General features: G+C 35.7%; 1 protein-coding gene and 1 non-coding gene across 4 annotated transcripts; both read right to left on the reverse strand.

Moving 5' to 3' along the window:
- Positions 1–17,455: 17,455 nt before the first annotated feature.
- On the reverse strand, positions 17,456–471,575 carry THSD7A (thrombospondin type 1 domain containing 7A). 3 transcript variants are annotated; one of them, XM_037836795.1, is made up of 28 exons: positions 471,097–471,575; positions 280,318–281,149; positions 233,689–233,937; positions 230,892–231,070; positions 201,336–201,491; positions 199,931–200,143; positions 123,407–123,601; positions 110,070–110,304; positions 105,336–105,451; positions 91,611–91,743; positions 90,215–90,318; positions 77,993–78,187; positions 76,371–76,634; positions 55,397–55,575; positions 53,248–53,253; positions 51,517–51,650; positions 46,751–46,904; positions 44,545–44,689; positions 43,213–43,328; positions 39,974–40,091; positions 39,578–39,723; positions 38,986–39,160; positions 34,858–35,031; positions 30,451–30,546; positions 27,095–27,177; positions 26,534–26,744; positions 23,503–23,590; positions 17,456–22,866 (listed from the first exon to the last, which is right to left on the reverse strand). In XM_037836795.1, the coding sequence occupies exons 1-28, from the start codon at positions 471,260–471,262 to the stop codon at positions 22,782–22,784; spliced, it is 4,947 nt and encodes a 1,648-aa protein (XP_037692723.1). In that variant the 5' UTR covers positions 471,263–471,575; the 3' UTR covers positions 17,456–22,781. The 3 variants fall into 3 exon arrangements, with proteins under 3 accessions (XP_037692723.1, XP_037692722.1, XP_037692724.1); XM_037836794.1 differs by having other exon boundaries at positions 39,560–39,723; XM_037836796.1 differs by lacking the exon at positions 471,097–471,575 and adding an exon at positions 413,003–413,021 and having other exon boundaries at positions 39,560–39,723.
- A 40,183-nt stretch (positions 471,576–511,758) lies between these two features.
- LOC119535659 lies at positions 511,759–511,861 on the reverse strand. Its single transcript, XR_005217270.1, has one exon. It is a non-coding gene; the product is annotated as a U6 spliceosomal RNA (small nuclear RNA).
- Positions 511,862–576,716: the final 64,855 nt, after the last annotated feature.

Raw genomic sequence — 576,716 nt, forward strand, 5'->3', positions numbered from 1 at the left:
TGCCTTTTGTTTTTACTTCAAAATACTTATTACACAATCTCCTCACAATCCAGGCAATTGTATTGCCCACTGTATTTAACATACTTTTTTCCTTACTGCAGAGATTAACTTTTATTAACATTTTATGAAATTCTGCTGTGGTTTTAATTTATAGTTCATTGTTTACACAAATGTTAAGCAAAATACCAGAAATGGATTGGCTTTTATAAAGGGGGTTTATTTGGTTACAAAGTGTGCTGGTTTGAATCTTTATGTCCCCCAGAAAAGCCATATTCTTGAATGCATTCTTGTGGGGGAAGACATATTAGTGTGGATTGGGGTGGAACTTATTGGTTCATTGTCCATGGAGATGTGACCCACCCAACTGTAGGTGATAACTCTGGATAATTTCCATGGTGGCATGGACCCATCCATTCAGCATGGGCTTTGTTTAGTTTACTGGAGCACTATATAAGCTCAGACAAAAGGAGCTCACAGCTAGCTGGATCTTAGAGATATTTTGAAGACAGCTGTTGGAAGCTGATGCAAAGATTTTGGAGAATGCTATTTTGAAATGCAACCTGGAAGCAAGCAGATGTCAGCCACATGCTTTCCCAGCTAACAGAGGTTTTCCAGATGCCAATGGCCTTTCTCCAGTGAAGGTACCCTTTGTTGATGGACACTTTATGGCCTTAGGGCTATAACTGTGTAACCAAATAAACCCCTTTGATAAAAGCCAATCCATTTCTGGTTTTTGCATTCTGGCAGCATTAGCAAACTAGAACAGATTTTGGTAACAGGAGTGGGGTGCTGGTGCTGCTAAGATTGCAAAATACCAAACATGGTGGAATGGCTTTTAAAATGGAAAAGGGGAAGATTCTGGAAGAATTGTGAGGAGCTTGATAGAAAAGGCCTAAATTGCTTTGAAGAGGATGTTTGTGGAAATGTGGACTCCAAAGATACTTCTGTTGAGGCCTCGAACAGAAATGATCAATGTGTTATTACAAATGGGAAGAAAGGTGATCCTTGTTTTAAAGTGGCAAAGAATTTGGCAAAATTGAGTCCTGGTGTCAGATGGAAGGCAGAATTTGAAAATGATGAGCTGAGATACTTGGCTGATGAGATTTCAAAACTGAAAGTTGTGGATATAGCATGGGATCTCCTTGCAGCTTATAGTAAAATGTGAGCAGAGAGAGAGAAACTTAGAACTGAACTCTTGAGTTCAAAGAAACTGGAAACTTATGGTTTGGAAAATTCTGGGCTTCCAAAAAGTGAGACCCCACATGTGAGGATTTAACCAAACATGGAACCCAGCTGTCATTTCAGTACAAGCCAAGTTTGGAGATGGAGTTATCCAGAAAGGATTTGTGGAAAGTCCTATTGTCTGACGGCTTTGACCCCTGTGTGCTTCATGCAAAGCCAACAGAATTTTTGGGAGATTTTTATAGATGGAGATGCTGCCAGTCTGGACTGGAGGAGACAGACAAGGAACAAATTGAAGGAAAACTTCTTCAAAGACAGAGCCATGGAGGTTTAAATCTGGAGTCAAGAGGTCTCGGGCTGGGAGAGTGGAGTGGCCCACATGCATGGAAAGGGTGACTTTGCCCTGGAGGTCGAGGGTGGGCTTTCCGCCTCGATTCTCAGGAAGAGTTTTGCCACCCCAGGTCCCAAAGAGGGTGGAGCACATTCTGAGGGAATTGGGGAGAGCCTGGCTGCCATCCCACTGTTCTGAAGGGGTTGAGTGTGTGCCCTGGTGATGGAAGAGAATCTGGGTGCTACCCTGATGTTTGAGAAGTGTGGGGCTGAGAAGGTGGTCTCCCCAACATGTGGATATGTTAGAGCACTTAACCCCAGCATTTGGAGAGAAAAGGACTGCTATGAAAACCTTTGGAAAGGGTTGGACTCCTGCTCTCTCAAGCCCCAAGGACACAACATTGTTCTGTTAATGACTCTCATACTTTGAAATCTAATGGAGTTTGCCCTGCAGTTTTAGGAACTGTTCTGGTCCCTTAAACCCCATTTTCCTTACTGTTTCTCCTTATGGCAATGGGAATGTTTATCCTATGAGTGTTCCTCCTTTGTAAATTGGAAGCAGATAACTTGTTCTAAGTTTCACAGTTACAGAGCAAGAGGGTAATTTTGCTTTTGGACAGACCATGCTTGTAACTGATTTCGATGGGATCTTGTACTTACCTATTGTTACTGAAATGATTTACGTTTTTGTGATACTGTGATAGGATGAATGTATTTGGAAAGAATATGTTTTTTCTGGTATCCAAGGGGTTGAATGTGCTGGTTTATATATTTATGTCCCCCAGAAAAAACCATATTCTTGAATGCATTCTTGTGGGGGAATACATATTAGTGTGGATTGGGGTGGAACCTATTGGTTCATTGTCCATGGAGATGTGATCCACCCAACTGTAGGTGATAACTCTGGATAATTTCCATGGAGACGTGGCCCCACCCATTCAGTGTGACCCTTGTTTAGTTTACTGGAGCACTATATAAGCTCAGATAGAAGGAAATCACAGCTAGCTGGAGCTGAGAGACATTTTGAAGACAGCTGTTGGAAGCTGATGCAAACATTTTGGAGAACGCCATTTTGAAACACAACCTCGAAGCAAGCAGACGCCAGCCACTTGCCTTCCCAGCTAACAGAGGTTTTCCGGATGCCAATGGCCTTTCTCCAGTAAAGGTACCCTTTGTTGATGCCTTACCTTGGACACTTTATGGCCTTAAGACTGTAACTGTGTAATCAAATAAACCCCTTTTATAAAAGCCAATCCATTTCTGGTACTTTGCATTCTGGCAGCATTAGCAAACTAGAACACAAAGTTACAGTCTTAAGGCCATAAAGTGTCCAAGGTAAGGGGGTTCACTGAAGGATGGCCAATGGCATCTGGAAAACCTCTGTTAGCTGGGAAGGCATGTGACTGGCATCTGCTTTAAAGTTCTGGTTTCAAAATGGCTTTCTCCCAACACGTTCCTCTCTAGGCAGAAACTCCTCTTCAATATGTCATTCTCAGTTGCTCTTGGGGCATTTGTCCTCTCTTAGCTTCTCAAGAGCAAAAGACTGTTTTCAAAGGCTGTCTCCAAAATGTCTCTATAAGCTGTAGCTCCTCTCTCAGCTCCTGTACTTTCTTCAAAGTGTCCCTCTTGGCTGTAGGAAGCTCACTCCATCTGTCTGAGCTTATATAGTGCTCCGGTAAACTGATCAAGGCCCAGGCTGAGTGGGCAGGGCCACACCTCCATGGAAATGATCCAGTCAGAGTTATCACCTACAGTTGGGTGGATCGCATCTGCATGGAAACACTCAAAGAATTACAATCTAATTAACACTAATACATCTGCCCACACAAGATTGCATCAAAGATAATGGCATTTTGGGGGACATAATACATTCAAACTGGCGCAAGAAGTTAGGCTTTATGTTGTTTAAATCATGAATTCTACAAGATCCATGCATATAACAGGTTCCTAATTTTCTAGACATATATGACTGATCTGTAGCTTCCAGAACACAACAAAAAAAGGCACCATGACTTTTGATTATGAAGACCCCAAATGGATCCCCTTGTTTCTCATTTAAGTCAATTGCACATTTTCCTTTCAGAACTGCTAGGTATAACTGGCTTGGCAAAGTTTATCTTCAAAACCATTTCGAGTAATTTGTGATGGAGATTGGAAGCGCACTTCAGTTGCCTGACAGCTGCCCTGCAATCGTGATGGCAGAAGTAAATTAATTCTGTAGTTTTTTTCTTGAGAAACCTTTATGCAAACAATCTTGTCAAAGAGAAATGTGATGGCGCTCTGTAATATTAAATAGAAGTAGACAGGTTTTCTTTCCATAGCTATCTATTGATTCTTACATTTGACTGCCAGCCTTACCCTGTGAAATTCTTCTTGAAATACCGGATCATCTATCTTTTAAACGGCATTGAATTTGGAGAATGTCCACACCCAGTATTTGGGGAGTAGGTAATGCCAATTGTGATGTTGCGAGTCATTAAAGAAGCTCTTGATGTTTTAAGTGCAAAAACACAATTTGTGGAAATTCAGGCAACTAAGAGACATTTAAGAATGTTTAAGCCAATTGATTCTCTTACAAAATGAACACATTTTACAAGGTAGTGCTTTCATTTCAGAGAAGAGGGAAGAGCTCAAATATATATTTCGGACCATCTAGACATGGAATGCCTATTTTGGATGGCTTTTCATGTTCTGTGGAACTTTGACAGCAAATTTTGGACATGTGTCTTAAGTTCTTGTGAATGAATGTGGCCCCCACTGATTTCAATCCTTCTGTGTAGCACCTTGACATACAGTCAGAAACCCCTGGGGGAGAGCACACTGTTCTTCTTATGCATCCTTAAAGCAAGATAAAGAACAGATCTGGAAGAAATAAAGCTAGAGTAGGCCAGCTTTGCTGACAAATTCACTGAAGGCTATTCACTAAACCAAAAATATAATCAAGTCCATAGATGCCACAGACACCTTTGGGTCCTAAAGAACATTTTTTACTTTAAAAATGATCTTTTTTTTTCTCCCTGGGAGGCTTTGTGTGAGGACTGAAGAATTCTAGGATTCAGTGCACAACACTCTGAATTCCAGGGAAATAGCTCAATATACCCTAAGCTGGAAATGTTTCTTCTTGTGATCCTAATTCCAAGTAGGGAATGAACAGTGTAAACACCACGCCCTGTGGAATAATAGCCTGTATTTGCTTGATACTTTATAATTTACAAAGTGCTTTCATGCAATTAACTCATTTGATCCTTGCTCCAGCCTGTGAGGCAGACAAGGCAGAAAGTAGTATTCCTAGTTTTATACATGAGGGTATGGTCAGGTGACTTGCTTAATGTCACATGGCTAATAAGTGACAAAACCAGCACCACAGCCAGAATTTGAGGTTTTGCCTCTCCTAAGCCACAGATATTTCTTCCTTTTCCCTCCCTCCCCTCCCCCCTCCCCTTTCTACCTAGGAAAAGAACAAGTCCAAAAACTCAATCACGACATCATAGAATCTCTGGACTAAGTATTTATATAAGGGTATAACTGGGAGATTTTACATTTCCAAAAAATATCATAAGAATATTTAGACTTTTCTTACTAAGTCTGTCTTAACATGAAAAGACCTAAAACTTAATTGGCTTCAAATCTTGAGATTATCCAGCTATTTTTTTTTTAATTGTGATGTAAAAAATCAGAGATTTGGAGTTCTTTGAAATTAAGCAATTATTGTACAACTTCCCACTTTGGAATTTGTAGACTTATTGGTTAGATCTGGGTTGCTACTTAATAAGAATGTATTTTAAATACAGGTGGGAATTAATCTTAGTGTGTTTCAATTCAGAGCACCATAGTCAAGAGGAAGAATTTCTATTTTAGATTAATAATTTACCTAGATTATGACATCTTAAATAATGCCTGAAGTTTCATTTTTATTTTGAAATTAATCTTTTCAAAGGAGAATTAATGAAGTTCTGCTCTTGAGATGGAGTCACAGGGTGAGCGTCCTTTCCACTCTCTGGAAGCCCAGTGTTAGCTGCAGTCAAAGAAGGAATTGCTTAGTGTTTGGCCACTTCACCTAATGTTGTGAAACTCTGTCTTGTGGCAGTAGGAACACCAAGACGCTCTACCAACCAGCCACTGCTGCACCCGCCCTTGTCTCTCCTCTACATGGTCACTTACCTGGGGCTGGGGGTGGTGGTGGTGGTGGTGCTCAGTCTTCAGAGTCCTTCAGATCTGAACCGCAGGGACCATATAGCACTGGTCTATATTTATATTACAGAGGAAAATTCAATGGGAGACTGGTTGAATGCTACTTGGATCTCAACACCCATTTAGAGAATCAAATTATACCGTTTCCTGAGTTCTCTGTGAGATTACGCAGGACTATCTCCTTCTTCAGTCCCTTCAACCAGAAGATGGAGGCAGAGGGAGTCTGTGTGAGCATGAATAGCCTGATTTTTATCTTGTTCTAAATGTCAGCAGAGGAAAATGCATGGGCAGTAGGCAGTTCAGAGGTACCTGCTGGCCCCCAGGTGCACAGTGTCTAACCCCAAATCTCCACAGTCATAAGCTGAGAAGGCACCAGCAAACTGGCATGATAAAGAACCTGTAGCTAAATAATATGAGGGATATGCTTTTAAACCATAGGAGACAGCCTAGCGGGGGTTCATTTCTGACTGTCATGTTGGTGGTGGCTCAAGCATGTTCACGTGGGCCTTGAAGGTAAAGTGACATCATTTTAAAGTTACAGGCTGATAGGCTATATTTTACTGGAGGGCCAGCTTTTTTTATACAGTCGTCAGCCATGAGGCTAAATCTTGTAGAGAGCAGCAGGGGGAAATCCTCGTGTCATGGTTAGCTGTAAGTTTAAAAGCAGCAAAGAAAAAATTTCTTACCTGCTATGTGTCTTGTATGGCTGTTTATGCTTTGTTCTGCACAATTTTGGTGTATTACGTGCATGATATCCCCAGAGTTTAACAGTATATGCCGACATCTGATTCCTCTGTATTCAGATATTTGAAATTTAGTGTTCTATAGTAACTAATTTCCTTAAGGTTGTCTCACACCTATAACACACGTTAGTACTAAAACCCTCAGGGATTTGCCATTGTCTTAAAACACATTTGATGTCAATCTGTCTGAACATGAAGCATCAATGGAACTCTGTGTGTGTGTCTGTGTGTCTGTGTGTCTGTGTGTCTGTATGTGTGTGTTATGGTTTGGTTGGCTAGCTTTGTTATACGGGAGTTTTGTTGCCTGAGAATCAACCCAAGATACAATAGTAAACGTGGGTATAATAGTAAATCAGGGCTATCTCGATCCTACTGCTTTCAATAAGGACCAGGCACAGAAGTTAACAATCAGGAGGTGTTGTATATGGCTCTTTTGGAGAGGTTGGGGGCTTGTATTTAAAGCATAGCACTTCTCATTTCTTTGAGGAAATACACAGTGAGTTTTTATGGTTAAGATATCTAGATGTAGACAATCTCACAAAACATCTCAAATGATATGTTTTTGACTCAACCATTGACTTAGAAGGAATGATAGTATAAATAATCCAAAATGCAAAATAATCCAAGACTGGCTTTATTTGGTAATGGAATGCAAAGTAGCAGCTTTGTGCAATTGTTTTAAGTAAAGAAGCTAATTCATTCAGAAGCTAGGCTGTAAAGACTTCTCTCGGGTTCTGGACATTACTTGGTTTCCTTCTCCTTCATTTCACTGAATGTTTTCTGCCTGCCATTTTGCTCTAAGTTGAGAATGGGTAATGCTGACTCTTGGATGGATGGAGAGCATTGTGCTGGTGAGAGAGGCCAGACCCCCAAGATCTTGGTTTCTACAATAGCCATTTTCTCTCAGCTAAGGTTGTTTCACCAATAACAATCAGGGCAAATAATTAGGTCAGTTAAAAAGGAAGTGGACACTACTCTGGATTGTCTGTCTGGTTCTTCCATGAAATCTACTCAAAGTTTGGTCATGTGGAATGGGTGACCTCTAGGTCAAAGCAGCTTAGCAGAAGCACACTGGTTTTATACCACTAGGCTGAGGATATGTGATGTTGGCATTTATGGGTCTACCTGATACCATATAGGGGATTCCTGACTGGCAGTAGTCCTGTGTACTCCTCCTTACTGACCACACCATGGCCTGCTAAAGGGATAATTCTAATGAGTCTGTTTCTGTCCTTTCCATCTTGCAAATTTCAGTTGTCCCGTGTTTTGACTCTGGTTAACACGTAGGGAGCACTATTTACATATGACTTGCAAAGCAAATAGGAGTCTAAGTCAGTGTTGTTTGCTATCACCACCAACTCTTTGTGTCGGACTCCAGGTGTACCTCCAAGTCTCTTTTTCCCTTCTTCTTGAACGCATGACTGACCAACTAGAGACTTTATTTCCCAGCCTCCCTTGTGACTGGATGTGGTCATGTGACTAAATTCTTACTTTTGAGATGTGAACAGCACCAAGAATATAACAGATACCAAGAACCTGGATCCTTGATGACCTAATTAACCCTGCTGTACTCTCTTGTCTCCTGCTATGTGTGATAATACGTGGCCTCACTGCTGAGTCCATTTGGGTCAGGGTTACTTGCAGCTCAAAGCACACAAATGAATCCTGAGGCCGCCCAGTCCATGTCCGTGCTTCCCAGAGCAACCTCAACTGATTTATATAACCTTCTCAGAAGTTATAAGCCTAGCTCTACTGCCAACTGTGTTTTAAATCTTGACTGTCTCCTTCCTGCTGTTGTTTAAGCTCATGTTTTATAGTCCTGTCAGTGGAGAAAAACTCTGGGTGATATACTGAGTGTTATTTGGCAAACCTTCCCAGCCACTTCTATTCTGATATTAATTAATCTCAAGAACTTGAAGAATTTCTTGATAGAGATCCCAGTTTACAACCTTTTTAATTGGATCCAAAAGCAGCTAATTACATTCTAGTGTAATTGATCTTTTTTCTTTCTTAAATAATTTTATACTTTAAAACTTTAATGCTTCAAAAACTTGAGAGTGAATAATTGTCCTAACATGACTTCCAAGCTCCACAACTGCCCCATTAGGGAAGGCCCTTTCAGTTTTCATAAGCAGTCTTCCCTGAGGCCCTTCCAGCTTCCCCTTGCTGCTTGGCAAAACCAGTACCACATGTTTTAAGTTTTTGTTAACATCTAGGTACTCGATGCTGCTCTGGTTATCTATGGCTGAGTAATAAACTGTATAAAACTTAGTGGCTTAAACAACAGTCATTTATTTGGCTCACAAACCTGTGACATGGGTAGAATTTGGTGGGACCACCTCATCTCTGCTCTCAGTGATGAAAGGTGGGGTGTCTCGGCTTTGAAGATTGCACACTCATCCTGTCTTGCACAGTGGTGCTGGGTATTGGCTGGGAGCTCAGCTGGTGCTGGTAGGTGGGAGACTTGTTTTTGCTCCATGTGGGCCACTCCACGGAGCTACTTGAGCTCTTTCACAGGATGGTGGCTGGATTCCAAGAACCAGTGTTTTAAGACAAAGGAAGTGGAAGCCATCAGTCTCTTAAGCACAGCGTGACTTCCGCTATATTCTATTGGTCAAGAAGTCACTGAGTCTGTCCAATTCAATGGGGCAGGATGTAGTGGTGGTTGCAAAGAATTGACAGCCACCTTTAATTAACCAAATTAAATTGACAGAATTGATTTTACCCAGATTTTAAAAACAAGAAAACAGAAATACATGAGGTTTAAGCAATTTCCTCAAGGTCACACATCTTGTAAGTGGCAAATCTAAGATTTTAATCCAGGCAATATGGCTAAAGCGTCCTTCTTCTTTTCAAGTACACTTTTTATGAGAGAATTTGACAAAAGGAAGCTTTAATAATTGCCTACTATGGGTGAATTTTAAGTTTGTCAATTAAGGATCAAGGGAGCCAGATATTAATATATAAAAATAGTAAGAATTCTAAATGTTCAGTAAAGAGTAGCTTTTATTCCAGTGTGGTGATGTAGCAACTTTTAAATTCCCATTATCTTTATTTGCTTATAATGACACTGGTCTTCTTGAAACTCACCTCCTGATTAAAGGGAGAAAATTAACTTTTCAAATGATCCAGTTTAAAATATAATCTGATCTGGTACTTTTGATAGTCCCTTACGAAGTGTTGAGGTTTTCTTGGATAGTAAAGCTCAGTCTCTAAATAGTTTCTTTTTCATTCTATTTCTTTCATAAGATGGCAACTGAGTATAAGGGCATGCCAAGTCTTTTCTCTCGGGCATCTCCCCAAGGACTTGCACAGATGACTTTCTAATATTTTGAACATCCAGAGGGAGCTGTTCATCAGCAGCTTATGCTTCTCACTGTGCTCCACCCCCTCACCTTTCACTTTCGCCTGCCAGAGTTGTTTCATAGCTACACACAACGTAGCAGAGGCTCTGAAATAACTCTGTGAAACCATACAATATTCTAATTAGTGTCTGAAATGAGGTGCTCTTCTCCTTTGGAGACTCTCTTTGGGTGTCTGGATGAGGTGTGGGGTTAAAATCTTATGTCCTTATTCCACTCGTTCTTGAATTGGTATGGGTGTTATTTGAATAGGCATAGTCCGTACTAAAAGAGAGGAGTGGTTGGAGTCTATCTGAGTTTCCTAGGACTGCCACAACAAAGCACCAAAAACTAGGTGGCTTAAAACAATAGACATTTGTCTCACAGTTCTGGAGGCCAGAAGTCTGAAATCAAGGTGTCAGCAGGGCCATGCTCCCTCTGAAAACTTTGTCTCTTCCAGCTTCTGGTGTCTGCTGGCGTTCCTTGCCTTGTAGATATATCACTCTGTCGTTTCCTGCTCACTACTCCTTCTTTCCTTCAACCCTTATTTTATCTTTCCTGCATCAATGTAATAGTCTTCTAACTTGTCTGTAATTCCCTTTTCACATGGCCACCAGTGATTCTTGTAAAATTCTGTGCTCACTTTGTAATTTCAGTTTCAAACTCTTTAAGTTTAAACTCCTATAGTATAATATTTAAAACTCTCTAAAAATGTTAAATGTAATATTGCACCAATAATAACAGGATTTTTAGAACACATTAAGTGCATTCATATTATTTTATTTGTTTTCATTTGCAACTTTGTGAGGAAGGTAGAACAGGTATTATCCTGTTCCTCTTCTTCAGTAAAAGAAATCAAAGTATAGGGAGGGTCAGTGACTTGGTCTCAGACACTGAGCTGAAAAGCGATGGGCATGGACTTGAGCCCAGGCCACCTCTCCATGTCCCCTTACACATTCTGTTATGGATTGAATTGCATCTCCTAAAAGATATGTTCAAGTCCTGATCCCATGATTGTGACCCTATATGCCCAATAGGATCTTTGAAGATGTTATTAGGTGAGGATAATCTGGATTAGGGTGGGCCCTAATGCACCGTGACTGGTGTTCTTTATAAGAGGAAATTTACACATAGAGAAGACAGGCATGTGATGAAGGCAGAGGTTGTTATACCATAAGCCAAAGTACACCATGAATTGCTGGCAAGCCATTGCCAGAACTCTACAGACTTCAGAGAAAGCATGGCCCTGCTGACACCTAAATTTCAGACTCCTAGCTTCCAGAACTGTGAGAGAATGAATTGTTTTAAGCCACTCCTTTTGTGGCACTGTTATAGTAGCCCTAACAAACTAAGACACTTTCCACTGTGGTGTGCAGGCACACTGAGGTATATTTTTACTATGTGAAAAGTGTTGTGTTCTGCTTCTTTTCAGTAAACATTGTAAACCTTTTACATGTCAAAAATTCTCATTGACATGATGTTGAAAGTCAGCATAATATTCCTTTATATGAAGCAGCATGTTTTCTTTAACATTCCCCTAAAGTTGATTATATATTTTCAGTTACTATGAGTGATGTACTGAGATGCACAGACTTGATTGACATTGAATTATTTATGTAGGATCACTAAAATGGAATTACATGGTCAAACGGCATTAATCTTTTAAGGCTCTTGATATATATTGCTAAATTTCTTATGAACTTTTGTGTGTGTCCATCTCTTTGCTCAATTGTTAAATTCAATACTACAATTAAAAATCTTTTTCAAACTCTTAATTGCCTAAGATTTCTAACAGGATACATTTTTTTTTCTTTCAACATTTAAAACATTTTCCCAAATACTCTAAGAACATTACAATACTCCTAAAACAGGTGCAGAGAAGTTTCATTATAATGTGGAAAGTTGGGATGATTCTAACATTAGAACCCTAGTTTTCTCAGTCAAGGCTGTCCTTTTTCTGTTGTGCTTCTGAGCTTGATATTGCTTGTCTAAGGATTACAGTGGGGGCTATTTCCCCACTGAGTGACCCATTGTTATTCTTTGGCAGGATGCTCCTATTCACGTTAGATTCATGATACCATTCTATAATAAGCAAGCACCTTCTCCCTTTTGGGGGCTTTGCACATGTTGTTCTCCCTGCCTGCAAACTCTGTTTCTCTTACTCCTTGCTTCCTTCATGGCTCTGCTCAAATGTGCCCACATTGGAGGGACCTGCTCCTCCACTCTCTAGCACTCCCTTTCACTTCACCCTACTTTACTTTTCTCCATGGCATTTTTCATTGACCAACATATTAATTTTCCTTATTTCTTTATCTCTGTCCCCAGGAGTCTTGTCTTTTTTCTTTTCTGCTCTATCTTCAGAGCCTTGAGTGGTGCCTGCCACACCAATAAGTATTACTGAATAAATGAAGTCCCTGGGTAGAGAGTTATGCATCAAAGGCTGCTTCCTGTATTAAATGGAAACTTACATCACCTCTTGTAATCTATGTAGGAGAATGTTTCAGACATCTCATTAACCAAGTGGCTTTCTAATTCTCTCAACTGTCTGCAATTCCCTCTATAATGTAATAGAAACATGGTTTGCCAGCAGTTATATCAATGAAGCAATTGGGAAATGTTAGGACTCAGTCTTTTCATGTGGTCAATGACATTCTCATTACACTTGCCCTTGGATTGACCAGTAATATTGGGTTCCTGGTATTGTTCAATTTCCCTACCCAGCCCTGGATGGGGATAAAAGTTTCTGATGTATTTGTTCTTCTGATTCTTCACAACCAAGTTCTAACAGTGTTTCAGAAGATACATAGCAATAATCCAATTCGATAAACATTTGTTCCATTGTTTTCCAGAGGCCCGATTCACATTTTTGGAGATATTTTTCCTTACTTATTTTATTGCCCTAAAAAATTGAGGCTGGAGATCCAATCAGAGACAATTATCAGTTTTCTCTGCTTGGAAGTTGATATTTTATGTATTTTTAAATACAGATAAACTGCAAACATTTCACTCTTTATCTGGTAAGTGCCAACCACTACAGTTGGAAAGGAGACTTTTTCCCCAGCTGCTCTCCCAAATGTTGCAGAAACCTTTCTTTTCACTTCATTAAATTTAACTTCAGGCAATTGCTAAAACATGCAAGATAATTATTTTTTATTATTACTTTGGCACTTCCAAAGTTCAGTCTCACATTAGCAATATTGAGCTTGAGGGTTTCAAAGTTTGTGTGTGTATGTGTTTAAGGTTATTTCAGAAGATAGGCACATAGGCAGAGAATATACACATTCCAAAATAACAAATATTTACTATTACTTTTCCTGATATTTATACTGAAGGGTCCTCAATTGTAACTGCTTTTTTTAAGTTGGCTTTACAAGTGCATGATTAAGAGGATATATTTTTGAGCTTCCAAGTGCATCATAAGTCTTGATTCTTAATTTTCAGTCAATGTTTGTAACATTTAAAATAAATGGTTTGAAGACCACTTGTAAAGCATAATTAAGAAATGCTTTGTGAATATGTATGCTGTGATTTCTTGCTAATTTTTGTCTATTACCAGTTGTGACAAAGGCAGAAATAAGAGGCATAGACAGGATATTGTATAGAATTCTGTGTTATGTATGCCCCATAATTTATTTATTGAAACTTTCATTATTTATGGCCATTTATGTTGCTTCCATACTTTTGCTACAACAGACATGATATAATGAATATCCTTATATTGTATCATTGTGTACATTCTTTATATCTATCATTCATCTAGCTACTCTATCCATACATGCACACAAACACAATTATAGTGTGAACACACATGCATGTATACATTGTTTATCATCTCTCTCATCTATTATCTATCACCATCATCTCATTCATCTATTTATCATCTGTATCTATATATTTCTTTCTTTCTATCATCATCCCTCTATCCCTATATCTCTATATCTCTATTTCTATCTCTGTTATGTTCAATTCCTAGCAGTGAAATTACTAAGTCAGAGGACATGTTCATTTTTAATTTAAAAAAAAAACAGTCCACATTGCCCTTCATTTGAGCCAATTAATACTTACCCTACAAGGAAAAAAAAATAGTCTCTTTCCTTATATTATGTGCCAAGATAGTGAATTGTCAAACTCTTTATTTCCCATCTGCTGGCACTGTTTTACATAGTATGTCTTTACCTGTGAATAAGCATGAGAATCTTTTTCATATGGTCAAAGCCATTCATATTTCCTTCTCTGTTTTTTTGTCCCTGTTCCTATATTGTACCAGAAAGTGAAATAGTACCTTCATTAGTGGTTTTGGTACCTCCTTAGTTTCCTTTTTTTTCCTTCACACTTTATAATTACTCTTACTCATTGGGGCAACCTGAACAATATGCAGGATCTGATAACTGTCAGAGGTAGTTACTGCTCTTATGGACCAGTGGAATGTGCTATGTGTGGAGTTGTAGTCTGAGTAAGGTAATATACCAATTTATTGTTGTGTCTGTTTTGATTATGATCCCATAAGCACTGTTAAATATTTCCAGCAAGTGAGTGTTGATTTTTGAAAGTGAATATGATGCCTGTTATAAAGGGAATTGAATCAAAAAGCTCTTTGGTCTTTATTGTTAAACAAATGTTACCAGGATCATTTTGCAATATGCATTTATGTCATGATCACTACCAGACATTGCGTTGCTCTGTCATTTTTTGTGCTTCATTATAGCAGAGGTTTTAAGTAGATTTTCCTATGGATTCTTACATATAATACATTAGAATACATGAATATACAAAAATTAATTTCCTTATAGTTTATAAGAGTCTGTTTTGAAAGCATCAAATCAAAATCTTGCCCACTACACCTCCTTCTACAGTCAAGATACTGTCTTCTTGATTTAATGTTTTACAAATTCATTTTCTCTATAGATAGCAAGGTAGAGCCATCAGAAAAAAAGACTTGTAACCCTTTGGCAAAGAACTAGTAAAAAGAGATGAACGTAAAAAATTCGTCCAGCAGACAAATATTATAAATGACTGAATCTTTCATAAAGATAAATTGTGAAAGTGTACAGTTATACATCAGCTGTCAGGGTAGCAGCTGGAGGGTCACTAGGGATGTGGTTTGACAGGGTTTTCACTTATAATCACTGTGCTTATGAAAGGCTGGGACACAGGACCCCACCTAAGTTGTTTGCTTTCTCCTTCATATCACTTTCTGGATTTATCAGCTTATGCTGATTTTGATATTCTTTTTACTTCTCAAGGAAATCAAGACTATTGTTTCTATAAGGAGTGGTTTTCAAAAGGTCTGTTAATATAGTTGCATGATTGCTTATTATGCCCCTGTATTGGTCCAAACTGATTTATGGGGCTTTGGGAAGCACCTTGAATCATCCCTTTACTCTGTTCTTTTCATGTTATTTCTACTTTAAAGAAAATAGTATATAATTTGATTATTACTAATGCCATAAATTAAATTAATTTAGTTTAAGACAGAATAGGAGAGTCAGTCTGCCTTTGTATCTGGCAAGAAGAGCTTCTTAGAAATTTGTTATTGCCCTTTTCTTAATCAGTCCCTTTTCCTCATTTTCCAGTACTCATGCTCCCTCACCAGCACCCACTGGGATTTCCCATGCAGTTAATTTAAAATCGGGAGTAAGCTATAGTAGAATTCTCTCTTTTGCAAAATCCGTTTTCAATATAACATCCCAAATCCCATAGGCCTAGTTACTTCAGCTGTCACTCCTATACAATGCCAGGCTCAGTCACTACCGCTTTTATTTCTCCAACTGCTGTGTTACCATTACCGTTCTGTCCATGTCACAACACTCTGTCCTCTGACATGTTTAGGTTAACATTCTTCTGGCAAGCGAAGTGAATATAGAGTGTGTTCATGTTGATGGAGTACTGGCTACTTTAAGCTTTGGATGAATTAGTTGGCCTCTTAACCCTAGTGGCTTCTTTGTAATTGCTCTATTTATCTTTAACCACTTTTTGTCCCTAAACTCTGAAGTTCACTAAATATTTTGTTCCTTTATTCACCCAACAAGAATTCATTGTGCTTTCTTTGTATTGGACATCATTCCAGGCCTACGGGATAAAATAGCAGGTGCCATAAGGGGGAAAAAAAATAAAGGGCAGGAGGATCGAGGTACAAGGACAAGGAAGGCTTCTTGGAGGAGGTGACATTTGAGCAGCGACCCGCATGAAGTAAGGGTGCATATATGCCAGCATTGAGGGGAAGAGTGTTGCAGTAGGAGGGAACAATAAAGGCAAGGCTCTGAGGAAAGTATGCAGTTTTCATAAAAGGCCTGGGATCCAGCTTCATCATTCCCATGTGACACTGACCAGGGGTTGGCGTGGAGAGGTGTTAGTGTGTTCAGGAGCTAGTGTGGACAGAGACACACACAGGCTGGGGGATGTGGAGATGGCAGGGGCATTGTGGGAGCATCTCTGCCTGGAAGAATAAAATAGATTGTGGGAAAATAGAGTCCAGTAAGCTCTTTTTTATTTACTGAAAAATTAAAATCTGTTGAGCGATGCAAAATTGACAACCATACTGGCATCACCAGAATTACCATTTGAAAATTGTGTGTAACAGATGATCAAATCCAAGTAGCTTACCCATATATGAAAAGATGAAAAGTTGCTCATATTTGCTAGTCAAGTAAATGAAAACAATGAGGGATTGCTGTTTTGTTTCAGCCTGGAATAGGACCTTTTCATAACTGAAATTGTGACCAAAAAGCTCGAAGATTGGCTTTAGATAATGCCAAGGGGAGGCAAGGGGAACTTTACAGTGTTTGAAAACAGTAATAGGAAAACAAAATGAAGTGGTTTCTCAATTATACCTATTAAATTTGTCCCATTTCCCACCCCCCTCCTCCCTACAACATCATGTTTATAGAATTATACGGTAAAGGAGAAAAATGTTGGCAGGATACATAACAGATTGTCAACTTGAGTTGCCTGGGTGGGAGATGCTATGGAAGAAGGTAGAAAGGGGAAAAGGAAGTCACCTGAAAAAAAAAGAAGATAAAGATTGCGGTATCAGACAGCATGTCTGCATTTACACATTTTGTTTGTACAAAGATCTTTTCTAGTATTGACACTGATGAGAACTGTAAATTGAAGTGCATGTTGACTATTCTTTAGAATAGATTCAGAATTTACTGAAAAGCATCACTAATCACTAGGGACTCAGAAGAAGCAAATACAGAGTATAGACCAGTCATGTTCATATTTGTGCTTGCAGGACACAAATTGGAGCTGCAAAACAAAAAATAGAGTAAGCAATTTGGCACAAATGTTCAGATATTTAGAAACAGCTGGGTGACATATTTTAAAAAGTTCGTTTAGATTCAGTTGTAATGAACAGTAAAGAAAATAAAGGGATTGCAAATTACCTTTTTCAGGCGTTGAAAGACAGCTACAGGTTTGGAGTGGTTCAAATTCTAATGGCTTAAAGGGTTCCCTATTTAGTTGTATTTTAGCAAACAGCTATTTCCGAGGATGTTTTTAACTGCAAACTACTCTGGTGTTAATTTCCTAATTTATGCATCCCTTCCTGGATTTGCCAATTTGTGCCTCCTGCCTGGTTTTGGCGTTTGGTCTTGTATTGGTAGAACTGGTAGAAGGAAAGGAAGAGACCTGCCTTCTGACCAAGGTGAAGAGCTACACTCTGTTCTGTTTTTTTTTTTTTTTTTCCCTTAACAATCCTCTGCTTCTTTGCTTGAAAGAGGCCCAGGGAAAGGACAAAGAAGTAATAAGTGAATTTGGGTATTCACTGAAAAAAAATATTTTTTACCCAACTTTGACTAGCAAATGATGCAAATTAAAACACAGATACACATGATTAGAATGAAAATGATTTCCTTGTTTATATTTGTCAGCAATATAGTTATTTACAAATAACCCATATGAAAATGTAAAAAAACGTATTACATCTTCACATGCCATCTGTATTAACTGAGTAAAGCTTAGTGACATTATTTGCAAATCTGTAGTTAATTGTACGTAGACATTTTGTGCATAAAAAAGAAATGTACATAATTTAAAATAAAATTACATTACACAATTTACAAAGTAATATTAACAAATTTCTTACACAGCTGCCTCCTTATGAAACAAAATAAATATTCAAGTAATTAAATTAACCAAAATACACATTTATGGGATTATAACTTACAAAAAGATTGCAAATTTAATAAAGTAATATTTTTCTATAACAGATAATGATCTCTTCAAATCTGTGCTAGAAATGGAGAGGAAAAAGTACCAGAAAGGGAATTATAGTGTTTACTTTCTAAAAATAAACACTAATAGATTCCTGAAAATAGTTGAGAAAATTTCATTGTAGGTCAAGTAGGTAATCTAGAAACTATTGCTTAAAACAAAACAAAACAAAACAAAAAACTAAACACAATAATGAAACTGACACTTGATTATATTCTAAAGATACTAGAAATTTTTGATCACTGAAAACATGACTCCCACAAACTAAAACTCTTCATATACTGCCTATTTTAAGATCTGGCTTGGTAGAAGTATGAAAAAAATATTTCTACCAATTTCCTCTTTTACTAATGTGGATATAACCATTTTTCAGTGTCCCTGCTAGATACTGAACTGCAAAACAACCTTGTAATAAAAAAGGCCAGGCCCACATTCCAGATTACAGGTGTCTGAAATCTGTGCTGCAGCCACGGCCATCTGAGTGTAGGACTGGGTGGGACTGTTACTGCCAGAACAGGTGACTGTTTTACCTCTCACATCTAAACTGTATCCAGGAAAGATCACACTCTGACAAGATTCCTCAAAGATTCATTTGTGAACTGCTCTCCTTTCAAGACCCTCAACCTTAGAGGGGAAATAGAGTAAGAAACACTTGTATTTGGTAACCCAGGTTACTTTAGTGTTTGGAATTTACAGAGAGTGGGCTCTAGATCATTGGGGAAGCATGATTCTTGTGAACCTGTTCAAATCTCAAATTTGGCGTAGAATGGGCTCTCCTTTATTGAGAGGTGCGGGCTTCCCTCACTGTCGGGGAGGATGGGAAGTGAACAAAGACACCAGGTGGGGGTGAGAGGAGTAGGCAGCTGAGGGGATAGTACTGAAGCAAGTAGAAATGGAGATTTTTATAGAAAAGGTCTCTTTTTTAGGGCATAAATCTCCCACATCTTTTCCTTTCCCCTTTTCTAGTTCTTTCACCAGTACATTTCTATTGAAATTGAAATGTTCCTTCTAAGTGATGTTTTGACTCCTACAGGAAGGAACTACAGGTTTTCTTTCTTTTTTTTTCCTTAGTAAAAATTTGGGCATATTTAGAGAAAGGTGGTTCTGAGGGGAGTAGGCAAGATTAGCGCTTACAAGAACAGTGAGAGATCAGGCAGAGAAATTCACCATAAATAACCAAGCACACAGGGAGTTAGAAGAGGTAGAGAAATTCGTGAGAGGTGCCACATGCTTCCTTTAAGAATTGTTCGCTAAGTGACTTGATCCTGAAAATAGGGAAAAACCAAACGCCTAACAGCAGGGTCTCAGACACATACGTCATGTGAGGATCACACTAACCACACTTGAAAACATACCTAGAGTAGAGGGCAATGTGTTTAAGTGCTACCTTTGCTCATTAAGTACATCTTTCCTCTTTTAAATGTTTCAGGTATACTTGTATATAAAAGTCATTATTAATTTTTTACAGTGCCTAGCAGTGTCTTGCATGTAATAATTCAATAAATATTTGTCTTTTTAAAGTAAATTGTGCTTTGTAATAAGTAATTAAAAGCATGCTTTTATGTACTGCTTTTCAAGTTAGTCTTAGCTACACTGTAGTGTCCTCAAAAAGCCTTTGAAATAAGTTAATACACAGCATTAGGTCTTGATGAATGAATAAATCAACCTTTTACAAGCAAGATCAGTTATGCTACTTTTGTATGGTTTATACTGAAACAGTCCAACAAAATAGTATAATATGGTGTCAATATTTTATTTTCAATCAAATTAACTGTCAGTCTTAAAAAACAGTGGTTCTAAATCTTTTGGGGGCCAGACACCATTTTGGCAAGGCAAAAATGTTAATAGACAAGTTACTACTGTATTCCCTTCCTGAATTCTTAGAATGAACAGGAAGAATAAGGTTTTTGATGAAATTCCAGTTAAGTATTTAACTCATTAATTAATTCATGCCAGGAGCAAAAGTAAGGCAATTTTCACATTATAAACACAAAAGAGTTAACTCCCATTTGTCCAAAATAGCCAGCTAGCAACACATTTCCCTCCTTTCACTTTTCTAGCAAGAGAAATCACCATGAACTTCAAATATGTTCCCTAGTGTTAGGGTACATTGAACTTAATCTTCTTCATGTATATAGTGCTACAAAATGTGAACCATTTATGAATAAAATTACCTTTATTTTCATAAAATTTTATAATTTTTGATCTATTTAATTTTTTTACTTCTGAATTAACGACATTTACCTTCTGAATTAATGACATTTGACAATTTTTTAAATTTGGCTTTAGTAGTAACAATATTGTATTCTAGTCAACAATTTCAGAATTGTTAGGCATTGGATGCAATTCATAAGGCATTAGCTGGATTCTTCAAGTAACTATAAAATTCTCAACCATTTTGGACAAATGGAGTTTATTTTATTCAAAGAGATCAACTTGAGGATTATCTAGAAGATCCCTGAGTACTTATATTGACAATTACAGCTTTAGAGTAACAATATCCTTTTTTGCCTCCCTCTTGACTAAAATTGATAATATGGATTTTGTTTTCAGGATTTCCCTTGTTTAACTCCTTGGTTTAAAGTAGAATTCTCATCTTCCTGATTCCTGTCTGCTTTGAAGTGATTTACATTGCCTAACAAACACAGTGGATATAGAATAATATTGAAATATATAGAATTATTTTCATTTTGGTGATAATGTCACTCTAACCTGATGTCTTTTGTAATCTTTGCAAATACTCCAATGAACAGTAGGGGGAGTTCAAACTCTTGTATGAAGGTAACATCCCTTATACTCCATACCATTCAGCATACAGCTAAGATAAAGTAGCTTTTTATACCATTTTTAAAAGACCTGACAACCTGATGTCATCCCTCCCCCCGAGGTGGTTTTAGTAATTGTTGCCTGAAAAATGGTATTGCTTTTCACTGGCACCTTTTGAATTTTTCATTCATATGAAATAAGTCTGCCAAGTGAGAAATTGTTCTGTGCAATTCCAGGGTTAAATCTGTGAAAAATATAGCTGTTTACATTACAGCATAAATCTAATGACTGCTTTTCACCTTTGAAATTAAGCACTGATCACAGTCAGAGGGTAAATGAATGAAAACTCAGGAGGACACAATGGGGTGTTAGTATTGAAATACACTCTAGACCAGAGATCAGCAAACTGTGGCTCCCCAAATATGGCCTGTTGGTTGTTTTTGTAAGGACTTACTGGAACACAGCCACGTTCACGCTCAGTTGTCTATGTTTGGTGTACTGCCTATGGCTGTGTCGGAGGCGGTGAGAAGTTGTGGCCTAGACCTGGCTGAAAATATTTACTATTTGGTCATTTACAGAAAAAGCTTACCACCACTGGTCTAGATATTTAATGGAGCCCTGGATCAAAGATTTATTCTTCTCTTTTTAAAATTTCAGTTTTTGAAATCATACATTAAAAAGACTTTCAAATTTTATCAGTGAGAAAGACAAAAACTATGGAATTTTAAATACAACATTTGATTTGAAACTGGGAAATCAAATCAGAGAGAAAGAAAAATCAAGACAATTTTGATTTCTTTTAGTTACGAAAATCACTATTACATTATTTTCTCCATCTTCTCAAAATTATAAAGACAACCAGCTCCTTTTTTTCTTTTCTTTTCTTTTTTTTTAACAAAGATAACAAATATAAAAATCTAGTCATAAACAGCCTTAAAGTACAATTAAAAGCCAACTGGAGGGATCCACCTTTTAGAGGGTTAATGGGTTAAGGACTTCCACACTTAATACTGCCATGTTGCCAATGTCACAGTGGCTACAGCAACGGGGAGAAGTGTATGCAGCAGATATAATAGCCGATTCCATCCTGTCACCATCCAAACTGAACTCTACTCTCTTCAGGGTACGGGAACTTGCAAAGGTTTCCATGACACTCTTAGCACAGACGTCTTCATCCCATATGAAAAGAGGCAGTTTCTATGGCAATACTGGTTAAGTGCCTATCATGCTGCACTAATATAGTGCAAAAATGTGCCTTCCATGTAGCAAAACGATGCAGGCAACCAGTTTGAAAATTAGGAAAGTAGAAACATATTATATTAACACAAGCAAATTAGTTTTCCAGATAATAACCACTATAAAATACTGAACTTGAGGACTCTTTCTTCTAAGATACTAGTACCTGTCCAGCATTCGTACTTTGGAGGAATGACGTCTTATAAAAGAGTCTTTGCCTCTGAAATGCAGGTCGATAAGTGCTACCATCAACCATCAAGATGCTGAATTTATTCAGTGGAGTTTTTGCTCAGCTTAGAGCTAATCTCTCATTTAGCATTCAAATTGCTCATTAACAAGTATATAATCTGAAATAATGTGTGCCATTCAGTTGAGTATACATGTTGTTATGCTTGACTATGTTGTAGAGATCTTGGAAATAACCCTTCATGCTAAAAAGTTACTATGGGTTAACACTGCAGACAGTCTTGCATCAGATGCCTAAACGGCCAATTGTACCACTATATTTTTAGAGATGAAAGTGGTTTTTCAGTTGGTAGATTTCAGGAAAGATCAGACTCTCTCAGATTGCAGCACGTATTCAACTAAATCTAGAATTTTTATGTGGTATCCTCTTGAATATCCGTGGAGGCACTATGATTTTCACTTTTCTTTATGATGGTCTTTTAAAAAGTTAAAATGCATTTTAATCGATACAGTTTGAATACCTTTGTTGCCTTTGTATATCTATTACATATTCAGAAAGCCGAAACTGTTTGTTTCCAGAAAAATTTATATTTTACATATCTGCATCCCCATCATAGGCTAAGGTTAAAGGTTTCAGTCGGTTGTTTTGCCTTCTTTGGGGTTTCTTTGGCTTTTTGCTGAAAAAAAATCATTGAAAAATTGGGAGAAAAAATCTTTAATTGTAAAGTTCATCATTTTAAATGAAAAACTAATCTAAACAAATTGATATATCTACATGGCCTAAATTCAACTGTAGAAAACCCTTCAAATGTTTTATTATCCTGTGAAAGATAAATTATCCAAATGGAAGTCCTTCACTTCTAAACAAAGGAAGGAACATGACAGTACAATAATTTACATTTGGCCAGAAACCTTTATAAATAATACATAATTTATAAATAATAAATGTTTAAAGAGATATTTGAATAAGATTGGAAGTTACTACCCTATCTTCCTCCAGTAATAATTCAATAGAAAAAAATCTCAGTTCAGTGTCAACAATACAAAGGAACATTCTCTTGTAAAAACAAGGAGAACATACTTCTGAAGATGACTTGGAGGGATCCCAGTTCATTTTCCGAAAGTAAGGGGCTCAGATTTGGTAGTGTTAGACCAGCTAAGATTAAAGCTCTGTTCATGGAGAACTTCAGGTTAACACTAAATAAATGGAGAATACTCAAGACATTTGCTTTTCCTGTGCTATAATCATTGAAAATGTTTTGTATGGAATAGATTGCATGTCTCCTTAGATTTTGAAATATTTAAACACTCACCAAGCTAGATAGATCATGGAGATGATAAAGATGAGTAATACAAATGCCCCAGCAGCTACACCATAAACCCAGGTCTTTAGTCTCCCATCTAAGAAGAATGGATATTAGATATTAGTCTGGTACACAGATGAGTCTTTAACTATGACCAATGACTAGTCACAACCAACCAAGCCTTTCAAAACCCAAAATGCATTATTGTGTAGTTACAGTTGATGATTAATGCAAAACTGCTATTATGCATTAGATCCTGCTTCATTAAAGAGAAAAAATGTTTGGGTTTAGATTTCATGGTAGTTTAAATTTCTTCTGCTGCTTTTCTGAACTTCACTTAAAATTCAGTGTATGTAGACTGATATAAAAATTTTGTCCTCAGATTTTCATTCTATTTTTAGAATGGCAAATATAAGAACAGAGAAATAATGCAATTTCAAGAAAATACTACAACCTGAGGTTGATGCACACAGATTTTGGAACATAAACATTGCCATTTTAACATTTTTGTTCCAGAGGAAATGAAGGTGAATAAATATAACAGTTTTGGAATTAATAATCTTTGATCTAGACCACACTGACAGTGTGCTTTAAAATTGGCTTGATAATATCATTTGCAAAATTAACCATGTTTGATTAACATTTAAAAGGATCTCTAAACCTTCTCTCTTACATGGGATCAGATATGGGATCAGATATGACAGGAATTTTTCTAGTTTAGTTTTCTGGTCTTTTTCTCTTTGAATTTCTCAGTTTTATGTTCTGATGGCACTTTGTTCTAATGGAATTGCCTAACTTAATTTGATTCAAAAATCATGACCTCAGTAAGGATTAGAAAAAAGAAAAAACCTTTCTGGGATAAAGAAGGGGACATCTAGTAAGATCTAAATATTTACATCTTGTCTAGATTTATACAGCTTTCTAAGGGTATCCAGTCAGAATTAAGAACTCTACTGAAGCAGACAAAATGTTACCAACATGTTAACAATTATTTATATTGAGCTTTATTTTTCTCACAGAATACATTCTTTACTCAGATGTTTCAAAAAGATTATTTTGAGTCAAGCTGAAGATGAATACAGTAGATGTACTTTCTTCTCCTATTATTCTTATAAATGCACATATTTAGAGGTATTTCCAACCATGAAAATCTTTGCTTCTAAATGTTCAGAATCTATTCTAAGGGAGCAGCAAGAAGTCATTGGACAATTAGATACTCTACAATTCCCAAAATATGTATTTTGGAAATTAAGTAACACTGGCATTTGTAAAATTTCCAGAAAATATCATGCTGTCATGTTTTCAGAAACCAAAGGGCAATATACATTATCCTAAGATTAGCTGATGTTTCACCAGGTTTAATAAAACCAATTAGTTATTTTTCATAGAAAATGTGTGATGCTTACAATTTATAGTAATCAGTAGTACAACAGAAATTATATTAATAGAAATTATATTAATATCAGACCTAAGGATTCAGTAGATACCAATATATACTTTTTTCTAGAGAAATTTAATGGGCAGTTCACCCAATTCTAGGTCTGTTTCTCACACATTTTAACATTTATATTCTGTTGCATACATACAATTAAACATTTGATATTAGTGTTAAAATTATAGATTGGGCAAACAGACACTAAATATTTTCTTTTTTTATTTCAAAGCTGAGTTTAAAATCAACTGATTTTTCAGCCCTCAGAATTCTTAGACAAATATTTTTTAGATTTTTAAAACCAAAGAACAAGGTCTGATATGTAATTTTTCAGAAGATCCACCTTTTAAAATACATTGAAATAGTCATTTTAGAGAAACTATGTATTAAATTAAATAGCAATAATATTCTCATCTTTTAAAAACTGGTTTTGATGTGAGGAGACCTATTTGGTTTCTTGGTCAAGGTAAAAACTGCTAACGTCTGTTTGCTGGTCCACTGTCTTGAACACTGAGAGGAGAAGAGTTTCCCAAGCTTACACAGACAAGTCACCTTTCCAAAAGAAATTGTCTTTTCAGCTAAAAGCTTAATGAAGTCAGGGATCACATGGTTAAAAGCTAATCACTCAAATATTGAAAGGAAGGTCTATTGACTTAATACATTAAAAATAGAGATGAAATAGAGATGTTCTTGCAATGCAAATGCCTTCCTTCTGTTCATATGTTTCTAACAGAGTTTTACACCAGTCTATGCCTGGCTCAACCTGGCGCTTTCCTTTGGTCATGAACAAGTAATTCCTCCAGAGTGTGGGAAAAGCAGCCATAATCTTAGCTGACACGTAGCCCTCGTTGCACATTTTCTAGCATCAGCTTTGCTCTAGGGATGACTATATGGTCAAATTCAGTTAAGAGAAAGTGTATGCAGAATAGGGAAGGACATTTTATCCAGCCTTCAAGTTTTTGCTTGTATTGGACCCAAGTCCATTACTTGATACATCAAGAGCTGCCTGTTTAATAGGACAGAGTTCTGGTCAGCCTCAAGTTTCGATTGATTGTCCCATCCGGATGGGAAGACTGGGTCCTTGCTCCCTGTGGGTCTGGTGCTAGTAATGATTCTGAGTATTTGAGTGTGCCTAAGGGATGATAAAAATTGGTCTGGCAACCAAATGGCCCTGGAGCCAGACTGCATGATTTATGTTCCTATTTTAGGTTCAAGTACTCTCTGTGGTTAAATTAAAAATTATTGAGTGTGTTATAGTCTTATTTGTTCCAGTTCTGAATGACAATGTACTTTTCTCTTAATTAATATTTTAATCATCAGATTTCTTTGTTCAATGTGAAATAACATACTTAAAAATTTAGGACCAGGATGGATATAAATAATATCAATCCTGCAACTTTTCCCAGAAGAAAGCAATTTCATTTCTCTGAAATATGAACATGAGCACTTTTCATAAAAACAGTAAAAAAAAAAAAAAAAAGACAATATAAGAATAAATGAGAATAGATAAAATAATAAAATGATCGCTCATTTTTTTTTAATCCTTTGCATTGGCTAAATGTATAAGCAAAGAATTCTCCCTCCTTCAATACTGTCTAATCACATCACCTGGCCCAAATGGCTGTAGAAACCAGGTCCTTCCCCGTCCTGTTGGGTTACTGGAGGATTGGGTTGGATGTACTGCTCGACTGGTTTTCACATCTCCTTTTTTGTCCTCCACTGTGGGTATCACCACCACGGGGATAAGTGTGCACTGATCAAGTGTACCATCAGATGACATGACTTCAGTGTACCCTTCTTCACAACTGCATGTTCTTGTCTGCAGGAGAACCGGGGGATTTATATTTGCATGTAAGGTTGCAAGCATAACCACCCAGAGCCGACATGAAGAGAAGGCTTTAAGGAAATGTTTTTGGGAATTTACTACATGTGATTTCTATCTTAATTACATAAAAAGGGACACACTTTTAGTATTATATCCCCCAAAAATTATTTTTAATTGTAAAAGCAAGTGCCTTCCTTTAGAATTGTTTATACTGATAAAAAGAGAGGTCTAAAAATAGAATTTTTGCACCTTAAGACCTGCTGCTTTTGGGATGGATTGCACAAGAGATAGTGGGGTGATGAATGATGAAGCTGGCTTGTCATCCCTGATGAATTAGCACGTACCTCGCTGCAGTATGAGTGGGGTTGACTACACAACGGGTTACAGGACCTGTCAGCATCCGGCTGGTGCACCACCAGGCAGCCCCCTGCAGGACAGAAAACATGTTGACAACTCGCATCTCTTGCTATAGTGAAAATACACGGTGTAGAGTTGTCTTTGGATACTCAACTGCTTTGGTGATCCCATGGATTTTTCTGATGGTTAAACTGAAATATTTGATTAATCCTAATCATTTAGGAATTTGAGGCTTGTCTTACCCACACAAGACAGCATGTGCCTGGTACTTGGTTGCTGCTAAGTAAACATTTGTTGATAGGATGATTTTACAGTTGCTATTCTGAAAACACTAATTGCACACAAACTATTTCTGTCAGTACTTCCAGAGGCCATATCCAGCAATTAAAAAGCTGATTTAATCTTCTTTTAAAGTTAAAATTCTTTCTTGGCTATTCAAAGCAATGGTTTTCATTGTCCCTTTGAGAGATGACTCTTATCTACCACATAAGGGTATTTTTTATCTACCACATAAGGGTATTTTTTATATATACATAACACAGTTTCTTTTTGGAATAAGTCACTAAGCTGCTAGTTCAGGGTTTTTTTTTGAGATAGAAAGGAAAAATATAGTTACTAAAGGGTGTGTGTACTATTGTTTTAATTTGATATTGCAGCTCTCTGTCCCTCTTCTTTCTTCCTTGTTTTCAGATATCTGTGCATATGTTATAAGTGAAGTTTTGGTGTAAGAACATATGTCATATAGAAACATTATTGGTGATATGGAAGGAACACCTAAATTTCAAACTATACTCATTCAGTTTAACAGAATTTTAGCAAAGTTTCTCCTTCATTTGTGAAATTGATGATCCTCTGAATTTAATCAAAAGTTACTATTGCTAATTCTTTGCCTTATCTCTCAATATTACAAACATAAAATACTCAGAAAAATCGTTACAGAAAAGCAGTCATTGCAAAGCAATTGCAGTTTAATGTCCATACTGAAGTTATAATAATTAAACACATGAAAAAGGAAACCAACTTCTTGAGTTTCTTATAAGGCCAACCATTCATAAAATTAAAGCAATTGATCAAGGAGAGTAATATACTTTACATGCTTATTTCTCATTAAGAATTTCGTGTCTCCTAAAAGATGGAAGAAGAATGTATACAGAGTTTATCACAAATCTTTTACAATTTCTTTTTCTTTTTTTTTTTTTGGGGGGCATCAAACAGCATTAGAAAGAACAGTACACTGGATACTTTCTGTATGGTAAAGAAATTAAAAATATGATTTTCACAGGAAAGCCTTTTGAAATTTGATTTTCCTTTGCAGTGGGGAATAGCCCAAATTGCAGTGGGAAAATAGCTTTTATAATACGTATAAGAGGCAGGAAAATATTATTTACATTCATTCTTGGGGGTAAAAAAAACATTGTGAACTAATAGGCCCTTCTGGGGAAGCTGTAAAATAGTTATAAAAAAGAGTGTAGACATTCATTTCCAAGTTGAGTGGATAACCCCTATAATCCCTTCTGGTTCAGAAAGCCTATGCTTCCCTGCCCAGGGTTCACCAGATACCTCCTGTGGTATGGTTGGGACAGATTTTTCTCCCAGAAAATAATACTGTAACAGAGCAGAGGGTTTCCTGGTAGATGTCTTTTATTTGTTATATATGTAGCCACTGGGAGTTGCTATTATCAGGGATTTCTTGATACAGCTACTAATGGAGACAATTATATCTTCACAAGAATACAATTTGACATTCTGCTCCAGCTTTCACAGAAGGAAATAAGTAATTAAGTTTGAATAAATCCAGGTAATTTAAAGTTCAATATAAAAATTGATGCTTTTCCAAAAGCATATTGATCCTTGCTCCTGTTATCTTATTATATATATTAAAGCTAACTTTATAAATGGGCATGACTCAGAAGCACCCAAATGCACATTACTTTGTGTCCCTATAAGAGGGTCAAAGCAATGGCAGCCAGCCAGCAGGTCCCTCTGAGGAGTTATTGTCGATATTCATGCTGCTGCTACAATAACGATATTTTTATCAATCTATGCTATAGGAATAAGTTGTTTAAAGGTGATGCATTAGATCTTTGGGTCCATGTATTTGAGGTTGGGGTTCAGCTTCTGACCTTTGTTTCTAGGAAATTTGTTTACTAAACATCTGGCACCAAAGTCAATTCCCCCTTCAGTGAGTCCGAGTCCTTAGGATCCCCTGTGTTTTCTGGATTTTGATTAGGAATCTTTCAGTAGGTGCAAATTAGAGTAGTTCTCTGGGTGCATATTTGGGTCAAAGAACAGTCACAAATTTTCTTCCTTTTGGTTTCCTATTTGGATGTATAATGGTGGGGTGGGGCCCTAGTAGAGATGCTCTCTTGGGTTGAGATTTACCACCAGGGTCTTTCCTATTTTGTGCATGGCCATTTATTATTGTTTTATTATACATTTAATCAGTAAAAAAATCTCAAAACCATAGATTTCTGGATGTGAGCAAGGTATCTGGATTTGTAGAAACATACTTTCTTGGTGATATTTTTGGTCTGCAACAAATTGCTTTCAAGGCACAGATGCAGTATTTTAAAAGAAAGTATTGAGTTATTAATTAATAAATAATACTTCTAGTAAATACAATTGGAAATTATGTACTTATACTAATGCTTTATTAGAGTTAGATAGTATTTTAATTAAGTTCTAGTGGTGATTTTATTTGAAACATTATAAAGTCAAAGATTTGCCATCAATTACCAGACAATTTAAGTGCAGGTGTCATGAATCCTGACCTTGTGCTTTATACTAAAATATTACTTTTTTTTCCTCATTATTTTCTTTAACCAATTACACATTGTCAGGTCTGGGCCCTGGGCCCCTCCCCCATCTCCCTGTTTTGCAAAACCAGGCTGCAGATCAGATCATGCCTCAGGTTGCCGCCCCCTCCCTTTCCCCATTTTCACACCACTTTCTTTGTTCTCGTCCGTCACTGCCCCCATCCTTTCCCTCACAAGTTTATTCCCTCCCCCTTCACCTCTCCTGTTCAAATGCACAAACCAGGCATTGCCAAAGTTACAAAATAAACTAGGCGTAACCGCCTATTGGCCAAAGTTCACATACCTTACACCTTGTAACCTCCTGATTGGCAAAAAGTCCTATAAAAAGAAATCCCACCACCTGACTGCGCGCTTTCCCCTCCGAGCAGCCTTTCTGGGGGTGGGCGCCGCCTTGAGGCTTCTCTCAAGTAAAACTTTTCTTTAATATCTGCCCATTTGGCTTTGTTGCCTGTCTTTCGAACCAAACTACCTTTTACATATATCTTTTAAGAAGACCTTCAAAGAACAAAGGGAAATCTGAGGTTTACCTGTCACATTTACGCCATCGGACCTTTGGCACCAGACTGTTCGGGAAGAACCCTTCCAAGCGCCAGCCATCCATTTATACTCGTAGCACTGGCCGTCTGTGGGGACACGATGAACATTGACAGAAGCATTTTCTTACCCAGAAGGACAATTACAGAGATAGTGTATTAGGAAAATATTTATGAACAACTGAAAAGTGAGTCAAACGTCAACTTATCCTCCTTAAGCCGCTATTCAGATGTTAGCGTTACAGACACACACCTAAACCCGGGTTGATTTTCTGTGCTGCCATACTACCAGATGTAAACCTAGATTTTAATTTACTTTTTTTTTTAATATTATGAAATATCAAACATATAGACAATTTTAGAGAATAACTTAAACATATTCAATTACCCATCATGCAATTTTAACACATATTACCATTTAGCTGTATTTGCTTTAGTTTTCTTTTACTCGTTGTTGAATAAAACATAACAGATAAGGTTGATATCCTGTTATATTCCTTCCTGATTTGGCCTCCCCTCTTGTCTGTCTAGCAACATACACTATTCTGAAGATGATGCATGCTTTCTTGTGCTATGTTTTCTTTCTTTACAATAAAATACGCACCCATTAAGAATATATAGCATTATTTCAGCAGTCTAAAATAAAAAAGTATCATACTCTATTATGAAAATTAGTCAACATTACAGATGAAATAGTTCTATGTGATTTATGTACATATAGGTAATTCATTTTAGCGGCCACATAGAATTCCATTGTACTAAATACCACAATTTATCTACTTCCTCTGAAGGACTTTTAGATTGTTTTCAGCTTTTGCTATTACAGCAGTGCCTCAATTGGCCAACCTTGTGCACATCCCGTGCTTCTCTAAGGTAAAATCTAGAAGTGAAATTTCCAGGTGTCACAGTATGGATAGCTGAAACTTTATTAAAGACTGCTAAACTTTCCCCAAAGGGTGACAGTTTACACACCCACCAGTGGTGGATAAAGGTTACCTAAACCCTCACCAACATTTATAATGGCCATATGTTAAATTTTTTTGTCAGTCTCATGGGTATGGAAAGCTATCTCGTCATTATAAATTGCAGTTCTTAGATTACTAAGGATGTTAAACATTTGAAAAAATGTTTTTGGCCATTCAGATTTCCTTTTATGTAAATTGCTTATGTATATATATTTGGCCTTTTATTTTTTGTATTGTAATCTACACTTTTTCTCATTGAATTGTGGGAAATCTTTTTTCTAGAGTAGTGATTTTCAAAATATGATCCAAGGAGGTCTTATGAGGATTTCCCCTTGTTAACTTCTTATCTCTGTAAGGCTGGCTGGCCTTCATATACAGAAATTAAAATACTGCATACACAAGCAGAGAAGGGGCTCCAGCCAGACATCAAAATCACTGTTCTCATTAACTATTTTGCTTTTGTTTTGGAAAACAGTTACTCTTCAGGAAATGTATTATTTATTGTACAATAAAATTGGTTTACTGTTATTGTAAATCAATTATTAATATTTTAAAATTTTCTTTCTGCTCATTTTTAATATCAGTTCATCCACCAGGAAAGTTGCTATTAAAATTTATTTTGATAGATATAACTCACAAATGAAAAGCATTTTTGAGGTTCTCCATAATTATAAGACTGTAAAATTGTCTTGGAACATAAAGTTTAAGATTACTGTTCTAAACACCAATCCTTCAAAAGTAGTATGCTTCACAAATATCTTTTCTAGGTCATTGTAAATTCTGATACGTTATACTTTTAAGTCAGCTGTACAGTAAAAGAGATCATAAAGTTATAGGACAATCCACAATCTTTTCCATTTTCATTTGTCCTTTTGGTGTCACATTTAGGAAATCTCTACCTTGAGTTCATAAAAATATTCTCCCATATTTTCTTTAAATGTTTCATGCTTTTGCTCTTCACATTTAGGTATTCAATCTGTCTGGAATTTAGTTTTTTAAAGGGTATGAAGGAAAGATAGTTTATGTAGATAACTTGCCTCAACATTATTTATCTGTCAACTTACCACTGACTTTCCCTAAGATTCCCTATTCCATTCCATTTGTCTAATTTTATTCTTGATCAAGTGCTCTTTTTAATTACTAATGTTTTAGAGCAAATCTTTATAAAGCCATCTAAGTCCCTCCTCATATTTTCGCATTTTTTCTTAAACATTTGTGCTCTTCCTGGTCTTTAATCACTGCATATTAATTTTAGGATCAGTTTCTCAGGTTTTCTTAGTATACTATTCAGAATGCATAGAGTTTGTAGATAAATTTTTGAAAATTTTATATGAACATGGTCTATTTCACCAATGTTGTGTGTCCTCTAATTTTTCCATACACATCTTTCATCTTTGTTGCTAGATTTATTTTTACTTGTAGTTATATTTTTTTCTAATTAAATTTTATAATTGTGTCTTGCTGGTACAAGACTATTTTTTGTATATTGGTTTGAACTGTATTATGTTGAACTCTTTTTTCAAATATTTGTTTATACATTCTCTTGAATTTCTTCAGGTGGGAAATCATAAATGTGCATGGTGATTTTCTTTCTTCCTTTTCAATTATTAAACTTCTGAGTAGGCTTAGGCTAGAACTTTCTTTACTAGGTTGGAAAGAAATGGCAATAGGGGGCATTCCTTGATGGCAAGGAAATACCTCTGATGTTCCCTCATAGATTGTGAAGTTTACTCTAAATTTGGTAGCCATCCTTTATTGTGTAAGGGGATTTTATTCTAGTTTAAGTTTGAATTGTATAAGTATCTTTTAAAAAAATGATAGGCATTTTTTGGTATTTCTCAAATGAATTACAATTAGTTATAATAATTTCTATTAAATTGTCAATTTTTTCAGCTAATATTTATTGACCTCTATGTCAAAATATTTGATGTGGTTTATTGTCTGGGTTTTTATTGATTAGTTTTACTGACAAGGTTATACTATCTTAGGAGTTGGGGAGAAAATACTCCTTTTGTAATTCAACTTTGTTTTATTTTCTTACAATTTCACATCAATAGGAATTTTCTTTAAATTTTGGTATCAAAATTAAAACCATTTTGTGTGTATGCATATGTGAGTACATATTTCATAAGTGATTGGAATTTTTAGTCATTATAGAGTCCATGGGTTAGGTTCTCTATTACTCCTTGATAAATTATAAAAACATGTAAGTTTTCACATCAATTAGCAAAAATTATTCACAGATTTATATTTTTCTAATTTTCTTCATTGGTTTTGCCATGAGGTTTTCTATTTTGGTCAAAAAACACAAGCTATTGGTTTTGTTGATTATCTCCTTCAATTTGTACTTACCTGTTTTGGTTACATTCTATTTCCTTTTTTTTTTTTTAAACTTTCCTCCTATCCTATATACGCATTTTAGACTTTGTTTCCCTCTAAGTACTTTTTTGCTGTACCTCACAGAATTTTTAATACGTAATGCTCTAGAAATATGGTTTTCAGGTTTTACTCCTGTGTGAATGCAAGGAATTTCTTTTGCAATCATTATCATTGATCTCTAATTTTACTTTATTGTCATATTGGGGTGAACAATTCTTTCTTTCCTTGGTAATTTTTCATTTTTTGTAACCCCTGACCTTTCTCTATTCCTTTATGTCAGAATATCTTTTTGTCTGGTAATTTGGGAAGATTAAACTGTGTGGGTGGATAATTCTAACTCTAGAGTTGAGTTGTCTGGTCCATTTGGATTTACTTGTTAGTGTTCTCCTCCAATATTACAAGCATTTTATGCTTTTTATCCAACTTTTCAGTTAAAATGGTGATACTTTTGGCCTCTATTTGCCATTTATATGTCATACTAATTAATTGTTTCACACAAGTAGAGGTGCACATTCTCCACTAAATATCAGTTATTTTGTTTTCATTGAGACTTCCTCTGTGTTCCTAAATTAAGACATTTTAATGTTCTGTGGTATTTAAAAATATATATTTGCCTAGCTTGGGTTCAGGGTTCTATATGTGTGTTTATACACACATGCTCTATGTCAAATTTAGATTAAATTTATTAATCCTCACCAATGATTTATCAATTTCTGAGAATATTAGACTCTAAAATTTTACTGTCAATTTTTAATTTTTCATTAATTCTGTCTTGATTTAAAAGCTCTGAAGATATTGTTAGATGTATACATGATTAGGATTGTTATATGTGTACAAATAATGTGCTCCTATGTCAGCTCTACTTAGCTCATAAAAACTAGGAAACATTTTAATAATATTGTATGTCTAATTTATGAAGGGTGGCAGGATTTTTCTTCCTCTAAATCTTTACAATTCAGTATCAGACCCTCAAAATCAGTTCTATCACATTCAAATGAGATCTTGGCAAATTTGCTTAACAGAAAATTCTGTAAATTCCACGAACTGCAGCACTCACCATCACATGATCTTGTTTCTAACATCTGCTCTGGGCACAGATGCTGATTCTCTAGTTCCTGTATAATCACTGCTCTGGATCGGACCTGTATTCCACCAAAACCAAGGTCGTCCCCATTCACACAGGTCAGCTGACACAGGCTCCACCAGGACCATTCCTTCAAATAACAGTCACCTGGAAAACACAGGTTCGCAGTTTATACTCTTATCCATTGACAATAGTGAGCTAGACAGCCATTTAAAACCTAACCCCACTGAGCAATGTTTGTAGGTATGCCAGTTCATTTATAATAAGATTTAGGTAAGTATTTAATATCTGAAAGTATGTATGTAGTTATATAAATTTGTGTTAGTATTGTCATTTTTTCAGTGGCTATTACTGGGTATAGACCATCTGCTGAATGATATCAAATGCAACACTATGGCTTGATGGGAGCTTGTCTGTCTATTATAGTTTCCCTCCTCTTCAGACACAACAAATTTGATATAAACTTATCACTATCCTTGTGATCATCGCAAACGGATTTATTAAGCTCTTGGCACTCTTCAAAGAAAACCAAAATATACTTGGAGCTTGTCTTCTAGGTAGTCATAATTTTATAAAGAGCTTGAAGTTCAAGGCTGAGAAAGTTGGTATTTATGCTTATTCCTGTTTCTTCTGAGAGGAGTGGAGGTGGGTGAATAATGTGAACAGCTGCTGTAGACCACCATTTCCTCTGTTCTACATCTTCAGTCATCCTCTTTATCAATTATTGAAGAATTATATATATGTAAAAAGCTCATGTATCATAAATGCATGGCTAGCTTGAATTTTCAAAATCTGATTATATATAACTCCGAAATTAAGAGCCAGAACATTCCTAGAACCTCAGAAACATACCTCATGTTATATAAATGGAATCATACCACATGTACTTTTGCTTCTTTCACTTATTTAGGTTTGTTTGTGAGATCCACATATTTTTATGTAGTTCTAATCTGTTAATTCGTATTCCTGTACTTTATTCCATTGTGCGAATATGCCACAATTTTAGATATCCATTCTACTCTTGATGGGCATGGGGGAAGTTGTAAGTCTTCACTGCGAGTATTGCTGCTATGAACATTTTAGAACAAGTCTTTTGGTGAAAGTATATATGCATTTCAATTGGGTGCTTGAAGTAAAATTTCTAGGCCATAGTGTATCTATATGTTCAATATCTTCAACCATTTTGAGGTCAGGAAAGTTTAATGAAATATATAACTTTCCCATATATATTCATGCTTCAGATTCTTCAAGACTGGCGGCTGATTACTTTAGCAGGAAAGCAACTCCTGAAGGTGGAGTGGTTTTTTTTTTTTTTTTAAAGTAAGAGTGATAGAATGGAGAAAGTATTTGTGATTATTTTTGGACCTGAAAGACAGTGTTGAATCTAGGAAATTATCAGAAGTTCTAACTTGGTGATACTATCCAGAGGATATAGTAAATTACAATAGATACAAATCCATCCTAGATTCTTATTATAACTTTAATTATTACAGACATATCATACAAATGATTCATATTGCCTTATCCTGAAGACTATATTTGCATAAAGTTGCTTGGAGGTCTAATGAAAAAACTTTTTGTGCTTACACTGAGAAATCATGTTAAGACATAAATTACCAACTAAAAAGTGGAGTGATTTTTTGGAGAGCTTTATTAGAGTATGCTACTTTTAGGTTCCTCAATTTTTAAATATGCAGAAAAGTTTCCCCATCAATATCAATGTGATATAACTTTACCTCACTACTCTAGACTGTAGAAATAAAAATGTAACCTTTTTAATACAGTGTAATTGTAACAAATTTCTTACAAAACTAAATAATTTTTTTAATGATTGGTGTGAATTATATAATTTTCACCCCAAAGTAATTTGTCAGACTTCAAAGATTTAATAACCGCAAATGAGTCAGGCATTGCAGTAAACATATTTTTAATACCAGTGTAATAAAAATTGTTACCTTATGCCTGCCAAAGATATGGCAAGCAAGTATATGAAATGCATTTCCTAATTCAGTATTCTATTCTTTAAAGCTTATTAGCTCACAGATTGCTAGCTTTCAAAACCCATCATTAGGGAAAACTATATAAGGAAAAACCTACAAGACCTAAGATTTGGTGCAGACCTGAGAAGAGAAACATGAGGCATAAATGGAAGAATTAATAAATCGGTCTTCATCAAAATTAAAAACCTTTCCTCTGCAAAAGACACTGTTCAGAGGATGAAAAGACAACTTACAGACTGGGAGAAAATATTTGTCAACATCTGACAAAGGACTAGTATCTAGAATATTTAAAGAACTCGTTATAAATCAACAGTTAAAAACAATCCATATGGAAAATGGGCAAAAATAATGACAAGGATAGATGGATGGCAAATAAGCACATGAAAAGAAAGCGGTATCGCAACACATCTAAGTAGCTAACATTAAAAAAATATTGACAATGCCAGATGCTGGTGAGGATGTGAATAAACAGGATCGATCACATTGCTGGTGGGAATGTAAGATGGTACAGATACTTTGATAGTTTTTAAAAATCTAAACTGATAATTATCAGCCCAGTAATGATACTCCTGGGCATTTATCCCAGAGAAATAAAAACTATGTCCGGAGAAAAACCTACATAGGGATGTTCACAGCAGCTTTATTTGTACTATTCTCAAACTGTGATACAGCCATACTGTGGATGAAAGAACAGATGGTTAACATATTTAACAACTTAGGTAGATCTCAAGAACCTAGCACTGAGTAAAAAAAAAAAGAAGCCAACCTCAAAAGTTCTCATATTACATGATTACATTTATATTATAATCTCAAAACAAAATTATAGAGATGGAGAGAAGAATAGTGGTTGCCAGGAGTTAGGGGTGTTTGTGTGGTGTATGGTGGGTGTGCTATAAAGGAATAGCATGAGGGAGACTTTTGTGATGTGAAGGTTCTCACTATCTTGTGGTTGGGTTTAGATGAATTTATACATGCATGTTAGGCAAAGTTGAGTGTGACATTCCTCCACTTAAAATATCCTCTTTTCCCTTTTTAGCAAAATTAATAAGGACTTTAGGCTTCAATTGTAATGTTCATGGTGCTTCAAATTTTCACTTGGGTCTGTCCTCATCTACAGGCTCTGCCAATTTAAAACCTTTTCCAGCATGCTAAATTTCTTGCAATATTGATTAGGTTTTTTCCTACTCTTTCCTAAATCTTTTGAACTTCACTACTATGACAGTGGAAAGAAGACAGACATGTCACTTACCCCAGTGTAACTTTTTACCTTTCTCTGGCCTCTCTTTATAGGGAATCGTAGCTCAAGTGGTGCACACTGATGTTCACAGTGGCATTATTCGCAATTGCCAAGATATGGGAGCAACCCAAAGGTGCTCATCAACCGATGAATGGATAAAACAAATGTGGTATATACACACAATGAAATGTTACAACATGGGTGAGCCCCGAAGGCAACAGGTTGAGTGAAATAAGTCAGACACAAAAGAATCAATATTGTATGATGAATAAGCAAACTCATAGATTCAGAATCCAGAAAATAGGTTACCAGGGATCAGGGTAAGGGATAGGGAGTTAGTTGGAATGAAGGAAAAGGTTTGGTAATAGATGGTGGTGATGGTAGCAAAGCATTGTGAGCATAATGAATAGTCACTTTTTGGTAGAAGGGAAAATGTTTATACTTTTCGCATTTTCTACTGTTGGTACTTATGGTAACATCAAACTAAGTCTCAGTCACATTAAATGATTCACTTGAAAAATACAATGTGGTGAAGGAGGGAAATTTTAGGTTGTATATATGATACTAAAATGAAAATTAAAAAATAATTCCATGCGAATGCACAGCAGAAACAGTGAACCCTACGTTAAACTGTAGACTACATTTAATAGTATAATTATAAAAATGCGCTATGCCAAAGCAAGGTGTTAATATTAGGGTAGTAAAGGGAACCCTTATTTAATGCATCATTTTCCTGTAAAATCATACTATCTCTAATAAACTATTATGAAAAAACAAAGTCTCTTGCTATTGGCTTAGGTATTACTGCTCCCCCGGATCTGGGAAAATATCATCATGGTGTGGATTCTACTTTGATGTTGTTACCTGGGCAAGGCTGAGTGCAGGTTTCCTCGAGAACCATTTTTTTATTTCCATCTATAATGGGTTCAATATCAGCACAGAATTCCTCATCCACCACTTTGCTGAAATCATCCGTTGACCCATCACTTACTACACAGGAAATATTCCTTGTTCTGGTCCCTTCTCCACACTGTGCATCCTGGAACAGAGAAAGGATAACTAATTAGGAAAAAAAAAAATAATTCTTTAGCAAGCTCGTCACTTACAGTCATCTCTGCACCATTGACTTTGATTTATGAACAGTTAGAAAAGCATTTGAAACCCTTGGGAAGAAGCCCTATAGGGCACTAGCTATAAAGCATACACTGAACAATTTGTTTTCTAGATGAACACAGGCAAACAAATTCTCATTAAAACAAATCAGTTTCCAGGTTATTTTAAAAATATGGGACAGGGAGTATTTGTTATCCAAACTATTTAAACGGTTATGAAATGGCAAGGCATTTAAAGTCTTTAAGAGAAAACCTGCCATCTATAATCTCTAAAAGTATTTCTGAAAACGAGTCTTGGCAGTTAAAGAATATGCAAGCTCATGAACCTTCTCAAGACTTGATACCTGCACTTGGCACAGAGACCACTGGCCATATTGCCACTGATAACAGGGCTTCACCAGGCAAGGCTTGGATTGTTCCATCAGGGCAGGGCATGGCCTTCCATCACCCTGAAAGGGCTGAGTCACAGTCCGTCTTCGGATCATTTTTCCTTTAAAAGATACAAAGTAATGCAACTTTAGTGATAACTATAGTTGTACAAGCATATGTCTTATGGAGAGAAGGCATCACAGAGGTCTTTACTAAGAAGAGCTAAGGAACAAGACGGGTGCATGCAATTTGGAACGAAAGACAACCGATCCCTTTTTTTCAGAAGATTATTTGATATGATGAAGCAAGAGGGACATTTTATTTCGTATTCCTTGACCATTAGCCTAATGTGAATTGTGGTGCAAACAAACCTGTGAGGCCACATGTTTGAGAACATTCTGACCAAGGAGACCAATCAGAAAGCTGACAGTTCACGGGACATTCCACCATGCAGGACATGTTCATCTGCCATTTCTTCTCTAGGCCAAGCTGGGAGAATGGAGAAAGAGCTGTTAGCTGACGTGGACGCATGGGCACCATCATTGTTGGGTTGAGGGTTTGGGGGAAGGGAGGGGAGGGGGAGAAGGAGTAAATAAGATGAATAATAGAATAAAAAAAATCTGGAGGACATATACATCTAAAGTGTTATAAAAGCATAAAGTGGCTCAACCCAGGATAACCTAGGAGAGTAGGAGTAAAAGGGATATGATGGGGAGGGGCCCCTTCACTCAATATACCTATGCATTGTTTGAACTTTTTCAATAATTAATGACAAAAAGTAGATTTAATTTCCAAGTTGGCTTAATTTCCGTATGAGGAACGGATAAGTATAAGCATAATTATCATCAGTATTCAGATCTGTAATTATATCTTTGGGATATTTTTACATGTGCATGTTAAACTGAAGAGCAAAAGGGAAAGGTTTAAAGACAAATTGCCACTCAAGACTAATGATATATTGATATAAAATACCAGTTTTTAAGTAAGCTGTCTTTTTCAAAAGGAAATGTGGGTCCCCAGAATTTATTATGAATATTTTTTATTGTGAATATTTTTTATATCATTTCTTTATAAATATTTTATTTTCTAAAACTGGTGTAATTCAGCTAGTTTTATGTTAAACCTTTTAATAGATAACCTCTCATCAGATAATAATGTTATGCCATTTCTATTACTTACCGTTTAAATACTCTAGTTTTAAAATAATAAGCTGTGGCTTCAAACCCTTCTGTATATTCAGACATTTTAAAAGTCAAAGGTACAAACTGGGATTGAAATTTTTACCATATCCCTTAATTAAAGCCTCATAAAGTCACTTACAGTGATGCTAATTTGGAGATAGGCATTTTGAGGTAATTTGAAAAGGATATTTTACAAGGTAGTTTCATGGTGAGAGAATTTGAATCATAGAACTCAACTACTACTGACATTTATTTCACTAGAGAGTTAAAGAGGATGTCTACATACATATATTCTGGGTGTCCACTAGAAGACATTTTAACCTTGTCCAGTTTTTTCCTTACATTTATTGAATCTGTTTTCTTCTCTCCTGTCCCCTTCCATCCCTTTTTCCACCTCTTTTACTCTCCCCTCACTTTTCATCCCCCTTTTCACTCTCCTTTTCTGTCTATCCATCCCTCCCTCCTTCCCTCTATCATCTCTCTCTCTCTCTCTCATCTAGCTAAACATATATGGCTCAGTAAATTAAAAGACATCTATTTAGGGATCAAAGAAAGGGGAGAAGAGACAAATTACCAGGTATCAGGTTACTAAATGTCTGAAAAACACCAAAGATAAAAATACTGTATAAATGCTAGGTGGATTTACCCCTCATTTTCTTCCTTACCAGGTAGTAATGCCTCTTCCTTTTTGGTTGTTAAAGAAGCAGCATGAGTTAGCTACTGCTGTTGAACTCAGTGCAGGGTTTTACACATGTACTAGTGGGTAAGCAATCAATCCAGTGTTAAAAAAGAGCCCATTTTTCACGGAGCTATTATGTAATCCTACTGCATCCATGTGGATGAATAAAATGGGATATGAGTTGTTAAATCCTATTCCTGCAGAGAGTATTACCGTTATCCCTAAAGACAGTTTTTGCTACAATTTTATGATTTGAATCCCTAATTGCCATTGCAGTATTCAATTATTACCATATTTGTACATAAGGGTAAATTTATCTAGGCTCCCAATTAAAAATTATTTCTGAAGTTTTCACTCAAATTTCATTTAAGAAATCAAAGAGCCCAACTATATTCTCTAATAGTCACATGAAATATTTTTAAATTGCTCATATGATTTGGGTTCAGCTTTCAAAAAGCTCTCAGAGCTATTCATCTTATATTTCATTTTGACACAGGAGGATACTTATGTGTGCATTAGCAAAAAAAGAGGACATATTGAACTAGCAGATCATAAAAAGCCCCCCAGCCAGTATATGACCATAATAATCTTCATTAAGAAGATTATTATTTTTATGTTCACTTCACTTCATTGTTATTGGTTTCAAAACCGACTCAGGTTTGAACTATCTATTTAAATCTAAGGTTTGAACAGGTTAAGTTATATTATAAGATGACAGCAGGCAGCATCTATTAACTAATCAGTGCTATGTTTTCAGCACATCTGGAACTCTGCTCCCATGCAAAGAGATGCCAGAAGTTAAATTAGGTCCACATGATGAAAATACTCGTCAAGATCTTTATCTCAAGTTTTTCCCTAGGAGTTGGAAAAATTCACCATGGGCTTTTAATGTGCCCCAGGAGGTCTAGACAGAAGGGGTGGGCTCCCTGTCACCATACTCCAGTAGCATTATAAGCTTCTCTCAGTCTATTTAGGTCTAACACGTCTACTTCTTATCTTGGTTCGTATTTAACCCAATGGACCTCTGATGCATGGCAAGCCAAAATTTGTCAGGCATGTGAGTACCCTTTTGGTATGGAAATCGGACAAAATAATTACAACATGAAGTGTCACTTCATGTAAATGAAGCAAGACCAAAGACTCTGTTTCGTCACATTTCATAAGGTCATCTCTAGAAATAATATTAATTTCGTAAATTGGAGAGTTAATGGCTACAATTCTCTGTATCCAAAAGATAATACTGGAAGACTCCATTCCCTTGTTTGAATTTCAAGCTCTCATTTCCAGACTTGAGTTCTTAGAATCTCACAGCTGGGTATTATATCCTAATATCAAAATCTGCTATCAAACCACATGTGATCAATGTTGAGCAACAGAGACTAAATGATGGATCTTGGCAGGTGTCCCAGGCACTGCACAAAATTCACATCAAATTACAAATGATGATGAGTAGTCTGATTAAGATTTATTGCCTGTATTCACCTTGATTACTTATTGTTCCCCAAGCATTTCTTTCAGAATAGGCTAATTAGCATACCTTTGGGTTCCATGCAGAATAAAATACAGAAAATTATGTGTAGAAATAAGTAGTGAGGGACACTATCTCTTTTCAAGAGGGTACTTAAAGCCTGTGAATAGTGCAGAGAAACATCTGCTGGCAATGGGCTGCATGGAGAACAGGTCATTTGGCTCAGCATGAATTGAAATTTTAAAAATTTACTTACAAATATATAACACAGCATCCACCCACCTCTTCACAGTGTTTCAGGTCAACTGACTTCCCATCACTTCGAACACAGTCTAACATCCTAGTTTTAATGCCATTTCCACAAACTGCCTTCTCACTCAGCTGACATGTACTCCAATCTGAAAGGAAGGGAGCCCATGAGAACAGAAGGCTATGTATGAAACAGATTTCAAATGAAACTCTGATGACCTGAATCTCATATTTAAGTCACAACTGCTTCCTAACCCTCCTGATCAGTCTTCCTGCATGCAGACCATATGGGTTCCAGCTTTGAACATATCAGGAGTCAAATGGAATTGCTAGGGTGGCACATATAGCTACAGGGCTTATTCTCAAAGGCAGATGTCTACTTGACAATCTTGATAGCAGTTTGTTGATATTGTGAAAATGGCTTTTGCTTGCAGATGAAATGTCACAAACTATTTTCCTAATAAAAGTAGGATTTGCAATCTTACCAATGTTTTTATTTTAGCAAAAATAACCAACTTTTAATAGGTGATACTTTGTGTAGATTCTATTCAAGTAAAATACCGTATATTTTATTTATTTCCATATTTAAAGTGTATACTTTTCCTTTATTTTATGCTTTTGTAAACTATTCTTTCATCTTTCTTTCCAGGGTAATATAGGATAAGTCCCAGAGAACTGATTTCTTTTGTGTCTTCAAAGGAAATTGAAGAGAAAAACCAAAAGGGACAAAAGCCTGTCCGACAACTGTGTGTCACCATATAATTCCTTGAGTTTGTTTCAGTATGAATATTAATTTGGGAAAATTTCAGAATAAGCTTTGAATAAGCCTATTTTTCTGGAAATAATCTATTCTTCATTTGCACCTTTTATAACATTGAAATATTTATTTTTCCTTCACACATCTTTGGCAAATTTAAGATTGCTGACATTTTTATATTAGACTAAGTGAGTTTATAAACTTCCCCCAAATCAAGAAATGTTGCCCCATATGTTATGGTGATTAAACATCTCCTCAAGAAGATGCATCCTTCAATAAATCTGATACTTGTAGGAAAGATGTCTGTTTTATTTGTGCCTTCCCTAAGTGGGAGGATTTCTAAAATAGGATCACTTAGGGTATTCACAATTTATTTTAAAAGCCAATGTCTGATATTTTCATTTCTATATCTTGACATTTACTAAAATATAAATCAGATAAATATTTCTGTCATTGAATAAATAATTATTTCTAGGTTAGTAAGCATCATGTCCAAAAGGCGTATAACTATGTCTAGACGGAGGTGAACAATACTGATGGGAACTTTTCAGAGCTGACATACATGGGGTTTGGCCTTTGACTCTGTGATGAGATGACTATCCACGTACCTGTTACATTATAATCATAGTGGAAGCAGTTTTTGTTCAGGCTACAGGGTTCCTTCTCAACGGCATCAGGGCAGGATTTCCCTTCATCGGCAGGTTGTCTGATGGGATAGGCTGACCTTTGCCGGAAACTGCTTTGATTGCAAGGCTTGCAAAGAATAACACAGCTCCTTAGAAAGATGAATACTCAGCCACACAACAGCTAGTGTGTTATGGAAAGCACTGGAGCTGGAGTTAGACCATTTGGGCCACTGGCTAGCTTGAGCAACTCAGTTAACCTCATTTACCTCAGTTTCTTCATTGGATAACATACCCATGTCCTGTCCAGCTATAAAAGTCTAAACAACTTATATTGGAAGTATATATTATGAAATAACCTCTTAGACCTGAAAAAAAATGTTTTAAGGGTGACTTTACATAACCATCTAGCTGATAAATGAGCTTTGTTTTTCTAATGCATTTATACACATGCTCACAAACACAATTTAGCAAAAAGCTAAAAAGACTAGCCTGCCATTCTCCTATTGGCACAGTCTTATTCTGAAAACATTTGGTTTCTAAGAACAGGAGTCTCCTTTGACTTTCCCAGGACTGAAGTAATTCTTTCTTCCTCTGTCCCATCACACTTTTGTCACCACCAGAATAACACCTACTGCCCTCTACGAATGTGAATTACACAAAGGCCTTGTCCCCGGTCTGTAGAGCGTGAGTATACCACGAGGAGACTTCTGTCCCATATATCTGGGTATTCTCTGAACCTAATACAGCGCCAGGTAGATAGCAAATTCTTAATAGTGAAGGCTTGAATTAGGAAACATGATGAATTAATTATGTTTTATGAAGCCCAAACCATGAAGCACAGTTATTTAACCAGATAAATTTTATTCTTATTCCTATAACATTTCTATTGGTAAACTCTCAGGAACAGAAAGTATATTTTAGCAACTCTCCTTCACACATGGTAGGGCCTCATTCTTCTAAGCTGATTATCCTTGGTCATTTATAGCAGAAAACAAATGGACAAAGTTCCAGCTTAGGGGTCCTGTTACTAGAATTTCTATTAATAGATTTAAGAAGGTGCCCTATTTCAGTATCTCCCTATTTTATAAAAATGGAATCTCTTTGCAACATCATCTGTGACTCTCACAATTATAAACATATTTAGACTTAACAGTGCAGTCCCCCTGTTTGGGGTAAGTTCAAATCTGATCCATGGACTCAGAATAGAAAATAATTTGCATACCTTTGTGAAACAGTTTATTCCTTATTACAATTTAACCTGTATCCAGGTCAACTGCCAGCCCTGCTCTGCTCCTGCTGTCTCATTTGACTGCCATTCAGCATCTTTAATAACGTCAACCCTGAATGGAAATTTAAATTCTCCTTGGAAACGTGCAAAATAAACTCTTCTTTTAAACTGTCCTTTACCGGACTTCAGCAAATTCATTCCACATTAGATGTATTTTTTCCATGCCTGTGATTCTGTTTTGAAAAGTACAGCTTTCTCTAGCTCTCAAGGGTAAAGGTAAGTCAAATTTCCCACATCAGCAGCCAGTCCTGTTTCAAATGACTCTGTTCTTGGGGCTCTGTGGAAGAGCCCCTGCAGGCTATTGAAATCTAGAAGCTTTGTGTGATTTGAAACTCTCAGCTGGCTTTCCAGCCCCAAAGAGACAGAGTAAGTGTTCAGGGAGAGAGTCACTGATGTACGGCTTTCTTCTTTCTATTCAATTATTACCCAGGATCTTTTGCATTTTAGTGTCAATACTCCTGCTGCAGTACCCCCACAGTGTAGAAGATTATGCTACTATTTAAATAAAATGGATTGGGCTAGAAGCAAAGGCTAGCAATAACCTGATACAATTAAAGTACCCTTACTAGAGCTTCATTCCTTTTTCCTTTTACCTGAAGGGCTTCATTATCACTACGGCAATTTGTAACATGCTGTGCATTTATAGGCCTAATGGAAGGCATTTTGTGCTGGGTTAGGAGGATGCTGGAGCAGGAACCTTCAGGAGTATGATACTGAGCTGTTGTGGTGTGAGGTGGAATATTGCTGATTCTAAATGGCACAATAATAGAAAGTAATAGTCAAGGGATCAACATGGCACACAATCAGATTTTACATAGAATTTACATATTTTCTTAATATCTTTACATCTTTAGTGTTACTGAATAAAGCAAACTCAACTGTTAGGGTTAATTATCTCACCAAAGTGCATCGGGTCCAAGGGCCCCATTCGGATATCACGCAGTCCTCTGGGCAAGGTAATTTGCACTCTCTGGAGCCCAGGGGCATCTCTTCTGGATCACAGAGGTAATCTTCTACATGATCTGAAGGGCCATCTGCCGTGTTCTGCATGCATCTGGAAGAAAACATACCATACTTATCAGTGAATGAGACTGGGAGATCAGAATAATGGTCAACACCTAGGACAGGTCTCCTTAACGCCATCATGGTATTTGGGGGCAGGAAGCCTTGCATTTAATAAATCAAAATTCTTCAAAAGTGAAGACTTAAGAGGATAGCTGCCTCCTAGAAATGTAGTGTTTTAGCATGATTTAAGCATGTATGCATGCTTGTATGATCAAAAAGTTTAAAAATAACTGTCACTGTGTGTATGTAAACAATACATGTCATGTCAGTTTCCTCATATATGATGCAGAAACTAATGAGGAATGGTCCAAAGAACTTTATAGAGGGGTTGCAATTTTGGAATATAATGCAATTTTTCTTCCCAAGACAATGAATTCTTAGAGAAGTTAGAGTTGAGTCACACATGATAGAAATTTAGACTCAATGAAATTTGTTAGTGAGAGCTTTTATTAAGTTATTTTGAGCATAACTGGAGGCACTTATCAATTTGTCCTATTTTAAAACTAATTTTAGCCTCCCATCTGCTGGTAATGTTTGTAGCCTTAAAGAAATCCAGACATAAAAAGACAATTACAATAGTAATAACATAAATTCTCTAAGTGTGGATGTTTGGATCATGCTATAGCTTGCCCTTTTTGTAACTGTTAGTTTTCTTTTTAACAGAACTCAAACATTGTATTCCATTTTATTCTATTATAAGCAGGGAATCTAATGTGGCTAGTACCAGATTTTACTCTTAACGTACGTAGTTAATAATCTCTCTCGGCACTTTGCTGGTAGAGAAGAAAAACTTTATCCCTCATCTCTAACTTGGAGAAAGTCGACCAAATTAATGGCTTTGGGAAGAGAACTGCGTTGCAGGAGACGAAAAGGAAGGCTTGAGCTCTTAAGCCTCTTAAACCCATTGCAAGGTCTTAAACTCTCATTTGAATTACATTACCAATTACACCTGGAAACTCAACTTTTCTCAGGGATTTACAATCTGTAGGGACATGGCATTTTCTCAAATCTAGTTTTGCAGAATCACCTTCTCTACAATGCTACCAAATTGAAGGGAAATGTTATCTCAGAATAAATTCAAAGACTGGAAAACTGTGCCACTGGTCATGTCTTAAATGGATTTTTAGCTTAAAAAATCCACATATCCACCTCTGAATTTCTTTTGAATATTGGATAAATATTTAAAGGAGAAATCACACAAAAAATGCAGAGGCGGGTATTTATATGACTTCACTGTTGAAAGAAAAAATTGTTACTTTGGGAGAATTTTAGATTCCCAGCAAGATGTTCAATCTTTAATGGCATTTAAAAATGTTCTGATGACAGCAGCTTAGGGAGGATGCGGGGCAGAATGGGGCAGGTTCAGTGTTCAAAGGTTGGATTTACTGCTGAGGAAAGACGACATTCATGGTAGGTACTAACATATACGGGATTAACTTGCAAAGAACAGATGTCCATATTAAGTAATGTACATAAAACTTCATTTACAAAAGCTTTTCTCTTTAATTTTTATTATACAGGCAATATATTCACTTTAAGGATTTCAGAAAAAAAATTAAAAAATTTCACCTAATTTCATCACTTCATAATCACTCTTGATAGATGATTGTATTTAAACATATATTTTCAACTTCATTAAATAGGAGCTAATTTTGCCTATTTGTACCATTAAAAATTAATAATTATGAACATTTTCCTGTGTAATTATTAAGATATAATTTTTAACGACTACATCAGAAGTCTATCACTTGAATTGTAACAGTAACTTTAAAAATATAACCAAAAACTGTAAGCAAGCAGGAAATTGTAAATTAACCTTGGAATGTAACCTAAAGCAGCTTTGAATGTAATCTTGAAACGAGGAAGTGGGCGGGGGCGAGGATATTTGGTCCCACAGAAAAGCAAAATGAAAAGTCAAATGTAAAGTTTGCACCTTTAGCAGGTGTCTCCTAGCTCCTGAAGAAAACAGGAGAACAAGAAATAATTAAATTACTGAAGTTCTCCAAATCTGTTGCATGTTAACTGAAATAGTTGACTCCCTTTGACTTGAATGGGTTTAGCCAATTAAAGAATCACTGGGAGATTGCCCCAAACCTCCCAGAGATAAATAAGCTTTTTGCCCATATGCTAAATGTAAAGTTTGCACCTTTCAAAGATGTCGGCTCACTCCTGAAGAAAAGAGGAAAACGGGAAATAACTGAATGATTATCTCTCTTTGTCTTTGAACCTGGGTATAAAACCCAATTGAAAAGACACTTGTGGAAGGCAGATTTTGGAAAGCTTCCCCTGCCTTCTGCTGGCATAAACAAACTTTTTTCCTTCTCAGCCTGGTTTGGTGTGACTTCTACTGGCCGTGCCAAGTGACAAACCCAGATTTGGGAAGTGCCCCTTCTTCAGAATGTGCCACAGTTTGCTAAAAGACACTTAATGCTGGGCATTCAGATTATCTTTTATTTTTTTATTTTGGTGTTAATTATCTTTTTGTAATCCTATAACACAGAATAAATATTTGGAACAGGTTTTGAGCCCAGGGGATGGAACTTTTAAAATCTTAGGCTTTCTTCAGATTCTTGGCCTTTCTTATTTCCATAGGACAGAGAGTTATGCTCTGAGAAAAACTTAACACTATAAGAAATATGTAGAGGGGAACCAAGTGGGGGACAGACCAAACTGGGGGCAAGGATTGGCGTCAGAAGTCTACCAAATGCACAATAAGGGGGTGTATTGAATTTGTTAGGTTTAGGCCCTGGTGGGTGCCACAGAACCACCACCCCTCACCCCACCCTAGGAACCCTGCAGATCTGCAACAAGCCACTGCCCCCGCCCTTAGGAATCCTGAACATTAAAATTTTAAGCTTTTCCCCGCTTCCAAACCCCCGCTTTCAAACCGGCCAATGGAAACTTGCCAGCTACCCCCTTTCCCAAAAGCAGCCACTAAAAAACTGCCATACTTAGACCTGCCAGTGTCCCCATCCCTGGACAGAGAACTTCCCGCCAACCATCCTTGATAAGCCCTGCTGCTCCCTCGGCTCGGGGCTGTCGCCGTTTCCTTAGGCTTCAGCCCGCCTGCGCACGGCAGACAATAAAACTCCTTTTTGATCGAGTTTTCGTCTTTCTCTTCTTGATTGAAAAAACCTAACAGTATTCAGAGTTTAAAAGCAACAATGAAGCTGATTAACTTCTCTGTTTTTAATTATCACCACTTGCTGGTAATTCTAAACAATGTGAGTGGTAAAATGTCCCTCTCCCCTAGGGCAGACTACTACTACCCCCATTCTCTCATATGCCATACAATCCTAAAAGAGGGAGAATGGGACCAGAGAAATTGAAATTTGTTGTCTCATATATTTATCAACCCTGAAATGTCACCCAATGCTTGCCTCTAAGCAGGACATTTTGAACATAATTCCACTCTGAAGGAAAATTTTAAATTTGGAAGGAGAACGGTAAAACAGAATCTCTATCTTTTTCTTTCCTGCTTCTATAACTGCTCATCCCTCCCAGTTCCTTAGACGAAAGCAGAAAGTTGAGATACACTTCTGAAAAATGACATAGGGACTATTTTTACTGGAAAGAAAGGTATGCATAGATTTATGTGCAGAGATTTTATGATGCAGAGATTTTTTCTTCTTTCTTACTGAAACTGATTAAGAAATAAGAATCATAAACCAAAACATGAAATTTGGTTAGGTAACTGGTGAGAATGAACGTTTTCGTGACGTGGGCTATCAAGTTCTGGATGTTTTTATACTTGTCTTTACTGTGTGTAAAGTTTCTTCTAACCAAGGTTAGGTTAGAAGAAACTCCTATAGAAAAAGGGTTTTGAGTTGGTTTTGAATGCCAACTCTGCCACTGTACTAAATTTGTGTCCTTGGAAATCACTTGGTACTTCTGAATCTAATCTATAAGCATTTTGAACATAATGAGGGATGGAAGGTCACTACAGAACAAGGCTGCCCGACAGAACGTTCTGCAGTGATGGAATTATCTATCTCCACACTGTCCAACAGAATTGCCACTGACCACACGAGGCTATTGAGTAGTTGAAAGGTGGTGAGTGTGACTGAGAAAATGTTTTTTTTAATTTTATTTAGTTTTAATTTGTTTTTAAATTTAAATTGAAATAACCACATGTGGCTAGTGGCTATTGTAGTGGACAGTGCAGTGCAGAAGAACCAATGAGAAGCACTAATCAGCCTGGGGCTTCAGGGAAGGCTTCCTGGAGGGGATGACAGGATTCAAAAGTTAGCAAGTTTGATATAAGGGAGTTTATAAAGATTATCATTAAAATGCAGTTAGCAATCTATTTGGCCTATAAGAAAAAAGTATTGGTGTATTGGTTTAGTTCAGACTCAATATGTGGCTCATTCCTTTCTGGGGTATCTTGGAGGGACACTTCCTAAATTAGAAGGCCAGAGTATGATACATTGCTGCATGAGGCAGATTCCCCTGAGAAATTTCCATGAACACAGATTCCCTAAAAATAAAACTAAAGACACTTTATTCAGGCTATCAAGGAGGGGTGAATGCTCACGTTGGCAAGTGAAATTAGGAGATAATTGTGTGCTTTCCTTCTCAGTGTAGTTGGGCTGTGGCCTTACCTCACTTTTCGGGTCTGCACACCCTCTCCACAGTTTTCCCGTGTGTTCACAAAGGTCACCTTGCAGACGCTCCATGGCTCGGTGACCCATATGTACTGGCTGCAGTCACTGTGGCACGGCACAACCTCATAGACCTGAAACACAGGCGGCTTCAGGGACCTCACCTCAGGGAACCTGAGGAGAGCGAGTGGGAAGACTCCCACACAATAGCAAGCATCAATTATTGTTCAGATACTTTTATTCCTCACCTTTAGTGCTCATTATTCTAAAATAGGGATACACAGAAACTCTTGAGAGCTCTAGTGGAAAATGGCAGGATTGGCTGTGTTGTATTCTGCTGCTCTGCTATTTCATGGCAGGTGTAGATCCAACCCGCTGGACCACATGAGGGACATTACATACTTCCCTGTACTGACCCTTACCTCACTGTACTGCAATTTCCTGCACCATCTGTCTTGTTTACAGTTTTGTGTGTCTTCAATATTCAGCCCAGGGTGCTCATATTTCAGGCACTCAATAGAGAATTGTTGACTGAATGAATGAATGAATTTAATGATATATAAAGGTAGTTGTTTTCCAAATAAATATAATTTAACCTGATTCCAAATAAATATATAAAATGAGAAATTACATTTATGTTCCATATGTAAAACAACAATAAAATATAAATAATATGAAACAAAGCCATCCTATAACCTTCAAACATTTTGTTCTTGCAAGCAAGATCTGAATGGGGTCTCACATTACCCATCTATAGCCCAAGCAGTGAGGGCCACAGGAAACAAAGCAAATTGTGCTCTGTCTGCAAAGGCTTTCAGCTCTGTGGTGTGTTTGGTTTAAGGATTTTTAGAACAATGAACCAATTATGCTCTTTTCTCAATGGGAAGAATGAAATAAATGGCCCACAATCCACTGTGAAAGAGCTGACCCAATCATTAAAAGAAAAATGTCTTTTAAAATATTTTTTATAACAATCTACTATAGTCTATTTTCTATTTACAACCCCCCTCCCCAACTATAACGTATGAGTATTTTGTATAACTATCTAATTCCAAAGAATACAGATGTTAACAGCCCAGTGGAGCCATTCTTTTGTGCAAAGTTCGGTGGACTAAAAACACAAGTAAGGTGAATAAAGTAGACCTATTCCAAATAGGAATAAAAAATATGCAGTTGAAATAAGAATCTACAACTATTGCCATAAGTGATCACATTCACAATTGGGTGCTATATTAAAATAGGACTAAATATCACAGGGTAAACATTGCCTATAACCTGTGGGAAGGGAAAAATTGAAGGGAAGAGGCCATTCCTCTAATCTTTACATGGCTTTCATTTTAATCTCCTGCCTTTGAGTGGATCCACACAAGTTCAGAAAAACCTCCACCCATTTTTCAGCCACCTGCAACTTTTACCTCTCCCTCTGAAAAGCACAAGGGTGTTCATAAAGGGTGCAACGGTCTTGTAAAGGCTGGTAAAGAGAAGCTTTTCCTCCGTCCACCCCCCTTCACCTCAGGCCCTTATATTAAAATAAGAAAACACTAGTAACTATGCCAGGTAATGAAAAGGGAACAGCTGCAGAACAAAAATTTTTATGGAGAATGTGAAATGTTCTCCCTGTAAATATAAGAAGACAACAACAGGGAAAGAAATACATGCTCTGAAATCAGAAGTGAAAAAAAAAAACAAAAAAGCACTTTATTATGAACCCTAGGGTTTAAGAGTTCTTACCTGAGCCTGTAGCAGTAGCAACAGGAATGAAGAAAAGGGGGAGAAAAAAAGTAAAAAAAAAAATGTAAATAAGCCATGAGAATTCTTATTCTAAATTTCAAATATTATTATCCATATATAAAAGCCTACTTTGGTTAAGTTTAGAACATTTTTCTTAGGCATTGGGAGATAAAAGTCAACTCCCCAATATTGTCAAAAGATAAGAGACACAAATGAGTATTGCAAACAGCACAGCTGTCTATTTATCTATCCATCCATCTAAACACACCTGTCCATCTGTATTTCTTAGGAAATGAGGATTTGCCTCCTCTACTGGAAAATGGAATTTTCAAGTCAATTAACTGCCAATTATTTTATTGAAGAATGTGTAATTGTAGCAAAAGTTTGTGATTTATAATTAAAATGAACACAAAACTTTACATATTCTTTACTTTTCCTAAATATTTTACTACTACCTAAATCCCTAGAAGTTTCTATTTCTTTATGTAGAACATTTATGCTCAAAGTCAAATGTTCAAGAATCGATTATTTCTTGGTTTAGTTTTGATTTTTCAGTTGCTAATGCCTTGGTCTACAACCAACAAACTAATAACAGGCACACAAATGCCCCCATCAAATTCTGCATCAGAATATATCAGAGCTGGAGAGTGGCAGAGAAATAACTTAGATTTATTATAGCAAAGAGAGCTTGGCACAAGGTGTTGAACCTTTAGAAATTCACTCTTAAAGACAGTGCTGAAGCAAACACAACTTTCTAATTGCAAACCAAACTGGCTATACACACACACATATACACTAAACTTTAATGGGTATAAGAATGTGTTGATTTTTTAAATTAGGACAGTGGATAATTTATTAAAATTAAAATTAACTATTTATTGAAAATTCAAGGTTTCAAAAACTTGTAGAGAAACATTCTTTTGTATTATAAGCATTATATTTCAGTTACTCCATTTCACATTATTGATTTAATGAACGACATTTTCTTCTTTGCCAATATTCACTACCATCTTAGAAATGCAAAATGCCTTTATCGCAGGGAAGCCCAGTCACCAGTAGATGGCAGCCGTGCAACGTATAATTCATCCTCAGTTACCTTCTTTAAAGGGCAAACTCAACAACTTTATTTGAGGAAAATCAAAATTCTTTTAGAGTACTTCTTTATGGAATTCAATTCTCCACTTTCCTTGTCTTTAATTCCTTTATTAAAATGTTCTTTTTGTTTTCTCTATAATATAATTTTATTGCTATGAACAAATTTATGTTACTTTTGGGAAGCAAAGTATGAGTAGTGTATACAGTGAGTGGATATTAAAATTAGGCAGTCAGTGTGTGTATGTAACACTTCTACATATTTCAGGACTTGATTCTTTTAATTGTGACTTAAATTTAAATACACATATTAACATTTACAATACTTTATGAAGTTCATTCTTTGTTAATTCACATGTAGGCCAAACTTGAAAATAATCATCTGATTCATATTATACTACAGTTAAATTAGTCACAATCCCATCAGTCTTTTAAATTTTTATCTCCAATAGAACACGAATAAAAACTATTAACAGAAGTTAATGAACTGTGCATCCAAAGGTAAAGTTCCCAATGAAATTAAAAGGCCAATGAATAAATTGATGGATAGTATACTTACAGTGATTTTGAGGACACTTAATATTTCTTTTCCCTCAACTTATTTTACAACAGAAAAATTTAAATATATGCATCCTGATTTCGATCCTAATCCATATACTTTCCCTGACTTTAAATCTGATTTCATAGTTGGGATATCTTTCCTAAAGTGTAGGGGAATTTTAAGAATGGGACAATCATGCTCTCAGAACACCAGTCAGATCCACTTTTAAGACAGAGAAATATCTTGACACTATTTCAAAGAGAGGTGTCGTTTATCTTTCTATTGAATTATACCCATAGCTGTATACATACAGGGTACTAAATCTCCTGAGAATACAGAGATAATATATCTTATTTAGGATTTTAATAACATACATGCATTTTCTCAGGCATTCTAAAGATCTAATGCGCCAAATGTCCTATTCAGGGCTATTATTTACTTTTCTCCATTTTGGAGGAAAAAAATAGATCACTGTGAATCTAAACAATATTTAATATTCTCAAAGGTAGGAAATACCTGGTTGACATGGTCCAGTTTGGGGCAAGGCCTTCCTCCATTGTACGGTTTCTCACGTAGCCACTTAGACCGAACCTTCACCCCACTGCCACAGGACCTACTGCAGCGAGACCAGTTGGACCACTCACTGAGTTTGCAGTCCGAGGGGCAGGGGATGATGCAGGCCTCTTCAATGTAACCTGCAGAGACGAAAATGAGACAAAAACCGTCTCCTCTCCATGTCACTCTCCCACTAGCACCCTCCATTCTAGCTCATTTAGAAGGTCCAAGTTTGACTTGACAGTAGCATGCAAATGCAGAGATGTCTCTGTTGTTAAGGACTCAAGCTAAATTCGGCAAGAACCAACACATGTATACAGTGTCTGTGTTAAAATAACAGCTGAGCAGCTGCCATATGATCTGCTTAGGATTCATGCTCACCACATTTCAACATTTCTGACTTTCTGACAGCTCGTGTTTAATTGACAGTAACCTGTCTGCTGCCATATCATTCTCATGCTGCCAGAATGACATAGTAAAAAAAAAAAATTACAACACAATTGACTATAAAATCCTATCTGTTAATGTCACACAATTTCAGGTTTCTGAGTCCACGTAACGTTCTTCCTCAAGAAGTAAATCCAGTCCCTCCCTGTCAGGAGTGTAAAGGTACTATTTAACTTGGCACTTTGTTTCCCCTTCTTTAAAAACCAAGCCTGAAGAAGAAAAAATGAAGGATGCTAAATAATGCCTCATATTTTCATAGTGCTGTCAATTTCAAAGCACCTTTATATCTTATATCCATTTGATTCTTTGGGAAATCTCATGAATATAATGGGCAGATATTGATATTCTACTGAACAGATGCAAAAATAAATGCAGGGAGATAACTGACAAGCCCAAGGTCTCACAGTAGAGATGGGGAAAGGTTTTCTGAGATCAAGTCTAGTACTCATTCCACCAAACACAACCAATTAAATTAATAGTCTACAGATTGCCTTTGGGAAATGGGAGCATTTTCCTTGAACAGACCTTTACTTCCATCATGGAATTTCACAATATTAATTTATGACCATTTTCCCAAGGCAAATGTGTAGAAAAAGCAAAGTATTTTATTCTATAGTGTGAATATACCATGGGCTATTCATTCATTTTACTGTTGATGAGCATCTGAGTAGTTTTCAGTTTGGGGTTATTATTAACCATGCTTTCTCACGAATATGTTTTTTAGTGGGGGGGGGGAATATATATACACACATATATATGTATATATATGCATATATATGTATATGCATTTCTGGTGGATGTAATCCTAGATGTGAAATGGATAGGTCAGAGGCTTTGCATATTATATCACCTAATTGTAACTGAAGTATGAAAAGGAAATTTTGTTAAAAGTGGGATCATAAATTTGGTATGAAGAGTAGGATGCAAAAGATAGGGATTAATCTCAATTAGTTCCATTTGGGGTTTTATTAATTGTGAATCTATGAAGATAGAATGTGCCAATTCATAGTTTTGACTGTACTTCTGGTACTGAAGATAGCTTTTGGAATATTGATAATGATCCAAAGGATAGTCAAAAAGTCAAACAAAGAATGAAGGAGTATTCTACATTAGTGTTTACTAAAATGTTAAAAAGCATAGCTATTCTTCAAATAGATTGAAGTTGTTCTACTTCAAGTTCATACCTTGACTTTAATTATGGTTGAGGTAGGGAAACAAGCTCTCCATCACTATTCTTAGTTTTGATATATTTCAATTCTATTCCCCTTTTTTCCTACAGCACAACTACTAAACAAATTTATGTAAAATAGTGTGAGATGCCTAAAAAGTGACTTCCTGACACGGCCAGTAATTAGTTTTGTTTTTAATAATAGTTTAATAAATAGAATCAAATTATATAAATGTCTAAAGTCATTTCAATGCCATTCTGTCACCAAATTATTCAGTAACATTTGTACAAGTGCAATGAATTTCAAAAACCTCCATTCATTTCCAAATATTATCAATGGTTTCGGCAACAGGACACTAGTATTTCAAAAGGTAATAAGTCATTGAAATATTTCTAGAAAAGTACCATTTTCTACCTTGCTAAACTGCAAAATGATTGTCAAGAGTAAACCTCTAACTTTTTAGTACTCAGTAACTGAAGGTGAAATTAGAACCACATGATCTATAATATCACTGTCTCACAGAATAATGGATAAGTAGAAATTCTTTCTTTCCATTTTGTCTGTTGAATTATTATGGTATTAGTGAGATTTAACTTGTATGACTCAGACTGATTCACATTATATTATTAAAGAAACATATAAAATTTTTAAGTCTGATTTTCCAATAGCAAATGACAGAAAAAACTCTCAACCTATTAAACCGTTAAAAGATGCACATTAGGCACTGAGATAAAGACAAAACTGCAGAAGAGTATATTGCTTAGCATCCCGTTTTTATTTTCCAATGTGTAACAGCGTTCAATAATTGCCTGTCATGTTTATCCAGCACCATAAAAATCCTTAATGCTACTAGTGAACTGCTAGATAAGCATTCCCTTGCTTTCTCTGCTAAGATCACTTTTGAGGGCAATTAATACCAAACAATCATGTGGGATAGAAAGAAAAGAGAAACATTTGAAGCGTTTTAATGCCATATAAACTGCTGGCATGTTGGAGCAACTTATGGTTTCTGAGGAAGGCTGGAATAAAATAAATGCCTTCACAATTAGGGTGTTAAAACTTTTAGCAGTTCAACACTGAATTTAACACGTGAAAAAATCAAACTTCTAACTTGTGATCATATTTTTGTATCCTGTATCTGTTTTTACTACTGCTTTCAGGCTGAAATTAATACAAAACACCTGCAGGATAAAAGTGGCAACCAAAGGACATTTTTTGCATTTGCGATGTATACAATCACCTCAGCCACTTGAATAATGTGCAGATAAAAAGGCTTTCAACAACCTTTGCAATTACCAAATTGTGCTTTTGAAAGGTGGACTGCTGATGGATTAAACAATTCATTTTGAAAACACATGACATATATTGGTTTGTTCTGATTTACAGCTGTGAGCCCGAGCAACTCTGGCAGTCTATCTGAAGCATCTAGATTAATCTTGAAAGCCACCTGAAAAACCTTTCATACTCAAATGTACTGTATGCATGTGGCTGCAAACCAGGAATGAGAAAATTCAGCTAGACTTTTATCTATGCTGGTCCTTGCGGGTTTGAAAATACTGAAAAAAATTGTTTTTAAATTCACAAAGCCACAGAATATTCTTTAGAAATTACATATTAAGAATTGGTAACTTGATAACTTGGAGAAACCAAACTGTTATGTGTATAACCAAACTCCTATATTCCAGTGTTTTACCTGAACCCAATACTCAGCATGTGAAAAGTTATGAATCAGATTGGGCAATTAATTGTTATAGCAAGATACCCAAGTAAATTTCTATAACTACTATGAGATGCTATTTTCATTTTATTTATATTTATTTATGTAAATATGACTGTGTATCTTTTCAATTTTGCTAAGTATTAAAAGATTTTTTGTAGAAAATCTCAACATCTGCATGAATGGCTGTTGGGTTTTGTAAATGTTATTTCAGTTGGGAGCTGACCCAATAAGCAGACACATTCAGATTCAGATACATCTATGTACAAGCTAATTACCAAGGCCACTTCCTGTAGCAAACTCTAAAGCATCCACACATACATTTTATTATAAAAGGAAATAAGTAAACATACTCATTTAAGAACATGGATCTACAATTTACTTTTCCAACCAAAATGAGAAGTCTTAGGTATAATTACTTAGATTAAAGTACTTACTGACTTTCTTTCCCAAATTTAGCATTTATAGAATGAACTATTTTGAACGTGATTCATGGTAGGGAATTGTTCTTTCAATCAATGAAAATCTTGTACTACTAGAGAGATATTTCCAAAGGATGGTCTTTAAACACTAATTTGTTAGTTATTAGTAAGTGCCAACCATAATTTTTTAAAAAGTGTTGTACGGTTATATAAGTTGGAAAAACTGCTGCAGTGAAGTAGGTTAAACAAGTCTCATAAGTTAGGCTAAATACTTTGCTATTATCAATTATGAGTCTCCAGAGAAAGAATCACACTGCATTTCTCACATTTATTGACTAATGAGAAATAGATCATCCAGGTTGTTTAAAATTACAAAGCATTAACATTGGGTTATTTTGAAATGTACAGTTTTAAGTTTTTTAAAAGTAGTTCTTTTTCATATCCATTTCCAGATACAGATGAGAATGTAAATCAAAACAAAATGAAACAAAACAAAACTTAAGATGGTTTCTTCTTGACTTATTTTATGCTTTAAAGCTTAGGTCAAACTTCTGGATAAACTAGTACTGAAGGGCTGAATAGGTCTTCAGTGCAACTATGAAGAAATGTGATAAACATTGAGATAAGTAGAAGTAGAGATTTTTTTTTTTTTTAAAGACATTTAAAACGGCCATAAAATTGTTGGTGTGCTCATTTTTGAGCTCACAGAAATGATTTTGTCTAATAATAAAGCCTTCTTAATGCATTTATAGAAAATAATTCTGAATGCTTAAGTCTTGTTCAGTACTTGACCTATTTCTTAGGAACGAAGTTAGACTCAATTAATACCATAAAGAGGTTTAGTACTATGTTTGGGATTTGCACAGGTTTTACTAATTTAATAGTAACATATTTTGGTTCACACAGGTCATCTCTTACCTTCATGAATTGAGAAACTTGAAACGCAACATTATTAATGAACCGTTCTATGGTTACATCAATAAAACTACCATTGTTTTCAGCACGATTATCACTCCATAACAATTTCATTAAAATTAGTGTTCTCACCTCTTTTAAGACATTAAAGGGAATGAAGGGTCAGAGGCTAATCCAAAGGAAGAGATGTAAAATATAATGGCAGAAATTGTTGGTAAAGCAAAGTTCAAATTTCTTTATTTTTTTATTGTTTAGTGTCACAAATAATGAATTGTTCTTGGGAGTTAAAATTATTTTAAGTGGTCAAACACTTCCTTATTAAAAAATTTAAAAGGAAGTCTATTAAGTACAAGGGATATATTGGAGCTATGTTACACAGCCTGGCTTGAGGGACTCCTTAGAGCCCAATTTGGAAACCATGTTATTAAATAGAAGAGTTGTGGTGTGAGGGATGTGGAGCACATGGCGCTAAATGATAACAGCAGTGCTTTTCCATCACACATGACGGGAATGGCAGCTGCAGGAAGTTTCCCAACTGAAGTTTCCCTCATCACCTCTATTGGGCTCCCTCAGGGAGCCTCTGGGAGAATAATGCTGGTATCCACCTCTAATTTAAATTCAACCCTAGGCAACAGCTTTCTCTGTGTACTCAAGTGTCCTTAGCAAACCTTTCCTTCTTTCCTTGACTCTTTGACCTTGTAGCCAGTTACCTGAGGAAAAGTCTGTCTCCCAGCCCTGCCTCTCTCTTCCATTTGAAAAGAAAACGACTCCAGTTGTGAAGAACCGCAAAAGCCCTACTAGCCATACCTGTACATTCAAAGGAGAGATTTAAAATTTGAAATGAATTAGAAATTAAATAAATTCTATCAAATGCAAAAACCTTTTAGGGAACTTGGGACTCAATCTCAGCTTGTTTACAAGACTCTACTTATTATCTCTTCTGCCTGGTTTCTTGAAACATGCTCTTCCTCAAAGACGAGCATTCACTCCAATAAGGAACAGTTTCTCAAACAACTTTGCTTCTAATTAATCTCTAATATTAAACCCATATTATCTTCTATAGAATTTCCTTACTAATAGTAATGCATTTCAGTTATATTGTGGTTGATTGGCCATGTGGGTTATCCTTGGAAACTATTCTGCCATATTCATAACTATTTTTATCAGATGAACCTTCAGTTCTACACAATAACTTAAAAGCACAAGCTCTTGAACTAAAATCTATTTATAAACTGTGGACTATATGAGTGTTTGCAATTCAACTGGGCCCTTGTATGGCACAACGTCCAGGATGTATGCCTTTTCTAATGTGACGATTGTTCTTTTCCTTCCCCACAAATTCTAATAGAAAACAACTCCACATCCACAATTCCATAATGTGTACTAGAGTCTGTGGCTGATAAGACAGTGTCAGGCAGTTACAGTCACAGTAGCTGGAGATGGTCATTTAAACATGATGCCTGCTTAGAAATCATGTGTATCATCCCTGGGAAGACTGATGAAATAAGTATATAGTTCACTTACGCTATCAGGCAATAAGGTTAAATGTCACATAAAGGTAAGCTATGCTTAAAATGTTAAAATATACTATTAAACACCTTTTGCTTCACTTTCAAAATTTGTAGAGCTTTCTTTTTATTTTAACAATTATTGCTGTAGTGTAAACCACTTATGAAACAAACCCTATAAGATAAAAGCAACCTTGGGTGCCAGCAAAAGATATTGTGAATTATCAGTTTTTAATGGTCACACATTGAATTCCATAGATGCTTCCAAAAGCAACTGCTAAAGCCATTAATTAATGTCCTGAAAGTTCTGTATAATACCATTCCGAGCATAGCAGGAGAGGAAAAAAAGCATCAAAGAATCAATACAAGTCTCTGTATCATTTTAAATTACTGTTAAAGGAAAACTAATCTCACAGTAATAAGACATTATTAGTGCAACTAGGTCCAAATAACAAAGAATACTGTCACAAACCAGATGCTAAATTATTTGTGTGGATCAATTACCTCTATTGACCCACAAACAAAAATTAAATATTTATAAGAAACAGAAACAAATATATGGATTTGGGTTTTATTTCTAATTTACAAACTATTCTGAACTATTCAATTGTGACTACAGTTAAAAGACAAACTGAGACAGAAGCTTTGAACAACCAGAAAGAACTGGCAGAAGCATGTTTCTCAAAGCTTCTGAAAACAAAGGATTACAGTAACAGGACAAGTACTAAATCAAGTAAAAGGCCATTTAAAGTGGTCAGATCTCCTGGTGCCCAGGCTGGCCCCTTCCCTGCTCCTCACTGGCTCGGTATGGAGCTGGCTTGCACCCCCAGTGTGGATCCCTGGTCCCTTTCCAGAAGGAGCAGAGTAACCTTTATGCACATAGTGGGAGCATGTATATCTGGCCCAATTTATCTGGTAGTGATCTGAGGGACTGGTGTCCCAGAACTTGCCCTGTGTCTAGAAGTCAGCTCACTGAGATTAATAAACTGTCTGCTTGGGACAAGGGATTGCTTGCTGTAGGATATACAGTACAGTTCCCCAGACTGTGAGTAAACTATTGCCTAGGGAAGAGGGGACATTCATATCCATGCACACAGAATTCTCAAGACCACATGCACATGCCCAAGACAAGACACATGCACAGAAAGGATCAGGCAGCCCTCCACACTTTGGTCTCGAGCCATTCTCTAAACTCACTGCATAGACAGGCTCTGAAGAAGAGCACTTGCTCAGGTCAATCCACAAAAATTGGGAAAAGTGTTTTCTTTTTTCCCTTCTTTGGTTTTTGGTTAGCTCCTGGCATTCAAGGAAGGCTCTGTCGTAACACTAGCTGGATACAAGTTTAACGAACAGATGCCCCAGAGTCTAAATTCCAGTGACAACACATTAAAATACTGAAATGTCCAGGTTTCAACAAAAGGTACAAAACACACAAAGAAGCAGGAAGTGATGGCCCAGGCAAATCAGAAAATTAAGGCATTAGAACACATCAGTGAGGAAGACCAGACCTGGGAAATGCCACACAAAAAACTATAAAGAAAATTGTTGTAAAAATATGTTCAAAGAGGTAAAGGAAAACATGGACAATGAACTAAAGGAAATCAGGAAAACAATAGATTAACACAAAGAGACTATCAATGCAGTGATAGGAATTATGAAAGGGAACCAAATAAGCTGAAAGTCACAGTAACAGAAATTAAAAATTCCCTAGAATACTGCAAAGGAGAGGCTAAGCCTACTTATAATTATGCCTAAGAGTCACCCCCAGAGAACCTCTTTGTTGCTCAGATGTGATCTCTCTAAGCCAACTTGGCAGGTGGACTTGGTGCCCTCCCCCTTATGTGGGACATGACTCCCAGGGGTGTAAATCTCTCTGGCAATGTGGGACATGACTCCCAGGGATGAGTCTGGACCCATCATTGTGGGATTGAGAAAGCCTTCCTGACCAAGGGGAGAAGAGAAATGGAAAAAAAAAAAAAAAAAAAAAAAAAGAAGTTTTATTGGCTGAGAGAGGTCAAATGGAGTAGACAGGGCATTCTGGAGGTTATTCTTATGCATTATATAAGTATCCCTTTCTGGTTTTTACTGTATTAGAATAGCTAGCAGGAAATACCTGAAACTGTTGAACTTTAATCTAGTAGCCTTGATTCTTGAAGATGATGGTATAACCATATAACTTATATGGTGTGATTCTGTGATTGTGAAAACCTTATGGCTCCCACTCCCTTTATCCAGTGTATGACAGGTGATTAGAAAAATGGGGACAAAAAAAGTAAATGAATAATAGGGAGGATGGGGAGTAGGGGGTGTTTTGGGTGTTCTTTCTTACTTTTTTATTTTTTTTTATTTTTTTGGAGTAATGAAAATGTTAAAAAATTGATTGTCGTGATTAAAGCACAACTATATGATGATACTATGAACAACTGATTGTACACTTTGGATGACTGTATGGTATGTAACTATATCCTGATAAAATTGCAGAACAAAATTCCATGGAAGTATCAAATAACAGATTGGAGTTGGTGAAAGAAAGAATCAGAGAAATTGAAGAGAAGTCAACTGGAACCCTTTAGTCTGAGGAGCAGAAAGAAAAATGAAGAAAAGGGACCAGGGTCTGAGAAACCTGTATACCATCAAGCATACCAACATATGTACTGTGAGAGTCCCAGAAGGAGAAGAAAGAGAAAGGGGCAGAGAGGATATTCAAAGAGATAATGGCTATAAACATCCAAAATTTAATGAAAGACATGAATATATGCATCCAAGATCCTCACTGAACTCCAAACAAGATAAACCCAAATAGACCCACACTGCAGCGTATTATAATCACACTGTCAATTGCCAGACATGAGAGAACTGTGAAAGCCACAAGAGAGAAACAAAATATCACATACAAGTGGGCCTCAATAAGTGTGAATTTCTCATTGGAAACAATGAAGGCAAGAAGGCAGTGGGATGATGTATTTAAAGTGCTAAAAGCAAAAAACTGTCAACCAAGAACTCTATATCCAGCAAAACTGTCTTTCAAAAATGAGGGTGAGATTAAGACATTCCCAGATAAATAAAGGTAGAGGGAGTTCATTACCAATAGACCAACCCTGCAAGAAATGCTAAAGAGAATTATGCAGGATGGAAGGAAAGAACAATGGACAAGAGATCAAGGCTGCATGAAGAAATAAAGATATCTGTTAAGAGTAAATACAGGGTAATTATAAATGCCAGGACTATCGTATTTTTGGTTTGTAACTCTGCTTTTCCTTCCACACATCTAAAAAGCAAATGTATAAAATGTAATGATAAAACAATGCTGTTGGACTCATAATTATAAACATGTAAAGACAGAGGTGTATAGGGACATAGTTTTTGTATACTCTTGAAGTTAAGTTGGTATCAAAGAAAACAAGGTTGTTACAGCTTTAGGATGTTAAATTTAAGCTCCATGGCAACTACAAAGAAACTATAGGGGAAAACATCTGCTCACAGAGACAGAAACCAGAGTCCAGGTTGTTAGGGGTGGGGGAAGGGGAATGGGAACTTAATGCAAAAATGAGTATAGGTTTCTATTTGGGGAGATGGGAAAGTTTTAGTAAGGGAAGGTGGTAAGGGTACTGGAACTTAGTGAATGTGGTTAATCCCATTGAACGTTACACTTGAGAGTGATTGTGTTGGAAAAGCTTATGTTGCATATATGTTCCCACAAAAAAGAAAAGAAAAGAAAAGAAAAGAAAAGAAAGAAAAGAAAAGAAAAGAAAAGAAAAGAAAAGAAAAGAAAGAAAGATGGAGCAACTAAAGAGACAATATAATTAAAGGCAATATGTGATCCTGGACAGAAACTAACAAGGGAGGAGAAAAGGCTAAAAAGGATAATATTAGGACATGTAAAATTTGAATATAGACTACGCCTTATATAAATGTTAAATATCTTGAACTTGATAACTGTACTTAAGGTGGATACAGGCATACCTCAGAGATATTGCAGGTTTGGTTCCAGAACACTGTAATTAAGCGAATTTTGCAATAAAATCAGTCATACAATTTTTTTGGTTTCCCAGTGCATACAAAAGTTACCTGCAAACTATACTATTGTCCATGAAGTGTGCAATAGCATTATGTCTGAAAAAAACAATGTACATACCTTAATTAAAAAATACTTTATTGCTAGAAAATGCTAACCATCATCTGCATCTAAGCCTTCAGCAAGTTGTAAACTTTTTGCTGGTAGAAGGTCTTGCCTTGATGTTGATGGCTGCTGATTGATCAGGGTGGTGGCTGCTGAAGGTTGGAGTGGTTTTGGCATTTCTTAAAATAAGACAACCTGAAGTTTGCTACATCTATTGAATCTTCCTTTTATGAAAGATTTCTCTGCAGCATATGATGCTGTTTGATAGCATTTTATCTACAGTAGAATTTTCAACATTTGAGTCAATCCTCTGAAACCCTGCTGCTGCTTTATCAACTAAGTTTATGTAATATTCTAAATACTTTGTTGCCATTTCAACAACATTCACAGCATCCTCACGAGGAGCAGATCCCATCTCAAGAAACCACTTTCTTTGCTCACCCATAAGAAATAATTCTTCATTAAATTTTAAATGGGATTGCAGCAATTTAGTCACATCTTCAAGCTCTACTTCTAAATCTAGTTCTCTTGCTATTTACAACATATCTGCAGTTCCTTCCCCCACTGAAGTCTTGAACTATCCAAGTTTTGTTGTTCCATTTATAGACAACAGACAGAGGAGATTTAGTATAGTTCATAATGGCCCTAGGATTTTCAAAATGGTCAATGCGCACTGGCTTCAACTTAAAGTCACCAGCTGCATTAGCCCCTAACAAGAGTCAGCCTGTCCTTTGAAGCCAGACATTGACTTCTCTCTAGCTATGAAAGTCAAAGATGGCATCTTTTTCAAATAAAGGCTGTTTTGTCTATGTAGAAAATCTATTGTTTACTGTAGCCACCTTTATCAATTATCTTAGCTAGACCTTCTGGATCACTTATTGAAGCTTCTACATCAACACTTGCTGCTTTACCTAGTGCTTTCATGTTATGCAGATGGTTTCTTTCCTGAGATCTCATGAACCAACCACTGCTAACTTCCAACTCTTCTTCTGCAGTTTTCTCACCTCTCTCAGCCTTCACAAAACTGAAGAGAGTTAGGACGTTGCTTTGGATTAGGCTTTAGCTTAAGGGAATGTTGTGGCTGGTTTGATGATTTATCCAAACACTAAAATTTTCTCCATATCAGCAGTAAGGCTGGTTTGCTTTCTTATCATTCAAGTGTTCACTGGAGTAGCACTTTCAATTTGCTTCAAGAACTTCTCCTTTGCATTCACAACCTGGCTAACTATTTGATGCTAGAGGCCTCGCTTTTGCCTATCTTGGCTCTTGACATGCATTCCTCATTAAACATAATCATTTCTAGCTTTTGATTGAAAGTGAGAGACACGGGACTCCTCCTTTCACTTGAACACTAAAAGCTCATTGTAGGGTTAATTACCCTACTTTCAATATTGTTGTGTCTCAAGAAATAGGGAGGCCCAAGGAGAGGGAGGGAGATGGGAGAATGGCCAGTCGGTGGAGCAGTCAGAACATATACAACACTTACGGATAAAAGTTTGCCAACTTGTATGGGCATGGTTCATGGCATCTCAAAACAATTACAACAGTAACATCAAAGATCACAGGTTACTATAACATATATGAAAATGAAAAAGTTTGAAATATTGCAAGAATTACTGAGATGTAACCCAGAAACATGAAGTGAGCACTTACTGTTGGAAAATGTTACTGATAGACTTGCTCAATGCAGGCTTGCCCAACCCTCAATTTGCAAAAAAATGTACTATCTGTGAAGCACAATACAATGAGGTTTATCAGTCAGGGGTTTCTAGGGAAACAGAACCAACAAGAGATATCCGTAAATATTATGAGATTTTTTAAGAATTGTCTCACATAACTGTGGGGATGTACAAGTCCAAATTCCATAGGGCAGGCTGCAAGATGGGAACTCTGAGGAAGGTTTTCAATGAATTCCCCAGGAGAAGCTGTCTGGTTGAAGTAGAGATGGAAATTCTTTCTTCTGACTGCTGAAGTCATTACTTCTCCTTTTAAAGCCTTCAGCTGATTGGATGAAACTTCTCTCATTGTTGAAGGCAGTCTCCACAGGGGAATGTAGATGTAATCAGTCATAGATGCAATTAACCTCCTTATGATTTAAGTCATGGAAAGTCTTCACAGAAACAATCAGGCCAGTGCCTGCTTGGTCAAACACCTGGACAGCAAAACCTGACCAAGCTGATGTCAGAACTTAACCATCACAGTCCACCCCTTGTCGACTTGGCAGTCATACACATCTCCTTAAGTCATACTTAATCTCTAAATAAAAACAATAGCAGTTATACTTTCACCTAACAATACTCAATTGTCCTGTGTACAACCAGAAACACACTAACTCTCCCTAAAATAGAGTGCAAGTCCTTGGGTAATATTCATTCTTAAACTTGATATCCTATAACAAATATTATGACATGAAGTGAATACACCTTATGTTATATGATAAGACGGTAAGCTAGGGAAGAAAACATTATTTGCTTTATGTACATATACAAACATATTCATAAAATAAGAAATATTTGTAACAATTACAGTCCTTATTTCTGTGTTCATATTTATATTTATAACTATCTTCTTCTACTACCCATTCCATTTTCCTTTTACCCTCAGCAAGCATCTCAGCTGGCAGTTCTTTGCCTGGAATGTGACCCAAGTCTTCATTCCTGAAATTTCTGGTCCATTAGTTCTGTCTGGATTGGGTTTTTGCAGTTTTCCATTGATTGTAGTCACAGGACATGGTAGTACTAAGAGATGCCCGAGGGAATCTCCTGTATTCCAAGAAAACTGTTCTCTACCTCCATTAGGTAGTTGCAGTCCTAGCTCCCCTTGATAACCAGGATCAATCACTCCAGCCAGTGCAGTAATTCCCTTCTTTGCCTGTTGATTCAGAGGCATGAGGAGCCCAAAGCAGTCCAGTGGCAGTCTTAACTTTCATTTCAATGGAATCATTGTTCTGTCTCTTGGTAGAAGAACTCCTTTTAGAACTGAGACTTGTAAACCAGCAGTGCTTAAAGTTGCAGTGACAGGAAGCAAGCATTTTTCTAGTGGATCACTTGGGGTAGTAGTGAGTGGTGCCACTCCCATTTCCACCCCTTGATTCCTGGATCTGTGAATCCTGGCTATAGGAGAAGCAGCACCATAGAGCGAATGCTGATTTAGAGCACACTCAGCCTCCCAGAGAACATTTCCCCAGTTGTGAAAGGCATTGCCATCTAGTTGGCATTGTAACTGAGTCTTCAAAACACCATTCCACCATTCTATCAATCTAGCTGCTTCAGGATTATGGGGAACACAGTAAGACCAGTGAGTTCCATGAGCATGTGCCATTCCCACACTTCATTTGCTGTGAAGTTGGATCCTCAGGGCTGACCATTACAGGTTTATGTGGCAAAGACTAAGCAGAATCTAGGGTTTCAATGTACCCACCACCATCATTATCAACCTGTAAGTCCCCATTCCAATTTTCAAATCCCATTCCTTTATAATTAATGTCCTCACTTTAACAGCAGACACCCTGCAAACTTGTGAATTTACTTTACATTGTACAATGACACTCTGGGTCTGGTTTCCAGAAATCTCAAGTCTGTGGCTACACAAAATTAGATCTTCTTTCAAGGCACACATAGAAACTTTCAGGACTTTACATATGCTTACATTGCAAATATGAAACCATGAGCTCATCCCTTTAAAAAAAAAAAAAACTGTATCCAGCATATTTAGGAAAAACCAGCCAACATCATTAAACATTTAACCCAACAAAACTTCATTAAGGAGTCAAAAACACTCTTACCCACATCCTTGCCTCTTATAAGCATTCGAGTGGTTGTATCCAGTGGTGATATTTTGCATATATCTATTGCCAACTCATGCCATGTACTATCAGTGCCATCTTGATTACTGGAAATAGAGTTACTAGTGCTTTTGAATCTAATCAACTTAGAGAACCAATTCCAAAACCCCAGAACCAATACAGAAATCTCATCCTCAAGATTTTGATTTTTAAGAACCACTCATGGTATCAAAACTGTATTAGTCAAGGTTCTCTAGGGAAACACAACTGACAGGAGATATCTGTAGATATTATGAGACTTTTATAAGAATTGTTTCACACAACTGTGGGGATGTGCAAGTCCAAATTCCATAGGGCCGCAAGATGGGAACTCTGATAAAGATTTTCGATGAATTCCCCAGGAAAAGCTGGCTGGCTGAAATAGAGACAGAAATTCTCTCTTTTGACTGCTGAAATCATCACTTCTCCTTTTAAAGCCTTCAATGGACTGGATGAGATTTCTGTCATTGTTGAAGACAATTTTCTCAATTGATTGTAGATGTGATCAGCCATAGATGCAATCAACTTACTGATGATTTAAGTTCACAGAATATCCTCACAGTAACAATCAGGCCAGTGCTTGCTTGGTCAAAAACCTGGACACCAAAACCTGACCAAGGTGACACATGCACTTAAGTATCACACAAGCTATGCCTGTACATAAATGAATATCCTTTTTCTCAGGAAATGTACATGGCAGTATTAAGTGTTCATGAAGCATGATGTATACAACCTATACTCAAGTGTTCAGAAAATGGATTGACATACTGGTGGACAGATGGATAGATGGATTGATATATCGGTGGACAGATAGGATGGTATGGCGAATGTGATGGTATGGTGGATGTGTGTATCTGGGGGGATGGGATAGGGTGGAGTTCTCTGCATGGGGTTTGCATTATCATTACAACTGCACTGTATGTTTGAAAGTGTCTCAAAATAAAATGTTTAAAATCTTAAAAAGAACAAACTGAAATAATTAAAAGGGTGTAATGTGACCTACAGGAAAAGTATTATAGGTTTCAGAATGCCAGCATGATGATCACATAGCAGAACAAAGTCTCGATTATTTAACACCATTGGATCACGATTACTGAGCACACAAAATAAACTGTGCACAGTGCTTTAATATAATACTGTATCTGTATATTAACAGAGCAGTAAATAAACCTAGAGCCCTCTCTTAGTTCCCTTTCTGAATTGAAAAACATTTTTTTCCTCAACTGGTATTTTGAGAGATATATTGATTTTTGTTCTTTTCATGATTTTAAGAATTTTTTAAAATATGGAAAGTGCGCAAATAAACTGCTGAACAATGTATTGTGCTGATTCTGTATTTTAGTGAATATGGTTCAAGTAGTATGGAATTCTCAGCAAAACTATGACTTTATTTTTTTTATTTATTTTTTTATTTTTTTTTATTAAATTCAGTTTTATTGAAATACATTCACACACCATACAATCATCCATGGTATACAATCCACTGTCCACAGTATGATAACATAGTTATGCGTTCATCACCACAATCTATCTCTGAACATTTTCCTTACCTCAGAAAGAACCAGAACAAGAATAAAAAATAAAAGTGAAAAAAGAACACCCAAATCATCCCCCCATCCCACCCTATTTGTCCTTTAGTTTTTATCCCCATTTTTCTACTCATCCATACACTAGATAAAGGGGGTGTGATCCACAAGGTATGACTTTATTTTTAAAAGGACAAATGTGAGTCGGGCTTTGATTTTTCTGTAGTACTTACCAATTTTCCATTAAGTACTAAATATTCAATCTATTAGGGTAATAAAACCTAACGAAAAGATACTGTAGGAATATTAGAATGTTTTATATTTATGTTGCCCTCAGTACAAGAGAAGAAATTGATCCCTAAATTTTCCCTAAAACCACACACTCTGCAAAGAAGATCAGTATTTTCCTCAGGGCAAACAGTAAAATGTCAATATCCTGTACACTCATTCTGTTTTCAAAATCATACCTAAAAAGGCTTTCCCTTATGAGGATCCATCTTAACAGAACTCAGAAGTTTCTAAATGTTCTCATCCCCACATCTGGTAAACAAGTGATTACGTGGTTTTGCCCACAGCATCATCACACGGCTGGGGAGGAGGTGATCGCCACAGACCTTTCCTGTTTCAGGTTCAGTCTTGGGATCCCAGGTGTCTGCACGATCCTGGCCGTCATTTTCAACCTTTAAAAGTAGAACCTGGGTAGCTTGTCGAACTCCAGGTCCTGACTCAGTAGGTCTGCAATGGGGGTCAAGTATCTGCATTTCTAACAAGTTTCTCAGTGATGTCAATGCTGCTGGGCCACAGACCACATTTTGAGTAACGAGCATTTAGATCCACTGGCAAATTATGGTTCAGCCTGGCAGCCTGCTTTTTTGTGAACAAAGTTTTATTGGAACACAGCCATTCCCATTCACTCACGTACAGAATTTCCTTTGCTTGCTTTCGTGCTGCCGCTGCAGATTTGAGTCGCTGAGACAGAGACCACCAGACCTGCAAAGCCTAAAATATTTGTGCTGTAGGCCTTGAAGAAAACATCTGCTGACAAGTGATTTAAATTAATAGCTGATTCTTGAGTTTCCTCTTGGTCCCTCCATGTTGGCAAATATTTGATAGCAACATTTTAATTTTAGGCGATGGGAGAGCTATGGCTATTTACAGCGTGGGCTCCAGAAGAACACTCATATCAGACAGGCCTTTCTGCTTACTTGATATTAACAGACTATAAAATGTTACAAATATAACTGAGTTTAATTTTAGAATATTTATTGATAATGTATTATAGCTTGACTGGCAATGAGAAATAGCAAAGACAAATTTGCCGAGGGTAAAGATTGAAGAGAAATAGCTAGAAGGAATTATGTAGCTCACAGAGCTCAAGACTGTTTCTGGTATTGTGGCACTTTATCCAACACCCATCAAGTATGCCTTTCAAATAAACCAAACAGAGATGGTATTCCTTATTATCTCACGGAAAGGTGAATGGAAACAGAGTTAAATATATACCACAAACTCCCTATTAAAATTATGAACAGAGTTTGGGAAAATGTGAGTTGTCACGATTACTAAATACAAACTGAGTGGCTAAATCATTGTCATAATCCAGTATAGTACAAATTGGGCACTTTTGAACAGTAAGCTTTAAATAGCAATAAGAGAGACTTGCCAATATTGGCACTAATCTAATCAGTGAAACGGGTGTGTGATTATTATTTCTTGTCTCATTAAGGAGGGGACAGAGAGGTACAAATATTTCATGAGTATTATCCAGAAAGTTTGTGGCATGAGTAGCTTGTTCATTCCAAAGATCATAGTTGTTCTTAAATATCTATTTGGTCATTTCCCAGAGATGCAATACAGAGGGGAGGATATTGTCTAGGAAAAAAGAAGTGTCTTGGCTTGACTGTGGCTCAAATACAATTCCAATGGGGCTGAATACTTCATATAGAAAAGAAATTCACTCTGGCTACTCACTCATTCATTCATTCTACATTTATTGAGTACCTACTGTTCTAGGTGCTTAGTCTATTTCGGTGAATAAAATAGACAAAGATCCCTACCTTCACCAATGTATATTCTTGTAAGGGAGATAAAACCTAAAAATAAATATAATAAATAAATAAACTATATGGTGAGTTTTAAGGTGATACATGTGTTAGAAATAAAGTAGAACAGGATAAGGAGCTTTGGGAGAACTGGGTACGGGTGTGCGGCAGGATGATAAAATTCTATCATTTATGTTTAAATGGCAATTTTATATACATGTGTCTTGCATAAAAGACATTCCACCTAAGATGCTTCAAAATATCAAGGTTAAATGATATAATATAAAAATTCCAGTAATACTACCTCTTGTTCTTTGAAATTTTAAAAGTAATTAACTTGAGAAGTACCTAGTACTATGTGGTTAGGTAATTCAATACATCTCTAGCGAAATCAATCAGTCAGTCAATCAATCAAGAGGCTTTGACAACTTTAGCAGTGAGTAGAAAATGTGTGATTTGGTTTTTCAGTGATTTAAAATCTGTTGCTATAATGACACCATTCAAGATTTCATATCAAAAGAAAATATTATACATAGTTTGTATTATGTTTTTATGACAGATAAATAACAAAAATTTATATATCAACATCTGTACAGGAACTGTATTTAATAATGTGCATCAGGAAGGATGAACACTTATGTGGTTCCCAATGTATACTCTAAGATATGATTTTTAGAATATGTCTACATCCCTTTTAAGCATAGAGTCTATCATTAAAAGGAAGTATCGATATTATAGAATTGTACCCCAACTTCAAGAAATTAAAAAAAAGGTGATCATATGGCAAGTAGCTAATTATAATATAATTAAACTGGTGAAAGTCAAACTTCTTTATTAGTGTAATGACCAATAATATGACCAATAATATGATTTAGCCACTCAGTTTGTATTAGTAATTGTGACATAAGTAAATAGACATGCCCTAAGGCCACTATTGAATAGGGGTTTCATATCCTTGCATTGCACACATGTGGGAATCAATTTTATGTTTAAACTGAAATCAGAAAGAGACTATTTTCTTCAAAGCGATTTTAAAACCCCATTTCCACCCATCTATCCAGAAAACTGATTCGGTTGAGAGAAGGCAGTTTTGTGGAGACTGCCATCTTAAGTAAGCCTAGAGTAGAGAGCTCACAAACACCATCATAAGTGAAAGAATATATAAAGGGAAATATAAAAGGAAAGCAGTAATTTCCAAAGCAATCAGGCAATAGAGATTGTTTCCCCAGATCTTACTCTGAGTAAATGTATTATTAGGAAACACTAAAATATCCCATTGGACATCCCAACCCAGGCCAGATTGAATGAGACAGGAATGATGTGGGACACAAAGAGGAGCTAGCCTGGAATGGTTCCCTTAGCTAAGGATCTTTCTTAGATCCCTCACAATCCCCATGAAGTTCAGTGCTGTCATGGACCCATCTTTTTTTGATATGAGCCTTCTCTAGAATACACTAGTACAATCATCAATACTGTGAGTTGACAATGCCAGGGTAGAAAGTTTACTGTCTGTAAGTCAATTTCAATTATTTTTGTACTTTAATTTTTTTAAGTGATCAAACTTTTTTGTGAGAGTCGCAAGATACTTTAAAAGCTTTTTCTAAAAATAAGATTGTTAAGTGACTTACTGACACTCTCATGCATCTAATTATCAGGTCAAGTTAAAAGTGAGAATATATGAAAGTCATTTTGGAAGCTCACAGGTGATGTTAAAAACAAATGATTATCTTGGTGATTCATTTTGGATAGCAATTTAAAATGTGAGCAAACACATGCTGAAAACCAGGGGAAACACATTTTTAGAGATCGTCAATTTTATACTTTAATAACTAATTATGGTCTTTCAAATTATCATATCACCTCAAAATAGGAAGGGTATTTACATTTTTCTTGGTATCTAGTTTATAACACCTATGTTATTTGGTATAGAGAATAATTACTCTTATAGATGTTTCTCAAAAGTTTATTATAAATATTAAACTCTCCTTCCTTTTATGGTTATTGTTCTAAATGCATGTAATATTCTAAACTTAGCAGTGTACATATACTAACATGAAAAATACTTACATCAAGGGCTTCTACATTATGGAGTCTTTGGGGGCTCTTAACACTAGACTTTGATAAAACAGGAACTATGTAATAAGGTTAAAAGAGAGCAAAATTTTGGAAACTTCTTTGTAGAGAGAAGATGAAGAGATTCCCAGTAAATATGTCACCAGGATACTTTGATGGTTTATAAAGGTGAGATGGTCATATTAGTTTATGATTTTCTCTGAACTGTATAATAAATATAATAGCAGACGGTGTTTTAGCAAGGTTGTACGGTAACTGCCATGTGTACTCCTCCTTCCTAGCCATTTAGCTCATCCTTCTTAGGTCTCCCCCACCAAGAAGGTAAGAGATCAGTGGCCAATGCTTGCAAATGTGTGACATGTATGATTCAGGCTGACCCACTGTAAACTGATGTTATTCCATTATAAAAGACAGAGGTACTAAAAGTAAAGAATAATGAAGCAATATCACTTCATGCTATGTTAAGACTTAAAATTAGGGAGTTCAGTACATTCTCTAGTCAAAGGTGGCTTATCACTGTTCACCAGCTTTTGGCAACTCAACTATTACCACTGCATTTTAGATGTCTTCTTTGGTTTAGAAAACAAGAGTAAGCACAGTTTCCTAAGAGTTGGTACATCTATCTGCTTTTCTGACCAATCTCAACTCAATGGGGAAAATAAACAGGAGATGTTTGATTTTTCGTGTTACTGCTTTCAATCTTTCTTCTCTGCCTTGTAATGGCATTTTGGCACATTGCAAAATTAGCCAATCATCTGTTATTAAAAGTCTGTCTAGTTTAAAACTTTAATCTCAAATTGAATTCAGATCATATCTTTTCCTCTTTTCCTTTCTATACACAGGCTTATTGGGGTTGCTGGACCTGTTCTTCAGGCCCTTGATAAGTCCCAAGGGAGGTTCCTGGCACCACTTTCACACGCTCTTTAGGAGGCGGCCATGTAAGACTTCTCTGTCACCAACTTGGGGACTTAGTTGCCAACTTCTGGGCAATCAGACAAATACTGCCCACCGTTCTGTTTCATATAAATGATATACAGTGTTACCCTCCATGGGGTTCAATTTAGAGCACACCACTTCCATAAACATTCATTTCACCCACACTCTGATACATGTGCCTTTTACCCCCATCCCTAAAGACAGTAAATAAATAACAGTAAATAGAAATTGGATTACCATGGCTGTTACACCTGGATGTTTCCACGAGCCTGCCGTTTTGATCATAGCAGGCCATTGCTTGGTAACGATATCCTTGTCCACACTCCTTGATGTCTCCTTGTACTTTCATTCCCAGCAATACTTCCACTTTACCTTCGGGTAAAATACAGTCTGACCAGTTCCCCACCGGCTGTGCATTATATTTGTCACAAGGACAATACTGCGTCTCAATCAGGGGGTACAGATGGGAATTTTTACATTTTTCCTTCTTTTTGCTTTTTCCTGTGGAAGACAAAGCACCAGAGAATTTAAATCGGAAAATAACTACTATTAATTTCAGGCTTCTCTGTATTTTCTACTTTCTTAACTTCCTTTCATTTTAAACCGTATTCAGCAGAAATATGTAAAGAAATGCTATTTTCTTACCCCATGATGCTTTCTATATATATTCTTGTTAGTATTGTGTGTTACACAGTGAAGTTTTTTTTTAATCTCTCCTTAATAACGTGTAAAAGTGTAAAAGGGAGGGAGACAGAGAAAGAGTCCTACATTAGACTGCACAATTCATTTGTTGATTTCAAAAGAGATGATATAGTTATGGGGGATTACAACTCAGAAGATGAGATTTTATTTTTCTTATGATGATTTTGCATCTTTCAGTATTTCTGAAGAATAATCATTTTGACATACTTCATGACTAATGTAGAAAGCATTAGCAATATTCAAAATGAAGATATTTAATACCAGAATAAAAATATTAGAAATGCCTTGAATATAAAGACTTTAAATAAATTTTCTTTTAAAATAAAAAAACCTCTTAATTTTTACATTTACATACATTCTTAAAAATAATATATTAAAGGTTTTAATTGTTACATATATTTATGCTATATTATATTTATATTATATCCCATATAACAATATACATCATATACTATTTAATTATATTGCAAATAATTAGTTATATATATGCTACATATATTTATCTCTAATCTTCATAAGCTTCATTTTCAACAGTCTTCATTATGACAAGTGGTTCATTTAATAACTTTTAAATTCTGAATAGTCACTGAATACTAGTATGTTTAGCTTTTTTTGTCACTGAAAATTCTCTTGAATGAACCAGGCTCTAGTTCTAGAAAGACTCCTGCTCTCCTTATCACTGCTTTCAGTCACTGTGACTGCCTTTTACAATGCAGCTTTCAGATACAGAATTCATGTTGTATTTCTCCTCTGGAGACGAAGGATAAACTGAGGCTATGGAGTGAGGATGTGCTAAGAAAATGAGGTGGCAACCTTTCCCCTATACCCAAAAATCTGGGCTTCAAGCACTTCACAGTCTGTAGGCAATTCACTAAAAGTACCTTTTCAAACAAACAAAAAAGCAATCTACCATGTATTGTATCGGGAGTCAGGGTTCAATTCTCAAGGCTATGTTTTCTTTCTACTAAAAGTATATAAGGCTTCCTCAACTGCAGACTTACATTAAAATACACATCCAAATAACTTGACATGTTAGTAATATCAACAAGACATATTTGTACATTTATCAAATGCATTTTCAGAACTCTCTTGGTCTGACTTTTATTGTGTTTTTCTACCTTGACGAGAGTTGGCTTTGGTGTCTTAATTATTCTTACCAACGATAGTGCGCTTTCTGGTTCTAACTGCGCCACAGTCTCCATTGCATGCAGAAAACTTGGACCAGCTGGTAAACTGACAGTCATCTTGGCAGGGGGTCTGGCAGGCTTGTGTGAGGGCTGGCACGGGGCCTGCGTTCTGGAAGCATTCGTGGATGCCAGCCTGCCCTCCATCTTGCTTTCGACAAGTAATGGCTAAAAGAAAAGCATAAAACTGTTTATAAGAAATCCCAAGGCCTGTAATTATTCTACAGTTTAGAACTTAATCTAACATTCTCTTGGGAAGGTATGTGGGCCCTCTTTTAACTCCTATTTGCAACAGAAATCTAGTACGAGATTTCTACTAAATGGCAGTATTCATATTGATCCTTTTTGTTTTTTTTAATAACAGATAACCTTTTGTGGTTTTCTGTGCCACAAAAACCACACACAGACACACACACTTGCTTAGCATTTAGCAGTTTTTATTAAATGCTATTAGGGATTTCAATTCATGTCACGTGGGGTACTTCAAGAAATTATTTTTAGGAGACATATAAATCATACATGGGTTCTGATAGTAGTGTATGTCAAACAAAAGATATTTACAGAAGCCCTGGGAGACATCAGGCACCTCTAATGTTTATTTTTATATCATTGACCACTTTAGAATTTCTATATAGGTGGGTCTTAGGGGCAAAAATTGGTTGGGACATTGGGATGGGGAGAGGGGTTTATGGAATTTGTATTGAAACTGTATTTTCATAAAAAACATCTTTTTATTACATCAGAAGTCACTGGATGGCACTGAAGAGGTTAATGGAGGGAAGCAGTGTCAACCCCTCCATCCACTAGCTACACTCTTTACAAGTACTTCATTTGCATAAACATCAACCCTGAATTTAAAAATAAGGCCAGAAACTGTTACCAATCTTAATCTCTAATGTTACGCTTAGCATTTCCCCAATTACATGTGAATTTCTTAAAAATATGGTAAAATAATCTTAATTCATGCATATTATTTTTCCCAAGATATTTTTTCTGAATTTTTTAAACCAAGATATAGTTTTACTACTTATTGAACATAGTTGTAAAATTGCTTTAAGGTAACAAGTCTTAAAGGAAAAGGGAAAGGCATGTTTAAAGTCTCCATTCTCCTTCCACCCTCTTCCCAGCTGGATTTAAACATAATTCATTCAGTCAATCAAGAAGCAGATGAAAAATTTAGACATTGGTTCCAAAATTAAGTGTTCACTGAACTAGCTTTAATGGACTTTTAAGGTTAATGATCTAGGCTGGCACTATTGCTGATCTCTGCCCTTTTCATGATTCTATCATCAGGAAACTAAGGTGAAGGAACTTAAATTTTAGTTAGAGCACAGAGGGCCCTAGGTTAGACTGCACTGCCCATATGAATTTGTGGCCAAAATCTTAATACCTAGAAATGTAGTGAGCGCTATGTAATGGGGTGTGTAAATGGACACAACTAACAATTATATTCAATTTTAGCAAGGGAAGGCACAACTACAGAAAGAGTTATGTAAAAGGCTCTTCTTAATTGTGCAAATATGGGGAAGTACTTGCTTATTTCTTAGCTATAGATGTCTCTTTATTTGGTATGTACAGCTTTGGAAGAGTCAATTTGTATGGAAAAAAACAAACAATACCAGAGGTGCTTAAATTTTGAAGATAGGAAAACCTGGTAGGGTGGGGCTGCAGTGGAGTCCATGGAGGTTACATGACAGGAAAGAACAATAGTGCCCCCAAAGAAAATCTCGCCACTTGGGGGAAGAGTTGCTTGTGTTTTGTGTTCATCATAACAGGTCTAAGGTAGTGGTTTTCAAACTGGCTGTACATTATAATCACTGGATAGTTTTGAAAAATACCCTGCCCTAGCTAACCAGATATTCTGATTTAATTGGTCTAGTACAGGGTATTTGTGCATCAAAAACACATGGAATATTATTTAGTTTAAAGATTCTTGAACCTATCCCAGAGCTCCAGAATGAGACCTCTATGTGTGGGGTCAAGGAACATGCATTGTTTTCAAGCTGCTCAGGTGATCCCATGTACACTGAAGTTTGAGGTCCACTGGCTTGAATATTCAAGGCACAAGGCAGATTCTGGCTGAGACTTGTAGCTAAGACAGAATCCTTCAGTACCCAGACACCTGGCAGCATGCCAAGCTTTGGGAACCAATGACTGAGCATATGGGTGTGAACTAGGAGCGCTCTAACCTTGGAGCTCAAGGAGAGGGCATCATGGGGATTTGTATAAGGCCTGGGGTGGGTAGACTGTTGTGGTTTGGAAGAATGGCATCTGTGGAATGGTGCAGGAAGAGTCCTCACAGTGAAGATATATAATGAGCTGATGTGATTTTGCAATTCTCTCTGCACCTGCCATTTGGAAGCAGGATTGAACGTTTAACAATTTAAACTTAGTAAACTCCTGTGGTTCCTGGACAAATTGCCCCAAGGAGGCTCAAGAGTAAGAAGTAATAAAGATGAAGATAGTAGACTTTCTTCTAATGAGGACATGCAGAAGCTTTAAGAATGATTAATTTGGAAAACAAGAGATTTGACCACATTAGAACCCTAAGTTGTGGCACTGTTTTACAACTAAGAGGGTGGCACTGTTTACAACTAAGAGAAAATTTTAAAAGCTAAATTTGAGTTCTTTGAAATAAGACTACTTTTACCTGCTCATCTAATTTAGCTCTCTGGAACAGAGACTTGAATATAAATCTTTTGAGAAACTAAATGAAATTGCCTTAGGTTCTCCAATATTACAAATGTATTTCAGAATTGCTCAAAAATCATCACATTAAGTGACATCAATAAAAGCAAAATCAGATAAAACCACTACCAATACAATTCCAGAAACAGAATAATTTTGTATAGACCTATAATATTCACATAAATCTGAAAACTCTTTTTCCATATCCCTGCAGTAAAATACAAAATCTTAAATACTTAGTTGAAAAGAAAAAAAAAGGTGTAAAAATTCCCATATCTGGTCACAGAAACCAACTCAACACTCAAACTACACTGCCCTTATCTGAGATTTTAGATAGTATGTCTTGGAATGAATTACTCATACAATGTTATCCAAACCACCAGCAACAGTGCCTTTTACAATATATTGAAAAATTTATCATACATCTCAACTTGTTTGTATTCTGACTTAGAGGAAACACAACAATTCAAAACTCTGGAATGCAATGTGAAATGAACCTTCCTGTTATTAGGGTGAGAAAAATATAAATGGAAGGGAAACCATCTGGTCTCTCAACATTGTACATCTTAAAAAGTCTTAAAATAATATCTAAAACTGAACAAAGGGTGGTTTTAACTGTAGAAAAGATACATCATGCAAAGCAATGTTTCCTAGTACATCAGAAATCTACATATATACAGATAATTGTACCTAAATTTACAGGAGTATAACTTGCACATAATTATTATGCAAGTTCTCCTTTGAGCTGAGCCTTGAGAGCAGTGGTCCTAAGCCTTCCTGCCCTATAGATAGTTCACCATGACAGTTATTAAATAAGCTTCTTAGCGAGATCAGCAAATATCAGAATAATTACTTAAAGGTAAATTTCCATGTTTAACTCTACATTGGTTCTATTTATTAACTCTTTATTTCATTGTATTTTATATTTTACTTAATTTTATTTATATGGGCACAGCAATTTTTATTTTAATGTCATGGGACAGGCAGCTCCTAGCAGGCTAAAAGCCTGGGAAACCTCCATGTAACTGACATGTGTGTTACAGATGAAAAATGTTAGGTAAGCTCAGTTCATTAATACTGAAGAAATGTTGTAAAGGTAAATGAGATCCAGTTTCTTCAACAAACAAATATGAAAAAACGGGATAGAACTGCCGTTTGCTTAAGGAGACTTAAGAAATAAATGAACCAAATGCAATGTGTGGACCTTTTGGGACCCTGATATGAACAAAATGACCTTGAACAGACATTTTTTGAGACAGAGGAGGAAAAATTAAACATGGTTTGAATATCAGGTAATATTATGAATTATTGTTAATTTTACTTGTCATAATATAACATAAAAAAAGACAAGGATCGCTTAGGTGATATATATCATATCTGGGAGTTGCTTTAAAAACATTCCAGCAAAAATCTTTTTGAAAGTGTCTGGGGAGTGGTAGTTGACCGAGAATGGCCAAAAGTGAAAAACTGTTGAAGCTGATGAGTGGTTAGTACACTTCCAGTACTCACTGTAGCAGTCTCCCTACTTCTGTGAATCTTTGAAACTTCCCATAAATTTAAATAAAAGCATACATTTAAGTAAGTAGAGTCAATTCAGAATATTTTTTACTTGAGTTTTGAGCAGTGTTTTCAAAGGGTGAATAATAAAAGCTCATGGAATGAGGGGGGCTAGATACCACTGGTTTGAGCTAAAACGACATGGCTGTGTTATGCACATGTAAGTATGTAAACTGAAGATGGCTGAGGCAGCGCCGAAGAAAATCGGATAGAATTCAGAATGTACTTGTTTATCTTCATTTTCTTGAGGAGGAATTAAAGTCTTTTGACATCCAAGTTACACGAAAAGGGAAGTTCTGTTGGTCTGTGTGTTACCCTCAGCATGCAAAGCCACGTTGCCATCTCATGTAAATAATCAAAGGTAAATAAATCACTAGATGTAAAATGTACACATGGAAGTTCATTACTGGGAACACAGGATAATGCCCTAGTGAAGTGAAAGCAGCTGGATTAGATGTAACAAAGAGTTAATATCTGTCAACCTGGCTTACCCTACTGAAATAGTGTCATGGTAGCACTACTGAGAATGAATCATGGGGATATGAAAAAGAAAAAAAAAAGGTCAATGTGAGTGGGAGTTAGTTACTAAGAGATCTAATTGCGCTTAGAAATAAGAACACACCTATAAATAATGCAAAAGGGCTCCGGTTGTTTACTAGGTGGATATAATGATCCAGGTCTTTCTCTGTGTGGAAGAGATTTTAACTAACAAGTTTGCCAAATTACACTCCCCAATTTCAATTTGCTAATATAAACTTGGCAGAAGGGAAAGAAAGGCACTTTTCTTTTTTATTGATCCTAGTTACCAATGATCCCTGTCTCACTGATGCTCATATTATATGTGAAAGTCCTAATATCACAATGAGGAAATAATCAGCTCCCAGTGGAGTAGTTCATACAAAGATCAGCTGGATCCCTGTTTGGGATCTCGGAGAAGATAATTAACTGCATCACAATGGAAGTAGCATCCAGGAACCACCACAGACACAGGACAGGATAAAGCTTATTTCATGAGCTACTATTTTTAAAATGGCAAATGCTAATAAGCATTTTATGACAAGACTCTCAGAGAAATATAAAATAAATCCAAAACCCCCAAACCCACTAGGATGCTAATATTTATAGAAAATTAGAGGGAAGCATTTAAAAATATAAATAATCCTAGAATTTAAAAATATTGCTCTCTATAAATAAAAAGTTACAGAAATAATGGATGGTAACTAATAAATACATTAGCAAAGTGATTTTCAGAATCTCTTCTTTTTAAAATTTCTTTAAAGCAAGCTCCTTCTCTCTTTACTAACTAGTTCTCTTGTACTTCCATTCTTTTTCTTCCTGTAGCATAACTATCTCTGAAAATTAACAGATTAATATTAGCTACTGAGATGATAAATTGGCCCAGATATTCTGGATCTAACTTCAATAATGTCTCTAAAATGTACTCTTTACAATGAACAAATAGGGCAAGAATTTTAAACAAAAGGGTGATGCAAAGGGCATCAATATAGGATTAAGCCACATAATTTAAGCATAGGATTTAAGCATATGTGCTCATACACACAAAAAAGCAAAACAAAACAAACAACAACAACTGAGGACTCCCAAGGCCAGGAGGGTCCCTGCTATGCTTGGCATATTATGCGAGTTTTCTATTTTCATGGTCTAGATTGAAGAATACATCCAAATCATGCTGGCCTCCCCACAGAAAGACTGATCTTGGAGTTTAAGAATAAGTCTACATTACAGTGGACTTCCCTTGGGAGGCAAGAACTCAGAGGGTATGGGGGTTTTGGATAACAATGATTAACTAGGGACTATTAACCCCAGTTCTATCTAATCTGTGGAAGGTAGACTTGGCAGGAGATGGCATGAAGGTCAACTTGCAGATTGAGCAAGAGCAGATTTGAGGCAATTTTTATGAAATCTCTGCACTTTTGCATTATACTCTTGGTATAAGTGTGTCACAAAGTAATAAACACCGGAATAACGTGTACACATTTTAAATAGCATTGATTAACATTGCCCTTAGGGCAGTCTTAGAGGAAAAAATAAGTAAATGATCCAAAACTGTGATTGGTATGAGCTAAGAATTTGATTTCTAATGCAAATGCAACTCTATCTACAGCTATTATGGCTTGGTTTCAATGGTACGGAGGACACTAACCAGCTGATGATTTAGCCTTCTAAATACCACCCACACTGTCAAAGTATGAACAGGTAGAAATAGTAGTGGCTACCGTTCTATTAAATGTTTATATATAAGTCACTTGAATAGCATAATTTAAATATAAGCTGTTGATTCACCTAAAAATTAACAAGAAGTGGACATAATTTCATGCATTTTCATTTCTCTTTCATTGACAATGCTATAGGAAAGATGCCTAGTCAGAGGTCCTTGCAAATTTCTGTGGGACTGAAGAATGATTCAAGTTTTAAAACTGCCCAATCTCATCAATTCCTTCTTCAAAATCTCCTTCTCTCTTTTTAGTCTTTATATTATTAGATGAAATTTCCTGGAACATAGCATTCCCAATGCCCAAAGTATTGTTAAAATCCTTCAGTGCTAGTAATTTCCTATTGAAAAAAATCTGTTCTTCAACTGGTATTCAAGATTCTCTACAATGTGGACCCTCATCCCCAACTTACCCAAAGGAATCCTGGGCAAACTGCTCAGTGAACCATTCCCCAAACATAGCTTTTAATTCTTGTCTTTTTGCTTGAATCATCCTATATTTAAGTGCCATTTCATCTTTCATATGCCTTGGAACCTAAGTCATGTATACTTCTATTTCCTGCCATAAGAAATTAACTGAAACTATTTTTTACAAATTTTTGTCTATCCTCAGGATGAACCCAGGACCATGTAGGTAACACGAAACATGTAACACATATTCAATAAATATTTGTTTGAAGAATGAGTTGTACTATGTGATATTCAGGAAGTTTGACTTGGCTTTTAGGGGCAGGTGCTATCCTGTTCTCAAAGCTTTCTGAGAGAGCTTAATATTAACAAACATACATCTCTACACACTGGGATAAGAATTTTATTTAAAAACAGTGATCCTTCATTATTAAAATAAAGTTTTAGGCATTTACTTCACAAAAAATTTCTCATGTTTTTACAGAAACACACGGTAAGCTTAAAGAAAATATGCTGTATATTCCAGAGTAGCTAATCCAATTTAAAGAAGATTAGGCAAAAATTGGTGATTCTAGGAATGAGTGATACAAAAGTTTGCTTCACCATTATTTCATTTTTCCTTTTAAGTTTAAAGGAATTAGGTCATAAATAAACATCAATTTATATGTGCTTTTCCAATTTTCAAGATACATCATTTTTTCCCAAGCACTTTGTGTTCTAAAGTAATAGATCAGAAAGCATTTTCATATAGTTTTGAAATATATACAATGTAGAATTGGTCAAGACTGCATTTGCTTGATTGGAGTGGAATCTTCCTATATCACTTGCTGCTGTGTTATTTTTTTAACCCATTTCCAGGTAGGGATGATTCTCACTAATTTGTTTAAACAGAGTGTTGGTGTTGATATTGTAAATAGTTAGAGTTGATTTCTTGTTGAAGACACTCTGGGAACATCATTGCTTCCCAAATCTTATGAAACATGTATCACCTCTGATAGTTCCTACAATTGGAATAATTATGCTATTTATAGGATTAATAGTAAAGAGGAAAGACTACTTATATGGCCATTTTATTGTTACAGGTAGCTAAAAGTAGAGGCAGGTGACTGGATTCTCAAACTTCCCAAATAATGCTCCAATTTCATCCTAAAAGCAGATATTTTATCCCTGATTTTAAAGTTCAGCTCCTTTATTGCTGAACTGAACTTGGAAACATCTTCCCAAATGACCAGATGAATTCCAGGGTTTTTCTGACCCTATTGGGTAGTGTCTACTCAGTAATATTAGAAGCTGCGACTGTATCATTTGTTACGTGGCTTTAGAGTTTAGTCCAGGGGTTAACAAACATTGCTGCAAAGGACTGGTTAGTAAATATTTGAGCTTTGCAGGCCATCTACTCTCCATTGCAACTATTCACCATTGCCTCGTAGGGTGAAAACTGCCATAAATGTGTGGTTGTGGCTATGTTCCAATAAAACTTTATTTACAAAAACAGGCTGTAGGCAGGAGGATTTGGTCCACAGGCCATAGTTTGATGACCCCTGTTTTAGACCAATAGTTTGATAAAAGCCATGCAATCAACATTGCCATCTTTAGAATCATAAAATGGTAAAGTTAGTGATCTCATATTTTAAGTTCATATAGTATCATTTCTGATGCTAACATGAAATATTTAAATTAAGTTCTTTAGGTTAAAAGGAATGCTTGAAGAGTCTACAACAGGTTTGAGAGAAAAAAGTCTACTAATGGTAAAATATATCACTTAGTCTCATATATTCAATATATCTTAGCTTCTCCTATGGCTTTAACAAATTTCTTTTTTCAGTTCTGTAGAACCCTTTTGTCCTCTACAGCCACATTTCTACATTTTCAAATGCATTCTTGGATATCTCTACTTGGCTACCCTGCCATCACCTCAAATGAAAAATATACAAAATATACTTTCCAAAATTAGTTCTACTTTCAGAACTAAAAAATTTCATTATTCTGTTTCTCCCAGTAACTCAAGCTGAAAATATTGGAGTTAAAGGACCATATGATCATCTTTGACTCTCATTTCTATCATGCCTTTTATTGTTTACCACTAAGTACTAACATTGCTTTCCTCTATCATATATCCAATATCCATTTTATTCTTAACTATTTCAACTCCCGAGGTTCCAATCTGAGACCCTACTACTCCAACCTTGCATTGCTACAAAGGCCTTCTAGCTGGCGGCTGGCCCCACGTGTCTTATCTTTCTAATTCATTTTGCACATGCTGACAGATAAAACACTGCTTTCATCAGGTCCTTGCTCCTGCCACTTATCGAACAAGGTCCAAAATACTGATCCTGACATTCACGGTCCTCCACAAAATCACCCCAGGCTCCAGCTCACATCTTCAGAGCTTTGATCTACTCACTTTTCTGTGAACACAATTAATGTTTTTATTTTTCCTACCTTAAATCCTTAGCTTAGATAATTGATCTTATTTTGTATTAATTTCTCCTTCCTACTTATTCTAATATTAGAGTACAAGTCAAGGCCCATCTCATCCTTTAGGTCTTTCCTAAGCTCTTTAGTTTCAAATGATTGCTCCTGAATTGATCAGTTTCAGTGTTTAACTCCTTGTTGGGTGATGTCACAGAGATCTCATTTCCCTAGCCAAATGTCAGCTCCCTGGCTTGAACATCTTCATCCTTTCCTGATACTCATGGTTCTTCCCAAGCAATCTTCCGAATGCAATCACAGCTGAATGAGTTATTGAAATTAGACAGTTTCACATACTAGGGAGGATGGGCAGTAGCTTCTCTCAAGTTTTTGTTGCTTGATGCTAATCCTTCCTACACAATTATTTTAATCATCAAAAAACAGCAGAGGTTGGCATTTTTTAGTTTCTAGCCAGATAAGGACAATGATGGAAAGAGAAGATTTTGGCAGGTCAATCATGCAGAGTTCTGAAAACAGCTATGACATGGGACATCAAAGGAAGAAAGTTCTGCCTTCTTGCCATTATCTACACTGTGAAATCTTCCTGTTTCTTGTTTCTCTAGAAATATGGGCTCTAAGAAAAAAAAAAATCATTAATCTACCAAGGCAACAAAGAAAAGAGTTGTCTTCTTATAAAAGTTAAGTATATGTATGCAGAAATCACTTACAATGCAACCTTCTCTTCCCAGATACCCTGAACGTGGATAAGATTGCTGAGAAAGAGTAGGCAGTTTGACAATTATATCAAGATTAGAAAGTATTATTTAAACACAGGAAGAGGAAGTGGCACCAGTAATAGGAAACTCGTAATGGAACAATCAGAAAGGCAGGAAAAAGTAGCACTGATGAAGCTGAAGACATTTTTTCCCAGAGGGAGTGGGTAATAGTATTAGATATTACAAAGCAGTCACCCATGTTGAGGAATGAAGAATGTTACAGATTATAAATGAAGTCACCGGTAATCACAGAAAGAACAGTTTTTGTGCACTGTGCCAAAAAACAAAAATCTCATGTTAATGTTATTGCTTTTATGCCTAGAATGATACATGTGAACATTCACTGGGACCATGATCTAACAGGAAGGGGAAAGGAATTAACATTTTAATGAGGACTTAATATGGGCCATGCTCTGTAAGGCTTTTTATGTTCTCCAAGAGAGGAAATGAATTAATCAAAGTTGTGCTGCTTGCAAGTAAGAGTTTGGAACTGAGGCTGTTTATGTACTGTGCTGCTTTTACCCTCTCAGATTCCCTCCAGTGGCAGCTTATAAAAATATGTCCCTTTTTTTTTTGTTTTTACCTCAATTCATTTCACACTTTGATCTCTGAACACTATTTGCACATAGATTACAGAATGTGAAAACTGGAATAATCATAAAACATCATTTGGACTCATCCCCCTCCCCTTTTTTCCCATCTAAATAAACTGGGGACCCAGAGAGGGGAAGAGATGAGCAAGTCTTGCATGTGTTAGTGAGAGAAGTGAGATTAAAACTTACATCCCCTGACTCCCAAACTCATTATAAACTCTATGTGGGACAGAAAATGTATGTGAATGTTTACTTGATTGAAGGAGTCAAGAATGGGAAAGAAGTCTCGTATCACCCAATTTCTCAATAAATGGTTGAAATGGTGAGAGAATGACTTTAAATCCTATCTATATACTTAAGTCTCTATAACTAAAGAGTGACTTATTTTTTACCTGAAGTTGATGGTGACGATACATAATGAAAACTGAGCATATAAAATAAAGCTCTAAACAAATCACTAGGTATTTAATAGTATAATTTGAAACTAAATTTTATATTTCAAATGGAGACTTCTAAGGGAAGATTATAAAAATATAAGATCTTTACAAAAGAGAAGCTCTTCTCAAATTAAAAAAGCAACCTTTAAATATAAAGAAAAGGGGGTCCCAGATCAAATTAAAAAAAAATGTTCTATATGTTCAAACTTTTGTATCATCATCAAGCATATAGCTACACATGAGGGAGCAAAATATGTTTTTATGAATTAAAGTGGTGTATAATCAATTACATATTAAGTTAAAACTTAAATATATAGCAGGAACTATGTACTAAAAGTCAGTATGGGTAAAAACCAACATACTCTCTAAAGACTGAATTTTCTACATGTACAAACAATATTTTCCAAAGCTTGGGATTTAAGTATCCTTTATTATATCTAGCAAATAATTATGGCCAGCTTGAAACATTTCCACTATCCACTTATGCAAGTTTCCATGTAATCTGGCAGTGCAGACAGATTGTAGTTCACATATTGCAGATTTCAAGTAAATAAATCCGCCGTTTAAAAAATAAGTACTGAATATGAACAGAATCATGGGTAGCCATGACAATGTTAGGGATGTCACTGATGAGAACTTCTGGGAAAGTTAACCAATTATACTATAGTGCATGCATGCACATACATGAGACAATAGGCAAGGGAGTAAGAATCTTATTGTTAAGGTGACAAGCAAAATGCCAAATGTTATAGATTACATTGCTCCAAATACATAACAAAACAAACCAACCAACCTGCAGTGTACCATTTATGTCTTAACCCTCTTAAACGCTTATACAATTATCTTCCAAATATGATGAGGGAAAAATTCAACCGGAGGAGTATCTGGATAATGTCAAAGAACAAAGGACACGATTTTGAAATACAAGCTTCCTTGTTCTAGTATTTTGTAGAATGGGTGGTAGCAGATTTCTATATATTCTGCTCACTTTGCTAACCATGGTGTCAAAGTGACAAACTTGGCTAGCTAGTGGTTAAGCTGATGATATTGGGGAGTGAAAACCAAATCAGCTGTGGAATGGAGCTACCCACCTCTCGCTTGTCGTCCAGGCCCACAGCCTTCCTGTGCCCCGGGGCTACCTTGCTGAACAGTCCAAGGGACTAACTGGCATCTGCGCCATTTGTGAGTCTTCCATCTACAAGAAGAAAACAGGAACCCAATGGAGAGGAAGCAGAAATGTCAGGAAAATCACAGAGATACAGGAATATATCCGACAGCACTTAGTCCTATCTGTGTTTAAGTTAGATCTCCATGAAGGCATTACAAATAGCAACATTAAAGATAAAAGTACTTTCCATGGCAGTGAAGACAAGTACATCATTGTCAATTTCTATAGGAATGAACTCTACAGGTCACATTTAGCCTTTTTTAGTGAAGAAGTATACCGGATAGCACCAGAAGTGATGAATTCCATCTAAATAAGGTATATTTCTTTCATATTCAAGTTACGAAACTGCATTTAAGTCAATAGCCTGCTTATTGTATAGTGCTCTTTTGGTTTGCATGTAGGGGTAATTCAGAAACTGCAATTATAATACACATTCCAAAAACAAATTCCAAAAATAAATGAGTCTGGGCTAACAGTTGTCAATGTTCATGGCATAAACAACACTTACACTATTTTTCATTTCATAACGAAAGGCAGATTTATTATGGTGGCAAATTTGCCATCAATTTCATTTTAAATTATCATTTTGTTATTACAAGTTCCACCAGTTGATCCCACAATATTTCATTTGTTGCCAGGACTGAAATTATATACATTAGGTTCCAATTAGGAATTTTCTATCTTTGGATGGTCTTGAGGGAAAATTTATCTCATACATTATCAAGGTGATATGTAGCTTCAATAACCATAATTTTATTGGGGTGGCCACAAAAGGAAAAGAACAGACATCTTACTAGAATCCTTGAGATAAAGACATCATTTCATGAGCCAGAATGCCACCCTTTATGAGACACAGGTGCTCTTTAGTGCCAGGGGTGAAACACTTAGGTTCTTCCCCTAAGTGAAAAACAATTGCTTCCTAGAGCATATGTGTTTCACTGGCATTAACTGCTTTTCATCAGTGTCTTATATCAGAAATTCCCACCAATTACTGGAGCTAATGATCCAATTTGGATGTTTGGCAACAAACACATAAAATATCATTGAAAATTTGAATTTATAGAGCTAGAACAGAAATTCTTCCTATCCCTAAGTCTGGAGCCTCAGACTCCACTGTGAATTAATTTATACAAGTATTTGCACACTCTTTAGAGCACTCTCCTAACGAGGCAAGAGATGGCATATATGGCCAGAAACATCCCAAATTCCACTGAGCGTACCAACACAATTGGTTCCCTTTTCTCATCATCTGAGAGAATATGGAGTTGAAGTATTTGCTCAGTGCATTGCTTGGGACACTTCCTCTTCAACTGTGTTACCTGTAGGTCTGGCACACTGGGGGGGCCTCACAGGCCTTTTCTTCATAGAGAGGATCCGCACAGTCTCGGCCTCTGTTGGCTGGCAGCTGAATGATGACCCGATGCCGAGATTGCTTCCTGACTCCAAAGTCCCCTGGAATGAGGCAGCTTTTATAACTTCTGTATTCTGCACTGATAAAAGAATCTCCAAATAACCAGCCTGTCTGAAGAAATTACATTGCTGCCAGCCACATGTGCTTTGTCCTTGACTGAGAGACCTCATCTTGTCTCATCATTTACTAATTTTCTCATCAATTACTAAATTCTCCTAATGTAGGTTTATATTGAAAACTCAATCTATTTATATGTAAAAATGTGAAGGGAGAAACAGTTCCACAGTCAGCTAGCTTTCCTCAAGCTCAGTTACAAAATAATTGCTCTTTTGTATCGTTTTTTCCCCTTGAGAAATATGACAGACCTAATTAATTTATTCTCTTCTACCTTAATGTTTATGTTCATGCCATTTTGCATAGCCCTGTTTACCACATGGGACTCGTAAACATGCAATGAATCTCCTTTATGAGGATATATTCAATATTTTAATGTGAAATTTTATTTCTTTGTCACTTAATTTGAAATGCAAAACTCATAAATTATTCTAGTCATTTATTATTCATGTTAAAAGAGTCTAAGATCTTCAACTCAGGTTGTATTCTAAACATGAATGCTGTAAGTAGTGAAATGAAAGTGGTTTCCTAGAGGCAGATTTTTAGAGAAACATTCAAAGTAGTAATAATTACTGTAAGTCACTCACTCTAAATTAAGTTAAAAAAAACAATGGAAATAATTTATCTTCAATGAAGATATCAGTTTTACATATTCTGATATTAAGATGTTCAACTTTTTAAATATTAGAAACAAGTAATGTATAAGACGTGCCAGCTTGATAAAATATATTCCAACTTACAATATGTTCACTTTAAGGATGAATAGTCATGTGGCATGGTTTCACTTACAAAAGAATTCTGTAAAGGATTATTTTAATAGCATTCCTCTGACACATTTATGTTCTTTTTCAAGATCATAAAATATCTGATCTATACACTATAGGAGCAGAGAAACTGAAAAAGTTTAGCAGCTCCTAATGATTAAAGTTTAATTAGAAATGAAATAAAACATTCTTATAGTTATTGTCCTAGTGCATGGAAAAATATTATTTGACAATTATAACTTTCCAACAATGGAGTGTCCCATGTCATGAAGTAGCGGTGTCCCCTCAACATGGTCAGGGCAACCAACTCCCAGCAATCTTGAGAGAGGGCTCCTGCATCAGGCAGGAGAATGGACCAGAGCATTCATTCTGATGTGGTGTTGCCTGAAAACAGAAGAGAACCTCCTGGAGGATGCTTAACAAAAAGATTTGTGGGCCTACACCCGGAAGTACTAAAACTGAATATGTGGGAACTGGATTTGAGAATTTGATTTTTTAAAACGCTTTCCAGGTGATTGTGATGAGCAGCCAGGTTTGCGACCTACTGGAATAGATGACCTTGTATGATTCTTTCCAAGTGTTCATATGTAACTTTTTTAGGATTATTTCCATTGTGGGAGAAACCTATACTATTAATGACTGTATTAACTACTTTAGTGAATAATTAGATTAATACAGGTAATGGGGTAGGGAATTAGGTGCTGGGAGTGGTAGGGCAGAAAATTAATGCATTTGAAAATACTGTCATGGATTTTTTGTTGTAATAATACTATTTTGAATGCCAGCTGCAACTTTTACATATTAAATATAAGTTACTTAGAGAAGCTCTTAGAAGTGCCAACAGAATGTTTAATAAAATTGCTAATGCAGTCTCCATGCATGTATTATTGCCCAATGACCCCTATTTTAAGACCCCAGTCCTCGAATAATTCAGAGCTGGGAAAAATTTTGTTTCCTTTGACAAAATGTTAAGAATTCATTGTGCTTCTATTTTTGCTTTGGTCACCAGAATCTCAGAGCTAATTTTTGTCTCAATTGCAGGAGCTTACCTTCACTTTGATTTTCCAGTAAAAAATTTCTCTCCTTTTTCCTTTCTCCTCCTCCCCCATTCATTACCTGACTCTATTTTGCATTATCATTTTTTTCTTTTGTTTAATGATTAGTCTTTAATCTTTTTAAACTAAATGACAATTTACACTAAATGACCATTCTTATCCTTTGTTTTGCATTGCAGAAAGGAGTGAGGTTTTTATTTATGTTTTTTTTTTTTTTTTTTTTTTTTTTTTTTAACAGGGAAAAGAGGGAAAGAGCACAGAGAACTGTTTGTTTCCCAGGTGATCAAAATTCTTAGAGGCAATCATTCTCCAACCTTCCCCTATCTGCAGAGAAGATAAGAAACACAAATGGGACTGGGACCAAGGCATCTGGGGACTGGAGAAGATCCTGAGTTCAGCGCCAGCAGTGCATCGTAGACTGGAGCTGCTGGTCATTAACTAGGTAGATACCACATGAGGCATGGATGGGGCTGTTATGTTTGGGAAGAAGCAACCAAGTGTTACTGCTTCAATTCTGTTTCATTTATTGACTTGAAAGCAAAAATGCCCCCTAATGTATAACTCTGAAACATTCTAGTGCCTTCTTATCACAAACTCCATGAATTTTTACTTGATATAGAAGTCCACGATGACTCTTTTTACTTCCATAATCGATTCCACAATGGCAATCCTTTTATTCTTAATAAAAGTTCAAATTCCTTAACCTTGTGCAGCCCACAGTATAGAGATGGTGACCTGATTAAAGCTGAACAGTTCAAAGCTCAAGCACCCAGAGAGGAAGTTTAATGGGGTTATACAAGAAGTGTGATGGCTCCATGTTTCTCCCCACTGGGAGGCCTGTTTTCATCTTGGATCCTAGACAAGAATTGCTTGTGACCCAAAGTAAGTGTGCTGCAGAGCTCAGGCAGGTTGGAGTCCTCATATCAGAGTACATCAAAGGGAGAAATACAGCACTCGTTATAAAAGAAAAATGGAAGAATCCTTACTAATAACTTGAACTTGCAAACTTGCAATTTTTACAACCTTCATAGTTTTCTATATGTATTTATACCCAAATTTTTAATGTGGCTGATATACATATATAGTTTCATTCATCTTTGCTTTTTAGCACCTAGAACAATAGTCAAACTTAATAAGTGTGTAACAAATATTTGGTGAATGAATACACACATTTATTTCAAATCTTCTCAACTGAGTTATTAGGTACTGTCTTCTATTTCTTTTTTTGTCCACTTAGTAGTAAGCACATAAGTGCTAAATCTGTGCTTTGAAGACTAACAAAAAATAAGCTATTATTTTTTTTCTCTGATAATAGTGTGGTTGGGAAAAATAAAGATATCCATCTGTAGAGTTTATACTAGAAAATACCTATCTAAGATTGGAGTAGAAAAATGAATTATACATTCAGAAAATAATTATGTGATAATGGAGCACATAGATTCAGACAGTATATAGTGTCTCTGAGTTACAACATTCTTCAGATATCTTAAGACATTTAAGGCAGATTTCACCAGAAAAATTGCTTGATGGAAGGATTTAAAGGGCAGGTAGACTGAAAAGATTTGTTAAACTGGAAATGAGATGAGTGGAGGGCTGGAGCGGCAGAGTGATAGAAAATTGAAAGGGAAATGTTTCATGCAAGAAGCAAAAATGTAGAAGTAGTTTTCAGATCTTCAGGGTAATTCTAGCAAAGTACTGCTGAAGGGCATGAGGTAGAATAGATGACTCGGCAATATCCTTTGTAACTCGATACGTGTAGTGAGAAAAAAGGGTGAAATAGAATTTGAGCAACTACGTATTATTAGATCAAAAGTACAGATTTTTTTTAAGATTAGAGTTACAAATAATTTATACGCATCAATGATTTCTATTTTTAAAATGCTTTGTCAAAATTCCTGAAAATTTGAAAAAAATTTAACAAGTGCACTGGTTTGAGGATTAAACTACTCTCTACTCAATACTGATCTTTATCGCCATCGATTTTTCAAGACATATCTTCAGAAAGGGCTGCAAACATTTCAAATAACTTTTTGTTCTTCCTGGAAGCCTAAATTATTCTGTTCTATTTTCTGCAATACTATAGAGTAATTTTACCTCTCTAAAGTGATTTTAAAAAACAGAGAAGTGCCACCTAAAAAGCTCAACATTCTTATAAATTCTTACCTGCAGAATTAAATTAAAAAGAACCACTACTTCCTGAATTAATTTCTGTTGCTATTATCTCTCCTTGAGCATTCAACACTGTTTAGCATTTTTTTTAATTGTGTGGAAGTCAGTGTAATTTCAGTGAAGCTTGAATTATTCTCATTTTTTAGCAAAGAATGAAAAAATTAACCTCATGCTGCTGCTTTAGTTTCCTCACAACAAAAGGCTTGTTGTCTATATCATTATTGTATCTTTATTCAAAACTATAGCAGTCTACAGGCAAGACAAAAGGCTTCTCTGGAACCACCAAGTGTCTTGATACTGTTCTATAGCAATTCCCTCAATCACCCCTAGACTTTATTTCCTCAATTCACAATTATAGTATTCTTTTTAAGTTTCAGTGCATAGGGCTAGGGTTTCTGAAAGCCTTTTGCTCTAGGAAACTCAGCATAGAGCTGTCAAATAGAACAGGCAGGGCTGATCCCTTACTCCTGGTGAGATGACCTGTCCCGAGTAGGCATTCTCAAATCCTGGACTACCATCACTCCAGGAGCTCCAGTGGCCTCATGCATTTAACCTGCAGCAGTTACCCATCTTTCCCCAAGGGACCATCCCAGCTAAACCCATTATACCTCACATGCCTGTCAGTCATCAAAAGAAACTAGGTCACTGTGTCTTCCATCAGTGCCTGGACCCATAGCATTAGCTACATGTGTAACCTGACAGAGTTTCTCATTCATCTCCATCCTCTAATCCTTCCAGGACAGTACCAGTCTGAACACATGGTCTCTTCAGTCTCTTGGTAAAGTTTCATTCATTCTTTGCCAATGGAAGGTGGTTCCACCCAGCCATTTCCTAGTCTTTTCTCCTCCCTCTGCTTTCAAGAGTATTCAGCTCTTTTGAAGCTCCTGCCATCAATTCTACCAATAGTTATCCACATGGTAGCAGTCATCCACCAAGTCTTCATTAATTAATGACTTTGGAATGTCCCTCATTGTAATCCTTTCTACTCTATCCCTGTTACCACTTTGGTGGCTTCTGCATTCACATGGTTAATCCTACTAACTCACTGGACTCTGAATTACTTACCTCCAATGATCCTCTCTTGCATCTTGCATCAATTACTCATTCTGTTTATCACTTTGATGTTATTATCACGAGAACTTTCCAGTTCACCTACTTCATTTCTCAACTTACTAAAATCCTGCAACCTCCATCAAGACTGCAAATCTACTTTCCCTGTCACTTTCTCACTATCCTCTCCTTGATGACCTCACTTTCTTCCCAACCTAACTTAGATTCCATACTCCACTGTTATTTTGAAAACTTTCTTGCAAACACCCTTAGCTCCCTGTCCCTCTCTCCCTTTCTTGTACTCTTCTGGAGCAGCCCCAACCTTAATCAAAACCAATTATTTTCCTATGCTTTTCCTGCACTCAGTCAGCTGAGCATGGCTGGAGAAACAATGACAACTGCATTGAGTAATCTACCTTTAAATATGTGACTAAATGGATACTCGCTATTGCTTGGAAATCTCACCACATATTGCTAGCTTACCCACTTTAACACTTTCCAAAATGATGTCACATCTTCCCTTTTCTCAAACCCCTTAAACCCTACCTTGGATCCTTATGCTCAGAGGTTAACTTTCCTTCACATTCATAGAGAGAATAAATCAATCCTTGAGATATTTTTCTGTTTTATACCACCAGAATATAAACTTCCTGAGAGCAGGAATATTGGATTACTTTAGTACCACTATATCTCTTATATTTAGAATTGTGCTTGGCACATTGTAGTTACTTAAGAAATATTTGTTGAATGAAAAAAAATGAATGATTGCTTAAAAGAGTATATATGATGTTTAAGGACACAAAGAAGTATTTTTAAAATTATCAGTAAACCGGTCATTGTATGCTGTGCTGGTTTGAATGTGTTAGGTACCCCATAAAAGACCATATTTTTAAAATCCATTCTCATGGGGGTGGACCTATTGTGGGTGGGACCTTTTGAGATGTGACCCAGCCGATTCAGGGTGGGTTTTAATCCTTCACTGGAGTCTTCTGTGAGAGGATAAAAGGCAGGTAAAGCAGGACAGCATAGAGAGAAACACCCAGAGACATTTTGGAGAAAGCCACTCAAACCATAACCATGAGAGAAGGACTAGCAGACATCACCATGTGCCTTCCCATGTGACAGAGGAACCCCGGATGCCAGCAGCCTTTCCTCAGAGAAGGTATCTTCTTGATGCCTTAATTTGGACATTTTCATGGCCTTAGAACTATAAATTTGTAACCTAATAAAACCCCATTGAAAAAGCCAACCCATTTCTGGTATATTGCATTCTGGTAGCTTTAGCAAACCGAAACATATTCCAGTAAAAATGATAAACTACAAATTTATATTAGTAAGTGTTCTTTCATCATGATCTAAATACTTTTCCCACACTGATACATAATTAATCTTTTCAAAAAGGCAGCTTTCAGCATGCTCCATTAAAACATTTACCAGTAACTGACCATATGCAGGTTGCAGTGCCTTTTGCTATAGGAGCAAATAATTATGGACTAGATAACAAATATCTCAATTGGACCACAGATCCCAAATGATAGAGAATTTTGCCATATATTACCTCACAAAGCCATGGGGCAACTCATAGATGTTATAACCAAGGCTTGGAAACACTAAGTGTTCTGCCTAAGGTCACCTGGTTGCTCAATGGCCAAACCAGATCTGTTGATTCAAAGTACACTCATTCCATTATACCACAAAATACCCTACTTATTCCTATGTTCAAAATCTAAAATTGTGTCTCACTATATATCAGAGTAAGCCCAACTACTCAGAGCCTGGCTCCATCCTCTCCTGGTCCAACTTCACATCATAACTTTCCTACACACACCCTGGGCTACAATGGACTGGTCCCTACACTCTTCACCAACACATCCTTCTCATGCTCATCTAAGACTTTTCCAGATGCCTCTGATGCTTGGTTAGTGTTGGGGATTGACTCGTGTCCCCGACAAAAGGCAAGCTCAGATCGCAACCCCTGGTCCCATGGATGTGAACCCATTTGAAAACAGGACCTTAGATGATGTTATTAGTTAAGGTATACCCAAACTGAGTGAGGGTGGGCTTTAATCCAATATGGCTGAAGTTCTAATAAGCAAAGAAAATTGTATACAGAAAGAGAAAGCCACCAGGAGAAGCTAGAAGCTGAAAGTCACTATAACCCAGAAGAGAAAGGAAGGATATTGTTACATGACGGAAAAGCCAAGGAACCCCAAAGATTTCTGGCCGGCCAGAAGATACGGATCTGGGAGGAAGCAAGCCTCTGAAACCGTGAGCCAATAAATTCCCATTGCTAAAGCCAAACTATCGTATGGTATTTGATTTAGCAGCTAGTAAAGTAAAACACTTGGAATTCTTTATGTAGTCTCTGTTTCAAAAAGATTTCTTTTACTCCTTTTCCAACAAGATTTTCCTTATGATTTGCTCCCATAGTGATCTTTGACTTTTCCCAATTCCTAGAACTCTTTCTGTTTTATCACAAATTGTTTTAGTCAGCTGGGCTGTTGAAAGCAATATACCTGAATGGGTTGGCTTTTTTTAAATTTATTTTTTACTTTTTTATTTTGAAATAAATTCAAAGTTATAGGAACAATTGCAGAAATAATACTAACCCCATACACAGAACTCCATCATACCCTGACCCCCCTCCCCCGATAGCCCAATCCACCAACTTTAACATGCTGTCACATTGCTATTTCTTTCCCTCCCTCCCTCCCTATCCATCATCTATTGCTCTGTCTTCTGAACATATGAGAGCTAGCTGCACACATCCTTGAACAAACACTATAATTCACATACACTTCCCATGAACAAGAACATTATTTTATGCAATCCCATTAAGCACAGCTAAGAAGTACAAGAGATTCAACAATGATACAAAGCTTACATTCTATATTTCCTTTTCCTTATGTCTCAATTGTGACCCTTTGAGCTTCCTGTCCTCCATCCTCAGATCCCATCCAGGTTCATCCTTGGCATTCAATTGTTGTCTATTTAGACTGCCTTTTTTTTTTTTTTTTTCAATTGTGGAAACATATATACAGCCTAAATCTTCCCATTCCCCGCCCCCCCAGCATTCCATTAGTGGGATTAATCACCTTTAGAATGTTGTAATGCTCTTTCCCACCATCCATTACCAGAAATTTCCCTTCACCTCAAACAGCAACCCTACATTCATTTCTTAACTCCCCATTGCCCCTTCCCCCGTTTCTCTTAACCCATACTCTACTTTTCATCTCTATGGTCATATTCTTTGAAAATTTCTTTGTGTTTACTGTGGAGCTTAAAATTAACCTCTTAAATCCATAACAATCTTGTTTTTCTTTGAGACCACCTTCACTTCAATAGGACATATAAACTATGTTCCTATACTCCTCCATTCCCCCACCTTTAAATAGTTGTCTAAAATTATACATTTTACATTGAGTTCAAAACCACTGATTTGTCCTTAGAGTTTGTGTATTTTATATCATGTAGGAAGTAAATAGTGGAGTTTCAATTCAAAAATTATTGACTTCTATTTGTATTCCATTGTGGTTGGAGAACGTGCTTTCAGTATATTCAATTTTTTATTTTTTTAAATTTCTTGAGACTTGTTTTATGTCCCAGCTTAAGGTCCCTTCCGGAGAAAGATCCATGATCACTAGAGAAAAATGAGTGTCCTGGTGATTTGGGATGTAAAGTTCTATATATGTCTGTTAAAATTCTCTATATCTTTTTCTCCTTTCTTTGTTTCTCTGTTGGTAGGGCTCCCTTTAGAATCTGAAGTAAGGCAGGGTCTTTTATTGACAAAGTCTCTCAGCATTTGTTTGTGAAAAATTTAAGCTCTCCCTCAAATTTGAAGGAGAGTTTTGCTGGATAAAGTATTCTTGGTTGGAAATTTTTCTCTCTCAGAATTTTAAATTTATGTCATGCCACTGCCTTCTCGCCTTCATGGTGGCCGCTGAGTAGTCACAACTTAGTCTTATGTTGTTTCCTTTGTATGTGGTGAATTGCCTTCCTCTTGCTGCTTTCAGAACTTGCTCCTTCTCTTCAGTATTTGACAGTCTGATCAGAATATTTCTCGGAGTGGGTTTATTTGGATTTATTCTATTTGGAGTTCACTGGGCATTTATGCTTTGTGTATTTATATTGTGTAGAAGGTTGGGGAAGTTTTCCCCAACAATTTCTTTGAATACTCTTTCTAGACCTTTACCCTTCTCTTCTCCTTCTGGGACACCAACGAGTCTTAAGTTTGGATGTTTTATTTTATCTATCGTATCCCTGAGATCCATTTCGATTTTTTCGATTTTTTTCTCCATTCTTTCTTTTGTTCTTTCATTTTCTGTTCTGTGGACTTCTAGGACATTGAGACATTGTTCAACTTCCTCTAATCTTGTATTATGAATATCCAGAGTCTTTTTAATTTGGCCAACAGTTTCTTTTATTTACATAAGATCTTCTATTTTTTTTATTTACTCTTGCAATGTCTTCTTTATGCTCTTCTAGGGTCTTCTTTATGTCACTTATATCCTGGGCCATGGTCTTCTTGATGTCCTTTAAATACTTCGCCATGTTTTCGTTCCTAGATTGTAGTTCTTTGATTAATTGTGCCAAGTACTGTGTCTCTTCTAATATTTTGATTTGGGTGTTTGGAATTGTATTCTCCATTTCATCTGGTTTTATCATATGCATTAAGATTTTCTGTTGTTTTTGGCCTCTTGGCATTTGTTTTGCTTAATAGGTTCTTTCAAGTTGTAAAAAAAAGATACCAATCTAATTTTCCAGAAACACAGTTTGGTGGTGTACACTATCTCTAACTCACCAGCAGATGGCGTCCGTGAGTCACCTATACCCCTCAAGTCAGTTCTCAACCTTGTCCCCAGGGTGTGTGGGAAAATGATTCTTGTGGGGTTCAGTTGGAGAACTCAGTTTGGGTGTGTTGCTGGAGCCGTCCACCCTGAATGTGGGGCGTGTGTCCGGGTGGCCAGGGAGGAAGGGCAGCTTTAATATTCAAATCCCCCAGGTTACTGGAGATTCAAGGCCACCACAAGAGTCTAAGCCTTCATTTCATTTCAGCCCCAGACCCTCTCTCTCGCTGTCCCACAAACCACTGGACTTGGCATAGTGTCCCTGGGTTCTCTGAGCAGGCCCCCCCCTCCCAGCCGCGATCCTCCAGGACCTCTGCCGAGGGAATGCTGTGCTACGTCACCAGTACACACTGTCCCTCAAGGGAAGCCCCAGGCTGCCAGGCCGTGCAGGGGTGCTTTCAGCCTGATGCAAAGATGGCCGAACAGGGTGTCTCAACCCCCTCCTCCTTGCACAGTTCCTCCTTCCCAGCTCTGGGACAACTGGCGGGGCTCTGGGCTCTGGGAATGGCCCCGGGCAGGAGTTTATCCAGCCCTCCAGGGAGCCAGCTGCTAGCCGCGGGGTTCTTTCTGCTTCTGGTTCTCCCCTCCGCTCCCCTGGTCCCGAGGATATCTGCAGCGGGCTATCCTTCAGTCCAGACACCGAGAGGCTGGCCCAGCCCTCTCTTGCTGTGTTTTACTGCATGGTTCCCACTGTCACAACTGCAGCCGCTCTTGGGTTTTTCCCTTTTTTTTTTTTAAAGAACGAGTCAGTCTCCAAACACCAACCCCTGGCTTCCCCACACCGCTGCGTGGCTGTGGGTCTTCCAGCCTGCTTACTCACTCATTTCAGAATGCAGACTCCCGGTTTCACCAAGTATACAGCCCCTGTGGTACCAGCAGACCTCATCCAGCTGGCACATCGATGTAACCGGTATTCTGGGTCACTTTCTGGTTTTTATCTAGTGTTTTTCACGGAGATGTTTTTTTGCCCTGTCTCACCTAGCCGCCCTCTTAGTTTCTCCGGGTTGGCTTTTACAATGGGTATTTATTAACTTACAAGCTTACATTTCTGAGGCTGAGAAAAAATGTCCAAATCAAGGCATCATTAGGTGATGCTTTCTCCCTGAAGACTGGCTGCCGGCGATCCTGGGCTCCTCTGTCATATGGCGCGGCATGCGGCAGCATTTGCTGGTCTCTCCTTTCTCTTTGGGTTTCCTTGCTTTCAGCTTCTTGCGTCTGTGGTTTTCTCTCTTTGAACTTCATTTTCTTATAAAAGGCTCCAGTAAGAGGATTGAGACTAACCCTGGATGAGGTGGGTCACATATTAAGTTAAGATCCTACTCACCACAAGACCCTACTTTCAATGGATTAGCTTCAAGAACATGATTTTCTGGGGTACATAACAGCTTCAAAGCATCACACTAATCTTTTTATTGAATCGTGCAAATCTTAAATGTTCTGGTCTATTTTTAACTGAGATCAAAGTTTCCTTCAAGACAGACACTACATCTTTTCTACAGGATCACCAGTGTGCTAGTTATATAAAAGAATCAATAAGTAATTCAGAAATATTCATGCATATACTTAGACAAATACTCAGTCATTTAACACATGCATAGCATTTACAATCTATTCCTTCATCTACTCCTAAAATTTGTTTAAAGTACCTTATATGAGTTATTACAGTTTGTCACCTAAGATTATTTTTATTGTGTAAGTGAGGGAACAGAGAAGAGTAAATCACTTTCTTAGTACAGTCAAAATCAGCAGAGATCAAAGTAAAAGTACAGTATTAGATTCTCACTTACACTATTTTTATGAGTAAATTTCCTCTTTTCTCTGCTTTCCAAATACATAGTATACATAACAAGATCATGAATGCCTTTTCAAAAATGTACAGTACAAAATTTCTAGGCTACTAAGATGGTTCTTAATTCCAGGATACATACTAATAACCCAAATTATTTTCGAATATCTAAAGAAATAAGAGAAATTTACTTGAGTCTTCCTATATAGGAGTGATCACCGAGAAATCACTTTAATAGAGTCATTTCTCTTTTCTTTTTCCTTCCTTCTTTCATTTATTTATTTTTGAAATACTTTAGACCAAGTCAACTTTTATTTTAAAGTAACTGCTTAATATTTGGCTAATATAAGGAAGAGCAAACATCTTTCCCACTTCCAAAAGTGTCATCTAAAAATCTTAAATTTGAGTTAAATTATTAACCATTTCCTTGAAAAGAAACTGCATATGTTTTGGAATTATTAGTAAATGATCCTATGTCATACTAAAATATATTATCAAGTATAAAATATCAAGAATAAAATTTACAAGCATATGAATTCCATGAATAACCTTTTTCATTTTGATAATCTAAGTTGATGAATAACCAACAATTATTACAGAAATATCAACTTACAAGAAAGTACAATTCTATTGCTGGCTCTGACCAAACCAAGGGATATTAGGTTTTTAAGAAAACAGATAAGAGAAGAAAATCTGGAAAAAATGTCAGATTATGACATTGCTTTATTAGCAAATTTAGTGCCACTAATATTCTTTAAAGAATTTAGGTTTATAAGTGCTTTTCTCTCAAAGGCTCTTTAGATGCCTAAAATGACTTTTAAAATCAAAATTTTCTATTGTTGCTCTCTTTGTAGTTTAACTGTATAAGATATTTCAAGGATATTTAACAATAAAAAAAGCATAAGTGGAACTCATGTTTCAACTCTATAAAATAATCAGTGTGAAAACAAGCCATGATTAAATTCATCATCTCATAATATTTTAAGAATTTAAATAATTTTTGGCAATTTAAAAAGTTGTTTCATTGTTAAGCTAGAGGTTGATTCTTAAAATCTCTAGTGAGAGTCAAGAAGCATAAGCAAAATAAAAGCAAAAAGAGAATTTAAGAAAAAGAAACTCTATTTTTGGGCATGTAAAATAAGAAATAGGAGTCAGCATCCTTTGTATTTAGGACATAGAGATTTGCACTGTTATTGCATAAGTCACCGGGAGTATGTCGATATCTCAGAGCTGCCATGAGAAAGGGCTCTGGCCTGGAGAATGTGGAAAGTCTAACCAAGTTCTCTGACATGACACTAAAGGGGCTTTGTGCACGATAAAAGGATAAAAGCAAAATCAAACCAAACTGGAAACAAAGTCTCATCTGGTAAATGCCTCATGGAACATTAAGTGTTGGCAGAAGAACAATTCAGTCATTTTTCTCTTTCCCATTTTTGGGTCTGATAATTGAATCTGTGATAGATCTCAACCCATGGCTGTTACTGGCCATTATATAAGTTCAAAGCCACATGTACTGATATGATCACTATACACTCTTTTTGAATTATATAAGACCACTACACATTCTTTTAGAATATAAAAATAGACACTATTACTATAGTAGAGTCTAGAATCTTTTCACTTTGATCTGTATCATAATATTTTAAGTCTGTTTTTGGCATAAACTCAACTATTTGGTACTCCAAAGCTACGGTATTGTCTAGGGGGCTCCAAAGTTGCATGACATTCATGGCAACCCAGAATTACACAGCCATGCCGAATCATAGACATTACTCAGCCATACGACCTTGGAATTCCTACGGACTGTGCCTGGTAGGTGAAGAGTCTTCAGAGCCCTGCAGCCCATACCTTCTTTACATGAGGAGGGGCATGGCGTCCAGTCGCTGTATGGGGTCACAACACAGTCCTTCCTACAAGGAAGCAGGCAAGGCCTCACTGTCTCAGGCCTAAGGCTTTCAGGACACCTGGGAAAAGCAAAAGATGTTAGTAGGCCTCCAAAGTCATCCAGGAAACCAGACCATTCATTATCTTTAGGATTTTCATTTTTAAAATTGCTAAACAGTCACCATTCTGCATTATTTAAATTCCAGGAGACTTTCTGTTTTTGACAAGAACGATACAACTACATTAATTCTTTCAAATTGGACATCAACAAAGCATATCAGAGTTGGGTATGCAACTTTATTAAGAGTAATTATGCTATATAAACAAAATGTAATAATTTTACCTTATCCCCATCCAATAATCTCTCCATTGAAAATATGTCTTTGCTAATATGCTTTATAAGAAATTTTCTGGGAATTCAATTTGTCAGTTTTACATTTCTGTGTAACCTAAATAGCCTTATTGCTTATTGTAAGTTTCTAGGTTATTCTACACTTTATTTTTGCAAAATATGTATGGCATAAAATAAATTTCTATATAATAAACTGACTATACTGAATACATACTCAAAAACAATATTGCAATTATAGCTATATATCTCATAATAAATAAGTAATAAAATAACAAAAGTGTATAGATTATTACGACAAGCCATTTTTTTCTTTTTTTTCTGGTTTTCTTTAGTGTCTCTACTCTTATTTTTTTCTTCCATTTTGTCTCTAGTTTCAGTTTATGGGACTTCAGATTTTTTTAAACTTTAAAAGATTGCAATTTCTTTTTCAGAAACAAAAAAATTAACAATAAATAAAACATAAAATTCCATCAGTATGATAATTGTATAACTGTAATGCTTTCATTGTGTGACTGTGTGATAGTGAAAACTCCCTTAACCAGTGTATGGGCAGATGACTAAAAAAATAATGACAAAAACATATAAATACTAGAGGGGGATAAGGGATGGTTTGGATGTTCTTATTTCTTTTTCATTTTTTATATATTTTTCTTTAGTTTGGAGTAATGAAAATGTTTGAAAATTGATTGTGGCAATGAATGCACAACTATACGATGATACTATGAGCCACTGATTTTATACTTTGGACAGGTTATATGGTGTGTGAGTATATCTCAATAAAATTGCATTAAAAATTCCATCAGTAACTTATAGAAAAATAAAATATGGTGAGCTTAATATAAATCATAGCAAAAATCACTACATTATTATTTTTAAAAAGCAGCAAAAAAATATTTATTGGGGGACAGACAAAGAGAAGAATGATAAAACACTAAAATGTCTTATTCATATAAAGTTTCCACTTCCTAAAAGATAATTTTAGGAAGTTGATATATGAGATCTAAATGAACTAACGTGTTCATAATATTCTTATATGAGTTCTAGATCCACAAATTCTTCCATGTAGTTTCATGACTTAATTTTAATATTGTTTCTGGTCCGTGCTGGCCACAAATATTAACACTAGAAAAAGACAAATATTAGGACAACAAAATATAATAAAATAATTCAAATGATTAAAAGTAACTCAATATTCTGATTCTTAAGCAATTCTCTTTTGAGGTTATATAAATCTCTGCCAAGTAAGCTAAGAGTTGAAGAAGAAATAAACCAGGCAACCAAGATAACTCTTCCTGGAATAACTTGGCAAATTAGTGGAAAATGGGATTTAAAAGTATTCCACATGGAGGAAGCCAACTTTTTTGCATGTCAAGATAAACTGCCTTTCATCAAATAAGTTTATCAGGTTTCAGAAATGAACTATGAGTGGAAAAATCAACACCATTAATATATTTCCCATAAGTGTTATAGCACTTTGCTGACACTTCAATTTTGACATATCTTGTATTAAAATTATCTACATGTCCTATCTCATACCTAAATACTATACTTTACTGAATTATATAGATACATGCTTTCCTCTCCCACTTTAAACTACTGATGTTTTTGTGACATGCATTTAAATATATATATATAGGCTCCAACATTTTAAAAAGAAATAATCTCCCTGGTTTTCACTGAGGATAAGTTTGGATTTTTCCTAACTTGCGTAATAGACTGTAAATCATTAGAAGTACATTTAACATGCATTATTATCCAGGAAACATTATATGGCAAAATCCCACATATAATCCAGCTAATTCTTCTGGAATGATGGAATTATTGGTTAATAATCATTATTGAAAGCAATCCTCTTCAAAGAGGCAATTTTATAACTTTAACAACAGAAGGGCATTGTTCAAGTGCATGCTCTTCAAATTTTAACCCTGACTAAATCAATGGAATTTACAATGTTATCACTGACAACCTCATATATTTTGTTTTCGTTCAGAAATATCCACAGCAAGATAGCTGGCTAACTGTGGAGAACAAAATTACTAACAACAAAGCTGTTAAATGAACACAGAAAGATAAATTATACAGCTTAGATTACATCCAATAAAACTAATTCAGACTTCCTTTGGAGAGGCAATTGGTTCAGTCAACATGCTTCTTTTCTCCTTTGTACTGTTTGTATTTAGCATTTGTGTTTTAAATCAAGAGATTGATTTTCCCCCAAATCTTATTCAAGGTCAAATTACACAGATGTGATAGGACTTGGAGTTTGTTACTTGGGAGGATAGACAAGATCAATAACATTGATTTTACCATTGCACAGTAATCTGTTTTATTAAGAGAAGTTTAAAACAAGGTTTCTATTTGCATTTTTGTTTCAAATGCCTGGAATTGAAAAGCATTCATTGAATTTAGCCTAGCATTTATAGAGACGGGCAGTAACATTTTTTCCCCCCAAATTCATGGCATTTGTTTAATTTCCCACAGTTTTAGGGCAAAATAAATCTATCTGATTTAACCAATCTGTACTTACATAGAGGTCATTGAATAAAGGCTGCAAGGGTAAAGCAAATTTTTAATGGATTATTGTATGGTCTGACATGGGTTACAGGATACCCTTCCTATTAAATGATTTAATGAAGCTAATACAGCAGGCTTTTTCACTCACAGGCTTGAACAAATGTACTTGCTTGCTGTTATCCATTTCAAGGCATAATATTTTATAGTTTGGGCAAGTGATGAAAATATCAATAGCAACATTTGAAGAGTGATTATAAAACAGGAATGGAGTGAGCTTACTTACAGAAGCTCAGCACAATGACCTTCCACCATGCTCCATGCCAGAGAGGTCAGGTTGTAACAATTTGCAGTGAATGTTTTTACCTCTGTGCTTGTCCCAGTAAAGCTCCCAATCCTCTAGGATTTAGCACTTAAGCGTCTGCCGTTACCACTACTGAATTTCAATACACTGCATGTTAATTTCCTGTGTTGGATTCATAGAACAACTTTAGCATAATTTCTATTAAAATATTGGTTCGAGGCTACCCATTAAGCATGTGGAATAGTCTCTCAATTTATTCAAATTTCTTATGGCATATATTTTGTAATATGTTTCATAATTTCAAACTTTATAATAAACAAATTATGGAGAAAATAATAAATAAATTATGGAGAAAAATATCTCTAATGTCTGGAACACTGGCCAGAAAAAAATAACTCATAATGGGATTTCTATTCATCCCCCTGGAGTTCTCCATACATCAGCTACATATTATCATGCCCTGAAAACACTAAGTATCTCAAATTCTTAAAATGAAATAATATCTAACACTTACTGAATGCTCTCAGTACTGTTTGTTCATTTAGTCCTCCAAACAAATTGAAAACTGAACCAGAAGAAGTTAAGTAGGCTAGTTCAAGATCATACCCAATACTTCACCACTTGGCTAAATATTTGGAAAACAGGCCACTTTTATACCTATGCAAAATTCACTGTTTCTACTTTTTTGGTTTCACACGATTCAGATGATTTGACTTTTAAAAGATTCAGATTGTCTGAATTTCAAAAGATAAGTAGGTTCTCCTCCCCCAGGAATATATTTTTAGAGTTGATTGCTTTTAATTAATTTTCTCTAACTCAATAAGCCCAATTGTGTCCAGTTATTTGTTTCCAGTTGTATTTTTCATAAGGCATTTAAAGTATGCCAACTCTCCACTTGTTGTCCTTCCCTCTAGCAAATTGTTTGCCTTCTTATTATAATGCTTGTAACCACAGTGAGAAACTGATAGTTTCTCTACTTATCGTAACAGCTCATTCTATCCCAAGTCTCTCTCTTGGAAGTAAATCGCTTACTCTTTTAACCATTGGACAATGTAATAAGTTTGGCCTCAGTAGTTCTGATACCATATTTTCTAGGGGAAACGGAAGGCACATCAGAGGAGGCTACTACCCACTTAAATTAGATTGGCGGTCTCCATAGCCTACAGGTCTATAGGAGGTCATTGGTGACCGGCACGCCAACACTTCATTTACTGTCATTACTGAGCAGCCAGGCCTAGAGCAAGCACTTCTTTCATTGCCTCACTGGCTTAATAAAAGCAGAAAGTGCTACTATAAAAACAGAAAGTATGTCCCTGATAGAAAGTTTCTCCAGAATTTATGGATTCCAGCCACAGGACTCTGAGGCTATTATAACATTATCAGCAGCTGACATTCGAAACAAACAAATCTTACTCTTGATGACAGGTGTGACGAGCATCAAAATGCTCCATTTCACAAAGCAAGTGAAGCCCGAGCCAATCCCCCGCATGGTTGACCACAGGATTTACTGCTGTTATTCGAAAGCCCTTACTTTTTGGGTCCCACTTGGCCCACGTTGACTCGCACGCAGATGACTTTCCTTGTCTGCATGCCCACGGAGCAAGAGGCCTCCCCGTTCCAAGTTGTAGTCGTGTTGAAGGATGACACTGAGGTGTCCTCAATGCACTGGCCCCAGGGACCAGTCTGCCAGTGGTACACAGTACAGGGATGTTCGTTACAGCTGCGCACCTCTTGCAAAACGCTGCTGTTGGGACACTGCGCTCCACCTGTGATAACGGACAAGAGTAGCAGTTAGATACGGTGCCCACAGGCACCTCACCATTCTCTGTTCTTTGGAGTTAACATGGCTAGCAATAACCATCATACCTGCCACTCATTTGTCTAGTAGCATTTGACCAGCATACTGCTAGGTAAGCAAGTTACATACTAATCTTACCATATTTGGCATGGTTTGGTTTAAAATATAAACTATGCAGCATATACATGATATTTGCTTTTGGAGGCTATGAAGAAAGAGGCCATTGTTCTTCAGAGAAGCTGAAAATGAGGTACACATGGAGCCAATGATAGTGTCAACCAGGAGAAACATGAGCTTGAGACTCGGGATGGAGAAAACTCGGTGTGTTTTCAAATGTTATCCCCAAACTGAAAATGTTAATGCCAGGTTCTAACATGCTACTTAACACATACATGTCTTAATGTATGCGGCTCATGGTGATTAGAAATAGAGTTTTCTGAAATAATTGAATATTGCACTATGCTCTGCCAGAGCCCTACTGGAAAAGGCATCTAGTAATGATAAAACCATATTTCTCCAAATCTAAGATGCCTTGGGCTATGTGACACACCATTATTTTATGTGTCCCAAAGAAAAATGACTTCAAGTTAAACTATCATACAATGCTTTATCAACTCGAATTTTTATTTTAAACTCCCTGTGATAGCATTTTAGACCAATTTACAGTTTAATACATTACTCTTCTGTATACAGAAAAAGGAATATATAAGAGGTAGAAATTGGTTAGGGAATTCCTAAAACTTCTTCACATTCAAAGTCCAAAGTTTCCAGTCACATTTTAACTCTCACTTTTCCAAGTCTGTGTCCTCCTATCCTGTAATGTTCTGTGACATCAAGATGTCGGTGATGCAGCATTTTTAAAAATCTGTCCCCCTGGTGTCTCTGGGATTTGCTTCCAGGATACGAATACTCATTTAAGTTTTGAAGCTGTTGCCTTCTACATTACACCAAAAAAGTGTCAGTGAAAGCTTTAAGCAAACAACAAGGATTCATTTTCCTTCCTCAAATGGCCCCCTTTTTTTTTTTCGTTTGCTTGCTTTTGGCAGAAACATTATGGGACTGCTATTGCCACCAGGAATAAATAACAACCAAGTTCACATGTTCAAGTAATGACAACTATGTCATATGTTTGGCTTGGCCAGAGAGGTTTTAAAATGCATTCACTGTAAGATATGACAATTCCAGAGATGTTAAAGGGCAAAAAGGATGCATTTTTAAATTAATGGATATGATGTGGGAGTTATCATTATGGAACCATTTTTTACTGTACCGGTCCCATAATAAGTATAAAACACATTTCCTGTTCACAACTGTTCTATGAGTTAAATATTATTAAGCGGATGAGCCTGTGCAGCTTAAATGATGTGACAGCCCGGAAGTGATGGGGCCCAGTTGCTTTGCAGTATGCTATTTAGAATACCAATTATGAAAAAATAGGCCTATATTGTTAAAAGCAGAGAATTGAAGGAATTTGTGGCTTGCCTTATTGACAGCTTGATATATTGGAAAATATATAGCCTCTGGATTTCATTCTTAGGAATAGAAAATAATTGGTTGTTGATAAGGACTGATGGGAACCTGGGATGTATATAATAAATTTTTCCAATAGTAAATGGAAGAAAGGTTGACTATAATAAGACTTGGGTTTTAGATGATTATTTAACAAAAGTTAAAATAAAAAGAAAAGGCGATTCAGTGGCTAGTGCCCCTAATAAGAAGCCGACCCAAGAGGTTTGAGATTTGGACAAAAGTTATAAACGAAGCCATTGGCCACATCCTAAGCTTAATTTATGATTAAGTACACTGTTTTATTCAGCAAATATATCAGTAGGCAGTTTATGTGAGAACTGAACTTGCACTTTAGAATCATTTATGCCATGTTGAATGTGGGACAAACATCAGCATAATCTGTGTAAATAGCATTTCATTAGTGTCCCCTGCTTCACCAAGGTGAAAACATCTGTCACAGTTCATATCCTATACTCCATTACATGGCCCGGTGGCCCTGGCAGCCTCTGGGTAGAAGTTTAGGATTTGAATAGGAATGAATCCTAAAACACACTAACTGAATTGGGGAGAAGTAAATGATCACCCTATTACCCATCACCTGAGGCTCTGGACTTACCAAGTCATCTCTCAGACAAACACATGTTAATTATAGACATAATACATATGTATTTTATATAACCGTTTTATCCAAACCTTCATATTTCATGATTAAATTACTGATCTTCTACAAAAATTAATTTCTTTACTTACTCCCACTTAAACATGTGAGTATTAGCATGCTGTTAAAACTTTGATTTAAAAACTCTGGATTGTTTTTGGCATTAGAATTGACTGGTGTGCTTTGGAAAAAAAACAATAATGACTGCCACAACATCAGCATAAGGTATCCACGAACTGCTAGATAGCTGTTAAGTTTACAGACATAATGCCCCAATCCACATTAAAGCCACATCAGCAGTTTTGGTCTGATATTAGGATAAATGCACAGATAAGCCCCAATGTGGTCTTAATTATAATGATGACCCGGCAGTTTCAAAAGCATGGCTTGGAGTAATCGGTTGGTCCAGCCTCATCATGATGTTTGGGAAATAATTTTACAGTAAAAAATTGATATTTCAGTATCATATTAAATTACTTATAGGAGGATCTAATTCCAGACATCCAGAAATACTTCCATAGGGAAATTACAAAGGTGACCTGTGGCTAAATTAGTAATAAGTACATATTTTAAAAAGCCACTGAAACATATAAATATATGCTTTGTACTAATACAACTATTTAAATTTTCTTTCATTCTGTCAAAGAGGACTTTATAAGACCTTGATGATATTCTGTTACGTAAATAAACTTACATGTCAACATAAAAATAACAACTATTACATGAAACTTTCCTCTCTCATTTTTTTTTTTTAAAGCATACATTTGAGACAAGAAATAAAGAGCAATGCGATTTCTGATTCTGGCATTAATGGCCTTACAATTTATATAATTTAAAAAAACCTTGTTCAAAAAAATGATTGGATATATATATGTATTGAGTGCTGTGTGCAGTGTTTGTGTGGGGTGTTTCAAGGGATACCTAGAGGGGTTAGAAATAGTTACTGCTACTCTCAAAGATTCCATAATCCAGTAGTGGGGTGGGGGTGGGTGAGTGGTTAGGCAAGTATACTAGTAAATGTAATTCCAGGTAGAGTATAATTATATCGAGAAGTATTTAGTATAACTGGGATTCAAGAGCAGGAAATTGCATGAGTTTTGGGGAACTGAGAATGCCTCAGGTACAAGGACGAATTGATACGAGTTTTGAAGGAAAAGGATTTTAACAAGCAGAGGTCTCAGAAGGGAGAGAAAGAAGGTAGAATATTATCTAAGTAGAACCAAAAAATAAATAAGAACAATGGCATGCGAGCAGGTATGACTTTGGGAATTAGCAATACGGATGTAGTGCACTGGAATGTAGAGTTCACAAAGGGAGGTAGCTGGAAAGAAGGATAAGGAAGTGCACTGAGCTCGTGTTACAAAGAGATGATGAGTATAGTTTGAATTACAGTTTTCAGGTGGTTCTCACTTTGCCTGCTGTTCTAGCCCAATCTCTTTGATAGCAGATCACTGCTGAGTGAAGCAAGCACTGACAAGGGCATGATTTGGGGTAACTGAATTAGTAGAGCATTAGCTACAGAAAACGTCAGGAGATTCTTCGGTAGCACACATCTCTCTCCCTTTTCTTTTTCCTTTGCAAAAGGAGATAGAAGACTTCCCACTGTGGGGTCTGCATTAATCCTGTGCGGTGGTCTTGTAGAGGTAGATTGAAGCAGACTTCTTTTTCAAGGTCAATTGCAGAGGATTGAGGAAGTGATAGTATTTACTTAGAAGCCAGAGTTGGGGGGGGGGAGGGAGGAGTGTATGTGTGTGTACATACATACATTAAGTGGGTCCTAGGTTCTTCAAATTTCTCTTGAAAATATAGAGGCTCCCTGGCTCTTGGATGTAAAAAATGAACAACTTAAAATAGAAATATTTCCTTCCTTAATGTTTTGCACTGTAAAATATAATTATGATAGACTACTTACTATCTGAGAAAAAATTGACATAATTCTGTTTTAATTTGCCTCTATTCTCTGCATGAGTAAAGCAGGTGTAAAGGCACATTAAAATTTGGCTGATGATTTTATACTATCAGGTCATTTTGAACTTTGCAAAAATAAATATTCTCTTTCTTGCTCTGCAAGGATAATTAGCTACATAATGAGAAGTAACAGAAGTTGTTATTAACAAGGAAAGAAAACATTTCTAAATTATTTCTCTCTCTCTCTTTTTTTTTTTACCAAGTTTGTTAAGGACCTGCAACAATGAATCCAAAAATTGAGAAGGCTAAAAAACTAGCATCAATTTTAAAATTTTTGTTTCAAATTCAACCTGCTACTATTTAGAAAAATATGCCAGACTTAAGTATTTAAAAAATTGCTTCCTTTTAGAACTTCTCAATATAATTTTAAAGTAGTTTTTGGGACTGATCTCACAGTTTATAGAAGGCAGAAGGCAGGTTTCTGCCTTAAGGTATCACACAAAGTCCACAAGTAAATTGCCAATTTTATTTAACTAGAAGAAGTCCAAGATTAAGAAGTAAGATTTTATTTTCTAAATGGAAAGATTACTTTTACTTTTGCCGGTATATCAACTAACTCCAGTTCATACCATTTTGATTTGGTTTCCAAATGACAATATTTCAATAAGAAGCATTTCATGACAGTTTTTTTTTTTTGTATTGTTGAGAATAGATTATACAATCTTTTCCAAGATTGTGTAGAAAGCAAGTATAAAATTGTTTTTACTCTAATTTTTTTTTATGTTTTGATTATGAACCAACCTCAAAATTACAAAAAAAACAAAAAGTATAGTATCAATAAATTTTCTTCCTGGACCATTTGGAAGAAGTTGTTGAAATGAGTCCACATAACCCTAAATATTTTAGTATATATTTCCTATAACCAAGGACATTCTCCTATGCATACTCACACACAATAATCAAAATCAGGATATCAGGAATCAACACTGGTATGTGATCATCATCTAATCCTCAAATTCCAAGCGAGTTTACCAACTGTTCCAAAATATCCTTTATAGCAAATGATCTAGTTCAGAATCAAGTGTTGCCTTGAGATGCCATATCTTGACAGTTTCCTTCAATCTGGAATAGTACCTTGGGCTTTCCTTAATTTTCATAATTTAGACACTTTTGAAGATAACAGGCCAGTTATTTTGCATAATGTCTTTCAATTGGGGTTTGTCTGATGTTTCCTCATGATTATATTCTGTTTATGCATCTTTGACAGAAATATCGCAGACCTGTTTCGTTCTCATTGCATTGCATTAGGGACACATGGTTTTGATTTGTTCCATTATTGATAATGTTAATTTTGCTCACAGGATTAAGATGGTGTCTGCCAGACTTCTCCATAAGGGACATACTTGAGTCCATGTAGATATAATATTCTTTGTCAAATTTCAATTTATTCATTTAATTATTTTTATCAGAATGGATCCATGGTTTCCTATCTTATTTAATGGATTATGATCTGTTGCTATCCGTCTTTATTTCAGTATTCCAATTGTCCCATATGTGGTCACTGGGAGACCCTTCAAGCTGGCTTCTGTGGCTTTTTTACACGTCCTCCTGTACCTTAGTTTCTGGCACAAGATCCTCCAGGCACATCTCACATTTTTCCTATCTCAGCCCAGAATCAGCCATATCTCCAAGGACTTCTGGTTGGTTTTACTCAAGAATGGTATTAGAAACCAAGGTCTGGGATCTGTATGTGCTTATTGTGGTTGGGGTCTTGCTGCTCCCAGACCCTCTCAGGGACAGAGCTAGAGATACATGAACATATATTTAGACATTTACATTTATATTTATTTCTCTCTCTTCATATGTTGAACACCATGAATTCACATTGATAACTTCCAATTTCAATCCTATACCACAGGGTTTAATCTAGTTTTCTCTCTTACCACATTTGTAACTCCCTTCTCCAACAATAAGAAACCTGACTCCCATTATCTTTAACACATTTACTTATCTGGTCAATTTCCCTCATCTACCATTGCCATCTCCACGGCTTTCCCCACAGGATATCTTCCTTTGCCCATCCTCGGACATGCTGCATCAGGCCACTCCACATTACAGAAATCCTCCTCACTCCCACCTGTCTCCAACACCCCACACTAGGCTGGCTGCCTCAGTGCCAGGCTCTTCCCTCTGCTTGTGCTCTGGCATTATGTGTTAGGTTGCTGCTTCTCCCTCCCAATCATCCCATATGCTCCCTCTTCACCCATGCCAGGCCACAACCCTGTCTCTCCCAAGCTGGGCTCTGAGAACCCATTCTAGACCACCACAGACCTCCCGCCTGCTGACACAGATGCCCGACTTCTTGGCTCTCCCTAATAGCCTTTCGGACAGAATAGCTCAGGAAGGGACAGAGTCACTAAAAAGGAAAGGAAGGGAAGGAGAGGGAAAGGAACAAGAAAAGAAAGAATTAAAATATGAGGAAGAGAAAGTGCCATTCTATTATTCTTTTATTCATTCAAGTGGAATAAGCAATGATCAACAAAAGTTATAACATCTTAACAACAGAGAGACCTGGTTTATCCACCATATGGAAGAGTCCTTCCTCCCCCAGCCCCCGCTCCCTGCCTCTCGTTCTCTCTCTCTCACACACACACACACTCACTCAAGCGCACACACACACACATACACACACACACATGGACTGAGTAAATCAGGGCTATTACCAGTTCTCTCTTTCTAGCACAAAGTAGGGTTTATTAACCCCTCTCTTGAAGTTAGGCATGGTTATATGAACTGCTATAACAATAAAATGCGAGTGTAAATGATGTAAACTATTACCGGACAGAAGACTTTAATTGCTGATGCGGGACTCTCCAGCTATCTTCTTCCCTGGCATGGGGACTCTAGAAGCACATGTGACACAGAGGTGCAATTCGGAGCCATTTTCTGGAGGACAGAGTGCCCTGGAGAGCTACCCAAACCTCCAGCAAAATTCCCATGAGGAAGTAATAAAGACACTTTGTTCCTTTAAGTTACTGAACCTGGGATGTTTGCTACTAACATTAGAGGTTATCTAATCTACAGCATAATGTTTAATGGTGAAGTTCTGGCTGAGATAAGCAAAAGTATAGGTTGCAGCATATATTTTATAAATCCAAATAAATACTTTGAATGTGGACTTACCCTGTTAGCTATTCCACCAGAAAATCAAATAATTTCAAGTCTAAATGCTTAATAAATAATTTTCCTAAAGTAGTCATTTCCTTTAAGGATATCACAGTAAATTTCTGATAATACAGAAAACTAACAACATTTATGGCTCATACAAAACACTAATTCTTGGGGAATAATAGAATGACCTACTTTTGCATAGGATTATCAAGGGTTACCTAATTAGCAGCAAAACATATTAAACATTTTAAAACTTTGTGCAAATATGGCTCCAAAATCATTTAAAACAATAGCTCAGAATTAGAAACAATCTATTTTTAGGAAGAGAAAATGTGTTTCAGTTTCTAGTAAACAATAGGTATTAAATAGATACTTCTGAATGATAAATTCTCTATTAAATATTTCGTATAATTATACCAGTTTTTGTAATAATAATATTTACAAAAAAAAATATTATTAACAGAGCCAGCCACAGATTCAACATTGGCAGAGTTTTCTCTTTGGTTTCTTTTTAAAATTGTTTTGAATTTCCTGCCTTTTTGATTTACTATATAAACATTGGTAATTTTCTAGCATGACTTGAGTCTAATGCAACTACTAGACTTAATTAAAAATTATAGATGCCCCACCCTTTCAAACTAAGTAGATGATGAATATCAAAGAGTAGTCATAAATTCCTGCGTTTAAAACATTTCATGACCTTTCAGTGTGAAACATCATGTCTATAGAAATAATGATCTGGAGAGTTTTGCAAGCATGGCAAAATCCCTGCCATGTGGCTCAGAGGGTGAAAAGTCACTCATTACCAGTCACACAGCAAGTGTCTACAGAGTATAATGGATTTACAGGAAGCAGGGTGACCACAGATGTAATTTTAATGAAGCCCAAGACATAATCTGAGCTGATAGAGTTTGAAGTCTAAATATAATCTATACAAGGTTAGAGTTACTGCTCAACAACACAAAGAGTATAATTTTCTCTCTAAAAGGTTCTATTTTTCTTTAGGCAAGTTCAATAGATGGACTTTTTTTTTGTAGCAAGCAGTTAAGTGTTTACATTAAGGTGATCAGAAAAAAGTTTCTGGGCCTTATAATGAAAATTCTAAAGTTTTCCATCAGTAGCCTTTTTTTAATTTGCAAAAATTTTCACTCAAGTGAAATAACCAAAAATTTTCACTCAATTGGTCATATTTTTGCATAGGTGTTACATACATAGATAGCAAGTTTGACTAAATAAGAACATTTTCAGGTTTCTACAACTAAAATACCTTATAAACAGAAAATTTTTTTTACAAGATATAGGTAATCCCATAAATCTCTGATAACTAATACTGACTATTTAGGGAGATATACAGAGAAACACTCGCTTACCACAAATAGAAATCTTTATCAATACTACCTGTGAATAAAGAGAAGGGTCACTCAACTTGATAATATTTAAATACCATACACCTATTTTCCTGAGGAAGAACATGCCTTAATGTGGTAGAACTTGATTTGCTTCTATGCTTTCTTTACTCCTGTGCTATTTTTCAGAACGACAAGATTAAGTATGACATTATATCACCCAGTCACACAGAGGCCAAATTAGCATTTGGATAAAAGCTTGAGAGACAATTACCAACATTCTAATATTTCTTGTCAATAAAGCACGCACAAGTGAGGTATGAATATGTGACAAAACATGTCTGTTCACCAAATAGGGTAAAGTGATTTAGGAGCAACATATTTTAAAAATGAACACTATCTACATATGAGACTTCTGAATCTCAGTGTTTATATCCAGAAGCCTGAATGGTAGAAAATCCACATAATTTTCAGTTAAGAAGTAGTGCTGCTATGGTACTGGCATAAGGGCAGATATACTGATCAATGGAATCGAATTGAGTGTTCGGAAGTAGACCCTCACATCTACGGACAACTGATCTTTGATAAGGCAGTGAAGCCGAAGCAACTGGGAAAGAGCAACCTGTTCAATAAATGGTGTTTGGAGAACTGGATATTCATTTCCAAAAGAATGAAAGAGGATGTCCATCTCACACCTTATACCAAAATTAACTCAAAGTGGATCAAAGACCTAAACATTAGCACAAAGACCATAAAACTCTAGAAGAAAATGTAGGGCAATATCTTAAAGATCTTGTGATAGGAGGTGGTTTCTTAGACCTCATACCCAAGGCACGAGCAACCAAAGAGCAAATAGACAAATGGGATCTCCTCAAAATTAAACACTTTTGTACATCAAAGGACTTTGTCAGAAAAGTAAAAAGGCAACCTACACAATGGGAGATGATATTTGGAAACCACATATCAGATAAGGGTTCAATATCCCGAATATATAAAGGAATCCTGCATCTCAATAAAAGAAAGACAAACAATCCAATTAAAAAATGGGCAAAAGACATGAACAGACATTTTTCTGAAGAGGAAATACAAATGGCTCAAAAGCATATGAAAAAATGCTCAACTTCACTGGCTATTAAGGAAATGCAAATCAAAACCAGATTGAGATATCATCTCACACCTACCAGAATGGCCATTATCCAAAAAACAGAAAATGACAAGTGCTGGAGAGGATGTGGAGAAAGAGGCACACTTATTCATTGTTGGTGGGAATGTAGAATGGTGCAACCACTCTGGAAGACAGTGTGGAGGTTCCTCAGGACGCTAAATATAGATTTGCCATATGACCCAGCTATTCCATTGCTGGGTATATACTCGGAGGAACTGAAACTTAAGACACAAACAGACATTTGTAAACCGATGTTTATTGCAGCGTTATTCATAATTGCCAAGAGATGGAAACAGCCCAAATGTCCATCAAAGGATGAGTGGATAAACAAACTGTGGTATATACACATGATGGAATATTACGCAGCTGTAAGACAGAACAAAGACATGGATCATGTAATAATGTGGATGAACCTTGAGGACATTATATTGAGTGAAGTTAGCCAGAAACAAAAGGACAGATTCTGTATGGTCTCACTAATATGAGCAGACATTCATGAACAAACTTTGGGAGTTAAAAGCTGACAACACAGGCGACCAGGAGATAGAAAGAGGGCAGAGATCAGCCATTTGATGCTGAAGGACTACAGAATGTTTAGGATTGATTGCATAGATCCAGAAATAGATAGCATAATACTGTGTGATGGTAGCACGGTATTGTAAGTACACTGAAGATGTCTGTGAGTAAAGCTGAAAGAGGTGGGATAGGAGAATGTATGACACCAGAGGTAAAGATAGATGATAAAGACTGGGACTGTATAACGTGGCAAAAACTGGAGTGGCCAATGACTGTTATTAAATATACAAATATAAAAATGTTTTTGCATGTGGGAAAGCAAATGAATGTCAACCATATAGAAATTTGAAAAGGGGATGGTATTCTGGAAAAAACATAATCAAAGCAAACTGGAGTCTATGGTCAACAGCAACATTGTAACATACCTCCATTAAATGTAACAAAGGCAATATGCCAATGCCAAATGTATATGAGAGGGGTATATAGGGGAGGAATATGGGATTCTTGGTAGTGGTGTTATTTGCTGTCCTTACTAGTATATTGTATTGTATGACATGTTATTTTTCTTTTTATCATTTTTTTATTATTGCTAAAAAAAAATTTTTTTTTTTCTTGTAGTAATCAGTATGTTCAAGTGCTGATTGTGGTGATAAATGCACAACTTTATGATGATACCATGAACAACTGATTGTACACTGTGGATAAATGTATGGTATGTGAATATAACTCTATAAAATTGTAGGAAAATATATATATGGGAGTAAAAGTGTTGGAGAAAACATGGTGAGAGGGATGATGCCTCACCAATATGGACTAACCACAATGTGTAAACTCAGAATTGAATCTTAGAACATAGCCTAATGTGGACATAATAATTGTAACAGTCCCTAGATTGTAAGCTCTTACAGCAGTTAACTCTATCTCTCAATTGTAATGCCTATCTCTAAACTTTGAGATGCTGATCCCCTAGCGTATAACCTGATTGGTCTCTGGAACAATGCATATCTCTGAGACACCTGAAACTCAGAGCTAGAGCTCGGCAGATATGAATGTCAGTATTAGTGCATACAGCCACTGTCAAAAAAAAAAAAAAAAAAAAAAAAAGCTGAAAAACAGCCCAGACTTCAATTAGTGATATGAATGAAGCAGGTCTGGTTAAGACCAGGGCAAGCCAGGCCAAAGGGTAAAGGTTGAAACTGATTGTGTTTTAAAACTTCAACTTCCATATGAGACCAAGGGAATAGATATCTATTTGGTACAGGATCTAAATTTTCTAAATGGTACAACTCTACAGTCGATTTGTTCAAACACCACAATTGCATGGAACTTTGAATAGGAAGTGAGATACGGTAGGTTAGTATAGGCCGGAGTGAAATAGTGACACATCCCAGAGCAATTTGGACAGATAATAAAAAATATATTTACAGCCTCCCCCTCCCCAGCCCTGAGGATCTGGGGGAAGGTGTGGATGTGTTGGACATCTTCACCTGGACTGGTGTTGATGTTGTCACAAACATCGGGACTGGCGGTTTGATATGCTGAGCCCTCGAGCATGGGACTTGCCCTTATGAAGCTCATTACCACAAATGAGAGTCTAAACTTGCATGTAATGGTGCCTAAGAGTCTCCCCCTGAGTACCTCTTTGTTGCTCAGATGTGGCCCTCTCTCTCTCTAACTGAGCCATCTCGACAGGTGAACTCGCTGCCCTCCCCCCTATGTGGGACCCAACTCACAGGGTTGTAAATCTCCCTGGCAATGCAGAATATGACCCCCAGGGATGAATGTGGACCCAGCATCGTGGGACTGAGAGTATCTTCTTGACCAAAAGGGGGATGCAAAATGAGACGAAATAGTTTCAGTGGCTGAGAGATTTCAAATGGAGTCGAGAGGTCACTCTGGTGGACATTCTTATGCACTATATAGATAACACCTCTTAGGTTTTAATATATTGGAATAGCTAGAAGTAAATACCTGAAACTACCAAACTCCAACCTAGCAGTCTGGACTCCTGAAGACAATTATATAAGAACGTAGATTACAAGGGGTGACAGTGTGATTGTGAAGACCTTGTTGATCACACCCCCTTTATCTAGTGGATGGATGAGTAGAAAAATGGGTATAAAAACTAAAGGACAAATGGGGTGGGATGGGGGGATGATTTGGGTGTTCTTTTTTCACTTTTATTTTTTATTCTTGTTCTGGTTCTTTCCGATGTAAGGAAAATGTTCAGAGATAGATTGTAGTGATGAACGCATAACTATGTTATCATACTGTGGACAGTGGATTGTATACCATGGATGAATGTACCGTGTGTGAATGTATTTCAATAAAACTGAATTAAAAAAAAAAAAAAAGAAGTAGTGCTGCTGGTACTTACTTTTTAATATTTTAACTTTATTTGGAATACACGCCTATTTATGAGAAGGTCAAGTGTGATTTTTAGAAGGAAAAAAACCTGATTAAATAGAAAACAGTGATGCCTCACTTCTGGAATTTGAGGAGCCATTTTCAGACCTTTTTATAGTTTTAACACCTTGGAGTAGAAGAAACCTTGAATTAGGAGGGGAAAAATGAAGTGAGTTCACTTTTAAAAGGCTTTCCTCTTTTTATTAAAGATACATTTTCAACATTAATTTTGATGAACAGAACCAAACCACCCAATACAACAGACAATAAATCTTTGATTGCTGGGTTTCTGGTGGTTGATTTTCATAGATCATCTCATCCGGGCTACATAAAGAAAATGCATGACAACTTCCCAAAGGAACCCAAGTCCTTTGGAGGCTGATGACCTTACCTTCTTCACCTGCATAAGCCAGAATGGACCGTGATCGTGTCTGTCTCCCTTCTGTGGTTTTCCCTGAGCAGGTGTGTGAGCACGAGGACCAGGCAGACCACGTGCTGAGCACACAGTCCTTTGGGCACGGGGCGTCACAGGCCACAGGGATGGGGAAGATGGCATCTCTGCACAGCTGTCTGTCAACTCCTTCTCCTGGGAAAGACACAGTCACCAAAAGTCTATCATTGTTAAGTCAATGTAAAATGAGCAATTGAAACCAGATGGGCACCCAGACAAATTAGATTATTTCCCCTTTGTTCCTCATTAAAAACAAAGCCAATATATTCGTTATCAAAAGAGAGACTGCATGCAGCTGGATGTTAGACAAATGCCACAAGTACTCACACACACACATGCCCCACAAAGGAGATTTTTTTTTACCTAAAGCCTAGATGTAGATCAAGCGTATTGCTGAAAATATTTATATGCTAAAGACACCTATCTTTTAAGTGATATTTATACTTATAATATTAGGCTGGAAATAAGGAGCATCATTGAAATATGTTACCTTCTTTACTGGAGCTGAGTCATCATTTATAAATAAATAGGGAATATACCCATAGCATGTGCCATACATTTTCAGGAACCAACTCAGGTATCTGTATTTTGCAAACTCTCTTGTGTCACCCAGAGAATTTATTTTTGTACAATTGGAAACCTTTTCCTTTTATAAAAAATTGAGTTTGTTAGATACGGATCACCAAGAAATGCAAATGATAGGACAGCATTATAAAACCACTGCATGAGGTGGACAAATGGAGAGAGGGAGAGAACAAAGACAAGGCAAATAAATGGCAAAAGTAAGATGATATCACTCTAGTGCTTAAAACTCTTCAGTAATTTCCTATTTCTCCTAAGATTAAGATGAGATTTCTTAAAAGTGTACAGGATTTCAAATGACCTGGCTCTTGTTTCCTTTTCCAGTTTTATCTCACTCCACTCCTTCCCTTTGTCCTTGAAGCTCTAGGCATGTGGAACACATCTCATTCCCTTGACTAACAGTTCTCACTTTTTAACCATCCTAGGCTTTTTCTCTTCTGAGCTCTTATATGATGTTCTCCATGCCTGGATCCTTGGTTTCAACACATACACTTTTTCTTTTGTCTAGCTAACTCCTCATTTTTTCAGTCTTGGTTTAAAAATAAATTTCCATGGGAAACCTTTTCTGATCCCACCATCCACCCACCTGCTTCAAATATGGTTTTATTGTTTTCATATTCCCTCCTTGGCATTTTCTTGTTTAGGGGTCTATCTGTCTTGACCATGATCATATCCTCAGTGCCTAGCATAGAGATCGGCAAAAAAATTGACACTCATTTAGTATTTGTTGAATGAAAGGAGTGAGAGATACAATCACTCAAGTATGCTGTTTATAACTGCCAAAGATAACCAAAAGAGTTATAAATAAATGGCCAAAAGGAAATATGAGAAAAAGTTTTAACTCTGTGACTTAGTTGATAATGAGGTCAATGCAAACAGATGAAATATAGACAAACAAGCAAAATTAATATGCTATTTTGCCACAGAATATAACTATAATTATGGATGAAATGTGTGCCTCAGGGTACCAGATGTTCAGGTGAGAAGGGGTGAACAACCATGCCATTTCTCATCCCTTTTAGACAAATAACTCAAAGCTATTTCTCACTGATGGATGTTTTGGAGCATCATTTAATGTGCATCCTTTATTGACATACTTGAAAAACACAAAGAAAATCAGAAGTCAATTGGAAATGTTCTAACATATTAATAGCTACTAGTTTTCAGGGCCCTAAATCATTAGGCAAAATCAAAAGTCAATTGGAAAGCACTTAGGCGTTAATAGCCACTAGTTTGCAAGGCCTTCTCACTAAGTAAGGAAGATTCATTGAAATTACAATTGAATCATTATTGTATCATTCATTCTTCTTTAGTTACTCTGAAGATTCTATTGGCGCTCTTTCAAATTGTGCTTTTATTGGCTTTAGGGCTTGGTTTATATCCTAATAAAACAATATGATATAATACTTGATATATAGGTAGGCAGAGTACAAAAAAATCATTACAGCACAATGATTTAACATTTTAAAACTTACATAATAATGATGACTTTTTTTCCTGCCCCCATTTTTTCTTAGTCCAAGTGGGGCTTGCATATATCTTATTTTGTTCATTGCTGTCATTTATTGTCCCACCTACCCTATATTTCCATGTTCTGTGGAATGCAAAGCAAGTTTGAGGATACAGCTATAGTTAAGCAAGAATTACACTTGTATGTCTTTTATAGTAGTCACCCAACCATTTCTACTCAGAAAAATCTAATTCATTCTGTGACAATTGACAGTTTGCTACAAGTGTGCTATTAGATTAACTTACAGGGGGTAAGTGCAGTGTTTCTGTACGATGCAATGTATCACTGTTCAATGAGGGATATACAATTTTAACCTTTCTGGTTTTTTGAGTTATTCTTTTTTCTACTTGTGTCCTATATTTTATTTTAGCTCGTTTTTACTTGTTTTGTTTTGGTAGTTGGGTGCCTTTCTTTTCCTGTACGCATACATTCCTTCTCCTCAGAGAGCACACCTTAATCTTCTGTGGAGCTGACAAAACCTGCCTCAGATCCGAAGTCTTTCACAAAGATTTCCCTGGTAATTTCAGCCCTTACCGCATTCTCAACTCTGTCAGGTGTGATCTTGACCCTGCGTGCTTTTCTGATATCATGGCCAACATTCTCTCCCATTCATATTATGTCATATACTCCAGCCATAGGGCTTTTTCCCTCCACTTCCCACTTACAGATTAAGCTCACTGTTGCCTCAGGGCCTTTGCACGTTCTCCTCCCTTTGCATGAAACTCGGAGGTCAAGCCGTAGACTTCTCAACTCTTCACGGAGAACAGCCTTCACTGACCTTCAGTGCACTCTCACAATAATGCTGTTTTATTTTCTTTATAGTTTAAATCATCACCAGGAATTACTTAGTTATTTCTTTACATGTTTATTGCCTGACTCCACCACTACACTAAAACTCCTATGTCAGCATGAAAACTTATCAGTCTTATCCCTTATTTTATACATAGTACCCAGAACAATGACTGACACATAGTGCCCACTAAGTAACATTCGTTAAGTGACTAAATGAATGAGTGAATTTTAAGCTGTTGTGCCAGGGAACAGAATGTTGAACTAGAAAAACATGGCTCTAAGTATAGTATTTCTTAAATTGCTGTGTATTCAAATGCCCAAGACCTTACTAAAGTGTAGTCAGTACATGGGCAGCATATTAATCATCTGGAATTTGCTGGAAATACAGTCTCTCTGATCCCACCCATTGCATCAGAACCTGCATTTTAAAACGATTTGGCCTCAGAGAAAATCTGGGAAGCAATGCTCCAGGAACTTTTGGATTTTGTTCTCTTGTGGCTTGATTAGAATCAGAAGGCCTCTTCAAGGGACAGCTGTATAAATCAAATTCATCTGGATCTCATACCTAATATTATTTTCTTCTCTGTGGGACTTCCTTTTATACTTCTCTTTCTACTTAGCATATGTAGATGAAAACATTCATTCAGTGAATAGTTATTGAATGCCCATCTTGTGTCAGGCACTGTGCTACAGATCTCATGTAATTCTCACAAAAACTTTCTGACATAGGTGTTAATATCTACTTTTTTATTTATAAAGTCTATTCAGACTCAGAAAGTTCAAGTTACCTATCTCAAATAGCAAAACTTTGACCACAAGAGAATTTTGAATTGAGTTCTAATTCCTCAGCCCTTCTTTTAACTGTCTGGTGGTAGAAGAACTCAAAATACCCAGGCAGTTACCGATGGATGAGTCTTTGTCCACAAAGAAGTCAGGAAACAGGCACTGTAAGTTGTTTCTCAAGGCACAGTGATGCATCATGCCAGGGAAACACTGCCTCAACTACAAAGAGTAGGCTTTATTGACAGGTCCACAGTTAAATATTTTGGCTCACAGCCATTGAACAAACAGCAAGAGAACAGAGAGAATATGGAATCATTCAGGTATTTTGTTTTCAAAGAATGCTTTAATCGTCTCTGCTAATTGGCCACAAACTGGAACCCTTGAGAGCTATGCTCTTTTTAAGTTAAATCCTCAGCATTCCAGGCACAAATCATCTGGGAAACTTTAGAGGGGAAAAAAAAAAAATACTGGGTCAATGACTATCACAGGCAACCCCATAACTTGTCATCTCCAGCCACCTTCTTAAACCGTTACTTTCATCTTATTTTCTTATATAAGGAGCTACCAGAAATAAGGTTTCTACTAACAAAAGCAGCAGAAAATAATTTCATCCATCTTCCTCATATTAAAACTGGTTTTTAATTGGTAAATTACAATGTTTTGATTAGAAAAGATTTGTTTTGCCTAACATTACTTCAGAGAATATGTATCAGTAAACTTAAAAACATGCACATACCTAAATAGGTTAATTCATAATCTTTCCAAGTAGAGAAATATACCACTAGAATAGGAACTTCTACTGCTCAGCACTTAGGAAATTCCAATTTTCCATAGTAGCTGCCCTACTGTTAGGGCATTTTCAACCACCAGATGTCCCCATTACAGAATCATCGGAGGCTTTGATTATCTGAGTGTGCATGCCATTAAATCTGGATGGACACATCTAATTATCACTACTGTGACTGACGTAGTTTTAACATTGACGCAGAAATGGCCAATGCAACTTGTTCTTTACTCTCTCTGAGGACAGTTTTTTAGCTAGATTCTGATCATGATGTCATGAACACTTAGAATCCTCCTCATGCTTGTCTTTGTGTATTAAATATACAATATTTTTCAGTATACATTTACCAACATAGTTTCAAAGGATCATTTTGCATTTATATAGCTCCCCCCCCATTCCCTCCCCAAAGAAGCTCCAGGAATTTTAACCAAACGTATAAAGAGTATATTTTACATGGAATATATAAAACAGAACTAAAAGAATGAACCATTGTCTATGTTTTACAACTTACATCTTATTTTGAAGCCTTAATTGAAGTATGTCTAACTGGTTTAGACTTTTTCTGTGATACTCTATGTAAGAGCTTGAGGAAACAAATGGAAATGCTTGAATTTATTTATTTTTATAAGCTCAAGACAAGATTTAAATGTTTAAGTTGGCATCCCTCCAATTTAACTTCTGCATTTTTGCAAATGTAATTTTAAGAATGTATTTCAAAAATAATTCCTGATTTTAATAAGCTTAAGCATATTTTGACATCTTTAGAGTCGTCCCCAAATTTCCCCTCATTTGGTCTATTTTCATGAACACCATCAACTTCTCTTCCAAAATGTTCCCCTTTATTCTCATTATCTCGTAAGAGAATTGAACATCTGCTTGAGGTAATTACACTAAAAATTCAGGAAGATTTCCATAGAAATAAAACAAAATGAGACTTGAGATCAGAGAGACTTTTTTTTTTCCTGGTAAAATATATACTGAAAGCTTATTGCATTAATTATACTAGAGCCATCAGGTAATATAAAAGATGAACCATGGTCCTTTCTTTCAAGGTTTTTATAGTTTAGGGGCTAAGCTAAGAACATAAATGTTAATAAATTTAAAATGTGATTAATTTACACTGCCCTCCCCCTACGTGGGATCAGAAACCCAGGGGAGTGAACCTCCCTGGCAACTTGGAATATGACTCCCAGGGAGGAATGTAGACCTGGCATCATGGGATGGAAAACATCTTCTTGACCAAAAGGGGGATGTGAAAGGAAAGGAAATAAGCTTCAGGGGCAGAGAGATTCCAAAAGGAGCTGAGAGGTCACTCTGGTGGGCACTCTTACACACATTATAGACAACCCTTTTTGGGTTCTAATGAATTGGGGTAGCTGGTGGTGGATACCTGAAACTATCAAACTACAACCCAGAACCCATGAATCTTGAAGACGATTGTATAAAACTGTAGCTTATGAGGGGGGACAATGTGATTGGGAAAGCCATAAGGACCACACTCCCCTTTGTCCAGTTTATGGATGGATGAGTAGAAAAATAGGGGAAGGAAACAAACAACAAACAAACAAAAATGTGATTAATTTAAAAATTTTTAAGTCATATAACTGTTTTTTTTGTTTTTTTTGTTTTTTTTTGGCACTATTCCCTAAAGGTCTCTTACATCATCCTGATTTCTTCTCAATCTTGGACATTAGTAGGTTTTGGTGGTTGATTTTAATAGTCATAGTAGTAGTACATGCAGTGTGCCTCCAGAAGGCTTTGCAAAATAGAAACTCTTCAATATAAGAGAATTGAGAGGTGGGTAAGCAGAAAGGAGAGACAAAAGCAGAGAGGTGCCAGCTGTAGAGACAAGATCAAAAGGCACACTATTTAGTGAGTCCCTAGTACTGTAATTTTGGGATCAAATTTCACTTGTCAGACCTATACAAACTCTCCAGTAAGTCTGAGAATTATTATTTTGTTGACATCTTTTTGTATTAAGAAATTGTCTTAAATGCTCACATTGAGTTCTTGCAGTAAAAATTTTTATTAACATGTTTACTTATTTAATGAAAATCTTGATACTTATTTATTGATACTTTTGTTCCAAAAAAGAATTCAGATGGGAAAAGAATGGAGTCTCATTTTTATGTGGACCTTTCTAGAAAGCATTTTCATACAACTATCTTATTTGAACTTTCTAACAAGTGTAAGGTATGTAGGTCCAGAATCACTCCCGGCTTAAGGAAGTAGAAGACCCAGAACTGAATCTTATAGCTCTTTCTTCATTCCTTTTCTTGAAGAGAAACCACGCTTTTCATTTTAAATAGAAAGTTTCCAAATAATTTTTAGTCCCTCCACACTCTGCTATCACATCCTGGTAACAGATCTGATTTGTTCAATTTACTACATGTCTCCTGAATCCATTTAGACCATTGCACAGTTTCATCCAGTCTCCTGTTGCATCTCATCTCCCCTGCAGTCCATCATTCATCCTGACAACAAGAATGGGACTCTAAAACACAAATCTGATCATCACACTCTCCCCAATACCGATGGGCTAAAGTCCAAATTCCTTATGAGGACACAGAAAAACCTAGTCCTCTGCATTGCTTCACGTTTTCCCTATGTTCTAGGTTATAGAGAGCTACATGCTTTCCCGGAAACTGATGTGCTTTCCCACTCTTCAGCCATTTTGCATACACTTTTCTCCCTGCCCGGTGGCCCATCTTATTGTTAATCATGCTTTAGGACTGGGTTTTCTTCCTCTGTGAACCCCCTCTGACTTTCTCAAACTCCCTAGATGGAGTTGTGTTCCACCGTCTCTACTCCTACAGACATCACTTGTAAGAATTTTTGTAACTATTTATTTACCTTTTACCCCCTCAGCCTATGATCATCTTCAGGCCAGAGATTTTGTCTTATTCAATATCTTTATACCTGAAATAGTTGGTTCAATGACTGTCACCTAACAGTTTCATAATAAATGCTTGTTGGACAAATAAACAAATGGATCCCAAATTCTAGGACATTGCTTTTCTGGAAAACCCAGTGATGCTTATTTTCAAACGTTGGTTTATTAGAATCTTTTATACACAATTAATAATATGACTATTGTCATCAGCCTCACTTTGTCTTTCCTTTTTCCATCTATACATTTACCTATTTATTGATTTCTGAGTACCTTTAGGCAATCTAGGTTCTTCTCATTATGACAGAATCTTTTTCAGGTTCTTCCTTTTCGTCTTCTTTACAATCCTTTCCATTCTTAACAAGTTTGTCTTTTGTGTGCATACTATGCTCTCTTCCCTGCAGTGTTTCTTTCTTTGTTTAGTTATATGAAGGCTCCACATTTTCAAGCCTGAGGAAAATGCATCAGGTGACCTTGAGGAAAAGGCCTGCCTTCCTTTCCCAGGATGCATCTGTGTTCCAATTCCAGACCCTGATGTAGTCAATACTATGACCTCTGACTTTGTATTTGAGATGGAACCCATTCTAATAAACTATGCTAAAAAATACGATTTGTTATAAATGACAAAAAATTAGTTTTAAACTCAACCATAACTTTGCATATTCTTCTTCCATTGAATTTAAGCCACCCATGGTATATATTGCCCATTCAGTGAGCAGGGCATTAGGGAAGCAACACTCTATTACTACACCCACAATTTCCCCTCTGGTAACTCTGATTAAGAATTTACTAGGGAGAGGCAGAGAAAAAGGGTGTTACTTGTTCTCTGTAAAGTTCAAAATGGAACCTGTGACTTCTGGTCCTTTTTAACATCAGCTGCTATGCCACTTTTATATGTGTTCTTTATGTGTATAATATGTTAAGGGTATAACTGAAAATATATATACTTTTGGAATAGAGGTGTGAGAAGTGCTTTCTTTACTTTACTGAAGTAAAATTAATACTCTGCTTTTATGCCTTTTCCTGTTATCCTTTTGTCTGCCTGCCTCAAAGTCCCAGACTATCCTGTTTTGTTTATTTTCACTGACTACAAAGAGAACTGGCTTCTGTTTATAGAAAGCACTATAGAAATCCTAGAAAATTGAAATAATTTTTTCTCAGGCATTATTTGAGATTTAACAAAGTTTTATTCACTTTTCCTTTCTCAGAGTTACTCATTTCATATCTTCATTCCTTAATAGTTCTTTCTTGTGACTTCATTTCCTTTGTTTTTCATCTTGAAATTACCTACAATGCTAATTTCATCACCTCTAAATTTACTTTTTTTTTTAGTAATTAGAAGTCAAATTGCCCTAGTTCAAATTCTAAGCTCTATCATTCATGACCCATGTGCTCTTGAGCAAATTACTTAATGGTTCTAAGATCTGGTTTCCTAATGTGCAAAATGGAAATTCATAATAGTACTCTCCCTGTAGCATGGCTACAAGTATTAAGTGAGAATATATTTTAATAAAATGTCCATCACAATATCTGGCACACAGTTGAAAAATGTTGTATATTACAGTAACACCATCTCTTCCTTTGTCAGTACCCGCCACTGGAGTTGGTGACCATCCTTCCCATACCACTATGGGAGTGGATCTGCACCACTTTAAATACCACCATGTGCCAATCCACTTGAATAAAGGTGCTTAATCATTTTTTCCTGACTCACTTATAAGTGACTACCAATGCATTAGACTCACAGCAAAAGCCTGATTGTTCAATGACTGTTTTTATATAGTTTTAATTTTTTTTTTAGTTAAAGTGCTATGTTTGTGAGAAAATACAGAAATACCAGGTGTGATGGTTAAGTCCGTGTGTCACCTTGGTCAGGTGATGGTACCCAGTTGTCTGGTCAAGCAAGTCCTGGCCTAACCATTACTGCAAGGACATTTCATGGCTAGTTTATTAAATCAATTGTTGCATCTGTGGCTGATTACATCTATGATTAATCAAGGGAGTGTCTTCCGTAATGAGAGAGAACTTTCATTACTTCTTCAACTAGCCAGCCTATTCTGAGGAGTTCATTGAAGACCTTCATCAGAACTGCCAGCTTGCAATGTGCCCTACAAAATTTTGGCTCATGCATCCCCACAGTTGCATGAGACACTTTCATAAAATCACATATTTACAGATGTCTCCTGTTGGTTCTGTTTCCCTAGAGAACTCTCCCCGACTAATACACTAGGAAAAGTCATTTTATGTAATCATGATTATTAAATGTTATAGTTCATATTCCAGGAATTACTTACAGCTATATTGTAAATATCATTTGGATCTCAATCAAAAATTGAATTGGAGGCAGGAGGAGAAGATGGCGGCATAGAGAGCAGTGGAAGTTAGTTAGTCCCCCCAGAACAACTAATAAAAAACAAGGAACAACTAGCAAAAGATCTGGAATAACTGCTGGGAGACGACTGCTACTGTCGACACATCTTGCAATAATCTGAAATGGGAGAAATGCCTGAGATTGTAGCACAATATCTGTAAGTAAAAACTGTAGATCCGAGCTGAGAGCCCCCTCCCTCATGGCAGCCTGAACTGTAAAGCCTTGCATTGCTAGAGAACAGTACTCTCTGAACAAGCAAATATATCTCAGCCCAGCTCCAACTGGGGTTTTAATGTTAACCGCTCAATACAAACTACGAATCCCCAACAAGCAGACAGAGGCTTTTGGTGACAACCAACCTTGGAGAGTCAGGGGACGTATTTGTCTTGGGACCGGGAGCCCAAAGGATCAGGTGCTATCTCTGGCCAATGGGTGAATCTGGGGGCTGTAGACTGACCCTGAAAGGGGACTTTCTGTCTCTTTCTCTGTGTCTCTCAACCTAAGAAAGCCTCAACCATTTTCAGCTTGCAGTGCTCTACAGCAGAGAAAGCCTCAGTGATTTTAAATCCACAGCCCTCTAACCCAGACAAGGGTGGTGATAGCAAAGTCAGAGAAACAAAGAATCTATTTATATGCAAATGACCTCTCTCTAGGGGGCATATCTTCCCAAAAGGAAAGACGTGGAGCCAAGCTCTACTACCTGCCTTCCATTCAGAACCAGACCCCAGAGCCTGGGGGAAAACAGCCACAAGCCACACCTCCTTACACCAGTCTGGACTGACAGGCTGACAGGTACCACCTGCTGGGCAAAAAAGTACAGGTTGTGTCAATCCTCTAAGACACACCGTCAGGGAAAAAGGATACTGAATATTTCTTCCTTTTGGGACTTGAGCCTGTTCTTATTTGGGAAAACCTGATTGGGGTGGCCAAGGAGGTCGGATGCCTAGACAACAGAAGACTACAACCTACACGAAGAAAAACAAAGTTATGGCCTAGTGAAAGGAACTAACGTACACTTCAACTGAGATACAGGAATTTAAACTAATAATAAGTCAATTCAAAAAGTTTAGGGCCGATATGGTGAAAGAGCTGAACCTTATAATAAAAACACTGGGTGTAAGGTAGAAATTGAAAGTTCGAAAAACCAACTGGCAGAATCTATGGAAATGAAAGGCATAATAAAAGAGATGAAAGACACAATGGAAACATACAACAGCAGATCTCAAGAGGCAGAAGAAAACACTCAGGAACTGGAGAACAAAACACCTGAAAGCCTACACACAAAAGGACAGAGAAAAGAATGGAAACATCTCTGGGAACTTAAGGATGAAACAAAATACAAGAATGTACGTATCATTGGTGCCCCAGAAGGAGAAGAGAAGGGAAAGGGGGCAGAAGAAATAATAGAGGAAATAATCAATGAAAATTTCCCATTCTTTACGAAAGACATAAAATTACAGATCTAAGAAGCTCAGCATACTCCAAACAGAATAGATCTGAATAGGTCTACGCCAAGACACTTCATAATCAGATTACCAAACGTCAAAGACAAAGAGAGAATCCTGAAAGCAGCAAGAGAAAAGCAATCCCACATACAAAGGAAACTTAATAAGACTATGTGAGAATTTCTCAGCAGAAACCATGGAGGCAAGAAGGAAGTGGTGTGATACATGTAAGATATTGAAAGAGAAAAACCGCCAACCAAGAATCCTATATCCAGCAAAACTGTCCTTCAAATAAGAGAGAGAGTTCAAAATATTTTCCGACAATGAGAGACTTTGTGAACAAGACATCCACCCTACAGAAAGTACTAAAGGGAGCACTATGGAATGACAGGGGAAGACAGGAGTGAGAGGTTTGGAACACAATTTTGGGTGATGGTAGCACAGCAATATAAGTACACTGAACAAAGATAACTATGAATATGGTTGAAAGAGGAAGGTTAGGAGCATGTGGGACACCAGAAGTAAAGAGGAAAGATAAAGACTGGGACTGTATAACTCAGTGAAACCTAGAGTGTTCAAAAATTGTGATAAAATATACAAATACGTTTTTTCATGAGGGAGAACAAATGAATGTCAACCTTGCAAGGTGCTGAAAATAGGAAGGTATTGGGAGAAAAATACAATATATGTAAACCAGAGACTATAATTAACAGAATCATTGTATTATGCTTCCTTTAATGTGACAAAGGCAATATACCAAGGTAAATGCAGATAAGAGGGGGGCATAGAGGAGGGGTGTGAGACTCTTGGCATTGGTGGTGTTGCCCGACCCTTTATTCTACTTTGATCTAAGGTTATCTTTCCTTTCGCTGCTTCCTAGCTGTCATGTTGTTTGTTTGTTTGTTTTCTTTCTCTTTCTTTTTTCTTTTTCTTTTGCCTCTCTAGCTTCTTTGACTCTTCCTCCTGCTTTGTGGAAGAAATGTAGATGTCCTTATATCGATAGCAGTGAGGGTGGTGAACACATAAATATGTGATTATACAGGGAACCATTGATTGTTTACTTAGGATGGAATGTATGGGGTGTGAACAAAACCATCTTAAAAAAAATGGGTTGATGATGAAACCTTGAGGGCAATATACTGACTGAAATAAGCCAGACACATAAGGACAAATATTGCAGGTTCTCACTGATAGGAACTAATTATAATATGTAAACTCATAGACATGAAATATAAGGTACCAAGATACAGAACGAGGCTAAAGATTGGGGGGCGGTTGCTTTGTATGAGTAGAATGCTCAGCTGGGTTGAACTTAAATGTTTGGAAATGAACAGAGGTGACAGTAGCACATTGTGAGAATAACTAACAGTGCTGAATGGTGCGTGCATGAGGTGGAAAGGAGAAGCTCAGAGTCATGTATGTCACCAAAAGGAAAGTTGGAGGTTAAAAGGTGGGAATGTATAAAATAGTGAACCTTGTGGTGGGCAATGTCCGAGATTAACTGTACAAATATTAGAAATCTCTTCCATGAACCGGAACAAATGTATGACACTACAACTAGAAGTTAATAATAGAGGGGCATATAGGGAAAAAATATATACCTATTGCAAACTAGGTATATATTAGTATTTCAACTAGTGGTATTTCAACGTTCTTTCATAAACAGTAACAAATGTACTATACCAATACTACGAGTCAACAATGGATGGGGGGTGGTTAGGGGTATGGGAAGATTTGAGTTTCCTTTTTTTTGTCTTTATTTCTTTTCTGGAGCAATGAAAATGTAAAAATTTAACAAAAATTGTGGCGATGGATGCACAGCTGTATGATGGTACTGTGGGCAACTGATTGTACACTTTGGATCTTTGGATAATTACACGGTATATGAACAATCTCAATAAAAAGAAAAAAATTGAATTGGAAAGTTATAATAAAAAATATTTTGCACATAGTGACAAGCATAAGTACCAAGACATATGGCACCCTAATAGTGCTCCTTTAGTCCCTTTCTCACTGTGGACTAAATACTTTATTTCAATTTTATAAACTGTAAGTTAAACAGCTGCACACAGATCCTTATGGTTATCAAAGCCTATCAGGCACCTCTTAGACAAGAAGAAAAAGCACAACTTTCTAAAGTGCTATGATTTGATTACACTGAACTGTATTTCAGTGTCAATACTACTTAAATGAAATAAATTATGTATTATGGTCATTTTGAAGACATCAATACAATCAACAAAATAATCACATTTATTATGATCCATTGGCTAATTTTAATCTCAAAGGTTTAAGTAAGTAGATGGTTTGATACTTTGATAGAACTCAGTTAACTGTGAGATGAAATGTAATTCCTGTGTTGAGGCCTTAGCATTGCCCTGTCTCACACTAAGGCATCACGCAGGCTCTGTACTAGTTGGTCATTCATGGAACCCCAAAGGGTGCTTTATGGGAAGAGCCCTCAGAGTGGCTTTTCCTTTTGTTTTGTTCTTTTTTTTCTTTCAAGTTTTGTTACCTAACATTCTTTCTCTGAGGGATTCTCACACATTCAATCTGTCTTGCAAATTATCAACCAAGTACTCTGCCAGCCACCCTGCAGTGACGACATTACACCTTTTAAAGACTTCTGCAGTGATGACATTACACCTTCTAAAGACTTCCTGTAATTCTCCACGTCAAGCATGCATTCTTGTCCTCTGTTTTAAGACATTACACCGTCTGCCTGGACTTGACGCTGAGCAAGCCCATTTTCCATGAATCGAGTATAGTTATAGGACAAGGTTCAGTTGGACTTTATTGCTGGAAAAGGATGACTTCACACCTTTACCAACCCTTTAGGGCTAGGTTAAAATCAGTTTTGATTTGTGAATTTTCTTATTTACAGCAATTGTTATCACCTCTCTTTCTACCCTTCAACTTTCTGGGACCCATTTCATATTCACAAAATTAAAAGAAAGAATAATTATTCCACAGATAGTTACTACAAGATCACAATGTGCAAACAAGTCTACCAAGTAATGGGAAAATTACAAAACAAATTTTAAATAGACCTATATTGGACCTGGAATCTTGCCAGGATTGGTAGGAAGGCAAAATGACTTAGAAATATTATGTTTATCACATGAACACATGTACAAGTAAATAGTGTACAAATGACTCACTGGTGAATGTGGGTTGATGGAGTGACCAGAGGTTGCACAGTTCATAAGGGAAGGAATTTTGAAGGCAGTGAAATCTGAACAGTTTGAGGGAATGAAGGCTAAGTGATTGTAAATGAGGAAGGGAGAACAACATTAATGTAGGAGATTGGGTGACATGTGAAGGCTCTGAAGCAGAAACTAATCCAAAGAACTATATCATCACCATTAAACTTTTTCAATATCTTTCATTCTGCCCTCTGATGAGTCCCATGTAGAAACACTAGAAAATTTGAACCACAAAGACGAGGCTGAGATCTACAGATGAATAAACCACAGTCAGTCCCTTTAATCTTCATAGTTGTAATGGAATGTTTGCATTACATAAGAAAAGAATTCCAGGGGAAAAAAAAGTTCAGTGATGGGGGAAGTGTTCTGTTAATTGGTATGAAAATTATTCTTTTCCATATTGGAAATCACAAACATTTTAGGAACTCTCAGGCCATTTCATCAACAGTTAATATTTATTAAATGTTGCTCAGGGCCATTTCAGAGTTACACAGAAAATAAATATATAGAATATAGAGAAATATAGAGAAAGAGCATCATCAGATCAGTAATTGAGATAGAGAGTCTGTTAAAATCAAACAAATCAAAACCATGTTCAATGAATATTTGCAGAAAGCAACCTAAGAGCTCTATAAAATGTTGATATCCATGCTGATAAAGGAGGAGGTAAATCTTGGATGGATGAAAACGAAACTCAGGAACCAAAAACATGTCAAAATAAAATGACAATGAGAACAAGGGTTGTCAAGGGTTGTTCCACAAGTAAAAAAATTATTCTGGCTCACAGGTTTCCAAATCTTGTGTGGATTTCAAAATATCTCTATCTTTACTCCCTGACAGAGAATTACTCAATTGATTTACAGAGGAAGACCTTGGGAACACTCATTTTAAAAAGATGCCTACATGATTCTGATATATCAAGGTTTGGGAACTACTTTGTTCATTCATGGTTAAATGACAAAACACAGTAAGGCACACATACTTATATATTCATAGCAATGCAAACATAGTATAATTGACTTAAAATATAAAAACAAATACAGATACATTTTAGTGGGAATTTTGTTTTCATAGGAGAGTAAATATTTTCTAAGATCAAAAAGCAATTATATTAGGCTATGGATATTATACAATTTTCTGAAGTAATTATCAGACTAATATTCACTTGGTCTGTGTTGGTTTGTGCAGTTACGGGCATATCGATTTTTAAAGACAAAACCAATTAGGCAAGGCATCTGTTCTAATCGGTTAGTGGTTGTGTCTTGGTCAGTGATGACCCTGCAAGATATTGTTAAAAAAATAAACAACCCTGGGTGTAACCAACCATTGTTATATGTCTTATTCTTCTGATTCCTACTATTCCCAGTACAATTAGAAAAGAAAAGAAAAGAATGGACTCAGACTCAAATTACTTTCCAATCTAAATCTGCCTATGACTGCAATTCGTGGTAAAATGACTATTCCTTTCACCATGCTATTTCTGTGTTTAAAAATCTATAACAGTTGCACTTTGATTATTAGATCCTAGGATGAAAGAAAAGGAAATGTTACTTTTGAGGTTCTACTGTTAACCTACAGATGACTATCATGGCAATTCAAGAAGTAAATATTATTAAACCAAGTTTTACAGCTTTTGAAATGGAGACTTCAACAGAGTTATATTTCCCCTTGCCTAAAGTCCAGCTTTTCAGTGGCAAGGTTAAAACTTCAAGCCCAGTTTCCCAGACTCCAATGCCCATATTATCTCCATTGTAATCTAATAATTTATAGGCACAAGCATCCAGTAAGCATTCGATAAAAACTGGGAAAATAAATAAGCTTATGTTTTGACTATGTTTTCATATTAGAGCACTTTCCAAAATATACTTATTTTCTTTCAGTGCACAATCTACACTTAAAATGTGTCAATTTTATGATCTGGAAATCATCAATAGTATGACTTTGGGAAATGGAACCAGGGTACAGAGACAACTTTTTATTAAAGGATGTTAATTTGTTTGGGAGTTTGTTCTTCTATGCAGTGTAATTGTTTCTGACATTTCAATAATTCTTTTATGAGCAACTTGACTTTTGATGCATTTCTTTTTCCAAGCTCATATATAACTTGATAAATTGCCAGAAACAATACATTCATGAGAGTTTTTTTTTTTTTTTTTTTTTTTTTTTTTAAATAAAGCTCTGGCTTACAATGCAAAGCTTATTTGGGTGAAATTTTATCTGATTTAAACTTTAACTTTTTGCTTTATTTTTCATACCCTATCTGTATATGTTGTTTTACATCATAATTTCATAGTCTGTGGCTCATAACATATGTAATAACTAGATCAGTAAGCTTTAGAGAGAACACTGCTCACATGCACTTACGAGGATAAATGTTAAAAATAATAACTGAAAAAGCAAAGACAGGAAAAGAGAAAATAAACAAACACTATTTAAATGCAACTGCTTTTGCTAAAGATCATCAGAGATACTAATCCAACCGTTACCACATTCACTTCAAAACTGATAGCATGTTTTATCGGCAGTTCAGTAGTAGTTGCTAAATTATACAAATGAAGATAGCATAAAATCAATTTGAATACTTTCAATTGTAAAACTATATATTCTAACATTGTGTGCCAAGATAGTGCTGTCCAGAAGCTATTAAAAAAATCAAAACTATTCAACTAGAGGTATCTTAAAAAGTGCTTGGCTTACGTGTACATCTGAAAGCTGGAAGAGAAGACGCAGGCAGAATGGGTCCCACAGCTAATGTGCTAGGATTTTTGATGTCTTTACCCTGAGGGTAGAAATAATAAGCTACTCTTCCTGGGTTTGGAGAGACTTACAAAGACAGGAGGAAAAACGGATAGATGAAATATACAGAAACAAAATAACGGGATTTTTGTAGTTAAGATTTTCAGACAAGTCAAGTCATTGGGAAGTCAATGGAAAGAATCACAATAGAGACCAAAATTGGAGGATCTTGTCAGCTATTCTTCTAAGATCATCAATTTTTCAAATTATACCTTCTACAATAAGTATAAACGAACACTATGTTTACATGTGACTGTCATGCTCCTGATTTCCAGTCTAAAGGACAGGAGCATCAAATCATAATCTAGAACTAATAATTGCTAATATTTTTTTGAGCATTACTGTATGCTAGACACTAAGTGCTTTGCATGTTTTAATTGATGTAATCCTCCAACAACCCTTTGAGGCAGACAAGATTATTATACCCATTTTATAGAGGAGAAAACTGAGGCATGGAGTTTGACTAATATGCCCAAGGTTATACTGGGTTACCTCTCTTAGTAGTGGTGGGAAACTTGCTTGATTTATCTGCCCTCTCTTATGATTCTCCAATGAAGCACTGATGTATGCACAGAATGAGAGAAGTGTGGCCAGAAAGGATGTGGAGATGACCTAGTTTAGGATTACAAAAGGAGACCCATAGAAAAGACAAGACTTGCCCAAGGTCACATCGCAATTTAGCAACAGAGCTGAGTTTCTAGCATGCATAACATTACCACATGAAGCTGGAGTGTAGGGCTGCAACATTAGTCATTTTCTCACTTATGAGGCCAAATAGTCAATACAGAGATTATAATCTCATCAGCATTGTGCTCAATTATCTGATGCACTGAGAGAGAAAAATATAAATTACACTTCTCCCAAGGGCCAGGTACCCGTGCTATGTAAGCTGTTCACTCTGATCTTGAGAAGTATAAAATATTATCTTGCTTTTACAAGGGAGGAAATTATACAGATCAAATACAAAAGCAGCAGGTCTACTCAAGCATGCATGGCGTTCAAAACATAGAAAGGAGTTTTTCTTGAAAGCAAAACAAAATGAACAAAGAAGAAATTCAGCTAACCAAAAACAGAACCATAGGCAACAACTTGGGAGTGGGAAAGATATGGTACTATAGGCCTCATAACAATCAGGCATTCCAAATAAATAAAAGAACTGAGGCTAAACAATTTAAAGACTTTGTTGTAAAAGACATCAATTCCATTAATCCAGAAACTAATCTAGCCAACAAAAATCAGTAATGTCATTTTAATGGCCATATATCTACTGATATAGGCCAGTTGTGTTGCTGTATCTCCCAAATTTAAAACTAATGATATCGACAGAAAGTAACCTTTTTCCATTTCTTAGGAGACATTAGGAATAAGGTAATTCCTGGGGAAGCAGTTCAAACAAAGTCAACCCCTAATCCAGCATTGTTTCAAAGAAAGCATGGAAAACACTGACCATCCTTTTACTAAGCGCATTTCTCCAGTGACATTATTATTAAATAATAGTACTAAATAGCACTTTCTATTCAGAAAACATATATCTTAAGGAAAATTATTCAGGTAAATTATAATCTTGGTAATACATCTAAGGCAATGGGAATCCAGAATTTAAGGACTCTTGACTGTCAGGCTCAACTGTGCCTATCACAGTCTCATTTGGTTCAGTGGGAGGTTAACCGGAAATGACAGGGACATAACTGATTAGAAAAGTCTTGAGCTTATAGAGCTTTAGAAGATAAAATTAAATTATGCTTCGAAAGAAAGCAGGAACTGGGTATTCTGAAAACCAGAAGACTAAAATATTTTGATAAAAGGAAATAAGTAAAATTTTGTGGTTCATTTCATCAGTTGCTTTAAGTTTTCTCTCTAAAACTAAAGATAAATGGTTAATAATTCTGAACATCTATTTCCAATATATGAAATGAGAGTCTAATTTCCTTTTCCCTTTACAACTTAAAATAGAAATGATTTAGGTAAAGGAACTCAGCTACAATTTATATTTCCAAAAACTAATATTAAATTGTAAGGGAACATTTTTAAACTCAATATTTGAGCAGAAGCCTTAAAGGATACAAAACAAAGTAGTTCTCATATTTGAATTGGGAATTGACAGTTTGCTAGGTTCAGACTCACCAAAAATTACAAGCAGGCATTTAAAACATACATTTATGGCAAATAAACATATTAGAGAATTTATATTTAAAAAAAGGCTTAGATGGGTATAGGGAGAATAATCCTTTCCAGTAGACTGAAGAATAGGAATTCATTCAAAATTCAAGTGTTTATTGAATAAGGTTAAGGAAAAGTTTATGTGGTTAAAAATGAGGTAAGCATTCAGAATAATTAGGAAATGAAGCATGCTAGCCAAATGTCATTTGTACAGTTATTGCATTACTAGGACATGCATTATTGTTTGAGATTTCTGTATCTGTGGGGCTTTTTATTTTGTTTCTTCTGGTAATGACTTGGCATGATAATAACCTGGACTTAAAGGATGGAGAATCTAAGAGTGCTTTAAAAAGAGTACCTGTTTCCTAAATTGCCTCTGGAGCAAATTAAGAAAAATTTTATGAGAGCAATATAGACACCAAGGGGTCAAGAGAGAGGCCAAGAGTGGCAAAGTCCCTGAAACAGGACGAGAACAGCAATATCAGCACTAGTGATAATATAACTTCACCAAGGTACACCACATGTGTTTTGATGCTTTCATTTTTAAAGTTTTTCTGTTAATTAAATTACTTCTTAATCAAAGAGAGTGTATTTTGCTATTAATTATAAGGACTCTACTTGATTTATGTGGTTATTTTTAGTTGGTTCACATGTGTCCTGATTATTTCATCACTGATTTGGATATCAGATAGGTTTCGTCTTCTACTTGGGCGTATCCATAGGATGTTCCCCACCCAGCAGCCCGAACGACCCTTTTAAAACTTAATTCAGATCATGTCATTCCTTTGTTGAAACTTTACATGGGCTTCCCATTACCTGGAGTTGTTTTCCAAATCCACTTTTGCCAATGCATCTCCTGCCATTTTCCTGCTTTCTTACTCTGATCCAGCAATGGTGGCCTTCATCTTCCTAGAACGCTTCAAGCATTCTCCAGTCTGGGATCTCCCTGCCGGCTGCAATGCTTTTCTCTTCTGATTCATTTTGCTTGCTCCCTCATGTCAAGTCTGTTCAACTTACTTCTCAGAGAAACTGTGCCTGAATAGTCTGTCTCAAACACTGTTCTTCCAGCCCATCCTCTCCATCACCATTCTCCACTTTGTTTTGTTTTCAAGTCCTTGTTATAACTCTGTAATACATTGATAATGATACATTGCATCTTTTTCCATCTTTATTTTGTCTCCACATCCCTAGAATATAAACTCTGCCACAGCAGGGATTTTATCTGTTTTGTTCACTTCTCTCTGCTGTAGCCTTTGTGATTTAAAAAGTGCCTGGCACATAGTTCATGCACATAAAACATTTTCTGGGTAAATAAATGAATATAATACCCAAAGAGACTTTAGGGCAATCCTAATAAGGTTCCGTGAGGCTTGAAACAAGCCAGGCTTTCTGAACAGCAATTTAGAATAGCTTCAAGTTAATATGAAGTAAGAACAATCCGGAAGCTACATTTCATCATGGATTTTAATTTTGTAATTTTATTTTTTACTCCTGTGGTGAGTTCACTCTGAATTTTTAATATAAAGTCCTTACTGTAGATGAATCACTGTATTTTTCAGTGATTAGAAGATAATTCAGAAAAAGTGCTTTAATGCATTTATAGCTCATGTTATAACAATATATAAAACAACTATTTAGGGGAATTTGTATGCATAAATTATGAGCTGCATTTATTTTGGAACAAGTGATTACATTTTCTTGTGCATGAAAAATAAAACTATTATTCTTGTTTTGAGTTCATCAATTCAAATTGTATGATTTCCTTTGTTCTATCTTTAAGTTCACTTACACTTTCCTCTGTGTGAGATAATAAATGTTTGTTTCAACTGCTGAATATGTTACGTAGAAATAGATAACTAATATATCCATTAATGATTAAATATTATGAATGCTTCCATATTTCTGTTTATATGTACAGAGGAAGAATTCTTCAGTTTTTACCGTAAATTCTCCATGTATTAATTCATCTGTAGTGATTTCATTCTGGTATACTTTAAATTTTTTTTTTTTTTTTTTTTTTTTAACTTTCCATGTCCTCTTGGGAACTAAACAGTTTCTTCTGGGGCTTTGACATTGACAGTGTATTTCATTTATGGTATATATATATATATAGCAATTGTTATGTAGTAGAGCAATGATGAATTAAAATCATTCCTAAACACAAAGATGAACAGTAAACTGGTTTATATAACATAAAGAGTGAGCATTTCCTTCAGACAGATCCTTCCAAAAAGGCTGCAGATTCATTTAGTTAGTATATTCAAACTGATTCCACAGGTTAGAAGTGTACTGATCTCAAATAACTCTAAAAAGCTGCCTTTCATTTCTGTATATGTAGAGTAATATTTACAATTTAAAGATGATCCACCTTGATAGTATGGTTACAAATCTTGAAATTCAGAAACTGTATGTGATGGTAAACAGAGTATTAAGAAAGTAAAGATTGGGAGATAAGTTTATAGAAACTCTTTTTACTCTTCCTATACTTTTAAATACCTTGTGAATCAGAATAATTACATTTTGAACATATTCCCTATCAGTCAATATTTTTATATAGTTAGAACCTCATCCTCCTTGTAAATCTTCCTTGATTCTTAAAAGTAAATCTTTTACAGCTGCCTTAGTGCATGGGAACCTTTTAAGAAATACTCTTTTTGGGTACTCTTTGGTTCATATGGTCACACAGTGATGCTTAGATTTGGGGGAGTGTCCAATGCTAGTAGTTGTTATAAAGTGAATATTTGTCATGTTTATACCAACCCAGAAACAACTACATAAAATAGATCACGTTACCAGACATGTGTCTATACACTTATTTTGGTTACATGTTTTGTATGCTGTACAACTGCTTTGAATTATATTTTGGGTTGGTGTGAATGTTTTGCCTTATAGTAATTTTGCATATTAGGGAAATAATTTGCATTAAAACAAGCTGTAATAAAAATGAACATATGAGAAAGTTATGGGAAGATGGTGGAATAGGAAGCTCTAGGATTCAGTATTTCCACCAGAACAACTATTAAACAGAGAGGAACTGTCTTAAACAATTATTTAGAATCTCCATTGGCTGGCAGAATACTGTAGAGCATCAGGGAAGAGTAGGAGGAAGCTGGTAAATTACTGTAAAGACCAGTAAATTGCTCTCTCTGCTTGGGGTGTTACTGACACCCATTCTCCATGCTAGCAAGAAGGTGATATGGGGGTCTAGTCCAAGCTAGCTTGCTGATGACAGAAAGGGACATAAAAATTCTCTTTCCTAAGACCAGCAGTGGGCACAGACAATCCCTATCATGGCTTTTGATTAGCAACTTTGGAATCGCTGAGGGCTTGGCTCTGTGGTTGGCCATTGTTCCAACCTGCCCCAGACAAAGGGGTAGCAGAGGAGACTTAAAGACCCTCAGGGCTGCAGGGGACAAGTTTAAGGGCTGTATTTGCTGGATAGGTCAAGAAAGCTCAGTTTTGGGGAGCTGTGGAAGAAGCTCCTGGTGCTTTCCAGATCTTCTCCACTAGGCAGTTTGGAACTGGTTTGTGCCCCTTTCATGGGTCCCTATTCCTGATTTGGCTGTGAAAGACTTACTTGGAAAATACCTCTCTGGTGTGCCCCTGTGAGGACCCAGGGCCTGGGGCCCTGCCCCTGCTCCATTATAGAGATACACGCAGTTGCCTCCATGACCAGGCAACAGGGAAAGCAATAAAACGCCCCTCCCCTAATCACTATCAGTAACTGCCAGTTTGAATGTATTGTGTCCCCCAAAGCCATTATCTTTGATGTAATCTTGTGTGGGCAGACATTATCAGTTTTGATTAGATTTCTTTGAGGGTTTCTTTGGAGATGTGCCCCACCCAGCTGTGGGTGATGACTCTGATTGGATATTTCCATGGAGGCATGGCCCCACCCATTTAGGGTAGACCTTGATCAGTGGAGCCATATAAATGAGCTGATGGGCAGAGGGAGCTCAGTGCAGCTGTGAGTGACGTTTTGAAGAGGAGCTACAGCCAAGAGGGACACTTTGAAGAGTGCACAGGAGCTGAGAGAGGAACTGCAGTTTACAGAGACATTTTGGAGATGGCTTTTGAAAGCAGATTTATGCTCCGGAGAAGCTAAGAGGAAAAACGCCCCAAGAGCAACTGAGAGTGACATTTTGGAGAGAAGCTGAAGCCTAGAGAGAAACGTCCTGGGAGAAAGCTATTTTGAAACCAGAACTTTGGAGCAGATGCCAGCTACGTGCCTTCCCAGCTAACAGAGGTTTTCCTGTCGCCATTGGCCATCCTCCAGTGAAGGTACCTGATTGTTGATGACTTACCTCAGACACTCTATGGCCTTAAGACTGTAACTGTGTAACCAAATAAACCCCCTTGTATAAAAGCCAATCCATTTCTGGTGTTTTGCATTCTGGCAGCATTGGGAAACTAAAACAGTAACCAAATCTCAGGAGACCTTGTTGTAACCAAAGCTCATTAGATCCTACCATAACCAAATCTCACAAGAAACTCCATTGTCACAAACTTTTATAAGACAACGCCCCCCCCCCCACCTTGGCATTCCCCTCTCTCTCTGAGGAATGGCAGAATGCTAACATCACTCTCCCAACCTACCGCCATCAGGAAAAATCATCTCTTGTTTTGTAAGTCCCTAATTAAAGTCATGGGTAACTCCATGCCAGGCATGTTCTTTGGTCTTGGGGCTAATCTGGGTTGGAACAGCTCCCCTCCCAGAATTTGCCCTTGAGGATAAAGCACCTTGAGACAACAAAAAAGTATAAGAAACTATAGAAATGGACACCCTGGGGCAATGGATTACCTGTTTCAAATACCCAGGAGAGGGAGGTCTGTCTCCTGGGAGATGGTGGGGCATTCAAACTCCTATAAACAGGGGAACTCCAAAACAACCAATAAGCTAAAGCCCAGGACAAGACAAAGGGTAAGAAAAGACAGGAGGAACCTACACTCTGCATTCACCTTGGTCCACCATTCTGATAGGAGGGTTGAAACTCAAGAAAATCTCTATTCTATCACCAGATGGTTACAAAAGCAAGAACCTGACAACTCAGGGAATAAATCCCTTAGTTAAAATTTAATCCAAGACTTAACATTCTAAAATATTAAAATGTACAGTGTGAAACATAAGAGCACAAGACAAAGAAACAGGAAATGATGGACCATCCAAAGGAAGAGGATAAATAACCAGAAAACACCAATGAGGAAGACCAGACTGTGGACATAACAAAGACTTAAAAAATTATCTGAAAAATGCTCAAGAAGTTGAAGGAAAACACAGAGAAAGAACTGAAGGATATCAGGAAAACAATTAATGAGCAATATGAATATCTTAAGAGCTAGAAATTTTAAAAAGGAACCAAACAGAACTACTAGAGTTGAAGATGGCAATAACTGAAATGAAAACTGCCCAGGAAGGTTTTAAGAGCAGACTGGAGCTGGCAGAAGAAAGAATAAGTGAACATGAAGCCATGGTAACTGAAATGAGTCAGGCTGAGAGCAGCAAGAAAAAAGAATTATAAAAAGCAAAAAAAAAAAAAAAAAAAAAAAAGCCTGTGGGGCACCATCAAGCATACTATATATGCATTACGGAAATCCCGGAAGGAAAAGAAAGAGAGAAAGGGGCAGAAAGAATTTGAAAGAAATAATGACAGATAACTTCCCAAACTTAGCAAAAGATATGAAAATGCACATCCAAGAAGCCCAGAGAACACCAATACGATTAATACAAAGAAAAATACATCCTGCCATATACTGATCACACCACTGAGTACAAAGGCAAGAGAAAAGCACTGTATAAGGGAATCCCAATTAGACTGAGTGCTGATTTCTCATCAGAAACCATGGAGGCAAGAAGGCAGTGGGTTGAAATACTGAAAGCACTGAAAGAAAACAACTGTCAACCAAGAATTTCATACCCGGTGAGACTTATTTAAAAAAAGAGGATGAGATTAAGACATTCCTAGATAAATGAAAGCTGAGGGAGTTCATCACCATTAGTCCTTCCCAGCAAGCAAGGTTAAAGGAAGCCCTTCAGACTAAAAGGACAGGACACCAGACAGCGGTTTAAAGTGGCATAAAGAAATAAAGACCTCTCTCTGGTAAAGGTAACCATGTGGGTAAAAATAAATGCCAGTATTATTGTATTGTATTGTTTGGTATGTAACTCCTTTTGTTTCTAAATGTTCTAAAATGTAAATGCATAAAATATAGTGATAAATTAATTGTTTTGGACATATGTACAAATATCTAAGTGATAAGTACAAAAAAAGCAGAGGGAATGGAGTATATGAAAAGTATATGTGTATCCTACTGAAGTCTAGTTGGTAACAAATGAAATATAATTGTTATATATTTAGGATGCTAAAGTTTAACCCCATGGTAATCACAAGGAAAATAGATTTAAAAAAAATGTATTCAGATAGAAAAGAGAAGGCACTCAATATGGTACAACACAAAAAATCAAATAGAGTAGGCAATAATTGAAGAGTTTAAACAAAAAATGTATAGGACTTACAAAGGCAGAAATCAATAGTGACTTTAAATGCAAATGGATTAAACTCTCCAGTCAAAAGGCAGGGATTGGCAGAATGGATAAAAAAGCATGACCAAACACTAGGCGATCTGCAAGAGACTCACCTTAAATTCAAAGACACAAGTAAATTCAAAGGAAAAGGATGAGAAAAATAGACTGTGAAAGTAGTAATCAAAAGAGAGCTGGGGTAGCTATACTAATATCAAATTAAAATAGATTTTAAGTCATAAACTGTTACAAGAGACAAATACAATCATTAAAAATAAAGGGGCCAATTAAAAAGAAGCTGTAACAATTATAAATACATATACATCTAACAGCAAAGTCTCAAATTATATGAAGGAAATACTGACAGATTTGAAGGAGAAACTGATGATTCTACATTAATAATAGGAGGCTTTAATACAACACTTTCAATAATAAATAGAACCTCTAGTCAGAAGATTAAGGAGAAATACAAGATTTGAACCATACTCTAAACTAACTAGACCTAAAGACATATACAGAACACTTCACCCAAAAACAGCAGAATGAATATTCTTCTCGAGTATGCATGAATCATTCTCCAGGTTACACCATATCTTAGGTCACAAACAAGTCTTAATACATTTAAAAATATTGAAATTATACAATGTATCTTCTCCAACCACAATGAAAATGAAGCCAGAAATCAGTAATAGAGGGAGAAATGGAAAATTCACTAACATGGAAACTAAACATCCCTTAAACAACCCATGGTTAAAGAAGAAAACACAAAATAAATTAGGAAATATCTGAGGCAAATGAAAACCAAAATACAAATAACAAAACTTACAGGATGCAGCAAAGGCATTGCTGACAGGGAAGTTTGTAACTGTAAATGCTTATATTAAAAAAGAAGAAAGAAAAGCAGAGACCTAACCTCAAAACTGGGAGAACTGGAAAAAGAAGAGCAAACTAAACCCAAAGCAAGCAGAAGGAAGGAAGTAATAAAGACTAGAAAGGAGATAAATAGAGAACAAAAAAATAATAGAATCAACACAGCAAAAGTTGCTTGTTTGAAAAGATCAATAAAATTGGCAAAACATTAGCTAGAATGATGAAGAAAAAAAGGAGAAATTATGCAAATAAACAAAAATCAGAAATGAAAAAGGGGACATTACAACTTACTTTGCTTAAATAAAAAGGACTATGAGCAACTATACGCTAATAAATTAGATAACCTAGATGAAAGGTACAAATTCTTAGAAACAAGCTACCTTCACTGACTCAAGAAGAAATAGAAGATACTGCAATTACTCATAAAGAAATCAAATCAATAACCAAAAACCTCCCAACAACAAAAAAAGCCCAGAACCAGAAGGATTTACAGGGGAATTTTACCAAACATTCCAAGAATACTAAACTCCAATTCGGTTCAAACTCTTCTGAAAAACTGAAGAGCAGGGAATACTCCCTAATTCATTCTATGAGGTTGACATCACCCTAATACCAAGGCCAGGTAAAGATACCACAAGAAAAGAAAATTGCAGACCAGTATCTTGTATGAATATAGATGCAAAAATCCTTAACAAAATAGTAGCAGACAGAATTCAAGAGCACATTAAAAGAATTATACATGATGATCAAGTGGGTAGGTGAACACAAGGAAATAAATTAGTGTAATCTACCACATTAACAGAATGGAGGAAAAAACCCAACTACAGATCATCTCAGTTGATGTAGAAAAAGCAATGACAAAATCCAGCACACCTTCTTGATTAAGAGCATACAAACCTTGGAATAGAAGGAAACCTCTTCAACAAACTGAAAGGAATATATGAAAAACACAGAGATAACATCCTACATAATGGGAAAAGACAGAAAGCTTTCCCTCTAGGATTGGGAACAAGACAATGATGCCCACTGTCACCACTGTTGTTCGATATTGTAATGGAAGGTCTTGCCAGAACAATTATAGGCAAGAAAAAGAAACAAAAAGCTTCCACATTTGAAAGGAGGAAGTAAAATTTTCCCTATCTGCAGATGACATTATCCTATATACAGAAAATTCTGAAAAAATCTACAACAGAGCTCCTAGAGCTAATAAATGAATTCAGCAAAGTGGTGGGGTAGAAGAGCACACAAAAAATCAGTAGTTTCTAGATACATAAGCAATGAACAAGTGGAAGAAGAAATAAAAATATTCCATTTACAATAGCAACCAAAAGAATGAAATATATAGGAATAAATCTAACCAAGGATGTAAAGGACATGTATGTGGAAAACTACAAAACATTGCTAAATGAAATCAAAGAAAACCTAATAAATGGAAGGATATCTCATGTTCATGGATTGGTAGATTCAGTATTATCAGATGTCAATCATACCCATAGTGATTTAAAGATTCAACACAATCCCCCAAATTTCCAACAACATGCATTGCAGAAATGGAAAAATCAGTCATCAAATTTATATGGAAGGCTAAGAGGACCCGAATAGCCAAAATCATCTTGAATAAGAAGAACGAAGTTGGAGGTCTCACACTTCCCTGTCTTAAAACTTATTATAAATCCATGGTAATCGAAGCATGATGGTACCAGCATAAGGACAGATACACAGACCAGTGGAATTAAACTGAGAGCTCAGAAATCAATCCTCACATTTATGGCCAACAGATTTTTCACAAGGGGCAAAGAACACTCAGTTGGGAAATAATAATCTCTTCAACAAATAGTGCTGTGGAAATCTGGATCTCCACGTGCATAAAAAAGGAAGACCCCCTACCTCTCACCTTATACAAAAATCAACTCAAAATGGATCAAAGGCCTAAATGTAGGAGACAGAACTATCAAATTCTTTGAAGAAAACATAGGGAGGCATCCTCAGGACCTTGTGTTAGGCAATGATTTCTTAGACTTTACATCCAAAGTACAAACAATATGAGAAAAAAATAGATAAATGGTACCTCATCAAAATTAAAAACTGTTGAGCACCAAAAGAACTTTATAATGAAAGTAAAATTACAACCTACACAATGGGAGAAAATGTTTGTAAATCACATATCTGACAAAGGTTTAATATCTGGATAAAGAAATCCTTCAACTTAACAAAAAAAGAAAGAGCCAAATTTAAAAAATGGGCAAAAGACTTAAATAGACATTTCTCCAAGGAAGACATACCATGAGCAGAAAGCACATGAAAAGATGCTCAACACCATTAGTCATAAGGGAAATGAAAATCAAAACCACAATGAGCTTTATCATTTCACACCCATTAGAAGAGCTTCTATTAAAAAAATGAAAATTAAGTTTTAGAGAGGATGTAGAGAAAAATGAACACTCATTCCTTGTTGATGGTAATGTAAAATGGTGCAGCTGCTATGGAAGACAGTTGGGCTGTTCCTCTGAAAGTAGCATTTAGAATTACCATGTGATCCCACAATTCCTTTAGTAGGTATATACCAAAAAGAATTGAAAGCAGGGACTCATATATTTGCCCCAGATGTTCATAGTGGCATTATTCACAATTGACAAATAGATACAACACAAGTGTCCATCAACCAATGAACAGATAAATAAAATGCGGCATATACCTACAATAGAATATTACTCAGCTGTTAAAAGGAATGAATTTCTGATACTTGCAACAACATGGATGAATCTTTAAGTCATCACATTGAGTGAAATAAACCAAACACAAAGAACAAATATTTCATGATCTCACTGATAAAAAATAATTAAAACAAGCAAACTCATAGAGTCAGAATCTAGATTATAGGTTACCAGGGGATGTGGTACGGATAGGGAATGTGAAGTTAAGGATTAAGATGTACAGTGTTCTTATGCAGATGAAGGAAATATTTTGGTAATGGATGGTGGTAATGGTAGCATAATATTGTGACCCTAATTAACAGCACTTAAAAATATATCTAAATGTGGTTAAAAGGGAAATTTTAAGTTGTATATATAGTAATAGAATAAAAACATAAAAAATATATACATGTAACCACTCTACACACAATGAACCATTAGTTAAACCATGGACTATAGTCAACGGAATAATTATAAACATGTGCTTTCATCAATAGTAACAAATGTACCACACCAATACAAGGAGTTAATAATAGGATGGTAAATGGGGATAGTGTATTTTATGCATATTTGTTCTGTAAACCTACAATTTCTCTAATAAAAAATGAATACATGAGAAAAGAGCAATAAAAACTTTGTCAAGAATACAAGGGCCAATTACGTATGGGCTGATCTGACATGGCCTTGGCTGAAACAACCAGGTGATCATCCTCTCACAAGATAACACAGGCATGTTCTCATGGTAACGGGAGAGTGCAAGAGCAAGGTAAGTTTATACCGCAAGTGTATTTCAAGTATCTTCTTGTGGCATGTTTGTGGCAAGCTTTCTGATTGGCCATGGCAAGTAATCTGGTTGAGCCCAGACCAGGGATATTCTCCTAGTTTTCCCTCACCTGAAAATGTCTTTATTTTACCTTCATTTCTTTTTCTGTGGATATAGAATTCTGGGTTGCATGTTTGTTTGTTTGCTTTGTTTGTTTCTGTAAACATTTATTTTCCAGCACTTTCAAGATATTCCACTGTCAACTGCCCTCCATAGTTTCTGATAATAAATCTGTAGTAATTCAAATTGCTGATCCTTTATTGTAAAATGTCTTTCTCCAGCTGCTTTCAAGGATTTTTCTTTCAGCAGTTTGATTATCATATGTCCATATATGATTTTCTTTGCATTCACCTTATTTGCAATTTTTTCTGAGCTTCTTGAACCTGTAAATTTATATCTCACCAAATCTGGGTAGTGTGCAGCTATATTTGTTAAACTGTTTTTTTTTTTTTCTTCTCCATTTTCTTTCTCCTTTTCTTCTGAGACACTAATAACACAAATTTTAGTGCTTTTTGATCTTATCCCACAGGTCCTTAATTCTCCGTTCACTTTTTTCAGTACTTTTTCTCTCTGTTCCACAGGTTGTATAATTTCTTGATCTATCTTCAAGCTCATGGTCTTTTTCCTCTGACATATCTATTCTATTGGATCCACCAGCATATTTTAAATTTCAAATATTATATTTTTCGGTCCTAAACTTCCCAATGGGTTAGTTTCCTCTAATATCTTGACTGCAATTTCGTGAGAGACCCTGAGCCAGAATCATCCAGCTAAATCATATCCAGATTCCTGATCCTCAGAAACTGTGTTAGATAGTACATGCTTGTTTTAAACTACCAACTTTTGGGTAACTGTCTGAGAATTTCTGTGTTTCTACTCCATTTAAGAGTGTTCACCTTTACCTCATGGAGGATGGCTATAATATCTGCTTTTCCATCTTTGTCTATAATTTCCAACATCTGGATTGTTTTGGGATCAGCATATGTTGATGGCCTTCTCATATTATCATAGTCCTTTGTAGGGCAAATGAATCTGTATTTTATCTTAGACATTTTGAATATCTTGTTTTGAGACTCTAGATTATGTAAAAAATCATCCAGAGACTGATTTTGCTTTGTTATGTTTTTAGCAGGTAAAGAGATCAGTCAGGTGCAATCTGCATGCTCTCTTACATTCTGCAGGCAGTGGTTTCAATGTCAGTTGATTTTTCAAAGCTTTGGCTATACTAATAGGTCTACTCAGAACATAGGCCACCCAGGGTTTAAGTAGCTTATATGGTAGTTCAGTTCTCAATGGTTTTGCTATGCCTCTTCGAGTGTCTTGCATACAGGCACAGCTTAGGATCCTGGACTCTTGTAGTTTCATACAGAGCTCTATCCTCCTTGGGATTTCTTCCACAATGTTGATCACCCATGAGTTCCACTGCCTGGTCAGAATGATGTTTTATTTTTTAGAGTGTTAACTTCTAGCACTGTTTGCAGTTCCATACAACTGGGAGATGCAGCAAGAGAAAAGTGAGAAAAAACATAATGGGGCTTTTCCCCACTTTTTTCATACAACAGAAGCCCCTTTTTCTGGTTTCTCTAGCCAGAGAGCTAGGTCTTTCCTATGGTTTTTTGTATCTCCACCATCACTATGGATGTGCAGCCCTGTGGCTGGGGCTAGCTTCAGAGCAGGGCTAGGAGAGACTAGAAATAACAAAACAGAAAATAAAAGCAAAGACAAAAATACCAAAACCTGTGATTACCCTGAACGCACTCTGGCTGATATGGGTTCTTTTTTCATGTACTTTGGCTAGCTATGGCTGGTTTTTCTTGGAGTTTTTGCTGCCAGTTTCTGATGCACCGGGACTTGGCTTACCCTCAGGTCAAAGCCAGGCAACAAAGGAGGGAAAAATATGCAACATGTAAGCATGACAAATTCTTAAGTCAGGTTTTGGCTTCAGACCCCGATCTGCCTGCTCTTGTTGACCTTTCAGAATCTTCACAGAGCTGCTTTTTGTATTCTGTCCAGAGCTTTTCTTGTATTCAGTGGGAGAAATAAGCTTATTCCATTGTGGCTGGCACTGGAAGCAGCATATTCTATTCTGAACAGGGCAACCAGAGAGATCCTTTAAAAATATAACACAGACCATCTTGTTCCTGTTTCCAATGTCTTCCCAATCCTCATTATGAAACATGGTATGCTTAACTTTTGCACAAAGGAAATTACCAATAAGTGAAAAGACAACCGATCAAAAGGGAGAAAATATTTGCCAATAATATATCTGATAAGTATCCAGTATCCAGAATATATAAAGAAATCTTACAGCTCAACCACAGAAAGGAAACCCAACTAAAAAAAACAGGCAATGGACTTGAATAGACATTTCTCCAAAGAAGAAAGATATAAAAATGGCCAACAAGCATTTGAAAAGATGCTCAATGTCCTTAGTCATCAGGGAAATGCAAATCAAAACCACAATGAGATGCCACTTCACATCCACTAGGATGGTCAAAATAATAATAATGATAAGAAGTAAGGATGTGGAGAAATCAGAACCCTCCTACATTGCTGGTGGGAATGTAAAATGGGGTAGCTGCTGTGGAAAACAGTTTAGCAGTTCGTCAATAAGTTAAACATAGAATTACCATGTGACCTAGGCAAGTCCACTCCTAGGTATATACCCAAATAATTGAAAACAGGTACTCAAACAAGTACTTGTACCTGAAAGCTCATAGCAGTATTATTTACAATAGCCAAAAGTTGGAAACAACCCAAATGCCCATCAATAGATGAATGAATAAACTAAATGTGGTATATATATACACAATGGAATATTATTCAATCATTTGAAGTACTGATGAAAGCTACAACACTGATGTACCTTGAAAACATGATGCCAAGTGAAAGACGCCAGACACAAAGAGTAACATGTTGTATGACTCCATTTATGTGAGATGGCAGAATGGGAAAATCCATAGAGACAAAAAGCAGATTGGTGGTTGCAAGGGGCCAAGAGGAAGGAGGAACAGAGAATGACCACTTAGTGGGTAAGGGGTTTCCTTCCGGGGTGCCAAAAATATTTTGGAAGTAGACAGAGGTGACGGTTGCAAAGCATTGTGAATGCACTAAATGCCGCTGAACTGGACACTGTAAAATGGCTACTTTTATGGTACGTGAATATTGCCTCAAATTAAAAAAAAAACCATGATTTGTTTATCACAATCTACAAGGCTCTTGGGGTCTGGTCCCTTGTTACATTTCACGACCCCTCCCAACTCCAACACACACATACACCACTTAGACACGTTCAGTCTGCTCCAGTGACCCTCCCTCCTGCTGTTCCCCACCCCTGCAAGTGTGCTCCACCTCAGGGTCTTCACACTTGCTCTTTCTCCCCCCCGGAACACGATCTCCACAGACAGACACCTTCAGGGCTCGTTCCATGTCTTCCTTCTGTCTAGGCTCACATAGCTCTCCTCAGACAGACCCTCTTGACCATCCAAAATAAAAGAATGCACTCCCTCATTACCCTCACTTCAAGTTATTTTTCTCAATAGCACTTATCACCATCTGACATGTTGCATTTTACTTGTTTCTTGTCTGTTTACCACCTAGAATTAAGGTCCATGAAGACAGGGACATTTTTTAATCACTTTTATATCCCTTATGTCTAAAAGAGTGTCTGGTGCAGGGTATGTAATCGGTAAATATTTGTTAAATGAATGAGTATCATTTATATCAAGTTCAAAAACAAGTAAATATAATACACTTAAGTATGCATACATATATGGTAAAACCATAATGATGAACACTAAATTAACTGAGAAATTCACTCTCTACAGGAGGTTGAGTAGGAGCAAGGGGGAAAAGATCCTGAAGGGTTCAGGGAGCTTTAACTATATTAGTAAGTTTCTATTTCTTTAATTGGATAGTGTTTAATAATGTTTATTTTATGTTTATGCTTTATGACATATACACATTGCACATAGCCTTTATATGCAGCAACTATTTCATAAAACCTTTAAACAGGTTAACAGTATAATTATTTGGTAAAATTTTTAAAATACTAACTACACTTCAAAAATCACGTTCTCCTTTCAAGAATATTATTTTATCCTTTAAAAGAATATAGAGACATATTGACTAAGACATATATGTTGACCATACCATAAAGACATGACTGTGATAGCACGAAGGCTCCAAAGCTAAGACTCACTAGCATTCCTGGGGATGCTCGGCCTGCAGCAGCTGTGGCTTCTGTCACTCCATTCCTAACTTACTATGCAGGAACTTTCATCCAATCCTGAATAAACCACCAAATGCTTCATATTTACACTAATTTAATAAATTTCTTGTTTTACTTTTAGGGGTATAATAAATTATAAACAAATAGGTAAAAATACTGGCTGTGGAAAAAAGTTTTATATGTAAATAATCAAGAACTGCATCAGAGATCCCATCAGAAATTTTTAAAAGACAGGGTTTTAAATAAATAAAAACAGATAAAAGTTTCTGTGATTTTAGTTTCTGTTCTGAGATTTATTCTGTTGGATCTGTATCAGTGCCTATGGCTTCTTAGAACATACTAGGTAGAAAGATCATATCCAGCAACATTAGTGGATAGACATGCAATATTTTAATTAAATTTTCAAATTCCAATCAGGTTGGCATTGAACACTCATGCAAGATGATAATAATGAATTGATCCTATCTTTCTACCTGTTACTTGTTTGATAAATCTCTTATTAATACTGACAATTTGCAACTTGACCTCAAACTATGACACGTCTATCCTTTAGCTGAAAGAAGAGAATTATTTTCTGACCTTGTAAATGTTCAAGAAATATAATAAAATTCCACAGTGCTATAAAAAAGCACAAATATCAATGATCCAATGTGGAGGCATGGAAGGTTTCCTGGCTTGGCAAGTTAGTCAGGGAGGCTGCCTCCTAAAAGGTTAGGAGAAGGCCACGGCATATGTGCCTGAAGGCAGGCAACTAAGATAAGGAATGACGCTGGGTTCCCACCGTGCCTCTGCTTCCCACCCTGCCTAGAAGAGATTGTACTCAAGGTTATTATGACCCTGAACTTTGTTCCCTAAGGCTGTAAACATGTGAGTCTTGTGATCTTAGAAAAAACACAATTCCCTTGTGAAACGGGAAAACAGTCACATAGTAAAAGAAATGCTTATGCTATATAACCTTGTACTAAAAAGCAAATAAAGAACTTCTTGCAGGAACAGAGAGACGGAGTCAGTGCCCTTCTTTCACAATTGACGCCCAACATGGGGCATTCCAATCCTGACGACAATGTTTTTGTTTCACGGTGGTTCAGTAGTTTCAGCCGCTCAACATTATGGGTCCATCTCTCACTGTTACCCAGTGCTGGTATGTTTTAACTTTGCAATGGCTGCTGCAGGCTAGCAGAGCTTCTGTCTCCGAAGACACTCTGCATTCTTTGTTACATGATGTTGTTCAGCATAATCCTTGGTTTCCTGATGAAGGCGTGTTAGACCATTATGTGTGGGAACGCATTGGGTGGAATTTAAAGCATCATTTTGAACAAGAACAGAAAGTCTCCTCTAAAACCTTTACTACATGGGCTCTTGTCTGCACTGCCCTGGCCCCTCTTCATATTGTTGAGACTAAAATGCCTGGGGAAGGTGCTACCAATGCCTCTACTAGTAATCCTCCACCTCCCAAACTGTCAGCTCCTCTATCGCCAGCTGATAAAGGTGGTGGAGAGGCAATGGAAACAGCCTAGCCCTCTCCTCCTTTGCCTCCACCTCCTCCACCTTTACAAAATGAGCAACACAAAAAACAAATTCCTATTCCTAACAATTCTCAGCATCCTATAGTGGAACAATGTAACACCTATACAGTCCATTAATCCCTGCCAAAAGATTGTTTATTACTGTTTCAGAATGCATTAACTAAAGTGTTTTGAATGTTTGGCATTGTTCTGGCAAGTTTGATTTTAATAGTAATAGCATGTTGTATAAAAGGTATAAAGAAGGGCACTAGTGGTTTGATGGGCTGAGCCCTCTACCACAGGACTTGCCCTTGGAAAGACTGTTGCTGCAAAGGAGAGGCTAGGTCTCCCTATAATTGTGCCTAAGAGCCTCCTCCCGAATGCCTCTTTGTTGCTCACATGTGGCCCTCTCTCTCTCTAGCTAAGCCAACTTGGCAGGTGGAATCACTGCCTTCCCCCTTATGTGGGATCAGACACTCAGGGGAGTGAATCTCCCTGGCAATATGGAATATGACTCCCAGGGAGGAATCTAGACCCGGCATCGTGGGATGGAGAACATCTTCTTGACCAAAAGGGGGATGTGAAAGGAAATGAAATAAGCTTCAGTGGCAGAGGAATTCCAAAAGGAGCCGAGAGGTCACTCTGGTGGGCACTCTTACGCACAATATAGACAACCCTTTTTAGGTTTTAATGAATTGAGGTAGCTGGTGGTAGATACCTGAAACTATCAAAACTACAACCCAGAACCCATGAATCTTGAAGACGATTGTATAAAAATGTAGCTTATGAGGGTGACAATGGGATTGGGAAAGCCCTATGGATCACACTCCCCCTTTGTCTAGTTTATGGATGGATCAGTACAAAAATGGGGGAAGGAAAAAAACAAACAAACAAAGGCACCCAGTGTTCTTCTTTTACATTAATTGACCTTTTTCACTGTAATTATTATTCTTGTTATTTTTGTGTGTGTGGTAATGAAGGTGTCAGGGATTGATTTTGGGGATAAATGCACAACTATGTAATGATACTGTGAACAACTGAATGTACGATTTGTTTTGTATGACTGCATGGTATGTGAATTATCTCAATAAAATGAATTTTAAAAAAAAAAGTGAAATGTAAATCTAAGACATTCATTTTCCATAGATTACTTAACACACTAATAAAGGTGAGCTAGGTTTTTAAAGCAAGGTCTATAACCCTTGAGGAATAAAGCAGCTTTGTCAACACACACACAGACACACACACACAAAAAGGTATAAAGAATGTTCTTCTAATTAGAGGGAAAGAGAAAGTAGCTTTGTTCTAAATGACTGATTGTTTAAGAATGTAGGACGAAGCCTAAATGAATACAGGAAGTTGCAGAAGGTTTGTGAAGTGAGAAATTTATTTGTGTAGTTGAAGTTAAAAAATAAATACAGAAAGCTGTAAAAAGTTTGTGGAAACATGGATACAGAAAGTTACAGAAAGTTGCAGAAAGTTTGTAAAGTGGGAAATTTATTTCTGTAGTCAAAGTTAAAAAATAAATACAGAAAGCTATAAAAGGTTTGTAAAAACAATTATTTCTGTGGTCAAAGTTAAAAAATGGTAAAAACTAGTAATAACTGCTTTACAATAGAACCTCACAACTTAAAGAAAAAAAAGTGGTTTTATAAAACAAAATAGCATTAAATATTCTAACCACCTAAAGCAATAATTAATATTCAATGTTGTATATATGTGCCTAATAATTCACAAAATATACTCCTGCTGTTTTACTATCAACTCAGCCACTCTCTTCCTGCTTCTCCTATCCTACTTCATAATAATTGTATGTTGTAAAGTGTTTACTTAAAAACAATTTCCAAAATCATTTTGGTAACTTTTAATATGAGATATTTTTTAAAAATGTGCTTTTATTAGAAGTTTCCTTAGATTATTAAAGTATTATTTCTTAGTAAAAGGTTATAAAAATGTTTTCCTGAATAATCAATGTAAAAGGCAAAAAATCTGTTTTGCCAAAATAACTTCTTGCAGGAACAGAGAGACAAACTCAGCTCCCTTCTTTCACAATCCAATATGATCTTTTAATCTGGTATAAGAATTTTCACTCATCACCTACTGACCATGAAAACAACCTACTGCTATTTTATTTAGTTGAATTAATTACCAAATTCACTATCTTTGTAGAAAACTAAGTGTCAGAGACTCCGTAGATGTTTCTTTTAGAGATGAACAAACCAAGCTTGTGATAGGAGAAAAGACTCATCCAATGTATTAGTTAAGTGGCAGAGCTAGATTTAGAATTCAGCTCTCTTTATTCATAATTCAATAGCCTTTCCAGTACACCTCTGGTGAGGTTTGTATATGTAGTATCTTGGTTTTACTATCAAGGGATATAATCTCACAATACACTTGAAGAAACAAAGAGCACTGCCTTGGCTAAGTGAGTTGGGACTTAATACCTGTGACTGCTCGAACCCCATTAAGATCCTGCCAGCATTTCAAGAAGCAGTTATCAGTCATGGGATTTAGACTACTGGAAGTAAGTAGTGTATGAAAGATGCTTAAACTATATAAATATGAGAGCCTTAGGTTGCATTCATATTTTTAAAAGTTATTCACCATTTTCCCTTTCTAGATGTGAGATTCTTAAGAGCTGCCATTTGTAGGCACTTTAATTTTAAGCCAGATTCTTACTATAATGAAATATAATAACTATTCAGTTGACTGAACTTACTGAAAATAAATTCAAACCCCCAAAGTTAGGGTAACTACATCCATGTAATAGATTAGAAAATTTAAACAAAAGCATTTAATTTACAACTAATTTAAACTTATTTCTTGATATTGGGAAGACAAAGTCAAAGGTAATTATGGTTGTTTATTAAGTCGAGTTAAAGTCACTACTGTACCCTAAGAATGACTCGGTGGGAACAGATTCATTACTCCAGATGTCCTACTACTGATTTAGTAGCTCTGCCAAAAGAGAATTCACTAAAGTGTACTTTGCTGAGGTAAGAGAGCCACTCCCCTCTACCCTCCCCTAAAATGAGACTTCCACAAGGAGTCAAGTTTGCCTGTGTATGCAGAGATGACTTGTTTGTCCAGATGCAAAGTGTGAAATGCTGCAAAGAAATTTTTAGTTTTAAATTCCCACTTATTTGCAAAACTTTTTTTTCTTTTTCTTAAGAAAGTAAAAGCCTATTTACTGACAATATAAATCTCCATATAATGATTTATTATTTACAGGAAAACTGACTTTAAATTGAATTTAACAATATCAAATATTAATTTCTAATTGAAAATCAGAATATATTCAAGCAATTCCTTAGGAGATGCCATGTGTATATAACAGTGAATTTGAATTTGGAGATACTGTACCAGTCATTCTGTAATTTCATTAGCACTTTTTGTAACAGGAAAACATATCGCCATTTACAGAGCTATCATCTATCAGAAATACAGTCATTTTTACATGATCCAATGTTATAAAACAGAAAGCAAGAGCATTTTCCCATCCATATTATTATTTTTAGGTGTATAATATATTGCCATCAGTCACATTCATAGAGTTAGAGGTTTAAGCAAGAGCAGGTAGAAAGGTAGAAATGTTGCCATATCATTATTAAAAAACCACAAAGCTACATTTAAAAACCTACTATACAATGAAATAATTAAACATATTTTCCATCCTGAAAATACAGCTATGTCATTAAAAATAGTTGCAATGACTCTCTCTCTAGTTAAGCCACCCTGGCAGGTGAACTCACTGCCCTCCCCACTACGTGGGACCCGACTCCAGGGGTGTAAATCTCCCTGGCAACGCAGGATATGACTCCTGGGGATGAATCTGGACCAGCATTATGGGATTGAGAACATCTTCTTGACCAAAAGTGGGATGCAAAATGAAACGAAATAAAGTCTCGGTGGCTGAGATTTTCCAAATGGAGTTGAAAGGTCACTTGGGTGGGCATTCTTATGCACAATGTAGATAACCCTGTTTTAGGTTTTATTGCATTGGAATAGCTAGAAGTAAATACCTGAAACTATCAAACTGCAACCCAGTAGCCTGGGTTCTTGAGGATGATTGTATAACAGTGTAGCTTACAATGGGTGACAGTGTGATTGTAAAAACCTTGTGGATCACACTCCCTTTATCCAGTGTATGGATGGATGAGTAGAAAATAGGGACAAAAAACTAAATGAAAAATAGGGTAGGGGGGTGATTTGGGTTTTCTTTTTACTTTTATTTTTTATTCTTATTATTACTTTTTCTGGTACAAGGAAAATGTTCAAAAAATAGATTGGGGTAATGAATGCACAACCATACAATAGTACTGTGAACAACTGATTGTACACTTTGGATGACTGTATGGTATGTGAATATCTCTCAATAAAATTGAATAAAAAATAGATGCAATGAGTACAACAAAGTATAAACTAAAATAGTGAAAAACAAGCAAAAGGGATAAGAGAAAAAAAGAAAATTCTAATATAAAATATTTTGGCATGAGTTTTGATTGACATTGTAACAATAGCCTTTGTTTACGGCCCTTCTCTTGATTTGAGCTGTCAGTAGACAACTACTCTAGTTTAAACACAACTTCATAAATGTCTTGTATGGATTTAAAGATGCATACAATCTGATATATATAGGAAAGAATTTTGTAGTAGGGCAAATCACCTCTGTATTCCACTCTGCATCCCTCTTACCTAGCATCAGGGAAACTGAGCATTTGTAACTGGAGAAACAAAAGTCTATCCAAATCTCCAAATCTTTCTTGACCACCTAAGTGGAGGACACTGAGCGAGGAGCTTGAAGGATAAATATGACAGGCTCATTGTTTGCTGTGGAAGCAGCATGGAAAGATATAAAGGGAAATGACTTGAGAGCTAGAGACACCCAGATACAAATAAAAGCTACATATGTCACCTTGGCCACATTATCTAACTTCTCAGAACTTCCATTTTGTAATTTGTGAAACTAGATAAGCTTATTTACTGTAAGATTACTTGAGATCAAATGAAGTGAAAATCTGCTTTGAGCCTGGGACAAATCAGAAATGTTAGTGCCTTTTTGTCCCCTCTTGATTTCCTTTCCCTACATTATCTACTATCTTACAGTTTAAGTAGGAGAGACAGACACGTATGGAAGTATAATACACGGAGGGTATAATGTGCATGGATAGGGATACAAATAAATTGCTACTGGAATGCAAGGAGAAAGATTTGGTTCTGACTGGGAAGAGTGATGGATACTGTATGGAGAAGACTGTGTTCAATATGGCTCTTGAGAAATGAATAGAAGTTCAATAGACAAAAATGAGTGGGAGAGTTTATTCAAAGTTGATGGACACACAGGACCGAGGTATACATGACGTATTGGTTTGGTAAGTACCAAGATTCATTAATGTCTTTGCCAGGCACTGTTCTAGCTACAGTGGATACATTACTGAACAAAATAAGACAAGCATTCTTTTCTTCATAAAGTATATCATTTGAAGATCCTGGTAGAAGTTGGAAGAGAAAATGGAAAAAAAATGCAAATATGTATCAGATTTTTTTTCCCCTGAAATTGTTTTATGCAAGAAGTATTTGCTATAAACGTACTAGGTACTGTGGGAAATTCAATCCCAATGAAACATGGCCAGAGGTTTCCTGAAATTTCTATTCCAATGGTCAAAATGAACTTACATGGATTAATAAATTATCAAATTGTGTGGTACTTAACTATAAATTAAATCAGAGTTAAGTATAATGAGAGTATGTAGCAACATATTTCATTCATAGGTAGTTTCTGTTGTACCTTTTCATTAATCATTTCACTTTTCATTAATATCGAATTAATATCCTGATATATTTGTTCACCAAATTTGAATATGCACCAAGATTTCACTACTGAATACGGAAAAATCACTCATGCTTTGGAGTTAAGTGGACCTGAGCCTGAATTCTTGTGCTTGCTTTTTCTAGCTTTGTGACCTTTTTCAACTTTTTAGTATTTTGCATTTATTTATAATGTTTTTAACTGAAGCATAATATACATACACTAATGCTCACAAAACAAATGTATAGCTCAATAATTATCACAAAGCAAACAACTAGGTAGTCATACTCACATCACAAAATAGGATATTGCCAGCAACCCTGAGGCCCCTCTGCCCCACCATGACCTTTTTCAGAACTTTTCTTGAAAGGTAATTACTAATATGATTCTAAAATTATTTTTAATTTTAAACTTTATATTTTCAGATACTTTCAAACTTTTAGAACAGTTACAAAAACAATACAAACTCCATACAGAGATCTCCAACATACCCCTATTCCCCCAGATACCCAGATCCAAAAATTTTAACATTTTGCCAAATTGGCCATATCATTCTAACTATCCATCAATCTACCAGTCCATCTATCCCTCTATCCATTTATCTGTTTGTCTAGCAATCCATTTTCTGAATACTTGAGTTTAGGTTCAACACCTAACACTTGAATGCTTCTCAAACTTCTTGAACACTTAACACTGCCATGCACATTTCCTAAGAGCAAGGATACTCACTTATATATCCACCTTAAGTACAGTTATTGGGTTCAAGAAATTTAACATTGATACAGAGCTTACAGTCTATATTTGAATTTTTTTATGGCCCAATAATGTCCTTTTGAGCCCACTCTCCTCCCTTTTAAGGGCCTGCCTAGAATCATGCATCACCTTTAATTGTCACTGTCTCTTTAGTTTTTCTTTTTTTTTTTTTATTGATGGAACACAGATACAACATAATCTTTTTTAACTCAATTACTAAAAACTTTCCTATCTATCTCCCCAAGCAGAAACCCTATACTCATTTTGCATTAACTCTCCATTTCCTTGCCCCATCCCTGTTCTAATTTATGTCTCTATGAGCTTGCACATTCTCTGATAATTTCTTTATAGTTACCCTGTGGCTTAAATTTAACATTCTAAATCTGTAACAGTCTAGTTTGGTTTAATACCATAGTAACTTCAAGAGTATACACACAAACTATACTCATCCATTTCTCCAACCTTATGTAGTCCTTATTACAAATGCATGTTTATATATTATGAGTCCCTAACCGCTGATTCCTCATTTACATTTTATGCATTTGCCTTTTAAATCCTGAAGGAAGAGTGGAGTTTCAAACAAACAAAAAACACACAATCATACAGGCATTTATATTTACTCATGTAAGAGAGATTTATTTCTTCATGCAGATTTGATTCATTCTCTCTTATGCTTTACTTCCAATTTGCAGAACTCGCTTTAGCATCTCTTGTAAGACTGGTCTAGCAGTGACAAGCTCCCTCCACTTTTGTTTATCTGGAAATGTCTTAATTGATCCCTAATTTTGGAAGGATAGATCTTCCAGATATAGAATTTTTGGTTGGCAGTTTTTTGCTTTAAGCACTTTAAATGTATCTTCCCACTGTCTTCTTGTCTCCATGGTTTCTGATGAAAACTCAGGACTTAATCTTACTAAGTCCCCCTTGTACATGACACTGCCTCCTCTTCTGGCATTCAGAATTCTCTCTTCATCTTTGACATGTGACAGTTTGATTATAATATATTATGGTTGGGGTACTGGGGGGTTTATATCGTTTGGAGTTTGTTGAGTGTTTTGAATGTGTATATTCATGTCTTTTGTTAAATTTTGGAAATTTACAGCCACTATTTCTTTGACTATTCTCTCTGCCCCTTTCTATTCTCCTTCTGGGACTCCCACAATTCATGTATTGGTACACTTGATGGTGCCCCACAGGCTCCTCAGGCTCTCTTCCTTTTTCTTCACTCTTTCTTCCTTCTGCTCCTCAGCCTGGATGATTTCAATTGTCTTATCTAAATTCACTAAAATTCTTTCTTCTACCAGATCCAATCTGCTGCTGAGCCCTTTCAGGAAATTTTTAATTCCTATTACTGTGGTTGCAACTCTGGTTGGCTCCTTTTCATAAATTTCATCTTTCTATTGATACTCTCTTTGTGTTTATCCATATTCTGTATAATATTGGTATTATTTCTTCCTTAATATTTTGGCAGTATTTTCTAGAGAAACCATCTGGGCTTATAGTTTTCTTTGTGGGAAAATATTTATCATGGTTTCAGGCCTGGTGAATTTTATTTTTCTGGGAATATATTCTTTTCATTTACATTTTACAATGTTTTGGCATGAATTTAATAATTCCATTACTTATATTTGATGTCTTTATGATTTCCAGTGATATCCCTTTTTCACTGTAAAATTGGTAATGAATCTTCATACCTACAATTGTTTCTTTTTCTTGATTTGGCTCCCTTATGGATTAATAAATGTTATTAGTCTTTTCAGAGACCTAATTTGGATTCATTGATCATCTCTACTGCATGTTTTTTTTTTTTTTCTACTTCACTAATTTTTGCTTTTTAAACTTTTTTCCTTCCTACTATTATACCTTTGAGTTTATATTTCTATGCTATTTTTTAAATGCATGGGAAGCCTACTGAGCTTACTGATTTTTCAACTTTCCTTTATTACTACTATATTTGCCTTGAAGACTATACATTTTTTCCCTCTATATAAGGCTTAAGCTGCATCTCACATTTTGATATAGAGAATTTACATTATAATTCAGTTCAAATATATTGTACTTTCCATTGTGATTTCTTCTTTAATCCATGGGTTACTTGGAAATTTCTTAATTTCTGCATCTATAGAGATTTTATAGTTTTTCTATAGTGATTTCTAACTTGATAGAACTAGAACTATGATCAGAAAATACATTTTGGAGGATGTGAAACCTTTTAAATATATTGAGACTTGCTCTATGCTCCAGAATATTTAAAGACTTCATATGCATCTGAGAAGAAATCATTCCCTACTGCTGTTATATGCCTTATTCTTCTAGGTCAAATTTGTTATCTGTGTTTTGCAAATCTTTCTTATTACTAATTTTTTGTTTGCTTGTTCTATCAGTTATTAGAGTGGTATATTAAAATCTCACATGTTTGTGTACCTGTCTACCAGCAATCCTGGACAACTTAATTTTCATGATTGAAGTGATTTAAAGCTGGGCTTCAGGCCCCTTGAGCTCTGGTCCATTTTTAATTTATTTTTACTCCAAGGCTAGAGCTCTTTGTAATCCCACCTACAAGTCTGATGAGTTTACTAGGGTCCCTCTTCCTTGGTAGGACTTGATGTTTAATTTTTGTTCACATAGCCCTATGAAGCTGCTAATATTTTCAGCTTCTCAGCTACCTCTTTTGGAACTTTAGGTATCTGTAGGGCTAAAACTACCTAAATATCAAGCTTAAATTTTTGTGTTTCTCTCTCAAATCTTGTAAATTTTCACTGCTTTATTAGCTCATTCGTGCTTTCAAACATTTGTATAAAAATATTTTTTTCCAGACTTTGTAAATGTTCTTAGATTTAGTGTTAGTCCTAAGTATTACTCTTTCGTTATCAGTAGTCTTGCTAGCTATGACTTTAGTAAATTAATTAACCTCTCTAGTCTCATTTGGCTCTTCTATAAAATGGAAATAAAATAACTAACTTTAAAATTTTTTGGTCCATGCTTTACACATGGTAGTAACTCAAACATGAATCGTATCATTTGACTCTTTCCATGCTCTTTATTAGAGATCTGATCTAATCTTATGGCTTAATATGTCTTTGAATATGTGATAAAGAAAAATTCATTTCCTGACACGTCTCTTGATATTCTATCCCATATTCATTATTTTCTGGATGCTTTCAGCTTGCATATGTGCCAATATCTCATAAGCAAAATATACAAAAGGTAACTCACTGAAATTACCTCTCTTTTCAAAGCCATTTGCTCCTGTAAATTTAGATATATAGGCTCATGATTACATTGTTTTTCTAGTTACCCAGTCCTAAGATCTTGAAGTCATTGTTGAGTTCAATTATCTACTCAAACCTATTCAACCACAAAGATCTTCTAACTTGTCCTTCAAAATGTCACTCACCTATATTCTTTTGGTTCCATTCTAAGACACCTGTCTTGGACTTTGTCCCCATATCTTGGTCTTTCTGCTTCTAGACTTTCATAAATTCCATATACCTTGCACTCCTGTCAGGTTAATACAATCTTCTTAATGTAGAGTTTGCCAGTATTATACTTTTACCCAAAAGCCTTTAAGCAAATCTAGTACATTTAAGAATAAACTCCAAGCCATTTGTTGGCATGCAAGCCTTTGTATAATGTGATGTTATTGCCTCTCTTAAAATTGTGCAAACTACTTTCAGATGATACTTGTGCTCCAGGCATATCAGTATACACAATTCTCCAGAACTCATTTACTTCTTTCTTTTTGTCTTCACTCAACTACTTATATGAAACCTCTTCCTTTCTATCCACTCATCTGAATCCTTCACACCAGGAAAAGCTGAATCAGTCTGAACCATCGCTCTCAAATCTTCCTAACTACTACAGCTGGAAGCAACTAACAACTTCTGAAAATCTCTAACATTTATTGGAATGCAATATGGTGCCTTGTCAGTAAAATGGAGTTAATACTGAGACTTTGAAGCACTGTTATAAAAGTAATAAATGATAGATGTAATAGTTCAAAATAGCATGAAGAGTCTGGCCCATAATAATTGCTAAAATAAATGCTGCATATTATAAATATCACTATTGATAGTATTCATTTATACTTAATTATACAGTATTTTTATAGTCAATTAACTTTATACATATGTTTTATAAATGCACAAGCTATAAAGTCCTTAAGAGTAAGGACCATGTATATATCTTTACATATACCACTATATCTTGCAAATAATAAGTGCTTGAGGAATGTTTGTTGATTGACTGATGTCATTTACATATAAGTACAGAATATCTTTAAGAACAGATTTGCTGAATATTATTTTAGATTGATAAAAGAGGTTATGAGTGTAAAACAATCTCCAAGTTTTGGTGTAATCTGATTAAATCTGAAGCATTCCAGCTTTCATTTCTAAAGGTAGCCATTGAAAGGTCTATAAAATCAGTAAATGCAAGCATATTGATTGTGCTCGAGAACAAAGTTGCCTTCTGGTGAATAATCCAATTAAATGTCATTTCCGTATAAGAGAAAAAAGCAATTTTGATGAGAAGCAAAGGTCTCCATGGGGGGAAAAATCAATTTTAGTCATGAAATAAGGGGGATCAATATGCAGACCACCAGTCGACAAATACACTGAGGGGTCTTACAGGAAATCAGAATGCTGACTATGCTACTAAAAAAAACAAACACAAATGTTGCTCTCCAAAATGTAATCATTCAAAATTTCCACACATCTATTGAAGAATTTTCAATAATACATCACTAATCAACCTGACTTATGGTGATAATAAACATACTATACATTCAGACATTTCATACATCTGAATATACCCACACATACATATATACACATATACAGAGACAGAGATAGAAAAGAGTCCTTAAATGAGTTTTCCCATTAGTGATACTTTCTGACTCCAAAATGTCACCTAGGTCACTTTCCATTTTCTTAGCAAAGGACATTAAACCTTTCTGGAGTTAAATATGCTAATTACATTTACACAGCATTTTATTTCAAAATTATTTTATATATAAACATTAATTTAAAAAAAATTTGCTAATTGGCCGGTGTGATCTCTGAGCTAGAATGCCATAGAGATACCAAGGTCACATGCTTAGGACACATAAACAGGGTCACATGCTTCCATTATGTGAATTCTCCTTTAAATGAATGACTGTGGATGGAGAAAGAGGAGGATGGTCACACAGCAGGTGTAGGTGGTCACTACTTTTGGATTGGTTGACTTTAAAATTTGTAAGTTAGATATCTGGAAATAGGGATTTAATAAATTAATGAAATCATATGTCTTGTTCACAAAAAGACTTAATGCGGTTTACAACACCTAAGAGTTAGCTAATAGTAATTAAAAAGGGAAGATAAATAAATGTGTTTAAGAAGTAGAGACACTGAAGAAATGAGGTAAATACAAACATCATGTATATGAAATCCCACACACTGATTATAGGCTCCTCTTAATCTTAGTTTCAAGCTTTTTTAGTAGTCAACACAGGAGGGAATTTATTACTGAATTCATCCTAGGACAGGACAATTTTCAGGAGAGGTAAAATTGTTTTTGATTTAAAGATATAAGCAAATTTCTTCCTGCAATTTTCCTACAGGATATACCACATAATGGAATGCAAAAATTGTTCCTACCACAACTTCAAAGTTTCTTATTTACTATTTAGTAAGTAGTAAATACTATACTACTCAGTAAAGCATATCTCAGGGTAAAAGGAATTGCACATGGAAATGTAGAATATATTTTTCTCTGGAAAAATATTATACCTGATTATTTTCTAAGTTTTCATACACCCACTTTCCACTTTGATGTAGGAATGAACCAGATTTCTGATATTAGTCCTAAGCAATTTAGGGCCCTAAGTCCAGGTAAGGCACAACCAAAATTTGGGAAAGTAGAATTAGAGTCTGATCAAGACTTTGATAGCAGGCTCTTCCACATTACTGTCAGGGAATAACTCAATTGGAGGATAGTGGCAATGATGCAGAGCTTTTTACCAGAGGTGGGCATTCATGATAACATATTCATATTGCTATTATTTCCAAAGTAGAATTCCTAGGTAGAAGCCCAAGCAAGAGACAAAGTCTGCTTCCTCCAATTCCTTGTAAAAGTGCATATTTTCCCACAGGCCACCAGGCAAATGCCTGGTTGAAGTAGGTCACTCTCGACTAAATAGGAAACAAAAGAAATTGATATTATTTAAAATGTTCAGGAGAACCTAAGATGGCGGCTAGGAGAGACGGCAAAAAAAACACCTCTGTGAAAAATACTAGATAAAAGCCAGAAAGTGACCCAGAACACCAGTTCCAGCAATGAACTAGCTGGACAAGGTCTGCTAAATCCACAGGGACCGTGCACTTGGTGAAACCAGGAGTCTGCATTCTGAAATGAGTGAGTGAGCCTGCTGAATGTCCGGCAGCCATGCTACAGTGTGGGGAAGCTGTGGGTTGGCGTTTGGAGGTGGACTAGTTCTTTTTTAAAAAAAACCCAAGAGCAGCTGCAGATATGGCAGCAAGAACCACACAGTGAAGCGCAGTGGGAACAGGCTGTGTAAATGCCTCATTATCTGGTGTGAAAGATAGCCTTTTGTGGAGCCACTGCTAATTGTCTCAGAGCGGGGAGGGCAGAGGTGAGCCAAAAGGAGAAAAAAACCACACCCCTTGCAGCCGTCTTCCCAGTGGGCTGGGAATGCTCCTGCCCAGCACCAGAGCCACAGACCAGAGCCGTATCAAGGGACCCAGTGCAACGGGAAGTGATTCCTGCAACACTGTGCACATGCCACAATATCAGGCGTGGACAGTGGCCTTTTGCACGCCCACAGCTGGTTGTCCCGGAGTTGGGAAGGCAGAGCTGTGCAAAAGGGGGAAATTAACACGCCCCATTCAGACATCTTTACAGAAGGCTGAGAACGACCCTGCACGGCCCAGTGGCCCAGGGCTTCCCTTGAGGGATGGCGTGCACTTGTGACATAGCACAGCCCTCCCCCAGCAGAAGCCCTGGAAGGGCATGGCTGGGAAGAGGGACCCACTCGGAAATCCCAGGGACCCTATGCCAATACCAAGGACTTGTGGGTCAGCAGCAAAGACAATCTGTGGTGAGACTGAAATGAAGCTTTAGACTCTTGCAACAGCCTTAAATCTCCAGGAACACCTGGGAGGTTTGATTATTAAAGCTGCCCTGCCTCCCTAACTGCTCACACACATGCCCCACATTCAGGGCTGACAGCACCAACAACACACCCAAACTTGGTGCACCAATTGGACCCCACAAGAACCAGACTCCCACAAACCACAAAGACAAAGTTAGGGAGAACTGACTTGAGGGGGAATAGGTGACTCATGAATGCCATCTGCTGGTTAGCTAGAGAAAGTGTTCACCACCAAGCTGTAGATCTGACAAATTAGTGATTGGGGTTTCAATAATCCTTCATATCCTAAAAGAACACTATCAAGTAAAGCAAATGCCAAGAGCTCAAAAACAACAGAAAATTTTGAAGCATATGAAAAAACCAGATGATATGGATAACTAAAACCCAAATAGCCAAATCAAAAGATCAGAGAAAACACAGTACTTGGAGCAATTAATCAAAGAACTAAAGACAAACAATGAGAACATGGCACAAGATATAAAGGACATGAAGAAGAGCATGGCACAGGATATAAAGGACATGAAGAAGAGCCCAGAAGAGCATAAAGAAGAAATTGCGAGAGTAAATAAATAGATGACCTTATGGAAATAAAAGAAACTGTTGAACAAATTAAAAAGATTCTGGATACTCAGAATACAAGACTAGAGGAAGCTGAACAATGACTCAGTGACCTCGAGAACCACAGAATGGAAAATGAAAAAACAAAGAGTGGAGGAAAAAATTGAAAAAATTGAAATGGATCTCAGGGATATGATAGATCAAATAAAATGTCCAAATTTAAGGCTCATTGCTGTCCCAAAGGGGAAGAGAAAGCCAAAGGTCTAGGAAGAGTAATCAAAGAAATTGTTGGGGAAAACTTCCCAAACCTTCTACACAATATAAATACACAAAGCATAAATGCCCAGCCAACTCCAAATAGAAGAAATCCAAATAAACCCACCCCAAGACATATTCTGATCAGACTGTCAAATGCTGAAGAGAAGGAGCAAGTTCTGAAAGCAGCAAGAGAAAAGCAATTCACCACATACAAAGGAAACAACATAAGACTCAGTTGTGACTACTCAGCGGCCACCATGGAGGCAAGAAGGCAGTGGCATGACATATTTAAAATTCTGAGAGAGAAAAATTTCCAACCAAGAATACTTTATCCAGCAAAACTCTCCTTCAAATTTGAGGGAGAGCTTAAATTTTTCACAGACAAGCAAATGCTGAGAGATTTTGCTAATAAAAGACCTGCCCTACTTCAGATACTAAAGAGAGCCCTACTGACAGAGAAACAAAGAAAGGAGAAAGAGAGAGAGAGAAATTTAACAGACATATATAGAACATTGCATCCCAAATCACCAGGATACACATTCTTCTCTAGTGATCATGGAACTTTCTCCAGAATAGACCATACGCTGGGACAATAAAACAAGCCTCAATAAATTTAAAAACACTGAAATTATTCAAAGCACATTCTCTGACCACAATGGAATACAAATAGAAGTCAATAACCATCAGAGACAGAAAATTCATAAATACCTGGAGGTTAAAAATGAGGGGGAGATGAAAACATTCCCGAATAATCAAAAGCTGAGGGACTTCATCACCAGTAGATCAGTCCTATAAGAAATGCTAAAGGGAACTGTGAAGGCTGAAAGGAATGGACACTAAACAATTGACTCAAACCACATGAAGAAATAAAGATTTCCAGTAAAGATCACATGGTAAATATAAATACCAATACTACTGAATTTTTATTTTTAACTCCACTATTTACCTCCTACAGGATCTAAAATACATAAATGGTAATGATAAATCAGTGGTTTTGGACTCAATGTAAAGTATGTAATTTTTGACAAGAACTAAATAAAGGTGGGGGAATGGAGGAGTACAGGAACATAGTTTATGTGTCCTATTGAAGTTAAGTTGTTATCAAAGAAAACAAGATTGTTATAGACTTAAGATGTTAAATTTAAGCCCCATGGTAAACACAAAGAAAGTATCAGAGAATATGATTATAGAGATGAAAAGTAGAGTATGGGTTACAAGAAGTGGGGGAAGGAGCAATGGGGAGTTAATAAGAAATGAGTGTAGGGTTTCTATTAGGGGTGAAGGGAAATTTCTAGTATTGGATGGTGGGAAGGTGATGGCATTGCAATGTTGTGAATGTGATTAATCCCACTAAATGGAATGCTTGGGAGGGTTGGAATGGGAAGATTTATGCTGTAGATATGTTTCCACAATTGAAAAAAAAGACAGACTAAATAATGACAATTAAATGCCATAGATGATCCTGGATGAGATCTAAGAATAGAGGAGAAAAGGCTCAAAAGGATACAATTGGGACATAAGGAAAAAAATGAAATATAGAATGTAAGCTTTATATCAATGTTAAATTTCTTGAACTTCTTAACTACACTTAATGTGATTACATAAATGAATATTCTTGTTCATGGGAAATGTACATGTGAATTATATTATTTGTTCAAGGATGTGTGCAGCTAGCTCTCATATGTTCAGAAGACAGAGCAATAGATGATGGATGATAGATAGGGAGGGAGGGAAAGAAAGAAATGGTAAAGTGAGAAAATATTAAAGTTGGTAGATCAGGGTATCAGTGGAGGGGGTTGAGGTATGCTGGAGTTCTGTGTATGGGGTTTGTATTATTTTTGCAACTATTCCTGTAAGTTTGAATTTATTTCAAAATTAAAAATAAAATTAAAAATACATTAGTAAGTAAATAAAATGTTCTCTTGGTACATATTTCATTGCATTTATTTACACCATTTTTCTTTTGCAAAATCATGTTTATAAAAGGAACTTCATATTAAAATACTGTTTTTAATTATTTTACTCATTTACCCATGGGCTTTGATTGTTTGCTTTCATTTTTGGTTGCTACCTCATTAGAAGATCTGAGATTAAACTTACTGTTGAAAGCTAAAGAATAATTTTATTTTTATCAGGCAATTTCACAACATTAATTACAAATAAAAGATAAAACAATAGGTTTAATGCTAAAGCAATGTAGATAAGGGCAGGATTACAAGGCTGTGGAAACAATAATATAGTAAGAGGCATTTAAAAGTTTCTGTCACATAGGGCAGATTTCCAGTTGACCTAGATAGTCATATAAGAAACTTTTTGTGAACAACTAGCAAAAATTGGCAAAGCCATTTTCCTCAAAACTCTGGGAAACAGAGTTGCAGTGAGCAAGTGCCAACTCAAGAAAACACAGCTCTAAAAATGGTAGGAGAAGCTCAAGGCACACTTGTTGGTCCCTTCTACACTCTCTCCTCAGCATAGTGTAAAATCAGCCTGTCCTCCATTGTGGGTTCCCGACCCTCTTCCAGAGGGAGAAGAATAACTGCAATGCACACACTGGTGTGCCTGTATATCAGTGACAATCTACTGGAAGGCAGCCTGAAAGACTGAACCAGGACACTCATCTCTGGTCCACCATCCCAGAAATTCTCTGTAGTCAAAAGCAGCTTGAAGACAGCTAAAGCAGTGTAAGAAATCATGAAGTCAAGGTGGCCTGGGACAAAGGATTACTGGTTTTAAGGCATACAACAGAGCACCAGGTTGGGGTGGGGGTTGAGGGGAGGGTGGAGTGGGGCAAGGAGAAATTTCATAGGGATTAGAGGGGACGTTGGGATTCCTGCATATGGAGGAATTCCTAAGGCCATGAATAAGCACAAGCCCAGGACAAGACACAGACTGAGAAAAGAGAGGGAGTACCCTACCTCACTTTACCTTTGCTGATCTTCTTGTTGGGGGGGGGGGGGGGCTAAAATCTGCATGACAGTACCAGCCACTGAAGAACCAATTTTTTGCTTTGGTTTGTTTATTTTTCATTGGTTCCTGACACTCAGAAATATCTGTCTCATCACTCTCTACCTGGATATAAACTTAAAGAACAGACAGCTCAAGGACTAACTCCCAGAGTTAAAACTTTAAAATATTAAAATGCACAATATGCAACAAGTTATTATGAGACAAAAATGAAAAAGGAAATGGTGTCCCAGCCAAAGGAACGAGATAAAAATCCAGATATCACCAGCAAGGAAGACCAGACTTTCGCCATATTAGCCAAAGGCTTTCAAAAAATGATCCTCAATATGCTCAAGGAGATAAAGGAAAACAGAGAGAAAGAACTAAAGGATATCTGGAAAACAAAGAATGAACAATATGACAATAATAAAGAGACAGAAAACTTTTAAGGAACCAATGAAAATACTGGAGTTGAAGACCAGTAATTTGTAATGAAAATTCCCTAGAGAGTTTTGTGAGCAGATAGAAGCTGCTGGAAGAAAGGATCAGTGCACTAGAAGACAAGACATTTGAAATGATCCAGGCTGAGCAGCAGAAAGAAAATAGAATTTTTAAAAAGTGAGCAAAGCCTAAGAGACCTGTGGGACACCATCAAGCATTCCAATATAGGCATTATGGGAGTCCCAGAAGGAGACTAAAGATAGGAAGGGTCAGAAGGAATATTCAAAGAAATAAAGGAAGAAAACTTCCCAAATTTAAGAAAAGATATGAACATACATATTCAAAAATCCCATTGAGCCCCAAAGAGGATAAATTAGAAGAGAACCATGGCCAGACACATAGTAATCATACTACAAAATGTAAAGGTTAAGGAGAGGGTCCTGAAAGTTGCAAGAGAAAAGCAATGTGTTTTATACAAAGGAGCTCCCACAAGACAAAGTTCCAGAAACCATTAGGGCAAGAAGACAGTAGTACAAGATATTTAAAGTGCTGAATGAAAAAAAAAAAAAATTGCCAGCCAAGAATTTTATACCTGGTAAGACTCTCTTTCAAAAATAAGGGAGAAATTAAGACATTACCAGATTAAAAAAAAAAAAAAGCTAAGGGAGTTTTGTCACCACAAGACCTCCCTCAAAACAATATTAAAGGAGTCCTTTAGACTGAAAGGAAAGGACACTAGACAGTGGAGCGAAGTGGCATAAAGAAATAAAGACCTCTGGTAAAGGAAACCATATGGGGAATTTTAAATGACAGTATTATTGTGCTGTAGTTTTTGGTATATCACTCCACTTTTTACTTCTTACAAGTTTATAAAAGACATGCATAAAAACTAATGATAAATCTATGGTTTGAGTCATATACTATATAATGACAGAATTTCTAATTAGTACAATAGAAAGGTGGGAGAATGGAGGGGCATAGGAACAGTGTATATGCTATTGAAATTAAGTTGGTATCAAATCAATGCGACTGTTATAGATTTGGTCTGTTAAATTTAAGCCCCGTGGTAACCACACACACACACACACACACACACACACACAAGCCTGAAAATATTTACAGAAGGAAATGAGAAGGGATTTAAAATGGTACACTACAAAAAATTAAATAAATATGAAAGTAGGCATTAACAGAAGAATTGAGGAATAAAAAAGGTACACAGACCAAATAGAAAAATGGCAGAGGAATGTCCTGCATTATCAGTAGTTACTTTAAATGTAAATGGATTAAACTCTCCATTCAAAAGGGAGAGTTTGGCAGAATAGATAAAAAAGTGTATAGACCCAACTGTATGCTATTTACAGGAAACTCACTTTGAATTCAAAGACACAAGCAGGTTGAGAGTTAAAGGATTGGGGAAAAAAAACCATGCAAGGGATAGGCAAACCAGGCTGGGGTAGTTATACTCATGTCAGATAAAATAGACCTTAGGTGAACAACGATTATGAGGGACAAAGCAGGTCATTATGAACTAATAAAGGGGCCAATAACAAGGAGAAATAACATTTATAAATATAGATACACATAAGGGCAGAGCCCCCAAACATATGAAGCAAATATTAAACATTTTTGAAGGGAGAAATAGCTCTACATTAAATAGGAGACTTCAATACACCATTTTCAATAATGGATAGAACATCTATAGACAGAAGACCAATAAGGAGTTAGAAGACTTGAATGATGTTATAAACCAACTAGACCTAGAAGACATATATAAAGCACTTTACCCAACAACAGAATAAACATTTTTACCAATGTACGTGAGTCATTATCCAGGAAAGAACATTTGTTAGTACACAGAAGAAACCTTACAATTTGAAAAATATTGAAATCATACAATGTATCTTCTCTAAACACAATGGAATGAAGCTAGAAATCAATAACAGAGGGAGAACTGGAAAATTCACAAATATGTGGAAATTAAACAACATACTTTTAAACAGCCAATGAGACCAGAAGAAATCATAAGGCAAATTAAAAAATATCCTGAAGTGAATGAAAATGAAAACAGAAATACCACATCCTGTGGGATGAAGCAAGCCAGTGCTGAGAGGGTGATTTACAGTTCTAAATGCTTACTTTAAAAAAGATGAAAGATCTCAGAGACCTAACCTCACAACTAGAGGATCTAGTGAAAGATCAAACTTGAACCAAAGTTAGAGAAGGAAGGAAATAAAGATAAGAATAGCTATAAATGAAATGGAGACTAAAAAATAATAGAGAAGCTCAAGGAAACTAAAAGTTGATAATTTGAAAAAAAAATAAATAAATGAAATTGACACACCGTTAGCTAGAATGACAAAGAAAAAGAGAGAGGATGAAAATAACTAAAATCAGAAAGGCAAGGCAGACATTACTACCAACACAACACAAATAAAAGTATTAAAAAGGATAGTTTGAAATGTACACCAAAAAATCAGAAAACCTAGATGCAATTGAAAAATTCCTAGAAGCACACAAACTACCTACATTGACTCAAGAAAAAATAGATCTCAGCAGACCAATAACAAGTAATCAAAAACTTTCAAAATAAGGAAAGCCCATGACCAGGTGGCTTCACTGGTGAATTTTACCAAATGTTCTAAGAAGAATTAATACCAATTCTGCTCAAACTCTTCCAAAAAAAGTGAAGAGGTGGTAACACTTCCTAACTTTTTCTGTGAGGAAGACATCATTCTAATCCCAAGGCAAATAAAGACACCACAAAGGAAAATTACAGAACAATATTCCTTATGAATATACAAGCCAAATCCTCAATAAAATACTAGAAAACAAAATCCAAGAGCACATTAAAAGAATTACACACCATTATGAAGTGGGTTTTATCCCAGGTATTCACAGGTGTTTGAACACAATAAAATCAATTAACATAATATACCACATTAGCAAAATGAAGGGGGAAAAAACACATGATTCTTGTTTGATGCAGAAAAGGCATCTGACAAAATCCAGCATCCTTTCTTGATAAAAATACTGAGGAAACTAAGAATAGAAGGAAATGTCCTCAATATAACAAAGGGCACATATGAAAAACCCACAGCTAACATTATTCACAATGGTAAAAGACTGAAAATTTTCCCTCTAAGATTAAGAACAAGAAAAGGGTGCCCACTGTCACCACTGTTATTCAACACTGTCCTGGAAGTTCTAGCCAAAACAATTAGGTAAGAAAAGAAATTAAAAAAAAAAATCATCCAAATTGAAAAGGAAGAAGTAAAACTTTCCCTATTTGCAGAAGACATGATACTATTTAGAGAAAATCATGAAAAATCCACAACTAAGCTACTATAGCTAATAAATTCAGCAAAGTGAAGTGTTAAAGATCAATACCCCCAAATCAGTAGTGTTTCTATACACCTGTAATGAACAATCTGAGGAGGAGGTCAGTAAAAAAATCCATTTACAATGGCAACTAAAAGAATCAGATATTCAGGAATAAATTTAACCAAGGATGCAAAGAACTTGTGTTGGTAAAGTACAAAACATTGCTTAAATAAATCAAAGAATATCTAAATAAATGGAAGGAAATCCTGAGTTCATGGATTGGAAGACTAAGTATTGTGACAATGTCAATTCTACCCAAAGCTAATGCAGATTCAATGCAATTGCCATCAAAATTCCAACAGCCTTTTTTTTTTTTTTTTTTGCAGAAATGGAAAAGACAGTCATCAAATTTACATGGAAGGGTAAAGGGGCTTGAATTCCAAAACCATCCGGAAAAAAAGAATGAAGTTGGAGGACTCACATTTCCCAATTTTAAAACTTTTTACATAGCTGTCATGGTCAAAACAGCATGGTACTGTCACAAGGACAGACATGTATATCAATGGAATAGAACTGAGATTTCAGAAATAAATCCTCCTATCTAAGGCTAACTGATTTTTGACAAAGGTGCCAAGTCCACTCCACGGAAAAAGAGTAGTCTCTTCAACAAATGGTGCTGGGAGAACTGGATATCCACATGCAAAATGATATACCTTACACCATATAGAAAAATTAACTCAAAATGGATCCAAGACACATATATAAGAACAAAAAAATCGTAAAACTCCTAGAAGAAAACATAGAGAAGCATCTTCAAGACCTTGTAGCAGGCAATGATTTCTTAGCCATTACACCAAAATTATGAGCCATAAAAAATATATATAATGTATATACATATATATATATATAGGATTTCATCAAAAGTGAACAATTCTGTGTATCAAAGAACTTCATAATGAAAGTTAAAAAAAGACAATCTATAGAATGGGAGAATATATTTGGGATCCACATATCTTAATAGGGTATCCAGAATATATATCCAGAATATATACACTCAACAACAAAAGAACGAACAACCCAATTATAATTGGGTAAAAGACTGAAACAGACATTTCTCCAAAGAAGATATACAAATGGCCAATAAGGACATGAAAAGATGCTCAACATCATTACTCATTAGGGAACTGCAAATCAAAACCAAAATAAAATACCATTTCAAACCCACTAGAAAGGCTACTAATTAAAAAAAAAAAAAAGGAATATAAGTATTGGAGAGTATGGAGAGAAATAGGAATATCTAGTCAATGCTGGATGCAATATAAAGAGTTTCAGCTGCTGTGAAAAACAATTTAGCCATTCCTCAGAACATTTAGTACAAATTTATCATATGATCCATCAATCCTACTTCTAGGTAACATGCTTAGAAGAATTGAAAGCAGGGTCTCGAGCAGACCTCTGTGCACTGATGGAAGCAACCCAAGTTGCCATCAACAGATGAATGGATAAACAAAATGTGGTATATACATACAATGGAGTGTTTTTCAGTCTTAAAAAGGAGTGAAGCTCTCATACAGGTGACAACCTGGATGAAATTTGAAGACATGTTGAGTGAATGAAGCCAGACACAAAAGGACAAATACTGGGTGATCTCATGATACGAAATAATTAGAATAAGCACATTCATAGATTCAGACACTAGAATACAGGTTACCAGGGGCTGGTGTGGAGATAGGGAATGGGGGAGTTAATGCTTAATTGGTACAGAGTTTCTGTATGGGGTGATGGAAAGGTGATAGTAATGGATGGTAGTAGCACAGCACTGTGAATCTGAATTATATATCTGAATATGGCCAATGGGAAATTTTAGGTTCTATATATACTACTAGAATAAAAATTAAAAAAATAATTGTAGGACTGTATAACACAATGTAACTGTATAACCCTCATGTAAATTACGGACTATAGCTAACAGTATACCTTTCATAATATTGTTTCATCTATTGTAACAGAGGTACCACACTAATGCAAAGTGCTATTAATAGGGAAAACTGAGGCAGTAAACGGGAACTCTGTATAATTGTTTGGTTTTTCTATAAACCTACAGCTTCTCTAATAAAAAACAAATTTTTAAAAGTAATAAAAATTTACTATAGGATTTCTAAGACTGGTACTAAGACTAGTGTGCATTAATTGCTGTAACAACCTCCCAATTTTGACCTTTGTGCTTATTTAGCTATTAGATACATGGTTATCACAATAAAAGATACATACATATATATATATATATATAAATCTTTGCATGCAAGAAATTTTTTTTTAAGCTCATTGCTTTCACTTTTCTTACAGGAAGATATTTTTCTTTAGTTTCACCATAATATGAAAAGACTTGGAAAAACAAATTTATCAATGCATAGCACACATTTCATAAAAAACATAAACATGTACATAAGATATTTTTCCTTTGGAGAGCATTCACTATTCCTTTCAGGATAACATGCACTAAGTTTACTATGGAATTTAATCTATTTCTATAGAATTTGAATGCCAAGGAAATAAAAAGGTTATGGATGACAAACTCAGATCAGTCATCTCAATGCCCAAACCATAAGAAAAGTTACAGAGATTGCATTTTATTTGCAACAACACGTTTTTAATATAAAACAATTTTTTTAAGATCTAAAGATATATACCATCTTCACTTACATAGCGATTTTAGTGGATGTACGCTTCACAAAGTTCAATGCATTATATAAGAACTATTCAGTGACAGAATTATAACTAAATATATGATCTTTTGATCCTTGATATCTAAAAATATATGATGTGTTTATATCAATACATTGACTTTTGCTTTTAGAATAATGAATGCTAAAAGAAAGCTATAAGCACTAAAAAATTCAGGTAATAGAAACAAACCATCGAACCCCAACTTTTTCTTTGAAAGTGCATCAATTTTAAATAGATGGCACCTAATTATTTCTCAAGTGTAGAAGTCACATAACAAAAAATTCAAATTTTTATTGAGAAAAATAGAGGTAGATAACAAATAATGGAGAGATACAATGAGTTTCTGGATGGAGAGATTATACTTGATAAAGATGTAAATTTTTCCTTAATTTATTTAAGATTTCCATAATTCTAGTAAAAATATTGCCAAAAAAATGACTTGGGGAAATGACTAAGTGTATTTAAAAATATATATAATAGAAAAGAATGGCTTTACTAAATATTAAAGTAAATGATCGAACTGGAAAGTGACCAACAAACCAGAATAGCCTAGCACAAAATAAAAAAACTACTGGGCATAAAATATTTTACCTACATGAATGTATTTTTATTGTTCTCTACACTTCCTTGTAGACCTTTAAGCCCTTGACTATTTCATTTTTACTGATTTTTCTTTAATAGACATCTTTTTCTCTAAGTATCTGCATTTTGAGTATTATTCTTTAGAATGGATTACTAGAAATGCTATAGATTGATATATTTGAGGTTTATGATAAATATTGTCTACATTCTAAAGATCATAATTCACAATTCCTCCTCTTGTGTAAGAGAGTATCTATTTCATAGCACTGGATGTTCTTTTTATTTACCTTATTATTCCTTAGGGAGATACTAGATTATCACTTTCCCATCAATTTCCATTTCTTTTTTGTTGCAATGTCCTCATACTTAGTAACTATCAGTATTCCTTCTGAAATGAATTGAACCCCGGTTCTGTAGGGGTGCTCACAAGCTCATCTTAAGAGAAGGATTGAAAGCCTTGCACAACTGCCAGGGGACACCTTTCACCTTATATTCTAGAAGAATGGCAGTCTCAGAGCCCAACTCCCAAGAGCGTAGATGGGGCTCTTGGGTTTGTGACATGTTGTCCATTCCTAATGCAACAGGGCCTGGGATCTTCTTGACCGCTTCAACTGGAGCAGGTTTAAGACACGTACTGTTGTAAGAAAAAGCATGAACACCACGGATTGAGAGAACGTTTGCAAGCATTCCAGTGATCCTTAAGTTGAAATTAATTTCCATCAGACGAATAATCTTTTTTTTGTTTGTAGAAACTTTTAAAGGTAGATGAATATTTAAGGTAGGAAGAGAGGAAATTTGGTTGTGAAAATGTTTGCCGTCTTTATGTGTGGCTAGCCAGCCAAGGCACAGGTTCTCAGGGTCTGAGCTCTATAGGGTGTGTTGAATGGCTCCAGAACGCCATTTTCCTCCTTTTGTATCAGTTAAAGCAGAATAGCGGGAATCCCTCTACTTAAAAAGAATTACTGCACATTGTCTTTTATGGGAAAGGGTAGGGGTGGAAAGAAATCAACTTGTATTTAATTCAGGGTATATGATTAACGCATACTCCAAGTCAGCAGGGAAAATAATTTTGTAAAAGAAGAGTTCAAAAAGGCAATGTCCTTTGTTATTTTTCCTGAATTTGACTAAATGATTATGGGAGTATTTTTAAATTAAACCACGGGGAACCTCTTTAATTTTAGCAGGAGATAAACACTTTCATTTTCTGGGGATGAAAGACACATTTTTCATACATGTTATCATGTTTCTCCCGTTTAATATTAAGCTTTCTATTGATCAAAGCTACACTTTAAGCTATCAGCAAATTCTTTTTAAAATGCTTTTATAAATTAGAACAAGAGGATCTAACACTGTGAACAAAGTTAAAGGCTTCTTTTATAGCTTAGATAGAATTTTTGATTTTGTTGTTTTAGCCTAACTGCAGACAATAAATCATGCCTGAGTACTACATCTAAATAGCACTAAAGAACAGTTAATATAAATATATCCTGCTAAGAAGCAACATTACAAATTAATGTATTGAAATACAATAAAATACATAAACTACAATATTCAAGCCAAATTGAAAATATAAGAAAATAAAATGTCTTAAAAATAAAAAATATAAGGACAATCAGCAATTTAATCACTGTTAATAATACCATAGGTTAATTCCAGAAATATGAAGTTTAAACAGCTTACTACTTATAAGTAACATAATACAATTATATTTTGTTTCAAATATTCCTGTCACAAAAATTTTCACCTTTAAAAGTTACAGCTTTTTATGGTATTATGACATAATAAATCTTTTATACTCTTATGTAGATGTCAGAAGTTGTATATGTTAAAGCTCGGATACGGAGTTTTCCAATTATTATAAAAAGTGTTCTTAGAGCTAGATTATCAGGGGCTCTGCAAAATAAAGAGTATAAAGCATGCAGCGTACATTTTTTCATTTACTTGCAGGATCATACTCATTTGGAACATTCTTTCCTTTCATTAGCATTGTAACAACCCATAAAAGGTCTTTCTCATTAAACACAGATTCTAAAACACATGGACATACCTCTTCATTTTCTAAATTTAATATGTGACAGAGGAACAAGAGTTCATTAACATATCATTGATTAAAAACAAATTTTACTGCAATAAAATTCTCAGAATTATTCCTAGACCAAATTTGTTTTATAATCAGAGTTCTTAGTTTGGTCTAAAGAAAGAACAAGAGCATCTGTCTTAACCTCCCTTCCTCTGGGCTGCCGAGTTCTATTTTTAAACGATCAGATTATACTACTACCCTATCAGAACATTTTTTTTTAAAGCAGGGAGTCCATTTTTATTACATTGCACTTGACAAAGAGGTTGGTAATACCTCTGGTTTAAAAAAGCTGGAAAAAAGTTAGGGTAAGACAAGTTTTATATGGAAATGTTCATGGGAGAACAGGAAGAAATGTTTCGATATTGGCAACAGCAGATACAGCTCCAAGAGGGAAGGCATCATCTATGATGAAAACGGTCTTATTTTCTGGATCCTTCTGTGCCAATCTATCTGCTTCCTCATTGCCTTTGATGCTTTGATGACCAGGAACATATTTCCACTGAATTCCTTGGGAAGTTTGATCCGTCATCTCAGAATCTTTTCCGTTGATAAGATCACTTTGGGAGGTCATTTTCCATCCATTTTCTTTCCAGTTACCAACCCATCATGGCACACCTTTGATGACAAACTTGCTATTCACTCCAGCGATGAGTTTATGTTTTGGCTTTTTGCTTGTTCAATTGTTGTGTGGGCTGCCTCCTGTTATGTTCTTTGGTTTGTCTCCCATTATTTTTGCAGCTACCATCTATATAAACAGTTGGAGAGTATTCTTGGTGCCTGCCAGAACCCTGACTGCATTGGTCTTGGTAGTTCATGTCAGCTTTTTCCAACATGATTGCTTAGCATTGTCATAAGTATCTAGTTGGGGGAGGAGTGTTTATGGTCTCCCGTCTCAGAATACATTTAATTACAATAGAATGAAGCAATACTCTCCTTAGCTTGGCTTGCCAATTCTTTTCATGTTCTGACCCCACCCACAGAAGACTCATCTTCTCCAACCTTCCAAACACACAAATCTTGTGCAGTGACATGCCATGATATTTGCAATTCCCCGAATATCTCAAGTTCTTTCGTACCTCTGTGCTTTTGCATAGTTGTGTTTTTAGCCCAAAGTATCATGACCTTATTATTTCTAAGAATTTCTAGATATCTTTTGAGTTAACTCCTAAGTCATCTCCTTTCCAAAGTCTTCAGTGACCCTCTAAGGTAGAAGTATATTCTACCCACTCTGTGCCTTAGCCCCCGGAATGTATCTCTAGTTTAGCACTTATTGCACTATATTAAAATGCTTTGATTACACATTTACGCATTAGGAAAATAGTGGACGCTTGATGGGCAGGAGCTGTCTTTATTAACATGAGTGTCTTCAGCACATGATGCTATACCTGGAACATAGCAGACACAATCAATGCTTGTGGAATGAATAAATGAATGAGTCTAGGAAATCTAACCAACCATAAATATTGTTTATGAGATTAACTTCCCCATTTCTTCTCTCATGGAATACACACTACAGTCATCCCTGTATACTATGTCCTAGAAAAGCCCAGACCAACTATCCAGAAGACTTCTCTGCATAAATTTATTTTAAAATCCTGATTTAGCCTTGAATCAGAATTAAATTTTGTAATCTTAATAAAAAATATCAGGCAGACATTCTGTGACATTATGTCATTTCTCTCATGATCTTACTAATGGTTTCTGGCCACGGAATGTTCTAATGTCAAAGGGTAGAAGAGAATAGAAAAAAAAAAGTATCGCATAAGCAAATTGGCAAAATAGGTGCCTTGAGGCACTTTAGCCGCTCCACAATCTCTGCTAGCCTATTTCTCAATCTAATTTTAGATTGTTTCTCAATCTAATATCAAATGCTCTGCATGAACAAGCAAATCTCTAGAAGACTTTGTTCCAACCCTACACCCTTTTCACTGAGAAACCTTCTGTAGAAATTTGACTTGTTTGGAAAAAAAGAGTCTTGTTAGGTCCTTTGTCTATAGAATCCAGGGGTTTTGCAAATCTTTCTACAGACGTATCATTAAAGAGAATAGACAGTGAACAACTGTTAAGGATGAATGTTGAATACATCTGAGAATATAAGGTCAGGTAGCCCCTCATTCAAGAACTTTTTTCTAGTCTGCTATATACGACCTCTTTGGGGACAAAAACAATGTAAAGATTTTACTGGTTTAAATAACTGTAAAGCTCACAGATAGAACTGGCTTCAGGTGAAAATAAATTCAGTGTTTCAAATGATAACAACAAAAATGTCTGTCTCCCCTCACTGCCTTTTATATTATCATCTTTATGAAGTGACCCTGGACAGCTCCAGTGCCTCTTTTACTCTTTTAGTTTTTTCTACACAAGTTCTTTGATGTATTTTCTTCTGCCAGCCCATATTGAGTCACCTGCCCATACTTAAAGCAACTGCTATGGCCAGGTAGATGGGAGACACTGATTGGATTGGCTGGAGGTGGGTCCCACCCCAGCAAGACATGCATAAATCTAGGGGATAGGTGAAAATTCCCCAAAGAAAGGTCAGAAGCTAGTTGATGGGAGAAGGGAATTAACAGATGGTGGGGAAGCAAGAAACAATATACGTCTTTTAAATTTTGCCATCAATTTAGTAGTCTTATCTTTCAATATAAGATCAAGAATAGATAACATTTATACCAGTCAATTTACTTAAAAATTCCCACCCCCTTTTAGACTATGGGCAAACTTAACGTACCATATTAATCCCCAACTCCTTTACCATATTCCCTATTTCAACGATAGGAGTCTCTGAGGTTTAAATCTCAGCTTGAGAATCGTAGCTAAGCAGCATCTCTTCTTTTACTTCCTAATGTGGATTCCTGGTGAGTTTTATGGAAGATATTTTTCCTCAGCTCCTACTTAATGTAGTACTAAGTATCAGCAGTCCTGAAGTTCAAAGAATGCTACAGCTTTCTTTTCTCAATATAATTAACTGCTATTCCACCAAAAATGCTCCCTTGATCGTGTCATACTGCTGTTTAAAATCCCTTGCTGACTTCCTGTTGCCTCCTGCATAAAGTTTAAAGCCACTCAGGAGTCACAGAATCTCCTCTGATCTCATCCTTGCCCAATTTACCAATCTCCTGGTCTGTCCCTCCATTTATTACTTTTTTTTTTCTAATTTTTATTTTAGTGACATATATACAACCTAAAATTTCCCCTTTTAACCACATGCAAACACATAATCTGGTGCTCTTAATTATGTTCACAATGTTGTGGTGTCATGCAATATTCCCATTTATTACATTGTACAGAATTTGGTTATTTATACTTCGCTATTTCCATCTGTTCTAGACTGTTAATATGATCTTGTATACGTGAAGTGAAGTCCATTCTCTGGCCATAGTCAGTTACTTGTTCTTACCTTTCTAAGGAAATGAAAAAACAAACAAACCACAAAACTACCAGTATCTTAGTGTGACACATACAGTGCAGTTCTTACTCCACACAAACAAAAAATACACACTCAATGTACTCTAAGCTTAATAGTAACATTAATACAATAATTAATTTTCACAAGTTTGGTCAAATACTCAATTTTAGTTCTCTTCAGAAGACACTGTTAGCTCAATGCTAATTAAAATCAATAGCATGTATCAAGTGGAAAAAAATGTCAAGTTAGATATCTGTTTCCTTATATAATGGGTGAAAGGATTTTCTATTATGGAATTTGAATGTTATACACTTATCATTTTCTGATAGCCAATAGAACAAGAAGCAGGCACCCATTTCTCTAAGTCCATATATATGTGCTTTGAAAATAATTACTATTTCATGAGGCTATTATGAAAATAAATGAGATTCTAAATCATTTGATCAGTATGGTTAAATAATAAAATTACTTATTCTTTACCAAACAAAAAAGCAAAAAGTCTCTATGCTTAGTTAGCTTTTCGTATTGAACTCATCTTAGAGGTCTAATAGTAACAACACACACTTAAATGGTATTTATTATGTGCCAGACAATTTTTAGTACTTATATATTAACTTTCCCACAACAATACTATGAGTAGGTAATTGTACCATTTTCATTTCACAGATGAGGAAACTTAATCACAGACGATTTAAGTAACTTGCCAAAGAAAGTGGCAAAGTCAGCATTTGAACCTAAACTCAGTGCTTCAATGCCTGGGTCTCAACAAATTGAATCTCAACAAAATACTGTCTACTGATAAAATGCTGCAAAAGGAATTGTTCAGACTTCATGTTTTTATGAACATTCTGTTTATTTTTTCCTCTACTTGCAAATGCAGTAGCTATTTTGCTCTGGTGTCCAGGGACTTGAATGTAATGGAATTTGAAGGCATGTGGTGATGGTAATAGGATGTACAATTTGATGTCATGCTTTAACTGCCACCTAGTAGGCAAGGTTTGAATTGCTCTGAGGGCCATAACAAAAGTTTATTTAATGAGAAATCAAAAGCCACATCCTACAAATATTTTTTCTTTGGGGATTAAAAAAACCCTAGAAGTTAGTGATTAATCAAGTTCTTAATGACAATCTGTTAGTGGAGCATAGCACCAGGAAGTAGGCATACAAAAATAAATACGACATGATCCCTACCCCATATTAACAGTCTAGAACAGATAATGGGAAATAGGGAAGTATAAATAACCAAATTCTGTACAATGTAATAAATGGGAATATTGCATGATACCACAACATTGTGAACATAATTAAGAGCACCAGATTATGTGTTTGCATGTGGTTAAAAGGGGAAATTTCAGGTTGTATATATGTCACTAAAATAAAAATTAGAAAAAAAAAAAAGTAATAAATGGAGGGACAGACCAGGAGATTGGTAAATTGGGCAAGGATGAGATCAGAGGAGATTCTGTGACTCCTGAGTGGCTTTAAACTTCATGCAGGAGGCAACAGGAAGTCAGCAAGGGATTTTAAACAGCAGTATGACATGATCAAGGGAGCGTTTTTGGTGGAAGACTTGTAATACCAGAATGAGGAAAACTCGATTTCAGGATACCAACATCTCCACTGATCTGCCCCAGTTCTTCCCACCCCTGTGTAAACCACACAATCACCTCTCCCCCAAGTCACTGCAATATCCTCCTCCTTGCTTCTTCCCTGCTCCCCTGAAGTCAACAAAGCGACACAAGTGATTCTTTAAAAGCGTAAGTCACTCCAGATCACTTCTCTGCTCAAAACCCTTGGAGAAGAAGCCAAAGGGCTCTAACCTTGCCCCCAATTTTTCTTTCCCTAACTACTCCAGGTACACTAGCCACCTCGTTTTTCCTCAGATATTTAAAGCAGTTCCTACTCAAGGCCTCGCATTTGCTTTTCCTCCCGTCTAGACCATCCTCTTCTCAGATTCTCATGGCGTTTACTTCTCCATCTCCTGTATGTCTTTTCACAGATGTCACTCCATCATAAGACCGTCACTGATCACTAGATAAAACAACAATCCCTTCCTTCTCCCAGGTACTCCCTATTCCCACTTACCCTACATTTTTCTCCATAGCATGAAACTTCTCCTGATGTACCATAATTTCCTTGTTTATCCACTTATGGTCTCCCACCCTACTTCCTCTCTTGGAATAAACTCCAAGAAGTCAAGGGCTGCATTGTATTATTTTGTTCACGGCTGCATTTCCAGCAAGTAGAACAGGGGCTGGCACATATGTGGTGCACCATAATTATTTACTACGTCAAGTATGAGGATTAGAAAGATCAATCAGATAAAAGAGAGGATGATAAAGGTTGCCAGTGAATACAGAGGAGGGATAAGTAAACTATTGTAATGTCTCAAGCAGGGCATAAGTAGTCTAACCCAGGGTGAGACTCAATCCTGAAGATTTTCTTATAAATAAAAAATAATTTTATTAACAATAAATCAAACATCCTATGATATATATGTCAGGGTATCTGATGCCAGATTTCTTAAGCCCAAAATAAAACTGTGATCACTATAAACCAACACTGAGGAATCTTATAGCCTTAAACTTTCTAAAAGGCTGTAAGGACTTTCATCTTGACAACAAATTGAATAGAGTATCTCAACCCAATTATAGGAAACAAACTCCTACAAACAGTGTTATATGATCTTAATTGTAAAGTAAGAGACCCTAAACTTAAATGTAATATCCAACCTAATTATATTCCAAACACTTTCAATGGTGTAGCATTCTACAGGAAGAAAAGTTCTTAGTTGATTTATTGCTTAAATTATGGAAAAACAATTCAATTATAGGACATATTCTTGCATTTAAAAGATCAGCATTTCCATGTAATGGCTGGGTAATTTGTATTAAGAAGTAGATTCCAGTTCCAGAGGGTTATCATGCATTCGAAATTGTGTTCTCGACTAGCTTTATAGATCATTTGAACTGATCTGAACTCAGAGTTCTCCCCAGTTTCAGAAACAAATTCTTATTTGGTTTCGTTTCCATTATGAAGTTAATTTTAAACTTAAATTTTCGTCTTCATCCTTGCTCTTGGATAATAAGATGTTCTTGTCCATCACTGATGATTAATTATGATAAAATATGGCACAAAAGTTACTTTTTTTGATGGGAAGGGTAAAAACTATTTATGACTGTGCTGTTCAATTTTAACTACTGGAAAATGTATTCAAACATTTTAAAACATAAAATAATACCAAAACCCATGGCTTGGTGTCCTCAGGTTTTCCAGTCTTCTGAAGTGTCATCTTCAGTTAAAATTCAAATAGAAAGACTTGAATTCCACTGGAGATCCAGGAGCCTCCTAAGTGACAATGGACTCTCCCTCTCTTTATTTTCTCCAGTTGTTTTCATAGACCTAATATTTCTCCTGACACTTTTGTTTCCAATTTTCTGTTTCCTCTGTCCAAAAACATATCAGTCATCCCTAGGGTGATCATATTGCTTACTGTTCAAACCAAGACACTGTTAAGAGTCGAAAAGGGGATGCTATTAATAATCACCCCAGGATAATTAAAGGGTGCTACTGGGAACAAACCTGTAAGATGGATTTACTCATTTCATATCAAAGGGTATTTCTAGGTGATTGTGGCTCTTAAACCTTTCCCCTTTTTACCTTAAGATCCTCCCTCTCACTGCTCCTGAAAGATTCTTTGTACATTTTCTTTCATCATTTCTAAATTCTTTACAGCTCTCCCTTATACCGTCAGAGTTAACTTAAAAGTTCTTATTTTGACGAATGACTCGGTTCTTTCTCTTTTGCTATTACCCAGGCAATGTGGATTAATACCTCGCATTTCTCAACCAAAATGTCCCACAAAAGCATTTTCCTAAACTAAAAACCATTTATGTTCATGGTCATTCCTCTGTAATGTAGAGGTCACCCATTACAATCAAGTTTAAGGCTTTGAAAAATATATTCTACACTTACACTCCTCACTCCTGTAATAGACAGTGTTGCCGCCCAGCTGGGATCTCCGGGGATTTATGTGCCCACCTCTCAGATTCTGCTGCTAAAGTCTTACTCCAGACCTTCAGCCAATTCCCCCAAGCACTAGGGTTGTCTGGCCAATATGGAGATCTGGAAGCTTCTGGGGCCCACTCACCTCCCTCCAGCCAGCAGCTGTGGGCTAATGATTGACTGTTATGAGAGTATAAAAGCCCATCTCCTTTGCTTTTAGAACCACAACTTTTGAGGTATAATTTACATTTCAGAGCTCCTCACTTAATTATGCTGAGTTGTCCTTGCCTTGTTTTCCCTCGATCAGAAAAGAGTTAACAAAGCAGGCCTGAGGCTGGTATCCTTAGATCTGCTTGCAAGGATGGTGGTTGGCTGGCATCTGGGTACTTGAATTTCCGGGGGGTTGCCACCATTTCTTAAATTATAAGAATGGCTTACTGTGCTTAAACTGTCTGTGTAAACAATGTGGTTTACACTGAACATCTGCTTTCCTTCTGGAAGTTTGGAATTTTTTTATATGAAAGGCAAAGGGTGCCTACAAGACTGACCCCACCCCCACCCCCCAAAAAATCTTAGACCTCGACACTCAGATGAGCTTCCTTGGTTGAAAACACATCACATACATCATCACAATTCACTAATGGAGAAACTAATTGTGTCCTGTGTAACTCCCTTGGGAGAAGATTCTTGAAAGCTTATGACTGATTTCTTCTGGACTGTACCCATTTGCCTTTTCTTTTTGTTGATTTTTCACTGTATCCTTTCACTGGAACATATCACAGCCATGAATACAATTCTATATCGAGTCCCCAGAGTCCTCCTAGTGAATTACTGAAACCTAGGTGGACTTGGGGACTTCTGATATATTCTCCCCTTCTCTATTTTGCTTCTTTCAGATTCTCTGTGATATCTCCTGGGAGCAAGTCTTTAATATACTGCAGGCATCCTAATCCTGATTAGGATTAGCTGTGTAATGATGAATTGTGATTTACTTCCATGAAAATATTTTTTGGTTTCATAAAAGTCTTGGTCATGTGTGAAAGGGAGTTGTGCACTTGAATGTCATTGGTTATGTTTGTTTAGTTTCACTAGCGTGGAGAAAGTGTAAGGAAGGTGGCATGGAAGTGATGGCATTCTGAAACTGCTGAGGTTCCCAGCTTTACAAAGTAAAGCAGAAAGAACCGAATAACAAAAACTGAGATTTTGAAATACATACAGAAATGCTATATATTCTGGTATCTGAAATAAATCTCAGGGTAATGAAACATGGGTGGCATCATTTATTTTCTTGTTTCCAGAGAGGAGGCAATATGGAAACAATCTTTCATTTACAGTCTCCCTCTACCTTAAGTAATCAATACAATAGATTTTTCCTCTCCTCCCACCCAGCCTATTAAACCTTTCTTTGCTCTGCTTTTAACCAACCAATTTGGGAAACAGAGTACTCTTACCTTGCCAGATTTACGCTTTTGAGTAAAACACACACAGATATCACAAAAACTAAAATAGGGCAGATTTTGTGTGTCTCTAGCTGTAACATCCTCTAGATCCCTCCTGCCCGCCAGTATGCCTCTGGAGTACTTCATGCATTTGTGCTCAGAGATCTGGAATTTGCTTTACTGAATATGTTTGAATCCTGCATAATATTTTTCTAATAAATATAAAATTCGATCCATTTCTAGGGAATCTAATTGTCTTCTGAAGTCTCTTTAGTCTTACAATTCTGTTACATTCCTCTGCCTTTCAAAGAAGCAATGGAAAGCCCTTCCTTGCACTTTGGCAAGACTCCCCCAACTGACCTTGCTCTTCAGAAGTTGATGGGGAAAATGAACAACACCAACAACAACGAATCCTAATGATCTCTGGAAGCCTGGATGAGAAATATTTCAGGAGAAAAATAGAGACTTTAAATGCTTTGAGGTCATTAACAAAGTTGTGAAATTTGTGAGGAATGTGGGAGAAAAAAAGTCATTTTATTACTTGCTACGTTCACAGACTCTAATTCTTCATTTCCCCAGTAGAGCTTTAACTTAATTATGAAACAAAATCTATAGCTGCAGCCGAGGCCTAGAGGTAGAGTCTGCACAACTAATCAACTTTAATTCCCTTGGCCCGATTTAATTACAAAACAACATTTGGTGCAGCTGCTAAACACTTACCAGGTTGACCACATGATAATATTGGAGTAGTATTTAAAGGTTTCCAGCTTTTGTTCTGATTCTATCAGCATAATGATGTTTCAGTTATATACAAATTTGAGCAGACCCTAGGACTTAAAACAATAAAGAATTTTCTGATTTTATACAGCTCTATACTTGAGCCAGTTAAAATACTTGAGTTGCACTACAGCTAATTAATGTCAGGAAGTAACATTTAATTATGGAAATAAATGTATTGATGAAGGACAAAAAAAAAACTGAATATAAGTCACGATCTTTTTTAATTCATTCTGTCTGTGATGTAACAAAGTGAAAGCAGCTTATGAATTTGTGAGTTATACATTTCTTTTTAGGTTACAACAAATTATTTCCTAATATAACTAGATACATCTAATTCCTCTGCTTATTCTTTTGTGTTTCACAAAACAATTTAGGAGGTGATAATTTGTGTTATAAAATATTTGTTACTTGACAAAATTAAAATTAATCACTGATATTTAAACAGCCAGATCTTCTATATATTTAAAATATACTCACTTTGCACAAACACCGAGGAAGGTCATAATATCAAATGACTTTTCAGTTGTCATTTCACTGAGGCAGAAGCTCCATACACACTTAGCTTTTAGTGTATAGCTTTTTGCCTCACTCAAATGCACTTTTTGTAATATGTGGGGGATTCTAGTTCCTACCTATATTTATTGAAGGACAATAAAAATTATTGGAATTGAGAAAAAAATAAAACAGCCATATCAGGACTTACCAATGATATTAAAATAAACATGACCCTTAATATTACTACAGTAATTTAGAAGGAAAAAAAAAAAAGAGTACCATCTAATCCAAGTTAGGATTTGAAGTGGGAGTAAGAGAAACAGAATGTATTTCTTTTGCTGTCTTTTTTCTATAACCAATCCCCAAATCTTATTTTCTCTTTCTCCTTAGAGTATAATTGGGTAAAAGCTAAAGAGAGAATGTATCACAGCTGATTATACACACAGAAGAAACAGAGAGTACACTAAATCCATCAGAAAAACTTGGGAGCAATAATCTGATCCATTACCTTCCAACCTCAGGACTGGTTCGTATTTTACTTAAATCTGTCCTGCATGGCTACCTTGGACCTTGGCTAAAAGATGACATAGTACATTTCTGAGTCGAAAGGCTAATTCCTCAGTAATAGCAGTGTCTTGTCAGTGTCAGTCTCCCACCCCAGAGAGTATCTTTCTCCATTGAAAAGTGACTGAGTCACAGGAGGAAACAATTCTGCTGCTGGAAGAAAACAGGAGGGAAGGAATTATGATGGCTGGCAGATGTCTCAGTGCCCCTGAGGGGGCACCAGAATGTTTTTGCATATGCTGTAAGCAGCATAAACTGTCAAACCATGGAACCCTGGGGCTCTGGTGTTCAGTCAAAGGATTTGAGAGTTAGAGGGAACCTTAGAGACAGTCATATCCAGACATTCTAATCTATGCCTGGGGCAGTCCTATGGTTCCTTAGTGGGACTCAAGAATTGCTGAGGGTAAGGGGTTCTGCTTCGAACAGTAGTGGTATTCTTGGGAGGAATGTAAAAATCCTATGTCAGGACTAACATTAAGACAATAATTTATCAAGTCAAAGTCAGTTACAGAAGTTTAAAGTTCAGGAAAGGAAACTCATGCAAAACTATCATCTAAGTACCTCAGTGACATTTCTACAGGGGAGGCCCTCAGAGAGCAGGAGGAGGCTGATGCAAGAATTCTAGACTGCAATAGATTTCATGGCTTGGGACCTTGGAAGTTAAGTTATATCACTAAGACACAACATCAGGTAAAAATAAGATTACTAGAATCAAGTCTTTGAACCCTTACAGCCCTTCCGTTTTTCATTATTATTTTCTATTGCATGTAGTAAATATACTTGAGAAAATATCATCTTTGCCTTGTTATTTTAAAATTTGACAATGTAATACACCCTCTCCCTGATGATGATTTAATTTGTATTCTAAATAACCTGTTTTCAAATGAAAAAATATCCTGTGACTGTTCATGGAACTCCTTTATTGCTACCACTAAAAATAACACTTTTCTGATTTAAAAAAATAAATGCAGCAATAAACCAGGAATATAAGGGAAATACCTTCATATGATAAAGGACATACATAAGAAACACCAAAATAACATCATAATTAATGGGGAAAAACTGAAAGCTTTCTCCTTAACATCAGGATCAAGAGAAGGATGCCTGTTTTCACCACTTCTATTCAACATTCTAGTGGAAGGCCTTGCCCAAGCATTTAGATGAGGAAAATAAATAAAAGCCATCCAAATTGTAAAGGAAGAAATAAAACTCTCTGCAAAATAATTATTTTATATGTTGAAAATCCTAAAGAATCCACACACAAAAAACTAAGAAATTAGTTAGAGCTAATAAATTAATTAGCACATAAAAATCAGTTGTATTTCTATCAATAGCACTGAACAATCCAAAAAGAAAATTAAGAAAATAATTTCATTTACAATTGTATCAAAAAAATAAAAATACTTAGGAATAAGTTTAATCAAGGAGGTGCAAGACTTACATACTTAAAAAGTATAAAACATTGCTGAAAGAAATTAAAGACTAGTGAAATAAATGGAAAGACCTGCTGGGTTCATGGATTGGAAAACTTAATATTGTTAAAATTGTGGTATACCCTCAAGGATCTGCAGATCCAATGTAATCCCCATCAAAATCCTAATGGTCTCTTTGCAGAAGTGGAAAGGCTGACACTAAAACTCATATGGAATTGCAAGGGATCACAAATAACCAAAATAATCTCATAAAAGAACAAATTAGAAGACTTACATTTCCTCGATTTAAAAAATTATTACAAAGCTACAGCAATCAAAACAGTGGTTATACTGGGATAAGAACAGACATAGAGGCCTATGGAATGGAACTGAGTCTAGAAATAAACCCACATAAACCCATATATCTATGCTGACTGATTTTTGACAATTATGCCAAAACCATTCAATGGGAAAAGAACAGTCTCTTCAACAAATTATCTGGGGCAACTGGATATCCATATGTAAAAGAATGAAGTTGGGCCCTTACTTCACATCATATACAAAAGTTAACTAAAAATGGATCACAGACCTAAATTTAAGTGCTAAAACTATAAAACTCTTAGAAGAAAACATAGGGGAAAATCTTCATGATCTTCGATTTGGCAATGTTTTCTTAAATATGACACCAAAAGCATGAGCAACAAAAGAAAAAGACAGATCAACTTAACTTCATCAAAATTAAAAACTTTTGTCTAAAGGATACGATCAAGAAAATGAAACACCAACTCACAGAATGGGAGAAAATATTTGCAAATTATGTAACTAATATATATCTAGTATTCAGATATAATATAAAAAGAACTCTTCCAACTCAACAACAGAAAGACAAACAACCCAATTCAAAAATGGGCAAAGAATTGAATAGATCCTTCTCCAAAGAAGATATGCAAATGACGAAAAAGCATATGAAAAGATTAGGGAAATACAAATCAAAACCACATTGAGATACCACTTCACATCCACTAGGATGGCCATTAACACAAAACAAAAAGCCAGAAAAGTACAAGTGTTGGTGAGGACCCAGAAGAACTGGAACTCTCATACATTGTTGGTGGAATGTAAAATGGGGCAGCCACTGTGGAAAGCAGTTTGGCAGTTCCTCAACAAGTTAAACATAACAATTTTTCTCCTATGTATATACCCAAAAGCACTGAAAACAGATATTCAAACAAAAATTTGTACATGAATGTTTATAGCAGAATTATTCATAATAGCCAAAAGGTGGAAACAAACCAAATATCCACCAACGTATGAATGGATACACAAAATGTGGTACATTTATACAATGGAATGTTACTTGCTATAAAAAGGAATGAAGTATTGATACATGCTACAATATGGATAAACCTTGAAAACATTATGCTAAGTGAAAGATTCTAGACACAAAACATCACATATCACATGACTCCATTATATGAAAAGTCTAGAGTAGGCAAATCCATACATACAGGAAGAAAATGGTGGTTGGAGAGGTTTGAGGAGGGAAAATGGGAAAGAGTATTTAATGGGCATCAGTTTCTATTCAAGGTTATGAGAAGGTTCTGGAATTAGATATTGGTGATGGTTGCACAACACTGTATATAGCAGCTATATTCTGTGTTTATCATTAAAACCAGTTATAATGAGGAAGATTTTAACTTAAGGTGAAAGGTAAAAGCATATTTCCAGGTTTAAAGAGACTTTCATAAAAACATAATAGACACATCTGTCTTACCATCACTGTTGATGCACACCACCTCTTGAACTTGAGTGCCTGGGCCACACTCTTTTCCATTATCTGGTTCACAGTCTCCAAGCCTCACTGCTTTCCAGTCATAGCAGGATGGCTCTTCACAGGGAATGGCTTCCAGTAAGTGAGGGCAGTTTCCAGTCCCCCCAGAGCCTCCAGTGGGCTCATTTGTAATGAGTCGTTTCCTCAGTTTGAAGCCTGAATTATTGGAGAAATATTTGTTGTAACCATCAAGAGGTTGAATATTTTAGAAAGTTGAATGAAATCCCAGAATGAAAGCTCAGTGAGGATAAAAGTCATGTCTTGTTTTAATCACTGATATTTCTCTGAACTCTAGCTTAATGTTGGCTTTCATTAATTATTTATTATATGAATAAATGAATGAACAGAATGGCAAAAGGAAGACTTTCGTTTTGGCTTAATATAGTAAAGGTAAGGGAAGAAACATCATGTATTTCTCATGTTCCTTGTAGGTTCTTGGAGGGAAGGAGAGAGGGAAAAAGAGATGTATTTTGATGGATTTAGAAAGTCTGGAGCTAGAGAATCTTCAGAGAAACAATGAAATCTCAAGCTATTCAGAAATATCCATAACCAGAGAGAAATGCCATTAATTTGAATTTTTCAACACTGTTATATGATTAAATTTAGAAAAGGAACCTCTTAAAAGTGCTATGGTCCCAGAGAAACTGCCTTTTTGCTTTGTACTTTAATAGCACCTAAGGGTTACCCTTCTTGGGAATATTTAATTAAATTAATAAAGTTTGTTTATTGCCATATAAACATACTAGAACCACTAGAAAACTATCCTTTTAAACAAAACAGACACTCCTAGGTCAGATGAAAATTATGCCTGCTACGTGGTAAAACTGTAGCATTTCTTCTAGTCCTCTGAGATATACCATTTACATTATAAAAAGGTAAAGAGTTATTTTTATGTTTTTGCTGTTAAAGTATCAAATATTACCATTTACTGGGCAGTAGCTTTATGTTTATTAACTCATTTAATCTTTAGAGCAAATCTGGGTGTCAGATATTATTACATGCATTTTACAAATAAGGGGAAAAAGACTTAGATGCTAATTAAGTTAACCAAATAGTAAGGGACAGAGTAGGTTTACCAATCTAGCTCAGCCTGACACCACAGCTCATCTTAACCACCGTACTAAACTGCCTCAGAGGTTTTTTGCCTGTTGTCTAAAGAACAGCTTGCCTACATTCTTGTGTTTTAATCCTGCGCTACAAGCAACAGAGTTAGGTTTGTTCAGCTTTTACAACCAATATTCTCTAGCCATTCTAGAAAATTATCATAGGTAAAACAGCATCATTTAAAAAATAATTAAAGCTTTTAACTCAATGGGAGTTTGAAGAATGTCATCTCAATATTACATACCTTTTTTGCCTTGCTGGTCGTTGCAGTTTTCATAAGTACAAGGTCCCCAAGCTGACCAAGGTGAAACCTCACATTCAATTGGACAGGGAATGTGGCACAGCTGTGTAGTATTAGGAACAGGACCAGTGCATAATTTCAAGTCCACTGGTTTTGAGGCTGTTTTGGAGAAAAACAGAGAAATCACTTAAGAAATTCTACCAAAAAAAACCTGTCATGATCAACAATATGAATTTTTTCTGAAAGACTAAAGAGGAGGAAAATACTTAAAGAAGTGCGACCAAGACATTATTCCAATGCTTCTCAGCTTCATCCTGAGAACAAAAGGAAAAGGAATGGGAAAAAGAAGCAGCGTAATGTTGTCAAATGTAACTAGAAGCCTTGCAAACTGAGTTTGATTACCAGCTTTAGAAACACCAGTCATGCAATTAAGCAATGCCAAGTCTAACTTTCCTACTCCAAAAAATAATCTTTAAGATTAATTTAACTCTAAAATTCCATAGTTCTAAGAAAGGAGAATCTGCTTTAGAGTGAACACAGTAGGAGGAAGACTATAGCTTTACTTTTTTCGGGTAAAACATCCACCGAGGTCCTTCTCACCGAGCGAGCTCCCTTCTCTTTTGGCCCACGGGTGTAGAGGTATCAGGTGCATTTGATGAAGGAAGAGCTCGTGCCATCCAGTGGGAGCCACTCTCTTCACCTCCAGCTGCATGGCTCACCTGTATCGTTTCCAGAACTTTTCACAGAATCTATAGCCTGCATGTGTGCTACAAACCTCAGTACTGCTAAGGGGACTGATTTTTCATTATCCGTGTCTGTTCATAAGTTAACAAGAACAATGAGAAAGTGTAGCTTGCCCTTGCTTTTCTTCTTTTCCATCAGGATACCTCCAGTTTGGTTCCTATGTAGACATTTATGACAGTTTTGACAGTTAATGTCAAGTTATGTTCACAATTCTGGTTAAAATGACGAAGTGAGGAAGATATTTGAAATGATAGAGACAGCAGAGGAGAATCAAGTTTAGCTGTGTATTTTAAACAGTAACAGCTATAATATTTTGTTATAAAAAATTTAAGAGGTAAATTGTCTTGGATGCACATTTCGTTTAACAAAAGCCAGTTCTTGTTTCCCTATGGTTACTTGGGGTGCTCACACTTGTAGAACAAAGAACTGAAATAATGGAAACCTCAGATATTTCTCATTCTCCAGATTTGGGAGGACTGTAACATTGCAATTGCATGTGAATGCATAAAGAAACTCATAGAGAAATCAAAATATTTTGAGCTTTATTGTCCTAGTTATATAACAGTACTGCATATTCCATTTGTACCTTAAACTATACAGAAAACAAAGGCAACTTTATATTCCAGTTTCTGAGTAAGGAAGTTTATGAACATACACACACCAGCACAATCATAAACGCTATGTAAAGGGTATTATATTAATTCCCCCTCCTACTGCCACATTTGTTGGTTTTGAAAAATATTCTGAAGCTTTTATTTTTCCTTTTTACTCCTCGTAGTGCTTAGCCCACTTCCCCGCCCCCCTGCACTCCCACCCCCACACATGCACTGAGAATAGATAACTGTGTTTCTAACTTGCTTAGTATGAGAGCACAGTGAGCATTCTCACTCAAATTTATTTGGATTGTTGCTAATGTGCATTATCATATCAGCCAAAGACAAAAATGATTAATTTTATTGCTTTCCAACAGTGAAAGTACTTGGCACACTAATAACAGAAAATGCAGAAATAAATGTTTCAGTGTCTCCAAATATAAAAAATGACTTGACATCAATGAAAAATATTTTACATAAAAATGAACTCTAGGACACATACAGTCCTAAGAGTCTGTAGTATGTGGGAAAAATCCCTATAACTGCAACTTAACATAAGTAAATTACATTCACTTGTGGAATTTCTCAGGCTATCATTTAAATTAGCAGCTGTGTGTATAATGATCTGAAATGTCTCCTTTTTTTTTTCTTTTCAATTGGTTAAAAGTAATTTTATACCTCAGAGTTATTACATTGTTTTGGAAATCATGGTTACTATAAAAGGGAAATCTTCAGGATATGCAATTGTGAAGAGTATCAGAGCCTAAAAAATTTATTTTATAAATAAGATCGAAAACTTTAAGAGGGAAACATGGTTTTAAGCATTGAAAACAGATTAAATATTATACTTCTAATTCCTGGCTATTTTATTTGTAGATATAATTTTAGGTTTTGGTGTATTTTAAATGAATCAAAAAGAATAATCAGTCAATAAATTTTTAGCTACTAAAAGAGAAGTGTGATGAAAAAAGGCTCGAAGAATTGCTGAAGCAAAATGCTCTTGAGGACTGCTTTGCTATATTGTGAAGCCAACCAAGTCCACACTGAGATGATATAATTCTTGAAAAATGACCTTGATTTTATAGATATGTCCTTTTACGTATCTAAAGCTCATTAATCAAAGAAACCAAGAGACAGAGTCTGTGTGTCTTTCTCTCTGCCAATACTACTCAGTTCTTGATTACTGTAGGAATTGCATAAAACCAGCATATCAATTTGGAAAGAATTCACATCTTTACTAGGGTGAGTCCTCCAATCCAGGTACATGGTATGAATCTTCATTTTGGTTCTTCCTTGATTTCTTTCATCACAATTGTAAAGTCTTCAGCATGTAAGTGTTATGTATGTTTTAATATATTTTCACCTAAGTACTTTATTTTCTGAATGACTGTGAATGGTATTGTATTTTTAATTTGTGTCCATGTTTGATTGCAAGAATATAGAAATAAAATTGATTTTGTATATTTACCTTGTACCCTGCAACCTTGATAAATTCACTTATGAATGAGAGCTTTTTTTTTTAGGTTCTTTGGGATTTTGTAGACAATCATGTCATCTGCAAATAGGAAAAGCTTTATTTCTTCCTTTCCAAAATAGTGCCATTCATTTCCTTTTCTTTCCGTATTGCACTGGCTAGAACTTCCAGCATTATATTAAATAAGAGTGAGGAGAGTGTACATCCTTGCTTGTTCTAAATCTGTCTTTCACCATTAAGTATAAGGCTAGCTGTGGGTATTTTGGATACATGTTCTTTATCAAGTTAAGGATGTTCCTCTCTATTCTTATTTTTCAGTGAGCTTTTAATCATGAGTACATATCAACTTCTGACAAATGCTCTTTCTGCTCTGATCAATATTATCACAGGATTTTTCTTCTTTAGCCTGTTAATACAGTGGTTTACACTGACTGGTTTTGCAATATTGAACTAGTCTTACATCCTTGGAATAAACTACATTTGAACTTGGTCTTTAATTCTTTTTATATATTGCTGAATTCTATTTGCTAATATTTTGTTAAAGATTTTCATGTCCATATTCATGAGGGATAGTTGCATGTAGTTTTCCTTTTGTTTGGACTGTCTTTATCTGGTTTTGGTATCAGGGTATCAGCTTCATTAAATGAACTGGAAAGGATTCCTTTCTCTCCTATTTTCTGGAAAAGATGGTGTCAAATTAATGTTTAGTCTTCTTTAAATGTTTGGTAGAATTCTTCAGTGAAAACTTCAGGGGAGATTTCTTTTTTTGGGAGCTTTTAAATAATTAATTCAGTTTCCTTAGTAGGTATAAAGTGATATAAATTATTTATTTCATATTTGGTAAGTCGTGGTAGGTCGTATTTTTTTATTTTGATATTTTGTACTCCATTTAGTCTAAGTTGTCAAATTCATGTGCATGGAGTTGTTTGTGGCATTCCTTTGTTCTCTTTTTGATGTTTGCATGGTCTATTGTAATATACACTGTGTCATTCCTGGTGCTGGTAATTTGTGTCTTCTTTTTTTCTCCTCTTTTTCAGGAGCTTAGTCTTGCTAGAGGTTTCAATTTTCATGATCTGCTCAAAGAACCAGCTGTTTATTTTGTTGATATCCTCTATTATTTTTGTTTCAATTTCATTGATTTCTGCTCCAATTTTTAACAATCTAATAGATACATAAAATGCCATTTTAGATTTTATTTTTCTATTCAGTCTGATAATCTTTGAATTTTAATGATTAAGTTCAAAATAGAAAAAGTGATATCATAATGTTTTGGGACAAATACATAAGTCTAAGAAAGAAAGCAGCAGTCCCTAAAATCCAGGATCTGGCCTGGCACTTGCAACGAGGTCCTGGTGTTTTTCTGCTCGACATGAACAATTTCACAGAGGATCAGTATCAGACAGGGTCATTCTGCAACCATGATGGAGTAAGACAAAAAACAAGACTACTTTACAGTTTTGCCAAGCAAAAACAAGTTCAGCATGTGAATCACAAAAATATTAAGACTCCTTCCCCCAGCTAATGAGTGACTGCTGCTTCTTTACCGATTACAGCTTTGGCCTCCCTCTAGTCTTCCCTCCTTCCGGCTAAAATTAAGATACCCCATCATAAAATCATCCTCACTTCCTTACGGCTCTCAAACTGGAGCAAAGCCGGCTTATTTGAACTCTCCTCAAAATCCTCCTATTCAAAGCCCAAATCCTGTATTAAATCCTTTCTGACACTCTGACTAAGATGCCCAGCTCCCCATGGTGTGCGTTCTCCCTCAGTGCAATGAGAACTAAACACAGTGCGTTCAGTTAGGGGTGTGTGTCTCTGGTGGTCTTTGGACGGAGGGCATGGCAGGTCAAATAAATGAAGAAAAGGAAGGAATAATAAACACAAAATTTAGAAGAGGATTTCCACTTGAGGATGGAAGTGGGGCATGATTTATTTAATAACCAAAGTTTATATGGTATATACTATGTACCAGCACTATTACAGGTGTAACAAGTACTTAACAAATATTAATTCATTTAATTCTCACAAAACTCTGTAAGGTAGGTAGTTCAATTTTCTCCATTTGGGGGATAATTATTCCCAGTTGGAGAAAGAGCATGAAGAAGTAAAGTAACTTTCCCAGAGTCACATAGCTAGGAAATTGTAGATTTCGCTCCAGAATCTGTATTATGTACTTCTACCTCTACTCCATCTGTTCTTGACAAAATAGGTCATAATTAATTTTAAAATAAAATAAATTATTAATATAGTGCACGTGTGCATATTACAAAAAGCTTAATAAATTGAGACTATCAAAATAATAAAATATCAACCCTGATGATCTCTTGGTGACAATTATTCTGATTTTGATGTTTCAGTTTGGAATGGAAACTGACATTTTATTTTACTGGAAATCACAATTAAATCACAATAAAATTAGAGCAAGTGAGATATTCTATACTTACACTGAGAATAGCAGCAAACACTTAAGAATGTACTAAGTTAATTATTTTAATCCTCACAGCAATCTCATGAACTAGGTGCAATTCTAATTCCAAATTTAAGATGAATCTTTCTAGATTAAGTAACTTGCCCAAGGTCACACAGCTAATTAGTGGCAGTTGAGACTTAAATTCAGAGCTATACTCTTATCTACCATGCCGTATTATGATATGGCCATTAACAGAAGCCATGTTTTTTCCCTAGTTCCCACCCACACCCCTAGAAGTCTATACTACAAAGGATGGTTTGACTTGAACATGATTTTTAAACAGCCTATTTGGTGACTGTGGTGGGAAGTACAGTCAGGAGCTAGGAGGGATAATCATCTAAAGAATGAATCATTAGTATATTAATAAGAAACAGTTTTTCATCAATTTTTATTTTTCATCAATTTTTAATATCTAATTTTTAAAATATCTCTTAGTTCTAATGCATAAATAATATCCTACATGCATATCTTTAACTTTTTTGTTATAAAAATGTATCTTTGGGGTCTCAAAATATTTTAAATCAGAGATCTCACACAGTCTACTTCAGACCTGTTTCTATAATAATATGCCTTTTCCATATTCATTCAAAAGATATTTAGGTTTCAAAGGCTGAGAAAAATGCAATAAATTTAATAATGCATTCATAGATTTAGCAAGACAGCTGAGAATTTTAGGAATTCAAAACCTTTTGATATTGCAATTTATTTTCCATTGGCTTTCCTTAAAATAAAAATTTTTATTGAAATAGCATTTTTTCCCTTTTACCACCTCACTTGATTGCCAATTCACAACCACAAGGAAACTCTCTTCAATTTAAAACTTAATTTTGGTATAGGAACTGATGAAATTTTAATACTAAATATGATAGTGCCTGATGACATGAGACACTCCGAAGAATTAAAAATAAAATCATTTACAAATTATTTTCCCTTCCTTTCTTATTCTGTTGAGTCTGTTAAAAAAAATACTAAATGCCTACTTTATGCAAAGCACCATCACCATGTTAGATACCCTACACCAAAGGACACTGTGGGGCCAACAGCAGAAGTGGTGATTTTTCTGTTTTGTTTTTGCTTTGTCTTTCTTAAGTATTATATATGTGTGGTAGTGCTGGGGTGTATGTTTAACCATAGTAGATTTAATTCTAACTTTCTGTTGATGGCTTACTCAACACCTTCTTGCTTACACCTACCCCAAAGTTATATCTTGTAGAGATAAAGAAAGGTCCCGTTCAAAAGAAACCTAAGCTAGAGGGACTATAAATGTGCTCTCAAGAACTGCTGTACATTCTTGTACTAAACTTTATTCACAGAAAATTTCTTTTCCCTTGTCTTTCTCACACTGATTAATTTAATGACATAAACCCCATCAGACTCTTTTTAATAATATAGGGCATTGTTTTCAAAGTTAATACATTTATTCTTTAATCAATTTTGTTACCATATTTAAAACAATTATTGATAATTATCTCTAGGCATTTAATGTTCTTCAAGGTTCACTGCCAGTCCTTTCCAGCTATGATTAACTCATTAATGAGTTATTGTTTTTGATTAATCTTTTCTTCTTTAAACCCAAGACATCATATTGTTTCTTTATGAAGCATATATGGAGTAGTACTTTAGTTCATTTTCTACATCATAATTAGTATCTTCAGAATCCAAATGTCTGAGCCCTGGCCCCATGCAGTTCATGAATTGATAGCCATGATTTTCATCTGCAGAACATACTGCTTGATCACAGACTGCTTCCTCTTCAAGCATGGGTGTACTTGCACTTATTTACCCTCTTGAATTGTGTTGAGGTGAAAAAAATCAGACATATTCTAATATTTTTTGTTTGTTTCTTGCATTAGATTCTCTCAGAGTTAAGCTGTTCATTTGAGCAGTCCCTATGTTTGGAATGACAGTATTTTTAAACAGGCCTCTTGATTTTTCTGTCTGTTCATTGTTTTGGGTTATAGGAGGTTTAGGCTTGCTCTATTTTGGCTTATAGTCAAGTGGAAGTTACACTGAATATATTTCATAAATTGATATGAGGTTCTTCCCAGATATCTCAATAAAGGATCTTTACGTCCAGATTAAAGAAAGAAGTGAGCACTCCTTTTCTTCTCAGTTATATATTCTAATTTTCACTTCTCAGTTATGGGTAGTGAGGAGAATGATGGTGGGGAAGGAGCTGGGACGTAAGCACTTAAGTGCTGTAAGAGATGTGGAAGCCATCTGCTCTGAATAACCGACTGAACCTCCCTGGTAGCAGGTCTGCTGTCTGAATTCCACCCCTGGCAGAGAGCGGAGGGCACTGAAGTGAGGACCAGCTATTGCTCTTGCTTCAGCCCTAACCCTGCTGAGTTAGGGGCCAGGGAGAGTTCTGCTGGGGTCCCTTCCTACCTCCCCCAGAAATTCTACAAAATCTCAAAGGGATTGTTCTTTTCACTTAGTACTTTCCTTCCTTTAATCTAGTATCAAACTCATTTCAGCAAATAAAAACTCCTCAAAAGTCTTGGCTTCTGACTAGGCTCTTTCCTAATTCCAAAGGCTGATGCAGGTTTTTCATATTTGTACATTCCATTGGTCATTTTTGTGGGAATCATTGAGGGAGGCCCATATGCCTGTGCCCACATGCCATATTGCCTAGGAAACCACTGTCTTCACTCTTGATTCAAATAAAATTGAATTGATCTCTCTTTTTAGCTATTTATAGCAACAAACATGTGCCAGATAAATTCTCTCACTGTCCCTGATTCATATAAAATAAGAACATTAAAAATATGTAGCATTTTTCAAAATATACATCTTCTTCATGATGCCAATCATTGTTATAATTTAAATTTTACTAATTGTAACAACAGCTTGATAAAAATATCATTTTCCTAATGCTAGAATGTACCATCTGTCACCAACATTGCAAATTTATTGTTTTTCTTTTTTTACAACAGGACATGTAGAATTATCTATGTAAAACTTATACTGAAATATTACACCATAACCCAAGGTTGATTCAATGTCCCTAAGAAGAAAAACAGCATTAATAGATATTATAAATTAAAATAAGCAGTTTAGAACGTGTGTGTTAGCCACAATATGACAGAGATTCTTCACAGTTAGAATCTGGAACAATCCCACCTTTTGTTTCTAAGTGAATAATGAAGAAGAACTTGAGCATATAAACAAACAAGGTCTGCAAGCAGCTCCACACAATTGCCAAACTACTCTTCCAAATATAATTATTCTGATGAACAAGTTTGATGAGATTTTGAAGACAGAGATTTTATGAAGGATGACTTAAGCATAGTCCAGTGTGTTTCTATATTTACTGCCAGATGCTATCAATTCCCTTTTATTCTTCTGGGGGAAAATTATCTGTGTTAAATTTGAACTATTCAAGTTTCTTCACATCAGATTGTTGCTTCTGAAACACAGCTCATTTAAAAGCAAGCAGAATTAAATATCTCCGGCATGAAATTTTCTGTTTTTTCTAAAATTTTCCAGTAGATCCTCAAAATCTCCATTTATAGAATTCTAAATGCTGAGTCCCATTTCCTGATCATTGCGTGGACAAGGGACAAACTTGCCAAGAGAACTGGAGAAGTTTTATGACTTTTCCTTTTAAGGCAACAGAGTTAAAAAATAAAATACAACCTGGAACCCTGAGGAAAAGGCCAAAAACATGATTTGGCTGGGTAGCCTTGAACTGTTACTTCAAAGCAGTTTATCACCCACAAATAAACCATTGTCATGAGCTTCTTGGGTCCAGGCCTACTCAGATTTCCTTATACCTATCTCTGATTTGATTCCTATTCTAATTCATCTCTTTTATTTAGTCCTTTGTAATAATTCATGAAATTCTCCTTATATTTATTTGGTTAGAATCAGATCTACCTTACGAATATTTTCTTCACTAATTCAGTAAGCAAATGTTTACTGAGCACCTACTATGTCCCAGGCTGTTTCAGGTGCTTATGATTAGAGCTGATATTCTCAAAGAGGGAGTGGGAAGACAGAAAATGAGTAAGAAACTTAATACATTACTACATGGCATAGTATGGTATAAGGTGAACGGTGCTTTGAATAAAGAGAAACAAGAACAGAGGAAAGGGTCCTGGGAACGTATGGGGAGAGGCAGTTTGCATTTTAAATAGGGCGATGGCTTCTGGCCTTTTTGAGAAGGAGCCGTATGACACAAGGCTGGATAGAGGTGATGGAATTAGTCAAACCCATGACTAGGGAGAAAAGCAGTCCAGGAACTGCATAGGTGATCCATTGATGGGTGTGAAAAGAATGATAGGAATTGGAGTCAGAGATGAGGTCAGAGAAGCAAGGGAAAGGTCAAGAAGCCCTGTAGGCCAGGCAAGAGGACTGGCCTTTAGTCAGTTGAACCAGGGCCTCAGTGCAGGGCTTGGAACAGAGGAGTGGCACGGCTTGATTAAGATTGAAAATGACCATTTCTGCCTCTGTGTGGATAACAGACTGTTGGGGACAAGTGTGGCCTTGGGACCTAGTTAGAGGCTATTCCAATGGACCCAGGCAAGAGATGGGGCTCAGAAGCAGGCGCAGACACAGGGGCGGTGAGCAATGAGACAAGAGGAAAACATCAGAAAAGGATTTAAATATTGAAGGTGGAGCCACCACTGCAGTTATGAGGAACTGGCTTGTGGAGGTGAAAGAGAAGGAATCCAGGATCACTCCAAAGATTTTGCACAAACAAACCATATATCGAGCCCTTGGTTGCCATTATTGTCCTTGTTCTTGGTTACCTAGACTGTGATAAGTCTAACTCTTGCACTGACTTTCAGCCAATCAGGGTCCTCTGCTCGATATAATATTCAGTTGACAATAATCTCAACCCCCCACTTTGGACACCCAGCTGTTGCCATACTCTGCGTCATGCAGAGGAATTAATACATCCATTCTTGCAGCTGCCAGCAAGGAGGACTAAACCGCGGGTTTGACATTTAAACTATTTCCAGAGTATTAGGATACATACCGAGGGATGCTAAAGTTTCACATTACAGTAAGACATGAAATCCATGTTAAGACTCCCTGAAAAAAAAAGAGGTAAGTTTTCCTGGTATTATTTAAACTCCAGCATGTGTTTCTTCAAAAGGAAACAAATATAAATTAGTCAGTGTCACTGAGTCACAACATCACTTGTTGGAAAATGACATTATGCATCATTGAAGCTTTTAGGGATGTGACAAAGTTACTGGTTTTCGTAGTGTTGTGGAGCAGTAGCATGATTTTTCATGACCCATATTTAACCTTACAGAGTGATGTTTTTCAATTTGTCAGTACATACCACCATGCTCAGTAGGAATGGGGGGATATGGGGCGTTTTAAGGAAGTGGACTCCTGGGGTAAGGTTCTCAGAAATTTGACCGATTACATTTGGATCAAAACCAAGGAATAACTTTAGAATAAAGATTTTGTACAAGCACTTTACCTGATTCTGATGCAGGTATACTCACACCACTGTTAAAGACACACAGCAGGAGGGCTGGTGCTGGAGTTAACCACAAGATGCCAGATAGCACTGTGGAACTAGCACCACCTAATAGAAAATGTTCTCAATGCAGAACAGGGTTGCATGCACTCCGGTAAAGAATGGTTGCTAGTAGCCTTAGCCATAAGAATATTAAGATCAGAATGGTTCTTAGTTTGTATTATACACTTTTTTTACATTTTCTAAATTTTTCTAAGCATAAGTCCACATTTTTTGCTTATAGCAGCATGTAAGCTTACACTACATTCTTTAAATAAACTGCTTAGAAGACTGATTGGAGATTCTATCATATATGATATTCTATCATATCTATCACGGCAGGTCTCAATTTGTGGTCAGAAATTCTTTGGGAAGTTTGAGTCTAGTGATCTCTGTGACTCATTCCATGGGCTGATAAGACTATCTCAGGCAAAGGTGGTAAAATTGTGGAGAAAAGGGAGTGAGGGACTGAAAAAGGAGAGTTCCCAAGCCACACTGGGTCTCTGCTTATCCCTGAAGACTAGTTCTAGCTTTGTTTGTTTTTAAGTGTTTCTAGCCCCTCTCATGAAGTGAAAGTGGACAGTCCTTTGGGGCCCAAGATTCCATGTTGTCTAGGAAGAAATGCCACTGCCCCCCTATCTTTGACTTTCACTCCTTTGAGTGATTCTCAACCTTCACTATACATTGGAATCACTGGAGAGATGTGAAACACCACTGAGGCTTGGATTCCTCTCCCAGACATGTGATTTAATTGGTTTAGCATTAAGTCTTGAGTTTCCCAGGAGTTTTAAGAGTCTCCCCGGGTGATTCAAATTAATAGCGAAGGTTGTGGAGCCAACTCTAAGTGGACCCACCAGCCCAATTTGGATTTGCCACTACAAGTCTGACCTATTCCAATGTTTTGAACCCAGATCACTCCATTTCTGCTATCCACAATCTATTCTTCTTTCGCTTTTTGCTTTGTCACGTCTTTATTTCCTCTTTCTTAAAAAAAATTCTTGAAGATATATATTTTTCATTTATTTTGTGTCTTTTATTCTTAATCATGAATTAAGACTTTTTATTGTTAATCATGATTACCTCTTTACATTTTATCTCACAGATTTTAAGTTTTTAATCTGTTTTATATTTTATTATTTGCACCTATGTTTTGTCATGAACTTTTAGCTTCTGTAGTCATTCAAAATCTTACCTACTTCACCATCATTTTTCATTTCATTTTTTAAAATTGTAATGGTGTGATAAGGGTATTAAAATTAATACCTCATTAATTTTTGTCTAAAACTTTTTTGCAATTTTAAAAACTGTACTAATTTCTATTAACTATTACTATTATTTTTAAGTACCTCATTCTCACATATTCAATTTTTTTTTTCTGGGCAGCAAAAATAAAGAACCTACCTACAGCAGTGTATGGGAGCAGGGCCCCTCTCCTTTCACTCTGCTAACCTATTTATCCCCAGAGGGTCTCTGAGTATTTCAAGGATCACTTTAAAAAATGGAATGGACTTGCTTTTTTAATATTTCACATCATTCAAAGACTGACATTTAGACCTGCATTTAAAAAAATATATGTGTCTGACAAAAAGAACTACTACCGAATGTGTTTTTTTTTTTGTTTTAAAAAAAAAAAAAAAAAAAAAAAAAAAGCCAGCACGCGAGCCAAGCCAGAAAGGACTGTTGGGATAAGGGAGGGGGTTATGTCTCTGGGCTGATCTTGATGAGGGACCAATAGCACAGCATCCGAGAAGAATTCTTGAGAGGGCACTTAGAAGTGGATCCATCACCAGGGTCTGGTCTTATATGTATACAGCTGGGTTCTTGTGTTCTGATGAGATTATTTCTGTTCCTTCTTGATTGGCATCATCAGAGGGCCCTCTTGGCTGTGGATTTACTCATCTCCTTTCTCTTGTCAGAGGAATCGTTCCCAATGGGTTCACCTGCATCTCAGATGAGAGACCTTGTTAGTTTGCCAGAACTGGTATTAGACCAACTGGCATTACACTTTTATAAGAAGCTACAAATATGAGAAAGAGAGCTGATCTTTCCTCCAGACTTAGAAGATGGAAGAAGCTTCACAGATCCTTTGTGTTTCACCCCCAAAATAAATTATGATGTTATTCTGGCTGAGGGTAGAGTCCTGCACCCCAAAGGCTATTTACTAAATCACAACATCTAAGCTATAATTTTTGGGCACTGTCTCCATCCACAGAACTGCTGTTAGAATCCCATACACACTCTCCGCTGAAGGAAAATGTACATTTTCTACATCATGGGCGTGACCAAATATTTTAAATAAGATTTATTAGATTTAGAACTTAGCATATTCCTGACATGATTCTAAGTGTAACATATGGATTCTTCCACTTACAACTTTAACAATTTTTATTATTCCCATTTTATAGAGAAGGAAACAGGTTCACAGAGAAGGTGAGTAACTTGGCCAAGATCACAAGTCTCAGGCATTCTTTCTCCACAAACTCCACTCTTAAATGCTTGATAATGGATTCTCTCATCTACATTACCTCTGAAAGCATCAGTTTGTCTTGCTTGGTGTTCAGGATATTTCATTTGACATAGAAATCTGACACTTTCTCCAGCAATTTAGAGACACTATTTAATTGTCTTTTGGCCCTCGTTGTTGTTGATGAGATGTCAACTCTCATTTGTATCTTTATTCACATGTATGTATTGTGTCTTTTTTTCCTCTGCTATTAAAATTTTCTCTTTATCTTCAGTTTTCAGCAGTTTGAGTATATTGTATCACTGCTGTTGTACTCTGTACTTACCCTGCTTGGAGTTTGCTGAATTTCTTAGATCTGTAAGTTGATGGTTTTTTTCCACCAGACTTGAAAAAAATTTGGCCATTAGTTCTTCAAATATGTTTTCAGTCAGATCACTCTCTCTCTTCCCTTTCTGCTGTATTAAAGTATCTGATATTACTCCATGGTCAGTGAGTCTCTGGCCACTTTTTTTCAATCTTCTCTCTCTGTTCTTCAGATCCAATAATTTCTATTGATTTTTCCTTAAGATTATTAATCCTTTTTCTGCTCAGAACCAGAAGTTTGTATTGATCTGTCTTCAAGATCAACAAGCCTTTCTTTTGCACTAATTGTTAAGCTCATTCAATGAATTTTTCATTGCAGATTCTGTACTTTTCAGTTGTTGAATTTCCATTTTCTTATAATGTCTATTTCTTCTCTTCATCTCCCTCATTTGTTCAATCCCCAGGAATTTTTTCCCTTTAAGTCTCTGAACATATCTACAGTAATTTCATAATGTCCATGTCAGCTAGTTATAAGATCTGCATCATTTCAGTGTATGCTTCTACTGACTGCTTTTTCTCAGTAATTGGTATTTTATTCTATTTATTTGCATGCATAATAATTTTTGTTATATGCTGGGCTTTGTGACTGATATGTTGTACAGAGTCTAGATTATGCCATCTTCCTTTATAGGGGGTTAAGTTGTATTCTGTCAAAATAGATAAATTACTGACATATCCTCTTGATACTTAAAGATTTTATTTCATTTGTATTAGGGCTGCAATAGTGTAGTCCCTATTCCTCAGACATGGTCTTTCTGAGGTCTGAGGTTCTTAGCAAGTCTTCTACCCTTTATAGGGCAGGAATTCTGACATCTCCCAGCACTGCACTACTGATATTATCAGCTTTAAGCTCCCAGCCTTGCAGCAGAGGATCTTTGCTAGATTTCTCAGGATCTCGCCCTGCACATGTGCAGTCCAGCTCTGGGCCAAGACCCGTGCTGGATCAGAACATAGACTCCTGGACTCCATCCCTGTCCCCCCGCCCAATGCAGGTCATCCTTCTCTGTATCCTGTGCTGAATTTCCAGCCATTTCAGCAGCCAAGAACTTAGATGTCTGCCCTCTTGGCTCAGTGAGAGTTCATGCTATGCTTGTCATATTTCCCTGTTCTATGGCAGGAAAGAGCCCTGAATAGAAGACTGAGGCAATTGTGAAGATCATTTCACAATTGTGAACAGTCTTTTCCTGCTTGTTCAGTGCTTAAAAACAGTTGCTTCATATATTTCATTCAATTTTATAGTTGTTTTTATTGGGAGGTTTCCAGTTATTCTATTATGGCTAGAAGCAGAAGCCAAACAATGTGTCTGCTTTCCTGGTGATTTTAAATATTTACTTGCCAGGTTTTGTGCTATATTTCTAAATGTGCACATTTTAGGACTTTTTTTTTCTCTCTGGTTATCAGAGAAAGAAAATTTTTCAGAGTAAATATTAGTTGGTAGCTATATTTATCTATCTTTGGGGTTTGATACTGAGTCCATTTATTCAATAAATATTTACTGAACACTTACTGTGTCACTACTCTGTCAACAGTTTTATTCATCTAAGAAGCCTTGAGGGATTTATTTTAAAACATCTATTCAACAGATCACAGAGCTTGCATTTTTCAGACATACGCACTCTGATTATGTTTTAAAATTTTTATTTATTCTGCTAGTACAGGTGTTGTTGTAGGGGTGATAAGCATGCCTGAGTATTATGATTGGAAATATCAAGGAGAAAGTTACATGCATGAGTTTTTGCACAGGGGAAATGTTTGGACTAGATATATGAATTTGGTGATCTAAATAAGGACACCATCTAGTCCTCTCTCACATCACCCTAATTTAATCCTCTTCAAAGCACTTATTGGTATCTGGTAATTTCTTCTTTATTTATTTTGTTATTTCTTTAACTATAGCCTGTCTCTTTCCAGGAGAACACATGCTCTGTGACAGCTGCAATCTTGTCTTTTTTGTTCACTTCTCTCTTTTCAGCATTTAGAACAGTGTCTGGAACATTGAAGGAATTCAGTGAATATTGGTTGAATGACTGCTTGGATGTCCTGTTGCTATAGAAAATGGAAACATGAGCATTGTCCTATGTGTAGAGTACAGTTTTATTATCATTAAATAGGAGTAACTGTAATAGAACATTGGCTCTGAAACTTAATTACTACTAAAAAGAGAGGCACCTATTCTAAAACCAATATCATTTGGGGTGGGGCAGGTATTTCCCAAGATCAAAGTAGCTTATAACAATAATACTAAAACTCTATATGCGTTCAGGAGACAGACTTTTTGGTCTCACAATCCTGGTTACGGTATTTACTAGGTATATGCCTGGAAAAAAAAGTATTTAGCATCTCCATGCCTCAAGATTATAACAGTACTTACTTCATAGGTTAAATGAGGGTTTAATAAGCAAATATATGTAAAATACTTAGAATTCTGAGTGTCTCACATATAGTGTCATTTTAGTGTTTTCTATCCTCCTCCTCCTACTCATCATAATTACCATTTTTAACTTCAGGTTAAGTCATTTAGTTCCACAGATTTGTACTTGGCAACCATTTTATCTTCAAGGAGACACCAGAAAGTTAAATTGGTTCTTCTAAGAGATGGTGTTATTGTTAAAGCTGAGTGTCTTTTTTACCTCTTTCAGATGTTAGCTGTGGTCCATGAGCTATGGAATAGATTCAAGGACCTGTGATTTTCCTTTATCTGTGAGTACATAAAATTTTTCTTTTCCCTGCATTAGGTCAGCCCTGGACTCACCTCCCGGTAGAGTGGAATAATATTTTCTTTAAGTTTGTGCCTTTGTCAAGCCTTTCGATTTTCATTTGAGGATGTTAATCCTTTCCTCACCTAGATGCCAGCTGGAAAATGTGTCTCTGCATTTAGCTGCACTTAAGTGGCAACCAGAATAGCTGGACTCCAGATCCCTATGTCAAGGGATATAAGGAAACTCACTGCCTCTCAATATTTATCAAAGCTGTGAGATGGACTGCCTGAGGGAATAATTGAACATTCATTCATTTAGATATTCTGAACTCTATTCCTGGATTATCCAGGTTAGCAGAGTCCTATAAATCTGTATCATATCATATTAAACCCCATTGATTTGCGTTTACTGAGTTACACTTTCATGTTTATGCTAGTGGCCTAACAGAGAAGGAAACTGCTTAAAGTAAAAGCTTCTTTATAAAATGCATTGCGGTGTTTATTGTAAAGATATTAATGAGGCTGTAATTCAGTATAGTTACACAGTGCGAAGGCCAGTGGTAAACTTTATTTCTGGTCCTATAACCAGAAATTGTTGTTGTTCTCCTTTACAACTGGTTTCTACTGTCTAACAGGTGCTGTAATCAATGCAGTGCCTCTCTTCAAATTGGTTATTACAAACCTAAATCAAAACTTGTGGCCCTACTTAAAAAAATTCAAAAGATTTTATGGCACACATTTTATACATTGCTTTTATTATATCCATTATTGGTGTGGTAGAATCTTTCTATTAGCATTTTCCCTGTGTCCCACATTCCTCCCACTTACTCTTAAAATCACTTTATCTCCCTTTATTGTATGTATTTACAAAGCAAGCAGGACATAGGTAAGTACTGAAAATTATATCATTGAATACAGGGCATTTCTTTTCTTAAACTGTGCATGGAGTAAAAGCTTTTTAATAAATTCAAGTCACTCTCAAGCCATCCATATGAGTTATCTTCCTATAAAGAATATCTTATATGGGGGAAATCTGCATATTATTATCAACAGAAATCCTTGTCTTATCTAAACCATACTGCATACAGCACAAATGCATATTGTTAACATGGAAACAGCAACAATTCAGAGCTAATAGCTGTGGTCTTGATTCTGACTGGAAAGACTGGGATGGAGAGTAGTTCACACGAGGTGACATAATACAATACATCAAAGGTACCTATTCAGTTGAACCATATAAAGTTGTCACTAATAGACTGTTCCTGACCTACAAAAACAGCAATTTCCTATGGTTCAACATAGTACTAGTTCAGATAACCTGCCATAAAATTCCATATTGACCTTACAGAACCATCACAGGGACTGAACTTCTTAATTGAGTTGGTGCCTAAAAAATTCTTAAATTATGCCTAATTTCCCTTCAATTTCCTGTTACAAGAGGTAGATCTCTATGTCATTTTTGTTTGCTTGTTTTTGCAACACAGATATCATCAGGCAATATAATGCATTTACTTTTAACAATTTTGATAAAGTTGTGGGAAAAAGATTGTACCTAGTACATTTTCTGTGAAGCAAATTCACAAGGCAGAGGAATGTCACAGGACAGAGTTTAGACTTTGACGTCAAAGAACTGGCTTTGTGCTGTCTGTGCTGTGTCACTTACTGTCTTAGTATGTCCAGGAAAATTATTCTCGAATTATCAATTTAGTTATCTACCATGACACATTAATTACTCTGCTTACCCCCTTGATATGGATTGTTGGAAGAAAGTGAAAAATATCTTCCTTAGTAAAAAAAAAAACAAAAAGTCTTTATTTTCAAAGCACTTCTGGAAATTCCTAATGGAGTAGGAATGTAATTGATCCAAGGCTTTCTGACCAGACCTAGCTAAGGACATGTAAAATAATAAGACTAATTCTAAACCTTCCTTGTTTGTGCACCTATTACTATTATTATTATTATCATTATTTAATGTCAAAAGTTAAGGTCTGCCAGGCATAAAGCTGCCTGACCAAGGTGGCTTTTGATCTTCAGAAACCCGGTGTGATGGAAGGGCAGATGGTCCAGTGTGGCATTCCCAGACTGAGCAATGGTGAAAGTGTTCTTCTTAGAGTGACCAAACAATTCTCAAGCAACATGAGAATCATTTCTTTCGAATCCTTTGCCAATGGAGCTCTTCTTAAGCTTTCCAGAGATGCAGAGTCTCTGGGAAATATAGGAAGCTGTGATTATCCTATCTCCCAAAACAGCAGTTGTGAAATTAGCTTAATAGAATAATACAAAGAAAGATTTGGAAAATGTCTACTCATTCCTTTCCTGTCAAGAAAGGATCAATTTCATATATAATGTAAGCACAAGGCAGGATTCAGGACATATTGTAAAGAGACTTTATGCAATATAGATCTTCTATTATGTTTCTTAACTAGGAAGGCCGGTATATAATTATGCCTTTATTACATACAGAAAGTTTAGACTGGATCTCTTATTTTAAAAATTCCTCTTTTTTCCTCAGAAAAGTAAACACATAAATGAGGAGAAAAAGTAATTAATATATATTTGGCATATAATAAGTGCAAGGACTTGTGCTAGACAGTGTTGTACATATGTTATCCCATTAAGCCTATGCAGAGAAAAGGAAAGAAAGAAGGAAAAGAATGAAGTTATTCAGCAGATAGGTTAATCTGCAATGAATCAGTATAAATTCTTATGTCCAGGAAGTCAATATCCCCTAACTGAAGGGCTTTCTCTGTCTTAAAGATCCTTCCAAATGACAATTAGCACATGTAGTCAGACTTTGCTAAGAATGATGGATTATATGAAAGAAGTTTGGGGGGAAAAAGCTTACCATATCCTCTCTCAGAAGCTTAAAATCTTGGGAAGTTGGCATGAATATTCATGATGCAATTGCAAACGAATAGCACAGTATGTAATCAAATGGTAAACCGTGTAACACAGTATAAGAGGACTACAGGCTTTGGAGGAAGGAAAATTGAAGTCTCACAGTTTGAAAAAAGGCTATTTAAAATAGGAGGAGATATTTGGATAATGGTTGAAATCATTTTATGGTAGAAAATAAAGTAACAGCAAGAGAAAATACAGAGATGTCACTGGTCTTGTATAATAGATGGATGATCCTTAGCTTACAGGGAGTCCTTGTCCATAGACAGAGTACAGACATACACTGAAGGCATGTCGCTTTGCTAGGTATAGAAAATGTGAAATTCTACAGCAGTATATCAAATGCATATATTTACAAGAATAAGGATTATTACTTTGATTATTGAATTGTGTTCATAAGCAATTTTTTTTTCTTAAATTACTTCACCCAATAAGAGGCATTTTTTAGTGGATTCCAGACTAATAATATAATAATTTGGATCTTTGTATTTTGAGTGTATTTTTGTGTGCAGTAAATGGTGGAACCCTTCCAAGATGAATCTGTTGTCATGGCTTCCTTTTCCTGTTGCTATTCTTCCTGGTTTATTTCCCTTTTTATTGCCCATTGCTTTTAGAAGGAATAAATATTAATGAGTTCCACACTGTAGCTTGTACTCCTCTGTTAACAATGGAGAGAGTAGCTACTCCCTATTGAGCAATCATCGGCAAGGCAGGGAACAGTCAGCCACAAACCACTTCTTTTACATCCTTAGATAGCAGAAATGTGCCTCTGAAAAAATGTTATTCATTCACCAGTGCACATCCCTGAGTGCTCGTTTCAAAATTCCTCCTGGTGCCATCATTCACCTACAACGGACTCGATGAAATAAGTGCTTAAGGGTTACAAAAAGCACACGTACTAAAGGCACTTGAGAGTGTCAGGTTATGCGACATTTTATCTACCATCTTTCTTTCATTAATGGAAGTTCCTGCAATAACGGCCCTTTCCATCTTGGGTTACAGGCATTAAGATGAAACAATATCTGAAAGAATGTTAGGTGTTCTTCTTCCATAATTTCCTAGCTTAAATGCTAGCACAATCAAGTAGTTTTCTAAAGATGTATAGCCAGGGACCTAAAATTAGGGCTCGATAGGTGTAGGCAAAACCAATATTAGAATTGAAAGTTACATTTTGCTTCCAAAGACAATATAGAGACTTTCCTCAGTCTCCCCAATCTCTCCAGAACCATGGGAAACAGCACATTTCAGGATATGCATGCTTGAGTTTTTCTCATCCTAATGTAGTGATGTTCTAACAGAGGCCCAGAATTTATGTTAGAATTAGGAGATTTATTGAGAGGCCAATGAAGCTTAAGCTTCAGGGCCCCTCACATGCACAGGCCCCTTCTAAGCCCTTAGGAAGTTTATATTTAGAATTTTGCATTCATTTTTTCATAATGAGAATTGCCTAAACTTCATAAATTTTGGAGCACAGAAAACCTGCATTCTCCCTAGTCCCTTCAAGGGCTTTTGAACCCTTATTGACCCTACGGTAAAATCAACCCCTGATTATAACCAATGAGAGAGCTTATAAAAAAAGACAGAGATTCCTGTATCCACTCCAGATCTTCAGAATCAGAATCTCAGTGGATAACACCCAAGAATTTCTGCATTTTCTTAAAGCATCGAAGTGATTCTCAAACTTCATCTTGAGAAAATGTGCTTTGGAGAAAGATAATTCACCTGATGAAAAGGAGTAAAGGTTCTTCATTAAAGATGGACCAAAGAGAAGTATACTCTCAGGAGAGCCCCAGCCTGACATGTCTGCAGAAGTCTCTCCGTGTCAACCTTGTGAGGGGACAGTTCTGAACCCCAGAAGATGAAGCAGTAAATACAAGTTTACCATTAGGCTATAAATGCCCTGATGGCAGGGATCAAGTCTGCCTTTTTAAACATTCCTTCTTCAACATCTAAGTCAGTGATGAAACCTAATCATTGTTCAATACATATTTGTTGAATTAATGAATAAATACCAGGTGGGATACCCAAATTTGTGGTGCTTCATCAATCAGACTCTGATTGAGCCACAGAAAAGCCACACTTGGGAGAACAGTTTGAGAATGAATTTAACATTAAGTCACTGATTTCAAGCGTTCTTTTCCCAGGGAAGCATTTAATCTTTTTAGTAACCAAATAATTAACACACTGCCTTAATAAATGTATTCAGCATTGTCATCTTCATCATCATCAAAATCATTGTTATTCCTATTATTTTCTTCTACGGTGACATTTGTATTCAAGTATAGGTGTTATAGGTATTTGTGCTGGTTTGAACCTGTTATGTATCCCAGAAGAGGCCACATTCTTTTAATCCATTCTTGTGGATGCAGACCTATTGTGGGTGGAACCTTTTGATTAGGTTGTTTCAATTAAGATGTGACCCACCCAATTTATGGTGGGTCTTAATCTTTTACTGGAGCCCTTTATGAGAGGATAAAGGAGAGAAAAAAAGCCAGAGAGCTCAGAGGGAGAAACCACCCACAGAAGCTGAAAGAGCCACTGAAGCCAGAACCTGAAAGCAATGAAACCCAAGAGAGAAGGACCAGCAGACACTGGCCATGTGCCTTCCCATGTGACAGAGGAGTCCCAGGTGCCAAGCAGCCTTTCTTCAGAGATGGTATCTTCTTGCTGATGCCTTAATTTGGACATTTTCACAGACTTAGAATTGTAAAACTGTAAGCTAATGAACCCCCTTTGTATAAGCAAACCCATTTCTGGTATATTGCATTTTGGTGGCTTAGCAAACTGAATCAGTATTTTACTAAACTTCATATTGTTGGAGATATTCCATTGTTTCTAGCCTATTAACATCTTTTTTGGGGCACAATATTGTTATCCAAAATATTTTATCCTAATTAGCTTAATATTACTCCCATATTTTATCAGCATGACTGTCTAAGTCATTGATATCCATGATGAATTTTATTGTCTTCTCTAGGTAATAATTCCCATTCCAATGACATTTGTCTTTCCCATTAGCAAACTGGGAAAAACTAGAATGATAGACAGGGAGAATAGATTTAAAGTACTCTTTTAGTTGTTCTTTCAGTGAGGGTCTATTAGAGGTAAACCCTTTTACATTTGTTTTTATTTTGCCCTTACATTTGAATGAGAGGTAGCTAGGAAAATAATTCTAAGTTGACAATTAGTTTCTCTGAGTATTCTGAATATATAATTTGTGTTTTTTTCTGCTTTTTTGAAGCTGTTGAGAACTTTACTGTTAATTCGTTAACATCTTTGTAGTTTATCTTTTCTTTCTCTTTGTTCCTTTAATATTGCTTTGTATTTGGTGAGCTGAAATTCCACGACATTGTATCTAAGTGTGGATATACTATAATCCTGCTTGGAAATTGTTGTTTTTCTGATTCTGTACATTCTTGTCTTTTATAATTTCTGGAAAATTCTCTCCCCCTTTCTCTTCATTTTCTTATTCTGGAACTTCTTGTTCAATTCTGCATCTCTATTACTCTCTCCTTTATTTTTTAAATTTATTCTAGGTGTTACATTTTGAATAATTTTCTTAAATTTGGGTCCAGTTCACTAATTATCTCTTTAGCTCAATTTGCCTAATCTACCAATTTAGTTATTTCCAGTAATGATGTTTTTCAGTTCTAGAACTTTTATTTCTTTCTTTTAAAATGGGGTCTTTTTAGAAATAATATGACTAATTATTTATATGCTTTTAATCATTTTTACACATTTAATAAGTTTTAGCATGTTTCTTTTATGGTATCCATCTGCTATTTCTAGTAGTTATAATCCTCCAAGTATAATCCTACTTGTGCCAGTTTGGATGTATCATGTCCCCCAAAATGCAATGTTCTTTGATGCAATCTTGTGGGGGCAGATTCATTAGTGTTGATTAGGTTGGAATCCTTTGACTGAGTGTTTCCATGGAGATGTGAATCAACTGTGGGTGAGTCCTTTGGATAATTTTCATGTAGGTGTTACCCCACCTATTCAGGGCGGGTCTTAATTGAATCACTGGAGTCCTATAAAAAAGTTCATAGACAGAAGGAGGTTCTGCAGCCAAGAGAAACACTTTGAAGAACGCACAGGAGCTGAGAGTAGAGCTAAAACACAACCTGGGATCAGCAGATGCCAGCCACGTGCCTTCCCAGCTAACAGAGGTTTTCTGGACGCCATTGGCCTTCCTTCAGTGAAGGTATACTTGTGTTGATGCCTTCATTTGGACATTTTCATGGCCTTCAGATTCTAACTTTGTAACCAGATAAACCTCCTTTATCAAAGCCAATCCATTTCTGGTGTTTTGCATAATGACAGCATTAGCAAACCGGAACACTACTGTTTGTTATGCTTTTAAATCCTGCTTATGGATTATTTTTCCATATGTAATTTGTAATTTTGGCTGGTATGTTCAGTCTTTGTGGGGTTTATCTGTGGAAAATCCTGTGGTTTAAGTTAAGGTAGTCCCCTATGGAAAGTTTCTGCTATTCCTTCTTCAAGGCACTGACCTGGTACCATTTCTTATGTTAATTTCCCAGCTTTGTGGTTTTGGACTCATGGAAGTATTATGAACTTGAACCTAAAACTAATATGAGTACAGGTTTATGCTTGGGATCCTTAAGAGATGCTTGTTTTGCCCCTGAGCTGACCTGCTTCCTTGTCATCTCCCTTTACTGGTGAATTGAGTTTCTCTAGTCATTCATTGCTCCTATATCTCTTTGAGACCGCTGAAATAATGCAGTATTTCTGCTTGAACTCTCTTTCTCTCTGGGCAAAAGTCCTATCTCATGTTTCATCCAACATGAGGTAAAAGGCTTTACCCAAGTCCCTAGCTCCCCGTCTCTTCCTGGCCCTTCTCCACCCGAGGACACGAACCACAGAGCATCAGTTCAATCATGTTGGTTTGTTTGGGAGAATTGTTCAGTTAACTGAGAGCTCAGTTTTGCCTTTTAAAGCAATATTGTATCTCACATGTCTATGTGTTTAGTAAAGGATGATTTTCAGTTATCCATCTGTCATATTGTTGGAAATAGAACAAAAAAGTCACTTATAAATAAATATTTCTGGGAAAATAAGGTTAAATAATGTGCATAAGAATACAACATCTAGACAGAAGTGAAAAACCAGGTTTCTGTCTGGAGTTCTTTTGAAAGTAGCCTTAAGATGAAAATTCAAAAGTCTTAAAAAAATTTATTTAAATTAGAAAAGACAAATGATATATATAAACAGTGTTCTCTTAAATGAGGGTCCAAGTGGAAAAAAGTGCATGAATCTTGACTCTTTTCATTTGACCTAGCAACTAGATCATGTTTCCTCTTTTCCAATTCAGCGTCATAAATGTTATTTATTCAGTTGTAAAGGGCATGGTGAGTGTGAACCTCGCCACTTGCTGAAATAGAGAATGTTATAAAAAGGGGTGTTTTTGAAACTTTGAAGAGATAATTTCCAGGCAAATTAAAAGAAAATTGTACCATTTTACAAAAGGGATGGTAAACGTATGAAACAACAAATTCTTTATCAAGCATTATTAATAAATGATAAGCACTATTTTCATGTTTATATATTATGACTTCTAAGCTGCCTCATTATACTTTTGTTTGTCTTTTTGGTTGACTACTTCCTGACTTCTCATCATTAAACTCTTCCTTCAATAAAAATTCGAAGTTACCTCTGGGGTAGACCACCAACTACCTTAATCTAATTCCCAGCATGTGAATTTTTATTAGCTTCTATCGTAACGGCTGAAACCCCTTGGTATCTCACTTTACATTTTGTAACCCATTGATCACAGAGAGATTTCAGAAGGTAACGGCCCTTGTCTCCCAGAAAATATCCAGAGAACTGATTTCCGAGGAGGATCTGATTCCTTCAGGATTTCCTATGTTTTAATTATTCCATAATTATATTGCAGTGTTTTTATATCTGATTCTGTAGTATAGATTCTAAGTTTTCAAAATGTAGCAATTCTTTGATTTATTCCTTTTAGCTGAGCAAAAAGTGGTAGGCTTATAAATATGATAAATTATGAATAGTGTTCATACCTATATTAATTTATCTCAAAAAGGCATTCATAACCAAACTTTATATATCTGTCCCTCTAATATATTTATGCTATCCTAGAGAAAATTTTTAAAGTCAGCAAAATATGTTATGTTCTTCCATGGTTTGCATATAGATAATGATGAGGAAATTCAGGAAACATGAAATCATTTCTATTTCTGGGGCAGCTCTGATACATTTCTAGAATGGAGAAAGTAAAAGCAAACCTCTTTCTTTCCTTAGATGGTTTAAAGGTTGTACAAGGAATCCTATGGAAAATCTTTCAACCCCATGATTCCCTGACACACGATTCTGATTGAAATGCTATGTGGAATTTTCTCACATACCTATAATCTCAATAGTGATGGATAAGAAAGGTGCAGCACTAGACTTCGAAGTACTCTGATACTTACTTTCTGAAATAACAGGGAAATAGCACTATAAGCATAGCCTTTCTTTTTCTCAAAATAGCTTTGACAAAAGTGGTCTAGTTTGTAAAAACTGTAGATAAAATATTACAATAAAAATAATTTGCCTGCTATTTAGGATGGTGTGACTATTTTACTTCCGTATTTCTTTGCAGAACATGGGAAACATGAGATCTCTCTCCATCCTTCTGTCTCTCCATCCACTGATGAAACATCCTTCCATCTGTCCATCTTTCCATTGATACTCTAATCCTCTCTGCCAGTAAAAACATTCTATGCCATTATAGAGGCTCATTATCTAGGTTTTCTCTCTTAATAATCCCAAATCTCACAGCTCTTATTCAGTTCTTAATGTGGATTATTTGATATGTTTTCTTCGGTAGAATGTTATTGTTTTAGTTTCCTATTAGAAAAGTCACTATAAGCTTCATAGTGCCCTATAAGCAATACTTTTAGTTTCCCTCTATTAAAAATATATTCAGTCTGTATCAAAGGGAAGACTTTCTTAACATATGGTAGCTAAAATCTACTTTAATTCACCTTGAGATCTAAAAATAATTCATATTCATACATCCAGTGATGAGTAACATTTTAATCAGCTTTCTAGGACTTATTCAGATCACCTCCCCAAGGGCAAGACCTCTTCCTGTCATATTCTGATAAGAGTAGATTTCTCACCAGCATAAGCTGGACATTCTTCAGAGGCTACTGAAGTTCTGATCAAACAGCTGAACAGAAATTGTCAAGGGTTTTACTGCTAAGTCTTCTCAGGAAAGAACTTATCAAGTCTTTCTTCTAAAGAAATGATCAAGGAGATTTTGCTTACCTGAATATTGTGGAGGAAAGGTTATCAGTATTAAGAAGGTTACCTATTAAGAACGCAGCAGTCTGTGAATAAAATGTAGATACTCTTCAATATTAAGTAGGTATTTTTCCTACTACCTATAGGTCCTATCATCAACTTAATACATATCTTGATAATATAATTCAACTGACACAGATAGCATGCCAGGTTGTGAATATTAAACTGTATACCTTGTGAATATTTTAGTAATACGCTTTTTGATTTTCTGGAAATTAAATCTATCAGCTCCAAAGAGGGGACTTTTCTGTGCCAGCGTGGTGTGAATCTGTGAATAGTAGTGAGTATGTCAACGACTGACGCAATTAATGTGGACTTGTCCTTGTGCTAAGGTAGATTTTCTTGTCCTCTGTGTAATCTAATGTGCTAAGATAATAAAGGACGCTGAGGAATGTCATAGAATCCCACATTTTTGTATCAAGAAGTTTTATTTTTGAGTTAAGGTAATTTTAACAGCTTGGTTACAAGCATCTCTAAAACAGACTGTGAAACTAAAAAAAGATTTTTTTCTTTAAATTAAGTAACATAAGAGTTGCTTTTAAAGTGGGTTGCACATGGTTATAGAATCAGAGTTTGTTGTGATTAGTGCCTTTTTATTAGGATTGACTAGGGAGTTGTTTTGAGAGGTTTTTCTTTTATTGAAATAAATTTATTTATTGAAGAAAGAGATTGTGAACAATCTTCGCAGCCCTCAGTCTAACTGTTCTCTCTTTATGGCAATTTATAGCCATTAAGTGTCACCACTAGGATGCTCGTATTGGATAAGTTTCCTACCGGAAAATGTTAAAAGTTTCTGGGGGGAGCACATGTAGTCTGAAGACAAAAACTGCACTTTCAGGGGAGAATCAGTTGTCTGTGCAAAGAATGTTAAAGGCTCATTAGTATTCTCAGTATTTGACATGAAAGGACACAGATCCCTTAGTTACTCAAGTTACATATTTTCATGATAAATATTAATTTTAGATGAATTAATTAACATCATACCCATTGCCCTTTGCACTGACAATTACTTTAAGTCCAATATACATCTTAACAATGATATTATTTTTGTTTTTTCTTACTTTAGTGACTTATTTTTGCTCTGTGTTGGTTTGGCAGGGGTGTAGGGAGGTCTCTAACAAAAAACGATTTTAAAAAATGTCCAGTTATAATTCATAATTCTGAAGGTTCTGTTGAAAGTAATAACCTAGAGGACATTATTGACATTAAGAAACTAAAATGTGATCTACCTCTAGCAATGAAATTATACAACTCTAAAAGGACTGTTATAATAAATCTACCAAGCAGTGTTAAAAATGCAGCCATTAAAGTGGTGAAGAAAATATTAATGTACTAGCATTATACATTTTATGCCACTTCCTTGCAACCTTTATATAAATGTATTCTCAAGATACATAAATGCATACGTGCCTTTACTTAAAGGTAAAATGTATCCCTAGGCTGGATTTCCAAGTGAGTGGGCATGCTATGTAAAGTTAGTAGATATAGAACAGTTAAATTTTGGAAGTTGCAAATGCAAAACTTAAGTACTTCTCTCCAGTAATTGTCTTCAGTGGCCTCTGTGCAGTGCTGGTCACTGGCACCACTCCTTTTTTTTTTTTTTTTTTGCTGCTGTTTGGCGGGAGCTGCTCTCTCTTTTCTTGATTTTTATGACACTTATTCCTTTTGTTTCTTTCCTTTCTCTGGTTGTTCTTGTTCAGAGGCATTCCCTGAATCCTCTCCATTCTTGGTCTTTCAACTGCTGTTTCATTATAGGGTCTTTATGTTTATTCATTCCTCTTTTCAACCAAAATGCTTCCTGGGAGATAATATCCTAGCTCCAACTTGCTAATTACAACATGATCATTTTTATTGACGAGACTTATCTCGTTTTTGCTTTGCATTTCTTTGGTGGTCTGTCTTAATGCACGCTGTTCTCTGTGCCTGGAATAATCTTCCTTTTGCATTTCTGACCCATTTCTCTGTAATGGAGTCCATGAGTGAACCACTCGATCTCTATGAAGGTTTCTGTTTCTCTGATATCACTACAGTCAGTCTAAAACTCAGTCATAATGCATATAACGCTGTATTATAACTACTGGTTTATCTGCCCTCATGATGATGGATGAGCTCTTTAATAACATATTTTTGTTTATATTCTGTCCTCTATCATGCACATTTTTTTGGAATCTGTTGGCCACCAGTCAATATCTGGTGAACTGATTAGTGATAGAATTCCTGTTGTCTCTCAGAGACAGTGAGGGCAAAGGGGTCTGTTTACAACATTACTTAAGTATGTTCATGTTCATGTAGAGATGTTACTAAATCAATATAAGCTAGATACAATAATGATGAGGATTTTACAGTAATATTAATATATTATATATACACACACCTATTTTTATTCATAGTCTTCTTGGATTCACGTACTCTTTTTCTTTTGCACACTTATTGAATCTGATCCCCAAACTGAGATAAAAAAAATGCTTCTAATATATGTCTCCCAAAACAGCAAGTTTTCCCAAAAAATAAAATAAAAACATGCCATTCATGCCTTTGAATATATAGCTTGTCTGATTTTTTTTGTCACCGTCAATGGTAAAGTGAACTAAATATTTCACTTTAATTTTGCCTAACTTAAGATATTGAAATTTTTACTAATACCATAATTAACTTATTTTTCAAACACATTTTAAACAAAATGAGATGCTTTTCACAAACAGGTATTACTTCCTATAGAAAGAAAAGAAAATGTATCACACAAGGTGACTTTTTATTCTACTTCTATAATTCATTACTTCTGCTACATTTGACTCAGACGTTGTGTCATGAGAGCATTTAGTTCAGTTCAGAAAATGTAAAAATAAGCTTGTCACTAAATCAGAACTGACAAAAAATGGAGATGTATTAAAACATTTTATGACTATAATTTGGATTACTGTTCACAGCAGTGGATATCAACATAACGTGAACAGAAATAAGGCTCCTCCTGCCCCAAATGGCCGCATATCTCCTTCCAGCGTGATTACGTCACCATGAGTGAATCCGTAAGCAAACGTTACCTTCTGTATCCCTGCGCGCGGGTAAGTGTGAGAGGTCTTCGCTGGCCGGCACACAGTACACCTCTCGCGTCTGGATGCCGCCTCCGCAGAGGGCTGTCTGGTTGCCTCGCCTCTTGTCCTGCTGACTGAGCAAAGGGTCCACGCGGCACTCTGTCCACTCCGCGGTTCTCCAGCCGTACCTAAAGGGAACAGCGGCAACAACCATATTTTATCGGATAAAACTTTTTTCCACTCACCCTTCCCATAAGTTTTCTTAGGAATTTTAATCTAAAAGTAACTTTTCCCTGTAATCAATCTATGGTGCAGATTTTGTTTCAATCCCTTCTCTTTCATTGTTAGCAGAACTCCACTTCAAAAGGGTTAAACTTAGGATGCTCCTGTTTTAATTGCCACTACTGGAAGTTACTCATGAATATTTTATGAAAAGAGAGGGTAATGCTGAAAACATGAAATTTTATGTTCTATTAAACTAAACCCATGCTTGCCCTTAATGATTATAAACAAAGGAGAGTTGAATCTAAGAATGGAAAACATTCTAAGTGATGATGAAGGCAAATATTTGTTTTACCTTTAATAAAATAAATGAATATTGCGTCTTCATTCTGGTTAAAAATTATAACTTAAAAAATATAACAGAATAATTCAGAGTTTTCTCTTTATTGCCAGTAATATATATATATATATATATATATATATATATATATATATATATTTTTTTTTTTTTTTTTTTTTTTTTTTTTTCCCCTTTAGCACTGAGCATTCCTGATGAGTGCTGATGTATGATGAAAAGAGCTGACATTTCTAATCAGTGGAATACAGGAAACAAGACCTGTGATTGTAAATTAAAGCTCCAATCAAGATTCTGACGTGAAAGCAAGGTCAAGAGATAGTTAGCCCAACACATGCTTTATGGAGATAGCCAGGGAACCATTTCCTGATGCTGCTGAAGATACAAAGTAAATGCATTTCTCCACCTCAAAGAAAATGGATATTCTAAAAGCACACAAATAATGACTCATGTAGCACTTTGTGTCACTTTAACCAAGATACTTCCTTAGTAATCAGAATAACAGCTAACATCAGTAGAAATGGATGTGCTAATATTCATCTCAATTAGACAGAAGGGTTAAATGGGCCCTCACATGCCTGAATGAAGATGCTTCACTCTGTCAATGGTGAAGTTTCATGACAGTAAAGCCGACCTTCATGCCCATTTTTCATTTTTATGGGTGGGGATACACGGCTTAGCAGAGTTGCAGGACTGGGTCAGCAAGGAACAATGCTCTTGATGTTTGTTTATAAAGGACTACTCTAGAAATATGGGTAATTGATGCCTGGGGTGGAGAGAGAAAGAAAAACTTAAGGGTTGTCATTTGGGGGAGTTAAAAGAAAACTTTATTGTTTTATAGAATGGGGTCCCAATTTAGGTCACCCCAAGGAGTCCTGTGAAGTGTCAGTGTTCAGTGATAAATGTAAATTCTAGAAAAATGCTACCCTAAAAACAGGGGACAGGGAAGGAGATTCAAGGATGTTTAATTGATTTTGTTAATGGTGTTTGAATATCTCTGAATAAAGCACCTAGCATGAGATGAAAATAGAGGAAACCTATAGAAGATAAAACACTCTAATTGGAAATTCTGGCAATTTCCTCAGGCCCATTATGTGTAGAAGAACTCAAAAAAGTCAGTGGGACAGGAAAAGACGTTAGGAAGGAAACCAGGTTTTCCAGTCACTTTTTACATCAGGGAAGAATGGTTGATTCCAAAATGCTGTTGAATTGAAGAGTTCATATAGATCATCATTGTTTTTTGTTACTATTGGTAGGAGGAGGAAAAGTATTTTTCTTGTTTGGTGGTTCATGAAGTTCAATATGTACAGATACTCTAAAATGTTTGTAATATCACAGAGAAGCTCTCAAGGGAGCTTGTGAATATCTTTTGAGAAACTGAGTCTAATTTTCTTTAGAATTATTCTGTATTCTTACTAAGTGGAAATAATGTTATTGGCAAGATACTTCATAGTAATATCTGGGAATTGAAATTTTCAAGGATGAAAAGAATACTGTTGTATTGCCAAAATTCGATGAACATTTACTGTGCGCTAACTTTGTGCCAGGCCCAGCAATAAGTGCTACTGATAAAAAAGAAAAAATATTAATAAACACAATCCTTGTCCTTGAGGAGCTTAAAGTCTCATTATTTTGATGTAATATTTTACTTTAGTGAACAATATTTGTTATGCACGTTATTGACTGGCTTTTGTTCAGTATACAACAGGAACCTATACTTTGAATGTTTATTTTACCTTATAGAATGAGGATTCGCAAACTATGGCTCAAGGGCCAAATTCAATCTGTCACCTTTTTCTTCGTAAATAAAGTTTTATTGGAACATGACCATACTCATTTGTGTGCATATTGTCTATGGCTACCGTGGCAGGGTTGAGTCACTGTAACAGAGACATATGTGGCCTGCAGAGCCTAATAGATTTAGTACCTGGCCTTTTAAAGAAAAAGTTTGCCAAACCCTATTACGGAAAACGCATAAGTACAACATTGCAGCTAAAAAGCTAGCTTTCATGGAGATTTAGAAACAATGCTTACTAAGGATAATTTTCTTCTGTAAAACCAGTATTTCTTTTAGGTTAGTGTTTGTAAAGAGAGTTTATTTTCCTGCTTAGGATGTATAAAAATCATTATTTTTCAACATACTACTCAGTTGAAATCAACCAGCTAAATGAACGTGCAATTGCGGCAGAAGCTGCGGCAGTGGCCACAGTCCCTTCTTTATTTACTCACGTGGGACAAGGTGCAACTCCATCTCCTTGAGACAGGCAGGGTTCTTTTTCCTCCAGTTCTGGGCACTCCTTTTCGCTGGCAATAGGAAACTGCCTGATCGACCGCATCCTTATGCGAGTGCCTTTAGGAGAGGCTGTATCGTGGCACGTTTTTGAGCATGGACTCCATTCTGACCACTCGGACACTTGACACTCTTTGGTGACCACACAGGACTGGAAGGTCATTGGCAGCTTCTCTTGCTGGCAAAAGCTGCAAAAGAGTATTGATACTCTCATCACAGATGAACAGGCAGTTATGAACTTTGTCTTCTGTACTCCAACGTGCAATCAGATTAAATATTTTTATTTCTGCTTGGAAGTACAATTCTAATTTCACTGAAAATGTATCAATGTTTATGATCTGAAAAGGCCGTAAGACTCAAAACTAACATTTGCATATCTTCCTATTTTGTAACAGTTGTTAAACGATTCATAGGAAATAGAAAATAAAGGGGATTAAGTAAAATTAGCTGAAACTAAGTTTACCATATTGTTCATTTTGCTCATTCCAGATTTGTTTTACTTTAGAAAATGGGAAACCAATGCTAATTTCCATTCTGTTTAGTGATTTAAAGAATCATGCCTGGCTAACTTAATATAATATTGTTTTGAGCAGAAAGAGGAATTTAATATATGCCTAACAGTATTTTAAAAACTTTAGCTGTGACTTACAAATATAATGCATACTTATTCAAATATATCAACTTTTCTAGTTCATACTTTAATAGATGGTGTACATACACATATTCTAATTAAACATTATAATTATTAAAATACAAATAAATCTATTATAGCTATGGGCTGGTTTGGATGTATTATGTCCCCCAAAACTCCATGTTCTTTGATGCAGTCTTGTGGGGGCAGACATATTCATGTTGATTAGGCTGGAATCCTTTGATTGAGTGTTTCTATGGAGATGTGATTCAATCAACTGTGAGTGGACCATTTGATTGGATTACTTCCATGGAGATGTGGGCACTGCCCATACAGGGTGGGTCTTTATTGGATCACTGGAGTACTTTAAAAAGCAGATGCAGAGCAGCTGTGAGTGACATTTTAGAGAGCAACTGAGAGTGACATTTTGAAGAGGAGCTGCAGCTAAGAGAGGGCACAACGCCCCAAGAGCAACATTTTGGAGAACACCATTTTGAAACACCACATGGGAGCAAGTAGGCGCCAGCCATGTGCCTTCTGTGCTAACAGAGGTTTTCCAGACACCAATGGCTATCCTTCAGTGAAGGTACCCTATTGTTGACGCCTTACCTTGGATACTTTATGGTCTTAAGACTGTAACTTTGTAACTAAATAGACCCTCTTTATAAAAGCTAATCCATTTCTGGTGTTTTGCAAATTGGCAGCATTAGCAAACTAGAACAATCTACAATTACCTTAAAAATGTCCTCTACATATATCTCTAATATTATTTCATCAGGTAAGTATTTATGTTCAAATTCTTATTATCTATTCCTTCTTCAATTAGAGGGATATTAGATTCTAAATTGTAATGTCTTACATACAAAGATGAAGATGATACTGTAGATGTCAAGGACTAGGGAGTATTAACTTTGAGGAGCTTTCCTGGAATTGGATGGGTTTGGTTTCATTCTCAGTTGGGCTTTTGCCCATTCTCAATAACCAATGGTATATGTTCACAAGATAGAGGCAGCCTGCCACCATGGCAGAACATCAGATCCAATGGGACAAGGCACTGATAATTCTGTCCATCATCCAGGCATTATATTTAACTGTGGTAATCAAACAAATAGAGAGACTGATCCATTTTTAATATAACAACTCAGATTCAATCTTCTTAATCCTACTGGCATGTGTACTAAAATTGCATTCCTAGGAGACAATTAGAACTGAAAGCATCAAAGTCAATTTGTGTGAGTTGAGAGGTAGTGAAGAAGAATCATCTGAGAGCAGTGGTAAAAGGGCTCTGAGAGTCAGCTCTGTTTTCTCGAGAACAATAGACAGAACAAAAATCATATTTCTACACAAATGTTATGCATCCATTGAGCATTAATGACTGTGGTGAATTGAATTGTGTCCCAATTGTGTCCCATTTTGGATGCGTTCTTGGTCTTGGTCCACATTCTGATGGAAGTGGACTATTGTAAATAAGATCTCTTCAAGATGTTACTTCAGTTAATCAGGTTGGGCTTTGATCTAGATTACTAGAGTCCCTTAAAAGCAGTGTGCAAGTCAGATGGAGAGGAAGCCATGGGGAGCAGCAACAAGCTGGAAGTCAATGGAAATGAGAAGAAAAAGGAGAAGGTGCCGTCATGTGCATTGCCATGTGACAGAAAAGCCAAGGTCCAAGGATTGCTGGCAGCCAGCCCTGGAATGCTAGTCTTTGGGAAGAAAGCAACACCTTTCTGATGCCTGCATTTTGGACTTCTCCTAGACTCAAAACCATGAGCCAATAAATTCTGGCCATTTAAGACAACTAATTGTATGGTATTTGTTTCAGTAGCCAGGAAACTAAAACAATGATGCATTAGGCACAATGATAACCACGGAAAAATTTTATCTGTGGAGAGCAAGCTTTGGCTTTTATACATATGAGTTTATCCATGAAATTCAGGCAAAACAAATTCTCCTTGTTTCATTTCCTCTTAAATACAGGTCTTATCCTTCATGAGAATATGAGACTATTTCCATATACATATACACTTATTGTTCTCTATCTAATACTTAATGAGTTTATATTCTATGTGTATGCAGAGGATTGATAATTCCTTTTAACCTTTGGTAAAGAACTGTACCACCAGTTAACTGTGCCCAGTTACAGTTACCTGGAACCTGATGAAAGTTGGAATGTCTACTATGATACCATGTCATATCAATTATGGAATATTGATTCTTTTAAATTCATTGCATCTGTACTGGGGAAACTACAAATACCTGATAGGCAGCCAAAACTTTGGGCTTCCCTGAGTGTGGCAGCTCTTGGAACAGGGCTTGTTTCTTGTGGGGAAAAGGATCCCTATGGGATCATTTCCAGAGATATCGGCTCGTGTGGGTTATGAGGCTTTTACATTGGGGCAGCTCCTGCACTCTTCCAATGTGGTACTCAGCTTCTTGCATATGAGCTGTGCTGCCTGGATTGCCAGAAGAATACCCACCAGATGAGGAATGTCTGATGCTAAGTGAGGTCTGATAAAGAGAAAGTGTGGTTAACCTTTATTAAACGTCTGTGAGTCATGAACTGTGTTGAGTTTTACCTTGAATATCTCATGAAATCTTCAAATACACTCCGTAAAATAGAGATCCACCATTTTTTATAGATGAGGAAACAGAATCTAAATGCCTTGCCCAAGTCAATAAAGCTAGAAAGCAGTAGGGCTGGGATTCAAACTGGACCTTTCTGTTAGGGAGGTTTATGGACGTGTGCACAGAGGCAGTGGCAGTAGAAAATAAAAGGAGTCAGAAACTACAAGAAAAGAGAAGTTAGAAACCACAAGACCTGTTGTTAAAGGGGGTTTAAAGGGAGGAGGAAGTCATCAAATAATTGGAAGTTTCTAGCTTTAGTGATCTGGTAAGCAGTATTGCAGTTCTCTGAAATGGAAAACAAGTTTCTGGCAGTTGATAAATTAGCTCAACATTAATAGCCTGATTTGACATGGACATATCTAGGACATACCCAGTAGGCAGAAATGTCCTGTCGGAAGTTGCAATGAAGTGTTTGAGTTTAGTCAAAAGCTCTGAACCTAATACATACTTCTAGAAATCATGAGTATATCAGCATTCAAAGCCAAGGCCACAGGAGTAGCTGAGTGCTAGCCCAGTGGGCTCCATTTTAGGCTGGCACAATTCACACATAGCCTTACAATGATCCTTGGTTAGGACCACAAGCACTGTGACAGTTAATAATTTCATTTTCTAGTGTTAATGAGGCTAAATTCAGTCCCCAAATCATCCATGATTACTAAATTTTTCAGCTCCATCCTTAATCATTTTCGGCTTTATTCTGGCAATGCAAAAAGTAGACACAATAGAACTTAAGGGAACTGTATATTCTGGTTCATCATGGTTTTCATGAGAACATGCCTCTCTAAGAAATCAAGAGTTGGGCTATGCTTCTGCAAGGATGGCTCGGTAGTAAATGTGATAGCTAACTTTGACGGCTTCCTTTTCATTTATGTTGCTTGTTCAGGATAGCCTAGATGGCTAAGACTGGATGGAACAAAAGCCTTGCTTTGGGTCAGAAGCAGATGTTACTTCATACACCCTGTATCAGATGGAGGGTATTCAGATAAATATTGAAAAAAAAAAAAAAAAGGAAAAAGTGGAGAGCAAAGCTTAATACTTGTCTTTAGAGGTATCATTTTAGGGGATGATAGAGTATAGACATCTCTGACAGTAACTTTTAAACTCTGATTATCCAATATATTTAACATTTTGTATTTCATGTCAAGGCTAAAACCATTATACTATAAATTTCATTTCATTTTATATTTGCTAATTCAGGGTATCCTATGCAAAAACAGAATGCTACTCCAAATGCTTTTTCCTAAAATTACTTCTGTAGCCCATAATGATCATAATGCTAGTGAAAACGTCTTCCTTCTGAAGGTTGCCAAATTAATCTCCCAAGATAGCACTATCATTTTTTTTAGCTTCTTAAATAGAAACTTCCCAAGACACTCATTTTCTCAAAATTAAACCCAAACTTCATCTGACAAACAAGGCTGTCTGTAATCTGTCACTACTTCCATTGTCCTCTCTCAGGTCTTTGCAAAAATTAACTCTCATTTCTCTTCACCAGTAGACTGTAATTCTGCCCACTCTCTTCACCTTCTCTAGAGAAAAGTAACACAATTCTATCTCTTCTCCTTTGCCTACATTATTTGCCACCTGGAATTCCATCTTCTTTCTCCCATTTCCCATCTTCTTCATCTCTCTGGGGAAAACTTTCTAGAGATCTCAGGAAAAGTCTATATGTGACTGGAGGTGCCCCTCCCCTAAAGAGAACCTTGTGACAACTGTTCCTTCTAAGGGGAAGCAGATGAAATTAACGGGCTGCAAATATGATGTAATAAACTATTGACAAGAAGTGTGTGTCCCTTACAAATAGGTAGGCATTGAGGTGGCAAAAAAGTAATACCTGTAAGTCCCCTGTTTGATGTCTCTTCACTTAGAATCCAACTTGCTTAATATCTCTCTATATAGGTAGATAGGTAGATAGAGATATATTTTTTTAAAAAATCTTTGTTGCTTTTCATTCCTAACATGGTAAAGGAAAACAGAATAAAGCAAAAAGAAGTTATGATTGGGTGTCGTTATAGGCCCATTGTTGTTTTTAATCCAGGGAAGATAATAAAAGTGATCAGCATAGCTTCTCATCATTTTGCTGAAGCCTAACATTTCAGTGTGGTTCTATAGGTGAGAGTTGTTCCAGAAAGATTAGTCTAGTGTAGAGTTTTGCTGTTCAAAGTTTGGTCTATGGACCAAAGCATCGACATTAACCGGGAGCTTGTTAGACATGCAGTATCTAAGATCCCTATTCTACACTACTGAATCAGAATCTGTAATTTAACATCCCCAGATGATCCATATGCAAACTGAAGTTTGAGAAGCACTGCTCTAGAGTCCACCCCCAAACGTTCTGAAAATATAAGCCATACAATATTCAGAGTTGGCAATTAAACCTTTCCCAGTACAGTCCTATGTCTTGCAGTCAATAGAAAATGATCACACAGAATGGGACTAATTACCAGATATAAGATGGTTTACAAAATAATTGGAAAAGCTGAAGGAGAAGTCTCTAGAACAAGCTTGCAGAACAACTCCAACCCTCAAAATCATACCACCACTTTGGATGCAGCATGCCATGTTGTCTTTGCCACAAAATGCCCTGTGAAATGGATACTTCTGCCTCTCCTTACTGACCTCAGTTCAGAATCCAAGCCCTAAATTATACCAAGAAACCTGGCTGCAAGTGACTTTGGGAAGTATCAGCTTTTATTTTCTGCCTTTGCAGTACAGAAAGTCTCACTAGATCAGCATTAATCAAAATGCAGTCCATGGACCAGGGCAACTGTTTATTAGGGTGTGCAGTGACCTAAGGAACTGAGAATAAGTACTGAGACAATTTTATAACAAGTTGAAGTTGCCACAGCATTCAAGAGCTTGATCAATGGACTCATCTCAATGCACAAGGTATAGGTCAGTTTTGTTAATGTCAAAGTCCACACTGAGAGGCATGTGAAGTGAGCTATATACTAGACATGCAAAGTAAAACCATATCATTGGATTGGTAGGAAGTACAACAAAAACAACCAAAAATCTAGTCATCGCCACAGACAGCTTGAGAAGCACTGCACTGATGGGGTTGGATGACTGATGAGCCAGCCAATCTATAACACCCCACCTGCGCAGGTTCAATTTCTAGTCTCCTTCATGAAGCCTATTAGAATCTGATGCACTTATACAACTTTTCAGACATATAAATCATTTTGGCACTTAAGAACTATTATCTATAAAAAAGATCCATAGCAATATGTGTTTTTTTAGTCCCTGTAGAATTAGCTTACAATAACCCCAACCCCACTTCGCGTGAGCGCTGCTTCTACTCCACAACACGCGGGATAAAACTTTGGAACCCCAGCCTTCCGCCTCACACTCCCTGGGCCCCCCGGGCTCGGGCCAGCCCCACCTCCCCGTGTCCCCCATGCTGCCGCACGGCTCTGAGCCGAGTACATTCCTCCACTGTGCAGGCCCTGGGCGCTCTCCTGGCCCGAGCCCACCCAGCCCTCCTCACTCAGCCACGGGGAACTAGCTCCTCAAAGGACAGCCTAGGACAGGCGGAAGGGACGATGGGAAGGGGGCAGTGGGCCAAGGTGGGGCGATGCCAAAACCACCCCCTCCCCAGTTGGCTGTGTGGCTGAGGGCACACTCCCCGCCCTCGAACTCTGGGTGAGGAGGTGACCACGTCCCTGTGAAAAGGCCCAAGTGCCACTTGACATTCCTGGTCACCTGCCGCCCCCCGAGTCCCCGGCCCTGTCTGCCCTTGGCCTTGCCAGCTTGTCAGCTTCCTTGCCAGCCACCTCCATTCTTCACTCCATGGCCAGAATTCAGATGCAAATGAATTCAATAACACTACCCATGTTAAAAGGAAGATTTTCTATATAGAGGATATTACCCTCAATTTTTGGTAATGTGAACAAATACAATTTAATGTTTGGAATAGATTAAAATATTCATTTTGCTTGTTGTAAAGGAAAAAATATTTTCAGGCTTATATACATTACTAGTGAGAGCATGGTCACAGATTTTATTTGATTAGGTAATTTGTTCCTAGAATGAAAGTGGTTGTCCTAATCCTGGCCATCAAAATATAAGGACAATGGGATTTAAAACATATATGGAGTATCAGTTTAATTCCTGCAGCTATTCAAGAACAAATAAGTTACATGCTGTTTGATATGTTGATGCATTTTTCATATACACTAAAATAGTTATCACCCAATTGTCAGTCACATCTGCAGTCCCATCTCTTATTCCTACATAACAGATTACATTAAAAATTATAGTCAGAACATGGTGAGCCGTCAAGACATAATGCTGAATGAAATAAGCCAGACACAAAAAGAGAGATATTGTATGTTACCGTTAATGTGAACTCTGTGAAAAATGTAAAATAAATGTTTTATATTGTAGAATGTAGGGGACCTAGAGATAGACAGCAACTAGCGAAGGGGGAACGATACTCTAATAAGAACAGATAAGTTATGGAGGGTAAACTTAATGTTATGGGAATGCTCAGAAATGACTATGGTTTGTTAAGTTTCTTGGGATATGGTAGGAACATGTTGGAAGCAATGTAGTTATTTTAGGTTATAAGTTATTTATTTTTCTTATTCCTTTCATTTTTTTTTTTTGTTTGAAAAGTTTAATTTTTTGTTAAAGTTTAAAGAAAGTTATATTCAGAGATTTAGTGCAAGAATATAATGCTCAAGTGTATTTATTTTTCATACTGTTCTACTGCTTACTTTTTAAATATTGTTGTAGTTCTCCTGGCTGCTAAAGCAAATACCATGCAATGGGTTGGCTTATACAATGGGAATTTATTGGCTCATATTTTTGAGGCTAGGAGAAGTCCAAATCAAAGCATCATCAAGATGATGCTTTCTTCCCAAAGACTGGTGTTCAGGGGCTTGGCTGATGGTGACCCTTAGTCCTGGGCTCCCCGGTCACATGGCAATGCACATGGTGGTCTCTACTGGCCTTTCCCTTCTCTTCTGGGTTCCACTGACTTTCAGCCTCTGGCTGCTCCCTCTGGCTTTCACCCTCTCCGTGGTCTTTTCTATATGGACTTAGAAACAGGATTAAGAGCTATCCTGAGTCAGCTCGGCCACACTTTAACTGAAGTAATCTCATCAAAAGGTCCTATTTATAAGAGTTCACAGTCTCAGGAATGGATTCCGTTTTCTGGGTTACATAGTTCCAAACCACCACAGCCTACCCTCTGGACCTCAAAGAGACATGTTCTTTCCACATGCAAAATACATTCATTCCATTACCACATGCCAAAAGCCTTAATTCATTTCAGAAACAATGCTAAGGACAATGTCTCATCCAAAATTGGTATGGGTGTGGTCTGTTGTGGGACATAATTTCCCTCGTCTGGGGACCTGTGAAACCTGGAAAGCAAGTTATTTGCTTCCAATATACAATGAAGTAACAGGCATAGGACAAACATTCCCATTCCAGAAAGGAGAAATTGGGAGGAAAACAGGGTCCACGTGTTCCAAAAACCTCTAAAACCTAACAGGACAAACTCCATTAGATTTAAAGCTGTGAAAAGTCATCTGTGGACTGAGGTTTTGTCCTCCAGGCCTAATGGAGCAGCAGCCCCACCCCTTCCAAATGCTTGCACTGGGGCCATGCTCTCAGACACGGGTGAAGGCTCTTTCTCTCCAAGCATTGGGATGGTGGCCAGTCTCTCCACGAATCCTGGGACACAGGCCCTGCCCTCTCCAAGAATTGGGGCGACTGCACTCTCTCTGAATGATGGGTAAGGGCCTGCCCACTCCAAGCACAGGGGCAGTTGGCTTGCCCCCTCCAAACATAGAAGTGAACCTGCCCTTTCCACACTCCAGGTCGGCTTGCCTCCTTGGCCTGAGGAGATGTCTTAGGTCCAGGCCTTGACTTCCATAGTTCTGCCCTTTGAAGTTGAAGTTATTCTTTCTTCAATTCATTCCTTCTCTCTCCCTTTCAGTCCAGTCTGGCAATGGTTCCAATCATATAAATTTCTCCAGAACATTGTTGGATTTGTGTGCAGATTAGAGGGGTCCAAACCATAGAACCTTCCACAGATCATTCCTGCATAACTATTTCCAATCCTGACTTCCACTGAAAAGGCTGACTGGATCCATGTTCAGTTAGAGTGTCACACGAAGCTCTATTCTTCAGGGACTCACTTTCTGAAAGCTCAGGGATGTCTCCTAAAGAACCACTTCTGGACCTAGTCTCAGAGCATACTATCTGGATAGGCTCAGAATCTTCCAAACTGTCAATTTCTGATTTCTTGGTGCTTAAGAATATTTTTCAGCTTATTCCTTTCCTCTTTCATTTCACTATAAACTGGAAGGAGAAACCAGACTCTACTTTCCGTATTTACCTTGGAAATCTCTTCAGCTAAATATACAAGTTTCATCGCTTTCAAGTTCTGCCTTCCATTCAACATCAGAACACAATTTTGCCAAGTTCTCTGCCACTTTAAAACAAGGATTGACCTATCTCCAGTTTCCAATAACGACATTCATTCTTTCCTTCTAAGGCCACATCATTCACGTGCCATTCACGTCCATATTTCTACCAGTAGTCTTGTCAAAGCAATCAAGGCTTTTTTTCTATCAAGTACCTTACAATGCTTCCAGCCTTTACTCAATTCCAAAACCATTTCCACATTTTAGGTATTTGCAATAGCAGCACCCTAATTTCCAGTACCAAGACTGTTTTAGTTCTCCTGACTGCCAAAGCAAATACTATGCAAAGGGTTGGAATAAACAATGGGAATTTATTGGCTCACAGTTTTGAGGAAAGAAGAAGTCCAAATCAAGATGTCTTCAAGGTGATACTGCCTTCCCAAAGACTGGTGTTCCTGGGCTGGCTGCTGGTGAACCTTGGCCCTTAGCTGCTCTGGAACACGGCAATGAACCTGGGGGCCTCTTCTGGACTCACTCTTCACTTTTGCGTTCGGTTAGCTTTCAGTTTCTGGTTGCTCCCTGGGGCTATTTCTCTCTCTGTGGCCTATAAGGCCTTCAGCAGAAAGATTAGGACCCATCTTCCTTCAGCTAGACCATAACTGAAGTAAATTCACCAAAAGTCCTATTTACAAGAGTTCATACCCATGGGAACAGATTAAGTTTAAGAACATGTTTTTCTAGGGTTCACAGCTGCAAACTACCACAAGAAGCTAATGAACAGATCAGGACAATTGCCCAGCTTACCTAAAAGTCCCCAGTCTTGACCAAGATTGAAAATAATGAACACTGTGCTCATAGTCAAGAGACCTGAGATGTTCCTAACCTGCCACTCATGAGTTGCATGACTGTGGACAGATAATGATCTCTCTGCCCACTAGTTTTTCCATATGGTGAAATTATATTTTACTAAATGATCGCTACGGTCCCTCTGCAATCAAATTGTACTACTCAGATTTTCTTAATCTAACCAGTATAAGTCCTGATTGGCTTGTGTTTTCAGATTGGATATTTCAAAAAACAAAGATTAGTCTCACCTTCAACTATGCTCAAATTGATTACCTTTCTTAAACACAAAATTAAATTTCCTGTAACTTACCACTTATCATTTTGAAATAACAGTTTACAAATTCTCTGAGCTAATTTCATTTTCTAAATTTGCCTTTTCTATCAGCAAGTTAGAAGCAAAAATTCATTGTAAGCAAAATGCATGCATAGTCTAACCATTTTCCTTATAAAGACAGAGGTCTTTTCTCCTTGCTTTGATATGTGAAAATCTTTTGTTGAGCTGCCAGGGAACATTGCCAAATGGTGTCACCTGCCAGCTGGAGCAATCATATGCTGCCAATTAAAGCTGAGGGCTCTGTTGCTGGTCAGCAGCTGAACATGAGGATATTAGCACAGCCTGTTTTTAGTAATGGGATAAACTGCTAAGCAATGGTGCCTACCTCACTGAAATGGCCGGCAAATAGATTTTCTATCCTTTCACACAGGGAATGTCTGCATGTAGCTACTTCCTTATCACCCATGCTGTTCCAAGCAGAGAACCAGGTTGAAGATTTATGGCAGAATCCCAAATCCACCTGAACAAGTGAAAATTCTAGATAGTTTTATGATACAGCACAAGACTTTAAAAATTGTGCTAGGTGGCATGATTAATTTTATTAACAATTTTCAAATGTTTTGTCAAAGGCATTTCTTAGCATTAATTTTCACCTGTATCATTTATTTAAAAGGAGAATCCCCAAGGATCAATTCAAACAGTGATTAACTGTCACATAACTTCTATGATGAATGAAAAGGAGAGAGAAATCAAGTCCTGTATATCAAAGTACAGAGTTAGAGGCTAAGGGTAAGAAAGTTTGCGGGCAGTGATAATGTTTGGGAGTTCTTCTCTATATTGACTAGAACAATGGATTCCAGTAATATTCACCCAAACTGGCCAACTCCCATTGCTTGGACAACCTGGAATTCTTGGTGATTGTTCTTTGAAATTAATATAGAACCAAATCAGCATAGCAGCACACACTAAATATTTATAAAAATTTAAGAAAAATCAAAGCAGTTATTCTAAAATTAATGCCATGTTCTCTTGCTTTGCCACCAATTCTAGGATATTTTACTGGTCTCTTCTGTGCCCTAAATGCTCACTCTCTTAGATGATCACCCATAACCATGACTTCAGCTAACATTCTATGGACATGACTCCTATTTCTATTTACCTCAAACATAACAGTTTCCAAACAGAACTCAGCATCTTCCCCTCAAACTGACTTGCTGCAAATTTTTCCTATTCCTCCTCATTTCCCACTGTCAACTCTCCCTTATGCAATTTAACAACAAGCCCAAACAAATCCTTTTACAGAGAATCTTTCTGAATCATCCTCTTATCTCCATTTCCACTTTTATAGCCTTGGACCAAGTAAGTATTCTTTAACTCATGACAGGAGTAGGAGGATAAACTGCCATTTTTTTCTCCAATCTGCCACTTTATACACTATCCTGCATTGCCCTGTCAGAATGACCTTTCTGACAAATTTATTTTCATCCTATTTATCTTTTGCACAGGAACCCACAATGGCCAGCTTGGAAGTCCACTTCATCTAGTTGGAACTCTTCACCCTAACATTCAAGGTCCTTTACACCATCTCCTATCATTTCACAGATACAGAAATGTGGCATGCTGATTACACCCTTCCATTTCATGACAGCTCCTGATTTCGTCTCTTTCTCTTTGACTAAATCTTTCAAAGTCCTGTTCAAGCCTATAATGTTTTTATAGAATACTGAATATATTAGGGGGAAATGCAGAATATTGAATTTAGATTAGCAAATGATGCACCCAGAGTTGGTGAAACTCACTTTAATAGTACTCCATGTGACAAAGAGGCAGAGCTCATTCCCCAGATTAGCGGATCATCAAAGTTGACAAACAGGTGTAAACTGGTTCAGATCAGGGGACAGAGTTCTGATTCTATAGGGAAGAATTCCTAAATATTGCTGCTGTCCAAAAATGCAAAGATCTGCCTAAACAGAGGTGAGTTTGGGAAGAATTAAAGTAGGGTCTAGGTGAACATCCATCAGAACAGTATAGTGTGGCCTTAGGGAGAGATGCTGAAGGGACTGTAGTGAGTGGTGCTCTTAGACTGTCTCCCCTAATTCATCCAGAGAAGCACATCTTATCCATTAAAAAAAACATATATATATCTATCTATATATATATATATGGAGTCAATGTTGAGTTTTTCAGAAATAAATATTCTGCTACTGCTGCAAAAAAAAATTAAAACTACTGACAGAGAAGAAGGGTTATTGGCCTGTAGAGAGTGAAAAGACCTGTCCTTTCTTTGATACTTGCCCTTTCTTTGTTACATGATCTTGAGCAAATCACTTCATATTCTCCAAATCTCTAAATTAGGAATGGCACCACTTGGTTTCTACATTTTTTAACCCGGTTGTGAAAATCAAGTGGGTAAATAAAATGAAAGCTACTTGAAAATTGCTAATGCCTACAAATGTGATAATGACAAGGGCAGGATGGACAAACTTAAAGATTTTAATCCCAGTAACAGTATTAACTTTCTTCTCTGGATTCTGGATGTCACCTACTCTTACTTACCTAAAACGGTTATCTCCTTTGCCACAGGAAGGGACACTTGATTCTTTACGGTAATCTCTTCCTCTCTAACTTTTACATGTCTGATTCAGAATTTCTGCTCTACTGGACTTTATAATTCCTCAAAGTTTGAGACCTTATTGTAATTATTAACTTGTTTATTTGGCCTCAACACTCAGTGAAGAATATGCAACATAAACTCCTTCGATGAACTTTATGATCTAGACAAGCAGGAAAAAATCATCATCAATGTTGTAGGTGAAAGTATTAAAGAATATTTACTTTATTTTCAATAAAATTGGAGAGGATGTTTTAAATGGAAACATAGAAAGAGTTCTTGAGAAAGAGTTCTTGAAAAACAGTTCTTTAAATAGCCTATTCACTACCCAAAAACTCTTTAATAAATTCTTGAAATATGTAGTCTATAGGGTCAATACAGTTTGTGTAGTTCTTTCTACATTGAGAGAAATGGGAAAACTAAATCATTCAAAGAAAGAGAGTTCTATCTGCCATTCCATAATGCATTTCTCAAAAGCTTCAGAAGGCTCAGAGAAGAAACCAAGAAATTCAAAAACAGGACTTAAAACCAAACATCTTTAGCTAAATTACAATAAACAGGAAAAATGAAAAGTCATTACAACTATTTGGAATTCTTGCTAGAATATTTGTTCAATTTAGCGGAAAAGTGACCATTTATGGTATATTTTTATCTCATCACATTTTTACCATCATTTACCATCATCATTTACCATGTCACATTTCTACCATCTTTAATGGTAGAAATATCTTTTGTTGAATTAAAGAGTTATATGGAAAATGATTCTTAAGGGAGACTAATTTTAAAAAGAAGCCAGATCTTCTGTCTAAACATCTATTTGAAATGTTATAAGACATGGAGGGTTTAAGTTATAAATTGAGGTCTGATCTGGACTGTAATAACTACAGATGTGAAAGAACCTCATGCTTCAACTTCAATTGTATATATTTGTCAAAATGATGAGAATTTGGAAAGATGTTTTCTCAGTTAAAATATTCTTTTACTGCAAGTCTATTTCAAGTGTTGGAGAAGATCTAACTATATCAACATTTAATGTGCAATAAAAGAAACTGAATCCAATTTTATTTTACTGGAGGAAGTCAGTTATGAAAATATATGCAGATGGTACTTTTTAAATATATAGGTTGCCATTTTGGGGAAAGAGGATCAATTAACTAAAATATTTTCTTTTATCATGCTACAATTGCTATGATAACTGATTAGCCAGGTTATTTTTCAGAATATATTAATTCTAATATCAGTGGATAACTGTGTATTCAGGCAAGAGACCCATTATATTACTTTGGGAAATAAATCATAAATATTAATGATCATTTTCATGAATATTAATGATAACCATCATCACTGATTTAATGGTTTGTTAGGCATTACACCTCATTATTTGTCCAAAAAGCTACTCTGCATACTGTATATGTACTCATATACTTGCATTATAAATTTATAGATTTAATAATGTTATAGCATAATTTATTGGACTTTAAACTCTCTGAAGCAAAGCAATATTTAAAAACATAGAGGGGTGTTAAAGGTGGTAGATAAACCAGGATGCCTTGCTGTGACAGGCCATAAAGTACCATAAAGTACACAAACTCTCTCCCTCTATCCCTCCCTTTCTCTTTATTTACTTACAGCTTTTCTTTTCTTTTTTCTTTTTTTTACTGAAAGGAACCCAAGCTAATACCATGGCCAACTCTTCAATTTTACAGATAAGATAACTGAAACTAATAAATGTTAAGCATCTTACCAAAAGTCACAGGATTGCCCTCATTAGCCCACTAGATTTATCAGAAAATGTTGCCATCTCAGAGCCCAGAGAGAATCCTTGGGTCCTCCCTGACAGTGCCCCCAGCCCCCAGCTACCATATCCTGAACTCCCTAAGGGAAAGGGGTCAGCTCTCTGACACTGGGGTTCCCTGTCTCTCCAGATGGCCCTACTGGACAGGACCCAAGGTAACCCCAGGCTGTTCTAGCTCTTCATGACATGGGATATCTGCTCTCTAAAGAGTATCCTTTTCCATAACTGCTCTGCTAGCACTGCCACCAAAACAGCCAGTCAGCCCAGCTCTTACCCACCAGATTCTCAGCCCCCAGGAAATGGAGAGGTCCCTGGGAGTTCCCCTCATTAGGTAGGAGGTGAAGAGAGCAGCAGCTCTCTTCAAATAAATCACTTCACGAACTTCCTTTCTCAGTGCTTTGATGCTTTTTTATATTCATGAAGTGGATATGGGGGATCAATATCTGTCAGTCAAGTATGCAGATATTTACTTTTCAATAATATATGTGTTTCCTAGAGACACATTGCATATGTGCAAAAATCAACATACTTAAACACATCCATATGCATTTAAATCCATGTATGCAATATAACTAGGAAAGATATCAGAAGTAACTTTTCCTGTATTGCACATTTTAATAGACATATTTCAATAGCACTACCAAAACTTCCTCCAATATGGCAATGTTAATTTATATTCTGATCAGCAGTGTATGAGGCCCTTTTCATCTCCTCTAACCAAAATTTGTATTATCAAAAATTTTATATATTTTATTTTTAAAGTCAGAAATGTGATAAGTGCTTAACTCTTTGTGGTTTTACTTCTTATTTCTCCGATTATTAGTGAAGATGAGCATCTTTTTGTATACCAACTAGCCTTTTGTATTTCCTCTTTGATTTTACATTGGCAAGGAGAGCAGGACATGTCTTCAGGGATTTTGCTCATATCATCATCCCACAGGATATCATGCTGATCCATTATATTGATGGCAGTATGTCAATAAAATACAAAAGCAGGGAGTAACAAATGCCCTGGAATCTCTATAAAACATTTGAGTGTAAGAAGTGGGAAAAAGATTAAAAAAAAAAAAATTCCAGGGTTTCTCACCATAGTGAGGTTTCTGAGGATCCAACAATCTTGGGCATACGACATCCAAAGTGAAAAGCAAACTGCTGTACTTGCTTCACCTAACACTAAGAAAGAGGCACAACACTTGGTGGACCTCTTTAGATTTTAGAGTAAACATACACATCAGTTAGCTCTTTTGCTTTGATCCACTTAAGTAAACCAAGTAATCTGCCTGCCTTGATGGAGGCCCAGAGAAAAACAAACATTCAAATGAATAAACAAGTAAAGCACTTCCAGCTCATTCAGGCTTTAGTGAAAGCAGCTCTGAACCTGGCCATTATGCTCAGTGGAACAAACAGAAATAGAATAATCACAAAAGGAGCAATCAGGTTTTTGTGCAAAATCATAATTTTTCTTTATTTCTGTACTTCCTCCCAATGGATGTCAATCAGTCTCTTCCTCCAGTCCACCTCAGTGCTTACTGATGGAGACCAGACTAGCAAGCACACAGATTATTTATGGGCCCCAAAACATACTGCACTTCCCTTCACCAAAGCCAAACTGATACTACCACTCTGAGTGTTTCTCCTGCCAGCAGCAGTGGACAAATTTGACAGTGCCACGCTCTGGAAGAACAATTCTGCAATGAATAGTAGATGGAGCCTTTCAATTCCTTCAGTTGTGGGGGAACTGATCTCACTGAAATAGAAAATTATTTTGGCTATGGATTTGCCTTCCCTGCTTACCTTGCTTCTGCCAATACCACCTCTTTGCACTTGCTCAATGCTTTACTCACTGTCCCTGTTGCTTCCAAGAAGGGAATTTATTTTACAGCAAATGAATGAATGCAATGAGATGACCTTAATGGGTTCCACTGGTCTTAACACATACACCATCCAGAAGTAATTGGCCCTATGGAAGGACAGAATGGTAAATGAAGATTTAGTTAAGGTATCATTTAGAAAATAATAGCTTGTGAATTTGGGATGTTTCATCTAAACCAGTAACCAATATGTGGGATCTTTTCTCAAAAAAAAAAAGAAAAAAAAAAGAAAAAAAAAAAAAGAAATACACATTTCTGGAAACTAAAGGTTAGGAGGTTAGGATATGAAGATATAAATAATGATCCACTTGAAAAATTTTGGTTTCCTAAATCCCATGATTTTGGACATCGTGGTTTAGAGGTTTTAGACCAAATGATGAATGCTTCCATAAAGAGTCAATATTTCTAGTGATCTGGAAGCTGAGGCAGCCAACAGGCCATTACTGGTTCACTAAATTAGCTGGCAAAAAGGAGGGATTTACTCGGTTGTCTGTGGTGAAGGGTCCTTATAATCATGAGCAAATTAAGCTATTGCTCCAGAATAGGGGTACCTCCTGGTACTGCCGACTTCCAGTGTTTTGTACGCAGATCCATCAAGATCAAATCCATGGAGCATTAAAGAATGAAGTTTTGGATCACTCCACCATATAATGGACTCTGAACAGCTGACATGCTAGCTGAAGGCTAAAGGCAAATACGCACTCACTGAAAGAAAGAAATTCTAATTCATAACCAAGGCTTTATAAACAGTTACAGAAACAAGGACTATGCTAGCTTTTCTTTATTGTTCTATGCTATACGGATGTATTAATTTATATTAATTATATTAATTTTTCTCCCCTATTGGCCCTCATAGTTTATAAAGGGCATGCTGGTGGTAGAAAATATCATAAGGTATATTTATGTCAATTTTGTAATACAGCCCAGTTACAGAAGGAATCAATATCGCCAAAAGATGGAATGTGTGACTCATGAGAGTTTGGGGAGAAGGTGAGCATATTTCCCTTTGTAAAATGGGTCAATTCATTTCAATAGCTCATTGTGGACATTACTGCTGTTTGAAATTTTAAGAATGAAGTAAAAGAATTATAAAGATTGAGTAGCCAAAGGAGGGGGAATATCACACGAGACATATCATAGACCGTCTTACCCTACTCTACTCCAATCCCCTTGGAACATGCCTTTTTGTACACCAGAGGTGGAAAGACGAAAACCACATGTTCCTGGCTCTCTTGCAGCTTGGGTTCCACACGTGGCCTAGATTAAATAAGGAAACGTAATGGCACACCATTCGGAAGAGACTTAGACACAACTGCACGTGACTGGTGTGGTGGCAGCCATCACAGAGGTGTTTAATTATTCTTCACCAGCTGGACGGCAGTGTCTGGCATGAGGTGTGGTGAGTGGTGAGTAGAGGCACGGGGGCTCTGCTGGAACTGTCCTCTCGTAGGACAGGACAGTTCCCCAAGCTTTATTTCTTCTGAATACGTAGCAACCAGATTTATTTCCCTGGCTCTCCCAGGAGTTCTGTACTCTGACTAATGCCAATAATAAATCCCTTTCTGCTTTAAACTAGCTGTTGTGGACTCTGTCATCTCAGTTAAGAACAACGACCAATGACCAATACACTAGTTTTCAAATAAATTCACTTAAGTCTGTAATTACTGCTTTGGTCAAATTCCACAGTAGATGAGTATATAATTTTCTCTTTGTTATTATTTAGTTGTCAGTTTCTAATTGTAATGTGCAATTTAGTAAATGTAGTCTGTCTGAAATAAGTGGAAGAACATTGATTTAATCCATATATTTTACCTACTACATTACATAATTTTGACCTCTGTGATTTTTTCCATTATTTTAATTATTTTAATGGAGAAAATACATTCAGAAACTAGATAATATTCATTTATGTTTTCCATTTTCCTGCATTATTTAGCATTTTAATAATATCTCACTGATACTCATTTTATTGTGCTGTTAAAGTAGGGTTCTAAATTAATTTTAAAAAATATTTATCTGTCACTAAATCTTGTATGTCACTAATTGCCATAGTATTATTTATTGAAAAGTTATAACTATTATTGAATAGTTACAAACTATTGGTTTTTGAAATTTCCTTTTTTATATACTTAAATTTTAGATAAATAGATAAACTTCTTGTCCTTCAATTTTTATATACAGCTCTGTACAAGTTTGGGCACATTTCCAACATTATTAATAACCCCTGTGACTTTTGACACATTTGCTACTTATTCCTTCATGAAGTTGTCATGGTTCTCAGTTTCTTTGTTTTTCAGACAAAAATTCATGATCACCAAATGCACCTGGACTTTAGTTCAGAATGACGTTCCAAATTCATCTGTCTCATCCTACTAAATCGGACATGACAAAATGAAGTCAAGAAGGGCCATGTAGGAACACCAGCAACAGATGAAGGCACATATCCTGTTATAACATTATGGTCTGGCAATTTCTATCCAAGACCATCTAGAGAGGCAGAAATAAATTTGGGGGTGTAATGTTTTATGGTCTAAGTGTGATGTAAAATTTAAGAAGCATAGCCAAAATTGGTATTGCAGACTTTTCTTAATTTCCCCACATATTAAAGAGAGTCCAGAAAATTTAGTTCTCAGCAGCACTGATTAAAATTGCTTATTTTCTCTTATTTGCATAAATCCCAGGATGTATCTCACTTTAAAGTTCTTTCATAACCTTTCTTTTTGGTTCCTTGATGCTCTCTTGTTCTCACTTCCACCAGGCCTTCATTAGCCCTGCCCCCCTCACTATTTTATTTTGTCAGAAACATTGGTAAATGTGAGATAGAAATTTCTTTTGTTAATTCTATAATTATATACAGTGAAATGAGACTCTACTAGAACATTTTTGTAATTAAAAAGAGTTGATGATGTGAATGTATAGAAGTTAAATATACAAATAGCTCTGAACTAGTAAAAAGTACCCAGAAATGGAAATGATAAATAATTTCTAATTATATTAGCAAGGAAAAAATCACCTATAAAAACTTAAGAATAAATGCAGCAAAAAAATTACAGAATCTATGTAAAAAGGATTATATATTATTTAAAAACATATAACACCAGAGTAGAAGACACAGAAAATTACATTTTTGATGCAAATTCATAATTACATCAAATATAAATTATCCACATTATAATCACAACACAGTTATTCTTGGAATTAGATACAATGATATGTGTGTCACAATAATGAGGAAAAAGAAGAGCATGAAGGGAAGCACTTGCCATTCCAGATATATCTAAATATAATATACAGTCACTGTAAAAAATCTACATGGTGTTTGCACAGGAGAAGACAAAAAAGATCAGCCATTTAGTGAGAATAGAAAATAGTATAGAGAGAATAGTGAGTAAAGAATTAGTTTAGAAACTGATAGTCCAAGTAACTGGGGAAGACATGATTTATTTAAAATGGTGCCAGAAAAACCAATAACTAAAGGAAGGAATATCTAAATGAAGCTGTTTCTTACATATATACAAAATAAAAGTCAGAAACATTAAAGGATTAAATTAAAAATTAGAGTAACACTAAATGAATCTTTCAAGAAAATCTAGGAGCCTCTGTTTACGAAGGCCATTTTAACCTCAACTTGAAATGCAGCAGCTATGATAGAAAAGATATAGCCCAGTCAAAGGAACAAACACCTCAACTTAGATACAGGAGTTGAAACAACTAATTAAAGATGTTCAAACAAATCTTCTAAATCTAATCAATGAGTTGAAAGAAAATGTGGCAAAAAGCAATAAAAGATATAAAGAAGACACAGGGTGTCCATGCAAAAGAACTTGAAAGCTTGAAAAAACAAATGACAGAAAATATGGGAAAGAAAGGCACAACAGAAGAGATGAAAAACACAATGGAGACATACAACAGCAGATTTGAAGAGGCAGAAGAAAGGATCAGTGAACTAGAAGACAGAATATCTGAAATCCTACACATGAAAGAACAGATAGGGAAAATAATGGAAAACGAGCAGGGTCTCAGGGAACTGAATGACAACATGAAATGTATGAATATACATGTCATGGGTGGCCCAGAAGGAGAAGAGAAGGAAAGGGGCAGGAAGAATAATGTAGGAAATAATCAATGAAAATTTCCCAACTCTTATGAAAGACATTAAAATACAGGTCCAAGAAGCTCAGCATACCCCAAACAGAATAGATCCAAATAGACTTACTTCAAGACACATACTAATAAGACTGTCAAATGTCAATGACAAAGAGAGAATTCTGAAAGCAGCAAGAGAAAAGCAGTCCATCGTATACAAGGGAAGTTCTACAAGCTAAGTACAGATCTCTCAGCAGAAAAAATGAGATGCAAAGGCAGTGGTTTGAAATATTTAAGATACTAAAAGAGTAAAACTGCCAACCAAGAATTCTATATCTGACAAAACTGTCCCTAAAAAATGAGGAAGAGTTTAAAATATTTACAGATAAACAAAAACAGGTCTCTTGTTTGTGAACAAGAGACCTGCTCTAAAAGAAATACTAAAGGGAGCACTGCAGGCAGATAGGAAAAGACAAGAGAAAGAGGTTGGAAAAGAGTGTAGAAATGAAGATTAGCAGTAAGGTAACTACAACAGTAAAAAGAAAGAAAATATATATATTTAACATATAAAATCCAAAAGGAAAAATGGTTTGAAGAAAGTACTGCCTTTACAGCAATCACACTAAATGTTAATGGATTAAACTCCAGTCAAAAGACATGGATTGGCAGCATGGATGAAAAAGACAAACCATCTATATGCTGTCTATGCCAGAGTCACTTAATATCCAAGGACAAAGAAAAAAAGCGGGGATAGCTATACTAGTATCAGACAAATTAGATGTCAAATGTAAAACAATTAAAAGAGACAAAGAAGGACAGCATATATTAATAAAATCCATCAAGAAGACATAACAATCATAAATATCTATGTACTGAGCCAGAGTGCACCAAAATACATGAGACTAACACTAACACGGAAGAGAGAAGTAAACACATACAATAATAGCTGGAGACTTCAATACACCAGTCTTATCAATGGATAGAACATCTAGACAGAAGATCAATAAGGAAACAGATTTTGAATAGTGTGATAAATGAACTAGACTTAACAGACATTTACAGAACATTGTACCCAACAACAGCAGGATATACATTTTTCCCAAGTGCTCATGGATCATTCCCCAGGATAGAACACATGTTGGATCACAAAGCAAGTCTCAATAAACTTAAAAAGTTTGAAATTATACAAAATACTTTCTCAGATCATGATGGAATGAACTGGAAATCAATAACAGGTAGAAGGCTGCAAAATTCACAAATATATGGAGGTTAAACAACACACTCTTAAACAACCAGTGGGTCAAGGAAGAAATTACAAGAGAAATCAGTAAATATGTTGAGACATATGTCAAAATGAAAAATGAAAACACAATATATCAAAACTTATGGGATGCAGCAAAGGCAGTGCTGAGAGGGAAATTAATTGCCCTAAACTCCTACATTAAAAAAGAAGCTGATTCTGGGAAGATAGCGGCATAGAGAGGAGTGGAAGACTTAGTCCCCTCCAGAACAATTCATAAATGACCAAAAAACCAGTAAATAACCTGGAATAACAGCGGGGAAACAAACGTGACTGTCCACTCATCATCCACCAACCTGAATTGGGAAGAATGCCCAAGATCACAGCATAAAATCTGTAAGTAAAATTGTGGACCCGCGCTGAGAGCCAAGATCCTACAGCCAAGAGCCCCTCCCTCACGGAAGCCGCGCCTTGCACTCTCTCAGCCCAGCTCCAAGTGAGGTTTTAATATTAACTGCTCAATACAGACAGTGAATCTCAACAAGCAGACAGAGGCTTCTGGTGACAACTGACCTTGGGAGAATCGAGGGACATATCTGTCTCAGGATAGGGAGCCCAGAGGATCAGGTGCTATCTCTGGCTGACGGGTGAACCTGGGAGTTTTTCTGTCCCTCTCTCTCTCTCTGTGGAGAAAACCTCAGCTGTTCTCAGCCCACAAGGCATTGCAGTAAAGACAGCCTCAGACATTCTGCATTCCGAAATGAGCTGAGAGCGCACTGTGGCACAGCCTGGCGGCCCAGGGCTTCCCTTGAGGGACAGCACACACTGGTGACGTAGCACAGCATTCCTTCGGCTGAGCTCCTGGAGGATCGCAGCTGGGAGGAAGAACCTGCTCGAAGAACCCAGGGACGCTATGCCAAGTCTGGTGGTTTGTGGATCAGCGAGAGAGAGGGTCTGGGGCTGAACTGAAATGAAGGCTTAGACTCTTGCGGTGGCCTTGAATCTCCTGGAAGCTGGGGATTTGAACATTAAAACTGCCCTTCCTCCCTGGCCACCCGTACACATGCCTCACATTCAGAGCGGACAGCTCCAGCAACACATCCAAACTGAGTTCTCCAACTGAACCCACAAGAATCATTTCCCCACACACTGCAGGGAAGAAGGTTGAGAACTGACTTGAGGGATATAGGTGACTCACAGACGCCATCTGCTGGTTAGTTAGAAAAAGTGTACGTCACCAAACTGTGTTTCTGAAAAATTAGATCTATATCCTTTTTTTTGTTACAACTTGAAAGAACCCTATCAAGCAAAACAAATGCCAAGAGGCCAAAAACAACAGAAAATCTTAATGCATATGATAAAACCAGACGATATGGAGAATCCAATGCCAAACACACAAATCAAGATATTGGAAGAAACACAGTACCTTGCAAAATTAATCAAAGAACTACAATCGAGGAACGAAAACATGGCAAAGGATTTAAAGGACATCAAGAAGACAATGGCCCAGGATATAAGTGACATAAAGACCCTAGAAGAGCATAAAAAAGACATTGCAAGAGTAAATAAAAAAATAGAAGATCTTATGGAAATAAAAGAAACTGTTGGCCAAATTAAAAAGACTCTGGATATTCACAATACAAGACTAGAGGAAGCTGAACAGTGTCCTAGAAGTCCACAGAACAGAAAATGAAAGAACAAAAGAAAGAATGGAGAAAAAGATCGAAAAAATAGAAATGGATCTCAGGGATACGATAGATAAAATAAAACGTCCAAATTTAAGATTCGTTGGTGTCCCAGAAGGGGAAGAGAAGGGTAAAGGTCTAGAAAGAGTATTCAAAGAAATCGTGGGGGAAAACTTCCCAAACCTTCTACACAATATAAATACACAAAGCATAAATGCCCAGCAAACTCCAAATAGAATAAATCCAAATAAACCTACCCCAAGACATATTCTGATCAGACTGTCAAATACTGAAGAGAAGGAGCAAGTTCTGAAAGCAGCAAGAGAAAAGCAATTCACTACATACAAAGGAAACAACATAAGACTAAGTTGTGACTACTCAGCAGCCACCATGGAGGTGAGAAGGCAGTGGTATGACATATTTAAAAGTCTGAGAGAGAAAAATTTCCAACCAAGAATACTTTATCCAGCAAAACTCTCCTTCAAATTTGAGGGAGAGCTTAAATTTTTCACAGACAAACAAATGCTGAGAGACTTTGCCAATAAAAGACCTGCCCTAATGCAGATTCTAAAGGGAGCCCTACCAACAGAGAGACAAGAAAGGAGAAAGAGATATAGAGAATTGTAACAGACATATATAGTACCTTACAGCCCAAATCACCAAGACACTCATTTTTCTCTAGTGATCACAGATCTTTCTTCAGAAGGGACCATAAGCTGGGACATAAAACAAGCCTCAAGAAATTAAAAAAAAAAAAAAAAATGAATATACCCAAAGCACATTCCCCAACCACAATGGAATACAAATAGAAGTCAATAATTTTTGAACTGTAACTCCACTATTTACTTCCTACATGATATAAAATACACAAACTCTAAGGACAAATCAGTGGTTTTGAACTCAATGTAAAATATGTAATTTTAGACAACTATATAAAGGTGGGGGAATGAAGGAGTATAGGAACATAGTTTATGTGCCCTATTGAAGTGAAGGTGGTATCAAAGAAAAACAAGATTGATATGGATTTAAGAGGTTAATTTTAAGCCCCACAGTAAACACAAGAAATTATCAGAGAATATAACCATAGAGATGAAAAGTAGAGTTTGGGTTAAGAGAAATGGGGGAAAGGGCAATGCGGAGTTAAGAAATGAGTGTAGGGTTGCTGTTTGAGGTGAAGGGAAATTTCTAGTAATGGATGGTGAGAAAAAGCATTACAACATTCTAAATGTGATTAGTCCCACTAATGGAATGCTAGGGAGGGGGTGGAATGGGAAGATTTAGGCGGTATATATGTTTCCACAACTGAAAAAAAAAAAAGACAGTCTAACTAGATGACAATTGAATGCTAAGGATGAACTTGGATGGGATTGGACAGCGGACAGGTGGCTCAAAGGGACACAGTTGAGACATAAGGAAAAGGAAATATAGATTGTAAGCTTTGTATCATTGTTGAATCTCTTGTACTTCTTAGCTGCACTTAATGGAATTACATAAAAGAATGTTCTTGTTCATGGGAAGTATATATGTGAATTATAGTGCATGTTCAAGGATGTGTGCAGCTAACTCTCATATGTTCAGAAGACAGAGCAATAGATGATGGATGATAGGGAGGGAGGGAAAGAAATAGCGATGTGACAGCATGTTAAAGTTGGTGGATTGAGCTATCGGGGGATGGGGGGTCAGGGTATGATGGAATTCTGTGTATGGGGTTAGTATTGTTTTTGCAGCTGTTCATATAACTTTGAATTTATTTCAACAGAAAAAAAATTGATTGTGGTGATGAATACACAATAATACGATGATTCCATGAACCACTGATTGTACACTTCGGATGATTATCTGGTATGTGACTATATCCCAATAAAATTGTATTAAAAACAAAAAGAAAAAGAAAAAAAAAAGAAGAAGAAGCTGGCCAGTGTGCCTGCTGGTGGGGCTGTGGCCATCTCCAGTACACTGCTCTGCAACTCCTGTCACTGGCTCAGCCCCAGTTGGAGGAGAGGAGAAGAAAAATGAGAAGAGGGGGGAATCAGAAGAGTCAAATGATGATATAGGATTTGGCTTGTTCGATTAAATTTCTGCTCCCCTGCAAAAAAAAAAAAAAAAAAAAGAGCAAAAATTGAGGAATTAACTGTTCACCCAGAGGAACTAGAGAAACAACAGCAAACTAATCCCAAAGCAAACAGAAGGAAAGAAATCACAAAAATTAGAGCAGAAATAAATGAAACTGGGAACATGAAAACAATAGAGATAATCAACAAAACCAGAAGTTGGTTCTTCGAGAAAATCAATAAAATAAATGGACCCTTAGCTAGGCTGACAAAGAAAACGAGAGAGGATGCAAATCAATAAAATCAGAAATGGGGGGGGAGAATAGCTACTGACTCTGCAGAAATAAATGAGATAATGAGATACTACAAATAACTATATGCTAACAAACTGGAGAACTCAGACAAAATGGACAATTTCCTAGAAAAGCATGAACAACCAACATTGACTTGAGAAGAAATAGAAGACCTCAACAAACCAATCACAAGTAAAGTGACTGAATCAGTCATTCCATTACTAGATATATACTCAGAGGAACTGCAGGCTAAGACACAAATGGACATCTGTAAACAGCTGTTTATAGCAGCATTATTCGTGATTGACAAGAGACAGAAACAGCTCAAATGTCCTTCAACGGAAAAGTAGATAAACAAACTGTGGTATATACATACAATAGAATGTTATACAGCTGTAAGGCAGAATAAAGTCATGATGCATCCAACAATGCGGATGAAACTTGAGGACAATGTTCAGCGAAATTTACCAGAAACAAAAGGACAAATACTGTATGGTCTCACTAACATGAACTAACTATAACGAGCAAACTCTGAGAGCTCAAGTTAAGAACACAGGTTATCAGGAAGTAGAAAGAGGGTAGAGATTGGGCACTTAATGTAGAATGTTCAACAGGATTGACTGTAAAGATTCAGAAAAGGATAACAGAATACCGCCTAATGGTAGCACAGTATTGTAAGTATAATGAACAAAGCTGAGTGTGAGTATGGTTGAAGGAGGAAGGCTATAGGCATGTGTGACACCAAAAGGAAAGACAGAGGATAAAAACTGGAACTGTGTAACTTCGCAAAAACCAGAGTGGACAAAGATGGTGATTAAATGTAGAAACATAAAGTTTTACAAGAGGGAGAACAAGTGAATGTTAACATTGCAAGGTGTTGAAAATTGGAAGGTATATGGGAAAAAATATAATCAATGCAAAATAGGGTCTACAATTAACAGTAACATTGTAATATTCTTCCATTAATTGTAACAAAGGCAATATACCAAAGCTAGATGTCAACAGAGGGGGATATATGGGAGGGGTATGGGATTCTTATTGTTGTTTCTCTTTTTTACTTTATTTACTTTACTTTAATTTAATTTTTTATTCTTTCATTTTTTTACTCTTCTTTTTTTGCAGAAGAAATAGAAATGTTCTCATATACATTGTGGTCATGAAAGCATAACTATGTGTTTATACTGGGGCTATAGACTGTTCACTTACAATGGGTTGTATGATGTGCAAATAAAACTTAAAAATAAACAGAAAGATAGAAGTGCTGGAGAAGATGTGGAGAAAGAGATGTACCTATTCACTGCTGGTGGGGAAGTAGAATGGTGCAGCCCCTCTGGAGGACTGTATGGTGGTTTCACGGGAGGCTAGGTATAGATGTTGCCATACGATCCAGCAACCCTGTTATTTGGTATATACTTGGAATAACTGAAAGCTGGGATAGGAATAGACATTTGCACACTGGTGTTTATGTGGCAGTATTCACAATTTGCAATGCATGGAGGTGGCCTAAAGGTACATCAACTGATGAATGAAAGGGCAACTATGCGGTATGCATACAATGGAATACTGAGTGGCTGCAAGAAGGAATGAAGTTGTGAGGCATGCACCTAGGTGAATGAACCTTGAAGACATTACGTTGAGTGAAATAAGCCAGAAGCAAAAGGACAAATATTGTAAGGGCTCACTAATATAAACTAACTATAATGGGCAAATGCTGAGAATTGGATTTGAAAGCACGGGTTATCAAGGGATAGAATATGGGCAGAGAGACTGGGCAATTGATGCAGGAGTACAGAATGACCAATAGGGCTCATTGTAAAGGTTCCTGGATTGTAAGTTCTTATAGCAGTCACATCTATTTCTGAATTTTAATTGTTATTGAAGAGATGTTCATTTGGTACAAAATTCATATTCTCTGTAGCACACTAATTTAACCTGTGAGGTCAGTTTATTCAAGCAACATAGGGAATGAGATCTTGTTATTCTGTACAGGTTAATGAAATATGCCAATACATCCCAGAGTATTTTGGGTAGAAAATAAAAAAGTATTTGCAAAGTCCCCTTGAGGGACTGAGGAAAAATGTGGAAATATTAAATTTCCTCACTTGGAGAATTCCTGATATTCTCACAGGCATTGGGGACTCCCAGTTTAATGAGTCAAATCCTCAATCTTGGGGCTTGCCCTTATGAAACTTATTCCTGAAAAGCAGAGGCTAAGCCTACTTATAAGTATGCCTAAAAGTCACTTCAGAGTGATGTGCTCAGATGTGGCCTCTTTCTCTTAGCCAACTCTGCAAGTAAACTCACTACCCTCCCCACTCAGGGGTGCAAGCCTCCCTAGCAACTTGGGACATGACTCACAGGGATGAGCCTGGCCCTGGCATCAGGGAATCGAGAATGCCTTCTTGATCCAAAGGGAGAAAAGAAATGAATCAAAATAAAGTTTCAGTGGTTAAGTGACTTCAAATAGTGTCAAGAGGTCATTCTAGAGGTTATTCTTATTCATTATATAGATATTTCTTTTCAGTTTCTAGTGTATTAGAATAGCTAGAAGGAAATACCTGAATCTGTTGAACTGTAATCTAGTAGACTTGATTCTTGATGATGACTGTACAACTATATAGCTTTTATCATGTGACTGTGTGATTGTGAAAACCTTGTGACTAACATTCCCTTTATCCAGTGAATTAGCAGATGAGTAATAAAATAAAGACAAAAAATATATAAATAATAGGGAGGGATACGGGGTATGGGATGTTTTGGGTGTTCTTTTTTATTTTTTTCCTTTACTTTGGAGTAATGAAAATATTCTAAAATTCATTATGGTGATGAATGCACAACTGTATTATGATACTGTGAGCCATTGATTTTGGATGGGTTATATCATATGTGAATACATCTTAATAAAATTGCATTAAAAAGGAAGTACAACAACAAAAATTTGTAAATTAAACAACAAACTCCTAAACAACCAATGTATCCAAGAATAAATGTCAAGGGAAATTAGAAATTACTTTGAGATGAAAGAAAATGAAAACAGAATATACTCAAACATGCAACAAAAGCAGAGATTGGGGGGAAAATTATATCTGTCAATGTCTGTATTTAAAGGAAGAAAATTTTGAAATCAATAAACCTAAACTTCCATTTTAAGAAACTAGAAAAATAAAAGAAACAAAACCAATCAAAAGAAGCAAATAAATACTAGAGCTGAAATGAACAAAATATAGACGATAGAAAAAGTATACAAATAAACCAATGAAACCAAAAATTGGCTTTTTGAAAAGATCAACAAAATTGAGTTAGACTGATCCAGCAAAAAAAGAGAGAAGACACAAATCACTAAAATCAAGACTAAAAAAGGGAAGGAACATTACTCTTTACCGAACTTTGCTAAATAAAAAAGATTATAAACAATTTATACCAACAAATTAGACATGTAGAAATTCCTAGAAAGACACAAACTTCTAAAACTTTTTCGAAAAGAAGTGGAAAATCTGAGAACTATAACAGATAATGAAATTGAACTTGTGATCAAAATTCCACAATCAAATGCCCAGGACCAGATGGCTTCACTGGTGAATTTTAACAAACGTTTGAAGAACAGGTTAACACCTATCCTTTCAAACTACTCCAAAACCTGCGAGACCAATGTTACCTCAGTATTTTTAACCATACTAAAACCATGCAAAAGAAGAAAACTACAGACACAACACAGGCAATGTTGTGTTTTTTGGTGGTAATGAAATGTCTTGAATTAAATAGATGGTAGACAATTTTGTTAATGTACTAAAAAATCCTGCATTATCTGATTTCTTTCTAGTTAAACAAATTACAATGGAAGTAGGAAGTAAAAATGAAGCCCTGCAAATATGTTACCAGTGCACTCTTACTTAGAAACTCCACAAACTACATTTGGAAATATTTTCTTTTCAAATTGATTTATTTCACAACACCTTGCTTTGGTTGTTTAAATACAAGCAATTTCAGAAATCAAATTTGCTGTCTAAAATTAAGATGACACAGCAGAAAACATGCATGAAATCATTATGATTTCAGTGTTTTCTAGTCTGATTTCAGTTGTCAAAATTAACATTGCATGACGATCAATTATGTTTCATTCAACATTGGTTTCTGGAAATTATGACAGATTCATTAAAAACAGTTCTAATTCTTTCTTTTCATATCTTCTATTTTTTTCCCTTCTACCTTTTACTTTCATTCAGCCAAGATCTTTAAAAATTATTATACGATTCTTATTATGTCTTTTTATAACAATTTCGTCACAATATCCAACACAACCCTCATTTTCATACTTTTATTTAATAGTCAAAGATTTGTTTTATTACTTTTATTTCCTTGATTTATCTTTTTTTTACTACCCACTGTCTTAGTTTGCCAGGGCTACTCTGAAAAATACCACGCGATGGGTTAGCTTAACCAATGGGAATTTATTATCTCACAGTTTCAGGGGCTAGAAGTTCAAAATCTAGATCTCAACAGGCCACGCTTTCTCTCTGCTTCTAGCTTTCTGGCTTGCAACTCTGCCTCTGCACATGGTTTCTCCTTCCCCTGCTCAGTCATCGGTCTCTCAAGATTTCCTCCCCTTGTGATCTTTGGCCATATGGATTAAGGCCCACCCTGATTGAATGTGGCTTCATCTAAATAGGATCTTCAAAGATCCTATTCACAGACAAGTCCACACCTTAACTAATAAAGTCTTCAAAGATCCTATTTACCAGTGTGTTCACATCCACAGAAACACAGAGTAAGACCTGAATATGTCTTTTGCGGGGGGCATGATTCAATCCCCAGTGCCCAGATAGTTCTGAATTAAGTCACAGTGATCTGAATCAATGGAGGGGATGCTCTTGACACAAATCCCTGATACTTAAAGGAACAAAAAATAAAAACTGTCTCTTTTATATCCAGCTTTATTTTGATTGCCGTGTCTTATGAGTTAGAATTATTGATTATTTCAATTGAGGATGAAATAATTAAGAAATGCTAAGCCAATAAGTGGCTTTGGAATGGATATCTATGATGTGGTATTTCTTTCGCCAGGGATATCTTCATGATTTGAAGATTAAAATATCCAATGACTTTTGCTGTCACAGATTTGTATTGGATTTGATGAATATGACACATCACAATGAAATTACTTTTAAATATCCTTGTCACAAAATAGTAAGACTTATACAAAGAGAATTTTATTTTGTGCTTAGAAGGATTTAGCCAAAGATAGTATACTACCAATGATATTTTAGATGCTTCTAGCATTTAAAACAGTTACCTAGCAAGAATGAGTAGAATCTGAGTTATTGCATGTTTAGCAGAAAGACATATTTATAATAAAATGTATAATACTTAGAGAGAGAAGATAATATTTATCTTCTTAATAATGGTAATTTCCTAGCATATTAAAGGTATACAGACCTAAAAATAAAGTTTATTTTAATTTGTAAAATCACATATATACTACACATACACTGATTGTTTCCCCTATGGAAAACAAACCTGTTCTTTTGAAAGAGATTTAAAGAATCTAAGAAGGTAAGAGTTGTGTTCTGTTCTTTTCTCTTTTTGATTTCAAAAATCTTTACTATCTAATTATTTTAAATCATCCTTTACTATTAATAAAAATTCACAGTTTGCTAAACCATTTTCAAATTTTGCTCCACAGTGCCTTGCCTCAACCTAAAATATTGCTGGATTTGTGGAATATCCAAATTAGAAGGTGGATGGAGATCACCTAGGTCAGTCCTGTCAGAACCTGGGCACTTAACGGGTGCTCAATAGATATTTTTGGATAAATTTACAGATACAGATGATGAACAGCCTTTGGAAGGAGATTCCTCAGCCCTTCAGTCATCTTACCCCCTTTCCTACCCTGAACTGGGACTAGGATGAGGCAAGAAAGGCCCCGAGGAGACAAAATTTAAGGACGCATTTGCAGGACCCTGAAAGTCTCTCTTGCCTTATGCTAGTTGGGCCTTGTTCTCATCCCCACTAAACTACATTGAATATTATTCCTTGGTTAAAATTCCTTCTTCTTTATTCTTTATCTAAAAGAAGAAGAAAAAAAAAGCTATGCTATTCCTCCATGGCAGACTTCCTCTTCTTTTATTTTGTTGTTTCATTATAGGGCTAAGACCATTAAATATATTGTGGAGATGGAAAGTAGAATGAAATGATGATTAGAAAGCATCCTTTTTCTCACCCCATTCTCTTTCTTTTTGAAATGGTAAAATGTGAAGAATGTAGAATTTAGCTAACATCCATAATTATAAGGATCAGAAATGTTATGCATAGCCACGTGTAACAAGATGTAGGAGAACACTTTAGTTGTTACCAAGATGACAAGTTATCAGCAGGCACAGTCAGAGATCAACTTCAGTGATTTGACCACTTTCAGTCATCCCAGAGTGTCCTGGGCTCTGTTTTATAGAGGAAGTGGGACTTAAATAGCCACTTTAGAGTCGACATATTATTTGGGAAACATGAAATAACAAGACTGCCAAAATAAGAGAGGTAACTTCTTGTCTCTCCCATTCTACTATTTGCCAGTGTTCCACTTTAGCTAACCCAACCATCCTAGAATTTTATCTTTATTTGTCAGAGCTCTAGAAATTGTAGGCTTGTACCAGACAGGAATCAGGATATAATCAAACTGTTAAACAAAAGTGCCAAGATTAAATTAACACTTAATTTGCTACTGCATTTTCCATGAGACCTCAAAATCCCTACTGCTGACACCTTGATCCAGGCCTTCCTCGTCTGTGGTGGATTGAAGCTGTACGGACTCCAGAAAAACATGTTCTTAAATGTAATCCATTCCTGAGGGTGTGATCCCATTGTAAGTAGAACACTTTGATGAGGCTACTTCAATTAATGTGTGGCCCACCTCATACCTGACAGGTGTTAATCCTCTTACTGGAGTCCTTTGTAAGTGAATGACCTTCAGACAGAGAGAAAGAAAGCCATGGAAGCAAGAAGCTGAGATCAACGGAAACTGGAAGAGAAGGGAAAGACCAGCAGGTGCTGCTATGTGCCTGGCCATGTGGCGGGAGGAGCCGGATCACCGGCAGCCTGCCCAATAACACCCATCTTCAGGAGAAAGCATCACATTGATGATGGCTTGATTTGGACATTTTCTAGCCTCAAACCGTAAGCTAACAAATTCCCATTGTTTAAGTCAGTCCTCTCATGGTATTTGCTGGAGCTGCCTAGAAAACTAAAACATTATCGCATTCCCAGGTTACGACCATGACCTCAGCCCTGGCTGCCAAAACTCCAGACTCAGGAGTCTCCAATTCATCCTGCGCTCCGGTCCGATTAATGAGCCTAATGCTGTCCCTGCTTACTGGAGGAGAAGACACATTTCCCTGCCTATTTCCCCACTATGGTGGCCATTGGGCTTCTTTTCTAGAGTTATTTAATACTCTTTCACCACCTGCTAAGTTAAGTCAAGTCATACCAGTATCCTCACTGCCTTTGCAGATGTGTTCATTTTTACTTCTGAAAATTTTTATCATGTTTGACTTGGCATGTTCACCCTTTCCACCACACTATACTTTAGATTTTGGGTCAAATCCTACCATTTACCAAATTCCTGTAGGCAATATGAATATCAACTTTCTCTTGTTTACTTTACTCATTTTATCTTTGATTTTTCTTTACTTCAAGTATTTATTTTTACCAGTTGTGAACTATATATTTTGCTAACCATAAAGGATACAAAATATCTTGGCCAACATGGAGTTACAGTAATTTAAAGTAATTTTACACATGCGTTTTTCTCCGTTTCACAAATAAAGATGTCAAGTGCAAGGACAGTGCTTTGCCCAAAGTTGTTAACTCTGTGCTGCCTACACCGTTCTTATTCACTTATTTCTTATTTAATTTCATTGTACAGAATCCTTGAAAAATTAGAACCTATCAGAGAACTGCATTTTTAGAAAAACTGCTTTAAAAATTATATGAAATTCAAAATACATGCAAATTTCATAATTTATAACAAATTCGTAGCATTATTCTAGAGTTAGGATGTACATCTCTATTTCTGTATCTGTCTCCATCCTTATCTGTCTAGCAGTGGAATACTCTGTGTGTGTGTGTTTATATATATGTACAGTCAATTGTCATCTGGCTTATATTTATTACTGGATTTTTTAAAGCTTTAAATTTTTGTTGTTTTGCAAATCCATAGAGAAAAATGAGTGTAACCTCAACTTTTGGTGCTCACAACTGATTCTTCTTTTCCAAAAACCTGCTTTGTTTGTTCCAGCACACTACCCTGTACATGAATGTGCCAACATTACAAGATCCTTACAGTACAATGGCTTCTTGTATTGAACACAGAACAGTTATTTTGTTCATTTACAATTCAACTGCTAGCCTGGTAAATACTATCCAGAGAAATTTTCCATGATCACATCCTTTTAAAATCTCTAATATCTATGACCACCTGTTTGTACTGAATAGGGAAGAGATCATCTCTCCATGAAACTTTTGCGGAAACACCAGATAATTAACCCATTGCAAAATGACACAAGGTTAGAAAAATAAAGAACATAGCAAGATGAAAGTGTGCGAAGAGATCTAAAATAATGCTCAATATATGAACAATAATTTTAAGAAGCAAATAAGAAAACATATGAAATTACTAACAATGTGTAGCAGTTTCTCCAAAAGGGTATGCATATTCTTAAATAGATTATACAAATTCTGCAGTAATGATTGAAGTTTCTCATTCCATGCATTTTTTTTTTCTTTTGAAAGAATCTCTTCCCATTTTAAACCCTTCTTATATTAAATCAGAGAGAAACAAAGCATTATGCACACAAAGTTAGTAGAATTCCAGCACATGAAAACAATGGGCGAGACTACAATTGATGCCAAGGAGATGCAAGGTCACTGCCTCAGGCTGCTCCGGGAAGTGCCAGCGCCCACAGGAAACTTGCTCTCACACTGTCTCAAGCAAGAGAGCTAAGCTTGGAACAATCAAATGGGAGATATTAATAAAGCTCTGAAAAGAAAGGGAAGGGATTAGAATGGAACTTTATTTAAAGTTGACTAGTCAGTGATAGCTATGATCTGATTTAAGGTTTGCCCCTCAACCTAAAATCATTTCCTTTGATTTAAACATCAAAGGCTGCAAATGCTACCTAAGACCTTCCTTTTGTTCAATTGTCCATGGTAGGATCCTCATATAAAACAAAAATTCTCCTAGAAGGTGATAGGGAGGGGTGAAGATATCCTGGGCATGGTGAGACAGTAACATCTTAAGGATGTGAGATACACTCTGTCACTTTATTATTTTTGGATTTGCTGAAAGTTTATAGGTAGACATTGACAATATTAGCCTTTAGTTTTCTGTCATCAATTCTGACAAGTTGAAAGTTAGGATTAAATTATTTCATGGCTAACTGAATGTAAAAGCAGGAGTAAGAGATAATGTAAGAATGACTGTAAAGGAACAAAAGACTGAACTAAATGAATTAATGCTCAGAAGCTAATGGAGTACGTTTACATTATTCAGAATGGTGCATTTCCTAATTTTGATAGAAAATATGTTTATTTATGTTGCAGCAAGTGTTCAGTGCTAACCAGGCACAATAATATCAAAACATATTCTAAATAATGTCTCCAGAATGGAAACAATTTAAATCAGTATTCTTTTAATTGAATATGACCTCGCATATGGAAACTTTTTACAATTTTCTGCTATTTCCTTAATAAGTGGTAGAAATTTCCATTTTTCCTATTGGTCTCAGATGGCTTCCTGTTATTCACTAAAAGGCTCAAGTTGTGATGTGTATTGTCTCAAGTAAATGGAACTATAAAGGTTAATACTGAGTCATCTTTCTTCCATGAGGTAGCTTATGGTCTAGCCTTTCAGCTTTTGTTATTCCAGAGAATACGGCTATATACATATAAATATAAGTAGATATGTTAGTATGTTTCCTAACATATATCATAAACTAGGAGCAAACATTCAATATTATAAAAAATACAGTTTTTAATGAAATTTGGGGCCTGATATAATATGAATGAGCTTATTGTGCTTTACAAATACAATTGACTAAAGTAGATTTTTTTTTTTTAGGAATGAAATTAAGTTAAAGGAAAGAGCAAATGGAAATAGAAATGAGCTTGTGTCATGCCCAAGGTGAGCAGACCAGAATGAAGACATGCATAACTCAAACATATGTTTGAAGAGAAAAATGTCATTGTTAGTGAGGGATGCTCAATAGAAATAAAAAAATAAACAGAAGGCAAACTTTTCCCTCTTTATAATTTTGACCATAGCAGCTATCTTGGCTCCTATGGCTGGCTTAGTGAAGTCTATACAGACTTACTGGCATTTGTTCTGATTGACCTAATTTTGGAAATGAATGTGAACACCTTTGGTAGGAGCTTAAAAATGTATGTGCTTTCCTTTTTACGCATGATAGATAAGTGAATGTTTTATTTCTCTCCCCACCATTATGCTCTGTAATCCAAATGGGACACTGACTGAGAATATGCAAATTTTAAGAAAACAGAAAGGTGATACTACTGCTATGAATAAACCTTATTATAAAGGGGGAGAAAATATAATCTAATCAGATCCAAAGAAGCTGTCTCCTCTAAAATAGAAGTTATCAAGATGACTGTTTGAAAAAATGTACGCACTTCAAGTTTTGAAATATGTCTTACCTGTTGAGAATGAGATTAAGCTTCCTCTTAGAAATGTCTTTGTGTGAGCCATCTTTCTCTGAAGACATCAGGGCAACAGACGGGTCTCACATATATAACAACTAGGTGAATGTCGGCAAGGCTTTTCTTTGCCCTCTGCTTTTGCTATTTTTTGGGTAACCTAGGCAAGTCACTTAAATGTTCTGACACTCAATTTGTTGCCATCTATTATATATGAATAATCACACCTGCTTTATTTTATAAATAATGATTTTTTAAAAATATCTCAGTGGAAAGATATTTTGTATCATTGCAAAGTTAATTTTGTATATGGCACAGTGCTGGACACATTGTAACTGATTAATTAATACTTGTTTATTGGTTTCATGATTACAATGTGCATATAGCATGGTAATCATTTTCATATCTCCATTATCTAATCATATATGTATATATGTGTATGTGTGTGTATATATCTATATCTACTACTACTAATAATGCACCTTCCCATGGATAACTTGCCTTAAAATCTTAGCAAAATAATATGAAGCTCTAATGATTAGCAAAATATTATTTTCTTATTTCTTTATCTTATCCTTGAAGTTTTAATTACTGTGGTTTTTAATAAAATAATGTTATAATAGGGTATGTATATAATTAATATATACATGTATTAAACATATATTAAGGTGAGCTCAAAACACTGTTACCAATAAATGTGAAGATGACTAGCCTACAGGACATAAAGTCCAAACATTGTAGCCTGGACCCCAAGATCCTCCTTAGGTTTTGCTGGCTTCTCTTCTAGGCTAGTTTCTCACCTCTTTATAAACTAACATCCAGATGTGTGAACCCACGGACCCACTGACCCATTCACTCAAGCACAATTTGGTGGTTTTGTTCTTGCTGCTCCCTTATCCTTCCTCCATCACCCTCCTCTACCTGGCTATAACTATTAATCTGTTGCATCATTTTCACTATATGGCTATTCCTGATTCCATCAAAGGACCTTCAAGAAGAACTCATTACCTCAGTTGTTACTTCTATGCACTTCCTCTAAAGACATAAGAACACACCTCTAATATTTTATTGTTTTTTGTGTGTGTGCCATTCTTTCTTTAACAGTGGGTCCTCGAGATTAGCGTCTCTGCTTCGTGTTTACTTTTTCCTATATATTCCAGCATCCAGAATGTCTTGATGTCTTGCACTTTATTGAATGAATAAGTTAATTATAATTAATAAGTAAACTAGTGCTAACCTAGAAGTAGTTCTCTGGCTCTGCCACTGTACTCTAGTGTAGCTGTTACATCAGTTAGGGTTGGCAGAAAACAGATAGCAATCTCATATGGGCTAATTTAGAAGAGTTTAATGAAAGGATTTTGAACAAAGTGTGGGCAGTATTTAGAGAATTCTCCAAGTACCCTGGGGCTAACAACAGCTGGAAAGTTATCTATCACCCCAAGGTGATGAAGGGGCCAAAGGAAGGGTTTTACCAGAATCTGAAACAGACCTAGAGCTGTAGAAAAGAAGGGCAGCTGGGCAGGGCTCCGGCCTTTCTTAGAGGAAATTCAGGCACTGTCAATCTATGAAGAGGCAGGGATAAATATCCCGACTTCCTTCTCTTTCTACTTTCTGATAGATGGATGCTGCCCCCCATTGGTTGAATCCAGCCAGAAATCAGAGCTTTAAGAAGCCTGAGTCATTCAGTGCTCCAAGTTCAGCCTTCAGGTGCACAGAGCAGAATCAGCAAGGGTTGAGAGTGGATCTCTAAGAGTGAACAAAACATACCATCCAGCCAGCTCTACCTTTTGAGAGAAGTAAAGATTTTCTCTTTAGCCATCTACCACCCCACTTTCTTTAGTCAGGTAGGGCCAACAGGCAGCTGAGGCAAAGCTCAGGAGAAATAACAAGCATCTGGCAGGCAAACTGACACGCTGGATATTACAAGAGTGTTTTTTAACTTAAAAGCCTGCTATTTATTCATGAGAAGTAGTAATTTTATAAATGGACTCTGAATCACCTAAAAGGAGTTAGTGTTACTTTAAATAGTGGGCAATTTACTCCCTACTTTTTGGTAGGGCTAGAATTCAATTTGTGATTTCTCTGATTCACAAGTCACAGTGAGGGAATGGGCCCCAAACCATATGAGCTGAGTAAAAATGATACAGTAACTTTCAAGACTACTGAGAGCTGCTCTGTTCTATATACACTGCATATAAATTCACAGGTTTTTTTTTTTTTTTTTCAGTATGAATCGATTTGTGGAATATGTTGAAAATTAATCAACTTTCTAGCAAGAAAGTTATATTCAGAATTTTATATTCACAATTTCAGGCATGGCTTTTATTCAAGGTTCATTACAATCCAAATGTGGAATACTTTTAGAGATTTTTTAGCTCTCTCCTCCTTTCTCCCATCACTCCCCACCCTCCTTCCATACATTTGTTTTATTGATGAAAAACTGGGTCCTAGAAAGTTTAAATTACATTCATCAACATGTGGCCAGGAGTGAAGAGATTTCCCTATTCTTATTTACTACTTATCTCCTAATTATCCATGTCTTGAATTCCTCACTTTTTGATTCAGCCAATTTTTAGACGGTTTTAAAGCTAGATACTTTATATTCACACTTTATAGCACCATTCTAGAGAAAATCCTAAAATAGAAGGTTGGAGTGGTTTTCCCAGGTAAAATATTTTGAAGGTTAGAGGGTGTGTCAGAAAAGTACGGGTTAGAAAAAAATCAGAGAGCCACTTAAGGAGTATTATTCATTGTATCTGAAAGGCTAAGGCTGCTCTGAATTTCTTTAGAGACTTAAAAAGAGAAACAAAGCTGATAAGAGAAATAAGAGAAAAGTATACTAGTGTCAGTATTTCTAGCAGTTATTAGATGATTCGCCTCTTCATATTTTACCCAGTAAAATTATGTATGCATGCCGAAGGAATGTAGTTGCCTGGAAACTGGATAGATTTTTTTTTTTCTCCCTTAACCATCAGAAATCTGTTTTAACTCCTAATTCTGTTGTTCCCTCAGGAATTTACTGGGGTGAATTTCCCACACTTCTTGGCGAGTCTCCAGTGGATGTATGATTACAACTAACTACCTTTGTCACACAATAGGGCAAAACAAGTCACATTCAAATGGAAGATATTTTCAAAAGTAGGCACTATTTCCTACTAGATGTTTCTTCTATTACCCATAGCAGATTTCATAGTTCTTCCTAAAACATAGTGTGCTTTGAGATGCAGATTCAGGTTGTTATTTCAGAGCAAGTGAGCTGGGGCAGTTAGAGTGCTTCAGAGGTGGGGATGGCTCACAGCCAAGCCTTAAATCAGTCTTGCTTGTAGCAATTTGGAGATGGCTGCCTCCTCCCCTCCATCCTCCTCCACCTCATGTTTGCCAGCTTCCTTGGCCAGAAGACAGGGCAGCTACCTTCTAGCTTTACGTCTCCTACAGCTGCACAGAGTCTGCAGTGAGGAACTGGTTCTTAAGGGACCTTCTCCATGTCCTCTGTGGTCTGACCAAGCCCCCACCCCCAACCCTGGCTTTCCACTGTGATAATCCAGTAAAAGAGCTCTGGAAGGGACTCTCAGGACTGTGCCACCGCTTTAGGGAGTCTTCTTCGTGCTTCAGGCCCTGCTTTCCTCCAGCATTTAGAGCCAGATTTATTATGTGGCGATTTACTTTTCTTTTTCCATTTTTGTTTTTTTCCACTGTATATAAAAATGTTTATATCCTTTATTGGTGATTCTGGTTGATTTCAAGGCAGGGGAGTAGAATAAAATTGCCATTACTCCTCCATGTTTAATTAGAAATCACATACCTGATTTTGTATAATAACCACATAATATTCCATTAATGGAAGCACCATGATTTAACCAGACCTTTTCTGGTGGGATTTAGGTTGTTTTTCTACAGCAAATCATGCTGTAATAAGAGTTGTACATGTATCTGTACACTTATAGAGATACCTTTTTGGAAGCATTTCTTGGGAATTCCCTGCCAAAGGGAAGTGCATGTTTAATTTTGATACATATTATAAAATTATTTTTCAAATAGATTATACCAATTATACCAATTTTCCTTCTCACCAAGAATGTATGAAAGTGTCTCTTTCCCAACCCCCAATTTCTTTAATATTAAATACTATTGTGCAAAAGAATCAACATAGACCTGAAAGGTCTATCCTTAGCAAGGCCTGTTTGCAGGTTGGCCCTTGTTTAGTGTCTGTGAACTGAACTTTACTGGTAAACAGTTCCCTACAATGACATAAAACTTTCCCTAAATGAGAAGAGTAGCTCACTGTGCCTAAATCTGCACAAACAATGTAGTTTAGGCTGAACACTTGCTTTACTTCTGGGAGTCTAGAATTTTCATAGGTGCTAGGTAGAGGGTGCCTCTGTGACAAGACCCCAATAAAAACTTTGGACACTGAGTCTCTAATGAGCTTTCCCAGCAGACAACTCCTTGCACCTGTTGTCACAATTAGTTGCTGGAGGAACTAAGCAGCTAAGTGTAGCCTGTACAACTCCCCTGGGAGAGAAGTCTTGGAAACTTATACCTGGATTCCTCTGTACTTTCCCTATGTACATATCTATATCTATACCTATACCTATACCTATATCTATATCTATGTATCTATGTATATTTATATCCATATATATATATGCTTTATATCCTTTCATAGTAATGAATCTTATCCATAAGTACAATTATATGCTGAGTCCTGTGGGTCCTTCTAGAGAATCACTGAACCTGGTGTTATTCCAGGTTATCCCTCCCACAACTACAAAACTTTTTATCCACTAATTTAAAAGGTGAAAATGGGATTTTAAAATTTTATATTTAACAATTAAGATTGAGGATTAGAATATTAACTGTGACCTGATCCTGTCCTTTGCCAATTTTTATTTTGGGTTTTTGGCCTTTTTCTTAATGATTTGTATAAGCTCTTTACCTATTAAGAAAACTAGCTCTCTGCCAATTAGATGTATTGCAAATATTTTTTCTTAGTTTGCTCCTTGCTTTTAACTTTAATAACATATTTTTTCCAGAGAAGAATAATTTTCTTTTTTAAAAAATGTAATCAAATTTATCAGTGTTTCCCTGTATGAACCCTGCATTCTGTAATCTAGATTAAAGTGGGCTTCCCCATTCTAAGGCTTAAAAATTATGTTATCTTCTAGTAGTTTTAAAATGTATTCTTAAGTCTTGACTCAATGTGAGCTTTCTTTTGGTGTAATGAGTATCAGAGGATACAGTTCCTTTTGTTTCTTCTTCTTTAAATGGTAATCCAGCTGCCCCCCAAACAAATTCATTAGTTTCTTTTCCCCTAAATCAGAAATGCCCCTTCATCTTGGACAATATTTTAGGGTTTGGGGGATCTTTTTTCTAGACTCTATTCTGGTTAATCTGACTATTCATGCACTGATGTCAAATTATCATTATCATTCCTATGGAATTTAATGTATTTAATTATCTGGTGCACTCAGCCTCTTTATCTTTTATTTTTCACTATTTTTCTGGCTTATCTTGTATGCTTATTTTTTACCTTGCAAATGTTCCAGTAACTTAATGTAGGGATAACATATATACACTAAATGTTCTATGCAGGTGGCACACGTTTGCTTTTCTACTTTTCCAAGTCTGGTGTTTGACGGAGAACTTCTACAGCTAGGTTTATTTGTACAGTTTTTTTTTTTACTAGTGTAAATGGGATGCTTTAATTTTTCCCCATTGTAATGCTTAACTAATTATTATGTGCATCTAAAGAATATATTGATTTTTGGCTATTTGCATCCATTCATCTTATTGAATTCTTTTGTTGTTCATAGTATATTTTAAATTAATTCTCTTGAGTTTTGCAGTGTATAATCATTTCATTTAGAAAACAATGTAATTTTCCCACCTGCTTTCCAATTTTCATTTATTTCTCTTTTCTAACTACATTGACTAGTACTTACAGATCAATGTTAGTGGTGGAGATAATGTGCTATCCTGTCTTATTTTAGACCTTAAAGGGAATGTTTCTAAAATTTCACAATTGAGCATCGCCTGGCTTTCATTTTGATGTCCCTTTGTCTCTCCATAGCTAAAAATTGATCTATATCTGTTCTTCCATGAGGACATTATTTCAGCCTCTTCTAGCAGTATCTGTTGGCCCTGTGCATTTTCAATCTGTGGATTAAGGTCTTTATTAATTTCAGTAAATTCTTTATATGTGTATAATAAATATTTATAATAAATATATATTTATATCTATGTATTATTTTTATTCTCTTCTGATTTTTCTGGTCTTATCCTCAGGAACACCAGTGTTTTGCATAGTGATTTCCTCTGCTTCCATATCCATTATGTTTTTTAAAAATTACATTTTACTTGATTTTCTCAAACTATTCTCTATATTACTGATGTTCTACAGAATATTTTTCTATTTTTACAGCTTATAATGTGAATTTCATTTCTGTTCTTGTTCTGTAATTCTCCATTTCTTTTCTGAGCTCTACCAGATTACTTTTTAAGCTCATTCTATTCTCTAATCTCTTCTTTGAACACTAACATTTTGCATGTTTTCTTTAATATCTTTTAAAGCCATATTTCCTTTAATATCTTTGATTTCTTGGAAAAGTTTATCCATACTTTCACAACTAGGTGACACTCTGTGGCCTGTAGGTAAGACTCTATTCCAGCCTGCTGGAATGCATGAGTTGACAGAGAAGTCCCTTGTTTACGGTGTGTGTGTGTGACATGATTTAGATTTCTCTTCCACTAATGAAAACTATCAGTATCTCTGATCATCAAACCTTTAAGCCCCTCACTCCATCAAACTGATGGTCTTCTGGTGGCTATAGTGGCATATTATGCTTCCTCGTGATGTTCTGTTTTCAAACAGAAGTCAAGTATCCTTCAGTAGCCCCTTTACTAACACAGACCATGATCCACTAAGAAGGTGTCATTGTCTTGGTTCCTCAGGAAATTCTGGCTACTCTTAGATATTTTTGAGTGTTTTGGAGACATGCAAAGACATAACACTAGCTTTGGTTTCTTCCTTCAGTTAGGCCGAATCGTCCATGTCAACTGTGGTTTGGGACTGTGACTGTTTTCCAGTGTCATAAGACTTTCTCTTGTGTTCTTTATTCTTTACTGATTTCCATCTGTTTCAAATTTGAATGCAGGGAAGATGTATCATCTTTAATCTGGAAGTTTTAGCAGTACATCTGCTAAAATCATTATTTTATTACCTATGGACTACTTCCCCAGGAGTCCTAGGTTCATTTAACTAAATTCATTTAGTTACTAACAAGCTATTTAGCCTTATTAAATAATTTTTCATCCTCTTATAAGACAAAATTATTTCTGGATTTGATATAAGATGAAACATTCTAAATTTAATCAAGTCCTTGAGTTTTGTTGATGTTAGTCATTTACTTTTCACTTTATTTGTGTCATTCATATCATGGTGCAATGTTTGAGCAAAATGCAGGTCAATATACTTGGTGTGTGTCTCTTCTTCTTTAAGACTAACTTTCTTAATCATCCATGAAAATTCATATACAAGAAAAATATTAATTGCCAATTTAATTGTTTAAAATAAAAGTTTATCTATTCCCCAATAAGTCAGAACATACATGCAGCTATCATTCTGTTGGAATAGTTAGATATGGTATTGCCAATGAAATGTAAGCACCTAACACATAATCTGAAGATTATTTAATACAGTTGCTTAATTCAAACAACTACTACTATCCTAGTTACACTGTTACATGAGTAGTCAACATTAAATTAAATGTCAGCATTTAACTCAGGGACAGCAGGAGACAACTCAGGTTGCCTTGGAGGGTCATTCAACTACAGGGTGGGAACCAAGTGACAACTAAACTGTAATGATTCTTCAGGAAAAGAGATCAAGAAATCACCAGAACGAGGATAGTCAGAAAAGAACAAAACAGGGATTGAACTGAAAAGTGCTTATAACACAGAATCAGAGGTTAAAACGTACACATGTGTACGTGTGGGTGCACACAGACACAGGTGTAAGTTGTGAGGAACTGGGAGAAGGAAGGCAGGAGGAAAAGAGGGTACTAGGAAGGCCAAGCAAGGAGTTTCTGAGATGAGACTAGTATGGAGAATGAGCAGAATTACTGCACAGCTGAAAAAAATTACTAATGTATGACTACAAAACAGGAGGGGAGTAGTAAATATCCCAAAAATAGCAACAAGGACTGTGCTCTGTTGAAAGTTATTGCCTCAAACTGATGAATCAATTGCTTTTTTTCGTTTGCTTGTTTATTTACTTATTTATTTAAACTATATCCTGTTTCAAAGAGGCTTTAAATCTCCTTTATAATCCATACATAATGAAATCACTAGACAAGATGGGTGAAGAAAAAACAATGGAGGTAAGAGAAAAGATGAAGCCAATTAGCAAACAAAATGCTGCTACAAGGTCTTATGGTTTTCAGCAGCCAGAGTCAATAGGAAATTGTGATCCATTACAAGATTTCCAGGCACCATTAAGAAAAACAACCCAGCTGCTCACCAGAAGCATATGAGTTGAGATCTTAGTGAAATTATCTTATAGGTTTCTAGTCAAGAAGATATCTTATAGTTAGTAGTTTCATAGTAGATGACACTCTCAATGTCATTCTAGAATAAATACAATATCAAAATTCTGAGTGATGTTTCCATAATTTCTCTCAGTTCAGTCCAACTCACACTGCATAAATATTTCAGTAAAATCAATTAAGTAAATGATCCAGATAAGTCACTCCCAGACAATCTGGCTTATCAAAGAGCAACATTTAAAATATCCAGAGGACATCATATCCTTTAGATAATTCTCAATGAATATTATTTGCACAACAAACAGACCACATACGAGAAAGTCTTTCATACTTGTTAACATAGTAATTTACCCTAGATAATTTGCCAAATAATTTCAGTCTAGAAAATGGATCCAATTAATTGCATTTTTTTTTCCCTCTAAACTAGGCTACTCATGATTAAATAGCCGCTACTTACTTTACTTTCTGCTAGTTTCCCTTTTCTTCTCTGGAGAAAGTTCTTTTATAAAAAGCAAAAGAAAATTATTCTTAGCTATAGCTCTCTAGGTGGTTGTTTAGAGCATATTTTGTTTACAGGGTAATTCCAAAAATGCTATAAACTTGGAGAAATTGCAAATGTGCCTTATTCTATTAACTCAGTAAAGTAAGTATCAGAATTCAAAATTCCCTCCAACTTCTAAGTATTTTTTTTTTCCATTAAAAGGGGAAATAACACTATTAAATTCACCTAAAGAAGTAATATCTTTTCAGGGAGAATTGCTCATGCTCCAGATTTTGAGAAGAAAATTTCAAGGAACTCAAGTAGTATGGTGCTTAAACATGAGCAAAATATAAACAATCCCAGGAAACCTCCAATACTCAAAAAGTTTAGCATGTCTGATGTACTGTCCCTATCCATGATCTTGACAGACAGACGTGTAGTTAATGATAATAAAATGTTACCTCAAATCAGTAGCTTTTCCAGTTTTGTTAGTACATGTAACCTCCCTGGTCTGATATCCAATCTGGATGTCCCAGTATTTGTTCTCTTGTCTGTTCTGTCTGTTTCGATTTCTCTTTTTTTTAATAAGTTCACGGGCCTCTGGATCCTTTACTCCTTTCCCTCGGTCCTTCTCCCGTTCTTTATTCTTCCCACGTCTCCTGGCTTGCCTTGCTTGCCGTGAGTGGGGCATTGAGCATGTGCTCCAAGGACCCACGTGCAAGCTGTACATGCTCTCTTCAGCTTCGCAAGGACTGGATTGGCAGACCTGAAACTCCGTCAGGTTTGGACAGCCAGAGCCTCCAAACTGAGGGGGTGCCATGACATGACGCGTCCGGTGCTGGAGACCACTGCCACAAGTCTTGGAGCATTCTGACCAGGCAGAAAACTCAGACACAATGCAGTCCTGTGGGCAAGGGATGAGGCAAGCCTGTTCCAGGAGAGGCTTGGGCTCAAAGTACTCACAAATGCTATCCTCTGCAGGAATGCCTTTGCCTTTCTGAATGCACGTTATCTCTCTCACCTGAATGCCTTCTTCCCCCTTAATGCACTCAAGGGGTCTCTCGAGGCTTTTTGAAATCACAGGCTGGCACTGATTCCAGAGGCCCAGCCTCCAGTCGTACAACTCTTTGTGCCAGTCACAAACTTTGAAACAATTTTGCTGGTTATTGGGTCTCTCTGGCTGCTTACAGTTTGTATGCAATGTCGTCCATCCTTCCACATGGGCACACCACACAGCCCTGGTTTGAATGCCTCCCGGACCACATTCATCTCCCATGCATCGACCCCATGGACCTACAAAAATAACAACACAGGAGTTAACAGCGCTACTAGAAAACTACACATTACTTCATGTTCCAGAAAGACCTTCCAAGATCTAGTACATTAGCTTCCCTGAACTGTTATAAAGTAGGTCTCTTTGCACGATGGTTGGAAAGTAATGATCTGAACTAAGTATTTTAGCAAAAGGGGAACTGTGTCACAGAATCTATATATGGTAACTGCTGGGACAATTTCACTTTCGGTCCTTTTGGGATTACTAAAATTTGCTTTTTTCATTTCCTTTATGTTAGATAGTTAGAGGATCCTTCATAAAAAAGGGCATGAGAAATTATGGACAGTGAAAACCCATTACCCCTGTCTCATAATCTTCAAATCCGTTTCAGTAACTGACAAAGAAAATGGCCCCTTGTGAAAAACTTCGTCTCTTCAGGTTTCTCCTTTCCTGGGCAATTAACTATTTTGTAGAATATGTTCTCTTGTACCTTGTTCGTATTTTATTGTGTATGTCTAAGGGTCTAAGTTGTATGCTGCATTTGCTGACAGAATTTAAAGCTGGAAAGTGAAAATCTTCATTTAAGCACATTCTGCCTTTAGACTTACCAAACAATTTTTCTCTTCACTGCAGTGTAGCACAGAGGTGAGTGAAGGAATGTGGATTTAATTAAAATATTCTGCAATCTTCTGAAAGTTGAAGAAGTATTTGGTGCTTTATCAATTTATTCATTTTTCAATATGCACTCTTTGTTATTGTAGAGTTGCTTTCTGGGATAGTCCAGTCAATGAATTTAGTATGAAATGTGGACTTAGGAAGTAGAGCTTTAGAATCCTTCTTAGCACAAACTGAAACCTTACATTTGCATAAATTCTTTTTTTCTAAGGTAGGTAACATGATTTTCAATGATTTAACAGACAAATCTTGATTTATGAAATTGAGATTATATTATTTTGGAATTGTAAAGAAACTTAAAGATCATATAATTACATTATTTTCAAAATATACTGCATGGAATTTGAGGAATTATTTGATGCACCCTAGAGTCATCTTCAATAGGTTATGTGGGAACATAGAAGTCAGCAACCTTAACATCCTCCTCCCCCATCGCTGCTTTTATAAGAGAAACTTCATTTTTATAATGTAATTTTTATATATAATGAGACTATGCAAACAATTTTGTCTGAAAAGAAGCTTCTGCTGCTGAAAACCACTAAACTAGGCCAGTGGATTCACTGTTGGGTGAGAAAAATAGGAGACAAGAAGGTGAAGTGATTTGCCAAGTTCACATCTTGAATGACTTACAAAGCCATCGTGGGTTTTAGATCCCGTTCTCCTAAGAGCCAAATATTTATCCTAGATTTCAGAGCCTAAGGCTTAGATGTTTTCTTCCATGCAAAACAATTGTTTAGGAAAAAAAATTAATGAAAATTGAAAAATGTGCTTATCCAATATTATATTTCATTCTGTTTAACTAGGAACATGTTTACAACTTGATGATACCTTCATTACAAATGGCATAATCGAACTGTAAATATAAGAGACTGACACAAATATTGTGCTAACAAATCATTATTATATGAAAATAAATATTAGCTATTAGGTATATAACTATTATTTTATGAAGTTCAAATGTAAAGAGTTATAAGGAACTTACAATAAATTTAGGGACAGTCTTCCCTGAATGCTGATGCCAAAACTTGATGAGCTTAGAAAGCTGAGTGGAGACTCAGTGGTTTGTTGCATCTGTCAAAGTGCAATCCCTGAAGATATTTTAATCTTATTTTTAATTTGTCAAAAGGAAAATATATATACACAAATGTGTTCTTTTCCTTCATATTCGGTTTAGAAATCACAGAATCTAGGGTTCTTCCCAATTAGGGAGCCTTAATTATACATATGTTATATATAATTATATATAATTAATTCCTCACATTTTTGACCTTTACTTCTTTTCCCCACTGCACTTGAACAAAAAAACAGTCCTTACTATTGATAATAAATACAGCATATAAAAATGTATTTACATTGGAATCTCAAGTTAGGAGTTAGCCATATGCCAGTAAGTCTAAATTTTAAAATATAAATGTCTTGCACTAACTCAGAGTCTAAACTGCAGAAGTAATTCAGGAGAATCTCTTAATATGTTATTGTTTTCCAATCGTGACATTAATTGTGAAATTAGATTGATTAATTAAATCAGGACTACCAAGAAGCTAGTCTTTTATCCCCCAAGAAAAAGCAAAAGTACTTCTGTGGCAAAGTTATAACTTTGGCATTTTAAAAAAATAACTTAATTGCATATTTTTAGATAGGTGGCACTATTAATAATTGTGTCTTAACTACTTAATGGAAATTAATATTTTATTTATAAAAATGTGAATTGACTTCAAATCTTTGTGTTATTGCTGAGTAAGGAGAACACACCTGCCAAAAATAACTGCATTTTCCTAAAACAAAAAAAAATTCTATGAAATTGTACAATACTAGCTAACCCTTAAATCTGAAAATGACCCTAGATAAGGATATTAAGGTAAAGATATTAAACTTTAATACAAACTTAAGTTAGTATATGATCTCAGGCTTACTTCTGAATTTATTTTAAAATAAAAATGAATTTTGGTTACCTGGAAAATGATTCATGGGTTACTAACATCAAATTAGCGACAGTTCCTTCTTTGTCTCAGAACATCCTGCATATCTTTCACATCATGTTTATCACAATTTCTATTAGTTTAGTGAATAGTTGTTTGCTAAATATGTGTTTGCCCATTTGATTGATTCTACAACCCCTTAAGGACAGGCCCTGGGCTGTCTTATACAACAATTGTAGGACGTGCTCATAGAACAAGCACCATAATATTTACTGAATAAGTGAATAAAATCAGAAACCAAATCAAGAAAATATTTTTCCAATTCACTTATGTTTCTAGTGATGCCAGTTGCACAGTTAATTGAGGATACAGACAAAATGTGATTTTCCTTTAAGCCATTCAAAAATATCATTATTGTAGACATTTGATTTTTATCTAGCTATGGAAAATAGGAGATACCAGTAAAATATTTTTAATAATTTGAAATATAACTATGTATTCAATTACAATCAGAACTGTAGTGTAAAACTGAGAACATACAATTTTTCCATGTTACTTGTTTTAATATTATTATATATATTTTGATAAGTAAATATGTACATTTTCCTTAAATTGGCATTGTGATTTAGACATATTTTAGATGATCATGGGTGCCTTAATTATAGTATTTCTTAGTGTGTTCTCTTTACCTATAGAACTAAAGACACATTTTTTTTTTTTTTAGGGATGATTTCCAAACTGCATATAAAAGTAAAATATTTTATTTCTATTCAAAATGTGTAAATGCCCTGAGAAATAAAAAGAAAACAGTTCATGTAAAAGTTTAATGATACTGGCATCTTATTTATGAAACCATGAGTCAAATGTGCAATTTTCCACCTTGTAAAGAATAAAAATATTCTCCCAAAGGGGGCCAGGGAATACATTTTTATTCTTTAGTTTGGGGAAACTAACTTCCTCGACCAGTAACATCTCTTTGACCACCTGTTTCTCTGTTGCTCTTTGACAATTGTGACCCCACTACAGAAACTAGTTAACCAACGCCAATAGTTTTCTGATAAATTGCATACAAAATTACCATTTGATATGTAGAGATATTGACAGGAATTATTTCAAATTTAGAATTCATCAAAAATGTAACTTTGTTAATTCTTATTTTGATGTTCCTCACTGGATATGAGGAACATCACACATCGTGTGTGTGTGTGCACATCTTTTTACATATTTTAAGTAATTAATTAATAATTATATTTAGAAAAGCTTTACATTCCCATTAACTTATTGGAATAATTAGTTACAGTCTATAGTTTGATCACGTCTTTTAATTTTCATGGCTTGCTTTTGAATGAATTTACTCAATTATTTTGTTCAGAAAGGAGAGCGGTTTGTTTGTAGATCTTAATATCCAACGCATTGCCTGCTTGATGCCAAGGCCAGCTGGAAGGAAGATTCTGAGTCAAAAAAACTTCTACACTATTTTATATAAATTGATAATGAATTAGAATCTCTAGGGTTTACTTAGACAACTAGGAAAAGTGCACATTTTAAATACAAATACATTTCAACTCCCATTCCAACAAGATCATCCCAGATTCTTATCAACCAGCCACTCACAGATAACACTGTTGATTTATTTATTCCAAGAGTATTTACACTCAGAACCAGAAAATAGCACATCCCCAGAAAATTCCATGGAGATCTCTAAAAATACCCACTGAGGCTAAAAGAAAAGAATAAAATGCATGAAGGCACCAGCTAAAGCAGGGGTGGCAATATAATCATGACTGAACCTAAAGGAAACTCATTCACCTTGCAGGCTTTAACTGCCGTCTTATCTTTCCATTGCACCTTGGGTATTGCCCATGTGTCCAATTAACAAACCTCTTGAAAGATCAGATCTTCACCATTGTATACCCGATGAAGGGCTGTCTACTACTCTCCAAGCAGACTTGAAATAATCACACACTGAACAGAAAGGGGACTACATCTAAAATTGCTCTTGACAGCTAAGAGTTGATAGTCCAATTAGCTACCATGTTTCAGAGTGCAAGTGTTTTAAAGTGCAATTTGAAAGCAAAGTATGCTTCCTCTATTAAAAAAAAATGAAGTACTCTCCCAAATACTATATGAGAATGTGATATTTAACATCAGATGTCTCTGCATAAATGTTAAAAATTCAGCCCCACATCTCACATTACTAAGATCAAGTGGGAGGTGGTGGTAGGGGTGGTTGGGGATGGATGTTTGAATTTAACAAGAGCATAAAGCATCTCCATTGGCTTGAAACTTGCTTCACTTATTGTTCTTGTGCATTCCAAGGGAACTTGGAATCTGAGCAGTACAAAGGATAGATAGCTTTCTACTTAAGGTCTTGGATAATACCCTCTTATGAATGGAAATGTATTCCTACATTCAGATTTGTAGGACTGTGTTTATTCAGTATCATGCTAAACACTTCTAGGATGTGGGTCAATAAATACATGTAGAACACTTTGCTTGACAGATTTTATGTAAATCAAGAAAGAAACACTTGTCTTGTTACACTAAAAAAGAAGTTAAAGCAACTACTTATGTACCCTAAATATTTATGTAATTGATAAACACACAATACAAATATTTTCTGTTATTTTTTTCAACAAATTATGCAAAATGATAACAAAAACTTTAAATGAAAGCTGGTCGGCTAGTTTTTCATGGGCCAATGTTTTAAATATAATTCTTTAACTCTCCAAAAGTGTTGATAAAATAATAAACTTATTTTTATTCCTGCTAAGGAGGATTTTATAATATGCCTATTCTCTTCATGTCATTCAAACCTTCTCTTTATTTCAGTCTACAAGAGGCAGCCTTTTAAATTTGAAATTAGTATTTTGCTCACCATATTCAACACTGACTTCTTCTAAGTCTGTTTTTTTATATGTCAAGGGCATGAGAACAATAAAAGTTTGTGTCTATAAAAGGCCATATTATTGACAGGTGGTCAGAACTCTTCCAAAGAGCCATATAAAAGATAAACACTATAAAAGGAGCAGGAGAAAATTATGCAAACTACTTTCTGTCCTTGTTTGTTATAAAAATCTCAAATGAGCCAGTTTCTTGTTTAACTAAACATGTTTGCTTCCTTCGAATGAGATAGTGCGTTTTGTCCTCTGGGGTTTGATTATGGAACAGCATGTCCTACTTTACCAAGATCAAGGGGTGCACAAACAACTCAGTAGTATGTCTAACAATCTCTCTTGATTGTTACACAGCACCCTATTTTAAATTTCACAATTCACAGAATTTTTAAAAAGGCATTTATTATTTCTTTTTTTTTTTTCTCAAGCAAAGCAGTATAGAAATACTAGAAATGACTTCTGAGTGTTAGGAAAGAAAATTCCTCATAAATCTTATAAACTGGAGATAACTAGTGCACCTAGTTTGCTATCATACTGCTAGGCATTTAAAAATATATGCAAATAAATTAGGGATCATGCTACAAACTGTTTTATAATCTGCTTTTTTACTTGGTAATATGCTATAAAAACATTTCTATTTCAATAAATGAGGGGGACTTAGATGCCTTTATTTTATTATTTTTTTAGATATACAAAGATTGAACTTACTAGACAGTTAATTAATCTTGTTTGCCCTTCATAGCTACACAATTATTATTTTGTTGCATCAATTTAACACGATTTATCTAATGAATCTTCTGTTTGTGGGTGTTTGGGTCTTCTCTAATTGTTTCCCGTATTACAATGAATGCTACAATGAACATCCACTGTTGCATATTGGTCAGATCATTTAGTCAAAGGCTGTGCAACGTTTCCAGCTGCTACATATATTATTGCAAAACTGACATTAAAATGTACCCGTTTACCCTCCCACCACTAATTTGAGAGCATATTTTCCCTCCTTATATCTGTGGACTACTATTTATCCAAGTATGGGATTCCACTGGGGGAATCCTATGTGCTTATTTTCTCAGCACATCCATCCTTTGACTATTTTGATGAAAATGACAGTCTCCCTTCCTCTAAATCCAATCTTTTCTGTACTGTGTTCTCCAGAAAGACCTCTAGGTTTCTAGAGAATTTATAATATCCTTTACTGTTTTTCAGCACTGAAACATAATTTTACTTACTTTGTGCTAATCTGATTATTTCAAAGGATTCTAGTTGAGGGTAGATGCAAACATGTGGACTGAAATCCTAGCCCCCTACACTGGCAATCCAAACGTCTGGCATACTGTGCCATTCAATATTGTACTCATTGACTTAATTAAACACACAAACAGTGTGATCTGCCTAGTAGACCTCTTTGGGTAGACTTGTGAACATGGAAACAATTAAATTATGAATATCTTATTGACCTAAAATAGATTAAGTTCTCTTGTTAAGGAAAAACAAAAGGAGAGCTCCTAGCTTCTTTGACTTGAGATTCAATTTAATTAATTTTAATTTAATACATAACTCTCAAATGAGAAATCAGTTTGCTAGATAAGGAGAGATCACTGTGAAAGTCAACCTGAGCTTTCATCTTCAATCAGTAATTAAAATTTAATAAGAAATTATATACGAATATCAAATTAAATGTATGAAATTACAGCAAGCACTTCAAATCTGATGAGACAATGATTGAGGAAACAGTGACTAGGATAGCTGATTTTAAATGTTTGATTGTTCTTAAGAAAATTAGTTAAACTCTTTGGGCCTTGGTTTCAACATTTATAAAATGTAATAAAATACGAACCATGCAGTTAACTCCAATTCTGCCATAAAACTATCTGAACCATAGGCCAAGTAGCAATATTATGAGTAATATTTATGACAAAGATAGTGAAATGCCTTTTTCTCATGCAAAAAAATTCACATTTTTTTGTGAATTAATATTTAAACTCTGTATGCATTAATGTTAATTTTTTTAGACTCTATTAGAATGAGTAACTAGGTCAAAGAGTAAGACAGTTTCAAGGTTTTTAAATACATGTTGCCAAATTGATTTTCCAGAGAATCTTGTAGAAATTTACATCCCATTACTACAGCATTGATTACTATAATAAATTCTTTATTAATTTGATGAACACATATCCATTATTATTTTAATTGAATTTTTATTACATATGGCTTAGACCATAATTATTTCCTCTTCTGTGAAATATTTGTTCAATTAGTTTCTACATTTTCCATCAGTACATAGAACTTTTCTATCTTTATGTATTAATTTGATATAGTATTTTCTATAATATTTGAAACATATTTACTTCATGTTTTATATGTTTTGTTTATGATATTTTTGATGTTTTTAATAGGCAGGAGTTTTACTGATACCATCTTATGCTTCTTCCATTGATTTTACGCTGAAAAGATATTTTCAGATACAGTGATAATATCAATATACATAAAAAGTTTTATCTTGTTTATAGATTCATTCAAGACATATATATTGAATCCATCTGGAATTTACTTGAGTGTGTTACTACACATTTAGGTAATTTTACCAAGAATACATTAATGTATAATTTAATGGTACCTCTCATTAGCACTAAAATATGGCAAGCAAGGATGCCTTAAACACTGAATTCCTAGATTATATTTATATATTTTATTTTATTGTTACATTGTATTCTTTATTTGAAGAATGTATGGCATGCATTCACATATTATGATCATTTGATATTTGCATCCATTATTAGAGACAAAGAACAAACAAGATTTATTAAGTTATTCCATCTACTAGGTTCAATCTTTGTAATAAGAAAAAATATAAAGTCATAAAACTGTCCAAATATTTCCATTGTTTCACTGGATGCAAGTAAGCATCCAAAAAGAAAAAAAGAGGATAAGTTAGCTGTATTTGAGCAATCCAGAGAATTTATGATGCCATAATAAAGAATCCTCAGCTTTTGAATAAGCTTCCATTCAAATAAGATGATGCCAAAGCCAATTTTTTTTTAGGGAAAATTACTCCTCAGGATGACAGATTGCTTAGTCTGTGTTTTCCTTCCAAGCTTACAAGCGTATTCAGAAAAAGTTGTCATTGTTAGAGCATTGACTACCAAACAACCAAATGTTATACTGGTAGCTTTAGAGCATATTAAAACTAAAAAGATTCTGTATGAACAGTTACATGGCCCTTCTACAAAACATCACTCCACTGCCCCAAAAAGTAATATCAACAACAAACTTGAGAGTTATTTGGTATTTCAGTATACATATGATGTGCAGCAGAACATTTATGCAATAGGGATGGAAATTGTTGATCACAACAGACATGTAAAATAAACAGCATTGAAGATAGGCCAAAACACTAATATAGTCTTCCATATACTGCATAAGAGAATGGATTTAAGGCAGGAACATCAAATCTAGTTAGCGTACATACTGTTACTGATTGAAATAGGTTCTGTCTCATCACTGATGTCAAAACATAGTACTTTGTATGGTACTGAGAACTATACAATGATTCCCTCGAATATGTGAATCTGTGAATCACACAAAACTTTCTATCCATATCAAACAATACATCTTTGGTTACAAAGGTCTCAAAGGGAGCTACTTTTGGAAAACATGTATAATCAAGGTTCTGAGCTGAAACCACAGGAGCCAAATCGAAAGGATATTAAAAGATAAAGGAGTCAAATAATTTAAAATCCTTCCCCCTATCCCAGGGCCCCTGAAATCCAATTAGATTTAAAAGCATGCTGACATATTCTGGTTTATCCCAAAAGTAGAACTTGAGAAAAATTTTGTGTGCAAGTAGTTGATTTTAGAAGTGATCCCATGGAGCAGAACGAAGGCACAAACAGGGAGGGAGGATCAAGAGAAAGCCAGTAAAAGAATTATAATAAAATTGGCCACAACTATAGGTGAATGGTTCTCATTATGTGTGAACTTCTGAGGAGCTTTATGAAATGCATCTCAGAACTGTCAACCTAAAGGACAGAAGGGTTAAGCATTTTCTTGACTACTCTTTCTCATTGCTCAAAGTTGCTTGAAGAAGCTCATAAGAGGTTCCTAATATAGTTCACCCCTTACACCGTCAGATAGCCTCATTCTGCCTATTAAGGCCAACTGATCACAAAATAGCTTTCAAGATGATGACAAGCTCGGTATCTGCTAGGTCAGGCTCATCTCTGGTACCTGGTCCTCTAATTCAGTAGCATTTAAGAATGTGGGTATGGGTAGCACAGATTTCTGAAATTGTTTATGCAGAGTGACGGAGAGAGGGTCAATCCTACTTCACTCATGGTTTCTGGCCCATATATGTGGCACAGCATCATATTTTTTCTAATGGTTCAGCAAATCCTGGAGGACATTTCTTTCTCCAATCATGTAATTTGTTATCTCTTTAATAAGCCTTTAATAGCCCATACTACTATTCTATTAAGAAAGCTGCTTCCTAATGAGATATGTGGATTTCATTGTCATTGCCCATTGTCCATCTCTTTATTCTAAAATGATCCCTTTGAATTAAGCAACACCACACAGATATAAGATACAAGACCAAGAGATTGATCACTCTGCAAGTCCTCTGGTCTTAGTGCTGGTAGAGGCACTATAGTCAGGGAGGGCAAACCCATATCCATAGCAGGTATCAATTCTGGTAATGGTGAATTGCCTTTCCCTTCATGATAGAAAGTGTGTGTTATAATCAGTTGGATGGTTGCTGTTTGCAGATTTGTCCTTAGCAGTGGCAGTTGCTGGATCACCCTTGTCAAGAAGGAGCCTATTCTGCTGTGTCCATACAAAGCCTCTACCCTGACACTACAGCTGGTCTGGGGTGGCTGAAGTGAGAGACTTGCTTGATGACCAAAGGTTAAATTGCCCTGTCCAGCTGGATATTGAGTTCTGCCTCTAATGCAGATGCTGTCTGATGAGCATTAACATGGGGCACAAAATCTACCCTTTGGGTCCACTTTCTCTGAACATTCATATGGACCTTTTCCAGACTTCTGTCTCTGATCAACCAGCAAAACCATTCACCATTGTTTAGGAGTCCACATTTGTCTGTACCTTTAGCTACCTCTCCACTGAAATAAAATGAAAAGCTAAATGTAAGCTCATAGCTCTGACCCTTGGGAAGATTATTCTTCACCATTATAAACTGTGTTGCAGCCGTCCATATACAAGTAGCACAACATATCATGCGGACCCCACGAATGAATCCGTTTTTCTTTTCCTTTTATAGATGGTCTTAGGAAATCTTTTATCATCCATGAGGTGAAAGACAGGACTCTATGCAACTGAGGTAGATGCCACGGAAGTCTGGGTAACATATTTATGCAATTTGCTTGATCTTTTGGGCCTAATCTCAAATGTTCCACTTCCATTGCACATTGGAGTTTTGCTGTATCCTCCAAAATATTTCACTTGATGGGTTTCATAATACCCAGACCAGATTAAAGTAATTCCAGACAAAGAGTCACTTCATGTGCAGTGGTCCAATACACAAGCACACAGTATTTCCTAGGGACCAAAAGCAACCCAGGATATGTTTTATTTGTGTGTATGTATTTGTAATTTTTTTTCCTTAAGATGAGTATTTCTCTCCTGCAGAAAGCATGGCATTTCTCCTAAATTCCAGGAGTTTATGCTGCAGCTATCCTATTAGGGTTAGACTGAGATTCCATATGGCCCTTTTATTGATCACAAATACGTCTAATAACATCAGATCTTCTGGGTCATTATGGTATAAGTGGCTGAGCAGCTTGCACCACAGCCTAGGCCTGATGGAGAGGGCATTTGAAAGGTTTCCATTAAAAACTTATGGTCTGACAAGTCAAAAATTAAATAGGTGGTAGAAATATTCCCAAGTGTGACATATGCTGCTTTTAGAACACCCAGTCTGCGATAACCGGCCTTGAAGATAGCCCCAGTGATCCCTGCCTCCTGGTAATCACGAATTTCTATAATTCCCTCCCACACTGAATGGGGCTGACTGGCATGACTATTAGAATGTTGCAGAAATGTTGGTAAACTACAAGGCTAGATTATAAAAGACATTATGGCTCCTGACTTGCTCTCCGTTGGGTCACTCGATCTGCGGGAAGCCAACTGCAGTGTTGCGAGGATACTCAGGCGGTTCTAGGGAGAGGTCTACATGGTGACAAACTAAGGCCTCCTGCCAACAGCCATGTGAGTGACCTGTGTTCTGCTTGGAAATATATCTCCAGTAGCAATTAAAACTTCAGATGATTTCAGATGGCCAGAACCACCCTGCCAAGCTGCTTCTGAATTTCTGACACACAGAAACCATGAGATAATAAATATTTATTTGTTATAAGCTGCTAAGTTCTGAGGCAATTTGTTATATGTAGCAATAGATAACTCATGCAGATTGTGGAACCTGGAAGAGGTATGCTGATGTAAACGCACACACAGAGTATATACACACATACATACATACACACCCACACACACAGTGTAGGAGTGCCTTTGGAACTGGGCAGTGGGCAGAAGCTGGAAGGACTGTGAGGACAGTGTTAGTAAAAGCCAAAGGTGCTCTGTAGAGACTGCTAGAAGCAGTCTGATGGCCCGAGAGGTGGCTGCCAGTAACAAGGAGAATGTTACTGGAAACTTGAGGAAAAGGGATTCGTGTTATGTCATGGCAGAAAGTTTAGCAATACTGTCAGCTGCAATAATGTGGAAAGTAGAAATTGTCTCCAATGTACTGAGTACATTTCCAGGCAGACAATTAAAGGTGCCAGCTGGTTTCTTCTTGCTGCTTATAGAGAAATGTGAGTAGAGATAAATAAACTAAAGGAAGAACTGTTACACAAAAATGAGCCAGGGCTTGCTGTTTTGAAAATACTGTCTTTCAAGGTGGCAAACTGATAAAATTAAGACCCTCATGGGAGACATTAAGCCAGAACCACCCAGTTAAGATACTCCTGGATTCCTAAACCACACTGTGAGATAATTAAGTTGTGAAGTTTTGGGGGCAATTGGTTATGCAACAAAAGATAAACAATATAGACATTCACCAAGAAAAAGGGGTACCTTTCTTAATGGTAAGGGGTCAATGTACACTAACTGATTTTTTGTTTATATTTGAATAGATATTTTGGCATGCTCCAGATCATGGGGCTCCAGAAACATTTAACTAATGGCACAGGCACCTGAACTTGGAGGGTTTTATATCCCATTAACTGCCATAAATCTTATTAGGGCAACTCTCATACTTACCACTTCCTTTTCACCAAATCCAACTAGCATGACATCATGAATACAGTGGACCAGTGCGATATTTGAAGGAATGTTAAGATGATCAAAACCCCTGCCAACTATATTTTCACAAAAGGTAGAAGCGTTAAATCGGCTCTCGGGTGATGGAATAATGTGTACTGCTATACATCTTCAAGTAAAAATAAACAGCTTTTCATACTATTTACTAATGGGAATTGAGGAAAACACATTTGCTATATCAAAACCTGCATAACAAGTACCAAAGGCTGTGCTGATTTGTTCTAGTTTAGATACCACAGCTTTCATATAGCTATTATTTGAACTCACATTTGGTTAAGTTTACACTAGCTTGTTGTTCATCTTCCATTAACCATCTGTTTTTGTGCTACTTTTCTCAGGGACTATACAGGTGGATCAAACATGAATGCGATGAGGACTATCTTTCTTGCATCTTTGGAATCTTTGATGTGGCACTAATTTCTGGAATTCCTCCAAGAATGAATATTATCTCTCCTTAAAAGTGTCACTACCGTTCAAATGCCACAGATAGAGTATAATGCAAAATGCTTCATTTTCTATCTGCAACTCATCTCAATCTATCAGTAAGTCTTAGTAATTCTCAGTAGTAAGCTACAACAGACAAGAAAGCAAAGCATTTATCCATTGGCTCCAATTCCCATTGGTCAAGGGTGGTCCCCTGTGCATTAACTCCACCACCACCCTACCCCCCATCCCCCCACATTCCAACCTGTGCATCAGTGAGTACTGAGTGGGTTTGGGCAGGTGTCCTGCACTACATCTTCAAAAGTCCTGGGAACTGAAGGGAAAAGTAGGCATCTCAGCTTGTGGAGAGCTGCTATCAGTTTGCAACTGTGTGAATCTGATTAAAGCCTGCAAAGCTGGATATCCTAGGAGTGGCAGAGGTGGAGGTGGCACCAAGAGGATCTGAAGTGGCACATAAGTGGCATCTTATGATCAACAAGTGTAGGTGATTCATTTGTTTTGTTTTTCTTCTAAAAATTCCAAACCAAAAGCATCTATTATTCTATGGATCAATATAACTTAGGGACCAGATTGCTAAAGGATGAAAATGCCTGCCTCTTTATCACACTTATTTATTCAATCAACAAACATTAATGAGGGCCTGCAATGTGCTAAGTGCTATGAAAAATAAGCCAAATAGACATGTATTAAGATGACAAAGCTCTACAATGAACTTCAGCCAACACTTTTTATATTCACATTTACAATCCTCTGAAACTTAGAGAACCTTTCTGGGTAAAGCAACGTGGGTGCCATGATTCTACGAAGTAATTGCAAATATGATATGAATCACAGGACTCCCAAAACAGTTAACTAATGGCACAGGCACCTGAACTTGGAGGGCTTTATATCCCATTAACTGGCATAAATCTTATTAGGGCAACTTGCATACTTACCACCTCCTTTTCACCAAATCCAACTAGCATGATATCATGAATACAGTGGACCAGTGCGATATTTGAACTAAAGTTAAGATGAAATACTTAAATTCCTTCGACCTAGAGGTAATTTATTTGAGAACTTCAAGCAAAAAGGGAAGGACCAATTATAGATCTGATGGACATTACCATGTCTTGTTAAACACTTAAATAATGGAAGAGGTGTTCAGAGATGCCACCATTATCATCTTAGTTCTAATGCCTAGCATATCAAATAGGTAGTATCATTAGAAATAATATATTCCAATTTCTTTTGATAATGATGTTTCATTTTTAATTGGCTACCTCAAAATTTGCAATACAGTTTAGACTGCAATGTGAAATTGCGAGTATGATCTTCAAAGCATGTAAAATTAAAAAAAATAAAGTGGAGGTAACCTTTTGATTTCTATACTGTTTTTGTTGTACATCTAGAAACACATTTTATTCTTTAGGGCATTTGTTACCCATACTCTGATAACAAATGTCTGCATGTCTGTTACTTTTTTTATTTTTTATCAAACTCATTTACAGGTATATATTAAATTTTAGTACTCCCTTGTATATAATAAACTGCTCACATAAACCAGGACCAAACTAAAACTTTCCCCTGAAATTAGATAATGATTTAATAAGGCTCTAAAAAAAGGAGTGTCAATTGCTTCCTTTTTGGCACTGGGGCAGGACTGGCTTCATTATAAGCAATCATTAAGATAAGAACAAATTTGGTTTTATCATCTAACTTAAAAAGTCTCCTGTTAGACACTTAGAAAACTGAAAAGTTCAACTTCTTTGCAGGAGATTTTACAGCCTTCCTTCACAGTTGTTTTAATCATTGGTCATGTATGTTGTCGTATATTTTTATGATCTTCATGTAATTTCTATCCTCCTAAATGCTGTGATTATAAAGGGTTAGAAATGTTAGCAATCCAGGTACCTGAAATATTAAATTTCCCAAATATTAATTGGTATGTATAAGAATGTTTGTAAATGTACTATTTAAATAAGATTTTTTCTGCTATCAAAATACTTAATCTGAATGAAGAATGAGAAATCAAATTGTAAGTATTCCTGTTTACTTGGGAACAGACAAGTTAATCCTTCCAAATTCCTTGTGCCCAAGGAAATTGAGTGCATGGTTTAGGGTAATAATTTGCAACATTAGTGACTTGGAAATGTCTATTAGAACTTAGATTAGTATTTCTATGATGGGTAAAGGTTAAGTGAATTGTGTAAAATTAAACAGAGCTTAAAATTAAAAGATGCTAGGAAAATGATCAATAGATAATCAGCTAAAACTTGAATGTAAGTGCTTCAGTGCTCCATTTGCCCAAAAAATGAATTCAAGAATATCTTATTTTTTTAATCAGGATCTTCTCAATTTATTTGCTCTAAGCAAGAATTTTATATGCATTTATTGTACATTGGCTCTGTAGACGACTCTGCTAAATGTTTTCAATGAACTTCACCATTTGAGTCTCACAGCAACCCTGTCAGATAGGCTATAAGTAGCATTATTTTCATTTTACTGGCTCCATATATGAGAATTTAAGATGATCTGCTAATTTTGAACAAAGAGATGGTCCCCAAATTAAACCATTTTTTAATGGCAAAGGAACATTTTTGGACTCAATTTTCTGACCTCTGAGCTCTGCTCCCAGAGCAATTTGTGTACAACCGTTTCTTCAAAGAAATACTGATTCAAAGACTCCAACCCCAGAGTGGGACTGACATCCACTCAAAATACTTGAGCAGTGCTTTTGAGTAGGGCAGCCTGCTGACAGTTCTCTACATACAATGGGTGGAGTAACCTTTTCAAAAACAAGCTCTGTGAAGACTTTACCGAAATTCAGTTCGTACTAATATTTTGCCTATAAAACCCAACATAGTTATGTACTCTAAAACAAGCTTCAAAGATTTTGAATGCATTTGCCTTGCTTCTCATAATAAGTTAATATAACAGCACAATGAAACACTGTCTTTTCCCCATTCTCTTGAATTATTAGTTTATTATTATTGAACCCTAAATAGTCACTAATATACAATCTAACAGCTAGGTTTTCTTCTGTATGCTTACCCTAAATCACTGAAAATAACATTGAGGTGATATAGAAGCATGATCCAAGGTATGCTGTATAGGAATTGGATATTGAAAGATATCTTCTGCTAAAAGCAGAACTTCTGAAATTAATAACCTGAATTTCAGGTTCTAGAATTGTATAAAGAATTTCGGGGGATTTGATAATAATATATAATTCACAAAAGTGTAAATTTCTCAATAATTATTTGATCATTATATTTTATGTAGTAATTTTAGATCACAAAGCAAGACTTACGAAGAAAATTCTATCTTAAGTTATAAAATCAGAGGCCATAAAAGGATTTGATCAATGTTAAGGGTTTCTAATTCTGATGAAAAGGCATATCTTCCAATAATAAAGGCAGATAATCAGTTTATCTTCAAAGAAATGTCATCCAATAAGGCAGTTTTGAAGATGCACACAATTTTGATAATTCTTATTTAATAACCATGGACACTACATTTGTTTTTTTAACTAGCAAAAATTCTTTTTAACCTGAAGCATTAAGATCTTATTCATAGGTAGGGACTCTATAGTGAACACCTATCTTCTGATTTTTGTTTCTATGTATATTTGTTTGGTGTTTGCGTATAAATTTCTCCTTGGATATTAAATTTCTATGGCTGACAATTTCCACAAATATTACATAGCCCTATTTAAAAAATCATATTATAATAATAGTGGTTTATGAGTCCAATCTATACTTTAAGAAAAATTTAGTCTTTTTGAAGACATGTAGATGTAATATTTCCTTTGCTTTATTAAGAATTACAGTAAGAATGCATTTTAAAATGCAATATTTAGCAACTGAAATTAACTCAGGGAATTAATACACATGGTCTTACTGAGTAGTTGATTCAAAAAGAATGATAGAGAATCAACTAAAGCAGATGGTTAGATGCGGAATAGGGGAGCCAACAGTTGCATATTCATGGAAATTGTAAAATTTAAAACTGAAGGATACCATAGTGATGAATAGTGCAACATTTTACAGCCAAGGCCTTGAGACTATCAGAAGCTAAATGGTTTGCTGGGCACACAGTCAGTTACCAATCCAGGACCAGAACCCCAGAGTCCTGATTCCCCAAGCCAGCGCTCTCCTTCCACCTTTGGAGCCTTTAATTCAGATGAATAGCTTACAGTGGAACTGCTCAAACTCTTAGTAGATTATCAAAATGTTCTTGGACTCCACAAACAATTCACTAAATTATGCACAAAATTATAATTATCTTAGAATCTGAGAGTTAGATGGATCCACAGAGATACAATCTTTTTCCATCTTACAGTATCACTGAAAGATGCTTTCTTAGCCTCAGCTGGAATAATTCTGGTGATAAAGCTCATTTTTTTAGCAAAGCTGCCCATTCTGGTATTAGACAGCTTTATTTATTAGAGATTTCTTGCCTACATTTCTGTAAAATTTTCCTCTCTAACAATTGTACCCCTTCCAGACAGCTTTTTACATATTTAAAAACTGGTCTCCTTTCCTCCAAACCATCTCATTTTCTTTGCTTATTTCTAATAAGACTTCAAGTGCCATCATTAGATTTGTCTCTTTTCTGGGACACTGCCAGATTGTACAGCAATATCACAGAACAACCTGGGAATTAGTAAAGAAAATATGATGGGATACCATATAGACAAATAATACATAAATAAAAGATGTGAGCATCTTCATACATCTTTTATTCTTATTGAGATAAAAAAGGGAAATTACCTCACATCCATTTCAACACGATGACTCTCACCCCAAAGGCTCTTTAAATACTCTACTAAGTTTCATCATACACATTCCATCAAGGCTCAGTATCTCTTGATTTACATTATGCCTTAGTGAATTTACTCGCCATGGACATCTTTTGTCATTTTTGCTTGGCCAACTCAACCCCGTAAGGACAAAGGCAGATATTGAAAACCTTATGCCTGAATCTTGTTTCTGCAAGGAATCCTATCCAGGGACTGACTGGAGGAAATAGATCGACATTTTACCTTAAACTGTCCCAGAGTCCTTGGTCAGCAACCTTCACAGACCCGGGCTCTCGAGGTACCAGGTTCAAGTCTCAGATCCCCCAGCCTTTTCCTCTCAGAGGCTGTAATGTTCCACTACTGTTCCACTGCAAACTTGTAGGTTACATTTAAATATTCACTATAAATGTTTATATTCTCTGACAAAGTGTGTCCACAATGCTGTGAAGAAATAAGGTGAACACAACACTCTTTACAAATGTTTTATGTGTTTTATTTGTATCAATTTGGTATTCTCTGGGTTGAAATATATGAAAATTATTTTAACAAAAATTACACTCATAAAAAATTAAATTATCTGTATAGGAATCAATGGCACTGCTAAAAATGTTTTAGGCATTCCATACTAAAAACTCACTATTGGCTAGAATACAAATGCCATAGGGGCTCACAGATCATGGATGGTCTCGAGGCTAAATAGAATACTCCAGAGAAGCAGAGGGAGCCTACATTTGTATTTACTTAGATTGTGTCCCTTAACAGAATTTCTAAAAGGATTATCATCTTAATGTGTCTACCTTGGCTTCAGGCATCAGTTTTAAATCACATGTTTTTCTCAAAGCCAGTGTGGCAACTATGAGAATAATCTGTCTTATTATTTAGTACTTATCACTTTTTCATATCAACATCTGTTTAACTGAACAATTTCATTCAATTTAATGTAATAACTATTACAAATGCCTAGAATTTTAAGCATCCAGATTTCATTGCCAATCCAGGGAATCATGTAGAATTATCTCTGTCCTCATTTATCCATTTCCTGAGTGAAAAAATTCCTGAAATTAGAGATGAGGTGAAATTTTGTTTCACATGTTATCATTATTATAGGAAAAAATATTAAAGAGAGAAAATAATTAACTATTGGTTATCCATGATAAATTCTGAAGATCTATGAGACCCAACTGTTAAAACTGCCATAAGGGAAATTTCATTTATCGCTCTGTGTGTGTATTATTTTGAAGAGGGGGGACAAGAAGACATTAACCTTAGCAACAAACTCTGAATAATATACTTTAAATTATGACTGTTTGTTTGCTTTGTGTACCAAATTAACAGTTAATACTTATAAATAGCAAGGTGAGCTTTGTAGAATCCAGAAAGAATAAGGAATATAGGTGTACTGAGAGCCTATAAAAGGAAGATACTATAACTCAAAGCTTGATGGAAATAATGGGAATGGACTTGGCCTATAAAAACAGTTGTTGGAAAAATTAATATGTAAAGGAAAGTGAGTGGATCCAGGTTTTAGAAGACTTTGGAGACCTTACTACAAGTGAATCCTAGCTTCATGTACCACACAGGCAAATCCTAACTCCCCTTCAACAACCAGCTTTATCTGTGTTTACCCATAAGCACATCTCATGTTACAAAGATTCGAGAATTCCTCTCATATTATCTTTCCCACATGTTTTGACATATGATCAAATGGTGTTCATGTATACTTAGTATTTCATGTATACAAATCTATTTCTCTAGGAAGATTTTAAACCACTCAAGGATATGCTCTTTTGTAGTCCCCACTGTGCTTAGCCCAGTGCTAGATAACCAGTAGAAAGAGATGTGAAAGCACTTTTCAAAGTACATTTAAGATGTAATTAGTGTTGCTTCTTTATAAATACTCATTGACCTGCAAGAGATAGCAGAAGATAGACATTTCCACAAATCCTCAAAGGAAAAGATTATGAATTAAAAAAAATTACTTTGACATCGTGTATGAATTATCAAGAGGCTAGAAAATAGAGTTCCTAGCTATGGAAGTCATGGTTATACATCACTCAGACAGTGCCAGAAATGAAGTCAGCCAGTGATGGGACGGCCATCCTGCCAGCATCAACAAGGGACTAGTAGTCAGTAAATATAAGACCAAAAATACATCAATTGCAGGGCTAATCAGTAAGACAAATGATATTGTGAGTTAAGGAAATTTGTGCTTAAAAACTAATCCAAGACTAGAATGACTGCTCAAAGACATCAGGCAATTAAAATGTAAAGTGCTACTATTTTTTTTTTTAAAGATAGAGACAGTCATGATTATCTAAATTGGAAAATAAAGATTTAACTTAGAAAATGTTAACATTATTTTCCTCTTGGTTTATTTTATTTTCCCAGAGGTTGTCATCAGAAGGTTGCCTGTTTATCATGCGTATTTTATTTTAGACTTGTCGCTTGCTAATATGCTTGTGAAGATGACTGGAAGAAGTGATGGAATTTAAATTATTTTCCCTATACAGGTCTTCTTTCACTCTGATGGTATTAATGGTTGACTCATTACTTCAATGGCATTTTCTTTAGGATGTGATATCTCTCTGAGGGTGTGTTACATTTTCATAATTGCTATCATCCTGAAGCATCCTGATTTCTCCATGTGACAAACACTGCTCCTAAGATTGGAGAGTCACAGCTCTCACAGGAAAGCCTCAATCTCTTAGAAGGCTCTTTACTCATTTTGCTAAAGGCTGGCTTATTTTATCTGTAGACACACAGTTTTTCAGAATTTTATATCATAAAAAATTTTTATGTTCTTTGATTTTTGAAGTTTTTATAAAATAAGGAATTATAAAAGGGGGGCTACTGTTATGAGAATTCCTTTAGCTCTGACTTATCTTTAGCTCTTGAAATACATGGTAAATTTTGCTTCTCTTAGAAAGAAAATGAGCACATGTAAAATGCACTGGAATGTATTTTAAGATTCTGAGTACAGTGCAACATAAAAATAAGCATATGCCTAAGAGGATGTGTGGGAAAAAATGGTGAAATTACTGAATGTGGATATATTTTTTTAGGACTTAAGGCATAATTTTTAGAGATATTTCCAAAAGAAAAATATATGACACATTTTAGGGTTTGAGCTCACTGAAATGAAAAACAAAAAACTTGCCTTTCTTTAATCTCCAGCTCTTCTGTTTATTAACCATGTGTTGCTGATTTCCTTGTGCAAATACTTGGTTATGAGTGACTTAGACCCCAAGTGGTTATTGATTTGATTGCAGTATTTTATTACTGTGCTAAAAGACACCTAAGCAGCCTATACTCATACATGGAGTCCTAAAATTGCAAGCCTTTATCCACTTTTGCCAACCTCTTATCTGTTTTCTCTACTGAGAAATGAGAGGGATCTTTCACCATGCAAATATGTTCACATTACCTTCTTGCTCAGAACTCTTTGATGCCTTCCCATTGCTCTTAAGTGAAAGCAAAGCTTGTTAGCATGACCTATAATTTCCATCACGATCTGAGCTTATCTTCTTCTCCAAGCTTATCTTGTATTTTGCTTCTTCATATTGTGCCTCAATCACATTCACCTTCTACATCATTTTCTCTCAAATAGATCTCCATTGCAGCATTTAGTGGGTTGCAAATATCTGTCTGTGTCTTTCCTCCCTATAAGATTATTAGTACCTTGAAGGCAGATTCTCTTATTCTATCCCAAATGTTTAGGTTAGTGCATTTCACATATTAATTGGTACTCCATAAATACTTGTTGAATGAGTGAATTAAAATGAACATTAAATGTCTTGTTGCCTTATTAGCAAAATTTATCACTGCTAACACATTTTTGGGGATACATCCTTCCCAAAGAGCACAATACTTTAAGTTAAAATGCAAGCCTCTCCTAAATTCATCCAAGAATCTAGACCCTTTTCCTACTCAAAATATGATACAGGGACAAGCAGCATCAGCAATGCCTGGGAGATTTTTAGGAATGCCCAATCTCAGACCTAACTCCACATCCACTGAAACAGAACCAATAATTCCATAGGACTCTTTGGTAATTTGTACGTATATAAAAGTTTGAGAAGCCCAGATCATTAATTTACACTGACTTGTAAAAGAGGCCTTTATATCAGAATAGAGAGACATACATTCCTAGATGTGAAGAGCTAATATGGAGAGAAAGCCATTTTTCTCCTGAAATACTTTATGAATTCAGATATACTTTCAACAAATGGATAGTGAGTTGCATTTTCCTGCATCTGCAATAGTTTGGTGTTCAAAAGAGATGCATCTACTGCCCTCAAGCAGCACTCCACCTATTCAGATTAGCTCAAATAAAGCATACAAAAACTGTTTTATACTTGCAATTAGAGCAAAGGCTAACAGAAAATACAAGTTAATATTATTCATATAAAAATTCCAATAAAATAATTTTAGAACTAGATAATGATTCCAAATTTCATCTCTTATTAAATTCAACTATCTAGGATAAACATTGCACATAAAACCAATACTGAGCTTTGTGTACTTGTTTATTACGCCATATTTTGATTTCATAAGAAATGAGTGTGATGTCCAAGTAAGAATAGTTTAACAGATGTTTCTGATAAAATATTCAGAAATACATACATGTAAGTAAGACACAAGAGTCATTTTACATTAACAGTAAAATTAAATTGAATGAAGAATAAACAAATAAATAATAAATACTACTGGAATGATTGGTTAGCTTTTTGAAGACGTTAAACCTGTACCTGGTGCAAAACATCGAAATATTACATATGAATTAAAAGCTACATTTAAAAAAAGAAACCTGTTATACAAGAAGAGAGAAAAATGGGTGAATGCACTTCTCAAACAAAAAAAGAAGTCTTCCACTTTTGACCCTGCTATGCTAGCTTGTATCAGACCAATTCTCCCAATTACAACAATTTGAAAAGCTGGTTGAATTTTTTAAAATCTATTTGAAGGCCTCAGAGACATGTTAATGCATCAAGAACTTGAAGAGCCAAGATCACAGAGAAAAATGAAGAGCAGAGTAGTGAATCTGATACTTGTCTAAACTTGTAACCTTAAGGCACGTGCCAATTCTTAAACTGTGGCCTAGAGGTCAAGAAGTTCAGCAGAACTTTTAGCAGTTTTATGAAACTGGGAAGACAAATGTGATGTCTAGGATGGACTAGGGAGGCATAACCATGGTAAAAACCCAGGCACTCGGTTATGATTTCCAAAGATGAACAAGCTATAGCATGCAAACACTAACCAAAAGAAAGCTGGTACAGTTATATCAGTAGCAGACAAAGTATATTTTAAGGAAAAAAGCATTAAATAGGGGCATTTAATAATGAGAAAAGTATAAATCCACCAGAAAGATAAAATATTTCTAATTTTGGATACACTAATAAAATATGGCCTCAAAATATAAAAAGTAAAAATGAACAGGACTAGGAGAAATACATACATCTAGTATTATAATAGGAGCCTTTAAGATACCTCTCAGTGCTGATAGAACAAGTAGAGAAAATGTCAGGAGCAATTTAGAAGATTTGAACAATATGATTAACAATATTAACAAACATATACCATTGCATCCAATATTGCATAATGAATACCCTTTTCTTTTGAATGCACATAAAGATTGACCAAGATTGATCATATATTGGTTTTAAATAACTCTCAACAAATTTCAAAGGATTGAAATCACATAAAGTATTCTTTGGTTACAGTTGGAATTAAGCTAAAAATCAACAGCAAAAACTTAAATGAAATTACTCAGATGCTTGGAAATTAACATTACACTTCTAAATAACCCCATGGGTCAAAGAAGGAATCACAATGGATATTTTAAAATATTTCAGGCAAAGGAGAATTAAAATGTGACATTTCAAAAGGTTCTGATATACAGCTAAAGCAATTCTTACAGGAAAATTTATAGCTTTAAGTGCTTAAGTTATAAGCCCTTAAGGAAAAAGTTTGCAAAACTCTAATCTAAATATCCCATCTGAAGAAGTTAGAAAAGAATAATCCAGTAAACCCAAAGAAAGCATAGGGAAGGAAATAGGATAAAAATAGAAGCTAATGAAATGGAATACCAATGTACCACAGAGAAAAACTTTTTTTCTTTGAAACACTGATAAAATTGATAAACCCCAGCTAAAACTAATGAATTCAAAAAGAGAACATTTACAAGTTACTGATATAAGAGATGAAAAAAGACCTCCTTAGAGATTCTGAATACATTAAAAAGAAGAGGACATTATGACAAATCTTATGCCAAACATATTTGAAAATTCAATGAAATAAATTCCTAGATAATTACAACTTATCAAAAAATGACAGCAGAAAATACAGAAAATTTAAATATTCCTTTATCTATTCAATCCACAATGAAAACATCCCCACAAAGAAAATTCTTGACCCCAATGGCTTCATCCAAACATCCAAGAATAAAACATTGTGATGATTTAAACAACAACAAAAATATTCCAAAACATAGAGAAAGAAGGAATCATTTCCAGCTCATTTTATAGAGAATAATCCTGATATCAATATCTGACGAGGACATTATAAGAGAACAAAATTACAGGCTAGTTGCTCTCATGAATATAGATGAAAAATTTTTTAAAAGTACAGTCATAAACCCAATCCAAGAATAGATCAAAAGGATATTACAAGATGACCGACTGGAGATGACTCCAAAACTGCAAGGTTGGTTTTAATGTTTGAAAATCAATCAATGCAACAAAATTATTTTCTCAACATACATTATTAGTTATAAGTACCAGATATAAGATTAAATACATAACAAGCTCAATTTTGTTAGAAAAAAACATAACTGTAATGACAGTCACAAAATGCTAATGATGACTTGTTTTCTGCTGTGTAACACAACGGGCGATTTTAATTGTACTTTCTACTTTAGTGTTTTCCCCTTAAATAATGAATTATGATAAAATTTCTTTTTAAAAATGAAATGTGTTACAGTAAAGATAAAAGTGATTCTATTGTCTAGGCTCTTTTACTTCTAGATTCCATTTTGAGTAGAAACTAAACATCTTTCCTTCTGTGTCTTCACTTCTTTGAATTATATTAGCACTCTCTGGCCTCACCCCAGTGGAAAATTTTGTCATTCATATTTTATTGCTTTCAGTCCTTATCAAAACAGTTTTTATGAGGGATTCAATAAATTTGTCTAATATAAGTTATTTCCAGAAGGCCAAAAAGCTAGCTGTTAGAACAACAGAGGGTTTTCAAAGCATCTCAAAGCACATGTATGTTTTCCTGATTTTAATCAAATACATTTTAGGGCAGGCAGAAGAACAGATTGTTTGAGAATAAACTTTGAATCAGATGAACCTGGGTTTGTGTAGATGGCTTGTCTTTTACTTACTATATTTCTTTGGTTCCTGTAACCTCTGTAAGCATCAATTTCCTTATCTTTATACAGAAGACATTAATAGAACATACCTTATAGGTATTGTTTGGAGTATTAAAAATATCATACACATAGTGGCATTATTATTACTAAGAAAGAAATACCTGGAGATCAGAAATCATATTTGCCTGAGGTTCAGCATTGTATTTTGATATTTTACTCAGTAATGAGTAGCAAATAGCCATTGAAACGGAGGTAAGGTTTATATGGTTATCAACTGTAACATCACGGTAATCTATTCTGTACATAGCAACACAAAAGATGAGAGGTATATGCTTTCCAAAGCACTTAAATTACTATGAAGGAAAGAGTAGCAGAGCAGACTCTCAAGTACATAATGGTAACCTTAAAATGCATTTTCTAACCTTCTCTGAATATTGTCCTCTCAACACCATTTACTGACACCCTAGTTTTCCTTGGAAACAATTCTTTCCTTTAGACTCCATCCATGGGTTACCTTGAGAGCCTCTTATCTCTGCCACATATTATTTTCTCTTATCTTCTCTTTCAAGTGTTGAATGCAATCAATAAGAAGTGTCACTTTCTAATAAGATGGATGCAAATCAAAGAAAAGGGATAGAGTGACAAGTATTAAATTGGCTTGTCTGTTACTTGTAGCAGAATTTCACAATTCAGGCACCATCAATACCAATTCACAGGTAAAGCAGCATCAAAGGATTTGTCTGTGATGTCAAGCAGTTCACTTGGTTCTTCTTGATGACATAAGCATGTTTGGAGCCCAAATAAAGGCAGAAAAAATCTTCAGTTCTCTCTGCATAAAAAAGGCCATGGGACAAAGCCTATTTCTAAAGAGAAAATGTGAATGTTGGAAGAGTCAACCCTGTGAATCAGTTTTTATGCAATGGCGCCAAAGAATTTTTTAATTTTCACTGAAAATGTTCCTGCCCATTAATGTTAATTACCAATAATTTTCAGACTCTGCCAGCAGCTGAACAGCTTTGTAGGCATATCAATTCAATAAATATGTTATGACTAGAACTAATAAGTGGTAAGGTTGAGACCTAAAACCCCAGAGGAAAACAAAGCAGATGCGAATTGGGTTTTTATTGTGTCCTTAATTGAACCTTACTTGATCTTGTCTGCCACATACATTCTACACTTAAAAGCTCTCACCCCTTCTTGAAGAAGATTTCTATGGTGTGGCAATTACAAACCTTCCACAATACTGCGGTATAAGGGGTCTGGGGCACTCATCACCTCCTGTAATCTCTGGTTGTTTGTACATAAAACTCCCTTTACTACAGTGAGAGCCACCTAAGATTGTAAAGGACAGTGAAAAAAAGCACAATCTTGAGAGTCTTAAAGCCTGCAGCCCAGCCCAGTCACAGATTAGCTGTAGGAACACATCCAGGTTATGTGAAGCTTGTATAATTTGGAGGACCTCTCTAAGGAAAAAGAATACAAAGTGACAAATATAAAATTAGATATGAGTGAATTTTTATAAATATGAAAAATGAAATAAACCCAAATTACAAGTTTTCAAAAGACAACAAATAGAAAAACATATAATCGCAAGCCAACATCGCCAGAGCTCTTTCTTCTCACCCAGGGCCTTAGAAGATGTCTGCACAGTGAAGGGGTATTATTTTCTTCACAGTGAACTTCCTCTATTTAGCTGGATAAATGTGAGCACGTTATTTACCCAATCGATTCCATATCGACTCATTTATATCTCAAAGAATTGTAAGAAATAAATGAAAATTTAAAAATTCTCCTGTGCAGTGCATTTAAGTGTTCAATAATGGCAATATTAGCATTTTTATAATTTATATTTATGTTAACTTAGACATTTATTTTTGTTTTACTGCCTATTACAGTGACATATATTGGAAAGCACCCAACATTTTATCAAATAGTATTTTATTTTGAATATATTATCAATACCCCGGAGTTTATTCGACTGATCAGTGGTGATGAAATGATTTTTTTAAGATACTTTTCAAAATTATGCTAATCTGTAGTGCAACAATTTATGAAAAATATATTTTAGGATTATGTTATAAAATATATATTGAAAGTAATTTAGGGGGTGGGGCAAGATGGTGGCATAGAGAGGTGTGGAATTTACTTAGTCCCCTGGAGCAACTAATAAAACAACCAGGAACAACTAGTAAATAATCTGGAACAACTGCTGAGGGACAACTGTGATTATTCACGTTTCATATACTAACCTGGATTGGGTAGAATGGCTGAGATCACAGCATAAAATCCATAAGGAAAAACTTGGACCCACACTGGGAGCCCCTTCCCCCCATGGCAGGCTGAGCTGCAGGACCTCCCTGTGGGAGAAAGCAGCAATCTTGGAGCAAGTGAATATAGCCCAGCCCAGCTCCAACTGGAGTTTTAATTAACAAAAGTGGACTGCTAAATACAAGCTACAAACACAAAGCCCTAACAAGCAACAAAGTATCCCGAGGTTGCTCCCAGTGGAAGGGAGGTGGGGCTGACAGGAAAAAAAATTAATTAAAAAAAAATGGAAAAATACAGAGGCTTTTAGAGACTGATCTTGGAGAGCCAGAGGATACCACTGCCCCAGGAGAGGGAGCCCAGAGGACTGGGTATTCTATCTGAATGAAGCGCAAAACCAGGGGGCCATGGATTGGCTCTGAAAAGGGGCTTTCTTTCCCTTTTTCTCTCACTCAACTTGAGTGGCCATTTTCAGTTCACAGCACTCTGACCCAGGCAGGGATGGAGTTACAGAGTTACAGAAACAAAGGAGCTATTCAAATGCAGAAGATAACTCTCTAGGGAATGTATCTTCCCTAAGAGGAAGGAAGTGGGGCCCAGCTCTAGGGCCGGCCCACCCTTCAGAACTCAGACCCCAAGTCCTGGGAGAAAACAGTTAAAATGGAAACAAACTAAGCTAAGAATTAAAGGGACCACACCTCCTTACATCAGTCGGGAGCGACAGGCTGACAGGCACCACCTGCTGGACAGGTTAGGAAAAACACAGCAGCTAGAGGCCTCACAGGAAAGTCTGTCAATCTTCAAAGACACATTCTCAGGGAAACTTGACTCTGAATATAGCCCCACTCTGAGACCTGAACCCCATCTGGTCTGGGAAAATCTTATTAGGGTAACAAAGGAAACCAGATGCCTACACAACAGAAAACTACAAATTACATTATGAAAAATGAAGATATGGCCCAGTCAAAGGAACAAACACCTCAATTAAGATAGAGTTGAGATATTTTTTCACTTTAATGAAACAATTAAAGATTTTCAAAGAAATATGCTAAATCATATAAAAAACCAAGTCAACGAGTTCAGGGAAGATATGACAAAAGAGATGAAGGATATAAAGAAAATACTGGGCGAACATAAGGTAGAAGTTGAAAGTTTGAAAACACTACTGGCAGTTTCTATGGAAATGAAAGGTACAACACAAGAGATGAAAAACACAATGGAGACATACAACAGCAGAGTTCAAGAAGCAGAAGAAAACACTCAGGAACTGGAGAACAAGACACCTGAAATCACACACCCAAAAAAACAGATAGGAAAAAGAATGGAAAAATATGAACAGCATCTCTGGAAATTGAATGACAACATGAAGTGCATGAATTTATGTCTCATGGGTGTCCCAGAAGGTGCAGATAAGGGAAAAGGAGCAGAAGCAATAATAGAGGAAATAATCAATGAAAATTTCCCACCTCTTATGAAAGACAGAAAATTACAGATCCAAGAAGCACAGCATACCCCAAACAGAATAGGGCTGAATAGGCCTACGCCAAGACACTTAATAATCAGATTATCAATCATCAAAGACAGAGAGAGAATCCTGAGAGCAGCAAGAGAAAAGCAATCTATCACATACAAAGGAAGCTTGATAAGACTATGTGCAGATTTCACAGTAGAAACTATGGAGGCAAGAAGGAAGTAGTGTGATATATTTAAGATGCTGAAAGAGAAAAACCACCAACCAAGAATCCTATATGTGGCAAAACTGTCCTTCAAATATGAAGGAGAGCTTAAAATATTCTCTGACAAACAGACAATGACAGAGTTTGTGAACAAGATACCTGCTCTACAGGAAACTCTAAAGGGAAAACTACAGACAGAAAGGAAAAGACAGGAGTGAGAGGTTTGGAAAACAATTTTGGGAGATAGTAGCACAGCAATGGAAGTACACTGAACAAAGATGACTGTGAGTATGGTTGAAAGAGGAAGGTTAGGAGCATGTGGGACACCAGAAGGAAAAAGGAAAGAGAAAGACTGGGACTGTATAACTCAGTGAATCCTAGGGTGATCAACAATTGTGATAAAATGTACAAATATGTTTTTACATGAGGCAGAACAAATGAAGGTCAACATTGCAAGGTGTTAAAAATGGGGTGGTATTGGGGAAAAAATAAATCAATGCAAACTAGAGACCATAGTTAACAGAAACATTGTATTATGCTTCCTTTAATGTAACAAAGGCAATACACCAAAGCTAAATGCCTATAAGAGGGGGATATAAGGGAGGGGCAAAGGACTCTTGGCATTGGCGATGTTGCTGACTCTTTTACTGTACTTTAGTTTAATTCCATCTTTCCTTTTGTTGCTTTTTAGCTGCCATTTTTTCTTTTTTTCTTTTCTTTTTTTTTTTTTTTTTTTTTTTTGTCTCTCTACCTTCTTTGACTCTCCCTCCTTCTTTGTAGAGAAATGGAGATGTCCTTATATAGATAGTGGTGATGGTGGTGAATGCATAAATATGTGATTATACAGGGAACCATCGATTGTTCACTTAGGACAGAATGTATGGGGGAGTTAACAAAACCGTCTTTAAAAAAACACAAAAAACAAACAAAAAAACGGGTTGATGAAGAAACCTTGAGGGCACTATATTGAGTGAAATAAGTCAGATAAAAAAGGACAAATATTGTATGGTCTCACTGATTTGAACTAATTATAATATGTAAACTCATAGACATAAAATATAAGTTACCAGGATATAGAATGAGGCTAAAGAATGGGAGCAGTTGCTTATCATGAACAGAATATTTAACTAGGTTGAGCTTAAGTGTTTGGAAGTGAACAGAGGTGACAGTAGCAGGTTATTGTTAGAATGACTAACAGTGCTGAATGGCGTGTGAATGTGGTGGAAAGGGTAAGCTTAGAGTCACGTATGTCACCAGAAGGAAAGTTGAAGGTTAAAATATGGGAATGTATAAAACAGTGAATCTTGTGGTGGACAATGTCAGTGATTAACTGCACAAATATTAGAAATCTCTTTCATGAACTAAAACAAATGTATGACACTATAACTAGAAGATAATAATAGAGAAGTATATAGGGAAAAATATGATTATTGCAAACTATGTACTACAGTTAGTAATATTTTAAAATTCTTCATCAACAATAACAAATGTACTATACCAATACTATGAGTCAATAATGAGGGTGAGGGGGAATTAGGGGTATGGGAGGATTTGAGTTTTCTTTTTTGTTTTTATTTCTTTTCTGGAATAATGGATACACAGCTCTATGATGGTACTGTGGGCAGTTGGCTGAGCACTTTGGATGATTGCATGGTATGTGAACAACCTCAATCAAATTGAATAAAAAAAAGTAATTTAAAATATTTCTTTTTTAAAATGTGAAAGCTAACATTTTATTTCATTTAATAGCAGCAATCAGCTAGCAATTTACGGAAAGGGGAAATTAAAATATTTGAAATTTCATTACAAGTTGCTGCTTTTTAAAAAAATATATTTTTCTGATTTCATGGAAGCACATGAAAACAAATCAGAAAAACTGAAACGTACACTCTCATCCAGTGAAATCTGGAAGCTACTGTCATATTAAAAAAACTGAATCTTGTACTATGTGTTAATTGTCACAGCAATGATAAAGAAAAGAACTGGCATATTTCTATTTGCTGAAAATGACAGGAGGCATGTCTTCTTAGCTTTGTCAACAATTCCCGTTTTATATTTTCTCATGCAATCAATATTGCCTCAACTTACAACACTAAAGTTTGTACTTTATCTTCATATGCTTCTCCTCTTTTCTTCATAGTCCTTATTAACCAAATACTCTTTCCTATATTACAAATTTAGCTTCAAAATAGAAACAGTTGTAATAAACTGAATATTAAATTAGAGCAAAGTGGAGAGAAGAAAATCATCTGCGCTCTGCTAAGCAACTGCAATGTTTTGAGAGTTTAGCCACATTGCAATAAACATAGCCCTGATAAAGGAGAAGCTGCTGCTTTGGGGCTCACACTTTAAATGTCAGTAAGTGTTAATGGTTAAATAAGGATTTTATAACCAATAATCCATCTACTATGGAAATTTATGAAACCGTGAGTCATCTGTGATTACTATGATTATTTCAGTAATTCCCTAGGGCTTATTTTAACAAAACATTATAAAACAACCTTGAAAATATCTGAAAGTAACTTATATGCTTTGTTAAAGGTTTAGAAGTTTTCATGCCATACATTAAATGAAAGCATATGAATTAGGAAAAAACAATATGCACAATGTTAATGTTGATGGTTAAACCAATGTATAACTTTTATAGATAGAAGAGGCTTCAGAAACCATTCAGCTTAAACACTTCATTTTCTATACATGGAAAGGGGGAAACCAGAATCCTGAAGCAATATTTTCAAGGTCAAACTGGGAGTCCTGACAGCACACTGGGGCAAGAAGCACAAGTTTATTGAAATTGTGTAGTGCTCTTGCTACTAAGGCTGTGAAATATATTCTTTTTTTTTTTTTTACAGGAGGTAGAAGTATTGTTTTTTTCATTTTACATTACCTCAGCAAATAATTAAAGAATAAACTAATCAATCAGTGAAACAGTAAACACTTGTAACACATACTAGGGATTAAATAAATGACCTGCTCCAGAAAGATTCATAATTCTATGGTGACATGTTAAAAAAAAAAATCACTAAGTCCTAAAATAGACTAATGAATGGAGGAGGAAGGTAGAAACACAGACCAGGGGGTATGTAATTTGGCCTTTTATCTTAGATAGTTTGAAATTATTTCATTAGGATCAATTAATTTATTTGAGATTGATCAATGAGCCTGTAGCATTACTGGTTATTACATATGGTCTTGGTATATAGACTTTTTCCACTGTACTGAAGTCTCCACCTAATCAAACCAAAATATCAGTTTCATAAAAATGGTCTAAAATAGTATTTTTAGATGAATGTTCTGTTGGCTAGGTCTATGACACCATTCTCAACATTTAGTCTTTAGAGTCAAGGTTTGACATTTTCCCCAATTCAAGCAATTTATTTCATAATATTTCTATTTCCCTAGCCCACCTACATTGCACCATTATTGATACAGAGAATCTCTGATATGGAAATGCCCCACAGGGTGTGTGGAAAGGCAAAGTAATATATGAATTCTTTCATTTATAAGTCAAAATCCTTAATTCTGCAGGCAATACGTACAGGAAACTTATCTCTACCAATGGCAATACCCAATAGGAACTATTGCTTAGTGTAATAGAGATACAGCAATGAAAAATATATTTTTGAAAAACCAATATTTTAATTCATTCACTCTTTTATTTTGTCAGGTACTATGCCATATCCTATGGATACAAAGAAGAATAAGATGCTTGGCCTGCCCTTGAGTGACTCACCAACCAGTGTGAATGCTCTTAAAAACTGACACATTGCAAAGTGAAGAATGTTGTAATTTAAGAATGCACAAAGTGTGAATAAATAATCCTAAATAAAGGGATGTTTTGGGAATGAGAGAGAGCTCAAGCCACCTTATTTTTTGGTAGCAATTTCCCTAATTCCAAATAAATTATTGGTTTTTAAAAATCTTTTACTTGGATCTTTAATGAATATAAATTTTTGATCAAAAAAGGATAATGAACAAAACAAATCTTATGGTAGACTATAAGTCTTGTAAAGGTTTTAGTAAAAACCAATAACTTTCTGATACACAAAAACCATCAGAGATGCAATATTTCTAAGTTTAATCCCTATCAAAATAGTTTCAAACAAATTAGGAAACATGTAATCCTCCATCTAAGGGTCCACTGTCCCCTAAAAACCCCTTCCTGGACTTCCAGAGCTTTGATCCCTTACTGGAACAATTTAGGAGCCATTTCCCTCCCCAATAACAACTCTCCCAAACTTTTCATGTGCTAGGACCTGTGTTGTATTTATGCGAATTTGCATTCACATATGTGTAACAAAGATGAGCAATATAATTTGACATGTGTGACATTCACAGGCATACATAAAAATTGGGAACAGAGCATCCCATGCAGAACAAACAGCATAAACAGGCAAAAGGCAGAAAATCTTTGTATTGATATATTGCTGGGGGGTACAGTTTGGCTACAATGTAGGATATAGGGAGCTGCAGACAAGATTAGAAAACTAGTTTTACACCAGATTCTGAAGAGCCTTGAGGTTTAGGCTAAGGAGTTTATACTTCAAGGTGTAGTTTAGGTTCTGTGGTGCAGACAACAGCAAGCCATGTCCACTAAGGTGTCCTCAGTTGAGTAGGGAGAGGCCACAATTTAAGGGATTGCGACTGTGGAAGGGACAGCTGATCCAGGAACTCGGCATGCCACGCTCTGGTTGGGGCCTGAGTTCTGACTTTTTATATGTATAAAGAACAGAATGTAGTTATTCAAGTCCTTTCTTTAGGGCTGTGCTAGGCAGCTAAACAAACTGAAAAAACAAATACAACCCAATGTTAATAGGTGATAGTGGGTTGTTATGTTACTCTGTCAGATGCCCTGCTGGAAACTGCGAGATGACAAAGATGCACATTCCCAGAGTCCCTGTGGTTCAACAGAATGACATACGGGTGGGCAATGGGGCGGGCGTTTGCAGATAGCACTGTAGAGCATTTGCTTATTCTGTTAAACCACAGGACTGGCATATTTCAAAATTCTTGATATAAATCTACTCAAAGAGATCCAATCCCACCTATTTGAAGATACCTAAGAAAACTGTGTCCCAATATTCAAAACTACCCTGAAATATTTTTACTCCCTTACTGCTGTGATGATAAACTAATTTCTTTTATTAACTGCCCATGTTTTCTTTATAGACTGGCAAGCCAGTTGTTAGACTAATAATACTGGTTTTTGATGGTGAGACTCCCTGACTTCCATAAAATAATGTTATTTTCCATAAGATTTAACAAGTTTGCTGATGTTTGAAGAGAGTTTTCACGTGCATAGTTCTTGGAGGCTGTTCGCCAATGATGAATGGAGAGCTCTCGTGTCACATCTGTGGAATACCTGAAGGTTACAAGGGGACATTACCATAGCTTCAAGGGTAAATAGTAGGAATGGAAAGAAGCAAGTGCTTTTAGTTGCTTCTCTGATAATCCTAGCACTAGTGAAATCAATCTGCAAAGTGAGAGGAAAACTTAATGGATGGCTCCTTTGACAGCTTCTAATTATGCCCCTGGCTTTGCATGGTTTTGTTTATAAGGCCTTAAAAAACTCCTGGAGTAAACCAGTTTACTTTTCAATAACAGATATAATTCAGAGCTCTAAATTTTTTATTGGAAATAATCAAATACCTCATTATTTAATTTATAGAAACAACAATTCAATGATTTTACAGGCAGGGTATTTTGAAGGCTACAAAATATTCTTCTCGCTGAAAAACACTGGCTAGCCAGCCTTGTTTCATTTATTATTCATTGTAATTTGCAGTTTGCTGAATTGCTGTGAAATACATTTGCAGTTTTACACACCCCTTTAAAAGATGGTCACATAAAATTGTTTTTTGTTTTTATTTTCTAAATTGTGATGTTTAAGCATTATAGGTAGATTATTAAAAAGATATAATGCATCTAATATATTAAAAAACCGATACACAGAGGGTTCAATTAAGAACATATTTTGAGTTATCAAGATATCTTACAAGGACTCTGAAATACAATATACACATTTTATTAGTAATACATGCAACCCTATGGAAAATGATTAAAATTTCCCATAACTATTTCAATTTATTTTTTACTCTGTAGTTGTCTATTTAGCAGACTCCTAAGGGAGCAGGAAAGTTTATAATCAATAGCATATTGACATTCTGATGATTAAGTGATATTAAGGAAAGGGCATGCATTTTTTTCTCTCATTTGCTCTCACTTTCCTACTTTTTTTCCTCTCACTTTTTAAAATAAAACAATGCTGTTAGGAAGAATGACACTCAGCATAATGTGTGACTTTTTAATTCTTAACTTTTATAAACTTTTCTTGTTAGAGCTTTTAAAATTCCAGAATTTCTACCCTACTTGAAATCACAACTTTGAAGATTTGCTCATTTCCTGACTACAGGTATTTCTAATTAGAGAATCACTAGTCTTTCCACTTTCATATATTCCCATGGGGAAAACATTAAAATCCTTATAAGCATTTTTTTTTTTTCAAAATCAGGAAGTAATTTCTGATTTCACTTTTAGCTTAAAACATTATTTCTCTTCTTACTGTCTGCCATCAGCGAATATCTTATACAATTGCTACTACTTAAAAATTTCCGCATTTTTTTTAAATTGCCAAAGTAAATATCTAGCTATTAAATCATACCTTTTACTCTATCATTAAAAGTCTCTCATTGGATTATACTTTATCTTTGACTAATATTAAGATGTTAGTACTACAGTTAAAGAGTCATTCCATTATTCTTGCATTTTTAACATATTTTGCATATTTATGTTGGTACTATTTTATGTGAAACTTAAAAGAGACAAAATATTAAATCTTTATTTTTAATATAGAACATAACTCTCTGATTCATTTTTAAATTGTGCTGGAATTTAACAGTGTCACACTTTTCCTTTTCAGGGAAAGTTAAATTCCTTTATAAATCAAAATTTATTACATGTATCACAGTGCTTTGTGAAGCCATGTTGGAGCCCGAGGCCAAAGGAAAAATGTGAGCCCCTGGTTTTAATGGAAGTAATTTACCAATTGTCATTTCAAAATCTACTTCTTTGCTTGTCCATTTTGAATTGAGAAAATTACCATTTTGACAATTTCTCTTGACCAAGGGGCAATCTAAAATAATTTCAATTAGCATAAGCTGAAGTGAAACTATAATAAATGCTGTTTTGTTATAAACAAAAGAAATTGCATATAATTTAATGTTGTGAGTTTTAATACGCCCGTTTTTTCATTTTTTTCACACTTTTTTTTAACTGTTAAAATATTCTGGAAAAAATTAGTCATTCACATATGCCTATAGGGATGCATATTTTCCCTTTATTCTTGGGCTATGATAAGGTACCTCATGGTGATAGTATTTACTTAAAATTTTGATAGTTTGTTGATGGTGGGTTTTAATTTTTGATTCTTTAAAACACTGCTTTAAAATTATTATTTATCTTCATTACTGAGTTTTGGGGCACTCCCAGTTAAATTGAGCACCTGAAGACAAGTGCCTCACTTGCCTCACCCTAGTTCTGGCCCTCATGCGAGGTAACAGAATTCCCAGTTTTGAAAAAAAAAAAAGTTCACTATAATACAAGTAATACTAAGGACATACTCTGTATTTTGTTCATAAATAAGAAGGAAAAGAATAGAGACCTCTTTCCTTAGGATACACGAATAGACCCATTTGAGGAGGTAAAATTTAGAGACTGAAATGAAGAGCTGGCAGCCATGTACGGGGCAGGAGTAGGATGGTTCAGGCGGAGAAGAAAACATAAGAGCAAATTTCTGAATGGGAAAAGGAGGTGAATGCGCAGGGGTTTAGAGTGAGGCGAGAGTGACAAGATGTGCAATTATGCAGGTATGAAGATGGAGGTAGTGGAGGAGGAAAGTGACCAGAAAATAATATTTTTAGGTGCCTACACTTCAGCAAGCCCACTACTCTGCACTAGGTATACATTATACCATCTAATCCATGTAACCTTTGCAGTAAGGTAAGTGAAATTTAAAAGTTAAAGCTCTAAAGCAGTATATAATATAAACTTCACTGGAATCCATGTAGATTGAATGAAAAGATACATGAAATAAGAACAAGTCCTCTACTGCCCCCCACTCCCCAACCCCCATTTTTTCTCTCAAGTGGAGACAAACTTGAAAGGGCTTTCCTTCTCTTTAGGATTAAAATGTGGATAAGAATTAATTTCTATGCAATATTAAGAAAACATTTGAGATATGACCATGTAAGCTCTGGCTATGAGAGGATTATGTCATATAAGATTAAGCTACCAAGCCTGACGTGAGAAAGTCTCTATTGGACAAACTATCTGCCTAGTAATTACGACCAAATTGGTTGAAGCTGCTAAAATGGTAACTATTATGTCAGGTCAAAGTACTTGCTGGTTCAATGACAGTCACAGACATAACAGTTTGCAATAAAATGCTTTCCCTTAACTGTCATTTCCCTTAATTTGATTGAAATAAAGAAGTAGCTTTTACTGGAACAGGATTAGGACTTTGGACAACCGACAGTGAAGAAAGGTGAAGTGACTCCTGTGACATTGGCCTTGTGATAGCCTAATGAAAAAGGGTCTTGATGGGCTCTTTGAAAGAAGAATCTATACTCCTCATTTTTTGTCAATGGAAAAAAAAGTTTTTTTTTTTTTTTCTTTTATCAACCCAAGTAAATGATGTTATCCTCTTAAGAATGATAGGTTAATGTCACAGGCCATTTTAGTCCTGCTTCTTTGGATGGATTTCTTTAGAAAATGGAAATGTCATTTCCAGGTGCAATTCTCCTGCAGGCAAGGTTAACCCACAACTTCAAAAAATTAAAGAGGTCAGACCCTTAGAAATCAATAGTAAATGGAGTGAAGATAGTTTTTTGTGTATGGAACCTACTTCAATTAAGAAAACTCCCACCCATTTGGAATGAATAAAGGAAAAAGTTAGCTTTTGATAAAGACCACTGAGTTCTCCTGCCAAGCAGAGCTCCAGAGATACGTATCTGTCTGCAATTTAATGCCGCTATTCCAAATGCTATTCCAAATACTGCCAAATTATAAATTTCATTTTATTTCAAGGAGAATATTATGAAACATTTTTAAGCTTCAAAAAAATAAAAAGCTCATATTAAATACCAAACATGTATAATCCTAGAATGGAGTAAACAAACAATCCCATACTCCAAATTTTCCTACAAATCTTGGAAATCTAAGTTCTTTTTTTAAATCTGCTGTTCAAAGGGGAAAACTGTTTGTCTCTTATAATAGACTTACTATATATCTTTTTACATATTTTTTCAGGGTTCAAAAAGTAACCAGACTAGGTGAATAAATAGAAGTGGAGTGTGTATTCACCTTGGTTCAGGAGTGTGAGATTGCCATATATTTTGGAAGTGTTTGCTTCATCTTAAAATAAAATTTATAAGGCAGACTGATATTACAGGGAATATATAAATATATCAGAACATAGGTTCTCATTTTGATCAAGACATCTCAGTTATCTCTCTTTCTTTCAAGCTTTATTAAAACTTAGGTCTGCCTGGTGGTGACAATTTATCCTACTAGCTCTCTGGTATTTTATTTCCTGTCTTGAAATCTGTGTGGAGGCCGGAGTGTTCACTTCCTCTTTGGCTCTGTTATTTTAGGAAATGTCCTAGTATTTTCGAAGATTTAGTTTTGAGACAAACTTGTTTTGTTGAGGACTTTTGCTCCACGGCAGTCACGCTGACTCACTCAGGGCAGGCATACTGACCCACCTTTATTCGCTTACTCTTTTAACCTTTCTATGTGCTTACTCTCTCGTTCCTCAACAAGCCTCCACTGACCCAAGGACCAGGTTAAGTACTTCTATTGTACTCCCTTATAGCACCTCATACCTCTCTTTGATAATATTTATTACAGTTATACATTTTCATGCATTTATCTATGAATGTTTGATTAACGTCTGTTGCCAGATTAGACTGTAAGTTCCTTGAGGGCAAAGAGAATCACTCTTTTTGTTCATCCTTGTATCCTCAGTGCACACCCAGATGCTGGACTATGAGTTTCAAGAAATAAGTGTTGAATAAATTTGAATACAAGAATGTTAATTATTTAATTCATGTTTAACTACATTAATCCCAACCTTAAAAGAATACAAAAACCTATTATGTTAAGAACATTCTCATTCAGATGTACATTATATCTCTTTCCATATTTCTTTTTACAATATGACAAAAATGTCAGCCCTCTCATTTTTAAAAAAGTGAAGAATTGCTTAACAAGTCTATGGCTTTTATGAGTTCAATATTCCACTTAACTATACCATTTGCACCTATCTACTCTGGGTAAGACTTTGTTATTTAGAAAATGCCACTAAAAATTCCAAAGAAAACTAAAGACTTCAATAAAGTAAGCATCATCCAACCCTTAATTATAACCATTTTCTACTCAGTTTATATTTTAAAGGGGATTATTTTAAGGTAGGCAGGGAGATTAGGAGTGTTAGTGCAATTAAACTTTTAACTTTAGTCTCTATGAAAGTATTCTTGCAAGGAAATTATTGACTTGTTTTTCCCAAGGAGAAGATTTGAGAAAGCATGAATTGTGTTGGGAGTAGCACAGGTGAGCCTTCAGGGTGCCTCATAAAAACCACAGAATCATGTTTTGATTATGTAGATGTACATTTAAACTTACCTCATAAGAAAGATGTCTAACAAAGGACAAATATGTTTTGCGAAATGCCCTCATCGTCAAAATGTGTGAACATTATCATCTAGTTCATCTAATTATCCAAAGCAAAGCCAAAAACATGTATACCACTTGACAGTTCACAGAGTACATTTATTTACTAACTAGGTGGATCCCCATAATCTTGTATATAACATATACCACACATATATTATAATTTAAAAATGAGACTCAGGAAGTTTAAGTAACTTGCTCAAAGCTAGTTGGCTATACAGTGGTGGAAGTAAGACTAACATTGAGTTTTGAGTCTTAAGATTAGCGTTTCTGAGCTATCAGGTCAGAATACTAAGCTAATTTTACCCATTCTATCACCTTTTTATTTCCATAATAGAAAAGTAGTGAGTTTTGTGTCACAGAATTCTTGGTTAGAATGCTTCCTTTGCCAATGAATAGCTTTATTCTCTATTTAGCCATTTAGAAAACAAGAATGGTAATACTGACAGGGTTACTGTCAGAGCAAATGAGAAAATGTATATGCACAAAATCTGGCACATACCAAGTATTTGATAAATGCTAGTTACTGCTATGGTTACCAGCATTATTATTACATGTGCATTTTAAAAATAAAATTCTATAATACATGATACTTGCAATTAGTTAAGGCATCACTATTTTACTTATTTCATGAGTCTTCAATAAAATTTTTATTCCAATTTATTTCATAAAATTCAGAGGAATAATTTCACTTATTTTATTTTTCCCAGCAACTCAGTAGTTTGGTTTATAAAAGGTACTCAAAGAAGTTTTCAGTTTGAACTTATAAAATATGCACTTATGTTACAGAATAAGTGAAGGTAGCTAAGGAGTTTTACAACTCTTCACCTGCTTCATCATCAACTGCTGCCCATGGCCTCATTTTGCTGCATCCCTTGGCTATTATTCTAAGCCTGAGTCTGGTTGGATGAGTGACTTTATTTTGAACTTCTTACAATGTCACTCTTTTAGGATGTCATTTCCAATAACTGTTGTTTGCTTCCATGCATGTCAAGCAAGGGCAAAAGTGGCCAACTCCATGCTCTTCCTAGGGCAGCAGAAGTCACAGTTGGACCTATGGAATCTCCAAACTCCATTGTAGAGGGGTAGGATTCAGACGTAGTATCCTTCATCAGCCACATGTCAGCCACTAAAATTCAAGCTCTGTTCTCTCTCCCATATAGAGTTTTCCAGTTAAATTGAATATAGAGATTATTCAGACATTGGATAGCATGCCAAAGAAAGGACTTAAATGACAGATGCTGCCTTGCAAGAGAGTGACTAACTGTGATCCCACCAATTCTATACAAACGATGATGAAAGATTTTTCATCACACTGTTCACAAGGTTTGTTGAACACAGTTCATAGTAGCCAGAGAAAACACAGCTGGGTTTCAGGTCCACTTATTGGATAAGCACGGCAATGCTAAACATAACCACATTATTTGAATTGAAATATGCACTATGCTTCCTATCCCAATATTTTAAACCTGAATGTACAACATGTTAAAACACATTGCTTAGAAATATAAATTTATTTATATATCTGTCAAGAGAGTGGGAGTTCCAAATCTAATTCTGGAAGACCATTTCATAAAATTTTAGCATTACTGGTATATATTGTGATAATGAGCTGAGTTCTGGAATATAAACTTAATGTAAAGAACGTAATATTAACTTGCTTCATGAAAGAATCTTTACTTATAGTATCTTATTTAATAATAGTAATAATCCCATAGTCAGATATTATTATTAATATTTTTTCAGGTGAGGAAACCAAGAACAGCAAGATGAGTAAATCTCCCATGATCACACAGGTAACAATTGGATAAAATGAGATAATTAAGCCAGCTCTGATTTTAAAGATCATAGATCTTTCACTACAGAATTGTGTCTGTTGTTCCTCTATTGCTGATCAGAATACAACTCAATTAAAGGAAAGAATTAGCAAAAGGCTGGGTATGCCAAAATAGCCAAGGTGGTGAAGAGTCTAGAATATATGAAAATCTGAGAATGTTTAACCTAGAAGTTATTGATCCATTCACTCAGTTAACATTTAATGAGTGTCAAGTATTAGAGAGAGAAAAACGAGCATAGCACGTAGTGCTATGGAAACACAAAATTGAGTACATAATCAATCTTGATAGGGGTGGAGTAAATGGCCTGACCAAGAAGGCCTTAATTGAACTCATACTACAGGATGATGGACATTTAGCTTGTCAAGTGGGATGATCAGGCATGTAGGGAGAACAGTTTATTGATAGAAAATATGGGAAACTAAATGTTGGTATAACTGGCCCAAAGGCAGTATGTTAGGGCATTGTGGCAAATGACACTGGCAAGTAAATGAAAACAGATTCTGAGAGGCAAGATAAGTAGTTTGGACTTTATCTTGAATATGGTGGTGAATAAATGGCATACTTTAATTAGGAAAATAGTATAATAAAATCTGCAATTTTAGGGAAATACTCTGGCAGCACTATGAAGAATAGATTGAAGGTGGACAAGAGGACTAAGAGGATACTGCACTGGTTCATGGCAAATGATAATGAAGGAAAGAAATAAGTTTTAGTGCAGTTATGGTGCCTGCTGAATTGATATGGGTATAAAGTCGGTGCTTACTGAATGGATATGGGTGTAAAGCTGGGTATTTAGGAAGACTCCAGATGTGAGTCATTTGATAAATGTTGAGGCCAGTTACTAAACTGAGAATATAGAAGTAGAACCCAGTTTGGTGGAGAAGATGATGAGTTCAGCCTCAATTCATACATGCATTTGAATTATTGTGTAGGACAAGGGTCTAGAAGTGTTCAGTAGGCAGTTGGAAATAATAAGTTGGCAACATATGTGATAATTAAACCCATAAACAAGGATGAAACTGCCAAGGGATAATATATGTTATTAAAGGTTTACCATATGAAAAAAGATTAGACTTCTTATGTGAGTCCATTAAACATATTTATGACCAATGGATGGAAGATACAAGGAAGTAGATTTAAATTCAGTATGAGGAAGACCTTTTAAACATGTTCTGAAATTTGAATGGGTTGCCCCAGAAGGGAATTTCTTAGTATTCAAAGAGAAGGAAGTAAAATCCTTCTGGATATCAAACAGGCAGTTTCTGTATCTTATAGAGCAGGGTTTACAAACTCATATATTTATAGATACCAGGCAAGTAGAAAAAATGACAAGAGAGTAAGCAGTAATATAATACAGAGAACACCTGTTCTATCTATAATGGAATGTGACTATTTGGTTCTAACTGATTCTGGCCCTATCATTACAGTTTTGATAAAAAAAAATATTCAAGAAGAGCTAAAAATAAGAATATTGTGTGAAATATCCAACTTTTAAATAGTGGCAAAGAAGTCAATATCTTTTAACTGGTGAGGCCAAATTGATTGCCACCTCTGTGGATATAACATTGGATTCCACTGACCTGTCCTACTGGGAGATTTATTGTTCTTTGAACCTACGATCTCCAAATAAATACTGTAATTCTCAATGTTAAGAGAATTTAAGGTTTTTAAGGTTTTCCTGCAATTGGATCTAATTGTATTATTTTAAGGTTTTCCTGCAATTGGATCTAATCGTATTATTTGCCATTGATCAACCCATCTTTTGTCTTGAATTCTCCAAAACATTATTGCTTTACATTTCCTTTCCCTGGAATAGCCTCCCCACTCTGCTTAGACTATTGACTGTCAGCTCTTTAAGGCCCATCTCATGCCCACAAGTCTTCACAGATAACCTCAGGAAAGGAGAGAATTTTCATTTTTCTTAAATGAGCTCTCAACTTTTTTCACGTTAGTTATATGCTTCCATATAAATATACATGTTTAATCTCTTCCATTAGACTACACACTCAAAGCCACTGAAGATGACTTACATAATTTTGTGTGCTACATGGTATTCCGCATTTATTTCATGCATATCAAATATATTTCCCTTTTTTTAATTAAATTCAGTTTTATTGAGATATATTCACATACCATACAATCATCTATGGTATACAATCAACTGTTCACAGTACCATCATACAGTTATGCCTTCATCACCCCAATCTATTTTTGCCCTTTTCCTTACACCAGAAAGAATCAGAATCAGAATAAGAAATAAAAGTAAAAAAGAACAACCAAATCATCCCTCCCATCCCACCCTATTTTTCATTCAGTCTATGTCCCCATTCTTCTACTTCCATACACTGGATAAAGGGAGTGTGATCCACAAGGTTTTCACAATCACACTGTCACCCCTTGTAAGCTACACTGTTAAACAATCATCTTCAAGAGGCAAGACTACTGGGTTGGGGTTTGATAATTTCAGGTATTTACTTCTAGCTACTCTAAAACATTAAAACGTAAAAAGTGTTATCTATATAGTTTGTAAGAGTGTCCACCACAAATATTTCTTTAATGAACATTGAGGTGAACCTTGAAAGCATATGTAATGAGATAAACTTTTATGTCAAGACCCAAGCAAGAGGCATGCAGAATTCTTGTGTATCAGCTGTTTATTATACCCTTGTTCCGGTTTGCTAATGCTGGCTTTTCGCCAAACACCAAAAATGGATCGGCTTTTATAAAGGGGAATTATTTGGTTACACAGTTACAGTCATAAGACCATAAAGTGTCCAAGGTAGGTCATCAACAATCGGGTACCTTCACTGTAGAATGGCCAATGGCATCCAGAAAACCTCTGTTAGCTGGGAAGGCACATGACCAGAGTGTGCTCCGGAGTTATGGTTTCAAAACGGCTTTCTCCAAGGACATTTCTCTCTAGGCTTCAGCTTCTCTCCAAATGTCACTCTCAGTTACTCTTGGGGTGTTTGCCCTCTCAGTGTCTCCAGAGTAAATTTCTACTTTCAAAGGCCATCTCCAAAATGTCTCTGTAAACTACAGCTCCTCTCTCAGCACCTGTGCATTCTTCAAAGTGTCCCTCTTGGCTATAGCAAGCTCGCTCCTTCTGTCTGAGCTTATATAGTGCTCTAGGAAACTAATCAAGGCCCATGTTGAATGGGTGGGGAACACCTCCATGGAAATTATCTAATCAGAGTTATCACCCAAAGTTGGGTGGGTCGAATCTCCATGGAAACACTCAAAGAATTACAATTTAATCAACCCACACAAGACTGCATCAAAGATAATGGAATGTTGGGGGACATAATACATTAAAACTGGCACATTCCACCCCCTGGACCCCAAAATGACATGATCTTTCCATATACAAAATACATTCATCCCACAACAATATCATAAAAACTTAAATCATTTCAGTAACAATAAGCAAGTACAAGATCCTATCAACATCAGTTACAGGCATGGTCTTGCCCTAATGCAAAATTCCTCTCTAGCTGTGGACCTATGAAACTTAGAACAAGTTATCTGCTTCCAATATATAGAGGAGGGACATTCATAGGATAAACATTCCCATGACATAAGGGGAAACTGAAAGGAAAACAGGGTTAACAGGACCAAACAGTTCCTAAAACCCTCAGGGCAAACTCCATTAGATTTCAAAGTCTAAGAGTCATTTAGAGAAAGATGTTTTATCCTTGGGGCTTGAGAGAGCAGGATTCGAACCCCACCTAAGGGCCTTTGTGGCAGCCCTTTTCTCTCCAAACGCTGGGGTGAGTAGAACATATCTACACACTGGGGAGACCACCTTCTCAGCCCCACCCTCCTCAAACATTGGGGCAGCACCCGGATTCCCTTCCATCTCTGGGGCTCATGCTCAACCCCTTCGGAACAGTGTGGTGGCAGCCAGGCTTTCCCCAATCCCTTGGGAATGTGCTCCACCCTCTCTGAGGCCTGGGGTGGCAGCACTCCTCCTGAACATAAAGGCAGAAGGCCCACCCTCACCTCGGGGGCAAACTCATCCTTTCCATGTGTGTGGACCACTCCACTCTCCCCGAGACCTCTTGACTCCAGACCTCAACCTCTATAGCTCCATCTTTGAAGAAAATTTTCCTTCAATTTGTTCCTTGTCTATCTCCTCCAGTCCAGACCGGCAGCAGCTCTGTCTATAAAGATCTCACAAAAATTCTGTTGGCTTCGCATGAAGCACACAGGGGTCAAAGCTGTCAGACAATAGGACTTTCCACAAATCCTTTCTGGATAACTCCATCTCCAATCCTGGCTTGTACTGAAATGGAAGCTGGGTTCCATGTTTGGTTAAATCCTCATGTTGGGCTGTAGCTTTTGGGTTCTCACTCTTTGGAAGCTGAGAATTTCCCAGACTATCAATTCTGGTTTCTTTGTACCCAAGAGTTCATTTCTCAGCTTATCTGTCCTGTCGCATTTTACTATAAGCTACAAGGAGAAACCATGCTATATTTTCAACTTTTAGTTTCGAAATCTCATCAGCCAAGTATGCCAGCTCACTGCTCTCAAATTCTGCCTTCCATCCAATGCCAGGAATCAAGTTTGCCAAATTTTCTGCTACTTTAAAACAAGGATTGCCTTCCTTCTAGTTTGCAATGACAAATTCATCATTTCTGCTCAAGGCCTCATTACAAGTATCTTTAGAGTCCATATTTCCACCAACAGTGTCTTCAAAGCAATCTAGGCCTTTTCTATCAAGCTCCTCACAATTCTTCCAGAATCTTCCCCTAATCCATTTAATACACTGTTCCAACATGTTTGGTATTTGCAAACTCAGAAGCACCCTACCCTCAGTACCAAAATCTGTTCCAGTTTGCTAATGCTACCAGAATGCAAAACACCAGAAATGGATCGGCTTTTATAAACGGGGCATATTTGGTTACAAAGTTACAGTCTTAAGACCATAAAGTGTCCAAGGTAATGCATCAACAGTCAGGTACCTTCACTGGAGGATGGCCAATGGTGTCTGCAAAACCTCTGTTAGCTGGGAAGGCATGTGGCTGGCATCTGCTCCAAAGTTCTGGTTTCAAAATGGCTTTCTCCCAGGACATTCCTCTCTTAGCTGCAGCACCTCAAAAATGTCACTCTTAGTTGCTCTTGGGGCATTTGTCCTCTCTTAGCTTCTCCAGAGCAAAAGTCTGCTTTCAAAGGCCATCTCCAAAATGTCTCTGTTACAGCTCCTCTCTCAGCTCCTGTGCATCTTCAAAGTGTCCCTCTTGGCTGTAGCAAGCTTTCTCCTTCTGTCTGAGCTTATTCAGTGCTCCAGTAAACTAATCAAGGCCCACGCTGAATGGGTAGGGCCACATTTTCATGGAAATTATCTAATCAGAATTACCACCCAGTTGGGTGGGTCGCATCTCCATGGAAACACTCAAAGAATTGCAATCTAATCAACAGTAATATGTCTGCCCACACAAGATTGCATCAAAGATAATGGCATTTTGGGGGACATAATACATTCAAACTGGCACAACCCCCAAAGATAATAATAATAATTGTTATAGATGGTTTGCAGTTTATAAATTGCTTGCAAACGTATTTTCACTTAGTCACCGCAAAAGCCCTTCAAGATGAGACAGGCAGGTATTGTTATTACTATAATTGTGATTCATTCCTTTCCATTATTCTTGTACTGTCATGTGTAAAATACACAGGAACCTGTACAGCAGGAGGACCACAGAGAAGGTCACCAATTTCCACAGTTAGATGCCTTCCCAATAACTGAAATAATAGTTTCCCCACTAAAAGTAATACCAATAAATGCATGTAAATAGGCACTGCACATTGCCTTCTTTTAATAAGCTACCAAGTGTCTCATACCTGGTATTTCAGCCATCTATTAATTGTACAACTGTCCTCAAGAGCTGAAAGCTGTTAACTGTTCTTAAGGTGTAATCACAATCATTACAGTAGCCTTTGATGGACGTTGACACCTAACACTGTAGGTCTGTTGGCACAACCCCAGGCTCTCTCGAAGAGTTCTGATTCTATGTGATTTTATTCTTTTCAAAAATGTAAATTTATTGAATGTATGTATCTAAATCTGATAAATGATTATTTCTCTATAAGACATTTCCACATGAAAAATTCACAAATCACAAAAGAATACAATGTGCTTCCAGATAACACTGACGTGAGTTTTAGATCACAAAATATGATCATGGTAGATAGGTGCTTCTTGGCTGTAGGGAATTTAAACAGTGGGTCAAGAAGAAGTAATTACTTTCCCTTCTTTCAAACTGCATGAGCGGGCAAATCAACAATACTGAATTTCATTTCAGCTTTCATATAATTTATTCAATGCTGCAAAGATACAAGACCCTCTAGGGAATGACCCCAAACTATGTAACGTTACCTCTTACTATATTTTCCATTTAGCTACAGCTGACAGATGTGACAAAATTGCAAGAAGCTGGGCAATTCCCCCAACTGGGCCTGTAGCAGCAATTCTCACAGCTGCATAGAAGAAAGACTGCAAGTTACTCAACACTCGGGTTAAATTATTTCAAGTTCATTTGCACTTGAAGTTCTTTTTCCAGAGACACCTTTATTCCTCAATGTATCATAGAGCTGTTCTGAGCTGACTCTATTTAGGTACAAAACAACACTTCAAATTGGAAATCATCCAGCTTTGAAAGGAAGTACACAGATTAGGGAATTTGCTGATTTCAGAAATGGTAATGTGAAGAGAGAGCAAAGTTAATTATAGAAACTAACAGTTCTGATCATTTTACACAGTTACCTAAAATTGGAGAATCAGATCAGGCTTTAGATCAGCTATGTAGTCCAAGTTTATTTTTATTTTATATAAAGGTAATTTGAAAATAAGGATGTGTAAGTACGTAGGTGCCTTGAAATGTTATTCCTTATGCCAAGATACCTTAACATTGCCAAGAGGCAGATAACTAATTAAGAGCTAGAAAAGCCTAATACAGCAAATTTGCAGCAAGGAAATAAATAAGCCTCTGTCATACTAATAAGGTAGTGTGACTTCTGTGTTGAGGTTAGTTGGAAGCTGACCTTGAGGCATCTAATCCCAGCTTCTAGCTAAGCACTATAGTGGCACTCTTTAAAAGATATGGACATTACTATCTTTAAATCATGTCCCATCACCATAGAAAAGAGAAAAGGAAGTACATGAACATATGTTAAAGTAAAATTAAACTCCCATTGCCCTAGTAATGCTCTACAGAAAATGTCTTTCTGGTGAAAAGTACTAATTCAAGCTTTGTATCTTCCAGGATGTCCAGGTATTTATCAGCATCGGTTACTAACTTTCATGTCAGTATTTTCTTAGGTTTTTATCTCTCATCTTATGATTTTCAGACCCTTAGTTTTATTCACATATATGCTGTAATTAAAATATGTATAATGTAGAACAAATTCTTAAAAATTGAACCTATGGGTTACCTTAAAAATTAATCACAGTGAAAGTGCATCCTAAATAAACAAAAGTTTCATGTAATGCCTTTTTCCATTCCCCTTCAAAGGTACAGTTAATGACAGAACACACTTATTTTGCTATTTGATAACTGTACTTCTCCAGGGTGCAATGTTCAACTTTTCATCTACATAACGAAGTATGACAGTCATCACACATAACTGACTTCTTGGATCTCATGTAACCAGAGTGTGTTATAAGGGTGACTACAGTTTGCACTGATGGAAATGTTGGGGCCAAACACTGAAGGTGTACACACAGATGGTTGCTTTGTCCCAATTCATTTCGTCTTTCCACAGACAAAATCTAAAACAAAATCTTCTCATTATCTAGAAGCAGAGTCAGAACACTGCATGTCATTAAGAAGAATATTCTTAAAATTATACGGAGATAATTCAAACATTTTATGAACAGTTACATGTATTTTAATTGTTTGTAATTTATTGAAGATTTATGATTTTAATAATTACTTTCTGAGTAACCACAAAGCATGCTAAAGATACGGGCCACTATTTTATAGGAAGAGTCTCTTGGCTGTAGAGCAGGTTAAATAAATGTCATTTGTTAGATCAGTTCCTGGCAGGCTCTCAAGTCATAGGATATCAACAGAGAAATTGATTGTATAATGCACTCTCCTTTTCCACAGTCATAGTGCGAAGACAGTTAGAGGTACTAATTTCAAATACAAACACACCATATGATACTGGAAATCTCTTAGAACTTTATGAAACTAGTTGAGGTCTATGTAATTCTGTTTTTTTCCAACTAAAAAAATGTTTACTTACAAAGAAAGAAATATTCAAGTCTCACACAAAAAATTATTAACTCAAATTAACAATTAATACATTTATAGACCAGTGAAAAAATCAACAACACATACAATAAAATTGCAGGAACTTCACATGTTTAGTCTTTAAAAATATCTCATGACTAAAACTATATTTCAACATGTTTTCCTGTTGCAGTCATTCACAATATAGTACCTCCTGAAAGTAGCAGAAGGACTAAATCATACCTCACAATCTATGAAAATTGTAATAATTTATTTTGATCTTAATGGCAATCTCTTGTTTGGATTGCTGCACCCTGGATTTCACGCCTGCTTCCTCTCACTACCTTATCTATCTAATGAAGTATTTCCATATCCATGACTACTCCAGAGCCCAGGGAAAAACAACAGACTTCATCTACAAGTAATTCCAGCTTCACATTGGAAAAATACTGGCAATTTTAAAGAACTGTTTGAATATAAATTTATATGCCTAGGTTGTTTACAAGATCCTCTTCAAAGCAATGCAATCTTTAATCTTATAATTCATTTTATTTTACAAGAACTTGAAAAATATCCTCCATCTTCATCTACTGATTTTTCAAAAATTATCTTTGTAATTCCTGTAATACACATGACTCTTCAAAACTAGGTGTTTATAATTTAAAATAGTAAGATTTGCTTTAAAATTTCAAGATTTAATAAAATCTCTTAGAGCTCTAGTCACGCTTTTCAAGGTGTGCAAACCATTCAGATTGTTCAGTGGTATGAGATGGTGCACGCCAACACAGACTGGGCTATGCAACATATAGTTAACATATTATCAGGGCTTTCATAAACAATTCAGTTGAAGCAACATATATATTTTCAGACCTTCTTTTACAGTCTTGTGCAACCCTCGGAAGATTATGCACATGGGTTATTTACAAAATTTATTTTTCTTCTTTAATTCATTTGCTTCATCCTTTGAACTTTCTGAAAGAGTTTTTGTAAACCTTATTTATCACTATAATTTACTAGAAGGATATTAAGAAATAAAAATAAAGAAAAATATATCAAATTCCTTTTATATCTTTTTTACTGAGCTACAATCTACTTGAAATCTGAAAGACAGGTTGCTATGCAGAAAATGTTGTTTTGACTTTTCTTTCTTTTTTCTGAGTTGAATGCTTCTGAAACTTTAGTTTGCAAATGAATCATCTTGGATCTTGTTAAAATGCAGATGCTGATTTATTAAGCTAGGGTAGAACTAACATTCAGCATTTCTAATAAGCTCCCAGGTGATGGACATGCATTTGGTCCTCAAGCAACCATGAGTTGCAGAGCTCTAGCTGACATGTTTACGTTGTTTCTACCTACTTCTCAAATGACTATAAACCAGAAGAACTATCACAAAACACATTCCCTAAGGTTTGCCTAATTGCAGGCTTAGGAGCTCATGTGCAAATTATCAGAACTGGTCTAGACTTACCACATATACATATACGTGGCCACGAAGTTTGCATTTTATTTATTATTCCTCTTTTGCAGGTTATCTCAGAATTCTACATGCAATAAATTGTAGCATCAGGATTAAAACTTGATTCAGTGTAGACCCAATATCCATAGCTTTACTAGTTTGTATAGTGTCTCCACCATAAATCCCAATTGAAAAGTTGCTATTTTTCCGGAATTAATATTTATTATTATCTCAAGACATTACATATTGTTTAAATGTTTACAAAATGTTCTATGCACTAGCCTAGTGACTCACATAATGTTTATATGCAGTAGGCATTATAAATTTTTGTTCAGAGAATATTAAAATTAAAATGTATGATATAGTATCTGACTATACTCTGGCTTTCTCTTTCCCTTTGATTCCACATACACCCATTGTATCTTCATAATACTCTGATCAAATAGACGCTGATGGACAATAGGACCTATTGAAAAGCACTGAGAAAATTAGCATCCTTCATACAGTTTATCTTTTTTGACAGAGGAGCAAAGCTGGAAGATCAGAGAAGCTCACTTAAAGGCATCCCCTCTATCTAGTGCAATGAAGGAAAAAGAAAAATTTCTCATGCTGAAACTGGAATTAATTGGGGTATAATCGGCAACAGCTACAGATCTAGAGCTGAAAACAAAACAGGTTTCAGAATACATTAGATTATCACTTAATTAGTGGTATCTTTGAACCATAAACCAATCTTTATACTAATTCTACACACAGAACAAGTATTTAATTGAGAGGAACAAAGCACTGGAAGCCCTCATTAGAGTCCCCTAATAATAAGCAGGAAAAGGAAATTTTTTACCTGCAAGTTACTGAAATTTTTAATCAAACTTTAAAGCAATGAATCATGGTACATGATTATTCTTAATATTATAATGCTGATTTGAATCCAAAATCCTCAGGATTTTCTAATTGAATACGGGGGTAAAATAAGAAATACCTTATTATTACGACATATTAAATAATAACATAGTAGACAACTACATAATAAAATGCTTAAATATTCCTTACTCTTACTAGAACTACGGTGTTTTCTTCCTGAATCATGCATAAGATATAATTTATATAATTTAAGTGACAGCCTTGTGGAGAATAGGCATACAAATGTAATACTGGTTTTAGAACAATAGCTCCCTCACTGAATTTCTCAGATGGACAAGGAGAAGCAGCAGGAGAAGAGATAAAGCCCTTCTGCATTTTGAAGGTATTTGGATCCTTGGATAGTTTTACTACAAGGCTGATTCCATCTCTATTGTTTTGTAGTCCAACAACCCCTAGATTTACTTAAGTTAGTTGAGTTATACTTCTGTCTCTTGTACCTAAAGCCTCACCAAATCATCTCAGAGTCACACCCTGGACTAGAAATCACTTCTCACCCAAAATCAGGAATTGTAATACAACCCACTGCACATTCAGGTGTCATCCTGTGGGAATCGGGGCTTTGGGGAATAGTATGCTGATACTATAGCTAGTGCTCTTTATTACTCTGAGTAATAAAGTCCTATGTGTCTGACACAGAACTCTCACGTCTTCTGCTAGCATCTGTGGAACTGAGGCAGGCCAACTTGTTAGCTTGCAAGTAGGGTAAAATCTCAGGCACTTCACAGTAACAGCTAGTTATCCTGAAAAGGCTTATGTTGCAGGAATTGAGGGTTAAAAAATTATTTTTCCTTATTTAGCAGGAAAAACAACAGCATGTTAATACCCTGAATGAAAAGAATGAAGAAGGGGAGAGTGATAACAGGGGGAAGGATTGGTTGACCAATACTTGAGCAGATAAGACAGGGGTAAAAGGATCATTCAATTCAATGTTAGTTAATGTCTGGTCTGTGTATCATCTCAAATTACATTTCACACATCTGAAATCATTCTATTCCACCTTTTCAGAAGACTGGCCAATGTAGCTGTACTATGGGGTTCATTGTTTTAAATTTTTTTATTCTTATATTTTCACTGAGGGTGCACTGAAGAATATTTTATAGGGACAGAGGGACACAAACTGTCTACATTAGGATTTCCTGGGAAGCAGAGTTTAAAATGTATTAGAAGCAGGATGAGTGTGATGTGAGTCAGGGAAATCAGCTTGGGAACTAGAGATAGTCTAGAAAAGATACGATAAGGGAACTGAACTGTAAGACTTACTAAGTGTATAGATAAAAGTCCAATTCAAGATATATTTTGGAATTAAGTTTGTAGAATCTGGCTAGTGAACAGATTATGAGTATGGAGCAGTAAATGGTGGGGTGCCCAAAAACTTCTGAGTATTTTACCTTGATGAGTAGGAGGGTAAATGTGCCTTTAATTGAAAGAGAATACAGAAGGAAAACAGGTTGGGTTGAGACAAAATGTGGAGATAGTGATTTTGACTTTTGACATATTGATCGCATGCTATTGCCAGCACAAGCATTAGTGTTATAATTTTTATACCTGGGGCTCTACATGGCTAAAGACAGATACCTTTTTCACAATTTTCTCCAGTTAGTCCTGCTGTCACCTTTCACTTTTGTGAAAAGTGTTCGGTGCTAAGCAATAATTGTGGAAGTGCTTCACAAAGTGCAGTTTTACCACTTGACCCTTTCGAAGCATTTCTGTCAGTCCTACACACCAGAATGGGGTTTGTAATCTGGGGTGAATCAGGAGTCCATGAATTACATGTGACTGTATGGATGTGTTTTTTCTCCCCTCACTCTAATTCTGGGGAGAGAACCTATAACTTACATTCTATTCATGGTTCATGACCAAGAAGAGGTGAAGACACTATTCATCTATAGCTTCTGAGACATTTGGGGTAAAATATGTCAAGGTGTGTGTGTGTGTGTGTGTGTGTGTGTGTGTGTGTGTGTGTTGGGGGGGGTACTTTACTGCATGATACTCTAAGGAAAATCAAGTAATTTACAGGTATCATTTAAATTAGGTCTCCAAAGAAAAACCCTGCTGTCAGTGGCTGCTTCACCTAAGCTAAGTTTAATAGCTGCATCATATTTGAAATGCTAATCATTAATTGACACTTCAGCACTAAGTGTGATTTTAAAAATACAAAGTTCTTTGACGGATTTTAGGAAGTAATTTCAATGCATTCAGAGAAAGGATAAAGGCATTGTTGGACCATCATGCAACTTAAAAGTAATTGTCATTGTTAAACTGACAATTTGCAATAATGTTGACAAATATCAGGAGTCCGACTCATTAAACCTACAGAAATAGTACACTTAGTAAAATAAAAAGCCTCATGATGATGACATTTACTTAAGAAGAGACACAGAAATAGTTCAATAACCTATAGGCGTGTTTGAGCTACCTAGGTGAGTAAATATATAAAATTCAAAACCTACCAATTATAAATTTCAAATAATTTAATATAAAAGTGTTTCCAAATTTAGATAAGCCAGGCCTGGGTACATCATCTACTTTTGAAAGGTAAGCTAAGTGAACCCACTTTGGTTGGGTGCCATGCTGATTCCAGGAATCCTTATTTCCTTTTCAGAGGCACAACTGGCTGCCATTTCCTCTTTACTCCCCTTTCTGTCTACCTGTTGCAGCTGAGACCCACCCTGCACCCCCACTATCTTTCTTACTTGCCAACAAGAAGGGCAGCAGAAGATACAGCCTCAAGTTGGGGGTAGAAAGATGGCAGGAGAAATTTTACCATAGGGTATCTGTTAGGTTTTATAATAAAATTGCACTCAGGTACATTTGATCTAAATTGGTTTAGTGGTTTAGAAATGATTCGCTTTCCTAGGGGAAAATGATTTTGGAGTATTACAACCCATTACAAATTAATTTTTGTAAATTAGTCCATGAGGGTATTAGAGATTGCCAACATATCTCATTATCTTTCATGGTACAGAAGCCTCATGTTCCATATTATTCCAATATTGTGGTTATACGGTATCTTAAAGGACACCTATCACAAAAGAATGCTTGCAGCTGGCTCTTAATAGAGGCTGTTTGAATAAAATAAGCCAGAACATAATATATCAAAAGGATAATAAATGTGCACAATTATCTATGATATATCAGCTAGCATTCCTATGCTATACAAAGGTTCAGGTTATGCTTTTTACACCTATACACTGAAATCCCATTGATCTGGGGTTTCATAATATGCTTCAGAATTACCATAATTTCACACTTGAAAATTCATGCAAGCAGGTTTGTTATTCCATGTAGATAACCTCTACATGTAGCATTGTCAGATATCATATTCATATTAAAATGTGCTGCTGAAAAGGCATCACTTTTGCAGTTTGTGCACCTACCTCTTTCTGTGATAGCTAGAACCAGAATGCTTTTTATCCCAATGTCAACCCAAAAGCTGTGGTCTTGACTAGGAATATAAACTAAATATTTATAAAACTGAGTGCTACTTTCATTGAAGTGCAAATGACTATTTCAAGCAGGCAACACACATTGAACTTGCAAGTGGGAAAGCACACAATGACCCTTAAGAGGCTACAGTTTCTCAGAAAGTAATGTTAAATAACATTAATTTGCAAAAAATAAAACTATATTTTGTTAGCTACACAATCTACTTTTATTCAAAAGGCTAATCAACTAAGATGAGACATGCACGCATCCCTGTGTTCAGTAGTGTGTTGACATCTGTATTTATACTCTAAGTTAGATAACTCTTTATAAAACGCTTGGGTTTTAAAAATAACCTAAAAAATTTAAAAGGTTGCTATTAAAAAAATTATCATTTGCTTATCAGGAATACAGTTGCTTCTTAAAGCAAGGAACATTTATAAACCAGGTAAAACAATACAAAACAGAGGAAACATGTTCCAATCACTTTCAGAGATTAAGTCCAGGTTTAAGGGAATATCATTATCAGAGTCTAAAAAACCAATGACTCATTGGCAAATGAGTGATTTGTCATTTCATTATCTTGACGTTGCAGATAACAAGAAATTGGCTCAGCTCTGATTTAGGGCTATTCCATTTGTATACTGTATATAAAAGTTGTTCATCGGGGGAATTCTTTTTCTTTCTTTCTCTTCCTTTCCTCCCCCCTCCACTTGTCCCTTTCCCTTTCTTTTTGTGTGAACTGAAGAGACTAAAATGCAGGCTAGAAAACAATTTTTCCACAGGAACATGCAACTGGTTTAAATATAAAATGTAACAAGTTTCCAAGATGATTTTGCAAGTGAACCAAGGGGCTCACACTGAGTTTAGAAAATGAGGTATTCCTTCCTGTCCCTGCGTGCAGAGCCACCACTTTCAAACAGATCGAATTCTAGTCTCTAGCCATGACACCACTAACATCTCTGATTCCTTCCATTGCTTTTCTTTGCATTCAGGGTCAAGTAGCAGTAAATCACAGCAGAGCCACAGTGGGAAGTTAATGACAGTGTGTTTGAGAGTTTTTTTGTGATTTTTTGTTTGTTTTTGTTTTTGTTTTTGCCTGCTCTGTTTGATTGCTGTCTCTCAGTTATGGAGCTATTCATTTTTTACAGAGCTTCTGTTTTCCGTGACACCCTGCCTGGTAAGCCAAGTGGGTTGCTGCTTGCCGAACCAGTATATACAATTCTGTCGGGCTTAGGAATCACCGCACACCCTGGGCATTTATTATTAAGGGGAGCTGTTACTGACTTTTGTTTTGCCATTTGTTTGGCTAAAATCAATACATTGTATCATCATACTCACTGCAAAACCCCAGATTGTGTATGCCTAGCAGGCAAAACCATCAGAGAGACTAAGATCTTCCCCAGACAGGGGAGAAATCTTATATTTATTTTTAATTAATATAAAATGCACATCCAAACCAGAAGCTCCAAGACCCTAAGGAATCTGTTCTAAAGCCTTCAGCAGCATGTGGTATGCTCCTGTTTCCAACTCTGCATCTTTCAATGCTTATTTGATATTCTTTTGAAATTCATTTGGCTTGAACCATAATAATTCTTGAAAATGAAAGAAGCAGCTCATACAACTAAAATATTTTATTCAAGGATCTCTTTATCTTTTCTGCTTATTTTTCCCTACCAGACTGTCAAAAGTTTGGATATGCATGTATAATTTTATCTCTTCTCCTGGCCATGATTTCTTAAACCCAAGAAAATGTGCCAATAAATGGGCTTAAAAAATAGCATGCAACTGAATCAAGTTGAGGAATGCCAAAGGGTCACCCAAATATTCTTTGTGATTTCCCCCTTTTTTATTGTTTTCTGACCTCTTTCTATAATCTGGGAAAACATCCCAGATTTTCTTTGCTTAATCACACTTTTTAATCTTCAAAATGTCTGTCTCAAAGTCTGGAGTTAAAGCTAATTAAGCAGATAATTTCTATATTGCAAAGATAATGTAGGGACAATGCTTATAATTTAGTATTCAGTGTGAAACTCATATTATTCCTTTAGTTTATGTAGAAATATTTGTTACAAATCAGTGATAACTTTATAATCTTAGGTAACATGTTTAATACCAAATGGTCTTTGTTCATGTTTTCCATAGGTCTGAGAAAGTTTTCATAGGCTTGAAAGAACAAAAGAAACAACAATGAGCAGGAATCATAAATAAGTATTCATTGTTTGCATTTTTAATATATTTGCTGACCGCTATATCATGAGATATTGAGGGTGCAAAAGAATAACATCCCTCACAAAGAACTTCTAATTAGATCAATCAATGATCAGTGACTTGAGAGAATGAAGTACAAATCAGCACAGAACCATATGACCTTGAAAATAAATCACTTAATCTTTCAGGAACTAGATCTCCTCAGCTGTAACAGGGGGACTTTTGAGTAGATTATCTCTAAATTCCACTTTAGCTCTGAACTGCGATACCATTATATTTTCTCCATCACTTTATCTCAGGAATGTCTATCTTCTCTGAATTCAAAAGTTTTGGGTCATACAGCTGACAGTTTTCTTCTTCATGTCATTGCTTGTATTATGGTCTAATATGCTGTATTTAATTTGCTAATACCACAATAATTAACAAATAGTTGTTGCAAATGAACCAACTATAAATCCCTAAGGGGTTGAGGTATAAGAATATCACTGAACATGACCAACAGATGTTTAGACATTATATGAGGGCAAATAAAATAAATCAATATAGGAAACATAATGGAAATCTAAGCAATATATGATCATGAATGGTTCAGAACATTATTAAAGGAAAATTCAAAAAAGGGAAGAGATTGAATAATGTTAATTTTGAACTTACTACATAATAAATGCTCTATTAAACTCTGGGAATATAAAAATGAATAAGACATGGCTCCTGCTCTCATGGAAGTCACTAGTATAACCTGAGGTAGGCCACGAAGAAGACAAATCTATAATTTTTTATAGTCATTTAGTCATAATATTTGAGTTCCTGCTTTGTTCTAGGCACTCTTCTCTAGGCCCAATGCAGCTGCAAAGAATATCCCTTAAATGATGGCTTCTCTAAACCACATGAATGAATACACACAGATACCCTACTATTGTCATATCAAACAGAGATAATAAAAATCTGCTCACATGATTTACACACTACCTGTGTGCCAGGGCTGCTATGTCTGCTGATTTACAATCTCATGATGCAGCCTGGTAAAAGAGTTATGGTGAGATGAATCACTTATGAATCAGATTTAACTCTATGGATATAACTCATGGCTAGGGTGAAAGGAATCAGAAGCAGTCCCTTTCCCACTCATCCCAATAATCTACTGTCTCTTTTGGTCTATATTTCAGTCTGTACCTGATATATATATATATATATATATATATATATATATATATATATACACACACACACACACACACATATATATATAAATATGTATATTTATATAAAACAGAATAAGGTCTTAACAGACACATATGTGGTATTATAACTTGACTTTGATTAGGCTATGTTAAATACTAGAAGGATCCAATTTCTGCAAGATGCAGAAAGTTGTCCTTTCTTTAATAAAGTGTAGCTGTTTCACATTAATCCATAAATCACTACGGATTTAGAAGGCAAATCATGAATGTGTGTCCATAGAAAGCACAGCAAGTTTGTTTTCCAAGAAATATAATGTTTCCTACTAGCTGAAGCCTGGTACACTTCCAGGTGAGGTAAAAAGCAGAAGGTACCTCTGCCTTCCCAAAGGATTCATTTACAAATATGCATTCTTACTGGTATACAATGTCAAGCACCCAGGTTTGCTGACTGCTAACTCTTAAGAGACAGATCAAATATATGTGTTATCTACAGACATCTTTAATGTCACTATACTTAAGAATGTTGTGAATTTTTAGTACATGTTTAGTTTTACTATTGAAAACACAAAAATAGAATAACCACTATTTAGATATTTGAAGGGTCTGTTATGCGCCCTAAAGCCATGTTTTCCAAACTTAAGCAAGCATCAGAATCCCACAGAGGATTGTTAAAACACAAATTGCTGTGTCCTACTTCAAAAGTTTTTGTTTCAACAGGTATGGGGTGAGGCCTGATAATTTGCATTTCTAATGAATTCCCAGGTGATGCTGATGCTTGGTGGCCAGGAAACAAGCTTTAAGGACCACTGCATCAAGGATAAATATATATATATTGCAGGAAAAAAAAGTACAGAAAATAGTGATAGGGCTATTGCTTAATGACTTTTCGAATTTCTAATACACATATTTCCTGTAACTCACATTTCTTTTAGATCATTTGTGGGACCTAAGGGTACAGTTAGATTCCAAGTGTGATGGTTGGGTTCATGTGTCAACTTGGCTAGGTGGCCTAGCTGTCTGGTCAAGCGGGCACTGGCCTGATGATTCCTGTGAGGCTATTTGAGGCTGGTTGGTTTGTCAGATCATCAGTCAATTGACTGCAGCTGACTGATGACTCATCAAGGGGCATGCTTCCACAGTGAGAGAATGCAATTGGCTGGATTTGGTCCGGGTGATCAGTTGGAGGCTTATAAGCTGGACGGTTAGAGAACCTTCACTTCTTCTTCAGCTGCTCAGTGAAGCTTTTCCTGGGGAGCTCGTCGAAGTTGCCAGTTCGTTTCCTGAGGAGTTCGTCAAAGTTGTCGGTTCGTTTCCTGAGGAGTTCGTCAAAGTTGTCGGTTCGTTTCCTGAGGAGTTCTTCAAAGTTGCCGGTTCATTTCCTGAGGAGTTCGTCAAAGTTGTCGGTTCGTTTCCCGAGGAGTTCGTCGGACGTCTTCCTTGGAGTTGACAGCTTGTTGACGGCTCTGCAGAATTTGGACTCGTGCGCTCCCGCAGTTGCGTGAGTCACTTTTACAATTTGATAAGAGACATCTCTCATTGATTCTGTTTCCAAGGAGAACCCTAACTAATACAACTTGGTACCGAGAGTGGTTCTTGAGAAATGGAATCTTAAAATGGGCTTTTACAACTTGTTTTCTACTCTGATTAGATTCAGAGGCACTAATGACTCTATTTCCAATAATCAAGAGGGTACTAACAGTCCATGGCAGGAGTCGGCAAAGGAAATACGTAAAATAGCACCATTTGATTCTCCTAATTGTGCTCTAGTACAAAGCGAGGCTCTGGGTGACAGCGTTTTCGACACTTTCACGGAGTTTTGCAGTATTAAGAAGTATAATGATGTTGGCTGGCTGCTCTTAGGTACTTTGGATACAGTTGTAAGAGAAAGGGATGAGCTAAAGGCTTCAAATTCAAAACTTGAATGCCGTATGACAGATGTAAAGGGTTCCATCTGTGCCCTGAAAGAAAATCTTATTTCCTGTGCCCGCAGACTGGAGGTTTCTGAAAATCAGACGCAGTCTCTTATTGTGCGAGTAGCACATTTACAGTGTAAACTAAAATCTCAACTTCTCAGGGTGTCTGCTGTTAAAGTAAAGGCATTGATTGGAAAACAATGGGACCCAGAAACTTGGGATGGAGACATATGGATTGATAATAATGACAGTGAGGACATTGGAACCCTGGATTCTGCTGGGTCATTGTTAGATTTACCTGTAGAGGGCTGTCCTGGGGAAACAGCTTCTCTGCCTCCAGTCTGCCCTAAGGAGCCTGCCACGCAACTCCCACCTAAGGAGATTGACCCTTCAATGCCTGCTAATCTTGTAATCACCTCCCCTGAGGAAGCAGCCCTCACTCTTTTGTCTGGAGAGACTAATCCTGTTTTAAGAGATGAAAATGCAACAGAGTGCCCTGAGGTGAATGGCTTGAGAGATAATTCTAACTCTTTTCATGACCCACCCCCACCACCAGTTTTTGCTTCAAGACCTATAACTAGGCTCAAGTCCCAACAAGCCCCAAAGGGTGAGGTATAAAGTGTGACCCATGAGGAAGTACGCTATACTCCAAAAGAACTGTATGAGTTTTCCAACTTATACAGACAGAAACCAGGGGAATATGTGTGGGAATGGATATTGAGAGTGTGGGATAATGGTGGAAGGAATATAAGGTTGGATCAGGCTGAATTTACTGATATGGGCCCACTAAGCAGAGATTCTGCATTCAATGTTGTAGCTCGAGGGGTTAGAAAGGGTGTTAACAGTTTGTTTGGGTGGCTGGCTGAAACATGGATCAAAAGGTGGCTGGCATTACCAGAAGTTGAAATGCCAGAACTGCCCTGGTATAATGTGGAGGAGGGGATTCAAAGGCTTAGAGAGATTGGAATGTTAGAGTGGATTTATCATGGAAAACCTGCTCACACAGCCCTGGAATGTCCAGAGGACACACCTTTTACCAGGACTGTAAGGAATAAATTTGTGAAACTAGCTCCATCATCCCTGAAGAGCTCTGTAGTCGCCCTTCTCTGTAGGTCAGATATTACTGTAGGAACTGCTGTCACTGAACTGGAATCCTTAAACACAATGGGGATAATCGGGTCCCGAGTCAGCAGAAGCCAAGTGGCTGCAGTTAATCGCCACAGACAAGGTGGACAGGGCTACCATAATGGAAAACAGGCTCAAAGCAGCAATCAAAATAATATGACTCGCAGAGACTTATGGCGTTGGCTAGTGGATCATGGAGTACCAAGTAGTAAAATAGATGGGCAATCGACTAAATTCTTGTTTGAACTATATAAGCAGAAGAATTCTAGGCCACGTGAACAAAAATCTCCCTTGAATTACAAAAACAGAGAGTCACGGCCCCTTAATCAATTCCCAGACTTGAGACAGTTTACAGATCCAGAGCCTCTTGAATGAAGGGAAGGCCGGGTACCCTTGGAGAAGGACCGTCACACTGCCAAAAATTTACACTGTTAATCTTCCTCCCAGCCTTCCCCAGGGGGACCTACGGCCTTTTACCAGGGTGACTGTGCATTGGGGAAAAGGAAATGATCAGATATTTCGTGGATTATTAGACACTGGGTCAGAAGTGACATTAATTCCCGGAGACCCAAAACGTCACTCTGGTCCACCAGTCAGAGTTGGGGCTTATGGAGGTCAGATGATTGATGGAGTTTTAGCCCAGGTCCGTCTCACAGTGGGTCCAGTGGGTCCCCGGACCCATTCTGTGGTTATTTCCCCAGTGCCGGAATGCATAATTGGAATAGACATACTCAGCAACTGGCAGAATCCTCACATTGGTTCCCTGACTCCTGGAGTGAGGGCTATTATGGTGGGAAAGGCCAAGTGGAAGCCACTAGAGCTGCCTCTGCCTAGCAAAGTAGTGAACCAGAAGCAATACCGGATTCCTGGAGGGATTGCAGAGATTAATGCCACTCTTAAGGACTTGAAGGATGCAGGGGTGGTGATTCTCACCACATCCCCATTCAACTCTCCTATTTGGCCTGTGCAGAAAACAGATGGGTCTTGGAGGATGACTGTGGATTATCGTAAGCTTAACCAGGTGGTGACTCCAATTGCAGCTGCTGTCCCAGATGTGGTATCATTGCTTGAGCAAATCAACACATCCCCTGGTACCTGGTATGCAGCTATTGATCTGGCAAATGCTTTTTTCTCAATTGCTGTCAGCAAGGACCACCAGAAACAGTTTGCATTTAGCTGGCAAGGCCAGCAGTTTACATTCACCGTGCTACCTCAGGGTTATATCAACTCTCCAGCCCTATGTCATAATATTGTCTGCAGGGATCTTGATCATTTCTCCCTCCCACAAGACATCACACTGGTCCATTATATTGATGATATCATGTTGATTGGACCTAGTGAGCAAGAAGCAGCAACTACTCTAGATTTGTTGGTAAGGTATTTGCATGGCAGAGGATGGGAGATAAATCCAACAAAAATACAAGGCCCTTCCACCTCAGTAAAATTTCTAGGTGTTCAGTGGTGTGGGGCCTGTCGAGATATTCCTTCTAAGGTGAAGGATAAGCTGCTGCATCTGGCCCCTCCTACAACCAAAAAAGAGGCACGTTTAGTTGGCCTCTTTGGGTTTTGGAGACAACATATTCCTCATTTAGGTGTGCTACTCCGGCCCATTTACCGAGTGACTAGAAAAGCTTCTAGTTTTGAGTGGGGACCGGAGCAAAATGAAGCTCTGCAACAGGTCCAGGCTGCTGTGCAAGCTGCTTTGCCGCTTGGACCATATGATCCAGCTGATCCAATGGTGCTGGAAGTGTCAGTGGCAAATGAGATGCTGTTTGGAGCCTTTGGCAGGCTCCTATAGGAGAATCACAACACAGGCCCTTAGGATTTTGGAGTAAAGCTTTACCATCTTCTGCAGATAACTACTCTCCATTTGAGAAACAACTGTTGGCCTGCTACTGGGCCTTAGTAGAGACAGAATGCTTAACCATGGGCCACCAAGTTACCATGAGACCTGAGTTACCTATCATGAGCTGGGTGTTGTCTGACCCACCAAGCCATAAAGTTGGGCGTGCACAGCAGCACTCCATCATAAAATGGAAATGGTATATATGAGATAGAGCTCAAGCAGGTCCTGAAGGTACAAGTAAGTTACATGAAGAAGTGGCCCAAATGCCCATGGCCCCCACTCCTTCCACCTTACCTTCTCTTGCCCAGCCCACAGCTATGGCATCTTGGGGAGTTCCTTACAGTCAGTTGACTGAGGAAGAGAAGACTCGGGCCTGGTTTACAGATGGTTCTGCACGATATGCAGGCACCACCCGAAAGTGGACAGCTGCAGCACTGCAGCCCCTTTCTGGGATATCCCTGAAGGACAGTGGTGAGGGGAAATCCTTCCAGTGGGCAGAACTTCGAGCAGTGCACCTGGTTGTTCACTTTGCTTGGAAGGAGAACTGGCCAGAGGTGCGTCTGTATACTGATTCCTGGGCTGTTGCTAATGGTTTGGCTGGATGGTCAGGGACTTGGAAGGAACATGATTGGAAGATTGGTGACAAAGAAGTCTGGGGAAGGGGTATGTGGATAGACCTTTCTGAGTGGGCAAACAACATGAAGATATTTGTGTCCCATGTGAATGCTCACCAGAGGGTGACTTCAGCAGAAGAAGGTTTTAATAACCAAGTGGATAAAATGACCCGTTTGGTGGATACCAATCAGCCTCTTTCCCCAGCAACTCCTGTCATTGCCCAATGGGCTCATGAACAAAGTGGTCATGGTGGTAGGGATGGAGGTTATGCATGGGCTCAGCAACATGGACTTCCACTCACCAAGGCTGACCTGGCGACAGCCACTGCTGAGTGTCCAATTTGCCAGCAGCAGAGACCCACACTCAGTCCCCAATATGGCACCATTCCTCGGGGTGATCAGCCTGCTACCTGGTGGCAGGTTGATTACATCGGACCACTTCCATCATGGAAAGGGCAGCGATTTGTTCTTACTGGAATAGATACATACTCCGGATATGGGTTTGCCTTCCCTGCACGACATGCTTCTGCCAAAACTACAATACGTGGACTTACAGAATGCCTTACCCACCGTCATGGTATTCCACACAGCATTGCTTCGGACCAAGGAACCCACTTCACAGCAAATGAAGTGAGGGGATGGGTACATGCTCATGGAATTCTGTGGTCTTACCATGTTCCCCATCATCCAGAAGCAGCTGGGTTGATAGAACGGTGGAATGGCCTACTGAAGACTCAATTACAGTGCCAACTAGGTGGCAATACCTTGCAGGGCTGGGGCAGTGTTCTCCAGGAGGCTGTGTATGCTCTGAATCAGCGTCCACTCTATGGTGCTGTTTCTCCCATAGCCAGGATTCATGGGTCCAGGAATCAAGGGGTGGAAACAGGAGTAGCACCACTCACTATCACTCCTAGTGATCCACTAGGGAAATTTTTGCTTCCTGTCCCTGCAAGTTTAAGCTCTGCTGGTCTACAAGTCTTGGTTCCAAAAGGAGGAGTGCTTCCACCAGGAAACACAACAATAATCCCATTGAACTGGAAGTTAAGGCTGCCACCTGGCCACTTTGGGCTTCTTATGCCTCTGAATCAACAGGCAAGTAAGGGGATTACTGTACTGGCTGGGGTGATTGATCCTGACTATCAAGGGGAAATAGCACTGCAACTACACAATGGAAGTAAAGAAGAGTTTTCCTGGAATACAGGAGATCCCCTGGGGCGTCTCTTAGTACTACCATGCCCCGTGATTCAAGTCAATGGAAAACTGCAACAACCCAATCCAGGCAGGACTACCAATGGCCAAGAAACTTCAGGAATGAAGGTTTGGGTCACCCCACCAGGCAAAGAACCACGGCCAGCTGAAGTGCTTGCTGAGGGTAAAGGGAACATGGAATGGGTAGTGGAAGAAGGTCGTGATAAATATGAACTATGGCCACGTGACCAGTTACAGAAACGAGGACTATGATGATATGAATATTTCCTCCTCGTTTTGTGATGATTATGTTTGTATTTGTCTGTGAAGAAAATATTTTTGCTTTCTTCTCTGTCTTATCCCCTTATCATATGGCATAAGCTGTAACGTTCATTTTGAAGATATGGTTTTAGGTGATGTGTACGACTGCCAAGTTGACAAGGGGTGGACTGTGATGGTTGGGTTCATGTGTCAACTTGGCTAGGTGGCCTAGCTGTCTGGTCAAGCGGGCACTGGCCTGATGATTCCTGTGAGGCTATTTGAGGCTGGTTGGTTTGTCAGATCATCAGTCAATTGACTGCAGCTGACTGATGACTCATCAAGGGGTGTGCTTCCACAGTGAGAGAATGCAATTGGCTGGATTTGGTCCGGGTGATCAGTTGGAGGCTTATAAGCTGGACGGTTAGAGAACCTTCACTTCTTCTTCAGCTGCTCAGTGAAGCTTTTCCTGGGGAGCTCGTCGAAGTTGCCAGTTCGTTTCCTGAGGAGTTCGTCAAAGTTGTCGGTTCGTTTCCTGAGGAGTTCGTCAAAGTTGTCGGTTCGTTTCCCGAGGAGTTCGTCGGACATCTTCCTTGGAGTTGACAGCTTGTTGACGGCTCTGCAGAATTTGGACTCGTGCGCTCCCGCAGTTGCGTGAATCACTTTTGCAATTTGATAATAAGAGACATCTCTCATTGATTCTGTTTCCAAGGAGAACCCTAACTAATACACCAAGTAACTAATTTTGTAGCATCCACTCATCAGAGCTAAGTCTCAGAGATGAAATTTAGAAACAGGTAGGATAAATCTTCATCCACAAAACCATGCTGCAAGTCTGTGACCCAGAAGTCCCAAGGTGTTGGACGACAAAATTATTTGAGGATTGCCATAAAATCCAGGATAGATATCCCCTGCTGTATTCTTACATGCAGAATGAAAAAGCCTTTCTTGAATTCTAATACAGAGAGAATCTGAATGCTGACCTACTTCTCAGGGAGGCATGATTGATCAAGGTTTACAAAATGCTCTGAGGAGGAGAAATGCTTTATTATTTAATCCAATAAGCCAAATATAATTTTAAATTATTAAATTTCTATTTGTTACATGTTCTTTTCACAGACTGTCATCTGCTTTAAATCATCAGGGTGTTTTGCAAGATATATTAAAATGGGAACAGAGGACAATATATAGTTGAATTTGAGTAAGTTTCAGGATCTAATTCCTTCATGTTTGCTATTCAAATGATTGCTATGTTTGTTATCTTATTTGATCAAGTAATGTATATAATCAATGGTCTGAAGAGAGAGACTGAAATGTTTATATTAAGTAGTTTTTAAGATCTATCAAATGGTGTGTGCTTAATAGTTTTAAGAGACCAACCAAGGGAGCTTGGGTTACTTCATTTGCATAAAAATTTGCAGGAAAAATCTCAGTATTGTCTTCTTTTATTCTCTAAGCAGTATTAAAAAGTTTTGGAAATTTGAAGGAACATTAATTCATCAATAAAGAAAATGTGTTCTAAGCTTTTAGCTTTTTTTCTAAGTATTTACCTTTTGATAATTTTATTTCTCAGCTTTTTCAACCCATGGAATCTTCTCCTTCCTAACACATTCCATGTGCTATAAATGAAGGAGCTTTCAGAGTAGATGAAAATGCCTATTCTTGGAGTCTCACAGGCTGAAATTCTAATCTGGACATGACTGCTTATTTTTTGTGTCAATCCTAAATCTGGCGTTTATATGCTTAAAAAAAACATAATCTCTCTGTTCCTAAATTTCCTTTCCTTTATGTATAAATTTACACTGCCACTTCCATGTTTTGACATCCTCAATATCCTCATTAGGAAACTGGCATTCTCATTAGTTACCACATAAGAGTATTAATAGGATCACATGAGATTATACGTATGCAACTACAGGACATGACATGACACAGGTAGTAAGCATGGTCATTTTTCTAACAGAAAATAATTTTAAAAAGCTACCTTTTTTTAACACTATACAATTTTTTTGACAAAATACAAACGTTTTGGTGACTCCAGTGATCACATTCACTTTATCCCATGTGAAACAACTCTGAACAAGAGAAGTGTGATCCAAGGCCAATCAGTACGTAAATATTCCAGTTAAGAACTGGTTACTCACCATCTTTGTACTCAAAACAAACAAAAACCTCAAAACCATCTCACAGGTGCTCACTTATCTGGATTGCTCTTTTCTTTTCACCAGAAGCAATCTATTTTTAGTCCTCTAGTTAGAACAGAGTGAAAAGAAAACAAAAATTCTCAGATGAAACCTTCCTCCCAGCTAAGAAGTCATCACAGAGAAGAAATGTTCAAAAGAAACCCTGATGCAAGAGACAACATAAATATGGATGTGAGAGCAAACTACAGAACTTCTGCCTGTGGTGAATGTTTCTAGGCTATCTTCCAGCTGACCACTTTGGCTAGTACAAACCATGAATTTACCCAAAGAGAATGAAGACCACATCATGAAAAATGGCAAGTCCATTTACTATCTTATATTCCTGGTTGATGGACTGATCCTATGCATTAAACACTGACATTACATTTCACAGTGTAGTACTACAGATTGTTCATTACTGGTTTGCTTGGGCTTGTAAACCATATACATATAATCATAAACCAGGGAAAGGAGCAGATAACTTTTTCCTTTTCATAGCATAAACTACAATTTTGCTTTGAAGTTTACAAATTATGTGGAACTCACCTAACCTCTACTGAAAACATTTACCTCTGGAAAAGATCAGCATTTTGGATATTGTACAAATATGATCACTAATCTTGGCACTAGATTTAGGTGCTTTCCTTCAAATATCATTAGTTACTTTCATATCCAATGGGCACAGCTATTTGCTAGAACTTATCTATCCATGACCTAGATAAACTTGGTACCCGAATGGCTGAAGTAGATTCTCAGATTTAGTGCTGCAACCTTAGATTCTGCATGTATGCACTTACGAGTGTCTTCTACTTCATCAAATCTCACATTCAAGTTACAATTGATTAATGAGATATGTGGCAAACTGTATGCCTATTTTAAGAATAAAACTTTATTGTTTCCCATGTAGAAATCACCAATTCCTAACAAGATTTCTTAAAGCATATATTATGATAAAGAGCATAATTCATACACAGAGCAGAAAATAATACTAGAGCCCTTCCAACTTGAACATGCTAAGCCCAGGAATAAGGGCCAAATTTCTCTCTCCTTTGAACTTTCATAGCATTACATCTCTGTTTGCCTCTGATCAATTCTACATTATGTACCCATACATATTTAGAGAAAGAGTAAGTGTGCATTAATCTTTTTAACTTTTCCAAACATGAAATGCCATAATCTGTAGCTCCAAAAGCTATGGTTCATGAACTAACACAGTTCTGCAAAGCACATTGCTATTGAACCAGTTAGCACCCAGGTTAAGTAATGCAAAGCTCTACTCCTGAGATTTAGTATTTTACATCTCCCTCCCATTTCTCAAATGGGAGAAGGACTAGAATAAATTAGTAAATAGGCCACAAAGGAAAAAATAATAGCTGACCTCAGTTCACAGGCTTCAAGTTTATGCTTATAACCCTTTCATCTGTAAGTGCTTCTTTCAGCTTGACCTGGCCATGGCATGTTATAGTAGTAACTAACAAGTTCAAAAAATATGAACAAATATGAATTGATTGCTAGTCTCTTTGCCATAAGCAGGACTTTGCTGCTCCTCCGTGCTCGAAGAAGGAGATCTGAATTTGCTGTAACCCTGCCCCTTCAGCAGATCACTCATGTGGACCTAAAGAGGCATATGCAGAATATAGGGAAAATTCCTGGACTGGGCAAATGCAAAAACTTATTATATGTATCAGGCAGCAGTTTTAAGTACATATCATGCATGGAAAATTCTAACTTTCTTTTTTTAAGATTAAAAAAACAATTAGAACTCAATCTATATTTAAAAAGTCAGATGATCATGGGAGTCCAGTGTTTTTTCAATACAGGGACAAACCTCTACAAATTCAATAGGACCTCTGAAATCAGATTTTCTCTTGTCACTCAGAATTTGTAATTCTTATCATTGGGTCCTGAACTCTTAGAACGACTCTAATATTATTAAATAGAATGGTAGGTATATAGTATTTTTTTCAAATTGACAGGTTACAACCAATAGGTGGGCAAAGTCCAGTCTTTTTTAAAAATGAAAGAGAACAGAATAGAATAGAAAATGGTAGAATAAAAAAGCAAAAAAAGTAAAAGAAACTCAAAGTGTATCATATATAACAAAAGTATTATTTCTTGAATTTTTTTTACAGCTATATATGGTCTGCATCTGATCACAATTTTATAGTATTTCTTAATGAAGGCCACAGTCAAAAAAAAAAGCGTTCTGGCATTGATGTAATAAATCCTGCAGCACTAAAGCCCTCAAATGTGTTCATAAAATAATAATATTTTAAAGTGTGTAATCAGTGTCAAGCAACATTTATAGTGAAATACATGTATTTTGTTATTTAATCCTCATATTAACCCTATGAGGTAGATATTTTTATCTTCTAATTTGTACAGATTAAGAAATCAAGACATTTATCAGTGGCTCTTATAATAGATTTAATATATATATGTGTGTGCATATATATATATTTGGAATGGTATATGTTTTCATAAGTGAATAATGATTCTGGCTTTTCATCAGTTAGGGCACACTGACAGAATTAAAAACATCTCTTTCACCATCAACTTCTTGTTCTCTAAGCATATACAAGAAACTATTTTCTTAATTTAAAATGCCACAGGAAAAAAACAAGTTTATTCGAAAATTACAGTCTAACCATTGGAATATTTTGACTAACAGATACCATTTGGCCCAATTTATCAGAAAACAGCATATACACAGAACCCTGGATCCTTATTCTCTTTCTTTGACATGTCTCTTCCTACATGGCTCCTTTCATCCAAATTTAAAAATTCTAAGCTTGTGAAGTACCATGGATGGTTCAGTGTGGCCAGTACAAGAGACACACTGAGGTTTACTGAACGAATCCAGTAACAGCCCCAAGAAGAAGGTGCCCCAAGGGAAGGCAATATTCTTTTCGTTTTCCTTCACATTAGACCAAGTCTTGCCAAGTGGCTTCTATGATTCTTCAGTTCTTCATAGCCAAAGGGGCTTTGGTTGAATAACTTTACTCTTCCAAATCAATATAAATTGGGTCAGGAATTAAATGTGTTTATTCATTGTTCAAGGAAAAGCAATATATGAAAGAAGTGGAAAATTATACCCAAGTTATACTAATTCAATCCCATTTGAGAAAATCAAATTATTTTCTTGGAAAGAAAAGAAAACCCTGGTTATACCACATTCTGCTTCATTTGTAAAAAAGTGGAGACTTCCAGTTAATATATACAATTTATATAAAAGGACTCTCCAAAGCAAAATGAAATTAGTTTTGTATTTACTGATTACACACTAAGATAAAAAATCCAACAGAAGGAGCAAAATACACATGATGAAAGCTTAAAAATGATGTTTAAAACCTCCATTTCAAAGCTCTACTCAGTTTGATTAACTGGTGAAGAGTGAATAAACTAGTCATAAATAGATATGCAATGCATAAAACACAACTCATAATATAACCTGAAATTAAGATTTTTTCTCCCTCCCTCTCTCTCAAAGCAACAGAACTTTGATTTGAGAATTATTAGATCATTTTTTACAGTCTCTTGTTTAAAACAGACTGTCATTTTAGTAAAAGTCCCATTTTTGCTGTTCACTCAACCTACAATGTTATTTGGAAACAGAGATATTTGGATTGAAGTTTCTGCAGAAGACCCAGACTCTCATCCTTATTTAACTGGCCATAAAATAGCACAAGATGCTCCAAAGAGTCTATTCTACCTCCTGTTCCTTTGTTCCTAAACTTCCCAGAGGGATGAAAAATAGTAACTAATGAACACTTTGTAAAATAAAAGGTACTTGGTAGGTATTTAGAGGTAAAACAACTTTTGTTTTGTTTTGTTTTTCCTACAACCACATAAAAAGACCAACATTTTTATCATGGAGGAAAAAAACAAAAACTGGAGGAAAGCCATGCACCCTGGAGAGGTGGAAGTGGAGTTTCTAGGGTTCCAGGAGGAGAAGAACTCACTAGGATGTGGTAACAATGTCGGTTGAGGAACATAGAGAAGCACATTTACCTGCCCACTCCAGCTCTTCAATAGTGTGTTAATAGTGATTCTGCCTACCCCTTTCTAGCCAAACCCCTTGCCTTCCTCGCTTTTTCTAAAATTCCGAAAATGTTCTCCAACATATCATGCCCATCCACATGCAGGAATCCATCCCTTCTGTACTCTCGGTTCCTCTTCGATGTCTTCTGAGATGCTTCTAGACCTGAAGTGCCACAGGACTAATTCATCTAACTCATTTCCTGTGTCAGCACATGGCAGGTGATCAATATGAACAGGAGGTTAACACGTAAACAAGAAATTACAAAATAGGGTGAGAATGATGATGATGATATACAGTGTGCTGCAGGGAAATAAAACAGAGGCAACTAATCTTGCCCAGTGACCACTATAGGCATCCGTGCCCCTAAAGCCACAGATTCCTGCTTTTCTGTTTTTCTCTCCCAACCCCTGGTCTTTGGACTTTCGGATTTTGGAACTCAGATTTGACCATGTAAAATTCTCTAAACTCTTAAATAAAATAATTACAGAATCCAGTAGACTGTTCAGTAAATATCTTCTAATTCATTATATGCCTCATATTATTCAATTCTTTTTATTCTCACCGTCACTAACATTATTTAAGCTTTTATTACTACCTGTCGAGACATTCTTCAAACTGGTCTCTATGCCACTATTTTTTCCTACTCCAATCCATTCCAAGTATATGGCTGCCCTATTTGTCTTCCTGAAGAAACACTCTTATCATTGTTGTGATCCTAATAGTAATAATGATACCACCAAAAATAATATAATACAAACATAACACAAACACGTAAACACAGACCTCGGAAAGTAAAAACATAAAAACTTTCAGTGGCAATGAAATGCTGCCACATTTCTCAGCTTGCATTCTACTACTTCCATCATGAACTCTTCAAGTCTCTTCCCTAAAAAACAGCTCACTTTCCCATTGCTACCATCTGCTTACACTCTTTCTTGAAAATGAAAGAGAAAGAGGTGAGAAGGCCAACATTTATTAAATATCAATCATTTGCAAGTAGAGTACCAATTATCTTACGATACTAAGACACAAACCTGGCTCATACAAAACGTCTGTTTCTGCAAACAGTACTGAAGCACTAAATGGGATTTTCTCAGACAGACTTAGGTGCATCAAAGATGGCTTCCTTGTGGAGGCTGTATTCTTTAGCCTGTTCTTTGAGTATCCACATTCACCAGGATTCTCCCCTAAGCCATCTTTGTTTCTTCTATTCTTGAGAAATTTCCTCTACTCTTGTCAAGACAAACCTTTATTTTTCTTTCCTCCTGTTTCCACATTGAGGGACTTCCACTATAATAACATTCCGGATTCTTCTTGCTGCTGACCACCACCTCACCCTCACTTACTCCTTGCTATGGAATAAGAAGCAAATTCAGAAGGAATTGCAGAAAGCCAGCTATTCCTTTATTGGGGAAAAAAAAAAGATAAATCTGTAAAATAGTGAATTCTGATCTGTTCTTTGGCATTTGGCCTGCCTCCATGGAGAAGTCTTTCCATTGTTCAGTTGTGAGAGATTCTAGGAGGTTATGTCTGTCTAATTCCATGACTAAGTATTAGGGAGAACATTGTAGTCATTACCATTGATCCATAAGTCTGTTATTTATCTCTCTCTCTGTCTGGACTTTGTCTCTTATTTGGTTCTAAACCAAAAATTGGAAGCAAAGTGTTATTTATTGGTCCCCAAGTTCTCCCAAACTCTCCAATATCTTTAACTAGTTCTTTCATGACACTGACCTGGGAATCTAAATCATTTGGTTCCTGTGATATTTATTTTGTTATGAGTTTGCAGATAGGGGTTGTGGGAAGATGGAATAGGAAGCTGTAGAATTCAGTCCTTCAACCAGAGCAACTATTAAACAGGCAGGAACTGCCTGAAACAACTATTTTGAAACTCTGGAGGCCAGCAGTACAGTACACATCATCCAGGGAATAACAGGAGGAAAAGGCTGGTAAATGACAGTAAAGACCAATAAATTGCTCTCTCCACCCACCATAGGGTCAAGCCTCTGTCTAGCCCACTGGTGACAGAAAGGGACATAAATATCCTCTTCCCTGAGACCAGGGATGGGCAAAGCTTATCACTGATCATGGCTACTGATTAGCAATTACAGATCATTGGGGGCCCAGCTCTGAGGATGGCCATGTTCCAACCTGATCTGGAAAAGGCAGTGGGGGAGGAGACTTAAAGACCCTATTCTTCCACAGGGATGTAGGAATGCTGCACTTGCTGGGCAGGTCAAGAAAGCTCCACTTTTTGGAGCCATGGAAGAAAGATAAAAAAAATCATTAACCAACTATATGCTCTCCTCACCTTAAATTCAAAGATATAAATGGGTTGAAAGGAAAAGGATGGAAAACAATATAAATCATGCAAGTAGCAATAAAAAGAGAACTCGGGTAACTATAATAATTTCAGATAAAATAGACTTTATGTAAAAAATATTTATGAGGGATAAAGACGGTCACTATATACTGATAAAAGAGACAATTCAACAAGAAGATGTAACAATTATAAATATATATGCACCTAACAGCAAAGCCCCAAAATATATGAAGCAAATACTGACAGATTTGAAGGGAGAAATTGGTGGTTTCACATTAACAGTAAGAAACCATAATACCCAAATTGCGATAATAGAATATCTACTCAGAAGACCAATAAGGTAATACAAGTCTTGAACCATACTTTAACCCCAACTAGACCTAATAGACAAACATAGAACACATTTCCCAACAACAGAATAAATACACATTCTTCTCAAATGCACATGGATCATTCTACAGGATAGACCACACGTTAGGTAACAAAACAATTCTCACCAAATTAAAAATTGTTGCAATCAAAAAATGTGTCTTCTCCAACTATAATGGAATGAAACTAGAAGTCAATAACATAGGGAGAAATGGAAAATTCACAAATATGCAGAAATTAAACAACATACTCATAAACAACCAATGAGGAAATCATAAGGGAAATTACAAAATATCTCAAGGTAAGTGAAAATGAACAGATAATACCAAAACTTATGGGATGCAGCAAAGGTGGTGTTGAGAAGGAACTTTACAGCTCTAAATGCTTACGTTAAAAAAAATATGACTTCAAATTGGAGACCAAACCTCAAAATAAGAAGAAATAGAAAAAAGAAGAGCAAACTAAACCCAAAACAAGCAGAAGGAAGGAAATAACAAGGATTAGAGCAGAGAAAAATTAAATATAGAACAAAAAATTAGAATCAACAAAACTAAAAGTTCATTCTTTGGAAAGATCAACAAAATTGACAAACTGTTAGCTAGAATGATAAAGGAAAAAAAGAGACCGGATACAAATAACCATAATCAAAAATGAAAAGGGGGACATTACTACTGACCCTGCTGAAATAAAAAGGACTATGAGAGATATCGTGAAAAACTGTATGCCAATAAATTAAACAACCTTGATGAAATGGACAAATCATTAGCAACACACAAACTACCTACATGGACACTAGAAGAAATATAAGATCTCAACAGACCAATTACTACAAAGAAATTGAATCAGTAATCAAAAACCTCCCAACAAAGAAAAGCCCAGGACCAGATAGCTTCACAGGGAAATTTTATCAAACATTCCAAGAAGACTTAACTTCAACTCTTCTTAAATTCTTCCAAAAAATTGAAGAGTAAGGAACTCTATCTATCTCATTTTATGAGGCCTACATCACCCTCATACCAAGCCAAACAAATATACAACAAAAAAAAGAAAAGTACAGACCAATATCTCTTAATAACATACATGCAAAAAAAAATTCCCAACATATAACATAGCAGAAAACCAAATCCAACAGAACATTAAAAGAAGTATACAAAGTATGTAATTGGGATTTATCCCAGGTATGCAAAGTTGGCTCAATATAAGAAAAGCAACTAATGTAATATACCACATTAACAGAACAAAGGGAGAAACAACATTTACCATCTCAATTGAAGCAGAAAAGGCATTTGACAAAATCCAACACCCCTTCTTGATAAAACACTTAGAAAACTAGAGACAGAAGGAAACTTCTTCAAGATAATAACAGGCATATATGGAAAACCTACAGCTAATATCATACTTAATGATGGAAGATTGAAAGCTTTCCCTCTAAGATTGAAAGCAAGATGAAGATGTCAACTGTCACCACTGTTATTCAACATTGAACTGAGTTTCTAGACAGAGCAATTAGGCAAGAAAAAGAAATAAAAGGCATCCAAATTGGAAAGGAAGAAATAACACTTTCCTTATTTGCATATGACATGATCTTATATAGAAAAAATCTTGAAAAACCCACAAAAAAGTACTAGTGCTAATAAATAAATTCAGCAAAGTAATGGGGTACAAGATCAACACCTAAAAATGAGTAACGTGTCTATACGTAAACAATGAACAATCGGAAGATGAAATCAAGATAAAAATGCCATTCATAATAGCAACTAAAAGATTCAAATATCTGAGAATAAATCTAACCAAGGATCTAAAGAATTTGTACATAGAAAACAACAAAAAATTGCTAAAAGAAATTAAAGAACACCTAAATAAAATGGAAGCACATTCTACGTCCATAGATTGGAAGCCTAAACATTGTTAAGTCAATTATACCCGAAGCAATTTACAGACTCAATGCAATCCTGATCAAAATTCCAACTACGTTCTTCGCAGAAATGGAAAAGCCAATCATCAAATTAATATGGAAGGGCAATGGGCCATGAATAGCCACAACCAGCTTGAAAAAGAAGAACAAAGTTGGAGGTCTCACACTTCCTGATCTTAAAATTTATTACAAAGCCACAGTAATCAAAACAGCATGGTCCTGGCATAACAGTGGAAAACATCTGAGAGCTCAGAAACTAACTCTCACATTTATGGCCAACTGATTTTTGACAAGGGGGCAAAGACCACTCAGTTGGGAAAGACTAGTGTCTTTAACAAATGGTGCTGGTAAAGCTGGATTGTCATTTGCAACAGAATGCAAGAGAACCCTCTCCCTCACTCTCTATATAAAAATAAACTCAAAATGGATCAAAGACCTAAATATAAGAGCCAGAACCCTAAAACTCATAGAAGAAAACGTCATAAAGCATCTTCAGGATCTTGTTCTGGCAATGGTTTCTTTGACTTTACATCCAAACAACTAAGAAAATAAAAAATAAACAAGACCTGACTGGTTTGCATCTTTTAAGTACCCCATAAAAGATATGTTCTTTTAATCCAATCTTGTGGGGATGGACATTTTATGAATGGGATCTTTTAATTTGGTTGTTTCCATGGAGATCTGACGCCACCCATTCAAGGTGGGTCTTAATTAGTTCACTGGAGTTCTCAAGAGAGTTCAGGAAGAGGAAGAGAGAGCTCAGAGCCGACACAGAGCCAGATGCTGAAACAGAAATGTCCTGGGAGGAAACAAGCAGAAGGACCCAGAGAAGCTAAGTCAGAAGCCCAGAGACATTTTGGAGAAAGCCATTTTGAAACCAGAGCCCAGGAGAGAAGGCCCAGCAGACGTCACCATGTGCCTTCCCATGTGATAGAGGAACCCCGATGCCATTGGCCTTTCTTCAGTGAAGGTAGCCTCTTTCTTGTTGATGCTTTAGTGTGGACACTTTTATGGCCTTGGAACTGTCAATTTGTAACCTAATAAACCCCCTTTATAAAAGCCAATCCACTTCTGGTATTTTGCATTCTGGCAGCATTAGCAAACCAGAACAGGACCTAATCAGAATTAAACCCCCTTTTTTTTTTTTTTTTTTTTTTTTTTGCCTAAAAGGACTTTATCATGAAAGTAAAACACAACTTACACAATGGGAGAAAATATTTGGAAACCACATATCCAACAAAGGTTTTAATATCCAAAGTACATAAAGAAATCCTTCAACTTAACAACAAAAAATATACAACCCAACTTAAGAATGAGCAAAAGACTTCAATAGACATTCTCCTAAAATATATATATAAAAGGACAATAAGCACAATAACCACCAGGAAAATGCAAATCAAAATCACAATGAGATAATATTTCACGCCCATTAGACTGGCTGCTATTAAATAAAACAGAAAATTACACGTGTTGGGGAGGATGAGGGGAAATAGGAACACTTATTCATTGCTGGTGTCAGTGTAAAATGGTGCAGCTGCAGTGAAAGACACTTTCGCAGTTCCTCCATAAGTACAGAATTACCACGTGACCTGGCAACCCCACTACTACGTATATACCTAAAAGAATTGAAAGCAAGGACTCCAATAGATATTTTCACAACAAAGTTCACAGTGGCATTATTCACAATTGCCAGAAGATGGAAACAACCCGTGTCCATCAACTGATGAATGGATAAACAAAATGTGGTGTATATAAACAATGGAATATTATTCAGCTATAAAAGAGAATGAAGTTCGGATACATGAGAAAACATGAATGAACCTTGAAGTCATCATACTGAGTGAAATAAGCCAGATGTAAAAGAACAAATATTGTATGATCTCAACGATATACAATAATTAAAATAAGCAAACTCATAGAGCCAGAATCTAGAATAAGGTTGCCGGGGGATATGGTGGGATAGGGAAGGGGGAGGTTAAGGCTTAAAATGTACAGGTTCCTATTTGGAATGATGGAAACATTTTGGTAATGGATGGCGGTGACAGTAGCAGAATATTGTGAAGGTAATTAACAGCATTGAAACATATATCTGCTTGTAGTTAAAAGTGGAAATATTAGTTTGCATTTATGGTAACAGAATAAAATTTAAAAAAAAAATCCATGGAACAGCACAATACAAATAGTGAACCCGAAGTTCACTATAGTTAATAGTATAATTATAAAAATGTACTGTCGTCAATTGTAAAAATGTTTCACACCAATGTTACTTGTTAATAATAGGGTGGTATGGTATTTGGGAATCCTGTATTTTATGCATGATTGTTCTGTAAACCCACAACTTCTCTAATAAAGGGGGAAAAATAGTATGCAGAATACCCTGGGATAATCTCTTCTAGGATCTTTGTCCAATCTGCAACTTCCAAAATCCAAATTTTCTCCCTATGAAATTCACAACACCTGCCCTTCTCAAGATTGTATTCTCTGTTTATTGTCAAAGATTATCAGAAATGTATCTGCAATAATTATGCAAGTAATTTCCATATGATAAAATGTAATTAGTTTGTACCAGAGCCTAAACATATGTTTATAAAGAGAATGCTGCTGTATCCTTCACTTGAGTCTGTCACAGTAGAGCAAATGCAAAGTTATATAAGAAAAAGCAAGTTCATATCTCTACAACAAAATTCATTTGCCTCTTTATCTCAGGGATTTTTTTTTTTATCACAGAAAGATTCTTAACAACTTTATACATTCAAACTTTGTTCCTACTACCAAAATTGCCTAACCTAAAATATATTCACACCCACACATATATGTATACAGAATTTGAACTACGGTTTGGATTACTATGTCTAATCTGATAAAATGTCTTCACATTTTATACTGACTTTTAAAAATAGTTGCAATTGGATTACTGGCATATTCTATAGATTTTAAGAATAATTTAACTTAAAAAATTAAGTTCCATGGAACTACTCCAGTGTCCACTGGTAAATGATGTGCACAATTGTGGTAATTATCCACATTATTTTCCTTGAAATCATCAATATTGCCTAAATTGCTTTGTTCAATAGGTTGTGATATAATATTAATCTATTGAGTGCATTTATTGAGGATAAAGAAGTGACCACAGAATTTACTGATAAGACATCTTCACATAATCCACAGTCCCTTTAAAGAGTAACTGTTCATTATGGAGCTCCAATACCATTTTGAAAACCAAACAACACAGTGTTTCATGGAGGCATATTTTGACCCTAACTTTGTTCAAATAACTTAAGACAAAATAAAATTTGGGCATGTACAACTGGGTACAGGTCTCAAGTTCTGGCATAGGGACCAATGTTGAAATGTGGCAATTATGAAAAGAAAAAAAAAAAGTCAAAGAAAGCATCATACAAATATAGCAATTTATACACACTAAAGGATTTATAGTTGCTCCTATAAAAAAGAAAAGTAGTACTATGTTTTTCTGTGCAAACATAATATCCTAGTGTGTGTATATGATTGTGTGTGTATGTGTGTTTTCTTATAAAGCCCACAAAAGGCCAAGAGTCACATATCTTATCCCCCAAGAAAAGGTAAGCCTTTTTTGACCACATATATAAAGCCAAGATTATCAAACTTCCTTTTGTTCTCTAGATTGTTTCCATCTTCCTGTTTTAGCATAATGAAGCCAGGCTCTCTAGTGTGGTCTTTGTTTCTCCTTGAGTTCTCTCTAGTGAATTCTTTTCTCCAACATTCTAAGAACCTCATTGTCTAGTAGTGTAATTTGTCCTGATAGCTGTTCTGTACTGTTTTTAGGTCATTAGCCCCCCACTCACTTTCATAAACTTTCTTTTGAAGCTCTTGCCATTTGCTAATCTTTTCTTTTACTGACAATTTCAGTCTCCTGATCATGCACCCTTATTTGCTCATGTGTTGATAATTTGGGTAACAGTGTTTCTCAACTTTAAGTCCTGATGCTAAATGACTTTCATATCCATGAAACACCTGAATTTCTTGTTTATTGTACTTCTACATTCCCAAAGATCCAACGATTTTACTTCTCCTTGACCCCATTCCATTCTGTCATGCCTATGGCCACACCTACACCAGGTCATCAGCCAGACCTGCTCCACCTTTTATACCATAAAACCTTTAGCTTCAAACTTCTCGTCTTCTGGAAATCTCACTTAATCGTTCCCAGTATACTACTTCTCCCATATGTCAGGGACTTAGGTGTACCTCATACACAAGCCTAAAGGTATTAATAGCTCACCTTATTTATGTTGACTGACTGAATGAGCTCTTCTTTCTTCTTAATCATAACTCTGCCTTCAAATCTATCCTGGACTAAATTAGATTTCATGATCCATAACCACAACTAATATTTGGTCTCAATACTAAACTTCCTTGTTCAGTTACCTTTTTGTCACATCTGCCTGGTATAAAGCTGACAAAGACTGGTTTACTGCTGCTTGAGAAAACTCTCAAATTTATAGATAGTGCTACTCTATAAATACGTGGTCTCAGACTTCAACAGATCTATCACCACTGCCCCAGAAATCCCACTTTGTTTTCCTACTCAATTCATACAACCATTCTCTATCAGGAAAAATTTAAACCATTCCTACAAATCATCTCACTCCTGACCTGCCTCCACATCCTCAGCATCTGGCCTCATCTCACAACTCGGTAAACAGAAGTCATCAGATGGAAATTTCACCAGCTCTTCATTGTCAATTTTTTTTTACAGTAAGCTTTCTAAATAAGAATGACCTCTCCTTTTTTTCTAGATTCCATTCCTTCTTTCTCAGAGAATCTGTATCTTTGATTACCTCCATTCTTCTATTTTTATCTCTTTCTACTTACACCTTTCCATTAGCCTTTAAATATGCTCAAACTCTTCTATCTTAATAAAGCAAAACAAAATAAAGCAGACTCCCTTAATCCCACATTGCCCTTTCACTCCCCTATTCCTTTCAATTTAGCTCCTCTAGAGTTGCTATTACTATTTTCTTACTCCTTTATCCATAAGCAACGTATTCCCAACTGACTCCCACCTCAATCACTCCTCTGTAACTGTTTGCACCAGGGTCGCCACAGACGTCTACATTGGTAAATCCACTGGACACTTCTCAGTCTTTATTTTCTCGGATGCTCAGTATCATTTGACACTCCTGACAGCTCTTTCCTTCTTTAAACATTATTTTCCCTTGTGTCAGATTCTCACAATTTTATCTTTCATCACTCTGAGTGCTCCTTCTCCCTCTCCTTTTCTGGTTCCTTCTGCTCTATCCATCCCCTAATTGATGCTGTTACTTAGGGCTATGTTTGGACCCTCTTCTCTTCTTGTCTATGTGCTTTCCCCTTACATGGTCTTATCTAATCTCATGCCTCCAATTACCATGCATATATTTATGAATCCCAGATCTATTTCTCAAGACTCAACACTTATTTTAGGCTTTGATTAACATATGGTACTGTTAGAAAACTCCACTTTTTGCTTATAATCAACATGTGCAAAATGAAAATTATCTTATTCCCGGAATATGTTTCTCCGTTAGAGGAGAATGGTCCTCATTATGAAAATGTCATTTCAGTCAACTTCAGTCCAGAAACCTAAGATTTTTTAGCTCCTCCCTCTTACTCTTCACTGCAACCCCCACCTCAAAAAACTGTTGGTGCTATATTCTGAAGTATCCTGAATTAGGCCACATCTCTCCATTCCCATTGCATTGCCCTAAGTCTCCCAGTCTCTCACCTATACTATTCACCTGCTAACTCTTCCTTACACCTCGAGTCTTGCTCCTCTATAATTCATTCTCCAAGTTATAGCCATAGTGAGATTTTTAAATTGGAAAATTTATTTCACATCTTCATTTAAAATCCTTCAGCATTTTCCCATTGATCTAGGGCAAAATCTTGAATTCATACGACATTCTAGGCCTTCTAAAATCTGGCTCCAGTGTTCCTTTTCAAGTTCATTTGGAGCCTCTCCCCTTAATGCTCTTTATGCTTCATCTATTCTGATTCTTTTGCTTACAAGACTTTTTAATATGCTGTTTTCTCTGCTTCAACATCTTCCCATCCTCTTTTGGTTAGTTTCTACTCATATTTTAACTCATGCCCTAAGTGGCAGTTTGTTCCATATAGTCTTTAATGATCCTGTAAATACAGTTAGGTCTTTCTCTTTTCTCTGACACTATATATCACCATTATACAAGTCATCATGTATATTAAAACACTTTATCATAACCATTTGTTTGTTTTCTTAGTCAATGTATAAACCTATTGAAGTCAAATAACATGCTGTCTTATTCCTAAATTTTCTTCACAACACTCTTTTCACACACAACAGAAATTAAATAAATATTTTGGGGGGCAAAATAGAAAGTGAAGTGTCAGTATTCTCAGTGTGTGCATGTGTGTATGCGTATCTTAAAGAGGAACAAATTTATACTTTTTATACAGCAATCTTTGACCTGAAAAGGGCCTAAAAAGTCATCTATTTCAACATCCTCACTTAAAAATGTGGAAAATTTGACCCAGAAACAGTGAGTAATCTTCCCAGGCCACAGAATTTGTTTCCTCTCTGTTTACATTTTCCAAGTAGCGTACGTACCTCTCCTTGCTTCCTCTATTTCTTTACTTCAGCCATTTAGATGTGTTCTTTTCATAAGATTTTAACAATCAATTTGAAGTCATCCTTCATTTGGCATTTAAAAATACAAGCAATTTGAATTTAAAATAATGGCCAGGAAGAACAAAATACATGTCTTTAAAATGTTTTACATATGCCAAACTTCACTTCTAATATGCATAAAATAACCTTCATCGTCTCCCAAGAACACATGGTAAAATTCTTGATTATGTACAAAACAAATGCAGAAAAGAAACCTGCATATTTTCCATCTCTGTGAAGTATGTTTTTCAACTAAATTAATTTATTCATTCAAATATCAATTGCTTACTATGCGTCAGGCACTGTCCAAACTACATAGTATATAGCAATGAAGAAAACAAAATGCCTCTGCCATTACAGAGCTTGCATTCTAGTAGAGGGGATGAAAAATCATCTAGATGGTAAGTAAATTCAATGGTATGTTAGATAATAATAAGTTCTAAGAGGAAAACTAAATCAGCTAAGGAAAATGGTAAATACCACTTTTACTTACTTGTTGGTTAGTTGACTGGTTTTGCAGTTCTGTTTGGGACTATGATCATAGGGTTCTCATTTGAGTGAAGGAGATAAGGAAGCAGATCTATATACACACACATACAGTGAAGAGAACAGCAGCAGACAGAACAGCACATTGAAAGACTCTGAGGCATAATTACCACATTATTGAAGCTGTTATGTATCCCAGAAAAGGCCACATTCTTTTAATCCATTCCTATGCATGTAGACCTATTGTGGGTGGCACTTTTACATTATTTCAATTGAGATGTGACCCACCCCGTTCAAGGTGGGTCTTAATCCACTTACTGTATTCCTTTGTAAGAGGATAAAACACACACAGAAGCAAAGAGATGAAATTAAGAGAAGCTCACAGAGAAGAGCACCAGAGAAGCTGAGAGAAGGAAACACTGAAGCCAGAAGCTGAAAGCAATGAAACCTGGGAGAAAAGAACCAGCAGACATTGCCAAGTGTCTTGCCATGTGACAGAGATGCTCCAGATGCTGGCAGCCTGTCTTCAGAGTCCAGATATTATCTTGTTAATGCCTTGAGTTGGACATTTTCACAGACTAAGAACTATAAATTGTAAGTTAATAAATCCCCATTGTAAAAGCCAGCCTATTTCTGGTATATTGCATTTTGACAGCTTTAGCAAACGAAAGCAGGTAAGCAAGACTAACACGTTTCAAATATAAGAAGAAGGTCTGCAGGAGATGGAGCAGAATGAGCTAGGAGATTAGTCAATAATGAGGTCAGATAAATAACTGGACAAATGACATAGGGCATTAAAGGACATAGTAAGAACATTGCATTTTACTATGAGCTTAATGGGAAGCCACTGGAAGTTTATGTGTACTCTATCTGCTGAATTCAGAATAGCCCCCAAAGTAGCAAGAGTGCAATAAGTGAGACCAATAAAGAGGCTATTGGAATAACCTAAGGAGAGATGATGATGGTTTGAATCAAAGTAATAAGAGTGGAAGTGGTGATAAATTGTGGGGTTAGGGACATATTCTGAAAATTGAGCCCACATGGCTTGCAAATGAATCAAATTTGGGATTTTAGAAAATGGGGGTAATGTCAGCAAGATGCTACAGTAACATATACCTGGTGAATGCCCCCCAAACACCAAAAAATTGAAAAAAAAAAAAAAAGGCAATATCAACATTTCTAGGACTCTGGGAAATGACTGAGGAAAGGAAAAAAAAAAAAAAAAACTCAGTGAATGATGAACAAGGAAAAAGAAAAGTTAATTAAACACATCCAAGAAGCTCAGTGAACTCTAAACAGAATAAACTCAAAGAGATCCATACTCAGACACATTATAGTCAAACTGTTGAATGCCAAAGACAAAAAGAAACTCCTGAAAGCCACAAAAGAAGCCATGAAATTGAGAAAGCAGTGGAAAGATACATTTCAAGTGTTAAAAGAAAAAAATTGCTAGCCATGAATTCTGAGGAAGTTCATCACCACTAGATATACTCTACAAGAAATGCTAAGGAGAGTTCTTCAGGTTGAAAGGAAAAGACTCCAGAGAGTAGCTAGAAGCTACATGAAGAAATAAAGTTTTCCAATCAAGGTAATCACATGGGCAATGTAATTGCCATATTATGGTATTCCAAGCATGTAACACTACTTTTTATTTCTTACATAATCTAAAATACAAGCATATAAAATTGATTATATCACTATGTTTTGAACACACAAAATATAAAGAAGTAATTTTTGACAAGAAAAACATAAAGAGAAGGGATGGAGAGATATAGAAGCAGAGAATGTGTATGCTATTGGAGTTAATATGATATCTAGTCAAATTAGATTATTATAGATTTAGGAGTTTAAATATAAACCCAATGGTAACCATGAAGAAAATATCATATATATATATATATATATATATATATATATATATATATATATAAATGAGGAGATCACACTTTTACAACAAAAGATCAACTGTACACTTAAAATGTTACCAATGAAGGAAACAAGGGTGGGAGTAAAAAAAAAAAATGGTATAAGATGTACAAGAAACAAATGGCCAAATGACCAAATGGCTGAAGTAAATCTTGCTTTATAAGTAATTACTTTGAATATAAATGGAATAGTCTCCAAATACAAAGACTGACAGAATGGATTAAAAAAGTCATGATCCAACTTTGTATGTTGTTTACAAAAGACTCACCTTACAAGCAAAGACTCAAATAGGTTGAAAATGAAAAGATGAAAAAAAAAATCTATCTATACATCTATATAGATATAGATATATTCCATGAAAATAGTAATGAGAAGAGAGCTGGCATGGCAATACTAGTATCAGACAAAATAGACTTTAAGCTAAAATCTTTTACAAGCAACATAGAAGGACACAATATATATTAATGAAAGGGTCAATCCAAAAGAAAGCATGACAATTATAAAAAATACATGCACCTATTAACAAAACTCCTAAATGAAGCATACATTGGCAAAATTAAAGGGAGAAACCTCCCAACAAAGGAAGTTCAGGACCAGTTGGCTTCACTGTTTAATTCTATGAAACATTCAAAGAAAAATTAACACCAGTCATTTTCAAAATCTTCCCAAAAATTGAGGGGTAGGAAAATCTTCCTAACTCATTATATGAAATTAGCATTACTCTGATATCAAATCCAGAAAAAGACATCACAAGAAAAGAAAAATATACACTAATTCCCTTTTGAATATAGATGCAAAGATCCTCAACAAAATAGCATATTTAAATGATTATACACCATGAACAAGTGGGATCTATCCCAGAAATGCCAAGGATGGTTTCAACATTAAAAAAATCATTGTAATACACCACATTAATTGAACGAAGGAAAAAATTACATGATCATCTCAATAGATAGCGAAAATGCTTTTGACAAAATTCAACACCATTTCATGACAAAAATACTCAGAAAAACAGTAATAGAAGATGACTTACTCCATACAATAAAGGGAATATGAAAAACCCATGGCTAACATAGTACTGAAAGCCTTTCACCTCAGGTCAGGAGAAAAACAAGGAAGGCTTCTTTAACTATGCTCCTGAGCATTGTACTGGAAGCTTTAAACAGAGAAATTAGGCAACTAAAAGAAAAAAGTGGCATACAAATTGAAAAGGATGAAGTAAAACTACTAGAGCTAATAAACAAATCAAGCAATGTGGTCATGTACAAGATCAACATGCAAAAATCAGTGGCATTTCCACGGTCTTAGACCTCCTTTTAATGATTGTATTAACTTACAAGCTCAGGAAGTATTTTTCTTAAGGCTTTGTCTTGGAGCATGCTGACTGAATGTTAACATGTGTAGCAAATTGTTTACTTTAATAACCAGCTCTGTAATAGTTCTTTACGTTTCTAGCATTCTGTAGTTGTTTTTCTTCAGAGGAAGACTTTCCACTTTTCAGGGGGTTTGTTGTTTTTAAGATGGTAAGGTTTCGTTCTTGCATTTTCCTTTTCCCTTAAAATCAATGCAAGTGAGAGGGTGGGTGGGTAAGGGATGTTGTTTTTTACTAGCATGTTAGGTATAGTTGGGTGGCTGGGAGTGTTGTTAATATTTGTTTATGAATCTTGCTTAATACTGTACATTAGCTGTCATGCCTGGTCAGCATAATGCTTTAATTTTTAAGTGTGGAACACATGACTCAGTTGAGTTTTTTTGTTTTGTTTTGTTTTGTTTTGTTTTTTTGAGAAAGGTAAATGCAGAATTGGGCATGTTGTCTGGTGTTAAAATGATTAAGTTAAACATCTTCGATTTTATTTGTCCAAAGCAGACATGATATGAGGAATATGAACCAGCAAAATGACTCCCCTGGCCACAGAAACCATGCTACAAGACCATCTGAGGTGCCAGCTGCCTCTGGCCGCTTTCTAAAAATGGGCAATGCAGTGGCCACATGGGTCCCACCCACGAGGTGAGGAAGTGAAAATGTCTTTCTCCAGACCTTTAGGAAAAGGTGAATTTTTGTTTATTTGGTGGATTGGGGAGAGGTTTTCCTTTTTTTTTCTTTTTTCTTTTTTCCCTTTCACTTTTGCTTTAAAATTTTAAAATATTATACTGCAGGCTGCAGGCATGACTGGCAATGAGCAGGTGAAGAATCAATGGAAAAGCATTTAAAAAAAACTCCTGTGTTAGCTAACAGGCTTCTGAATGTATCACTGTGGTCCACAGAGAAGGCTGGAGAAGGTAGCAAGGAGATGCTGTATCAGCTACTGCTGCCTTAAAACAAAGTTGGTGTCTCTTTGGACTTTAAAATTGTTCCTATGCAGTTTTATTTTATTTTTGTTTAATCAAATAAACAAGAGGGCTTTTTTCCCATGGAAAAAAAATCAGTGGCATTTCTATGCACTACTAATGAATAATCTGAAAAGGAAACAATAAAAAATCCATTTACAATAGCAACTATAAGAATCAAGTGTGTAGGAATAAATTTAGCAAAGGTATAAAAGACTTCCACATGGAAAACTTCAAAACATTGCTTAAAGAAATCAAACAAGACATAAATAAATAGAAGGACATTTCATGTTTTTGGATTGAAAAATTAATAGTGTTAAAATATAATTCTACTCAAAATGATTTACAGATTCAATGCAATTCCAATCAAATTTCCAACAGCCTTATTTGGAGAAATGGAAAAGTCAATCATCAAATTTATATGGAAAGGTAAGCAGCCCCAAATACCAAAACCACTTTGAAAAGAATGAACTTAGAGAATCTACACTTCTCAATTTCAAAACTTGTTACAAAGCTACAGTGACCAAAACAACATGACAGTGGAACAAGGACAAAACTATAGACCAATGGAATGGCCAATTTATCTTTGCAAGGGTGCCAAGTCCCCACAATGGGGAAAGAATATTCTCTTTATCCTTTGTTGTTTGAAAACTGGATATCCAAATGCAAATGAATGAAAAGTGCAAACTTACATCACAACATACAGCAAAATTAACACAAAATGGAGAAAACTTCTGGGGAATACGGTGGAGTAGGGAGCTTCAGTGCTCATTTCTCCTCCAAAAACAGCTATTGGATAGGCAAAAACTGTCTGAAACAACTGTTCTGGGCCTCAGGAGGCCAGAGGAGCATTGTACAGCATCAGGGAAGAGCAGGATGAAGAGGCTGAGACACTGTGATAAAAAACTGATAATTTAATCATTCACTGGTGACTGCCAGCACACATCCCCCATCTTGAGGCTGGCCACCTCAGGACCAGTTCCTAGATGGCTGCTGCAAATGGAGAAGGACATGGAAACCATGTTCCCCAGGAATGGGGTAGGCAAGACTGATTAGAAATCATGGTTTTGATGAGTAAATTTGAATCACTGGGTCCACGCTTTAAGCTTCAGTTTTGGACTGCCCTGGACAGGGACCACTGCGGATGTTGTTTCAAGCCTGGCCCAATAGGGGTGAAGACAGTATATGCTGAAAGAGGCAAGGCCTTTGTAGAAATGTGGGGAAGGCAGAGGCTGGGCAGGCCAAAAAGCAAAGCTTCAGGGAGCCATTGAAAAGTCTTTTGGTGTCTTTCCTGTCCCTCTCCCCATGGCTTTTTGGAATGGGACTGTGCCCCCTTCATGGAACCCTGGCCCAGTTTAGGCTGGAAAATCTTGACCTTGGATAGAACTCTCCAGGAGACCCTCCTCCCAAACTTTGCCCTGTAGGCAAAAGTGGCTAGCAGTGATGAAAGAAGAATAAAAAATAAAAACTGTAGAGACAAAACAAAAGAACAGAACACATCAAGGTAACAAGAGAAAGAAAAGAGAAAAGAAAGCTTTCCCCGGGGAGTGAAACAATTGCAAGAATAGTGCAACCTTAAAAATTGTACCTCAAATATAGGGAAAGAATCAGATGAAAAGCTATAAAAATTTGATCAGTTAAACTCTGGCTATTCAAAAGATATACAATAAGTTTGACCAAGAGTCAAAGGACAGCCTTAAAACAAAGCCAATCAACAATAAAACCCTAGGCAAGAGAGAAACTGACCAGAGTAAACTGATCAAGATAATCAGATGCCCAAATATCAGTAAAAAATTACAAGCCATACTAAGAAACAGGAAGATATGGCCCAGATAAAGGAACAAATTAAAAAGTCAGAGGAGATACAAAATTTAGAACAATTAATCAAAGATGTTCAAACAAATCTCCTAAATCAATTCAAGGAGATGAAGGAAAATATGACTAAAGAGATGAATATTGAGAAGACACTGGATATGAATAAAGAAGAATTTGAAAGCATGCAAAGAAAAACAAGAGAATTTATGAGAATGCAAAGCATAATAGATTAAATTAAAAATACCCTAGAGGTATTTTTACGGCAGATTTGAACAGGCAGATGAAAGGATCAGTGACCTAGAAGGCATATCATTCAAAATTGAACCCATAAAAGAAAAGATAGAGAAAACAATGTCAAAATTTGTGCAGGGTCTCAGAGAATCAAATGACAGCACAAACCCCACAAACATACACATCATGGGTGTCCCAGAAGGAGAAGAGAAGGGAAAAGAGGAAGAAAGAATATTTCAGGAAATAATAGCCGAAAACTTTGCATTCTTATGAAAGACACCAATATACATATCTAAAAAGCCCAGTATCCCTCAAACAGAATAAATCCAAATAGACCTACTCCAAGATACATACTAATCAGAATGTCAAATGCCAAAGATAAAGAAATCTGAAAGCAGCAAGAGAAAAGCAATCCATCACATACAAGGGATGCTCAATAAGACTAAGTTCTGATTTCTCATCAGAAACAATGGAGGCAAGAAGGCAGGAGCATGAGACTGAAAAAGAAAAACTGCCAGACAACAATTTGTTATCTGGCAAAACTCTCCTTCAAAAATGAGGGAGAGTTAAAAATAGTCACAGGTAAACAGAAGTGAGAGTTTGCTAACAAGAGAACTGCCCAACAAGAAACACTAAAGGAAATTCTGCAAGCTGAATAGAAAAGACAAGAGAGAGAGAGAGAGAGGCTTGGAAGAGAGTGTAGAAATGAAGAGTATCAATCAGAGTACCTAAACGAGTACAAAGAGAGACAAAAATAAGGTATGACAAAAACAAAGGATAAAATGGTTGAAGTAAGTATTACCTTTACAGTAATAACACTGAATGTTAATGGATTAAACACTTCAATCAAAATTTACAGATTGGCAAGAATGGATTAAAAAAAAAGATCCATCTATAACCTGTCTACAAGAGACTCACCTTAGACCCAAAGACACAAATAGTTTGAAAGCAAAAGGCTGGAAAAAGATATTCCACACAAAGTATAACCAAAAAAGAGCTGGGATTGCTATACAAATATTAGACAAAATAGACTTTAAATGCAAACTGTTAAGACACAAAGAAGGGCAATATATATTAATAAAAGGGGCAATCCACCAAGAAGAAATAGCAATCATAAATATTTATGCATCTAACCAGGAAGTCCCAAAATAAATGAGGAAAACACTGGCAACATTGAAGGGAGAAATAGACATATCTACAGTAATAGCTGAAGACTTCAATATACCTCTCATCAATAAATAGAACATCTAGACAGAGGAGGAATAAGGAAACAGAGAACTTGAATAATATAAAAAATGAACTAGACCTAACAGATATTTGCAGAACATTGAACCCCAAAACAGCATGATATACATTCTTCTGTGTTCATGAACTGGAAGACTAAATATCATTGATGTCAATTCTACCCAAAATGAGTTACACATTCAACACAATCCCAATCAAAATTCCAACAGCCTACTTTACAGAAATGGAAAAACCAAATATCAAAATTATTTAGAAGGGTATGGGGCCTGGAATAACCAAAACCATCTTGAAAAAGAAAAACAAAGCCACACTTCCTGACTTCAAAACATATTACAATGCTACAGTGGCCAAAACAGCATGGTACTGGCAGAAAGATAGATATATTGATCAAAGAAACTGAATTGAGAGTCCAGAAATAAACCCTCACATCTATGGTCTATTGATATTCAACAAAACTGCCAAATCTACTCAACTGGGACAGAATAGACTCTTCAACAAATGGTGCTGGTAGAACTGAATATCCAAACACAAAAGAATGAAAAAAGACCCCTATATCACCCCTATACAAAAACTAACTCCAAATGGATCAAAGACTTAACTATAAGAACCAGGACCTTAAAACTCCTAGAAGAAAATGTAGGATGCTTCTTCATAATCTTATGTTAGTCAATGGTTTCTTAGACTTTACACCCAAAGCACAAGCAATGAAAGAAGAAATAGATAAATGGGGCATCCTCACAATGAAAAACTTTTGTGCTTCAAAGGACTTTGTCAAGAAAGTGAAAAAGCAACCTACTCAATAGGAGAAGATATTTGGAAACCACATATCTATTAAGGGTTTAATATTGGAAATATATGAAAAGATCCTACAACTCAACAATAAAAGACAATCAACCCAATTTAAAAATGGGCAAAAGACTTGAATAGACATTTTTCCAAAGAGGAAATACAATAGCCAAAATGCACATGAAAAGATGCTCAACATTACTATCTATTAGGGAAATGCAAACTCAAAACCACAATGAGATATCATTTCACACCTCCTAAAATGGCCGCTATTAAAAAAAAACAGAAAACTACAAATGTTAGAGATAACACAGAGAAACAGGGACACTTATTCACTGCTGATGGGAATGTAGACTAGTATAGCTGCTGTGGAAGACAGTTTGGAGGTTCATCAGGAAGCTATGTATAGAACTGCCATATGGTCCTATAATCTCGCTGCTAGGTATATATTCAGAAGAACTGAAAGCAGGAACTTTAACAGATATTTGTACACCAATGTTCATAGCAGCATTATTCACAATTGCCAAAATATGGAAGCAAACCAACTGTCCATTAACAGATGAATGGATAACAAACAAAATATGGTGTATACATACCATGGAATATTATTCAGCTGTAAGAAGGAATGAAGCCCTGATGCATGCAAAAACATGGATAAACCTTGAGGACACATTTTGAGTGATATAAACCAAACACAAAAGGATAAATATTGTATGATTTCACTGATAAGAACTGATTATGATAAGCAAACTCACAGAGTTAGAATCTAGAATATAGGATACCAGGGGATAGAATAGGGTTACAGAAAGGGGAACTGAAGCCTAATTTGTGCAGAATTTCTCTTTAGGTTGACTTAAAAAGGTTTGGAAATGAACAGTGGTTACAGAAGCATATTATTGTGAGTGTAATTAACAGTGCTGAATTATACTGGTGAATGTGGTTGAAAGGGGAAGTTTTGGATCATGCACGTTACTAGAAGGAAAGTTAGAAGATAAAACATGGGACTGTATAACAGTGAACCCTGTTGTAGTCAATGGACTGTGGTTAATAGTACAAAGATAAGAATGTTCTTTTATGAATTATAACAAATATATAACACTACTACAAGGTGTTAATAATAGGGTGGTATATGGGAAAAAATACACCTAATGTAAACTATGGTCTATAGTTAACAGTAATATTTTAATATTCTTTCATCAGTTGTAACAAAGGTACCACACTAATGCAAAGTGTTGACAATGGGGGGGGCATACATGAGAACATTGTACTTTTTGCATGACTTCCTGTAACCTACAACCTTGCTAATTCAAAAAAAATAAACAATAATTTTTAAAAATTATGCTAAGTGAAAGCAATAAGACACAAAGTACTACATGTTGCTCGACTCCATTTATAGAAAACGTAAATATAAATAAATTTATGGAAACACAATTAGATTAGTGGTTATGTAGACCTGGGGACAGATAGAGGGATTGAGAGGTCAATATTAAGAGATATGGGTTTTTCTTTGGGGAGTAATGAAAATGTTCTAAAATTGATGGTGGTGATGAATGCACAACTCTGGGATTATATGAAAAATCATTCATTGTACACTTTGGATGGATTGTATGGTATGTCAATATATCTCAATAAAACTGCTTTAAAAAATAAGGCACCCTTTGTACAAAAGATATTACACAATATGGATCCAAGAACTAAATATAAGAACCAAATTTATGAAACTCCTAGAAGAAAACGTAAGTAACCATATCCAGGACCTTGTATTAGACCTTTACACCAAAAGCACAAGAAATCAAAGAAAAAAAAATAGATAAATGGAACTTCATCAAAATTAAAAACTTCTGTGCATCAAAAGACTTCATCATGAAAGAAACACAACTACAGAATGAGAAAAATATTCAGAAACCACATATCTGATAAGGGTTTAATATCTAGAATATATAAAAGAAATCTTGGAACTCAACATCAAAGACAATTTTTTTTTAAATGGGAAAAAGATTTGGGTAGACATTTCTCCAAAAACATATACAAATGGCCAACAAGCACATTAAAAGAGGCTAATGTCATTAGCCGTCAAGGAAATGAAAATCAAAACCACAATGTGGTATCACTTCACACCCAATAAAATGGCTACTATTGTTCATCAATTATAACAAAGGTATCAAACTAATGCAAAGTGTTGATAATAGGGAGAACTGTGTGTATAAGGGGGCTTTGTATGGGAAGTCTGTTTTCTGCATGGTTTTTCTGTAAACCTACAACTTCTTTAATAATAATGATAATAATAATAATAATAATAATAAAAAATCCTGCCAAATACCCTGTATCTTTTGGCAAAGATATGTAGTCATAAATGATATATTGCATTTTGGCAGCAGGTGAGACTAGAGTTCAAAAAAGGGAGATACGAATAAAATACCATATTTTAAATTTCTAACATAAATGAAACTTTATATTAATTTGACAATGACAATCTATCTCACCTCACCTCATCTACAGCTTTTGCACACAGCATCATTTTAGGTCTCAGAAACAATGATTAGGTGCAGCTGTAAAACACACTGATTCAAAATGAAAGGTTCATTACTCACGTAATAGGAGCAGCTTTGAAGAATTACACGGTAAAACATGGGATTTCCCTTTTGTCTACTTTTTGGTTCTCAATCTGTTTTTGCCTGAGGTCTGCATGCAGACAGATGTCCTCATTTGATGTTTTTGTGCCCTAATGATTCCCTTTCCCCTCTTTGCATTAAATTGATTGAGGTGGACAATGATTGAGCTAATATTCTAAATGGATTGTGACTCCCTCATGGCATACCTGAATCAAGGAGAAATGTAATTTGGACCCACATTGGTTTCCACATTGGTTGTTTTATCTTGAGTACAATATGAATCCTGAGCAGTGTATGAGTTGGGCTGAAATTAAGTTATTTTCCCTTTATATCATCATCTATAGCATGAAAAAATAGCACTGATTTGGGAGTCATAAAACATAAATACTACATGCCTAGTGGGTCTCATGCTTTCTCTACTACCCTTTCAGTCATCTAAGATTAATTCCTCATGCCCACCCCAGTGTCTCTCTCATAATGAAAACCAGAGATTTGGTGCACAGCTCTCTTGGCATGGCTCCTGGTGACTCATGAGAGCTACATGATACACTCACAACTGGCTAGAGAACAAGGGTTCCTGGACTCATTTCAGAGGCATCCAAATTATTTTTGCACTTGATCTTCAGCCCCCAGTGCTGATACTATTTCACGTTACAGGTATTGTGTTTCTAATGAAAATGTAGGCTACCACTAACAAGAAGAAGGCTGTACTCTGTAACTGAACCAGAAATTGGAGTAGGAAGTGGACACATATTTGTGAAGTTGAGTCGAGATTAAGTTACTAATATCACTAGATATTCATTTTTCAACCCTCTTGAACCCTCCATTCATTATGTTTTCAACATCTCCTTGCCTATCTTCTTCTTTTCTACCTTCTTTTGCAGGCCATAATATTTCCATCCTTTCTAACATCAACCATCTCCTTCCCTTCTCTCTTTTACTCTACAAAGAAAATGTGAACTCTCAACATGATGACACTCACAATAAGGGGAAGGGAGACATCAAACCATGGTCCTTTGGTAGACTAAGTTAATAAACATATTCCCTATAGAACTACCTATCATAAGGGATAACTTCATTTATTTTTTTCTCAAAATTCTTTTTGGGACTAAAATGTTAAAATAATATACACTGTTACTAACTTAACACAGTGGGTAGATATGAAACACCAACTAAGATTTAATATTTTTAAAAAGTGAAAGACTTTACGCTCTTTATGTTTTTCTAATTTTCTTAGAAAATGTACAAATTGGTACTGTCAGCCTCATGCAGTCCACTTAGTATATTTAATATTTCAAGGGAAGATGAGAATTTAATCAATATGAAGGTATTGATGGTGGCATGCTCCATCATTCTTTCACTCTCAGCTTGTAGTGTATTGGCATTTCCTATACATTTATAAGTAGATCAAAGGATTATATGATCTAGAGTAGCATAAACTAATCTTCATGAAACAAATACATGATTTGAAAAGTGTAAAGAAAACATGACCTGAAGATAGGACAAAGTGTGCAAATAAGAAAATTACAAAGCTGATTATGCTTTTCCTAGTACAAGCTCCTTATCAGCCCTATTGTGGAATAGAAACAATGACAATACACTCCTCTCAGATAATAAAAACCTCTGACATTTTTCAGCAATATTTAAAACTCATGACAATCCATCACTTCCAATAGAATGCTATTTAGCAGATAGTTTGGAAAAATCTAAATACATTTAATCTGTCTTTTCAAGGTAATATTTTGAAAAAATGAAGTTTCCATGGATACTATGTACACTTAGGTTTGGAAACAGAATTTGCTCACCCATTTAAAAAATGCTTGACATAAAGAATTTCAATGGACTTAAACCCATTTGTTGAAAGAATTGGGGTTGGGGGATGGAGAAACTTCCAAGTTTGCTCAAACAAGTGATAGTCATTAGTGAAGATAATGAAATAATTAGCTAAATTTCAACATCAATAACGGCATCAACACACTTTGTGCAACTGGTGAGTGAATTTGCAAATATCATGATTTAATAAGCAAGGACAGTGGCTCTTAACAAGACACCTGGAGGAACCTAAGATGGCGACTAGGCGAGATGGAGAAAAAAACACCTCCGTGGAAAACACTAGATAAAAAACCAGGAAGGACCCAGAACACCACTTCCAGAGTAGCACCAGCCGGACAAGTTCTGCTAAAGCCACAGGGAACGTGCGTTTGGTGAAACCAGAAGTCTGCATTCTGAAATGAGTGAGTGTGTCAGCTGAGTCCTCCGGCCACGCTGCGGTGTGGGGAAACAGTGGGTTGGCATTTTTAAAAAAAAAAAAAAGAAGAAGAAGCCCGGGAACAGCTGCAGATAAGACGGGAGCGGTCTGGACTAATGCCTCAGTGTATGGGGTGGAGGATACCCCTTCCCACACCCACTGCTAATTGTCTCCGGTCCAGGGGAGCAAACGGGAAACGCACGACTTGCAGCCGTCTCCCCAGTGGGTGGGGCTACTCCTGCCTGGGGCCAAACACACAGCACAGAGCCGAGCCAAGAAACCCAGCCTGACAGGGAGTCTTTCCCACAGCACCGCTCACACGACACAATATCGGCTGTGGACAGTGGCCTTGAACACACCCACGGCTGATTGTCCCAGAGCTCAGAGAGCGGAGCTGTGCGGAAAGGGGGAAGTTAACGCGTCCCATTCAACCATCTTTGAAGCGGGCTGGGAACGCCCCTGCACAGCCCAGCGTCCCAGGGTTTCCCTGGAGTCCGGCGCTCACTTGTGACGTGACACGGCCCTCCCCCCGCTCAGCAGAGGTCCTGGAAAAGCACAGCAGGGAGGGGGAACCGCTTGGAAATCCCAGGGAACCTACACCAATACCAAGGACTTTTGTGTCAGCAGCAGAGAACAGCCTTAAATCTCCAGGAACACCTGGGAGGTTTGATTGTTAAACCTGACCTTCCTCCCTAACCGCTCAGGCACACGCCCCTCATTGAGGGCAGACAGCACCGACAACACACCCAAATTAAGTGCACCAACTGGACCCCAAAAGAATCAGATCCCCACACACCACACAGTTGGGGAGAACTGACTTGAGGGGAATAAGTGACTTACGGACACCATCTGCTGGTTAGTTAGAGAAAGTGTATGTCACCAAGCTGCAATTCTAACAAATTGAAGATCAAGTAAAGCAAATGCCAAGAGGCCAAAAACAACAGAAAATCTTAAAACATATGATAAAAGCAGATGACATGGAGAACCTGAACCCAAACACTCAAATTAAAAGATCTGAAGGCACACAGTTCCTGGAAGAGTTAATCAAAGAACTATAGACAGGTAATGAGAGCATGGCATGGGATATAAAAGACTTGAAGAAGAGCATGGCACAGAATATAAAAGACATAAAGAAGACCCTAGAAGAGCATAAAGAAGATATTGCAAGAGTAAATAAAAAAAATAGAAGATCTTATGGAAATTAAAGAAACTGTAGGCCAAATTAAAAAGACTCTGGATACTCATAATACAAGATTAGAGGAAGCTGAACAACAACTCAGCCTCCTCGAGGAGCACAGAATGGAAAATGAAAGAACAAAAGAAAGAATGGGGGGAAAAATTGAAAAAATTGAAATGGATCTCAGGGATATGATACATAAAATAAAACATCCAAATTTAAGACTCATTGGTGTCCTGGAAGGGGAAGAGAAGAGTAAAGGTCTAGAAAGAGTATTCAAAGAAATTGTTGGGGAAAACTTCCCAAACCTTCTACACAATATAAATACACAAAGCATAAATGCCCAGCAAACTCCAAATAGAATAAAACCAGATAAACCCACTCCAAGACATATTCTGATCACACTGTCAAATACTGAAGAGAAGGAGCAAGTTTTGAAAGCAGCAAGAGAAAAGCAATTCACCACATACAAAGGAAACAACATAAGACTAAGTAGTGACTACTCAGCGGCCACCATGGAGGCGAGAAGGCAGTGGCATGACATATTTAAAATTCTGAGAGAGAAAAATTTCCAACCAAGAATACTTTATCCAGCAAAACTCTCCTTCAAATTTGAGGGAGAGCTTAAATTTTTCACAGACAAACAAATGCTGAGAGATTTTGCTAATAAAAGACCTGCCCTACTTGAGGTACTAAAGCGAGCCCTACTGACAGAGAAGCAAAGAAATGAGAGAGAGATATAGAGACTTTTAACAGACATATATAGAATATTACATCCCAGGTCACTGGGACACACGTTCTTCACTAGTGATCACGGATCCTTCTCCAGAATGGACTGTATGGGGGGACATAAAAACAAGCCTCAATAAAATAAAAAATAAAAAAATGAATTTGTTCAAAGTGCATTCTCTGACCACAATGGAATACAAACGGAAGTCAATAACTATCATAGACTTGGAGAATTCATAAACACCTGAAGGATAAAAATGAGGGGAAGATGAAAACATTCCCGGATAATCAAAAGCTGAGGGACTTCATCACCAGTAAATCAGTCCTAAGCAGGCTGAAAGGAAGGGACACTAAACAACTGACTGAAATCACATGAAGAAATAAAGATTTCCAGTAAAGATCACATGGTAAATATAAAGTCCAATACTACTGTATTGTTGATTTATAACTCCACTATTTACTTTCAACAGGATCTAAAATACATAAACTGTAATGATAAATCGGTGGTTTTGGACTCAATGTAAAATATGTAATTCTTGACAAGAACTACATAAAGGTGGGGGAATGGAGGAGTATAGGAACACAGTTTACATGTCCTATTGAAGTTAAGTTGGTATCAAAGGAAAACAAGATTGTTACAGATTTAAGATGTTAAATTTAAGCCCCATGGTAAACACAAAGAAAGTATCAGAGAATATGACCAAAGAGATGAAAAGTAGAGTAGGGGTTCCAAGGAGTGGGGGAAGGGGCAATGCGGAGTTAAGAAATGAGAGTAGGGTTTTTGTTTGAGGTGAAGGGAAACTTCTAGAAATGGATGGTCAGAAGGTGATAGCATTCCAACATTCTAAATGTGATTAATCTCACTAATGGAATGCTAGGCAGGGGTGGAATAGGAAGATTTAGGCTATATATATCTTTCCACAATGGAAAAAAAAAATAAGACAGTCTAAATAGATGACAATTAAATGCCAAGGATGATCCTGGATGGGATCTGAGGTCAGAGGAGGGGAGGCTCAAAGGGACACAGATGGGACACAAGAAAAAAAAAAAAAAAAGGAAATATAGAATTAAGCTTTATATCAATGTTGAATTTCTTGAACTTCTTAGCTGCATTAAATGAGATTGCATAAAATAATGTTCTTGTCCATGAGAAAGGTATATGTGAATTATATTGCTTGTTCAAAGATATGTGAAGCTTGCTCCCATATGTTCAGAGGATGGAGCAATAAATGATGGGTGTTAGGGAGGGAGGGAGGGAGAGAGGGAGGGAAAGAGAGACAGTGGTGTGACAGGATCTTAAAGGTGATGGATCGGGATATTGGGGGAGGGGGGTCTGGGTATGATGGAATTCTATGTATGGGGTTTGTACTGTTTGTACAACTGTTCCTGTAAGATTGAACTTATTTCAAAATAGAATTTATTATTAAAAAAAAAATAAGCAAGGACAATGATATGTTTTTTCCCTTTGGGTTCATCTGTTTTGTTGAAGAATCATTTTGCACCTAGGACAAATATTAAATCTAAATATAAAATTTAACTGAACTCAGAGCTGAAACGTTGAAATATTGTATTAAAAAATGTTTAACAAGAATTAAAATTTAAAAGAAGCAGAGCATATTTTAAAGTATTAATGAATGATTTATTTAATTAATGATTAACATAATTGAATATATAACTTTCTCCTTTTAATTTCTATTTGGTGTTTATCTTATATAAAATATCTTTTTTTAAATGGAGCATCTAGGGATATCAAATGTACTCAACTTTGTTTTCTCTTTTTAATTTATATTTTGTCTTGCAAAAATTAACATTTTCAAAAACAGCCAAAGTGCCTTAATTTAAATGTCATATTATATTTTATTATTCAAAAGTTACCATTTGACTCATGTTCTTTTTTCCCAGTTCCTCACCCTCAGTTCAAAATATGAACTAAATATGGATGTTTCCTCCCACAATTCATCTTCCTCACCCAAACATTTCAGCTAAACAAATATTTTCCTGCCTGTACACTGTCTGACAGTTACAACTCAAGTTCAGTTCCCTTCTTGTTGGATCACTACTGTACTCATCTCCTGCAGCCTTCTGGCCACCCATTTTGAACCATATCCTTTGTGAATAGGCCCTTTATATATTCTTTTCTTTCTCTTGAGAGTCTTTCAGTTCACTGATAATTTCTTAGTTACTTATCTTGTAGTCCACCCATGTGTCCTCCACAAGGTGATCACAGTTCACCTTTTCATTCATATTTCTTTCTGTCTCCCATACCAACTCTACTTCAGTGAAAACACCCTTCCCAGGACACACCATAGACGGTCTCACTTTACATTTTGTCTGACCATTTCATCCTTAAAAATACCTTTTTGTGGCTGCCGTACATCTCTAAATAGTTCCTTTCTCTCAAGACAAATTCATATTTCACTCTGTCCCTTTCCAATGTACTAAAGTTATTCCTCCTCTTCCTGAAATCCTACATCATCTATTCCCTATGCAGATAACTTGAAAGTAAATCTCTTATTGATATACATTGTCTTATTGTGGTGTTGTTCCATTATGTACACTGATTTATTTTATTATTTAATTATTTAATTTTTCCTAACAATAAGCTTTGTCTCTGTGAGGCCTTACTGGCCTTGAGGGCAGACAGCTTCTCTGATAACTGTGCATTCCCAAGAGTATCTACCATGCTTCTTTACAGAGAAGAGATGCTTCTTAAAAGGACTTATTAATTTGGAAAAGGTAGGTCAAGTGTGTACAGTGCATGTGTATGTATACTCCCTCACATTAAGAGTTCTAACTACTTAAATAACACCTCCAGATTTAGTGACAGAATTTACATGCTTACAGTGGAGTCTTACAGCCAATTGCTTGAGTTCAAAAATAGTCTTATTTCCAGTATCTCAAGATCATTTTTTTTACTATTTCATCTTGTAGTATATTTATTTCACTTGTGGAGTTAAAGTAAGTTCAACTGCCTGATATAAATAAATAATACAAGCAATGAGCCGACAGCAATCAATGTACCTGTAAATCAGAAATGTAGTGTACTTGAAATGACAGAAGAAATCAAGCTACAGACTAAATCTTAAACAGTCTTTGCAAAGGAATATAATTTTTACTCATGGAAGTAGAGAATCTTGTTGATAGAAAAAGAATTATGAGGCATGGCATTCCATCTCTATGCTTCAAAAATGTTATTAAAAGCATTATACACTTGATCATCCTAATCATTTTCATAAGTAATAGGACCCTGAGTCCATCTTATTTTAGTGTTAGAATTCATAGTACATTACTATTTATAATTTACTACACTATGTAGTCCAGGCATTTTAGCAAAATCAAGAAATGAGTATTTGCATAATTACACATATATTAAAAACAATGTCATTTGTTACTTAAGAATTTTTAAAAGTGTCTCTGACGAGACCTCCCTGAAGTGATATAATTAGCTACAAAAATAATGCTGTTTATTGAGCAAACACAGGGTCAAATTTTTAAGTTTTTGAAAACCTGAACACATGTTTTGATTTTAATAGAAGATCCACACAATATCCTTTAGAGTGAGATTGTGAAAAATTTGCCATGCATTACTTCAAGTTCAGAAATGTCTAATCTGAAAATGTAAATAGACGAATCATAATTCAGATATGTAAAATAAAATGATGAAAATCAAGTGCAGTCAGCTATGTGGAATACTGCAGGACACAAAATGCAAAGTGAGTGAAACCATGTTAAACATGAAGTTAATTCTTATTCATGAGTTTAACCCTAAAGGGATTACTCTTTGAAGCAGGTATACTGGCATCTTTTCAACTTTCAAAATATTTCCAGCACATTTTAAAGTAAAATATATTTTATACTGTGCCTATAGTATACAGTTTATGTATAAAACAAAACATTTACACATGTAGTGAAGACCTTTAAATCATTTATAAAACAACAACAGCAGCAGTTCCAAAAATAAATGTGCTTTTGACTCCATCTATAGAGCATCGCCTAACCTCATATCCAGAGTTAATTACCTTTATGGATTTGAACATACGTGTAAGAAGCCTGTGGCAGTGACCTTACTATAAGATTATCAAATGAAGGTGAGGGCACATGAACCATGGTTGAAAGCCTATTTATTCAGATGAATCACTTTGAAAGTTTGTAATCTATACTCCCCACACAGTATTTTTTTAATGATTTCAAAGAATACAATTTCAAAGAAACATGTACATTGGAATGACCCAGGACATATTTAGCACCATCAATCTACCCTATATAACTATGAACATATAGTAATCATAGCTCCTTGAACATATGTATCTGAATAGTATTGGTTAACGTTAATTAGCTGGAACTGTAACTAAACATACTAGCATGAGAATGTATCAACATTCTCTGATGACAATTTCATTGCTTAGTCTCCAGTGAACAAGCCAATCCCAGCTCATGTTCTCAATGAGGCAACATCTTTCCTCTGCTGGGTTCTGTCCTCTTTTATCAGGGAACTGGTGCTTCCCATTGGACTGATGCCTACATGAGCAACTTAATGGCAAAAATGAGTCTTAACATACACATATTACAGGTGTGTTTCTCCACTTCATATGCCAATATCAGCCCTATTATATTTACACATATTTTATATATGCTGGCCTATACATCCTCATGTTGATTTTGGGACTTCTTAAATGACATTTAAGGATCAAAATCTAGGAAATATCTGTGCATATGCCTTGTGCAAAAGATAGGAAATATGTGTTACAAAGTCATGGAATTTCTAGACCCTCTGTTGTACTGAAGTTCTGTATCATTTTCATGTACATTTTTGGTAGTGGAGAGAAGTATTAATGAGATTGATTTGGCTGAAGTAATTCTGAGTGCAACTGTGAAGATGACTCCTGTGGTACAGAAGAGGCAGCTTCTAAAAGGAATGGGGGGGTAGAGGTCTGAAGCAGTGTACCCTTCACTAGGTCAGGGCTGAGGGTTCAATATGGTCAAGAAAGATGTGGGTTCTGAATGAGAAAATCAGGAATAGATAGCTCTAGATACAGTAGAAATTATGCCCACAACACCTCAAGCAGTCTAGTTTCTTCCCTCATTAAAACTGTTCATGACCAATTTATATTCAATATTTCTTAGATGTCTTGAAATAATTTTTATGTTGTTAATGACATCATTGATTGCAAACTTTCCTCCCTCCCCCCAACCCTCTGCCTTTCGCTCTCCCTCTCCTGTATCAATTTTATTCTTTTATTATCTTTCACAGATCTTTCTTCTTTTCAACTTCATAAAGGCAAATTTCTCAGGGCTCTATTCTTGGTCTTCCCCCCACTCATCCTGTGAGCTCCTCCTTGGAGTCCCTCTAGGGTCATCTCTTGACCTCTCTCTATTGATTAGGTGTCATATCCAATTAGCTCCAAATTCCTAGTAATTTCAAGTGCTGAAATCTTTTGAGAAAATGCCTTCCTTTCCATGTTTACTTCTCTACTTAAAATATTCATTACTTGTTGCCCAAACTCTTTTAATAGTCTCCAACTTAAAAATTTTCTGTACCCCAAACCATCCTCATGCCTAGGCCAGGGTAAATATTTCTGATGCATAGCCCTTTATCACCAGAACAAAACTAGCTGAAACCCTATTACCTATGAATAAAGTCCAAATTACTAGCATTAAACTAAATTTGTCTATGTGTCACTTCAAACTATTTGCTTTCCTAACCTATCTTCTGCTACAAATTTTATATGCTATGCACTCCAAAAAAAAAAGGGGGGGGGAATTTATGTCTCATTTATGTAGAATTAAGCGTTTCTTCTCCTGTTTCTTCAAAATAGCGACCTTCTGTTATACTATTAATTTTCAACTACCTCAAACAGTCAGCCTTTCCATGATGAATTATTCTTTGTTGTTTTCTAGCTAATGTAGTCTGTCTTGAACCCTGTATCATAATTTTGGTTTCTTTCTTAGAGCATTGACAGACTCTTCTTTTGTTACTAGTATTTTATATACATATTACTTCCTTTTCTAGAACCATCTCCTGCACAGTCTTGGTTCCACGGAGTCTCCCAGTCTGGCAGGCAGGGATAAGACCCACTTTGCAGCCAGCAGGGGTGTCTCTGTGGATGGTGGAGGACTTGCCAAAGTGCTGGTGGTTGCCGCTTCCAAAGGGATGCCCCACAGGGCTCATGGCCACACCCCACATGCGAGGTCAGCAGTTCCTCCTTGCCTTGCACTTGCGGGAGGCATGGCCGGCGTACAGAATGGGCTTGTCAGTGCGGCCACCACTGGCCACCACGCCAACCACAACTCTGTTGGCAGAGGAGATGACCTTTTTGGAGCCCGAGGGCAGCTTCATCCATCCTTCTTTGTCTTGGGTTGTGGGAGACGACAATGCTAGTTCCCGGAGGCCCAGACTAGCTTGCTCTGGTCACCAGGCTTCTCCTCCAAGAAGTACACGACAGTATACTCAGGTATGGTGCCTGCCCATAGGGCATTACCATTTTTTTAAAGCACACACATTTACTCCAGCTTTTGGACTATGGATAAGGTTGACATCAGGGGTGGGATAGGATGACCGACTGGTGATGAGTACTCCGTACCAACAGGAGGCCCCCAGTGTCTGCTGCCCAGTAGATATGAGGTGTGCTCCTTGGCTGTGAGCCCAAAGTTGGCCTTCTGTACAGGGACACAGCCCAAAACATAAACTTCCTAAGGAGGGAAACTGCTTCCAAGGACAAAAGTTTCAATTTACTAAAATTTTCCTCCCACACAGAGATGGAGCACCTCATAATTTTCCTAAAAAATTATGAGAGCTCAGAAAAAGGGAGAAAGTCATTGCATTAACCCCTATTTTTCAAGAAAGAAATTTTCTGGTAGATTTTATGAACATTTATTAGAATTTTATAGCCAATGACTTTTTGTTGCTCAGAGGAGCAATTCTAATCTCTTGTGTTTTATTGGAAGTCTGTACAATAATTATTTCACCCAACCTACCTTTGTAGGTTAAAACATTTTTCTGTAAGAAAACCTCTGCTTCTTCAAATAGGTTTCCTTACCTGTTCCGACTCCCTACCTGAAACCCTTCCATCCTCTAGTTTATATACATGTCCAGCTCAAGCTCTTAGGCCACCACTGAGTCTCCCCAATTCATTCTGAGGGGGGTGTTTTCTTCTCTTCTATATTCATAGCAATTTATCACTTATTTGGAATTTAAGAATATATTAGTCCATGAGATTTTTTGAAGTGTCTATTATGTTATAGAATATATTGACAGAACTTTTAATCTGTACATTAAAAAGAAGAGGGGAACATTGTTAAGTTGATTTTAGCCCAGTGAGATCCATTTCAAACTTCTGACCACCAGAGCTGTAAGTTCATACATTCGTGTTGTTTTAAGTCACTGAGTTTATGGTAATTTGTTAGCAGCAATAGGAGACTAATACAATACTAATGGATACACCAAAAGGATTCTGAGAGAAATAATATATGTAAAGTACATGATGAGTGACCGATCCATTATTATCACGATTGGGTGGCCTAGGTTACAAAATGGTGTATGCTTCATGAAGGGATTGAACCTTGAAGGATGGACATAATTTGGCTATGGAAAACCTAACAACATAAGTGAAAGAGTGTTTCCAGGTAAAAGAACATACCTTGAGCAGTAAAGAGAGTACACTGTTTTAGGAATTATGACATAAGTTTGGATAGCTTTCATAGGACCATATTATGCAGGGTCTTGAAATACCAGCAAAAGAATTGATATTTAATTTGGTGATAAATTAAAGGTATCTTACAGGCTTGTTTGAGCACTGGAATGACAGAGTTAAAAAACGAAGAAGTTGGTGGAGGAAGAAAAAGAGACTAATATAAAGAAAAGTCTCTTCTAAGAAGAGCAGCTCAGCTTTGCTGGCCATATTCTAGATAGGTAATCTGGTGAAGAAGAAAGGGAAAAAGATAAAGGATATAATTAATTAAGTCACATTCTTGATTATCAGACAAATGCCATTCATTGGTGTGTCAGTTTGGATGTATTATGTCCCCCAAAATGCCATGTTCTTCAAAGCAATCTTGTAGGGGCAGATGTATTAGTGTTCATTAGGTTGGAACCTATTGATTGAGTGTTTCCATAGAGATGTAACCCAATCAACTGTGGGCAAGAACTTTGACTAGGTCATTTCCATGGAGGTGTTACCCCACCCATTCAGGGTGTGTCTTAATTAAATCACTGGAGCCATATAAAAGAGCTGACAAACAGAAGAAACTCAGAGCTGCAGCTAAGAGAGGACAAAATGCCCCAAGAGCAACATTTTGGAGAATGCCCTTTTGAAGTGCAACCTGGGAGCAAGCAGACACAGCCATGTGCCTTCCCAGATAACAAGTTCTCCAGACACCATCAGAGTTTTTCAGTGAAGGTACCCCACTGCTGATGCCTTTGTTTGGATATATGCATGGCCATAAGACTGTAACTCTGCAACCAAATAAACCCCCTTTATAAAAGCCAATCCATTTCTGGTATTTTGCATAATGGCATCATTAGCCAACCAGAACAATTGGCAACCCATACAGTCCAAGCATCATCATCTCTTTCTTGACCTACTTTAATATCTCCCTAACTGGTCTTTCTACCTCTCCTTTTGCTCCTTTCTTAGCCTAGTTTTCCCAAAAACCTGAACCAAGGCAAAAGTTTACATGATTTTTTAGTATTAGAAAGCGTAAGCCCAAGCAAGCAGGAATGAGTGAATAGGTAGGTGAGGCAGAGAAGGAGGTAGAGCCAACAGTGGTCTGCATTACCATGCTGGCTATGGCATGGTATCAAGCACAACTGATTGCTCATTCTTGCAGGGTAAACTTGTAACAAACCATATGAACTGTCCATCTCAAGATAGTCTGTTCTGAAAAACGGAGAGAGAAGAATGTATCCACTGGTTCCCTTCAGCAAATGGTGAAATACTCACCCTGGAATGTTAACTCCTCTACAACTCTGGATGATGGTTGCTGGACACTAATAAGGTCTCAAGCATTTTACACTTCAATGGCTTCAGGGAAGCCCTTGAATGGGAGGCAAAAGGCATGAGGCACAGGTGAGAGGCAACAATGTCGAGTTATACAACATTAAGTGGGAGCTCAGGATGGTCCCAGAGACAGATGCAGCTGAGAGTAGCCAATGAGGTGCATGAAAGGAATCTGGCACACCTCTCTGCAGTCTTCTCCACAGAAGTTGTGGAAGAAAAAGAAGGTGTAGAAGCTAATAAGGTTGTGCCAATCTCTAATAGCTCCCCATTACATTTAGAATATAATCTGAACTCTTTACTATGACATCTGACATCTCTCCAACTTCAACCTCACTTCTCCCCACTGTCTTTGTCCAACTATGCTGTCTTCCTGTCAGTCCTCAAACATGCCAAGCTTCTTTTCTATATTGGTGGCTGGAACTTAGATGTTCCCTTTCCTGGAAATATCCCTCCCTGTGATAATTAGATGGAAATGCTTCCCCAGGTCTTTTCTCAAACGTCAACTTTTCAGAAATAATAAGTAAATGACTTTAATTTTACCTTAATACTGTTAATATAAAAAAAAAATCCCCATAGGAAAAAAAGGAATCAAATTTATTAATTGGTGACCATATATGTTATTATTCACACAGGGATGCTGAAGACAATGTTAACATTTGTCAAGTACTTACTATGCCAGTGATCATAACATTTACTGTCCAAACTGGGGGAGTATAATGGGGGGGGGGGGACATTAATAATTATACCAGAACAGCAGAGGCATATGGCCACTCCACTAGGCATTTAAATAAATTCTAGATTTTCATCCTTATGCAACAAAATGTTTATTTTCTCTCTGCAAGATTTTTCTGTGGTCTTGACTCAGGAAACACCATTTTAAATAACCTCTGACAGGAAAAGTTACTCCCTGCTTAGGAGATCAAGGGCTAGCCAAATCCCTCTTCATGTAAAAACATTCATGTCATGGAAAGTTCTGAGTACATCTTTATCATTATCCTGCCTCTGTCCCCTCCTGCACCAGCAAAATATTGAGGACACTTAATGATTAATATCACAGGTTACATATGCTGTATATGTATTGAACAAATAAATACTGGAAACAAGTTTATGAGCAATTTTTCAACCTAGTTCCCTACTGTTGTTAACGTTATTTTTATAATAGATAAATATTAGATTGTTAAGTGGAAATAAAAGATTGGTCTTCTTAAATCTATAATTATTAGTTAAAACAATATCTGAGAATAGTAAATATTTTTAAATTATAAGGCTAAAATCTATGGAAGGGGGAAAGGAAGGTGTAAAGTAAGATGTAAAGTACCTATAAAGGCCAATTTTTGAATAACTATGTTGATGAAGGAACAAAGAATATAGTTAAGCAAATTTCTCATCTCACCCCCAAACTATTTTTGTCAATAATATTGCTCTTTTCTCAAAAATAATTCCATAAAACTACCTTAAATCTGTATGTCAGTTAACTATTACCAAAGCTCATGTGCATACATTGTTCCATCTGGCCCAAGCAAAAACTTTTAGTTACAGCATTCTGGCATGGCTATTTTAATTTTACGTATGTTAGTAGTGACGCTCAAGGATAAGTGATTTGTTCAAGGTCACACAAGGCTTAATTGAAGACTTAAACCCAAGCTTTCTAAGTTCACATTCTTCCTATTCCTTCAGACAAGTCTTTAACCAGGATTACTAAAAAGTTTTAAAATTCTTAATTAAACTTCACTACTTTTTCTTGCTTATCAGCTGATTGGGTTCTTTCAAAGGAAACTATAACACTCAGAGGCATTAGAAGAACAAAGACAATTAAAAAAAAGAAAACACGAACAGACTCAACAGCCCATCTTAATTAGAAAGAGTCTAATAAGGGGTGGGAAGAGAGAAATAGCTAAACTCAGTTTTTGTTTTATGCTGTCATTTTTAAATTTAATTCCTCTTTCAAGTGTTAAATTAGTAATAATTAGCTGCTTTGTCGATTGCTTCACTTTTCCTTCTATTTAAGGTGAAATAAGTTGAATAGAGATATTTTTTTGTTTTAAGAATATAGCTATGGTTATAATATAAAATCCTCATTCCAAATCATTATGATAACACAATGATGGCTTGACATGGTGATGGAGCACATTCTAAGGACCCTTTCACTGTCTAATTGATGAAACACTCAGATGAATGACCCAGAAATTCTATATCCATTTCTAAGAAATTCTCATGGAAAATTCACATCCTTTCACTGAAAAGGAAAACCTTTGTGCATGTCATTTGCACTTGCAGTGATTGCCAGGAGACTTGGAGATTGCTATTAATAAGGATCCCTGCTGTTACTGCACTCGGTGATTTATTGCCTTCACATCTAAATGGGAGGAGGTCAGATCAGACAGAAAAAGCCATTCATTCAAAGGTGGCATTTCTTCTTCCATAGCCAGCACTTTAAAACATAGTAATTCATACTTAATTAATGACTGCCTTTTGTGACATTATGATTCTGTTCATTGAGGTTCACAATATAATCTGCTACTTTCTAATATAATTATTCAGTGATATTACCATCAAGGTTAGAAGTGTAACTCTGCATTAGGAGTCATGACTCCTCTCACTTATTCAAGAAATATGCTACTATATCAAAGTTCATCCAGTGAATAAAGATTGATGAATCTTATGATTTAAATGCTATGCTACATATTATTGCCTTTCCAAATGCTAATTTATAGTCAGTGACATTTGTTTACCTATTCTCTCATTAACATTTATGAAAGTATACAAATATTTCAGGGCCCTAATAGATGAGATACTTAGCAATGCTTTACTGATTTTCATTATCTTTATAATGCAGCTCAATTATAAATAGTGGAGGTGTTTAGCATGTAACACCAAACCTGGCTTCACCGGTGCTGTATTTCCTTATCTTTTATAGACTGGCAATATATAGCTGTTGGAAAGCATTTATCGTCCACAGGAGTATGCCTCTATTCCTGAAAGATCAAATTTAAACTCTGCATTTTTTCTACATACCCCATCAGTTTTCAGAAGAGTCCAATGGAGAGAAATGTTTCTTTGAAAATATCAAATAATTAAGAGGAGATATCTCTCCCTATTGTATCTAATACTGTCCATTCTGGTTTCAGATTTTCTTTTTCATTACTACATTTAATACATTCCTCGGTATATGGTGGTTTTCCCTGCATATAATAGCTCCTCACAGAAACACCATCACTTCACTTTAGAAGTAAACCACAACATGGTCACGTGGATAACTAAGTGGACAGTGAAGTGACAGCTCACTTATTACCTTCTGCTTTAAGTCCTGCAGTGGGGCACCCAAGAGAGGGAGAGGGTCTGTTTACTGCAAAGAAGAGGGGAAATTCAGATTCCTGTAAACATGGGAACTCCTAAAGCCACTAGAAAGCACAAGCCCAGAACAAGACAGAGGCCCAGAAAAGACGGGGAAAACACTCACTTGCATTTGCCCTGGGCTGGCCTTCTCGATAGGAGGGCGGAACACTGAAGAAGAGCACCAGCCAGTGCAAAGTCAATTTGCAAATACTGTGAAGGGTATATTTTTGCATTGGTTTGTTTAGATTGATTAGCTCTTGGCACTCAAGAATGTCTCTGTCATATCGCTAGCAAGATAAAACTCAGAAATCAGACAGCTCAGGGACTAAATCCCAGAGTCATCATGTCAACATTTTAAAATATTAAAATGTACAGTGTGCAATAAAATATTATTTGTAAACAAAGGAACAGGAAATGATGGCCCATCCAAAGGAAGAAGATAAAAACCCAGAAAACATCAAAGAAAAATAAAACACAACAAACTGTGGATCTACCATTAAAAAAAAAAAAAGACCTTCAATATGCCCAAGGAGATGAAGGAAAATACAGAGAAGGAACTAAAGGATATCAGGAAAACAATGAATGAACAATATGAGACTTTCAATAAAAATATAGAAAAATTTAAAAGGAACCAAACAGAAATACTGGAGTAGAAGACCACAATAACTGAAATGAAAAATTCCCAGAAGGGTTTCAACAGCAAACTGGGGCTGACAGAAGAATCAGTGAACTCAAAGACAAGACAATTGAAATGAGTCAGGCTGGGGACTATAAATAAAAAAGAATTAGAAAGAAATGAAAATAGCTTCAGAGACCTGTGCGACACCATCAAGCATACCAATATATGCAGAGAAAAGCAATGTGTTATGTACAAGGGAGTCCCAAGTAGATTAAGTGCTGATTTCTCATCAGAAACCATGGAGTTGAGTATGTTGAAACACTTTAAGTGCTGAGAGAAAACAATTCCCAACCAAGAATTTTATATCCAGTGATAATTTCTTTTTTAATGAGGGAGAAATTAAGACATTCCCAGATAAAAAAAAAGCTGAGGGAGTTCATTATTACTAGACCTGCTGTACAAGCAATGCTGAAGGGAGTTCTCCAGACTGAAAGAAAAGGACATCAGACAGAGGATCAAGGCACCATAAAGAAAGAAAGATCTGCAGTAAAGGTAACCATTTAGGTTTTTATAAATGTCAGTACTACTATATTGTATTTTTTTGGTAGGTAACTCCACTTTTCACTTCTGACAGAACCTAAAATGCAAAGCCATAAAAAGTGATAATACATCTGTGGTTTTGAACATACAATGTGCAAATATTTAATTTGTAGCAAGTACAAATAAGAAAAGGTGAGGGACAGAGGGTGTAGGAGCCATATATTTGCATGCTATTGAAATTAAGTTGGTATCAAATAAAAAATGATTGTATTATATTTAGGATGTTAAATTTTCACTTCATGGTAACCACAGAGAAAATATATGGAAAAATATATCTAGAAAGAAATGAGAAGGGATTCAATATGGTATAATACAAAAAAATCAGGTAACTAAGTATGCATTAACAGAAGAATTGAGGGCCCAAAAATGTACAAGGCTTGCTAAAATTAAATAGCAAAGTGAGAGAAGAAAGTACTGTGTTATTAGTAGTTGTTTTAAATATAAATAGATTAAATTCCTCAGTCAAAAGGCAGAGATTGGGAGAATGGATAAATAAGCATGATCCAACAATATACTGTTTACAAGAGAATCACCTTAAATTCAAAGACATAAGCAGGATGGGAAAAAAATATATCATGTAAGTATCAAAAGAGAGCTGGAGTAGCTATAATAATATCAGATAAAATATCTTTAAGTCAAAAATAGTTATGAGGGATAAAGACGGTCACTGTATACTGATAAAGGTGTCAATTCAACAAGAGAATGTAACAATTATAAATATATATGCACTTAACAGCAGAGCCAAAAAATACATGAAGCAAATACTGACAGTTTTGAAGGGAGAAATTGACAGTTCTACATTAATAGTAGGAGAATACAATATACCATTTCAGTAAAGGATAGAACATCTAGACAGAAGATCTATAAGAAAACAGATCATTCTCCAGGATAGACCATATGTTAGGTCAAAAAATAAGTCTCAATAAATTCAAAAATATTGAAATTATACAACATAACTTCTTTGACCACAATGGAATGAAACTAGAAATCAGTAAGAAAGAAACTGAAAACCCACAAATGTGTGGAAATTAAACAATGTACTCTTGAACAACTAATAAAAGAAGACATCACATGGGAAATTAGGAAGTATATTGAGGCAAATGAAAATGAAAACACAACTGGGCTGATTGGAAGCTGTTATGGACCACAGAAGAGCCATGATCTTTTAATCTAATCTTGTGGGGTGGAACCTTTTGAGTGAATGTTTCCATGGAGATGTGACCCACTCAACTGTGCATGAGCCTTTGATTAGATTATTTCCATGGAAGTGTGACCCTTCCCATCCAGGGTGGGTCTCAATTATATCACTGGAGTCCTTAAGAGAGACAGAGCCCAAGCAAAGATGCACAGGAGCTGAGAGAGAAAAGCTGAGAGAGACATTTTGGAGAGAAGCTAAGATACGTAATCCAGAGTCTGCCCCTGGGAGAAGCAAGGAGGACCCAAAAGAGCCAACACAGAGAGAGAAGCTTAGAGAGAAAACACCCAGAGACATTTTGGAGCCAGCCATTGAAACCAGATGTTTTGAGTTGCTAAGCTAGGAATAAAGTCCAGAGTTTGCACTGGAGAAACTAACTGAGAACCCACAGATGCTTAAAAAAAAGGCCACTGGTATTAGAAGCTGAAAGCAAAGCAACCTGGGAGCAAAGGACCAGCAGACGATAGCCACGTGTCTTCCCCGCTAACAGGTGTTCCGGATGCCCTCGGCCTTTCCTCAGTGAAGGTATTCTCTTGTTGATCTTTTAGTTTCGATGCTTTTATGACCTTATAACTGTAAATTTATCACCTAAAAGTCCTCTTTATATAAGTCAATCAATTTCTGGTACTTTGCATAACGGCAGCTTTAGCAAACTGGAACAATGACACACCTAAATTTTTGATAAGCAGCAAAATCAGTGTTGAGAGAGAAATTTATAGTTCTAAAGGATTACATTAAAAAGGAAGAAAGCTCTTAAATCTGACACCTAATTTCAAAACTGGAGGATGCAGGAAAAGAAGAACAAACTATTCCCAAAGTGAAGGAAATATCAAAGATTAGAATTTAGATAAATGAAAAACAGAATAAAAAACAACAGAGAAAAACAACAAAACCAAAGATTTATTCTTTGAAAAGATCAATAAAATTTACAAACATTTAGTCAAACTAACAAAGAAATAGAGAGGATACAAATAACTAAATCAGAAGTAAAAAGGGGAACATGACTACTGACCCTGATGAAATGAAAAGTACTATAACAGGATAAAATGAAAACTGTATGCCAAAAAAATTAGATAACCTAGATGGAATGTAAAAATTCCTAGAAACACACAACCTGCCTACACTATCTTGAGAAGAAATGGAAGAGCTCAACAGAACAATAATTAGTAAAGAAATTGAATCAGTAATCAAAAACCTTCCAAAAAGAAAAGCCCAGGACTAAATGGCTTTACAAGGGAATTTCAGCAAACAATCCAAAAAGAATTAACATTAATCCTGCTCAAATTCTTCCCAAAAGTTAAAGAGGAGGCAACACTGCTTAACTCACTGTATGAGGCCTACATCACCTTCATACCAAAGTCAGATAAAGACACCACAAGAAAAGAAAATTACAATATCTCATATGAACATAGAAGCAAAAAGCCTCAAGAAAATACTAGCAAGCTGAATCCAACCGAACATTAAAAGAATTATACACCATGCTCACTTGGGATTTATTCCAGGTATGCAAGGGTTGTTCAATATAAGAAAATCAATTAATATAATATACCATATTAACCAGAACAAAGTGAAGAAACATACAATCATCTCAACAGATGCAAAAAAAAAAAAAAAAAAAAAAAGGCATTTGACAAAATCCAGCACTCCTTCTTGATAAAAAACCTAGAACACTAGAACTAGAAGGAAACCTCCTCAACTTGATAAGGGGAATATATGAAATACCCACAGCTAACATCGTATTTAATGGTGAAAGACTGAAAACTTCTGGCTAAGATAAGGAAAAAGTCAAGGATGCCCACTGTCACCACTGTTATTCAACATCATACTGCAGGTTCTAGCCAGAGCAATTAGACAAGAAAAAGAAATAAAAGGCATCCAAGTTGGACAGGAAGAAGTAAAACTTTCTCTGTTTGTAAATGGCATCATCCTTTGAAGAAAATCTTTAAAAATCCACAAAAAGGTACTAGCATTAATAAATAAATTCAGCAAAGTGGTGGGGTACAAGATCAACAAGCAAAAATCAATACTATTTCTATGTACTAATAATGAACATTCTAAGAAGGAATCCAGAAAAACTTCCATTTATGCTAGCAACTAAAAGAATCAAATATCTAGGAATAAATCTAACTAAGGATGCAAAGGGCTTGTACACAGAAAACCATAAAACATTGCTAAAAGAAATTAAAGAATAACTAAATAAATGGAGGCACATTCTATGCTCATGGATTGGAAGACTAAATATTGTTAAGATGTCAATTCTACCCAAAGCATTTCACATATTCAGTGCAATCCTGATCAAAATTTCAACTACCTTCTTTACAGAATGGAAAAGCCAATCATCAAATTTATATGGAAGGTCAAGGGGCCCTGAATAACTATGGCCATCTTGCAAAAGAAGTGGGAAGTCTCATACTTCCCAATCTTAAAATTCATGACAAAGTGACAGTAATCAAAACAGCATGGTTCTGGCATAAGGATGGACATATATAGACCAGCGGAAAAGAAATGAAGGCTCAGAAATCAACCTCACATTTATGGCCAAATGAATTTTGACAAGGGGACAAAGACCACTCAACTGGGAAAGAAAATTCTCTTCAATAAATGGTGCTGGGAAAACTGGATCTCAAAAAAAAAAAAAAAAAAAAAGACCCCTACCTTGCACTATATACATAAATCAACTCCAAATGGATCAAAGACCTTTATATAAGAGCTATAACTATCAAACTGCTCGAAAAAACACAGGGAAGCATCTTTAGGACCTAGTGTTAGACAACAGTTTCTTCGACTTTACATCCAAAACACAAGCCAACAAAATAAAAATAGATAAATGGGATGTCATCAAAATTAAAATCTTTCAGGCCTTAAAGGACTTCATCATGAAATTAAAATGAAAACCTACATGCTGGGAGATAATATTTGGAAACTCCATATCTGATAAGGGTTTACTATCCAAAATCTATAAAGAAATCCTACAACTCAACAACATAGTCAAACAATCTAATTTTAAAAATGGGCTAAAGACTTGAATTACATTTCTCCAAAAAAAGATATATAAAAGGCCAAAAAAAAAAAAATAAAAAAAAATAAAAAAAACATGAAAAGATCCTCAACCTCATTAGCCATTAGGGAAATCCCAAATCAAAACCACAATGAGATACCAGTTCACACCCATTAGAATGGTTACTATTTTAAAAAAAAAGATACAGAAAATAAGTTTTGGAGAGTATGCAGAGAAATAGAAACACCTATTCATTGTTGTTGGGAATGGAAAATGTCACAGACACTTTAGGAGACAGTTCAGCAGTTCTTCAAAAATAAAGTATAGAATTATCACACGATTCAGCAACGCCACTCCTAGGTACATACCTAGAAGAACTGAAAGCAGGGACTCAAACAGATATCTGCACACCCATGTTCAAAGCAGTATTAATCACAATTGCCAAAAGATGGAAGCAACCCAAGTGTCTATCAACTGTTGAATGGATAAAAAAAATGTGGTCTATATACACAATGGAATATTATAAAAAGGAATGAAGTTTTGATATATGCGACAACATGGATGAACCTTGAAGACATAATGTTGAATGATAATAAGCCAATCACACAGGATAAATGTGGTATGATCTTGCGGATATAAAATAATTAGAACAAGAAAATTCACAGAATCAGAAGCCAGAATCTAGATTACAAGGGGCAGGGGACAGGGGTAGAGAATGGGGAGTTAATGCTTAGATTGTAGTTTTTATTTACATTGATGGAAAAGATTTGATAATGTATGGTGGTGGATGTAATTAACAGCACTGAAATAACTATATTTGAATGTGGTTAAAAAAGGAAATTTTAGGTTTTATGTTACTAGAATAAAAACTTTAAAAAATATACATATCCCTAGGACCATAAAACACAAAGAGTGAACCCTGGAGCAACAAAGAAATATAGTTAATAGTACAGTTATAAAAATCTTTTGTCAATTGTAGCAGATGTATCACACTAATGCAAGGTGTTAATAATAGAGTAGTATATGGACACTCTATTTTTATGCATGATTTTTTAATGAATATACAACTTTCCAATAAAAAAAGAATTAAAAGAACAATAACAAACAGCAACAAGGAAGGAGAGAAAAAACTCTCCTATGGAGGGAGAAAAAACTAATTCTAGAGTTGCCATATTATATTAAATGCCCATTTTCAAACAAAAAAATTACAGGGCACATAAAGAAACAGGAAAATTTGGCCTAAATACAGAAAACCAAAGCAGTCATCAGAAACTGTCCCTGAAAAGCCCAGATGTTAGACATACTAGACAAAGTCTTTAAATCATCTATTATAAATATCTTCAAAGTAATAAAAGGAATCATGTCCAAAAAATAAATTAAAATATGGGAACGATTTCTCACCAAATTGAGAACAGCAGTAAAGAGAACAAAGAGAATGAAATTATAAGACGGAGTAACAAGGCAGGGACTCCAGGAAAAAGGATATTATGGTGGTGCCAAGATCAGGGGTTTAGTAGCTTGCACTGCAATGGACAGGAAGACACAGGTTTAAGTGGCAACATGAAGTCACACACAGGACTTAGAAATTGACAGAATAAAGGAAATAGATGGTTTTAAGTCTTAGAGAATATTATTATTGAAGAAATTACATATTTTTTCCCCCCTACTTTAGTGTGAATCTTCCTTCGGCTTTATCAAGCTGGTCGCCTTAGAAAGGGCTTTCTTATATGTGCTTTCATTTCTACCTCTATGATTTAGGACATGGAATTGATCCCGTCTGAAAGGTCTTCTATTTAAGAAACTCTTTGTCATTCTTCAAAATTGCTCTCAAGTGCTGTCTCCTAAAAAAACACTCTTACTATTTCGGTACAATGGCCATGGCCACATCTTCCCTTATCTCCTAGGGCATGGTTTATTCTACCAGATACTATAGATCCTGGTTAGGCACCTTTTGATGTTTCCTAATTGTATTATGTAGTCTGCCTCAGGTAGATTGATTGAAAATTCCTTAGGGATAAGAATATAAGCATAGAACTAGATACAGAAGTACACAAACACAGATACAGTATATACATCAATGGTTCTCAACCTGGGATGATTTTTGCCTATGAGAGGCCATCTGACGATGTCTGAAGACTGGGGGTAGGGGTCAGTGGTTGCTACTTGCATCAGGTCTGTAGAGGGGCAGAGGTGCTGCTGAAATAGTTGAAATTCCTATAGTTCCTAGGACAGTCTTCCACAACAAGTAATCATCCAGTCTAAATTGTCAGTAGTGCCGAGGTTGAGAAATCCTGGACTAGGAACAGTGTACATTTCACATATGTCCTGAATAAATTAGTGCTCAAAATGGCAAACATCTTCACTGTGTTATTATAACACTAACTGAAAGCATGAATATGAAAATTATGTGATTATAGGAAAACTCCTAAATCCTAGAACTCCATAATGCAGTTGTGTCAGTTAGATGCCAAGGTGGGATTGGACATGCAAGATATCTACTGGAGGAAGTGCCTATGAAGGATAAAAGCAGAGGGGCAGGAGAAGTCAGGGAGGACCTTCAGACCCTGATGCAGAGAGGGAAGGAAAGTTTGGGTAGAAAGAGCTTCAGATTGCAGCACAGTTCTAAGGAAGTTGTAGCCAGGCTGACAGGGAGTCTCTGGATCAAAAATGCCAATTAGAGGAATCCTGTGTTGGGCAGTCATTGACTGGGAATAGTCCAGAGGAAGGACAGTCTTGGCATAAACATTACAGTGGAGCCAAATGTGTGGCAGCTGGAAGCTGTCAGTCAAGCAGGATTCCTGCATTAGGTTTTCTTGAACAATATACCTCCATGACCACCACAATAGTTATTTGAAAATCATTCAATAGGAACACTCATTTTCTTTTGCTTGTTTGTCTTTTACCTTCAGTAAGACCATTTAAGGAATATTATCTAATAGCAAAATGAAAACAATATTTATTTAGGAAATCAGCTGTGTCACTCACTTTGAGGTTTGGTGATTAAATTAATCATATTACTAAGTTAGTAAATTAATGTATTCAAGACATATGAGTTATGCAGTATGCTTCTTACAGTACCAAGTTAGACCTACTTTAATATGTGTAAGCTGAGAAATACTCCTTGGAAACAGATCTAGGTGTTTTCCTTTATGTATTTTGAAATAAAGCAGGAAAAGGATCACTGCATAATTACGTATTGATAACAACTTCTGGAGGAAAAAGAAGAAAAGCATGCCAGATACATTTTAAAAGCAGTTCTGAGAAGAATGTCCTTTTTAAAATAAGGTTTGTACACACACTTATATTTCCAAATTTCAGCTAAATAGCTATTTCCTGACAATTAAATGATACTTTAAATTCAAACTGTCCCAAAGCAACTTTATCATTACTTCTCTTTTTAAATGTCTCCACTTTTAATTTCTTTATTTGCACAGCCAATGTACCAAGTAATTCATTCAGGCTCCTTTGATTCCTTCCTTTCTATCTCCCTCATATCCAGTACCTTACTAAAAGCCCAGGGATCCCAACTCCTTAATTGCTCATAAATCCAGCTCTGCCTTTCTTTTCTTCTTGCCCTGGATCTTGTTCAGCACCTCTTTACCTTTTACATAAAATATTAATCTCTCACTTCAAGTAGTTTCTTCTACATTTCTCAGTCTTTGCACTGTTGCCAAAATAATCTTCTGAAAGCATATTCCATCTCTTACAAGTGCCCTTCAGAGAATCCTTTACAGCACAGTGTAGCCATTAGCCAAGCCAAACAAGGAAGACTTCCAAATTGATATCTGCAGACCTAATATTTCCCCTGAATTCCTGAATCATATATCCACCACCTACTCAGCATCTCCACTGTAACAACTCACATGCATTTCAAGTTTAACATGTCCTAAATTGAAACCTTTATTTCCCCTGTAAACCTCTTCCTCTCTCAGTCTTTTCTCTTTCTTATAAATGGCAACTCCATCCTTCCAATTGCTGCCTTCTATTTTTCTTTCTTACCCCACCACACCCAGTCCATTAACCTATTCTGTTGACTTTACCTTTAGAAGATATCAATCATGCTCTCAAGAAGTATGTATTCAGCACCTGCTACATATTAGGCACTACTTTAAGTGTGTGAGATATATCAGTTTGCAACAGTCAAAAATCCATGCCCTCCTGCCACTTTTATTAGACTTTCAGGAACAGTCACTAGAGAAAGTAGTGCAAACACAACTTTTTAATTACTTGTTGCCTCTCAAACCAATGGTACAACTTCTTCCCTCCTTGCCAACCCCCATCCCTGTCCTGGCCAGCCACCCCCAGATACCCTCATTTTCGTGTTAGAACTTGGAGATTGTTTATTGCCAGGTTGGGAAGTTTAGATTTATTGTGATACACACTGGATGTCTGGATCTCACTCATGAGTCAAAAAAAACAAAACAAACAAACAAAAAAAAAAACAAAAAAAAAACAAAACAAAAAAACCCACACATGATATAAGGAAGGAGGTGCTAGGATAAAGTTTTGACTGGTAACCAAAGGTGAAATTCCAAATCATATTTGAGGGAAAAGAACTTAGTTGCAACCAGGAAAATACTAATCATCAGATTTGAGGGGCTAGGAATAGCCTTAAACATAAAGACTCATCCTAGAGTCAGATGTCAGGAATAAGAGAAGAGTGTGGTACAGGGAAAAAGTGAAATTTTTAATTTCACAGTGTCAGTCTGGCTTTGACTCGATGCTTTTCTCAAACAGTGTCAAACTGAACCCCTCTTATATGCTAGGAACTTATCTAGGCTCTTAGTGCACCCAAACGAATAAATACAAAATCCCTAATCTCATGGGACTTATGTTTTAGTGGGGAGAGACAGATGCTGAACCCATGAACCAGTAAATAATAATATAGTAAAGGGTATAGAAAGCATCAGGAAGAAACATAAAGCAGGGTACAGTATACAAAGTCATGGCAGAAGGTGCTCTTTTAAATGGAGTAGCCAGGAAAGGCTTTCATTTGAGATAATCCCTAAATGCATGATCCCTGCATGATGCGATCCTTGACTGAGCAAACTGTGAGTGTATCTGGGCAAAGAGAATCAAAGTAGAGGAGACAGCAGGTGCAGCCACTTTCAGATGGAAGCATGTTTGGCTTGCCAAGGAATAGAAAAGAGACAGATGTGATTGGGGAATGAAATCAGATGGGAAAATGGCAGAAGAGATCATAGAGGCAGCAGCAGTCAAAGCACAAAGAGTTTAGATCACCTAAATCAAAAGGATTCAGATTTTATTCTTAGACAGGGGAAGCCATTAGAAGTTTTTGGTGATAATATATTTTTAAAGAATCACATTCGTTTCTTAGATGATAATTGACCCTAGGGCAGGTGAAAGAGTGGAAGTCAGGAGACCAATCAGGAGGCAGACAAGAAAAGAAGGTGCATTAATAGAAATATGTACATAGTGTTATGGAAACACCTTAGTGGGGACACTCAATCTGCATTGCAGGAAATAGGGAAAGAAAAACTCCTTGAGAGATGCTGTATGAACTGAGTCTTGAAAGATCAAAAAATTATTCATCAATGGACAAGAAGCAGACACTAAAATAGCATTTATAAAGCCATATAAATATGTGGAAAAGCCTGGTGTGTTCAGAAAAAAACTGCTAGAAGTCTCCTTGGGTTCAAACGAAGTGTATGCATGAATGGTAGGAGATGTGAAAGCTTAGGGAAAGGGTAATGAAGAACTGCCCTGAATACCATTCTAAGTATTTGATTCTTGTTAAAGGCAGATGAACTAATTTTGAGCACAGAAGTGAACTGATAAATGTGTACAGAAAGATGACTGTGCATTTTGGAAGATGGACTTCTAGGGTCAAGAATGTATACAGATAGACAAGTCAGGAGCTCTCATAATGGTATAAGCAGTAGTCCTGCCTAAGATGGTGAGAGTGGAGAAGAGGAGGAAAGGATTAATGCAGCAGAGATTCAGGAAGTAATTGACATGGGGAGACAGATTCGGAAATGTGACTAATGCACTTGGCTTGGTAAAAGGTCTTTAGTGAGCTTAGCAAGAGAGTAAAATGAAAGGGGTAGAAAACAAATTGCAAGCAGCTCAGGGGTTAACAAGGATTAAAGACAAGAAAAAACTGTTCACTCAATAAACTTGATTGTAAAGAAAAAAAAGAAAGAAGTGATTGGAAAGGGCATGTAGGATTGCGTGGCAGCCTCCAGAATTGCAGAGTTGAAGATCACTGGAAGGAAGGGCAATAAAGAAATATGCTACCAGAGAAGATATACCAGCTGTGACAGCACAAGTGAGAGACTTAGCTTTGGGGACTAGGAGGGACACCTCTTCCCCAGTGCACCATGGTCTGCATATATGCCCTGAGTTCCCAGACTTCTATAAATTCCCAGAGGACAAGGATTCAGTCTCACCTATGTTTTCAGCCTGAGCAACGCCAAACTTTCGTGTTGCATGTAACTAACTGTTCCTCACAAGATTACCTATTTTAACATACATGTATTCTGTTTTTTTTTTACCATGCACTAATAAATTTTAAGTAGTAATTAAAGTAAAATTTAAAATTAAAAAGTTACAATTTATAATTTATAAGAGTTATAATTTCTGGGAAAGAAAGGAAAAAGGATTGAAACTTTCTGCTTGTTAAATGAAGGTATGTGACCCCATTTAATTAATGTATATGAGGATATTTTTCTAGTAGATTAATAAAGAAATTGTTTTAGTGTCAGGAGAATTATGACCCTGTGCCCTAATACTCAGTTGAAAATATTCATCAGGAAGTACATCTACAAATCAATTACCATATCCTAAAATGAGAACACTTTAAGGAACAAATTTAATTTTTTTGAGGGCAATGGGCAGGGAGAAGGGTGCAAAGAAAATATAGAGAGCAATATAAACTAATATGATTGACCAAAAATGTTAACAAAATATGTATTGGTTCCTTTAAATCAACTACAAGTTTCATTAAAGTAACATTGATTTATAGCATATTACTGAGAGGACCTATTATTCTTGATAACTCAAATAATAATTTCTCCAAAAGAAATAAAGATGGTTGAAGGAGTTTATTTCTAATAAAATAGTTATCACTCTTCCAAAAAGGATGTGTGAATACATTTTGATTTTGAGGAATTATTAGTAAATAAAGCATAAAAAGAATTTTAATAAAACACAAAATTATAATCTTTTAAAAATTGAGATAGATTCTCAGTTTATTCAGTCAAATTGGATTTCCAGAGCTACTTGGAATTGTCAAAATAAATTTCACATTTTCAGAATGATTCACTTTAGCACAGTGGGTTGGACTCCTCTCACAAAGATAATAAATAAAACCATATATCTCTATTTATTATTTACTCACAGGTAGCTATAAAGTAAGAAGTAACATATTAAATGAACCACAAAGTCCCAAAATGCCAGATAAGGCAGGCTAAAGAGTGGAGGGTCACCTCTAGGCTCATGTTAATCTCTAAAAGACTATTGGGCAGGTAGGCTGTGGGTCAGCCAAAATGTATGAAAATATCCCAAAAATTATTCTTTATAAAAGCTAATCAGTTGTACAACAAAATTCTTTCTAATTGATATTCTAACCATGTATCTAACTAAAATAAAATTTAATTTTGCCAATAAGGGCATTTTTATCTCTTGAAACACAATTAACTAATGCTCAAATATCAAAAGACATGTAATTTATCCAATATTTGCATTCTCTCTGAAGTGTGATTATTTAATATACACGTGTTAGGTAAAATGCCATTAACAGATACTGTTGTTAATCTATTTAGATGCTGCAAATATATAAACTAAAAGGGAAACCATACTAGTGGTGATATCTAGCTACTACCCATTAGCACTCTTATTATAGGTGGGTTTACAGATGCTTAATATTATTTCTAATTTAATAATAATTTAACACACACACTCACATATACTATATGGAAAAATAATTCATATTATTTACTACCATCACATGTTCAAACCACTCCTTATATTTCATATTCTGAATACTCAATGAAGTAGTAAAATACAGATTTACCATATGACCCAGGAATTATTTAGTCATGATAACTGAATAAATTATCTCCTAATTATTTATCAAAAGAAATGGAAAAATTACAAAAAGATATGTCCAAAAATATTGAGAGCAGCTTATTCATAACAGTGAAAACTGGTAGCATGAATGCCTATCAATAGCAGAATGGATAACTAAATTGAAATATATTCACAAAAGGTAATAAAAAAGAACAAATTACTACTACACACAACAGCCACATGGAAGAATCTCAAAAAAGTCAGCCACAAACATGTACCAACTGCATGATTCCATTTATATGGAGTCTAAAAATAGTCACCTATGCACCCCATCATTGTAGAAAACAAAGCTGATACAAAGCAATAGTATTCAAATAACTGCTAAAAGGGGAGGTGGGTAGATACGTTCACCACCAAAGTGATTGTCCCTACTTAAGTGTGGAGAAAAACCAAGGTAATACATCTACATGACATACTCAACTACATGTAGAATTCTTAACCTGGGCTACAAGTAGGAGATATATCTTTAAATCTATTTCTAAAAGGAACAAATTTTAAATTTGACCTACTGCATCTAATCAAGGTACTGTTGAATGCTCCACAGTAAAACATACATTTCATACCATATGAGACTCAATGTTTAGGCAATAGACAAAACACTGTAAGTCTGGCTTGTTCTCTAATATTAACTGAAGATCCTAATGGCATTTTAATAATACATATGTGTACATAAAGAGATATATTACATACATAACCTATTTATGTATATATGCAATTATTTGAATACTCTTGCTTTGCATCAGCTTTATTTTCTACCATGATATATATTTATGCATGTTTATGTATGTAATTTTATTTGGTTATTCCAGTGCATAAATAAATTAACTAAGTCTCCATTCATAATTGATGGTATAAGTTTTGCCTTTAAAAGTTACAGGTATTCTGGGCATATAACAAAACCTAAAGTATCTCAAAATGGGAAGCCATATTAAGGACCTCTATAGGATGACCAGACTCCCACAAGATGAATCCAGCAGAGGGTAAACAAAAGATAGAGTATGAGGATAATTTTTATCTCATCCTTGTCTCTGTGTGGAAGGAAATAAAAGAAAAAGTCTCTCATTAAGTCATTAAGGATCATGACCACAAGCCTGCCTTTAAAACACTGCAGTTGAATTCATACTACCAGTATGTCTAAAAGAGTGATTGGCAATGTTTTTCTGTAAAGGAACAATATATTAGACTTTGTGGACTATATCACAGCCACTCAACTCTACTGTTTTAGTGGGAAATCAATCATAAATGAAGCATAATGTGTCTGTGTTCCAAACAAACTTTATTCATAAAAGCAGGCATCAGGCTGAATTTGTTTTGCAGGCTGTAGTTTTCTCACCAATACCCTAAAACCCCTGTAATGAAAATCTAACTTAAAGTGGTCCCATGCTGTAATGATCCAGGGACATGGCAAAAGAAATTGTGATCATCTCTTGAGAAAGATACTTTAAACCTAGGCAAAGTTCCAAGGAACATGTGCTCACAAGGAAAGGAGCCACCATGAGCAAAAGTCAACAGAAACAACACATTACAGTGTAGATGTTGAAAGACAACAGTTAATGGAATTATAAGATATAAATTATAAAGTAAGAATACTTGTTTAAAGGAATAATAACATGTATTAAAACTATGCAGAAAGAAGAAGAGGCTATAAAAAAAACACCAGATAGTTAGAAAAAGAACTAATAAAATAATCACAAATTAAATATAGCATTATTGAAATTAGAAATTCAATGAGAAAATTAAAAAGCAGATTAGATACAGCTGAAGAGAGAATTCATGAGCTGAAATATCAATCTATAGAAATCATTCAGAGTGTGACACATAGACAAAAGAATACAGGACAAGGAGGAAAGAATGAGAAGATCTAAAATTTCTAATCCATGTTCCATGTAGAATATACAGAAAGAATGAGGGAAGTCAGAATTAGCATAAATAATGACCAAGATTTTTTCAGAAATTATAAAAGATATCAGTCCTCAGATTCAGCAAGCCAAATGGATACTTAGAAGTATAAAATTTCAAAAAAAAAAAAAAAAAAAAAGCCACACATAAACAGCAGAACACAAAATACAAAGTGATATACTGAATGTTCTCAAAATGCTGAAAGAAAATAACTATCGACTTAAAATTGTATATTGGGAAAAGCATTATTTAACAAGGTGAGCTAAGGACATTTTCAGATACCCAGAAATTGCAATAGTTTACAAAGCAAATACTCCCACTAATGGAACTTATAAAGAATATGCTCTATAAAGAAGTTATTGAATCCAAAGAAGATCTGAGAAAACAGTATATATGTGAATGAAACTAAGTCACCATTCACTTTATAAAGAATCAATAAAAATGCCTAACATTTGGGGGATAAAAAATGCAGGAAATAAATATGAGAAACAATATCATTTAACTTGGGAAGGTGGTTAGAGTTCAAGCATTCTAAGGTACATGTATTATTGGGAAGGAATATACAGATAATGACTAACTTTAGATTTGTTAGGTTAAATATTTCTGAAAAATGTCTATTATGACCTCTAAAGGAATAGTAATAATGTATAAAACTTTCAAACTAGAGGATGAAAAAAATGTAATAATGTTTGGGGAGTTTTAGTTGGATACAAATAGTTACAAGCATTTGCACAGAGATAGGAATAAATATAATGCTTGTAAAAAAAATCCAGCAACATTCACTGAATGTTCATTTCAAAAATATTAACATAGCTAACTCTGTAGTGGATTAAAAAGAAACCAGATATAATTTTGCATTTTATATCCAAAGAATAGTGATCCAAGTATGAATTGCTGCTCATTATTGCAGATGTTGGTAACTCAAATTAATAGTCAAAAAATGTAAACATTGTGAAATCTAATCTTCTTGTTCACTGGGCTTCCACAAACAATTGCAAAACAACAGCCTCACAGGAGGCCAATTATAGCAACATAGCCTCTAGGCTCACATAATCACAACATCTGTAAAAACCCCCTTCATGGATGGTTTACAGTAGATTTTATTATAGCTTTCATGTTGTAGTTGTACCAAAGGCTTTCACGTACTCAATAATATCAGCAAACAACCAATTGTATTCTAATTCTTAATTCTAATAACTTCCTGCACTGCCAAGATGACAATAAGTTATAAATAGGTCAAACACAAAATTATAAAGATGTCAAACAATCCAATGCAAAATCCTTTGAAAAGAGCCTGAAACTTTAATTTGATGAGAACTCCAATCCCATCAAACACTTTTCAAGACCTTTATACTAAATTAAAAAAAAAAAAATTAAATCCATTTCTAAATAAAGCAATCAGTTAATCATTGGCATCTACTAATATACTAGTGAAACATGGTTTATTCAAAAGTTGCCCTGGCTTTTCATTAAGGATACATTCTTCATCAGTGGTTAAACAAGATATAAAAATAAACACTTTTTTTTTTAGTGGAGAAAGGAAATCAAAAATCTTTTAAAATAAGGCTGAAATACATATCAGATCTTTGACCATTGCAATTCTGGTCAATATACACATCTTTACAGCTAGAAGAGTTGAGACAGAAGCACACTTTTTAGCTTTTATTCCAGAAGATACTTTTAGCATGGATCTCTTTTTATAAGGGTTTTATCTCATTGGATATATAAGGCATTTCCATGGGGCAGCTGTCTTAACCTGTGAAGGAGAGTTTGTGAGTACTTCCCAACACCTGCCAAATATGGTTGCAAATAACTTCTGAGAGAATGCAAACTGGGGATTTCAGAAAACCCCTTACTGTTATCACCCTTTGAATCATTCTTTGTTTTGATATCAGAGTTGTCTTTTGAACATGCAAACTATTAACTCATTCCCTTGCTCAAAATTATTTGTGTCCCTATCACCAACCAGCAAAACAACAAGAACAAAATACCCTGTATGGCACATAAGGTCATTATTTAATTATTTCATTATCTTTCATCTCTCCTTCTAACTGTTCGCTCACTAAAAATCATATTCTGATCCTACTGGGAACCAGCTCATCACGCAGCCAGATACATGTACATGCGGTTTTCTCTGCATAGGGCACCTTCTCTCTTCAATGTCCTCATCTACCTCAACAACTCTATCCAGCTTTGAGGTCTTAGCTAAAATGTCACTTCCCAGAGTAATATTTTGTTGCCCATGTCTCCCTTAGGCTGTTAGGTATTCCAATCTTTTTGCTTACAGGTGTGAAAAAAAATTTATATTGTATTTTTATCTGTGTGTGTGTATACACACTACATATATACACATAATTTAGTATGTAGCATAGTGCCTGAAAAGTCTATTTTAAATGACAAGGTACAAGGAGATAGATTAATAATAAGACTTGGTAGCTCTTCTAAAGTAATTTAACAAGAAAAAACAAGTAAATGTATAAAAATATTACAAGGAGTTAATAATAGAGTGGTATATGGAAAAAAAGACACGTATTACAAGCTGTGGACTATAGTTAACAGTTACATCTTAACAGTCTTTCATCAACAGTAACAAATGTACCACAACAATGCTAGGGATTAATGGTGGGGGGATAAGTGGTATGGGATGTTTGGGGTTTTTTTTTCTGGTTTTTTTCTTTTTTCTTTTTTTTTTTTCCTGAAGTAATGAAAATGTTCTAAAATTGTTCAGGGTGATGAATGTACTACTATATGATACTGTGAGACACTGATTGTATACTTTGGATGGAAGGTATGGTTTGCGAATACATCTCAATAAAATTGCATTAAAAAAAAATCAGGTTAGTTTTTACCACCTTGACTCATCTTTAAAACAATTTTCTTCAACAATCATAGCAGTATTTGTGGCTGGTCATTAAATATGGTTCCTGCCTCTCTAAGAAAAGGTATTTCAATAATTGCTTTAGCTTTGCTCGAAGCTCCTATTCATTGCTCATTTTATCAGCATTTGAAGCTGCTATGTTTTTATAAATACACATTAGTTGGGGTGATAACATAAATTATACTTTGTGGGGCAGTTGTAACAAAACTGTGATTAGTATTGACGGGATACGTGAAACAGATTTTTTTTAACTCTCAAAAGAACTTAAACTTTATGATCATATGATCAGTTATTCATTATACTGCTAAATTATTTACTCCCTTCTCTTTTTTTTTCTACCTCCTTACACATTAAAGTCAGAAAATGAGTACATTGAAATCCTGCAAATCTTTCTTTTAAACACATAACTGCTATTTTATCATTCTAAGAAATTTCATTTACTACAACATGATTGTTCATTCCTACCTTTAATTTAGAAACTGAATGACTCATACTAAGACATAAAACACATGGACTGACAAGGTTTATATTTAACAAGGTTGTCTTTGCTATTAAATACCAAATGAAATTTAGAAAATTATATTTATAAATAGTCTATTCTAAAATTGAAAAATAAGAAAATAAAGGAAGAAAATGAAAGATTTTCTTTTCCTTTGCAACTAAAAATATATTCATATAGTTTCTCATCAAAACTTCAAAATGAGAATTAGATCAACATTCTGAAATAGGTTTTGATAATCTAAATCCTAAATTCCATACAATTTTGAGTAATTATGGGATGAAACAATATAGTAAACTAATAGAACACAGTACCTGGAAAAGATTTCAAGACCTCAATTTTTCAGCTCCAGCTTTATGGCAAATATGGTATTTCTAATGAAGCAACTGCATCTCAGAAAGTTTAAGTGAATTTCCCTGGTTATATAACAGATGAAATCAAAAGTTAGGAAAAACTATGAAAAAAGAACAAGTATTTCAAGAGCTCAATATCATGCCACACTAATGTAGGGAGAAAAGGTTTGCAAGTATATAGCAGTGCAAAAAATCTTAATAACAAATCTAAGAAACAAGGGAGACTGTAGACACTGTTTACACAGAAATGTGTGGGATACATAACACAATTGTTTTATTATAAGTTGATAATAGGGAAAAATTCACCAAAAAATGAAAATTCATTTTTTTATGAAAAACATATACTTGAAAATGAGTTAATGAGGAGGGAAAAATACAGATTCCTTAACAAAAAATAGTTCAGGGACTCACTAGCTGATTTCATACCATAGATGAAGGATAACCTTTACTTCATCAGTCTTTAGCCCATACAGATATGAACTTATGTTTTCCCTATCTAAATGTGTTATCTTACCTTAGGTCACCTCCTCATAGAATTATGAATATGCTTAATAATTACAAGTCCTAGAAAAGACTTGCCCTGCCTTGGCATGTGCTACAGACACACCAATCAACAGCAACATGAACAGCAGTTTCCACCAGTCCTCTAGGTGGTCAGCTGCGTACAAATAGGAGCAAATTATACTAGGCCAGAAATGACCAATGTTTTATTACTTCGAAGTTGTTCAGGATAAAGAACAGCTAAAATGTCTGTGGTTTGTATCATCATTTTTACAGAAAGTATTTTAGCTACTTCCAACTTAGATTTTGTTGAACTAAATTCTCTTAGTTTATTTTAGTTACAAGTTCTGTCACTAAGTGAGAATATGCATTTTACCTGCTTTGAATACCCTGAACTAATGTTCTCCCTATATTCATGTGGCATGATATTTTATTACCTTTTCACACAAGTACATAGCAGTGGACTTTCATCTTATCCCCAAACTAATGACCCTACAGGTCTGTCTCTTTCAGCTTGTACATACCCCGAGCATGTTGACATCATCAGGAAATAAATCCAATTTCCTTTAGAAAGAGGCCAGAACCTGAGCAAATGAACAGCAATAATAATTATTACCTGAGCCTGAGTTTCAATTTCAAAGACTAAATAGATTATTTTATATCCTAGACAGAACACTTTGACTTTGTAATGATCTAGCAAAACATACTCTAACCTTTGGGTCTGCACAGTGCCCACTGAGCAATACCAGACTCTCAGGAAATAGCTAAAAATGAAGAAAAAAAATGCAAATACTTATGCTTGGAAGGACATCAAATTTTAAAAGGTTTATGAAGCCCCATGCTCCTTGACCTTCTCTTATTACTACTGCCCAGTGAACCCTTTCAAGATGAATGGTGTATATCTTTATCTATGACAGTCCTTTTAGCAATCACAGTATTTCCTGTAAGTTAGACAAATTGACCAGTCACTTAACAAGAAGAAAGGCCAACATCAATTGCAGCAAAGGTTACTCAATCCAGTTTTGTTCTATATTAAATTGTCATCAGATCTGAACAGTGATTTCATCAATAATCCATCTCACTAGAATGTTTCAAAATTTAGAAATCAACTGCCTGCTTTACAGGGTAAATGAAGTAGGTAAATAAGACACAACTCTCCATAGCAAACTCACAAGTTATTGAACCCATAATCATACTGGACCAAGATTCTCATTTATCATTTAAGCTAAAGGTGACATTTAGAAATAACTCTGTTGTTCAAACTTTTGTCCTCATAGAGATCACAAAGTGAATGCCACATGGACTTTGTAAATATGAGAAGTTTTGTTTCTGCCAAGCTAGCCAAATCATGAATATATGTAAAAGGAAAGCACATTGTGATATTATGATCTGCATCTAATAAAGAGGAGCCTGCGGACAGATTTAGAATGTCAAAATGTCTGCAAGACAAATGGGCCTGAGTTCTTCAAAGGTTAAATGCCAAGAAGAACAGAGGGAGGCAGAAGGATTCAGATTGGGGGACAATAAAGAGACATCCCCATCAATGCAACAGTGAGCCTTCATTTTATTGAAGATTGAAGGACAACTGCACAGCTGAAAAGGGCATTGTGAGGAAAACTGGGTAAATTTGAAAATCCTCTTGAATTAATGCTTATTTTCTTAGGTGTTGTAATGGTGATGTGGCTGTGTAGGAGATTATCTTTATTTCTGGGAAATACAGGCTGAAATAATTAGAAAAGAATGCAAAGACGTTTACAGCAAACTTTTAATGACTGGCAAAGTGGAAATGTGTGTGTGTATGTGTGTGTGTGTCTGCGCTCAAAGCTGTACAGACTAAACAACTGTGGGAGGAGTTCAACAGTTCATGAATCTAGGTTACAGGTACACAGGTATACATTTTTCAACTTTTCTGTGGGTTTAAAAATTGGCAATTAAAAAAGTAATTAAAAAATATTTAGATCATGCTATTCATCTGCTCAAAAATCTGTACTGGCATTCCATTTTTCTCAGAGCTGAAGCCAGTCTTTACAGTGGCATAAAAGGCCTATATGATCTGGTGTTTCCTAATCTCCCTGACCTTTTTGTCTATAAGACTTCCCTTTGGTTTCTTCACTCCTGAAACTCTGGCTTCTTTACTGTTTCTCAGACATGCTAAGCTTGTTCATTTCCCCATTCTAGAACATTCTTCTCTTCCGTGTCTTAACTCTTTATTTAAAGACATCTCAACAAGACCTCCCCTAAGAAACATTTAAAATTGTAACTCAGCTGCAACACATTTAATCTCCTGAGTATTTTCTTTCCATAGCACTTCTCAAATGTTACTTACTTGTTAATAGTATTTTCTCTTTTATACTTTTTGGATCCCTAAGTAAGCAACAAAAGGGCATGGATTTGGGCTCTTTTTTTTTTGTTGACTGAAAAACCTAGATGTGTTCTTGGTACATAATAGCTACTTAATTATTTCTTATAGAAAATTTAACAAATAAAGAACAGCCTCATGGTTTTTCTTGTAGTTAGAAAATGAAAGATCTGAGTGCACTTTTGTGGTGGAACATAAGGGTAGATAAATGCTCCAAGGAGGAAACAGCTCCAGCATGTGGAGCCAGAAGCCTGAGAGAAAATCCAAGGAATAAGGAGTTAGAATAAAAGCCAACTTCAAGGCAGAGTATCTATCAGTATTTGTTCACATTAACAATATGAATGAAGAGATGAAAGAGAGTGAAATAAATATGTTAACTATTCTCTAAATATTTTGTAAAGTATGAAAGATCATTTTCAATCCAAAAGATTAAAATATATATAATCGAGTGCGATGTGCAAAAAATATGTAATAAGCAATGTGCAAGAAATATACAAGTAGAATTTAAATAAGAAGACCATATAGGCTGCACTATTTAGTATGCTAAATCAATGATGGAACTCAGATTAATGTTGCAGATTTTCTGCCATCTGCCTTCAAAGATCATCTCTCAAAGAGCCTGGGTAATTATCAATGTTAGCTATACTACAATATATCAGGGGATGGTGAACAATCGAAGTACATGTTTGTCAAGTAGCAAAACCTCCTAACAAATTCTCAGTATTTCAAGTGGTAACAGCAGGGATGTAGTCATAAATTTGCTTGACACCACAGGAAATACACATTGGCAGGCAATGTATCACTGTGGCAACATGGAGTCATTTGAACTGTCTGGGAGTAGAGAGACAGTGAGCAATCTTGATGTTGGAAGGCATGAGACTGTCAGCCACTTCTCAGGGTATGGATCACATTGTCATCTTTCTTTTCCAGGGTGTTAATGTCCTATTTAAGAGGTTAATGATCAGTAGGACCAAAAGTGATCCCCATCTCTACCATATGATTCTGAACTCAAGGACAGACCTCTTGAGCCAAAAGCTCTGAGATCAAAATTTTATATAAAAGTGTTGGGAGGTTTTCCATGTCATTAATATATATCTCTGTTAATTTATAATATAGAATATACTGATTTGAAGCCTTAACTACAAACAAAATATTTATATGAAAAAAAATAAATTTTGAATTTCAGTCACTTGGCTTAAAAAAAAACTTCTGGAAGGCAACCAACCTCAGAATCCCAACCCTTTCTGCTTTCAAACACATGGCCTACTGGAAAACAGCTAATGGATGTAAAAGTAATCACGTTGAGTAGCCTATTCTGGAAAACTCCTTTCAATGATGTTAAACAAGAGTTAATGATTAAGTAACCAATTGTGTAGTCCCTTAGTTGGCACTTAAATGAATGAGCCCTTTAGGTTATCACTGGACCACCATTTCACATTGGATTTTGATGGTAAATGAGTTTAACTAGATATTTATCTCATTTGTTCAGGAAGCTTTCCCATGAGAAATAGTCCCTTTGCTTAGGGAAAGACACTTTCTAAGCAAAATTCTATCATGTATGTTTACCCAGAAAATTTCTAATAGTTATACCTAGGCATTCACTAATATCAAGGTAAAACTAGCTCACCTGATTTATTAATTTCAGCAAATAGTTATTGATGTCTACTGCATACAAAGCACTGCCTGTAGCTTTTGTTCCCCATTATTTATATCCAGTGAATATCCAAAAAGTATTTTCATATTTAGTTTTACTTACTAGTAGTTTAATTCTAAATAAGAAATATTTAAATTAATACTGTTAATTTTAATCTAAAAGTATTTTAATGATTACTTGCAGTGTATATATGCATATAATTAATTTTAAGCATCTTGGAAAATGATATAATGTTAACAAGCAACATTTCAGTAAACTGGATATTTCATTTTATATTGATCTAATCTTAAATTGCATGTTCTTGTCACTATTTTCATTTCAAGTAAATACAAAAACTTATGAATATGTCAAAAGACATGCTAGAAGTTAACTGTGAACAGAGGTGATGTAAATGTACGTACTACTACTGTACGTGTGTTCTTCTTTTATACATTGAATTGCTACCTAATTTGATTTTTATGTAAGCAGGATTGAAAACTATTTGAAGAAATGAATATATCAAATTGTTACCATTAATACATTTACAATATTATTTTATTTTCAATCACTTAGTTGACTCATACTTCTTTTTCATACTCAAGGACCTATTTAATCTGTAACAGGGTCCAAGTTAGAGCATAGTATTTTTAAGTGATTAGAGTTTAAATAATTATTGCTGTATTCAAAAATCAAGTCAAGTCAAAGATTTGTTTGCTAATGGGAAATGATAACATTCAAAGAGCTATATTTTAACTCCAATTGTAATAGTCCAGTTTGGTCCTAGTTTTGCTAAAAATCTGATCTTCATGAAACTATTCTACATGTGAATTTACAGAATACATTTTCTGTTGTACTGGAGTTGAGTGTATCTTAAAGAGTAAGGTTAGTATTGATAACAAGTCACTTTTATCCATGTTCTCCAGGGAACAGAGTAATGTTGTCAGTTGGAAATTGGCAAATGATTGTTTCAGTCTGACTTTTGGACTTTATCATTATTCAGAACTTTCTAGAAATCTCTATTCTATCCAATGACTAAATACAGCATGAAAATTGGATTTCTTTTAAACTCCAAGTACTTTGAGAAAAGTAAACATGACATCATTTCCTTTTAATAGTGAACATTAATGTATACTTTTCAAAAGTAAAATTAATGCTAAAGCAAGGTCAATATTTATGGGCTAATACTTTTTATCCTCAAATATATTGAATATACTGAAATATTCAGTTCAAGATCACTTGGATAGATAATTATTTATAATGTAGAAACAGACAGTGTCCTTTGGGATTTATTCTATTTTTTAAAATAATAAAAAATATTAGCTCCATGTGAAAGGAAAAAAACATCAGTATTTATAATATGGTGCCTAACAAAGCTATGAAATTTAAAATGTGTTTTCATTTTTTGCTTCACAGAAGGTAAAAAATAAAGGAGAAATTCATATAAGTATCCCAGAACAACAGGTTTCCTTTTTATACTTTTGCTCCATGGTCAATTTTTCAAACTTTAAAAAAAAAAAAAAAATACACACACACACACACACACACACACACACACACACACATAAATTGACTATAAGAGACTCTTCATCATAATTAATATTATGAAATAAATATATTTTATAATGAAAACATTCCCATAGATAACATTCCCATAGATAATATATAAAGTATTTTCCTCAGTTATAAAAATTAACATTGGCATTCTTCAATTTAATAAATATTGAATGCAAATTGCACATGAGACACTTCTAATAAGAAGAATGAGTAAACGGTCATAATCAAAGAACCTTAATGTTTATTATAAAAACATTTCAAAACACAGTATGAAGCCATCTAAATATGAATAAAAGAAAATTTGGGTACTATGGAAAAGTTAGCACTTATTATAATTCAACATATAATAAGGAAATACATATAGCCAACGCAAAATAGCTAATTTAAAACATTGATAAATTAAGTGGTAGCCATCAAATTTCAATCTCTAGGTAATCAGGTTTGGAAATTTTAATATTATACAAATACCTGTTTTCCTCAGATTACTCTATCTAATCCCAATCAAAAATCCAGCATTATTTTTTTTTCCTGGAGTTTGGAAAAGTCATTCTGAGGTTCATGTTGAAGAATAAAAGTCTAATAATGGCTAAGACAATTTTGAAGAAGTATAATGATTCCAAATTTGGTTTTGAAAGAAACTGCTAAATTACAATAATTAAAATTGATATTCATGCAATAATCAACAATAATATTAATGAAACAAAATTCAGAGCCTAAGTAAGACCCAATATATCCAAGAATAAAGATATTATCACATACTTGTGGGAAAGGAGCAATGAATGCTTTTGAGACTTTACAAGAAGATTCCTTACAATTCCTCATAATAAAAATTAAATCCTACATAAATTTACAGTTAATTGTTAAATAAAAACACAAACAACAACATTAGGAGAAATAAGCAATTGTGATGGATGGTGAGAAATGTCTTTCTAAGAATGAAAACGATGGATTATTAACAAATGTGGAAAGGCAACATATTTAAATGCATAAATCTTTGAATTTCTATAAGTTAAAATCATAAAAGATATTAAAAGAAAAACTATATATAAGGTGGGCAATAAAAAGCCTGTTCTTAATAAGGAAAAAAAAAAAAACTAAGCCACTCAGAAAAATGAATAAACGGTATGAAGAGATCACTCACACAAACATACACAAAGACACACAAGTAAATGGACAGAAATTATAAATAATCCAACTTTATGTAATAATCTTCAAATTAAAATAATACATTGTTTTTCAAAAATCAACTTATCCAAACTTACCCTCATCATCATCATATTCAATATTGAAAAGAATGTGGTGAAAATAGCACTTATATACAACTAATGGGAGTATAAATTAGAATAATAGTTCTGTAAAACAATTTGTCAGGAATTGTACAGTTAGCCTTCCCTTTGCCTAATAAATATCTAGCTAGAAATATAGCCTTATAGATAATAAGATGTAAGTATAATATTGTTTACTGTAATAGTATCTCTTATTTAAAAATGGAGTCAAACCAAATGTCCTATAGATTATTTAAAAGAAAACATGGGCATTCAAATAATGAAATAGTTACTGTATTTTCTAAAGGTTCTCAAAAGCACACTCACTACCGTCATATAAAGGTACATTGGGTAAGTAAAATAAATTAGATCTGATATTCTTTTAAAAGGTCAGTTGATAGCAGGGCAGGTTTTCTTTGTGGACCTCTTCTGATGGTGAAGCAGATGTTTTTTAAAACATGATTGGCCCAAGGGAGTTGCAATTTCAATGAAGCGAACTGAAAACGATTCTTTGCATAGCTTCTGTTGAGGGGAAAAATGTCTCTTTCCAGACCACCAAAGAACTAATACATGAAAGTTGGGGCATATGTTTCATTTTCTCCTCCAGGGCAGCTAACAAATTAGTAGAAGGAGCTATTCTAAACTCACATATGAAATTTTGCCCCAGAGACTGAATCTGCATATGAAAAATCACTCCCAATAATGGAACACATCAAGCTGCTGTGACTAAAATGCCTGGAAGGAAAATGTTGAAGGCTTTATAATTTTCCAGTATTCCCTAGAGTGAAAAAGAAAATGTAAAAAATTAAAAAAAAAAACCCTCCCCTTATTATCTGGTCACTATTCACAATCTTATTTGCTAATAGAGAGTGTGGTCCATTACAATCAGATCTCATTTTCTGTTTTATAGCTTTATACAGGGCCTACTTTAAATGCATCTCAATGTGGACGAGGCACTACATCAGGTTCGTCTCTCTTGATTCTTCCATTTTAATGATTGCTACATGTTGTAAAACTTGGAATTTTATCATTGCATCCCTCATATCTGATTTAAATTTTTTTAAATTCAGCTTCTGAAAATATATATATTTTGTCTATTGGATGAACTGCTGAAAAACCCTAGATGTGTTCTAAAAGCAAAAGACACATCCTGATAATTCATAAAATTCTTTTTAAATCAAAGTTCTAACACTGAACAATTTGAAAGTATTCTATAGCTATTTAAAATTGGGAAATGCCAATTACTAATGGATTCTCTCTCTCTCTTATCTGGCCTAGTATATATTTAAGGATTTTCAGCCATCAGTGGCAACCGCTATTAGCTTTTGGTTTTGCAGTTGAATTAATTTCAAGAAGTTTAACTATCCCACATTGCACACTGAAGCATTCATTCTGTTTGTTATAAAAGCATTTAAAGAAAAAAATTATCATTTTTGAGAGCAGAGTGGAAAGTGATGCTTAAATTTGCCTGACAAAAAAAAACACCCAAGATAATGTGCAAGGGAGAAATGCAAAAAGCAATATAGGCTACTAGGCTCAATTTCTGAAGAGTCAATTTCCTTCATAGGGTGCAAACTCTACCAGCAGAAGGGGACATTTGTTGCCATTTGTTAAATTTTCAAGAAATTCACTACAATCTTTTCACAAGGAGAAAAGAAGTTCAATAGAAATAATGCTTACAGACCATTAGAGTTAACCGAACCAATAAACCAATAAACTGACAGGAAAGGCCATTGTTCTGTCATGATGTAACAAACACTGTGTTTCAAATGTAAATTAAATTCACACACACACACATATTTTACCTGCAGTCCCGAACCAATTGTGACCAGCACTGATGAACTAGATTATTGTAACAGGATTCAGAGTCTCCAGGAAAAATGTCCAAATTATTTGATCTCCATCTTACAATCCCAGGAAAATCTTCCACCAGACCCAGAGCAGAAACAAAGCTCAACCCACATGGGGAAGACATCCGTTTTACCCCACGGGAACTGGGACTAAGGAAATAAAAAGATGATTCCTAAATCTTGCCTGTTGGTGTGTCTTTGAATTTCCAATGTTCATGTAGAATAAACAGCACAAATCAGAAGTCCCCACTGTCTTAAAGCCCATGGATACAAAGAAGGCATTATTGAAGACGAATTCAGTAAATCTATTTTAATTCCACAATCTATTATAGAGATTAAATAATTTGGTATGGGAATTATGCCTTCACTCCTTATTGAATATTTTACATCATGGAAGCTTTACAAATTCTACCTACTACCATAACAAGAAAAACTCTTCCCCGTGTATTGGATACATTAACAGATTCAGGGTGTAAGTTTCTAGACAGTGCTTCGGGGAAGATAATTCATTAAGTAGACTCCTGTTCCTAAAAGATAAAACTTCCTCACACATTTTAACACTTTATTCAAAAATACTCATTCATTATTTCTCACCAAAGAATGTTTTAATTATGATTAACCAATGTTAATTATGATTAACAGTTATCTAATGGATATCTACATTTTCATATCTATTCTTAAAGAACTGCACTTGGTTAATACTGCCAACACTTATAAAGCACAGTATTTCAAAGATTCATTTTGAGGAGGTGAAAATTAATGGAAACTGAGAATAGAAGATGGGAGGGCAAGGAAGATGAAAAGAATTTGATTTTTGTTTTGTTTTGTTTTGTTTTAAAAAATCACCAGATAGAAATAAAGGTATCTATTAAAAGGATCAAATAATTTTAAAATTATGAAGACTGTTATTTATATTCAGAGACCACAGTTCAACTTTTTATGCTAGTGGGACAATGATAAGGAAATAACTGCAGACTATAAATTAGAAAATGCTCTCATATAAAGAGAAATTGTCTCATTGAAATTATATACTGAGAAATATATCAACAATTCTACAAAGCATATTCAGGAGCAAAATGCAACAATATCCTTATTAATTTTTAAACACTATGCAAACTGCATTAATAAGAATGTTACATTTGTAAAGCATTTTCACATACACTATAACATTTTGTTCTTATAACAATACAATGAACAAGCATACTAATATTTGCAAATAACAAATTTAAACATAGTGTCATTAACTTTTTGACCTTGAAATATTGTAGAGATTTCCTAGGTTAAGTCTCTAATTGGTGAGAAAAGTAAGGACAAGTTAAATGAGTTGCCAAAGATCAATGTTTGTTAGTACCAGAGGTATGTCTGACAATTAATAAATACCATCTTCATTATGTGAAGTTACTTTAATTAGAAAAGAGCTTTTGCTCTATCAATTATGTAATGTACAAACATTCTTACAGCTGTTTTTACAAATGTTTTCTTACTTGGAATTTCCAGTGCAGCTTAATCTTGATGCTCTCCTCTCTCTTCTCTTCTCTTCTGTCTCTCCCTCTCTCCTCCCCCCTTCTCTCTCTCCTATATCCATCCACCTTAACTATCACTACTAGCACTTGATTCCAAAACAAGATCTCTAATTAGTTGCTCTTTCCTGTACAAGAGACCCACATTTCCAGTTCCTTACTGAACATTTTTATCTGAATTTCTTTCAAGGTCACAAGGTTCATGAGTCAATGAAATAAATTCATTATCTGAAAGGGCTTTTCTGATCTTATGTCAGGTCACCTTCCTTCTACAAGCAGAGGCTAAAATCCTCAGAAACATCTTCAGTTAATACCTCTAACTTAACCTAAAGCTTATTTATTCATGCTCACATCCCTTCATTGTTCTCCCACTACTCAATTTCTGTTGCTGTTTCCATAGTCCCAGTACTCCACCTCCTTTCCATAAATCATTATATTAACCTGCTTATTGATCTCTGCTTTTAATATCTTTCCTTTTCAAGTTATCAGTCATTGTAACTCAGACTTACTATTGAAAAACACAGGTAAATAATTTGAAAAGTAGTTCTGGGAAGATGGCAGAACAGGTTGTTGCAGGGCTCACTCCTCTCCCCCAAAACAACTAATGGACAGGCAGAAACTCCAAGACAACTGTTCTGGGGCTCCAGAAACCAGGGAAGTACTGCTAGCATCCAGGGAAGACAGGACTAAGAGACTGAGAAACTGTGGTGAAAACCTGAGCAAACCCTGTGGCTGAGGCTCCTGATTCCCACTCCCCTCCCTGGAGACAAGCAGCTTCAGGTCAGCCAAGTCACTGCCTGGCAGGCTGCTTCACACTGGGAGGGCCGCAGAAGCCCTTCTCCCCAAGAATGAAGGGGACATGGCCCAGTACTAAGTCATCTATTAGCTGGCAAATTTAGCCCACTGGGTCCTGATGCTTTTGCCCAACCAGATAGGAGCTGCCCAGGCCACTGTTTTGACCTGCATCAGAGGTGTAACTATGAGAGGGCTAAAAATACACCGCCTTCTTCCGGCTGCTGGAAAGAGGCTGCTGAAGAGCACCATCTGCTGGGCAGGCCAGGAAAGTACACTCTTGGGGAGCTGAAATAAAAGCTTTTTGGTGTCTTTCCTGACCCTCTTCTCAGGGCCCTTTGGTACTGGTCTGCTTCCCCAGCAGAGTCCCTGGCCCTGTTTTGGCTGGGAAATACTGATGAGGTAAGGGCTAAAGAAGAACCTTAACACAAACCAAATTAACAACAAAGTCCTACACAGGACAGACCTTCAGAATAATCTGATCAAGATAATCAGATGCTCAGATATCAGCAAAAAATTACAAACCACACTAAGAAACAGGAAGATATGGCCCAGCCAAAGGAAAAAAATTAAAAAGTCAAAGGAGTGACAGAATTTGGAACAACTAATAAAAGATTTTCAAAAAAAAAAAAAATCTCCAAAATCAATTCAAGAAAATTAGGGAAAATATGGCTAAAGAGATAAAGGATATTAAGAAAACATTGGGTGACCAAAAAGAAGAATTTGAAAGCATGCAAAGGAAAAGAACAGAACCTATGGGAATGAAAGACACGACAGATGAGATTAAAATTACATCAGAGGCATGCAACAGCAGATTTGAATAAGGAGAAGAAGAGATCAGCAACCTAGAAGACAGGAAATCCAAAATTGAACAGACAAAAGGACAGTGAAAAGAATGTAAAAATTTGAACAGAGTCTCTGGGAACTGATTGACAGCAGGAAGCTCACAAACATACATGTTATGGGTGTCCCAGAGGAGAGAAGGGAAAAGGGGAGGAAAGAATATTTGAGGGAATAATGGCCAAAAACCTCCCACTCTTAAGAAAGACATAAATACACACATCCAAAAAGTCCAATGTACTCCAAAGAGACTAAATTCAAATAGACCTACTCCATGACACATACTAATCAGACTGTCAACTGCCAAAGATACAGAGAAAATTCTGAGCAGCAAGAGAAAAGTGATCCCTCACATACAAGGAACACTCAATAAGACTAAGTTCTGGTTTCTCATCAGAAACCATGGAGGCGAAAAATCAGTGTTGTGATACATTTAAGATACTGAAAGAGAATATCTGCCAGCCAAGAATTTTTTATTGAGCAAAACTGTCCTTCAAAAACAAGGGACAGTTTAAAATATTCACAGGTAAACAAAAACTGAGAGAGTTTGTTAACAAGAGACCTATCCTACAAGAAATACTAAAGGGAGTTCTGCAGGCTGGAAACAAAAGACAGGAGAGAGAAGCTTGGAGGAGAGTATAGAGATGAAGATTATCAGTAAGGTAACTAAAAGAGTATAAAGAGAGACAAAAACAAAATATGACATATAAAAGCCAAAGGATAAAATTGTTGAAGTAAGTATTGCCTTTAGAGTTATAACACTGAATGTTAATAGATTATACTGCCCAATCAAAAGACACAGATTGGCAGAATGGATAAAAAAAAATATGATCCATCTATATGCTGACCACACGAGACTCACCTTAGACCCAAGGATACAAATAGGTTGAAAGTAAAAGACTGGAAAAAGATATTTCACACAAACGGTAACCAAAAAAAAGGGCTGATAATAGTTATACTAGGATCAGACAAAATAGACTTTAAATGTAAACTGTTATAAGAGACAAAGAAAGACATAATGTATTAATAAAAGGGCAATCCCCCAAGAAGAAATAACAATCATAAATATTAATGCACCTAACCAGGGTGTCCCAAAACACATGAGGCAAACACTGGCAACACTGAAGGGAGAAATAGATGTCTCTACAATAATAGCTGGAGACTTCAAGATACCACTCTCATCAATAGATAGAACATCTAGACAAAGGATCAACAAGGAAATAGACAACTTGAATAATATGGTAAATGAACTAGACCTAACAGACATATACAGAACATTGCACCCCCAAACGGCAGGATATACATTCTTCTCAAGTGCTCAGGATCATTGTCTAGGATAAATAATATGTTGGGTCACAAAACAGGTCTTAATAAATTTAAAAGCTTGAAATTTTACAATGCACTTTCTCTGATCATAATGGAATGAAGCTGGAAATCAATAACAAGTGGAGAACTGGAAAAGTCACTAATATCTGGGGGTTAAACAACACACTATTAAACAATCAGTGGATCAAAGAAGAAATTGCAGGAGAAATCAGGAAATATCTTAAAAGAAATGAAAATGAGAACACAACATATCAAAATTTATGGGATACAGTGAAGGCATTGCTGAAAGGGAAATTTATAACCCTAAATGCCTACATTAAGAAGGAAGAAAGAGCAAAATCAAGGACCTAACTTCACACCCAGAGCAACTAGACAAAGAACAGCAAACTAATCCAAAGGAAGCAGAAAGAAAGAAATAACAAAGATTAGAGCAGAAATAAATGAAATTGAGAGCAGAAAAACAATAGAGAGAATCAACAAAACCACAAGTTGGTTCTTTGAGGAGATGAACAAAATTGACAAACCCTTAGCTAGACTGACAAAGAAAAAAAGAGAGATGACGCAAATAAATAAAATCAGAAATGAGAGGAAGGACATTACTACTGAGTCCACAGAAAAGAAAACACAGGTAAATAATTTATGAACATACTCTGTGACTTTGTAAAAACTTTGAGAGATGTCTAAAACTATTTTTTAAAATCTATCATAATATGAATATGGGAGTCAGAATCCAAGATGCCCTCAAGACACAAGGTATTTGTGCCCTTGTATGTTTCCCTCCCACACTGCCCTATGTAACCAATAGAATATTGTGGAAATGATGGTGCATGACTTGTATGACTAGGTCATAAAAGACATTCTGGCTTTCACCTTGTTTTCTCTTGGATCAGGAGCTCTGGTGGAAGCCAGTTGCCATATTTGGGAACAGGCAAGCTACACTGTGGGGAAGTCCATGGAAATGAGGAAATGAGGCCTCCAGTCAATATCCAGCTCTAAATTGTCAAGCATGTGAGTGAGAAGCCTTGAAAGTATATTCTCCAGCCACAATTAAGTCTTCAGATGACTGTAGCCCTATCTAACACCTAACTACAACCTTAATGAGAGACTGAGCCAGAAGCAACCATCTAAGCCACGCCCTGATTCCTGACCCACAGAAACTGAGTAAGATAATAAATATTTATTCTTTTAAGCCACTAAGTTTTGGGAAATTTTTATACAGCAATGGTTACTCAATATAATGAGAGTTTAAATTTTATTAGGGAGTGGGGGAGATCATGTAAGAATAAAATATCCTGGATGGAAAATCAAAATGTGGGTTATAGGTATGAGTCAGTGGGAGTACACATACATAAAGCAGTCGGCAAGCAGGAGATAAAGGAGGATCATGCCCCTCCTCTCCTCCATGTTAAAAAAAAATATACCAACAATTTAACAACTTTCTCGAGAGTCCATTTTATTTCATTTATAGTTCATGTAATTGCTACAAATGAAACATATTATCAAAACCTAGGTTGACCCTAAACTAAAAAGATCTTCCAAGTCATAGGTTCCTTTTATTTGTATGTTTATAGAATATCTGCTTGAGATACTAAAAAATAAAGAACATAGGTTATTATAGGATTTGGCTGTACATTGATAATTGCCTAATTCCTTTTCTCTATTTTGAAATATTGCTGTTAAAGGATTGTATCTCCAAAAAGTTATTGCAAAAATTATATTTGAAAGTTTCAGTAGTTGAAAATTAAAAGACAAATGTGCAAATTATTATAACATATAGACCAGGGTTTCCCAATCTCAAATATCAACATGTGGACTTGAATCATTCTTTGTTGTGAGGGGCTGCCCATCGCATTGTAGGATATTTAGCAGCAATTCTTGCCTTTCTCCCACTAGAATGTTAGTAGCACCATCTCTCCAAGTCATGACAATCAAAAATATCTCCAGACATTGCCAAATGTGCCCTGGGGTGGAGGCGGAAAGTGGGGGCAAAATCACACTCAGATAAGAACCACGGATATAGACATGAGGGTTTAATATAATTTATAAGCATACATTTTTCAACAAGTAGGAGTGCTCCCATCTGTTTCATAGCACTTTAAACCTAAGGTTGAAATACAAAGAAAATCTAGAACCTTCTGTTGGGATTTTCTGATTAAAGAGTCTAAGGCCATCTGCCATAGTTAAAATAATCTGCCAGATTGTCACAAATGATCAATCAGATGTTAAGAGTCAACAGGAAAAATATTTTTAGAGACAAGTCTATGATGTCCTTATCACAGAAGATACATAAAGCTCTTAAATATCTATATTATATCATGTTATATTTTACTATACTATACTATATTATGGTATATTATATATAATGAAAAACCATCATTCTGTATCTTCTGAGAAAGCAAGAATTCACTCTCAGTACTTCCAGAAGGTGTCCAAATGAACGGAAAGCCTCTCATTAGGTAAGAAGAAAAGCAATGATCTTTAAGCACTAGGATGTCAAAAATGACAATCTGAGCACCTGTTTTGTCAAAACCGTCAAAGTTGAGTGAACAGTAATCATCACCTAAATTAACCAAAGATCTTGACTAAATTGAGGTGAGAAAATGTGTAATATGACCTTAAAAGATTCACACAAATGTAAAATAAAAGCTAAATATGTTTTCTATTCTCTTCTACTTAATAGATTTACAGCTATTTCTACCATATAATATATCTTTGCTGTGCTTCCAGTTGCTAAAGAAAGTAAAGGGAATGCTTTTTGCAGTCTTAGGAACTTCTTGGAAATATTATAAGGTATGTTGGAATACTTTTGTATAATGAATACTGAAATCATACAAATTTTTCCATTTTCCTTGAATGACTAGCAACTGTTTTACTGGAATCTTGACAAGGAAAGAACAAAATTATGCTAATTTTTGTTTTAGTTACTGTGGTGGCTTGGAGTATGTACCCCAAAAAACCATGTTCATAATTTTAATTTATTTCTGTAGGACTTTTTGATGAGGTTACTTCTATTAAGGCACGACCCAACTGAATCAGGATGTGTTTTAATCCTATTACTGGAGGTCTTATACAGAAAGCCACAGAGAGAGAAGCCATGGAGAGCAGCCAGAAGTTGCAACTCAATGGAACCTAAAAAAGAAAGGAGAAGACGCTGCCATATGCATTGCCATTTGATGGAACATCCAAGGAACCCCGAAGATTGCTGGCCAGCCAGAAGGCACAGGGCCCAAGAAAAAGCAAGCCTTTTAGCCTCTGAAACCATGAACCATTAAATTTCTCTTGTATGGTATTTGTTTTAGCAGCTAGGAACATGAAACAGTTATGATTCCCTCCAAAGCAGACCCAGAGAAAATGATGTGAGTATGTGTACTTTATTTTCCAGTGAAGGAAACATTGGCAGGGGGATGGAGAAGTGGTGCAGGGGAAAGCAGGCACATGAGATGGAGGTCTATGATTTTACCTTTCTTACACAGGTTTGTAGCCCTTTATGTTCCTGGGCTTTATGTGGAAGGTCTTAGTTCAAATTGCCTGTCTCTCCTAGTTTCATAGTCTTATTTCTTGCCCACAGATTCCTATAAAAATTTAAGGTTAAGTCAGCCACAGCTTCACTACACACTGCAGACTTAACACGCTGTTTTTTCGTCACATGGCTCATCTTTTGGCACTTCAAATTTCCTTTCCATTCTTGTCTCCCTACATTTAACCTTAGACTACATTTTATTCAGAATTTCCATTTTGTAAAGGGAGGTTTTTCATGATATGTAGTGTATCACAGTGTACAGAATATTATCTCTTTTTCGTCTGCTCATTCCCATTTTATGTGCTTTTAACCTTCATTGTTAATAATGTCCCTCAAGTATCATTCCCTTGGTACATGTCATGCCCCTTTATGCTTTTATTTCCTCCAAATTTTTGGAATCCATGATTGGTTATGAAAATAATGTTTTAATAAGCACTCCGAATTCACTCAGAATTATTATCCATCTTTTATAGTATATCTACTTATCCAATCCCAACCACTGAAGAAAACCTACCCTCAGCTGAACTTCATGTTCTTTTGCTACCAATTTGTCAAGACTTGAGAAAAAAAATAATAGGCAAATTTTTGCTTTATAAAATAATGCTCTCAAAACTCTTTTGGACTCTTATTGTTAATTTGGTATCTTTATCTCATCTTTCTCTAAATCTTTGAGATATTTCCTGCTTTCTTCTGAATCACATTTTCCATTTCAATTTGAAAAGATTTCCTTTAAACTGGTTTATCCATCATGGAATGTTTCCAAGCATTAATCCATTTCTTTCTTCCTTCTCAGCTGAAAGAATACTTTGTTTTACTAATTATTCTCTTTTCTTTTGCATCTTCAATCATTCTTTCTCCAATGGATCTTTCATCCTGTTCTAGAATATTCTGCTTAGCTCTACACGTTCATTTCTCTGCCAACACTACACTGCGGAAGACACTGAACTAACTGCAAAGAAACCAACGTTGGCTCCATTCTCCCTTACCATCATCAATTGTCTTTGTCTCAACAGACAAGCAAGTCAAGTTACTCAATCAAGCATCCTCCTTTGCAGTCAGGAACAGCCATGCTCCAGGATTCTAGCCAATGAAATGAAGCCAGAAATCCCTGAAGAGAGATTCCCTCATCAAACAAAAAGGCAAAGCCTAACCAGGAGAAACAACTTGTCCCTTTGCATCTCCTGGAATGTGGTTTTTAAGTCTAGAGGTATAGCAGCTGTCTTGCAACCATAAGCCAGAACTTTAAAACAGGTCTAATACAAAGAAAAGTAAAGTGGAAAGTCAGAAAGTACCGGGTCCTTGATATACTTCTCAGCCACAGAATCCCCTGGGTACCTCACTACAGATTTCTTGCTAATAGAATAATAAACCATAATTTTAAAAAAAAACTACTATAGTTTAATTTTTGTTACTTGCAAGCCAATGTGATATCAACTGATACTTTTCTTTGATCTTCGAGTAATTTCCGACCGACAATTATTTTCTATCCACCCACCTATCACCTGACTGATAAAACTTAAAACACTAAAATACTGAACAAATAATCTATGCTCATGTGCTGGTTTGATTGTATTATGTCCCCCAAAAAAGGCCATATTCTTTGATGTAATCTTGTGTGGGCAGACATTTCGGTGTTGATTAAATTGTAATTCTTTGAGTGTTTCCGTACAGATGTGCCCCACCCAACTGTGGGTGATGACTCTGACTGGATAATTTCCATGGAGGTGTGGCCCCACCCATTCAGGGTGGGTCTAAATTAATCACTGGAGCCATATAAATGAGCTGACAAACAGAAGGAACTCAGTGCAGCTGTGAGTGATGTTTTGAAGAGGAGTTACAGCCAAGAGGGACACTTTGAAGAAAGCACAGGAGCTGCAGATGAGAGACAGTTTAAAGATGGCCATTGAAAGCAGACTCTTGCTCCAGAGAAACTAAGAGAGGACAAATACCCCAAGTGCAATTAAGAGTGACATTTTTGAGGAACTGCAACCTAGAGAGGAACGTCCTGGGGGAAAGCCATTCTGAAACCAGAACTTTGGAGCAGACGCCAGCCACATGCCTTCCCAGCTAACAGAGGTTTTCCGGACACCATTGGCCATCCTCCAGTGAAGGTACCCGATTGCTGATGTGTTACCTTGGACACTTTATGGCCTTATGACTGTAACTATGTGACCAAATAAAACCCCTTTTATAAAAGCCAATCCATCCCTGGTGTTTTGCATTCTGGCAGCATTAGCAAACTAGAACAGCTCATTATCCATATTTTTCACCAAACATTCACGCTTAAAGCAGTGGTCACAAACTGGTGGTTTGGGGACATGTTAGTGCCTAGAGGTTTTATTTGGGTTTCCAGAAAGTTTATACATATTTTTAATTAGTTACTGTCAATTAAACTTTAGAAAAGTTTAGCTTTTTTGGATTTCCAGGTTCATTAATAAATCCAAACATTAGGGAACACTGGCCTCACACATACTTTCAGAGCTGTGTAATAGCTGATACTTAAAATGAGAGGAGCACTCTCCTGCTTACTCCCACCCCTATCTCACCAGCTCCTTTTGTTTATATCAAGTACATGCCTTCTAAAGGCATATACCACTGGCAGTCTGAATTCTGCCTTCACTGATCAACTAAATCGATTGTATGCACTTATCGTTTGTCCCGGCCCGCGGGACGATCAATGGAGGCTCTGATACCTGTGAGGGAGGAATGGTATGGGACAAGAGACACGAAGAATGACAGCAAGACAGGTTTCTGATCAAGCTGCAAAACTTTATTGAAGAGGCAGGGTATATATGCCCTGGAGGGAGAGGGGGTGGCTAATAAGGACAGGTAGCAGTCTGGGATTGGTGATTGCTGTTGCTAGGGTGGATGGCAGATGTGGGGTTAGCATTTTAGGCGCAAACTAGCACTTTTGGTGCGAACTACTTCCGTAAAGAAGGCTGAGGGTAACTTAAGCTATTGTTGTATCAGCCCTGGCGGCCATGTTGCACATCTCCGGCATAGCTGAAGGTGGGCTTCATGCATGCTACCTTAATCGCCCTCTACAATCAATGAGCCTGTCACTACCCCGAATGGCCTATCCTCAGCTCTTACTCTCAGTTTCTTTAGGAAACTTGTCACTTCTGACCACCCTGTATTTCTGTGTACTCTCATCTCCTCATTCTTCTATAATGCTCTATTCTCCTTTATTCCCTCTTTCTTCTCTATTTTTTGTTCCTTCTCCTACCCCCATACATGTTGCCATAGGATCTTTCTACTTCTTTTCTTTCTCTTTGCATTCTCTGTCTGTTGTCTTAGAGAATGGCTCAGGGTGGACAAGCTTTTCCAGGCTCTTCACACCCATTTTCATTACACTAGTGATGCTCATTCATTTCTCCAAATGCCTGCTGGAATGTCCTACTGAATATTATGTAATCACTGCAAAATCCATACATTCAAAACTAAACTCATCATCTTCTCCACAAAGTTGATTTCTTCTTCTGTTTTCCCTCTTCCTCTTACTGACACCACCATCCTACAAGTGTTCATTCTTTACTCTTTCCACTTTCATCCCTCAATCCAATTATATGTCAGACCATATAGCATCAATCTTCGAGTTATCTCTTGCAGCTTGTCATTCCTAACCATTTTTACGAACCTACTACATTCATGCCATTAATATTTCTTGCCTGGATTACTGTAGCAATGATGCAGTCATCTTTAGTATTGTCCTTCCACAGTTCTTTCTTGATGTTTCTACCACATTAATCTTAAAGCAAAAATCTGATATTGTTCCTCTCCTCTTCAATAACTTGACTGTATTCCTACAGCTTATCCTTCTCTGTCATATGAGTTCCTCTGTACTCTGGTCCAAATATATCTAACCATATTTAGATTTCTGGGGTATTCAATATTCCTTGCACATGTTCCAAATATTTTTTTTAATCCCCAGAGCCTCTACATGCATTATTTACTGCTGGGAAAATGTCTTCCCTTCAGCCTCTACACATGTTGTTTATGTCCATAAATGCTATTCAAGGTCTACAATATCTGTTGTAAATTTTATCAATTATTTGAATGCAAACAATGAGACGTTCTTTCCTAGATATTGGCAGAGAAGACATTCAATGTAAAGACATTTGGTACAGCAATGTGAACTTGTGGGTAAACTCACACTCTAGAGTTAAGCTGCTTTTATTCAAAGTTAGATCCACTACTTACTTGGGTGAGCTTCTTTCTGTGGCTCGATTTTATTATATGTAAAGTGGGATAATAATATAACCAACCAAATGATGCTGTTTTGAAGAATAAATGACTTAATATATGTTTGCACTTAGCACTGAGTAAGTACAAAGTATCAGAAAATAGTTAGTAGTCAATAAATGTTAGCTGTTATAATTACTATAATCCAATGAAGAAAATCAGACAAGAAGTGTGTAGTTACAGAAACAAATAAGGTTATTTTCAATTAGCAATAAGTGCTATGAGGAATATTAAACTGAGTGATTTGATAGATTCAGGGTGAGGAGACAATTTGATCGGATGGTTGGGGAAGGCCTCTCTGAATAGGTATCACTAACAAATGCTCCCAAACTTCCAGAGATCCGAGGCAGGGCCTTCCACGCAGAGGGGATAACAAAGTACAAAGGCCCCATGTGCTATGTTTGAACAACATAAAGAGCAGTGTGCCTGGAACTTTGTTAAGCAAAGGGGAGACAAGGAAGAGATTAGATCTGAAAGGCAGTCAATCAAGCAACCACGTAGGGCAATGAAACTGCTGTAAAGAGTTACGCTTTTAGTGTCAGAGAAAAGGGATGCCCTTGGAGGATTTCAAGCAAAGACATGACATGAAAAATTCACTGCTGTGTGGAGGGTAAGAAGAGGAAAGACCAGTTAGAAGGCCACTGAAGTAGATCAGGCGGGAGAAGACAGGTGACACCCCTTGTCCTCTTTCCAAGTCGGCCAATATTATTTGTCTTTAAGAACAAGCTCAAATAATAATTTTGCCATAGAGACTCTCCAGAACCTCCTCTCAATTGCCATTCATCTGTGCTTCTTTTATGGCACTTGGTGTGTAATTATTCATTTCTGTGCACTCCTTTCTAAGCATCTATAAGCTCCTATGAGCAGGATTTATTTGATATGAACATCTGCGTCTCCAACTTTGTGTCATTATTATTTGCTGGAGAAATTGTGTATATTTGTTGGAATCAAATACCAAAATGCTATGAAATATTAATAGGAAAACCTTTGCATCATATTGGTATTTTTCCATCAATATTTATTTGGAGATTATTAAACAGAGATTAAATTCCCTGGGGATACAATAAGAGGAGGTAAGGAGAAGCAAAATGTATATTGAAATAAGGGATTATAAGTAACATAAAGACACTCTCTTTCTGAAGTCAAAAAAGGGCTAATTAAGCATTTACTGGCTTCTCCATCAGATTTAAAATAAAAGCATGTATGACTGAAGCTAAAAATGCCGAGTGTTTTATAATGGAGGGAACCAAGTTGTTTTGCATTGAAAAATCAAATTAAGTAGCTCAAATACTATGGCATTGTACAGAAAACTAAAAATATAAATAAAATAGAAAAAAGCATGCTGTTCACTGTCAAGTAACGCAGTTAGGTAACCAGTATCAAAGAGAAAATAAAATAATCACATACTCTATTTAAGGGAGCTGAGTTGTAAACCAATATTCTCTGATCTGAAATATTTAAAGAGAAGGAACAATAAAGCAATTGTAGAGAGATTGGGTGTAACTTCAGAAAAAAGCAACCAGTTACTTTTCAATAGAATGGTTTCATACTCAAGAACTTTGAATTTGTAAAAGTTGTTTCATTAAATGTTTTAGCACAACAGTCAGGATTAAGGTTTAACAAATAAGACCTACCTAATGAGAAACAAAAACAGTGTTTCTGAATAAGGAAGTTAAAACATGAGATTTTTTTTTCCTATTTTAAAAACTATCCTTAAAATTGCAGAAAAAAAATTGGTTGCTTAACAGTATTAGGCTGGTAAATTATGATAAATTCATGAGATATTTAGCAATCTAGGAAAGCTTTTACATCACAATTTTACGCAAAAAATTGAAGATTCAATTAAATAAATATAGATATATAAAAGCACATACATATATAGTATTACAATTTTATAAAAGTAAAATACATACAGATTGGCTGACATAGTCATTATGATAGGACAATGAGACAACAGGTGACTTTTTAAATTTTCCATAATTTTTATATAAAAAAATAAACTTTAAAATAAATAATTTTTTTAATGGTTGGCTCCTTATCCATCACTATGTTTTTCAAGGAAAAATACATTGCAAAGACCCCTCTATAATATATTGCAATCTTCAATTATGCTTACAAAATTATGAAGAATGAAAAACATACTGAGGAAGGTCAGAAATCAAGACATAATATTCTTATTTACTATAACTTTTCAATTTCAATAATAAAAGAAATCTACATTTAAACCTTTATATTTGTGGAGAAGTAATTGGACAACTTCAATAATGTGTACTTATTTAGACTGCTAGGACACAGATTAGTCAATTCAGTAAAGCAGGTTGAGATTACAGTCTAAAATTTTGATGTCTGCATGTCTCAACAGCTGGCTCTGGAGTGGTGCTCTGATTACTACCTAGAGCCCTCCATCCAATTTACTTGGAGAATGGCATTTGATCTCCTATTCCAGAGAGCTACAGAAATTTTGTTGAACTGCTTCCCTTTAATATTGAAAAATACACCCGCCCCCACCCAGTCTGCTTTTCCTGGGAAATACTCACTGAGATTAGATATGTTGACCCTCTGTTGAGGGTTGGGGAAAGTTGTAGTTTCCCAAAGTTGAGTCAATTCCCATAGTTTTGGGTTTTCTGTAAGTGTATTAGGTAATGAGGCTTTATCTGCTAATAGGAACAAACGTTTCATAGAGAAAAATCCTTAGTAAATTATAGTAACACAGGTACTTACCCTTGTCTTCCTTTTAAGAATTTCATTAAATACAAATACCAGTTCTTTGAATCTCAAAGTTTTGGTCCCGATGGCTATTTTCTATTTTACAGAAGTAAATGAAAAATAATTTCTACACTGAAAGTCATAGAGGAACCACAAAATATGAGTGACATATATATAACACAGTGGTGTTACTTTATATTTCCTTTCCTTTCCTTTTTTCCACTCCTTTCTTTGGATGCTTCATCCTGTTCCTTTTTGCTGCCTCCTCTTCCTTGCCTACCTTCCTCTTTGGGATTCCATGGTACTATCCCCAGAGGCTTTGTCCTAATTTTACTTTTGCTTACTAGTGATCTTTTTATTCCATAACTTCATGTAGATGTCCCACAGACACCTTCAACCCAGTATGTCTCAAAACTGAACTATTATTTCCTACTAAAACCACACTTCTCTCTGCTTTTCCCACCATAAACTCAGTCAACCAGACTAGAATATGGAACCTTCTTTTCCTCTCCCTCTAATTCATTCTCTTCATTTTTTCTGTCTTTGCTTTTACTGTCTAAACATCATTCTTTCCCCTTTCCATTATTACTGCTTTACATAAATTTCTTTCCGTTTCTAGCTTGGATTATCCTGAGTCATAATGGATCATTCTGGGTAACATAAAAGCTTTAAAAACTTTACAGCTGAGCTTTTCCAGTCAGCAGTGATCTGCCTGCCCTAAGGCATAAATCTGAACGTCACTCTCCTGCTGAAAAGTCCTTCATGACTGTCAGTGCAAACTACTTTTCATGGTACGTGAGTTCATAATAATCTGACTGCTAACTCCAAGCTCTATCTTCCCGAGTTTATTATCAACTTTACTCTCCCTCAATATATCTTGTAGCAAGCCTCCTAGAGGAGACAAACCAGTCAATGATTCTACTCAAATTCAAATTCCGGGAATAGCACATTTGAATAGCCTAGATAAGGTCATCTGTTGAGCCTATGGAGAGTGAATATAATACAACCCAACTGTATCCAATGAAGAAGCTGTAATTCCAGTAAGGGGTCTAGAAATTCTCAGAATGGGGAAATGATACACAGCTGAAACCAAACCAAACTGGGTAAATGAGAATTAAAAAACAAAAAGGTATTTCCTTTCATCATAGGTCAGCAAACATTTTCTATAAAGGGCCAGATAGTACATAATTATGCTTCTTTGGTGAACAGTTTAGGCTTTGGTGGCTATATAGTCTCTGTCACAGCTATTCAACTCTCTGTTGTAGGACAGAGGCAACAATAGACAATATGTAAATGAATGGGCTGGGCTGTGTGCCAATAAGTTTTTATTTACAAAAACAGGAGGTGGGAAGATTTGGACTGTGGATCCACATACCATACAACCATGATTTCAAATTAATACACCCAGGGATCAGCTAAGAGTCTCTTATGTGTTTAATAAGATATCCTTGGAAACCAAAAAAAAATTACCTAAAACTCTTTGGTATCTTCAAATGAATATAAGAATGGCATGACCTCTATGCAATGGAAAGGGAGAACCATAAGGAGACAATAAGTTGAGAGGATGGGTTGGGAAGATAGTAAGAAGGAATAAAAAGAGAGCTAGAGGAGATAAAACTATTTCAAGACATCGAAATTTAATGGCAGAATTAATACCTACTTTTAAAGCAAAGCAAAACAAAACACAAAATCCTAACTGACAACGTCTAAAAGCATCAACCACATGAGAAAAACTGCAAATATTCTTCCAGTAGGTAATGGAAAAAACACAAAGAAAGCTGTGCCATACAAGGACTGAAGATGAAGCTGAAAAGCATTTCTGACCCTGAGGAATAAATCAGACTACTTTTCACAGAAAAAAAAAAGGACTTAAAAAATCCATAAGCAAAAACGAAAGAATATGGAAGAATGTGGAAATCACGTTTACAAGAAAAGTAGTAGAATTTGTTTTTTCCTTTTAGAATACTAATTTAATAGTCTCAAATGAAAAAAGTTAAATAAGACTTTCAAATATGGAGAAATAAATGTCAAAAATTACAAGAATAATCAACAAGTGAATATTATATAGTCATTTAGCAAGTTAATTATACCTTTTAAAAGTCATGTGGAAATGCTATACTATACTTTTCAAGTAAAATAAATCAGATATAAAAAACTGTATAAAGTAAATCCAACTATTTAAAAATTAAATGAATAAAACAGAATGAAAAAAATCATGCTTGATGTTAACCACTTTGCCTCACAGTGGTAATATTATGCTTTCTTTTTTCCTGCTTCCTTATATAGTCCTCTCTTTTTCAATTTTTTTAAGGAAGGTCAAGTAAATCAAATAAATAGAGATTAACTAAAATTATATTTTATTTTGTTGAGTATATTCTAACATGTTTCATCTCTATTAAAAGCAGTAAGATAAATCTGTGAGGTCACGATACATGGTTATAACTCCTTCCGCTCTCTTTATTCTTCAATATAAAAAGAAAGGACATACTATAGAGCTGTATAAAAACCCTAATTTTACTCAGAACCTACAACAGTACAGTCAGTGCTTCAGAGCATACATAGTAGCTTGACAGGGTTTCTCTGCATAATTTAATTGAGAATGTCTTATTAAGTCAAATTGAATAGCAGCCTTTTGGCCTCGAATTATATCCACATCAAACTTCTGCTCAGGAATTTATGATCATTAATGGTGTCTTTCAGACTAGACAAAAAGGAAAGTGAAAAATCTCTTCTACGTGTCCACTCTGTCTCTCCCTACTGCTTCTTTTGTATTCAGGGAGTAAAGATATAAGGATTTAATTCAGGTCAATCTCTTACTAATCCACAGCATGAACTGAAAAGCAGCATTGCTGAGGGGTCTGTACCAGAATTTAAGCTTGTTTAATTTTCAGTAAGCTTTAATATCATCACCTAAGACCTAAGAATCAATAACAAGGAGCTCATCTTCATAAAGTCACTTGAAACATAAGTCTCTTTGCCAATGAAACATTTTGCAACGTCCTTCCCACCTACTTTACTAACATACAAAGCACACATGCCATCTTTGGCTAGTTCAGAATAAAAGCAAATCTTTTATGTAAGAGATTCATACATTAGAAGTTTAATTTTTTTCAACTGTGCTATATTTAGGGACAATAAGACACAAATGGGACCAGAAACAAGATTTCATTTCTCTAAGTAGCAAGAACAATGAACTAAATTATATACTTCATAAATACTATCATTGGAGCTTTTTGTCTTCTAGAACAACTTCAAGCATGCATAATATAAATTGAACACTGTTATATCTTGAAGTTAGAGGATTTAGTGGTGAGCTGTTTTTTAAATAGACTATATATATATTTTTTTATCTTCATTTTACTGAGATATATTCACATACCACGCAGTCATACAAAACAAATCGTACTTTCGATTGTTTACAGTACCATTACATAGTTGTACATTCATCACCTAAATCAATCCCTGACACCTTCATTAGCACACACACAAAAATAACAAGAATAATAATTAGAGTGAAAAAGAGCAATTGAAGTAAAAAAGAACACTGGGTACCTTTGTCTGTTTGTTTCCTTTCCCTATTTTTCTACTCATCCATCCATAAACTAGACAAAGTGGAGTGTGGTCCTTATGGCTTTCCCAATCCCATTGTCACCCCTCATAAGCTACATTTTTATACAACTGTCTTCGAGATTCATGGGTTCTGGGTTGTAGTTTGATAGTTTCAGGTATCCACCACCAGCTACCCCAATTCTTTAGAAACTAAAAAGAGTTGTCTAAAGTGTGCGTAAGAGTGCCCACCAGAGTGACCTCTCAGCTCCTTTTGGAATCTCTCTGCCACTGAAGCTTATTTCATTTCCTTTCACATCCCCCTTTTGGTCAAGAAGATGTTCTCCGTCCCACGATGCCAGGTAAATAGACTATATTTTAACAGAATGTTGCAGGGATATATTTTTATAGCAGCAATGCCCAACCTTGGGTTTTGCAAAACATTAGAGAAATATCCATTCCTTTTAAGTGAATGATAGCATTCTCAAGAACATAAGCTACACTTCAAATTTGTAAAATATATTTGCATATACACATGTAAAGACATACACACACACACATATATGACCACAACTCTTTGTCATGATGAAGGAATATTAAAACCTCAAGACTCACAAAAATATTCTAACAGTCTTGATCTCAACCCCCACTAACATTAGGAAACTATTCATGCTTTATCATAGGAATGATGCTATCCTATATATAGGAAATCACTCAATTACACTGATGTTTTGCAAAGAACAGATGGCTTTCAATTACTTTTCTGGGAATGGACTGATGAAAACAAGATTTGAAAATCTAGCACAATTTGTAGGCTCCATTCATTGTAACATATTTTATTATTCCATAGGTTTAAGCTATGTCTTAGAAAACATGTCTGAAACAAAGATATTCATAATTCAAATATATATCTTATTATTACAGGAACACGTGCATATAATTTTCAAAGAAATATGCATATGGTGGTGTGTCCTCTCTCTTGAATTACTGGAGTGAGGAACACTGGGAAAAATGAAAGATATTAGTTAAGAGAAGACAGAAGCAAAAATATGAGGTCAAAGAAGATCCAAATGAATAGTCAGTGAGTAACTAAACAAAACTTCATAAAAGTTCAGAATTTTACATAGCAGCCGCCAATGAACTATTTTAAAATAAAATTTTGATTATAAATAATACTACTCTCCTAATCATGCTCAAACAGTTTCTTTGAACTTTGCTAAAACATTTATGTTTTTGGTATTTCTTTGAAATTAAATAAATCATAATTTTTTAAACAATAATACCTATAGATATTTAATGATGTAGAAACATTTTTTTGCCTTTACAAAATTCCTTACACTTAGCAAGCATTGATTAACCTTTATTAGCATCTCATATGTTGTAGTTTAAAATTGAGCTTCATATGCATATTGTTTCCATACATATTTGTACATAATTCTAGACTCTATTTCCACTGATAAATATCTCTATTCTTGTGCCAAAAATTTACCATTTTGCTTAAAATAACACTGTTTAAATTTTAATAGCTGGTAAGAAATGTCCCATCTTCCACAATTCTTTAAAAATATATTGATATTTCTAATGTATTTACTCTTCCGCATGGACTTCAAAATAATTTTGTACAGATCCCAAAAACAGTCCATTGATTTTGTGACTGCAATTGCATTACATTTGCATATTGATTTGGAAACAATTTTCATTTTTATATATTAAGTTTTCCCATCCAGAATATGGCACATTTTACTATTTACTCAAGCCTTACTTTATGGCTTTTATTAGAATGTAACCAGTTAAGTCTTGCTTTTCCCTTGTTGAATTTATCCCCTAAGAATTTGATATGTTTGTCACTGTTATTTTTGTTCACTTGGCTACTTCAAGAATAACTTACAATTATTTTGTTTATATTTATCTTGCATCCAGCCACTTAGCAAACTATCCCATTAAATATTTTGAATGCACCGTTTTAGGTTTGTAGGTATACAATCATAGCATTTGTCAGATAGTTTAAAATGTATACTAAAATAACACTGCTGAATACCCTTGCAGATATTATTTAAAGTGAATAACAATTTGAATATGTGGCATATAATCTTTTTTATCTCTAATTTTGTTCTTGATTAAAGAACTTCAAAAAAAAAAAAAAACTCTTTAAAAGGAACAAGTTAGAAACTTTGTGCCAATCAGAACTCTTTGACTAATTAAATCTAAATATACCTCATATATGTCTTTTATGTCTATTTTCTTACCCTTCTTGCTCCAGTAGCAATGCAATATTATGCTTTAATATTTAACTAATTCATGTTTCAAAATACTGATGTTATTTTAAAGGCTGAAACTTTTAAATCACCTGATTTCTTATGGGAAATCTGATTTCCACATCACTCATTGTTTGTCAAGTTAACTTCTCTAAAAGTAGATTCATATGGAATTTCAAATTATTGAAAATGTTTAATCAGTTTATAAATAAAGATATTACATCATGCTAAACAGATAATCAACCTTCTTCATTCCTCTAAATGATCTGATTTAAATGATAACTAAATTAATGTTATCCACTTGTATCTAATTTAGGATATTGCTTAAATAAGTTTAAAATAATAATATTTAAGATATCTTATCTGCCAGAGACAAGTTAACCCAGATGGCTAGCTCTCCATCTTAGACTAAAAAATCTGAAATGCAGATATTTCAAGCTATGTGCAGGCAAAAGGGGGTTGACACAAGGGCAGAAGTATTGGTCTGAATTAATGCACAGCTATGATTGAAAGTTTGTATAGGATTCATTTCACTATCTTTATCCTATTAAGATGGACAGAAGGGAGCATTTTTATTAGCACTATCTTCTCACTACTATAAAGGATTTCAGTGATTTTTTTTCCCTTTTGTAGAAGTAAAACATGTATACAAAAGAGCACACAAATTGTGGTCTCAATTAATCACAAATTAAGCACATCAATGTAGCCATTATTTAGGTTAGTTGTATACAACCTCTTTGCTTGGTTTTGTTTTTTAAAGACACACAAGGATGGAACTAATGTGAACAAATTTTTATGCTATAAGTTTACGAAGTCATAATATAAATGATAAATCAGATGATCTTCTTTTAATCACTTCATTCATTTTGGAAAATAAAGAATACACCATACACATATTAAAAATTAGATTCATATTTTTTGGAAAAGAGTGCTATATGAAGATGGAGTATTATGCATATTAGCAAAGAATTAAAATAGTATTATTTCCCCCATTTCTCTATTTATTATATATTTTAGGTCTAAAATTTGAAAGTTTAGTTGAATTTTTCTGATCATAGTCACACAAAAGAAGAACCATTTTATTTTAGCTTCAAGAATGGCTATAATAGGTATATGTATTTGAACAAAGAAATTGTTTAGTTTCCATTGGGGAAAGTTCTACAGCACTGATTTCCATTTCACTTGTAATGACTTGGTATGACACACTGTTTTTATTTACATTGATTTTAGACTACAACGTGGCCTAAATTATTACTTCATAACGGCATAACTTAGACTACAATGTGGTCTAAATTATTACTTCATAACTAGTCTAAATTATTACTTCATAGCTGCATCAGGAAATCACTAATGCTTAGTTTATAAAGCTATTGCATTTCACATAACATGAGCAACTAATAATGTATTTCATTAGAAAATAAAAATATTTTTATACTAAAAAGCTTCACCAATCTTCTTAAATAAATAAAAATGCCTATAGTATAAATGCACCCATATCTTAAATCATATTCCTGGTTGTTATCCTCAAATATGCAACTGTTTTGTTTATTGAGAGTAAAGAAACAAGCATCATTTTGGGTTTTGGGTTTTACACACTTTGAAACGATTTTCTTTTTACTTAATTACTTACCATATACTAAACTAGATCCAAATTGATACAATATAGGTAGAGTATTTGTAAAATGAGGAAACTGTAGAATTAGAGACTTTAAGAGCTGGCTGTGATGATGGTAAAAAATCCAGTTCACTCCTGTTAACAGTTATTGACACTCAAGATTACACAGTTAATTAGCAGAATAATTGTAGATTTTCCTAAAGTAGTACACATTTTTAAAAATAACATAGAATGAAGTTTTCATGTCCCTACTTTGAAATATAAAAACCTTTTGAAAATGGTTCTCCGAGTTTGCTAGGCTGCTATGACAAACACCACAAACTGGTTTTGGCTTAAACAACAGGAATTTATTGGCTCACCCTTTTGGGAGCTAGAAGCTAGCTTCCTCCTGGGGTCAGTAGCTTCTGGCTGGTGGGCAATCCTTGAGGTTCCTTGGCTTATATCCCCAACTGACATCACATGGCCATGTCTTCTCCTTTTTCTTCCAGGTTCTGTTAACTTCTGGCTCCTCTCCCATGGCTTTCTCTGACTTTGTCTGAATTTCTTCTGCTTAAAAATGATTCCACCAACCCAGATTAAGGCCCACCTCATTCAGTTGGGCCATACGTTAACTCAAAAAGCATCTTCAAGAGATTTTATTTATAATGGGTTTCCACTCACAGGAATGTTGGTCAAGATCATGATAATGTCTAAATTGGGGAGAGGGAAGGAGCAGTGTGGCTGGGATTTCCCTATAAGTAAGGACTGCAGGATCTACTTTGTAGTTCAGAAATCTGCATTGCTGGAGGTCATTACCATGTATCCGTATTGCTTTGTAACTTTTTTTTCCACTAATTTTTTCTTTTAACTTAGAACCTGTTCTTTGACAGGTACCATACTAGGTCTTTCATATCATTGTTTACCTAATGCTTACAGATAATCTGTGAAGTACAGATGAGTTAATTAAGGTATGGAAAGATTAAGTAACTAGTCAAAGCTAAGAATACTAGAAAGGTATAGAAATAGGATTTTAACCCAGGTGCATATGAGTTCAGAATTTCCATCACCCCTCAAATTATCACAGATTCCAAATTAACGTAGTCTACATTATTGATTGTGTCATAATTTTAAGTAGAGACACATCTATCTATATAAAAGTTTCCCACATATTACTTCAAATTTATAGACAATTTCCTAAAGAAACAGAGTAATTTCTATTTAGATTTATAAAAGTGAGTGGCTATAAGGCTTTTCCTTAGTACCAGAGGAAAAAATAAAGTATCAAAAAAAACAATGACAACAATACGGAAAAATAATAAAAATAGCCACAAGAAATCTGTAAATTATAATCATATTTTCCTAATTTGTTCAAGAGCAAGAATTTTAGAAGACTGTGAGCTTATTACATAGTATATTATTCTAGTTAGGCAAAATTTACTACAACACTGCCATGACACATATTCAAAAATAAATACGCATATGATCACACCACATAGTTATTAAGAATACATTTAAAGCAGATCACATAATGATTCCCATGTTCCTTTTAAAAAAATGAATGTTTCTCATTTCATAGTATTTCAATATGATTTTAAAAGCTATTAGTATCAACAGCTTTGGTGTACGATGTTACAATTTCTAACCAGGAAGACTTCTCTATGCTCATTTCAAAATTTTTAATCTCCAAAAATAAGAGTTCCTTTCCCCCAAGGCTGGAATTCCCTGTGTTTAGAGCATGGGAATCTTCTCAACTGTACCATATTCTTGCTCCACACCTAAAAAGCCCTTCAAAATTATTTCCTCCCCAAATTCAGAGTTCCTGGGGCTCAAGCTCCTCCAACATTGATGGCAGTAAAGTTTCTGAATCAGCACCACCTGGAGGGCTGGAAGAAAATAAGTAAACAATGCAGAGGTGGGTTCTGCTGTACAAGCTGTGTCTCTTTGGGCAAGTCAGCCAATCTTTCTGTAACTAAATTGAGGATATTCACAGATTTTTGTATGTTTGTGTTAAATGACTCGGTAAAATGCCTGACATATTAAATATTTAGTAAATATTTCCATTAATATGTATTCATTCATTTATTCATTCATTCATCCATGCATTCAACTAATATCTGCATCCTAAAATGTACCAAGCTCCAGGATGTTATCAAAAAAAAAAAAAAAAAATGAGAAAATCTAGATAAGGCACCTCTTACATTACAGAGCTTATAAGAATGTTGAAGAACACAGATATTAATCGAATAATCACACAGCTATTAAATAAAATCTTTGGTAATTCTAGAAAAGGAGAGGTAGAGGGAGCTAAGAATATATAAAAGAGGAATTTGATGGGAAGAGAGACTTTGATGGGGAGAGGGTTAAGAAGTAGGGACAGGCAGGCACCTTTGAGGAAAGAGAACCATATGTATAAGGCCCTTGGAGTGGCTATAAATGCTCTTGTGTTTTGATGACCATGCTGGCTGGGCATTTTATCTTTAATAATCACAATTCTTTACATTAGGTATTTCCATCAATAGTTTATAGGTGAGAAAAGTGAGGCATGGAAAACTTAAGTATTGAAGTAAAGTGACATGAGCCATAGCAAGTAGTAGACCTAAAAGTGGAAATTCCATCAGTTCAGTTTCAGTCTATGATTTCTGTCTCCATTTGTGCATAAATATATTTCAAGGTATAAATGATGCCAAAACCCTGTCCACAATTAATATAAAGAGAGTTAGACATCTGGAAGGAACTGGGACTACAATTCTGGGAGAGAGGAGAAAAGGGGAAAGGAATGATGGAGTAGAATATGGCTTCTTAAGTTCCACTGTTTTGCTTTGGACACGGATATACTCACTTATGATGATAGATAAATAGAAGTTATGAAGGTTCTTTACTTCCTACATGGTTATGCTAGGTAAGAATCCACCGTAACATAACCTATGATAATATTTAGGGAAATCTCAATTGTGAATACACTTAGGATCACCTGCAGGGCTTTTATTCCCCCAAGAGATTCTAATTCAATTGTTCTGGGGTGGGGGTGGGGGTGGGGTCTGGACATCAGTGTTTTCTAAAACTCTCAGTAACTCTAATGTGTAGCCAGGAATGACAACCAGTTTCTATCACATCACAAAATATAGAGTAAGAGATCTTACTTTAATTTATCCAGTCATGGACTAAAAGATGACAAGTTCAGTCTTAGAGACTTTGTATTTAGAGTAATTGTGTGATAATTAAATTATTTTGTCCAGGAGGCAATTAGAGATATCAGATGTAATTAAAATTATCTTGATTTTATATTTTGCATTTCGGAAATCTAAACAAATTTTTTACACTAAAGACTATCCTATCATGAAATATAAAAGGATTACTTTGCAAGTAATTATCTTCTGTTTTTATTCCAAATTGGTAATAAAATGAAGATTTAAAAATATATGTTTGGCTATTCTTTCCTTCTAAGTAAGATCTTTAGGAACAACATTGTATTAACAATTCAAGTTCTCTTTTTGTTGATTCTCGGATTTAAATACTAAATATTCAAAAGAAAAATGATAGATTTATTTCCTATTTTCCAGAAAACACATGTTCAGCTAGAATTGAGATGATGTTGCAAAGATTAATAGTTTTCTATAAACTATGAAGAAGGAAGTTCATCACATGCATGAATGCTAAAATTAAACCTAAGGGTAAACTTCAAACACAATACAACTGAAATACAGATTGCTTGAAATGCTTTTGGAGATCTTTTAAATGTGTTACACCAAGTGCTATACATAGCAGATTAAATTGACCAAACAATGCTTATGGGTGACGAATTCTATTTGATATCATGTGACTTTCAATCCCTAGCCAACTATTAAGGCTAGCATCTCTCTTTCATAAAGGAAATGTAAACCAGGCTTACACCACCTTTTATGTGTAAAATATTGTGACTGAATTTTAAACACCTCCATTGTTTGTTTAATGAACAGCCTGTTCAGTCCCACACTTGGAGCCTCTCAGTCAACATCTGCAGGCTGAGTCTACCCTGGTTCTAGGACTATGAATGTCTGGGAAGGTGGAGACGTAAAAGAGGACAGACACACATTTGGGATTCTGTAAACAGTCAGCATTAACTCCTGTAATGGAGATTTTACTTGTTCACCATCCTCAAGCCCTCACATTACCCCGCCAATTCTGGGACTTGGGTAAAGACCTGAAGCCCTGCGTTGGGTCCCTGCCAAGGTCTCTAATGATGGCGGCACCTATCTCGAAGTCACTGTGTCTGGGGATGTGATGGTGTCTACTGCCTGTCTGCACTGCTGCGTACATCCTCGAGTCTTTTGACTTACGCCCGAAAATCCAGATGTCCTCTTACTGACTGTGGAAGTTTCCCCATTCATGTTTCCACTGCAGTAAATGTTCATTTCTTAATTAATATATTTACAGCTCTTCTCATTTCCAAAAGGGATTTGAAGGAAATGGGGACTGTTTATTCTCTGTATCCCACTGACTGATCCCACAGCCATCAAAATGCTAATTGACACATTATGCTTTACTTACTGTTGCTGGCACCTATAGAAGAAGCATCTTAAAATGAGGATATAATATTATTTTTGTTTACCCAGTAAGTCTTGTTAATGAGACGTTTTCAGATAAAAGTACATATAAACAAAAATCTCCACATACTTTTAATGGTTTATATATTATGAGTAATGTTCCAACTACTGAAATTCTTTAACATCTCTCTAAAGCTTATTTAGAAAATAATATATAATATATAATTTCCTTATATCATGCACAGATGAAAAGATTTATTGATAGCTTTTAGAGATTCACATCTGATAATGATTTTGAAATGTCATCTAGTAATTTACTTGTAATATAAAAAAAAATTATAGACTCCACCAAGACAAATTTACAGCTATATGCAATTTTAAATATTATCTTTTATTTATAAATGGTTTGTTAAAATCTGCTTACATTCAACATTTATGTACCACTATTTTAAAAATATGCCTTAGTTACAACAAAGATCACAGAGTTCCACTTATTTTGACTGTAACTAATAGATAATTTATTTTGCTAAAGGCTAATAGTGGTGCCAAGCTCAATATGAAGTTATATTTGTTTACTGGATGATTTCAGATGTTTGCAAGGGCAAAGTGGCAAACTATTCAGTGATTGATTCTTTATTTTTATTTTGACCTTCATTCAAAAATCAGAAGCATTCTGCCACACTTTGCTGACCTACAACACTTACTTCAGGTTTCCTCTATGATACTGAAAGCACAATTTATTTTCTGTAAGCAAAACAATCTATTTAATGTCATATAATCAATTCAATAATTCATATATGTCTCCCTCCCAGTACTAACCAGCACTACACAAGTCAGGAACTGAGGCGCCACTTCAAGTTTTTAAAACATTTATTTTAATTGCGCTCAAACCTCAATTTTATTACGATTAAATCCCCTACAAATACATTTTTTGGCTCTTCAGGAAGAATAAAATTATTCAAATATATGTAATTCCTAAATTAATTCAAAAGGTATGTTAAGCCCAAATGCAACATTTTATTTAAAAGTAAGATTTGGTTTAAACAATGAAAAACCAGTTACAGGTATTAAAACACTCTGTGAGCAAAACATAGAGCTTTATGAACAAGGACTACAGGGTTCATCTTCTCAAAGAAATCCATTTAACTATGGTAAAAGGTAAAGCTTTTGGGATTTATAAATATGGGACTTCAACTTTAGTTCACAGAGTTTAAAAATGGTTGTTGATATATAATCATTTCTTTAAGGAAAAAAAAAACAAAAAAACAAGGAGGTTATATGGTAGGAGCTCTTGGGTGAAAAATGGTCCTTCATTAAAACAGAATGATTCTTGGATGATCAACTCATTACTGGTGATTTTCAGATAAACATGGCCCCTGTTAACCCGAGGGAAAGCAGGATGAAAAGACTCATAGGATCTGGGTGTTGAGCAGAGAGCTGGTAGAGGAGAGTATTTAGATGCAGCCCACAAGCACTCTCCTCCCTGTTGCAGATTTGTGTCTCAGTCCTTCTACTTTCCTGTCAGAGACCCTTGAATCTTTATGACTGGCCTCCACTGCTAACCTCAGACCTCAGGCATAATTCCTCAACCTAATTCCAGGAATCCTTTCCATGCACAAAATATTCAATGCAGATTATTTTTATATAGTAAAATCACAATTAACCTCTCTCTCCCTCTCCCTACCCCCCTTATCACCCCCCACTCCCACTCACACACACCCCTCCTTCTAGGGATTTCTAATTTGTTTTCTTTAAGGTTTCATGCCAGCACTATGATATAGTCCTGCTGAGTCATGGACACACTCAGTGGCCATCTCCCAGCCCATTACCACCCTCCTTTTCCCCTCTTTCTTGTTTGCATGCAGTGTATGTTTCTACAAGAGACCAGAAGCAGCTCAAGGAAGATGCTAAATCTCAACCAACCCCAGCCGCCTGCAAAGGCACAAAGGTTGCTTGATGAATGCTGTTTGCAATTGACATGGCTCCTTCCCCCTGGTGTATAAAAATCCATCACTTAGGCGGCACAAGTGTCCCTCATCTCCCATGTGACAAGGGGCACGTGGAGCTGCCATCCACTGACTCTGAACCAAGCAGTTGGCCTCCCCAGGGGATTGTCCATGATGGGACCTTTTCCCCTCCTCTTACGGACCCTTTGTGCTATGTAAATAATAAAGTGATCACTCGCTGAAAATCTCTGTTGCACAAGAGTCTGTGTTCCCACGAGGCACTGGGAAGCAACTTGCTCCCCAAGAGCCAAGTGCTCACAGCTGGCTACCTAAAAGCAATGAAGCATTTTTACAAAATGCAGTCTTCTCTAAGTGTATCTTTCACATTTTTCTAGGAACACGTGTAGATTATAAGGAAGATATGTAGAATCTGCCTGCTTCCTCCTGAGCCCTTTTCCAACTTACTGGTAATTGTGTGCAGCCAGGCGGATAGAGGCCACACAGCTGTGAGGGAGTAGGTTCAGAGATGGCAGAGGCAGGAAGTTATTTGCACCAAAATTTGAAACTGGCAAGTAGCTGCTGGTCAAGATAACAGCCTGAAATAGTATTTGAGAGAGAAAGGTATTCTCACATATACTATTTATTTGGGTGTCAAGAAAGACCACAATTACTTGCAATATTTTTAACTCTGCTTTAGTACATGTATAGACAATACAGAAAGAAATAATAAAATAAAAGAAACAACTTACTGATTTTATTGCCATTTTAATCTGCAGATTTATATAACCATAAACCAAACTGGAATAAAATCTAATAATGTAATGTTTAATCCCATTCAAACTAAAACTTATTTTGAATAAACCATTTTAATGCAACATAATTGTTAACAGTATTAATTTATGACTGAAACTAACACATTAGGCTTTTCAATTTTCAGGAAAAAGATATGTAATACATAAGGTTTGATCTGAGTGGTTTACTCTCTATAAAAGATCACTTGACATGAATTTTAAATCAATGGATACACTACTAGTAACACTGATACCACCACCCTCATACCTGCCATCTAAATGCTCCATTGTTCTTTCTTAAGGAGCCCCAGAGGCCTTTCACTGTCCCTACCCCCAACTCCCATCCATCAATACCCAGCTCCACACAAGCCACTGCCTCCTTCTCCTCCTGAGCTGTTTGAATATGCCAGGCTGCAGCATCTCCAACCCCTGTTTTATCCTCTCCAGGACAGTTTTCAAAGAGAGAAGAAAAAGCACCGACATTGAAAAATATGTCAGCACACACACACACATACCCCTCCTTCTAGGGATTCCTTATTTGTTTTCTTTAAGGTTTCATGCCAGCACTATGTTAAAAATAACATCTTATTTTAAAAATATAATTTATATCATACTTTAAAGGTATAATTTTTTAAAATTATTAATATTTAGCTAGATTACTTGAGATTTGACATACTGGCAAAAGGTTTTAAACCACTGTACCCAAGTTTGGTCATGTGAAATAGGTATCTTCATTCCCTACTGGTACGTGTATAGACTGAAGTAATTTGACAGTCTGATCAAGAATCTTAAAAATGTTCATGCTCTTTAAATGAATTACTGCGTTTCTAGGAATGCATCATAAGGAAATACTCAGTGAAGTGCAGAAAAGATAGAACTATAATACATTCATAGAATATTTTCCATAATAAAAAAAGGGAACAACCTAAATGGCCAGTAATAAAGGATTGTTAAATAACTGAAACACACATCTATATGATAAACTATACTCCATTAAAATATTAATTTATCTAAGGATATTTAGTAAAACAAGTAAATCATCAACGTGAAAAACATGTAATATAAAATTATGCAAACAAAATAAGATTCATTAATGTATTCATTCATCAATAATGTATTGACTGCTAGTGTGCATTGAATCTGTTATGTGCCCCATGAAAGACGATGTTCTTTGAATCCACTCTTGTGGGTACAGTCCTATTGTGGGTAGGACCTTTTGATTAGATTATTTCCTTGGAGATGTGACCCCACCCATTCAAGGAGAGTCTTAATTAGTTTACTGGAGTCTTAAGAGAGCTCAGGGAGAGAGAGAAAGCTCAGAGCTGGCAAAGACCCAGATAGTTAAAGAGAAGCTGAGAGAGACATTTTGGAAAGAAGTTAAGACATGTAATCCAGAGTTGTCCCCCTGAGAAGCAAGCAAGGACCCGCAGGACGTGAGATAGCAGCCCAGATACATTTTGGAAAAAGCTACTGAAACATGAAGCTAAACCCGGGAGAGAAGGTTCAGAAGAGCCAGCCATGAGCCTTCCCATGTGACAGAGGAACCATGGATGCCATCAGCCTTTCCTCAGAGAAGGTATCTACCTACCTCTTGATGCCTTAATTGGGACATTTTCATGGCCTCAGAACTGTAAATTTGTGAACTAATAACCCCCATTGTAAAAGCCAATCCATTTCTTGTATTTTGCATTCTCGCAGCTTTAGCAAACTGGAACATCTAGTATGTAATAAATGTTGATAAACCAAGATCACTATGAGGGATCCTGCCTCAAGGAGTTCACATTTTAATAGTAAGACCACGAGAAGTATAAAAAATAAAGTACAAGAAACTATTACAGATACTTTGGTGGAAGCATATTCTGCATACACAAAGGGGCAAAGAATAGGGAATCAAATACTGTTAAAGTGCTACCACAAATAAAGGAGAAAAATCACAAAGACTTCAAAAAGGAAGTGCTGTTTGAGCTGAGTCTTTACAAGGGGGCAATTTTGGGATTCCTTAATCTTCTAGCCTTATTGTTATGGGTTTTCTTTTGCTCATGTACCAGGGACTTCAAAGAAGATACGACATTTTATTCCTTACAATATCTGCCCTTTTCTGCTTTGTTCCCTATGAGAGAAAGAAACACACACACACACACACAGTTCACTTATTTTCAGCAGGATTTTCATAGACTTATGAATGGATCAAATTATACTTTTATGTGAAGAAGAATGATAAGTATTAACCAGGCTAAGTGTTATAGTAAGCATGAATATATCATCAAGTATGCCAGAGCTAAGACATTTCTAAATTCAAAGGGAATATTTCAAGTAATTCTGGAACGTGCTTACTTGCTTAATTCCTATGTCTATTAGAGATACTAACAACGTATTTTCCATATACAAATTTTAATTGCTTTTTCCATTCAGGCCTAAAAATGGTCCTTAGATGTACCAAAGCATAAATGGTGTGACAAATGGGTCAAGTTAAATACAGCTGAAAGTTGATCAAACATTAAATTTTAGATATTTAACATTTCTGAGCTCATGTTCAGGGTGCAGTTTCTGGAATAGTGGTTTGACGAGGAAGTTGTACCAAACTGATCATTTGGTCAAAGAACATGAAGCCAAGGAATATGTAAAAGGAAGAAATTAAAAAAAAAAAATTAGAATCGGGAATTCAAGCAGACAATCTCATGGCAGTATTACTCTAAGAGACTGAGCAAAGACGTAGAAACCAGGCAGAAACTCTAGCAGCAAGGATGAAGCTGGCAGGTTTGGGTTGGAAGACAAGAGGTAAAAATGGCGAGAATCACTAAGGTTATTGGGTGCACCAATAGGTGGCTGTTGCAGGGTTTATGGCTGTGCAGGGATTCAGTCCATGTAAATCCAGATAGTCACTTTACACCTATGTGTCTTTAATGTGTGATATCCCTTCATCTCTCTCCTCTCTGATTCCTACTCATCTTTTGGTCCCAGCATAACTGTTATTTCTTGGCCCTTGCCCTTCCTCATCACAGACAAATTAATCACTTCCTCTTCAGTGTTAGAGCACTTTAAACATGCCTTGTTATAGCCCCAATTATACTGATTTATGGTTGTTTTGTCTCTGTGTCTCCTTCAAAGGTATGAGCTCATCAGTGATCGAGGGATACAATTATATGTGACTATATTCCCCATAGCTAGAATAGTATCTAGTCCAGTGTTTGGTAAAACATTTGTTCATTAAATGACGGGAATCAGAGGACTCCATAACTAAAGCTGGTTTCATCAATCTGTTTATAATAGATTAAAATGCTTTGAATGCATGGGAAGAGCTTTGCCTGAAAGATGAAACAGCAAATATTTTGTCTTCACCACAAATTCGCCTTTACATTCTAGATGCATTACTATTAATGCAATAAATAATAAAAGGAATATTATACACCTGGACATGTAGACAAATCATTGAAGATATCAACACATCCCTAGGATAGTTTAATTTCAATGCCTAAAGGTGAAGCCCCAGTAGAAAGATGTTGGGGACTGAATGATGTCCTCCTCAAAGGGCATGTTTAGGTCCAAAGCCCTGGTCCTGTGGGTGTGAACCATTTGCAGATAGGACTTTTGAAGATGTTATTAGTCAAGGTGTGTCCAAACTGAATGAGAATGGGCCTTAATCCAATATGGCAGCTGAAGTGCACATAAGCAAAGGAAATTGCACACAGAAGGAGAAGCCATGTGGAGGAGAGAAGCTAGAAGTTAGATATCAATGGAACCCAGGAGAAAAAGGAGACGATGTTGCCACGTGATGGAAAAGCCAAGGACCCCAAAGATTGCAGGCCAGCCAGAAGATACCATTTCACAGGGACCAAGCCTTCTAGCCTCTAAACCTGTGAGCCAATAAATTCCTGTTGTTAAGCCAACATATTTTATGGTATATGTTTTAGCATACAGGAAACTAAAACAGATATCGTTGGTCTCTCTAAATTTTTAAATATAGAAAATCATTCAGAAAAACACAGATACTTCTAAATATGCCTTAGAAGTTCAAAATTAAATTAGAAAGATTAGTATGGTTTAATTCAACACCCTACCAACCAAACATTTCTCCCAGAACTTCCTCACAGTTCTATTAGAGGAATAAATTTTTGTTCATAATAAAGATTCTGTTACATCTCAACCTTTTGAAGACATTTCTGCATTACAAAAGAGTACAGATTAAATTTTGTGCAGTATGATGATAATGTTAAGTACATTTTATTGTTTTTATAATATTTTAAAACTTAGTGGTTCATGAGTAATGTCTCTTCTGTCCATTAACCAGACTCTGATTAAGGCAGGAAATTTCCAGTGCATAGTAAGCAAGAATTATTAAAAACACATAAACAACTTAAAATGAAGACATGTACTATAAAAATTTGTGTAAATGATCTTCAACATGGGAAGAATACTCCACGTTTTCTCTGGGGTAAAATTGCCATCTGGTAGTGTATTTTATATTTAAGGAGCAAAATGCTTCTATAATGTGCTCATGTTGCATTTTTGGGTACCTACCCATGCACCTCATCAACAGGGACTGTAACATTGGTCCAATATTTAGGAGCCAAGCACAGATCTAAATTCAAATTAAAAATTCTATGGTACTGGTAGTAAGAGAAATCTACCATATAAATCCCTAGATACTGAAAGTCCTCATTTTCATCTTTTTCATCACATGCCCTGAAAAATATGTAGTATCTTCAGAGAACTCATTTTTAAAGTACAAGAGACAGAATGAGAATGTTTCCAAATCCTATTTGCTGTAATGTTTGCAAAGGATTTCATTTGAATAAAGTTACACTAGTTCTTTTACCTGCAATAATAAATTCTAGCTCATTTCACAGCTGTATCCCATATAGTTGTCTACACTGAATATATCATAGGTTAGCTGCCTGCAGACAAATGTAATGATACTGGCACGTTTTCACTCTGTCTCTTCCTGGGATGAAAATGAAAGGAAAACTACAGCTGGAATGTAAGTCTTCCTGTACAGGACATTGTAAAAGTCAGCATTTCTATTGTTGATAATATTCCTATTCAAGTAATTATTTCACTTTACATACTTGAAAAAGATTGTCTGAAATTAAAGGTAGACTGCAATCTTGTACTAAAGACAGCACAGATGGTGGGACAAGGAAGGCAGAAATGAAGGGACAGGAAAGTTTAGCAGTAATGAGAGAATTTTAAGGAAAGAGTGAAAGAAACCTGAGTATATATGGGAGTGGGAAAGGAGATTGTGTGTGTGTGTGTGTGTGTGTGTGTGTGTGTAAGAGAGAGAGAGAGAGAGAGAGAGAGGGCAGAAGGGGCAGAGAGAGAAAAAAGAATGAAGCTCTGTCAGATACTTTGGGAGATGTACAGGTGAAGGAGTTAGGATGTTTTGTTTGTTCAAGAAAATCCACAGTAAAAAATTATATAACTTTTTTAAAAAGGAAGAAAAAAGGACAATATACCTAAACAGAATACTGAGTAATATCTTAAAGCAGCACTTGATCCTTTTCAGTAATAAGATTCATTACATCATGGGAATAAAATGAGATATGCTTATTAAGTTATTTTAGGTCAGTAGATTGTTTAGGTAAAATACATTATTATTCTATAAATCAAATAATTGAAGAAAACTATAATTGAAAATGGTAAAATCTTAAGAATATTGACAAGTACTCAGTCAACAAACCCAATAATCAAAATATTTATCAAAACTCAAAAATCTATAAACGTTTAAATCATTTACTGTTTCCCTGTTGTTAACTAAAAGTACTGAATCCAAATTTCTGTTATCACCCATTATTTGTACCATATAGAGCTTATTTAAATCTTTAAGGCTTAGTCTTCTCACCTCTGAAGAATATTTTCATAGACCTTTGCTTCTTCAATTCAAATACTGGAGATATATTTTAAATTATTTCACATAAAATTTTCATTTCTGAGTATATAACAGCAGAAAAAACATCAAGTTATGTGTCCTGGCCACTGGTCTTACAGCCAAAGTGTGGTTTGGGCAAATCAGGTATTCTTAGGTAACTGAGTTTATTCTCTCATAAAAGGAGAAGGGCACTATTTCCTGCCCTTTAACAAAGAAATTGTGAGAATCTAGTAAAAACTAACAAACCAAAAAAAAAAAAAAAAACGTGTGAGCATCAGTGCTTTGAGAATTGTAAAGTACCATGAGAATGCAAGGAAGTATTGTTATTTCTTCCACTAAGTAGTAAAAACCAAATGAAGAACTTCAAAAATCCATTAACATTTAAATTTTTCATTCACTTAGATTTCTCTGTACATTTTCAATACGAGTGATTAAGTCATCCTCTGTTCTTCCTTCTCAACTACTTTTTTTTTTTTTCTTTCTGGAAGTCTCCACTATATGATCAGATAAAAACCCAGGAGGAGTTTCTTCTAGGCATCCTATTGAGTCTGCTCATGATTACCTCACCATATTCTCCTAATGTGTATGTACTTGTACAAGCTTTACTGTATTTTCTATTTACCTTTGTGCTAGTTTGGATATATTATGTCCTGCCAAAAGCCATATTCTTTGATGCAATCTTATGGGGGCAGATGTATTAGTGTTGATTAGATTGGAATCCTTTGAGTATTTCTATGGAGATGTGACTCAATCAACTGTGAGTGAAATGTTTGACTGGATAATTTCCATGGAGATATTACTCCGCCCATTCAAGATGGGTGTTAATTGGATCAATGGAGTTGTATAAAGGCATTCACAGACACAAGGACCTCAGAGAAACTGAGAGTGACACTTTGAAGAGCAAATGCCCTAAGAGCAACACTTTGGAGAATGCCATTTTGAAACACAACCTGGGAGCAAGCAGATGCCAGCCACGTGCCTTTCCAGCTAAAAGAGGTTTCCCAGATGCTAATACCTTTCTCCAGTGAAGGTACCCGATTATTGATGCCTCTCCTTGGACACTTTATGGCCTTAAGGCTGTAACTGTGTAAACTGTGTAACCAAATAAACCCCCTTTATAAAAGCCAATCCATTTCTAGTGTTTTGCAAAAAGGCAACATTAGCAAACCAGAAAACTTTCTAAACACAAAGATCTCTTTATAAAAAGTTTTATATATTTTCTTGATTGACAGTTGTATCACAACTGAAGTTCCTGAGGGATATAATGTGTATTATGGTCCATCAAGTTAAAAAAAGTATGGCTTAGTCTGAAAGTTCCTCAAAGACTTCAACATAGAGTTACCACTCCTAAGTATATGCCCACATGAAAATGTGTACATGAATGTGTATAGCAGCATCATTTGTAATACTAAAAAGTGGACACAACCCAAATATCCATCAATTGATGAAGGGATAAATAAAATGTGGAATAGCTGTATAACGGAATAATATCCAGTCATACAAAGGAATGAAGTTCTACTACGTGTTACAACATGATGAACACTGAAAACATGATGTTAAGTGAAAGAAGGCAGTCACAAAGAAACCACACATTGTATGATTCCATTTATATGAAATGCCCACAATAGGTAAATCTATAGAGATAAAAGTAGATTGGTAATTGCCTTAGGATGGTGGGATGGGGAGAGATGAGGAAATTCGAGGAGATCACTAACAGTGACAGGATTTTTTTTAGTGGGTAAGAAAAATATTCTAAAACCAATGATGGTAATAGATGCAAAATACTGTGAATATACTAAAGGCCATTGAATTCTACATTTTAAATGGGTGCATTGTACGTTACGTGGATTATATCCAACAAAGCTGTTTTTAAAATACGGCTCTGTGAGAGTATTGCAAGGATTCAACATATGGCCAAGAAAGGCGATTCATCTTATTTACAATGATATGGTGACAACAGTCCTCTTTCCTCTACTATTCATATTTTGCATTAGATAAGCAAATTGATTTACCTCTTAGATGATTCTAAGACAGAAAATTACTTTGAGAAGAATGATCTTGAAAGCCCTAAAAACTTTCATCATGATCTGGGATATCATGATGTTCATGGTACTGCAGCGCTTGATCAGCCAAGGCAGAAAGACCACCTTGTCTGCTCTACACTATTTATTCTCTTCTGGAGGAATTTTCAGAGCTGAAGCAGTTCAAAGCCAGTTCTCTCATAAAACAAGCCAAGGGAACTGAAGAAGTTACATGAAATCTTGCAGTAAGAGACAGGGAGAAAAAGTGTATCCTAGTATCAGTCAAAGCTTTCCTTATGAATTATTTGAGTCCATAAATCCAAATCCATTTTGATGACTCTCCCATTAGAGATTTGTAGTCACTACTACAAACTGTCAGAAAAAGCTGTTTTATACTGTGATTGAACCCTAGGCTCTCTGCCGCTTTTGTGTGGTTATAGCAGATGTCCTGATCCTGACAGCTTCTTTCACTCCCCAGGACCTGTTAACTAACAAGAACTAATGAAGTACAATGTATAGAGAAGTGGAGGGAAATGTCGATATTGGCTGGAAACACGGCTGTTCAGACACTTTGAGTTTGGTGTTCTAAACACTCTAGTGCAGTCATTCTCTAAAATGAAAAGAAAAGTATCTTTTAAAACAGCTTTTCTGCCCTTTTAAGCTTCAGGTTTTTGAAGACCTAATTTGGTTGTCAAAAGGTAAAAATTACAAAGTAGTTGCCACTTATGAGATTTTTTTAAAATCTAAATGATGGCAAATGATGGAGTTGCAGCAGGGTAAGAGAGCGTATTTGCTTTCTGAAGAACCCATTGCCACAATCAAAAGGAGTTGAGTACACCAGCGTTTTAACCATGCCTGGCCCACTTCCCTCATTTATGTACCCTGCCACTGACCCCACCAGAGAAACAGTACATGGATTTAAGGTTTATTAATTTTAACATGAGTCTAATCAAAACTGCAGAGGAAAAAATAAAACATTCATTCACCCTCCTTAATAAATACGAATAAATACTAAACTTTTAAAATACCTAAGTTTAATTTAGCATTATCTAAAGATAGACTTTCTCATATAAATTTTTGATGATGTTAGCAGTTTTTAAAGGTAAGGAATAAATCAGAAGAATTGTTACAACTATAAAAAACTGACTACATATTGGTGATGTGTAATGGCGACAAATAATGATGTGTAGTCTTGCACATACCAGGAATTTCATATAAATAGACTCATCACTATCATAGTTGAACAAGGAGATTTGTAATAGTTCATTTACACAATCAACAATCATATAAAATTCTTAAATTCACATTTGATGAAGCAGTCATAAATTCATTTTTTCATTCCTGGTAAAATTTCATAAATCTAAATAGATTTGGTTCCTAGACTCCATAAAGCAGACAGCAGCAAACAAAAGTAAAGCGCTTTAACCCTGGAGAACTCGCGTAGTCTATCCGCTCCCTTCTTCTCCAAATGCGCATGCGCCCTTCTTCGCACCCCAGTCCACCCCCTCAGAAGTTCTCGCTGTCCCTGGACACGATGCCATTTAATGTGTTCACAGTTGCTCCTTCTCTACCTGGAATTCTGCCTCTCTTTAGCCTTTGTCCATTTGGTAAATTGTTTATTTTTCAAACTTGAAGTTATGTGAAATCTTCTCTTTCCTGTCTCCTTCTGCAAGATAAGCACCCCCTCCTCTGTTCTACATATGTATATGATCCTGTTTTGGCAATAAGTACATTAGACTGGAATTACTCATCTATGTGTGATAGGGAACTCGTGGAGGAATGGGTTCATGCTATTTGATCCCCAACACTTTATACAGGGCTTCGGATAGAACAGGCAGTAACTGCCGGCCAGTTTTACTTAGTTGAACCTGATCAGGACAAACTCAGGAAGAAAAAATTCACCTAATTCTGACTGTGAGTGGAGTCCCCAAATTCCTGAAATTATACATAAGGTGGTGGCTCTGGATGAACCATCTTCTAAAGAAATTATAATTCAGGGATACATGCATTCTTACATACATACTCATACATGTACAAATATATATATATATACACAAACACATACAATAAAACAAAAGTAAATTCATATTTCACCTGGGTCTGTTATCAGTGCTGCCTTAACGATATCATAATCAATGCAAACTACACCCTAGTAATATTTTAATAAATGATGTTCATAGATATACTGGAAGGCAGATACTATTAGAAGAAATGTACTTCTTGAAAGTTTGTGCAGGCACTGCAGTTTGAAGACATTACTCAGGCACCAGAGTGGGAAACACAGGAAGATGGGTAGACATAAAAGGATCTTAAAATAAAGCTAAAAATTAGTAGGAGGTAACGCCAGGACTTGTATAATAAGAGCTTTCATAACATCTGATTCATGATGAACATAAAGGTTGGCACAAAATTTTCTAAAATAATTAAAATTTTAACAAATTTTCATAGAATTAATATTTTAGTGAAAAGTTTCAGTAAACCACTAAACAATGTCTACAGTCATAAACCGTACACATTTTAAAAAGCCACCACTACAAATAGCACACATAAAACTCATTCTAAGAGGTATAATAATTTCCAAAATACCAGATAAATTATGAAGTTTTGTGTGGTAAGTTAGCCATAAATTACTGTAACTTGGGTGTTTATATTTTAAGCATCTAGGTATATATGCAAGTATATGCGTGTCAGTATGCTTGCAGTGGTGCATTAAATTATTGTGATTTATTCATAAGTTTTATGAATGCTACATAAATTTTAGAGAATGTTCAGGTAAACAGGTCAGAAAAGACAAGATACAGTTGAATAGTTCTCTCTCCTCCAAACTGTGAAACAATTTTTGTTTCTATCAGAAGACTTGAACCCACATATAATGACATTTAGAAGTAGAACTTGTATGTGTGTGTCTACATATATTAATAAATATAATGTTATAAATATATTTCACTTAGCCTGGAAGGCAAGCTTGCCTAACTTGAGAAGCAACCTTGGTGTTCGCTGTACACGTCCTACATCATTCCACTCACAACATCACCGAGCAGGAGAGTTTTGGCAAAGATATTCTCAGATTTTTCCAGGTTGGCAAAGATATTCTCAGATTTTTACAGGCAAAGGCATTTTGGAAAGCACAGTCCCACTTAAAGAGTCATGCCTCCAGCATTCTGTGCCTGGCAAAGATATGCACAATCAGAAGTAAAAATAAACACCAGAGCAGACTGTCTGTATTTAAAAACTATACTTTGAAAAACCTTGCAAGAAAAGCTGAAGGCTTTGCAATTACTCTGTTGGTTCTGACAGCAGGTAGAAAACAGAGCGATATCAGACATAGAGAAGATGGAGAGGCAGATGCAGATGCAAGCATGAAGAAGAATCAAAATGAAGAAAGGGACTAGACTGACCCAGCAGACAGATTCTACCCCAGTGGGGAGGCATTAGCAGCTCACACCAGGAGCACACTTAAGTAAGAGGTAACATTTACTGAGCACTTCTTGTGCCAGGCACCGTGCTAAGTGCTCTATAGATTTATCTCAAAGAATCTTTAAAATAACCTGGAGAGGTGTATACTAATATTATACCTATAGTATGGCTGAGGAATGAGAGACACAGAGAGATTAGAGATCATATTCTTAATAAATAACAAAACTAGGTCAAGTTCTGACTCAAAACTCTCTGTTCTTTGACATTTCATTTTATTTTTTTATACACAAACACACACAGCAACAAATACACACACACAAACACACACACAGACATTTATATTTGCCCTTTCTGATTTTGTAAGAGCAAATAAAAATAACCTTCAAATAGAACAGCCCAAATAGGCATTTTTGTGCTTTGATGCCACTCTTTAACAGGCACATTAAAGAAAATATCCTGGTTATTGCTGCTGCTATAATAGTCCAAGGGGACTCTTTTCAAGTAGACTGCATGGCACAATAGAAAGCCCCTCATTGTCCATATACCATAAGTTAAGTTTATTCCAATTTCATAATCAATGTCTGCGGTCGGGGTTACTGCTTCTAGGGGGAGTGGCGGCCGGTAGCCGAGCCCTCAGCTCTCGGGGCTGCTTAAAGGGTACCGGCGGCGGGGGCTCTTTCCCGGAGGCGAGGGCGAGGCGGAGGACGTGGCCAGGGTCCTCGGCGAGAGGCGTGCAAGGTATGGAGGGCGGCGATAAGGACAAAAACACTCTTCATCCAGTAGGAGTATGCGCCAAAGAGATTTATTCAGGGGTGATTACAGGTTATATAGGCTGGTAAGAGGGGCAGGGCTGGAAAGGAGGTGAAGTAGCCTAAAATGGCAATATTGAAGGGAGAGGGGCTAGGATTGGTTCTGAGAGGACGCAGGAGCCATTGCAGCGGGCGGGGGTTGTTCTGGCCACGGGGCATGCGCGCTGGCGGTGGCAGGAGTGGCCTTGGCACCAGGGAGTGAGTGGGTAAGATAAGGTAGTGGGGAAAGGGCAGTTGGGAGAAAGGCGGTTTCCTCCGGCAAGCCTCCCCTGCCAGTGGCATTTTGGGTGAGGAAAAGGGAGCTGCCTTGACCTCGCTCCTCAGGCTCGGGGGGGCTGCAGAGGGCACTCACGCCCGTACCTACTACCCTCCCCAGGGGGTGATCAGGTCCCCTGGCCCAGGCCTGGTAAGTCGAGGCACAAGCTCAGTCCCCGCAAATGTCTGCACCTTAATACATTTGCTTTGAATTTTAATTTTCCTTCAAGCTCTCCATAATTCTAAATAGTGAACCTCCATTTTTTCCCAGCCTATGGCTTTCTCCATGTAAGAGCAAGGAAATGTGTATATGTAACAACATGATTACTTAACCAAACCAGAGTCATCTAGAGATATAGAGGTGTGTAGTGCACTTGAAAATCTTTAAAATCTTACAGGCTCAATTTAACTTTTAATATATCAGATATTTTCTTCCACTTAAAGATATCTTTCACTGCTTCCAAACTCTATCCCAGTTCTCCCCCTAAAGTGGAACAAACTAGAGCATGTGTAGGCCCAACTCAAATTATTTGTTACCTATCTAATTCCCACGTGTGTTTTTTATTATGAAACAATTGTCTTTTGGGGGGGGGGTCATATCACCAGGGAAGTAGAAAATGAAGTGCGTGCAGCACAAGCTAGACGGAGACCTTGAATTCTGCTTCCTAAGACGACCACCAGCTCTTTCTACTGTTACTCATGTGATTAAAAGAATGCAATTCATTCTCTTACAATGCCCCACTTTCTCCCCAAGCTTTAGCAGTCATTCACAGCATCTCCTGAATTTGCTAATGTGACTCTTTCCATGTTTACCTTCTCACTGTGATGTCTCCTGTCACTTAGGTGTCCCCTGTGATTCATACAACCCATTCAATATTATTTTATCACATGTCATTTAAAAATTATTATCTGTAAAAATGAGGTTATTGATTTGCTTCTCATCTGCCTCTATTTCATTTCTCTCGCATAGTAGAATTTGATATAGTAATATGAAACCAATAAAAAAGTAATGCCCCAATTATTATGATTTCACTTACAAAACTATGCAAAATATCAATTAGCTCAATAGCTCTTCCAGAGGAGGAGACAACAACTTCTTGGTTATGCCCAACTATGGCATCAGTAGAAATAGATAGATAACTTTTTGACATCATTGTTCTAAGCACTGTCATGTTTCCCCTGCCCTTTCCCAATAAGTTTGTAATTGTTATATCACTTTCCCTAGATGTAAATTTTCTTACTGCTTGGGTAGCTGGGGAATTAAATGCAAATTCCTGTATTTTTACATCATTTAGCACATTCTAAAATGTCAAGTGTAAAGTTCTGATGTGAAAAATTAGAAAGGATCTCTACCTTATGATTCACTGGCACCTTTAATTCACACTCTACACTGTTCTTGTGATAGGAAAGATACATTTTCCCAGACACCACTTCCCCTAAGCTTCATTCACTAAGGGTCACTATTATGTGGCTTTATATTAATCCCAAAGAGCCTGTTCCATGCATTCGCTAGACCAAGAGGCTTCTGCTCTTCCCTTCCCAGAGAGACCCCACTGTCTAGTGTCACATTCTACCATACATCAGAGGTTGAGGGACTTCTTTTCCTCCTAAAGGGATCCAACCCACAGTGACACTTCTCCAGTAACCTACTCCGAATGTCAGCATCTCATCCCACCAGCATCAGTCCAAGGCTCTGTAAAGCAATGATGGGTAGAAGAAAATCCGGGTCCTATGCTGCCCCAAAGCATTCCCCATCATTTTGCCAACCAGAGAGCTCACTATAATTTTCATAAGGAGTGGCCTGAGTGACCACAGCTCCATTAAGATATTAAAGCTTCACAAAACCATCTGAGCATTTGCTTTTCAGTCCAAGTAGTGAAAAAACTCTTAATGAATTCTTGAAACTGTGCTATGAACACTAAGAAAGGAGGGGAGGAAGACAAGACAAAAACTGTATTATTTATTTTTTCATGTAAATAATCACCTAAGAAGTAAAACAAAACAATGCATAAAACACAAACAATTCTACTGTAAAAGCATTTCATTTAGAAGGGATGAATGACAATATTAATTACAAGAATGTGAAATTTCAGATTCTTGAGGAATCATCCTTGAGACACAAAATAAAATGAAATACAAAAAAACTGTATTGATACTATTCACCCTGAATTTCCTGTTCAAACTATATTTATGATCTGATCCATGCTGTTTACATATAACTGCTAGACTATAATTGCTAGACTAATAAAAAAGACAAGCCTATAGAAAAGTAACTCCTCTTTCTAGATTTGTTTTATCTGTTTGTCATGCTGTCCTTTAGCTGGAAAAGACAAATAAGTGTGCTGGATCAGTAGAAACTCTGAAAGTTACATAATCCTTAGGGGAGGTAAAGATAAAGAACGGGAAGAAAACAACTATTGTTTGAATGTCTGCTATATTTAGGGCATTGTGGTAGTACTTTCTACCTACTACCTGTTAAAACTTTACAAATGTCCTGTAAAATAAGAACTTTTATCATCATCCTAAGGTGAGGAAACAAAGTCAGAGAGTTTAAGTAATTTGATCAGTCATGTAGAACCAAGATTTAAACATCATTTTTATTTTCTCCAGATCCAGAAATCCATGTTCTTTCCATTCTACAGTGCTGCCTGCCTTGTAATTTGTTGGAGTATCTAGCACTCTGATTAACTGTATCAATTTGTAATTTTTATTGCACTTACTGAAAAAAGAGATGCTTTAGAGAATGCTAATGCATAATACTGACTTGTTCCAGGTCATAAAATTACTTAGCCATTGTATTATGTAACAGAATAATCGCAATAATGAAAAAATCTACCAATCATTAAACTTCTAATATGAACCAGGCATTCTACTAGTATGTTACAAATGTTACTATGGTTAATCCTCAGAAATAAAAGCTATAAAATACATATTATTAAGCCATATTGGAGATGATGAAAAAGATTAGGGATAAATTATGAAATAATTTTATAAATAATATGGATAGAAATTTTTCAACTCATGTTGCTCCAGACTGACTGACATTTGAAGTACATGCTCTGTTCATCCTGCTACATCCTTGTCCTCAATTTAACGAGGAAGTTGTGACACATTCCAAATTATGACAAATTATAAGCACAACTGAAGTTCAAAACTTTTTCTATTAAGATAATGCCACCCTCATATTAATATTAAATGGAATGACATCCCTCTCTCCTTTGTTATTTAATGAAGGGTAGGATTTTTTTCTACGTATACTAAAAAATATCTTATATTCAAATGAGTAAAATCTATTTGTTCAGGTACATGAAAGAAAAGGAAACGATAAAACTTGTTTCTATAAATTGAAGAACCAAGGATCTATTCTATTTGCAATTAATGGATAAAGGAAACAATGACTCTTGTCAATAATAGCATTGTCTTGCATTAGATGAACTGAATTCAGAAGTGCTTAAGATGAGAGAAAACTTACACCTTTAAATCCCCCAACACCAGAATTTTGAATAATGACTAGTATATACTTGTTTCTTGGATTTCAGTATAATTTAATTATTGTAAAAATAATATTCAATTACTTTATTAGGACAATTATGAAAATATATCTCCATGACAGAAATTGATAAAAGTTGAATATTTTCAATATTTTTTGTCTGACCCATGCAAAGTCCAACAAATTTTGCTCAATTCATTGACAGGCTTACTTTGGAATTGCCAGGTGAATATAATTAACTGTAATTATTATTGAAACAATTCCATATGCTATAATAGGAAAACTGTGAAAAACTGTCTAACACTTATCAGTAGCAGTAATTGTTCATCTTCCCATAATATTAGTGTTATACTTAAGTGTATATGAAATTTTTTACAATTATTTACACAAATAAAAAAAGTTACCGTTCAAATAATGGTAACACAAAGCTGTTGAAAATTTAACTTTTATATCTTAATAAATATTTTAAGTGTCTTAAATTCCTGTTTTTTCTCTATTATTTAAAAAAAAAAGAATGTAGTAGACACACTTAAACACCACTTTTTTTTTTTTTTAACTTTACAATACTATATCTTTCCCACTATCTCATTTATCACCTGGTCAAGTTTTTATCTCCATCTCTCTATTTAAAACATCTTTTCCCAAATCATGGTAATCATCCTACCAATTCCTTGCCTTAATTGTTTCTGAAATATTTCATAATCCATTTCCTTGGCCTTTCTGTACTTTTTTGTACTTCTTGCCACCAACCCCTTCATAACATACCTTCTTCCATATAGTGCCTATTGCTATTGCTATTTTGGTCTTCTGACCACACTCTTTTAGCCTCTTTCACTTTTCTCTCCCATTGTGGTCCCTTAAACCTCAATATTCTCCATGCAGTATCCTGACCCTCTTTTCAAAATTTTCCTTCCTTTAATAATCCTTTCCACTCCTGTTCCTTTAAATATTATATATTTATTGATTTCTGAGTCTGCCCCTTAAGCCTAACTCTTTTTCCTAATCTACTCACCCATTCCCCAATTTTCCCACTAGGTTTCTTCATCTGAATGGGCCACTGCTACCTGAAGGGCAGTGTCTCTGAGTTAAATGGATATTCTTCCTCAACTTCAAGGTCCTACTTTTTTTCTTCGTTTTCACCCTCTATCTCCAATAACTGGGTGCAGGCATGATGAGACCTGGATGGAGTCAGTTCTCCTGTCCTTGGCAAGCACCATGTCCCCTGTGCCCTAAACCTGAGCTAACACGTCTCCAACATGACATCAAGCCCTTCCCTCCTCTTCACTATAACTTCTGCTCCACGTCGTCTCTCACATGGGCTGCCGCTCACCTTACTGGCCTCCTGGCCTTTATACTCATCTCTTTCCATTCTGTAAAAGAATATGTCAATCTTCTGCTCAAAGCTTCCAATATCTTCTACCTGCTTATAGTCTAAACATCAACATCTTTACCATAGTTTGAAGCTTTTCTTACAATATAGCATCATCTTATATCCTTGGCCTTAAATCTTGTCAAACATCCTGAACTAGAGTTGCAGTGTACCACTGGGGTTTCCAAGACATAGGAATGCTATCAAGCCTTTTTATTTTTATTTTCTCTCTTCCTTTTACGTGGCACGGCCTTCCACTTCTCCTTCAGTTAAATTCCATCTCATCCTTCAAGACCCAGATCAAATATTAACTCCTCTTTGAAACCCTCTACAACCTCCTTTATCACCTCTCTGTTCCTGTGGTATTTTGTTCATGGGTATGGTATGCCATGTTGTAATTTTTGTGTACACATTGTGCACTCTTGAGTTTCTGAAGGGCAGAAATGGCAATATCCTTTTCAAGCTCTACAACAGTGACTGCATATTCTAGGTCCTCAACAACTGGTCCTCAACAACTCTTTGTTGTGAGATGACAATAAAGTGTCACCATGCACATAATATATCATATACCATAACAAAAGTGTTCATATAATGCACATAATATACCATATACCACAAATTATATGTATTCTGTATATGTATATACATGTACCACACATGCATAAACAATATATATGTGTGTATATAAATATAGAAGAATATATAAGGTATGTATGCGCATATGCATACATATGAAGCATTTTACGGCTGGAAAGGCCCTTGGATATCATCTCCCCCAATCACTGAATATTACAAAATAGGAAACCAAGAATCCAAGTTATTAAGTGACTTCCCCAAAGTTCTATAGCTTTTTAATGATATACACAGGTTATGGTTCACGCTGCAGTGTCTAGTCCACTGCACCATTTAGTAAACCATTTTAATCCAATGATTAATACACCACTTTAAACCACTAATGTAACTTTCTTTAATCTGCTGTGTCAAGATCAAGCTCATTCTGCTGGAGTAGACATCCTGGGATGTCTCATCTATCTCCTTTTCTCTCCCACTTCCTTTCCTGCTCCTTTATTTTCATCAACTGAGAAACACTTGATTCTGCCACTTCTACATTTTTATTTAGTGTATTCCTCTCCTTCAAATATTCCCTAGTTCCTCCAAGAACTACTCTCAACTCCTTTAAAGATACAGTAAAGTTTCCTTTTCCCTCTGGGGAAAAAAAAATAAAGTGGAAATTATTTTGCTCTCGATCACCATAAAGCAGGTATCACCCCCATCCTCATGACGGTAGCTTATATTTGCACATAATTTAAAAATTTACAAATTACTTTCTCAGAACTCACTCATTTGATCTTCACAACAACACTGCAGAGAGTCAGAAGGCATCATCCCATTTATATGCAGTTGAGGAAACAAAACTGGGGTCAAAAGTTAAATAAACTGCCAACATTCCTATAGCTAGGAAGAGCTGCCACTGGAACCAAGGTCTCCATAGCCTTGCTCCTGAGAGCTTTCCACTGCTTTAAGCTGTTTATTGGCTTGTGTTCCCACCATGACATTTATGTTGACATATATTGGCACCTCCAATGCTGCACAGTGAATGCTGTCTAGGTTTTTCTTCAATCTGAATGAAGGCTTGGCTCTAGTTACTTGATAGTTTTCACCAGCCAGCTACTATTTTGTCCAACACTTCCTTACCTGTGAAACTCTTACCAAGCATTAAAATGCCAATTATTAGTAAATTTCATAGTTTGATTAGTATTTGTCAGTATAACTGAGCTTTTGAAAAGTAAAACCACGGCTTTAGCTAAATTAGAGAAAATCTTCAACTCTGTTTTAAATTGAAATACATTGATTTGATTTCATCTGCATTCATCAAGCAACTAATCTTTAAACTTAAAGAGTTAGCAAGAATGATTTGTTGTTCCTTTAATGTGTGTGTATATTTCATGCAATATTCTGAGACATTTTATCTACTTTGGCTTTAAATAAATTTCTGTTCCATCACCTCACCAAGTTGCTGGATAAATGTAACTTCTTTAAAAATTCAGAATATGGGTATAATTGTAGAGTAGATTGATCTGTCTCTGTGGCAAGGAGCCAGAGAAGGCTGAAGCCAGGAAACACATCCACCCTCTGTAACTTGTTTGCAATCCCATGATGAATACATACTTTCCCTTTTTACTACATCCTTCTATTAATGTTTAGGTGTTGTCAAAGGAAGTCTTAATTTATCCCTAATTCTAAGCAACAGGAATAATGTTTTCGGACTTTAGTCCCATAAACGTGAAGTTCCTGACCTGCTGGAGAATGTTTAGTGTCCTTTAGTGGACAGAGAGCACTGGCCAGCAGGGGAGGAAGTAACCCCCACTTGGTATTGTTTTCATGCCCCACCAAGACCTCCGAGCATTTGCCAGAAGCTACTGAGGGGCAGTTGTTAGTTGTTTCTGTTGATTGGTTGGTTGGCTTGTTGGTTGGTTGGTTGGAAATGCAGCAAAAGAATTCTCAAGAAGGAAAAGTTTAAACCTAAGCATTCTAAAAACTGTGCCCTCTAAAAATCAGGCAATTCACTCATCAAGAATCGAGCTTTCTACCTTCTGCCTAATGGGCTCTTTGGAGTCCCGTTTGCCTTTACTGTTAAAACTACCTTCACTTGGCTCGATTCCACGTGTCCCACATATCACAAAGCTACATTTAACAAATTCAACTTTGTATCCACATATATCATGGCACTGAATATATTGCTTGCCTAAAGACAGAATAAAGCCAGGGCTCAACTGTTTTCTTGTTCTTCGCTAGAAAGATATTTCAGAAACTCCAAGAAGAATGAGAAGCCAGAGCTTAAAATTATTGCACTTCATTATGAAAGTGCAGCGTTGCCCTCATTAACTACAGAGCTGCGAGAGAAATATCATTCCAGTGAATCACTGACGGATCTTAGTTAATGATTTTCTTTTCTAACAACATCGGACATGACCTAATAGGCGACCTAAAAATCTTTACTTTTTACCTTAGGATCCCAGCACAATTGAGCCCTAGAGAAACACAAGGGGTTCCTTCAGAAACCCAGTAGCTTCTTGACGCGGACACAGATACGAAGATGGAAAGAAGGAGCAACTCCGTGACACTTACCAGTCTTCCACAGATAGAGGGTGGGCGCCCCAGCCTCGCCCTGCGCCGCAGCCCCGCAGGCGCCCAGGCGCATTAGCAGCAGCGGCAGCAGTAGCTGCAGGACGCCCCGGCGCGGCCCCGCGGCGCCCGGACTCCGGAACGCCGAGCGCCTTGCTTGTAGCTCCATGCTGCCGGCAGCCGCCCCAGCGTCCAGACCCGTAGCACGGCCGCCACGGAATTGTTCTTCGCTCTCGGAATGTCTTCCCAAGTAGCCAACCTCTTTCCTGCTATTGTTCTCGTCGGATGAAAAGGAGGGAAAGAGCGTCTAACACCAGGGAACAATAGCGTCCGAGGCGGCTGTAGCCGCCGCCACCGCCGCTGGAGGGGATGCTGCTGCCGCTGCCATAGCGCGCAGAGTGGCAGGTCCTAGCGCGAAGAAGGCAGCTGTCCGCAGGGGGCCCAGCTGACTGAGCAGGTCCGCGAAGTCTGGGAGGCAGCGCAGCCCCCGCCGCCAGCTGGAGAGAGTAAGAAGGGCGGGGGGCGGGGGTGAGCCGAAAAGAGCGGGGTGGGGGCGGGGGAGCAGGAGTCAGCGGGAGGCGAGAGCGCGAGGGCGAGAAAAGGACCAAAGGGGAGAAGGGGCAGCTTGGCGGTTCCCAGATCCAACGTAACCACACGAAGAACTCCGTGCACATGGTGCGATGAAATATGTTTAGAAGGATACACCAATAAAAAGAATCATCACCACGCAGGCTTCAGAATGACAAATACCAAGCATTGAAATTCATTGTCACCCACGGAGTCAAATGCTTGATCTATTGGCATGTTATTCTTAGTGTATATTTACACAAAACATCAGTGATTCTAATTTATTTTTAAGCGGGAGCTTCTAAATCACTTTATGTGGAGAGCAGTATTTATGATTAGATGTGAAAACATAGTAAGACGACAGAGACCATCTCCTGTCAAAATGTAACTAAGCACTTTTTAAAATGTTTTTATTTAATCTATTCTCCATCAAATATGAACATGATTGATCTTTGACAAATTAAAGTTCATTGTCTTTTAATAGCCTATAAAATTGAATTACTACTTAATAAGTATTTGCAATGCTATCTAATGTTACATGGGTATAATTTTACACAAACTAATCATAAAATTATATTTCAGGTATGAAGCAAATAAAAATGGTATCCACTTACCTACTTCTCTCTGTCACAACTATGCTACTTTTAAGTATCGGACAGTCAGTAAAATCAAAGGGCAAGCTAAGTAACATTTGGGTATCTCTGAGTTAGTACTTTCTGTACTTAAAAAGGTCCCTGCCACTAAATTCTCTTAATTCTTACTGTAGAAAATGCCTTTTATAACCTAAATAAAGTACAAATTGGGTTTGGTCTTTGGTTCTTTGTGTTTTCACCTTCTACATCAATAGTAATAGAGAAATGTGTGTGAAGTCGCATAATGCTTTGCCCTTTCTTTCTCCCTTTACCCCCATAGTAACCTTTTATTACTAATTCGCTTCCTAGAAAAGCTAAAATAGTATCAAAACATTTAGCCAATTAAAAACATCTGCAAACAGAAAGCCAAAGAAAACTGTTCTCATCAGGTTAACAATTCTCAGCCAAATAAAATAAAATTTAAAAAAACAGGAAGATTACTGTATAAATTTACTCTAACAACACAGCAATCCAAGAGTTTAAAATGAGGAAGCCACTGTTTCTGAAAGAGGAAACCTTTCATAAGGCTCTCTTGGGATGCCTGTCATTTTACAGATCCTTCCAGACACAGCCCTTCTGCATGCATTAGATTAAAAGCTGGTTTGATCAAATAATTCACAGGTCCTGCCTGTTTAAGCAGTCTGACATCAGAGGAAATTAGCAACGTGGAAGGTGGCAAATTTGGTCTTTGTTTACTTTCCACTCTGTTAGGCCTCTAAGAGGGAATTAAAAGCTCAGAGAGCCCTAGCTCTGTGAGTCTGTGATTAGGAGAGATAAACCAGTGTGGATTACTGTTTCTTCACTGGTGAAAAACAGGCAACAATCAAAAGATTATAGGTTGATAGGGGATACAAAGAAAGCCTGATCCTAACTAATGTATGCCTCCCTGAAGGAGCACTGGTTTCAACAATTACCCACAGAAGGAACTGGGGCCTGCTATTGCTTCCTTGGTTCTCTTAGGGAAAACTCTGTGAAACCACAATATAATGGAAGCATTTTCCTATCCTGTTTGTTGATATTTCTCAGTTGCTGTTTTCGTGCCATAAACCCTAAAATCCCTCCAACTCTAGAAGCACTCTGTTAATATCAGCCCATTCTAAGCGTTCTTGGGAAGTCCCAAATCAATTCACCATGTAGAAACTCATTATATTACAGAAGCATCATACATAGGAGCCATGGACGACTTCTAAGTTAAAATCTGCTACGGTTTAAAATTATACCTAGGTAACATGTCCTGCAGTAGTGTTGGAAAATTGCCAACAATTGGTTTTCTTCTTTTAATTTCAAATTATACAAAGCTTAGGGAACACACACACATAATCACCTAGCAGTAAATAACACCTCTGGACAAGGTTACAGAAACTAAGTCATCTAATCTGTCATCTTCACCACTGCCAAATATTTGTCTTATAACAATGTCATTATTGCACTTGAGGACACAAATGTATGGGTCTCTGAGGAGACAGTAGTTATATATAGTCAGATACACGTTCCTCTGTGAAAGGTATAGTGACCAGTTAGATAAATCCTATCAATAAAACTGATAGATGGCAAGAGCTAGCAAGACATAGCAATCTTTGTTTTCTGGAATATGATATAAATAATACACAAATGTTTAATGACATGATGTCAACATTTTAGTCATAAGAAGTCTCAAGGATGCAGATTAAATTGACCATCTGTACAGCCTGCCATGAAGTAAATTGTTCATCATTTTTCATGAACTATTCAATTATTAATGAGCCAGGGCTATAAAAGTTTTCCAAACCAATGGATGAAAAATGCAAAGCATTTTTTTTAACATTTAGAAATGTGACCATTTTGAACCCATCTCCTGTCATCCAGTGTCCTTAATCTACCTTTATTATTTGTTCACATTTATGAACTCTAGAGAGTGAGGGTCTGTACTTATGTTATCCTGTTATTAGAACACAAACATGTGTTCATGACCCATAAGTTGGATGAACAATGATAGTGGTTAGTACTAGTATTTAAAACCAGTTATTAAAAACTCAGTCACTCAACAGAAAAGGAAAATAAAACTTCTAATATGATCAATTTTTATGAATACATGAAATTAATAAAAAAGAGGAATATAAACAAATATTCATTGATAGAATATTACAAAGGGAACGTACCTAAAGCCAACTATCTCTGAAACAAAACTTCAAATAATTTTCTCTACATAATGCATCTTGCATCCTAAAAAACAAATAGCTCAAAGGAATTCTGTTTATGTGGCCTCTAGGTGTCATACTTGACCAAGATTTAGGTTAGACAAGATTGATTTTGGATTTTTCTGACCTTCCCCTGCATCCCCTGACACACCCACCTAATTATTAAAAGTTAAAATATTTAACTTTTTATGTTTGTAAAAACTATCCATAGATGTTACTTTCTTTTTCAATTTTGACTCTAATATACCCTCTCTTCTCCTTCTAGTTCCTTTTTCTTTATAACCATATTTGTTTTTTTGCTGTTTTTTTTTGTTTGTTTGTTTGTTTTTTTTTTTTTGGTTGGTTGGTTTGCTGGTCTGTAGGTATGTGTGCTAAGGGGAGGGCAGATCCTAATTTTGAACACTTTTACAGAAAATAAATGAATACCATGGTTTCTTCATTCTACTCATAACTGAAAACAAACAATAGTATCTACTGCAGATAGTTGGACCCCTTGTTTTGAGCATCAGATGAAAATGTACAATATTTTCATTCAGAACCTTCCAGGGTTTGGGGATCATATCACTTACTACAGACCTGACAATGAGGATCCCATCTCAGGGGGTATGGAGGTATGAACAGTCCCAGGTACAAGGTAGCAGTCCAATTGCTAAAAAAAAAAAAAAAAAAAAAAAAAAAATCCACCAGTGGTGACTTGGGAGAATGTTCCAAAGGAGAATACCCTGGTCCATGCACTGATTCAAACTTTTGAAAAATATTGGGGAACAATATATACATATATACAAGAACAATAGAATTGGCTAGCTATCACTAATTGCCTCAATATCCTACAAAGGGTATAAATAAAGATGTGACGATCTTTAATAAACAATTGAAAATGAAGTATGAAGACCAGAGGTCCTCTTTAGTAGCTTAAAAAGAGACCCTTATTTCCCACAATGTCAGAATAGGAAAAGCTACAGAGCAAACGCAAAACTTAAAGAGTTCCAAGTTGCAACCCCATTAAGTTTGTTAAACTAAGATCAGAGCCCTGGTAGGAAAAACCTGGACCCTGATATGTGGGATAAGTTCATCTGGGTAGATAATCCTAAAGTCTGTCTCCCTGGATTCCTCTGAGGGTGACACTCCTTCTCTCCTGCAAGGCAACAGGGACCTGCTTCAGGATCTGTCCCCACCTCTTTTCCTGGCTTCCAGGCTAATGACTAGGATTACGTTACAGCATAAAGCAGCTGTGATGGTTAGGTTCATGTGTCAACTTGGCCAGGAAATGGTACCCAGCTGTCTGGTCAAGCAAGCACTGGCCTAAATGTTGCTGCGAGGACGTTTGTGGCTGGTTAATAAACCAACAGGCTGGTTTATCAAATCATCAGTCAATTGGCTGCAGCTGTGACTGATGAGTCAGCGAAGGGTGTGTCTTCCACAATGAGAGAATGCAGTTGGCTGGATTTAATCCAATCAATCATTTGAAGACTTTTAAGCCAGGCAGATAGAGGACCTTCACTTCTTTGGCTCACCAGCGAAGCGTTTCCTGAGGAGTTTGTCAAAGTTGCCAGTTCATTTCCTGAGGAGTTCATCGAACACGTTCATCAAAGTTGCCAGTTTGTTTCCTGAGGACTTCATCCAACATCTTCATTGGAATTCCCAGTCTGCTGCCTGCCCTGCAGAATTTGGACTCTTGCATACTCACAGTTGGGTGAGACACTTTTATAAACCCTGTATTCATAGATATCTCACATTGATTCTGTTTCCCTAGAGAACCCTAACTAATACAGCAGCCTAGGATGTACTGGGTCTAATAAGAGATCAAAAGGACTATAAAGCAAATTTGATGCAAGCATGGTAGGAGCCAGGGCAGCTGCGTGGAGCTGGATTTTGATGTTTTTAATTAAGGGAATCAGAACAAAAGATCAGGTAAGAAAGAGTTCATTAACTTAGATCCACTCTCTTGGGATATGGAATTGAACACATTGGAAAGGACTTGAAGGGATGGTACAAACTTGTTCCAATGGTGGTTCCTAGAAGCCTGGGAAAAGTGATGGTCCACACTGAAGGAAGTTGAAATGCCTAAATTGTCAAAGCAGTCAGGGAAGGAAGAAATTAAAAAGCTCAGGGTAATGGGTCTGCTGAAGCAGATACATACGTAAGGAAAAATACAACCTAAGAGAGGATTATGCTTCTCCCTTGGGACACACAGAGGCACACAGATTACCAAGGCCATCAGAAACATGTTGGTGAGAGGGACACCAGCACTGCTAAGTTCTGTGGGGCTCTCCTTTGCATGCCACAGAAGATGGTAGGAGGGGCAATCACACAGGTTTACTGACCTTTGTATAAGGAGGAATATATAACTCCTTCAATAAAATTGTGTTTAATTTTTTTAGAACTTTATGAAGATAAAATTGACATCAATAAATTGCACTTTCAGTTTCAACAGCACCAATTTGATAAGTTTATCGTATGTGTGTACTGTGAGACCCTCACCACAAACAAGATAATGAACGGATCCATATCCTGCCAAAGTTCCCTCATACCCATTTGTGATCCATCCCTCCAGCTCTCCCGCCCATATGCAGACAACCACTGATACGTTTTCTGTCACTGTAGATTAGTTTGCATTTTCAAGAATATTATATAAAGGGCTGAAGCAATGTCTTTAATTCACCTTCATTTTTGAGAATTGTTTTGTTGGATAAAGGTTTCTTCGTTTTATATTTGTTTTCTTTCAATATTTTGAATATGATATTCCACAGCTTTCTGTTGGCCATGGTTCCCCATGAGAAGTCAGCTGTTAATCTTATTCTGGTTCTCATGTACATGATGAGTCATTTTTCTCTTGCTGGCTTTATAATATTTTCTCATTGTATTTGATGTGGATCTCTCATTCTACTTTGGGTTCAGTGAGGTTCTTGGGTTTATAGTAAGGGTTTTTATCAAATTAGAGAAATTTTGACCATTGTTTCTTCAAATATACTTTTTTCTGTGCCTTCCTTTCTCCTCTCCTGAGACTTCCATGACCAATTTGTTGATATGGCTGATGTTGGCTCACAGATCTGCTCATTTTATCTTCCCTTGGGACATACAAAGGACACACGGATCACCAAGGCCATCAGGAAAATGTTGGTGTGAAGAATATGTTGGCTCTGCTCATTTTAACATTTTTTTTCTCTGTTCATCAAATTGGATAATTTTTATGGATCTGTGTTCAGGTTTACTGATTCAACTTTTCTACTCTCCAGGGATCTAGTCTACTTCTGTTTTCTGATTCAGCATTTCAACATGTGATCTCCAGGGTTGCCACTGAAAACAAAGGAGAGGGTAGGATAGTCATAAAGATATTTAGATATTTTTAGGTACCACATTTTGAATTACATGATTTCCCTCTACATACCACTGCAAATTAAAATCATATGGCCAGAATCTAATTGCAAGTGAAGCTGGGAAATTAGTCTCCCTATAGGCCCAAGTAAAAGAAAGAACATTGATGATAAATATATAGTAGTATCTCTGCCACAGATTCCCACATTCAGGAAATTATGTTCCCTAAAAAGCTTGTGGGTTTTTTTGCCTGCTTACCTAGATGTCATAATCTTCCACGTTTTCAAGTCAAATTGCTAAGTGATTTGGTAGGCAATAGTGGATTGATAATCATTGAAAAGTAAAAATTTCAGTATTCTCTAGAGAGTTAGCAGCAATGAGCTGGCAATATTGGACCTCTCTGAGAGTCCAACTCTGATCAAATAAGAAAGCACATTCACAATTTGCTGCAGATGGTACATCATAAGAAGAAAAAAATCCATGTCTCTGATAAAGGAGGTGAATGGGTAATAGTTTCCCTTGTCAAATTACCCCTTCGTCTCTATATTCCACTCAGAGTTGAGTAACATGTTATCAGACTTCATATTCCTCCAGTTATCAGTCACATAAACTACACTGCAAATGGCTCTTCCTCAGGCTGTGCAACTTAATTGCCCTGCTTTATTCCACTTTCAGAGTATGAGATGCCTCTGATTTCTGGGCTTCCCTGGTAAGTTTTGTTTTGTTTTCTTTTGCCTTACTCTTTAATATATGTAGGTCTCAGCTTCTCTCATTCCCTTAATTATTTAAAAATTTTTCTCCAATTTCTAATTTCCAATTTTTGTTTCTAATTTTTTTGACCTCACTTATTTCATATTATTTCCTATACTATTCTACTTGGCCACTTATATTTATATATTTTGACTGTGTGAGTGATGTTTTAGTGGGGTGTAGGGATGAAGCAGAGAACTCTTATGTTCAATCCACCATGTTTAATTGGAACTCAATGCCTGGTTTTCTGTTTTTGTTATATATTTCTTTCATATTTTTCTTTTTAGCTATAAAAACAAACATTAACATTTAAGTGATTGATGTTAATTACTTTCACATGTAAAATGTCAGATAATCCTGTTACAATTAGATGAAATATGTGGGGAAGATACTGCTATGTGGCAAACAAAAAGCATAAGACAGAGTTTGAACAACTTTTCCATGTAAATAGCCATGAGTTTCTAAGTAGGTTAGTAGTAGGCTGTCATGTTTCTCTATATATTGTGTTGCCTAAATTAAGGCCAGTTTTATTGAAAATCATTAACTAAGTAGAGAATGTCTTCATTCAAAACATAATAAAAACAGATGTATAGAATATTTATTTGTTATCAAATGCTTCCTCATTTCCTGATTTAAAAGACTACTAAGCTTGGAGTAGATTCATGAAGATGCTATTCTTTCTTTTAATAATCAATTTAAAGGACCCAGAGGAAACATGGCATAAGTATCCATAAACAACTACATACTTCCTGGCCAGGTCATATTTTATATACAATATATACATATAATATTTATAGTATATATACACACACATATGTGTATATATGTATGCATGCATACATACATATACTTACACCATAATCACACACACACATATAAATATATAAATCAGCTGATATCTTTTGTTTAATTTGAATTTGTTTAAAGTGGTACAAGTCCATAATAGATGCAAGATAAATACTTGTGAAAAAGAGAAAAAAATTAAATAAATATTCCACATGTCTAAAATTTAAAAGGAACTAATTTTTGATTAAAGAATTGGGGAAGAAAATAAACAACTGTGTCCAAATTTTCCAGGAACTGATGTACAGAAGGAATTCAAAACCACTACTTTCCTAAGAAACCAATGAAATTTGGCATACTTGATTACCCCTAAATGACCTAAAAAACTGAAGATTGCTTTTGACATAAAATATTATATATTATATAAAAGTTATTTTTATTTTAGAAAAATAATTTTTAAGCCTATTATTTGTGATATTTTAAGTTGATACACCTTTCTCTGCCTTCTAAGAAAGTGGCCTTCCTTTATACTTCTGCTTAGTAGGTAGTGAAAAAGACACCAGCTGTTCAGTATATCTTGTCATTCATGAATATAAGACGCATTCATTCTTACAGACTAATATATGCTTATATTTCACACACCATGCATTATAATCCAATAAAAATTCCGTATTTATGCTTTATTCACCATTTGGCAATGAAAATCAAGCTTAGCTTAGGCTAAAGATATGACAATTGGAGAAAAAAAGCAAACATCAGTAAAATAGCTCCATCCATTGTACTACCCTGTGGTGACAGGAGACGTCATTACCAATTTCCTCAAACTGCTATTACGTGTCTGTAAGTGAAAACAGTATGAAAAGCTTTCTAATTAATTGCTACTGGCAGATCTGCTACTTCCAAAAGTTCTTCCCTTGAGATACAGATGCTAACCTGTCTCCACATATGACAACCGCATTGTTTTGCAATTTACAAGGAAAATAATTTTTCTTTCATTTGCTAATCAGTGGCACAGAAAATGTTGCAGTAGATCCTAGAAGATTAAAGAGAAAAAGTGGATTTTTAATCTTTTTCTTGTGTTTTTTTTTTCTTTTTCTCCTTCTAAGCTGAATAATGGGTTGTAACCAACTAAGTTTTGGCTGAACAGGAACTTACCATCTACTTTTACTTGACCCAAGTGAAAAGAGATGAATATAGCTAACTAAATTGTGATGTGAATAAAAGCAGTTCTTCAAAACTATATTAGCAGGCAGGTTATTTGAACGTTCTGAAATTGTTTAATTTTTTGTTCACATAGAAAATAGACAACTTACAAAAACAAAAATCCTCAATAAGAAATGTGGGTTCTTTTCTCAATTGAAAATAAGAACCTAACATTGATTTAACTGCAACACCATCAAGGCCACATGCACCGAAAATCTAGGGTCATGGTCCATTTGTGGTCCTGGAGGAGTCCATAGAGAAGTCCACTTATTTTATCATTAAGAAGTCTCTACATGATCTTCTTAATGATCATAAGAAGTCTCTATATGATCTCTACTATGCCCCCATCCAAACCTTCAAAGTGAATTCATTAATTCATTCATCCAATGGGAAAACATTTATTGAGTGATTCTATGTACCAGGCACTGTGTCAAACTCGAGGAATACAGTAACTTATGCCATCATATATTACTTATTGAGCTTTCGCATTTGCGTGGTACTGGTTTGGTGCTATACATCCAAATCAAACAGATGTGCTCCTTGACTCTAGGACAATATAATTTGTATGACTGACACCATGTAAACAAAGATAAAATGTAATACAAAGAAAGAACAAGAAAATCAAGAAAAAAGACCATTAACATACCAATATCCAGGGTTTTGTGTTGGCATGTAAATAATTAACAATGGGCATTATCCTCAATCCATACTTTGCAGAGTAAACTGTTCCAGACAGGCAACCCCCACAGCGTGTAATGAACAGAAACTTCATGCTCTCTACGTTGTCACTGCTGATGTGTGAATCCTGCTGTTTTCACATTCTGGGCTGCTGAGATGACGGCACATTCTTGGCAGCTGAGACGGAGGCTTGCTCTGGTTTCTCCCATAACAAGCAAGGGATAAAACTTATACTCCATCTCAATTCCATCCCATATGACTTGAAAAATGGTGTTGGTGGAGGCAAGAAACACCACTGACAACAGCTACCGTGGAAGAAAATAAAAACAAACACTAAAAAACAGAGTTACAGTAAGTTTCAATTATAAGAGATTTCTTTTTAGTAAGATAGAACACAGACCCAGGCCAAATCATATTTCACTAGCTCATTATCCTGATAATCATGGGGCTCCTAATGGATTATGTTGCCTTAGAAAAAAATAGCTTTCATGGAGAAAGATAGAATAAGTAGAGATTTTAAAATAGGTAATGTGTTCTGGTTGATACTAGCACACGTGGCATTTTTCAAATGAATAACAGAACTGATATATTTCATTCTGGTAGATCATACAGTACAGAGAAACAATAATGCTAGTAAATAGTTAATGACCATTTTCTTAACATATTTTCACCAAATTTCTACAAGTGTATAACTTTTTCCCTGAAAAATTTATGGACTATTTCCTTAGTATTCCATGAAAGTAAAAAGGCCCCTGCATTACAATGCTTAATATTGGACTGTTAACCACTATATTCTTTGGTCATTAAAAAGAAGAATCTTAGCCACGTGATACATAAAACCATGGCTTATCTTTAAGGGGTATGTAATTAAACTAAATAGTAAACATTTGCATTACAGCCTATTTTCGTCTCCAAATTATGATTTTTGCAACATTTCTTTAAATGGCTTTCACTTTTATTGCATTGGAGAAGTGAGATCATATTCTTTGTAGGCACTTCATTATCTCATTTGATTGGGTTTTAATTCTTGCAACATACAGCAAAGGCTGATATGCCTTTTGCAATTTGAAACTGTGATTGCATGCTGAGAATAATTGGCTTCATTAAGGCAGAACAAATGATTTCTTTGCAAAACACTAAGTCTGTATTTCAACAAAGAGAATCATGGAAAACCCAAGTTACCTTGCATTTTCCAGTGTAGTGGTTACTTTATGTTTAATTACATTTTTGTATCTTATTTCTCTAATGACTACGGTGACCCAGAAATTATCACGAAGAACATCACTTTTGAAATCTGAGGGATGGAGGGGATATTTTTCTAATTGGGTTCATTTGAATTGTCCAGTTTCCTTTAAAAATCATTTATTTTACATGACTATTTATCAATACTGTTTGATTTCTAATCATAAATTAGGCAAAATCATTTAAATATTGACTGTGGCTACCACGATGGTGGTATAGGCTTTTATGTCATATACCCAATTCACCTCGCATATTTGTGAAGACCTTTCATGAGTCCCAACTGAGGATCATTTATTAGAAGCCAAACCAGATTTTTCTACACTTATTTTTAGTGAAAATTAAACCTGGTAATTAAACCCCACAATCAGTTAGTATTAAAGAGAAGTTATTTAGTAATAGCAACAGAGGATTGATTATAATTAAATTATAGTTAAAATAATTATAAAGTATTATAAATTAATTATAATTAAATTATAATTACAATTAAAATCAGTAAAATCTGCACTAAAATTTACATTCAATTGTCCATACTTTAGTTAAGAGTAAATGATTATTGCAGCAACTGGAGCAGAAGCATTAATCAGAGTTCACTGTGTAGCACAAAGGTCATGGGTGCATACTGCTCCAAAATTAAAGTTACTTTCATATCCTTATATGGCTCCAGGAAACTTAAGTTACCACTGTTAGTTTACAGACCCGTCTAACATCTTACAGCTCTAACTACCTGTGGTTTAACAAATCTAGTTCCACACAAGACTCCTTCACAGTGGCTCTGACTTTGATACTGCAACTAAATTAATCCTCCAAAATTTTTCAAGGTTTAAAGTGATATAACTTGTATTTATGTCTATGACATCACTGGTAGATAGAAAATAAAACTATGATCATCTTGTTTCATTTGATTTTTATAATTTTAATCCTGGATGTTAATTAATCAGTTTCTATTATCTTCTTTATATGATTGAGACATGAGGAGTACATTTAAAAGCTAAAAATTTATCCCCCTTTCCTCACTGTGAGACCATGAAATCATCAAGCAGTTTAATAATTTTTGAAAAGTGAGTTTTATCCTCAGAATTGTTAACTGTTAGCACAGTTATGAAATACAAACTAACCTTGTACAGATACTTTCAATATCTATGCTTCGTAATCTAGATGTTAGTCCAGTTAGCAAATGCAATGAAACTAATAATAATAATCACCTGGAAATTGTTAAAACAACAGTAAAAAAAGACAGTTTAACAAACAAACAAAAAAAAACAAATCTGAATTCAAAGAGTATGTAATTCAGAGAGTATGAAATAGTATAACAAAGGACATGCTTTATTTTTACTGAAATTTGTAGAGATTATTTATCTAATATGTGTGTTTTATACCTCCAAGCATCCAAAAGGATGTCCAAATAAATATGCTTAATATATAACTTTGATTAGGCTCAAGATGATATATCTTGGAATATTTAAAATATCAATTTATATTTAATATAGATTTAGAAACACAGAACTATAAAACTCATTTTCTTCTAGTAGTAGCATTTTTTAAAAAAGCTTTAACTTTTTGCTTGGCAAGCATTTAACTTTAATGACTTTTTTTTTTTTTTTACTAAATTCTACCATTGCCTTGTATGGCTTAGGTAAGGTTCAAAGGTATATTTATTTTACTTAATAAATGTGAATTCAAAAGAGGTTTAAAAAATAGGAAGTGTTCATTGAAATGGTGTCCCATTAGAGTAAGTCTTAATTTTTATTGCAAATCAAGTTTAGTTACCTTAGCAACCCTTTCATTTCAAAAGTTCAAAGTGAATCAAATCCTCTTAAGAGAATATAATTGGAAAACCATGGCAATTTACTAAGAATATCACTTTGTTGAAATACTTTTATCAGCAGTTCAGAATCAGTAATACCAGTGACAAATTTTTGAGGTTTCATGTAAATGGACGACGGCTAGGGTGTGGAAGTACTTAAGGGATAATAAAAGAGGGATTACGTTTTTCACATGTGATGAGAAGGTCAATCTAGTTGTGCACCAATCAAAGGATAAAGTCTACTAAGTTATAATTATGATTTTATCCACTATAAAATAATATCTCCAAGCTCATTCATTTTTTATATATTAGTTGGGGCATCCTTTTTTCTACCATTTGAAATTTACTTTAAATAAACCAATATATAATTATATGAATTACACCCTCCCCACTTCTCCCACTTGACTCACAGAAATTATTTTTGTTTTAAATAAAATAACCACAGTAACTGAGGAAAACAGCTTGAAGCGAGGCTGGGTGGGGGCGGGGCAGCAACAAGCTATGCAGTCATTTCTTGTCAGCAAGCCTGATATCACCCCGCCTAGGATCAAGATTTCTAATGGGATGGTGCCTACACATCCTATGGCCTGCCCTATCCCCAAATGCTATTATTTCAAAAAAAGAAACATTTATTTGACTTTCTGAGAATACGTTATTTGATTTTAGAAAATGTTGCACTCTTTGCAAGGTCTCTACACAGAGCATATTCTTTTGTCATCTTCCCTAAATCTATTTAAAATTTAATGTAATGACATAGAGTTCCTGATATGTGATTTGGAGTTCTGGGTTACTTTTTCTTGTTTCATTGAAGCCAATACAATACTAATATATAATAATAATTACTAAGATATGACAAAAAAAATTGCAGGATAATTTTGCTAATAAATATTGATGCAAAATCTGAAATTATATGTTGGCAAATTGAGTTACTTAATATAGCAATAGTATATCACAACATTTTTAAGAATCATGCTTAGAATGTAAGGATAGTTAATTACTAAGATATCTGTTATATATTGTCCCACATTCACTGAGAAAAAAGAGATACATTTTGCGATTATCATAACAGATGCCAAAAAGGTATTCGAAAAGATTTTTATGAAAAACTTAGAGTAAGAATAGATGGATATTTTCATAATTTATAAAATATGCATTATTTCTACCCCACAGTAATTTATAGTTCTTCGTAAAACATTAAAATATTCTCATTAAAGTAGAAAAGAAGACATAGATGTCACTACTGCCATTAAAGTTTTATGTAATTTATATTTGTACAGGCAAATATAATTAGACAAGAGAAAGAAATAAGAAGGATAAATATTAGAAAGAGGAATGAAAATTAACAGTATTTGAAAATTATAATGTACTATATATAGGAAACACAAAGGTATGGTGGAAAAATCTTTAAAATAAATAAATCATAAAATTAAATGTTTAAAATATAAGATCAACTATTTGCTTAAAGCTACGAATAATCAGTTAGAAAATGTAACTGATTGATAAAAGAGATAAACTAAAAATACTTAGAAATTAATAAGAATTGTACAAGGCCTGTATAAAAAGAAAATTTGAATTCTCTTGAGCGAATTCCCTAAATAAAGACCTACTTATTTAAATATAAATAGGTCATTTTTCCCTAAATTAGTTTTTGTTCATTAATCTACTTTACACATATACCATTTTTCTTACATTAATCCATATGATTGAATGACAGTAAAATATTGCTGTATGATATTCCTACACTAGAAAAGTAGATTCTAGCATTTATATGGAAATACATAATGAGAAAATAGCCATTGTAATAAAGAGGGAATCTGGCTCTACCAGATAAACTTGCTATTTTAAAAATAATGTTTTAACTGTGGCCCTACGGACAAAGCATTAAATAGAGGTCTTGAAACAGATCAAAATTTTTGAGATACTTTAGAATATAATAAAGGAGGCATTTCAAGTCAGTGAAGAAATGATAAAGAAAACAGAAAATGTTATTTAGACAACCTATTGGTCATTTAGAAGGCAAGAACAATGAATATCTCCTCACAGTTTCAATAAATTACAAATATAACAAAAACATAATTGGGAATAAAAATGAAATTGTAAAAAAACTAAAATAAAATATAGGGAATCTTTTTACAAATTTGGGATGACAGAGGCCACTCTAAGAAAGTCACAAAACTTGGAAACCCTAAAGCAGAAGAATAATATATCCGACTTCATTATAATTAAATGGCCCATATAGCAAACAAAATAAAATAACCCACCAAAAATAAAATAAGACCCCCAAAAAATGGAAAAAGCTTTTGCTACACATCCCTTAATTTTCTTAACATTTATGATTTCTAACCAATCAACAGAAAGCTAAGCAATACCATAAGTAAATGGATAAGGTTATAGACATGCAGTTCACAGAAAATAATTTATAATTGGCAGAGATACAAAAAATGTTCAACCTTATTCATAATTAAAAAATATAAAATTTGAAATAGCAAATAAGAAGCCAATTTTCACCTATCATATTAGCCAAAATTAAAATGTTTAATCACATCTAATGGAGAAAGCACATGTTTATTCAACAATCCTTCCAGGTGAAGAAGCACCACCCTCCAATTCCGTATTCCTTATCTTCCATGGGATGGTTAACTGCTCCCATCTTCCCCCAGTTCCCTGAGCCGCCATGAAGAAGCTACACTCATACTCTCTATGTGGGTCCTGGTTAGGTACAGCCCCTTTGCAGGTAACTTGGCAATGTTTATCAAAATTAAAAGGATAATATATCCTTTAACCTACCACACTTTTCAGATGTTTATCTTAAATATATAAAATACATGAGATGTAAAATACGTGACAGTTCCATTTTATTTTTTGTCCTCTAATGGTATTTTAATTTTATCTCATAATAAGCATGATTATTTGTATTATAAAAATGCTATTTGGGAAAAAATAAACACATATAAAATTAAATCAATAAAAACAGAATTAAAAATTCACATTGGAGGCAGCAGTAAGTTGAATTTAAAATGCAGAAAACCAAATAAGTGGGCTAGAGGACAAATTATAGAAATGTTCATACACCACCACACCAAAGGGCAAGACTGAGATAATAATGACCAAGGTGATGATAAATACAGTAGCTAGACAGCATGGAGCCATTATAGGAATAATCAGCATCCCTGAGGAGGAAACAGATAAATGGAGCAGAAGGAATAATCACAGGTAGACAAGAAGAAAAAAATCTGAAATTGAAAAAAAGTTGTCATTTTGAAAGTCTCATTATAATTTCCTCCTAATTAGTGAAAGGAAGTCCACTCATAGTAATAATAAACATCCTATGACATTAAAAATAATAAAAACAAAAAGCCCTCTCAGCCTTTGACCATTCAATTAAAGAAAAATGTACTTGTAACATTATTTGAATAATATAACATAAATGTTGACTCAGAATGTATTGAAGTTAGTACTTTCCATAAATGGTTTGCATTTCCATAAATATATTCCTAATTGACAACACCAAAACTGTAATTACTACTACTATTGATTACTACTGCAACTACTATTCTTCTAAATTTACTCTCAGGGGAAGTTAGACAGAGAGACACTGGGACACTGGGCAAGCTGAGTGTGGAGGTGAAGAATTCTATTGAAATGGTGAGGTTAAATGGATAGCTGTGTGCTGAAATGGAAAACTATCAATCCCTTCCCTTCATTCAGCTCTCAGAATTCTAAAGGCAGAGTGTATATTCTCCAAGAGAGAAACCAAAGGATATATCTTTGGGAACCCAGCCAACCCAAAAGAAAGGTACTGATATTGGGGATCTAGACAGTTAGCCAACCAACAAGCCCTGCTCATGCCTATGGAGCCACCAATTTAATGTTTACTACTTTATTCTTAAATGTCAACAGACAATTCAGGGAAGGCCTCTAAAATGAAAGACAGACAACGAAAAACACATACAATAAATAATAATAATAATAAGGGAATACTTACTGTCCTGGTTTGCTAATGCTGCCATTAAGCAAAATACTAGAAATGGATTGGCTTTATAAAGAAGGTTTATTTGTTTACAAGTTTGCAGCCCTAAGGCCATAAAAGTATCCAAACTGAGGCATCAACAAGAGGATACCTTCACTGAATAATGGCCAATGGTGTCCGGAACCTGTCAGTTGGGAAGGCACATGGGTGGCATCTGTTGTTCCTTTGCTCTCAGGTTGCATTTCAAAATGGCATTCTCCAAAATGTCTCTGGGCTTCTGTCTCTCTTAGCTCCTGTGCACCCTTGCTGTTTTCTCCCAGGACTTTTCTCTCTAAGCATCTTGGGAGTCCTCTCTTAGTTTCTCCAGGGCAAACTCTGGGCTTCATTGCTTAGCTTAGCATCTCCAAACATCCTAGTGTCTGCATCTCCAAGCATCTTCAAGTGTCTGCAAGCATTTCTTGGGGAATTTTTTGTTTTTGTTTTCATGTTTTCTCTGCAGTGTGAGCTCCCTTTAAGGACTCCAGGAATCTAATTAAGACCTACCCTTAATGGGTGGTGTCCACATCTCCACGGAAATAATTCAATCAGAGGTTCCACAGACTAATCAGTCTGCCCCAACCAAGACTGCATTCAAGAAAATGGCTTTCTGGGGAACATAATATATCCAAAGCAGCACAGTTACAATGCAGAGAACAAAAAATGATATCAATAAACTCAGAAAAGAAAACAAAATCAAGGTACAGAAACAAGATGTTATAAAACAGGAAGAATAAGAACACAAGAAATAACAGTGGAACTTAAGAACATGAATATGGCAGTAGAAATAAAAATTTTAAAAGTTTTACTAAAGTTGAGGAAATCTCCCAAACAGTAGAAGTAACACGAAGATGAAAAATTCTAATTGGCACTTTTTAAAATATGATACTACTTGAATTCCAGATAATTGTACACAATTTTACCAAGCACAAAAGTCCTCCCCAAAATTCAAAATGATGAAAATCAGTTTGCAAAATAAAGAGAGAGAATGGAGAATTATGGAGTTGAAGATATAGGCAGACACCAAATTTTGCAGAACAATTTTCACCTTAAGAGAAAACAATAAGTGTCTTGAAAATTTAACTCCATTATTGATGGAATATGTCACTGTGGGATCATAAAAATTTCTCCTATATAAATGTTTAAAGAAAATTTGACTTCATATTTGATAAGATTCTGTGATGCTTTGCCTAGGTCCTCTATTGTTCAATTATGGCACCCCAAACCATCATCTTCTCTAAAATTTCTTCTTCAAGGACTGGCTAATATTAGGCTCTAAAGCATTTACAAAATGAACTGCACACTTTATGATAGTTACTCCTAGTTATAATCCATGTATAAACATACACAAAAAAACACTGAAGCCTGAATATATACTTCTTAGAGATTTTCTCTTACCACTTTCAATTCTAATGTTTTGGCAGCTTTAAATCATGTGCTGCAAACTTACCAAATATTGGAAGAAACTAAGTACTTACTAGTTATCAAACATAAATTATCCCTTGATCATGATTTCTGTACCAAAAAAAATCTCGACAAAGTAGTACCCAATATGAGACAAACACAGCAGTTTGTTTTCAGAATTCCTCACAGTCACTAATTAGGTAAAACCCACGGATATTTAGTTGAAGAATGTTGACACTAGACTTCAAGTTTCAGAAGCAGAATTGCACTAGTATTACATACTGCCTAAGGCAAAAACTGAATCAATCGTTAAGTCTGCAGTTGGCCTTTTGTAGTTTACTTTTGTAAGACTGTCTTATTGTCTGGGCCAAAGCAAATCAACCAGTGAATTTTTAGACCTGCAAATTATATATAACACAACACTTTATGTGCCCTGTGGACCTCTGAAATTTTATTTTGTCATGCTTTATTTTTGGACAGTATCTTGAAATGCATAATATTTTCACCACTCTTAAAAGTATTACTGGTGTTGAAATCACAAAATTATTTTTCTAAAAGAGGAAAAGCTACTTTTTCTCACATTATAAGTATAAAAGGAAGAGAAGACAAATGCTTCCTTTTCAAGCAATATTCCTTAATGTTAATTCAAGTTTAGTATAGTAATCTATGTAATTTTAAGCATTTACTTTTCTTGACTCTTCATTTTGGTTTTATCAGCTCTTATTCCCTTCAAAAGAACAAATAAATCAAAACACATACTTTATTACTTAGGTAATATTGTTACAACCTTTGGTAAATGGGAGAATGGCAATTTGTAAGGCTGATAAAGTTCTGTTCATGCTTATTAGAAAATGTAGCATGAACTGGGCCCCCGGAAGAAGATTTGTGCCCAAGAGTTTGCTCTACAGAGGTTTCCTGAGTTGTTGGAATATTTCTTGTTTACCTGTTGGAATAGGGTTATCCCCATGGTTCACTTATCTCCCATGAGGAGGATGCTTGGCAGCATCGTTACCTTTTTAATAGTAACAATAAGAGGAAAGGAGACACCTCTTTGTTCTTTAGTAGTCTGTACAAAGACAAAGATTATGGTATCTCCATTACTACATCTAAGATGATTTTCTCAAAGTAAAAAACAAAAGGAAAACTCACCTCCACAGATTTACTGTCATATATCTACACCCTATGAAGATTTTGCAGGAACTGGCCTGTTTAATTGTCTGCATGCTTGGATATCCGCATCCTCTAGGGTACTCCTGCACTCAACCAGGACCTACCTTTATAAACGTCAGTATGGGATGCTAAGGACAATTAAGAATGGACATTAAATTTCTAACCCAATGTCAAAGTACATTAGAAAAATTAGAGACAATTATATTGATGACAGCTAAAGCCAAAAAGCCTGACTCATAGCTGACCTAGAATGCCTGTAGAGACATGACTTAATCCATATTTAATTAATTCTGGCACTTATTTTATAAACTTTCCCCAAGATTCTGGGTAACCTTCTTGGTAAACAAAATTGGATGATGCCTGATCTCAAGCAGTTTGTAATCCATATATCTAACCTCGGCTGTTCAGTGTGTACTGAAAAATGAAAGCCTAGCTGGCTTTTTTATTCTACAATATTTTGAGAACTTTTTCAAATTTTAAGAAAGTATTTTTAAAGACCTTTGGCATCTGTGCTCCCACAACCAGAACAGAAATGATTACAGTTTTGTCATATTTGCATCAGATATTTTTATTAATTAAAAAGGTTATATAAATTAAATGTTTCCCAGGCCTAGATCCATTCCTCCCTCCCCTCACCCACTAACCCCCACCAGCAACCTCAGTCATGAATTTAATGGCTCTCAGGGTATCTCCCAGGCACTTACCACTGGTCTGACAGAACCGCCAGTACCTGTAACTCTGTCTGGGGCTCTCTCTGACCACTGGAGCCCACCCTGCTCCATGTACAACAGGCCAGAGGTCCCAAGAAACAAGCCGCTCACTCCCAGCCCCCAGCAGTTCCTAATTAGTCACTGCCGGAAGTGGGTGTCCTTGGTCCCTTAAGTGAGATAACTCGGAGGTGCCTACTCCACACAATCTTCAGATTTCTCCAGAAGGATTGTTCTCCAGTTGCCCACAGTGGCCACTCCACAGCTCCAGTTTTATCAACCTTCCCTTCCCTGTATCTTTTCCCTTCTACCCTATTGGTGTTTCTTGGGATCACCTGCCAAATAAACTACCTGCACCTAAAACCTTGTCCCAAGGTATGTACCCAAGCTAATATACCTTCCAATTAATATTTTACATAGTTATATGTACTCATGAATAACCATGAAAAATAAATATTATATGGAGGGGCTTTGATTTATATAAATGGTGTCAAACTGTATACATTATTTTATAGCTTGCTTTTCTCTATCAACATGATGTCTTGAGATTTATCTGCATTGACATCGATGATAAATAATGTTTATTCATTGTAAAATCAATAGAATAAATATACCATATTTTATTTATGTATTCTCCTTTGGGTGGCAATTTAGGTTGAGTCCAGTATTTTGCTATTAAAAGCAATGCCACCCTGAACATCTTTGTATACCTCTCCTGTGCACATGTGCAAGATTTCTCTCCACTGAAGACCCCTATGTGGTATTTTTGCTTGGTTACAAGCATGCACATCTTCACTTTACCAAATATTGCCAAATTACTCTCTAAAATATTTTTTAAATTATGTTCCAGCAACAGTTGATTTCGTAAGATTTAAAAATTTTCATAAATAACATTTTGTTTCTACATATTTCTTTGAAGAATCACCAAATCAGTATTGGCCAACTGTTCAGGACTTAGAAATGAACTGGAGAGAGTAGAGAAAACAGAGCTCCATGAGCCCAAGAACCCAGAAACCAGCTTAAAGTCAGTACTCATATGAATTAAACAATTAGAAGCAATCAAATAGACATATGGAAACATATATAAATATGTACATCTGTATTCAATTATGTTTATTTTACACGTAGTTAAGTAAAATATATACTTACTTAAAATCTATGTATCTATGTATGTTTATATGTATATGCATATATGTTAATTATGCTTTTCTCATGAATAATAAACCTCTCATATGCCCTAGTCAAGAACAGTACTGCCTTTAGTTGGAATTGACAACTATAGAGTATAATATGAAATTTCCAATTTTCTCTAAAATATTCCCCTTGAAAGGCCAGAATGTCCCAAATTAGTGATTCATTTGTTTATGCAAAGAGTTCTCTTAAGTTCTCTCACTCCGTGGAAGAGTAGGAGTATAAATAGAAAGGAATCATAACTGGGGAACTAGAGGAAAGACAGATAGTATTAGGAGCCCTTGCAAAACCACAAATTGCAGAGGATTTGGTACAAAACATCGGTGAATGCACTTTACAAAACAAAATTTGCAACTTGGTCCAGGATCAACTCCATCCTTAATAGTGATAACAATAGTAACACTGGTATTGTTTTCTTGCATTTCATAGTTTTATTTTCTGCAAAGTTTTTTTCAAATTATGAAATTATTGCTTTACCAAAATCAAAAATATTATTTTAAGGAATAAATTTTATTAACTTATCCATCAAATATTAAAACAAGCTGTTAAAATAAAACACATTTATCCTCCATCCACTCTTAACCATTACATATTCTAGTGAAATGATAATTAAAAATAAATTTAGTAAAAGTCAAATTGAAATGAAAATTGGGAAACTTCGAGAATGGATGATCTACCAATGGATGTTATATCTGTGAATAAACCAGACTGGACATTACAGGAATACTTCTATGTTATATGAATGAAACATACAATCCCCTATACACAAATATATGTGTATTTTAAATATAAACTAGCATGAATTTTTCTAATTTTTAAAAACATGAAATGAGCCTAAGACTGTTCTTGGTTAATGTCTTTGAATTTATTTTAATTCTTAAAAATAGGTACTGCTGATTTTTATTAGTGGCACCTAGAGTCAGCGGTTTTGACTTGGAATTCTTCTTTAAGTCCTGATCTGAGGTGATCTTTGGTTAACACTATAGTCTTCCACATTGTATTGATTTCCTTTAAACCTACAAATGTGTAAAGGTAATCAACCAGGAATTCCACAATTCTTGAAATCTAATTATAATTTAGTGCCATTAAAAACTGAGACTTAAAAAAAATATATATATATATATATATATATATATATATATATATATATATATGAAAATTTAAGTGCATTTCATTGTTGAGCCAACTTTGCATCTATCAATTAAAGGTTAATTACTTGGAATATTTAGCTGTATGTACACACCTGTCATATGGGCTGGTTGGACATTCTTTCCACACCCTGTGGCCACTCACATCCCCAGGCATAGCTGCCTGCCCTGCTCCTTCCTTCTGTCCACACATCTGGCACTTAAAAACAAAACAAAACGAAAAATAAATAAACAAAACTTACTTAATAGAATGTTCTTCATGACACTTCTCAGGATGTAAACAGAATTTGGTGTAAAGAAATTCATTCTGATGATTAAAAATTTCTATGATTGAATAAGGCAGTTTCTTGACACACCCTCACCCCCTAATAGATTTTCCTAAAAATCCGTGGGACGACCAAGGAGGAAGCATATTCATCCCTTTCCAAATGAGGGCAATGTGACCCCCTCATGAAGGTTATTTTACAACAGTGGCTGCTGAAAGCAGAGCCTCCTGCCAGGCATTTTGGAACAGAGGATTACAGCTGCACACTTTGGAAACAGCCAGTTCTCTTGCAGGTGATATCTGAAGAGCATCTGAGTCCACTTCCAGGTCAGAGGTCTGGTAGTCCTAGTCAAGGCACTACTCTTTGATAACAGTGATCTGTGTCCATTTAATGGGCTCTTTAAGGAATTCCAGAGTCTGGCAAGTGTTCACCACATCATGCAGGATTCAGGAGACACTTCCACAACCTGTTTGGGTAAGGCAACACAGATTGCAGTTCCCATACTACAACTTGTCTACAATAAAAGAAATGGAACAAAATGAATAACTTGAATAAGAATTCGAACTTTCAAAAAGGTAGGATCCTTTTGGATAACAGCCCAATAAAATACACTTTATTCTTCATTAAACATTTAAGGTATGTTCTTAAACATGAATGGAAGAGAGACCATAGCCCATTAATAAATAAAGATGATTTCATTCGAACTTAATATTTCAAATATTTGCCACACTGAAAAACCAACTAGCAGAAAAAATTAATGAAAGGAAAATAACAATGTGGGGCACTTTGGGAAGAAAGAAAACTCTGAAAAAATGAACTAAAAGGAAATAACATGTAAGGCAAATCAATATCAAAATGAGATAGAGAGACCAAAGGAAGAGATGTTTATTTGTGCAAAATTTATATTTTCTATAGCACACCATCTAATTTAACGTGTATGGTCAGTTTATTTGAATGCCATAATTACATGGAACTTGAATAGGGGGTGAGATCTTGTTGGTTTGTACAGGTTAGTGTGACGCCCCTATATATCCCAGAGTAACTTGGGCAGAGAATAAAAAAGTATTTGCAAAGCCCCCTTGAGGGACTGGGAAAATGTGGAAATATTAAACTTCCCCACCTGGGGAATTCCTGATATTCTTACAAGCATTGGGGACAATCAATTTAATAGGCCAAGCCCTTGATCATGTGGCTTAACCTTTTGAAACTTATTCCTGCAAAGGAGAAGCTATTCCTACTTATAATTATGCCTAAGTCACCCCCAGAGAACCTCTTTTGCTGCTTAGATGTGGCCTCTCTCTCTAACCCAATCCTGCAGATAAACTCACTGTCCTCCCTGCTACTTGGGACATGACTCCCAGAGGTGTAAATCTCTCTGACAACGTGGGACACGACTCCCAGGGATGAGCCTGGCCCTCTTGACCAAAAGGGGGAAGAGAAACAAAACAAAATAAAGTTTCAGTGACTGAGAGATCTCAAATAGAGTTGAGAGGTCATTCTGGAGTTTATTCTTGTGCATTATATAGATATCTCTTTTTAGTTTTTAGTGTATTAGAATAGCTAGAAGGAAATACCTGAAACTGTTGAACTGTAATCCAGCAGCCTTGAATCTTGAAGATGATTGTATAACTATATAGCTTTTATAGTGTGACTGTGTAATTGTGAAAACCTTGTGGCTCACACTCCCTTTATCCAATGTATGGACAGATTAAAAAAAAATGAGATTGAAGAAGAATTTGGTTTTCAGTGTCTCTAACTAAAATGGAAACAAATAAATTGAACAGATATGCCTATATATACATATACATACACAAACACACCCACACTCACAAACTCCTGAATATGGACTTTTAAAACTCATATTGAGATCCACCTGCAGGCTTTTTCAGGCTGATCGCTGCTCAGGGCAGAGAGACCAGGGAAACCCATTCAACCTGATCCAATTTAGATATGCAAATTTTATCTTGAGTGCTTGAAAGGAACATCATGGCCCAGCCTAATTTGCATCTTCAGTTGTAAGAAATAATATTTCTAATCTAACAAAAACATCTTTCCATTGTTCACCTTAATACTCACCACATTTCATCCTATCCATTGTTCACTTTCACTTTGAAACTCTGCTGTCATATTGTCAACTATAAAATGAGTTTATTAGTAAAAGAGAAATATATTATGGTAGTCACTCTCTTCATCAAAGTAGAAAAAATCTTAAGTGGTAATTAACTGGTAATATATGACATATTTTGTATGAAATGGACAGAAAAGTTCTTTGGAGAAAAGAAAGAATTGAATCATTCTTTGTCAAACATTTTTATTCATGCTTATAAGGAAAAGTTAAACTTCAGAATGAGGACTAGATTTTTCAATTAACGAATTATCTTCATAGAATGATATTACATTCAACTAAGTTATTGCCAATTTAGCTAATGAGTTTTGAAAAATCATTTGAGAAAGAGAATATCTACTGATGAGTCATGTTTTTAGAGAAACCTTTTTCTTATTTTCAAGACAAGTAATTAAATGGCTACATAGCATTAATGATTTTTATAGTAACCAAATATACCACCACTTATAGAGGGGAAATTAACTATGTATCTGCCCCCACTTCAATGTTTGTCTCCGTTTCTACTAATATTTTTGTCAATATTATTTCTACATGAAAACAATTTAAATAAGGCCAAGTTTCATTCAGTAGACAAGATCCTACCAGATTTCTATAGAAAAAGTGGTTTTACTTCACCTGTTGAATCTCAATCATTTCCCTGTATATTATCCAAGATGGGATATGTAGGCAGAAAAACAGTTTGGGGAGAAAAGAAAATGAGCTCCATTTTATCCATTTATAATATGTAATAATATGGAAGAGTCATGTGTTAATGAGTAAATGGATATAGATCTGGTGCTCAGGATAGACACTAAAACTAAAGATTCTGGAATTATAAAAAACTGCTTTTTCAAGAAATTCAAACTAATTTCCCCCCCTAGGCAGAAAACCATCCAAACAGGATGGGAGCTGCCAATTCTTTATTTCTTAAGTTTGCACTTTCTTTTCTAAGCTAACTCCATTAACCTTGCTTTGAACCTACTAACTTCAGAATTGAGCTTTCTGCCTCTAGAACACCCCTCTTCAATACACCCTTCACACTGCCATCAAAACCATATTTTTAAGAGAAAACTGATCCATATTTTCCCCCAGGTGAAACCTGTCCCATTGTTCCCCATCATCTTCAGGAAAACATCTCAACATTTCAACAAGGCACCCAAAGCCTTCATCAAGTAATTCACATCCACTTCTCTCCTTGACATGTGAGTTACTTCCTTTTGGGGAGTCTTTCCTAATCCACAGACTGAATTACATGGTTTGTAGCACCCTTTAAACGGATCATGCTCTGTCCAGGTTTGAACTGTTTTATTTTACTTCTCTGTCTCTGCAGCTAGACTATGAACAAATAAACTCAAAGGTATAATTCAAATAGAAAACCAGAATTAAAGTACCTCAAACTATTAACACTAATATTAGTTTGGATTTCAATACACAGCATAGAGAGATACTTTATTTTCCTGGTTTTTCATGATGAGTTCGGCTGCAAATAAATAAAAAGTGAGTACTTAACACCAATTAGAAAATCATTAGCAAAGTAGTTAGACTTTCAATGACTCTATGTACGCTGACTACTAAAGCTGAAAATTATTATGCAATATTGAACATTATATTGGCTAGTGGGTCAAGAGAAAAGGGGGCTTAAATTAAATTAAAATAGTTACTTCAGCCAATATTGCTTGAAATAAAAATCATGGCAAAATACAAATAAAATCCAAATTCATCTTGCAAAATATACTTAAATTGTTTTTAAAAATATTTTAACCAGCCATCCATATCAAATAAGGAAAGTGTAATGTTAGCAGCACACAAAATTGGTGACCCAGGATCAATTTTAGGCAACAACATGGAATAGCAGGAAACTAATCACATCATTTCTCAAGTCAACAATTTTTTTTAAAATATCTTATGAAATTTGGAATTATACTATACAAATTTTAGTAAACCATTCTCCCCATAACTAAAGCCGATTGACATTTCATTATTTGCTTTAAAATTCTAACATGCTTTTTTTCCTTTCAAACATAGATTTTATTAAATATCAAAAACAATACTTATTGATTATTACATTAATACTATTTAACTGTTACTGTTTGGTCTTATCCAAAATTCCAGATGATTTTTTTAAATTCAGTTTTATTGAGAAATATTCACATACCATACAGTCATCCATGGTGTACAATCGACTGTTCACACTACATGTTACAGTTGTGCATTCGTCACCCCAATCTATTTTTGAACATTTTCCTTACACCAGAAAGAATCAGAATCAGAATAAAAAATAAAAAAAGAATACCCAGATCGCCACCCCCCCATCTCACCCTATTTTTCATTTAGGTTTTGTCCCCATTTTTCTACTCATCCATCCATACACTGGATAAAGGGAGTGCAATCCACAGGGTTTTCACAATCACAGCCATCCCTTGTAAGCTACATTGTTATACAATTGTCTTCAAGAGTCAAGGCTACTGTATTGGAGTTTGGTAGTTTCAGATATTTACTTCTAGCTATTCCAATATACTAAAGCCTAAAAAGTGTTATCTATGTAGTGCGTAAGAATGTCCACTAGAGCGACCTCTCAACTCCATTGGAAATCTCTCAGCCACTGAAACTTTTATTTCATTTCATTTAGCATCCCCTTTTGGTCAAGAAGATGTTCTCTATCCCACAATGCCAGGTCCAAATTCATCCCCAGGAGTCATATCCTGCATTGCCAGGGAGATTTACACCTCTGGGAGTCAGGTCGCACATAGGGGGGAGGGCAGTGAGATCACCTGCCAAGGTGGCTTAGTTAGACAGAGAGAGAGGGCCACATCTGAGCAACAAAGATGTACTCAGGGGGAGACTCTTAGGCACAATTATAAGCAGATTTAGCCTCTCCTTGCAGCAACAAGCTTCACAGGGGCAAGTCCCAAGACAGAGGACTCAGCACCTCAAGCCGTCAGTCCCCAGTGTTTGTGAGAACATCAGCAGCAATCCAGGTGAGGAAGCAGAACACCTATGCATTCTCCCCCAGCTCTTCACATATATTTTTATTCTCCACCTAATTACTTTCGGATGTACATAACATACTTTCTGATTTCTGCACCTTACAATTGCACTACAGTTTACTGAACCACTATACCATATTTGATTAATTATTTTGTTGTTAATTTTTCACTTTTAAAATCAGTATTTATATATGTCTTTAAGTCATTTTTAAGGTAAATTTCAATTTTTTTCTGATTTAAAGTCTATAATTTAAAAATAGACTATTTTTAAGAGAAATTTTATATTTACAGAAAAAAAATGAGAAGATAATACAGAAGGTTCTTATACACCCCCGACACCCAGTTTCCTCTATTATTAATGAATTATATTAGTCTGGTGTATTTGTCACAGTTAATGAAACAATACTAATGCAATATTATTAACTAAAGTCCATAGTTTATTCATAGTTCATTAGTTTTTACCTAATGTCCTTATTCTTTTCCAAGACTACTGCCAGGATACCACATTATATTTAGTTGTCATATCTCCTTTGGTGCCTCTTGACTGTGAAAGTTTCCCAATCATTATTTGTTTCTGATGGCCTTTACGGTTTGTTCACTACCAGTTAGGTATTTTGTACGATATCCCTGTATTGGAAATTTGTCTGAGGTTTTTCTTCATAAGAGTGGGGTTATTGGTTATTGGGGAAAAGACCACAGAGATCAAGTGCCATTTACATCCCACCATATCAAGACTCCATGATTTATAACTGTCAATGAGGTCTTTAATCTACTGGCTGAGGTAGTGTTTGTCAGTGTTTGCCATTGTAAAGTTACACTTTATTTTTCCCTAGTTCCATACCGTAATCTTTGGAAGGAAGCCACTATGTGCATTCCACAGCTGATGAGGGAGAGTTATGCTCCTCTGCATATTTTTTTTGGAAATTTTTTGGCTGGTCTCAGTATGCACTCAAGGATGTTTATTTTATACTTTGGGTTATAATCCAATGCTACTTTATTTACTTTCCTCAAATTGTTCCAGTTTTGGCCACTAGAAGCTTTTTCAGCTGGCTCCTATGCTTCATAAATTCTGTAAATTTTATCCAATTTTTGTTACTAAAAATTATAAACAGAATAATTGAAAAAATTACAATGAACATTTATATATATACCACAAGAATCAGTTTAACAATTTGAAACTTTTGTCACATTCTGCTTATTTCTCTCAATATATATATTTTTTTGCTTGTTGAATTATATTATAGTAAATTGCATGCACTCCCTTCCTGAATAGTTAAATATTCAACTCCTAAAATTAAAAACATTTCCCTACATAACCGCATAACATTTTAAACTTTAGAAATTAACAATAACTCTCTGCTGTCATCAAATTCTCAATTCATATTTAAATTTCATCAATTGCACCAAGGTGATGCTTTAGTGTTTTGTTTTGTTTTGTTTTCATTTTTAATCGGGATCCAATCAAGGTTCATATGACTTTAGCCTCTAGAGTAACCCACTAATCACCCTCCACCCTTTACAGTGGTCCCTTCAGACCTGACATATATAAATACATATTTTTAACAGCTTTATCAAGATATAGTTCCCATACCATACAATTCACCCATTTAAAGTGTACAATTCAATGGTTTTTTAGTATATTCACAGTATGTGCAACCATCACCAAACTCAATTTTAGAATATTTTTACTACCTCAAAAAGAAATCCAATACCCTTGAGCTGCCATCCACCGTGAACTCCCACCATCCACCCCAGCACTAAGCAGCCACTAATCTTTCTGTCTTCTATAGATTTCCCTGGTCTGGACTTGCATATGGATGGAATCATATAGCATGCAGTCTTTTGTGACTGGCTTCTTTCACTTAGCATAACGTTTTCAAGGTTCATCCATGTTGTAGCATGTATTAGTACTTCATTCCTTTTTATGGGCAAAAATATTCCATTGTATGGGCATACCATGTTCTGTTTATCCATTTGTCTGTTGAGGGATATTTAGGCAGTTTTCTATGTTTGGGTTCTTATGAATAATGCTGCTGTGAACGTTCATGTACAAATTGTGTGGAAATATGTTTTCATTTCTTTGGGCACAGACTTAGAAGTGGAATTGCTAGTTCATGTGGGAACTCTGTATTTAGTGTGTTGAGGAAACTCCAACCTGATCTCTAAAGTGGCTACATCATTTTACATTCCCATCAGCAGGGTATGAGGGTTCCTATTTCTCCACATCCTTGTCAACACATATTATTTGACATTTTGATTAAAACCATCCTAGTGGTCAAGAAGTGGTATTCCATTGTGGTTTTGATTTGTATTTCCTTGAGGACTAATGATGTCAAACATCTTTACATGTGCTTTTTGGCCATTTATTATTGTTGGAGAAATGACTATTCAGGTCCTTTGACCGTTTTTTAAATCAGGCTTTTTATCTTTTTATTATTGAGGTATGTGTTCTTTATATATTCTAAATGCAAGACCCTTATCAGATATATAACTTCCAAATGGTTTCTACCACTGTGTGGGTTGTCTTTTCACTTTCTTGTCCTTTGAAACACAAAGTCTTAATTTTGATGAAGTCCTATTTACCTATTTTTTCTTTTGCTGCTTGCTCTTTTGGTGTCATAATTAAGAATCCTTTGCCAAATTGAAGGTTATGAAGTTTTACCCCTACATTTTCTTCCAGGAGTGTTATAGCTTTTGTTCTCAAATTTAGGTCTTTGAGCAATTTTGAGTTAATTGTTATACATGTGAGGTAAGAGTCCAAATTCATTCTTTTGCATATGGCTATCCCTTTGTCCTGCACCATTTGCTGAAAAGACTATTCTTTCTGCATTAAATAGTCTTGATACCCTTGACAAAAATCAGTTGGCCATAGATTTATGGGTTTGTTTCCTGACATATCTTTTTGTAAGTAATGTGGGATTTTTCCCCCTCTTATTTACTCGTTGAAAAAGATGTCTAACTGCTAATTGTATTCACATTACTGGGAGAAAGTCAACTGTCTTTACTTGATATGTCTCTTTACAAATACCTCATCAGCCTATCTTCCACTCAATCCTCAGAAAAGCTCACAGGAATTGCAAGTCAATGCCAATCTCCATCTGTATTCTATCTGAACAAGATCCTTTAAAATTTCTGATAGTTGAATGGTACTCTTCATAGTAGTATCCAATGCTCCTTATGATGTTGTCCTTTTTATTTTCTTAAAAGTATAGTTACAGTATAGCCAGATGCCTGTGCTTGTGCTTCTATGTTTTGCCAAAATTATTTTAGTTCCATCTCTTAACAGAGCTTTCTCAGCATTATAAACAAGGTTAAACCTAAGGTAGGATTTAATTAAAAAGTAATCGATAGACTGAAAAATAAGTTCTCATGAGTATAAATAGAAAAATGAAAGAGTTATCTTGTTCCTTAACTCTTTTAGTGTAAGGATATATTTCTCCCCATTCATTCTCCATCTTATATAATCTTTAACCCAGTTAAATCCAAATAAATACATGGATAAGTTACACTGACATCAAAATACTTTTGGAATTAAAGTAAAGGGCAGAAGGGAAAAAAAGCAAAGATTGTTACTTACCAATATCTATAATAACATGAATTCCTAGCCAGATAATTGAACACATGGCCTAAGGCCTATAATGAAAACATAGACAAATACGATGGTATATGGGATATACGTAATTGTGACTCTCCAAGGATGTATGGTTGACACACTAATATCATGTTAGAACGAAGATTCCTTCTCAACATCATGGCAATAAATTTAGGCATTTCAAATATAGTTTCAATCCCATGATACTACATCTGAAAATAGCCCACTCTCCCCAAAGTGTTTTGTTTTGCTTTTGTTTTACATTTTGAAGCCTTCCTCAGTTTCATGGACCATTCTGACTTTACGCATACGCTAAGTTTATATACCTTTTCCCACATCCATGTCTTCCAAGGCAGGAGTGTATGTATGTACCCAAGAGGTAGGGCTTAGTGAATTTACAGGTGATAAAATTAAGTTGGTTTTATGGCTATGTGGGCATATTAGGCAAGCATCCAATAGTTCCCATGTATTTTCCCACCCATCCCCCAAACATGCCAGGGGCTTAATTTTATAGTCAAAACCAGTAATTCCAGGGGTTTTCTACACCACGTGCTGCTGCCTTTGGAAGTGACATAAACGTCTCGCTGCTCCCAAGATGATCTTGGCCTCATGGCCTTAACCCAGAGTGTCCCTGGGTCATAATTACATAGTCTCTTTTTTCTTTCCATGTGAAGAAGCTTTGCAAAATAGCAATTATACCTCTATTCTTCTGCAGTACACTTTAAATAAATGGCTGGAGTGTAAGAACAGATTACTAGCACAAATGAATCTGACATTTTCTTACTGATGTAGCACATTTATTGCTGTATCGCTACGAAGTTGTGGTAATAGGGTTCTTACATATTATTCAAGATACATGGACCTTCAACTTGGCATTTTGATTCCTCTAAAGATATAGAAATGGGATCATTAAATATTTAACCTGTGTCTCACAGGCTGTTACAGCAGCTTGTGTGCTTGTAAATATATTTGCATTTAATACTTGAACCTCACCCTCATGCTATTTTGTTCTCATACATTGCAGTTTACATCATAAAAGTCACCTGGATTTTTATATTTTCCAGTACAAAGTTTCTTTCCCTTTGTGGTGAGGGTACAGTTCATTCTAACATCCTCTTCCCAACACTGATTTTATCTTAATGAGTTTTTATAAAAATAAGCTTCTCCCTACAGAACTAATTTTAATCACCATCACTGGTAAATGTTTTTACATGTGGCTCATTGTGAGAGTCTTTTGTTTCCTCATCCAGAGTTTCCCTACAGGATACATTTTCATAGCTTTTTTTTTTTTTTTTTTTTTTTTTTTTCTGGAGGCTGTGTGTTTTCAAGACAGATATTAGGTGAAGAAAGAAACAACACTGATAAAATGACATACAAATCAGCGACATCAGCTGCATAAATAACCCCACATAAAGGTTCTTACCAGGCAATTTTAATATATTAAATAAAGCAATATACACTTTGGGGAGAAGGATTTTCTCTGTGAAATAGGTTTCTGTTAATTAGATATGGTACATGTTACATGTATTTTGAAATGAATATTCTGTTCATGAGCCAAGTAAAATGTTTTGAACAAAACTGTTAACACTCTTTTCCCTACAATTTTCACTCATTTTACTCTACTTCTCTCCTTTTTGCTTGGAATTGTCAATTTCCTGCTTTCCCATGGGAAAAGCTTCAATGAACATTTATGTAGATATACTTTGTTTTTAAGCTAAGCAGGCAATTCTATGCAGTTAATGGATAATATTAAGTCTGTTTTTTTGCAGTTTTCACACATTATGTCATTAATAAGAACATTTTTATTTAATGGTCAACAATCAAAACCACTATAATGCATAATACTTTTCTGTTTTTTCTTATTCAAATTCAGAACTAGTAAACTCAAGAAGAAATTGTCCTGCAAACCTTGATTAAATTATCTACGCATAGCTGTATATAGAAGTGCAAGTCTAGTAAATATTTGCAATCCATTATATTCTCTGCTTTGGTGATTAACAGTCCATAAAGAGATTTTAAGCAAAGCTATGGGTTTAATCTATGTGGCTTTACATCTAGGATGCCACACTAAACCAGGCTGTAATAGTAGGAAGTCAATGATGCAGCCACAATTTCTAAACTGACAGTGAATTTTTTAAAACCCTGAGGAATTGCAGGCCCATTTATTCCATCTGTGGTACACGGAGGGGGTAAACAGGAGCAAGGGTGTCTGAGACTTCAGTTACTGAACATAATGATCTGTCTGTGCATCAAGGGCTAACAAAACACACGTTAGCATGTGCAGTGGGTTTTAGTGTCTTCGACAAAGTGAAGGAGAGGGGCTTTTTATAGCCAGACAAAAACTGCCTACAGAACCAATTTATTCTGTTCTGATCTTAAATTATTTGCAAAGCATCTACTATCTTTTCATGACCCTTTATAAAAATAATTAAAATTAATTGATAGTTTTCAATCTTAATTGATTTCTTTCTATAACTAGGCACCTTGGTTCCATAATTGTCAAATGGGCTTTTACAAAAAAAAAAAAAAAAAAAAAAATTAAGTACAATTGTATATTGAGAATAGAATTTGTCAGGCTGTGTCTTTGTAACATCCAACTATTACAACTAGGAAACCACACACAAAAAAGCAAAGGAAACGTTTAAAAAACAAGTGTCAGTATCACATGCTAGTCATAGATCCCTTTTTAGACACTGATTTGTTCAAACAGTGTATAAATTATGTGACATTCAGTCATTTGATTGAGGATCCTCATCTAAGATCCAAATGGGGTTCAGCCTGAACAGGGCTACTGAAATGTTAAAAAGCAAACAAACACATAAGTGAGCAAACAAAAGCAGAAGGTTTCTGAGTATAGTGCATCCTTATAGCTATCAACATTAAAGTAGAAACAGAAAAGGATTTAAAAATTTTCAGATTCCAGGCATGTTAAGAATTATATTTGCCATTAATACTACTTAGTCACTCCATCATTTGAGAATGGTATGACTATAGAAAGAAAAGTCAATAGAATACATAGGTAAACTAAATCCATGTTCACAATTCTCATATAGATACCCTATTTACCAACTTCTTTCTCTGTCCTTGCTCAATTATTTGTCCTTTTCCAAGAGACGAGGCTGTATATTCTTGTTGAACCTTCACTTGCCTTTTTCTGTGTATTTGGAAATTCTTAATAAATGGTTGCAGAAGCTAAGGTAATTAATTCACTCATATTATCTCTCTCTGTGTCTCTGTCTCTCTTGCTATCTACTCATTTCCTTCAAATGAGTCCATGAATGATTTGAGGTATGATGAAGTGGTACACTTAGTAAGTATAATAGGACCAAAAAAAAAAGAGATCTTTGGGGAAACTGAGTCCAAATGAAATAGTGTAGAAGAAACTTAGATGAACTAAAGCATCATTTCCTGTATGAAGTTTGTGACATAAGGTCATGCATAATGTATACAACTGTTCTGAGCATCCTAACTGCCGAAACATCAAAGAAACAAACATGACCAGGTACAAGATTTCACAGTATCTGCAAGATTTTACAAAAAGAAACATTTCTGGAAGAAGCTCAGCTTTTCCTGTTAGTGTGAGCTGAAAGAGAATGCATTGGACAAGTAACAAAATTGGTACCAAATCGCAACAATAAATACGATAGACAATTGGACAAGGCCTTTCTTTATATAATCCCTTATTATAGCTTAATGCCATAATGTCAGAGTACAATGCAGCATAAGCACTATTGGAAGTCCACAAATTCTAAATATGCAGCAATCTAATGCTGTCTTAGACTAAGAAAGCCATTTTAGAAAAACAATTTTCCATGAATACTATGTCTCTCACAATGGAATTTTGTCATTAATGATGGAGCAATTATAGATTTGGAAAGCAAAAATTACAAACATAAGGCACTGGGAAAAAGACATAAATATACATCACAAAAATAATAAAAATGTAGATATATCTAAAATCATTTTAGGACCTGTAGATGTTTCTACAATGTAGAATATATGCTTTAAATATGAAAATTATATTTCAGCTTTAATATTCCAAAACCCAACTTGCAACAAATATCTGAAATAGACGGGGCTGGCAATTATTTCCATTTTATAGATCACTTTTGTCCCTGATTCTTTTAAATTTGAAAATTAATATACAATTAAGAATTGGGTAGATTTTCATAAGGGAGAGAAATCAATCCTGAAAACTCCAGATACTGAGCCCAATGGTCAATTTTAGCCAAGAGACTATAATGAATTAGCAAGAGCATGGTTTGTGGGGACCTAAAAGAGGAAGATGTGATCACTAAAAGCAAGAATATTCATTAATAATATTTTAGACTGCCTTTATTTCCTTCTTAGGCTTCTGGTCTTACAGATCAAGGAATGGCAGTATATACGACACATTCCAAGTTGAGCAAAGTATGTTATACTGTCCCTCATCATGTTCTTGAAACAATAAGGCAAATTACAAACTGAGAGTAGGGACAGTTAAGTAGATTAATGACAATAATAGGAAAGCTCATAAACTCAAGTAGGTCCCTAAAGACAAACTACAGGTCTATCCTTTTTAATGTTTCTATTAAAAATTTTGATGAATAAATTGAATTGATGTTCATCACATTTATAAACAGAACAAAACTGGGAGGGAGGGACAGCAAATACAAAAAATTACAAACAAAAAGATATCCAAATATACTGAAAAACTTTACTGATAAGCTGAATTCAATACAATATAATTAGGAGGGAAATGGAAAGCTTTTCAGTATTTTTTTTTTTAATTAGGCTTACTTCTGAGTGAAAAGGCAACTTCACTAAACTCATCTAACTCCCCCTTTTCCTAAATTCTACCTAGAGGGTCAAATGGAATTATCAGTCAGGTAACATATGGTATGAGGCCTGGAAATTGATGATACTAACACACCTGAAACTTTAAGGAATTTCCTCTCCATATAAAGAAGTCAGGATAGAGACTGCATATGACTTATGGCTTCTTCAGTGAAGAAAGAGCCCGTCTGGAAAAAGAGGGGAAGACATCACTGCCAAACCACACTCATGTCTCCTAACCTGGAGGAGTAAGTCCCCTGGAGAAACACATCTGGAACTCATCAAAGCCTCTGGACACAGATGAATTGTAGGAGGCAACCCTGAGGGGCACAGCACTGAAGTGAGCTTGCTTTCAACTTTTACCTTGAACAGAAGGCTCAGAGCAGGGACTCTATTCTGGTTGTCACGAAAACACTAGGAGATAAGCTGCGCTGTTAGGATTGACTTAGATCCTTCTTCTCTCTTACTTTTACCAGGCAGCTGGATCACTGATCTGGCAAAATAAAACCTCACTAGAAAAAAATTTATCTGTATTCTGTCATCTGGGTCTGAACTTTGAACAAGACTGCATATGACTACTAACAAAACTTATCTCAGTTATCAATTGTGATTAAGGCTTGTGACTTTATCCATCAATATCAACAAATGGAGAAAAAATAACAGACATGGAAAAATACTAAGGTTCTAAAAGAAAGCAGGGCACATGTGAAGAATTATAGCATATGTATTCTCAGGGAAACAGAGTTATTACAAGAAACCAGGAGTTTTAAAAACGGGTATGAGTTACGCTCTCAATAAGATCCAAGAAGACATTTCCTCAATAAAACCAGAGCAGGAATTCATATAGAAGAACACATATGAGGTCAAGAAACTGAGATTTTTCCAACAGAAATGGAAAAGACAATCCCTAAATTCATATGGAACTGAAATAGACCGCAAATAGCAAAATCAATATTGAAAAAGAAGAACAAAGTTGGAGGATTCGCACTTCCTGATTTCACATTGCACCACAAAGCTATAGTAAGCAAAACAATGAGGTGCAGGTTAAAGATAGAGATATAGACCAATAGAGCAGAATAGAATGTCCAGAAACAGACCCCACATCTATGGCCAATTGATTTTCAACAAGGGTATTAAGTATATGTAATGGGGAAAGAACAGTCTCTTCAATAAATGGTGTTGGGAAAACTAAATATCCATAGGCAAAAGAATGAAATTAGACCCGTAGCTCACACTATATAAAAAACATTAACTCAAAGTAGATCAAGGATCTAAATACAAGAACTAAAACTATAAAACTCTTAGAAAATAAAATGGGACAAATCTTCATGACCTGTGTTTCAGTAATGGATTCTTATAAAAGACACCAAAAGCACAAGCAACAAAAGAAACAACAGATAAATTCAACTTCATCAAAATTAAAAACTTTTGTGCATTGTGATGACATTATTAAGAAAGTGAAAAGACAACTTACAGAATGGGTGAAATAGTTGCAAAACACGTATTGGATTCAGGCTTAAAATCCAGAACATATAAAGAACTTTCACAACAAAAAGACAAAAAAAAAATTAAAAAAAAACAACAATTTAAGAAGTCAGCAAAGGATATGAATAGACATTTTCCCAAAGAAGATACACAAATGGCCAATTAGCATATGAAAAGATGCTCAACACCATTAGCCATTAGGAAAATACAAATCAGAACTACAATGAGATGCCACTTCACACCCACAAGGTTGGCTATTATTTTTTAAAATAGAAAATAAGTGTTGGAGACTATGTGGAGAAATTGGAACTCTAGTGCATTGTTGGTGGGAATGTAAAATAGTGCAGCCACTGTGGAACACAGTTTGGCGGTTCACATCAGAGTTAAATGTAGAATTACCATATGACCTGGCAATTATACTTCTAGGTATTATGCTCAAGAAAGTGAAAACAGGATCTCAAACAGATACCTGTAAACCAGTGTTTACAGCAGCATTATTCACAATAGCCAAAAGGGGGAAGCAACCCAAGTGCCCATTAATGAATGGATGGATAAACAAAGTGTGGTACTTACACACAATGGAATATTATTCAGCCATATAAAAGAAATGAAGTTCAGAGACATGCTGCAACATGGAAGAACCTTGAAGACATTATGCTCAGTGAAATAAACAAGACACAAAAGGACAAATATTGTATGACATTACTTATAAGATATGTGTAGAAACAACAAATTAGCAGAGACAGAAAGTAGACTAGAGGTTACCTAAAGATGGAGGGAGGAGGGTAGGGGGAGTGTATGCTTGGTGGATATGAAGTGTTTGAAAATGAAATTAATTTTAAAAAAAGAAATTGAGATTTAAGAAATGGTTGCTGAATGAAAAATTTCAGTAGAGAAAATTAACATCAAACTGTATAAATCCAAATGGCATAAAACCAAATACATGAAGTTGAATGAAGTTCAAGAAATTCTCCATGGTTTCAGAGGTAAATAATGAAGAGGTGAAATCATAAGAGACAGATTAATAATTTCCAGGATATCTCTTCTGTCTACAATGAAAATTCTAGGAACAAAGAAGAAGAAAAGGAAGAAACAATGACAAAAAAAACACAATTAGAGCAGGAATTTTCTTGCAAACCTCACAAAGCAATAGGGACAAAGATTAGAAAGCACACAAATGAAAAATAAGGTGCATTTAAAAATATCAGAAAATGGAAATAGCAAAGGAGCAAAACACATGCATACACAGAGACAGAAATACAAAGTAAGATAAATTATATCAAGTTATGACCAAAAATTGAAAGGGTTAAGCTTCCCTAACAAACAGCAAACTAAATTTTCAGACAGTAATAAAAATATTTCCAGACAGGGAAAAAAATACATATAATAAATGCCCTTTTCCAAAAGCATAAAATTTGGGGAGTGATGGATATGTTCATTATCTTCATTGCGTTGGTTTCACAAGTGTATACATACAGCTCTACTTATAAAATTGTCCACTTTAAATACGTGCAGGTTAATGTATTTTAACTGTACCACAATAAAGCTGCAAAAACAAAAAAGGTAAAATTAATTTCACAAAATTTACCTGATACATAGCCCCATTCCTTTCAACAGAAAGAATGGGGCTATATTTGTCTAAAAGAATGGGGCTATATATCAGGTAAACACAAACGAAAGCAAGCAAAAGTAACTATATCCATATGAAAATAAGCATTATATGAAATAAGCCTTTTAAAATAACTGGTAGAAGCCAAGGATGCTGCTAAATATCCTACAATGCACATGACAATAAGACTTTTTATGAAAATCTTTAAAGCTTTCTAAGCAAAATACAAAAGGAAAAATAATATTATGATTTGACTACATAAAAGCTTTAAAATTTCTTATAAGAAAACTACCATGAATAGAATTGAAATGCAGATGGAAAAATGGGAGGAAATCATGTGCAACACATATTACAGAACAATATTTAACAATTTTTAAATTTGAACAACTCCGACAAATGTAAAACACTTTACTGGGAATAAATGGACAAAGGAAGAGTCCACAAGGCAAATATTCAGAGCCTTAAAAGTGTTTGCCTATTTTGATTTCTCATTCTCACTTCTAGGAATGTAACCTTATGGGATAAGCTAAAATACCCAAAACAGACACCACATAATTGTGAAATTATGGCTAATGGCAGTTTAAGTATGGTTTGTCATACAACTGGATGCTATTCATGCTCTGAAAATTACGTTACAGAGAATTTTAGTTATAGTGTAAAATTTCTAAGTCAGGATGTGAAAAAAACATTAAAAAAGTATATAGAATTGTATACATAATATGACAAGAAGTACAGATGATGAATATGTTAACAATCTTCTAAGTCAGTGGTTCTCAAACTTTAGCATGTATCAGAATCACCAGGAGGGCTTAGTAAAATGGGTCACTAGTCCTTCACCTAGAGTTTCTGATTCTGCAGATCTGGGATGGGACCTAAAAATTTGCATTTCTAACAAGTTCCCACATGATGCTGATGCTGCTGGACCACTACTTTGAAATCCACTATCAAGGAGACATACAATCTATGACATTATGTACCAAGGAAGGAACAGCTTTTAAGGCTCTTACTTTCTTTTTTTTTGTTTTGTTTTTTTAATATGGAATGCTTCATGAAATTGTATGTCATCCTTGAGCAGGGGCCGTGCTAATCTTTTCTGTATTGTTCCAATCTTATTATATGTGCTATGGAAGCAACCAAAAGTCTGAAACTTTAATTAGCAGGATTACTAAAAAATCAATATAATAACCTTCTTCATAGAAGTCATTTGTATAAAGAAGAGTGTTAGCACAATGTGCAAAATTAACAAATAATTTATATTAACACTAATTTCACCTAGGACAAGTAGATTCATAAAATTATATTGGCTATGTAGCCCTTTCAACCAAAGAAGATGTTTTTCCATATAATATAATATATGGAAAATAATATAATAACATAATAATATTATGGAATTATAATATAATATATTATATGGAAAATAATATAATCATATATAACAGAAATAGAAAATTGAATTTTTAAAATTATTTGACCTAATCTTTTCTTTAATATATTATGTACATGTCACAGTTAAACAGCAAATACTTTTTGATAGAAGTGCAGACTTTTTTGCTTTTTTAGTGTTTTAATTTCAGAATACTAAGATAGACATAGTTTTTCACCAAAGGGTAACTAGGAAACTCCCTGAAATACCAAGAAACTACCTTATCATAAAACAGACAGAAAAAGGAAGTTGTAGATTAGGATGCTGTTCTAGTTTGCTAATGATGCTGAATGCAAAACACCAGAAACGGATTGGCTTTTATAAAAGGGAGTTTCTTTGGTTACACAGTTACAGTCTTAAGACCATAAAGTGTCCAAGGTAAGCAATCAACAACTGGGTACTTTCACTGGAGGATGGCCAATGGTGTCCAGAAGACCTCTGTTAGCTGGGAAGGCATGTGGCTGGCGTCTGCTCCAAGTTCTGGTTTCAAAATGGCTTTCTCCCAGGACGTTCCTCTCTAGGCTTCAGCCTTTCTCCAAAATGTCACTCAGTTGCTCTTGCATGTTTGTCCTCTCAGCTTCTCTGGAGCAAAAGTCTGCTTTCAAAGGCCATCTCCAAAATGTCTCTGTAAGCTGAAGCTCCTCTCTCAGTTCCACTGCATTCTTCAAAGTGTCCCTCTTGGCTGTAGCTCCTCTTCAAAATGTCACTCTCAGCTGCACTGAGTTCCTTCTGTTTGTGAGCTCATTTATATGGCTCCAGTGATTTAATTTAGACCCACCCTGAATAAGTGGGGTAACACCTCCATGGAAATTATCCAATCAGAGTCATCACCCACAGTTGGGTGGGGCACATCTGCATGGAAACACTCAAAGAATTCCAATCTAATCAAAACCAAAATGTCTGCCCCACAAGATTGCATCAAAGAATATGGCTTTTTCTGTGGGACACAATACATTCAAACCGGCACAGATGCAAAAGATAGAATTAACTATTTTCTGAATCCTTACCCTGTGGTAAATCCTGAAACCAAAGTTACAGTAGGATTGGTCTTTGCAGCTATTTAAAAAAATATAAAACATATTCTCTTCTATTGACAGACAAATATACAGATTACTCCCAAATATATCTCCAGTACTGCAACTCATTTCAGCTAAGGATTATCCATATAGTTAGTACATATCTCAAACTATCATTTTGTATCTGAATTCTTAATCTCCTACTGCCTTACCCCAGTAAACCTAGTTCTCTGTCATTGTTTCTTACCAAATAGGTTGCCTTTAAAATTCTTAAATTGAGGTAAATTTTACATACAATAAAAAGCACATATGTTGAGTGTACAATTTCATTAATTTTCATAAATCTATATACCCATGCAGCTAACAATCTAATCAAGATATAAAACATTCTTAAAAACCCAGAAAGTTCCCTTGTATACCCTCTAATCAATCCAAACCCTTATATGTAATCACAGTTCTGAGAAATGTCACATATTTGTTTGTTCATCATTATGTAAGTGGAATTACATAGTATGAACTTGCATCTGTATTATTTTACTCAGCATAATTTTTCTGAGGTTAATTGACATTTCATGTTTTAATAATTTGTTCTTTTTTAAAAAAACTGCTGAGCAGTAATCATAATTTGTTTACCATTCTATTTTTGAGTGTTTAGGTTATTTCTTGATTGAATCTATTATGGATAAAGATGCTATAAAATTTTTATTAGTGAAGTTGTGGGTTTTCAGAACAATCATGCATAAAATACAGGATTCCCATATACCACCCTTTTATTAACACTTTGTATTGGTGTGACACATCTGTTAGAATTGATGACAGAACACTTTTGTAATTGTATTATTAACTATATTCCACTGTTTAACTGTTTGTGTTGTGCAATTGCATGGATTTTAAAAATAAATTTTCTAGTAACATATATACAACATAGTATTTCCCTTTTATCCACATTCACCTATATATTTCAGTGCTGTTAATCACATGCACAGTTTTGTGCTACCATTATCACCATCCATTATCAAAACATTTCCATCATTCCTTATATAAACTCTGTACATTTTAAGCCTTAATTCCCTATTCCCTATCCTCACTCTGGCCTCTGATAACCTATACTCAAGATTCTGACTATATTAGTTTGCTTATTCCAATTATTTCATAAAATGAAATAATTGTATTATTAATTAATAGGGTTGCTTCCATTTTTTTTCACAATTTTGTGAATAGGTGCCACTATGGACATTGCTGTGCAAATATCTGTTCAAGTCCCTGCTTTAAATCTTTGGGGTATATACATAGAAGTGGAATTGCTGGATCGTATGGTAATTCTACAGTTAACTTTCTGAGGAACTGCCAAACTGTCTTCCACAGTGGCCACACTAAACATTCTTGAAGAATGCTTTTTAAGCATGTTTTCTTTCTCTAGAATAATTACCTAAGACTATAACTGATACCCCATAAGTCTATGCTTAAACTTATAATAAATTGCCAAACAGTCTTCTGTAGTGGTTGTACCACCTTAAACTCCCATCAGCAACACATGAGAGTTCTAGTTGCTACATATGGTACTGCCAATCCTTTAACATTTTTAGGTGTTCAGACAGGTGAATCGACTTTTAATCCACCTAGTTATCCAAGCCACACAACTGAAAATCTTCTTTCCACCTCTCTCTATCTCCAATATTAAAAACAAGTCCTATTGAATTGGTTTACAAAATGTTTCAAAACTCCTCACTTTGCTCCATCTTCATTATGCCTGCACAACTTCAACTGCCTTCATCCTGAGTAGCTGCAACATTTACTGCCCCCTGGAACACTTATTTAAGTCTTTTTCTCCTCCAGATTAAATTCAGGAAGGCAGGTACTATGTATTTTTCATCTCTGCATACTCTAGTGCTGTGTGTGGCACACAGGAGGAGCTCATTATTGTTTATTACACAAACAAATGATGTACAAAATGACCAAACTTACACAAATATGTTAACATTTAATGTCATGTAAAAAAGAAAGAAACCTCCGCTTGTTTTCATCTGCTCAACATACATCCTTCATCCTTACGAATATAGCAGCCAAATTTTCTTTTTGAGAACTAACCCTTCTCTCTATCTTAGTTCATTTGATTTCCAAGATGATGGCTCCAAAGATATATTCAAGACTCATATCTGACCAAAGTATCCTTCCTATAGACCATAGTTATTTATTCAGGGATGGGTTCATGAGGAAGGCCAGGAGAGAGAGACCCAGTGCCAAGACTTGAATTGCAACAGTTAGAAAAGAGGCATTTTCTTTACAATGGCATTGCTAATGGCAAGAATTATGTAAGTTTGAAGCTGACAAAGAGACCAAAGTGCCACAATTTCGGGAGAATGCTAGAGAATAAAACCAACCCAGAAGACAAGTGAGTCAGGTAATAGATAAAGAGACAACACTGCTTCAATACACATAGCCAGCCACGCTGGGAATCTCCGGATGGTCCCATAAACCTATACATTTCATTTTTGTTTTACCAAGTATGAGTTGCATTCCTGAGACTTGAGAGGAAAATATTCCTAATGAATATAAAAACCATTAAGCTTTAGTATCCTGGTCCTGGTTTAACACCTCCTTTCAGACCATCACAATCACTTTGCATCCTAACTCTCTCATCTGTGGCCTCAGTCATATAACCAACACGTGTGATTTTTGTGAATTTGTTAAGCACACCTATGAAGACTGTTGATTTCTAAATAGAATCAAATAACCAATGTTCTTCAATCCTATGGTGGACCCAGATATTTTGGAGGCAAAAAAGATAATAGTGATAATTACTCATAGCTAACATTTGTTGAGTGTTCACTCTGTTTCTGACAGTATTCTCAGAGATTTGTATAGCCTATCTCAATCAATCTTCACAAATTTATCACCAATTTTATATAAGGAAACTGGGTTACAGAAAGTCTAAGTAACTTACCCATGGTCACATAGCTCAGAAATTGCATGTAACACATTAGGTAACTGCCTATCGGGAGCTTATAATATAATTGGGAGAATATATTGTTAACAAAGGCATAGAGATTTGTGTATTTAAAACCAAGAGAGTTAACAAGTCTAAGAAAGAAAACGAATTACAGGCATAAGGAACAGCATGGGAAAATGGTGTATAAATATTACGGAAGAGATCATGGTGCATTGCGGAACCATGATTTGCTCCTTTTAGCTAGAATGTGATCTGAGTGAGGGAGTGGTAAATGAGTAGGCTAGATAAATGGGCTATGGGCAAACCAGCAAAACCAAGTGGATACTATGAAGACTGAAAGTGCATTATCAGCATGGCTCATCAAGGTGTCTATCAAACCAGAACATGCTTTCAGAAACTGGGCACAATTGCTGGTGTTCACCTTTCCATCTAGCTGAACTGGAGCAGCTACCTTACAGCCTGCATGGGAAGCCATGTGCTGAAAATGACAAGGACACTACTCATGTGGGTCCCTGAATAACTCAGTGGAGTAGAATTTCCCTCACCAGGACTGTTATGTGAAAAATAAATAAGCCTCTCCCTTATGTAAGCTACTGTACTGGGAAGCTTTCGATAGCAACTTCTTAGCCCATACCTTGAGTCTAACAAGGACTAACCACATTTCTGTAAGTAGCTTCACAAATGAACTTCATTTGTGAGACTAAAATTCAATTTAAATGTGTCAATACAAAAGCTTTGTTATAAGTTACAATATATGTATAAATAAAAAGTCATTATCATTAGTTTGAGAATAAGTATGTGGGAAGTTTTGAGAATACCTATAGAGAAAAAATTTAATGGAATGTTTCGTAAATTATACACACATATGATTATCATGGGTATCCTTTATTCTTTATATTCTTTCATTCTTCTTTCAAGAACAATTTTAGTAATTCAGAAGTTCAAATAAAGATATATATGGATAAATCAGATTATAGGCCATCTAAAAGAGTAAAAGGGCCATAAGATACATAAGATAAAGCAAACATTAAAATTAGATACTGAATTTGTCCCCAGATTTTTTCACAGCTAAGAAAAAAAGATAATATTATAAACTCTCCTTTCTTTTTTCAAAATGCTTTAGAATGTACAATTGTTTTGGAAACAGAAAATAGTAATGCCCTTCACTTAAGTTTCCACATTTTGGACATCTTCAAATATGACTTTGCAAGGAAACATTTCAAATAGAGTCTTTCATCAATTAAATGCAAAGTCCCAAAGTGATCTCTTGAATATACAGAATCTAATAAATTACATGGACTTTTTAAAGAAAACTTACAACTGGCTAACTATTTAAATATGGCAACACATGCTTTAGGAATTCTATATAATTTGCAGAGAATCATGAAATTCACTAATTTTCTCCTTAAATCATACTGATTTAGGAGAGATCTGCCAGAATGTCAGAATTTTCACATTTCTATAGTATTAGCATCATATACATGGTATTGCTCAATCATTGTAACATATATTCTTCATTCATAGGATAGTTTCATTCATACGGAGTGGTTGAAAACCATCAAAATTAAACTATTTTATATATATTAAACTATTTATATTTAATATATACTGACGTATTTTAATATGCATGCATTAGGTGAAAGCCATCAACATTGATTATAATAGTCTCTGTCCAAGAACAGAAAACTCCTGGTCTGGATATGTTCCATGCTCTTAGGATTCTGGTTTTGAGAGGCTGACTTGCACTGATTTTGTGTTCACTGTGAAACCAGCCATAGAGACTAAAAGGCGAAAATTGCCAGGACTACTAAATTTTTTTTTCCATGTTGGGAACCATAATTTTAACATAGAAGTTTACTTTCCCTTCAAAGATATTTAGTCTTGTTTTTTTTTCCTCATCTAGTACCAGGAGAACTTCAGGCTTAGAAGTTAAAATTTTATGCTAAAGAAAGCCAAAGAATCAGAATATATGACCTCAGATAATGAGATGAGCCAATTTCATAAGAAGGATACTGAATTTAAATACTGTATATAAAGTACCCAAATATAAAAGCGCCCTTCAGTAGCTGTAAGAAATAATGTCTCACTGATGATGGCTTTTCCAGAAAGTTTGCAAAACAGGAATTTTTTCCCAATATTTTTTCAATTAACTATTTATTGCTAGGATAGCTCAATGATTCTGAAACAAACTTGGCAATTATACTTCCATGCATAGGTGCATGAAGATAAAACAGCTCCCTACCTCGGTATATATATATATATATATATATATATTCTACTCCAAAAGCTCAGGGGTAACTGGGCATTTACTATCTTAGCCTTTACAGGAATGGTTTATTGCACTCTAGGAAGTTATAAAAGGTTGGGGATATTTGACTCACAAAATTTTATTTCTCCCTTTACTTTCTTTTCAGGGTGTCTTTTTACTGGAAAGATTAAAATAATTATGGAGCTTCAGAGAGAACATTAAGAATGAATAAAGGATTGACATATGAGTAATCTTAATGGAATTAAAAGAGGAATGCTTTACTGAATAATGACTAAAACATAAGTAAAGTGTGACAATCATTTGCAAATATCTGGATTATTTCCAGGGAAAGATAAGTACTTTTGCCTATTTCAGGCAGACTTATCTGTGAATAAAAACAGGGAAACATAACAGGAAATATATGCTAATAGTTCCAAAAATTAAATAAATGTAAAATTGGAATACTTTGAAAAAAATGAAATTAAGTAATCTGGTTAAGAATTAAAATTATGCTAGATAGAGAACTAACTGATATACATGTTCATTTACCTATGACTACAATTTTAGTGAAAAATTCTCATTACCATTTGAGTTTGAACTTAACATCAAGATCTTCTAATAATGAAGAAACCTTTGGGAGTTAGAAAGATTTTTCTTGCATGAAAGTTAGAGATAAACAAAAGCAATTTTAAATTGGGATGTCCTGTAGACAAATGTTAAATATTTTATTTTTGAAAGTGGATCTCATTTTTTAGACTAAAGCCCATTGCTGGTAAATGAAAAAAACAGTGAATTAGTAAACTGACTTCTCTTTTAGTTACCTAGAATACACAATTATTTTATCATCTACAAAAATGAAATTTCAAGTGTATACAAGTCTATATGTTTAAATGACTTTATTTTTAAAAAATGTTACAATATATTGTTTATGCTTACTCCAGAATAGTAATGGTGAACATCACCGGCCATGTGTTAATCTGTGATCTTGAGCAACCTTAACAAAGAGCTATTTATTACTACAGTTTAATAAATATAAAAACTGAGGCCACATAAATTAATTCTCTCAAAGATACAAAGAGTAAGAGGCAGAACTGGGATTCACCTCTGAGCAGCTGAGCTCCAAATCCTATGGTCTCAACCCACTATGCAAAACTGCCTCCCAGTAGGATAACTAGAGCCAAACTTACCTTGCACTACCATCAAAGTTGAATCAAATAATATTGTGAAAATAGTGGTTATGATATCAGCATTACTCTTTGTCTTTCTAAAAATTACTGATACCCAATGAAAGAATAATATTCAGAAATGTAAAGGTTAGCTTTGATAAATCTAAATCACAAAACAGGTGAAAGAGCACAAATAAAATTGTGGTGCAAAACCTAAATCCCATGTTTGCAGTAGCAGTAATGGAATGCATAGGCTGGAGATGGGAGCACATACTCAAGCAATATATAAAAACATTATTCTGGCCCTGTGATATTAGGAAGAAGGAAACTTTTATTATGTACAAAACTACAGGTGCATATCTCCATTGGCTTAATATACAGCTAAACATACATAAACACAAAATCCTAGAGCATTAACAAAAATTTCTCTTAGACTGGAAAATTCTCCTGGCCCCTCCAGAATTTAAAAATAAAAAGACATTTCCTTAAAGGATAGAGCCAGTATAGTCTATAACACCTATAAAAAATACTAAAAAAAAAAAAAAAAAAAGTGGCAGATGAAGAATACTCACTACAAAAAAAGGATGTCCAAGGAATAGATGAAAATTTTGTCCAACTATTTCTCCAAGAATTTATCAAATTTGATAAAGATATTATTTTAATGAATCAAGAGCACCACACAAAGACAGGAATTTAGGGAAAAGATGGTGAGAAAACAGGAGGAGAAAAAAATGTCAACCAAAAGAGCTCAGGGAAGATGTGGAATTAAAATGAAAATATCACAGAACTTAAGGAAAAACTGGAATGAGCATGATGGAAACATATTAAAAGACATACAAACAGAAGTCTCTAATGAAGAAAATAAAGAAAAAAGAATAGAACATAATAAATATTTATATTTTTCTTAGTAAAGCCACATGCACACACTAATGTGATCTTAAAATACAAGTAGAGTTGAATGTACAGTTTGGAGGAAAAAAGTTGATTCTAGAGGAAAAACAAGCCCACACTGGGTAACACTGAAAAATATAAAGTTACTGCTGTTTAAAATCAAAGAAATATTTAAGCATCCAGGCAAAAAATTAAACAATGTATATGAGGAAAATTTTTGAATAATTTCAGTTAACTTCATATCAACCTTCACCACCCAAAGATAGGGGAGCAATTTCCAAAATTCCTAAGTAAAACAAATTATGACCCAAGAATTTGCACCCAGACAAAATCCAAGAAAGTTAAGCATGGAATAGCTTGGGGAATAATATTCCCGTAAACTTTACCTGAAGAATTAATTTGAGTGTCAACTAAGAAATGACTGGGGAAAATAAAGCAATATAATTATTGGTGAAGATTAAGTCTATTTAGCAATATTATGTTCCCATAATAACTCTGAAACAAATGCATGTATTATGGTGAAAAGAAAAAACAGAACTTACAGAGCTAGAAAAAGTTAAAAAGGGAAGAATGTAAAAAATGGAGGTAATGTAAGTACATCCTCTTAGATTCATTAGTCAAAAATATATCAACAAATATAATTTAAAGGTTATAAATTACAAATAATAGTACAAGCCTATTGAATAGTATTTAGGTCAATACCAAGTAAAATATAATTGACTAAAGTGTACATATACAAAAGGAAGGAGGATAGCGAGGAAGAGGATATCTTATCATTAGTCTTCATAGGCAATTAGTATGAACTACAAGAGAAATAGAAGATAGAATTGTAAATGTATAGTTATAATTTCATTGGGTAAAATAATAATGTAATTATAATAGGCATGAATATCTGTGCATGCATACTAATATAGTACAAACACATAAAGCAAAAGCTGTGTTATAAAATAAAATATAGTGAAACAAATCTCATTATTTTTCAGCATAATTGAATAAAATAATTATGAATATAGAAGTCCTAAATAACATAATAAAGAAAACCAAATACATCTTATTTGGTAGTTTCAAAACAACAGTCACAAAAGTGATTACTATGATTCTGTAAGAAAAGATTATATATTCCATAGGAGAAAAATAAATCATTTAGAGCAAATAAACCATGGGTTATGTCTCTTATAATTTAAACATTAGTGATTATCAATTTTAGCCGTTGGCAGAGTCTCAAGTGATATTGTCTTTTACATCGCATCCCACCAAAATTACCTTTTATTTGATGTGTATAGGTCAATAGTTTTAAAAATTTAGAATGACACATTCATTTAAAACATTAGGATGACCCTCAACTAATAATTAGGAGTTTCCTCATTTTTATTTCTTCTTCCAATCATTTTCTAAGACATTTTCACTAGTGTGAAATATTGATCTTGTATTACCAATGGCTAGCCATTTCCCTAGCACTTGGGGGACAATAAACAGATGTGGAATTAAATATGCATTGAAATCATTCCATTCATTACTTGATTCTCCTAGGAAAATATGATTATGGCTGCTTTGAAAACAACTATGATCTAGCATATATCTATAATAATTATTTGTTCTCATACCTATACTTCCTATTTTATTAGAACCTCCTTGCAAACAGGAACCACATTAATTATTTCACCATTTTCTGGCAAAGTACATTGTACATAATATGTTGCTTGTAGAAGAAACATTTGATGTTCTACTCCATACAGCAATTAAAAATAAATTGACATAAGGGAAATAGAAGTAAAATGTTTAATTTTTCCTTAGGCTAACTGCCCAATTCTAATTAGGCCATAGGCACATGGGCCTCCACTTATTTTCATGTCTCCTTTTAAAGCTCTGGAGATAACAGAACAGTGGTCATGGCAGCCAAGAAAACCATATGGGAACCAGTAGACCACAACATAATTAGCACTGCATTTTTATGTACGCCAGGAGTGTCAACTTCTATTTTGATATTACTTCGTCTTCAGAATCTCAGAGTCTTAGTAAAATTTACTATTTTGCCTTTGTATTTATCTTTCCTCAAAATATAAATGTTAGATGAAATCAAAATGAGTTACATTTAAGAAATTTATTTAAAATAAAAAGCTCACTAGAATACATAATACCAAAGAGCATTACAAACCTTGCTTTCCAAAATGCACCTTAACATTAATATGTTACAAGTATTATTAATTACTGAAAGTAAATTTCATATTCAAACAAACCACACTGGTTTTATATAAACAAGGCACCTGTAGTATATTCTAATAAGAAATATTCAAAACTACAATTTAATTAAAGCCTTGACGTTCTAATCTTTGCATCATAGTGTATCTTCTTTATAATACTTTTGGAAGATTCACTATCTCTGTAATGAATAATTTGATAATATGCTTCATAGAGGAGTGATTGATTCATTCGGTAGCATAGTTAGGGAGCAAAATTGTTATCTGAATCTCAGTTTAGTGCTCCTTTTCTAGACTACAAGTCAAGTGAAAACTTAAAAGAGCTAGTTTCAATTTACTTAGCCATCATTTATATCTAAATTTCAGTAGTTTATAAACACCAAAACACAGTGTTAAGATGAAACTTCTACAACTTACTAAAAAGTCATGTTATTTAGATAATTTGTATGGTTCTAAGTAATGACTTAATTTTAGAAAAGAGGTAATTGTGAATACTTTCATCTTTCCTGCATTTTCAACCCAACCTAACCACTGTGTCTGGATGAGAAAGTTGGCAGTAAATGGTGATCAGTAAATTCAATCAGTACTTAATAGTTCGTAATTTGTGTTCTTCTAATTACATTAACAAATAAGAATAAAACAAAAACTCATATTTTTGATTTGTCTTTTTTCTTTCCAAAATTTTCTGTTGTACCATCTGCTCTAGGAAGCTTGCAAACCCTGCTGTCTGGAAACAAATATGACCAAGCCCCCAGAGGTGAAATCCCAAAAGGTTAACAGTGTTCAAGTGTTCAATAATTCACTTCTCCCACCAGTCACCATTGTTGTCTTTTACTTTCAACGAATCAATGGGCACATTAATCTTGTCAACAGTTTTGCATCTAGTTTTAAATATTTTATAATTTGTATATATATGGTAGTATTTTTAAAAGGCCAGATAAAGAGATCTGTTAAAAACAACAACAACATAGAAACACTATCATAAAATTAGCAAATATGGTAATAATAAAATGGATGTTATAGCATTGAAAAAAAGGTTTTAGGTTTATAAAACAAATTTGGTTATTACAAATATGTATTATTTCAACCGAGTTGTTGATTCAATATCACAAAATTTGTGATATTCAATATCACAAAATTTTCTCCATTGTTTTTACTAAATAAGTTTTACTTAAATCTCCTGTGGACATCATGTTAATGATTATGCATATCTAATGAATAAGCAATTAGTATATTAATGACATTTATTGACTTTGAAGTTTCAAATAAAATCATAAATGAAGCAAAAGCAAATAATAAAATATCAAAGGAAAAATTTCATTCAGTTTTAAACTTAAGTTTTCTAAAATTAATTATACAAGTTTCTGGAACTCTCCATTTCCAATAAAAGAAAAATAAAGAAATTCAGCTAAAAGCATGCTGTTACTTTTATTGATCTAGTACTACTGGAGTTTACAACACTATATCCTGTCACCCAATTTCACTTTTGACATTTTATTCTTCAAGGTATAAATCCCTAGAGTGAATGACACCTGCAATGGTTTCCTTTGCTCAAGGAAGAAATTCTCAGGAATGGGCCCCTGATGGCAATTTGGATAGCTGTTTCCAATCTATAGCATTTTCTCACAGACAATGAAAAAAGTTAAAAGGGAGCCAGAGTTGACAGTGAGCATCCTTGTCTCATTCCCGATTTTAGGGGAAAATCTTTCAGCCTCTCAACGTTGGGTACTATGTTGGCTGTGGGTTTTTCATATATGCCCTTTATCATATTGAGGAAGATTCCTTCAATTCCTATCTTTTTGAAATGTTCTTATCAAAACAGGATGCTGAATTTTGTTAAATGCTTTTCAGCATCGATTGAGATGATCCTTTGATTTGTTAATGTGTAAAATTACATTAACCCATTTTCTTATGTTGAACCAACCTTGCATGCCAGGAATGAATCTCACTTGGTCGTGTTGTATAATTCTTTTAATTATGTGAACTTGGGAAACCCCTACTTTATAAGTCAAGCCTTCAATATTGAGTCTTGCTCAGGCGAAACTTATGGTTGTAAAGGGGAGGTTAAGCCCACCTATAATTATGCCTAGGAGTCACCTCCAGAGAACCTCTTTTGTTGCCAAATGTGGACTTTCTCTCTCTAAGCCCAACTCTGCAAATAAATTCATCATTCTCCCCTCGACATGGGACAGGATCCCCAAGATGAATGAGCCTTCTTGGCAACATGGAACATGGATTCTGGGAATGAACCTGACCCTGGCATCAAGGGATTGAGAATGCCTTTTTTACCAAAAGCGGGGAAAGAAGGGCAACAAAATAGGGTTTTAGTGACTAAGATAATTCAAATAGAGTCAAGCGGCTGTCCTGGAGGTTACTCCTATGCAAGCTCACATGGGTATACTAAATGACCACAATATGATAAGCCCAAGTAAACAGTAGTACCAAAAACCTTAAAGAATACCCAGATCCCTATCTGAGACTCTATAAAAGTTTCACTCACTAAGTTTATTCTTCAGAAACTTAAATCCTCCAGAGTGCTCCTATGCCAGCTAGGTCCCAAAACCCAGAGGCAATAGCCTCTTCAAGAACATCAACTAGATGTGTCCTCTTTGCTCATAAATTGACACCCCTTCTCAACATGAACAGGTTAGGGTGGTCACTGCCTAGAAATCCCTGAAGATCAGCAAAGTGATTAAACTCGAGGAAGGGGTAGCAACAGACAAGATGGAATTTAATAAAGGATAATGAATACTGAATCTTTATATAATTTTATTTTCTTAGTTGCTAGGGTCTTAGAATAGCTAGAAGGAAAGAATTGAAATGGTGGCACTGTAGCCCATAGCATCCTTTGAAATTTGTTCTATAGCTACTTGTTAAATTGTAATTTGAAAGCTATGCCTTTTTGTATATATTTTACAATAAGGAAATAACTGAAACTATGGTACTATAACTCATAACAACTTTGGAAATTTCCAATATATCTACTTGTTAAATCATACTTTGAAAGATATTACCTTTTTGTTATATGTTTTATTTCACAATAAGGAAATAACTGAAACTGTGGAACTATAGCCTGTAATATTCTTTGAAATTTGCTCTCTAACTACTTGTTAAATTGCACTTGGAAAGTTATCACTTCTATGTATATATGTTATATTCTACAATAAAAAATATAATGTAAAAAAAATAAATGAGGGAAAAGCAAGTTAAATGTCAGACACCACAAATTTTAGTAATTTCTCCATTGGTACTCCAAAGCTATAAATTCTCTATAAAGAAAAGTGCACTTGTTTGTCCTTTGAGCCAGGGCAAAATTTAGGATCATTAAAATAATATTCATTGGGAAAAAAAAAAAAAAAGGAACCAGAGTGACAAATACAGTTCCCAACAGATCCCTATGTACTTAGACAAAAGTTGTAATGGCCAAATAATAAACATAAAGCGTGAATTGTTCCAACAAGTGGAAGCTATTGGGTGATGTGCCATTGGATGTAGACTGATAGTGCGGTATAAGAATGAGTATTTTGAATTATATTTTTCACTCTTCTCTCATTTCTTTGACTTGACTGTTTTGGCACCACTGGCTTTTTGATTAAATAGAGCATATCATGGGGAGAAGGTTTAATAGAAGTGAGTTAGAATGGGAAAATTAATAGATTTTTTCAGTTTACACACATAAAGCACAGGTAACATAAAATTGTATGAGGTAGCACCAGTATAGCAAGTTTATTATGATTTCTAAAGTTCACAATAAGCTATCTGAAATCTGGAAAATAAGAAAAACAGCAGTCATACTCAATCAAGCAATATGAAATTCAAAAAAATAGATAAGCTTCTCAGCAGGGTCTTATAGGGAATTCCTTGAAAATTAAAATCTTTTCACTAAGAAATCTACTTTTTTAGAGCCCCTCAGTATTAGATAAAAATTGGGTTTCATGGTTCAACACAGATAATAAGTTGAATTAGCAAATTGTCTTTGACTAGTTTTCTGAAAACATTGTTTGGATTCATCCTCTAGTCAATCTAGAAATTAGAGCTACTCAAGAAGGAACATGCTGCTTGACTGGGAGAGAGACTATCTCAGAGACTATCTCAGCCTTTTTCTTACTCTGCATTCTGTCTCTGGAAAATGTACTCATTTTCATGTTTTCTATTACCAGCTGTATGCTCATAATCCCAGACTTCATCTCCCTCACCCCTGTCTATCCAGGGCTCATCCCACTGGGTGATGATGGTGAAGACATTTAATTATTAATTATTACTGAATTATTTAACAATACAATAAAACATAATAAAGTCTAGCTTTTAATGATTATCTTCCCCATAATGTCTGAATAGACAACTTGATATATCTCTCTATATATAACTATATCATCTCATCTACATCTGTATCATCTATATTTATACATATAAAATAAAATATAAGGGGAGGAGTACAGACTGATAATTACAACAAAGACTTATTCTACTATGAAGAGTTATCTCACTATAAGAAATACTTGGCCAAAAGTATAAAAATAAATTGAAAGGTAGATGAAAATATCTTCCTCCTTAGAGGATTTAAGTTTGTGTCAGCCAGGAAACCAGAGGACCAGAGATTCCAAATGACCTTAATCCAATCAGAGATTAAGAAGTTGGATGGAAATTTGTTGCACATACTATTCCTATGGTGTATTTCTTTGGGTTCCCAGCTCAAAGTTCAACTTTACGAGGGCACATCTGCATTTCCTGCATTTCCTTCTTTCCTAGAAGCACATCTGCATCTACTGTTTGTTTTCATTCTTTATATAAATTCCTTCATTCTTTAATTATTGTCATGTTGTGTCGGTTTGTTTAAGGTATGCATCTTGTGCACTGAATAGATTTAGAATTTATTATTATCATTGTTATTGTTGTATTACCCAGGAATTTTTTATAGGGAAGTTTAGTCCTCTTAAAAATATTCGTTAAATTTACACTTTTTTAAAATAAATATCCTTTGATTTTGAGCTTTCTGTTTGTATTATTTATCCTGATATATATGATCAATATTTTATTATTTGTCCATCATTTTATATTACTGCTATCTTCTTAAATTTATATTACTGCTATCTTCTTAAATTTCTCAAAATGATTTTTTTTCTCAAATGTTTCTCTCAGTAGCAGGGTAAGGGATTGAATGGCATCTTTTTTTTTCACCATTAAGAAAAATTGGGCAAAGATACATTCTTTCCAGTCCAAATAAATATAATTTGGAATGTTGAGCCCAAAGCTTGTTATTATAATGTGTTTTATGCATATCTCTTCCTAAAAATAGTTTTTGATAACTTTATGAAACTTTCTGATTGACAATTCTTGTTTCCATTATTTTCCTTTCATGATTGATAATTTTTTCTTATGTTTCAGTTTTTTAAACAGGTCTTGCATATCAAAATATATTTTTGCCTTCTTTATTATTTTTGAGAAGATCACAATCCTTTCATATAAATGATTATATCCATTACTCTATCATATCCTGCCATTTAATATTGCAGGAGAGAAGTCAGATAGCAGCCTAGGTTTTGTATCTTTACTCCTTTGAATCATGCAGAAATTTTCTTAATCTTTGTAATTCAGAAGTTAGTCCACAACATCTCTAGGTCTGGAGCATGTATTATTGATTGTCTAAAACAAGAAGTTCCTTTTAATCTGAATGCATAGGTGTTTCAGCCAAGTAGAGTTTCATTCTTTTCTTTGATTATATCATAGGCCCATTTCTACTAACCTCCTCTTCAGCAATGCTAAGTATCTACATAATGTTTTCCCATTCTCTGTCTTTCAAATCAATCATTTTTCTTCTCATTTTATTCCTTTGTATTTTGGAATTGCTTCTCTAGCTTTCTTTACCCTCATTTTACAAACTGATTGCCTTTGCAGCAATTCTACCTTTAACTTCTTCCTGGGCAGATTTAACTTCCAGTGTTGCGTTTTTGTTTTTTTTCCTTGTATCTTTTTTCTCATTCCCATTTTTGTCATTCTGCATACTTTTTATACACTACTAATCCCATCTTAAGAGGGAGTTTCATTGTAATCTATTGAGAATACCAAATACAGCCTACTTTTTCTTGATCAGCCATTTATAATAATAAGTATTTCTTTGGAGCTCTTCAGACATCATTCCCCTTTCCTTGTTCAGCAATAATTTGCAAAATATGTTAAATATTTTTCCTCTCTTTATTCATTCCCCAAAAGGAGATATTAGTCCACTCGTGTTAATTGTCAGTAAGAGTATATTGATTGTCCTTAATCTATTTACGTCCAGTTGGCGTGGGATTCTTGTCCAAACCTATAGCTCAAAATTTGCATAATGCTTCTTGTTCCTAACCACACAACTGAGGGATCTAGAAAAAGAAGATCAAATTAATCTAAACCACAAGTAGAGATTAATGCAATTGAGAATAAAAAACAATAGAGAGAATCAATGCAACCAAATGTTGGTTCTTTGAAAAGATGAATGAAATGGACAAACCTTTAGCTAGATAAAAAAAATTTTTAAAAGAGACAGGAAACAACGAAAATCAGAAATGAATGTGGGATGTTATTACCAACTACACAAAAATGAAAAGGATTATAAGAGCATACTAGATATAACCGTATGCCAAGGAATTAGAAAGCCTAGCCGAAATGGACAAATTCCTAGCAACATTCAAATGACCTACACTGATTCAAGAAGATACAGAAGGTCTCAACAGACCAATTAGAAACAGAGGGATTGAATCAGTAATCAAAAACCTCCCAACTAAGAAAAGCCCAGGATCAGATGGCTGCACTGAAGGATGTTACCATACAATCAAAGAAGAATAAACACAACTCCTTCTCAAATTCTTCTAATGAATTGAAGAGGAAGGAATAATTCTTAACTAATTCCATGAGGCCAACATCACACTAATACCAAAATCCAAAATTATGAAAAGTCAGAAATTACCAACCAATATCCCTTATGAATATAGATAAAAAAATCCTCAACAATTTTATTGGTCAGGTTCTCTAGGGAAACAGAACTGACAGGAGATATTCATAAGCATTGTGAAATTTTTATAAGAATTATCTCATGCAACTGTGGGAATGCATAAATCCAAATTCCACAGGATAGGCTGTCAGCTGGGAACTCTGATGAAAGTTTTTGATGAATTTCCCAGGAGAAGCTAGCTAACTGAAATAGAGATGGAAAGTCTCTCTTCTGACTGCTGAAATCATCACTTCTCCTTCTAAAGCTTTCAACTGATTGGGTGAGACTTCTCTTTTTTGTTGAAGGCCATCTTCTCAGTTGACTTAGATGTAATCAGCCATAGATGCAAATAAACCCACCAATGATTTAAGTCCATGAAATGTCCTCACAGTAACAATCATGTCAGTGCTTGCTTGGCCAAACAACTGGACAATAAAACCTGGCCATGTTGACACATGAACTTCACCACCACAACAGTATACTATAAAACCCATCCAAAAGCACAATAAAAGAATTATAAACCATGAGTAAATGGGATTTATACCATGTATGCAAGGGGGGGGGGGGGTTCAACATAAAAAAAATCAATGTAATGCACCACATTAATAGAAGAGAAAAAAACACACATGCTCATCTCAACTGATGCAGAAAAAAACATTTGAAAATTCCAGCACCTCTTCTTGATTAAAAAAAAAAAAAAAAAACTCCAAAAATTAGGAATAGAAGAAAACATCCTTGACATTACATGAGGCATATGTGAAAAACCACAGCTAGCATCATACTCTGTGGGAAAGCTTTCTTTCCCCCTACAATCAGGAACAAGACCAGGATGCCCATTGTCACCACTGCTTATTCAACACTATACTGGAAGTTCTAGCCAGAACAATTAGGCAAGAAAAAGAAATAAAAGGCACCCAGATTGGAAAGGAAGAAATAAAACTTTCTCAATTTGCATTTGGCATTACTATAAATAGAAAATTCTGAAAATTCCATAACAAAGCAGTTACAGCTATTACAACTGATATAAGAATTCAGCAAAGTGTCACAGTACAAGAACAATATGTAAATTCAGTGGTATTTCTATATAGTAGTAATGAACAAGCTGAAAAGGAGATTAAAAATCCATTTACATTAGCATCTAAAACAATCAAATATCTAGGAACAAATTTAACCAAAGATGTAAAGAATTTATATACAGAAAACTACAAAACATTCCTGAAATAAATTAAAATCTAAGTAAATAGAAAGATATACCATGTTCATGGGTTGGAAATTAATATAGTTAAGATTTCAATTCTACCCAAAATGATTTACTGATTCAATGCAATCCCCATCACATTCCAACAGCCTTCTTTGCAGAAATGTGAAAACCAATTATCAAATTCACCCGGAAGGTTAGGCAACCTCAAATAGCCAAAACTGTCTTGAAAAAGAACAAAGTTGGAGGACCCACACTTCTTTACTTTAAAATTATTACAAAGCTACAGTGGTCAAACAAAAAGATACTGGCACAAGTACAGACATGTAGACCAATGGAATCAAACTGAGTGTTCATAAATAAATCGTCACATTTATGACCAATTGATTTTCGACAAGGGTGTCAAGTCAACTCAATGGGGAATGAATAGTTTCTTCAACCAGTGATGGTGGGAAAACTGGATATCCATATGCAAAGGAATAAAAGTGGACACCTACCTCATACCCTATGACAAAACTAACTCAAAATGGATCAAAGATCTAAATATAAGAATAAGAACTACAAAACCTCTTGAAGAAAGCATAGGGAACTATCTTCAAGACCTTTTGGTAGGCAATGGTTTCTTAGACCTTACATCAAAAGCACAAGCAACCAAAGAAAAAATAAATGGGACTTCATAAAAAATTTAAAAGTTCTGTGCATCAAAGGAATTTATCAAGAAAGTAAAAAGACAGCCTATACAATGGGAGAAAATATTTTATAAACCACATATCCGATAAGGGTTTAATATCCAGAATTTTAAAGAAATCCCACAACTTTACAACAAAGGACAAACAATACAATTACAAAATGGGCAAAGGACATCAGTGGACATTTTCCAAAGAAGATATATAAATGGACAATAAAGACATGAAAAGATGCTCAATATCAATAGCCATTAGGAAAACACAATGAGATACCATTTCTTTGTGGAAAATAACAAATTTTGGAGAGGATGTAGAGAAATAGGAACTCTCATACTTTTTGGTGGACATTTAAAATGGTGCAGCCACTGTGGAAGACAGTATGGCAGCTCCTCCAAAAGTTAAGTATGGAACTGCCATATGGCCTGGCAATCCCGTTCCTAGGTATATACCCAAAAGAACTGAAGCAGGGACTCAAACACTTATTTTCACACCAGTGTTCATAGCAACATTATTCACAATTGCCAAAAGGCAGAAGCAATCCAAGTGCCCATCAACAGATGAATGGATGAACAAAACGTGTTTTATACATAAAATGGAATGTTATTCATTTGTAAAAAGGAATGAATTCTGATAAATGAAACAACATGGATGAACTTTGAATAAGTTTCATTCATCATTTTGAATTTGACACAAAATGACAAATGTTGTATGAGCTCACTTATATGAAATAGTTCAATGCAAATTCATAGAGTCAGAAAGTAAAGTACATCTACCAGGGGCCAGATGGGGATGGGAATGGGGAGTTAATGCTTAATTGGTATAGAGTTTCTGTTTTGGGTGATGAAAAGTTTTGGTAATGGATGGTGGTAACGATGGCACAAGATTGTGAATGTAATTAACAACACTGAAGCATCTTAAGGTGGTTAAAATGGAAATTTTTAAGTTGCAAATATGATACCATAATAAAAATTTTTTAAAAACATAGAACCATACAACACAAAGAGGGAACCCTCAGGTTGACTATGAACTACAGTTAGTGTAATTATAAAAACAGTGTTTTATCAACAGTAACAAAGTTAACACAATAATGGAAAAAGTTAATAGTAGAGAAAACTGCATGGGGGCCTATTTGGGAGCTCTACTTTCTACATATTTCTGTAAACCTAAAACTACTCTAATAAAAAATTCATGACACTCTTTTCATGTTTATTTAACTTAAACCTTTAAAAAAATACTACATGTTTCTTGGGAATAATGTTACTCAAATATTTCTTTGCAAAATGAAGTGCAAACTGGTAACAATTACAAGGTAAAGCAGAGCTATTTCCAGGCAATAAAAAATAAGCATACTAGGAAAACAAAGTGAAAAGGACTAAACAGTAAATTACATGTTGCTTCAGCAGCATAGGGTAAAAATGAGGTTTGTTCTTTAAAACTTTTTATTTGAGATAATTTTAAACATACAAAAGAGTTTTAAAAATTGTACAGATGGTACCAAGAAGTTCCTTCCTTAAATTTCCTTATGTTAATATTTTACTTAACCACAGAATATCAAAACTAAGAAAATAACCTAGAGCAACACTTTTAACTAAAGTGGAACTTATTCAGATTTCATATATATATGTTTCATATTTTTATTAGAGAAGTTGTAGGTTTACAGAACATTCATGCATAAAATACAGGATGCCCATACCCCATCCCACACCAACGCCTTGCATTGATGTGGAACATTTGTTAACAATCGATGAGAGCACATTTTTATAGTTGTACTATTAATAGTTGTACTATTAATTAAAGTCCATGGTTTAACTACATGATTGTGTAGTATATTTCCATGGATATATTTAAATTTTTTATTCTGTTACCATATATAAAATCTATAATTTCCCCTTTTAATCACTTTCAGATGTATATTAGAGTGCTGTTAATTGCATTCACAATGTTGTGCTACTATCACCCTCATCCACTGCCAAAACATTTCCAAAATTCCAGCTAGAAACCCTGTATATTTTAAGACATCACTTCCTATACCCTATCCCCACCCTGGCCTCTGGTAACCTATATTCTAGATTATGACTCTATGAGTTTGTTTATTCTGTTTCAAAACAGTGAGATCATACAATATTGTCCTTTTGTGCCTGGCTTATTTCACGTCAACATGTTACCACATATATCAGGACTTTATTCCTTTTTATGGCTGAATAATACTCCATTGTATGTATATACCACGTTTTATTTATCCATTCATCAGCTGATGGAAAGATGTGTTGCTTCCATATTTTGGCAATTGTAGATAATGCCACTACGAACACTGGTGTGCAAGTATCTCTTTAAGTCCCTGCTTTCAATTCTTTTGGGTATAAACGGAGTAGTGGAATTGCTGAGTCATATGGTATTTCTATTCTTAGCTTTCTGAGGAACTGCCAAACTGTCTTCCACAGCAGCTGCACCACTTCACATTGTCACCAGCAATGAGTGTTCCCCTTTCTCTGCATCCTCTCCAACACTTGATATTTTCCTTTTTTTTTTTTTATTCAAGTAGCAGCCATTCTAAAGAGTATGAAATGGTATTTCTTTGTGGTTTTGATTTGCTTTTCTCTGCTGGCTAATGAAGTTCAGCATCTTTTCATGTGCTTTCTGTCCATTTATGCATCTTCTTTGGAGAGATGTCAGTTCAAGTCTTTTGCCCATTTTATAATTGGGTTGTTTGTCTCTTTGTTGCTAAGTCGAAGGACTACCTTAAGTATTCTGGATATTAAACCTTTATCAGATATGTGGTTTCCAAATATTTTCTCCCATTGTGTATTTAGTCATATTACTTTCATGATAAAATCCTTTTGAGGAGTAAAGATTTTTAATTTTGATGACATCCCATTTATTTATTTTTTCTTTGGTTGTTTGTGCTTTAGGTGTAAAGTCTAAGAAACCATTGCATGACAAAATGTCCTGAGGATGCTTCCCTACATTTTCTTCTAGGAGCTTGATAGTTCTATCTCATATTTAGCTCTCTGATCCACTTTGAGTTAGTTTTTGTGTATGGTGTAAGGTGAGGGTCCTCCCTTTTTTTGTTTTTACAAATGGAGATCTAGTTTTTGCAGCACCATTTGTTATACAGACTCTTCTTTCCTAGTTGAATCATCTTTGCCCGCTTGTCAAAAATTAGTTGGCTATAAATGTAAGGTTTGCCTTGTGAGCCCTCAATTTGAATCCACTGTTCTACATGTCTATCCTTATGTCAGTACTATGCCATTTTGATTACCATAACTTTGTAATAAGTTTTAAGATTGGGAAGTGTGAGTCCTCCAATATCATTCTTCTTTTTTTAGATGGCTTTAGCTATTTGGGACCCTTTACCCTTCCATATGAATTTGATGATTCACATTTCCATTTCTGCAAAGAAGGTTCTTGAAATTTTTATTGTGGTTACACTGAGTCTGTAAATTGCTATAGGTAGTACTGACATCATAACAATATTAAATTTTCCAAGCCATGAACATGAAATGTCCTTCCACTTATTTAGGTCTTCTTTCATTTCTTTTTGCAATGTTTTGTAGTTTTCTGTGTACAAGTCCTTTACATCCTTGGTTGTATCTATTCCTAGATATTTCATTGTTTCAGTTACTCTTGTGAGTGGAATTTTTTCTTGATTTCTACTTCTGATTGTTCATTGCTTGTGTATAGGAATGCTACTGATTTTTAGGGTTGATCTTGTACCCCACCATTTTGCTGGATTCATTTATTAGCTTTAGGAGTTTTGTTGTGGATTTTTCAGGATTTTCTATATATAGGATCATATCATCTGCAAATAGGTTATTTTCACTTTTAATATTTCTTTTTTCTTTCTGCTCCTCAGCCTTTGATGATGTTATACATTGTCAGGAAGGATCACAGAGAGGTGGTGTGTCCTCGTTGCATTAAGTCAGGGAGTATATGAGGTCAATATATAGTATTGGTATCTGTCAAGACTCTCCACTCTATAGCTAAATTTTTTCCCTATTTAGTTACTTTTTTCATGAAGGAGATCCTTTGTGACTATGTAAATCTTTTGTGCTGTTTAAATTTATGACGATTGGTTTTAGCATGCTGCAGTGAATCTTTCCTGTGGCAATTATTTTTGAAGTGTTTTAATTGTGAAATTCTCTTTCTCTCATTTCTTCTACAGTCCTTATTGGAATTCTTTTATAAGGAAGAGTTGCTGCTTCACTCCCATTTATTCATTTATTATTGATATCAGTATGGACTCATGGGTATTTATTTTATTCCTCCGGTTATAATCCAATGTTATTATTTATTTTTTGGTTAAGCTTTTCTAATTTTTGCCATTGGGAGCTCTTTCTGGTTGGCTCCTATGACATTTTGATAGGCAACTCCATCCCTTTTTTGTTTTGTTTTGTTCTTTCTTACTTTCTGGCACCAGATGTTCCATGTTCATTTTGGTATTTTCTCTGCTGTCCAAAATTCTACTCCCCAGACCACTCCCCTGGGCACAGGAGACCACAGAGCAGGACCCTAAGATATGGAGGAAGGGGGTACTGAGAACCTTTAGGTGCCAATAGATCCTTCTCTATCCCCTCTCATATGATGGATTCCAAGTTACCACCCACCCATCTCACCAGCTTCAATCAGCGCCCAGGAAACAGGCCTCCTTCTCCATAGCCTCAACATTTTGGAAATCTTCCCCTTACCACCCCTTCTCCCCAGACTGGGTGCCTGGAAGATGGACTGACGGAGGCTGCTTAGTTGCATTTTGTTTGTGCTCTGATGTCAGAAATGCCACCTAGTATATATTCTTATGAGGGCACATAGAATCCTTGTCCTCCTTGTCCTCCAGCTGCTCCACCAGCTTGTCTTTCTTCCCTGATTCTGGGCCTGTCCCTCCCATGCTGGAATAAATCTTTGTAAAAAATAATAATAAAATTGTCAACCACTTCTTCAATGAGGAGAGAGTATTTAGAAACCAAGATCAGGGTTCTTTGTTTGCTTGCTAACACAGAGGTGTCACTCCACTTAGTCCATCCCTTCCAACGAGGATATATATGTATGTATTACACTCCTTCATGCACACACATCTTTATTTTTGTGTCTATCTACCTATCCATGTATCCATGTAACATTGTATCCATGTATCCATGTATCTGTCTGTCTATCCATCCATCTACCTATCCATCCACCTATCCTTTCTTCCTTCTTTCCATCCATCCATCCATTCATCCTATTGAACCATTGTTGGTAACTTACTTCTCTGAAAGAGAGAAACCTAGCTCTCATTATCTACAATATATATATTTATTTGTTCAATCCCAATATATAAATAGTTTCAGAACTGCTAACCCACATCACTATGAGAAACACATTTAACAAATACAGTACAGTATTTTGCAGGCTTCTTTTTGCTTTTAACAAGATCTAATCACTAATTGGTCAGCTCTTGTCTTTCCAAATCTCTTCAGTGTGGTAATGTGGCTCATTTGTAATAAAGTTAGTTTTATTTGTCACAGTCTGAATTCCACCTTTTCCCCAAGCCCTAATAATTTTGTAAAATCTCTATATAGCAAAATCCCTTTTTCTAATACACAGTTCTGAGGGTTTTGACAAATGCACAGGCCTCCATCACTACAGTTCCAAATAGAGCAATTCCATCCCCCTGAGTATTTCCCTCTGCTTTCCCTGTATGGACAATTCTTCCTCCTACCCACCTCAAACACTTGGTGACCACTGATCTATTTTTGCCTTTTCCAAAGTTTCATAGAAATGGAATCTTACCATAAGCAACCAATAAATTTTATTATACAAAATGCTATATTGATTTAAGTAAATGAATAGTTATTCATTTTTACCAATTTCTTGCAGCCATATCTGGGTCAAGAGTGGGGATGCTTAACATAACAATGACAATGAACTCTTCTTACTAGTGTCCAGTTGCATCTACTACTAGTAAGCAAGTTCTCACATCTCTTCCCTCCCTGCAGGCTTTATTTCTCTTTAGATTTGGGGGCCGTTGTTTGCTCTGCAAACTCAGCAATCCAATGGATTTAAAAATCATGCATTTCAAGTTATCTGGCTAACCTTTTACAAATATCTCCCATTTTTCAGATTATTCCACCCATATAAACACTTAGGGATATGGTTTCAACCCAAAGGCATGTGTTCTAGTTACTAGATAAAACAAAAACCTGCTCTGCCAGCCAATACATACTGGTATTCTTATCAATTCCTACAGTTACTTATGTGTAGGGTTTGTATCAAAACTCTGGCTTCTACCAAACAGTGTCATATGCTATTTATTGAACTAGGCAAGAATGGCTAACATACCTGGTAAATTAGTAGCTCAGTGAACCCTTCTTGAATCTGGGGCATGGATACTTCCTGAAGAGAAGCCAAGAACTTTTCAAATATGCCAAATGTGTACAATTCAGGGCTCTAATCACCTTTCCCCACAAAATTCCAGTCATTAGTCAAATCCCTCAAACTCATTAGGTCTGCACACACCCACATACGTGCAGGCACAGTCATAGCCATTATCCTATGCAGTGCCATGGAGACTGGACTTAGGTACTTGACAATTTCCCCCCTTTTGCATGAATATACCCAATTCTCAGAATCTGCATATTGGCTCTTAGATTGGAGGAAACCCTTCCCTCCATCATTCCCCAAACCTTCTTTTCCCTGACTCAGAGTAAATAAAGGGTGAAGTCTCATCTTCTCACACAAATATATTAGAATGGGCTCTTTAACTGATGGCTGCTGTCCTCGTCTTCCCTGCAAAATGGAGCAAAATTAACAAAGAAGTGTTTTAGGTCATTATCCACACACACGCACGTGTGCACACACACACACACACACAAATGTACCGTGAAGCTCATGAAACTCCTGTAAGGTTAGGGCTAAACAGCACAGCAATGAAGAATTACTGTCTTTAGAACGATTTTAGGATGAAGCAGCCATCCTGATAAATTTTATGTGTTTTCTTAGTGGGCCAAATCATAAGCCCAGATCTCATCTATCTGGTTGTTTTATACTAAGCAAATCTGCAAAATGACCAAAATTTGTTATGCCTCATCTGTGCTCCAACTCTCAATCAAAACCCCTATTGTCCAAATTTGCTGTTACAGAAGAAAAGAATCTAATAATATAATTCATATTAAGCTGTGAATTAATAATAACATCTTAGTATTTTCCCTTTGAGCAATATTTGATCTTTCACAAGGACTGTCAAATTTTGTCACTTTGGGAAAAAGGTGAAGATGAGGCATATTTATTGGGAAAAAATACCTTTTTAGGAGGGGAGATTTCTTGGCACAGTAACGTGCTGGAAGGAAATTGCTCACTCTGAGCTTGTTTAATACCAGTCATGTCTTGGTTGCATTCAACCTTTCTTTAGGAAATTCTAGAGTTTTATGTCTTCAAATGACCTTTGCCAGAAGACTAGGTATTTAGCTTTTGCTGTGGGATTTTAAAATTCAGTTTAGAATTACAGGCCTCTACAGAAGTTATTTACTAAAGCTGGCAGGGTCCAACTCAAGTAAACCTTGTTCTCTTGCCTGTTGCTTATTAATCCGGAACATTTAATGAGATCCTGGAATACAAGATGCTAAGGTTCATTCAACATCTTCCTTGTACCATATATTTTAGATGCATTATCCCATTTAATTATCACAATACTGTCATAAAGAAAACACTTATATTCTTATCCATATAAGGCCAAACTAGGACTTCAGATGTGAAATAATTTGTCTAATGCCAGAGTAAGGAGTGGAACTCTGTTTTAAACCCAGATATGTCCATCCCCAAAGCCTGAGCTTTTTCTACTGCACATACGGCTTCTAAAGAAAAAAATCTAAACATGAGCAAAAATAATGAAAAATGTGACAAATATAAACTAGATAAAAACATAACCACATAGGAAAAATATTTGCTGCAATGGATACCTGAAAGTACATTGTGCTCTATAAATAACACTGTAAAAATAAATCATGATAATTTTAGGGGCCATAACAAAAGACACTAAATAAATGAAAAATAAGATACAAAGTGTAAAAATATACTGTGGTTCATGAATTCATCATTCCCATAACAATTCACCCAAATGCCAAGAAAACAATTCTCAGGGTGTGAATGCAACATTTATGGGAAAACAGCAGGAGCCCATTAGTGCCAGAACAGAAGCATCAGGGGTATTTGCAGCAACTGTCTCATCCCAGGTTGAGACTGGAACTGCACTACCTGGGATGGAAACATGCTTCAGTGATGTGAGAAAGCTAGCTTGAGAATGGAATCCAAGGAGCAATCCAACAGAAGAAAAAGAATCCTACGCCACCTGCACTATCTGGAACTGGTGCCTTTAATAAAAAGATGCAAAATGGGCAATAAATCATAGTTTTATGATTCATTTGTTTTGATTTTCAGGAAAAGGGATGAGGAATTACATGAAGATCAGCTACTAGCACTTATTTTTCAAGTTAGGGCTTACAGTTCAGTAGAGAATTTTAATACACTAAACAAATGGTACAAAGTCAGGTAAAAGATGACCGTTACACAGGGAACTAATTGAAATGAAAAAAATTAATTTCACTCTCTTTTAATAGTTTGTTTAAAATGCAAGTTGTTTTTAGATCTCACATGAAAAAGTTATGTTACATTTTATTTGCATAATGTGCACCTTATTAAAACTTGGGTCCAGAAAAATTGTAAAATCTAGTACCTAATAAAATTTATATTATACTAAGATATATTTGACTTTAAGATAATCAAATACATCTTAGTATGTAAAGTTTACCTTTTCTTCATATGATGCAAGTGCCACCAAGTTGAGTAATTAATTATGCATCTGCATGGTTTGAAACTGCTATGGACTCCAGAAGAGCCATGATCTTTTAATCCAATCTCTTTGGGTGGAATCTTTTGATTGAGTGTTTCCATGGAGATGTACTCACCCAACAGTGGGTGAGGACTTTGATTAACTTATTTCCATGGAGATGTGACCCCGCTCATTCCGGGTGGGTCTTGATTAGTTCAAGAGCGGCTAAGAGCCGACAGAGACACTGATGTTTAGAGATGCTTGGAGATACAGACAGAAGGGCGTTTGGAGATGCTAAGCTAAGAGGTGAAGCCCAGAGTTTGCCCCAGAGAAGCTAAGAGAGGACTCCCAGATGCTTAGAGAGAAAATGCCCTGGGAGAAAGAAGCAAGGAAGCACAGAAGCTGAGAGAGACAAGCCCAGATATGTTTTGGAGAAAGCCATTTTGAAACACAACCTGGGAGCAAAGGACAAGCAGATGCCAGCTACGAGCCTTCCCAGCTGACAGAGGTGTTCCAGAAGCCATCGGCCCTTCTTCAGTTAAGATATCCTCTTGCTGATGCCTTAGTTTGGAAACTTTTATGGCCTTAGAACTGTAAATTTGTAACTTAATAAATTCCCTTTATAAAAGCCAATCTATTTCTGGTATTTTGCATAACGGCAGCTTTAACAAACCTGAACAGCATCTTTTATAACAACTGTTTAAAATGATTTTCTATAGAGATGTAACTCAACTGAATTAAAGATGCAGAGAATAAAAAGAGATAATTCAAAATGTTGTAATTTACCTAAGCATTCCTGGACCCAAATAACATCTTAAGACTCAAGACTAAAAGGTGAAATTGTGAGAATGATATAAATATATAAAGATAGAATGACCTAGGATGGGGATGAGGGAGAAGGATGAAAAATTCATTATATCCTCTGCTCTTCATAGTGCTTTTTCCTTTTAAATTCTTAATTTTACATTAATACTCAATAATAAACTGTTTTATTTAGTCTCAAATGTTTATTGGCCTATCAATAAAAGAGCAACGTGGAAGACAGCTAACGTATTCAAAAGTGGTTAAACTTTAGGTTCCTAGTAATCACTGTTGCTGTAAGTCTAACTCTCTTTGAGGTAAGACCTAATTAATTTACATTTGAGATTTTTCAGTAATAATAGCAATTCAACTGGATAGCAAGGAATTCCCAGAGAATGGGCAAGAATAAATATCTGCCAGACTTTCCAAGCTATTCAGCCAAATAAGGAATTCTCTTTAAAATATATTTACTAAGACTTTGCCAAGCTTGAAGTGTAATATAGTGTTGAATACTTGACAAGAAAAGGAATCCAGAATAAAGCACATAATAAAATAATATTTGTGCTAAGTAATTTTAGAAAAACAGCATAGCAATCAGGATAATTAGTATTAAAGGACAATATGAAATGTCAAAATCTCCAAATTTATTTTTCTATTTTTTAAGAAAAATCTCACAAAGAAATAACATTTTACAAAAGGACATTAGTTACAAGACCCTTGATATTACTTCCATTTTGTACATTATTGTGTAATATTTAAAATATATGAAAGAAACATAGCCTTCTTTAATAGAATGAGCTGAGGTTATAGTATCAGTGAAAATAGCCATCATATCAGAATACAGTAGGAACTCATTTTATGCAAACTCAAATTCAGGTATATGCATTTGGCAATCAAAAAAATAAAGGCACAGATAAAGAAAGAGAATTAACATTTAAAAAAATTATTTATATGATTACTTTCACTTATTGTTACTAGAGTGTTTGCCTTATAAAAAATGTATGGTAGGTATGTTCATATAGGAAATACTTTAGGGTTTGCTATTGTGCACAATTTTCAACTTTTGCGAAGGTGTTTGGAACATATTGGTCATGTACAAGGTCCTACTGAAAATTGTCTATAGTGACAGGTAGTAATAAAAACCAAATAATAACAATAAAACCTAACTTCTGACAATTGAGGATTTTATTGTATTAATAAATCTTGCCAAAAATATTTTGTGGTAAACAACATGATGCTCATTTTTAAAAATGAAGATTATGTGAAATTTAAAAGTTGCAGGATTTTATTTTCAAAGATTATTAAATTAGAGAATGCAAAGTAAAGCTAGGCAGCCGCTTTCCTAAGTACTCAAAGTGGCATCAATGCTGAAGCTGTGATTCAAACCCCAAAATTCCCAAAGTCAATTTCTATTTAAACTCTGGACAATTGTTCTTCTAATCATTCATGCTTATTATAAATCTTCAACCTGCAGCTGACGGACACTTTATTACTGAACATATAAAATAAAACATTAGCCATCTGTTAAATTCATCTCTCTACTTTTTAATGAAAATATTTTATTAGCTGGGAGAATTTCTCCATTTCCTAGAAATGAAGGACATAAGAAACTTCTATTGTTCAAGCTGACTGGGTTGCCAGATAGAAACCTCATCAGTCACTGAATTGCCCTTGAGCAGCACAGTTTTATGATATTTCTAAAGAGTCCTTTTTTACCTGAAAATGTTCTTGCACTTAAGAAATACACTTTTGAAGTAGACACATTTTCTCTCTATTTTATTCTCAGGGAAAAAAAAGGTATTTTTCTTTACTGCCTTTCTTTGTTTTCCACAAGCACGTTCAATAAACTATTCTGTCAAGAGAAAGAGCAAAGGGCTCAATTCAATAAAAAATTGCAGTGATTACGCTATGCAATTTTGCTCCTGCTACTTTATCACAATTTGCCATTCAAGTGGACACTGCTGTGCTCCCAGCTCTAAAGGGGGTGGTGGGAGCCTGTCAACTGCGCTGCAAGGTCGTTTTCTACCAGAAAGACACCAGCCCCATTTGCGAGAGTGTCTCCTGCTAGATTGCCAACAGTGCTTGCATCATAAACCAAAGCCATGACTTCATGCAACACAAAGCAGCTAAAACAGATCATTATCAGATGACATTTATTTACTTAGATACTCCCTGGGTCTGAGTTAGTTCTGACTGTTACATAGGAAGCTGTGCAGTTCTTTCAGGCTTCAAAGTTACTATTTAACTAGTTACTGCTCATCTTTATTACTGGCTGCATCTCAAGGCCATTCTCAAAAGGGTGTGAAAAGCCAGGAAGGAGTTTCTACCCTACAAGATGATTTAGCTCTCTTTCAACTAATTTATCCTGCAGAAAACTATGTGCTTTCAGAAATGATTCAATATTAACAAAATTAGTAAATAATTTAAAAACATCTTTGTGTTTGTGCTCAAGTCAAAGTAAGCTTGTAGCTGTTAGGGGTCAGTATAAAAGATTAAGATATTTTACATCCTTTTATTCTTACTAACTCTTCAAAATCTAGTATGTATTTTATACTGACAACACAACACAATTCAGACTAGATATATTTCAGGTGATGGACAGCCACATGTGATTACCATATTGGACAGCACCACTCCAGAATCTATAATCTCACAGGTAAACTAGATATCTAAAAATATCAAACTATTAAAAAATATTTCAAGATCTTTAAAATGCTTTGGACTCCAAGAGATAGAAAGTATATCCATCTGGAAGGTCAGGAACAGCTTGATGAGTATATTTTTCCTGCTGTGATTAGGATCTGGCTGTGGTTGTAAGAGCAAAACATGTGAGAAATTGTAGGACTTGTCAGAGGCTAATAAAGCATACCTAAAAACTTGAAGCTATAAAACTAGAAGGAAGAGGATATATTATGGTGTGCCTGGGAGTGATTTTAAGAGGTGAGTCAGGTATCTGGAAGTTTGCTTGAAGGCTTTTACTTCTTAGCAAATGAAACATAATGAACTGAACGATAGTGATGGCATCGGTATAGAAAGTGAGTCCAGAAAAAATAGACATTAAAGACAAAGAATCATTACGTCTTTGGCATCCAAGAAAAACATTACTATAAAAGCAATTCAGGAGAGATGGAAGAAGACGGTGGCATAGAGAGGAGTGTAAGTTAGTTACTCCCCCCAGAGCAACTAATAAACAACCAAGAACAACTAGTAAACGATCTGAAATAACTGCTGGGGGACAACCGTGACTGTCCACACATCATGCACCAACCTGGATTGGGAGGAATACCCAAGATTGCAGCGTGGAATCTGTGAGTAGAAACTGGATGAGAGCCAGGAGCCCCCTCCCCCCATGGCAATACAGACTGCAAAGCCTTGCTGAGATAGAGAGCAGAGCTCTCTGAATAAGCGAACATACTTCAGGCCAGCTCCAACTGGGGTTTTAACTGGCACACATGGACTGCTCAATGCAAGCTGCAAATCCCCAATAAGCAAAGACTTTTAGTGATGACTGACCTTGAAAAGCCAGGGGACTTCTCTGTCTTGGGAACCTAGAGGACAGGGTGCTATCTGTAGCTGATGGGTAAAACTGGGGGCCATGGACTGATCCTGAAAGGGGGCTTTCTGTTCCTTTTTCTTTCTCTCAATCTGAAAAGCTCAGTGGAGAAAGCCTCAGCCATTTACAGTTCACAGTGCTCTGCAGTGGAGACTTAGCCATTTTCAGTTTGCAGCACTCTGACCCAGACAAGGGTGCAGACAGCAGAGTCAGAGAGACAAAGAGCCTATTTAAATGCAAACAAAAATTCCCTAGGGGGTGTATCTTCCCTAAGAGGAAGGAGGTGGTGCCCAGCTCTACTACTTGCCTTCCATTCAGAACCAGATCCCAGGGACTGGGGGAAAACAATCAAACCAGAAACAACTCAAGCTGAGAATTAAAGGGTCTACACCTCCTTACACTAGTCGGAAGTAACAGGCTGACAGGCACCCCCTGCTGGGCAGGTTAGGAAAAGCACAGCGCTTTGAGGCTTCACAGGATGTATCAATCTTCTAAGACACACCCTCAGGGAAACCTGGTGTTGAATATTTCCTCCTTCTGGGACCTGAGACTGTTCTAGTCTGGGAAAACCTGATTGGGGTGTTCCAGTTTGCTAATGCTGCTGGAATGCAAAACACCAGAGACGGACTGGCTTTTATAAAGGGGGTTTATTTGGTTAAAAAGTTACAGTCTTAAGGCCATAAAGTGTCCAAGGTAAGTACCTTCACTGAAGGATGGCCAATGGTGTCTGGAAAACCTCTGTTAGCTGGGAAGGCACATGGTTGGCGTCTGCTCCGAAGTTCTGGTTTCAAAATGGTTTTCTCCCAGGATGTTCCTCTCTAGGCTTTAGCTTCTCTCCAAAATGTCACTCTCAGTTGCTCTTGGGATATTAGTCCTCTCTTAGCTTCTCTGGAGCAAAAGTCTGCTTTCAAAGGCCATCTCCAAAATGTCTCTGTAAGCTTCAGCTCCTCTCTCGGCTTCCGTGCATTCTTCAAAGTATCCCTCTTGGCTGTAGCAAGCTCACTCCGTCTGTCTGAGCCATTTATTGCTCAGTAAACCAATCAAGGCATATGCTGAATGGGTGGAGCCACACCTCCATGGAAACCATCCAATGAAAGATCCTGCCCTCAGTTGAGTGATCAGATCTCCACAGAAACATCCAATCAAAAGTGTCCAACCCAATCAACACCAATACATTTCCTGCCCACACAAGACTGCATCGAAGATAATCATGTTTTGGGGGACATAATACATCCAAACCAGCACATGGGGTAACCAAAGAAACCAGATGCCTAGACAATAGAAAACTACAACTTACACTAAGGAAAATGAAGCTATGGCCCAGTCAAAGGAACAAACTTACACTTCAACTGAAATACAGGAATTGAAACAACTAATGCTAAATCAATTCAAAATGTTTAGGAAAGATATGGCAAAAGAGATGAAGCATATAATGAAAACACTGGGTGTACATAAGGTAGAAATCAAAAGTTTGAAAAGTCAACTGGCAAAATCTATGGAAATGAAAGGCACAACACAAGAGATGAAAGACACAATGGAAACATACAACAGCAGATCTCAAGAAGCAGAAGAAAACACTCAGGAATGGGAGAACAAGGCACTGAAAGCCTACACATGAAAGAACAGATGGGGAAAAGAATGGAAAAATATGAACAACATCTCAGGGAACTGAATAACAACATGAAATGCTTGAATGTACATGTCATGAGTCTCCCAGAGGAAGAGAAGGGAAAAGGGACAGAAGCAATAATAGAGGAAATAATCAATGAAAGTTTCCCATCTCTTATGAAAGACATAAAATTACAAATCCAAGAAGCGCAGTGTACCCCAAACAGAATAGATCTGAATAGGTCTACACCAAGACACTTAATAATCAGATTTTCAAACATCAAAGACAAAGAGAGAATCCTGAAAGCAGCAAGAGAAAAGTGATCCATCACATACAAAGGAAGCTTGATAAGACTATGTGCAGATTTCTTAGCGGAAACCATGGTGGCAAGAAGAAAATGGTGTGATATATTTAAGATACTGAAAGAGAAAACCACCAAGAATCCTATATCTGGCAAAACTGTCCTTCAAATATGAGGGAAAGCTTAAAATATTCTCTGTCAAATATACAATGACAAAGTTTGTGAACAAGATACCTGCTGTAAGGGAAATACTAAAGGGAGCACTACAGACAGAAAGGAAAAGACAGGAGTGAGGGGTTTGGAGCACAGTTTTGGTTGATGGTAGCACAGCAATGTAAGTACACTGAACAAAGATGACTGAGTATGATTGAAAGAGGAAGATTAGGAGCATGTGGGACACCAGAAGAAAAAAGGAAAGACAATGACTGGGACTATATAACTCAATAAAACCTAGAGTGCTCAACAATTGTGATAAAATGTACAAATATGTTTCTTCATGAAGGAGAACAAAAGAATGTCAGCCTTCCAAGGTGTTAAAAATAGAGCGGTATTGGGGGAGAAACACAATCAATGCAAATTAGAGACTACAATTAACAGAAACATTGTATTATGCTTCCTTTAACGTAACAAAGGCAATATACCAAAGCTAAATGCCTATAAGAGGGGGTCATAAGGGAGGAGTATGGGACTCTTGGCATTGGTAATGTTGTCTGACTTTTCATTCTACTTTAGTTTAATGCTGTCTTTCCTTTTGTTGCCTCCCAGCTGTCACGTTTTTTTTTTCTCTTTCTTTTTCCTTTTTCTTTTGTCTCTCTACCTTCTTTGACTCTTCCTCCTTCTTTGTGGAAGAAATGGAGATGTCCTTATATAGATAGTGGTGATTGTGCTGAATATGTAAATACATGACTATACAGGGAACCAATAATTCTTTACTCAGAACGGAATGTATGGTGTGTGAACAAAACTGTTTTAAAAACAATGGGATGATGAAGAAAGCTTGAGGGCACTATATTCAGTGAAATAATTCAGACACATAAAGACAAATATTGCAGGGTCTCACTGATATGAACTAATTATAATATGTAAACCCACAGACATGAAATATAAGCTATCAGGATATAGAACAAGGCTAAAGAATGGGGGGTGGTTGCTTGTTACGAGCAGAATGTTCAACTAGGTTGAATTTAAATGTTTGGAAATGGACAGAGACGATGGTAGCATGTTGTGAGACTAACTAACAATGCTGAATGGTGAGTGAATGAGGTGGAAAGGGGAAGCTCAGAGTCACATATGTCACTAGAAGGAAAGTTGGAGATTAAAAGATGGGAATGTATGAAACAGTGAACCTTGTGGTGGGCAATGTCCATGATTAACTCTACACTATAACTAGAAGTTAATAATAAAAGGGCATATAGGGAAAAAAATTACCTATTGCAAACTACATACTACAGTTAGCAGTATTTTAATGTTCTTTCATCAACAGTAACAAATGTACTATACCAATACTATGAGTCAACCATGGAGGAGGTGTGTTTAGGGGTATATGAGGATTTGAGTTCCCTTTTTTTGTCTTTATTTCTTTTCTAGAGTAATGAAAATATTCTACAAACTGAAAAAAATAATAATTGTGGTGATGGATGCACAGCTGTATGATGGTACCAGGGGCAACTGATTGTACTCTTTGGATCTTTGGATAATTATATGGTACGTGAATAATCGCAATAAATAGAAATAGTGGGGGAAAAAAGGAATTCAGATATTTTGACCCCATAAAAGCAGAAAAACGAGGTCACTGTAAACAGAATGACAGGAAAGGAGAAAGGATGAAATAGGGTAAAAAGAAGAGAATCAGGGTTTGAATGTATTAAAGTTGAAAAACAGCCAAATAAATAAGTGGATTTCAAAAGCTTCTGGAAGGGTAGATTTAACTTCAAAACAGATTTCATGGTCAGAGTGCAGAATTGGGAGTTACAAGAAAGAGGTAGATGTTGAAACTATGAAAGTGATGGGATCCACAAATGAAAGGGAATATGTTTAGAAAGCAAAACAGAGTGCAGAACCTTGAAGAATGTCCTAAGCAAAAGTCTTCAAAAAGTCTAGAAGAGGGAGGAGTAAAGGGCATGCAGGAAGAGTAAAATCAAAATGCTATTTATCTTAGAAGCTCCACAAGTGCGATGCCTCAGAGGTTACTCAAAACATTTTAGTTTGGGTCTTCGAAGTAAGATGGTACAGGAAGTAGATACGTCTAGCTGCCTGCTCAACTGCTGCATACCATCACAATATCATGGAAATGTTCAATGAAATATAAGATACTGGAAAATATACAATTTTTTTTCATACTGTTACAGTTTGAATCAGGTTTGATGATTTAAAAAGGAACATGGAAGAATGTCATTTATTTGCCTGCACTAATTTAGGCCAGAGGAATGGAGAATTCTGGTAGAATTAAATTCCAGAATTCTCCATTTTGCATGCATTCACTGAGAAACTTCACATCCACCCCCCAAAAAAATCAGGGCTGGGGGGATGAGGAGCAAGCAATATACTGTCCCCAGTGTATTACCCTTCACTTCACTTTCAGTACAATGAAATGGAGGAACTTTATCTTCCTAAAGTAAAAACTCCATTTTGTGTCTCTCCTCCTTTCAAAATTCCTCAAGTGGATTTCCATTGCTTACAGGATAAAATCTAAACTCCTTAGCATATATATGGTCATTTATGACGTTCCTCTGTCTTTCTCCCCAGACTACTGCTTCTCTTTTCTATTTGTATTTTAGTCCTATAGAACCTGGTTACCATGGCAGTTTAAATACAGCTGACCTTGTGTGTGTTCTTTCTTCCACCTGGAGTATTTTCCCCACCATGATGTTGCTTACTCAGTGAGTGGCTATCAAGATTTGAAAGCAATTTGATCATCACTTGCTTTGTCAGAACTTCTCTGACCACTTCTCTGTCATCATGGAGTTACTCATCTATGCCGCTGCCAGCTTCTGTGTGTCCTTTACTTTTTTGGAGTCCAAATCTTATTTGTTGAAATCTCTTTTATCCCCAGTACATGGACATTCTTGAAGACTGGGTCTATCTTAGTTTGCCTGGGCCTCTTAACAACGTACCACAGATTAGTTGCTTTAAACAGCAGAAATTTGTCTCACAGTCCTGAAGTGTAGACGTCTGAAATCAAGGTGTGGGCAGAGCTAAGCTTCCTTTGAAGTCTGCACGAAGGCTTCTGGCAGCGGCTAGCAATCCATGATGTTCTTTGGCTCGTCTGCCTCTGTCAAACGGATTTCTCTCCCTGTCTCTGTCTCACTGTGTCCAAATTCCACCTGCCTAGAAGGACACCAATCATATTAGATTAGGGTCCACCCTACATCTTTCTGGCTACATCTTAACTAATAACATCTTCAAAGATCCTATTTACAAATAAGTTCACATTCAAGGACCAGGAGTTAAGAAGTAGGGGACACAATTTAATCCATAATAGGAGTTAGGTCATATTGTACTATTTGAATTAAATACTTGGTTTGAGATTTTTCATCTTGGCATTTGCTTTATCAGCAGTTCTAGGTTCAAACCAGGTCCTCAACACATCACTGCTAAGTACATGTCACTATAGACACCCATTTTGATTGTCTGAATTGCTGTCCCTCTAGATTCTGAACACATTTCTAAATTAGAACAACCACTTTCTTTTCAAATATAGAAGACAAAGAGCTTACGTAAAACAAACAAACAGAAAAATCAGTGTAGGGATCAATGCATTCTTTTGGAGGCTAAAGAATATTTTCATATCTTTTAACTAAAATCATTTCATTCTAATGCCCATAGAAAAAAATATATTCAATCTCTTATTTTTATAATCAAATGCTCACTTGTAGGCCTGCATCACAATTTGTTTCAATCTCAATTTAGGATCTTCATCTTCTAGCATATTTATAGAAATGGGGCCATCTGCTGCTATTGGACACAGAGGTCTGTATAAAAGCCAGCTGCAGTATACATTATTTATTTGAACAGCTGGTTGGTTTGTAAGTCTTTAAAAAATTCTCACTCTAAGCCTCAAGGCAGGGTTGCTTTTTTCTATTATCTTTTTTTGGTCATTGATTGCCTACATACGTAAGTATTTATAAAAAGGGCCTGCACAATTAAATTAGTAAAGGTAGGAAATCTCTGAATCAGTGGTATCCACCCTATTATCATCCATAAATTGGATAAGAGAAAGAATTTTTTATGTTTTGGAGGCACTTATTAAAGCATCCATTGTAAAGATTTAAAAAATCTGCATACTTTTTATTTACACAAGTACCTATTAGTAAGTCAACCAGTAAAATTGATACATACAGAATACACATGGGCAAGTGGTAAGAAAAATATTTAAAAGTAAACTTTAAAAAAGATTTGTTGTTTTCTAATTGGTTCCTACATATTTATTTTTTTTTTAATTAGAGAAGTTATATGTTTACAGGGCAATCATGCATAAAATACAGGATTACCATATATCTCCCAATTTTTAACACCTTGCATTAATATGGTACATCTGTTACAACTGATGAAAGCACATTTTTATAATTGTACTATTAACTATAATCCATAGTTTAACTTAGGGTTCAAGGTTCATGAAGTGCAGCTTCATGGATTTTTTAAAAATTTTATTCTATATCATATATACAACCTAATATTTCACCTTCAAGCCCCATTCAAATATATATTTCAGTTCTGTGGTTCCTACACAATTTATCACAACAGAACTATTTTTAAATTCTGGATATTATACACAAAATTCTTAGTATTAAAGTTAGAGCCAAAATATTTTGAAACTGAATATAATCTTCTATTTCCTAAAATGGTCATAATGTTTTTCTTTGCTATTGTTATTAGGTATAAGGCAGATAATACTAAAAACAAACAAATGTACAGGTGGATGATGTACATATTTACCCTTTATCATTTTTCAGGATGTTCACTGAGATACAGGGAATGAAAAATAAAACTTCTGAGAATTTCACCTAAAAATTCTATATTATGTGTCACACACATAATAAATACTACACAAAGAGCACTAGAGCAGACATTTCCAATGTTATGCTATCATATAAATGCCTCCTCATTTCTGACACAGTCATTTTTATTGTTAATTAGCTGAAGTCACATCCTGAACTGGTCACTCTTATGGTTGATTTGTATAGATGGCATTCAGCACATTGTGGGTTAAGAATGGTAATACACTATGTCTAAAACATGTGGTATGTTTTCAAAACCATGGATTTCTACCATACCCAAAATGAGGTTTTATATATTAACACTGATACGCTAATTACACAGCTAGTCCAAGGCAAAGTAATGGGTAGAACCTAATCCAAGACTCCCAATTCTCAGGCTGGTTCATCCTTCACCATACTACGAAACTCTTATAGGTCACAGCCAAATGACTTCCACCTAAATGTTCCTCCAGCATTATAAATGCAGTAAAGGCATGTGCCAGTTTGAATGTATTGTGTTCCCCAAAACGCCATTATCTTTGATGCAATCTTGTGTGGGCAGACATATTAGTATTGATCAGATTGTAATTCATTGAGTGTTTCCATGGAGATGTGACCCACCCAACTGTGGGTGAGAACCCTGATTGGATGATTTCCATGGAGGTTTGGCCCCACCAATTCAGCGTGGGCCTTGATTAGTTTACTAGAGCACTATATAAACTCAGACAGAAGGAGTGAGCTTGCTACAGCCAAGAGGACACTTTGAAAAACGCACAGGAGCTGAGAGAGTAGCTGCAGTTTACTGGGGCATTTTGAAGATGGCCATTAGAAGCTGAAGCAGACATTTTGGAGAATGCCATTTTGAAATGCAATCTGGGAGCAAGCAGACATCAGCCACATACCTTCCCAGCTAACAGAGGTTTTCCGGAAGCCACTGGCTATCCTCCAGTGAAGGTACCCGGTTGTCGATATGTTACCTTGGACACTTTATGGCCTTAAGACCATAACTGTATAACCAAACAACCCCCCTTTTATAAAAGCCAACCATTTCTGGTGTTTTACATTCTGGCAGCATTAGCAAACTAGAATAAGGCATATCCAAATTCCTTGACTCCCGTTCAAATATTTCCTATCTCACATGTTCTTGCCTGTATTTGTTAATTTAATCATCAATGGCACAGTCGTCTAGATTTAAAATCTCTGATTGTCCTCAAACAAAGACAAGGTCATGTAATCCATAACATTCTTTGAAATTTGCTCTATAGTTACTCTTTAACTGTACTTTGAAAATTATCATTTTTCTCAATATGTCATACTTCACAATAAAGAAATAACTGAAATTGTGGAAATGTAAGCTATAACATTCTTTGAAATTTGCTGTCTAATTGTCAAATTGTACTTTGAAAGTTATCACTTTTCTGTATATATGTTATATTTCACAATTAAAAGTATAAAAAAATACCTCATAGTCAGCTTGAATTCATCCAACTCATCCACAACTTCAATTAGCCCCCAAGTTATGCCAATTTTACCTCTGTGGCTCCTCTTGAAATATGCCATTTTTTTTTTCACTTTCCTCTCTCGTGGGTGACTGAAATAAGTTACTAACTGTTCTCTCCACTACCAATCTCCTTTTTCATCCAATCTATCATATATACTGAGACAAACTAATCTGTATAATGTGGAATTCTTATCATGCCATTGCAATGATAAAATAAAACAACTGCCATCGAACATTATTTTGAAGTGTTTAGCTGATACAGTTAGTCAAGAAAATTAAATGTTTGATGGGGTATAGTGAAAAAGAGAATATACTTTCATTTGGGATTACTGAAACAAAACATCCCATTTTCAACAGTAATAATTTTCAAAATTATAAATTAACTGAAAATTTAAAAATAGAAATTTGTTTATACTGAAAACATACTTAATAAAAATGAACTATATAAATAAAGTTTCATAACAACATTGGAAAATCAAAATCAGGATATTTTAAAAAGTTTAAATAAATGGAGATGCATTCTATTCTCTATTTTCTGGAAAGAATTAATCATATAAAAATGCTAAAATGTCATCCAACTCAAAATAAAAGTATAGTGCAATATTAACCAATTTCCTATCTTTTTTATTGCTTTTGTTTTTGAAACCAGAAAATTATTTTAAAGTCAGACAGAAGATTATTTTCATATCTTTTAACTAAAATCATTTTACTCTGCAAAGGCTATCACAAAATTGAAATCAAGGTATCAGCTGTCTGCATTCTCAACTGGAGCATGAGGTCTTTTCCAAGTTTATTCCTGTTATTGACAGAATCCATTTCCTTGTGGCTGTAGGACAGTAGTCCCCTTTTCTTGCTAACTATTGGCCAGAGACCACTTTCAGCTCCTGGCACCCATTCTTGGGGTCTTTGTCCCGTGGCCCCTTCCATCTCAGCAAAGAATTTACCTGGTGTAAAAACACTTGCATGCTTCAAATCTCTCTGACTCTCTTGCCACCAGCCAGAGAAAACTCCCTGCTCTAACAGGTTTAAGTGGTAAAGTTCTGCCCATCTAGATAATCTACCTTCCTTAGTTAACTGTGCCATGTAAGATAACATAATTGCAGCATGATATCTCACCATACGCACAGTTTCCACCTACACTTTAATGGGAGAGAATTTTTTAAGGATGAGGGTGATTAGAAGTCACCTTATGCAGCCTACCACAACCAGAAACTGTGAATCTGCACAATCAAAATAGGATGATAGTGGCATAGTGATAGGAAGAGAAGAAAGGTCAAGAAACAGATCTAAGTATTTCAGGGAGAAGTAATGTATGAAAGTATGAAAATGGGGCATTTCAATTGAGTGGAGCAAAAAGTGGCTTATTTACCAACTGTGGTTGACATGATAGGCAAGCTAATTTGAAAAATATGGGCTAATCAAGCAACGAAATGCTTCTTAGATATCAAGTAGGAATATCGAGTTGTCAGTTGAATACGGGTTCAGGGGAGGTTAGACTAGAAATATAAATTTGAGAAAAGTAGGCTCTTCAACTGTACGTAAAAGCAGCACACTGGATGAAAGCATATAGGGAAGATTGTGGCTAGAGAAGAAAAGTGGATCCTAGACTTCTCTGTTTTTTTTAAAGTAGGTTGTAGGACAAAGAACTGGCAAAGGAGATATTAATCAACATTATTTTATAAATCAAGAAATTCTACTATCAAGAATTAGTCATCATTCATATTAGAAAATAGTGGATGTGCTAAAGTAATGTGGCTTTATCATAGTGCCCGTGGCTGGAGCTTAATTAAATATTAATTTCCTTTCAAAGAGCAAAAGTTAACTACAAGGTTTTTGGTAAATGTCTACTGCCTAAAGAAAAAGTGCCAAGTCCTTAACTTGGCAAAAACTTTCAACATCTGGCCCCTGCCACTTCACTGGTCAATTGTAATACAATACGAAGAGCATAGTCTATAATTAAGCTCTGAGCCTCATCTCTTACAACTGTAAACTCGTACTTCGTAACAATGTTGTTAGGATTAAAAGATCTAGTATCTGTAGAAGGGCTTAGTACACTTCCTTACACATAGCAAATACTCACTAATTATTAGATAATATTATTTCTCCCTATTCCTGTCAATCTGCCAGAACTCCAGCCAAATTACTTTACTTACTACCATCTGATTATGACTTGTACTTTTCCACTTCTATACCACTGTCCATACACTTCTCTTCATCCAGAATATGCTACTCCTAATTTATCATATTTCCATGTCCATATTCTATCCATCCCTCAAGAAGCCATTCAGTCACTTACAGGTCCTTTTTATTACATACACAATTTTTATTAAAATCCTTAGTTTATAAGTACACATTGGTCCTAAGGGAGTTAGGTTAATATCTTCAGTTTGTGAGTATGCTTTCTCTTTGGCCCCAAAGGCAGTGTGCCGGTCTGAAGCTGTTATGGAACCCAGAAAAGACATAATCTTTTAATCCAATCTTGTGGGGTAGGACATCTTGATGGAATGTTCCAGGGAGATGTGACCCACAAAACTGTGGGTGAGAACTCTGATTAAATTATTTCCATGGAGATATGAACCTGCCCATTCAGGGTGGGTCTTAATTATATTACCGGAGTCCTTTAAGAGAGGTTATGGAGAGAAAGAGCTCAGAAAAGCTGAGAGAAAGAAGGTGAGAGAGACATTCTGGAGAGAAGCTAAGATACGTAATCCAGAGATTGCCCCCAGGAGAAGCTAAGAGCTGACACAGACCCAGAGGCTTGGAGATGAATACAGCAAGATGCTTGGAGATGCTAAGCTAACAGATGAAGCCCAGAGTTTGCCTTGGAGAAGCTAAGAGAGGGCTCCCAGATACTAAGAGAGAAACACCCTGACAGAACAAGCAAGGATGCACAGGAGCTGAGAGAGAGAAGCTAAGAGAGACAGAAGCCCAGAGACATTTTTGAGAAAGCCATTTAGAAATGCAATTTGGGAGCAAAGGACCAGGAGACACCAGACATATGCCTTCCCAGCTGACAGAGCTGTTCCAGATGCCATCAGCCTTTCTTCAGTGAAGGTATCCTCTTGTTGATGCCTTAGTTTGGACACTTTTATGGTCTTAGAATTGTAAATTTGTAACCTAATAAACCCCCTTTATAAAAGCCAATCCATTTCTGGTATTTTGCCTAATGGCAGCTCTAGCAAACTGGAACAGGTGGGGACCATACTTTTTTTACCTTTGTATTTCCAACACCTAGGCACAGTATATTTGGCAAATGGTGATTACATTTTACTTTACATTATGTTAACCTAAGAATTGTCCTGTGATCCTATATTGGACTACAAAATACTTGAAAATGAGAATGCTATGCTTGGACCCTACCTGGTACTTGGCAAATTAGCTGGCACAGTATAAATACTAGCTGAAATAAAACTGAAATATAGAGTGACGATTTGTGTGGCTAAAACTTAGGACTAGAATTTTACAACTTATGTAAGAAATGTGAAGAGAACAAGATAAGTAATACTGCTTTCTCCACGTAGGCTATATATGGGCATATATGGTCAAGGGCTAGATTACCCAAAGGGTGTAATTAGTACCTTTATTTTGAGGAATACAAAGAGATGATACCCACCAAAAGAAAAGTTTCTGTCTCAAAAATAAAATCTTGGAAAATGATGAGAACTGGAAAGATTCTTAAAAGTGTAGCAGATACTGAGAATCCTTCCTTTGCCTCCTTGAACACTTGCTCAAATAACAATGTACCTGCTCATTTGTACTCAAATCATAAGATGCTTTTTCTTCATCTATATTTGTCAAGGGCATCAATACATCTCCCAAGATGTGTGTGGTCTCTGTGCATACTCAACCTGAGGTAAAGCAAGAAGGAGTTTGACAGGAGCTAGTGCCAACTAAATGAAATGGATTCAATCATGAGCCCCATTACCTCATCCCCAAATCTGCACTGATGGATGAGGATACAGAAAATAAGACTCAGATCTGCTGTCTGTTCTCACTGAGAAGCACTTCACCTTGGCTTTTTTAACAAACCTCTATATGGAACTGAACCTGTAGCACAGGGAGAGATAAAATCTAACCTACAGCTGTATGTCTGATGCTAGTGACCAGGCAGGCCATCAGATGTTGAAAAAGCAAGCATGTAAAAAGAAGTCAAACCACTACTACTTTTTCTACATATTTTATACCCTTACTTTAACTCCACTTCCCTTACAATATTTTTATACTTTTAATGATCCACGTTTCATCTTGTCCAATGCAAAAATAATAAATGTCTCCCAAGTCACAGAGAAAGGGACTGCCACCTCTGCAGTACCACCTGTTTTGAAGAATAATTATTTTAAACATATAATTTTCTTCATTGCAATATATTTTTTAATGTAGCCCAAGATATTCTCTGAAAAAGTGCTATTTGAGTAAAGCATGTATTTCATTCCAAATATCTTTTAATCTGTTTATACCACACTATCAAACTATTGTAAAATTTGGTGCTAGTGGAGAATGGCATTTTAAAAAACTTTAATACTATGGTTTTAGATTTGAACAGGAATCAATATTTTTAAGAGCTAGAAGAGAATTCAAAAGGGCTGTTAAAATATGGGTGCATCATTATTGCAGCCATATATCTAAAAGACAAATAATCAATGACAAGTTAACATCAGTAAATTATGCCATGAAATAATTCAGTTTAGTAAGAATTTACTAGCTGATGTTATTTCTAATCACTTTGAGTCAAGAATTGGTTCTCTCATTTCAAAATGGCCAAATCCTCTTAGGAGCAACTACGAGGATATGGGGATTCCTTTGTAAATCCGGCTCTACTTAAACAGAATGTGTCCAACCCATGAATACATTTATTCTGCAGCGTATTTCCATATAATCCTTTTCTTCTAATCTATACCCTTAGAATTAGAATGAGAGGCTTTTGCACTTTAATGAATTCACAAATACAGTATCAATGTTTACTCAACAATACTATTTGTTTAAATTTCTTAGTACAAAATAAAATAGTCAAACTCATTTCCATTGATAATTATTCAGCATGGGCTCAATTAGTCCCACCTGTGCTTTACAATCTAAGTAAACACAATAGGTTGGATGGTCTTATGTCTCTGCATACATTTTTTCTAATGCTCTGACAAGGAATAATGTGTGAAATTTTCTGTTTAAAAAAAAAAAATCAGCCAGCCTGAAATGACAAAATCCTTAAAATTAGAACAACAGAAAACACAACATCGTAATGGAGATGGCCCCTTGATCATGTGGCAAAATAGTCTTTTGAATGTCACAGGTAAGAATAAACAATTTATGATCATTTAAAATGGTAGATGGGTATTTGCATATGTTTATGTGATTAAGTAGGATTTTATTAAATACAAAATTAATGAAATTTGTCTTTTTTTTTTCCTTTATCATTACTCAATGGTACATAATTTAATAGATTTTCATTTGCATGTTTTGGTTTTTGTATCTCTTTTGTTTGTTTGCGTGCTTTAAAAATAGCTCAGTTTCTTCTGCTTTTAGGATCTTTCTCCACTCATTAAAAAAGTCATATTAAATCTTCTAGTTTATCTATGAGGACTACCACCTCTAATCCCTTTCAACTTAAAAAAAATACAAAACGAAACAATAAATAAGGAAATCAGAAAATCTAGGTTTATTTTTATGCAAAACACTGAAAAATGTGCCCCTTATAATAAAAAATCCCTGGTGTTTCTTGTTTGATTTCCTGGGTGAAGGACCCTTTGTTATCCTTAAAAGTAAAGGGAACTAATATCTAAGACTAAAGCCAAACAAGTTTCCTTAAAGCTCTACTGAGTCTAATTAATTTAATATTCTGAATCTTAATATGCATAGAGGCAGGAAGAGAATTTATATTCTATACCTAGTAAGTCTGAAGTAAAATCAGAAATTAGCAATTTTGGGTTTGGGAACAACTCTTATTATCTTAGGCAAGTCCAACCCTTTACTGGGTTTTCATCTAAGATTAAGGTTGAACCCTTTGATCTCTGCCAACAGAAATATATAAATGCAGAGCCTATTCTGAGCTAGATAACAAGCATATAATAGATGTCTATTAAATTAACGACTGGAAGAATGAATGAATTATTGAATTATTTGACCAAATCAAGTATTTATTGCTTCTAGTGTTTTCCAAGTTTTTGAGTGCTACCCCCTCCATCTGCAGGAGCATTTTCATCAGAATCATGCTGGGGGATGAGAGGTTATAGGTCAGTTTCTTGGGTTTCACTTCAGTTAGATCCACTGAAGTAGAATATCTGCAGATGGGGTTTCCAAGTCTGTATTTTCAAAAGCTCACCAGGTGATTTTCATGTGGAAATATATTAAAGATTTTGTCCTTTAAGGTATAAATACTAACCCGAGAAAACATTCTTTACCACCATTCTCTACTGTCTGAATCATAGAGGCAAAAGGTCTCATACATAAGATGAACTTTTAGTAGTAATTTACAAAGAAAGCCAGGTAACTTCTTTCTTTTCCTAGAGTTTTATTTTTTTTTTTTTAATTAAGTGCTTGTATATTTGCAAGAAAAATCCATAGAGTTGAAATTAGCTCTTTAGTAACTAACAGGCTTGGAAGGAAAAAAGGGAAATATTTATAAGTGTTTTTTAATATAAAACTGGTATCCCAATATTGTAAATTACAACATGACTTACTTATCCCTTTATCCACTGTCATCTGGCAAAGTGTTAAGCAGAATTCATTTGGGGATTCCCGGTGGTTAGAGCTCAATAGCCTTCATGCTAATAACTGCTGGTTAAGGCTGTCATCACTTAGGATGTTACTGAGTTTCCCATAGTTTTAATCTGCTTGAATGTGTAAATGGCTTGGATTTTCTAAAATCAAGTTGTTACAGGCACTTCATGAGTTGAGGCAGGTAATTATACAGCAGAGTTCATATTTAGTTTGAACTACTTTATCACTCGAAGGAAAAAAAGTACTGTGACTTTGTGCAGCACAACAACAGATAAAATTGGGCAAAAACACCTTAGTAAGTTGTCCAGATGTTTACAACAAACATTCAGAAGCAATCTGTTCTATTCTATAAAATATAACTTCACTTCCCAAGGGAATAACTGTATTTAATAACAATCATGGCTCTTAGGTTAATAGATCTCTTAGACTTAAATTGTATTTTATATCAAAACCCAGCTGCTGCACATACATCAATCACAACTGAATAATATAACTCAAAAATAAATCATGCTATCTAATCCCTGTTCTTTCTCCTTCCTCTGATATATGTTCGTCCTATAAACTTAATGGCAAATACACTGTCTAGAATTTAGGGTTATATATTATTTTGTCATCAGCAGGTGGCACTGGGAGAGAAACCATGAGTGTCTCATTAGGGATTACACCCTGCAGAGCACCAGCTCTCCATGGGCTGCCATATATGTGGCAGATTTTTTGCAGAAACTCCCTAGAGAAACTGAGGGGAGTCATTCCTTAAAAGTCAGAGCTTTTCCAGTCTGGCTAATTGTAACTAAAATGTACATGCTTGTATCCCCAGAGTCACATTTTCTTCGTGGGTTTCCTGAGTTTGAGGCACCTTTAAAGCAGAATAAATTCTATATTATTCCCTCATATCCTCATGGGACATCCTAATGCCTAAGCCATGTGTTTGGTCATATGCATTTCAGGAAATGCCCTTGTTATCAAAAGAAAGAGTAGTGACAGTCAGAAGATTTTTGTCATGCAAGTGACATGTCTTTACACTGACATCAGGGTCTTCTGGGGTATATGCAGAGATTTGTAGACAGTTTTCTCTACAAAAAAAAAGATCCTGAACAAATGTTCATTAATATAAAATGGGAGTAAAGAATGATGCTGTAAGTTCTTTGAATACATGCTCTAAACACTTTGGCCTATTAGCAGAAAGGCTGAAAGGAAAAAAAAAAAAAACTATGTTGAAGAATACTACTATTCACATGAATATTCTTTTCTTGTTTACCATAATATTCTTTTTCTAACCATTACATACAATCTATTTAATTTAGACACTAGGAAAAGCAAAACCACATCCTTTTTGCTTTTCTTTCCTTTTCTCTCCTTCCTTCTTCCCTCCCTTTCTTCCTTCTTTTTTTCCTTACTTCTTTCTTTTGTCCTTAAAGTTAGAACAACCCTAGAAAATCATATAGTCTAATTTCTTAATTTCACAGATTTGGAAAATAAAGCATAAATCTGAATTATTTTTTATCTAACTGATTTGGTCACATCTCTTCAAAATAATTTTTGCAATAAAAAAGTCTTAACATATAAATACACCCACATTTTATTACTTTTTCTAGTTTTTATCACCATGGCATACACTGATTTAAGACCCAGTTTACAGGTAAAATAGAAACATAAAATATTACTTAAAATAAAAGGCTCATCTGTGATTAAGAAGTATTTAAAATTGCTAGCAGCATGGATCGGTTGGTTTCAATTAGCATTTAACTAACAAAACCAACAAGACTATGATTTTAAATGATTTGGAAAATAATTCAAGATCAAATAGAGCTGAGAGTGATATTATATTTGAGTGATAAATTATATTTTGAAGCATTCTGTTCTTTATCTGCATACCTTCTGATTATTCTATGTTCCAGATTTGGATGAATTTCTAATGTTGAACATAGTTGTCATAAGACTTAATCAACAGTAAAGATTTTTGAGTTTCACTTTTTTCTCTTCAGTAACTCAATGAGGAAAGATTATAAATTTGTGGACAAGCCTCCCTTCATCCAAATCTTACCTGCATTCATTAGTGAATTCAAATATTGTGAAAAGGAGTCTATGAAAGTCTAATTACTTGCTATAGCCACAATCCCCAGTGAGTGAGTACATGCTGATTTGTCATGACATGCTCCCCTTACTATAAAAGCTGGACTAGAGAGTGACATCAGACCATTGAGATGGTCTGGTGAAAAAATAAATAATAAAACACAGATAAGTAAAAATGCTTCACTCAGTATGATAATATTTCAACCAATTGAATCTTTCCTCAATAAATTGAATTTGAGACATATAAGAAGGACTAGCAATCATTAGCAAAGTTTAGTATCCAGAAGATGATGGTTAAAATGAATCTCAAAGACAAGCACATAACCACAAATGTTCAATTATCATTTTAAATGCCAATAATGCCAAGTGTGCCTGAATCTTTGCCTTTGATAATAAGATGTGTTAAAAAGGATTAGGCTCTCATTCAGTCTAAACAGGAGAGGATGGAGATTTGTTTTGGATTCATCTATATTTTAACTCAATTGCTTGACAACATTTTAAAATCAAGGAGACTATGCAATAATAAATTCTGTATTTAGCTTTAATTTAAGGAAAAAGATTCAAATGACTTGGCAATTGTGGGCTTGATGGTCCTGAGCTAAACTGTCACCATGATCTCTAATGTCCCTGTTTTTAATCTCTTAATTTCTAGCTCATTGCTTGTCACCTGTAAGTTTGTGAATATGCAACAACTGTTTTAGGCTTTTCTATTTCTTGGATAATATCAGAAATTTAAACTTCTTGTTCCACCAACCAAATGTAAACCAGTGTTGAACAGGAAATAGCTGAATTCAGCCTTTTACTGCTGCCTTGAGACCAACCATCTTCCCTGTATCAATGGTTATTGTACCCACTGTGTCACATACTATGACTGACCGACTATTAAGCAGTCAAATGTTAATGTGAGTGGCCACTCAAAATAATAAAATGGAATTAAAGAAACCAGCCAAATTTATAGGGTCATGAATTACAGATCCTGTCTCTAATTTTTCTTGTTGACCAAATGACAGACATGCAACAACTAAATGGTGGTAGAAGAAAAGAAGAAAATTTAGGGGAATCTATGAATATCAAACCCAAAAACTGGATCTTATTTTCCCTTGAAGGGAAAAATATTCAAGTCATAATGTGTCCTTTTATTTTATAGTTATAAATAGTTTTATAGTTTAAATGAGAGTTGTTTCAAGTTGTAAACTGTGATTTTGACCACCTTGAAGAAAGAAAAACCAATCCAATGCACATGGTCTGGAGGGGGGGAGAATGGGTCAAACATTCAGACCAGACACCAGTTCCTCAGCCCAGAGAAGGAGGCTGACCCTCTTGAATAGAGACACATTTATGAGCTGCAAAGGTTAGCAATTAAACACACACACACACACACACACACACAACACACACACACAGTCAATGAGAAGAAAGTAAGCAAAATCCGTGAGCAGTGAAAATCAAGACACTGATCAGAGAACAGAAAGAGGAAGGCAGAGTAGTAAGAAGCAGGCAGGACAGGTGGAGAAACAGAAATGAAGGGTGGCAAAACCCAAATTCCCACTGGGTCACCAGAGCTGTTGATAGACTGCAAGAGCTACTGATTTATCTTCAACAGCAATTTTAAAAGTTCCAGCTCTTCACTAACACAGATGACCATGAACACATTTTTCTGAATGACATATACCATAATAAAGTGATCATGTGATAAATGCAAATGTGACCATTTTTTCTAGCATCTACCAAATAGATGAAGACTACCTTCATTCTTCACGACAAAAAAATACTATAATTTATCTCCATCTAATGGTGAATTACTCACATGCAATTGCAGTAAAAATGCAATTAAGTAATTTACTTAGTCCTTTACCAATTATAGCTATCAAGAAATTATTAAAAAAAAAAAGAAATCATAACATTGAGAGGAATAAAAACTAAGTCCTGGATATTAAGATCACTGGGAACAAAGAAAAAAAAAACCTTATCACAAGAAAAACACATACATGCTTTATATATTTACATATATTTCATATATAGAAATTTTTTAAAAATTTTAGTCATGCTCATTTCACCATGCATTTAATACTCTCATTTATGACATGTTACAGAGCATGGGTTGTCAAACTATGGCCTGGGGGCCAAATCTGACTCCTGCCTGCTTTACATGGCTGGTGTATTAAAAATGTTTTTTACATTTTTATATCATTACATGTTAAACTATCTTATAAGGACATACATAATATCCTCAATCGTGCCTATTGGGCCACAGAAACAAAAATATTTACTCTCAAGCTCTTCATAGAAAAAATTAGCCCAGATATAGAGTATACAGCATCCATTAATAAACTGGTAACATTGGTTTAATACTAATCACTGTCATGTTTTGAGCTGGGCTCTTAATAGTTCAAAAATCTATCCATTATCACCAAGTAATCAATTTTTGGGGCTGGTTTTATCAAGCTTTACTCATCTGGCTACATCCCGTTTCTGGGCAATCATTCAGAAAAAAGATATAAAGCAGGTAAAAAACAACAAGATTTTGTAAGAGTATCAACCACATATTTTTTTCAACAAAACTTATCAAGTGCCTCCTTCGTACTTGAAAGACAAAAATTAATGAATATATTCTGGGTTGATTCCCTAGTTATTGGATTGCACAGCTGTATAAAGAGCTATGCACTCATCCAGTAAAGGAATTTCAAAGAAGCTTCAAGGTAGAGTCCCAATATATTATAAGGTTCTAAGATGCTTTATGAGATATTGAAGAGGAGATACAAGAAAGCTGCTGAAAATAATGTCTAGCAATACAGGAGACATATGGACTGAAGCATAATATTTCAGACTCAGAAGCACATATTTAGAAGTTGAAAATATATTTGAAATTAACCAAAGAGTGATATATAGAGAGAGGATGGAGGAGGAATGCATGGGGATTACCAACAGTTATAAGACATCCAGAGAACTACACCAAATCAGGAAGAATTTTGGGAAAGGTGAGAGAGATGTGATGCAATTTTAAGGAGGGCATGCTCATCAGTAATGAATGCTTTAGAGATATCAATTTATAAAAGTTTTTTTTTTGAAGTGTGTCCATTACACTTGTGAATTAAGAGATAACTTGTAATGTTGGTGGAAGAAAATAAAAAGGAGTGTTTGGAGCAAAAAACAGATGACAGTGATTTGATGAGCGAATCGGGAGAAATAGAGACAAAGATAATAAATTATCTGTTTAAGAAGTCGTCTGTAATGAGACGGAATTAGATTGGATGGGAAACATAAAAATGAAGTATCTGAGAGTGAATGCAAATTTTATGATAGAAGAGAGCATTTTACAATCTGAAGAGAAAAGAGAGACGTATGATAAAGAGGTCTTGGAGATAACTATGGGAACAGGGTCTTCCAGAAAATGACACAATATTAGGTACAGGGTACCTTATTAAGGGAAGACAACAAGAGTTTCTTCTTCTATTGAGATCATAGGAAAGAGGAATCAACAAGGATGTGTAGCACAGGTAAGCAGAATATAAATACACAGAAGTTAATTAAAATTAATTTCCCCCAGAAGAGAGGCCTGGACCTAAAGGGTTCCTGTTTTGTTACTATTTCATACTAAGGGTTTCAAATTTAAATTTTGTTAACATTGTCATCTCAGTGACAATTCACATTTTACTATATTATTTTCAAGCATTCAAGATAAAGACCCAAAACTGAAGACCTTAGAAATTACATGAACTCTTTTGTGGTAACCCTGCTATTTTGGGAGGCATAACAAGCTGTTAATAATCAGCAGCTTGCTAAAGGGGAAGTAGGATTATAAACTGAAGGCTATATATGATCTTCCTTCCACTCTGTAAGAAAAATTAAGTTAAAATCCAAACATAATACTTCAGAGAGTGAGTCTTAGTTACAGTGCTATGTTCTTCAATTTTTATATGGATGACTGAACACTGGAAATTTTCATGTGCCAAAAATAAAAAATGTACCAAAACATAAATGGGCTCTGGTAAGTAAATAAACCCCTAAATCATATGTGAAGTTCCATCCATCTAGAGTAGTAGCTTTTATATTTTGTGGAGTCATGACACTCTTTGAGATGCTGAGAAAATCCACAGACATATAAATTTCCTCTAGTCTAGATGGACCTCATTGTCTTTGCTCTCCAATAGAAATATTATCCTCAAATAAAACTCAGATGTAAAACAGAGAAAGCACACCACATTTGAAGAGGAATAGAAAGCATATTAAAATGGCATATTCTCTTTTAAATCAATATGGAGCATCAGGTAAAGAATGATACTTCTGCTTGTTACTCATATTTCAGTATTATAATTCTAAAGATTATTTTAGCAATATTTCTGTGGAAAAGGGAATATCAAATTTCAACTGCAATCTAAGATCTGAGGAAAAATACTTTTTTCATGTCTTCATGTATGGAATAATATTGTTCCTTTTGCCACAAAATGAACCACACTAGAAAATACTCAGAACACAAAATGCTTCTCAGTAAATTTAAAAGTTTAAAAATATAAACATACATAGAAAACATCCCTCCTAGAATAATCACTGGAGAATTACTGGTATTATAACATTCACTAAAATGAGGTGCTTAAATAAATATGCAATTTATATTTAAAATTACACGGAATATAAAAATTTAGTTTATATAATACTGGATATTACTTTGAATCAATACAATGAAGAAAAGCTATGTCATTTAGCTTACCAAAAGTTGTTTTACTCTAGATCTTCCAGATAACCAAGGAATAAAAAAGAACATATATGGTAGAGAGTTAACAAAGATTCAAGACTGATTTTCCTTTGTTCTAAAATTTTGGAGTTGATTAACAAGCATCTTTGATATTGGTAAGATGTCCAGAAAAAAAGATGGTAATTTCTCTACTGGAGAAATTCAAAGAAATATTAAGGGTGGAAAGGCACAGTACACAAAACAAGATACAGGACATGTGAACATACGCTGCATAAAAGGGGGGCAAATATTCAGAAGTGGTTCCCTTTGTGAAGTGGGGCATCAGGGACTCCAAATCTACCTATAATTGAAACCAATGGCTTATTACAGAATAGGAACTATTTCTTCCTACTCCAAACCAGCTCTCACCCTCTGAATGAGGATATATTACAATGATTTAATATCTATTGCATTAGACTACAGTAGATGAGTCTACTACTGATTGTGCCCCAGAAATGAAATCCATATGTCTAGAGCAGCATAGTATAGGATCAGAGGATGGCAATAATTGCCAATGTAGTCTCTAGGCTAATTATTTCAAACCTAAGGAGCAAAGTTTATAATCCATCTATTAGGTAAAGTTGTTAATTGACTAAGAAAATGTATGCACAATGGAATATAGCCAGTAAATTTACTAGAAATGGAACTCAATTCATTGTTTCATTAAGGTGCACATTATCATAAACATCACAATTAGCTTTTGTGGTCAGCTATAATAATGCTGTCTGCTAGTCTTGCTGAAAGATAAGTGGATAAGTCACAATATGCACAATAAAAATCGCATCTTTTTAACAGCCACTGAAGGCGAGATGTCCACCACACTACAATTATTTTTGCAAAGTTGTAGAATAAAAATAAACAAAAGCTGTATACCCAACTAAATTTAAGGTAGTGAACTGAAGAGTATCAACTATATACAGGGATGCATGAATTATAAAATTATATATATATACACCTGTAATTGCATAGACCTACATCTATATGTACATACATAGATAATTATATGGTGTGTTTATATATATCCATTTAGCTGTATGAATCAATTTCCATTTGGATACACGAATAAATAGATGGATAGATGATAGATGACAGACAGATGGACAGATGGACTGATGGACAAACAAACAGATAGAAGACAGATATAATTAGATGATATAAATATGGAGAGAATGGAGAAGGAATGCATGGGGATTACCAACAGTTATAAGATGTCCAGAGAACTACTAAATCAGGAAAAATTTGGGGAAGGGTGGGAGAGATGTGATGCAATTTTAAAAAGAGCGTGTTCATCAATATTTAATGTTTTAGAGATGTCAATTTATAAAAGGTTAGACATAGACATGGACATAGATATATAGATATAGAAAGTAGTCCCAAAAGTCTTCTTGCATTTTTAAGTTTTAAATGCTCTGAAAAATAGCTTCAAATATAGAACTAATGTTTTGACCTACTGGGAAACAGTAACAGCCAATGACCAAATTATAAAGCCAGAATCTATCTATTTTCCCTCTTCCTCCTTTCCTCCTTCTGTTTCACTCCTCCTTACTTCTCTCTCTCCCTTCCTCCCTTTTCCCCTCCTGTCTTTATTGCTTTCTTTCTCCCAGTAGTTACTGCTCACATGCCATGCACTGTTCTGACTGCTAGGATGCTGTGAACAAGATTATTAAATTATCTCTCTACTAACGAGTCCCTTCCAGTGGGGAGAAAGACCAAAAATAAAATAAAAAAAAATTCAAAAAACACCAAAAACAGTAACTAAATAAAAATAAAGAAATGTGTATGATGTCAGGTAATTATTAGTGCTATGAGTAAGACAAAGGAGAGTAACCAGATAAAGAGTAATGGGAGGCCGGGGTGGGGAGTGGGGGGTGGTGGATTGCAATGTAATGGCAAAGAAAGATCTCTCCCAAGAGTTGACATTTTATTAGAGATGTAAAAGAAGAACATCCCAGGATAAGGGGATCCCAAGTATAATGTCTTTCCTGAGGTGGCAATGAACTTACTGCAAACAGCCAGAAGGCCAGTGAGGCTCACATGAGTTGTTTAAAAAGGAGGCAGACAGGAAACAGATGTGAAGAGCTGTGTGTAGGACTTGGGGGCCATGGCAAGAAATTTGCTTTTATCCACTCAAGCTGGCTATTCTGCAGAGAACCATGTAATGGGTGGCTGTTAAGTCAAACTAGAAGTTGAGAGGCAGAATTTCAAATAGAGACAGACTCCTTGTTCCATAAGTCACTTTTTGATACAAACCAAAAAAGTGTGATGTGCCTAAATCCTTACAGCTAGACATGGAGACATAACACTATTACATAACACGTGTACAATGCCTTTCAGCTTATAAAATTCTCGTATCACATTATTGCTTTGCATACACACAGTCTTTTATCGTCCACAGGGCAGGTATTTTAATCTTCATCTTATATATGAAACAATGAAGGCTTAAAAAGTTAAAATGAATTGCCCACAGCCATGATTCTAATTAAAGGGGTCCCAACCTTTGAATCAAAATATGTTCTAGTGCCTAGCAATTAATCATTGCAGTAAAAGCTACCAAAATATGAATAATGGAATGTGGTATGTGTAAAACAAACAAAACAACTTAAGTTTGTTTCAGTTAATATTCTCCGTGGTCCTTTCTGCTCTACCCAATTTGCCAGGGAGACTTCCTACCCTTAATCTAAAATCAGTTTCTGTGGAGTTAGGGGAGCATATGTGACCCACTTTGTGCTTTTTCTCAGGGAAATATCTAAATCCTTTTGTTTAGTTAAGCACTAACTGATGCATTATTACCCTAACTGCTACCTTTTAAATTAAAACATAACAATTCAAATGACTAACTTAGACATACACCAGTTGCTACACTTTCAAAAGAATGCAAGGAATGTCATTCCCCCCTTCCTTCATTATTTTACCATGCCTGGCAACCAGTTTGAAGACCCATTAATAATATTAGGGAAAAGATTATTTTGTGACAGTACTCTGCAAGTTGCTTTTATCTCCATCCAGTTTCACAATTTCAGCCCACACGAAGGCTGAAAACATGTTAAAAACAAATTATGTTTAAAAACTGTGGAAAAGTAGAAATTAAGAAGCATATCCAGGTCCAGTCACATCCTTGACTAATTACCTTGAAGTAATTAGATGTGTGCACTGAATAGGTACCTTTGAAACATCTTCAATTCTGGATCTTATTAGTAAATACACTTGGCCTGGAGGAGCAGCAAACTTTTTTAGCTCAATGTTTCTCCTTCTCTCCCTCTCCTCTCTCCCTTTCTCCCTCCATACCCTCCCCCCCTTTCTCCTCCCCTTCCCTCCCTTCCTTTTTGGCTTCAGGACATCAGAACTCTCTCTTATGGGGGGCCTTTCAATTTCACTGAAAATAATTTCCTTTCTCTGGAATATTATAAGAAACTACTTGAGAACAGAATTTATCATTAACTCATATTCAGATCTGTAAGTCTAATGTACTTCTAAAATTTTGTTCCAATGTCTAAGAGGTTTTTAAAAAGTTGAAAACACAAATTCAATGCCTTAAATTCAAAACAATTGAGAAAAATTATCTACTTTGGTTATTGTATAATATTTTTTAGATTCTCCTCAGTCAAAACAAAGGACTTCCCAAAAGGCATGGCTATCTTTACATGTCAGATATGGAAGAGACAGCATGGTACAGAAACCAAAAGACCATGTGCAAATTTTGAGAGAAAATTCACTGATGTGTTATGAATCCCTGTTAATGCATTCAAGAGATAAGTGTGGTTCATTGCTTTTTGTTTTTATTTCTTTAGAATTCTTAATTCTTTGGGACTTTAAGTAATGATTCAGCTGGCCTAGGTTTTTAGTAATGTGTTCTATCCTTAAAAATCTTGTAATTCTCTACCCTTTTTAAAACTGCTCTGCAACCCCAAATTTTGTGTCGGAATAAGCAAAGTGGAATCTGTTTTCTGGAGCAACGCCTTATAGCAGAGGCCTTATGTATTCCCTACAAACTCCCACAGCTAAGCAAACCAATATACTTCTATTCTAGACACGCTTCTATTCTATTTCAATCCTAAAAAGCTATTGGATGGGTACATTGAAGAGTTTGTCATCAGTAAAATTGTTTAAATACATAGATAATATTTTTAAATACTTTATAAACTATGTCATATTTGTTACTGGCTTACTACCACTGAAAAATCAGTATTCTTATGGCTACCACATACACTCATACGAGCAGCAGACAACCCAATACATTAGTCGAAGTTGAAATTGGGCCAAGAAATACATAGGAAACATCATTTAGCTGTGTCACCTATCCCAAATCGTTTATCTGCGCTCTATTTTTGGAAATAACTCCTCCTTGGGTGAAAGTACCTCCATTTACTTTGTAATTATCAGTATTTACCCAGTCCTAGAATTGTGGTTCTATTTGAATGGTATTTTCTGCTTTTGCAAACAAATGTGATTCAAATTCTAACATGATTTTGAATAAATGGATGTCATGGTTTTTGACCATGCAAATATAAACTTGTGGTACATTAGATTTTATTTAGGCTATAAAAACAACTCCCCATATTTACATGTCACTATTGAAACATTCAGTAGAAAAATGATGCTAAATTTTTTTGCTTCCTTGAAAACATTTCTAAAAATTTGTGTCATATTATGCAACACAGTTTTAAGGCAGTAGGAAAAGAAACATTATTTTATTGATTGGCATGGCCATGCTTCACAGAAAAACATTACCTGTACAAATTCTGTACTGCGCTATCCTGGCAATAAACTGCTCCAAAGGAGCGATGACTTCAGGCACAGCAGAGAAATGAGGTAGAAGGTGATATAAAAATTTCCTTTGGGAACTACTGTCTCCCTCATATTTTTCCCAATTGGCTCATATACAACAATATGAGCTGGGCATTAAGCCAGAGGCAAAGACTAAAAATCAGGCCCTGGAAGCAGAAGTACACCCTGAGTGCAGATAAAATCAAAGGGATGATCAAACAGGGTCCAGAAGAAGAAACCTGAACAGATCAAAAATAGAAAAACAAATAAAGAAGAAACAGAAGTTATCAAAGAATTACTTCCGAAAGCAATTCCGAAATTAGGTGTTTGATCTCCTTCAAACACAAAGAGTTCTGCAATACTGTTTGTTTTAAATAATAAATTTGTTCCAAATTTAATTAATGAACAATTTTAGCATAACACAAATTTTGTTTGCTCATGTGTGATTAAATCTGTGAGAAACACTATGTGAAGGCAGAAATCTGGACCCAGTTGAACTGAGCCATGTAGGAATACATACAACACACACAAGCACCCGCCTCAACATCTACCAACTACTATAGTTCACAGGAAGAGTTCTGAGCCACCTCCATCCACATACGGTGCTACAACCTTCCCGTTGATTTCAGATAACCCTCCTTTAACCACTCCACAATAACAGAGCTGCAAACCTTCCAATTCCCACTCCATAAGCAAATTTAAGGTCTTTTATTAAGGGAAAGTGCCATTTCTATTGTAGTACTTGCACATATTTTAAACCATTTAACTTGTGTAAAACTATGCTACTTGATATATTAAGTACCCATCTTTTTTCTTTTAATGTGTCACTGACACTTTTGAGTGTTATGCCCTGAAGCCCATTTTTTCTTGTAAGCCTTGTGGTTTTTATTGTATATGATTTTGAACACTGGGTGAATTTTGGGAACACATATGTTGTGTTACAGTAGTAATGACCACATTCAAAAATGTTAATTGTAATGCTATATAAACCATTCAAGGAACATTCGCTCAATCGTGAGAATTTTTGATATTTACTATGCAAAAAACGTGCTGGCATGCTATCATTTTATCTGACCAGTATTATCAAACCAATATAGTTTTGATATAAAGAGCATGTAATAGTAAAACCACAAATCAAACTACTGATCTAATGCTAAACAAAATAGTAGCAACTGAATGAAACTCATCCATGTGGTAAAATAATTATCACAGTTCATTTCAGAATATGTTAGTGATGCACTAGTATTTTAGCATTAGGTGTCACAATCATATTATAGATACATATCTGGAAACAAGAAAAAGAAAAAAACAGTATGACCTAACATATTCTTTTGATAAAATTCAATACCCATTCATTATTTTTTACAAATAACTTTGAAAGAGAATAATTGTTACAAATCACTCTTGTCCTTAATGATACATTAGAAATTCCCCACTAAATATGGAAACCGCAATGTTTCACAATGTCAGTTATAATTTCATCCTTGATGTTCCTAAACTACTCAAGTTATTAAGCAGAAACAATATTTATCATTATTAAAAATTCAGTAAATTTTAAAAAACATGAACTTAAAAGGAAGAGAGGAGAACCAACTGAAAAAAAAACTAGTACATATAAAAACCATATATATACCTATTTTCAGGTATACAGCAATAGATTATTTAATGGAAAAGGGAACCATGAATAATAGCCATCAAAGAAAAGAAATGCATAAAACAGCTAGCTTGGGACAGGTTTTTAAATAGACAGGAAACAATACATTTATATACAATGGAGAAAAACTATACTATGTTACAAAATGGGAACAAATTATTTGAAAAACTCCAATACTTTCCAAAATGTCTGTCCAGTGGGGCTGAGGATGGAAAATTAATTTAATAAAAATATAGTGAAATTCATCTAGAAAAATTAACAGTCAAGAAAACTTTATAAGAAGGAGTAATGAGAGATTTGCATTATCATCCTTACTGTAAAAAGCTGTTATAACAATAGTTGCATAGCATGCAAGCATATAAACAAAAATAAAAAAAAGAAATAACCTAGAAATTAACTTTTTAAAATACAACATTTAATATACAAAACCCAAAGCACCAAACCAATAAAGAAAAGTTGTTTAGTAAAAGCTAATGAGGAAATTAAGAGTTGTGAGGAAAATAATCAATTTAGGTCTCCAAGTCACATAATATACCAGAATAAATTCCAGAAAGACTAAAGGCTGAACAACTTTTCTTAATCATATTTTTTACTGTAGAATACAACTTATATACACAGAAGTGATAACTTCCCAAGTGAAATTCAGCAGGTAGTTAGCAAATTTCAAAGAATGTATATGAATAACTTTTTAAAATCATAAAAATACTAAAATAAAATATAAGTTGGTTTGTAACTGGTGCTTGGATAGGACACAAGTGCCCAAGCAAGAAAGTAAAAAAATCACAAAACTTTCCTATGTTAAAAAAAAAAATAGCAAAATAGACTAATAACTGAGAAATCAAAGTACCCCTAAATATGAACAGTCCCTTCAAATTGATTTTAAATGTATAACAACAACATTAAGATCACAATAGAAAAATGGACCAGGCAGTGATCAAACATTAAAAGGATAAGTACAAAAGGCAAATAAAAATATACCTTAATACTAATCAAAATGAACAGAAATCAAAACACTTAAAAACAGATTTTCATCTACCAAATTAGCAAATATTTTTAAAAAATTAATATTGAATACTGGTGATGTTGCAATAAGACAGGCCTGTTCATATTATGCTAAGTGTGGAGTGTTATTTTTCTCTAATCTTTATTGTAAGCATTTTGAAATGTGTATTAAAATTCTTTCAAATTATGCCTTTTGAACAATTTACTTCATTTTTGGGATGCCACTCCAAGAAAAACAACATACATCCATATAAAAAAAAATGTGTTCTTCAGAGAATTGTTTATAATAAGAAACAATTGTAAACTTCTTAAATTTCAAAAATTCACAAATACTTAAATAATTCTAATATATATTTACCACAGAATGCGATCTGACCATTAACAGTAGTGTTTACTAGAAATATTTATCATCTAGAGAATGTTTGCAATTTATTTTTCATGAAAAAAAATGAATACAAGATTATATTGTGTGATCTTATCTGCTAAAATATTTTATATATGCATATAAGTGTATCAAAATCAGAAAAACCAGATAGATCTAAAGGAAACTAACTGGAAATATTTACAGTAGGCATCTCTGTTGTGGATTTATGGGACAATTATGTTTATTTTCTTTTATTATACATTTCCAATTTAATAATATATCTTTATATAACAAGTAGGTTACAAAGAAACAGAAGCATGGAGCATAGATAATTGCCCAACAGAAATGAAGACCACATTTTTCCTTTCTTTATTGAAGTATCTGATAAACCTTTATTGACAGAAAACTATGCCAAGAATTAGAGGGATAAATCCTGCCTGAAAAGAATCCTAATTGGCAAATCAATTTAGACAATGATCGTTCTAAAATACAAACAGGCTCACTCACATCTCTCCCCATTAAAACCATCTGATGGTTTTCCATTGTCCACAGAATAAATTTTGACCTTATTAGCATAGTTCATTAAGCAATCATAAACTGGCTCTGCCAACCGTCCATCCCCTGCGAATTGCAGCCATGTATTCCTCCCTTTACCTGCCCCCCCCAAACCAGACTAGATTGGCTAGTTGTCATGTGTTCTTAAGGCATGCTGTGCCAGTTTGGATGTATTATGTCCCACAAAATGCCATGTTCTTTGATGCAGTCTTGTGGGGGCAGATGTATTAGTGTTGATTAGTTTGGAAACTTGTGATTGAGTGTTTCCATGGAGATGTGACCCACCCAACTGTGAATGACACCTTTGATTAGAGTGCGACCTCTTCATTGAATGTTTCCATGGAAATGTGGCCCCACTCATTCAGCGTTGGTCTCTGATTTAATCACTGGAGTCCTATATAAGAGCTCGGACAGAAGGAGCTCACTGCTGCAGCTTAGAGAGACATTTAGAAGATGGCCATTGAAAACTGATGCTGACATTTTGGGGAATGCCATTTGAAATGCAACCTGGGAGCAAGCAGACACCAGCCATATGCCTTCCCAGCTAGCAGAGGTTTTCCAGATGCCAATGGCCTTTCTCCAGTGAAGGTATCTTATTGTCGATGCCTTACCTTGGACACTTTATGGCCTTAAGACTGTAACTTTGTCACCAAATAAATCTCCTTTGTAAAAGCCAATCCATTTCTGGTGTTTTGCAAAATGGCAGCATTAGCAAACCAGAACACATGCTAAAAGTTCCCATCCCACACCTCAAATCACACTGAATTGTAAATTATAAATCTACATCCCTTTACAGATCACAAGCCATACCGGAGAGACCATGTTCATCATATCCGTCACTTGTCCCATGTTTGGTGCATAGTAGATGGGAAGGAAATGTTTTTAATGAGTGGATGGAGGAATATTAAAGAGTACGTAGAAGTCTCCAGGGAAGAAAAATTACTATTTAGTTACAGACTAATTTTTATTGCTCTAACATTTATTCTTTATGGGTTTTGAATGAAATGTTATTTGTCACTAAGAAAATGCCCCCCAATCCTCAGACAACTAATGTAATTTACATCCCACTTTGCTTTTATTATAAATACTCTATCAATTCAAATGAAAATCTCTTTATCCTTTGGTCAGAATTAGTTGTTGCCATCTCAGAAAAACCTTCCAACCACCCTATTTTCCTCATTCAAAGAAAACCTGGCAAAGGATTGGTTAAGTTTATTCAAAATTTTACTAAATTAGGCATAATATTTATTATCATTTAACTCTCTCAGGACAAGTGTGTGTGTGAATGTGTACATGTATGTGTCTGTGTGAATAAACTAATACACACATGTTCATTCACAACCTAAAGTTTAAGCAGGACAGAGCAAATAAGGAAAAAATATTAAAAACTGGAAGCAAAACAAAGAAAAGGACCAAAAAAAAGTACTTTTTTTCTGGAGTAGACTTATTAACCTAATCAATTCCCTTCACAACCCCCCTCTAACTTCCAAATAACAAACAATACCATTCTCCCTAGCTTGACCAAATGATATTCCCGGTTGATTAAAACTGAAACCTGCAGCTAAATCTATGTACTTCAATTAAGGCTCATTTTTCTTAAGATGACCCAATATTTATTTCTGCATAAATTTGTCTAGCAGGCAGTTCTATATATAGTTTTAATAGTGTGAATGTCTATTGCTAGACATCTGTTTTAAACTTACCTTCATTTTACTTCCTACATCTAATTGCATTATTTTTGTAAGCAGAAGTAAAAGCAATTTAAATGACATCTATCTGAATTAGTCTCCAACTAATTAAGTTTTTTTCTCCTCCCCAAAAGATGTAAAAACAGATGTTTTTTGTTACC

This window comes from Choloepus didactylus, chromosome 5 (assembly GCF_015220235.1).
Source record: "Choloepus didactylus isolate mChoDid1 chromosome 5, mChoDid1.pri, whole genome shotgun sequence".
NCBI lineage: Eukaryota > Metazoa > Chordata > Mammalia > Pilosa > Megalonychidae > Choloepus > Choloepus didactylus.

Excerpts from the sequence above, each read along its gene's own strand:
- THSD7A (XM_037836794.1), bottom strand. The coding sequence starts at position 471,262 with ATGGAGCTACAAGCAAGGCGCTCGGCGTTCCGGAGTCCGGGCGCCGCG. Across the intron at positions 201,492-230,891 it reads CGCGCGCAGGGATACAGAAG|CCTCAAAACCAGTGGACTTG; the intron begins GTAACGTTTGCT and ends TCTCCAAAACAG. Across the intron at positions 90,319-91,610 it reads CCAGTGTGCCAGACCTACAG|ATGGAAGACTCACAAATGGC; the intron begins GTAACACAGTTG and ends TTCTTCTTGTAG.